This window comes from Aphelocoma coerulescens, chromosome 1A, assembly GCF_041296385.1.
Source record: "Aphelocoma coerulescens isolate FSJ_1873_10779 chromosome 1A, UR_Acoe_1.0, whole genome shotgun sequence".
Lineage (NCBI taxonomy): Eukaryota > Metazoa > Chordata > Aves > Passeriformes > Corvidae > Aphelocoma > Aphelocoma coerulescens.
The window spans coordinates 50127521-50696502 of record NC_091014.1 but is presented as its reverse complement, the minus strand read 5'-3'; the positions used below and the strand labels follow the sequence as shown (position 1 = coordinate 50696502).

At 40.0% G+C, this 568982-nt stretch overlaps 10 protein-coding genes and 3 long non-coding RNA genes across 25 annotated transcripts; 6 read left to right on the top strand and 7 right to left on the bottom strand.

Annotated features, from left to right (window-relative positions):
* The first annotated feature begins 8831 nt into the window (after nucleotides 1-8831).
* Nucleotides 8832-14566, top strand: LOC138104691 (sushi domain-containing protein 3-like). Its single transcript, XM_069003920.1, has 5 exons — nucleotides 8832-9009; nucleotides 10598-10786; nucleotides 11840-11975; nucleotides 13787-13963; nucleotides 14274-14566. Exons 1-5 carry the CDS (start codon nucleotides 8832-8834, stop codon nucleotides 14506-14508), a joined length of 915 nt encoding a protein of 304 aa, XP_068860021.1. The 3' UTR covers nucleotides 14509-14566.
* Nucleotides 14567-23822: 9256 nt separating this feature from the next.
* On the bottom strand, nucleotides 23823-102798 carry CNOT4 (CCR4-NOT transcription complex subunit 4). 5 transcript variants are annotated; one of them, XM_069001048.1, is made up of 13 exons: nucleotides 102394-102797; nucleotides 68306-68549; nucleotides 60825-61022; nucleotides 57978-58064; nucleotides 57351-57452; nucleotides 56482-56607; nucleotides 51790-51914; nucleotides 47599-47754; nucleotides 44912-44969; nucleotides 44206-44455; nucleotides 41854-42351; nucleotides 26010-26222; nucleotides 23823-25226 (listed from the first exon to the last, which is right to left on the bottom strand). In XM_069001048.1, the coding sequence occupies exons 2-13, from the start codon at nucleotides 68477-68479 to the stop codon at nucleotides 24925-24927; spliced, it is 2289 nt and encodes a 762-aa protein (XP_068857149.1). In that variant the 5' UTR covers nucleotides 68480-68549; nucleotides 102394-102797; the 3' UTR covers nucleotides 23823-24924. The 5 variants fall into 5 exon arrangements, with proteins under 5 accessions (XP_068857149.1, XP_068857157.1, XP_068857174.1 ...); XM_069001056.1 differs by lacking the exon at nucleotides 102394-102797 and adding an exon at nucleotides 71293-71357; XM_069001073.1 differs by lacking the exon at nucleotides 26010-26222 and having other exon boundaries at nucleotides 102394-102798.
* Nucleotides 102799-108042: 5244 nt separating this feature from the next.
* On the top strand, nucleotides 108043-114908 carry LOC138104690 (uncharacterized). Its single transcript, XR_011148223.1, has 3 exons — nucleotides 108043-108075; nucleotides 109693-109814; nucleotides 114727-114908. It is a non-coding gene; the product is annotated as an uncharacterized lncRNA (long non-coding RNA).
* Nucleotides 114909-119577: 4669 nt separating this feature from the next.
* NUP205 (nucleoporin 205) lies at nucleotides 119578-173635 on the top strand. Its single transcript, XM_069001007.1, has 43 exons — nucleotides 119578-119701; nucleotides 122851-122993; nucleotides 124010-124181; nucleotides 125126-125270; nucleotides 126143-126302; nucleotides 127467-127695; nucleotides 127852-128016; nucleotides 128790-128965; nucleotides 131925-132041; nucleotides 133170-133307; nucleotides 134389-134539; nucleotides 135322-135527; nucleotides 136918-137100; nucleotides 137756-137806; nucleotides 138398-138607; nucleotides 139370-139469; nucleotides 140984-141121; nucleotides 141375-141564; nucleotides 142243-142363; nucleotides 142872-142953; nucleotides 143376-143540; nucleotides 145638-145762; nucleotides 146670-146784; nucleotides 147768-147917; nucleotides 148926-149000; nucleotides 149711-149868; nucleotides 151024-151104; nucleotides 151929-152120; nucleotides 160391-160661; nucleotides 161102-161200; nucleotides 162572-162720; nucleotides 163450-163641; nucleotides 164369-164490; nucleotides 165575-165713; nucleotides 165929-166055; nucleotides 167104-167180; nucleotides 168017-168145; nucleotides 168666-168792; nucleotides 169536-169702; nucleotides 170106-170229; nucleotides 170995-171123; nucleotides 171843-171916; nucleotides 173009-173635. Exons 1-43 carry the CDS (start codon nucleotides 119674-119676, stop codon nucleotides 173159-173161), a joined length of 6045 nt encoding a protein of 2014 aa, XP_068857108.1. The 5' UTR covers nucleotides 119578-119673; the 3' UTR covers nucleotides 173162-173635.
* On the bottom strand, nucleotides 160639-164430 carry LOC138103061 (uncharacterized). 2 transcript variants are annotated; one of them, XR_011147652.1, is made up of 3 exons: nucleotides 164349-164430; nucleotides 162778-162873; nucleotides 160639-160699 (listed from the first exon to the last, which is right to left on the bottom strand). It is a non-coding gene; the product is annotated as an uncharacterized lncRNA (long non-coding RNA). The 2 variants fall into 2 exon arrangements; XR_011147651.1 differs by lacking the exon at nucleotides 160639-160699 and adding an exon at nucleotides 161132-161211.
* An 836-nt stretch (nucleotides 173636-174471) lies between the features above and the next one.
* ARL1 (ARF like GTPase 1) lies at nucleotides 174472-180644 on the top strand. The gene is made up of 6 exons (XM_069001021.1): nucleotides 174472-174755; nucleotides 176573-176710; nucleotides 177990-178071; nucleotides 179074-179185; nucleotides 179894-180072; nucleotides 180265-180644. Exons 1-6 carry the CDS (start codon nucleotides 174752-174754, stop codon nucleotides 180293-180295), a joined length of 546 nt encoding a protein of 181 aa, XP_068857122.1. The 5' UTR covers nucleotides 174472-174751; the 3' UTR covers nucleotides 180296-180644.
* Nucleotides 180645-181114: 470 nt separating this feature from the next.
* Nucleotides 181115-244985, bottom strand: UTP20 (UTP20 small subunit processome component). Its single transcript, XM_069000996.1, has 62 exons — nucleotides 244886-244985; nucleotides 244164-244244; nucleotides 242975-243041; nucleotides 242650-242782; nucleotides 241987-242175; nucleotides 240913-240994; nucleotides 239736-239873; nucleotides 239190-239345; nucleotides 237424-237570; nucleotides 236790-236924; nucleotides 235305-235382; nucleotides 234481-234659; nucleotides 232400-232555; nucleotides 231784-231872; nucleotides 226178-226283; nucleotides 224827-224977; nucleotides 224364-224426; nucleotides 223890-224048; nucleotides 222882-222958; nucleotides 221987-222066; nucleotides 221071-221314; nucleotides 220287-220496; nucleotides 218477-218567; nucleotides 216676-216761; nucleotides 215992-216117; nucleotides 215298-215464; nucleotides 214591-214799; nucleotides 211723-211866; nucleotides 209300-209379; nucleotides 208170-208396; nucleotides 207107-207251; nucleotides 206580-206667; nucleotides 205338-205481; nucleotides 204662-204712; nucleotides 204418-204570; nucleotides 203752-203907; nucleotides 203231-203371; nucleotides 202304-202441; nucleotides 200878-201017; nucleotides 200283-200362; nucleotides 199167-199456; nucleotides 198535-198674; nucleotides 197927-198083; nucleotides 197049-197147; nucleotides 196265-196432; nucleotides 195392-195558; nucleotides 194337-194478; nucleotides 193927-194043; nucleotides 192958-193128; nucleotides 192326-192454; nucleotides 191742-191852; nucleotides 190388-190467; nucleotides 189591-189660; nucleotides 188369-188551; nucleotides 187399-187530; nucleotides 186117-186249; nucleotides 184771-184970; nucleotides 184341-184412; nucleotides 183685-183951; nucleotides 182858-182984; nucleotides 181866-182011; nucleotides 181115-181521 (listed from the first exon to the last, which is right to left on the bottom strand). Exons 1-62 carry the CDS (start codon nucleotides 244928-244930, stop codon nucleotides 181366-181368), a joined length of 8388 nt encoding a protein of 2795 aa, XP_068857097.1. The 5' UTR covers nucleotides 244931-244985; the 3' UTR covers nucleotides 181115-181365.
* Nucleotides 244986-245231: 246 nt separating this feature from the next.
* Nucleotides 245232-259784, top strand: LOC138104469 (uncharacterized protein DKFZp434B061-like). Its single transcript, XM_069003770.1, has 2 exons — nucleotides 245232-245406; nucleotides 257923-259784. The coding sequence occupies exons 1-2, from the start codon at nucleotides 245232-245234 to the stop codon at nucleotides 259782-259784; spliced, it is 2037 nt and encodes a 678-aa protein (XP_068859871.1).
* SLC5A8 (solute carrier family 5 member 8) lies at nucleotides 259248-291483 on the top strand. Of its 2 annotated transcripts, XM_069000971.1 has the most exons (16): nucleotides 259248-260174; nucleotides 262249-262314; nucleotides 266241-266292; nucleotides 267764-267831; nucleotides 268668-268822; nucleotides 270219-270359; nucleotides 274346-274475; nucleotides 275949-276037; nucleotides 277351-277463; nucleotides 278763-278830; nucleotides 279129-279215; nucleotides 280246-280439; nucleotides 281612-281715; nucleotides 283440-283525; nucleotides 285025-285195; nucleotides 287373-291483. In XM_069000971.1, the coding sequence occupies exons 1-15, from the start codon at nucleotides 259842-259844 to the stop codon at nucleotides 285154-285156; spliced, it is 1818 nt and encodes a 605-aa protein (XP_068857072.1). In that variant the 5' UTR covers nucleotides 259248-259841; the 3' UTR covers nucleotides 285157-285195; nucleotides 287373-291483. The 2 variants fall into 2 exon arrangements, with proteins under 2 accessions (XP_068857072.1, XP_068857064.1); XM_069000963.1 differs by lacking the exon at nucleotides 287373-291483 and having other exon boundaries at nucleotides 285025-285456.
* LOC138103034 (uncharacterized) lies at nucleotides 278347-282894 on the bottom strand. 2 transcript variants are annotated; one of them, XR_011147645.1, is made up of 4 exons: nucleotides 282759-282894; nucleotides 281060-281139; nucleotides 279085-279199; nucleotides 278347-278444 (listed from the first exon to the last, which is right to left on the bottom strand). It is a non-coding gene; the product is annotated as an uncharacterized lncRNA (long non-coding RNA). The 2 variants fall into 2 exon arrangements; XR_011147644.1 differs by lacking the exon at nucleotides 278347-278444 and having other exon boundaries at nucleotides 278913-279199.
* Nucleotides 291484-291648: 165 nt separating the features above from the next.
* Nucleotides 291649-495102, bottom strand: ANO4 (anoctamin 4). The gene is made up of 29 exons (XM_069003919.1): nucleotides 494904-495102; nucleotides 490831-491067; nucleotides 409541-409747; nucleotides 394848-394958; nucleotides 389272-389408; nucleotides 384389-384547; nucleotides 359624-359724; nucleotides 359272-359373; nucleotides 356516-356560; nucleotides 351868-351999; nucleotides 342265-342371; nucleotides 340301-340356; nucleotides 339650-339771; nucleotides 333175-333309; nucleotides 332320-332416; nucleotides 331721-331781; nucleotides 323870-323952; nucleotides 318404-318544; nucleotides 315725-315889; nucleotides 312110-312146; nucleotides 309572-309683; nucleotides 308474-308531; nucleotides 305717-305814; nucleotides 303192-303334; nucleotides 302027-302179; nucleotides 300100-300247; nucleotides 297486-297605; nucleotides 294319-294424; nucleotides 291649-292297 (listed from the first exon to the last, which is right to left on the bottom strand). The coding sequence occupies exons 1-29, from the start codon at nucleotides 495100-495102 to the stop codon at nucleotides 292106-292108; spliced, it is 3564 nt and encodes a 1187-aa protein (XP_068860020.1). The 3' UTR covers nucleotides 291649-292105.
* Nucleotides 495103-505109: 10007 nt separating this feature from the next.
* On the bottom strand, nucleotides 505110-519414 carry GAS2L3 (growth arrest specific 2 like 3). The gene is made up of 9 exons (XM_069000893.1): nucleotides 519327-519414; nucleotides 517930-517976; nucleotides 516796-516964; nucleotides 516291-516409; nucleotides 515439-515580; nucleotides 512830-512893; nucleotides 512015-512153; nucleotides 511069-511176; nucleotides 505110-509687 (listed from the first exon to the last, which is right to left on the bottom strand). The coding sequence occupies exons 2-9, from the start codon at nucleotides 517945-517947 to the stop codon at nucleotides 508308-508310; spliced, it is 2139 nt and encodes a 712-aa protein (XP_068856994.1). The 5' UTR covers nucleotides 517948-517976; nucleotides 519327-519414; the 3' UTR covers nucleotides 505110-508307.
* A 4313-nt stretch (nucleotides 519415-523727) lies between these two features.
* Nucleotides 523728-567637, bottom strand: NR1H4 (nuclear receptor subfamily 1 group H member 4). Of its 6 annotated transcripts, XM_069000936.1 has the most exons (12): nucleotides 561439-561560; nucleotides 557520-557676; nucleotides 557261-557415; nucleotides 556545-556684; nucleotides 547645-548007; nucleotides 541544-541696; nucleotides 536805-536938; nucleotides 536178-536276; nucleotides 535515-535614; nucleotides 534430-534576; nucleotides 525639-525752; nucleotides 523728-524582 (listed from the first exon to the last, which is right to left on the bottom strand). In XM_069000936.1, exons 4-12 carry the CDS (start codon nucleotides 556627-556629, stop codon nucleotides 524344-524346), a joined length of 1434 nt encoding a protein of 477 aa, XP_068857037.1. In that variant the 5' UTR covers nucleotides 556630-556684; nucleotides 557261-557415; nucleotides 557520-557676; nucleotides 561439-561560; the 3' UTR covers nucleotides 523728-524343. The 6 variants fall into 6 exon arrangements, with proteins under 6 accessions (XP_068857037.1, XP_068857017.1, XP_068857007.1 ...); XM_069000916.1 differs by lacking the exons at nucleotides 557261-557415; nucleotides 557520-557676 and adding an exon at nucleotides 564997-565012; XM_069000906.1 differs by lacking the exons at nucleotides 557261-557415; nucleotides 557520-557676 and adding an exon at nucleotides 564907-565006.
* Nucleotides 567638-568982: the final 1345 nt, after the last annotated feature.

The following is a 568982-nucleotide window of genomic DNA, read 5'->3' as shown; positions in this document are numbered from 1 at the left end:
AGAAAAGTAGGAAGTCTCTGTGTACATGCAAATGTTTGTATACATAATGTATATATGCACATTTATGTGCATATTTAAGTATATATAACAGGATTAGCAATAAATTACTAAACTGTGAGGTTTTTCAGAACAAGGAGTTATTCAATTACCAAAAACGCATGTTTGAACAGCAATGTTGTGAACTAATGATTACTGATGACAGCCTACTCATTGTACAAATGACTTTTAAGTATAAATGGGCAGGTATACCCTTTTCAAGTTATTCATAATGTTTTAAGAAAGAAAAAAAAAAATATAATACGGAGTGCCTTTAGACTTGTGTGCCTGGCATATCTCTTGCTATCAGTCAAATGATCTGGCCAGCTGCTCGTGACAGTAAAAGCTGGCTCAGTTTATGCCTCTCAGGGGCATAAACACGTGGAGACTATCTATTAAAAGCAGCTAATCAAGGAAAAGCTTAGGAACATGGGAGACCAAGTGCAAATACTCAGGCTTGATCCCAAGTCTGCTGTCTCCACAAGGAGTGCCTGGACCATATGTATCCCAACTCTCCTGACAGGGCCGTTTTTCTCTCTTATGCTACATTCCTCCCTCTTTCTCCAGGGCATGTTTCATAATGAATCAACCTGTAGAATCAACCTGTAAAATCACCCTGAGATGCAAACCTAAACTGTCCCTGATTGTGCCTCCACAGTAAAGGAGTTTCCCTCACTCCTTAGATTGCCTAACTGCAGTTGGGGTGAACCAGAGTGGCAACTTCCAAGGCCTTACTGGTTGATATAGATGTGGCAAGTACCTGCCTCACACCATCCTTAAAAGATCTGTGTGATGATAAATCTGAGCATGCTGGCAGATTTATCCACTACCAGCGGCTACAGGCAGGTTTGGTGTCTGAAAGTCCTCCCTCTGACTTTAAGCAACTGCAATGCAGGCACTGATACAGGAGCTCCCTTTGCCTTCAGGGGGTACCCCTAAAACTTCCAGTGCACCTTGAAATTGGAGTCCCAAGTGGGACAGATTCACAGAATATTCTGAATTAGAAGGGACCCACAAGCAGCATCAAGTCTAACTTTTAAGTAAATGGCCCATATGGGTGTTGGAGAATAGAATTATTGGGATCAATAAAAGAACTGTGCAAGCTATTGAGCTGGAGGTTTTTAGGCTTGTGTGTGTGAGAGACATTTTCCGTGGGAAAGTCCCTGTGTGAAAGTAAACAGTTCGGCCTGAGAACATACAGGGACTAAAGAACTTGCAGCTATGCTATCCGGGAGTGATACGAAGGAGGCAAGCACAAAATTCTTTTGATCATAACAAGACTGTGGAGACTTGCCAATGTAGTCCAATTATGTAGAAATAGAAATGTGTCTTGATAAGCGTCATGCCACTTAGGAGCTAACAAGCTGGTATACTATTTAAGTGCCTTTAGACTGCTAATAAATCGGAGTTCATTTTTCAACCATATTGGTTTGGCTTCTGTTTTTCTCGCTCCCCCCGCCGGGGATCTAAGCTCCCCATCCCGCGCGGCTTCCAACATCTGGCGCCCGAACTCGGAACACCGAACTTGGAACTTGGAACACGGACTTACGGGACTCGAACACGGAGCTCGGAATTTGGACTGGGACTGGTATTTTGTTCCTTTTGACCTGCCGGGAGCCTACTGCGGTGCCGGGGCAGCGCCGGCGGGTGTGGAGGGTTGGCGGGTCGCCCGACCTCCAGCCTGGACCGCCCTGACATCGGGGGTTCGCTGTCTGGCTGATAAAGGCTCACCTGAATGCTGCAGGACCCTGATAATAGAGGCGTGCAAAGACACGGGTTGTGTCGGGGTAGTCCGCGGTTTTACGGTTTTGGTACGTAGTTTGCGGGGTGGTACGCAGTTCACGCTGGTTCGCAGTTCACAGTTTATCTGCGGTTTCGTTTCGCGCTGGACGCGGGTACAGTTCGCGCTGAGACGCGGGTTTGCGGGTTATCCGCGGTTTCGTTTCGTGCAGAGACGCGGGTTTGCGCTTTGGATGCGGTTTTGGTAGTTCGCGGTTTGCACGCGGTTTGTGTTTCGCGCTGAGACGCGGGTTTGTGGTTAAGACGCGGTCATGGAAACTGAGGTGGCCTTTAATGTATTTTTTTAGAAAAGCAGGGAATTAAGGAGATAAACCTTTATAAGGAACTAGTTAATCCAAGATCGTTTAAAATGAAAGCTACAGAAACAAGAGCTCCCAAATTCACCTGGAGAGCAATAACTAGCACTCTCGCAGAAGTAAAAACAGAAAGGACAGTTGCCGCGGTTGCCATAGAGACTGTAGAGAGCAGCAGCGCGGGCTGTAGCAGCTCCGCGAAAGTAACAGACGCGGGACTTACAGAGCGGCAGCCAGAGACCGCGGCGGAGTTCAGGGTAGCGCGGTCCTTTGGGCTGGCCGCGAGAAAAATCATTACAAACACAGCAGCATGCGTTCGCTCATTGCGGGAGCTACTAAATTCAGCAGAGCTGAATGTTAACTCTCCGATGACCGGAAGAGTAATGGCTGCGAAAGCGGAAGCACAGACACCAGACCCAGGGGGCGGGGCGCGGGCGGGCCAAAGAGACACCGGCAGCCCTGGTGCCCGGCCGAAAGCAGCAGCCCGGCCAAAAGCGGCGGAGGGTAACCCCCCTGCGCCGAACCGCGGGACAGCCGGCAGCAGCGCGGCTTCTGCGGTTTCGTCGCCTGCAATGCCAAAGCCGTCCGGGGCAGCCCAAAAATAGCCCCAAAAGAAAGAAAAGTACCAACAAATGATACAAAAAGTCATCAAAAAGTTTGCTAACTTATCTATACTAAGCATTTTACAGTCTGTCTTTACAGCAGATGTCCTGTGTTCAAAAGTATTACATCAGCATCCTACAGTTGTTAGCCCCTTCACAGTTCCTGCTCTGGGAACGGACGTGGACTACAACACTGCAGAATGTCCTGCAACAACAGGGACAAGTCATCGCTACATCACTGACCAGAGAGGTGCCCAGCAAAGTGGTGCCATGCTCCAGGACCCCGAAACGAGACAGCACAGTCAGCATCAGCTCCTGAGGAACGTGATGCCACTACCATAACAGCTGGGACTGTGAGACCTGTCCCAAGGAGCCTTGAGAGAGGCTGCAGACGTGGCTGAGTGAAGAAGCTGAGGACTTGCCAGATCCACCACTCTCCATAGCAGGAGAAATACTGAGACTCTGGGGCGAATGTAACAGCTGCCCTGGGTGGTTGCTAGTGACTGGTGGTGGGTGTCGGGGACTCCTTCCAGACATAAAATTATGAAAAATAATTGTATAAATTTTTGGGTATATTGCAAAAAGTTTTTGAGTATAACACCAAACTCAGAAGTAAAGTGAAAAATTGTTTTTTTGAATGTCTTGAAATAAGAGTACATTTAAGTTCTGTTAAGTTTACGTGATGTTAAGGTTAATTTCTGTTAAGGTTAAGTTCTTTTAAGTTTAATTTCTGTCAAGCTTGAGTTCTGCAGAATTTAAGTGATAAGGTTAAGTTGTGTAACGTTAAGGTAGTGTTAAGGTTAATTCGTGTTAAGTTTAAGTGTTGTTAAGTTTAAGCAAAGTTAAGTTTAAGTAAAGTTAATTTTAAGTTCTGCTAAGTTTAAGTTGTGTAGAGTTTAAGTGATGTTAAAGCTAAATAGCCATTAAGTTTAATATAACCTTGCAAATGCTTAATAAGTTAAGTGTGTGTTATTAGTGTTAGACATGTAATAATATAAAGTTAAGTGGCCATTGATCTTCTGCTATTAGCCCACAGCCACGGCTGTGAAAGGTTTAAAGGTTTATGCTGTTTAAGTCTTTCTAACCATTTTTCCCACTTCACTAATAGATAAAGTGAGTTACATCAATTAACTACATAATTATAGAAAAAGAAAAAAAAAGAAGACGGTCTCAACTTAGAGGGATGGTTAAAGTTATTAGGTTTAAAATTTGTGTAGCACTTGATTACTGTAGAACTAGCAATACTGTTAATAACAGTGTGTTCACCTTGCCTCCCGATGCTTGCAGTAGATAATATACAAAGTCACTACATCTGTGACCCACCCAGTATTGCTTGCACAAAAGAAAAACGGGGAATTTGTTGGAGAATAGAATTATTGGGATCAATAAAAGAACTGTGCAAGCTATTGAGCTGGAGGTTTTTAGGCTTGTGTGTGTGAGAGACATTTTCCGTGGGAAAGTCCCTGTGTGAAAGTAAACAGTTCGGCCTGAGAACATACAGGAACTAAAGAACTTGCAGCTATGCTATCCGGGAGTGATACGAAGGAGGCAAGCACAAAATTCTTTTGATCATAACAAGACTGTGGAAAACTGCCAATGTAGTCCAATTATGTAGAAATAGAAATGTGTCCTGATAAGCTTTAAGCCACTTAGGAGCTAACAAGCTGGTATACTATATAAGTGCCTTTAGACTGCTAATAAATCGGAGTTCATTTTTCAACCATATTGGTTTGGCTTCTGTTTTTCTCGCTCCCCCCGCCGGGGATCCGGGCTCCCCGTCCTGTGCTGCTTCCAACATCTGGGGATTGAACCCACAACCTTGATGTTATTAGCACTATATTCTTTCCCAAATAATGAACCAACCAAGAGTGACCGGCACAGATGAAGATGTCTAAAGCAGAAGGAGAGGACAGGCTTCCCTCCATGCTGAAGAAGGGGCAGTCAATAACTAACTCATGTAAGCACAAGTTAACTATTGGGAGACAGCAAATGTTAGTTCAGACAGAAGATGTTAATTACAAAGCCTGAGAAGCCAAATTCACCCTAATCTTGTCAAGATAGAGGGGACAAGGATCATCTCAGAGACTGCTGAATCATTCCTCAAAGGACTACGCATGCCCAGGGAGAAAGGTGAAAAGTTCACTGAGAGGATGACTACTGGCCTTCATCAGAAAAGACCCCCGAGGAAGAGGAGAGGTCTTCCTCCAGTGAGACCACCAGGACACACAGCACATGCGTGGCCCATATGCTAATGACTTCCGAGAAATAATTTGTGTAACCACACCTGTCCCAAGGAATGTGATGAATATTCATAAGTTAACCCTTAATACTGTGTTGTAGAGAGCACCAGGTGTGTGTGTTTGGAGGAGCGATCCCCACACACCCAGCACGCCGAATAAAGCAAATACCCGCTTCTCTGACTCTGTCTCTGAAGTGTCTCCTGGCCCGGTTGAGGCGTGATTCAATGTGGGGCTGTGCACATGTAACCCAGGGAGGTGCAGATTTGCTGAGTTGTGCCAAGGCCCTTGCTGAGAGGGCAGGTTCATCCACAGTGCTCTCACAGACCTGCGGCACTGAATTCCAGCTACTGGAGTTGAATAAAGGTGTGTCTAAAGGGAACTCAGGGCTATGAAATAAAAGCAGTGCAGTATAGAAGAGACATGTCTTAGAGACTTTGTGCAAAAAAACCCCAATAAAACACCAAATACTGCAATCATCTTTCTGGAGAACAGTTTGTTCTTCCACAGCTCTAGCCCTGGTTGGTTTGCACGAAGGATGGACTAGCAAGAGAGCTAAGCAAGTGACTTGCAATTATTAATTTAGTTACAAAACACCTCTATGTCCTTCTGTCTGCAAAACCTTCTGCAAGGAAAGAGGATCACCCATGCTCACTGACTTGAAATTAGTACCTGTGTGTTCATTGAATCTTAGAGTAGTTTCAGCTGGAAGGGACCTTAAGGGTCACCTAGTTCCAAGCCCCCTGCCATGGACAGAGGCACCTTTCACTAGACCAGGCTGCTTCAAACCCCTTGAACACTTCCTGGGATGGAGCATTCACAATTTCTCGGGGCATCCACAACTTCTCTGTAGTTCAGAGTTCAGTAGTGGGAGTGTGTGAGAGGGGCACTTCTGCAGAGGGGAGATTTAAAAGGTTCAAAGGGGCACAAGAGAAGGTAGAGGGAAATGCCACTGTGCCTCAGGAAAGCCTTACCCCTCAGTGCGGCCCTATCAGCCAGCAGGGAGATATGAGTGCAATCACAAGAGATATTTGAATTAGCTCTGAAAACCATCAGCTGAGCTTTGCCTTACAGGCTGCTGTGATGGAGAAGCTGCCCCTGAAGGAGATCACTCACAGGGAATATACCGGAAAGGTGGACAACCCCAGCCAAGACCGTGGAGTTAGGACAGCTGCAGCCTCATGGCCATGACCTCTTCCCCACTAGCTCCTCCTTCCTCTTAGCCTTCCTCACAAGGAAAGGGCTTGCTGACCTGGGGCATGGACAGGCTTCTCTCCTGAGCCCAGGGTCACTCCCTGCAGGATCAGCCTGGTGCCCTGCCCTAGTGCCCAGCTCTCCTGCTTGATGCAGATGTCTGCCTCTGGAAAGCAGGAACTGGGAACAGCACTGAAATCCCACTCCAGCAGGATACTGATTTTGTAATAATAAGCCCCTTTATCTCCCTCAGTCCCAGGACTAGCTCTTAAGAGCATTAGCAAAGGGTTAATCCATGTCATCTACTCAGCATTTTGAGCACAAGCCTGGTTGTTGTATCACGGGGGTTTTGCTGAGCCTGTTCATTCCCTGGCACACACGTGACAAAGTTTACTGCTGCCGGCCCCTGCTGAAGGCCATGCTTTGGGCATGTGCTCAGTCCCCAGCTGTTTAGCACCGGGACACACCCAGCAGCAGGGAGGGACACTGCCTTAGGCTCTTCCCACTGTCCTCCAGCCACTGGCAGCAGAGGGACCAGCTCCTAAGCCCCAGCAGGAGAAGGTACACAGATTCCAGGCTCAGGCTCAACAGAGGGACCACTTCAGGGTCGGTCCTGTCCAACTGGACAGGTGTATTCCCAGAGCCCAGGGGGCTGCCTGCACTCCAGCTCCTGGCTGCCAGGAGATGACAGGGTTTGCACCCAGGGCATGCCCCAAGGCAGGCTTCTCCACCGTCAGTGTTACACTGTCACACAGCCCAGTCTGCCTCAAAGCTGTTACCTTCATTGCAGAAGCAAATCCCACATTTGCACATTGCAAAATCCCTGCAGTCAGATGGAAAAAAAGAAAAAAAAGAAAAAACCAACCCCCCCCCAAGAAACCACCAGTATTCACTGAGCCAAGGAGGAACATACCTCCTTGGTCTGCTCTCCAGGGGGAGCCAAGGAAAGGTCACTGTTTAAGAAGGATTAACCAGAAAAGTGAAGAAATTAAAGTAGTTTCTGAGCCAGATCATTATGAATCATGGGAGGTTGAAACAGGTTTGTTTTGAAATCAAGTAAAACTTTTGGAGAGAAGCCCAGAAGTACCAACCCAACCAAAACCAAACAAAGGACTGTCTGAGAGATGGATGGACAAACAGGCCAGGATTAAGGCATTCCCACGTGCCAAGTCCCATGGAGGTGACAAGAAACCTCTCTGCAAGTGCAAGGAGGCCAGAGTACTGCTGAACTACCTCAAGTGGGAGCAAGGGCAGGTCCCAGTGCTGGGGAGGAAGGCAAGCAAGGTCTGGCCACTGCCTGGCCCCACAACTCCCTTCCACTCTGCAGACACCCTCATCTGCATGCCTGTGTTGGGATGGGATGTGACAAGAGCTTGATCCTGTCTGACATTTTTATTTCTCCTTTATCCACTACAGTAAAGCACACTAAGATGTAAAGCACACTAAGACCACTGTTGGGCTTTAGAAATAGAAGCTACTCACACATCCAAGGTAACATTTCCCCCCCTCAGAACCCACCGGGGCAGCCACAGGCAGCCAAGTACACGGGCTACAGCTAAAGGCCACAGATACAAAAAGAGAAATGAACAAAAACTGACCTGTCTCCCTGCACAGCTGTATTTGTGCCAATGCTACTTGTGAATAACAGCCTCTAATCCTCATTCCTGCAGTAAGTTCTAGGTTGGCCCAGGACAGGCAAGGATGCAGTACAGGAGGGGCAAAGGACACCCGCAGGGGAGCTCCAGGGGATGCAAGGAAGGGAGAGGAGAGCCACAGCAGGGGATGCTCCAAAAGTCACCCCAAAGTCCTGCTGGTCACACAGCTGATGTACTGGCTTCTGGGGAGAGCCTTGGCACAAAGGCATTGCCTGCTCCAAAACATCTTGCTCTCAAGCGCTCCAGCAACGTGCAGTGTCTTTTCTCTTCATGGGTGTACACAAGTGAGCAGGCAAGTAGGGGCAGGTAAGAGCAACCTACATTCCAGGAGGCAAGAGCTGGTTGCTACTACAGCCCCTCGAGCTTCAAAACATCCTAAAATATCAGAGTCTGAAATGACAGCAGAGAGATGCCAAGCAGAGAAAAGGAAAAGCAGATCTCTCTGCAGTTCCCATAGTGGCAAAGCTGGCGGAATTGCTGCTATGAAACCCTTTTGATTCCCATGGCTCATATCCCACTCCACTGCTGTTGACAGAAAACTAGCCCTACGTTCTGGCATGAAGGAAGAGACGAGCCCAGGAGGGTCTGCAGCTCAAGAGTCTCAGCAGTGAGCTCGAGCATGGATTTTGGCAGGTAGAGGAGGAAGAGAAGGAGGAGGGTTCCTGATGTGCAGCTCCAGCACCTGGAAAGAGGTTAACAGCCAGTCCCTGCAAGAGGGGGCTGTAAAGGATGGATCCTAAGGGTTTGCTGTTTCTCACTCCCTTTCCCACGCCCGTTTTCTTTCTCCGCGGGGCTCTGGAGCCGAGTGGCCAGAGCACGGCTGGCAGTGCTAGGAGCAGGGACACAGGGCTTGTGCCGACGCGGAGAGGCAAGCCCCGGGGGAAGAGCGGCTGCTAGCTTTGCTGCTCAGGGCTTAATGCACTAAGAGCCCAGCTGACTCCTGCTCAGACGCAAAGGGAAACCGCAGGCACTCGGGGCGGCCAGGAGCCCAATGGTGCTGTGTTTCCCCGAACCATGACGGGACAAAGGTTCGGGAAATGCATCATCCTTTGCCTGCTGCCCTGGAGCTGCCTGAGCTTTGCCTGGAGTGATGCTGCTGGGCCCGGGACCGCCTCACTCGGTGCAGGACACGTCAGAAAGGGGCTGCCCAGAGACGTTGCCAACGGGACCGATGTGCACAGCAACATCTCAGGTACTTAAATGAGCGATCTCCCGCCTCTCCCTCTGCGGGCTGCCTGGGGCCCCACGGTGCAGGCACACAAGGGGGAAGGGCGCAGGGACGTGGTGATGAAGGGCACAGCGGCACTCCCAAGGCATGCGTAGGGGCCACAGAAGCTTCTGTGATATGGGATAGATGTGTCACATCAGAAGCCGTCAGAAGGCACAGGGAGGAAACTCAACAGTTGATGTTTTCCTTTGAGAGTAAAGTCCTCCTTCGTGTTAACATCTATGCATATGATGATGGACCAGCTGTCTGCTCAGGGTATGGGTGCACTGAACACATTGCTATCCCTAGAGACTGAGCTGGGACCCTTGGGAAGAAATGGAGATTTTTTTTTTATTATTTTTTTAAAGCAGAAATAATCTCCAAATGCTGAGGGTGATTATTTTTCTTTAATTCACTTTCCAGGGCAAAGCACACACCATTCCCCAGCGAGTGGTACACGGCCTCAGGGCTGCTGTGGGGTGACCACCCACCCAGGGCTGGCAGCAGCTCAGAGAGCCCATGTCATACTCCAAATCACGGTGACTGTCAGGGAAGGTCCTGGAAACCAGTGCTGGACAATGTAACCATACAAGAGATCCAGTCCAGGCATTCAGCAGCCTCCCTGGCACCGCTGAATTAACTCATAGACCTCTGCACCACCCGTTAACAGCACTGCTGAAATTAGACATAGTCTGATCTTACTCAACCTGATGTGTCTCTTATCAGCCCCACTGGAGTAGAAGCCTTCACCGCCTCAGTAAAAGCAGAGGGAAACCAGACCTCTTTCTCACATTAGCTTTACTATTCCACTTGGAATTCCCCACAGAAGTTCCCCCTAAGCTAGATAAAGCGCATTTCTGCCTGCAGGTTTTAAGCTTGATCAAATTAGAGTTGATCAGAGCATTTTCCTTTAGTTTAGGATATTGATAGCTATGATACCTGTAACCACCTTTTCTTGGCCGTGCGGTAGAATACCCATGGGGGGTTTTGGCAAGCACCCAGTCAGACTGGCATTCTTTTTGAAGCCCACCTCACTTTTGGCTCTCCCTAGGTATTAGTGCAATGCAGAAGAGATGGTCTAAGCAGAATAACTAAGTAGGTCTGAATAGCTGTGGGTTACAAACTAGTTAAAAAATTAAAGGCTGGGATGAAAAAAACACCTCTCTCTAGCAGAGAGTAATATTTCTTTGTTTTGAGTTCCAACCAACAATATTCTCCCAGAATACTGTCTTATGAAAAAACATTATCTTCTTTTCTTTCCTAAAAATTGCTCTCTGCACACTCTCCCCAACCTCTACCTTTCCAGTCTCACGTCTACTGTTCAGTAGCTGCTCACACTGGAGAGTCTGCAACTGAAAAACTTATTTTCCAAATAAAGCTGCTAGAGTTTCTAATGTATTTCCTTTGGACTATGCAAAAAAAAACCCCACACACAAAAAACAACCAATTAAAAAATCCCAGAGACTTGCAGGTCCCACAGGAGTGACACAGGGCCTGGCAGCGTTTTCGAAAGCATCACTTGGGGGGGGGTCTTTGTCACCACCTACGCTTAACGTGTCCCCTTCTCCCCCAGTGCCATGCACAGCTCTCCCCCCGCCACGCTATGGATACTACTACGTGGAAGGAGGCTCAGGCGTCTCCTTGGGCTCGGTGCTCGTGTACTGGTGCCAGGAGGGATACCAGCTGGTGGGCAGCGAGAGGCTCGCCTGCCTCCGCCAGGAGAGTACTTCGTCCTGGAGCCACCCCCCACCCCAGTGCCAGGGTAAGGAGCCCTCGGGCGGGAGCCGGCCCCTGTGCCCACTGCCAGGGGCTCAGCGGGGCGCGGGGGCAGCGCCATACGCTCGCTAACTCGGGTGGGGACGTGCAGCCACCCGCCCTCACACGGGGGCTTCCTCACTCTGACCAAGCCAGCGAGGGCAGCAGGAGGTGGGGTGACCCGGCCACCCCGAACAGGGACAGCGAAGGTCCAGCTTGACCCAGTCGGTTGCGGTCAGCACCGGTGAAATGCCTGCTCCAGCAGGGTCACTGCAACAGCATTGCAGGAGCTGCAGGAGGCAGGGGGGTGCCAGAGGGTGAATTCACCTGGGATCAGCTCAGCAGATAACCAGACCTTCCTTCACTCCCAGTAACTGCTGCTCAAGGCACCAGGCTGGGTCAAAACCTGGTACCGGCTGAGACCCGACTCCTGGTGCCAGGCACAGGGAGTCCAGGGCACTGCCAGAAGCTCTCACAACAGGAGGAACACTGAACGTCACAATAACCCGGGACATGCTGAGCATGTGCCAGCTGCAAGTGGCCCTCCTTTTAACTTTTTTCTCTTTTCAGCTGCTTTATTTTTCCCTTTTAAATGCCTTTTTTATATTTTCCACCTTTTTTCCTTTCTAACTTTTTATGCTTTTAAACTTTTTTCCCTTTTTCCTTTTTAACTTTTCTCCCTTTTAAATTTTATTACATTTTAATTTTTTTCTATTTTTCCTGTTTAACCTTTTTTCATTTTTTGGGGCTTAATTTCTACTACCCTTATGCTTTATGCAAGCCTCATCAAATGCTTGATATTTTCAGCCCCGTGTTATTATTTTATATGAGTTATCTGAAGAAAATATGACGCGTTAATATGGGGTTTTTCCCCATTAACTTTCCTGGTGTATTGAGCCGGCATGGCATCACCCACGTTCACCATTAACTTTTTTAAGGTTTATTAATAAACACTCTCTGTAACATCACTTTGGGGTTACCTGCAAGGGGGACGGCGGCCGGGGGTAAGGGGGGGTCCTCTTCCCCGGCCCTGCTCACCGCCCCCGCCCCCTGCCCGCAGCCGCCCCGCAGCCCTCGGACACCGGGTCCCGCGTGGCGGTGGCCGCCTCGCTGCTGAGCGGAGCCGTCATCCTGGCACTGTCCGTCTCCTTCGCCGTGTGCTGCTGGCGGGACAGGGCGAGGAAGAGCCGCGCGGGGTGAGTATGGAGGCGGTGTGGGAGCGGTGGGGTGGGTTTCGCAGGAGTGAGGAGCAGCTGCGGGAGCTGAAGGAGTGTCGCTGCTGCCATCTGCTGAGACACGCGGGTTGCGACCACTCGGGACACCCACCCGTGCTCTTTCACAACCCTCCTGCTCACACATCTGAAACTACCAAGCATAAAAAAAGTTAAACCACTGCTCCAAAGCCAAGCGATGTTTGACTTTGGAAGGGGTTTTCGGCAGTGGGGCTGCTGCTGATTGCAGAGGGGGTGCTCCTGTTATACACCTGAGGAATGGGATGCCATACAGAGGGACCTGGACAAGCTCAAGAAGTGAGACCATGGAAACCTCGTGAAGTTTAACAAGACCAAGTGCAAGGTGCTGCACCTGGGTCAGGGCAGTCCCCAGTATCAACACAAGCTGGGGGATGAAGGGATCAAGAGCAGCCCAGCTGAGAAGGACTTGGAGGTTCTGGTGGGTGAGGGGCTGGACATGACCCAGCAATGTGAATTCACAGCCCAGAAAGCCAGTTGTATCCTGGGCTGCATCCAAAGCAGCTGGACAGCAGGGTGAGGGAGGGGATTCTGCCCTTCTGCTCTGCTGAGACCCCACCTGCAGTGCTGCACCCAGCTCTGGGGTCCCCAAAGTAAGAAGGATGTTTGAGTAAGGCTCAGAGGAGGCCACCAAGATGATCAGAGGGTTGGAGCACTTCTCCTATGAGAAAGGCTGCAAGCTGGCGTTCCAGCTGCAGAGAAGGCGGCTCCAGGAAGATCTTACAGCAGCCTTCCAGTACTTGATGGGACCCTACAAGAAAGATGGGTACAAGCTTTTTAACAGGGCCCATTATGATAGGACAAAGGGCAATTATTTTAAAGTGAAGGAGAGTTAACTAAGATTGAATATAAGGAAGATGGTTTGTATAATGAGGGTGGTAAAACACTGGAACAGGTTGCCCAGAGAAGCTGCAGATGTCCCATCCCTGAATTCAAGGTCAGATTGGATGGAACTCTGAGCAACCTGATCTAGTTGAAGGTGTCCCTGCTCATTGCAGTGGGGACACACAACCTTTAAAGGTCACTTCCAACCCAAATTATTCTACACTTCTGTTAGCTTGGTGATTTACACAAAGCTCCCCATTATCAGAGGAAGAAGGGAACTGACAATACATGGAAGATGGTTGATAGGAATATCCCTTTTTGGAGGCTAAGTTCAGTGCAACTGCCTGCACGCAGCCCAGGGTGGGGGAGGGAAAGAAGGAGCATTCTCCTCTGGAAAGAACTGGGAGAAAAGTCATGGTGGGGAGCAGGACTGGACAAGCAGAGGTGCCAAGACCTCACTCACAGAGCATCATCTCTGCAGCAGCACTGCCCAGTTTTCCTGGCCTACACTACAGTCCAGCAGGACCTCTTTTGTATCCTGGGCAAGGGATTAAGTAACACTTAGGGACCGTGCAGCCTAGGAATGCACCTTTAATCAAGAGCCTAACTCATTATCAGAAGTGCACAAGGACGAAAAAAAACAAACCCTGCAAGCAAGAGAGAGCATCTCAGTCTTTCAGCAGGCACCAGTCATACCTCTCCCCACGGGCCTGCTCTTCCCTAGGTGATGCAACCCTTTTGCGCAGTGCTGAAACAACGTCAGGCCTTTCCTCTGGGAGCAGGGGAAGGGAGTAAAAATCACTGGGTGACATCCTAAGCTGCCTTAGGCTACAAACACGCCAGATCCTTCCAGGGGTGTGAGTAAATAAAAGCCAGACCACAGAGCACAAGGAAAGCATCTGCATGGACATCTCTCTCTCACCACCCTGCAGGCAGCAGCACCGAAGGAAAGTCAGAGGACGGAAGCGTGACCCCTCCGCCCCCGAGGGGGGCAGGAATGCTTTCGGGAGACTCAAACACTACCACCGGCGCGATTACCACCTCTCGGCCCTCTCCAGCTCTGTGTTCCCAGGGGCATTCGCAGGCTGCCATAACCTGGCTTTCCAAAGGTACCGCTCAGCACCTCCCCTGCCGCTGCCCCCCCCAAGCTCCTCACACAAGGGCAAGAGCTGCTCCCAGACTACCCGGAGGCAGGAGCAGCCAGCTGTAAAAAAGCTCGCATCGCTTGGGCAGTCAAACCCCTGCTTCACCCTCCTACGTGCTCCCCACCTAGCACCTCTCAGCAGTGGAAGCCTTGCACCTGCTCTTTTTCAAGGGGGAGGGAAGCCAGAGGCCCAGGGCTCCCCCTTGCCCTGCCTCAGCATCGCCGGGGTGGGCTGCAGCGCCCTTACCATGCCCTCTCCCGCTTGCCTTTCCCAGCAGCCCTGACCAGCAGCCGAAGCTGCCCTCGGGAAGATGGCGCCCCGGGGCTGAGGCTGTGCCCCGGCCGCTGCCGCCCGGCCCGGGCCTCGCCAGCGGCTTGCCCGGCCACTTGCCCGGGCACCTGCCCCGCAGCGCCCTGCTGCCGGCCCGCCCGCACAGGGACCTGCTGCCCCGCTACTGCAGCGGCGTGGAGGAACACAAGGGCTTCAGCGACTTTGGGAAGCCGCTTTGAGAATTTAAACTGCCATTCAGCTTTTCTTCCTTTTTATTTTTCTTTTAACGCTATCAACTCCTTGACCTCAGGAAGAAAGGATTTCAGAAGAGCCAATTACTGTACCTGGGTTTTCAAATGGAGAACAAATGACATTTCATGCTGAAAGACTTTTTTTTATATAATCCTTTTATTTCCCTCCCCTGTCCAGCAGTGCACATTTCAAACAGGAGTTTCTGGGTTATAAGCTTCTTAATTGATTATTTTTGCATAAAGCCAAGTCTGAGCAACCCCATTTTAACCTAAAGTTTGTTTGCAGACTTTCCGGGTTTGAACATCAGTCTGATTTTCTGTTTAGGGCTCTTTTAAAGGCTGAAAGTGAAAACAGTTACCAGGAACAAAGAATGAGATTAGATACCTGGAAGCATTTACAATTAATTGCACTTGAATATAGATGGAGACTTAAAGGTTTTTTTTGTTGGTGTTCAGAACTCACCATATCCTCCCACTTCTATATAGACAATCTTAGACATGGAAGATGTATTGACAAGAGTGCAAAGCTAGCCAGTCAAGGGGAAAACATGAATTTATCTTAAATACAAAGAACCTAGCACATCTGAAAGCAAACAAACAAAACAACAGCCCTCTAAAAAAAAAATAAATCAACCAACCAACCAACCAACTCCAAAAAACAACAAACCAAAAAAACCCCCCAAAACTAAAACCAACCCAAAACCCAACAAACCTTTTGGGGGTTTTTCATTCCTTCTCTCTAGCATTAGAAATTCAAATCATGTGTATCAGGACCCATAGCAAGATTTAAAGAGCTAACCTAAGTGCCATCAGTTGCGTTCAGAAAGCAGTGACCCCATATTTCTGTCCAGCATTTCCTGGGTGGAAGGCTAGGGGCATGTTCCAGGCAGCATATGCAGAGCCTGGCCAGGCAGCTTCAGGGCACCTCGCCCATTTGCACCCCAGGACAGACCTATGCCTCTGCAGCATGCCCGAGGCACTCCGGGCACATGGGACTTGTTGAGTAATGTGGCATCACGTCTCCACAGGGATGCTGTTGATATCTCGGGAGGCACTGTGGTGTCAGTCAGAGGAGGTGCTGGCAGCCCCAAGAACTGTTGCATGCATGGGGTTGGGAATAAGAATGGGCACCCCCAGCACGTCCTGTTTGCTCAAGGATCTAAACAATCAATACTCAACAATCCTGCTACAAAGGCTGGGAGTTTCAGTCAGTTTCATTTCTGTCAACATTTGCCTCACATTTCAAGGAAAGAAGCCTTAAAAAGATGCAGGGTAGCACCTCCTTGTGATAAGACAAGGTTTGATAGTAGATGTCGATACCACTGCCACTTTTCCCTGGAGTGAGGGCTAGGGACAATATTTCTAATATTCTAATAATAATAAAGGAATCTATCCCAATTTCACTTCCTATGTCATTTTTTTTTCACATGACCTATGGAAAAGCTGTGGAAAGTCTGCTTTGGGGGCTGGCTTTAAAGGGGGAGAAAGCAGGTGGTAAAACTTTTACAGATCCCTGGAAAATGATGATGCAGACAGTGGCCATTAACCAGCAACTGCACGAGAAGGAAGAAAAAAAATCTTTCATTCTCTTAAGACAACTGATGCCTTAGAAAGGACAGGAAAAACAAGACCTGCTCTGAGCTTCCCTTCAGCTCACATCCTAACCTTACCTTCTCCTCCCTCTTTTTCCAGCCAAGTCTAATGCACAGGGAGGGGAATAATCCTGCTTCAAGGTAAGCTGCTCTTCAGTCCCCTCCTAGCTGCTCACAAGACTGCCCAGACTTCTCATGGAAAAGCTGTGAATTTGGACACAGTGCTGTAGGTGTTCTGGGCTCTCATGAGTACATTGATGTCATACCCATGGACTATGCTTCCACTTCTGCTGCACTGAAATAGGGTTCATGGCTGGGAATTCAGCCCAGGATCTGCCCTAGCAACAGTGCTCCCCAATTTCTTGTTCAGGAGGAGTTGTCTTGTTAAGAGACAAAATCAGGAAAAAACCAGAAGAAAGATTGAATAGGATGGGAATGAGACTTTCCCTATCCATTTCTTTCTCTGTTCCTCTCCCTTGTTATGTTTTAATGAATCCAAAAACCCTCACTACAATTTTCTCTCTCTCCAAAGAGATTTTTGTTCAAAAAATACATTTGGGACTCAGTTTGTTGTTCCTTGGATCTGAGTGAGGCTTTAAAACTGAAAGTGTGATTTTTTTGCTACATAATATTAGAGATTGACACCTGCTTTCACTACAAACCAAAACGATGCACATTTTAGATATAAAAATCTTTTGCCAAACATGTCCAGAAAGGTGCTGATTTTGAAGTGTCATGACAAAAAGTTACCATTTTCAATAAAAAACTGACAGTAGTTTTTCACACAGAGAAAACTGTCAACTTGAAACAAGCATTTTATACAACTGATATTTTAAAAATTATTTGCTTGACAAAATTGAAAAGTTTCCTTGGAGTAACATTTTCCTGACTTTTTTTTTTTTCTGCATGTATGCAAAGCTCAGCTTCCTAACAAAAACTATTTGATCCCAAAACATTGTCTTAGCAAGGAAGAGCACACAGCCAGGTCTTCCTCAAAAGTCATCTAAAGTAGCAGGACAACCAACAGAAGAAAGAAAGGTTAAGGGCAGGAAGATCAGCTCTACTACAAGTTTCCCTATCGACCTCTTAGTCTTTGCCTCAGTTCCTTGGACCAGCACAGCAAAGAGCTGAGTTAAAGTGTGAAGAGCCACCCTCAGCTTCAACTCAGGAAGGCATCATCAGTGAGGCAACAAGAAGCACAGTTTGCATTTATTTACCAAAGGAGGAGGGAGAAGGAAGGCAACTATGAACAAGCTTTAAGTAATTTGTAAACTGGAAGAAGCAAACCTCTTAGGCTATAATCCCATGCATTCTTACATGTTACTCAGAGGTTCCTGTTGGAGCCACCCTCCACTTAACGACATATATCACCTTTTTCATTTTTAATTTAAATTCTATACATGCAATATACTACAGAGAGGTGGACCTTGGAACTAAAGGAAACAATCTGAAGAGGGATGGAGATAGCTGCAAGGCCAGCTCACTGCCCATTCTGTCCCAGGCAAACCTCACAAGCAGTAGCTTTCTGCTGAGTGTCTCAGCAAAGCACCCTCAGTTGGTTCTTTTTTTAAACAGGATTTTAAGCTTCAGACTTCACACTGTAAACCTTAGCCTGCATGCTTATTTTGAAAGAGCTGAACAAGTTTTGGTCACAACTTTAAATTCTCCAGTGAAGGTCGGTGTACCAGCCTCCTGTGACTGTTAGCACTGGCAGAAGAGATCTCAGACCCTCTGGAGATCTGGCCAAGATTAATGCTGGGACTTGTAACATCCAAATGCTAAAGTCATGAAACTCTAAAAAAGATATTCATTGTGAGCTTGAAAAGAATGGCCACCTTCCAGCAGTACAGGCTTTCTAGAGTAACATTTTAAGTGCTGGCAAGAAGAGGAGAGAGCTGAGCAAGTCCCATTCTCTCTCCATGCACCTCAAACAGACACAGGACTTGTCAATTTTTTAAGTCTGAGGACTGGGAAAAAAACCCCAGCAATCCAGCAAGATTTCCTAGGAGACACCAACAGTAACTATGTGATGCCTGTATCCGACTGAAAGACTCATCTGTGTTGCAGGAGATGGAACCTCCTGACTATCATATGTCAGGCAGATCACTCTCCCGTGGATTTTAGATTAAAAAGGACTTTTCTGTATTGTTTTCCTCTCCAGTGACACCACCTCTTTTCAAATGACTTCCACACCTAAGTCACTGCATCAGACCACCCTAGACCACTGCTTTTCATCAGTAAAGCCAGTAACAAATCGGTAGCTGCCAGGTCACCCAACTCCCCTCAAACCTCCACAATGCAGCAATTTGGAGTCCTGCATCCCCACAAATCACTCTAGCTCCCTGAATTTATATGGAAACAACTTTGTGCAGTGATTTCCATCTCAAGAGCCTTCATTTTGCCACAAAAACGTTACAGAAGTATGTCTAGGGCAAAAAAGGCAAAGCCCAGAAAGAAGGGAAGATGAAGATCTCACTCACCTACAGTACTCTTGCATGCAGATCACAGCATGCTGAGGCTATGCCTTTTCTTACACTGCAACCCAAAGCTATGATGATACTTCACTTTTTTACTCTTTAGAAGCTGTGTTTATGGTCACCACTATTAAGAGAGTTTATGGTCACCACAACTCAAGAGCTGCTTCCTATTGTTGCCTGGAATCAAAAGACGACAACTTTCCAAACAATATTAAGAGTGGTAAGATAAAAAGCAATTCTTTAACGAAAGCTTTCAGGTGCACAGATAAGGCTATATGCACACCCGTGATAAAGGATTTCTACAATTTTTATAAGGTTAATTAATTAGTATATCTAGCAGGCACATCCAGCAGGAGATCAATTGCCCCAGTAACCCACCCTTAGGTCAGCCCCTTGGAGTTGGTCCTGGGGCTTCTTTGCCCTATTACTTGTTACATCTTTTAAGTTCTGGTGGAAAACAAGATGTCCTTGTCAGAAATTCTCTTTTTAAGAATAAGACTAAACAGAATGTGTTAGAAAGGTTTCGCTTATTATTCTAAAACGTGAGAAAGGGCAGGAAAAGTACTAGAAACCATACAATTATGTGAACATACATTACAGGGGACAGAGAGTTCTCAGTAAGACAAGTCCCTAGTACCACAAGAACCACTTCATTTTAGGGTGACCAAAAAGGCTTCTCCCGGGATGCTTGTTCTGTTCTGTTAATCTATCCCAGTTTGGATTCCCCGGTTGGCTGTTGCCCTCTACCCCCCTCCTCACTCCCCCAGAGCTGCCCATTGGTCCCTGTTCCCTAGTCCTGCCTTTTCCCCGCCCCCGGATAAAACTGTGAGCTTTGGGATCAGATTTTATTTGCCTCTGCACCCTCTGACAGTGTAGCAGCAGTAAATGCTCGTGCTGGAACGCGCACAAATGCCCTTCTCGGCTCTTTGCTACCATCGTGCGTCTGTAGGTGTACGTGGGACCCCACGGAGCCGGGCAGGGACGGTATTAAATGGTGCCTGACATGGGGCACCACTTATTACTTAGTCCCCTACGGCTCTGTGGCTCATGAGCACACAGACACAGGATGGCTTCAGTAATACTAGGCCGACGGCAAGGAGCTGAGAAGGGTCCTTGCTTAGAGTTCCACGGAAAGCAATTTATTGCTACAACTTGTGAAGGGTTCTAGAGGCAAATGACCCTGAACATGTGACAGCTCGAGCTTAAGTACAGGGGTGTGGCTAACACAGGAGCCAACCGGGGAATCATAACTGGGGTACATTACCACAACCGAACAAGGCATCCTGGGAGAGGCTTCTTTCCCTCACCATAACCAGTAAGTCTTTGGCACCAGAGATTGTCTTATCAAGAACTCTGTCTCTTGTACCACAGGTCAATTGGCCACCACACAACTATGTCTTAAAAATCTGCAAAGCTACAAATACATGAAAAAGCTAAGAATCGTTAGGCATGAGTATCAGTGGAACATCCCAAAGAAGGAAAAAAGATGCTGAGATTTGGGCAAAGAGGAAGGCTCCTGCATCAGCATTACAGCTCCTGCATCAGCATTCAGCTCGAACAGATGGCCATACACCCCTGAACTGGAAAGCACTTCCACAGCTGACCATGCAGCCATGAGCTGCTGGAGATGTAAAGCAACAACCACTCAAAGCACAGATACATGCCAAACACCGCTTTACAGTACATATTCTGGCCACACTGAAAACTCGTGTCACCAAGAGCTGGACTGGAGGAGAGTTCATCTCCCTCAAGAAGTTACAAGTACCTACAAGCCCTTGAAGTAAGGCCAGTGACAACTCCAATCCCCCAACCCTTCAAGCACTGTGCCTGCCACCTCTCAGTTTCTTGACACACCTCAGTTCTGAGCAGTGAGTTTTTATTCCAGCACAACAGTTCTCCCTAGAGGGAATCAGTCCCAGGCAATACAACACCTGCCATGCACTGGATTTAGGTGTGCTAGAGACCAACACCAGTGCCAAGCTCCTTTGCAACTAAGGCAACTTCCACACGTTCTGAGGAGAGGGATGAACAATAAGCACCCAGGCTTCACAAGCTTTTCAAGTGTATTTTTCTAAATTCCCTTTCGAGTATAAAGATGGCAATTGATGCATGACCCTTTCCCTCCCACCAGAAGAAAAAAGCAAAAAATCTCCAAAGCAGCATGACCAGCTCTACCAAACTATAAAAAACCCCAAACTAAAACAGAGCAAACAAAACCACAAAGCCAAACCCATCCCCCATTTTCCCTAAAATCCAACACCTCTGATGTTTATGATTAAATGAGCACCTCAGGGAAAAAAAAAAACCAACTAAAAACTTAATGGACAACAGAGTCTATGATGAAGAAAAACAAAAGTTCAGAGGTCAGGAAGTCCCTGAACAGGGACAGCGAAGGTCTAGCTTGACCCAGTCGGTTGCGGTCAGCACCGGTGAAATGCCTGCTCCAGCAGGGTCACTGCAACAGCATTGCAGGAGCTGCAGGAGGCAGGGGGGTGCCAGAGGGTGAATTCACCTGGGATCAGCTCAGCAGATAACCAGACCTTCCCTCACTCCCAGTAACTGCTGCTCAAGGCACCAGGCTGGGTCAAAACCTGGTACCGGCTGAGACCCGACTCCTGGTGCCAGGCACAGGGAGTCCAGGGCACTGCCAGAAGCTCTCACAACAGGAGGAACACTGAACTTCACAATAACCCGGGACATACTGAGCATGTGCAAGCTGCAAGTGGCTTTTTTTTTTTTTCTTTCTCCCTTCTACATTTTTTCTGTTTTAAGTGTGAACAAAACAGTTGTCAAGACACTGCATTTACAATGGCACATACCTGCTGACACTCGATTTCCAAGTAGGAAATGAAAGTTGTTAAAGGAAAAGGAATGCATACAATGGCTCTTCACCTCAGCCAAAAGGTATAATTTCATTTCTTACTGTAATCTAGAAAAACATCATTCTCTTGTTAGATATTAAAAAGATGGGGGGGGGGGGGGAAGCCACAGGGCAGGAACCCTTACACTATCAATCCAGCATTACTCACCCTCAAATTACTACACCTGAATTGTAAATTTGTTGAAAATGCCACACAGCTTCTTGTACCAACATTTTCATGGCTAAGAATTCCCTTCCTTCCCTCAACACACACCCAAAGACTTTTTGGAAGAGGAGTCTGGCCCATCTTCTGTCTTCACCAGACATCATCTACCAAATGTGTTGCTAATCCTCAGTCACCAGCCTTTCAGTCAAGCACTGTTCTTTGCTTAATGCATGAAAGAGCTGCAAGCGTCCGTACAATGTAAGAACAACAGACCGTGCACTGAGACGATCACATCATGTTCTCTTTTCAATAAACGTTCCTGTACAGAATTCTTGTCACAGGAAAACTCCATCAATTAATTTTAAAAAACACCAAACAAAAAAAACCACCCCAAAACCCACCTTCCCCTCCCTCCTCTTTCCCCCCCACAACCAAACCAAATAAACCCAAAACTTCAGAAAAAAACAGTTGAGCTTCACACAGCTGAACATCAAGTGAAATACCAGGTTGGTTCCCAACTGAGGGGATGCAGGAATCCACATCAGATAGTACACAAAACTAGGCTAAAAGTCACAGAAGCTGCACCCAACACACATCAGTCTGATCACTGATATACTTTGCTGCTGTAATGCTGATGTTACCCACCAAGAAGTCTTTCTTGGGAAAGCAGCACCATAAGGAAAAAAAGTCATTCTCGTTGCAAACTTTTTTCTGAAGGCTAAGGGTTTGTTGGTAGGCCAACCACACAAGCTGCTGCATGGCAGCAGGGAGTAAGTGTCTCCCAAGCAGCTAAAGCCTGGCTTCTAGTGGCAGCAGACCATGGGCACAGGGTTGCCACAGCACCTCCTAAACTGCAACAAAGGGATAAGTAAAAAACTGTAATAGGCAGCAGCTTCAGGAATTGCTGTGGTACATAGAAAGCAGTCAGAACTACTTTGGGAGGCTTACTAATTTTCAGGGTCAGGAAGGGCACCCTTCTAAAACAATGTTAAAGGTGGAAAAACATCTAGCAGCTGGGGAAGGAGACACAAAAAAGCCCCAAACCAAAGATCATTTACGTCTTCACCAGCACCTCCAGCCGACAGTTCAGGGGCACCAATAGGCACTGCCACAGATGAGGCCATTCCAGCCTGCAGCACTTCTCTTTCCACCACCAGCAGTTACAGGGGATGACTGGGTGACAAAAACAGTTTGCTTTTGGGGGAGCACTGGCATCAAAGGGTGTGCACATTCCCTCAAGTAACCAGGGCACACGACTCCTGTGCAGCAATGCTGCCAGTTCAGAAACAGTACACACAGGCCCATAATACAGAGAGTAATAAATACAGCACTAAAACGGCAACACAGGTGAGAGAAGAGCAAAAGCACAGTCACCAAGTGATGTTTTACATAACAGGATATTTAGAAACACACTGTGCAGATTCAAGACTTGGCTTCTCTGTCCAGTGATTGATTCAGGATTTGTTCCCACTTCCTGAAAGCCAGTTTCTCCCCTGCCACATCCCCATTTAGGTGTTCACAGTTCATCAGTGGAAATTCCCTTCCTTGCCCCTACCATCAGCAAACATTTTCATCAGGCTGTCAGCCTGAACTATACAGCTCACACCAGGTGAGAAATCCTTCTGCACAGGCATCTTTAGAATTCCATGCTCTCTGCCACCCTCGTAAGCTACATCAATCAGCAGCCCAACCACAAGGCTGCAGGTTTTAAATATCTCTGCTTGGAATTATAAAAGCTTACTGGAGGCCTGTACATCAAGAGCTCTTCATCCCCTGTTGTGGAATGACAATATTTTACACCTTTATGCAAGGCTGCTGACTAACCAGGGAGTCATAACAAATTCTCTGCTATATTTTCAGGCATATTATTGCATACTATCTACCCTGAGTGCCATGGCATTTAATTCAGAAAATATAAACAAGATTTTCATGCTTCTGATTTAAAAGGATACCACCAGTAACAGTTAAGACTGACAGCCTCTAGCTATTGCCATGAGTAAAGACAACAAAATCCCTTTAAAAGATTTAAGTGTTACGCTTTTTCCACTCTTCAATACAGAAGTTACCATACAAAGCAGTATTGCCAATGATAAAGTAGTTCTGGTTTGGATGAATAAGAAAACCCCAAACATGCAAGTGCATACGGTTTTTACCAGATGCAGTAATTAAAAATCCAATGGTAAAAAAACCAAAAAGCAAACATGAAGTCATCATCAAGTTTTCTGTTTTATTTAAGATTTTAGTTTTAATTCTGAAGAAAGAGGTACATTTCCTTGGTTTTAGTTTTAGCGTCAGGTTATAACCATGTTTATTTATCTGTTTCTTTTTTCCTGTCTTTTCAATACTGCACAAACGTCCAGAAACTACAGGGTTAAGTAAAAGCTGCAGGCAGAGGAGGTCAGAGGTTGCTCCTGATGGTGATCATGTGGCCCCAATGCAGTGCTATCCCAGAGTGCCCTAATCAGGTGAATCTTTTCTTAAAAAAAAAAAAAAGAAAGAGAGACTGATAGAGGAGACAGAAAGACTGAAGTAAATATCACTCGTGTTTCAGCTGCTTATATTACGTATACGCTAGGTATTAAATCTGTGAATACTTTTAAAACATTAAAGTTTACTTGAAATCTAAAGCCAAAATTAAAGAAAAATCTTATTCTCCCCTCTTTAAACCACTCTTTAGCAACATGCCAGTTACTCATAGCTGTAAGTGTTTTGTCTTTCAACACACTTCATGTCAAACTCTGACTGATGCAATAAAATCCCCTGCTCAAAAACAAAAAAAAAACCAACCAACCCAACATAGCAATTTCCCTGTGTAGTGCCACACTGAATGCAAAATAAATGCTGGGCCACTGCTTGCCCCACATGTTCAGTAACTTCATTTAAATTAAATACCTTTTTCATGTTCTTGCATTTGATTCTGCATTGCAGTTTTTCCCCTACTGCAGATTGACACTTTTCCACTAGGCAGAAATACTCATGTGCAAAAGACGTAAGACAGTAATATTCTCCTTAAGCATTGAGACTGCATTTTGATTTCTCTCTCTCTTTTTTTTTTTTCTTAGAATGGTTAGAAAGTATTTCAAACAGTGTATTTCAAACACTGGTTCTGCAGAAACTTAACAAAAAGAATGGTCATGACCCTGTGATGGCATTGCATTTGGGGGGGAAGTTTGATCAGGAACTGGATTCTTCAGAAAGAAAGATATGACAGGGAACAGTAGGTGGGCATGGGGAGGAGTCAGGGTGGGACACTTCCTGCATTTCTAACGTTTTGGGTCTTATTTTTCTTTTTTTCTTTTTCCTCCTTTCCTAATGACGATCCAGCGCTGAGCTCTGTAGTAGATCTGTGGGGGTTTTACTGGGGGGTCTGAAGGCTGTCTGAAAGCCTGGAGGTGGGGAATGAAAGCTGGTGGGGTTTGAAGGAGGAGAGTAGGGATTCCAACTGGCTCTGTGCAGAGGGATCTGTGTGCCGAAGGGGTTACTGTGGTGCGTCTGTGATGGCGCTGCACTGGGGCCGTCCACCTCTGTGAGGGCCTGAAGAGATTTTAGCCAATGTGGAGGATTGTCATCTTGAAGGGTGTCTAAACTGTTTCCTGTGGAGGCTGGGATACCTAAGAAAAGAAGAAAAAAACAGGGATACAGGCAAGTCAGAGGAGAAGCAATAAATTGACCATGAAGGAGGTCAATTTAACCTAGCAAAAAGCAACAATGAAAAAACATGATTAGTTTGTACAGAAAATGCATTTTACATTATTACATATAAGTGCCCTGCCCGCAAAAACATTTAACATTAAATCCAGACAGGAGAAAGTTCACCCTCAAAGCACTTCTTCATAAAACACACATTTTTCTATCACATATCCTGCTCAAGAACTGCCTCCCTGTCACTGTGACCTTACCACACCAAGCTGCCAGTACACTACATGCTTCACCTTTTACTCTGCCTACTTGAATCATGCTTCAGCCTCTCTAACAGGGAAACACAACCAGACAGCCTTATAAAAGAGAGCTTTATAAACAAGTGGAGTACGTCCCTTTTTGAATAACAAAGTCCAGTGCTTGCCTTCAGTGCCTCAGGACCAGCGACGCACATACCGGACATGCCATCCAGCAGAAGGGACACCTATAGATTGACCCTACAGGAAAGTGCTGATCCACCTGACTGCCTGCAAAGGTCCCGGGCATGCATTGCAAAGGCCTAAGTGACGCTCTGTTATACCTAGAGATTCCACAAAAATTCCTGGACCCTTGAGGTTTTGTGGATGGAAGCTGGAAGAGACCACCGCATACTGACTTTTTCTTTTTTTTTTTTTTTTTTTCAGATGTAAATCAGTTTGTGCCAAATACCCATTTGATGGTTTGCCAGTGGAGCTGAAGGAGTGAGAAACGGTTACCTGTGATGATTGCGGGGTCCATCCAGCTGCCAGGGCTGTCCCAATTCAGGCTGTCGGTGGTGGCAGTGTTGGACGTTGGTACACTGTGGTTGGCGTTGGAGGGGGAAGAAGCATTGGGCAGTCCACCAAAGTTGATGTTAATGTTCGGTAGAAGTGCCCTTAGCCCGTCCTGCCATTCCTTCATATTTAAACTCTCTACAGAACTGCTGTTGTCTGGGAGATTTACCAACAAAAAAAAATGAAAGATAAAAAAATAAAAAGCTGAAGTTAGAAACAGATGTCCGTCTTTGGTGGGGTATGGGATTTTGCTTTTACTTTTTAAGCTAAGCATTTAATACTTTCCCTGTCCAAAAACTAGGGTCAATGCTTCCATGATTGATTAATTACTCAGAGGGGCTGGCAGGTTTTATACAAGGTGTAAGGGAATGGGAGAAAGATTTAACTCCTCCCCCAATATATATTTCTCCATTTTGGTTCAGAGACTTGAATAATCAAGGACACAGTGGCTCTCCCTCTATTACTAACAGGGGAAAGTCTACCAGGTACTTGATAAGAGTATCTCTGTTGCAATTCGGCTGCTTTATTAATGGGCAGCAGGCTCAAACGGGTTGTTTTGTTTGACGTATATCAAAATGAAGAAAGGCTAGGTAGGGCTTTGCAATAGAAACTGAATGTGAGAAACCAGGGAGGCTGAGGAAAATCACAGAAGGCTTTTGTTTTGTTATAGCTTGCTCATTCACAGCCCTACAGATGTTCTTCCGAAGGAAATGGTAATGAAGTTGGAGGGAGTGAAATTTCTTCTTGCAGTTGAAGGACAGTAGTGAAAATTCTTTAGAGACCTTTCAGAATAATTCCCGACATAGCAATATCCTCAAAATTTTGGTAAGAAGCAAACCAGCTGGACACCAAAGCAGTCAGGTCTCAACTACTTGCCTAAAAGTTTCAAGACGTATTAAGAGAAAGGACAACAGGATAATGTGGCTATTAGCACTACAGCAAATGATCCCTCAACACAAAAGTTACACCATGCTATCTAGAACAGACTATCCAGTTCTCCGATCCACCTCTTGCTTTAAGTACCTCAAAGCAGGACCAACCAGACACGAGCATTCCAGTATTTATCATCCACTACAGGAAGTCATACTTTATTAACTTGTGGTCAGTTTTATTTGGAAAGGAAGTGTTAGGCAGTATGTTGGCACATGGTTGTCTTTTTGACAAATACCTACAATACAACCTTTTTTTTTTTTAAAACATCTCTGCCTATCCTAATTCAAGAAAGGACCTTGATGTCAATCAAAATTGTTATAAAGAGATACTTTCACAATACTGCTGCTTCTTCAACAACAGAAGAGATTTAGGTCTTCCTGGAAAATTAGAGGATATCACTAACTTGCAACCTTATGTTGGAGAGTAAAGAAAGCAGTCTCAATTGCTATCAAAATCTGCCCTGGCAGTTTTTGTAAAGCTGAATGTTCAGAAAAAAGTGATGTCTCAAGGAATTACCTTTTTATAACTAGAGGGGGGGGGAACCCCCAAAGCAAACAAAAAAACTACTTTTTGAAATCCTGTCCTTCCACAGCTTCTGCTTTTTCCTTTGCAGTACTAATGCACAAAATAAATGCTTTTAAAGAATTCTGTGCCATACATTTTTCATTGAAACCTGCAATCCTGAGGTTAAAAATAGTAAATTAAAATTTAAAAAAGTATTAGTAGAGAATGTCCTCAAGAGGTATTTGTTCACAATCCTCTTGAACATCCATAAGCCCATTCGAGACAAATCCTAAATTAACTTTTTGGAACAAAAGTAGGCAGCTCATGATCACAGAAATAACTGTAACAAATTCTCCACTGTACACCATTAATTTCCACTTTTTTTTCTTCACTGCTGCTTTAAAAAGCTTGTGCAAAGAAATACAGCTCTGTTTAATTATTCACTTCTACTACAATACAAAAAGCACACAAAAAATGCTTACTGAGTCCATGCATGAGCAAACATACTCATCTCAATACCTGTGAGCTAGGGATCTGCAAGGGTCTCAATCACAGACTTCACTAACCCGCAACATGCCCTCAAAACTCTTGTGTAAGAAAATAAACATGTAGTAAACGACACACCTGCAACATGTCATCGAGGAAGTCCAATGAAGACAAAGCCTGCAGGATGTTATAAGGAACAGGATAGGAAAATAAATGTCACAGGGCATTAGGCCTCCTTGGGCTAAGAAAATATGTATGTTTTTGTCATGTTTTTCTCTACTTAAAAGAGACAATACAGCACACATAAGGGTCAAGAAAGGTAGCAAGTGTTTAGATACAAGATTCTCATGGAATGGAAAAGGCTGGCACTTTCTGGTGAAGAGACACTGATGTCAGAGGCAGGCATAGTGCACCACTGCTGTGTACCCTCTCTAACACAGAACAACAGGAAATAAGAAGCTGAGGGAGACTGCTCTTTACCTCAACTGTCTGTACAAAATCTACTTGGATTCACAGAAGTCAAGAGATGAAAGGCCCAAAAGCATTCAGTATCTACCAAAACTTTATTGTTTGCTAGCTATAAGAAAGTTAGTTTAATAAAATCTTGTGCTCCTGGGTACAAGTGACAAAATAGAGAATTAAAAAAAATTTATTGTCTTTCCCAAATGGGTGTGTTTATGGGGCTGCAAGGCAAGCTAGGACAAAAACATTGTCGCTTGACACAAAAAAGCCCAAGCATCATGTTACTCAGGTGTCTATAACAAAGTTTTCCAGCTTGGCTAATAATTGCACAGAGCTAAAAAAAACCCCAACAAAATGAAACCAAAACAAAAAAACCCCTAACCAACCAAACCAAATCCAACCCCCTGATCTAAGCTTTCTCAGTCTTTAAGAAAAAATGACACAAATTATTTTTTGTAATATGGGATATGTTAAAGGATTAAAATGCATTAAGGTGCTGAAGTAGATGGGACCAATAGGGAATGTAGTGCTCTTCAACACTCCCTGCACTACTCTCCAAGGCCTCAGTTACTGGACACCGGATAGATAAAGCACCCAGACAGAACATGAGCAGTCTCCAGGTATCATACACCAACACCCAAACCAAACAACTAAACCAGCATGTCTTTTTTGGAGTCCGGCAAGTTTTAAACAGCCTAAGTGAAAATGCAAATCCACTCCAGAAACAAAAGTTACTTCTACCAACTGAAGAAAAGTAATTTCTTCAGAAATCACTACTCATCCCACAGCTAGTTTGTTCTTCCTATTAAATAAGTCTATGCTTCATGATGAAGCTAGGACCACAGTTAAAAATGAGAAAAGGCTAGCTCTCAGTTAATACAGATTATCTATTAAAAAGGGCATTTGCCTATTACACCTTTCCCTACTTCTAAATGTAATTGAGTTGGAAGCAGTAATTTTCTGACTATTAGCAGACTTCTCAATTGGACATTACAACCTAGGAGTGTGAGAACCAATCCAACAGTGTTTCCCTCACTCAAGGAGTGGAAATGCTGTCTCCTTCCATAGGCTAATCTTAAAAGGCTTAAAGGAGCATGCCTACTGATAGTGGGAAAACACAGAAAAAAAACAAGGTAAAACCCAGATGACTGCAAAGAAAATATTTTATAAACCAAGATAAATATGAGATTCCTCCCCTCATACCCTAGCTTTGTCTCCCAAAAGAGAGAATAACCTGGTGAAGCATCAATGAAAGCACCACTATTCGCATGAAAAACAGTCTCAAATACACACCCTGAACGCTGGTCTTCCCTTGATGTGAATTTCATAATCCTGTCTGGTCTAGTGGAAACTTTTGTTTACGGGGTGAACAGATCCCACAGTTCTAGCACTGAAATTTTCCTGTGTCTGAGGTGGTATGTCAACATGAAATAAAAGCATTTATATGTAAAATTTGGAAAGTCAACCGTCTTAGAATGAGAAAACAAAAGAAAAAAAAGCGCTTCATCACAAATGCAACTTGTCCATCCAATCCGAATAAAAAAATATTTGAAGTTAACTTAAGAAAAAGAATACAACTGAGAAGCCTGAACATTAATTTGTACAAAAATAGTCATTAAATGAATTTCTAAATAAAATCATTGCCCCATTATCACATCCTACCAAACAGTCTGGTAGTTTTACCTCATTCTCTACCTGCAATGCCTTAACGTTGTTTCTTCACATTAGGCAAAGCAGTGTATTTGGGGGAGAGGCAGTGACAAGGATTAATGGTCAAGCCAGAACACTGTTCTGTTGTACATAATCAGTACTTTTGAAGATGCTTGCACAAGCATCTGCTGCACTGCCATGGGCTGTTCCGTGACTTTCAAAATTCTGACAATGACACTGCAATGAAGACCAAAGGTGTTTCAAATTTGGTGATGTTGACATACTCTATATTTTTTATTGATGGGACAGCACAACTTCCAGTTTTCTTGGTGTGAGATAAGCCCACTAAAATGAATATTCTACAGTGACTAGACCATTTCAAATTATTGCCCCAATTCTGATACAAGTCTATGGTAAAATCCAAAGCAAAATTCACCCAGTACATCCTTAAGTAAATATGACCAATAGGAAAGATCACAAGACTGTTACATTAAGTGTAAAACAAGTGTATTTCTTTGCTCTACCAAATTTATATTCCAAGGCATTACAAAAGCCTAATTTCATGCTAATTGAGTATAACCATTAAATACCTTTATGCCAAGAGTCTTCAATATTCTAGTCCCACCAAAAAGCAAGCAGTCCTGAAAATCTAGGTTGCAATTATTTATTTAAAGAACCCATTAAGTATGTCATGTGTGTGACCAAGACACGCAACAGTGTGTCAACTACAGAAAAGCTTCAAATAAGCAAAATAAAATCAGAGGAAAATCATCATATGAGAAAATAAAAAACAAACTTCTAAGCAATGCCACATACCTGACTGCAAAGAATGGAAACAAAAGAAGCAAAGAGACTATCCAGGTGTATTCAGTAACATAATAGCTATTTCAACAACCTGGCTGTAAAAAGGCCCTTGTGAAATCTTTAAGGACACTGTACAATAAATTTTGAAGCCAAAGAAAAATGAGAGAAAAAAAAAAAAAGAACAGGAAAGACTACCAGAAGGAGTTCACCAAGAGTCTTTCAACTCAATTAGAAACAAATAGGGCCATCAGAGAAGCATACTCTTTCAAGTGACATCTCTGGTCCCAGTCTCTACCTTGTACTAGCTACCATGTTCACAGATCATACATGTTTTCCCTGAAACAGCCCGTTGTCCTATTCTAAGAAGTGACTGAGGCTTCTCTATTTTGATCTCAAAATAACTTTCCACTATTGATATTTCTGGTTTGGAAACAGTTGTCCAGTACTTCTCTTTGAGGGGGAAAGAGAAGGAAAGGACAATTTGTCACATCCAAAAAAGAAACTGTGACCACCACATTCGATAAACTCAAAAGCCTTTCATCCAAAGGTTGTATGCATAAACATCAACAAAACAGTTATGATAAGAACCATACCTGTTTCACTTTAGTATGAATAATAAACTCGTTTCCTCATGGAATTTTTTTAACCATGAATAAAATCCCATTTAAATTTTTATGACATGAAGGATTTCTCTCTCAGACTTCACTGACTATATCTACGATTCCTAGTAATCCTACAATGCTTAAACCAAACAATGAAGTTTCATCCATTCACAGAGGCCTAAGAATGTCACTGGTAGATTAGAGAAGATGGAAACTGTCCACATTTAAACAGCAATGCTGCCTGTCAGGAATACAAGTAGCCACTTCATCATATTAGGGAGACGTCAAGTGACAGGAGCACTAGAAAGTAAAGCTGTTTGCAGGGAACTTTTAAAAGCCTCACAAACATTGTCTGTACATGGGAAACAAATTGACAATTCACAAACCCCAGCTTTCTAAGTGTCATTTCACAGTGCAAATTTCAAATGAAAGTCTTACAGTCATGAGCTCTAACAGCTGGGGAAACAAAAGATGCACAAATACATACAATTTATGTACATACACACACCTACAAAACTGGCTTTGGTAGACAAAAGATGATGAGAGTGACAGCTGGACTGACAGTCTTACAGATGTAAATCAGACTTGAAAACAGTCAGAATTTACTCATGGGAATATTACAGTGAAATTTTGCAGCTTCAGTGAAACTCACAGACAAGGCCAAGAAGATAATCAATGAGAGAAGATGTTCTGGACACAAGGAGAGGATGTTCTTGTTATAGGACATTAAGTGTGTACAAAGAAGAACTTGTGGATAATATGTAGCAACTATACTTTTGCTTGTATAGCTAATTGTTTTACTGCCTGAATGGTCACTGTTTGTTCCACAGCCTTGTCATTGTTTGCTAAGCAGCTAATCTCAGTAAGCCACAGCCACTGTGAAGAGGTATAAGGATAGCAGTAAAGAAAATAAAAAATATTTCTACCTCTCTTGACTATGGATTATGACTGGTGTGTACTGTTATGTCCACCTCGACAAAAGCCACATAGAGACACCAGTCTACACTCAGCTTTAAAATAATGCAAAGAAAGCACATTTTATCTCTATACCATATTGATTTCCATGGTTATAGTAATTCCAATCAATTTAAAAGACAGCCACTATTCTTCAATGTCAAATCCAACTGCAACTTAACTTGCCAGTTAGACAAACTATCAAGCAGAATATATTAATTCTAAAGTATACACTTAAAAGGGGAAGATTTTCTAAATAAACTTCCTTTTTGATGATGATCTGACAGTACAACTTTTAAGCTTTCTGTGACTAAGTAAGTGTTATGAGTCAGAAAATGTCATTTATTTTCAGGGGAAATCCCTTCTATAACATTAGTATGGGGACAATAAGAAGACTCATATTTGCTTGCATGTACAGTGTCAGAATTTTATTAGGCTTGAAAAAAGCAATTTTACATCAAGTATTCTGGAGAGTTCTTGTGATTGACTTATATTTACCACAGCTCAAGAGACCAAACCATAATTATGGCAGCCAGCAACCCAATTTTAATCTATAAGCAAATTTCAAATTGAGATTCTAAGTTGCTTTGAAAAACATGGTTGACTTTCTACAAAATGTTTCCAGAGAATCTCACTATTTTTTGTTGCTGACTCCATAAGAAAACAGGTTTTGGTGCTGATAATCTTTACTATTATCACGAATCTAAACTAAGCGCACAAAGACTAAGATACTGAAACAACTGAAATAGAAACTTGAATCCTACATACAGAACAGTTTGATAAAAAAGCTCAGAAAGCATGCAATTCCATTCATCTGAAAAAAAAAGGTTCATTTTAACCTAAACTGCTTCCTCTCACATCATGCATCAGGGTTCAATCTCACCAGGTGACCCTGTTTGTCAATAGAACAAACAGACTTTGACTTCAAATGAAAAGCCCCCATGTACAAATGTACTTGTGTGTACATGGATAGATACATGCATAAATAAAAACAAAGTATTTGAAATTTGCCCTATGGGCAATGCAATAACTAGAAATAGCAAAGAAAAAAATAATCAGATCTTCAAAGCTATAGTAACAATTAGCAGGAGCCCATCTTGTTACAGAAATTCTGGATTCCAGGAATATCCAACCAATCAACCAACCCTCTGACTTCAGACCAGAAGACCAGCATTAGCACAATGAAAGCATAGTCTGACAAATTAAGGCTGATATATATTTGTAGATTATTTCAATAGTTCTGTGGGAAAATTAGATACACTGCAAGTAAGCCAAGCTTTCGCCTTCCATGACATGAAATTCATTCTGATTACTAGATGCTGTCTCCTAATAGAAGTGACCTATTTTTTAAATAGATGGATTTTTTGAGGTAATTCCTCTGAGGACAAGATGAAGTTCAAATGAGGCTGTGTAGAAGGAACCAAGAGATGGCATAGGATGGGGAAAAAAAAATATTTTTTTGCCCCTATATGTGATTGGGCCGTACTAGGAGGAAGAACACTATTTGCAGAGCTGCTCTTTTCAGTTGCTGCTATTCCTTCAGGATTCATTTATGCTCCTCTCCCAACACAATTTTAAATAAAGATTGTTTGCTCTTTCAGTTGTTTTTCAAGCTGGTGCACTTAAAAAAAAGTTTATGCAGAAAGCCAATGAATTATCTGTACTTTTTGCTGAAATGCACCAGTCATTATTGGTATTTTGTTAAATGGACTTAGAAAGAGCCAAAGTTTCAGGTCCATGCCAAGGCACAGCCTTTTGACAGACACTGAGGTGGCAGTGCCAAGTGCACTCGTTTCCAATCTTTAAAAGGAAAATGCCATATTTTTAACATCACTAAGACAGCTGCACCTTTTAACTCATGCCAGTGACTTACTGCATAGTTTGAAGTGACTTCAGAAAAGCATCTAAGAGAACACAGCATCCCAAGGCTAAGCACCTGCCTGCTGGAGGAAGGAGACACTCTACTAAGACAACAGAACTGCCTCCTACAGTACTGCGGGGCCATCCCAAGATCTTACCAGTTACCTGGAAAAGGAAACAACCTTGCTAAATTTTGGTGAACCAGTCCCAAAGAGGTTCTATTAACAATAAATGCAATCTTCCATCCCTAAAACCCAGGCAAAATCCAACATTTAGTGTAGCTGAAGCTCCTTTGGTGACACTACTACAGACACAAACATCGTGAAATTTGATGTGAAGTACCTCCTGTCTGCTTGGCTTTTCCCCTTTTCTGGAAAGTTAGCAAAAAAGCTGTCAGGACTGATCGTCCAGAATGCAAATTGGTTCAGCTACTCTGGCCACCTATTTCAGCCAACCCCATGTTTATTTCAAACGTAATAGAGTTAATTTGATTAGTCATTCCTCTGATACATTGCAGGCAAGTTGGAGGACTTTTTCCCACTTTTTCCTTTGTCACATACATATTCTCCTTCCAAAATAAAATTACACATTTAAAAATAGGCATCTTGCCACCCAAAAAAGCGTGATGCCTGTCTTTCACTGTCATGCCTAAAAATCTTGCAATCAAAGATTTAAAAAAATTTTTAAGAGCTTAAAATCGAGCTAGAGAGATGAAGACAGATATTTATGTATCAAGCCTTATTTGAAACAGTATCACCTATATAATCACAGGAAAAAAATTCCACAGGATTTAGAAAACAGTTGCAGTATTAGCACTGAAAAGGCACTGGACGGAAGGGTGGGTTGTGTGAGATGAGGTTTTGAAACAGATGGAGAAGTAGCAGGACTTAAAGGACAGGTGCAGTGGATGAAGTTCTTTCAGAGATCATGACAAAATTACACCAAGGAAGCCAGGCCTTCATAGTGAATGTAGGAAGTGTATGGGAGTTAAGGGACAAGACACCAGAGCTAAGAAAAGGAATATCCACAGGGTATTTCAATCTTGACACTGATTTAGTATTTTGGAAATTAATCTGAAATCCCATTTCAATTTAATTTAGTTTAAACCTGGGTGCATAAAAACCCCCACCAAATTCCTCCAGGGAAACAGAAATGAGCAAGCCAAAAGTTTCTTTTCAGAATAGATTAGTTCCATATTGTGCCAAACACTTCCTCTTCACCAGTGAAATAGAAAATTAGTTATGATGGGAAGTTAAAGGAGAGTGAATTTCAAGGTGGGGATACACACATACACACACAAAGCATCTCCTGAAGAGGAAAGATGGAGGACTAAGAACCTCCATGGAAAAAATGGGGTGCTGTGAGCATAAGGATTGATAAGAAGAACAAACTGTTCAATGGCAAAGGCTGTACTAACAGTCATTTTGTTGAGGAAAACAGGATATGCAGGAATCAGTAAAAGCAATAATGGTAACAGCTGAGGGTTGTTTACAGAAAGTACTTTTCATTTTACAATTTCAGAGCAGTTTCAAATGAAGAGTGACCCTGCTATCAGGGCAACACATCCACTTCTGAGAGGAGCTGCTCTGCACTCTGGAAAAGATACAAGCCTTTGGAAATGCCATATGTGGCACCTATAACTATTAGTTGTATCAGCCAAGATGTCCACCAGATTTCCTATTTTCAGTAATTATAACTAATCAGACAAAGACTTCAGCTACAGGCAGCTATCCATCTAACCAGGGGGCACAGAAAAGATGACATTCAGCTGCCATGCTATCTGCCCAGCTGCTGTTGGAAAGCTAAATATCAAGGAAGACCATCAAGTGAGCGAGCAGTCTTCTTTAAAACATTAGGTCAGAAAATTAATGGACTAATGCCTCTCTTACTGTAAAGACTAAGGAAACCAGTACTTAAAACAGGCATTAAAACTTTCAGGTTTATTGTCAGGTCAAGAGGAAAAGTATAGGAAAATGTTTGACCATGGCATCCAAATAAAGGGATGTGAGGCACCACTGTTTAAGTCACATTGCTTGTTACTAGGGTATGGGATTAAATGCATATTTTACACAGCACTTAGAGAATTTTAATTTTTACAGCATGCTGAATTCAACAGCCACACCACATGGCCCAAACCTTCTTTTAAAAAGGCACAGTAGCAGAACACACCCAAAACCCCATATCAAATTATTATCCTGAGACCACAGAAAAATGTCAGCTGCTATGCCACAAATTCTTTGTTTCCTTCCAAGACTGTATAAAACACAGCATGGGGTATGTGTTTGTGTTTTTTCAGGAGACAGAAACAACCCAGGGAGAGCAAAGTCAAAAAGACAAAGACCAAATTAAAAATGTGTGTCTCAAATGGAAATGCAGTTATGTTATGGGAAAATATCAAGTCAGACAAGGAATCTTAGTATTAAAGAGAAAGCATGTTAATCCTTGTTCTGCTATCTCATCCTTTTTTGTAAATAAAGTCTCTAAATAATATGACCACAGCCAACATATAGGGATCTTCCCTTGTTTCACTAAAATCTTGTCCAAAAGGTAGCATTAGGCAAGAAGGGATTTGATGTTCCAGACAAGCTCAATGGCTGGGGGCATAGAGCCCAGAAAATTTAAAGCAGGAGCAGATGCAACACCATAAATTGTTCAGAAATGGAAGAGCTCAGGACTTAAAATAAGTGGGAAGATGTTGGGCCTTCTTAATAAAACTGTCATTGCTTTGTCCTCTCTGCTACCAGCTACTGCTTCACAAAAACCTAAAGGCAGCCATGACACAAAAACACGCATGCTAATCTATGTCTGGATAAGGAATGCAACACCACTACCACGGACACTGCCGGGGGACACCCAAAATTAATAGAGCTGTCTGCCCATTTATTGTCTCAAAATATACATAATACCATCAATAAGGATGTACATATTCAACAGATATAAGCCACAACATCAAAACTAAAAGGTCTTACGAGAATAAAATTTTGACTCTTCATTACATTCTATTACACAGACTTATGACATTCAACCCCCCCGTTTTGAAATTTCAGGAACAGCTCACAGAAACCTATTGCAGTTTCCATATCAGTCAGCTGCATAGTTAAAATATCTTGATGAACTTTACAGTGGTTATCTTCAAAGACAGAGTAGAACATTTTTCCCCCTATCCTAAATAGGGTTTAATTCTTTATAGTTTCTATCTGTGTCCACTTGACTATTTCCTCTAACTTAGGTTTTTAACGCATGTATTACATACATAAATTGCCTCTGTTTGGACAATCTGGACAATGCTTTGAGACATATGATTTAATTTTTAGGCTGCCCTGTGCAGAGTTAGAAATTGGACTTGATGATCCTTGTGGGTCCCTTCCAACTCAGGGGTTTCAATGATTTGTTTGAGAAGAATATACATGTTATTGTGTAGGAGTAGTCTTGGAAGAGTTTGAAGTACCTCATTATTATCAAATACAGAGAGCTTACAATTAACTTTCACATTCAGGATAATTATGAAATTAATAAATGAAGTAATAGCCAGGGTCTCAAAATGTCAAGTACTTCATCCTGCATAGAACTGATGGGGAAGTGGACTAACCATTTAAACTTTTTCCTAATACTTTTAACTCTGTGGGTTTGTTACTATATTTCCATCTAACAAAATCAATGACTACCAACCACTCAGTAAATTCAAGAAACAGAACTATATATTTCTATTTGCAAATTATTAATATGCATACTTCTCGGTTTATAAGCATTTGTCGCACAACACACTGTTAATGTGAATCCTACCTTACTCTATGATCTCATATGATACCTATTATTTTTGAACACACCACAGGCAGTAGGGTAGCAAAGATGATAGTGTACTAGCTATCAAATTACAAAGAGTTTCCTGTTATCCTATAGTAACATAAAAATAAAGGCACACAGCCACCCACGGTGCTGTCAGTAAATCAATCTTTCCCTTGGCATTATCTGCAGAACAAAGCATAGCTGCTGGCCAATATTCTTAGGACAGCTTGCATATAATCTAGGGTAAGATTGCTTGTAGCAACAATCACACTGTCCATGAAGAAGTCACTGAACTGTTCTCCTGAAGCAGAGTTACAATTACACAGTAAACCATCTAATCAATCCCACTCCAGAGAGCAGCAATAAGCTTAAATTGTCCCTGAAAATAACAACATGTAACATCTGTTACAGTTTACAAAACCATACGGTGGGGGAAGGAAAAAAAAACAAACTTATTTGGGAATCAATCAATCAAAAAGTTCATTTAAATATGGGTTGGGGACAAATGTACGCCTGATGAACATGACACATTTCAAGTACATGCCTAATAAATCTATGAAGTCAATCATGTGTCACTGTGTAATTCCACTGGAAAGCACAGAATTAGTTAATAAATACTACTTCCTCTGAGAAATAGGCAACCAAATTCCACAAAGAAATTACCTTTAAGTGAGACCTTAATTTAAAAAAAAAAAAAAAAAAAAAAAAAAGGTAGTGCCTGTGTTCCTCCATTTCAATTGGGGACACATCACTGAAGAGCCCTGCCTGCAGCTGTGGGGTTATGAATACAGCACAGCTCTGATTCTCAAATAAACAAAAGGTAGCTTCAGCAAATTACATTTAACATGTCAAACATGAGCATTTCAAATTCATGTGAATGATGCCTAAAGCAGAAACAGCAGCAGTTTAAAAGACACCATTTTCTTCATACAAGCTTCCATACCACAAATACACTTAGTGAAATCAACTTGAATTTAGAAAGCCTAGAAAATACTATACTAACACATGAATTTATAGAAATTATTAAATCTGCTTGTTTTGACATAAATAAAAAGGTTCAAAAGGGTTGATTAAATAGAACAGGCAGACACAGACTAATGTGCCTGTTCTCACCCTGCTTTTTTTTTTTACCAATAACTGGTCCACTGTTAGCTACTTTAGGAATTTATAATCCTGTAAAAAACTGTGATCAAAGACCTTAAGAAACATGTGACTTTTACAGCAGTAGAGGGGTCTCTGCTATAAGAGAGAGTGTGAAGTTTCACCTGCACTTGGTTTTTTTTCCTGTTGTATCTGAACCAGCCAAGTTCACTAAAACACCCTAATATGGAGTAACAAAAGAGCCAAGAAAAAGGAGCTTCAGATGTACTACAGCTAACTGCTCCTTACTGCTAAATAGCTGTTATGATACACACTGCCTTTCTAGCAGGTCAGCTAGGGTATGTTACAAACTACTGCAAATAAAGTCTTATACACAAGAGTTCTCTGTACTTGGAAACCACTTTCTTTCCCCAACCCCACCAGATAGCTGTATCTGTAAATTACATGAGGAAACTAGGAAAATTCTGTAATTATCTACTTGCTACTTATAGATTAAAAGCAAACAAAGAACAGGAATTATTTTTTCAAACAGAATATAAAAGGGATTCATTGAGAGACCTGTACTCTAGATGCAGGTTAAAAAAAAAGAATAATCAATAAATTGGAAACTATTAAGTCAGCACACAAAAAATGAGTTATGAGGTCATCTCCTGACTTTAAAATTATTTGTACTTCTGAGGCAGTTAGAGCACTAAAATAAATACAAATAATACAAACCCATAACCCAGCAAACTAAACCAGAACTGAGACTTCAGCTGATTTCTGGCAGCAAAAAAAGAAGTAATCTATCCTTGTGCAAATGATTCTTTTTTCAAAATATATCAAAGCTGACATGTACATCAGCTGAGAAGTGTTTGCAGTGCAGCAACTGCTGCTATCTAACTGTCAGCCAGTCAACTAACAATGTTTTCCATAACAAGAAATTAAAACCAACTCAAAGGATCTTTCCATAGTTACTACAGCTGATGTTTATTCTGGTTTTAGCACGGTGTTTGCCAAAAATATTTTTAGATTAATTGGTTCTAGCAGTTGCACACATAAAAAGAACATAAATATCAATTCTGTTACCTTAAAACATATGGGGGAAGTGCATGGCCTGGGCTGTGCATCAACCAGCACCATACAACCTGCTCTTCAGAAGCTGAACAAGAGATCTACAAGTCTTCTACAAACAGAAAAAGTTCTGCTTTCAAACTGTTAACTACACTTAAAATAATGCAATACTTTTGCAAACCTAGAATCAATCTCTATGAACACATTTTTTTCAACACTAAAGGATTTTTTCTGGTTCCCCAGTCCATAAGTCTTGTTACTGACCCCTCAAAGTAGAAGTTTTTACAATTGAGTGGTAGAGTTGAAAAGTAGTCTCTTCTTGTTTTTCTGAAAGTTCTACATAGTTTAGGGGAAAGTGAGCAACAATGCAGCTGTGGATGCTGTACTTTTTTACTCCATGCCAGAAACAATTTTTTTTTTTTTAAGTGCAACCAGTATTAGCCATTTTAGGCTAAACACTTTGCCATTGCCAGTATAAAGAGTTTTTAACTACTTGCATTTGTAGTCTGGACCATGTTTATACTTGAATCAGCCTGAAGACCCTACAGCAGTACTGTAGCTGCAAAAAGCCTTCAAAGAGGACAACGTACAGGAAAGTAACAGCCAAAATTAGCCCTTGTATCAAAAACAGCATCAAAAAACCACTAACTTTTTCTAGGTCACTTTCTTGTAATAAAGCCAGTACTTCTAAAGCCCATGAAAAGAAAATAATGCTGGCAACGTCTCAAGAGGCAGTTTTCTCTACCTCAGGGTTACAAAGAGCTAACAGAAACTTCCTACCTGCAGTTGGTTATACATGTAATACAATTTTTTCCCCTGTTACAAGAAGAGTATCTGTTTGGGACAAGCTAAACTAGAGTATGGAAAGACTTCAAACCACAGAAATGAATTTTTAATCAAGACAATTATTGTTACAATTAGCTCCTTAGTTGTAATGTTTGATGCAAGAGCCTATTAATCCACTCAGGGCAGCCTGAACTGGCCTGACTGCACATTTATTTTTCTCCAACATCACAACCCTCAGAACCAGGATGAATCCTCTTACACACACTGCAAGCATCCATTCAGTGAAGATTAGCATAATATTAAGGCCATCTGAAGTACAGAAATGAACAGCACTGAATGTTTATTGTGCAGCCATTCGGTTATGTGCAAGAGGGAACAACTCAGCAGGGACATCTGGCACAAATTACCATCATTACAGTTTTTTGCATGACTTTAAGAACTCTGGTCAACATCTGCATGCCAACGTGAAAGTCACAATGCACTTCCAGGGCCTATTCTTAAGTAAAGCCAGTCTGGCAAGAGTGAAGAACCAAAATACCAATCTGCTTTGGCACAAAATTAAGCGGGCACATAATACTCCACCTTCCTTATAAAGCTCAGTATTTACAAGGCTAAATATCCAGTTACTTTATTTTAATGGAAAGGACCTATTTAAAACAATATTCCTCCCTCCATTCATAAACCTAGTATGACAGTCAAGAGATTAAGTCTACTGCTTGTTGCTGGCTATTCCCTTTTCCTGTTTTGACTCAGAGAAGCTGAGAGCATGAATTAAGTCATATCCATGGCTGTCCCTATTCACCTACCTGATATAGGGATCCCTCCCAGACCTGTGCTGTGTTGTGGTGGGAGATTCAAGTCCAAGAAATTACTATTTGAGGTGGGATTTGCTGTGTGGTTCAAGTGCATGATGCTATTGCGTGGGAAGGCCATCCAAGGATAGCGAGCTGCTTGGCCTGGAAAACTGAAGGAGTTGTAAACTGCTCGATGCTGTTGAAACTGTGGAAACCTCTGTGGCATGACTGGAAAGGTGCTACTGAGAGAGTTGGCATTTGTGGGTGCAGCAGGATGCAGGAATCCAGAACCTGGCCCTTTGGCAGTTGTAGTGTGTGGGGTAGGGTTCTGAAGAGATGTGGGCGAAAGGGAAGGTTGGTCTTGGACTGACAGTTCCTTCTCAATCAGGTCTGCTAAGGCTTTGCGGGTGATGTCAAAGGGATCAAACCCTAAGTCGTCCTCTTGCTGTTTGGAGGAACCAAACCCAAAAGCTGCTTGCCAGTCTGTGGAGGAGGATACTGGTATAGTTTCTGTTGGAGAAGAAAGGAACAGGATTTAGAATGAGAATTAGAAATTATTTATCCATATAAAACCTTCAGCTTGTGTATCTGATTGTGGTCTATTATCTTTCATATAATACTAATTTATACAGTCCCCTAAGACACCTTACTCATCAGCTTAGAATGCCATTTTGAGAACAAACTGTCACAGATTTCTACTAAAGGTAAAGTGCTAGAACTAGCAAATAACATTTTTACTGCAGAACTGTTCTGTTCTTGATCTATAGAAAAACCTTATCCTAAGTATTTTCAGGAATAACCCCAAGTAGAAAGAGACCAATGAACACTTGCTTAGAGCCTTCTTTATCCCATATTACTTCATGGAAGTGTGAACAAAGAGAATTTAAATCAGGCTGTTACTCAGTTCAGTATTTTGCTTTCACTATTAATGCTGTGCAAGAAAGATAAGCAGGACATTCCCTCTCAAAAGAAAGGACCTCAGAGGAGTTGTTCAAAACAAAAAAACCCTCAAAAAATCCCTTACTGTCTACCATTATGAAGAGAAGCAAGCCAAATTCTTGAGGAGACCCAATGATAAAATAAAAAAGGGAACTGCATCACAGGATATTGTTAAATACTGTGAGGCAGTGCTGCAAAAAATGTTATCAGAATTTGTCTTCATTTTCAATTACTACTTCTTTTCATGATAGCGTTAAGTTTCTTGTTCTGGTCTGGGTCTATCTTCACAGTATTTTTCCTCAAAATTCTGGTCAAGCAAGCTGCTAAGTATAGGGTAGCATCACTTGCAACGTTAACTCCCTCTGCTGGTAGGGACCTGGTCTGCCGCTTTAAGAAGGTTCAGTATCCTCTCGGAGAAGAAATCCACGCTTCTGTTTTCACTCTAAAATCCATGATGATAGATAAACAGTTGCTAGACCAACAAGAACTTGTCCTTTGCATTCTTATTTAAACAGCAACCAACTTCATATTAACTATGATCTCTACTACCTGAAAATTGTCTCTCACTGCTACTTAATCCTCACAAAACGGCTGCATCAAGTACCTTAGCAGCAAGTAATTTCCTTGGTAAAAAATATTGTTTACAAACAAAATTATGATATCCAGGAGCAAGATAAACATCAGAAGATGACTAATCACTAAGTAAACCAACCCTGTCATAACATTATTTGCATTCCATTTTTTACTGATACAGTTTAATTTAATTTTCTAACAATTCTCTCAGACTTACAAGTTGTGAGCTCTTAAATACTGTTAACCACTCCCAAGACTATATCATTGCAACTAAAACGATGTTTCATGCGTGAGACATGGTATTTCATAGGAAAGTACCTGGAAAATACAGGTATCTTTCAGGTGATGAAATGAAACATAACTTGTCTGAATTTATAGAATCTGACCTCAAAGAGAAAGATTAGGCACCTTCAGATAACTATGCAGGATACTAAAGAAAACTCTGAATTCTAAAGAACAGCTTCTAATATTAGAACTACAGATTATCACACCAATATATACTGATACCCTATATTTTCCCCATTCTCAATAAAAACCTGTAACACTAAATATTAAAGCATACATGTGACATCCTATACATGTTGCTACGAAAAACTAAAATAAGTACTCTCATAATTCAGCCACGCAGCTTGAAAGCTCTGTGAAGTTTCTTGAAGAAGAAACCCTTAGGTCAGTGCAATTCATTTGCAGTTAAGTGACAAATCTTTTTGCCATTTTTAAGGGGGGAAAACACAGTATGGAATAAGTCCTAGACTTTCAGGTTCTACAGAGTTTTAAGCCCTGTACAACTCCATACAAGTTTAAGCAACTGCAAAAGCAAGCAATACCAAGCCATGTAACTTGTGGATGTACCTGATGTGAAGAGGCTCTGTGGTTCTGGTGCTGTGGGCCAGTCACTTGAAGTCTGTGGAGAGCTGGGGAAGGGAGGAAGCCCACTAGGGATGGGGTTAGGGTGCCGGAAGTTGTCAGAGAAGAGTGACTGTGATTCTGTTACAGCCCCTTCAAAAGGAGACCGTGCACTGTGATTAGATGAACTGATGGGTATAACTGGATTGGGTTTTGTTAAACCAGGTGGTGGTGAAGGTGTGTCACTGTTTGTTATCTACAGGCAAGAGAAAAAGAGAAAAATTAGGACATGAGTTTATATATAAAATATTCACTAATTCAGATAAAAAATTTCCTCAAAACTTTTGGCCACAATTGGGTTTGTTAAGATAAAGCTCAGCACAAGGGCAAACAAAAAATTAACTTAGCAATAGCCTTTTAAAATTTTATTTAAAATTATCACAGACGAAACTAGGGTGGAAAATGACATTTGAAATCATTGAGTCCAACCCATGACTGAACACCACCTTATCAACTAGACCACGGCACCAAGTGCCACATCCAGTCCTTTCTTAAACACCTCCAGAGATGGAGACTCCACCACCTCCTGGGACAATCCATTCCAATGCCCAATTATGATACACTTCAGAAAATACTTGCTTCTCCAACTGCAAGTTGCATTAAGTCCTCAAACTCACTTGTTACTTTCAGAGCACTTATCTTTGTGTCTTACCTGCTGAGAGCTGTCACCATTTCCTATACTGAGGGAATCTGACGGTTTATCGATAGGGCTGTAAAAGTGGAAGGGAAAAAGACAGTAAGACACTCAAGTATTTAACATGAAAAATCAACATTTGCTTTTGCAGTGGAAGACAAGCCTTAAAATAAAAACAAAGCAAAATTAAGAAGTAGGAATTAAGACGGAAAAAAGTCCACTTATTTTTTTATGAGACTGCTTTTTTAATCATAAGCATTCCAATAATTTTTCATATACTGTAATACTTCTTTTCACCACCCTCCACTCTGCTTGCTGATCACCTTAAGGAACAAAAGAAAAGTTTTGAACATGTTCATAGCTACTCTATACCATACAAAAAGCCAGAACTCGATCCTACGGCAGTATTTTGTAACAGTCAGTTCCATCTACGATATTCCTGTAAAGAAACTTGAGAAGATCTATTTTCCAAATACACACGTTTTCAGTTTCCATACAAATCCTAAATAAATGTAGGAGAGATAAAACATTAAATTAATGATTTAGTCTTGGTAGCAAGTTAAGCTTCCCACCAGCCTTTAAGTTTTTAACCAGCAGACATTAGTCCCAAGTTAAAAAAATTGAGGTTTGAGATGACAGAAGGGGAAAAAAAACATAGCACAAAAAACTTCCAAAAATAAGGATAATACTAAGATACAGCAGAAAACCACCTCAGAAAGCCATTCACTGCAAATTATTGTGACTTGGCTGAAATGGCACATCTCAGGATTCAAGATTCTGATGGGCATCTGTGAGTTGCCTTAATTATGCTAAATACCGCACTAATGAAATGGTATTATTGAAGTTCACACTAAAATCTTTGCTTCGCAACTTCAAGGTACTCTCTTTTTCATTTACCCGTAAGAAAAGATGCACAAGCATCAGGCTGTGCAGGCTAAGACACAGATTCTACAAACAAGCACCAGAAGTAAGAACATGAATTTCAGTTCCATTAAGAGGCCCCAATGTGATACAAGTCAAATTACAGTTATGATGTCAGCACAGGAAAAATATATGTAACAATTTCTTTTACCTGGGTGCAGACTTCAGATTCTAGATACACTTTGTTTTCAAACAGCCCTTGCTGCTGCAAAGTTTAATTACTGCATACAGCCATACAGTAAGGTCAACAATTCGTAAGATTGCTTCCACTGATAATTCTTCCCCTCACCCCAAAATGACTAATCAAAACCCAGCAGAATTACTTCTCCATTCTAAAAGGAACTGTGTAAGAGTAATCATCAATAAATTTTTTTGTAAAAAAAGAGCACTGATTGGGTCAGTACCTCAAACAGATAAATTAAGCTAAAATATTTATGACTACAAAAGAAAAACCACTGCATTACTCCAGTGAAGATTTACAAATACTCTCTACTTAGTGATCCCACAGCATGAATAAAGCTCTTCCATTTGAAACAAACTGCTTTTGGTTAGCAATTTTAAATACCTATAGCACAGAAGTTTGCTGTAGACTCTTCAATACACAATCAATTCTGATTGTAGAGCTGATATTCCAGTCAAATTCTTTCCCTACAGCTAACAGTCACAATACTGCAGTTTAAAAAGCTACGAGTAAGACAACTTTTACTGACAATCTAAATGATGAAAACGGTTATTATACTTGAACCTGCCTAAGAAGCCTTTATTTGCAAGACAGACTTCCAGCCCTCAGGAATGAACAAGACTTATTGACTATAATATTTTTATTTACATTTAATACATTCTTTTCAGGAAGAAAAGAAAATTGCACATTACTACTGAGAGGCAATTCACAGGCTCTCTGATCGCTCCCCAACGGGACTGCTGTTTAGCCTAACAAGAAGGTACCACTTTCAGCAACACTCTCCATTTTAATGCATGGGTTCAATATTGATTTAAAATGAAGATTGGCTACTTAATCAGCAGCACCACTGCTTGAAATATTAGGGTTTACCTTGCTTTTCCCCCATCCAACCTCTGAATGAGCCAAACGTGTATTACATAAAGGGGTCCATAAATAATAAACCAGCACGACTACAGACTAAAACTGGAACTGCAAGTGATGCATAAGGTAGAAGAGAACACCAGTTCTATTCAAGAAGGGCATCAAAAAAGAAAAAAATGTTGGCTGGCAATAAGAGGTTACTGTAAGCAGATGAATTACTTCCTCTACACAAAGAAGCCTCAGTTGAATCTGCTGCCCTGTTGTCCCTCCAAGTGGTAATTGGGGAACCCTTTCCTCTGGAGTTGTGTTTCTGGAACACATCACTAGAAGAAAATGACAGGTATTTTAGCCCTAACATTTAACTTCCCTCTATTGAAGCTTTTCCAAGTGACAAGCCTCCTGATGTACAGCATGTGCTTTTGTGGAAGCTTCTGTATAGAAAAAAAAGGAAGGGCTCAGCTCTGACTGGGACTGTGCAGCTGTACAAGCTGTTGATCCCCTGGTTATTCTGTTCCACTCAGCTCTTACCTGTACTGTCACTTACTAACTTCATGTTAGGGTTCTCCTGCACAGTCTGCCAATCAGTCTTTTTAACATGGGCTATGCTAAGCCCAGCTTTTTTGTGACCTGATCAGGATTTGAATCCAGCTCTCCAACCAGAGAGACTGAAGAATCATTCCCTCCACACCAATCAGTGAGAGAGAAAGCAAGCTATCTGAAGTATAAAAGGCAGTGCAATTACCCGAAATCTGAGTCTGCACCATCTGGAGTCATGTGTTCTGGGTCTGTGCCATTTTCTAATATAGGAGGCGTTTTCCTGTGTTCCATTGTTAAACCGTTGGCTGATTTACTTGAACTCTGTAATGATGGCCAGGCATCTTTGTTATTACTGTTGGGTCTGGAAAAAGGCAAGAGTAAAATAAAATAAAAAAAAAAAATAGAAGAGTTCAAGTTATGAAGAAAGTGTTTTAAAAATTGTAAACACTGGGGAAATAAATCCTTGTGCCAGACAATCCAGAAGAATAGATTTATCTGGATATTATTTTTCAGATTTTAAATGGTGATGACGTCAAAAAATAATTAGTGAGATAGGTAAGGTACAAAGAAAACCAGAGGGAAGTCTGTTTTCTTTGCTGAATAGATAGCTGCTTTGCCAATGCTAAAGTTCAAACGTGCCCATCTGGGGGAGAGAAAAAAAATGTAAATAAAAATGAAAAATGCCATCAACAGTTCAAGTGTCCAGACCTTTGCATACCTCATTTAGAATTACTTGCTTTAGCCCATAACTATTTTTAAGTTCTGTAAGTCACAAGCTATGTCCTTCTTTTTTTAATATATGTTTTATATTCCAGGCCCTATCAAGCCTGACCACAACAGATGAAGTTTTATGTTTTACACCTACACAAGAGTCTACAGCTTTGCTAACGGACCATGAGATCAGCCAGACAAAAAAACTGTTCAAGTTACTGCTCCATTCATTTCTAGTTTAAAGCCATAATTACTTCCCTTTTATAAAGTAACAATAAATTTCATTTTAGAGTACACATTAGAACTGAAGAAAGTTCAAGAGAGGACTCAAAGCCCAAGTTTTTGCTGTAAATAGTTACATTCTGTACAAATGTAAGCAAAACGGAATATAGTCTATAACCAAATGGATTCAAATACAGTGTTGCCTGCTAACCCTGCAATCTAATTATAAAAGACCTGCTTTTGTGTTCTCAAGTTCTTTTATGTTAACTGTAGCTTTTCATTTGCTTCTATTAGGAGCTGGTTTTAGTGTCCAAGTCCTGTAAGGAAGCAGCTTTCACAAAGAAAAATTTTTAACATGTATGTCCCTCCTGATGTTCCCCTACATTAGTATGTTCCTATTACATGGTCCAACATTTACTCTGCATCTTTAGGTCAATTTACTGATTTCACAGTCAGAACGTGGAAATTTCAGTAACTGCTTATAGCAACACAAACATTTCCTACTTCTATTCAGATAAAATCAGTAATAGTAGCTATTCTCAAATCTCAGTATTTTAAGATTTGCTATTCCATATCCATCTTTTCCCAACTACCTATACAATATGTACATAGATGAGAATCCTGACCTGATTTACAGATCTCATCTTGGCTTTGCACACATTTGGAGTAAGTTAGAGATAGTTGATTAGATACAGAACATCAGGGAATGATGACACAGCAGCAGCATGTCTGTCATTTAATATTCTCACTTGTACAAAAATGAACTGTAATCCAGATATATCACAACTGTCAATCCATTAACAGATTTATTTTAAATATCCAAATTTACGTTCACTGCCGTGCAAAGCCCTCTCTATACTAAAACTAACTTTAAAATGCCAGTTGAAAGTCAGTTTTGGATCCAAGGAGAAAGGAAAAGAGACAAATTGGTTTATGTTTGCGGGGGGGAGGGTTGAGTGTGGGGGAGGGTCTTTCTGTTTTGGTTAAGTTCTGGCTGCCTATCTCTGAAGGGCTGTTCTCCTAAAGATCAGCACATGCTTAATAATTGATTTTTGTAGCACAAGAAAACATTCATTTCAGTTCTTCAGAAAAATGTAATCAGGAAAATAAAAAAGCTTGATCTGTTTTAAATATGGGCTATACCTCCAATTTTAAGAGAACGCAGTCACCATGACTATCAAGTAACATAGCAAGAGATGAGTAGACAAAGTGGCCCTAGGGGATTTTGCCAGTTGTCTTCAGCAGGAACAAAAAGGTCTGCAAGTAGGACCTTTCAAATTACAGCAATTGTAGAAAAACACTTATCGGAGTTTAACAAACTGTTTTCTACTACTGGATATTTATAATTAAGCATCTACTACTTAGAACTCAACTTCTGTTCAATTCCATAACAAAACAGAAATCCTGCACCCCAGAAACACAAGAACCAGTACAGATTTGTCAGAGGCTCTGACAAACTGCTATAAATATATCACATCAATGAATCCTACAGAAACAAGAACCCAGTTGGGTAGAAACTGTGAAAGAACAATGTGCATTCACCAGTGCACCAGCTACATTTTGTACTGAGATGGGTCTTGAAGAAATATGTCAAAATCCCAGCTGCAAGAAATTCACCTTACAACCCTAAAGGTGGTACCTAGGCATTAGTAAAGAATTAGTGCCCATGTTGTGATTATGCTGTTCAACTGACAAGAGAAATTACCTCCAGAAATTACCACTTGTTGCCTTTAGAGCAACACCCCATTTTTTCCATAAGTGCTAAATGTTAGCACCACAGACTGGCCAAGCTCCAACTCTTAATTGCTTCCTAAAGGCTTAAAAGTTTGCTGTAGTTTCAGATAGCGCATTCTTCCCACACTGGTATAATTTGTTTTGCTGGGATCTAACTAGGTTTCAAATCAAAATTAGTTCAGATTTCAAACAAAATAATCAATACCCAAATTCAAGAAGTGGTGTATTTGTTTTGCTTGCTGTACTTTACCTTTGAAGTCAATATTGAACCAGTGCCTGAGAAATAAGGAGCAGCAGTGTCCTTAAGAAAAAAGATCCCTCTAGAAGTCCTGACCACTTGCAGTCAAAGTGCATATGACACTGCCTCCAGAAATTACAGAAAATAGCTCCAGTACACCAGATGGAATACCACTTCTCAGAATTGTATTCTGCCTATTCAAGATCCATTAGTATTATTTTAGATACCCAGTTTAGTACCCAGTTTCTTGCTTAGACTGCTGTGCAAGCAAGTGCACTGTACAAGCTGTGCAAGCAGTGCACTGGCAAGCTATTGTCTCAAAAATTCAGTAGTGCATAAACTGGCACACAACACAAACCCTGAATACAAGGCCAAGGTAAGTATGAAGTGCAGTCTAATCTTCACATTTCACTCTCCCCATCTCCCTCAAACTCCTACAAAAAGGCGTGGAAGAAATTGTCAACAGTTTTTATTTCTTTATCTTAAATACGCCATTTGAATGAATAATTAAGGACTGGTAACCTCAGACTTTAATTTATCTTTGTGTGACTATATACTCATATGGACAGAAATCTTTTCACAACTTACTTTCAAACTACTTCAACAGAATATTATTTTAGCAAGCCATAAGTGATATCTGCAATTACAACATAGTAAAAAAATATATGGACTGCACTATATAACATGATGTAAAAAAAGCATATCAAGATTATAAGGTGTCTCAGAAATAAGAATACAGACTGCATTCATGATGACACCATACCAAGAAAGTAGGCATCTGGTCTTTAAAATACAAGGTCTTCTTTCAGAATAAGAATATCTTGTTCTGAACTATTGATCCAAATGCAGAAACATTTTTTTCCTAAGACATACACTCACTTTGTTTTAAAACCAAGTGGTGCATATGTCCTGGTTCTGGCCAGGACAGGGCTAAATTTTTGCAGTAGCCAGGAAGGGGCATGGCTAGGACACTGAAGGCATCAATTCTGTGCCACCTTAGGTAATTTTCTGGGGTCTGGGGAAGGGTTCTCTTATGGGTCAGCATAGCCTGGCAGAGGGAGTGGTCAGTACTGCTGGGGGTTTCCATAGGGTGAGCAATCACTTGTGAACCATTCACTCCTTTCTTGTACCCTCTGTCATTTGTACTGTTACTGTTTGTTTTCTTGTCTCATTGCTGTTTGCAGGAAATTGTTCTGATCTTTACCTTCTGTGCCTCCAATTCTCCCCTCCCGTCTGGTGCAGGGGACGGCAAGGGGGAGGAGTGAGCAAGTGGTGTGTGGTTTGGAGTGGCTTCAGTGGGAACACTAAATTGGAGAACACCAGTCCTAAACAACAATATGTCCCTCCACAGAGAAAACCTGTCAGATTTTATAATATAATAGGTACTTAAAAGAGTAGGCAACTTCGGGGATCAAACAGGAATAAAAGTTTTCCTTGGAATAACCAGAAAGCATAACCAGGCAGTCCAGCACCAGTAGTTACACATCATACCTCTGCAGTGCTGTCACTTTGTTCTTGTTCTTGTCAACTGTACCCGTAGATAACTGGAGGAAGTTGGGGTTTAGTTTGTATAATTCTTGCAGTAGTTTCTGTTCATATTCCTGGTGCTTACCCGCCTAAGGAAAGAGAAACTCACAATGAATGAATACTGGTTTAGTATATATTTTTACAGTTATGATTTTTTTAATATATAATATACCCAAGTATAAATAATATGCCCATATATATAATATGTCCCAAAGCTTAGTAATTTAGCCTTTACAACTCATCAGGTCACTCCTTTCAAACTCAAAACAGTGCTTCTCACTCTCAGCACAGATGTGATCTCAATGGCTCTAAAGGTTGCCTAGGAATCACTTGGATGTACCTACCAATTTATAATTTTTCGAGACTTCTAAAGTAGAAAAACACCTATAACCTTATGAGAACTTGCTCCTCAGTTCTAATCAAGACCTTCACAAATACACCTTAGAAATCATAAACAGCTACATCTCCAAGGCAGTCTGTGTTTCATGTATCAACCATACTAAGCTTTTCAGAAGATGGGAAGGAACAAAGAGTTCCTTTTAAACAAAAACTTATTCCAAAATGAAAGTAATTTTATATTGGCTTAATAAAACAGCTGAGGTTTTAATGATAAATCATTTTTAATAACTGAAGAATTGAAATATTCTTTCAGCTAACAATCAATTGAGAACAACTTTTTGCTTTCAGAAATTGAGGATGTCCAATCCAACTCCAGAATACTAGAATCTGACAAGCGAAGAGAGTATTTTTCAGTCTCGCTTGCAGATAACATTCTGTGGCTTAATATATAAAACAAAACCAGCGAGATCTACTTCTACTCCCAATATTTAAACTAACATCTGAAATTCAAGATGAGCGTTCATGGTTTTTGTAGGTTGTTATGACACTCCAACCTAAGAATTATTACTTGCAAGTTAAGTATTGTTATGAGCTGAATCAAGATGCAAAATAAAACAGTGAATTTGAAGTTGTCAATAGCTTTTATCTAGTTTCCAGACACTAGAAGATGTCCTCTAGCAAAGGAAACAAGTGCCAAGATTTATGGTCAGGTCTTCTGAATCTTAAGTCTGAAACACAGAAGTTATTATCTGTGACATTTTCAGTATTGATTTAAAAGCTCTCACACTACTTGTACTTCTAAAACTAAACTTTTTTTTTTACATTACTGAATTCCTTAATATTTTGTTGGAACAGGAATGGAATTAGTCCACAGGCAACGTGGACATACCCCTAGAAAAATTTTACAACCTAAAAATATAACACGTTTTTTCTTAAAAAATTAAGCATGAATATCTGACAAATACAAAAAATAGTACTGCTGATAAACTATATTCCCTTATGGGTTCCTTTAGAAGAGCAACTGCATATCTCACCGGAACACTTCAAGTCAAACCCTATCAATGCCTCCATTCTTTTGCTACTTAATTGTCCAGTTCTCCATTACTGTTTGATTCTGAAAATGTCCTTATGTAGTCAACTTATACAACTCTCAGGAAGGGTTGAAATAACTGGTGCCTGTATCATCCTACCCGCTTTGTCAGTGCCTACACCCAAGCTGCTACCTGTAGTAGGAAAAACTGTGGTTCTACAGTATGGCTCACCTAAATGCAAACCTTGAGATATTCTGCACCCTGGAAAAGCTTCTTTCACCATCCAACTATGACTACAGCTAGGTTGATGCACAGATCTGCACTGCAAACGTTAAGCAGCTGAGTAAGAAGAAACCTCTCTGGATCTCTCAACTTGCTTCAGTGACAAAAGACTGAATATCACGGCCAGGTACATCAGAGGTCAGTCTTAAATTCATTTACTTGCCACATAAATGCAAGAAAGAAACAAGATTAAAATCCTATATAGGAGCTTGCAGTAATTGTGTTTTATTTATAACAGACAACCCAGAGGCCAAACTTAGCAACTCCAACCCACCTACAATTCCCAGCTTCACTTTCAGACACTTCTTGGAGTTTGACCAATTCTTTTTAGTTTGCTACAATATTTAGCTCTATTAATTATTTAACCTAGAATACAAATTCATCCATTGACAATTTTTTTTTAAATACAGAGTCAAAGTCTGCAACAATGAACATGCAATCTCATTAAGTGGACCTGGAAATTCACTGACACTAACCCAAATGCAGGAAAGCTGGCACACTGAAAGAACAATGTACTTAGCAGTTGTGTAATTTCCAATTACTTTTAAGAAAACAATAAGAATTTTTTAAAAAGTTTAAGCAATATAACAAGGAACAGGGAAGGAAGATTCATGTAAGCCACCCAGATGAAGTAAAATCCACTCAAGACTTCTGAAGAAACTCATACATGAAAATTAAATCCTGACCAAGGTATGTAGCCTATCAATTTTAACCAGCAGTCAGGCCAGAGGACTGACAGTTTGCCACTGACTCCTACAAAAAGGGCTGTAGAAAAGATTCTGTGAACTACAGGCTGCTAAGTAAACCTCCATCCTTCCAAAGGTTACTAATTATAATAATAATTTTTTAAAATAGAAGTTCATGGGTAAACACAAGCCAGTGGGATTGAATCTGAGTATCTATTTTAAAGGGAAACCCTGCTTCACTAACATGAATTCTTTATAGAGTCAGTAAGCATAAATAAAGAGGATCCACAAAATTTTAAAAGATGTCTTTGATAAGGTTTCACACCAGTTATTTACTAATCTGCCACGGAAGAGAGGAAGGGTTCCTGTGTGAACTGAAGCTGGTTCAAAGGTAGAACTCTTAGGGTGCAGAAGCAAGCAATGAGGACTGATGACTGGCATCAGTTCTATACAACACTGTCAGCATGCATGAGAAAGGACTGAAAAGCAAGTTCTTTGCTGACAATATCAAGCTTTTTGGGTAATAAACTGCCAAGCTGATAATGAAGAACTCCAAAAGAATCACAGAGAAACTGGCAAACAAGCAAACGGTGGCAAATCAGCTTCACCAGGGACATGTCAGATGACACAAGAAGGGAAAAGCAGTCTAGATGATAGTAACCCTCTACTGATCTGTGAACTGGCTGTTACAGCTCAGAAAAAAAATGCTGAGGTTACTGCCAACAGACCTCTGAAACTGTTAGTTGATTATGCACTAGCTTCAAAAGATGTGCTGGGCATCATTAAAAAGGCCACTTCAAATAAACTAAAACAAAATTTTTAAAAAGCACATATCACACTACATATAAGACACTGAGAACTGAGAAATTAAACTTGGCTTCCCCCACATCGTGCATCTGAGCTCTGCATCTCAAGGAGGACACAGCTAGAAAATACAGAGAAGTGCAAGAGAAATTATCACAGAAATGGAGCAACTGCTTTAAAAAGAAGTTTAAAAGCCCAGAAACTATGATTTGGAGAGAAAGGTGGGAGATACTACATGAAGTTTTGCCACATCACAAAGGCAGTGAATAAGGTGAATAAGGGGTTTTGCTTTCAGCAAGCACTACAAAGCTAAGATTAAGGGACACTTGACAAAAGTAACTAGAGAGCAGTTTAACACTGGCAAAAGAAAGCACTTTACAAAACAGCTGGTGAATTTCTGGGGCTTGCTGCCACAAGAGACTAAAGGGTTGGCAGTACCAACAGGTTCAAAATGGATTAAATAAATTCATGGCTGACAGCTCTATAAAAAACTAAGACGACCAGACAGAACACACCCTCAAACATGTCTACGTAACAGATCTAGGTGGTGAGAGAAATACAGAGAAACAAACAGGGAAGGTGGCCTGGTTTGCAACTTGTCCTTGAATTTTTCCTTCTATTGCAATTATCTGCTGAAATCCTCAGAAACAATTTGTGGAAAGTATTTAATAGATATGGACATTCTTCCTTATTTTCTGGCTTCCAGCAGCCTAACACATCAAAAAAATTCTACTAGAACAACATTTGCGCTGGCACTAGGGGTGGAGACTCTCTGCTTCATGGACAGACCACATGCAAGAACTACAGCATGGATGCAAGGCTGGCATACTTGAGACTGAGTTTAAAAGCTTTACCATACCTCATGTAGAAGGACAGAGCCAGACCCAAAAGACCTCAGAATCCACCACATTTGAGACAGTAAAGCTATCCATTTACTTAGTTCCCTACCCTAGACAGTAAGTATTTTGATGTTGAGATAGTAAAAAAAAATTCCAGCATTTTTTTTTTATGTACTACTACAGTTACCCTCAATGTTTTATTTGCAAATGGTTTCTAAACACTTCATAGGCTAAAAGGGTTACTGGGATTCAGACAGCATGGTCAATCCCAGCACAAGAGTCAATCCATGATAACTGTCCACACACACCAATTTTACAGGAAAACCCGTATTTGTAGTAGCTTCTTTCATAGAGATCCAAAATAACATTACCTTACCTTAGTACGAAAAAAGGGGAAGCAGTTAGCTCAGGTTATTTGAATTCTTGGCTAAGAGTTTAATCTCCATCTTTTTGCCTCATGAATACTCACCTGACTTCTCAGACTTTAAAAACAGCATGCAATGGAAAAAATTGAACTACCTGTTCTTTGCAATATCCAACTGGTTGATCACCTCTTGGAGTTCAAAATTCAGCACTGCCATAACATTCAGCAAACACATTACACACATTAGACTAAATCACAGACAGTAAAACATCCATGCCATATTTCATGCGTTTCCCATTCACTACACTTACCTGCATTTCTTCTTTTGTGAAACTGGCCGCTTCATCACCTAGCTCATGTAGATACATGCAGTCTGGTTTTGGACACTGCATATTTTTTAGAAAATAACTGCAATATTTTGTTGTACCTAATGATGCCTGAAGAGAAAAAAAAAATTAAGTATTGGAGGTTAAGAATGCCTTAAACCATATAAGATAAAAAAGTTATATTTAAAAAAAGTTACCTCAAGATTTTAAATTCCATCATAATGCATTTTTGATGCAGATGGAATAAAAAGTCCCTTTGTAAGAAATTTACATATGCTTGAGTATTAGATAATTAGGATGCATTTTTATTTTCATCCAATCTAAATAAATGCCAAAGTAAGAGCCTCAGTAAATATTTGCATAATCATAAGGAGACAAGCAGCAGGGTCAGGAAACAAATATTAACTAGATTTTTTATAGCCACCAATTTGGCCAAATCAGCCTGAACACCTGTTTACAAAGACACCAAAAAGAAAAAAAATCAATTTCCCAGGGAGCTTTTGAGAGGTGTGGTGTATGGACTGCAAAAATGTTCTGTAAAAGCAAACAGTGAGTTTTCACACTGTACTATTATGCTATACAACAGAAAAGCCACTGTGAGGATGGGGAGGAGGTACATATCTTTCTCTCAAACTTTGTTTTAAGAAGTTACCTGCTAACCCACCAAAACACTGCCTGCCGGATGCTCACTGAACTCCCACTTTGGAATTATTACCAGGAAAAGAAGTCAAAAGCCAATGCACTGGACATTCTTGTTCAGCAATACAAGCATACCCACACAAACAAAGTTGTATACTATGCCCTGATACTAGTGGTCTTGAAACATACACATGAAAACATAAAAATATTACCACCTTAAGTGTTCTGCCGTCTACCACCACATTATTGACGCACTGTATGGCTCTGAGGGCATCTTCTGACCGGATGTAGGTTACATATGCACTGGCACTTGGACCCTAGAAAGAGAACATACACTATTTACTTGTTATTTTTCCTTCCCCTGACAGATCTGATCATTGAGTCACCTTCTTAGCCACTCACTTCATAAACTGGTATATTCAGGGCTCAATGTTTTTAACAAGAAACTGACAAAAAAGGCAGAAGTCATAAAAACTCATATGTGATGCATAAAGAATGAAGAAAAGAAGAAATGCATCAGTATGTTGCATGAATGTTCTAAAAATACTTAAAAGGCATTTTATCCCCAAAATGCAGATTAGTGACTAAATGCCATATTGCTGCTGCTTTAAAGTTTCTCACCCTGTCTCCCAATTTTCTGTGTTGCATTTTGCATCCAGCTTTGAGAGTCTGGTTGGAAAATGCCTCAGTAACTTAACAGTAATTTGATTCTTGCAATGCCTTTTTTTTTTCTTCACTCTTATCTATTGCTTAATCAGAAATAGGGAGCCCTAGATTCCCTCTGCACATGTGTATTCTCTAAAGGAATTAAAATTAAAAGATTACAAAGCCCTCTGACTTACCTGTGAGCCTGCATATGATGTGCTGTTATTAATGACAACTTTATGTATTTTACCAAACTTCCCAAAATATTCTGGTCGTTTCAAAACCTGCAAGAAAAGAAAGTTCAAGTGATATATGTATAATTCCTACAGAGGTGTACTTATTCTTCTGTGAAACTGTGCAGCTAAAACCTTTAACTAATAAAAAACAGGTCTCTCCTACAAAGAGGAGCATATAGATTTAGATTTGTTTTCCCACATAAAAACACAGTTACTTGCAATACAAAGTGTGTTGCCACTGCAGAATTTTAATGACAAATATCCCACATTTTATGTTGTATTTTTAAAAGTCCTTTCAGTACTCTGATTACCCAAACCCCACACTGGCAAAATATATCCCATTCAGCATAAGAAGTTCCTGTATGTATCTATTTTATAAATTGTTTTCAAAAATAAAAATCACTAGTTCATTCTAGTTTCCACACAACCATACACCTTAAACTTGCATCCAGCTATATTAATTACTAGCTACAAAATGCCGAATCCTGACTGCCTTGCCCCACACTCCAAAGAAAAAGGGAGTAAACCAATTAGCTCAAGTGGTCACAAGTTTTCCAAAGACCAGACTAAGCAGAGGATGACAATATAAGAAAATTTCCAGGGGCAAGAAAAAACATTTCAGAATCAACATCATGCCAAAATGAATGAGTGACTATCACATCTGTAAAGGAAAAAAAAATACCCGTCTTGCCCTTCCTGGAATCAGTTAGTACTAACACATCATTTAGGGACCCTGTGCAAAGCAAGAACATCACCAGCATATTAAGCAACTCTGCTGAATAACCGTTACCTGTGTGCCAATGAACTATCTGACACATTTACACCAAAAGCCTTTTTTTTTCCATTTCTGTGATGGAAGAAGATGCAAAAGTACTGACTACTCAGACTGAAGCTAGACAAAATAAGGGCATTTCTAGTTCTAGACAATACTCTGAGAGGTTATAAAGGAAGATTTGTTTCCCCTACTCCATCTTCACATTCACATTGGACAGTGCAGTTAAACTGTACTGATCCAAGAACTAAACTACCACCTCTCCCTTCCCAAGCAAGCATCAATATCTTCAAGAACTAACAGCATCACACTTGGAACATCCCAAAGAACCACAGGGCACATGGTATAGACAACCAGTCATTCACTGGTCTCTTCTGACTGCTCTTCACTTGGTCTACACCCTCTTGAAACATACTACACCCACCCTCCAGGCATCCATCCAGAAGAGAGTGACAATCCTGAAGAAACTTCCCTTTTACTCAAGCATATTGCAGACTATAATCCTGGCACATGACAGCATAGTCTTCACAAGTTTCCTAAGAGCATGTCAACAGAAGAGCATCCACCTGTACTCCACTATGATCCACAGACCTATTTCCAGAAACAGCACATAACAGCCAAGCTCCCATTCCAAATAATCTCAATTCATGAAAGAGTTTTGCCTGCTTAAGTAGAAAACTTGAATATATTGTATGCTTTTTAGCTCATCTCTCAGGCTAGGTTTCTTGGAGATCAAGTCACCTTGTGCTATATTCAATATTCAGTAAGTACACATTATTTTCTGGTATGTCACTGAGAATACTGCTACCAAAACACCTAATACAGCACATCCCCATCCCCCAATAAACCCATTCCTAGTTACTTCAAGTATTCAGTGTAGAATTATCTGAGGTTCAAAAAAGTTTTTTAAATCAACTGTATTTACCACTATTTCTCTTAATTACAAATCCTCCATCTGGTCAAAGAAACCAAATTTCAACAACAAATTCATATTGCATTTTTCATTGATAAATAGCCCCAAGCCAGTGCTGACAGTTGCTTGCAAATACTTGCTGCTATATTTTAGTACATACTGAAGTGTTATACACCAGATGAGTTTTAACTTGATTTTTTTCTCTTCCCTTATCCTCTGTTTTTTTCCTCCTTCACTAAAAGCAGCTTTTTACATTTGTTCTTCGGTCTACCAAAGTACAGACCATACTCTGAGACCTCAGAAAGAGCCACTTCTGTTTGAGAGCTCTCTAGATAATTTAGTCTGATAAGGTATACTTAATCTGGCACCATAATTTTGAAGACATTTATCTTATCCTGTAGTACATTTCCTCCATATTCTAATTCAAGATACTTTCACTCATTAGCACTTATTCCATTGTCTGCCTGCAGCTATGACTGATGATGGAAGTAAATAAAACATTTTAAACACAATCAGTTTTCTCAGATGAAAACCTGATTTCTGATGATGCAGAGTAGCAAACCAACTCTTTCCAAGGTCTTCCTCTTATTAATTTTTTCCCCCACAACTTCTTAAGGACACCCCCCTTATGTTCCTTCCTAGTGTATACTTCCAAGTGTTGGTTTTTTTCTTCTGTCCCTACAGGTTTGTGTGATACTGTATATCAGTTATTTGTAATCCAACCAAGCTCCCATTTTAGAATTGGTGATTCATGATATAGCTGTATAATGCCAGCAGATCCAACCTAGGAAAAGGAGCACCTAAAAAGTCCTTATGCTTATTTTTAGCTTAAAAACCAACTCCCATTATTAAACAAATACAAAGAACAACATCTCCCCCCTCCCCCTGCCAAAAAAAAAAGAGAGAAAAAACCCATAAAGCATCTATACTCCCTAAAACAGACACAAACACTTATTGATGTTATTTTACAGGAGGAAGCTCAATTCCCTTAAGAAGAGGGGGCGTTATGGCAGTGAAACTTTTCAACACAGCTTCCTTTTATACCCTTCAGGGAGACACAAGGGTGTTCCAATGTTTCATGGCAGCAAGTTAAGAGCAAGATCTGCAAGTGTGAACTGCTCACCTCTGGATCTGCTAGGCGCTGAGATAGCCCTACCACGAAGACAAGGTTCTTCTGTACAACCCGTACACTGGCCAAATGTTTGCGATTCTCTGATATCTTCTGTTTCCTCTCATTTTGTTTCTGTTTCTTTTCATTTTTTATCCTCTGCAGCTCTTCCTGGGAGAGTGGTTTGTACACTGCTGGATCTTCTGGATATGGCTAAACATAACAAATAGTATTAAAACCAACCCATTTAAGAAACAACAGATTTGAAAGCCATTAATTACCATGTTTTAATTCAAAAATTTCTTTACTCTATTACACTGATTTGATTGTTAAGGCCACCCACATTATAGAGGCATATTCAGTCCCTTGGGGAAGGTAAATATCTTGCACATTTTCATGGAATTCTCCTGTTTAAAGACATAATATTGATTTGGGCAACAGCCACATTCTAACCCAGATACCTAGTCAATTTGGTAACATTACAAGCAGTTGCATGACAGCCAACACATCCTGTTATAATTTCACTAACAGAGCTTAGTAAGCAGGGTGAAAGCATGAACTTTGTATTTATTGTCTGATACAAATCTGGGTACTTAAACATATTCAAGACTGAGATAAGAAATTAAAATATAAATGTAGTTTCAGTGGTCCACTAAGTTCAAGACAGTAACACTATTACACTACTCAAACTTTACATGTTTAATTTCTAGTGAAGAGACAGATTTCAACACAATTAATGCACAGTGACTTAACAGTATTCTTGCCATGCTTATGTACCAGTTTGAAATTTGGTCTCTCCCTACAATTAATTCCTCAAAAACAGACATAACACTGCCTATTTTCATCTCAAAAGTATACAACAGAAGTACAAATGTCCTCAGAGTTACCTAGGAAGACTGCTCTATTCATGCTATAAAGGCACTAATTTGGCCTGGTCTTGCAGCCTCTGCCCCAGATTACTCCTCAAAGCAGTCCCTCATTCCTTACCTGTCCCAGTTTTTCAGACTGAAAAGTCAGGTTTCACACTGCACACAAAAAGCAATGCTAACCACAAAAGCAAGTACATAAAATATATCTCAAACAAAAAGAAGAGTTTCTAAACACCAAGAAGTAAAAAACGAGAAGAGTATGGGAGATGGGAATTAAGACAGAGACTTAAGACAAAGAAGCTAAGCTCAAGCTCAACAGTAAGTTAAACTAAGGTCTTTGCTTGCACTACCCAAAGGTTTCAGTGTGCAAGTCCAACAAAAATGAATTTAACTCTTTCCTGATTGTCCTGTGTTAATGACAAGAGTACAACTAGCTGTCATACTAAATAACCTGAGAAAAATCTACAGCAGATGAAAACGTTTAGGTTAAAAGCATATCTTCCTCATAGTTGCATGATATTACTCAGAGCCACCAAGTGCTTAGACCTGACAGTCTTCTGAGTACACCCCCAAACAAACCAAGATCCATTTTTCAGTTTAAAGTTCAGCATTGTTACGCTACACTTGAGATATCTTCTGAAAATATGCTACAGTTGACTTGAGCAGATGGCATCTTAGAGTCAAACATCAAGTCCTCTGGAACATGTTTTAGTATCACAAAGGAATTTAAATTTGTAAGATACTTTAGCAGTAGCCAAAGGTGTCCTTAATATGAAAACACAATAAGGACTCAAGTTACCCTTGAAGAACAGTCAAAACCATAACATTTCCCAAAAAGATAAGTTACTCAGAGTTAACACTGGATATGTTATATAGATTTCAGAATGTACTTGCTGAACACCAATGACCCACTAGAGTAAGGTCATTTGAGATTTGCTATAGCCAATTAATATCTTGTATTTGAACACATCTACATATGAGGACCTCTGAGATGCAGAATAATTTTACACTTAATGAGCTTCTCAAAGTCTGTAGTAGTCAATCAGGCAAACTAAAGAATGTTGTGTATTTACAGAAAAGACTACTCAGGACAAAGAGTGAGTTAACTCAGTTATCACTGAGTTCAGGTAGGAATGGAAAGAAAATTGCACCAGTATAACGTAGATACAGTTCCAAAAATATGGCTTGCCCTACATCAAGTGATGTCATATCATATCCACAATCCATTCTTTCAAAGATTAATTCCTACTCCACATCCCAGACTATGCATGGCAAGGCTTTCAAGAATGCTGCTCTCTGGTACTGTGCAAGAAATGCATTCATGGTCTTCAGTAGGTTCAGTAAGGTTCCTGAAGGTCCAAGAAAACTACAGGAAACAGTGCCAAAATTCATCAGCTTCTTTCCTGCCAAGTATAGCCAAATTCAGAGCACATTCTCAAGTAAGTAGCAAGTTAGGCAGGATGTTTCTTCTCTGTACAGCTATTTTCTGCTGCAGGTCCTGAACGTTAGTCAAGAAACAACCTGGGTAGCTCAAGCATAACCCTGCACATAACACTTATATGTCCAGCTAGTAGTTTGTATTTCTACAGGAAAGCATAAAAACTCCTAGTAGGAACACAACTAGGCAGCAGCTTCAGAATCAGGGGAAAAGAAATGTCTCCAACTCAGCCAAAAGTTTGAGACTAGCTGAATAAGAATTTCAATCATTAAGTAGTGGCAGTAGTTGGTTTGCCACCATGGACAACCACACTTGTTTGAGCAACAGAATCTTCCAAAGTTCTCACTAGATACTGTAGAGCTGTATTATACATGTTTCGTATGCATATCATTCATAAGACATGCATATAATGCTTGCAAGGAATAGGACTAGTTTGATATCCTGACTTGCAGGACCTGTAAATCAATCTGCATACACCTCTTGAATCCCAAGAGTAACTCAAGCACAATTGAGAGGTAGATGATTTTCCTATCTATATATCGTGTGTGGCATGATAACAAGTTAGGAGAAATTGCACATTTAAAGAGGGTGGAAGGCAAATAAGCACAGCATCAACACCTCAGAAACTAATTCTAAAAAAAATTAGTATTAGAAATCATTTTCCTTTCAAATAAGGACAAAGTCAGTCTACAATTAGGAAAATAAATTATTTCATCTTCAGAGTCATTGCTTCCCACAGTGCTGAAGTTCATTAACTTGGACAATGGTTCAACTACAAACAGGTGCATGCACTGAAGACTGCCGGCACAAGCAAGGTGGATTGACAGCTGGTGTACCTCACAGCACCTTTCAATATGCTGCTTATGCTGTCTAACCCTACAAATCAGAAGTAGAGAGAGGACCATACGTATCAGAAGCTCTCAGGTCTTGCAACAACTAAAGTGGCAATGCTACTGACATGCCTACATCTTAGTTTTTTATACAAGATACTTGCTTAACATACTATCTCTAATGCTTCAGCTGATAGAGGATTTGAGATCCAAATGAAGTAGCTACCTCAAGTGTTATCAGCATTGATGTATTTTCAGATGCAAGACATTAGGAGATATCAACATCATTGATTCACTAAAGTCTAGCTGACACCTTTCACTTAAGTTATACCAATGCTTTTCAGCAAAAACCACTGAGGTTCCCCAAAAAGCATGACATCATGGAAGATGACCAAACTTTCTTTACACTAAGTGCAAGGCAGTCCCTACAAGGACTTCAGCAAAAGTTTGAATGTCTCTTTTGAAGTCTTGTTTCTCTAATCAGAGATGGCCCTTGATGAATTCTCAGTCTTCCTGACTAATTTTGTCTTGTTATTTAAGGTTTGTTTTCTTTCAGACTTTTTTCCCCATTTCCCAATTGTTGAAAGATGAGCTGTGATTTATCAAGCACTTTGTCATTCCCAGATGGGTCACATTCCTTCCACATAATGGATGTACCAACATTTTCCACTTGTTGTCTTGCTACCAAGTAGGTCCTGAAACAAGAAATAAAGAAAGTCAACAAGATCAATGCACCATTATATATATACACACACCATTATACTTATATTTAAAAAAAGGCAATTTCCTATCTATTTCAAAATATCAATTGTTGCACCAAACAATTCTGTTGTGGGATTAAAAGCATAGGAGGAAACATTGACATTTGGAGACTGCATTAAGACCAAGCGTTCCTTTTACACAGAAGTAGTAAGAGAAACATGGACAAAAACATGCTTAAAGCATGTTAATTTCTTGATCATACATGTAGCAGTATACTGTTTCTCTCCCTAACACATGGTGCTAGGAGAAATAAAGGTCGCCAAGTCAAGGAACTGGAGAAAAAGTCAAAGCCACACCAGAAGAACAACTGTGTATCAAGCTATATTATTTTGTGGAAGAGCAAAGTATTTAAGAAACATGAAAAAGCTAGGCTTTTTTGTTGTTGGATTTAAAAAGTGCAGGAACTGATACTAAGGTCTGAGAGTGACATGCTCTAATTAAGCAATTGAAACGGTATGTATTATTCACATGACAAACAGTACCTAGACTGCTGAATTTTACAGAAAAGAAAATAGAAATATCACTGCAAAGATAAAAATCACTGGCTTTACAACCAGAACCAGCAAGTCTGCTGATCTGCAAACCAGATTTTGGCTACAGAAATCTCTTTTGAAGACAGCATATATTCATTCTAATTTGACTAGTTAGCAGCTATTTCACTCACAGTTAAGAAATCAATTAACGGGAAAAAACAGGAAGCCTTGCTTACTACCTTATACCTACAGCTACAACTACCTTACCTTGGCTACACCTACAATTCTGAAGGGCATCAAGAACTCAAAGCAAGACAGTTCCATTTTTTTTTTAAAGTAGATATTTTTTCAGTTAAATAGAAACAATTAAATAGAAACAATTTCTATTTCTCTAGAAATAGACTCTATTTTCTGAGTCTATTTTAGAAGATTCAGACAAAGTTTAGAAGTTTTTAATATGTTAATACTAATAAATACCAGTTTCCAACCAGCATCTAAGTTTAATTCATACTAGCACCTTACTAAAGCAAATGTTTACGCTGTAATTCACTGGAAGAAACTTAAGACAGACTAAATCAATTGACTGCAACCACATGAACGTATTCTGCACATGCAGATGTTAAGCTATAGAACAGTTCAAACATGTACAAGTACTCTCTCCTTGGTAGAAGAAACCACAAGCTAACAACTTTTCACTTAGAAGTGAATTAAAGAAGTTTAGGAAGATAATGGTATATATGGAATGCACAGTTAAGATCTACCAAACTAATGGCATGGGTGCCACCAAAGCATTTAGCCAAGCCATTTTATTACAGACTTCTCCAACATCTCCCCCAAACCCTTCAACCAAAATCCCTGGACAGGGGACTTGTTCACTGCTCCTCTCTATAGATTAGTGCTCAAATCACTGGGTAAGTCACACTGCATTCAATAACACTGGCACAAATAGCAGATTTCTATTATGTAATTGTGAATAACATACTCATCCTTGTTTTAATATGTGTTTATTCACAGTCCATTTTGCAGTAACTATCCTGCACTGGTATACTCATTATAAAAATATGACATACCTGTTGAAATCATTGTACCCACTATAAACTTTCCTGCTAAAATTTTATTGCTTTGCCATGTTCTGTGCTTCAGCATTTTAAGTGGCCACAATCAATATAACAGAAAACTGCTCAGATCCTTCCCCAGAAGCTTTACTATGCACTGACAGGGACTACTTAGACACACTGAACACAAATACACATACCTGGTTCCTTCTGTCCAGCACACTTCGAAAGATGGCTTCTTCACTAATTTAATGCTGCAACTCTGTAGTTCAAGATGATTTATTCCCAAGATCCTGGTGGGAGGCTCTGCACCACAATGTCTTTGTCTATGCCACAGAAGCAATGTCCTCCTCAGCCAGCCTTCTTCATGGCAACCTCTTAAAATCCAGTGATACAGCTCCAAACTACATCAAGAATATCTTGCAGTCCATGGATGAAGAAAGTACCAAGAACATAATCCTCATCTGTTATGAAAGGAGAAGTGTCCTTTCTCTCCAGGAAGGGTGGGTATGTTTCATTCCAACTGCAGCACTCATTCGAGCTTTCCTCATGAAACTGTTCTTCTGAGCAAACTGTATCCAATTAGGCAAAATATTTGCACATCCAATCAGAGGGCAAAGTATTCCACATTTAAGAGTTCAGCTGTGCCAGTATCCGTATTTCAAAGAATTCAGATACCCAAAGGCAGTGAATAGCACACTGCTTCTGTGATTCTTCAAATACATTTCACAAACTTCCAATAACAAACAAAAAGTAGTGTAATAAATCCAGGAAAACAATGCGACAGACAAGGAAATCCCAGAAATCTCATGTTGTATCAGAAGAGTAGAAATTTTCTTGTACTATGGGAAATTACTATACAGCATGTGTCATCTACAGCAGGTATCCCAAGTGGAGAATGATTTGGCTGATGACATGTGGATCTTCCTTGTAGAACACAGAGCTCAAATATTGCAGAAAATTTGCAGAATTTTTTAACAAACATTGCTGTGGGATAGCTTTCAGGCTTGCAGAGGCATCCAAACACAGGTAAGCAGTAATAGCTCTAGTGTAGCCAAAGCCCAAAAGAGCAGCAAGAAAATATGACTGAAAGTGCTTATAAAATACTGTGGCAGTAAATAGTGAGACCAAGTAAGATTACTTGGCATCTGAAAAGGAAGCCGTAACATGAGACAGGAAGACAAGACAGGCATAAACTAGGGACAAGATAATGATTAAATAGTAGGAGAATGAGAAGACATAAGTAGCTGCAATTACAAGAAGAGAAAGGCCAGGCAAGAAAGTTACAATCAAGGGAAGTCATTAAAAAGAAGAAGATACTGAGAAAAAATTTTATTAAACACTGAAGATAAGGAAATAATGAGTTTACGCAAAACACTAGAAGGAGAAATAAAATAATTCAAAGGAAATAACAGGCAACTCAATGAAGCTGAGGTTTATAGTTGTGTCCAACCAAAGTACCAGCCAGACACAGAGAGATAGAGTACCACCTTCAAGCATTTGGCAACAAGACTAGAATACCAGACAAACAGACTTAGTCTAGGTTTTGAAATGCTTTAAAGTTTGCCACCACTGGGTATTGTTCCACAGGTTTTACACATTTAGTATCCACAAAAATATGGATTAAAAGCTCCAGTGCCACAAACACAACAAGCAGGTGCTTTATAAACTTGCCCCTCAGTCTCAGCTCTGTCAGTTTAGCTGAATTTTAGCTCTCAGCAAACCCCTGATGCTGGAATCCTCACTGTTCTTCCTGAAAATACTTTGTTAACACATAAGCACCCCAACTCAAAGGATTTTTATTTTTGGAGTTCTCAGCATTAGCATGCCTTGGTTCTGATCGACAGCTTCCCCTATCAACTTGGTTCTGAATTCAATAAACCAAGACTAGCTTCTTCATAACAGCTTCAACAAATATGCAGACAGAATCTGAAAGATCCAACACCTCACCCTTGATCTAAGCCATGACTAGATGATTGTTTCCCTTAAGGAAAAGGATGTCTTTGGTACCAACACAATGCAAGAGCCTTGTGATATATGCAAGACAAGCTGTTGTTCCAGGGATTTACCTTTCTGCAAGCAGGACAAAGTCCATTCTCATCAGTGCGAATACGATGCCAACAGAAACGACAGATTTGGTAGCCACAGGTGCAAGGGAAGAAATTGATATCATCAATTTCCAGAGGCTCCATGCAAAGAGGGCATTCCACAGGGTCTTCCTTAGCGTCAGGGCTGCGAGACATCTTTATATGTTCGCAGAGCAGCAAAAGTTTATAATAACTTAATAGACCAAGAAGGTCAGCACTTGAAGGTCTGCAAGAGGGGGAAAAAAAAAGGAGAAAATATTATTAATGCTGTTGACAACTTTTCTTTTGTAACTTTTAACATTTCAGTTCTTCATCACTTTTCTTCTCCCCACACAAGTTACCTACTAATAGACAAGCTTTTGCCTTTAAATAAACTTGATTGTTTTTTCCTACTTACAGGCCTCACAAATAATACAAAGATGGTACTAGTGATGCACCCTCCCCGCTTGGATAGACAAGCACTTTGTCAGTTCACTAGCCTGTTTGGGTTTCAAAATGTAGATTGCAAAGAAATCGGTGTACACCATACATTGCTGTTGTACCACCAGCTCCTTTAACTACTGCTTTCTTGAAGTCCTTTACAAATCTGAAATCAAATCCTTGAATGCAGGACTTAAACATTAAGATCAATTTATTCCTTTGCTCAGAGATGTGGAACAATGAGATTTGCAGTAACATTTAGGTCATCCATTCAGACTTGAGTAGGTTACAGAATTAACAAACAAAACCAAGGAAAGCTTCTTACTCAGGACAATTTGTTTCTTTTGTCTATCTCATTTTTTGGTCCAGAGACTGATCTCTAAGATCAGCCTTAGGACTACTTCATTAGCCAAGATTTTTCAGGTGCACATCTTTCTGTATGTGTCAAACTTACATTCAAGTCAATCATGCTTTTCATCAGCACCCAATTCACAGCAAAGCCAAAATACATGCAATGTGCTTGAAAAAAACTCAAGTTGTAACTTAGAGTGCAGACACAATAAGGTATTTCTGGACCAGAATTTTGAAGAAGACCTATATTCAAGTCACCATTTTCTTAACTCATTTCCTGAATTCAGTCATTTGAGTATGCTTTATTCCATCAGTTTAAGGATGCAGCACAGGAAATTTACTTTCAGACTCAAAACAAGACACTTGGAATCACCACTGAGATAACCAATTTGGGTCTTTTCTTCTTTATTTCATTTAAGTATCACTCTGGATATGTGAAATTGTACCTAATCTCAGCAAGCTGTTTCCATCTGCTGCCTGACACATGCACGTGGATGGGGCAGAATTCAAGGGCAACAGTAGAATTTTTAGGTGGACCTTTGGAAGAAAAACTAAAAACCCAGTGAGAAATACTGAAAAGATGTGACCAGAATTGATAGTTGGATGGTCATACTAGCTCTAATGAGCTACATCACTTCTTTAGAAGTAAGTGAGCTCTAAAGTCTTTTTTAAATCCAGAATTCTTTTTGCAAGCATGTTTTTCCCAAAACATCAGTAACTGAATTATAATTGAACCACACACACAATCTGGAGTCTCCCTTTACTTTCCCAAAAAGTTTTCTGTTTCATTTCTAACCGAAAGCTAGTAGATTGTGTACCATCCAGTATTTCTCCAGGCTTTTAGGAGCAAATCCAGAAACCAATTCTCACATCCACCTACTTGAAGAAGAGTGACATTTAATTCTGTCCTTTGAAATAATATGACTGAATGTTTTGAAATCAAACCCTTGCCCACAGATTTCAGTATAGTCTGACATTAGCCTTACGTAGCATTGATTTGATACCTTAACCACCCCCTCCCCCCCCACCAAAAAAACCAAACTGGTTGTATTTTTATCTTCTTCACCCCATATCATACTTCCTTGCATGAAGTCTGTATTATAAAGCCCAAGAGGTTCCAGCTCAAGTTGGGACCCCCCCACCATACAGGATATGATCCATTTAGCATCAGTCCCTGTCTGCACACCACTTCAGGGACAGATATTCCTCTACAAGCAGCCAGGAAAGAACCCTGAAGAGGGAAAGCACACATGCATGCAACCAAAGCACCATCCAAATACACAGCAGAGACCCCACAGGTTTGTATGGGAATGGCTGCATTGTCATTAGGTTAACCTGTAATCACAGGCTGATATTAGAAGCCCAGACTACCTGCAATTCCAACTAGTTTGGTAGGGAGTATATCCTCTAAGCACAAGTGCAGTTCTGGTAAACAAACACCACTGCCCTTGAGAGAAAGTTCCACTGGATGACCACAAAAAAGTAAGGATGAGAGAACAGTTTTTAGATGCTGTAAGCATAATTTCTCTATATAGCATGCAATAGCAGCAACACTCCTCTGACAGTCACAATGACTAAAATCAAAAAGTTAAACCTCAGTGATAATACAGCAGCTTTCATTTCATTATCTGTGCTTTCATTCATGCATTTTCACAATCATTTTGACAGTCTCATGACCAGGTTCTGGAATTTAGCCAGCATTTTCTACAAAGAACACTAGCAGAATCCGACCTGAAGGAAGGATTAGTTTGTTCAGGAGCTTTATTTTGTTTTTAAGAATACATCACCACTGGCTGAAGAGTGGGAGGGACTGTTAAAAGGCCCCAGAACACCATTTAAGTGGTTATTCTGCAGATAATACACATTTTTACAGTAGCCTGTAAACATTGCCTGTAAACTTTTCACACTTGTATAGCAGCAAAACTATAACAATATGAAAGTGACTTTAAACCAAAGCATGGGATAAACTCAGCAGATTTTCTTCAGTTTGGCTTTGACTGTCACAGATCTCCAAACAACAGGTCAGTAAGCACCCAGCATACTCCCTTCTACTGCATACTCATTCCACCACCTGCTCAGCAGCTCTGAGCCTACTGAAACACATCTAAGTAAAGCCATACAAAGTATTAGTGAAATTGTGTTTTAAATGAGCAGTTCTGAAGAAACTTTCACCATTACAGTAAAATTACTGAACTTACTTAGGAAGTTTCTATTTGGAATCTCCACTAAGAAATGTCATCAGTTCATGTGGAAAAAAAGCATGACATATTAGCTAGTGCCTCTGGGATATGCAGATGAGCTCTAACAAAACTGCAACATAATTAACATTTATGAGCTGTTTAAGTTAACACTAAGAGTTCAGCAGCTGCTAGCAATAATGTCAATAGCTTCCTTCAGTCAGCAAATGGCCCGTTATTTTACAACAAGGAGTAAAGGAGCAGCTGTGTGCCATGTTTCTTGAAACTGAGGAAATATTTATTTACTTGGCCACAGACCATTCAAGCATCCCATTCAGAGATTCTCCACTGAAGTGTGTCTCCATTTCAGAAGGGTTTATATACCAGGATTTGTGTCTGAAATCTGCATCAGAACAGTGCTTGTTTTTTTCAAAATTGGAATACATGCATAGTAAGGCATCAATAATGCATTCTGCATATAGTTCATGCACTACCAAGAAACACAGAGCAACTAGTCAGTTCTAAGGCTATTCCAAACAATTCCAGATTAACAGTGAGGGAAAAGTAATACAGTGATAGCAAAAAACAAAAGGCAGTATTACATGTTGTACTTAATCCAGAGTATTTGGTCTTTGGGATCAAATACAGAGATTAAATTAATAGTGTCTCAGGAGAAGAAAAGGAGGAAGGCTGTGCAGGTGTACACATGCTTCACAAGCAGCTAGAATTTGTACATACATTTCCAAAACTTCAACAACTGCAGTCAAACATGGCTCCAACAGTTCCACAGTTCCTGTTTACAGGACACTACGCCAAAACATTCACACAGGGATGGAGCAGAAGAGGACAATGTCCAGCAGCATGTTTTAAGTGTAGTGATTTTGTAAAAGGTAATACCCTAGCTACAGAAACATGAAGTTGTGTGCTTTATCCCTTCTACCAAACCAACTAATAAGTTCTTTTCCAAACACATACAGAATGGAAAAAAAGGAGAACTTTTAATTAACTTTGTAAAGTGCTTACTTAGCAGATGACAGCTGTGTCTAATCAGCTTCACCAAACAATTGTTACTCCCAATGAAATCCTCCAGATTTTGCAGCTGGGGAAAAAGTGATCCTACTGTTTGAGGGTGCTCACCTAAAAACAATTTAACTTCTAATATACCTAGTGATTTCAGTCCATTTAGGATGCAGGTGTTTGTTGCCTTTCCCTTTTTCACTTGAGGGGAGAAATTTTAACTTCCAGCAGTTTATCTTCCCTATTTAGTTTAAAAAAGGGTCATTAAAAAAGGGAGGGAAGGCAGGGATGAAAAATAGCTTGTTATGCATTCTTTTTCCTCAAGTTTCTCAGCAGTTTGAGACTTGACACACACTCCTCACCTCTCTACAGCAGACATGAGAACATCTCCATTTGCCAGCAGTTCATTTTAGTAAACACATCCCTTAAAGCTTAAGTTCTCCTCCAGAAGGGCAGCTAGCTCCAGGGAATACAGATACATTCTTCTTCTCACACAATGGACTGAATCCAGCTTTGCTACTTGCTTTAAGAAAATACAAGTGTCACAGACAAAAGTTCTCAAAATCTAGTCACGAAAATACTTCATAAGGACTCACATCCCAGAAAGTATTTGGAGACTTAGGGCCTCTTGAAGGAAAAAATACAGACATGCATTAGCTAATGTTTCACTTAAAGTTCAAACATGCCTGACACTTGAAGTGAAACAGGTCGGAGTCTATGCACTGAACCTTTAGTAAGGGCTCATTAAACTCACACAAACAGAAACCCATGCTTTTTTCATGGCCTTGTATCTCTTGAAATTCATCAGCCATGAGAAGTCTCAAAACCTCAATGAATGTAGATGCTTGCCTGCATAATGCTACTGGGAAGGCAGCCCCTTCCCTCGCCAAGACTCCTGCTCCCACTGTGCTGAAGGATCACTTCCCTTTCTACACTTCACCTCTGTGTTGATCCCACATACAAGCTGAAGGGAAAAAGACAAGCAGACTACAGACAGCAGCTGTAATGGGTTATCCCTTCCTGGAATCAGCTCTGCCAGCACAGCACTCTCCTTCTGGCCAGCATGGGGGCACAGTGGCTAAGGCACATTTGGACTACCTGCTCCCACTAGCGATTGCTGAAAGGAAAACAAAAACCACCTTCTTCAGACTCTGAAAGTAAGAAAGGCTATCATTTCATTGCATTGCAGTGACCACTGGAAGCTTTACATTAAAACATTTCATAGGCGTGCAACAAAGAAAAGCCCATTTTTACTGATTTAAGCATGCAGCACTGAGGGAGATTCAGTGAGTTAGCTGATAACCCACATGGCAGAAAGTTCACATATGCACATCCCAAATCCACGTAACAGACACAAGACTAGATGTTTTTATGAAGTCATCCACACAATTCAGAAGAAATCTGTGAAACTTCTACAGAATTTTCCATCTCTGATTTGGTAGGTACTTGGCTGTCATTTTTTTGAGCTCTACAGAAGAAGAGTGGTCCCTTTCTCGCACCAGCCCTTCACTCACATCAAAATACAGTGATATTTTACAATCACCCGGTTAGCAACGCTGACATATGAGACAGCAGGAGTGAGGAAAAGGGGCTATGCTTTTCTGAGCTTTATGGCTCTGTTACTGACTGGGAACAAAGACACTTCAGTAGCAAGCAAGCAGGCTCCTGAATTCATCCAAGTTAATTTTCATTTGAGACCAATGGAAAGTTCACTTCCTACTTTTATTTCCTGACTGTGCTGAACATTTAAAGCAAAATATACTACTGATTGTAAAATCATGCCCAGTAACTACAAAGTCCATTTCCTCCCATGTCTTCTTTCTGGGATAATGTTTATTATTACAATGTTTATTATTGTGATCTGCAGCTACATTTTGATCACAGAACAAACAACATCTAAGAAAAGTTAAGACATTGACAAAGACCCAAATATTTGGAAAGTATGACCAGGAATCAGGCAGTCATCTCATATTTCTAAAAACACTGTTACATTGGCTAGGATTATCCCCAAGTTATTTAGCTCAGAGGTCAAAACTGAAGCCTCTAGAAACTCCTCTGCTTTGTATCTCCCTATAGGTGCCGAGGGAGTTCACACTCATGGTCTCCGACTTTGAATTGTGCCAGCATAAGCAGTTGTACTATCACTTGAACCAAAAGACCAAAACATAACTATCTTTGCATGGTTCATATTTAACTAAATCAATCCTCCATCTACTTCATCACACAGCCATACTGAAGCTTGCTCCAGTATTGTGAAAACACAGAAACAAGCACCTAGAGGTAGCAACTGCTCAAACAGCATATTCAGCAACAGGGCAAAACTCAACCAAAGAAATGACTAGAGAAGTTTCTACCTAATGCCCTCAAGGCAGTGGCTAATAACAAAAATAGTCAGATGTCACCTGCTAAATGAAAAGGGAACTAATCATTCTTTATAACCCAATGTGAACACAAACTATTTCAAGACAGTTATGTGGCAAAGAAAAAGATGATATGGACCTCAAAAAGATATTTTTCTCTCATTTAAACTGAACCAAGAATTGGTCATTATTGGCTTATTGTTACAGCACCTAGAACACTGATGCATAAAGGGCTACACACTGTCAGTGACATATGAATGCCAAGTAAGACATTATTTACTCGGATAACTTACTTTCTTACAAGTCATCAACAGAATCAAGACATTATGTTTTATTCAGAAAGAAAAAAGGCCAAATAAGATTCTGACAAATTCATCCATGAGTTCCTAAAACTCTGGACATAATTATACAAGACAACACTATCCCAGTGTAGGTCATCTCACTCAGTGAAATTAAAAGCCTAACATTGCTCTCTAATTGTAAAAATTAACTTCTCACATTCATTCACATTCAGTTCTAGGATTCCTTTTTTTTTTTACTTTCTGCATGCTCCCAATTCTTTTTTGTACTTACAGCATCACTATATATAGACATGACATGTCTAAAGCATTTAGATAGATAATGAGTTAGAAATGGGCTATACAATTATTAGTTTACATATTTTAAAAGCCTGTCACACACACAGACACCATGTAATATTGGTACACATGTTCTAGCATGGTTATTTCCTCCAGACAAAGCAGATGCTCAAGCAACAAATGAAACAAAATAGCTATACCTGTACACATTTGTATACAGCAAATCATATATCACAAATTGTTGTCAAAGGATGTTGCAGAGACCATAACATGTAAAACTAAAAAAAAAATTTCTAAAAATCTGTCTCCTCCCATTAAATCTGAAATATGTTCCACCTGAACTATTCTGAATTCCCTAAATCTTTCATTACTGGAAAAAAGGGTACTACTCCATTTGTTGTACTTTTTCTTCAGAGCATCTGCTACTAGTCACTGTCAGAAACATGATCTAGATAGACCAACTTGCCAATCACAGAGCAACCACAGGTGGCTATTAAACAGGCTGTTTGGGGAACAGAGTGTCCTTATGACACTCACACAGCACTCTAACATGGAATACTCTCTTTGCAGTTGGGGTATCTACACATCAACATGCCATAGTTCAATTTTTCCACAATGCTGTGTTCTATCTAGTCCCTATTAAGGTGCTACATACTCATACACATGATCTATAGATCAATTTAGAACTTAAACTCCAAAATTCACAATGCAAAAAATTCAGCACACTGCCCCAAGTCACCACATCAACAATACCCCTTCCCTCCTTTGCACTGCCATTCAGGATATTCTTCCATCTCCCATGACAGCTCAGCTCTCTGCCTGTCTCCTAGGTAGTACTCTCACCATCTCCCATTTTCATTTGATCTCCTGGCGCCATTCAGGCTATTCACATTTCTGTAGGATGCCTTCACCCAAAAGATGGCAAAAAACAGCACTTGCTCCAGGCTTCCAGGGACCAGAGTTTTTATCAGTCCATTTCTTTCTTCACAGAAGAGGTGAGAACATGCCATTCTATAATGAAAGTTTCTTGTTCTAGCTTGTATTAGATTGCATACTTAATAATAATGGCAAATATTCTCAGATCCAGTTAGAAAGAACAGCTCAGGTTTGAAAAGCTCCACAGCATTTAAAGAGCAATGACCCAGAAATTCTTACACACACAGGAAAAATCAGCCCACTTGAGGCTGTAAGACTGTACTTGAATATAACTCATTTGCATAACCCTGCCTGCAGCCATCACCTTCTGGATAATTTTCCAGAAGGACTTACTTTTGACCTGTTGCTCCAGCTGCATTAGTTCACACAGACTTAATATTCCAACTGGTCTGATCTGAAAGTCACACCATCACTGAAGAACAATCTGGCACAGAACACCATCAATGCAGTATGCTCAGAATGAAGCATATGATTTTTTAACTTGCATTCAAGGACAGTTCAGCTTTTACATTATAAAGACCTCCTGATTTGCATTTTCACAATGCAGCATGAACAAGACCACTGCAGCATCTTTAGAAGTCCTAGCCTGCCTATACAGCTGTACTCCCTAAAATTACAACAGTTGAATTATCCAGTGCAAAAAAACCTGTAAGCAGTTTTCTTATTAATTCCTGATATTTATGTTATCCAAGTGAAGGAAAAAGAATATTGAGTTAAAACTCCTACAAGCATCTCCAGAGATTTAAGTATCTATTAGATAAATGCCTTCTTCTATAGCAAAAGAACTATCTCTTATTTGCTCCTGAAGAAGCAGGTACAGAAACAGTACTACACAAAGCATAACTAAAGAAACTAACCTGTCATCAGAGCAAAGGCACACTATAAATGAAATTTTTCTCTTTGGATTTTTTACAAAAATTTTAGGATCTTTAATTGTTAACATGCAGCACTTTTGCTCTTGGGGGAACAGTATCCAGTAGCTAACACACACACACTTGTGAAATTATCTTGGGAATAATACTTGGAAAGTCAGAGCTGCTGGGGCAGGAGGGAAGAAGCACAGAAAAGGGGGATAGAAGCTGATCACACCAAAGAGATGTGCATTCTTATTTGTAGCACCATGCATTATAAAGACACACATATATTCCTTTAGCCAGTAAGAATTACCAAAATGGTTTGCAGAAAACTAGATATAAAAGCAAAGTCAGCATGATCACAGGTTATGGCTCCTTTTCTCAACCAGCTGTGTATCAGGAACCTTCCAAGCTCTTTAAATCTCCTTATGAACTGATGAGTTGTCACAGCAATATTAAGTGATAAAAAACAGGAAAAGTGTAGCAGCCACTTATTAGTATTATCAAAAAACTCTCACACAAGACACACAGCAAGTAGTAAATTTTCTGTTTATGCATAAGGGGGAGGATTGACCACCCCACATGCCTTGCCTCTAGTCAAGAGCCCCCTTGGACATTGTTCTTAATTTCACAGACTGTTTGAGATGCTTTTCTTGACTAGAAAGAATACAAATCAATGTATGAAGTAACCTTTTTTCCTTGTTACCAGGACATTAATAAAACTAAGAATTATTCACTCTGAAGCTTAATAACACAGCAGAATACACTTCAGATCTAGGGTATGGGAGATCCAGCCACGGTTAGTTACTACTCCTCAGTTCCCTTCCACAGCATCCTTGAAATCAGGAAAGCAAACTAAGACACCAGAAAATCTGAGACAGAAGAAATTTTAAGTAATTCTCAAAGTTCTTTATGTATGTGTTAAAAATTTGTTTAAAACAACCTTCAAAGAACAGAAAACAGAGTACTTCATGTTTGTTTCCTCTCTGCCTTCTCAATTAAAATATTTTTATTAGGCTTTAACTCATGCAGTTGTCCAATATTTTCAAATAACTTGACCTTTACAGAGCAACAGAGTTATTATGCGACTTTCAAGTCATTTTAAACAGCAAACATGAACATAGTATCAGTCTAATTACTGATTTCTTAGCAACAACAGTATTAAGTCTCTCATGCTTTTCCATAATCCATGAAAGCGAAAACACTTAGTTGGGTTGGAAGGGGAGAAAAGCACCAAAACAAGTTTAAGACAGAGAAAGGAAGCCTTATACAGCTCATCTATAGGTTCTGGATGAGTAGTGATTCCAGCTTGAGTGCTTCTGCTAATCAAGTAATAATGCAAAGCATTGAGCTCAGAAGAATAAAAACTCTTTGTTAAAGTCCATGCACTTCTCAGTGCCCACAATTCCATCTTGAAATTCATTGGCAGCTGATGCCAGAAATTAGAAGACTGGCATAAAGTATGCTGTATGACACACTGATTGACAAGTCAACAGTCACATAGAGTACTAGATTGAAAATGCTGTCTTATACTAGTAAAACACAAACTATTACTGCATCACTTCCCTGGTCACAAACTGTGAAGCACCTATGTCAGTGCCTCCCCTAGCAGTTTATACTTTATGCCTAACATTAACTTAGGAAAAAGAAAAAATCATTTCACTCTGAAATTATGTGGATGCTTTAACAAAGAATCTAAATCATCATCTGATTCTCCAGACTGTAGCTTTATTCCTCACAACTCAGTGTCCTACTGGATGCCATGAAGCAATGAAGCCTTCACAAGTCTTTTAAAGTACCAACTGTGATAATCAGAGTAGTTTGAATAGTACAGAAACAGTATCAGCCAGAAGCATGTCTCACTCCTGAAAATTTCTAAAAAGACTTCAAAAAAAAAAAAATTAAGGGAAAAGCAGCTTAATATGTATATAATAAAACCTACATTCTTTAACTGGAGTCAAAAAACAATGGAGAAAACTCCAGAGATCCTTCTCCTCCAAAGCTGCAACTGCTCCTCTGGAAAGCTAACAAGAACCACACTTTTCTCACTCAAGACAAAGTTTCCACACCTAGATCAGCCCTATGAGCAGCAGCATCAGCACATGGCTGCTAACTAGACCTCTTGCCTTTAACTGAAGAAGACCACAAGGGAGTAAGAAATGATGATATGATCAAAGCCCCACCAGTAATGCCCATACAAACCATTCTTGAAAAGATCAAGAATGAAGCAGAGATGGTAAAATTATTTATTTGAAAACTATTAAACACTATATTTCTGGACCTACAGATACAGTGTAGGAGCAATAGTCAGCTGCTGCCATTCCTCTACATAGGACAGAACTCAAGGAAAACTGCTGGAGCAATAACAGCTTCTGACAGACTATCAGCCTTTTTGCACTACACCATTTAAAGTACTTCCAAGTCTGAATCAAATATTTTTCCTTTTAGTGACTCTGATTAGATATGGTCAAACCAAGAGGAAGAGTTTGGGGTTTTTTAAATCAGGTAACTCAGCAGTAATTTCTCTTCATGTAACTCACGTTTTTTTGAATATGTTGTAGTCTATATCTCACTTAGAAAAGAAAGGGGGGAAAAAAAAAAAAATCAAACATCCCCTGACTGTGTTCCTGATTCAGCACAGGAAGAACAATGCCAGAATTTTCTCTTTAGGAGCATCAAGCCAAAGTTAATGAAGTTGCATTTTGAATTTTCAAGAAAAATACACAGTTTAGGAAAGAGAATGACAGTCAGCAATCAGTTACAGAATGCTGACATGTGAATTGATATTCCCAATCACTAAGTATTATACAGATCTTTGAATATATTAATGAACATATTAACCCATACCCTAGAACTCTGATTTCTTGCCTCCATTTATACTTGCAAAAGCTCCAATGTGTTAGTACACAAGGCCTGAAAAGTCGGCAGAAGTGTCTCCCTCCATACCTGCACACTGATTCTTTATCCAATACTTTTTCAATCCAAGTTCTACTTGCTACAAATAAGGAGTGAAAATTTATAAAATCAAACATAATTAATGCTTGATCTATTTTGAAACAAACTTCAATGAGGTAAAAAATACACCTCTTCACAAACTTTTTAAGCAAAAGAGCTATAAATTCTAGTTCATATTTATTTTTAAAGCCACGTTGCTTAAGAGTTTGACTGGATTTGTCTCTACAAGTTTATAACTTATTTACAGGTTTACTTTCACAGCATCTTGCCAGTGATACATGTTGATCAGGCAGCTGGGGAGGAACCCAGTTCTTACCTGTTGAGCCTGTACTTCACACAGAAAAGACAGGGAAAATATAAAGATTTTCATGTTTAACTTAAATCGAGAAAAGCTCTAACACCACAAATTCATTAGAAGTCCTGAAGATGGTTATCAGAAGTTAGTCTGGTAACAGGCAGCAGATACACCATGAAATTTCACAGCTCTTTGTAGAAGTACATGAGGAAATTATGTCGAACTGCTGAGAAGTATTCCCCTATTCTGACCAACAAAACCTATGAGAAGCTAATTTAATGTTACAAACTGCTGAATCAGCCAGGTAACCCTCACACTACATGCACAGAATTGCAGCTGCACTGCTTTTATTTTCACGCTACAGGTACTACCGGACGTTCTCAGGACTCACTGTTGTATCACAGTGCTTTCATTTACAAGACTTTAAAAGACCTTATAAGCAAATCTACAGCAAAAAGCATTTCTGTGTCCAGCAATGCTGGGTATTACGATGGAGAAACATTTACCCATAACACTGAGATACTGTCCATAAGCATGCTTTTCTAGACTAGGAACTGATAAAAAATTGAGGAAGACATCAGTTACATCAAGATTGGTTTAATCTACTCAAAGTGGGAGTACAGACATGTTTCTGTACTTGAACACCATTATGTAAAAAAATGAGTTATAACCCAGCTCCAAAACTTTAGCATTCACAGCAGAGACTAACTCACCTACTGCTAGTATCACTTGGAACAAGCTGCTTGTGACCATACTATTCTTTGTTGGTTTGCTTGTTATTATAAATAAAACTTTTTTCTTGGCACAGCAATATCTTAAATAACCAGATCCAAGTATCTCCTAATATACTACAACTTCATACATAATCTGTACAGCCAGCCACAATTGAAATCTTAAACATTTGAAGAAAACTAAGCAACACATCTACAGTCAGTAAATTACATGGCCTCCTCACACTGCCTAATTAGAAGGACTCTCTTCTGTTTTTAACACTGGTACTGCCACTTCTCATTAGCACGTGGCTTTCAACAGCAAAGAGGGCAGTTTTAACCTAAAGAGCAACAGAAGTAAATTCTGGAAAAGAGCAGCATCAAAATACACAGAGCTTGGAATTGCAAAGAGCTACAGGTACTGCCATGTGTAAAATGTGCAGGGACACAAAAAAAAGAGGCTATACAAGCCCAGTTTCCCAGTTTGAGCACAGTTTGTTTTACAGAAGAATCACTCATTTCTATACTCAACCATTGCACTAGACATAAAGGAGACATCATACATTATGTGTACAAAACCTGTCTTGCAGAAACAGAATTCAAAGGGCTGGTGCTAACAAAGCTGAGATTACTGTAGTAACACCACCTCACAAGAAAACACCATGGATTTTCCCTGAAATACTACTACACAAGATTTCAAGAGCAAAGAAGAACTTCTAAGAACATAGTATTATCTATGGATTAGGTTGCTACTGAAATAATCAAAGTTTGAAACTACAACAGAAAACTCATACCATTGTTAATTGTCACATTCGTTATATTCAAGTGTCAGCTGTCGCGGGTTGGGTTTGTAACCGGGCAGAAACACCAATTTAGTGTAGTGGTTTGGTCTAAAATACTCATTACTGTTTATCTTCTGTGAGATAAGAATTAGGAGAAATGCAAAGCAGGCACCAACTTGAATGAATATAAAGAAGTTTATTAACAGACCTAAAAGAAGAAAAGAAAAAAATTATACCACCTTTAGAACTCTCCTCCTCCCCCCACCTTCCTCCCGTCTCCCACTGACAATGTAAAGACAACCCTTAAGATGTTCAGTCTGTTTACCACTTCCATAATAACCTGGTTCAGTCCATTTAGAAAGAGAAGTCTCTTTTTGCTCATGCTATGAAAACATTATCACACCGAGACAGCCACCCACTTCCAAATATTGTTCAGTCCATTTAGGAAGAGGAGTCTCTCTGCTTGCGATGTGAGTCCCTTCCCCCGACTTGCAGCTTTTCCCGCAACTGCTTTCGAGGGTCCACTCTTGAAAGTTTTCTGGGGTACAATTTTAAGGTTGAGCTGTTCAGAAACAAAGAAAAACAGAGGCCCTTCTCCTTCCCTGGGAGCAAAGGGTCATCTTCATCTTTAAAACTATCTCTGGAAGCATCTCTAGGAATTGAGGTTTTTCTCCTTTCCTCTTTGGAGCAAAAAGTCCTCATCTGGTTCATCTGGTTCATCTCTCTCTGTCCAAACTTCTCATGAAATTACAGCTGCGTCAGCATCTGCCTATCTCAGCGCAGGTGCTTCTGCTTATGAGTTGAACACTCCACTCCCCATATCTTCATGAAATTACAACGGGATACTCTGATATATCATAGCTTCACAACAGACTTTCAGCTTTAAGCATCTCCTCTCTCTCTTCCCTCAGGTTTTCAGCTCTTCACAGCAATAAAAGGGTTAATCTCACCTCGGCCTTGCAGCTGGAATGTGGCTTATCGCTGTTGGTCACTGACCTCTGCCGGACAGAGGTGCCGCTTTGCTGAATCTCGGCCGCAGTGTGGGGGGGGGGGGTTCCGAGCCGCTCCGGTTGCCCACGGCAAGGCAGTGGGGGGGGGGGGGTTCCATGGCTGGAACAGGCCCATGGCTCCAGGATGGCCGTGGCCCGGCCCGGCCTGGCCCAAGCAGGGCCTGGCCGGGCCTGCTGGCCCCTGCACGGGGCCTGCAGCCACCTGTCCCAGCGCCGGAAACGAGAGAGAGCTTGGGGGGGAGTTTGTCTATTCTTAAGTGTGTATCACAGAGGCGGTCACAACTTTAAGTGGCTTAAAGAATTGTCCATATCCAAACTGGCCAGCTGATAGGTTCTATCAGGTCCCAGAGGAAGCTGTAAGCACCCCTTAGCAAGGATATCCCTTCCGGGACTATGCTTGCTAACCTATGACACAGCTTTCAGAATATATTGGCAAGTATGTTCCATTCCTGGAAAATTTACAACTCATTCCTTAATTATATTAGAGACCAATGAAAATAGACTTAGGAGGCTGACTGTTTAGATCTCAGTAAAATCTGAATGCACTTGTAAAATATTTCTTACCTTTCTACAAAATAAGCTGAATGAGTTTGCTTTGTAGCTTTCCACAGAAGCTGAGATCCTTGCCTTTGCAAAAGGTAGTTTACCACATTAAGGCTTCACACCATTCAACCTAATAAGGTTAAAAGATTGTGGCAGCATAAAAAAAAGCAAGTGGGGATAGAAGAACTCAGTATGCCATGATGACTTCCATAAAAAGCTGCTGCTTTCTCTGAAAATCCTTGGCTTGATTATTACTGCCCTTTTCCCACTATGGGGAGAAACACAAGTAGAAAGTTGTCTTGCACCAGTAAAAGTGCAAACATTTTTTGTTTGGGGCCAGAGATGCAAGTCTCAGAAAGACTTTTTTGGACAGTATGCCTATATTGGCTACACATTATTCTCAGGGACAACTAAAAAGCACTGTTTATTGTGGTCTATTACAGTGCCAGACTCTGCATGGCCAGCACAGTGATAATCACCAAAAGTCCTCAGGGCTGAACATTGCCAAAAGCTTCACAGTCCTCTCTAGATAAAACGTCAGGGACAGAGATTCTAGAGAAGTCTCAAGGTAGTAGGTCTAGAATACTAAATACAGAAAGAACATCCTTGTTTTTTGATCAGTATTGCAATCCATCATAAGTCTTTCAGCAGAACAATCCTTTCTCTTTGAAGACAGTGGTCATGAAAGCGATCTCTACAGGCTCAGGAAGGCTTTCCTATCATTTTTTATAGAGAAGCTGAACCCATACAAAAATGTATCAAATCAGGCCACCAAGAAATAAAGTTACAAGCTGCAGGGACTTCCTTAATAAACAAAAAGTACCTGGTGTTTTATTCAGAAAGTTATCAGTACCAAACAGCAATTTGAATGAGCAATAGATTCCAAGCAAGCCTCACACTAAAGGCAGCTATATTACCAATCTATCACACACATCCGTTTAGGATTGGTAATTCCTAAATTGAGGCGAGTCAGAACCAAGAGGTGACTGCACCCTTATTTCTCCTTATTCCTCCAGCAACCCGGGCCAAGTACAACAGCTACTCAGGACAGATTTGTTCAGTGTGTCCAGACCGGCATACAAGATCCCTAAATACAGAATCCAGTGAGCAGCAAAATAACATTCTCTTCCCTTGCTATGACCACATGTTTGAGATGTGCTCTTATTGACTCTTGTGCTTCGGTTTTCAGAGCTCAAACATTTCTGACTACTCTTCTGACAGTATCACTCTCTTTTCATTACAACATTCCACTTAGTAAGCTTCATGATATTCGAGTCTTGGACATACAGCATTACCCACACATATCCTAAAAACTGATCCTCTAAAAACCAACTGACATTCTGAGTTTGGAGGAAAACAATTAGCAAATCTAATTTTAAAAGGGAAAATGGCTAGCATATATAGCTGTTATAAATAGCCATATACCCCTGCTAATCAAGGTATTTGAAGAATTAATATGCAAACAAACCTAAATCAGCCCAGCAGTTGCATTCTACAAGAAAAATAACCCACTCAGTCTGTTTTGCTGTTCAGAATTTCTAGGAATCAGGAGGCCAAGTAATAATGAACCAGAATGAAATACAAATGTGTGCTTTTTACATTTATGCTTACTGTGAGTACTGACTACAGGACAGACAGCACTGGCTGTATTTGACATGCAATATATGTTAGGAAAACAGTTAAGCACAGAGTCTAATTTGATAAGAAAGTCTTTCAAAATTAGTCTTAAAGACACAGATGCTCCATCTGAAATGTGTGTGCAGAAATAAGAAAATAAAACAATGGGTCATATTGCACTGCTACTTTTGTGTGGGCCAGTGTGTGATTCCAAACCTATAATAGAAACTTTACAGCGTGGTTTAGTCTTCATCTGCAAGGTGTGGAACAGCAATTAAGTGTTTTAAAGAGCAACCTGAAAACCCATGTTCCTGTTCCTACATCAGAGCGGAGTGGTTTCTGCTGTCCCTAACTGCAAATGTCCACTGTCAAAATGAAAGTCACCACTTAGCATTAGATTTACTCCCTCAGTTATACAAAGATATTTCTCAACATTTTTCCTGAGGACTTGGGAGAGGGAGCAGGGGAATATCATATTATTCAGGGATATGGCACCCAGGCTATCTGCTTCCTGACAAGGAACAGGTTACACATTCCAGATTCTTTTAATACCCATCTACTTAAGGGCCAGATCCATACAATGATGAAGAGAGGATAAATTAATCTGTACAGACTAAGACCACATATAGTATCTTTTGCTCCTCTGACTTAATAAAATGACAGATTTTTATCTGCTTTAAGACGGGACATTTGTCTTTGGAAGAGGTTAGTGTTTTATCCTTAGCTACTGCAACAGAAAAGGCTTGTGATCAGTATTGTGCACACAGATAGGTAAATCAGATGTTATCAAGAGTTTATGTTGATAACATATTGCACATGGAAAGATGCTGGTAGCTCCGACTGCCTATAAAGCATTACTATGGCTGTAGATAGTTAACAATGAATAGTCAGGGTTTGGTTTTGTGGTGTTCTCCTGCCATTTTATTTCCATTCTGTTTATTCATATCTGGTTATGTATACAGGTTTCGACTACATCACTGTTCCCAAATTTACACTAGAATGTCAGTCAGATTAATTCCCACCTCTTATACAAACAGCAAAGCTTTGGAAAGGGATGAAGTATTCCTGCTACTGCTGGAACATCAGCAACTCAATTCCCTGACCTTGTGGAAGGAAATGCTCGTTGGGTGAAGTAGGTAGTGCAGAAAAGAAATCCACTTATAGAGTAATAGAAAAGCAACATCCTCTCCCAGGAGGAGGAAAGCATGCTGATGTCAGTCAGTGGCAAGGACATGCTTCCCACTGCCCCATTCCTTAGGGTAACAGATTACAACAGCTGCCAGGTTAACTGCTTTCTCTGTAAGGCAAGAGCTCCAAATTGACCACACACAGAATTTACATTATTTCTCTTCCACAGGGAATCTCAAGGTAAAGAACTAGGTTCCCAGTAACCACCTTCCAATAAAAACTCCACAGTTCAGTTTTTCAACTTTCATATGAAAATAATTTCTATGAAAGATTAAAAATTGTTCTGAACACTTTTCAAGGGGCATTAATAATCACAGAGATTTTAAGTCCTTGAAAAACATGGCTAAGCGTAAGACTAAGAATGCTAGAGCACACAGAATATTCCCTCTAGATTAAATTCATAGCATATAAAATAGCACATCACTATGCAGAATTAAGGTATTCAACATCAAGTCACAAGTCACTTTGCTACACCTGAACACAGAGGTACTAAAGACACAGCATGTGCCCACAGCAGTTTTCCTTAAGCAGAACAGGGATCAAGGACAGCCACAAGAAAGGATGCAAGTGAACATGAAGGGAAAGAAAACTTGTCTCCTCCTAGCACTGCACACCTCTGCAGAGTCCTGAAACTGCCAAAGATGAAGAAGCCATATCCTTGTGCCTTGCAAACACTCCTACATTCATCCTACTCCAAAGAAGCCACAACATTTGTAGGCTGAGATTGCATCTTTTATTAAACCAACACACATAATGAACTAGTATACTGGTATAACACAAGATACAATCTCTGCATCTACTAAGATGCTACTTCTGCAGCCCTCTTCTTGGACAGGGGAACAGCATGACAAACTCTGACACTTTAAAAATTCAGTAATTACTGACTGATATATTAAAGGTCCTATTTATAACTTACATTCAGCACTTGATCCAAAGCTACTGTCCCAAATTTTCATCACTACTAAAGACGATAAATTTATCTTAGAGTGTGCATAAGAATTAATAGTAATTTACCTTGTTATTCTCAGTGAACAGCAAAAGGAGAAACATTATTTGGAAAGTAATTAGATTAAAATCAACTACAGCACAGCAGAGAAAACCAATAGCTACACTTGGGGGATGGGAGGGGTAGAAGAGATCTTTTACAATACTCTTGGAACATACACACTGTAAGTGATCCACTATAGCAGTCTTTTCAGACGAGGTAAAAGGAAAAAACCAGAGCCTTCAGTGTATTATGACTGAGCAGTAAAATAAGTATCTTGCATCAGTTTAAAAGGAATCAAAAAATCCCTGAAGTATCTATTATACAGTCATTACAGTGTCTGTAACAGGCAGCATTATCATTGCTGAACATCTCAACTACATCTGCTTCCTATTTAAATGTGTTTACAAATCTCACATTTACTCTTTTCCCACATATCAACACAAATTTGGGGTATAGGTGGCAAAATTCATTACATACAGATATGTAAATAATGTCGAATATTTTAGGCACAACTGCAGCAGTGTACTGCTAGAATTTATTATCACTATGAATTTTGCACAGAAAAAAAATTAACTTACAAAAGCTTAAACTGAAAAGCTTATTTTATTGCTCTCCACAAAACATACAGGATCTGCTTCTCAACTTTCATCAACCTTTAAAAGCCATTTTGTCTTTCAGAATTGTTTTCTTATACTAATTATCTATAAAAGGACTATGCTGTAGAATTGAACATATAAGTAGCCTTCCACCCTACGTTTCAAAAAAGCTTACACTTGTTACAAATGTTACACTTGCATTTTTAGAAAAAGGCAGTATTATGTTTTATTTTCAATATATGTAGCAGCAGTTAAAATACAGATATAATTCACTGGTAAGATATATAAGAGGGAAACAAACAACCCACAACAGAAAACATTTTATTATGTTCAACAGTTCCAAGAAAAAAAAAAAAAAGGAAAATAAATCATATACTTAGAGAAGAGCTTGTCCTTCATCATCTCTGCTCTTAGAACAGAATGCCAAAACTTTGCAGAGCACTAGTTCTTGCGGTAGGCACTGAATGTTTTAGAATTGTGACCTTCCAGCAGGCACCTAGATCCAGCTCAAAGTTGGTGACCACCACACTGTCCTGGTTCCAGCCAGGACAGGGTTAATTTTACAGTAGTCAGGAGGGGGCACTGCTATGACACAGAGGTTATTCTATACCATTTTCCAGGGATAGGGGAGTCCATCCCTTCTGGGTCACACAGTATGGCAGACAGAACAGTCGGGGATTGTTAGGGGTTTCCCAGGATGAGCAATCACTTGTGAATCATTTGCCTCTTTTCTTGCACTCACTGTCATTTGTGTCGTTGCTGTTACTGTCTGATGTCTTATCTCATTGCTGTTTCCAGTAAATTCTGATCTCAACACGTGGTCTTTACCTTTTGTGCCTCCAGCTCTCCTCCCCAGCCTGCTGCAAGGGGGAGGGAGAAGTGAGCAAGTTGCACATGGTTTGGAGTATTTCAGTGGAACACTAAATTGCAGAGTACCATTTCTACACCACAACACACATGCAAACTACTCACTACACCTCTCAGTTCAGGTATGCAGCACTCACAGTACCCCACAGTTTGCCTATAACCAACTAAATTATCACCCATGGAGGAAAACCAAAGAAAGGTCAGCATGAAGAATGAAGTACCTTTGCATTCCTCCAGGCCAGAATTAGTGCATGATTATTTACATTACGCCTGCTAAACTTCTGTGACTGACAAAGAGCCAAAGAATAGTACTAGACACACAAAAAGCTCTCTCAAATGCTTACTTTACAGCATTCTATAAAGGTTTATAAACCTTTATAGATGTATTCGTTCATCAATCCCTAATTAGTCTTACTTTGCAAGTGCCACTAAACCCTCACAAGTCTTAAGAGTCAAAAGAGTGAGAATTACTGTCCAGCACTTTGTTTTTTAAAGGAAATACAAGTGCTAATTGAAAAATAAACTGAAAAATTACATGACCTTCAGATTTCACCTAAGAGCAATACTAACATAACAATGGGTTAGTTTAAAAACATTTTTCTAATTACCCAACAAAATTCCCAAGCCTGAGAAAGAATACCTGCAAAATCTAGAATAACTAGTGCAGAGGACATTATCTGTCAGTACAATGCAAAGATGAAGATAATTGCTAGGACCAGTTTTTCCTTCGTGCTCCTAAGAGACTCTGCAGAAGATATGAAACACCATAATGTGCTCAACACCTAATTTTATCTTTCATTAGGGGCTCTTATTCATAGTCCTGATCATCCCATGGAAGCTACCTAAAAGTCTTAGACTAAATTCTGCCATAAAATAAATCATACTGTACTTGCAGTTATAAATTGAAGAAATTATTCTGGATTATCAAAATTGTGATTTTTAGCCAACAGAAGTAAAGTATGTTTCTCCTGCTTTTTACATAGACACAACTACAGAAACAAACATTTAACCAAATACAAGGCTGTTGCTGTTTCTGGGGCTTTGGACAGAAGTACCTAACCTGAAAGACAAACAAGAAGAACTTTACAAGGGAGACTGGAATAAAAACATCCACAATCACCCCCCACACACACAGTCCAGCCCAACTTCAATACTAAATCACTTTTATTCCAACACACTCTCAGCCTGACTACAGCTGCAGAAGGGAAATGTCTGCAACTGCAGTACCATGGACAGTGTATGGAAAAGCTCATAGAATCATAGAATATGCTGAGTTGGAAGGGACCCATCAGGATCATTGAGTCCAACTCCTGGCTCAGCACACGACACCTCAAGAGTTGTGCCATGTGCCTGAGAACATTGTCCAAACGCTTCTTGAATGTGCCACTGACAACTGTGCACTCCACAGATTCTATCCCTTCCATTATAAACAATGCCACCCTCCCCATCCCAACCTCTTCTGCCCTGCCTATCCCTCCTAAAGAGCCTGTAACCATCCAACAGGGCACTCCAATCACAAGACTCAACCTACCAGGTTTCACTTATGCCAATATCAAATCTCTGGGACTGGGCCAAAGCTTCGAGCTAGTGTTGCAATTGTTCCTCATGCTGCCTGCATTGGTGCAGAAACTTTTCAGGTGTGGTACTTTGTAGCCAAACACATCCTGAAGTAGATGGAGGGATCCCACTAGTACTCATTTCCTCAAGTTTCGGCACACCATCCCATTGCTTAACACTGATGAGTTTTTAAGCAACCAGCTTGAACTTTAAGAAAACAAACATCCTGTGTCAGTGCAAGAGATTCAGAGATTCTGCATTACATCCATAAGCTTCAGTATTTATATGAAGGAGTACCTTTAAGTTTAAAAAAACCTTCCTGCATTTCCACTAAAGCCACACTATCTGCTTTAAGCCTATTAAAACAGAATCAAAGAATGGCCCAGATTGGAAGGGACCTTAAAGATCATCTAGTTCCAACACCCCTAACATGAGCAGTGATACCTTTTGCAATAGACCAGGCTGCTCAGAGCTCCATCCTTCCTGTCCTTGAATACTTCCAGGAATGGGGCATCCACAGCTTCCCTGGGCAACCTGTGCCAGTGCCTCACCACCCTCACAGTAAAGAATTTTTTTCTAATATCTAAGGTAAACCTACTCTCAGTTTGACTGTCACTACATGATGCTGCAAAAAGTCCCTCTCCACCTGTCTTCTAGGCTCCCTTCAGGTACTGCAAGGCTGCAAACTGGTCACCCCAAAGCCTTCTCTTTCCTGGGCTGAATAATCCCAGTTCTTTCAGCCTTTACTCACAGGACAGGTGCTTCATCCCTCTAAACCTCTTGGTGGCCTCCTCTGGACTCGCTCCCACAGTCCCATGTCCTTTTTGTGCAGAGGGCCCCAGAGCTGGGTGCAGCACTGCAGGCGGAGTCTCAGCAGAGCAGAAGGGCAGAATCCCCTCCCTCACCCTACTGTCCAGCTGCTTTGGATGCAGCCCAGGATACAATTGGCTTTCTGGGCTGTGAATTCACATTGCTGGGTCATGTCCAGCCCCTCACCCACCAGAACCTCCAAGTCCTTCTCAGCTGGGCTGCTCTTGATCCCTTCATCCCCCAGCTTGTGTTGATACTGGGGACTGCCCTGACCCAGGTGCAGCACCTTGCACTTGGTCTTGTTAAACCTCATGTGAGTTTCTAGGCTCGTCACTGATTTTTAGTTTCAAGCTCTAACATGGACAATTTTATACTCATGAAATTGAGTATGGTTACAGTTTTTGCTACAAATTCGTAAAATAATTCTGGTTGGAAAGGATCTCTAGTGTTCTCTATTCAACCTTCCTCTCAAATCAAAATAGCAAAATAAGTCTATATTACACTGTGCTTTATCAAGCTGGGCATCAAAACATGCAAAGCCGAACACTGCAGAAGCTCTCACCTGTCCCAGTAATTGTCCCACTCCATAGAGAAACATGTTCTTCCTAAATTATTTTAATGCATGCCTGCTGTCTCTTGCCTGCCTTCCACACACCACTATAAAGAGCTTGGCTCAGTATTCTCAATAGCCTGCCCATAGGTACTCCAAGGAACCATTAGTTCCTCCCACTTCCTAAAGTCTTTTCTTCAGCCTAAGGATGCATTTCCCTAACAGCAGAGAATTTTAGCAAACTCTTACTTCTTATACGCATCTGCTAGATTTAAACTCTTCCAATACAAATACAAAGTTTTGATCCAAAGCAGCTGTTATCTTTATCCCTGCACTTTCCCACATACAGCTGCAGGAACTAAGACCTCATAATAAAATCTGTTCTAGTACAACCTAAAATAAGTTAATACACTGCCTTTCTGGGCTCACTATAACCCTTCTCTAGGAGGCACATCAACTCTAGAGACCATCTCCTGTTCAGCCTGCAGCTCTGTTTCTAAACTAGAAATAAAAGTTATGGAAGAACTTCTAAAAAAACCCATCATACAGTTGAATGAAGAGCTGTAGTTTTACAAGCTCATATTTATACACACCCAGATACCTACGAAGATAAAAAGATGCCCTGAACTGAAGGGGGCAGAAAGACCAAACCAACAACCAAGCCTCAAATATATCAGGAATGAGAAATAAATCAGGAAGGAGAATAAGGGTACATTATTAGGGCTGCTGTCTAAACTATTGATACCAAAAAAAAAAAAAAAAAAAAGGTAAAAACATTAACAAAAGCACCACAAGCACTCCAGCACCTGGAGCAAATTTCTGGTAAGGTATAGTACCCTACTGACAATTACATGCAGAAATTCCTGTATCAGTCTTCCCAATCCTCCAAAGCTCCTTATCAGATTGACAATAAGATATTTCAGGACAGCAACAGCTCTTCAGAAAAAGTCCCCCACTCTTTGATGAAGCAAGTAACATCAGGAATTATTAACCACTGGAAAATCCAGGTCATGACTAGTCAAATCAAGAAATCCCAGAGACAGGGGAAGGAGTGAAAAAGAAGAAACGTATCCAGAGATTTACTTCATACCTCCTATCAGTAAATGATCCATGTTCCAGCACTTACTTCTCAAAAGAAAAGGTTGGGGGGGGAGGCAGGGACTACAGATACTGGAAGAAGCAGTGATGCTTCCTTAACAGAAAAAAAGGAATCTGATCCACAGACCTCCACATTTCTCTGAAAAGCCCACACTCTGTATTTCATTCTCAGCTGAAGGGGAGCAAATAAGTCAAAAAAAGTTCTGTACTCCTCATCCAGCCTATTAAAAAAAACCCATACAAATAAAATAAACCCTTGCACAGGCTTAAAATCATTCTTCAGAATCCTTGAGAAACTACCAAAGAAATACAGGGAATAAGGAGGATTTGGTCAGCCTCTTCAATCTTATCCTAAAACTTGTGAAACAGCAGCCACTGCCCCCAGATTTATGCTCAGCCATTCTCACTCAGTATCTTTACAATCACAAGTAGAAAAAAGCAAACTTGAGTTTTACAAAAAGTTACAATGCTTGCCCCACACTACAGAGTCAGGAGAGGCAAGTCCGTTTAAGCCACAGGTAAATGAACACTCAACAACTGGGAGACAGAACATTACTAGTTGAATAGCTAACTGGGGCCCCCAGCTTAATAAAGACAAGCAACTGTTTCACCAGGTGCAGAGAAGGGCCATAGATGAGCAAGGGGCTGCAGTATCTTTCCTGTGAGGTTGAGGTTGTTCAGCCTGCAGGAGAGAAGGCTCCAGGGAGATCTGGAGAGCAGCCTTCCAGTATCTAAAGGGGACCTACAAGAAGGGTGGAGAGGGGCTCTATCACGAAGCAAAGTGATAAGACAAGGGGCAAAACTTTTAAACTGAAAGAGGGTAGATTTTAGGAAGAAATTCTTCACTACAGGGGTTGTGAGGCACTGGAACAGGTTGTCCAGAGATGTTGCAGATGTCCCATCCCCCGAAGCATTCAAGGACAGGCTGGATAGGGCTTTGAGCAACCTGGGCAAGCACACGATGTCCATGCCCACAGCAGGGGTGCTGGAATGCGATGATCTTTAAGATCATTTCCAAACCAAACCATTCTGTGATTCTATGAACTTGTCTACACTTTCCGTTTTAAACCTAAGGCAACACAGAGATGCATTAGAATTTAATTGCATTTAGGCAATGCTCAAGGCAGAAAACCAAAATACTACAAATTAAGGCTGTGATTAAGTAGTAAACTTTACCCAGTGGAATAGATCTACCGATGATAATGAAGTTATAGAACATGTCTGAAACAGAGAAATAAGCCTACATTTGCAATATTAGCTTCAAAAATATAAGTTTTATTATAACAATTCCCTACCATGAGCGCTGCTGTTACACAATGTAACAGTCTCAATATGTAAATACACAAGGCATAGTGGAACTGTAAAGATACAACAGAAGTTTAACACATACAAGTCCATTTCCACTTTTATTAGACTACAGTCACACCAAGGTACCTACACTTGGAAATTTTCAAGAGTAAAAAAGTAAGTAAAGCATTAGCCCCTGTAGCAAGTAACTGCAAAGCCCGATGGAAAAAATAAGTGAGTGAACCATTTCAGCTTTTTCTTGATGTGTATCTGGGAAGTAAAGTCAATTCCAAATATAGCACATGGCCTGTGCTCAAATTTGTGGCACTATCTGAAAGTAGGTGGAAATGAGGCTGTGACTTATTTCTTGTTTCATAGTGAAAATGACAAAGGGTGAAGCTTCTCTAAAATCTGAAATGCTCTAGCACCTAATTCAAGGCAACAAAGTATCTCTTTTAGCAATTTATAAAACAGTTGGATAACATAAAAGGCACATCTAATTAAAATGCAGTATCAAATAAATCCAATGATTTATCAGTTCTATTAGCTGAAGAAAAAGATCAAGTTAGAGTTCAGCATGGAAAATAAGAATACTATGCTTAAGACATCATCTGCTTCAGACGAGCAGGATGCTATTTCAGTAACATTCACTGACATCTGAGTCAACAGAAAATAGTAAAAACATCTACCATGTCACAGTCACACTCAATCACAGTTTGGGGCTGGTTTGGCTTCTACAGAGAACACTTAGAATTTTACTTTACTTTTCATTCTGTAATTTAAAAAATTAGATTCATATCAAAAAGCAAACCAATCATTTAATGAGAAGCACAGAAAAGCTTCAGAGAGTGGAAGAGCCTTCATACGACTCATACTCCACATACCTGCTAGAAATCCAGAAAGGTAGTTGCTTTGTACAATATTCACTCACATCATAAATACCCATTCCCACATATCTGGTACACAAGCCACAACTGCCTACTTGTGCTTTTCAGGGAAATACATATTTGTTACTAAAAAACAAAGTTGAAAAAAAGCAAGATGTGCATTGAGGGAAGCACCTTTATCCCAGCGAGGAACAGAACAGAAAACTGCTTGAAGATTATATGCTGTAGTAAACAAATTTTCTAGACAGACACATATAAAGCAATTGCCTTAGAAGAAAAAAGGAAAGGGAGAACAATGAGAAATAACAGCATCAGCTTCCACTAATTTAAGCAGGATGTGTAGTACTGGTTTTATATAAATTCCTTCTACTGCTACCTCCATTACCTGGAGCTGCATTAACTCAGGCAGGTGAAGTTAAGGAGTCATTTGGTACATACAAAGTGCTGAATGGAATCCCAAACAATTTGTCAGACTGTGACAAATGTTATAAAAAGCACAGAAGTTCAAGTTGACTGCAAATACACTTGCCCAACACATCTTTTAAATGCTGTGACTTTTTAATACTAAGAGACAGGTCTGAGGTTTTACCAGCCAAGAGCAGCTGAATGCAATTCCTTTGGAGAAGCCTAAGCCCATATGAGATGCAAATTAACCAAAATCCATACGAAAATCAAACAACTGCCTTCCGAGAACAAATAACTGGTTGATAGATTTAAGTTTCTTTAAAAATAGAAGAAACAAAATACAAAATGAAGACATTAAGGATGCCTCAGAAACACTTATGCTGATGTCAGCTCTGGGAAGATGCTCTCCGATATCTGACTTTAAATTTAGTAAATAAAAAAAGTAAAACAAAAACCCAAATAAAACAGAGTGACAGAGTGACAATGAGTCCGTCTCCTTCCTTATACTTTCATATATTATGGTATTTTCTGAGTCCATCACAAGTCTCAGGAAAAACTGGTACAATCAAAAGATGCTGCACTGCACCTCTACAGAAGTTACCTTCACCATGCTTTCAGGGATGGCACACACTGAACAGAGCAGAAGCAGCAGCTGGTAGTAAGCGGCTCTTTTGTCAAGAGTGGATGACTACAGCACTGCAAATGCCAAAAGGAACCTGACCCTCCCTCTCACCTCACTACACACGTTCGAAAACAAATTTTGCTTCACCTCTGGTCAAGAGTTTAACATATATGTGCAAAGAATTTTTAAAAAAACCCCTCATGGTAACTGGTATTAATTATGAGTAGAGACAGAATAACCATTTTACTTCAAAAATGCCTGGTTTTGGACTCTTCACTTTACTTATACTCTATACAACTATGGTCAAAAAAATAAAAGCCATGTGCCACTGCAGGCTTCCTTACAGAGATGGCTGTATAGTGCTCTCTTTTTGGCCACTGAAGTCAAAAGCAAATAGGTGGTTTCCCAGGAAGAGATACTCCAGAACCAATTCTAAGCAGTTTCTGCCCAAGGTATGGTGTTTTCTTCAGACTGTCAGAGTCACGTGGTCACACAACACAGCTGGCTCTCACCAAGTTTCACTGTGCTATGTATTTATACAGTAGTAACCAGAGGAATAGTTCTCACACAAAGTATGCCCCTGCCCCACCCCCTGGGAATCACAAGCCTCAAGTTAAGTCAGAAAAAGACCATAAGCAAATTAATGGCACTAAGAGGGCTCAATGAGAGGAGGAAGTCATTACACTGGTGAAAACATGAGAATGGACGTATCTTGAAGCATGCTTACAATTATAACTACTACTCAAGACTCAAATGAAATTGTAATTCAGTCAGAGAGTAACACTACCCATGTGCAGAAGGCAGCCTGATAAAAGAGCTGCTATTTCCTAAACTTCCCAGCTGTTCTTCCATATTTTCAACATACACTAACAGTTATGTAAAGGAAAACTAGTGATCATCTTCTAGTTTCAGACTTACCACCTATGTTCTAGAACCAGTTTGCCACTAACTGTGAAACCACCACATTAATATGTTAAATTTATCCTTTACTAAATGAAAGCATTAGCAAAGGAGCTTTCAAAAATAGGAAAAAGCTCTAACTTCTCTAACGTGGTTCCTCAGTTATAAATTACTTGACCCTTAACCTAGGATGAAGTTTCATAAAAGGAAAGATTACCTTCTTAGGAAAAGGGATTCAACATGCTAAACGATCAACAGAAACACATGCAAGAAGGCTTGTTCAGAGGAGCAGCAGTTACATGATAAATGGCTGTAAGATTAAGTCACTAGACAAATTGGATTAATGCTACTGGGCCTCTCTCATTCAGACCAGTGTGTTTAACATAACTTCAGGAGTTTAGGGGCCCCTACAGTTCACACTGATTGAAGGAAATGCATTCAAATTAACTATTGGGCCTGCTGACCTATAAACACTAATTTTGACCTAGCAAGTTTTGGCCTTTTATTTTATGCTAGTTTAAGAGCTCTCAGGGGACAGACACATTTTATGAATGAGATACTGAAGACTAATTCTAGATTTCATTCAATAAAAAAGAAAGTCACATGTAATGAAGCAGGAGCTATTCAAAGACAGGGAATAGTTTCTATTTTTGCAATATCCAACAGCCCAAGGTAACATCTACACATCACAGAGAAGCTTTAGGTCTTTAACTGACAGGCACAGCTATAGCTACACATACCTATCTTCATTCATTATATCTGGAGAGAAGACAGAGAAAGGAAAAAAAAGTAGCTGAACACTTTCTGCCCACATCTAGTGATTATTGCTACATACTTCTTCCCTATCCCGTTTTTCTATATTTCTAGGCTGTAGTAGAAAAACTCTGAACAAGAGCCACCACACACTTACCTACCTGGGACATAACCTTCATCAAAACTTCTATCACAAACTCCCTCAGGTAGGCAGTTCCAAAGCACATATAAATATAATTACTTCCTCCCAGTCCTGCAACTCAAATGCTGGGGTTTTAAGATGGCAACTTACTGTAACATGTAATAAGAGACAGGTTTAGAAGAAAACTACTCCACCTGTAAATACAGTATTTCACACTTGAGGTGTCTTAGCTCATGTATCTTGCAATTTAAAATTAATATACACTATTCAAACAGGATCCACATTAAATCTATACTGGTGAAAGAAACTTTAAACCAAAACATAACATGAAGCCTGCTTTCAAGTAAATCTCATCTGTTGAATTCAGTGTTCCTGAAACAAATTAACCTGGAAAATTGTTAGCAAGTCTTTCTATGCAGTCTTCCTATCCTACAAGGAGTAAGATTGCTACCCTTCTAGTTACTACTCTTGCATATCAAATCTTATGTGGAAGAAAACATTTAGGAACATCCACACTAGGAAAAAAATAAATGCCCCTTCTGTTAAGCAAGGAAAAGATTAGGCCTCAGTAGTCTGAAACATAAGCACTCAGCCACAAAAAAGGCCTAAAAATGGGCCAAAGTAAAACCTGGGATGAAGCACTACTTGAAAATCACAGTACACATGCCTATCACATTTTTTGGCCATCCCTACAAAGCTCGCGTGATTCTGTTCTGAATTTGAAGAACTCATTAGAAGTGAAGACAGAAGTGTGCTGCCAATTTTGCAGCTTCTTTCACTTAATTTGTTTTGAAAAAGGAAAACAAAAAAACCAAACCCCAACAACACTAACACCACCCCAAATTTCTAGTGCTAATAATTCATACTTGCAATCAAATACAAAATATTGCAATATCACCTTCCAGCAATGAAAGACTGCTAAGCTGTGAAAAGTAAAATACTCAAAGCCCAGAAAGGGACAGTACAAGAACCTGCACTACAACAAGGGACCCTCCATCTCACAACCAAGATACGCAGAAGTAAAATTACTTTACATCAGATTTTATAGTCAGTTGAAACCCACTTAATATTAGGCATCTGTTGCTCTCAAGACAACAGTGAGATAGAAGAAACAGATGCTGGGATCACAGTATGTTAGAAAGCTACTCACAGGCCGATGAAATTTTCCCTTCTTCCCTTGCAAGAGGATTGAACCAGATCAAAATCAGACAGCATTGATCAGAAAACAAGCCTTAGCAAAGATCCAAGCTCCCTTTCCACCAAGTTCAGTAGCATGTTTGCTTGATCTCTACATCCACCTTTAACTCAGTGACTAAAGGATAAAAAACCCCCCCTTATGCCGATCCAAACCCCAATTCGAAAACCAGCAACAGATGAAATACCTTAACAAAAATACTCAAACGACTTATTAATCATTATGAAACCAACACTAACATATTCTGCTCCAGAATACAAACACAGTACATAGCTTTCAGGAAAGGATGCACAGAAAAGGATGAGAAGTGTCATTCCCTTTGCCTGCATTTGGCTTGATAGCCTGCATCCGAAGCTTTCTCAAGTTGTTAAAAGCACATGCATGAGACTTATGAATACCTTGTTTTGTACATATGTGTTTCAAAAACACTTGCAAGCTCCATTTAAATGATGATAGACTCCTCCTAGAAATACCTTGGAGTTGTCATGTTCCCAGAAGAGCCAAGTGGAAGGAAATGAAGTTAAACATATCACCACAAAACTTACTTAATCTTAGTACTATATGGAAATCACTAGCTTAAACACCAATTCTTCCTTTGGGGCTTTTGGCCTAATAACAGCTAACCAGAAGTCAAAAACATGTATTCTAAATTCTCACTGAGTTTGTATAATCTTGGATACAATTTTTAAATAAGGAAATGATGAAGATTCCTTTTTCAAACTCATACAAGAAAAATGCCATCTGACAAAATCAAGCATAGCAAAGTTTCTGGTGTGACAGAAGAAAACCCAGTTTGATAAAAACATACACCTAACTGATCCAAACAATCTAACACAAAAACACATACATGCTTTTACTTAGAGAGGTTATATTCATATTTCCTGCTAGACACTTGCATTGCCCTCCCAGTTTACTCACAGGAAGAACCAGAAGGTCTGAGCAGCAGCTCAAGCCATGCCAAACCATTTGCTGCTGTACTTAAATTTTCCCAAGTCTGTAAAGTGTTTACAGCTGTTAAAATGTTAACAAATGTTAACCAATCTCCTGAAAGGAATAAATTCATAGACTATTCTCCAAGAAACAAAAGAGGGGGGCCCAGAGGGATGGGGGATCTATTTATCCATAAAGCTCTACCTCCTCACACTATTTCCATCCAATAAAAAGGTGACTAAGCAGGTAGAAAGACACACTGAAAAAAAAAAAAAAGAAAGCATTAACATCTTTAAAGAGAAAAAGCTTTCACGACATTGAAGCAAGGTAAGTTATGCAGTCTTTCACATATGCACTTACTCAAGTTAGCTCAGCAATACAGCATAACTGCAAGTAGGACAAGAGATGGTATGTACAACCTAAGGCACTACTCACCATGTGAAAGTTTAGGAACCCTTGACCCTAGCAGTCTTGCTGAGCAAGGGATTTCCTTTCAGCATGTGTTAAGGCCTATAGATCAGCCTCACCTAACCAGAGCAACCAAGGCCCAAGATGCAATCTGTGATCAGCCACTTAACAGTTACCTGTGCTTACAGAGCAGTCTATTTGAAATAATCTCATTTATTTCAAAGAGGCAGGTGAAATTCTGAGAAATAGTTGCCAGAGTTAAGCCTTCAGGGCCCATACTTAGGATCTTGGTCAGAGCAATTTTAAAACATTTAACTTACAAAGAATATCCCAACTTTTATGAACAACAGCCATAAAGGAAAACATGTATTTCTACATAAAGATAATTTTAATTACATTTTAAAAGCCACATACTTGTCTATCCTCTCTCACCAGCTTTTTTAACACAAGCTTTTTATTTAGTGGGCACTCTAAGGATGTTCTTAAACTTTCTAAGGTACCAAGAAACCAGTAGAGCACTATTCCTGACTGACACTCACCACCTTTTCTCTGTAAAGAGAAAAGCTGTTAGGATCCTCCAACACCCAAAATTTTAAAAGCTAATGAAGAGGCACCTGAAAAAACATGCAAGTCAAAAGAAGACATCATTTTATGACTGTACTCCCCCTTTCCAAAACAATCTTTTCCCCTAAAATGAATTTAGTTTGCAATTCAGTTAAGTTCAGCTGCCAAGCATTTCTAAACACTTGCATGTGTTCATCTTGTTTATGAAATGGAAACTCTATCACAGAATTCCAAAAGCCTAAGGTGCAGCACAGCTGAATCCTAGACTATGAGTTAGATCACATTATTACAACTATTACATAGTTAAGAAACTAGCAGTATATTTGACTATTTGTAAGCCATCTGAAGCTAATTCTCCCTCTTGAGTCAAACAGCTGTTTTATTCCCTGCTCTTCATAAGCCTGTATTTTATTTTTTCCCTTTCCTTTTTAAGCAGTGAAAGGGGCTAGAAAAAATTTCATTCTTCTACGTATTCATCTTTCAGTATGAGTGCTCTTCTGTTAGTGCCAGACACCATGTTTACATGAGTATGAAGTCAAAGTACAGGGATGTTCAAGTCAAGACATTTCAAAACTAAACCAAAATACAGACAGTTAAAACACAGCGAGTTAGAAACCTGTACAGGCTCAGTAAACATGTGACTGGCCAACATTAACGTCTAAAACTTATGGAAAGGAGTAAGCCAACATCTGCAGGTCCAGAGTTTCCACAGCTTTAACTAGCTGATAGGTTTTGCTTACATTAACATATGCTCTGGAGAGAATTGCTTCTCCTGTGAACGACATACTTGGTATTAGCACACTGACAGAAGCATACAAACCATGGACAATTAAACCCTTTCTGGTATGGTAACAAAGCATTTTAAGGTAATTATCTAGTGTATTTTCCCTCCCCTTTAGTGTACAGACGAAGACACTGGCAGCTCACTTTTAAACTGGCAGGTAGAGCTGTAGGACCATCGCTAGATGCAGGATGAGCACCCCTACACAGCCTTGTCATTTGCTTCTGCTAACGCACAAAATGGAAAGAGCTTCTAGGATTTTGCCAGCAGAAGACAGAAAGTTACATACCGGTTATTTTACTGACAGACAAATCTCAGGAGGTTGCACGGACTGTCCAAAACAACACCAAAATTAAGAGGCTGCCATTCACCATCTGTTTGCCTCTCCCTCAGGAAAAAAGTGCATATCACAAGAAGAAATGGAGCCTGGCTCCGGGGAAGAGGAAGAACGGGAGAGAGGAAATTTCCACGCAAATTCTAAGTGAATCACGCCGCGATGCCCGCGCCTGGCTGCGCCGGCCTGCCCCGGCAGAGGCAAGCGGTTCCGGGGCCACCGTCCCTCCGCCGCCCCGGCCGGTGGCTCGGCCCGGCCCAAGGGCTTCCCCGCGCCGGGGGGGGCGAGGAGGAAATAAATACAGCCTCCTCCGGGCAGCGGCACGGAGGGAGCCCCTTCCCCGGCGCCCCCCGGGCAGGAGGAGCCGCCCGCTCGCCCCCGCACCCTCCCCTCCCGGCCCGGTGCCCTCGGCGCACGGCAGCGGCCCGGCGCGTCCCCCCGTCGCCGGGGCTGCACCGGCGGGTGGGCTGCGGCCTGCGCCGTCCCAGCGAAGCCTCGGCGCTCTAGCAGTCAGAGCGGCCCGGCTCCCTCCCGCCTCCTCCTCGCCTCTCCTTCCCTCCCTCCTTCCTTCCCTCCCCGGCCCGGCCTTCAGCTCGCACTCACCCGCCTTCCTCCTGCCTGCCCGGCCCGCGGTGCGTGTGCGCGTCTCTCCCTCTCAGGCTGCCCGGCGCGGCGGGGGCGGCCGGGCGGGTGGGTGAGTGAGTGAGCGTGCGGGAAAGGAGGCGAGGGGAAAAGGAGAAGGGTGGGGAGGGAAGGAGAGAGGCGACGAGGAAAGAGAGAGAGAAGCGGAGGGGAGAAACCCGCAGCGGCGCTCCTGGGGCGGGACGTGCAGCGGCGGCCAGCCGGGTACTCGGGCGGCTGCTCCGACGACCTTTACGCGAGGGACGGGCGATCTCCGAGCTCGGGGCGCTCCGCTGCCAGCCCGGCCACCATCTTACATTGGGGAGACTTGCCCCGGACGCCGCCCCCGCTGCGCGTGCGCTGCCGGCAGTGGGCGGGGAGCGGCGCGGGAGGGGGGACGGGGCGCGACGGCAGCGGCCGCGACGGCGCGGGGCACGACGGGACTTGTAGGCGGCGGCCGTGGCCCGGGTAGCGCAGGAGGAGGTGGAGGCGGCGGCGGCGCCGGCGGTGCCGGCGCACGGTCCCCTTCCTTTAGGTCAGGGCTCCGAAGTTCTCCTGTCCCACTGCCCTGCTCCGGGGAGTTCCCGTCCGTTAACTCGCTGCAACTTCAGCCACCTGTTGCTGGACATTAAACCGCGCGGTTTTCAAGCACTGGGTTGGTTTCTTTAAAAATATTTTTTTCCTGTCACTGGTGTTGCTTTGGGGTGTATTCCCCCTGCCAGGTCGAAGCGACCCCGTGTACTCCCCGTCGGACCTTGCCGGTTGTTGGCTACAGCGCCAGGGGAGGAGCTGTGCTGTGTTCTCCCAGGAACACCTGAGGCGGCTGTCACGGCGGCTCGGTCGGGGCTGGCCGCGGCTCCCGCGCAGGCCGCCACGGGCAGCTGTGTCTGACGGCGCGCCCGCCCCTCACCCACCGGGGCAGCGCCACTGTGCCCGGGCGCTGCGCCGGTCCCGGCCGTGCCAGCGCCCCAGCCTGCCCGCCAGCCGCGCTCCCCGGGAGAGAACCCTCGCGACACCTCCCGCCTCACCCTTCCCTTCTTTCGCTTTATTCTCCCCTTTTTTTTTTTTTTTTTTTTGGTCAGAAAAACTTTTTATTTTGTAAAAACTCAGGGAAATTATATTGCTTCTGTCTCTTTCTACCACGGACACCCTGGGCCATGGACCTGTTTAAATTGCACCCATATCCCTTTCTTTCTCCTGTGATTCCCGATGCCGCACAAAGGATCTCATCGCCTCAGCTAACAGGCAAGAGGGCTTTTACGCATCGTCTTCATAGCTCTCTTGTGGCTTTCCTGCCCTGGCATCCTTAGCTCTCCAGACAGCCTCATCCTGGGTGTTTAATTATCAGTTATCTCTAGTGCACAAACTATTACTACTTTGGCCATGACAATATTCACCTGAAAATTTTACTTAATTCAGCAAATTATAGCAAAGGGAGGTGTTCATCACCGAGTGCACTGGCACAACTATTACATTTAGTGGCATGGATCTTCTTTACTTTTGTTTCTTAGTTTGAAGTGTTACACTAGTACAGCTTTGTACAATATGCCTGTTTTACTAGCAGTGGAACTCGTGTTGACGTAGCTTATCTCCTTCCTAAAACAAGTTAATGTTACCTTGTGCATATTAAATTTTAGACTGATATATGTATCTCCCCCACAGGAAAGCTCTATAAATTAACTCTTACTACTTCTTGCTGTAGGCAAGACCCAGGTCTGTATAAAAAGATACCCTATTCTCAGTAGTAGTCATGACATGTGAACTCAAATGCAATGTTATTCTGAAAGCAAAACGTAAAATGGAATGTAAACAGCTATATATGTGAGAAATTCCGTGTTTCACTGTAACATATGCTTAATAAATCATTGTTAAGTAATTAGTATATATTAATCAAATTCAGGTGATTGTATGTATATAACAATGTATTTCTCAAAAACTTTATTATTTTCACATTCTCCAATCAATTGATATATAAACTATTAGATTTCAGAAATACCTATTATGTAAGTAACTTATATAAGTAATGTAATTGTTGACACACCTAATACCCAGCAACATTTCCTGTTGAATAAAAGCAAGTACTCTGCCTTGGAAAGAAAGGTTAAAAATAATATAACTAAAAGCTGCACTTTTGAGTCAGAATTGAGGCTGTTAATATAAAGTGAATTCTGTGATTTCTTTTAATTCAGAATTAAGGAGTCTTTCCCTTAGTAAAAGTCTGTTCAAATCACTTTGCTGAGACCTGTATGAACACAGATAGCAGCAGCATCCAATAATAGTGCAGGAAAAAATCTACATGGCTGAAGATACTCTGGCTGATGTTACCAAAGGTTGTCCATAGCCCTGCTTCCACCTCTTCTTTAATCTGGTAAGAATAATTCACTAGGCCATCATGTGGCCATTTTAAAGTTTTAAGATGCCCTTAAATTAATTATTTTATTACTTTTAAGTAATCGTAATGGCTTTCATAACTTAACCGCATTTTGACACCTTATTTACTTTTGGAAATGTTTGGGTTTCATTTGTTTTGAATGGGTCTGATAACTCAGCAGGATTGTTTCTAAGAAATTATTTCGATGTTTATAAAGAAAAGCTTTTGGAATACATTTTCTTGGAAATAACCAATGTGTACTAGCTAGAGTAAAAATGTCTATCTGCATGATTTAGGTATTGTGATTCAACCCCCAGTTCCCTGAGATTTGTTGCATACACTGTCGTGCATTGATTCACACCATGTACTGGGAAGTTGTTCTCCCGGGCAATGATCCACAGTCACTGTCCTGTGGAACAAATATAGGAACCTACTAGGATTCTGCAGTTTGGTGTGAAACTAAGCTACTTTTAGGAGTCCTCCAGTGTTAAGCCGCCACCATTTCAAGTGGCTGCCAACCCGTTTGGAGGAAACAATGGAGGGTCCTGAGAATGGACTAGAAAGAGACATGACGGTGGTGTACTGATACCGGCAGGAAAGGAGGAGGTGGAGATCAAGTGATTCCATGCTTGGTTGAGAGAAAGAGTAATTATGCTGGGACTTCAGGATGGTAAATGTTGCAAAGCATTTGTATAGACTGCAGTCTGAATATTCAGCAACAAAAAACCAATACAGCAGCACCTCTACGTGTGGACTTGCTGCTCACTGGGATTGATAATGGTCTACCAATATGTGCTGGAAATATTTATCACATGCATATTTCACTGTGCTGGTACTGAGAAAATACTTCCAGATTTGTAAAGCTCATGACCCCAAGCTCTGCTGGCAGCATTGGCTGAATGTAGGTGCCTATATTTCAGACTGAAAATTGGGTTTCATAAATAGAAAAAAATATTTCTCTCAAGCTTCGGCAAAGCCTCATGGATCGCTACAGAAAGTTCACAGATATTATTACAGAATGATATACAATGGTTGATAACAGGTTTTTTAGAAATTCAGCCTTAGTTACGGAAACAGAAATAAGAATGTCTCTGCCGACTGCAATGGATGTTATTGATGTGTCCACTCCTTTTGTCACTCTAGGAGGTCCAAACATCTTTCTGCTTCTCTGACTAATGATGCCTTTTACTTGGCAAATGCACTGGAGAAAGGAACTGCATGACTGTTCTGACTAACTGTAGAATAATAACGAAGGGCTTTGTTGGGAAATTAAGGGCAGGTGGAGGAGCCTTACAAACACTCTGATCTGATATTTGCTGCAAGTGGCAGATGTTCACTATGTCTTGTTGGAAATACATGAGATGAGAAGGAGATCTCCATGCTGCTCAGGGAAACAGGATGAGCAAATTGCCCTGCTCTTTCTTAAATGAGAGAATAGAGTGGTGAAAAAATGAATGTATTATAGCTGAAGATATGAGAGAGATGTATCTTTGTTATGTTTTTGAATTATTAGAGGTAAATGAGAACTTCAGCGGGATGCTTCAGCCAATTTTTTTCATTACAACCTTTGCTTATTCAGCGTAACTCTGGCACAGCACCCCTTATCTGGTAAGTGTACTTATCTTTGCAAATGAAAGCAGAAATCACTCCTCTTTTCTGTAAAGAGTGTAGTGGGAACCTCCAGGAAGCTCTCACTATTTGTTAACCTCATAGTGCACTTGAAGTGGTGATATAACATCTTAATATTCTTCAGAGGACTGGGGTTTTTTCACAATTTACAGCAAATCTTCCTGCGTGGTTTTTTTTTCCCTTGTCCCAAACTCCTCTGAATCTAGACACTCATGTCCAAGTTAACACAAGTTGTTATAAAAAGAAGTTGTTATAAGCATCCTTCCAGCTCTTTTTTTTTTTGCCTTCTGGCTCCTGTGCTGAAATCCATTCACAGAATCCTTGAACTTCTCTTTGCTATCCTCCTTTTCCTTTTTGAAATATTTTTTATGCATTAAACAACTTGTTAGGCTAAAGTTCTTCATCATAACGGGGCCTTTATTGTCAGAGATAAATTGCAATTATTTGTTATTTCTGCACTGAACTCAGTGCCAATGATCATAGGCTTCATACTTTTTTTATCAATTTTGGAATAACATTCACATCTGTTTTTCCAGTTTGGGCTTCCCTAGGAAGTGGTTATTCTTGGGGAACCCTATAGTATGTAAAAAATTAGAAGCCTCTCTCTCTACATCTCCTTTCTGTAGAAATCACGTGCTGGTCTCGAAATGGGAAGAAGGGAAGAAGCTGCTGGGCTAATGAGAGAGATAGTATCCTGCTACTGAACAGTAACAGGACTCGAGTTTGTAGTTTTATGTTCACCTCTGTAGCAATGTTACCTTGAAGTATGTTTCCAAGAGCCGAGAAAAAGTCTTACTGCAAAAGGCAATGGATAAATCAGAAAGATGTGTGGCATTGCCTAGAAAGGTAGTGAAGTAAATTCAGCTGCAGAAGTGAGAGAGACCATACAGATAAGAAACCAAGAGGGCTGGATTGCTTTGCTCTGTGCATAGTAAAAATGGAGCACAATCTTTGCCCTAAGATCTCCTGTAACAGACACAGATCAGCATCATGTGCACTAGAAGGGAACAGACTGTAGAGCAATTGGCCTGAATTCAAGAATTTTATATTGCTAAAGGTTTGATTACAAGTGTTTTATAATCTCAGCATTTTGAAATGTCTAATTTTAGTAATTCATCTAATAAAATGTGAAAGGAAGCTAAAGAATGCTGAACAAATTATAAGCCAAAGTATATCTGCTACTGCCTTTTTTTTCCCCCCTGCATTTGCTGTTGCAATAACTATGCCTGCCCCACAATCTGTATTCCTTTTAACTCAGAGGATGCTGCCATGTTATTTGAGTGGCAGGAAGAGCAGCAGTGAGCCCAGAGGCGTAGCAAGCAGTGCAAGGTGGGGACAAAAGTTTGAGTTCTTGTTTGTGGAGCACCACGATGACCACAGTAGAGAAGGTGGCACCAAACAGGTGGAAACAGGCTTATGGTTCATACAGTTCATTTTTCCCTGCCAGTGATAGCATCCAGATACCACCTGGCTTAGAGATGCAGAGCTATGACATAATATAGGACATGATAGGAATACTTCTCTCAACAGCATTTAGGCTAACCACCTATCTGGATTTCAAACAGCTTTCTCATAACCTCAGTCTTTGCATTTCAGCTCGGTGGTTTGAAAAAAATATTAGCTTTACAACTCCGTATTTGAAGTGACATCTTTTGACAGCTGTGGTAAGTCACCTGGGTCCATTACAATAGTGGGGTTCAGCAGTGACTTTCCACGGATCAGTCTTTCATATCCTATTCTGGCCAGTTAGAAGTCCTGGCGGTCCTGTTGACATCCTTCAGGTCTTGTAGAAATGCCAGTGTTACTTTGCTTTATGGTAGCAGTGGTCCATTTCTCAGGAATGTCCCTCTCTTGCATTCAGTTTGACCAGCAGTCACAAATAATAATATTTGAGGCAGTGCTATAAATTGGGGCTGAATGTACTGATACACAACCCATGAGACAATATCAGGGGAGGGAAAGAGGTGGTGCTCAAAAAAAATGTGTGCATCTGGAGGAACACACATATACTGGAATTGCAAAGGAAGCCATCAGCATTCAGCAAGAATGGTAACATACTTGATCCGGATAATCTTGTAACAGAAGAGGGCACTCAGGGGCCAGACAGCAAATAAACCTTATCACACTATACAATGAGGGAAAATCATTCAAAAATGGGCAGAATCCTCTCATAAACTGGATGCAGCTCATAGCTGAGGGCTGGTGAGCCTGGGTTTCATTCATGAAAAAAAAGAAAGCCCAGCCACTTTAAAACAATCATTATGAATATGCTCAAGCCAACTCATCTGAAATATTTGAAGTAACATGCCTGTGTAGACAGGGCTTCATTATGTTACTTATTATTGTTTTCAAGGAGCCATCACCTGCTCTTTAAAGCAAAACATACATTACGAGACAGAATGATTGCTCATTATTGTCATATTCCTTAATTGCTTTCTATATTAGTGCATTCAAAGGACTGTATTTTTCCTCTTCTGCCCTTCTCTTCCTTCATCCAACAGCACTCAGCATTTTCCACAGAGCTCAAAATTGCTCACATTCTTATAAAAATGCCTCAGCCGTATGGGATTTGCTGAGATGAAATAAAAAGTGCATGACTTGAGAAAATGCAATACTTTATCCTGCATATTGATTCCATGGCTGCTGTATAAACAGGAACTGTCTGTTACAAGAACTTCCACTGACTTTTTCTTGTGTTGGAACTCATGTTCCACATAAGCCAGGTGTGACAGGAGTTCACCTGTCAAGAAAGTATGACGTTGCATTAAAGAGTTGGCATGAACTTTGACACTTGTAAATATATTGCACCAGCCAAGCTCCAGCTGCAACCTTGCAATTTTCCAGACGGATATATTTCCTTTTGCCAAAAGGAATGTGAGCTACTGCAGCTAATTTTATGCTATATAAATAATGCTGATAGAGAGACAAGCCTGAAATTAGATAGGTTAGATAGACAAAATAATAGATTATGTAGGAAAGTCAAAGCATTTATTAATCAGAAATATGAATATGTTCCTTAAGGAGCCACAGGAAACCAGCTGTAATGATGACAAATTAGAGATCCCAGAATAATAAGATCAGTTTTGCATATAGGCAGCACTGTAACTGAGACTCTGTAGGACGCAGATTTGCTTGTTGTACAGAGAAATTTGGCTCTTATATTCTGATAGAGAACATTTCTGCTTCTTAGCCTGTGCTTGACATGCCAACAGAGGGAAGGTTGTGCTGTGTGCCTTGTGCTGCTCTGCCCCCTTTCCCCTTCTGCTCCATCTTTCCTCCAGCACTGCACCATGATGGGACCAGGCCAAGAGCCACTACAGGTTGGGAACATATCCAGGGGGAGCAGAGACCAAGCTGGTATCCTGACCAAATTTTATGGATTAACCAAGACACCTAAAGAACGGTAGATACTTTTCTATTTTAATATACATTTTCTTATTCTTCCATATGAATTTTAAAATTGTACTATGCTTTCCTCAGCAACATTTTAAAATCATTGGTACATAAGTGTATGACTATGAGAATTTCCTGCTAGCAGGCCAGCCGTGGACTTAAAGCCCTGGGTAGACCCAGTTTGTTTTACTCCTAATAATCCAGCATTTGTGGGGCTTTAAGGAATGATAAATTGCCTCATCTTAAATAGGTTATTTTAAACTGTAGCCAGTCAGCCTCTGGTAGGTGCCATATTTTGATAAAGCATATAAATCAGGTGCTGACTTTTATTTTAGCCTACTTTCATTTTGTTTTCTCCTCCTTACTTTCTTTGTGTTGGTATCATACTTGGGAAACCAAAATTAATTTTTGCACGGAAAGCTTCAGAATGGATATGCCCCAAACATTTCCACCGATAGTGTATGGTGTCATGCTTGCCTGAAGTGCTTATAATTTGTCTTATGCAAACGTGTTGTATGCTGGGCCTTAAAATGTACTGTGCAGTTGTCAGATTGACAGCAGAAGAAGGTAGGATATGCTCAGTGTTAGTCCATTCCTAGCACTATTTCTCCTGACTAGTACACAAACCAGTGTAATGTCTAAAAGCCACAAAATTTGAAACTTTTAGGTGTTTATATTTGCTTGGGATCCCATGAAAGTAGCATGATTTCCAAAACAATTGAGCATTTCCAACTTCTCCTGAGGTCAATGAAAACTCATCTTCTCTGAGAGACAGTTCCATTCTGCATGTTTCCACACAGGACTTCTATGTTGATTATTAGACCTACACTGTGGAAAACACTATGTACAATATTATGATACAAAAAAACCAGGGGGACACACACCAGTTTCTACCAAATGTGCCCAGATGCTTCCATGCTTAATCTCTCAGGTGTATTCTGTCAGAAATTTGGAAAAGATTTAAGAGTAAAGCTATGCCTAGACAGAGTAGAAGGTAATGAAAAATTCCTTGAGAGAATAGGGTAGGGTACCATGGAGACAGATGCACAAGGTGATGCCTAACAGTAGGGTCTGCCATATACATGCGGACATCTCATTGTCCTTCAGAAGCAACACATTCATTTTACTGGCATGGTGAGTCATCACTTTCTTCACTCCCCAGCATAGAAGCAGCAGAGTAAGAGCATTGAGATTAGGTGGGTAGCCAGCTACTTCCCATTCCTGTAAAAGACTTGGCCAAAATCAGGGACAAGAGAGAAGTGAGTTGCTGGTTGCTTGCTTCTTCACTCCTGCTCTTTGCAGATAGGAACCTAGACATTGGACTGACTTCCTTCTGTGTAATATATAGCTTTCCTCATTCTTCTGAGTGTATATACCTTGACTCATCTCAGGCCTACTTCAAAGGCACAGAAGTCAGAGGGAGCACTCTCAGACCTTTCCTACTAGAGTGAAGTCATACATTCTCACCTCAGGACAGGTAAACAGTGAGTTGTCTCAGCTGAGATCTTAGTAAAGACAAGGGAGTTAATTTTTCATCTTCAAGATCTCATTAAAATTCAAGGTTTTTTTAAATTTAGTAATTTAAATGAAAATGCCACTATGGATTTTATTTAAAAATAGTTTAAAAGGTACAGTACCTGTTTTTCGAGGTGCATCTACTTTCATGCACAAAAAAAAAAGCTCAGGTCTCAAAACATGCAAACTGCTGGAAGAATAACCATGGTTCTGTTGTACTCCTATAAAAAACAGGACCAGGTGGCCTAATGGAGTTTTATTAGGCATTGCTTTCTAAATGTTGACATGACTGAACCATCAAAGCTGTAAAAGGTGCTTATCTAATATTCTGACCAATGTACTTCCTTAAGAAAACTTAGCTCTGGTGCAGCATTCACCTTTAATTGGTACCTTTCCTCTCAGATAACTTTGGAATTAAGATGATAAATAGAGTCAAATTAGTTTTTCATGGCTCATCTTCATCTTATATAGAGTTTTAAAGTTTAGAGCATGGTATGTCCTCCTTACAGGAGGTCTGCATGTCTCAGTCTGCAGAGCGCTGACAACTGCCATGGAGCAGACTGACAGCACAATTACCTGCAAGGTGTGCCCTACTGGGAAAAGGCTGAGCTTCAGCAGTTTGGTCATGTCACAGCATGTGACAAAAGGTTACTAAAGAGGTGATTACTCCTGTCCTACCACAGCAGTCCTTGTGTCAACTGGTTCTAGCACGGGCAGCCAGGCTAAAATTGAAGAACTTCTTACTAACCTATCTGTGGCTGACCCCAGCCGTGATTTGGATGAGAAAATGTGGGATGTGGGCGGAGAAGCATAATGAGAAAAACATACACTGCCCTGGGTTATACTATAGCTGAGTATGTACTTACTGTACTGCATTGTATTCTTCCCCTTGATTTTAAATACCAGCAATTAATAACTATCCCCTTAGCGTTGTCCAAGTTTGTGTTTGCACAGTATTTAAAGAGGAGATTAAGTTGCTTACAGACAGGGATTCCTAGAAACGAAGTAGGCTGTTAACTCTAGAGGGATACTAGCTCCTCAAAAAGTTCTTTTCACATGTTATGCATTAAGTTTGTATGAGGCAAGACTTGGAGTTGGATCATTGTTTCATGGAGCCATGAACCGAGAGAAAAGACACAACTTTCAGACAAGAAATCAGTTTATTGAGAGCACTGGGGCTATATGACTCACTGATTTATGAGTAGGCAAACAAACCAGAAAGTATTGAAAGAATAGCTGTGATCACTGACAATAAAAACATGATTTTGTTCTTGTTGAGATCAGAAAAAACATCCACTCTATGAATATGCCTAGGTTTGGAATATCTGTAAAGAAAAAAAGTTATAGCTGGTCAGGTTGACAGAGCTGGTAGTTTGCTTTCACATACAGTTTAAGCTTTCAAGAACTCTCTAAAGTAGATAACACATAGGTTATATTTTTATATGAAAAGAAAGTAAATTAGTATTTGAGTCAAACACATGCTGACGTGTTTGTCAAAATGACTTAATCACTGAGACAGATCACAAGAGAAATATTCTTCACCTGGTGGTCAGATTAGCCTTTTGAATGGCAGGATTTTCTTTGCCCCATTCCCTGGTAGGTTCCAGTTGCATATCTGGTGGAAGTTTAATTATTTTCACAAAATTAAGTGTCACTAACAAGAGACTGAGAGCACAGAATGCTAAAGACCCCTCCAACCTTTATGGGAGGTAGCAGTTGCATATTAAGCTGGGAGGGAAGAATTCAGTGAGCCTCTCACCACCTGAACAAGTAATCTGAACTCCTCCAGTGGAAGGGAGGCATCAATCTTCCCTATAATGCTCTTCAGATCTCACCTCAAAACTGACACTAGACTTTCTGAGAAGTTCTGGGGAAACATACTTTGAAACGCATTTACCATCTTCCGATATAAAACAATGTCAACCTAAGACACCCAAAAGGCATAATCAAATCCTCATTAAAACTATGGCCACCTAATTTTTAGGGGTTTCTCATAGCTTAGTGTCCTTGTGTAGTTATAGTCTAAATATACCTGCAAGCAAACCTTTCCCTCAGCGTTTCAGAATGAGTCAGTACCTCAAGCTTCTCTTGGGCTGGACCTCCCCATAACTACTTGTTTCTGTAGACAGACTGCTCATTAAAGAGGACTCAAGAGTGATGCATAAGAAAAACAAAATTATATTGTTAACAGGCAGATGCCTAGGAATGCAACTGAGTGATGCACTCTTGAGTGTTATTTTCAAGCAAGTATTGATTGTTGTTTGTAAGGAGATAGCACAAGATGGAAAGCTAACCTGAGATTTTAATCATAATTTACTGCTATCTACTTAAAGAGGCCCCTTTTGTGGATATCAGCCATAATGCTGAATGTACATCTTGACCTTCGAATTTTTGTTCTTCAAATCAGTATTTCTTGTATGCACACTTCCAATAGGTTATTAACTTCGGAGTGAACTATTCTACCAAGTATGCTTCATTATAACTCCATCAAACCTAATCTACAATAGTAGTTGTCCTACCTTGCAGAAAGACTTAAAAGGATTATCGTTCCGCCATGCTGGGCATCTACAGACACACACAATTATTTCTGAGAATTTTGTTTTCTTCATTGGTTAGGTCTCATTTTATCTGAGTCCAGATTAGCTGACCAGGTGTTTTTCAGAGACATTTCAAAGACACAGATTTAGCTTTGTCTGACTTAGAATAGGAATGTTCTTGAATGATGAGAGAAATTAATTTTGATTGTCTAGCACCATCTATAAGAAAGGTAGGAGAGTTATATGTGCCAAGCAGCTCAGAAACCTGCTCATATGACACAGTTTTTTTGCTATTTGACTCTTAAGCACTCAAACAACATGAGCATACAACAACTCAAATGAGCATAAACCATAAACTCCAGCCTTGACTATTCAAGCACATAGTATAGTTTAGTGCTCCAGTGTCTAAGGTGTCACCTTGGTAGGAGTTATTGAACATGTGGTCTCAACAATTGCCCCATTTACTGTGAAGAGCTAATATTGCTTCTCATTATCCTTCTGCAGCAATAGTCATAAGCAAACAAGGCAGGAGAAGACTTTAACAGACATATGACTTCCACTGAAATATTTTGACATCAGAACCAATTAATACAGTTGCTTGTTCCAGAAACTGAATTTGTTCAGTCCATATCCTTTGTATTCTTGCTTCTGAACAAAATTCTTCCTGATTCTCAGGAAACTTAAATGAAACAAAAAAATGGACTGGAGCAGAGAGCAAATTCTTTCCTATGCTACCTATTTAAACAGTTTTTTGTTTTTGGTTTTTTTTTTCAAATAAGTTACCTCAGAGCATCAGGACAGGGAAATTATTTCAGTAAGAAATTGTCAGAAGTGCACAAGCTATATTTTGCATACATCTTTTGTCTACAGGATGCTTCTTGTCTTGTGCCCAGAGAGCTCCAAAGAAGTGGACAGTGCTGGGAAGATAATTAACAAGATGGCAGCATAATTTGTGAAGCAATTTTACATTGCAGTAGAGATGGCATTGCAAGATACCCTTTTCCTCAGTCTCAATGGTTCCTATATCCATTTCACTCAGTTTGTAAGTATAAAGTAATGATTTATTTCAGTTTAGCTTAATTGACTGCCAAGATGCTTCCTCTCCCATTTTTTGCATTATGTCTAGTTACAGAAACCCTCTGCTTTACATTATTAGCACAGAGAGTTTTGTGCAACTTTACACATCTTCAGTGTTGCCCAAGTGAACTCATTACACTTTTGTAGCTTTGCACCTCTTCCAACCCACCCATTCTCTGATGGGAACCCATAAGGATGAAAGAAGTGTGTGAGTCACTGTAGAATATATTCAACATGCTCTAGAAAGTGCTCAGAGTGAATTACAGGATAAAGCCTGAATTTTTGAAACTGGCAACTTGGAAAAACATCAACTGTCCTGAAATCTGATATGTAAATCCCTGAACAGAATGAATATCAATAAGGCAGTTGATGTGCCAAGGCTTCTGTGTACTGTACCAAATCTCTACTTTGCTTATGCTTTGTTTTTCCAGCATTTCCTTGGTTGTAGGTTTCTGCACCTCTTGTTGTCAATCACTAGCAGCTACATCCTTACACGAATCAGATTACCTTCTGGGCTAATAACTGCCTCATTGGCCTCAGAAACTGAATGAAGAAATTATTACAAAAAAAGAAAGGCTATTCTTTATTCTGGGATGGAGAAGAAAGAGAAACAAGACAGATAGCTTTAAGGGCCCCAAAGTGGGAAATAGGGAAAAAATGACTCAAAATACATCACAGAGCCAAGAACAGTATTTTCATTTTACCTCTGAAGCCTGAACAAGGATCAAGACCCAACTGATAAGCAGGATACTGTTTATTAAGGCATTTATTTCTGGTCAGATGCCTATAGTCAGTAATTGCCCTCACCTACACAGGAAGGGCAGCGCTTGCTGTTGTTCAGCTCATCTCCCCCTGCTCCCTGACCCCCAAGGAAGGTGTTCACATAACTTTAAGAATGTTTAGCTCATTGTTGCTTTTGACTAGATAAACCACTTACACGAGCTAGCGACAACCTCACACAGTTTCTTTGATGAGCTTAGATACCATGGTGACACTAGAAATATCTAGGATGAAAGACAGAAATTACAAAGTTATTTCCTTGAGAAATGCTGCAGGGAAAGGTCTCAGACTTTTTTCTAAGATGTGATGCCAAACTAACTATCTCAATGTATAAAGCACACTTTTTTGCAGCAAAGACAGGATTATAGCCAGCTAAGAAGTTTCTAGGAAAATTAGCTGGCATAGTAAGAGAATTCAGGACTTTTTACTCTGTCAATTAACATGATGCAAAAATACATTATTTTTCCTGTTCACATGATAGAGCCAGGCTGCGGATCCATTCAATTGTCATTCCAGGCCTGCTGTGAGATGTTATACACATTTTTACAAAACAGTAAGCTGAGATGCACAGAGTTAGTGTCAGTCAAAACAAGAGCTCCAGGAAGTTTTATGGTCTAATCAGTAGCCAGAAATGTTTTTGGCTTTTTGGGAAAGAGGCATATTTCACAATGCAAGGACTGGTCTATTTATGTAGATGCACTTTTACAAGGCAACTTTTCTCAGTTTCAGCTGCAATGCAGAAAAGCCTTTTTTCATTTTTCTCCATCATGTGATGGAGATGTGAAGGATGCGATCATAATGACACTGAAGATTAAAGGTAGGAAATTAAGCAGGGCCTCTTAGGCATTTGAACAATACTCTTTTTTTGGCTAATAATTATTCTTCCTGGTAATAATAACATGTAAAGAGAGTAAATTATATCATCATCATCGTTATCTTTGTATCTTGACGTATGATTTGACTATGAGCCACTAAATATAGTACTATCAAAATTAAGAATGTTACACCTGTAGTACATCACAAACCACCTACAAGTTACAGTCAAAGAGTAGGTTGCCACTGTGCAGCTCAATTTAATTATTACTGAGAGTTATTTCCACCCATAGAAATGAATGTAGGTCTCTCACCTCACAAGCAGAATTTGCTACCCTACGGGCAATTCGGAACCTCCTCTCCCTGGAATCGAGGGGAATTAATATCCACCCCAGGTATTTAGTGTCAGCCTACCTTTGATACTTCACAGATTTCTGTCTAGTAATTAAGGATGAAAGACATTGGTGTCCCTTCCTGAACCCATCTGTATTGGAGAACTTGCTGAGAGCTATTGTTAGGGAGAGGAATGAGATATTCTTTCCCTATAGTGACCTGTCAAAAATAGACTACCAAACCAGCCAGTGATCCCGGGTAAACAGTGGGAACCTAAATTAAAGGACAGCAAATAAAGCAAGAATAAGCAAGAATTACTATTCATGGACTTCCCTACTCATTAAAGCATGGATGGATGGATGGAAGCAGTTATGCCAATAAAAACATGCGCAGAATGTATGGTATGGTGTATCTAGATGCCTCTCTTACTTCATCTGTACTAGGAGTTGAATTGTCACAACTATTTTGCATTAAAATATCACACTGCTGACAGAGAAAGAATATAATAAATGCTGTGCAGCTGGAGCTAAATGTGGTATTTTTTCTTCTGAAGTTCAGAAGCTTCCCAGTGAAGCTGCCCAGTGACCTACCCCTTGCCATCCACTATTTCAGGCTGTCTTTTTTTTTTTCTTGTTGCTATGTGACCCTAGGTCAATTGGCAAGGAGAGGAAAGAATTATCTGGAAACTTAAAATACTAAATGTGCAGTGGTTAAAAAGGATTTTTTCCTTCAACAGAGTTCAAAAAACAGTGGGTGCAATCTGGCTGTATCTGAATGCCAAAAGAAATATGACAGCTCTTAATGCCTGGGAAAGGCTTTTTTTTTTATTTTAAATTCAATTATTTATTTCTCTCTCTTCTTTAAAACTTCATGTTTCTTAAGGAAACACAGCTTATGAAATCACACTGTATGCCAAACTTTTTCAGTAACTTTTGAACCTGTTGCAATTTCTGAGTCAATTCCAACCTAATCTGATCGAAGGCTAAAGGGCTCATAAACTTTGTGAAACTTGGGGAATGTATAAAGGAAAAAGATCAAAATTAGAATCACTGTGGAAGGAAAGACTGAAGCAAAACCTCATTACATTTGCTGTGGCCAGATGGTCAGCACATGCATCTCCAAGTCTGCCATGATACCTGCCTTTCATAGTCATGGCTCTTGAGGTGGCATGTGGGCAGCATAGGAGCAGAACTATGGCTTTGCAGGGAAGGGTGCACAGGAGAGGATACAGGAATGCTCTGCCCAGGTACCAAGGCTGCTTTAGTTCAGCTGCTTGTGGAATACCTTCACTTATTTTCTACTTTTACCTCTTGCCTGGCATTCTTCATTTCCCAGACTAAAATGAACAATTCACTATCATTCTCATCATTATAGGTCTAGTCTGTTCATGGTTAAGACCAGGAAAGGGTAAATCTCAAAGAAATATGAGGCCTTTGACTAAATCAACAAATTAGGCCAAATTAATGAGAACAGATTCATCTGTTGAACTGAGAGAAGACTCAGTTGACTGAGGACAGACTGAGGACAGACTTTTTTTTCTTTTCTAAAATCTCCATTTCTCTCTCCTCTTCTGACTAATGCTTGTGACACAGTTTCTCTACTTTCTGTCTCTTTTTTCTTATAGCTGCCTTGCCAATTCACTCACCCCAGGACCATTACCCCTTCTGCCATCCCATTATATGGGGGATCTAGAGAAGGAAAGATAGTTATTTTGCCAATTTCCCATAGGTCTATTTCATCGGACATGGTTTTGCAACCATGAAATACTGTTTTAAAAAAGTTCAAAAGGGTGAACTATTAGAACTAAAAATGAACTCCACTTTTGGTGGAATCTTTTATCCTAAAGGTGCTACAGGAAGGAATTTCTGTAAGAAAGTTGATTACTACTGGGACAGAGAATGGTAAATTGATGTCAGACACAGACTACTTCTATGATACTGGTATTTGTTCCTCAGCTCCAGATATGTAAGTGTATAAACATGTTTTGTTTTCTTTTCTTCATGCCTGGTACTTTTTTTTTTCTTTCTTGCACATACTTTGAGTTTAAATGCAGCTTTCTTGACAGGATAACTCCTACCAGATCTGGTGTTTGTGGGTTCTTTTGTTTATTTTTTCTCCCCTATACAAGATTGTAAACCCTAGTTCACATTCAAAATTATTTATTGACTCCATTTTTTTAAGACTTCAACCAGAAACCAGAGAAGCTGAAGGCATCCTGGTAATATGTTTTTTTAGTTAAAAAAATAAACTAAAATATTCTAATAAATGTATCTCCTAGTGCAGTGTCTCAATTAGGGTATTTAGCCGTATTCAGTGAAAACGGCTTATGGGGCAGGGCTTGGAAAGAAAGACTCCCTTGAGCGTGGTGTGGAAAGGGAAAGAAAAACGGAACGGCACGGAATCGATGTGTTATTTACATCAGAGGAGCGAAGGCGGGAATGCAGAAGCCCGGAGCTCTCCCTTTCCCGCAGCCGCCTCGAGGCACAATGAACCATCACCGTGCAACTACAGCTCCCGTCAGCCCGGGCGCGGGGCTGTCCCTGCCGCTGCCGGAGCCGCTGCCGGAGCCGCTGCCGGAGCCGCTGCCGGAGCCGCTGCCGGAGCCGCTGCCGGAGCCGCTGCCGGAGCCGCTGCCGGAGCCGCTGCCGGAGCCGCTGCCGGAGCCGCCTGGTGATTGGCACCAGCTGTGCTGTGCCGCAGCCAGCAAAGGCGGGAGCCGCGGCATGCCCGGCCTGGCCCCGCAGCCCGGCGGGCGGGGGTTGGCTGGGCCTTCCTCGGGCGCCGGCGCCGCGGTCGCGCCTCCCTCTCGCCAAGATGGCGGCTCCGTTGGCGGTAAATTCGGGTAAGAACAATCTGAGCGTGGGGCTGCGGCTTCTCCTCCGCCTCTCCCCGCGGCCGTCCCACTCCCCGGCCCTGCGCCTCTTCTCCGAGCCCGCGAAACCGGGGGCGGCCGCCCTGGGAAGGCCGGGTGTGGCGAGGCGGCTAGGGAAGGCCCGAGCGGGCTGCGGGGCGCCCGGTGCGGGGCGCGGTGTGCGGGCAGGCGGTGGGAGAGCGGCCTCCCGTGCGGCCGTGCCTGGGCTCGGGCCGCGCAGAGCTGCCCGGCGATGGAGCTCCGCGGTCAGAGCTGCCGCCGCGCCTGGCTGGTCCTGGCGAGGCCTCCTTGGTTAGAGAGGACTGTGGTTACTCGCTGTACACGTGGTTACGCGTCACTTCGGTATTACGCTCATCTCTTAATGCTGTGTGGTGTAGGAGGCAAAAGAGAAATATATCCAGAATTTTGCTCAGTGGTGCACATGGAGTCTGGAAATGTGCAGCTGGTTTCTCATCCACTGAGTTTTGCTAAGGACTTGAAAACCCTCACCGTCCCAATTGGAAGTTTTGTTATCACAGCTTGTGTCAGTTGCTGCTCATCTTGTCCTGGGGTACCTCTGTCTCTGCTTTCTAAGTATAGTGCCATTCAGTAATTAGAGAAAACGAAGCCCCTACCCTCTTTAGCCTTCTTTTTGTAAGACTGAACCAGGTCAGTTCTTTCAGCTTCTCACTCATTCTGTTCTCTGGCTCATTATTTCTGTGTCTTTCTCTGAGGAGCCCAAAAGTAGACACAGTGTGGGAGTGAAGGGCTCTGAGGTGCCTAAATAATCAATTGCATCTGCTGGCTACAGCTGTTAATACAGCCTGAAGCCTGCAGGCAGCCTCTGCCATGAGCGTGTGCTGCTGAGTGGTGTTCAGCTTCCTGCCTGCCAGGACACTTGGGTGTTTTTCTGTAAAGCTATTCTCCAGCAGCTTCCTTGGTCCCCAGCCTGTGCAGTGATTCTGTGTTGGGGGCAAAACGTTGCATTTATTATTGTTGAGCTTCATTAGGTTAATAGAAGGAGAATGGAGACCCTGTGGAAGAACAGTTATCACTGGAGTATAGGCCAAAAGGTCTGTAAATAAGGTTTTGTATGTCATTAGTAACAGTTAATAGTCACTATTAATTCTATTTAATACAAATAAAACCTCCATTCCCGTGGCAAGCAAGGAACAAATTTTACAGAGAAGATATTTTGATCTCACTGAATGGATTGCATCCCTGTAGCCTCACAGAAAAGCAGTAATAAAGCAAAGACTCTTCATAAAAAACTATGACTTTGTTGAAGTGAGGATTGGAGTTCTAATGAGACTATTTAATAAATTACACAGCAGGAGAGTCTACAGCCTTATAACTAAAAAAAAACTAGGGGAAGAGGGAGTTTTTTATGGGAAATATGGGAAAAATTAAAAGGAGATATGGCACTAGAACTAGGGAAGAATTTGCCTTAGGTTATAGTATATTGTTTGTGGGAACAGACATATCATGGTTGAGTCTGCAACTTAGCAAAAAGTTCAGGCGTAAGCGTCAACTGCTGTTGTTGCCAAAAGAAGCAATGCAGCCAGTCCTTCCTTGCTGTCCCTAATGGGATGGTCAGCCTCTAAAACTAATAAGAATAGAACAGCTTAAGTGGGAAAAAGCGTGGTTGCGAAAGTCCAACCTCTTCCCATCCCAGGTGGGATTCCTTTCTCTGCAGTAATCCATCTTTGTGCCATTGCAGAGCAAACTGGGTTGTAGATGTGATCCTGCTGAAAATAAACTTTTTTTTGGATTACATTTTGGTTAGAGAAGTTAGATCCTTAATTTGTTCTAATGCCTTGCAGTACATGTGTTTGGGCTGGTGCAAAGCAATTATGTGGTAGGGACAAGAACAAACAAATGGGCCAGGGAAGTAGTTGAACAGTTTTTGGCAGACACTGTGGTTTGCTGCTGGTGTTTATTGGACTTGGTGATGTAATAAGAGTGAAAAGACAATTTCAAGTGGAAATAAATCTCTGAACTCTGAAGTTATGTGGGAGAGTCAGTTATAGCTGAGTGTGAAATTATGCATCCAGTAGTAGCTGTTTCTAGGCAGGGGTAACATTGTATGAGTTAAAACACTGATGCTCAGAAAAGACAAATTTGTCCCTTTTTTACAGGCTGACCCAACACAGCCATACTGGCACTGCTAAACGTGTTGTCTCAGTCATTTGTAAATTCTCTGTAGCTACTCGGCATGAATGGCTTCACCAGTTAAGTGGTTAAGTGTGTAGACTTCACCATTTAAGTATGACAGTCTTTGATCTGACATTCTAGAGGTACTTTGAAGCCTGGGAAATTTGCATTTTGATTGTTGGGAGGGATATCAATTTTAGTTTGAGTAATCAAAGGAGTTTGTTCTCTATCGACAGCCAATGTTTTTCTCTGATTAGTGAGGCAGGATTTTACACCCCTTTCAGATGACTAGCTCAGTACACACTGGTTCACCTCTGACAAAGTAGGAGCAATAAGGGTGATTTAAATAGCTTGCTTTTGCTTAAACTGCTTTATGGTTTTCCCAACCTCCTCACTCAAGTAGTAATCTTTGGAAATGGTTGAAACCATTTTTCTTTAGCCATCTGCTCTCATGCGAGAGTATTTTGTTTTGATTTGATGGGTTGTTTAGCTAATAGTGAAGGTAGTCCTTTTCTGGAGTATTCTGTAGAAGTGGTAGAGTCACAGTCCTGGAGGGATTTAGCAGACGTGTAGATGTGGCACTTGGGGACATTAATCTGGCAGTGCCAGATTAATGCTTAAACTCTGTGATCTTGAAGGTCTTTTCTGACCTAATACCTGTATTGTAAGTATCCTTACAAGATGACTTTGAGCACCAGAATTTAGGTGCATACATTATCTTTTTTGATTCTTTAGCTCCCTAAATCCTAGATGCTCCCTAAATTTAGCTCCCTAAAGTTAAGTTTTATATCAGACCATCGTTGTTGTTGGGGTTTTTTTGTGCTGTAAGAAAGAAAAATACACTTTTCTTGATGGGTGTAACAGTATACTGACATGCCAAGAGTAACAGTAAACTGAAAAAGAGTCTACTTATTGAAAACAGTGTATAAATAATTTGTTTTCTTCCTTTCTCTATTTCAAATACATTGTTTTATTTCTTCTTTTAGCTGCAAGCTTATGGGGTCCATATAAGGACATATGGCAGACTGTAATGAATGCCATTTGGAAAAGGCAGCCTGAAGCTGTGCATCGTCTCGATCAAGTTTTAAAGAAGCACAAATCTGACTTCATTTCTCTCTTCAGAAATCCGGTACTGGACCAATGCTTGCTTCTGGAATGAGTTGGAGAGTTGATGATTTGCTCTGTCTTATATTGTTGTCTTACATGCCATTTTAGACCCTGACCATTCTTTTCGTGTGACATTTTTACAGTACATAATACAGATGTGTTATATCAGTCTTGTTCTGCTGTAAGAATACAAATAGTATTAAGTGAGAGAAAATAATACATACATATTATTTTGTATCTTCTGCAGAGAGTTTTATCTGTGATATATTTTTTCTCTCATTATTTGAGTGCTGTTTTGAAAGCAATAGTAAAAGTATCTAATGATCCATCAGTCAGATATTAACTTTTTTTGTTACTCTTGTGTGTCTGAAATAAAGCACGAAGCTATTTTGTCTTGTTTTGCTCATGTTCCAGTCAGATTAACAAACACACAAAACAGGTGAACTTAAAAAATACAGAATGTGTCTTGTTTGGAATGCCAGATAATGTGAAAAGACTCCCTGTTCCCTGGCTGGTGGATCATAAAGGAGTAACTAGAAATATATCTTCTTTCAGGGGTGTTACTTCTTCAGTAGTGGATGGCTTTTTTTAACTGATAGTTATAGAGTTTCATCAGTATATTTTAGCATCTCAGTTTAATGGAAAAAGAATGATGTAGAAAATAGTTGGGAGTAACACAACAGTTCTGAGCAACAACCCAGATGTCTTTCACTGAGTTGATACCAATTCCTGTTGAGAATTGCATCAAATTATACTTTCAACTTCTATTATTTTGAGTAAACTAAATGTCAGCACCAATTGTATAAGATTATTTTTCATATGCTCCCAAAGGGACTCTGCTCTCCAAGCATGAAGCGTTTTTAGGATGCCTTTGCTCTCTTTGTTTAAAAATACTGCCTTTATGATGATGACCTAACCTGACAGAACTGTATTTGTGAGGAAGGATTAATGTGTAAAGCTTTATTCAGTATTTGATCTTGCCATTCTGAATAACTTCTGATTGTTTGAAAGATTGAAACTTGCTTGTTTCTCTTGCAGCCAAAAAATGTTCAGCAGCATGAGAAAATTCAGAAAGCAAGCACAGAAGGAGTTGCTATCCAGGGTCAGCAGGGAACTAGGCTTTTGCCAGAGCAGCTCATCAGAGAAGCCTTTATCCTCAGTGACCTCTTTGATATTGGAGAGTTGGCAGCTGTTGAGCTCCTTCTAGCTGGTGAGAAGGGAAAATATTTAAGAGCTGGAGAAATACAGCTTAAATAGGGCCTTCTTATTTAAGTGTATGTTTAGTGTGAACGCATGGTGCAGTGAAGGCCTTAGCTTCCTAACACAGAATGTTCTTAAAAAGAAATCTGTTCTCACTGTAAAGTCATATGAAAGCAGTGTTCTGAACCCTAATGTTTGTACACTCAGCTGTTGCAAAAGGGGGAATATTCTGAGGAAGTCTTATGATTTACTTTCTGTAATATTGAATTTAAGCATAAATAAAGCATGATTGAGAAGTTTTCCACAAAGCAGTGTGATAGATACTGATTCTTCAAATTATGTATTAGTTATACATTGCTGTGTGACTCTGTAGTCTAATAACTGATTAGTAGGAGAAATATTCTGGAGAGTGATACATTCTTTCCAGGTAGAAGATTGATTTCAGAGTTATTAAGTTATAATTGTTAGTTGTTATTACTAGCTACGGTTCGTTAACTTGAAAAGTTCTTTAAAGAAGTAGCTTGCAAATTTGTTGCCTTTGGAAAGCCATCTTCAAGTCAGCCTCACTTTCTATTTTGAACTTAAATTTTCAATGTAATTTCAGATAGAAAATTTAATTTTGAATAAAAAATACTTCTATGATAATCAGCTTGAATTGATTATTAAGATGGGTACATATCAGTGGCAAATACCATTTGGACTAGGATATTTATGGACTTGGACTTTAAAACAATTTTTGTATGTTTTAAAAGTTAAATATTAATTTTACCAATAGCACCCAAAATATCTGGGATTTCTTTTAAGTGTCTGAAACAAATCAAAGTGATAGTGAATAACCACACTTACTTTGAATGCAGTATTTGTATTTCAATTAGAAGTACAAAGGTTTAGAGCTGTTATCAAGGTGTGTATGTTCAGCTTTCTTTGACTGTTCTGTGGATTTTCACTCACTAGGAGAGCACCAGCAGCCTCATTTTCCTGGCCTTACAAGAGGTCTAGTGGCAGTTCTTTTGTACTGGGATGGAAAAAGATGCATTGCCAATTCACTACGAACCCTCATCCAGTCGCGCCAAGGCAAGACGTGGACATTGGAACTCAGGTCTGTATCAGGGCAATGAGCTGATCAAAGTTCTTTGTTTTGAGTGCTTTTAGGACTAATCAGACTAGAGGGAATACGTATAGTCCCAAATTTGCTTGTTTCTCATAACCTGATTCAGCTGCTTTCATGTTTGTTTTTTAAGCAAAATCATTTTTTGCACATATTTTTATTGGATTATAAGGATATCTATTTTACTTCCATTTCTTTCATGCTACTTCACCTTTTGACAGTATTTTGCTTCAGACATTCTCCCAGTCATTGTTGCTCTAACTAGTGGTGATTGCTCAGTATTTGAGAACCCTGCTGTCTTCTGACTTTCTGTGTACCACAAAAGAGAATTGTTCTCCTACCTTTACTCAGAAGGAATGTAGTATCTGCTGGTGAACATTGTATGCTAGTATTTTTTGCCTTGAAAAAGAAAGCAGTGCACACTGCTTGCTTCCAGTGCACAATGATTGATTGGCTAGAGAAAGATGAAAAGATGTGTTCTAGCGTAAATAAAAATTGTGAGGGCAGTGTCTGGACAATTGCATTTACTAGTAAGAAAGAGCCTGTGAGTTTGTGATCTGTGTGCATCTTATATGTAGTACTTTTTCCTTTTAATAGAAATCTTATGTACCTGATCCCTGTTGTATTCTCATATTCCATGTTCTTGAACCTACAGCTACCTAAAGACTTTGTACCCATTCAGCATAATGGTTTGGGACTGCACTGCTTACTGATTAGCGATGCACGTCTCGTTGCTCTCTGTATATAAATTATTTGTACATTTTTTTGTCATCAAATATGTTTGATGGGATTCATTATTTTAGACGTCCTTTGTGACTGGAAAGCTATGATTAATTGTTAAATTTATATTCTTTCCATTATAGTCAAGAGTTAATTTCCATGACAACACGCTTTACAGATGACCTAATGGAGCAGGGTTTGACTCAGAAGATCCTTACACTTGTGTCTCACATTGATTTGAACAATGAATTTGATAAACTCCAGAGAGAGCGAGGGTTGGGCAGTGAGAAGCATCGCAAAGAGGTAAAATTCACCAAGCATGGATATTCTTCAGTGTTACTGAACACATTAGAATAGAGTTAGACTACAGAGAATTCTTTACCTTTGCACACAGTCTGCTGCTGTCTGAGATCACAGGTACTGCTCCACAGCTTGTGCAATATCAGTGTGGGATTCGTGTTGCTTCCCACATTTCTATTTTACTGTTGCTCCCAGATGCTAGGGCATGCCTTATTTTTAGTGAAGAACTGTAACAGTAAAAATCTAAGCCTAGTATTTACACTGTGTAAATTTCTTTTTTTTTTTTGTTAATTCTGAAGTCTGTATTTTGAATTATCAGCACTACCATTATCCACACTATTGGCATAAGAAAAGTGAACTAATTCACAAATTATTAACACAGATTGAAACCAAGTTGAATCAGGTGAATAATTCTCTTAATAATCCCATTATGTTAATATGAACAGAAGCATTTCTAATAGTCAAGTAAAATTGCTTGAAAATACATTGTCATCTTTGTAATTCTTGAACTTAATTGAGACTATGGCTAACTGCAGCATATTTTTTTCTAGCAGGAAGATTTTAAACATTATTGTTTTAAATTTTGAACCCATTTCTAATGGGTGATCTGCCTAAAATTCATTCTGTGTAATAATAAATCAATTTATTTTCCACTGAATAAAGAACTAGTCTTATACTTTTGCTATGAACCTAGAAACTATGGAAAGAATATCCTTCTCATTTATCTTAAATTACCTTATTTTACCTTAGTTTCACCTTAAGATTCATTTTTTGGGGCAAGGGGAAGGCTGACTTTATCTGGGGTAACTGCCAGTGCAGTTGTGTAACTAAAGACAGGAAATGTGACTTCTGTGTGATACATTTACAGCTATGTAAATTCTGTGTGGATTGATGTCTCCTGACTTTGACAGGGATGCTGGTTTGTGTGTAGTCATATTCCCAGGTGTCTACTCACACCTTTCATGAAATACGTGGGAATATAAAGGCAATTGACGAGCAAAAGTGTCCTTTTGTTGTTTAGCAAATAAACACAACATTTTCTGTAGCTGCTGTCTTTAGAGTGCTTTTTAGTTTAAGCTAGTCATCATGATTGACTGAAAAGGACAAATTGAACCTGTTACCAGAATAGGTATATTCACTGGATTTTTTTTGTTTTGTCTTTTAAAGGTTTCTGATCTCATTAAAGAATGCCGACAGTCCTTGGCTGAAAGTCTCTTTGTCTGGACCTGTCAGTCACCTCTGAGTAAGGACGACACTCTGATCCTCATCAGTTACCTGGAGAAGGTAACAGTGGAAGCCGACGGCTCGTTGGATGGCGTGAACTTGTCTCTTCTCATGGCTCTCCTTTACTGCTTTGATGTCAGCTTTCTGGAACAAGGTGCAGAGGATCGTGAAGGTAATGCTGGCAGCATTCCTAGAGGTTATGTTGTATAGATGGATAAATTGTTGTTTAAGCAATTTTATTATTGATCAGTAACAAATTGGTGAAAAAACCCATGCAAAATCCTACATTTGTTTACTGGGTATTGGTTTTGTGTTTTTGTTGTTGAAGACTTGATGCACCGACTCCCTCTGCTAGCAGAAAGACAGTACATAGCAACGATCCACACTCGGCTTCAGGAGTCTCAGCCCTGGAAATTGCCAGGCCTGCAAGCTACTGTTAGATTAGCCTGGGCACTGACGTTGCGGGGAATATCCCAATTCTCTGATGTGACAGGTAAATTACTCTGAACTTCACTTGCTGCATATTGGTATTCAGAGCTTGCAAGTGCTGTAAGTCAAAGGATCTATTACCTTTCTGAAGTGTTATTATTTACCTTTATGATAAAATCACTGTTAACACTTATTTAAAGCTTTCTCTGTATTTGATTTTGGTTGTCGAGAATTGAATTGCTCTGAAACGTACACAGATATAGCAGTAATTTTTTACTAGACAGTAATAGTGTCTCATTGAAATGAAAGAGATTTTAATGTACTGGAAAACTCATGGATTTCATTTTCAGCCTTAGTATAATTTGTATGCTTAAATTCAGAATAGGTTCCTGTTTGTGTTTTTTTACATCTGTAGATGTCAGGCGTCAGTATCTTGAGAGGACAAATCTATTTATAGTTTTCTTTTTTCCTCTCTGATCTTCACAAGCTTTCCAGCTTTTTTCTAGGTCAAAATTGAGTCTACTTCAAAATATCTATTAAAGAAAATGCAAACATTATATTTAATGTTTAATTAAGGTTGGTTTGTGATTCTTGGTTCACTACCTTAGCTATTTTTGGGTAGATGGATATGCACTGTAACATTTTTTTAAAGCAGAAAGTTGAGGTCATCATCTCCCATTAATTGTTTTTTCTACTGTACAGGAGAACAAGACTGAAAAAAAGACAAGAGTTGATAGAAGCATGTAAATTTTCATGTCAGCTGTGTATCCTGAAATATATTTGTTTGGTAACAGATTGTTATTTACTTTATCTGCTCTTGTGAATTTTGTTGCCCAGCTCTTGCAGAATTCACTGAGGCAGATGAGGCAATGGCAGAGCTAGCGGTCGCTGATTACGTTTTCCTCTTCCTCACTGAATCTGTTGTGGCGTCTGAAAATTTCTACCATGAGGAATTTTACATTCGCAAAATTCATAACCTTGTCACAGACTTCCTTGCACTCATGCCAATGAAAGTAAGTTGGTTGTGTGAATAGTACTTATTGAGAAATGTGGGCATCTCTTCTGTATTTCTAGTATTTGGTCAAGGTAGCATAGATTCAGACATAAGCCTCAGCTTGAGATCCTGCACTTCAGAAAACTTCTTCACTTTGTAGAAGCCATAATGTTTGGGGTTTGTTTTCCACGCTGAAGTAGAACATGGTTTTTAAAACACTTCAGTGTGGTGAGATTTGCAAAACAAGCTTTTATGGTTGTAGTGGTGTTTGTTTTACATGATTAAAATTTAAATGAATGCTGAAATTGATGGCTATGCATGTAGGTATTGATTTTTTTTTTTAATATTTTTTTATCATTTGATACAGACAGTAGTGTAACCTAAATTGAGTTATGGTTTTTGTCCCTCATTTTTAGTTTATTCTTTTCCACATTTTAGGGGAGGGATTCTGCTTTTTTGGTAGTATCAATTGTTGTGAAAATAAGCAACTGTTTTTAGTCTAAGAGAAATGCTGCAAAAGGATTTTTAAAGAATTACAAGTTTCATTTGTGCAAGATCTCGTAATTAGACACAGAAAATCAAAATTCCATGGAAACACTTCTATTTAATTAATGGAGGCTTTATTTTATAACCTTTGTTGTGTTGAGCTGTATTTGGAGTTGCCAAATAATTACCTTTCTCAGTGTGCAAAAAGGATTTTAAAAAATACTTTGTTCATTATAACCTTACAGAATGTGAACAATATTGGCAGGAAAAGCAATATTTGAGCCTCGTGAACCTTTAAGGTATATATAAACACATAGACAGCTTTGAGGTCTAGTCCTAATTTATTTATAATCTGTTGGTGTTGCATGTTGTTTTCTCAAGCTTTTTTTAAAGCATATCCATAGAACAAGTGTAGTGTCAGTTCCACCAGGTTCATATTGATAAATTACTGTTATAATTATGCTGCAATAGCTGCCTGCACCCAACACTTACCATTTTTTAAGAGGCTTTGGACATCCTTTGAAAGATGCACACTGGTGATTTCTGTAATGCAGACACAGTAGCCCTTGGGAATATTTTGAATATATGGGGAATATGTGAGGAATATTTATGGAATACCCTTAAACAATCGTTGCAAACAAGTGTGGAACTGAGGACCTTTTTTTGAGACAATTCATTGAATGGTATTGCTTTGCAAAAGAAGTGTCTCCCTATAATTACATGAGTGACTGGAGAATGACCTTGACTGAAGTTTCTGCCATGTTAAATTTAGAACAAAAGTGACCCTGTCTCCTGTAGCTGCAGAACTGCCTGAAAATCCCAAGGCTACTGCTTGATTTGTTGGTATACCTTATCTTCATTTCATTATGGACTGGATACTTTATCTTTGGGAAGAATATTTCTTTTCCACTTGAGTTTTTTTTTCCCTCAGATATACAGTTGGTTGCAGCTAATGCCTGAAGATGAAGAGAGATGTTTATTACAAGTAGGATTTTGTAATACAGGATATAAGCCAAAATGAGACCATTGACTTGTATTCTAGTTTGCTAGAGGCCAGTACTAGTTGTTTCACAGGAAAGACTTTGTTAGTAGGCAATTGGGATATAGCCCTATGGGGCAACTTTTTGTCTTAACTGCTGTTAGGTAGTGGTTGGCTTATGTCCTCAGCTATTTCTACTGAATCTCTAATTTTAGGTAAAAAGAAGTGTCTGTTTTGTGCAGTCTTTATTTTGCTTTGTGTATCTGTGTAACTTTTGTTTGGTTTTATTTAAATCTCTAAGTCAGCATTTTAATTAATGCTTCTGCATAATTTTAGCATTTATGCTGCTTGCCAGTGATGATTTGGGTAAATCTTTTTGTTGACTGCATTGCATTCATTCATAACTTGATAATTAGCTTTAGTACCTCAAATAATCATTTAACTTATCAACATTCAGTTTTGTCCTTGTTCAGTTAGTGTACTGATTTAGCTAGTTTGCTTTGACCCTTTCCACTGTTATTTCTAGTTTTTAATCTTTTTTATTATTATTACTTTTTAACTGTTTTTTCCTGATGAGACACAATTATTTTGCTGCTCATTCAGTTTCGCACATTGAGATATATTATAGACCATGAACTAGTCTCTGTTGACTGTCACCATGTTCTATTTTTTAATGTGTTGAATTGGTTGCTTGCTTCTGTTTCTTGTTCTTCAGTGTCTCCTTAATATTTAACTAAACTTAACTTTTAATCCCATCTGTTTGCTTTCTGTAAGCCTCTGTTGGGGTCTCATGTCAATTTTGAATTTAAAATTAAATGTCAGCTGGTTTTTGTTTAGTAATTAGCTTTTTCAGCACAAAGAAATTTAGGATGCTGATTAAATGGCTACTTTTTAAAAAAATTGCTGCTGTTCTTCTTGCTCTTCTCTCTCGTTTTTCCTGTGGTATTTATTGACATGTGATAATGCTTCTAGTTGAGACAGATTAACTCCAAAGTGGGATCAGTGCAGAACTTTTCAAGTCATAAAGTAGCTGCAAGTAAATTAGTCTTTAATGGTGAAGAAAGGTGCTATCCGCAGATCTGTATACAGGAATCAGTATTTTGTGTTGTTTCATGTTTCTTTTCACTCCTTGTGAATAATGGTCCAGCATTCTTTGAACCTAAACTGTCTAGCTTTTAAATTAAAAAGAGGAAAAGGATCTACCTTTTGGGGCCAAACCAAAGTATCTGGTGAACTCAGTTAGGAAAAACTCCTGTGATATAAGTTCAGGGCTTTTGCTATGTGCTGAGGGCTTTGGCAGTAGGCAAGTGATTGACTATAACTTTGAGTGCAAGCTTTTGGGGAGGAGTGAGGATTGAAAAAATAGAAAATTGAGTATTCTTGTCATGTTCGTGCAAGTACATTTGTTTTCGTAGTTTTAATTGGCCATATAGACAATTCCATTATTTCTTTCTGTTTCATTCTTAGCTAAATATAGACCACTGTTTGCTTTTCCACTTCATAAATCCTGTAGGTGAAACAGCTGAGAAATCGTGCTGATGAAGATGCTCGCATGATCCACATGAGTATTCAGATGGGTAACGACCCACCTATTTCCCTTCGGAGAGATCTGGAGCATTTAATGCTTCTAGTAAGTCTTATTTTCTTCTAAATTACTGTGAAAAATAATGATTGTGACTTTCATTTGTTATCTGAAAGCCCGTGTCTCAATGATACCATATGATGCTGGATCTTTCCCTTTTGGGATTAATTTTTTTTTCCTTAAATTATAGAGAAGTGTCTATGCTTTTCATATGAAGGAATTAATTTACTGCCTTGGTTTCTGATGTTAATGTCATGTAATTATTTTTTAGTAAGTAAATAGTGCATTGTTCCTTATGTTTTAGAGGTTTTACTCCACTGTTGACAATTACTCTGATAAATAATTGAAATGTTTAAATAATTTTCATGTGTTGATATATTTGTAATGAGAATTTTAGAAGACCGTTTTGTATTTGCTGTAGAGTAGGCTCAGTAAGGTGACTTCATGAAGGCTAGTGGAATTCCCTGATTGCAGTAGAGTTTTGACCATAAATGTACATTTAAAAGAAAGATTTTCTTTTATATTTTTAATAAAATAAAGAAAATAAAACCAAAATAGAACGGAAATAAAAATATTTGTTTAAATATTAGCTATTAAGGTTACTTAACTGCACTTTCCAAAAAATCCATATTGGAAAACAGATTTGCATATTGAACTGAGGTGTTTTGTATTTTCTGATAACTTAAAAACTTGTATTATTAGTCTTTTCCAAAGATGCTCCCTTAGGTTATTAGCAGGAAAATCTGTAGTGAAATGCTTTCTTAAGCAGCTCAGAGAGATATACTGAACTTAAATGAAGAACTAGAAATAAAAATTTACTCTGAGAAATTTGTATGTTCACTGGCTAACTTGTAATATATAAAGGTAGGCATATGGTTATTTAAGGAGAAATGACACTGCTTTCTTAGCAATGATTTAATCCATAATAATTAAATAGAAAGTTATTACGTTTTCACTGATACGTGCATTTTGAATGTTGCTGGCTGTCGCTAGTTCTGATACTGTTATTTAGAAGCTGTCATTTTCAGAAGGTTTTAAGAACTAGAACACCAGCCCTGGGATGCTTTGCCTCTCAGATGTGTTTAGCTAATCTAGAAGCAGTGCTTACTGTTGTGAAGTAATTGTTTTTTTCTTCCTGGAGATGATACTTTTCTAACACCTTCCTTTTCCTGGCAGATCGCTGAGTTGTATAGGAAAGACCCCTTTAATCTGGAGCTTGCTCATGAGTACTGGTGTCCGTCGGAGCCCCTGCAGACATCCACCATCATGGGGTCCTACCTTGGGGTAGCTCACCAGCGGCCCCCTCAGCGCCAGGTTATCTAGATTTTCTTGAGTAACTACTAGTAACTTGAAACTAAAGTAACAAAACCCCTCAAGCAGCAAAAGTTTTGGTATCCTTATTACAGATAGCCTCTAAGAAGACCTTAGCCTTTTTCAGTGGCTTATCTGCGTGTCTCCTGCTCTGTATGGTGTGGGTGTTGTTGCTTGCCATAAAATTAGCTACTGCCAGCCATTCGTGGCTGTCAATAAACTTAGAAAGAAAGAGTACTAACAAACCTCTGTGAAAATTAGGTTTGATCTGTTACAGTTGCTAAATGGATTCTGATAGTTCTCTTGTGGTTTTTGTCTGATGACTTCTACGTGCCTTTTTCATGTAACCGAGAAATTAAATTCCTTAGCTGTAAAAAAAACTTTATTAACTGCAGTTGATAGTATTTTAGGGGTAAAAAATCCTAAGAATATTTTAATTATTCAAAGTTCAAAAGTTATAGTCCATAAGAGACAGAACTTAAAATTAGAGTGACGAAACAATTTAAGCAGACAAAGCAGACATTCCAAAACTCTTTGGATACCTGGGGTGCTGTCAGCCCTCAATGCTTCTTGCAGGACTGTGCAGTGCTAGGCAAAACCTAGTACGAGACAAATCAGACACATCCCAACACCCACACAGAATGCTGGCAACTTAAATTATGGCCAGGTGCAATCTGCAAGCAGCCTAATGTGACCCTGAAAGGAACCCCTGTGTGTGAGTTACTGACAAGCACACTGGATTCTTTCCTGGTCTCACTTACCTTGCATTGTGAGATGTGCTAATAATACTCCTGTGGAACTTTTGGGAGCTAAAGTAAATTTTATCACTAGAAATACAGAATTTGAGAGTTAGTATACTTTGCAGTCATGAGTTATTTTGTTTAGTTCCTCTTTCAAACATGTCTAACTGAATAGGCCAGTCTGCAAAGGAACTTTTTTAAAATTGGAGTTGTCATTCCTGTCTACCCTGCCCTGATTACATTAGAATCTGTTCTCTGACTTTTGCTGCCTAATGTTTTCCTATAATACTCAGATTTACCTTTTTTTTTTTTTTTTTTTAAACACTGATCTTTATTTGTTCTAGGTTGTCTTGTCAAAGTTTGTTAGGCAAATGGGAGATCTACTTCCTTCCACAATTTACATCCCATACTTGAAAATGCTGCGGGGACTGGCTAGTGGGCCTCAGTGTGCTCATTACTGCTTTAGTTTGCTAAAAGTCAATGGCAGTAGTCATGGTAAGAGAAGTGACACTTCAGCTCTTTCTCAACTCCTTTTCTTTCGAGACGTGCAAAGACTTACTTGAGATGAATTGTGGCCTCATACTTTTAACATTTTATTATTAGTACAAAGATGAAATTGGAAGGCTTTACTTGAAAGTGTAGTCTGATTAAAAAAACCTGGCAGATAAGGTAATTAGATGACTGAGCACCTTAGCAAGCAATTTACCTAGTGAAATAATGCTTTTTTAAAAAAAACCCCCCGTGTCTTATACCATAAGAAATGCAGAATGTCAGTGTTGCTTATTATAAAACAAAAAATTAGTCATGTTTTAAAGTTAGCTATATTTACAAAAAATACAACGTAACTTTCCTGAACTGACTTTGTTCGGAAGCACTTTGTTTAGTTAGAATTTTTTGATACATGTAATACAATACCACTTTCTCAAAGTTAAGAGATGCTAGTCAGTCCTGTGTTTTGCCTTCATTTTGCATTGGTCAAATTATAAAAAAACTCCCTACTTTCAAGATGCAAATAATGCTGCAAAGATTCCAATTCATAAACCAGAAAACTTATTTGTACTAGTTTTTCATATTAGCACCTTTCTGTCTCAAAAAAAACCCATAAACAAGCAAAAATGCCCAAACCTAAATGATTAATTTTGGAAACAATAACTTTTCTTTGAACTTTACTTTTTCCTTTAGATAAGAAAGTTCTCCTTCTAAATTTAGCTACCCTGCTTTTCACCCTGTGAAAGAGTCAAAAGAAAATCTTGTCACCTGTTTTGTCATTTTTCTAGCGGAAAACATCCAAGGAGCAGGTGGCAGTCCTGTCTCCTGGGAGCATTTCTTCCACTCTTTGATGCTTTATCATGAGCACTTAAGGAAAGACTTGCCAAGTGCAGACAGTGTCCAGTACCGTCACCTGCCTCTCCGAGGCATCACACAGAAAGAACAGGATGGATTGATTGCATTTTTACAGCTGACCACTGTTATAGTCAATTGGGTAAGTAACCTTTTATTTAGTTTTCTTTGTTAATACTTTTTTTTCTTTGTGAATCATCATCATTCAACTGTGAAATTCTCCTTGACTGAAAAAGTATGTAAGGAAAATTTACCTAGCAGTTGTCATTTTATTAGTGAATTCCAAAAGTATGGGAAGCATCAGGAGTAACTGTAATGACCAAACATTGAAGGTGTAGGTGAAGCAGAAAGAGATGATGCCCTTTCCTGTGTTGCTAGTATTGCTGATTTTCTTGCTTTCTTGACTCTGGTGGTGGTAATGGAGATGTCTTTCAGAAGTGAGGTATGTCCGCAATAAAGCACTAAGAAATAGGAAAGTTCTTTGCCTTTATTTATGAGCTTGAAATAACAAAAGTAATAGTTGAATTCAAAAGGAAGTGGTAGAATTTTGGCAAGGAAGCTGATCAGCTGTGAAACTTGCCTCCAGGGTTATGATTTAAAATGTCCCCAAACCAAGGGTGTAAAATGTTTTGAATGAATTGACTGGAAGAGGATTCCAGGAGAATAAGACTGCAATGCATAATTTTGTATTGTGAGTTGTCTGTGTAATTCTGAGTAATGTGGAATTATGCTCTTAAATACCCACCAGACTTTGCAGCCTAAAAGTTCTGTGACATAGTGAGATAGCCTTGGTTTTGCTGACACAAACACGAGACAGATCAGTAAAACTAAATATTTTGAAAATCATCTTTGGTGGTAAAGATAATGGGGTGATCCTGTGTGAGCTGTAATATCAGCATTGGACATACATGGAGAAAAGGGAACTCTTAAAACTAGTATTTCCTGACATCATCAAATCATAATTTGGGATGAAGATAAATTTGTTCTAAGGATGCAGGGAATTACCATTTGATGAGGCTAAATGCTTGTTCCTGTCCAGTGGTTCCTCTGAGTCTCTAGTGAGCTTACATGAGCGATGATCCTGTTCTTAGACGAAAATTGCTACAAGTTCCTAGCAAATGTCCAATGCAGTGTGAGTTCATAGAAATATATGGATATAGGAATATATAGAAAGTATGTAATAGAAATACTAATAAAAGTCCCTCTACTCACGCTTGAAAAAGTTGCTAAAGTACTTAGACTAATTCCATGAATGTGTGTCCACTAAAAAAAAGTGGGTTGTTATAAGATGCTTGTATTATCCAAATAATCTTTCTGTGTGGATAGGCACAATTTAGTGCTTGTAAGTCTTTATACTCAGCTTTTTGTTTAACTGAAATGGTTGGCTTTGGAATTGTCTGCTTTTCTTTTGACATTTTGCGTACCTTCAAGGACAAAGCAGAGTCTGAACTGAACTGTGAATTAGAGATTGTAAGACATGAGAAACCTTCAAAGTAATAATCTGCAGTTTCGTTTTCTGTTGAACTCTGTAGAGTGAGAATGCTCGCTTGGCTCTTTGTGAGCACCCTCAGTGGACACCAGTAGTGGTCATCCTGGGACTTCTGCAGTGCAGCATTCCTCCTATTTTGAAAGCAGAGCTATTAGAAACCCTTACTGCTTTTGGAAGATCTCCCGAAATAGCTGCTTCACTCTGGCAATCCCTGGAATATACACAGGTATTTTAGGATTTTCAGTGCCTAGAACTGTAGCATTCTAGTTTGTTGAAATTGCCAGTAGCGTATTCAAAATAGTATTGCGTTTCCTCCTAAGTTTTCTTTTTGCTGTTGTTGAATATCATTTTTTTTAATGTAGTTAATACTTCGGAACAATTTTGAAAATTACAGTATCATCTCAGAGATCTCATTAGCTGTGCTTATTTTACATAAATACAGGTTTATACAGAAATACCAAGGCTGTCCTCTTTGAACTGCAGCTGCTGCCTTATTTTTACTTGCTAATAAGAGACCCTGACAATAATGACATCTCACCATCTTTGCGTCCTAATTTATGATATTTCTTAAAATACACTATTGTAAGAGATAATGAGAGAAATGTCTTTCCCCTATCCAATATGAGATAAAAATCATTAATGTGAAAACTTGATGTAGATCTTGGAGAATGTAAAGCTGGGAGCATACATGTGTCAAACATAATCCAGCCTCTCAGAGAGAAAAATCTTGGCTTTTTATCTTTTAAAAGGATTTAGAAAACCTCTTCTTAGATCTAAAATGTGATGAGTATCTTTTTATTTACTCCTGATAGAAATGATGGAGATGCACTTCAATTGTGTGAAATCTGTTGTTTGTTTTCATTTCTCTTTCTGTTTTGAAGATACTGCAAACTGTAAGAAGTCCAGGCCAGAGACAAGCAATTGGTATTGAGGTAAGAGATTCTCTGTACCTAGGCAGTCTCTCTGATTATCTGCATATGCATTTGGGAGGCACTTGCAGAGGCTGCATCTACTGCTGTGCCCATGGGAAACTTTCCTAATAGACATTGTTGTTTCACTGCTTTGTAATTTACTTGTAAGCCTGCTTGTAATTTCTGGAAAATTTTATCCATTTTGCACCTAGTCAGCTTCATACTAGTAACAGAACAGCATCTAAACTCCCAAATTCCTCATGAGCACTTCTTACTAAGATTTTCCTAAATTGTACTCACTTTTGTTATGTCTTGGTACAGCTCACTTTGCTTCTAAGAACAGTGGTAAATAAAAGCAAGTAGGTAAATATTGAGGCGTATCTTCTAGTAGCTCAGAGAGGAGTGAATGCATATTGCTGAACTGAAATAACAGTACTGATGCTTTGCTGCTTTTGCTCTGTTTGTGTTGTACTGTAGGCAGAAAAGCTGCTGAATTGATTCACTGTAAAGTAATTCACAGATGATGCTATTACATTATTTGTTCTCACATGTTTCTTCCTTCCCCAAAATCTGTGATTTGTCTCCTCCTGTTTTTGCTGTCCTCCTGGGAAGGTTGAACTGAATGAGATTGAGTCCCGATGTGAGGAATATCCTTTAACTCGCGCCTTCTGTCGACTCATCAGCACACTAGTGGAGAGTTCATTCCCAGCTAACTTGGGAGCAGGTCTCCGCCCGCCAGGCTTTGATCCCTATCTCCAGTTCCTCAGGGATTCTGTGTTTCTCCGATTCCGCACCAGGGCTTACCGAAGAGCTGCTGAAAAAGTAATTTCTGTTTGAAAATATTTTTCTTTTCCTGAGCATGTAGCTGCTGATGTGGCTTAGATCTGTTTGAGAAAGCTGTGCAAGTTTGATGCAGCAAAAGTAACCTAGAGCACTTCATAGTGTTTTGATTCTGTAAACAGGTGATATTTCAACTCATGGGTCAGGATATACTTCAAAGGAGCTTGTATAAAGTATCTTTTAAAAAAGAAGCTTGTATTCCTAAATTTCAATTTGCTCTACAGGATTCTGCAAGTCTACTACGTGGCTAATGACTTCTAAACATTACATGCCCAAATATACAAGTCAGATTTGTCCTTTTCTCAATGTTACCTCAGAAAATATTTCTGACTTGCTGAACCAAGTGATTTGGTTTTGTTTTACAATACTTCTGGATGAAAGCGCATGCTTAACTGTATGCTGGAAGCTGGCTATTCTTGATCTATTCTTAGCTGTATACCTAATAAGAACTCCTTATTGCTTAGAGTTTCAATATTCTAATATGTATCTTGTATAATAGAGCCTAAAATAGGTAAGAAATTTGTTTCAGTATTCCATTTCAATTCAGAAAGGAAGCTTGGCCTTTCATATTCTTTGACATAATTAATTATAATGTAATTTGCATGACTTTCTAATTTTGAAATACTAGTCATCCTTCTGTCCTGTACTTCACTGCGCTATGTTGTGTTGTCATCTTGGTCATGTTGTTGTGGTGTCAGTCTTAATCTGTGTATGATTTTTTCTTTGTTTTGTGATTATCTGCAGTGGGAAGTAGCTGAGGTAGTCCTGGAAGTATTTTACAAATTATTGCGGGACTACGAACCTCAACTTGAAGACTTTGTGGACCAATATGTGGAGTTACAAGGTTAACATGTTTATTTGTTCACTGACAGACAGAATTGTGACTTGTTTTGCTCTGTCTTGGGATCTTGTTCAATATTGCAAAGAAGCTGGTGGAAAGCTAGACTTTAAGATAGGAAGATGTTAAAAAAATTTCCCCTTAGTATTGAAATCTGCATTGCTGACTCAATAGGGTTTCATGTACACTGTTTTCTATTTCCCTATCTCTACTAGGAGGATAACTTCTGTTTCTTTCATTTCCAATTTGGTTGAAGAGCAACATTTGACACTTAACCCCTCAGTTTTGGCTTCTTCTTCTTCTGGGCTTCTTTGATCTGTATCTAAATCACTACTATTCATAGGATTAATTCAAAGGTGTCATTGTATTTGAGATATCCTTTACTGTTACTATTATTGATATATTAACTTCAAAGCAGACAGTAGCAGTAGAATTGTGACCTGAACTAATTTAATTCTGAACAACTATTCTTTAAAAGGCTAAAGTAGATGACAGTTGCCTCATTATAGGAAATCTACGGCTTATTTGGGCTTTAAATTTTTTTTTCTTAATACAAAGTTTCTTAGCATGAATTCCATCATTGATGCCTGTGGATTTTCTTGTAGCAGTGCTGTGAGAACCAGTTCTTAATTGAAAACAACTTTAGTGTTAGAAGGCCTCTGTGCCTCATACTTTTTGACAAAGAGTACTTGGCAGCATAAGTGGCTCAGAGAATTCGTTAGCTCGTTCCTGTCCTCAGCTAGTCCTTCAACTTGTTAGGATTATTTGTGGGTTATGTGATATGTTGGAGAAATGGGTTAATGTAGTTTTGAGTAGATGCATTTTTCAAATGGATTCAGTATGTGGCTCCACAGTGGCATGGCTTGTCTGTTGGTGTGTGATGGAATGGCACACATGGAATGAATGGAAGAAAGGCACTTATAAAGATGGTGCCAAAAGAAACTGTACCCTTGTTCTCACTTGCATGTTAAAAAAGGTTCTTACTGCTTTTTTGCTTTTATCTACCACAGTTTGAGACCCTAAATAAATTAGAAGCATTAGTCTTTTCCTTTTATTTCATATCCTGTAGGTCTTTGAATTTTAGGCTAGTAGTTTTATTTTTATATACATTGTTACAGCAGTCGTGGGAGTTTATCCCTACCCTGTGAGGATTAGGAGTTGAGTGGACATTCTCTTTGACTTCTGGAAATGCTTTTTCCCTCATCCAGGGTCTTCATGCAGGTTGGGGCGGGGGGGGATATAAACTTTTTCTGGTTTCTTTTTGGTCAGATCTACTTGGGGTTAAATTTGAAATTGTGCTATTAGATACTGAAAAGTAAGGGTAATTGCCATTACATCTCTTCCCAAACTTTTAATATTACCTCAATGGCTTCTATATAAAGAAAATCTCTGAAGACTTTTTACCAAGGTTGTTGCTTAGAGCCATGGGGGCTGTTACGTTTTATATCTTATACTAGCTTGAGTAATAGAAGGGTTTTTTTTATTAGAGGTTATATTTTTTTTACTCCTTCTGTCTTTAGGAGAAGAAATAATAGCATATAAACCACCTGGATTCAATTTGATGTATCATCTATTGAATGAGTCCCCAATGCTGGAACTTTGCCTTAGTTTGCTAGAAGAAGGGGTTAAGCAGCTTGATACTTACGCTCCATTTCCTGGTATGTGCCTAGAATTCATTTTTCATGTGAAGTTAAAATGTATAGTACGTAGGATTTAAAGCTAACATTGCATATCTGTAACTTGATGGTTGTATCTCTTGCATATAAAAAAATCGTGTTATGGGGGAAGTTTTCCTACTGGTAAACCACTGACAGGGTTTGTTTTCTCAGTGCAAGGCTTGATGAATGACATTTATGAATGTAGTCTATTCAGCTGCTTCTTTGTATTTCTTATGTTCTTCGTGCACTGCAGGGAAGAAGCATTTAGAGAAAGCTGTACAGTATTGCCTTGCACTTCTAAATTTAACCCTACAGAAGGAGAATATTTTTATGGATCTTTTGCGGGAGAGCCACCTTTCCCTTATTGTCACACCACTGGAGCAGCTGCTTCAAGGAATCAATCCTCGCACTAAAAAGGCAGATCACGTGGTGAATATTGCCAGGTATGTGCAAAGTACTGAGAAGGGAGGAGTTCTGGATGCACAGAAGTGTTTGGATCCTGGAGCCTTTCATTAGCTTTCCTAGCCAATGCTTCTCTTTACACAGAGCTTCTTGTGAATTTTTTTTTGGTGGGGGGAGATGTCTTCACATATGGTATGATCTGTGATTGTCCTAGTGCAAGATGGGAATCTGTATTTATGGTTCTTCTTCCTGAATTTTCCCCCTCTCATGATTTCTTCCTGTCTACCTTACGTGCAATGATTCCCTTGCTTATAATTTCATTTTGCCCCAGACTTCGGTTGTCACAGAGTGGGAAAGTTAAACACATTTAGTTGCTATTGACCATGTTTTACAGTACTGTCCATTACTTACTGTATTAAATGCCTGCAAGCAGTTGTTTTAACTTACGCTGCAGTGTTTAATGTAGATTTTGGATAAAAAGGATGGTAAAAATTCCAGGAAAGGTTATTATCCCTACTCAGCCTACTCATCTCTCCTGATGGAGAAGCATTCAGTGTTTCACATAGAGTGAAATTTTGTTTGAAGCTTTAATGTTCTCATGTAACTTGATTTGTAAACGTTTTAGTTCTAAATCTCGTTTAATTTCTCGTCTGTGCATTACCATCTTGAAAAAGTAAAATTCTCAACAATTTCATTACCATAATCTTGTGTCTTTGAAGGTATCTTTACCATGGAAACAGCAATCCTGAACTGGCTTTTGAAAGTGCCAAGATTTTGTGCTGTATTTCTGATAATTCCAACATCCAGATAAAACTAGTTGGTGATTTCACACATGATCAGGTGAGTATCTGTTTCTCTGAATCTGGAAAGAGAAACTGATGGAGAAATACTGGGACTTCATAATGTTTCTTTAAAGGATAGGTTTCTAGGTTAACTACATTAAAATATGTGTTTTGTTTTATATCTACCCACCTCTAAAACGTTGTTCACCATGGCATTGTAAAAACAATTACTTCGTTAATTGAAAAAAAACAAAATCATGAATGTTTTCAAGAAGAAAAAGGGCAATATTCTTTTAGATACAGAGATCTTTTTGTGACTTTATAGTCTTCAATCTGTGAGAATAATTTAGCATATGTAACAACAGTAGATTTTTTTTTTTCCTGTTCACTGGCTAATTGTTAACCTGTTCTCAGAACAGCTGTGACTCTTCACTCTTGCTTATTAAGTAGGTTATATACTTTTTGTCTAGAAGTTCTGTCAACTTACATGAAGGGAATTATGAAAACTATTTGGTTTAATAGTCTTAAAATTCTCTTCATTTCCATCCTTCTATTGTTAAATACAGAGTGTTAGCCAGAAGCTGATGGCTGGATTCGTGGAATGTTTAGACAATGAAGATGCAGAAGAATTAATTAATCCAGATGAGGGTATGTAAAAGGCTTCTTAAAATGGCTTAAACAGTTGTCTTTTGCATGGAATGAAATTAATCAGAGATGTAAAAAGTGCTTTTAAGCCAGGAAACAATCTTCCTCTGTTTTCTGTGGAATTAGACCTTTAACAGAATAAAAAGCACCTATGTTTTGTTAAATAACGTCCACAGGTACAATGAGCCAACTACAAACCGAGTCTGTTTTCAGAAGACAAGTATTTAACATTGCTTTGGATATATTATTTAGAGCTGTGTTAACAGTAATTTGGAATTTTGTTCTTGTATCCCTTTGCAGTAATATAAGTTGATCCCTCAACATTCTTGTATTTAACTTGAAGACACTGAGGATTATTCTTATTAGATGGATTTTTTACTTTGTTATTCACCACATCTGCTTTTTCTTTTCTTTTTCTAATCAAGAGCTGGAGCCTGAAAAGAAGCGGGCACAAATCCATCATGAAACAAGGATCCATATTCTGAATCTCCTTATCACCTCTCTTGAGTGCAGTCCTCCCAGCCTTGCTCTGTATCTCTTGGGATTTGAACTAAAGAAACCTGTCAGCACCACAAATTTGCAAGATCCAGGTATGAGGAGGAGAGGTTGATCTGCCATTTAATTTGCAAGATCCAGGTATGAGGAGGAGAGGTTGATCTGCCAGTTTTGTTACCAACACTGGGAGTATTTATTGGAAAATTTGTGGGGAAAAGCAATTCCTCTTCAATTTATGACAACAGGCCTTGTTTGAGTCCTCAAAAGCTACATTAATGCTAGTACAAATGCAGCCTTTAAACAACTTCAGGATTTGATTCTTTGTTTAAGTTGGATTTTGGAACAGACTTGAAATTAGAATTGTGAGAGAAAATGATACTTTAGAAGTGAAACATTAATTTATTTACTATTTAATACAGCATAGTTGTGTCCCCAGTACAAAGAAATTGATTTGATGATCCAAGTAGTACCTACATATGCCAGCATCTGAATGTACAAAACAGACTGTCACTTTGGACTAGTTCTACTACTTGGGTACTGTCCTGTCCCTCCTCAAATTCCTATTGAAAATTATTTATAGGAAAGAAAACCAGTAACCAGTTTTGTTTTTTTGACGTTGTAGAAGAAAACGTTTTAGAACATGTGGGGTTTCATTCCAGTGCTGGGAATATACAAATAGATTAATTAACTATGTATATATGACAATGCAAACTTTAGAAATATCACTCCTGTTGCTTTGAAGTTGAATTGGTGAGAATAACAGTGGGTTACTATATTTTTTCTCCTCCTCCATTTCTAACTTGTATTTTACAAAACAGACTGAGCAAGTCAGCAAAGATGATCAAGGAGCTGGATTACTCAGCCTATGAGGAGAAGCTGAGGGAACTCTGGAAAAGAGAAATGCTTTGAGGGGACCTAATAGAAGTCTTTGAATACCTGCAAAGGCGTTAATGAGAGAATAAAACTAGGCTCTTCAGAGAAGTGTGGCAGGAAGAGGAGAGGCAGTGGGCATATATTGAAACAAGAGAGGTTCAAATTCAATGTAGGAGAAACGTTTTGACCAGAAGTCAGTGAAGCAGGTTGGCTATAGAGGTCGTGCAGTCTTCGTGTTTGGAAGTTTTCAAGACCCAATTATCTAAAGCCAGGAACAATGGTCTGATACCATAACCTAGCAATAGTTTGGTGTTGACATGTTTGGTGTTTAGTAGTTGGGTGTCTCTTCCAGTCAGAAATACAAGATTATTTCTCAACTGTTTTAAGGGATGTTTTATATAAACAAGTTTGAGCAAACATTGAATAATTTGATTTTAGTTATTTAGAGAAGAATATTTCTCATTAGGTTTGTATTGGACTCTATGGCCCAGCAGTTTTTAGTTCTTCATAGTTCTAAATGGAAGAGTAGCTAGGACCTGAATTTTATTTCTTCTGATATTTTGAAATTCAGTAGTTACACAGTACACGTAACTGGTCTGCACCCACACAATTTTACAGGATATCATATGTTAAGTCAGTGATGAGGAAATGTCTCAAGGGCATGAGAGAAACTTGCCCACATCTTTCAATTATCTTGTTAATAATGTGAAGAAATAAAGACCGTAAGACATTTACCTCAAGATAATGATTTCCTGCTAAAGCATAAATTAAACATGTTCAAACACAAGATTATTTCCCCTATAAGAACGCTGGTTATTGATGCCTTTACTGCTTCAGGACCTCCTTCTGGGTCGATTAAAGAAATAATTGGCTAAAGGAAGAATGCAAGAACACAGGATTTTGACTTCAGCATTAAAATCTTCTCCCTATTCCCCATGGTTGCAGTGTCAGGTGCCCTTAGGAGCATTAGTCATGTAGTGGCTGTATTTGTAAAATAAGGCAGGAATTATTTAAAGCTATTCTTTGAAACTGTCAAATGGCTATTCATTTAAAAGTGTAAAAGCAAGGATTCGAATTGATTCACCAGCATCTCAAAAGCCTACAGACTAACTATAAATATTTTTGAAGCATGGTTCCTTCTTTGATTTTAAATAGTGGTGGTAAAACTTTGCCAGATGTTTTTGCTGCAGCTCTGTGGAGCAGTACAGTGCAGCACAAGGTATCAGAACAATTTAGGTTCTGTATTTCTGTGTACTAACCTATATTTGCTATGGAGGAAAGTATCAATCAAGAATGTCAAGTTATTTTTCTCTTTTCAGGTGTCTTGGGTTGCCCACGGACTTGCCTACATGCTATTTTGAACATACTAGAGAAGGGTACTGAAACAAGGAATGGGCCGACAGCAGTTCGGGAATCTCCCCATCTTGCAGAACTCTGTTACCAGGTATTTAGCATATTTTCTCTTGGCATATACTGAAAGTAGGCTCTAAATGAAATTAGCTACTTCTTGGTTGGTGAATACAGATGGTTGATGACTCTGATAATAGTTTCATTTTTAAAATGAATATGTTCGGTTTTTATATACATTGAACTCTTTCTGTTTTACCTTCTGTTTGCAAAAATGTTATCTTGTAGCATCACAGAAATCAAAGAAACTGCACTCGTGTCAGAAACTTGGAATTAGGGCATACTTATAAAACTAAACCTAAATATTTTTGATCCATTGTGACAATATGCCAATCTTTTAATTTTTTTTTAAATTTTGGAAGTGTAGTTTGACAGCAAGTAACATATAACTCCAAGTAAGCCAATGAAATTCTCTGCTTTATTCTGTAGCTGTGAGAGAATGGACATATGTATGGGTGAGGTGGGGGAGACAGCTGAGTTAGATGGATGTGCAAGGTAGCTGATGCTTGCACGTAAATCATAGAATCATATGATTACACACTTGTAACATGTTGAAAATCCATGGTCTCTAGAAAGGATTTTAAACCTTATTAAAAGCAAAAGGCAATTCTGTAGAAGTGGGGAAAATTTATTACATTTCCTGTCTTGGTGGATGTGCAGACATACAAAGACACTAATTTTTAAGTGAGCTAAACAAACAGGCTTATCTAGTGTCATGTTGTATAGCCATTGTGTACACATATGCTGATAATCCTTTAATATCATAATTCACCATCTGTTGCAAGTGATAAGTTCAACTTTGAAGAAAGCTGATGGAAAACTTACTTTAAATAGTGGTAATATTGTTTGAGCAGTAAAACAGTATTATGCTTCTTTTGATTTGGTGGTTGGTTTTTTTTTAAAATAAATTCCGTACATGGATCTCTGCTGTTTTTGATTGTCAGGTTATCTATCAGTTGTGTGCATGCTCTGACACTTCAGGTCCAACTATGAGATATCTGAGGACCAGTCAGGATTTCTTATTCACTCAGCTTCAGTACTTGCCATTTTCTATCAAAGGTAATTTTTTTGCTAAGATTGTGTGTGCTTAAAATTCAATGCATTCTTTGACTCCCTAGGAATGAAAGAAGAAACATAGGTAGCATTATTAAACTGAATGAATTGCAGGCTCTGCTAATCTTTTAATTCTTTAAAGATTGAACTCTCCCTACTTAAGTTCAGATTATTAATGCTAAACTTTTGGAAAAGAATGTTAGCTTTGGAGTGCACCAAGTCTCCAGAACCACATCCTAATCTGTATTGCAATTATTATTGTAGTTTTGTTAGATTATGCTATATAAAAAAAAAAAAATAGTGACAAGAGTGTTAAAGAACCAAGGGAATAGAAGGCTGATGGTTGTAAGCACCTGTATCGTCCCTTTCTTTGAATAAAGTACTTTTAAGCTTATAGGTATGTTTTATATTTCAAATCAATATTTCTCAGATGTCTTAAACTGAATAAATGTACTTTATTAGATGCTTGACCATCAGTCTTTTGTTCAATGACAGTAAATTTAGCATTCAAGTACATGTATCCAGCATGTATAAAGTGCTGTAGGTGATTCTTATATAACTTAGGAATCTAAACTAGATGAATGAAGAGTAGAAAGATTCTAGGAGCCCTGTGTTCCAGTCTCACCAGTTTTAATTAAAGCTATAGTTCACTTGGGTAAATGTCTGGTTATTTTCACTGAAATTCTAACTTGACCGTATTTGCTCATGAAGCGCTGCATTCTCCACAATGACTGTTCTAAGAGGTTTGTATCCAGTTTTGTTGTGTATGTGCTTAAGTGTGTGTTATGTGTATCATTTGTTTTCAAAATAGCCACATGTTCATTTATTGGCTTTTGTCAGATCTGTGACTTTTTGTCTCATAAACAATTGCTAAGCAAATAATAAATAATGACATCCTCTAAAAGCTTTCTCAAATGAAAAATGCTTTCCTTGGAGTAAGTAATATTATTTATGCTCAATTTTATAATTGTTGCCTTATCCCCATCCAGAACATGAGATTTCAACACTCAACCAAATGTCTTGGCTAATGAAGACTGCAGCTATAGAAATGCGAGTGACATCGCTGAACCGCCAGCGCTCCCACACACAGAGACTGCTGCATCTGCTGCTTGATGACATGCCTGTGAAACCATACTTGGGTAAGAGGAACTTATGGTAGGGTAAATAGGCAAGAATAAATGGACTATGAGAGACTTCATGTGAATTCTTTTCTTCTTAAGCTTGTGACAGTTTATTTGTGATACCATGTGCAGAATTGCTGCTGAGAGATGGGAAGAAAGATGGTGGTGGTTGTGATGCCAAAGCGAAAGAAATCAGGGCATTGTTTTGTTCATTGCAGATAGAAAAATTAAAAATAGTTTGAGGTAGGAGAGGGGAATATTAAAAAAAAATAATTAAAATTGTAGAAGAATTTATTTTGAGTTGCCATTTAGAATCGTTACAATGTAGAGAAGGTGGAGAGTCTTCCATGGTAAAGAGTTTCTCAGTCTTAATGTCTGTCACAAGCTCTCAACCCTCTCTCACAGAAGATAGTAGCTACAGGACAGTTTTGCTTTTAACATTTTAACAACACGAAAATGATATTTCATCCCAATGTGGTGTAGAATGCAGTGTTAAATAAAAAGGCCAGATTTCAGAGTTTTAGAATAGGGTAGAAGTAAAACAAGAAAAATAAAACCAGATGGCAATAAAACTTTCTTCACGTAAAGAAAGTAGAATAAATGGAAGATATTTTAACATGCTACTGCAGTATGGTATTTTCCTGTACTTTCATCAGCCTGAACACTGTCTTCATCCTTGTGGGGATCTGAGTATGGGAAACTGTGTTCAGATACCCTACTCATTTTACAGTGTCCATCCAGCTGCATTTATACTGGCGGGTGAGGTGTCTTTTTAGGCATTTTTAGCACTTTCTGATCGGTGTATGATAATTGGATAGCTTTTGTGAGATAAGTATCGTTCTCATTTTATTAACAATTCAAGGCTGTATTGTATTAGAAGACTTTCAAGAGAAAGGTTTATCGGCTTATCACTGTGCTCTTTCTCTTTCACTATTAATAAAGTAGGTAATATTTTTCACTTAGATTTGTTTTTTGTAATTAATTTGTTATTTATTTATATTATTCATTATGCTTTATTACCTTCAGCTGATGGTGAAGGAGGGATGGAAGATGAAAGTCGATCAGTCAGTGGATTTCTCCACTTTGACACTGCTTCCAAAGGTAACAATTATGACTGTTGATTATTTATCAGTAAAGTATATCTGGTCCTGAACAGGCAGGAAGGCCACCTCCAGAAAGGACATTTTGGAAAAGAAAGCAGTAGGTGTTCTAAACAGCAGCAGTACATGGAACGATTTTATTTAGTGTGGGGAAAAAAAATAAAGAACCTTGATATAGATGGCTGGAATGAGTGAAAAATACTGAACTGGAAAGGCAGTTCAAAGAGTGCGTTTAAGTATCTGTGCAGGGATAAAATGGGAGAGTGGCAGTCTATAAAATTTATTGCTAACAGTAGAAACACTGAGACTGTTGCAAAGGCTGAACATATTTGTATTTACATGGCAAAGAATGTAAGTCCCACATAAATAAATAAATTCAGATTCCTTATGCAGCAGAAGACTGCAATGGTTGTCATTGTAAACCAGCCTGGTTTCATTTAGGAGAAAAAATTAATATCTTGTATTTGTAAATACTGGATTACATGCCTATGTAACAGGAGAACAATACAAGACATACTAAGAACTTAAGGCTTTAGAAAATGTTTTTAACTTGCTATATAGATTGATAGCACTTTCTGAAGATTTAATGCTTTCTTTTGAAACTTTACACATTAAGATTTAGATTTACAAAGGTAAATTAGGCTCTTTTGTCAATTTTTTGTTTTCCCCTTGATACTTCTGAATACAATTTGAATTTATTTCCATTTCCAGTACGCAGAAAGATCTTAAATATCCTGGATTCAATTGACTTCAGTCAGGACATTCCAGAGCCTTTACAACTGGATTTTTTTGACCGGGCTCAGATTGAGCAAGTCATTGCTAATTGTGAGCACAAGAATGCACGTGGACAAGTGGTCTGCAACGTCAAGGTTAGCTCTGGTCTTTGTTTTCAAGTTGCATGTGCTATTTTATATCTTAATCATTAAAAAAAAAAAATCAGTGTGTTAATAATACTTTGAAACTTGCTTTCACATAAAAGGTGTGTTTCAGATATGTGTATAATTTATGCAAGCTATTGAGGTTAGTTTATTTCTTTTACATTGCACACACTGCTTTCTCATTTGCAGTACACAGCTGCATCAGTTTAAGACACTTTCAGGAAATATTTTCTATCTTAATGTTTCTCCCATCTTGAAACACCCACATGATGATACTGCATCTACTTTATGTATTTCTTTGGTTGCCAATACACAACTACCTAGCACTACATATGTGTAACAATCACATGTACAACATCATTGTGTACTGCAGTAACTCTTGGAGGCTTTACTTAAGATTGTGTCACACTGTGATAAGTACTTGACAAATGTATGATAAATAGTCCTGAAAAATTTGTGACCCTAAAAAATGAGTAAAACTTGTTTAAACTCCAGCCCATCTGTTGCATCTGTCACTATGTAGCCATCTCCTAGATACTTTTAGGAGGTATGAATACATCACCTTTGTCACTTGTCCTAGTTTTGGCCCAAATGCTGTTAATTTTCTTCATAGTAGCTAGTATAGAGTTGTGTTTTGCATTTAGGATGAGAATAATGTTGCTAACACTTTGATCCTTTAGTTGTTCCTAAGCAGTATTTACTTAGTGAAGGAGTTTTCAGCTTCTCATACCACCCACCAGTGAATAGGCTGTGGGCACCGGAAGCTGGGAGGAGGCACGGCCAGGAGAGCTGACCCAAAACTTGCCAAAGAGATATTCCATACCATATGATGTCATGCTCAGTATATAAACTAAGGGGAAAGCTGGCTGTGGGCTGCTGCTCAGGAACTCTCTGGGCAGAGGTTAGCAGGTAGTGAGCAATTGCATTTGTGCATCACTTGTTTGTATTATTCTAAATATTCTGTTATTCCCCCCTGCTTCCTTTTCCATCCTATTAAGCTGTCTTTATCTCAACCCACAAATTTTACTGTATTTTTCCCCAGTTCTCTCTGCTACTGCACTGGGGCAGGGAGTGAATGGCTCCGTGGTGTTTATCTACCTGCCAGGTTAAACTGTGTCATCACTGAAGTTTCACTTTTAATTTCAGTACCTTCACAGAGTTCTGGTTGCAGAAGTCAATGCCCTTCAAGGAATGGCAGCAATAGGACAGAGACCTTTACTTATGGAGGTGAGTACAGAAAAAGTTAACTACTGGTTGTTGTTCTTGGTGGATTTCCTACCCTGTCAAGCAGTAAGCTTTACTATAAAAGACTGTGGATTTGGGTCCTAACTTAGTTAGTAATTCCTGAAGAAAAAATCCTCAAAATAAATAAGCTACTTCTTACCATATTGTTCTCTAAACAGCAGGCCTGGAGTCTGTTTTCTTTTTTTTCTTTAACCTCTTCCCTCCCCATTAGTGATAACAATTGCAGCTCCCACCCCACTCTACAAAAAGCAGTTACATACTGATGTCAAGATTGGTTGTTGACAAGTACAGTGTGTTCATCTTATGGCCAAGTTAGTGTTGCCTTTCTCTCACAGGGGATGCCAATTTATTTCTCCTTTCTTCTACACAGATGTAGTTTCAGTGAACTTAGAGCTTAATTATTTTCTGAGTTTCCTCCCATCTTTTAAATTCAGTTGAAATTGGTTAAATGGATGCAAAAGATAAAAGAGGAATTACACAGACTAAATGGGAAGAAAAGGCCCAAATAGATTTTTCATAGTTGTTTTTGTTTAGATTTTAAAGTGCCAGAAAAGAGCTTTCCTGGTCAATTTTTTTCCCTATGAGATTGAGACATTGATGATGAAAGGCCCTGTGAAAAGCAGCTCAGAAATTGAATGGGCTACCTTGTTAAAGTAGTAATAGCAGCTTGTTTCTAATAAGCTGAAGACTTAACATTTTTTTCTGAAGACTATTACTAATAGATGAAATTGTCATCTTGAAGTCTGTCTTTGCCATGAATTTCTTTTAGCTCATTGTAACTGAGTTTCTTTGTGGCGGGCGTTCAGGAGATCAACACTATCCTGCAGTACGTAGTGGAGCGGAACAAGCTGCTGCAGTGCCTCCATGCCAAGAGGCATGCTCTGGAGTCATGGAGACAGCTGGTGGAAATCATACTCACAGCCTGCCCCCAGGATCTCATACAGGCTGAGGACAGACAGCTGATTATCCGGGATCTGTTGCAGGATGTGCATGACAAGGTAGTGCTCTGCTGGAAATCAACCCTCTCCTTGAACTTTGTTGCTGCAGCTTTTTACATGAAAGTGCTGCAATTTTGATTGTAATCCAAAAAGGTTTTTGTCTGCCTTTAGTATATTCTGTTTAGTTTTCCAATTGCTGCTATGCTGAAGCTGAATGCACTCTGGACAGGGGGATGCTGTATATTCTGGCATAGCTACTCCTGAACTGTGAACCATATATTGACAGATTTCAAAGATATTTTAGTATAATCCAGTATGATGGTAGTCTGGAAAAGGTGTGTGAAAAAGAAACAGCCTGCTTTGATGAGAAACAAAGAAGAACTTACTGAAGGCTGAAGGCAAACTACTGTATTTGCTATTTTCCTGCATTTAGATGACTCACTGGAAATCCTACTGCTGCTTTTTTTGAAAAATCAAAGAGTTGAATGAAGCTTCATAGTAGAAAAACTAATGATTTTACAATTAAAAGGGCTTTTGGAGGTGTGAGGGTTTGCCTTAAAAGTCTAGATGTTTTACTGCTGAGTTACAGTAATAATTTTTGAGACAGACTAGACAGTTAGGACTGACAGCCATTCTAAAAGGCAACATTTAATGAAGGATCATTGTATTTTTCAGGCTTCTGGGGCATGATTATTTTTTTGCTTTATTGTGAGAGTTACGTGTTTTGTAGTTCTGATTAACAGAGTTTTGTTTTGAGAAATGTGTATGAAAATGTTTTATCTTTACAAGGGAAGAAGTAATCTTTTTGGGTTTTGTTTTTGTTACTTCCATTATTTTTTCCTGTAGGAGTTACCTAAAAGTTATGTATATTTTAGTGGAGTGCTGGTTTTGTTTCTTATCTGAACAAAATTTAAAAAAATGTGGTTTTTATCTGAACAAAATTTTCTTCACTAGCAGAAGAAATTTCTTTCCCAAAATCTTTAGAGAGGTGTTCCGGTTTGGCCAAATTTAGAAATATATCCTCTGAGAGAAGGCACAGCTACCCCTTCCCCCCCAGGTTCGGGAAAAAATAAATTTTCCTCGAAGGAAAGTGAAGAAGATAAAACTATTTATTTACCAAACACACGGGAAAAGGAAAATAAGGCTAAATAATAAAATGTTTCACTGTGGAGGAAAAAAAAACCTGGGAAAGTGTTAAGAGTCCTCCCTTTGGTCTCCTCGGCGCTGGGGCTTGGGCCAGGGCCAGGCCCTCTGTGCCCGGTGGAAAGTCCTCCCGATGTGCTCTGAGGTTGAAAAAAAACAGTCCAGTATAAAAGGGAGAAAATCCGGAATTCCAGAGAAGGAAAAACAAAGTCCAGCTCTCAGTCTCTCTCTCTCCGGAGAACAAGAAGCTGAAACAACTGGTCAAAAGCTGACTGGAAAGCAGCAAGCCGGGTGCTTCCTCGCTCTCCTCCCGCAGCTGAAAAAAAAACCTGCTATCTCTGTGTGACCTTGAACAAGCTGCAAACTGCCCTGAAAAAGTTTTGCTCAGTTTTTTCCTTCCCCCTCTCAGGCTCAGTTTAGAGGCACAGAAAGGCACAAAAATTAATTTTGGGCATAGGCAGCGATATGGGATACACATCATAACGTCACCCCAAGACATTCCACCCCTTATCCCATATTGTTGGCTCAATGCCCAAACTAAGATATTCTAATTCTACACACACATTAATACATATATATATATACACAGCTATATACGAACAGTGACAGTGACAATCAGCAAGCAGGGGTATACAAGCATTTCACACAACAATCAGATCTCCCTGTGGTACACAATGTGTTGTTCCGTCTTTCTGCATTACCCACCATGTGCAACCAGGTCCCTGAGCAAAGACCACCCCACGGGTGGGTTTGTCTGCACTCGAGGCAGAATTTATCCACACAGGCTTTCCTAACAGACCTCTGACATGCACTACTGGGACCTTATCTCCATCTGTTGTATTCAGGGATTCAGATTGGGCTGGACCAGCTCTATTGGTGGAACCTCGGGTGTTAACTAACCAGGTGGCCTTTGCTAGATGCTGTTCCCAATTCTTGAAAGTTCCCCCACCTAGTGCCTTCAAAGTGGTTTTCAACAATCCATTGCACCGTTCCACTTTGCCTGCAGCTGGTGCATGGTATGGGATGTGGTACACCCACTCAATGCCATGTTCTCTAGCCCAGGTGTTAATAAGGCTGTTCTTAAAATGAGTCCCATTGTCAGATTCAATTCTCTCAGGGGTGCCATGCCTCCAAAGGACTTGCTTTTCGAGGCCCAGGATGGTGTTCCGGGCCGTAGCGTGAGGCACAGGGTAGGTCTCCAGCCATCCTGTGGTGGCTTCTACCATTGTGAGCACATGGCGCTTGCCTTGGCGGGTTTGAGGCAGTGTGATGTAATCAATCTGCCAGGCCTCCCCATACTTATATTTGGACCACCGCCCACCATACCACAGGGGCTTCACCCGCTTGGCCTGCTTGATCGCAGCGCATGTCTCACAGTCATGGATCACCTGGGAGATACTGTCCATGGTCAGATCCACCCCTCGGTCTCGTGCCCACTTATAGGTGGCATCTCTGCCCTGATGGCCTGAGGCATCATGGGCCCATCGAGCTAGGAACAACTCTCCCTTGTGTTTCCAGTCCAAGTCTACCTGTGACACTTCTATCTTTGCAGCCTGATCTACCTGCCTGTTGTTTTGGTGTTCTTCATTAGCCCTACTCTTGGGGACATGAGCATCTACATGGCGGACTTTCACAACCAGCTTTCTTACTTGGGCAGCAATGTTTTTCCACTCTTCAGCAGCCCAGATTGGTTTTCCCCTACGTTGCCAATTAGCTTTTTCCCACTTTTCTAACCATCCCCACAGAGCATTGGCTACCATCCATGAATCAGTGTAGAGGTAGAGCTTTGGCCACTTCTCCCTTTCAGCAATGTCCAGGGCTAGTTGAACAGCTTTGAGTTCAGCGAGTTGGCTTGATCCACCTTCTCCTTCAGTAGCTTCGGCAACCCGTCGTGTGGGACTCCATACGGCTGCTTTCCACTTTCGTTTCATCCCTACGATGCGACAAGAACCGTCGGTGAAAAGAGCGTAGCGTGTGTCTTCTGATGGCAGTTGGTTGTACGGTGGAGCTTCTTCAGCGCGTGTCACTTGTTCTTCTTCATCAGCGAGACCAAAGTTTTCACCTTCTGGCCAGTTTGTGATTATTTCCAAAATCCCAGGGCGATTCAATTTTCCGATACAGGCGCGCTGTGTGATGAGAGCAATCCATTTGCTCCATGTGGCATTGGTGGCGTGGTGGGTAGAGGGAACCTCTGCTTTGAACATCCACCCCAGCACTGGTAGTCGGGGTGCCAGGAGGAGTTGTGCCTCAGTGCCAATTACCTCTGAGGCAGCTTTGATTCCTTCATAGGCTGCCAAGATTTCCTTCTCTGTTGGAGTGTAGTTGGCTTCAGACCCTCTGTAGTTTCGGCTCCAAAATCCCAGTGGTCGACCTCGAGTCTCACCAGACACCTTCTGCCAAAGGCTCCAGGACAGGCCATTGTTCCCGGCTGCAGAGTAGAGCACGTTCTTCACTTTGGGTCCTGTCCTGACTGGGCCAAGGGCTACGGCGTGAGCGATTTCCTGCTTGATTTGGGCAAAAGCTTGTTGCTGTTCGGGGCCCCAATGGAAATCGTTCTTCTTGCGGGTAACCAGGTAGAGAGGGCTCACAATCTGGCTGTACTCAGGAATGTGCATCCTCCAAAAGCCTATGGCACCTAGGAAAGCTTGTGTTTCCTTCTTGTTGGTTGGTGGAGACATTGCAGTGATCTTATTGATGACCTCAGCGGGAATCTGACGCCGTCCATCTTGCCACTTCACTCCCAGGAACTGGATCTCTCGGGCAGGTCCCTTGACTTTGCTCTTCTTGATGGCGAAACCAGCTTCCAGGAGAATCCGGATAACTTTCTCTCCTTTATCAAACACTTCTGCTGCAGTGTTCCCCCACACAATGATGTCATCAATGTACTGCAAATGTTCTGGAGCCTCACCCTTTTCTAGTGCAATCTGGATTAGTCCATGGCAGATGGTGGGACTGTGCTTCCACCCCTGGGGCAGTCGGTTCCAGGTATACTGCACACCCCTCCAGGTGAAAGCAAACTGAGGCCTGCACTCTGCTGCCAGAGGAATGGAGAAAAATGCATTGGCAATGTCAATAGTAGCATACCACTTCGCTGCTTTGGACTCTAGCTCATACTGGAGCTCCAACATGTCCGGCACAGCAGCGCTCAGTGGTGGAGTCACTTCATTCAAGGCACGATAGTCCACAGTCAATCTCCATTCTCCTTCAGATTTGCGCACAGGCCAAATGGGACTATTGAAGGGTGAGTGGGTCTTGCTGACCACCCCTTGGCTCTCCAGCTCACGGATCATCTTGTGGATGGGAATCACAGCATCTCGAGTTGTCCGGTACTGTCGGCGATGCACTGTCGAGGTAGCAATTGGTACTTTTTGTTCTTCCACCTTCAGAAGGCCGACTGCAGACGGGTTTTCTGATAGCCCAGGCAAAGTGTTCAATTGCTTACTGCCCTCTGTCTCCACAGCAGCTATTCCAAAAGCCCACTTGAGTCCCTTTGGGTCTCTAAAATACCCGTTCCGGAGGAAGTCTATGCCCAAAATGCACGGGGCCTCTGGGCCAGTCACAATGAGATGCTTCTTCCACTCAGTTCCAGTCAGGCTCACCTCAGCTTCCACCAAGGTCAAATTTTGTGATCCACCCGTTACACCAGAAATAGAAACAGATTCTACCCCCACATGCTGCGATGGAATTATTGTACACTGCGCACCAGTGTCAACCAAGGCATCATATTTTTGTGGTTCTGATGTACCAGGCCAACGAATCCACACAGTCCAAAAAACGCGGTTTTCCCTGACCTCTACCTGGCTAGAGGCAGGGCCCCTCTATGCCTGGTTATCCTTCTTTCCCTGGGCCTGTATCTTAGAGGTTCCTTCATGGGAATTGGACATGCCATCGTCTTTTCCATCATTTCCAGCAGTTTGGCTACAGGCAACTGGAGCTACTTCCTTTTTGGTAGATCCTCCTTTCTGAGACTTGCGCTCCTTCAATTCACTCACTCGTGCTGCCAGAGCAGAAGTGGGTTGTCCACCCCACTTCCTCATGTTTTCCCCACTGTCACACAGGAAATTCCACAGCTCACTTCGTGGGATGTGCCTTCTCTCTGGGGAACGTCCGCGGAGAAGGCACTCTTTAATCTCCTGGTGATTCTTCTCCATCTTATCTTCCATTTTCTGCATACGTGTTTCCACAGCTGCGATTCTTGCATGTGTTGGGCCATGCACAGAGTCTGCATATGCTCGGAGCTTCACTGCCATATCCTTCACAGTCTCATTTGCACCGTAGTCCGGTTTCATTATTGCTAAAGCAGAAGCGTATTCTGGTGGCCCAAGGTGTATGAGTTTTCGCCACATGTATGGAATAACTCTGGCCCGGTCTGGACTCCTCAATCCTGGGTCATTTGCAAAGACAACCTCTACCACCCCTAGTTCTCTCAGGCGTTGGATCCCTTGCTCTATGGTCTTCCATGGGGTTTGCTGCATGTAGAGATCATCTCCACACATATATCTTTCAGCCACGCCTGTTAAAACTCGTCTCCAGACACTGGTAGAATCAGCCCCCCTTTTCATCGCTTGGTCGATCACTGGATCATGTGACAGGGATCCCAAATGCCTCGCTTCAGCACCGTCCAGCATCACATCATCACCTGCCGCATCCCAAATACGGACCATCCAACTTATTATGGATTCGTCGGACCGTCGGGTGTAATCCTTTCTTAGGCTGTGAAGGTCCTTTATGGACATGGACTCAGTAATGGTTTCTGTGCCTGAGTCAGATGGTGGTTTTGAGGTTCCTTCCCCTGCATCTTTTGAGGTCCCTTCCCCTCCATTATCCTCATCTTTCACTGGGCGATCAGTTTTGGTTATGTGCTTTTTCCTTGTAACAGGAGCCACTGTCAGTGGCTTAGACTCTCCATCTGGTTTGGGCTTGCTGTCTGGTTTATCTGCAGCCTGAGTGACTGGGGTATCTGCAGGCTTTGCTGATTTATCTTCCTGTCTCTCTACCATTACATGCTGCAGTGTGCGATAGGCATATGCCAAAGCCCAACATATTGCAAGGAGCTTGTTCTCATTGGAATTGTCATTATATTTCTCTTTCAGATATTTCGCCACCTCAGCTGGTTTCTGAACTTGTTCAGGGGGAAACTTGCAAACCATTGGGTCAGAGAATTTCTTCAAGATTTGGCCCATATCCTCCCATTCCCCACACCACTCAGGATGTTCCACCTCTGGGTCAGGTGTCTCAGCAGTCACCCTGGAAATCTGAGCTCTCATTCTAGACAAGCTGCGAGACATATGGAGGAAGCTTAGGAGATACAATACCACGAAGATGATGTCTTTAACATCCAGGGGAAACTGAACATTCTCAAAAGATAACTTATCAAATTTAAAGGGAAGGGAAACCTCGTCTCCTCCTCCTCTAACAATCTGGGTGCAATTACTAATAAATTCCCAAAACAGGCTACTGAAGCTAGGACTGGGGTTAGGACGGAGAAACCACTTATCATACACACTCCGAACAGCTGCCCGTACCTCTGTCAACTTCTTATAAATCATTATCACCGAGCACAGCAAGATAGAAATCCTGATTCGTCTCCCTGCTCTGTAAAATTTACATATCAGGGACAAGATTTGAGCAAGTTGTGGATAGGCAAACAACCCTAGGGACCAAAAAAAAACCAGTACCTCAATGAAGCCTAAGGACCAAAAAGACATGAGTACATCAAGCCAGAGAGACATTATGAACTCAACCACCATGGTGATTACTTTACCCCAACACAGAATAAGCAAATTCAAACCAAAATGTAATTAGCACCGTTTTTTCACTTTCCTTCGAGCCACGCAGTTGGGCGCCACTAAATTTGTTCCGGTTTGGCCAAATTTAGAAATATATCCTCTGAGAGAAGGCACAGCTACCCCTTCCCCCCCAGGTTCGGGAAAAAATAAATTTTCCTCGAAGGAAAGTGAAGAAGATAAAACTATTTATTTACCAAACACACGGGAAAAGGAAAATAAGGCTAAATAATAAAATGTTTCACTGTGGAGGAAAAAAAAACCTGGGAAAGTGTTAAGAGTCCTCCCTTTGGTCTCCTCGGCGCTGGGGCTTGGGCCAGGGCCAGGCCCTCTGTGCCCGGTGGAAAGTCCTCCCGATGTGCTCTGAGGTTGAAAAAAAACAGTCCAGTATAAAAGGGAGAAAATCCGGAATTCCAGAGAAGGAAAAACAAAGTCCAGCTCTCAGTCTCTCTCTCTCCGGAGAACAAGAAGCTGAAACAACTGGTCAAAAGCTGACTGGAAAGCAGCAAGCCGGGTGCTTCCTCGCTCTCCTCCCGCAGCTGAAAAAAAAACCTGCTATCTCTGTGTGACCTTGAACAAGCTGCAAACTGCCCTGAAAAAGTTTTGCTCAGTTTTTTCCTTCCCCCTCTCAGGCTCAGTTTAGAGGCACAGAAAGGCACAAAAATTAATTTTGGGCATAGGCAGCGATATGGGATACACATCATAACGTCACCCCAAGACAAGAGGAAATTACAGACTTAATTTTCTGTAACAGTTTGGTGAAGACTTTTCTGAATTTGAGAAAAGAAATTGTTACTGTCTATTGAAAATAATTGAACTACTGTTCAAAATGATTATATTGCTTAAAAGGAAGGCTCCTTCAGTATTAGTGATAAAGATACCAGATTTACCTTTTAAATAAGGGTGAAAAAAATAGCACATGCAAATTTCTTGTTAGTATTTTTCCATGTTGTCTTAATACTTCTTGGATACTCAACCCTTTGGATTTTTTAAGTTGTACCTTCACATTTTAAATGGTAATAAAATATGTGTAAAGCCAGTTGTTCCTTCCCTAGCTTAGGTTTAGATATTTTACTAATAAAGCATCTCAAATGTCAACACATTCCTTCCCTTTCTGCCATCCAGATTTGATTATCAGCCTGCCTGTGATTTATGTAAATGAAAACCAGAAGGCTAATGTCTTCTCAATTAAAATGTGTTCAACTCAGGTTTCTGAACAAGTTTCTGACATTACTGATTTTGATGTGTTTTAAATACTGTCATGTTAATGAAATCCTTATGCATACTAAATAGTTGTGAGAAGCTAATTTAATTGCTTTAATAACTCATGAAATCAGGCACTTTTAAACATTTTTTTTTCTTTTGCCTTTTTTTTTTCCTTCTTCCTTCTTCTGTGTTAAGATCCTTGATGATGATGCAGCTCAGGAGTTGATGCCAGTGGTGGCAGGGGCTGTGTTCACCCTGACTGCCCACCTGAGCCAGTCTGTGAAAACGGAGCAGAAACAGCCACTTGCACTCCCTGTGGCAGGACAGTCCCAGTACGTCTTGATGCTGGATGGTTCTTTCACCTCATCACCTGGCTCTGAGAGCATATCCATGGGTTTTGCTTCCATTGGTGACTCCTCCCTCCACATCATCTTAAAAAAGCTGCTGGATTTCATTTTGAAAACAGGTGTGTTGACTTTTGCAGGGTGTGTGCATGAATTCCAACTGCCAAGAGTAAAAAGATGGGCTGAGCTGCTTTCAGACAGTGCAGTGAAGATTTTTGTTACAGTCAATTAGATGGATCTTACATGATTAGTATAGATATAAGTGATGTTACTAACAAAAAAAAATAACACACTTTAAAAAAAAATCTGAATGACAGAAGAGAAAGATGTAAATGACTAAAGAGAATTTCATATTGTCATTCTTTTGGAACAGCATAAACTTGCTGAATTTACTCATAAATACACTGTTATGCAAACAGTAGAACTTTACCTTAAGGAGTCTAGTTGTTTTATTTATTTCTGCCAGCACTGCCATAGGAAAGTTAAATTAAGTGCTAGTGGAAGATCGTGTTATGGAATTTACATTTGTTTGTTTCTAATTGTGAATGTTTCTTGTTAACAGGTGGTGGCTTCCAGAGAGTGAGGACACACCTTTATGGATCACTGCTTTATTATTTGCAAATTGCCCAGAGACCAGATGAACCAGACACTTTAGAAGCAGGTATGGTCCAACTGTATTTGGAAAAGAGCAAAAAATAAGCTGTTATTAAACCCTGGATGGTACAGTTTCTGCATGCTGAATTGTCTTCTGGAAATAGATGGAAAACATCTTGCTCCAAGAGCCTCTAAAATTAATTGCTTATGCTAAACAATGCTTATCTTATATTCTGACCTGTCTAGCTGCGTATGCATTCAAAATCTGTTGTTCTGGATGAGAATATTAAATTTCTGATCTCTAGCACTAAAGAGAATACTTAATTTGTGTCCATTTACAGCTATGCATCATAGCTATAAGACTGTCAAAGGACTGGAGATGACTTGTAACTAACTGCTCTCAAGTAGGTCCAGCAGTAGAAATATATTGCATTCGCATCTTTATGCACACTCATACCACAGTGATCCTATTTAAAAAACCCCAAAACAATAAAACAAAACAAAAAAATTCCAAAGCAAAAAAGAACCAAAACACCAACCACACAAAAACCCTCAAAACAAACCCCAAGGATTATTTCATACCCTTTCTCTTCCTTTGTCTGAAGATCCCCCTCAAAAAAGCCTCACACACACCCCACCACCACCCCCTCCCCAAAAAATAAGCCAACCAGAGTTGCTGTTTGTCTGAGAGTGCTTATGGTAAATACCACATTCTCTCTGTGAATGGCCTAAATACTTGCATTGTTAGTGTTTCTAATAATTATTTAATCTTAGAGTTCAGACAAGGGTTGAAAAAAAAATCTTGGGGCTAGTACCTGCATACAGACTCTTACTTGGTCTGTAGATCTGTTTCTAGCTACAGTAGTAAAAGGAAAAAAAACAACCTATGAGTTTGTTAGGACCCCTTTGTAGTTTATTACTGACTTTGGTTTCATTCTGTCCCGTTCAAGTTACCTTGTTTACTTTGCTCAAACTGAATGCTTTGGTCCCACTTGAAAGTTCATAGAATCACAGGATGGTTTGTGTTGGAAGGGACCTTTAAAATGATCTCATTCTAACCCCCTGCCATGGGCAGGGACACCAGACCAGGTTGCTCAAAACCTTATCCAACCTGGCCTTGAACACTTCCAGTTTTAGGCCTGTTAGTTTTTCTATGCAATAAGTACTGAACGTTTGAATTATTTTAAGCAGACTGTTTCCTAGGGTGGTGTATGTATACAGGCACACACTTTTTGCTCTGGCTGGTGTGTGATATTCAAGGAAGGATGGATTTGTAGAACATTTGTAGTTCATTTAAAAACTCTTGACTGTTGTTTGGGGCATTCTGTTGCAAGGTAGAGAGAATGCCTTGAAGAATGTAGCACCAACTGTAGCTAAGCTAATGCTAAGATGCCTGTCTTTGAATTTTTTCATTTTTTGTTTTATTTGCTTTTTACAGCCAAAAAAACTATGTGGGAGCACTTGACAGCTCCTGAAGATGTGTTTAGTAAATTGCAACGGGAAAATATGGCAACAATTGAGAGTTATGGGGCAGCTCTGATGGAGGTGGTCTGCCGGGATGCTTGTGATGGCCATGAGATAGGCCGGGTAAATGAATCTATTCTTTTAAAACTACTGTTCTGTTTGCTTTAAAGAACATCTTACCTGTGCAGAGATGGGAAATTTCAAGAGGTAGAATGAGAACATTTTTGTCGATACTGAATCTGTTTCATGTTTCTGTCCTCCCACTCATTCTTCAAGCTGTTGAAAGTAGAGCCATACATGCATATGAATTTTTTTCTCAACAAGGCTATGTGTCCTGTTGTTTAAAAATAAGGGTAGAAAGCTCTGCTGCAAAAGAGGCAGGCAGGGACCTCTGTGACAGTTGTTTGTGAGCATTTTTAAGTCATGGACTTCCCAGTTTATTTACTTACATTGGGAAGATGACTTCATGAGAAAGTAATTTCTGATAGTAGCCAGTAGATGAGAATCTAGTCAGAAGGCAAACTAGTTTTAAATAGTAATTGTGCTTGAGGCAATACTTCATTAAAATATTTTGGCTTAGTTATTGGTCAACAATATCTGTAATGTCTTTTAAAAGAAAGCTGAGAAAGGTAATTGGCTCATACTATACTAGTGTCAAGAAATCTTAAAATATTTTTCACATAAATGATTGCAATTGTAGTGAAGAAATGCATTCTGCTTATAAGAAGCTATTAGAAGAAACTGCTTAGCATTTCGCATTTCTAGGTATTTATTAAAAATCTCATTGATCTCATAGATTTAATTCTGTTTTGATGTGTTTGTTTTTATTTTTTTTTTCTTCCCTCCTCCCAGATGCTGGCATTGGCTTTACTTGATCACATTGTTTCAGTAGACAAGCAGCAGCAGTGGCTCTTGTATCTCTCCAACAGTGGCTACCTGAAGGTGCTTGTGGATAGCCTAGCAGATGATGATCTGGCTCTTCAGAGCTTGCTCACACCTCAGCCCCCTTTGCTTAAGGCTCTGTACACCTATGAGTCCAAAATGGTAATAGTACTTCAGAAATGGTTTTATGTTTATTTTTTATTTTTTAGTAGAAGTTGTTTGTCTACACTTTGCATTGGTTGTACTCAGAGATATTGTTAAGGAAACTTTCCTGTCTGACCATTCAGGAGCACGCTGGCAAGTCACACTTGCACCACCAGAGATTTTAACTGCTAGGACCAAAGCTCCTTCACAGAGAGTGGCTCCAGTGACCAAAGGGTGCCCTGCTTGGCTCCCTGCCCCCCCCCCCCCCTCACAGTCAGACCAGGTTTCCTTACTGGTTTGACTCCAGGTTTCCCAGGGCAGTCTCAGACATACGGATCCTTAAAATGATTTAATCATGGTGCAACAACAGAATAAGAGCTCGAGCTGGTGCCTGTGAGGAGGAAACCTTAACAAAGGAACCCCTGGGCTTTTATACCCTCACAATCTGTGAGTCTGGGGTCTTCCAGCTGAGTCCTCATCTCCTGCAGTGTCTCTGAGGTTCGCTCCTGCCCTTTGTTTTGCAAAGGGTGGGCAGTTCACAGGCTCTTGCCTGGGGCTTCTGCCACCCAGAGCTCAGTCTGCAGCTACACACTGAGCTACCTGCACTGAAGGTATTCCTTAACGGTATTTTACTAAAATGATATATTTGAAATGACTCTAAAATCAAGTGAGAAAGAGTGAGAAAATAGACATTATAAGTCTCATTGTGCATCTCCAAAACTTACCCTTCTCTGCTCTTGTGTAGGCATTCCTCACTCGAATAGCTAAAAGTCAGCAAGGTGCATTAGAGCTGCTGCGGTCTGGAGTGATTGTGCGGCTGGCACAGTGCCAAGTGTATGACATGCGACCTGAAACAGACCATCAGGGGTAAGTGTTGGGTCTCTGGCTGATGATGAAACCATAATGGTCTTCTTGGAAGCACATCACATCTTTTTATAGCCTCATGATTTTTGAGTAATGATTTGTGGGTTTATTCTTTGTGTGTGTGTCTTTCCTAAACCTATCAGTTCAGTTTAAAGCTACATTTTATTGAGAGAAAAATTTCAGATAACTGGGTATGAGGTTGTACTTGCATGCTAATTACTTAGACTACATAAAAACTTACTTGATAGCTTGGATGAAAATGATTAATGTATTATTATGAAATAACTTATACTGTAATGTTTGAGAAACAGCTTACACTGTAAACTTATTTTGGGGGCTCTGCAGCTGGTGAAGTGCAGTTTGTCCTCACCCATAAAACACTGAGAGAGCAGTGAATTAAATGCTATTTCAGAAATATTTTATGATGTGTTTAAAAAATATATATATATTCACAGTTATATATTGCTTGGCAGGTTTCTTGATGTGTTGCCACGTTAGTCATTGTGAGGTGATTGAGAAGATCTCAGAGAAGGAGATTCCATATTTTGGGGAAATTACCTGGGTTGATTTCAAGCCGTGGTCCCCGTTTTAAACGTACAGTTCTTAGTGACACACTGGGAGTTCAAACACTTGGGAAAAATTTAAGACTTAGACAAGGTATACTATTTGAAAGTTCCAATTAGACTTAAAGGATTGTATAAAACCTACAGGACATTTGTAGAGGACTGTATTTAGCAGTTACTCTAGAATTAAGCACAGCTCTTCCTAAAATATTTGAGAATACTTAGTTGTTGTATATCAGTGAGCAGGTATCGTATTTCTGCAACAAAGTAATCTGGTTTAGTGTAGTATAATACAAATAAGTAATTTTCCCAGCTTAAAGAAAATGTCTGGCAGTAGCTTTGTATTGTAAATGTGCTGCTTTTCCAATATAAACTCAGTTCAAGTCCAGACCTCTTACTGAAGTATGCTTTTAGGCTCTTAGGGAGTGACTGTAGGCTGAGGCTCTACTTCACTAGTAGATTTCACTCTTCTTGCACTCTTTTATCTTTCTTTTTTTTCCTCCCTTCTTTTTAAACCTCCTAAGAATGTATGCAATGAGAGATCCCCCAGTCTTCATTCCTGCTCCAGTGGAACGTTATCGCCAGATTCTTCTTCCAGCTCTTCAACTGTGCCAAGTGATTCTCACATCCAGCATGGCACAACACTTGCAAGCAGCAGGACAGGTAAGTTCCAAAAGATGCTAGAATATCACTGCTATTGCTCATTCAAAGAAATTATAGGTGCCTTTGCTCTGATAGTAAGTTTTGTTGTTTCGGTTTTTTTTAAATCACTGGTACAGGAGGTCTTTTGAAATTGTTCAAAAGCATTGCTTCCTCTCTGCTTACTGTTAAATTTCATATTTCAAATTCATATTTGCTCTTTTTTTCTTGTGGTGCAGGTTTTGCAGTTTCTAATTTCCCATTCAGATACTATCCAGGCAATCCTGAGGTGTCAAGATGTAAGTGTTGGATCTCTCCAGGAGCTGGCCTCCCTGACAGGAATAATCAGCAAGGCAGCTTTGCCTGGTAGGAACTGCATTTTTGAAGTCTCAGCCCCATCTGCATGAATCTCAGGCTTTTTCTGTAAAGAAACAGTAAGACAGAAGAGAATGTCTATGACAATACAGATCTTTTTTGACATGTAGAGCCCTGAGAAAAATAGGGAAATGTTACATAATTGTTCTTGAAGTAAATATGGTGGATTTGCAATAGACATAGTGCTCTTATCCATATGTATTTGACTTTCCATTTTCTTTTCCTCATTCTACCTTACACTAAGTACTTTTTGTCTTGGAGGTGACTTGCAAATAGAAGTGTTCAAAGTTTCTGTGGTGTCTTCAAAAAAGAATTTTTATTCAGTAAGTTTTGTAACTGAGGAAATTAAGACAGAAAATTGTTTGCATACCCATATTTTGTTAAATTTCTTCTCTGGTTTTATTTCTTTAAAAAATAAAGCTTCCAGGGGGGAAGCACTGCTGATCAGCATACTGACATTTCTCTTGGGTGACTTACTACTACTACGAATTGTATATATATAATACATATAATTAACGTAAAATATAATTGTTATTTATAATTATTTTTATTATAATATAATAATATATTATTATTACATCTAATAAGGGCTAATAATTATTGTGATGGATATTGTGATTTCTTCTGCATGCTTACTAGTTCAAAATAACTTCTCTATTTTAATTCAATGGCTTGCTTTGTTCAGGAGAGATGTCTGACCACAACAGAAAGGAGTGCAGGGCTGTAGGTTAAGCCCAAGTGCTTCTCTGCGTACAGTATACAGAGCTTTGCACAACAGCTGCTATTTCCATGCCAGCCTCTCCTCCCCCTTACCCCCATTTGATTACTTACCAGAACAGTAAGCTACACGCTCTCGTGCATCTCCTGGTAGCTGCATTCATTCATATCTAAATGTTTTGCTCAAAAAATATGCAAAATACAAGTTGTATGTTTGGCTGAAGTATTTCTGATCAATGCTTGTATTTAAAGGTATACACTGCATAAATCTGTTTAAAAAACTCCAAACAAACAGTTTTTTAATGGCTATATCTTTTATCAGGAGTGTTAAATGAGCTGGACATGGATGTTAATGAAGGGACGCAGATGGAGCTACAAGGACACATAGGGCGATTTCAGGTAATAAAGTCATGTATTTAACCCTTGTCCTTTTGGAGTTGGCTATCTAGATGTGTTTCTTCCTGTTTTTTTTTTACTCTGAGTAGTAGCAGTTAGGAAAGGGATGTTTTCCAGCATCAAGAATAATGTGTAGTAGTTTGGGGTTTTTTGTGGGAGTGGGGATGGTTTGTGTGGGAGTGGGATGGGGTTTTCGTGGTCTGGTTTTTGTTGTCTTCCCACACTTCCCCATCCAGTAGAAAATATAACATTTGGCAACATCAGGGTTGCATCAGGGACTTTGTTTCCCTTCCTGGTGTAGGGCTCATCTTATGTGAAGAGAAGAATGTGAAGTCAACACCAAAGCATGTGAACCAATGCAGAAATACTCTGTTACCACTTTGGCCATAAGCATGTCTCCAGCTCAACAGTTTGGTGTATCAGACACACTAGTGGTTTATTTCTTTCCTACTGAATTAGTTTTTGTACTCTGCTTTTAAGGGACTTACCAGATTTTGTTTGTCTATATAGGTAAAGGTATTTTAGGTGTGGGAATGGTAAACCTCAACTGTCATTGAAAGTAGTCTGTATAATAGTCTGCAAGAGGCATCAGACAAAGTTGGGCATTTGTGAATTGCATTCATTTCTCATTGGCAGTGTTTTAGGGGGCCAATAATTTCTAAATTAAATCAAAGTAAGTTAAAACACTAAAAATTTAAATTCTGTTTACAAAGTGCTAGAAGTTTTATGTGCATTGCTTTCTTCATACTGTGTTTTAAGGGACACGTATCACTTAAGTGAAAGGAATAATGCACGTCATTTGTTGTGATGCTAATTTAGATGTTCATTCCTTACGGCAGCGCCAGTGCTTAGGACTTCTGAGTCGCTTTGGAGGATCAGACAGACTTCGCCAGTTCAAGCTGCAAGATGATAACGCAGCGGGAGACAGAGTGAACAAGAGGGATGAAATCGAGTTGGCCATGCAACAGGTAAGGACACAAGCTGCTAGAGCCTTCAGTCTCAACGTTTTACCTGCTGTGCAGATTTGTTTAATTACCATAATTTCATATGATAGTGGTAATGCTCTACACTGATTTTAGTGAGGTATAGGATTCCACATTTTATTTAAAGTAACCCTTGAAAATGTGTTTACTTACATTTGCATTAGAAACCTTTATTGTTTGGGTACAAACTCTGTGAATTTTGAAGGCTTAAATTGATCAGAAATTTTCAAAATGAAAGCTGGATATAGAGGGCAATGGCTAACACTAAGTTAGAGCCAAAGGGGACTTAAAATTATCCAGAAATTTTAGCTAGCAAGTTAGGGAAGGAGGCAAAGTTGCAAGTCTTAGACTTGAAGTAGAAGAGAGTCTGTTACTGATGAGAAAATAGAATTGTCACATTCTGGTGAGAAGAGAGGAGCAAAGCATGTTGTTCACTGATATTTTTCCATGTAAAATTTAATGTTCAAAATTTGACATGCTGGGTTTTTTTTTCCTTTGTTGGCAGATCTGTGCAAACGTGATGGAATACTGCGAGTCACTGATGTTGCAAAGCGCCCCCAGTTTTCAGCACACTGTTTGTCTGTTTACTCCCAGCCTGTCTGAGTCAACCAACCGAGATGGGCCTCGGCAGGGTGAGATTTTTGACTTGCTGTTTTATGAGACTGAACGCTGTGACATTTGGGCTACTACAAAATAATGAACCAGAGACTGTAGTTTCACATACTCTTGAAGTCACTTTATGCCAACACTGTAGCTGCTCGCTCTCTTATTCTGGAATCCATGCTTGTTCAGCCTTGCACTAAGCCAAATAGGAAACTAATCCTAGTTAAAACAATTAATTAAATTATTAGTTAAAATTAGTTAAAAATTATTTTTTTATTCACTTCATTCACAGCCTCAGAAATATATATGTCAGAAAAGATATGTGTGTATGTAAATAAATAGCACAAGACAGGGGAAGGTCAAGATTTCTTGTTTTTTCAGCTCCTGTGCTGGATTACATTATTTTAAACTAGGACCTCATTCATGACATGTAAGATGTGTTTTGATGCTGACTGGAACTCTATTATAACACATGGCAAGAGTTTACACTGTGTCATTATACAGTTGAATGGCTAAAATATGTAGATAGTAAGTCTTCTAAATGAGTTATATTTTACATGTTACACTCAGTACTGCACTAGGCTGACTGCCTTTTAGTACTGCACCTACAGAACTTTTTGCCTGGACTTCCATTTATGTTACTTGTGAACTAAGTGCAAAATATTCTTGCCAGTGCTTTCATGTCTTTCACTAGGTTATTGGCAGAGAGCATACCTTATTGATTTCTTGGGGTTTTTTAGTTTTGTTTTTTTATCTTCAACATCTTGTCTAGATACACAAGCACCAGTGGTCCCGTATTGGCACTTGCCTGGCCTGGGCATTATTGTCTACCTGCTGAAACAGAGCACTAGTGATTTCTTCAGTTACTACGACAGCCATCGTCAGAGCGTTAACAAACTGCAAAATGTGGAGCAACTGCCGCCAGATGAAATAAAAGAGGTAATTGTTCTTCTGACTCCATAGTCTCTGTATTGTAGTAACTTGGACATAGCTGTAACAAAGGCTCCAAAGCTTCTTAGATAAGCAAGTAGTTCCATTCTTGTGCATATTCTTTTCTACTGTTGGTGAAGGGGGTCCATAGAATGAGTGATCTAAAACTTAAGGGGAAGATATTTGGCTTAACTTTGTAAAAGTTGTGATTTTCATTGTAGTTGCTTGGGGATATGTTTCATTTTTCCATTTTTTGGTCAGCAAGATTATGCAAATTCAAAATAGAGAGCAAGGTTTTTAAAGAAATAGTAGCTTACAAGAAAGCTCTAGATACTAATAAGTAATCTTATTTATTTTTCCTGATGTTTTGTGATTTGCTACAGTCTTTCTGTTTTTTCTCTTCCTATTACAGTTGTGTCAGTCAGTTATGCCAGCTGGGGTTGACAAGATTTCCACTTCCCAAAAATATGTCTTGGCAAGGCGGCGCCTGGTGAAGCTAATAAATAACCGAGCCAAGCTGCTCTCCCTCTGTTCCTGTATCCTTCTAAAATTGAAATGACCCTCAAGGTGATGCTCCAGAAAAGCAGAGAGATAGAAGCAGGGTTTTTTTACCTGGATTTCTGACCACTTTGAGCAAATTTTTTTTACAAAAACTAAATTTGAAATACTGACAATTAACTTAGGAGGGTATTGCTCCGCTATTACTAGAATACGAGTGTTTTCAAGTTGGTAATTCCCATTTTGAGACCCTGCTAGGACTTTCTGCAGCATGATAATAAAGGAATTGTTACAGCCCAGCTCTTCAGTTTAGTATCCAGACCTCCTAAACATTCACACATGTCCAAGTGTGGTGGAAGAAATACTCAGAAAAATAATTTTGATGTGCCTATCATAATAGGAGTTTCTAGCCTTATAGTCAACCTGGCATAAACCTGAATCTCATAAACATCAGTAATTCTATGGAAATAACCAGTCATGGACAAAAGAATTGTCTTCAACAGATCAGAATTTTCCTCTGCAACCTCCCTTGGGAAAGATGTGCTCTTGCACACTGGGCCATTATCAGCAAAGATGTTACTGCCATCCCTAGCTTTATAATCTCAGCTTTAATTCACTGGCTGCAGCTGAGGTACCTTTACAAACCACATGAGTGATCCATCACTGGGCTGTGACAGTGGAGGAGGTGACAGGTGGTTGAGCTGACATCTTCAGCTGCTTCCAAGTGTGTAAATATGCTCATAGAGTAAATGTACAACCCAAAGACAATCAAATTGGAGTCCTTCACTGAGATGTGTCTGCAGATATTATAGAAATATGTCTCTTCATTCTTTGGCGCCATCTGGAACACTACCTACTGCACTGCACACCCACTGACTCCCAAGACCCACTGCTGTCCTCTAGGATGTCATTTAAGAAAGGAAGGCTGCAAGGTAAAATTTCTCAAACATCAGAGTGCCTTTGAATAACTTCTCATGGTTAGCTTTAAAACTGATCTGCTACTCGTAATGTCTTGCCTTTTATATTTAATAAAAGAGATTTTATTTGGATTTGGCACACCTTTGGATATTCCACTGTAGAATTGGCAATACTGATAATGTTTACTCACAGACTTTTGGGATTTGTGTACTACCAATAACCTCTAAAGGAAAGTAAAAGTAACTATTTTTTTTTAATTTCTGTTCTTCAAACTGCAAAACAAAGTGAAGTTCAGCTAATATAATCAGATCAGTGATCCAAAATAGTTTATAGGAAAATATTTCAATATAATAATCTAAGATGAAATTAAGAAATAAAGTTAATACTGGTGCTTTTAGAAGTATGTTTAGAATTATAGCCATCATTGAGTCACCAGAAGATTTTAAGTTCGTTGAATGTTTTTTTAAAAAAAGAAAAATGGAAGGAAATCAGGGAGAGGGGATTTGGGGAAGAGTCTTTTGCTTAAAGTGCCATGTTGTGTGATCAAAATTATTTGACTCACTCTTTATGTATTTTCTCTAAATCATTTAAGTCAAAAAATTAGTGTAATTTCTAATGCATAAGCTTACTTTTGGACCAAATTGGAACACTGTTTTAAATTTGTTATATGACTTGATACCGAGATAGTGTGGAGTAGCCAACATAATTTTAACATCTTGTTTTCTATTGCCAGATTCCTTTGGCTCAGAGCCAAGCTTGGATTTCAGTAGTGGACTGAATCGAGTGAGCCAGCATGATATAGACCAGGTGAGATGTGACAGTCGGCTGCAGGGTACAGAATGCTCCTGGTTACCATGCAGCTATTGGGAGCAGTCTGACTGCTGTTGTCCCACTTCTGAACAACCTGCAGGAACACCAACAGCACATAACTTCATTTAGGATTAGTGAGGCATTACAAAATTGTTCTGGAAGATATTGTGAAATAGGTGGCACTTGTGCTGCTGTGCATGTATCTTCAAATCTTAATACAGAGTTTTAAGTAAAAAATGAACTATACTTACAAAATAGAGTAATCATTCTTTTTCTCTTACCAACCAGTCAAATGGTGGTTTTTTAATAATAGCTTTCTGAAAACACCAGTTGTCCTTGAAAGACCTGCAACATGAGGGCAAATTTCCCAATTTTCTGTGGTCCTCCAACTGCTCACTACAGGTCAGCTTTAGCTAGGCTATAGAGAAATGAGATCAAAAGGGTAACAGGAATTGAGGAGACTATAAAATGTGAATGCTAGAACAGAAGTAATTTCCACTTACACAGCAGTTTAATAGTTTGTGTAAATTTGATGCACAGGTGGCAGGAAAAAAAGATATTTATTAATAAATCCCACTGACATGTCTATGACTGTGCAGGAAAAAAAAAACCCTGATTGTCAAAACTGCAGTCTCAAGTACCTTTATAAGATCTAGAATTGTAAGAAAAATTGCTGTGTGTTTTGTGATGAGGTATCTGTCATTTATTTAATTTGTTCAAAAGCAAACTGTACAATATCATCTTGGTAAAATACTTAGAATGTAGCTAATTCAGTCACCTCTTACATATGCATAAATGAAAAAACGTTGTTGGTGCACACGGACTCTCTAAAGAGTCCTTAAAGGACTAGGAAAATTTTAATTGGAAGATGTGATTGTATGACTATAAGTGGAGAAGCTGAATTATAACCAATAATTCTTAAAACAGAATAAGCAGTACTTACTAGAGAAGTTAGAAAACCCCATTCTTTGGAAAGCAGGTCAGAGAATAAATCATAGTGAAGGGGATGACAGGCAGTGGACGATAAGCAGGCACTTCAGGAAGAGAAGATTTTTGTATTGATGACTGCATCAAATCTCTGTTTCTCAGCTCCAGCTGGAAGCCACGAACAGCTTTGGTGAATCTCTGCAGAAGAAGCTTCTGGACATCGAAGGTTTATATTCCAAGGTTCGCTCCCGATACACCTTTATCCAAGCTCTCGTTAGACGTATCCGTGGTCTCCTAAGGATATCAAGGACCTAAAAGACTCTTGATACATGCTGCTTGCCCAGTGAAGCAGTGTACTAGGGCAGGCCTTCTGGATCCGTCGCATTTTATAGATCAAGCATTTTCTAAATACTGTCAAAATTATTTTGTTACTTTTTTTTATCCCTGTGGATGAGTTTTGTGTATTCTTTCCTACTGCTCCCAACTTGACATAAAAAATAAAGGATTGTTTTTGACTGAGTTATGAATAATGTAAAGTTTCAAGCAAGAAAGAATTCTAATGGAGGATATCAAAGAAACAGGAAGTTCTGCAGCTGTGATGATACTACATTTGTTGATGCTTTCAGAGAAAACTAAAACATCTTTGTCTGTGTTGTTCCTGTTTCACACACAGATTTAATGAAACCATAGGGTTCATGTTTCATTACTTGCAGATGGATTACTGTGGTGTGGATTTTATATTCATTTTGCACCGTGAACTGCTAATTTCTGCTCCCCCTTGTCCTGCTGTTTTTTCAGCTGAAAGAAGTACAAGCTGCTTCTCTTTGAAATAGTTTAAAATGAGAAAAGTGATAAAAGTCATGGAAGGTGAGGGCTAGAGGTTTGGGTTCTTATGGGTGGGGAAGTAAAGGTTTCTGTGCTTTTCTTGCTGCAACACAAGTATAAAGACAGAATAAAGCGCATGGGGAGGAAGCCAGCAATCGTGAATGGTAGGTTGGTTCTGTAGTTAGATTGTTCTCCTATGAAACATTCATCTCTCCTTGTATCTTCTGGAAAAAAGCTATTAAAAAAAGCATAATCATTGATTATTGACAAGTGCTCTGTTGCACCTCTCCCTTAACTCAGTCAGACTTACGGCCTCGTTCACATGTGCCTTGTACACTGTGTTTCCTCTGAGTTTTCGTTACATAATCATTAACATTTTTTATGATTTTATATTTACTAATCTGCACAGCCTAATCACATGGATGACATCATTTTTACGGAGGGGTGATGCCAGCGCTGCTGTCAGGCGTGGCTTGTTAGCTGTTCCATAGGAGCAGCTTGGTATTAATGTTTTACCCAGCTGCACTTTGGCTGTTGAGTTTCACCAGGGTTTTCCTTGTGTCTCCACCACTCTCGGAGATACCCAAGCCCTAATCCAATACCCTGATGTGGGCGTTGTGCTGGCTCCGAGGCCTCCAGGCCCCTCTGTAACGCAGGCCGCGGTTCGCAGCGGGCCGCGCTGTGGCAGGAGGCTCTCGGTGCTGCCGGGCTGCGGTGGCAGCGGGGAGGCCCCGGGCCGGTGACGCCGCCGGGCCCCGCCCCTCCCCGCGCGCTCCCGCCGCCGCAGATTCGTCAGGCGCTGGCCCCGGCGCTGCGGATTTTGTTCCCTAAACCTTTCTCCCCGTTCCCCTTCCCGCCCGGGCGTGTCCAGGGACGGCGCGGGGAGGGTCCCGCTCTCAGACCGTTCCCTGCTGGCCGGGGGCGCTGCCGGGCTCCGTGTGCCGAAACGGCGGCGGGGCGGGCGCGGAGCGCGTTGTTTACTCTCCGCGGCGTTCGACGTGGAGCCGGGCGGAGCGGCAGGGCCAGCGCGGCGAGGGCAACGGAGCGGGGCGGGCCGCAGCGCCGGCGGAGCGGCTCGACATGGGTGAGGAGCGGGCGGGACGCGGCCGCCCGGGGGGTCCCGTCCCTCACTCCCTTTCCCGGCGGCCGTAGAGGCGGGGGTGGCGGGGAGGGCGGACGGGTCGGTGCTGAGCCCTCCCGCGGGGAGGGACGGTCTCCTGCCCGCCGGCGGCGGGAGGCCGAGGCTGAGGGCCGCCCATGCGCTCGGGCCAGGCCCTGCCCGCGGGCCGGTTCTGGGCAGCCGCCGCTGGAGCGCCCGGAGGCCGCGGTGGAGCTGCCTTGCGATGGCGAATCGTCCGTGCAGCGGCGGGAGGGTGTGTTCGGTCATATCCTCATGCTTCTGTACTCCTGACACCTGGCAAAATTAAACTCTGAATCAAGTCTCTGATGGGCTGCTAATAAGGAGTGAATGAGGAGAGAAGGTCTTGCGGACTAGTAAATTTAAGAGAGGCCCTGAATCTGAGGGTTAAGTGATTGACGTGAACCTGTTTTATTGTAGATGGTGTTTGAGCAGTGGTTTAGTGTGGGAAAAGCATACACAATAGCATATAAAAAGAGGGGGTGAGAGGTGTCTGGCTGCAAGCAAAGTTACGGACTGAATTTTCGAATCCTAGGCCTCCATGCAGCCAGTGGTAGCTTTCTACTTGTGATGTTTCTGTTGAAATACCTTTTCCCAGCTGAGTTCTCTTAAGGTTATTTGCCTGTCTGGCAATAGGAGGTGCCATGAGCAGCACTATGCAGACTGGCAACTGATGGTCCCTTATACCTTCTCCTTGTTTTCCAGGTCTGTAGTGTGTATGGTTTCTCTGGTGGGATGGGCTTAGAAGAAATAAAGCAACCTGTTATCAGTCTGAATTCCTTCTGAAGTATAAGCATGCTTGCTCCTATAAGCTCGTTGCTCCCTCCTTTCCATGGAAAGGCATCACAGATGCCTAGACAGGCAGGCACAGGAAATAATTTTTATCAAAACATTTTTCAGTAAGATTTTGGTTGCACATCTTCTTTAATTTGTCTCTGATATATTTATCAGTGTCATCAGTGATTCTGGCTTGTTGGATGTTTCATTATCTTTTGCAGGCTTTAGGTGTATTTACAAAATTATGGTGTAACATATTTGTTATAAAAATCATTGGAAAAAATGTAATTGTTACTGGCTTAGAACACTAGTATTGTTTCTAGGATTAAAAATCTAGTAGGCATAAATCAGATACTAGCCTGGCCACAAGTACTCTAGCATGCATTTAAGAGAATAAATGAGATGCTGGGGCAAGCCAGTTTTGAAAAAAAGGAGAAGGACATTTAAAATCAGCTCCTAGACTTCTCTGTAGCATTAATGTACTTGATTTAGTGCAGCTTTGCTGTTTGTAATGAACTGATTTAACATGTACTTACTGATTTATACCTAATTTTAAGAAAAAAGAAGTGGATGGTTCTATGGAAGACCATAAACATCTTCTGATGCTGAATTTTTCCAGGCTTCGTTTAGTCCTTGTATAGTCTCTGGCCCTGAAAAGATAAGAGTCTGATGCAAGCAAAAAAGAAGATGACTCAGATTTTGGCAAATGAGAGAAAAGGAAAAAATAGAAGTGTAACTGCAGTGAGAAAGCTTAATGCTGCTGCAACATAATTTGCTGGAGTGAGCTACCATAGAACCATAAAATGGCAACATAAACCAGGAGGACATAATGTAGTTGAGCACACAGCCATCTGGGCAACTACCTGAACTTGTCTTTTTTCAGTGAAGAAAAGAAGCACCTTGTAGTCAGTAAGAAATGACTGCCTTTGCATGTCCTCCACAGAGCTGGCTGACGTTGAAATGTCTTTCTCTTCTGCATTTTGTAGGGGGCTTTTTCTCCACCATCTTTTCCAGTTTGTTTGGAACTCGAGAGATGAGGATTCTCATCCTGGGGCTGGATGGAGCAGGAAAAACAACCATTCTCTACAGGTTACAAGTTGGAGAAGTTGTGACCACCATTCCGAGTAAGTGATCTGCCCACAGGGAGTATATTTGCCTGTAGCCTGTGATTTACCTGTAGCTCTAACACATAAACTTTGCCAGCTGAACTTACTGTACTCTTCCTTCATAAACAAAAGGATCTTGTGTTGTGGGAGCCTCGCACTGCTGTATCCAAGAATTTTTTTCTTGGATAAAAGTATTACAAAAGAATATTTTATGCTGCCCTGCAAAATGCAAAAAGCATTTGACCTCAAGATTGTTAGCATGATTTGGCAGGCCGTAATTCCTTCGTTTCCAAATATAGCTATTATGTGAATTCCAGAGGTCACTGTTGCTGTACATAGGATGGTGTCAGTAAATCATACCTTTTTTTTTGACAAGGGTTATATAAATACTTTTAACATGGAGAAGAAGAAATCAGATGATTTAACCTTACATTCTGTAGAAAATTTAACAAGACTCAATGTGAGGTTTCATGGAAGAAGATGATGCTTATTTAAAAAAATGTAGCTGATTTCACCACTTGTCTTGGCATTCATGCAGCCACACACACTGGGCCAAGTGTTCTGGCCATGATTGCTCTGTGTAGCATGAAGGACAAGGGATGCTTGACTTTTCTGTCCCTGTCATGTCTGTTGTGTTCCTCCTGAATCTGACTTTGCTCAGGCCTCTGTTACCTTTTAGAAGCCAGCAGAGTATTTGCTGGGCTATACTCTTTTTGCCCAAGGGTTTTGCTTATTTCACCCTCTATGAATTTTAAGCAGCCTATGCCCACTGTTCACTTCCCTGTGCTGTGTTTCCTTGGGCTGGCAGGAAAAGGAATGACATATGTGATACTGCAGCCTAGTTGCCATCTTCCAGACATCAGTATCGAGTCCTCTGCTGAGAAGTTGGTTCTGCTGTGGTTCTTAACGAGCGTGCAGACCTTGTGTGGACAGGAAGCACACATTCCTTAGTGCTCTCTTGCTGTCAGTTGTGTACATTGTTATCACAGGAGGCCAGTTCTTCAGCCCTTGCTCTGTTTGTTTTGGTGCTTTCAGGCTCACTGCTGTGGATTTTTACCAACCTTAGCATTTGTTACAAATCTCTAAAATATGTTTACGATGTGCTTTTATTGTTCAAAGAAGAAAAATTTCTGCATTATTTTGAATCATGTTTGTTGGGGTAACTTTGCAAAGGGCATGAACTTCATTGTGCAGCTACTGAGAATTTTCAGGTTTGAAAATCTTAAACTAAGTGTTGTGGTATTCTTCAGAAAAACAGGAAAATCACCAACAGTGAAATTGTTTGACTTTGTTTCAGCCATTGGCTTCAATGTTGAGACGGTGACTTACAAGAATCTGAAATTTCAAGTCTGGGACTTAGGAGGACAGACAAGCATAAGGTAATAGATTTCTTAAAGTCAATTAACTTTCTCTAAAGAGCACCAGGTTCTTGGAATACTCTTAGCAGGGACTTGTGCAAATTGGTTTTAAAAACAGCCCATTCTCAGGAAAGCATTTTCATCTGATGGAATTCAGTTTGTAAAACTTGTGATGCACTACAGATTGGAAAAAACCAAGTGAGCGTTTTCATTTGTATTCAGTTTTGCTTTGAAAAACAAATTCATCAGTGTAGTAGGCAATTGAGTAGCATTCTGAGAAAAGAGTGGAGGGGGTGATGAAAACCCGAAAAGATACTTCCTCGCTTTGCACTCTTAAGAATATTGAAGTTGGATTTAGGTATAGACAGTAATTTTTAGCAAGCTTCACAAGTTTTGTAATGAGTTATTATCAGTACAATCCCTGTACATTCAGTACATTACCCTGTACAATCCTTTAGTGATTCCTTCTTCAGTGCTCAATAGCAAGGTGCAGCGTAGTTAGTTAGGAAGGAAGGTGCAGTCAGTGAGATAAAGGTTCCTTCTCTTTTTAGTTTCAGTACAGTAATTCTGCAGAAGGTGGTTTGTTTTTATCCTTGTTAATTACTTGCCTGTATTAATTAGTCATTTAAGATTTCTCTGGTTATCCTTCCTTGGTGACTGTAATGAAGATGCTTGTATCTTTGAACTTTCTATGCTTTCCTGTCCCTCAGTTGTGGACCTAATGTCCTGCAGTCTGATTCCCAAATAAATCTGTCCCCAGTATTTCTGTTCTTTTCCTGTTTTTAAGCTGCTTTTTATTTGCTTTGTGTTGGGTTGGACTTTTTTTTTTTCCCCTGCCTTGGAGAGTATTTGTATTGTCTGTTCATTTTTGAAGTCTCCTGAAGAAGTCTTCTACTTGCCTCCTGGGGTCTTTCACCCTAGAGACAGTTTCTACTTCCTCTGGGTGATCTGTTTTTAATTATCTGGCTAAAAAGAATTGCTTACATGCAAATGACATGACTGGAACTTCTCTCTCCTCTGCAGGCCCTACTGGCGGTGTTACTATTCGAACACAGATGCTGTCATTTATGTAGTGGACAGCTGCGATCGAGACAGAATTGGCACTTCCAAATCAGAGCTTGTTGCTATGTTAGAGGTAAGAAAACAAGGATGACAGTTGTTATCAGTAAAAAAATTGAGAAATTAAAACTTTTTCTTTGGAGTGAATGTGAAATTTGATTCAGTGAATCAAGTGAAGCTCAACTTCACTTGTGAAACTTCAGCCCTCAGCATAGCCTGTGCACCACTTTGGACTGAAAAAGCACTGAATACTCTGCAGGTATTTCATGGGTTTGTGCAGCTTTATCTGGGCAGTTAATTTCATGGCACCTTGTGGTCATATGAAAATTTACTTGCCTGCCAGGACAGCTGCTCAGTACTGCAGTGGTGGCAAAATCAGGCCCTGAAGGATTGACAGTAATTAGTATCCTACTATGTTTTGAAGCTGAAGAACATATGTAGAACAGGGTAATATAAGTAAGATGAGTTGAGCAACACTTCCTTTCTCTCTCTTCCCCTGCCCCTCAAAATACCTGCAAGCTCATTTAATGTGCCTTGTTAAATCCAACTACCAGCTTGTTTCATAATTTGCACTGGCCATGTTTTGAAACTGCCCCTATGAAGTATCATACTGGAATTGAAAATAAACACCATTCTTTCACTGAAGAATTTTCTACAGAACAGAAATCAGCAAACAAAATCATTGAGAGCTGCTGAAGTTCCTTTTTATTATACAGATTTTCTCTCCTTAAATAAATTCTGTAGAAGTCTCTGCAACAACTTCCACGATTTCCCTTTCTTTTAGGAAGAAGAGCTGAAGAAAGCCATTTTGGTGGTGTTTGCAAATAAACAGGACATGGAACAGGCCATGACTCCCACAGAAATGGCAAATGCCCTTGGCTTACCAGCTTTGAAGGACCGAAAATGGCAGATATTCAAAACCTCTGCAACTAAAGGCACGGGGCTTGATGAAGCAATGGAATGGTGAGTACCAGTCTAGTTATGCTTCATTCATAGGCTTAATTTTACAGATTTGGTAGGGGTTTTTATAAGACTGGATTTGTGGATGGTCTGAGATAAAAGAGTCCACATTAGAAAAATGACTGGTTTTCTCCTGGAAGTATTTCAGCAGAATTCAAATAACTTTCCAGTAAACTGATTTAACCTTGTTCCTAGGTTGGTGGAGGCCTTGAAGAGCAGACAGTGATACAAAACTGACCAGTGCAAGGAAGTCTCAGCTATAGCCAGCATCATCCTTTCTGCAGTTAAGTATTTTCAGGCCACAGATACTTGTAAATAGGACAGATTTGAATTTGACTTCTGTAATGTGGATGCCTCTCTTGAACTGTAAAACTGAAATAAGTGAATGTCTGTGTACATTATCATACTCCATTTCTTTCTTTTTGTTTAAAGAATGTACTTATGTTAATTTGTATGAAAGTCTTACTTGCTGGGAAAATAGGTTTTCTTTGTCATCCCTCCTTCCTTTGGTGGTTTTGGTGGCCAGCATATTGGTGTGGATAGAACACTAATAAAATCTGGAACTGTCAGCTATACCCAGGGGCGTGTTGCTTGCTAGAGGCTGCTTGCTTGCCACTTGCTTTACAGAAACAAGTCCAAGTGCTGCCAGTTCAGCAGCCACGTAGCTGAACACCTGCAGAGGTTTCCTTATGCTGGTATTGTTCTACTTTGTAACCCTTCAGTGCAGACACTCTGTTACAGTGAAGTACAGCAACAGAGCACAAGTAGTGCACCTCTGGCTGCCAACATGGCATTCAGTGGGTGTCTGAAAGGAAAATAAGAGTCTTCAGTAGACCCCTACTGCCCTGATGTTCCAGGGCCATAACTTCAATTTAACTTCCACCTTCATGAGCTGTTATTCCTGTACTCTCATCTTAGCCAGAAGTGACACGTAAGTAGCTCAGTATAGCTGCAGAAACTGAAGGCCAAATCAAAGTCAGGAGGCAGACTTTTCTCTCTGGGACCAGTGTGTTCACGGGCAGGAATGCAGTCATCACAGAACTCATTTCTTACAAATGAAGTAAAATTTAATATAAAATATCATAGCTGTTGCCCATTCAACTATACATGCTCTGGTAAATATACAGGTTTGGAAAAAAATTGAACAGCATTTATTTAAGATCCTCGATGAAAAAGAGGACATAAAAAATACTAATAAATACAGTTAAAATATGCAAGTACTTTTTAAAACAGTACTTAGTTCTTTAGCTTGATATTACTTTTCATAAATGAATCCTCCAGGAATGAAAAGCACTTTCATTCCACCATTGCCAAATCTTTCAGTGCATGACTTCGATGTCGCTTGGCCTTGTACATAGGGCGCAGGGATTCTATTTTTCTCTTCCTGGTTTCTGCTTTATTCTTGTGTCTCTTCAGCTTCCTCCTTGCAGCAATGTCAGGATTTGCTACAGTCTAGGGGAAAATAGTACATTGTTTATTTACAACCAACAACAGGCCCTGTGAACACCAGGAACTTCCTGGGAAGCTGGTAGCTGCTAAGACAATGCATGGATGTTCTTAGGTTCCTCAAAACTGAGGGTATTCAGGCTGCTCTGCCCTTCAGGTAAGCAGGAAAGCATCGCTGTCAGCCAGAACCTGCCCAAGAGGCTGATCATAGAGTTTCTTTGAAGTTTCATAAATGAACTGATTAAACTCTCCTAATTCAAGATGAAGTTCTTCCTCAAACTCCCTGGGCAGCTCTCAAGCCTTTAGAGAAGCCCTATTTCTTTTACTCAGAAGAGAAAGTGGAATCTTACCTGCAAAGCCCTCTGCTTTTTCCTCATTGCTCTTTTCTGGTTGGCCTGTTTCTGCACAGAAGAAAAGGCCAGCGAAAAGGCCTCCAGTCCCACTAACTTCTTGAGAAGTTCTATGATTTCTTGGGAAAGGTTCTTCAGTGTTGGATCTATTAAAACACAACTGGCTTAATCTTTTCAGCATATGGAATGAAAGCCAAGAGCATAGTATGGATTCCTCTTTCTTTAATAAAGGATGGCTGCACTGATTGACCTTGCCCAAACCAGCGCCTGTGAAATCTGTTGCTTCTTCACCAGCTTTCCCAGAGAACTAAGAGTGGCTTTTCAACCAGCAAACAAAAAATAATGCTTCTGAGAAGCAAAAATTTTTTTGAAGGATAAAAGCATCCCAAAGGTGAAGTACAAGTGACTTTCTATATATAGCCACCTAGGGTTCTAGTGGAATAGGCTTTGTTGGAAATAAAAGATGATTCCAGCCTTGTCAGTCAGCATTTTGGTAAGCAAAACAAGGGCTGGCTTAATCGCGGGAATCACTAATTAGTGGCAATGTATTAACTACAATCACTGTGAAAAAAATTTATATTGGGGGTGAAAAAAGGCTACAAAGAAGTGCTAAGGGAAAACGGAGAGCAAGGCAAATATTTCCCTCAGTCTTTCAAACAGTTCTTCCAAGTTCCTCTCCTCAGCAAGGAGTCCATGAGTCTTGCCACCATGAGCCCACCCTTGAGTACTACACTTTTCCCACTACACCACATGCTCAGGCTTTACCCACTTGCACACAGAAGCGTGCCTAACTTCATTCCAGTCTCTGAACATGCAGATTTCTATTTCAGCTGACATACACTCTCCTCCCTTCCTGGTGTTTTGGTTAGACAGCAAGTAGGTGAAATTACTGATTACAGTATCAACACCTTGAGACAAAGGGAATGGCAGGTGGTGTTTGTACTGAAGCACAGCTATGATGCACATTCCTCTCTGTGAGGGAAATCCCTTACCTTGCTCTGCATAGTTGCTGTTCAGCTCCCTGTACAGAGGGGTGAGAATTGTTGGAAGGTAGGGCTTGATCCTGTCTTGCCCCAGATCCACCGAGATTGCTCCCAGGAACTTAAAGATGCAGCTTCTCTGAAAATAAGTGTGTGGGACATGGAGTAAGGAAGGCTGGAAGGAAACTTCCTAACTGAACTGCTACAAGAGGGCCATGCATAACTGTTCAACACAGCAGGTGTTTGTTGTTTTAGACACCTGAGTCACAGACTCGCTGCTGTTACAAGGTCTTACTGCATCCAAGTAAGCCTTTAGAGAGACACAACCCCTGTTGTGTGAGCTGAGACTGGGCTGGCAGCTGCTGACACTTTGAACAACAGGCTTGTTCTCACTGTCCTCAGCTGAGGCAGCTGAAGACATGAAAGCTGTACCTAACTCTGCACCATGGGGAACCACAGTGCTTTTCCTGATGCTCTTCCACACACATCCCCTCCCCTTCTCCTAGCAAGTTACTCCACACTGCCATTCTCCTGCCTGCATAAGCCTAGTGCTCTTGGGCATTCAAAGGCACTGCTCTGTCCCCTTCAGCTTGGTGCCTTGGGGTTTACCACTCTTCCGCCACCCTGCAGGAGGCTGGAAACATCAGCAAGAACCAGACTGGCACAAGCCTTTCCTGAGAACCCCAAACTGAAAGGCTTGTTTCCTCAGCACCCACTAATCCTTGCTTCAGTGCCAGCTGACAGCACCCTCTGCACCTTGTCCCCTGAAAGCAAAGAGCAGCACTATCCTGTAGAAGTGCCCACCTCATGAAAAGCAGTGGGACTAACCATGTTCTTACCTTTAAAGGGACCTTAGGGGAATATGCTGCTTCTCTCTTTGCCATGACAGAGAGCTTCTTCATTAACCACAGCAGTGTGGCTGGCTGGCCTTTCTCTTGCGTGTCCTCTCTTTCTTCCTCTCCTTGAGCAGAAGTATCTTTCTCATCCTCTGAGACCTCCTGCTCTTCCACTTCACAGCTGAGTTCTCCATCTGCCTCTTTACCTTCTTCTGAGGCTGGGGCTAGCAAGTAAACAACTTTGGCCACAAAAAGTAAATTCTTTATAACCTGAAGTGTGGAAACACAGGAGTCAGTCACTGTGGGTTCCCTCTGTAAGCACCAGGGCATGTAAGAGCCAAGACTTGATTTGAAAGAGGAACTTGCCAACCCAGGAGTCTGCAATGGCAGAGAGCCCAGTCCTGACCTGCATAGTGCTCCCCCTTTCTGTCCCTACCACCCCTCAGTAGGCCACCACACCACAACAGGGACTTTCTGGGTCCCCAAGAGGCCCACAGCTGCTCAGATGCCCTCAGCAGACAGCAGCTGGCCCTGAACTGTGTATTTGCCCTGAGCCACAACCACAGCAGCAGTGCTGTCCTGACTAGGACACAGTGTCCCCCACATGCCAGGGCCTGCTCTGTGCCCTCTTGCAGTCCCAGACAGGCTCCTGCCCTTACCTGCTCACTCAGAGACATGTCCAGGAACTTGGACTGCAGCTGATGGCAGAATGCAAACACGAGTTCCTTCATCTAGGGAAATGAAAAAGGAGAAAGGAATGACTCCATTGAAGGGAGCTGGTAGCAGAGACTCAAAACAGTATTTGGCAGTCACCAAAACCATTCCCCGGGGAGACCAAAGGATCAGCTCAACACAACTTCTGCCTGCATTTTACAATCTAGAAGGGTATTTTTGTGCTGCTGAGAATAAGACTCCAGAGAAGCCCCCTCCCTGCAGCAGAGACACCTCCTCAGATCCTTTAAGCAATGTGGATTAGGCAGCAGACAAGCAACTAAAAGAGAAATGTGCATGCAAAACTATGAACTATTTTTATGTCCCAGTCAGGGAATAGGCATGAGCAGAGAGGAGGAGTAGTACAGACATCATTACCTTTTTGTCCAGTTCAGCAGTCAGGAAGACTATGGATGCAGACAGCTCTGCTGGTGTCTTTTTTCTCTTCCCTGACTTTCTTTCCTTCCATTTGTTGACAAGATCTTCTGGCTTATAAGACGCAAACAACAAGCCAAAGATCTCAGTGGCTGTCAGCCAGACCCAGCTGTGAGGATACCACAGGTGAGACTGGACATGATCTGGGGAAAAGAAAACCTCTTTGAGCACAGGAGATGGCCCATTGAGAGCAAAAATAGAACCAGCTCACTCCCAAGAATTACCACAGCATACGCTGCAATAACAAGGTGAATGAAATGAACTGTGCTCATCTGCTCAGAACATGAAAGACTTTCTAGCAACTGAATCCAGCCAAAGCAGAAAGCAGCAAAAACCTACAGGTAGACATATGTCCCCACAGTGATTAGGCGAGATGTGGTCACTGCTGAAAGGCGATGCCAACTAGGCAGGAAAAGTGGGCACAACACAAAAAGACATTTGCTCCAATCCTGACTGGCAAATCATGTTTCTGCAACACCTATGGTGCCCTCAGGGACTCGGTGCCACAGCTCATCTGCCCATGATGTCTGGGAACTGGCTGCTGTGAGATTCGTGTCAGCTGGCCCTGCTGCTGATGGTCATATCAAACTCCTGGAGAGAGGCTGAAGATGCTCCAGAGAAGAAATGGAGCTGCCCTCCTGTGTCACCTCTGTCCAAGCTGCCCATCACCAAAATCCAGGATAACAATGGTTATCTGCTATCTCACTAAAGGCACCTGGCAGGCTGGACTGTTCAAAGTCACCAACCAGCCACACCAAGTCTTCTGATTGCAGCAATGAAGCAATTAAAATCAGGGCAACAAAATGCCAATAAACCAGCCTGATACTGTATACTCTCACACATGGAGAAATTGCTTGAATCAAGTAACTTTCAGGTCTTCACATCCTGACAGACACACAGTATTTAGAGCACTATTACCATGTGCCATCACTTTTGGGCTGGTATGTATGATCAAGGAAATCTCATCTTCTCAGGAGAGCTCAATCTTTTCATCCAAGAGAATGTAATTATAGTGAAACATGCAATAGTTTCCAACTATTTGCTCTGGGGGCAATAGACAGTACGTCCCGGCAACTGAGACAGAGGGTGTCTTGTTTTCATCAACCATGTAACCTTTCTATTAGCAGCTTCTCTTTCATTGCCCAGTAACTGCTGTGTGTTAGCATTTTGCAGAATGGAAACCTTGTATAACAAAGTTCAGTCATTTATATTAGCGTGTGAAAAAACACAAGGCACACAAAGAAATCTTTCTTGTAATGCAGCTGTAATAATTCTGTAATGATACTTACCCCAGATACTGCTCACAACATCACTGTTCTTGGTTAATTGAATCAAGTTGCACTCTGTGATTAGCTTTTTTACCAGCACAAGAAAGCTGAATAGCAGCCTATCTGCAGCCTTCTCCTCTTCCTCTTCAGTTATCTAATAAAATCAACAAGTCAAGAAAGATACTTATGAGAACCTGAGGAAGTGCTGATTAATCCTCACTAGATAAATTTCATATCAAGCGTTCAAAAAACCCAAAGACTGACTCGTACCCAATTCCCAATATAAACAGAACAGAAGCACCTCCACTGAAGCATTTCCTCTGGAGAGAATCTCTGCAGGAGACAGTATTCAAATCATCCTTCTTGTTTTTCATACAGAGATTACTATAAAAAACTGCTGGGTTTCTAAATGCAAGTAATTACACACATTATGTCTGTGCATGTATTTGTCTGGATTTGATTCTCGTCATTAGAGCCCAGCTGAGTGCAGATTTGCCTGTATCACCTGGGAAGCCCTGAGTTGTTATGACAACACTGTGTGTGCTGCCTGTGGTCCTCACCCTGCTGGCTTGATATAAGTTGTCAGTACATGTCACAGCACAGCATGAGATTACACCAAATTTCTCATCACTGCAGGTATTTTATTTTCATCTCTTGCCAATTTACAGATCCTGAGGTTCTTTTCTCTCTTGTTCAAGGGCAGCATGCTGAACACTAGTAAAAGTCATGGCCACTCCCCAGGCACAGTGACTGGGATCCTTTTGGGATTATCACATGCCAAGCAGAACCTGAGGCAGCCTTGTTATTCTGAGTTAATCATGTGCACTAAAAAGATTTTCCATACAACAAAACCATGGTCTGAAGTACAGGAAGGGAACCCCTTTGAAAGTTAAAGCTGTAGGTAACGCTGGACAAAGCAGACAGTCACAAGCCATGCACTCCTGACCTGCAGTGCTTACACAAATCTCTGCAGCTAGCAGACACCTTTCCCACATTGCAAGGAGCAATATATCTATCTGCTGGTTACACTGTATGGCTGCAGGCTCAGGCCAGGTAGCTCTACAAAGTTCCTTTTCCCCTTGTGGTGTGACATATGACATCAAATTTGGGCTTACGGGCAAAAAAATATGGTTCTAGGTCAGTGAGGTCCCTTTCAGAACAAATGTGTGTTCTGTGTCTTTCCTCAGTCCTGAGTAAAGACACAAAATTAAGTCCAGCTGTTAAATCTCTCTACACTTCTTCCCTTTTTCCATTTTCTTAACTCTCTTTCCTCGAGCTTCATGCATGGAGAAAAGTTACTTACATTTTCAAATTTACTTGGGTTGATTTCTTGTTCAACCAAAGTGAGGACTGCTTCAAGCCGCCGCTCAAACATTACTCCGTCCACTTCAACAAACAAACCGCATGCCTGGGCAGCCAACCTCCTGTGTGAGCTCTGACACACAAAAAATAACACCCCTTGTTAACTCTTCATAATCAAACCCTGCAGCTCCCAAGTGCAGGAGCTGGCAGCAACCCTTACTTTCTGCTAGTACCAATAACACCTTAAGAGAACTTGGTTTTCAGAGTATATTGAAAAAGGAGATGCCGCCAGCTAGGCATAAAAGCACCTGGCAGCACAAGTTATCCCTGGGAATGCACCCTAAACCTGAATGCCAGAAGACCTTTTCCAGCCCAGTTCCCATCTGCAGAGATCTGGGAGCTACTTCGCAACTCTTCACAATGCAACAGGCAGCTTACAGCTACAAACCAAAACTGAACATATTAAGATGGAAACTAAGACGTTGCAGAATGCTAATTCTATCAGTGTAGAGGGACAGAACCTGGGTTCAGCTAGAGGACAGCTTATCACCCAAGCACCCAGATCAAAACAGCAGATCTGGAAGACCAGGTTTGCTGCTTCCAGCTGCCAGCAACAGAATGAAGCATATCTGAAATAAAGTCAGCACAAAATGCTGGAATCAGAAGAACTTTAAGGAATTTGGTCAAACCTCTAACCCGAGAGAAGACTACACTGTGAAATACCTGACCCAAAAGTGGAACTGTTAGAAAGCAGCAAAATGCAGCTGGGAAGTCTGCAGGCTGACCTACAGCATCAGCACATCCCTGTATTTGTGCAGCTTTATGAAGCTGTACCATTTCTTGCTAGAGTCAGGAACGACTAATCCACCAACCCACCAGATCTGGTACTAGCAATCTCTCACTTGCCTTATTAATCTCAGTCAGCCCTCCAACAGAGTTCAGACCTGGTCAGTGAAAAGACCAAGGAGTACCTTTTTGCTGTGAAACCACTCTGCGACCAGCGAAAACATCAGATCTTGTTTTTCATTGCTGATCTTACTGAGAAGAGATTTACACGTCAAAGCCGCCATCTTTTTGCATTTGGCTGAGTCATCATTTATCATCATCATACAAAGAGAGAGAAAAAACAGCCCACAGTATTTGTGCAGGAGATCCTAGAAAGAAACAACCATTATCAACCACAGATACCCAAGTAATTTCTGGCATTTAAAGAGAAAAAAAGGGGTATTTGCTGCACTATGTTCAGGAGCAGTGTTAGCCCTGAGTGGGCTCCATGTCAAGGCAGCTGAACTGCTAAAATGGGATCATCCTGTTGTTGCAGCACACAGGGAATGTACAGCAGGCCCAGCCCTGCTCTGACTCTGACTTGCTACCATATCCCTGGGTCAGCAAAGTGAATGTGAAACCTTATAGGGTAATTTCATGCCCAACTCCCACTGAAACAGGCTTAAGTCCCTCAGCACTGCAGCAATCACCCAAATATCCTTCTCTCAGAGACTGCAGCTCTTTGCCACTTTAAAGAGTTCCCAGGAGCCAATCCGAAATACTGAATCATCAGGCAGTGCTGAATCTCAGCTTAACGTGCAGAATTTCTCTTCCTTCCAAATTCTTGCTTGATTGCACTTCTCCCAGTGCCCTGAATGCACCATTAAGCTCCAGCTGCAGAGCTTCAAGGCAGCTTAGGATTTTGCATATGTGATCCTGTATAGATGCATAGTTATTTTTTAGCTTTCCTTTTGATCCACCTCACTGAGAAGCCCTTCCTCTCCCGTCAGGCCAACCAACCAGATATGGTACATCACACACCAGTTCAGTCACCAATCTTTTATGAATATTGAAAAACCTTTACAGTGAGTAAACTCTAGACTTTGCTTTCTATTCCTACCCCATTTCCTTAACTGGTTGTGTTTCTTCCTGGCATAAATAAGGATTGACTTTATCCAAACTCCAGCTGACACAGCTTTATTTTACTTGCAAACCGAGCACACTAGGCAAAGAAGTACTGCAGACTTTCCAGCATGTCATTTCTCTTTTGGAGCAAAGCCAGGTTCTTTGGAGATAAGTGAATGTTCTACTCATGATAAGAGATAATAGGAACTAGCAAGTGCTTCCGGAATGAACTGCTCGGAAAATGCTGTTACTGCAAACCACAGTAACTGCTTGACGCTTGGAACACCAGGGGGTGCTGGTTACCTGTGGGAACATGTCGAGGAGGTACGCAATCATCTCCAGTGCCGATTCCCTACCAGTTTCATACTCATACCTGTGAAGAAATAAAGGAATAACCAATAGGGGTGAGTTAATCCTCCTGTGAAGTTGTGAACAATTTACAAGAACAACCAATTCCAGAAACACGTGCTGATAGGGATCTTTCTACAACAGCTACCAGACCTGGCCTGATCCTTAGGACAAGAGAAGCAGCAGGCCCATCAGCTCTGTCTGTCAGAGAATGAAGCACAGGGACACAAACAGGCCACAAAGGGCTCCAGCCCACTTGAGTCAGCACAGCCATGCTGTGCTGGGGAACCTGATAAACTGCTGTCACCTTGAGCAAGGGAGGGGTGAAGCTCAGGAAGAAGCTGGAGACACAACACCCTGCTGAATTGGTACAGTTGTCTCAACTGTGCCTGCAACTGTACTTGAGACACTGCCATGGGATAGCAGTCCCATATAAATGCACCTTCCCTTATTCCTCCCAGATTTTTCAGTTCACCTGGTCCACAACCAGTGGAGGTGGCTAACCACTAAGCAAACAACAGAACCTTTGTTTACAAACAGATACAAACCAAAATCAGCTGTGAAACAGGGATAAGAAAAAAGGATCTGCCTCATCAAACAACCTGTCTTGGGAAAAGGGAAGTGTTTTAGAAGTAGGAAAATGAAGACTTCAGCCATGCCTACTGCTCATCACAAAGAGCCTTTTGGCACACTAGAGTCATATTTAAGAACAAGGTTCTGTTCTCACAGAGATGTCAGGAATATAAACTCACTCCAGCTGTGCAAGCATGAAATCCAAATTGGGTTTCAGTTTGTCACCAAGGGGGTAGTCCAGAATGTATTTTAAGTAAATCTGGAAAGAAAAAACAATACAGAGAGGAGTTAAAATAAGCACTCAGGTAAGCTTGTAAAAAGGTTATGAAGAAAATTTAGTGATGGAGCAGCAAGCTTATAAGAATCATCCCTTTCATCCTGTTTCTATTACACAAAGGGTCAACAACTGCTCCCCAGCTCTATGCCTGGAACAGGATCAGTTTTTAAAGTACTACTGTGATTTGTACAGGCATCTGTGAAGAGATTCTGCATCCTTCAAAATCCATCCTGTAACTATGAAAGCTGCATTTTGTGCAGCTCCTACTGCACCTGTATCCCAATGCTTGAGATAAAGTAACCAATTCTGTCTTTTGGTTGGTTTTACCTTGGAAAGAATGAGGCAGTAGAGGGAAGCAATCATGGATTTGTGGGAAATTCTCTTATCCTGGGGCCCATAAAAGAGCAAGGCTTAGTTACACAGGCCTAAAAGCCTCCAGAGGAGGGACCATGTCACTGCTGCTGAGCAGCTCTCCACCTGTACTTGGCACTGGTGAGGCTGCACCTCAAGTACTGTGTTCAGTTTTGGGCTTCTCACAAGAAAAAAGACACTGAGGTGCTGGAGCATATCCAAGGAGCAGCAATGAAGCTGGAGAAGGGGCTGGAGCACAAGTCTCATGAGGAGTGGCTGAAGGAGCTGGGGTTCTTTGGCCTGGAGAAGAGGAGGCTCAGGGGAGACCTTATCACTCCCTAAAACTACCTGAAAGGAGGCTGTAACAAGGTGGGGGTTGGTCTTTTCTCCCACGTGACAAGTGACAGGACAAGAGGAAATGGCCTCAAGTTGTGCCAGGGAAAGTTCAGGCTGGATATTAGGAAAAAATTCTGCACTGAAAGGGTGGTCAAGCACTGGAACTGGCTGCCCTGGGAAGTGGTGGACTATTTAAAACTGGCTGGAAGTATTTAAAAGAAGTATAGATGTGCCATTTGGGGACATGGCTTGGTGGTGGACAAGGCAGTGCTGGTTTAAGGGTTAGACTCAATGACCTTGAGGGAACCTTCCAACCTAAACAATTTTACAGTTCTATGAAGGCACACCACAGTCTCACTATAGGCAAGGAGTCTGTCATTCTGCTATGCACCAGTCACAAGAACTAAAGCCAGATAACAAGGGGAATAAAGACCAGTAAAGAAGGGGAAATGGAGTTCAGGGTTCAAAAGGGCCAAGGCACATGTCTGTGAGAGTGGAGATGGCCACACTAAGCCCTCTAGCCTGTTACACAGCAGTAAATAAAGTGAGAGACTCTTCACTCTACCAACCTGCCTGCACTGGACTCGCACTGGCTCACTCTGACCTGTGATGGCCAGCTGGGCAACCTTCTGCAGCACATCATCAATTTCAGGGACAATCAGCTTCCTGGATAAAATAGCCTGAAAACATGAAAGCACAGCTGGAGTCACATCATTTTGCTTACACAGTACTATAACCTGGACTACACTGGCCTCAGGTGGTACCTTAATGCTGACTTTTTCACACACAGCAATTCAAAGGAAACAGCAATTCAAAGGAAAAAAGAAAGGATGGCTTACACATCAAGATCCATTTCTTTTGGGCAACACAAAATACCTGGTCTAATGATCAGATGTTGATTCTTTAGCAAAAACATACTCAGATCTAAATACATCTTTATATGCACATGTATAAAACAGCCTCCCAAACAATTTTAAACAGTGACTACAAGTAAAACAGTAAAGCTTTGCTGATTTTCCCCCTCTTATAGCAGAGAGCCTTAACAGCGTTCTGTAGCCTGCTCCTGATGTGAGAATGTACAGCCCTTCACCAGGAAGCAGAATCACAGATTCTAGGGGCTCACAGAACGCCCACGACTGCTGCACAGAAATACCTTGAGAAGGCCAAAGGCAGTGGCTTGGCGTGATGAATCATAAATGTCTTCTTCAGCAAAGCCAAGCAACACTTGGAGCTGTTTGCTTGTTATCTGACTCTTGACATTCTTCACAAGTATTGTTACACACTGCAAAATCAAATTGCACATTGTCAATACACACGCGGTGCCATAAAATAGAAGTCCACACCAAAGTCTGACTTGATCTATACCACTTCAGCTTGAAAAGACAAACTGCTGCTCTAGAACATTTGGCCAACACTATTCTCATCACATTTTGCTTTCAGATGGCAATTTTGAGACAAAAACTAAACAAGTGAATTGCCCCCTTCCCATGTCTCACTTCAGCTACCAGGATTTACTCAGGTGGAACGAAATACTACTATAAGGAAGAAAGAAGGCAAACGTTTCTATAGAGACATTTCTTCAGATGCAAGCTGTGCTTTTTTAGGGAGCAACTTTCTTTAAGTTTGTACTTGGGAAACAATCAGCAAGGCCATGTATTCCTCACTAGCTTGTGATCTCCAGACTACCTCTCCAGGCACAGCTGCAGGAGGGATCTGCAGCTGGAAGAGTATCATTCTAGAAAGTTAATCCTAAAGCAGAAACGAGCAGAGCTGGGTCTGACTTACTTTGAAACAGCTCACAACAAGGTGGAAATTCTGGCCTTTGGCTATCCCTGTCTTGGCAAACTCTTTCAGCAAGAGGAAAAGCTGCTTGATCAGTGACTCCATATTTGTATTGACAGAAGGCAAAGGGAACTTTAAAATCCATACCAAGGACTGCAGAGCACCAGTTATCACCTGAAGAAAGAGCCAAAGGACAGCACGTGAGTACACTGACACTGAAAGAACTCTTTTCTCACTCTTTTACAGACGTGGTCAGGCTATCTACAACTGTGGTAAAAGGCAATTAGCTAGCAAACCCAACCTCTTTCAAACCATTCATAGGTAATACAAAGGGTTTCTCAGTTCTAAAAGCACTATCTGCCACTCCAGTATTCTTTAACTTCTATTTTACTAGGTAAAGACATTAACACAACACTGTTTCTGTACATGGCAAGAACTCTTTCTGAAGCAGAGCTGCCTTCAAGACACAGAAAGCCCTGCTCCAGGTATCTGATAGAGTATGAGGTATGCTTTCCACTCCTGGGAAACTCAAAGTTTAACAGATTCCCTAGGCTCACTCAAACCAAAAGATGTCCCAAAAAGTGGCCATCTACAGTGCTAGGAATAAAGACACTGGAGGTGGATCAAAAGAAACTACAGTTGTGACAACACTGCTCCCAGCAGCTGCAGGATCACATGAACATCCTCACAGATAGTCTGTAAATTCCTTGTATGAGCATGCACTAGGAGAACTTGCCCACAGTTGAACCTACGACATGGAGCAGAGCATTCAGTCCTCCATCAGCCACAAGCCTTCCTCCCCCTTGGGACTGATTACATGTCCTCAAACAACTTAATCTGCACACTTATTAAATCAGGTTTGAAAAACGGGTGGCTTTCTCTCCTCCTTCAAGTCAACTGCAAGATGACATTTGTGGGCAGGACTCTTCTTAGTAGGGCAGACAGAACAGACGGACCAGCTCAGAACTGTACCTTGACATCCATAGATTTCAGGCAGTCTATAAGCAGCTGAACAAAAGGGTCTAACATTTCCAAAGCATGTTCTTCAGAAGAATTTACTTTGGACCTCTTCAGGCTCATGTGCAGTAGCTGTCATAGAAAAATCAGAACATTCATCTCAAACTCAGGCTGGAAATCAAGAGTCAAGTAAGATCCCACCACTGTTTCAGGTTATAGTAGAATTTATGCCAAATCCCACCCAAATATTTCAACAGGCTGAGCACTTTTTATAGCTCTTTAAGAAGCACTACTGGAGTAACAATATGCAAAATGAAGTTAAGGCTAATGGCTGTGCTATTAAAACAATATACCCAGAATACTTTCCTTTGCATTCTCTTAATAAAATATTGAATGCAAAGTTTTGTATCTGAGGAGATTCTTACCCGAAGTCCTGAATCAACCAGGATATATGTGTTAGTCCTGCTGCTGATACGTGCTTTCTGCCCTCCTCTTGTGGGAGTGGGCTGGAGCAGCAGGCAGCTCTCTGGTTGCAGCCGAGGATCTGGAGGAGGGGTAACTTTCTTCCTGAAAAGCAGTATATGTATGGCAAAGGAAAATATTCAGGTATCAACCCTCTCCACAAGAGTCTTGCTGTTGGAAGTAAAGAGCTAAACTGTGCTCTGCTGTGTGCTTTGCACACAGCAAGCAAAAGCAAGTCACAGATGGACCACAATGAAATAAAACCAGTTTGACAGCAGCACAATAGACAGGACTCAGACTTGAGAACAATGCCACTATTCCAGAGAGAACAAACACACAGTCATTTATATAACATCCTCACTTTTTTCTTCTCAGTGGATAGATCAACTTTGGAAGTTGATCTTCAAGCAAATACACTTCCTGCCACTGCCCACTGCTCTTCATTTACTGATAGTTACTTCAGTTATTGATGGCTTACAAACACTGCTCCAAGAAGTCTGCAAACAGATGTCAGATCCTAGAGAAAGCTGGCCTACGTAACGGGAAATGCAGGACATCCAAACCCAGCTCTGAGCAGTGACACCACCAGATGGAGAGAAAATCTGATGGTTCTCCTCATCTTGTGCCCTAGCAGCAAAGCCATAAAGCGAAAGCCCATACTTTTTCTTGTTCCTGGCCCCATGGAAATGTTTGCAGCCTGCTTCTAAACACTGTCCCTTGTCCCTTCATCCTAACATCCAAATGTACGTTATCAACTCATCAGACAGTGAAAAAGCCTTGCTGAAGGTCCTGAGCGCTTGCAAGAGTAGACTCCCATGAGTTCAGCAAATGCTAACTCCCATTACTAAGCTTTCTCCTTGCTCTCTGATTGCCCAAATAATTGTTACACTGAAAACAAAAGGGGAATGAAAGCAAGGAAACTCTCACGCATTTAACCAGTTGGATTTGAGAACCACCATTTCTGCAAGCAAACCTCCCAACCAATAACAGACCATACTAACAACATCCTGGAACTCACTTGGCCTTCTCAGTGAGCAGAGGCAAATTTTCACTGATGAGACCATGACTGAGGAGGAGGAGGGATTCTGCATTCATGTCCGAGTTGAAAATCAGCCCTGCCATGATGTGACGCAGTGCCTCATGCACCTTCCGGACTATCTTCAAGCTTGTAGTGCTCTCCAGAGTCTGCAAAGGTACAACCATGAAAATTTTAGAGGGCAGCATGATGGCAATCATCTGTCATCTGTATTCAGAAATCATGGGAAAAACAAGAGCAAAAAACAAGATTCTCTCTCATCATATGCTGTCATAGTCCCCAGCTCTTTATGTGAACAGCATCCCATTGCCTCAGCTCTGCACCAACATCCCTCCCTTCCTCTCCAGACTCTTGTCAGCCTCCAGCCAGTTCACCTATTGCCACCAGGACACAAGAGCTAATGAGCAAACCAGGGCTCCGTTCCTGTGTGAGCTTGCACTCTGCTAAAAAATCTGTATCTTTGAAAAGGCCATTATTGCACATGGATAGACCCTGGATACATTTTGTTGACGTTTCCTTCATGCACAAGAGATTAAACTGCAGAGCAGCCTTGCAGGACTTCAAAGCTCCAGAGGAAACAAGAGTGGGCAGAGGGAGAGTGCATGGAGAACTCAAAGTGGGATGTTTCTACTCTAGCAGCAGTTAAAAGCTTCCCAGAATGCCACTCCCTGCCCTGCACATCAACAGTAAAGTCCCATTGTACAAGCTGGTTGTACACTGCTTTCCCAAAGGAAAATGGGAAGCCAAAGCAAGATTCCATAGGTGATTTCAAAGTAGCCACCCAGAGGGTCTAGAATCACCGTACAAAATCAAAAGTGCTCCAAGTTAAGACAGACTCTGGCTGACTTTTCTTACCTCTTTCAGTGGCAGAATAAGTTTTGTCACCTGGCCCCTTCCTATGAACTTTCCAAGAATTTCATAGGAATCATAACTCTTGTTTTTGCGGGCTTCCATGATTTTGGAGACAATTCCCTTCACTTCTTTCTCTTCAGCTACATTCCCAAACAACTCTTGGTTGAAAATCTTTGCAAAACAGGCAAGAGAAGTGAATGAGAGAAGAAAAGGAGGTTCCTCCAGTCGCAACAGAACAACACTTTTCCCCCCCCTCATAGAAAAAATGATTCTCCAGGTTTCCTACAAGTCATGTTTATCTTTCCTTTATCAACATAGAACATCCTAGTTTAAGCACACCAGATGGGAACACTGTTCTCACACCCCTCTGTGGTGCTGTGATACAAGGAATGGGACTGCAGTCAGATGAGTACATCCCAATATACCCCATCTGTGTGGCCAGCTGAGTTCCTGGGCTCTGCGGACTGCACTGAGTAGATGTCTGCTGACTTGCTCGGCCATTTAGAGTACAGGAAAACACTGTTAGGTGTCTTAATCCTGAATCCATCCCCTCTCAGGATGCAGGGCTCAGGATACAGCCCCAGAGATACTTGACGTCTCTCTTCTCTTGATTCCCCTCTACAAGGGGGTCTGTTGATGCCTCAGTATAAAACAGTCTCCTTCCTTGGCAGTGCACACACAACAGCCTGGTTTGCCACCAAGTCAAAGACAATCTACACCAACCCCTCCCAGAATATGTCCCAAGCACTTCATGATGTTTTTTCTTTCAGTCTGGAATAGCTTTTACCTCAATCAGGATATCTAAGCAGGGGTCCAAATCACCAGCACTGAGCCTGGTAGTAAGGCCCTTCAGTAACAGGTTCACAGTGAAAGTCAGCACATGGAGCTAGAGAAAAAGAGAACACATCATGCTTCCAAACTTCTGCACTGATCTCTTTAATCGTACTGGATGGGGACACTCCCATAGCAGAGACATCACAAGTCACACACTGCACTTGAGGTCTCATTATAGAAAAAAAAACCAAACACTGGGAGGATGAGAATCCATGTAGCGGCAGCAGGAAAAGGATCCCTGTCCCACCATGTACTGGCAAGAGGGCTGGAATCTCCTCTCTCCCCAGTGCTCTTACTGATATATTTAGGCTGCTCTAACTGGTGCTTTCACTGTTACAGCAGCTAGAAGCTCGTGCTATTCCACTGTGGTAATGCACATGAAAAATGACTCTTAACCCAAACCATGGAAAGAGGAAAGATGAATTACTAGTCAGAGCCTTGGCTCTGGATCTAGGAAGCCTTCAACAAGCATCACCACATACTGTCTGTGCAGTCTCCGTGGCAACTCCCCTCAGATACTGCTTAGCCCTCATGACCTCAGTGAGAGATTTCCTCTAATCTTACTGGAACCAGAAATTTGTCCTTCCCCTTCATACCTCAACTCTTCACTAGGAAAACAGCTTAGACTCTCAGTTCTTTGAGGGTACAGACCCTTATTTGACACTTGGCATAACAAAGACTGATGTAGGCATTATCAGCAGTACTTACTTGCATTATACCAAGCTATTCTATCCGTGCAAAACAATTTCAATAGCAACTTCCCTTTGAATTCTCCTCCTAACACATTAAAAAAGCCTACAGAAAGCAGAAGAGGAAGAATTTCAGCATTACCTGGTACCCATGGATGAGCGCAGACCTCATCTCCTTTAAGATGTACAGAAGGTAGTGCACTCCCAACACTTCCATGATTTTAATGAGGGTGTTACGGGCAACATCCCGTATTTCCTGAAATCTGTTTCTCAGAAATGTGCAGACTTTCAGCAGGATGCTGGAAACAAAGAGACAGCTTAGTTCATATTCAAGCAGAGCAGAAATAATTATGCTGCTAAGGAGGCTGCTTTTCAGGCCTGTTTCAGAACCACAGCTGTACTCACAGCCAGTCTCACAGAGAGGTTTTACAGGCATACACACACCTACTGTCCGTCAGGGTGTTTTACTGATTGCCCTTTCTTTGTGTACATTATTCTTTCCCCAGCACAACCATCCCTGCCTCTGCACCTTGATTCACAGCTCTGCTCTTAGGTAAGGATTTACAGAAGTCAAATGCTGAGGTGCAGAGGTGCATGTCACCAGGAATAGGAATTACCAAAAGAAGTATTTAAGGTCTGTTGGGATGTTCCTCTTGACTTTAGCCTTGTACATAACCACAGCTTGAGAAAGGTGCCTGCACTCATTCCCAGCACAGTGAACAGCATTTAAGGAGCTCCACTGGCATTTACCTCGGTAGGTTAGCTTCCATCACTTCTTGGGGGAGACACTGCATCATTCTGACCATTGCAAAAGCTAATGGAACACGAACCACCTCATCATCATTCACAACATTGGATTTCACAAGCTTGTGCTCCTCGTCTCTTTTAACCTTTTTAAGAGAGCAAGACACAATGCACTTTTAATATACAGAAACAAATCCTGCTTTTTCTCAGCAAACCCTAGAAGAGGCCAGTATGCCAGGCTGCTATCCTCTGGTGACTGCAGGAAAACCCCCGACAGCTAAAGGACAGTGAGATAAATCCCTGTGTTTTCTGTGTTACAGAAACTAGGCTGGTGCTAGCAAGTAGCTGAAAACTCTTCAAGAGGTTGCACAAAGTGAATCATTTCACTTGTGTAGTTTGAGACAGTTCTCAGCAGGGAAGTAAAGACACCACACCCACACTGACCAGAGGGTCTGTCAGTAATCTCCATGACTCAGCAAATGTCATGAAGCCTTTTTTGTGCTTTCAGATGGTCTCTCTCCAGTTGCATCTATTTTTTTTTTTAATGTGTTGCATTTTCACTGGCTCTGAAGTAGTATCCCAATCTTTAAAGTAGCAGCACAGGCCCACAAAAGACCTTTCAAATGTCAACTCCTCACCTTTGCAACAATACACCTGTGCAATTTAGGCAAGATGTTGACTGTAACTGTTTCTTGAATGTGTTTGATCAGATACTCTAGCTCCTCTTTATTTCGGGGTAAGAACGAAACAGGTTTGGTCACTTGTTCAGCATTTTCAGATGGCTCAGCTGCTTGCTCAGGTTCTGCTGGCTTCTCGGAGAGATTCTTCCCATTCTTTTCTTCAACTTCCTCCTCTTCCCCTTCACTCTGCTCCAGCTCCATGGCTTCTTCAGCCTCCACCACTGGCTCAAGGTCCATGGCAGCAGCTTCTATCAAGTAATTGCCAAAAGTACAGGTAAATACAGGAGAATACAAAACTTGAGCCCTTGACTTCTGTGACAGCTTGGTTCTAGACAAAGCTCCCACCTATCACCAGAGACAGCAAATCACCAATAAGCATCAGGTTTCTTCTACTGGGTAAAGAAGCTTTGGCTTGCTGGTTTCTGATAACCACTCCTCAGGGCCAGGTTTAAAGCAAAGACTAGGTTGGTTCCTCTGTGTCTGAACTGTGTAGTCAGCTTAGCAAAGGTCAATGTGCTTGAACTGTAGAGAACTGCCATTCACTTAAAATTGAGATTTCACATGGCAGGAAGTACTGACAAGCACAGCTGTGAGATATCCTCCTCCTTCACCCAAAGGTCCCAACATAGGTAACCACAACGGTGAAGAAGCTGAAGATACAACTTCTTCCTGTGAAATGGCGAGGGAAGCAAAGTGAGGACATGCAGCACCCTTCTCAGGCTGCAGACAACCGTGAGAGCAGCCAACACCAAAGACAAAAAACCCAGGTGTGTCAGCAGCCACCAGGCTGGGTGCAGACCTTGAGAACCACACAGGTTCTGGGCTGTTTTGGCTGACAGATGCCTGGGATGGAGTGGTAATGTGGAGATGATTCCCTATACCTCTCCTGACTTTGTCAACACACAGGAGGAAAGTCTGCACTGCTCCTGAGGAGACAAGTCAACACTAGCTTCCAGTATGCACATTCTAAAAAGATGGGAGTAGCTGATGCCAAGAGTAAATGACAAAACTTTGATTAGCTGCATTTGAGCAGTTTGAGGTAGTGTTTCTGCAAGCAGACACAAAAAAGCTCACCTTGGTTGTCAATGGTCACAAGCTGCTTTTCAAGTGTTTTATGATCGAAGTGAAAGGCTTCCAGCACTGTCTCTAACAAGCTGCAAAAGGAAAACATGAAAGATCAGCCCTCTGTACAAAAAGAAGACGATGCATATACAAACACAACAGAAAAATCTTATAAGCACTTTTTGGAAAACATCAGATTTAGTGACATTGCACTACAAGGAGGCTTATCCTGAAAAACCCCAGAAAATACAAACTGGTTACTTCTCAGCTACATGCATTCTGTGACCCAGCTCACTGTGAAACCTCATGGAGAGTGGTACTGGAGCAATGGAGATGTCCCAGGAGCAGGGACAGCCTGACAGAAGCAGAAGCTGCTACTGCTGCCATGTACACAGTGAGACATGGTGTAAGAAAGTAATGACCTGTTAAAACTTCACAGTTGCAGGCAGCAAAGCCATGCCCACCTTCACTTGCCTAAGTCCACCTCAAAGTCAGCAATCTCTCATCTCAGGGAAGAGGCTAAAATCCATGTGATGCTCCTAAAAATACTGAATTTTGCCTTAGCAGTCTTTGGAGAAACCAGAGCAGCATTGCTCACAGTACCCACCTGACTCCCAGCTTCGTACCGATCTGTCCTGTTTGCAAGACATGGATGAAATGCTTTAAGTGGTACAAATATGCTGACCATGAAAGATGTCTGCAGACAGCTCCAACAACTTCAACTGAGGCTGTTACCATATTTTCATGCTGCTCAAAAGAGAGAAATTCAGTTGCTGTTAGCATTCACAATGGTCATGTGCCTAAAGCATCCTTTACTCAAAGCAACAAGAGACAGAAGTATCGTCTGTCTAGTGGGGATGCTTGGGATTCAGTGTTTTTAGATCTGCTCCTGAGCACCAAGTTAGAAAAAGAAAAATCACAATCCATCAAGCAGATCTCCAGACCCACTTCCTCCAAATATTTCTGCACACATTTTACTTTTCTCACATACTTAAACATATGGGCTCACATTTGTTAAGAACTAAGAACCAGTCAAGGCACGCAACCACGGACACATGGCACATTGCTGGGCTATGCTGATCAACTATAAACCCATTTAGATGTGAAATAAAATGTGTCTGTTTCTTCACCAAAGTTTCAACCAATGCATTTTACTGCCCTCTGGTTGAAGAGCAACTCATTCACTCTACTGAGGGGCACAGTCTGCATTGCTGCAGGGACTGGTCCTGTGCCTGAGCTCCAATTGTTTCAGCTTCAGAGGAGTATTTCTGACAGTAAGCAAATTAGACATTTACTTGGCTTGACAGAAGAAGGTCTGCTGTCCTCCTGATAGTGTGCAGGGAACTACAGAAGTTTGAAACCTTCATTTTCAAAGCAACAGGTGGAAAGTCTATCCACACTGACTGTTGCAGTTTGACACTGCTTAGGAGCCGAGCACCAACGGCAAGTAATTTCACTGCATATATTTTCAATAAAATGTATGGAAATTGACAAACAAAATGTCACCCTTCAAATTTTAATTACAAAGCTGCTATTAATCTCAGATGTTTTCAGCCAATTCCTGCAGTTTCCCTTTAAATCCAGAGAAAACTGTATTTATTCCCACCTCTATTACTAGGCACAGCCTATATTTCCACAGTCTACTGTCAAAGAGTAACTCATCTCACAACTAAACAGGAAGACAGCAGTTTGGAGGCAGAGGGGAAAAAATAAGAAGCTGATTACAAAAAATGAAGACAAATAAAACCCCAAGTAAAAAACTAAAACAAAACAAAAAACCTAAACCCACACAGTTAAGAGATCAACCTTTGAGAAGCAGGACAAGTTTAGCAGATACAGGATTGGGCCCAGACTACATCTGCACTTTCCAAACCCTCTTTCTGTCACCAAAACCAGCACAGCACTTTTGTCTGCAAAGGAAACACTCACTCCACAAACACATCAGCCTTCTAAAGTGGTTAGGTTTTTAAGGCAAATGGTATCTAAGAAAGGTGAAAATATTCAAGTGGATGCATTCAGTTAAAAGAGCCTACCTTAAGCATTTTTTCACTAAAAATGGCAGTTGTAGCATAAGGCATGATATAGTTCTGGAGGGATTTAGAAGACAGCACAAGCTTTTCTTCAGTGAGCTGCTTTGCCAGTTTCCTCAGAGCTCTTGCCCTCCTGTGGATCTGCATCAAACATGGGAAACAGTGAATGAGGTGAAGCTTGAGTCACAGCTAGCACGAGAGAGCACCTACATCCAGCAGTTCCGAAAATGTCCCAGTTTTAAATAATGGCATAAACATATTATGGTTGTTTCCAAGCCGTGCCTTTTTCCTCAAATCTCTGGGCTTTCACTAGCCTTTTGCCTCAACAGATATTCCAACTCAATGGCATTGTGAATTCTCAGTCTTAAGACTGTGCTATCTTCAGGTATTAGACAAGGGAGGCAATTGCAAACAGCAGTTGCTGCAATGAGATGCAAAGACCAGAGCAAATTACAGGTTAAAAACCTAAGACTTTGCATATAACTGCAGATACAGCAAAGACTCTCTCAGATTACATCTCTGAAAGCAGAAGAAACACTGCAAGAAAAACCAGGAGACCGGGCTTTGTGTAACACTTATATTGCAAAGGTTTGTGAATGGGAAGGGGCTGCAGAGCCTCCAGACTGAGAGTAGCAGGGAACAGGCCAGAAAAAACAGAGACCCATTCCCTGCCTACATCAGAGGGATCTTCAGGATATTGCTGACTGTGGACTGTCATAAAACCAAGAAATTTCTACATAGAAACATGACTTTGATTCTCAATCACTCCTGATGATGTCCACACCCCTCTTTTTTGTAACGGTATCTAATGACACAGGTTCAATTTCTCTGCAGACATCACACACATGCTTTGCAAAACATACCCTCACAGTAAGATGCTTTTACTTGGCAGGGGGAGAGAGGCACCAAGAAATGCCTGCTGTCTTTTACCTGCATGTGTTTCATGTTCTCAAAGAAGTCCATGTCAGGATCATGGCGGTTGGTCAGCTGGACCAAATCCTGGAATTCGGGATTTGCTGGGAATGTCTGAATGAGGCAGGAAAGCAGCGATGTGTAGTCCTGCTGGATGCTCTACAAATAGCAAGCAGTAAATTTTAAGTACCCCTTGGAGAGGCTGCTACACACTCCTCAGAACAGCAGTGCCATCATTTACAAGTGTTTCAGTCAAACATGTCCTAATTTTTGGTTACAACAAATGCACCTATTATGGACTGCATATAAATTAAAGCCTCCCCTCCAAAGAATGAGTTACAGCTAAGGAAAGCTGAACAGCAAAGAAACACAGCTAAGTTCTGTAATTTTTAAATTTTTATAAGGTTTCAAATGACAAGTAAGTTTACAGTGGGTACCTGCACTTCTTGTCCCAGCAGGGGACTTTGAGAACTCACCCAAAAAATGTCTTATTACCCTGAAGATAGCTGGAGATATGTGATCAGACACCACTGCCTTACCTCAGTCTTACTCTTCAGACCCCTTCTCACAGACTCCAGGAGAGTGTGCTGGATTAGCTCCTTGTACTCATCTTCTGTGTGGCTGATTTCTGCCAGTCGGTGGATGAAACTGGTCAAGCAAAGGCTTGCGTTGTCACTAAGAGCCATATCCCCAAGCTGAGTGGATGAAGAAATGGCACCATGAGTCTGGCTATGACACCCTTATCTCCCCAAAAGCCTGGACAGAACAGTACCACTGTATAAAACATAAAGAGGCCTGTAGAGACTGAGAAACTCTTGAGAGCTTTCCTATAGAGGTTCCAGTCCCAAATTAATGCTCACCCTACCCATCAGGAAAAATCCTTTTCGATTTACCGGCAGGCCCACACAACCAGAACATGTTGCAACAAATAGAAAATCAGCCTTTCAATCCTGTAATATGCCTTCTATACAGCACAAATGTTCCAGGGCTCACTGACAGAAATTTTTGCTGCACTGTATTTTTGTTTTGGGATACACAGTTGAAAAGGTAAACAGACAAAACTTCAAAAAGATACTTGTAAGAATACCTAAATATACTTTCTGAATGTTACATGGTGCCAAAAACCAGCCAGTGGAAGTAAGTTGGAAGTTAGATTCATCACGGACACATGGTGCACAAAGCAAGAGAAGGAATATTCAGCCAACCTGGATGGTATAGAAGCAGTTGTGCATAACAGCAATGAGGAAGTCAGTATCCACTGCTTGCATTTCCTTGATGTGGGCTGCAATTGACTGAAAGGCTGCCAGACGCACGTCGAAGTCGATATCATCCAGGTGTCGCTGATCAAAGGCATTCAGCTAAGACAGAGCAACAAGTCGGTAACGAAAAATGACAGAAACATGATCATACACTACTGGAGTAAAAAGGGAGCAAAGAAACTGTACATACCTTAACAACATCAGTAATATACTTCAACTTACTGTCCAAGTCAGATAAAGTCTAAAAAGAAACATAAAAAACCCAGTTAACTCTTAGAGTTGTTAAAAATTTGGATAACTCAAGACTTTACCACCTAAGACAAAAAATAAATAAAGCAACAGCATTAGTCTTTCTCTTGTTAGAACCTTCATAAGAACTTTTCTTCTGTAAGTTGGAGGATATGTGTTTTAAGTTCCTAAGTTTCTAAACACCTACACTGAATGTTTCCTGTGTTTTCCTGCTAAGAAGAAGTTAGGTAAGTCACTTCAAAGTAATACAAAACAGCTTACTATAAACTGTGAGAGAAGAACACAAACAAAATCATCTTCAGGATACTGAAATCCATTCTTATTTTATCAACATACAGGATTTGCTACAATTTAAGTGCTTTATTTGGCTTCTCTAAAACTAAAGATCCCTGGTGAGGTTCACATCAGCCAGGCTGTAAGCCAAAACTTTTACAAATCTTTGTGCAGCTCATTAATTTCTATCACATAGAATTCTGTTACTTTCACTTAACACAAGAAGTAGATTAAAAAGGTTTTTAAAGTCATGTACAAAGATAAATACTGCTATTACTTTGTTCTTGATCTCTTAGAACAAGTTAAAAAAAAAAAAGAAGTACAGAAACATAGAAATGCAATACCTGAAATACCAAGCACAACTTATTTCGAGACAGTTTGTTCTGGATGACAGAAAAAAGCTTTGCCAGTGGTTTGAGAAAGCTTGTAGGGTTTGAGCAATGCCTCAGCAAGTTCTGCACTGTCTCCAGAATGTCAATCTGTGTACCCTGAAAGAGACAGATAACAAATACTGAAACCTCACAAGATTATTTCATTTCCTTGGGACATATTTCAAGACATGAAGTGAACATTGCTGTACTTTATTCAGATCAGAGATACTGAACGAGAACAAAGAATTAGAAGGACAATGCAATCATCAAATCTCTCAGAAGTACTTGCAACCTTTCAATTAGAAACAACAGAGTCTTAAGAGATGACTGTCAGCACGATAAAGACTTCTTTCATGTGTCTTTCCTCACGACTCAAAGGTCAGGAGAACTAATGGAGCTTTAAGAAGTAGTCTTTCTTGAATATGTGAGATGAACATTAACAGCACCATATACTTCACTGAATCACAGAATGGGTCAGGTTGGAAAGGACCATGGGGGATCATCTGGTCCAAGCTCCCTGCTCAAGCAGGGTTATCCCAGAGCACATGGCACAGGATTGCATCCAGACAGTCCTTGAGTATCTCCAGTGAGGGAGACTCCACAGACTCTCTGGGCAATCTGTTCCATGCCCAGTCACCACACAGTAAAGCAGCTCTTGTATGATCTCCCTCGACAGATATCACATGTGGTCCCCTAAGGATTCACAGATTTAAAACCCCAAAAGAGTACTGTACACAGTTTGCCTTTGCCTTTCATCCTGCAGCAGACTAATGCAGCACTGCCCAGTATACCACATGTATTACATACTCAACCATATATATTCACATTGCTGTCCAGATGCTGTGGCTTTGGATTTGGGGTGCATAAAATCCACAGCGAAGAAAAGCAATTATTTCAAACTCTGCAAGCAATTTGGTGGATTGACTACAGTGATGAAGAAGGTAAAGACTGCATTATAACTTCTGTAGACCTTCCCCATGAAAAAGGGGAACAGAATCAGTCTGGGCACTGGCATCTCTGGGTGAGTAGTGAACATCAACATGCAGTGGCACGCTATTCTGAGCAGACTACAAACACATGAAAACTTGACATCAGGCTAATAATGAGAAATGGCATGTCATCAGTAAAACTTTTAACTGTATCTTAAAGAAACAAATATACTTTATTAAAAGAAGAACATATGTTTAATAGGGGGAGGAAATAATTTTTACCTACCTGCTCCATGTTATTCTGATAAAGGAAAGGGAGGAGAAGGCTCACAAGCACTGAATTCTGACTCTTCTCTTGTATAAATTTGCTGATCCTGTACAATTGGACAAGGTAATGTACTCTTTTATATAATTTCAATCACCAGTATAGAGCAAAGAAAAACTGTCAGCACTAATTCATTTCACAGGGCTTTGTCAGCCTATCCAAGCTAATGGAGTGTACCTACCAAATTCACAGTACCAGCCCAAGCATTCAGTTCCACATGACTGCAGGCATTTCTGTACCTTTTTCTACCCTCAAGAGACATTAGGTTTGAGTACCAGCAACAAAACCTGCTCCAATCAACTTCTGAAAACTTATCACCTGTCATCAGCAACTTGCAAGGTCAATGATAGATCCAGGTATTTACAACTGTTGTAAATTTAAATAGTTTGAGACACAGCATTTTTTAATTTAGAATCTATTACAATAAGCCTCTTCCTTCCTGCCTCCTTCCAATTTTTTAATGGTTTTGAGCTCTAAGAATCACTTACTTGGAAAGTATACTCAGCTCTTTGCTGACTTGAGCTCTGTACTTCTTCTTTTTCACCTTTTCCACGTTTAACATTGTTTTGCTGAAGTACTGAAGTATGGCAGGAACATGAGGCAGGACCAACCGGCAACCTAGACTGAGGGGCTCTGTGAGGGATACAACAGTTAGCAACACCCAAGAAACACTGCTGCAAGAAACAGAAGGGAGATCCAACCCTACACAAAGGGGAAATTAGGACAAAGGAGGCTTCATCAGTGGAAGAATAAATAAATGGGAGCTGTGAACGTGCAGGGCAGCTGATGGCTGGGAACAAGCACCAGCACTTGCTGAGACCAAGTCTAATGTGTCTGAGATGGGATCAAAGAAAGCACACACTACTCTCTCACAGATTTCAGTAACAGCCCTCTTAAGCATAGGCTTATCAGAAGGTACCAAAGACACTCCTCAATAGTAGTAACATCTCCTAAAATGACTGGAGCATTTGTAGATGTGGTTTTCTTTATTCTACCACTGACCTCTTGTGTAAAATCAAAGCTGCCATAACAAGGGCACATGCTCCTTTCCACTAGCTTTGAGTGTTGCAGTGAATGATGTCTCCACAGCATCAAACAGAGCACACTGCCGTTCCTGCCTAACTCTCAAAGATGCCAAGTCTTTCCTGTCAGAGAGCACAGACTAAACATCAAAGTGATACATGATCATGTGCACACAGGAAGGAGGCCTTTATATAAAATGTGGCGTTAGGCACAGAGCCAAGTCAGCAATGCAGTTCTTGAACTTGTATCAGTCAAAGCTTCACAGACAGAACGAGTCAACATTTCCCTCTTCATAAGGAATCTCTCCATGCTCAGAACCCTGACACTCAAATGCAGATCTCATCAATCATGAAACAAGCAGGACTTTACAGTTCTTGAGCACAAGACAAATTTGTACATTGATGTTTCCATCTCTGCTGGGAGATCCTCTTCCCCAGTATTCTCAGCCAGCGTAGACAACCTCACCATAATCTAACACCTCCATCCAAAGCACCCAACAGGTCTCTCAGACCTCTCAGGCAGCCATACCTTCTGTCACATCTCCAGTGACCATGACAACACAGCCAGTCACACTCAAACTGGAAACCTGCTCCGTGGGTTCAAAATCTGGGCTGTTGAGAAGGCTATCAGCGATGTCCATCACAAGACTCGATGTGGCCTCAGACAGATTCTTGGCTGACAGCACAGCAAATACATTTGACAGTATATCACTCTCTGGGTGATCTGGCTGCTGCTTGGCCAGCAAAGGGAAATATCTGAGAGAAAGATTATAAAAAGGTTCACTGAAAATCAGGTTCAAAATTTTCAGCTTATAATTCTTTTGTGCAAGAAGTCACACACAAAAAAATTACTATCTTCCACTTCAACCAATAAAAAAGTGCAAAAAAACCCAGAACAAGTGTAATGAAAAATGCAGTGATTGGAAGTTGACAGATTATCAAGTCCCTTTTCTTGCTTCAAGATAACATCATCTAAACCTAATCCTTTCTCCACAGCCCGAGTCTACTCTTAGTCTGCTCCTAACCTAGTGATCCAATACCATTTTTAACAGGAGTTTGTACGTAAGGTCTTCATGCCTACAAATGAGGTGTTTATAAGAAACACCAAGTACCTTAGCAAAGGAAAAGTAGTGAGTCTGTGGAAGAGGCAAAAATCTCTCAAGACAGTTGAACTAGAACTTCTCACAGTGTCTGAATCAAAAAAAGCTCTTTTACAACTTTCAGTAACAGACTCTCAGTCACAGATTCTATGCTGAATTTGCCCATACTCATTCATAAAATAGAAAGAAATAGAGACTCACAAAACCATGAATGATATTATATACTGTAAAACTGACTTCCCACCTCACAAGACTAAGAAGTCATTGGTCAAGATGGACATATCCTAAGAAGTCAGACCTCCTCCTCACCTGTGAGTTGGGGTTGGGCTGCATATGTGCTTAGTTGTTAATATATGGGAGAAACAGCCTATTAAAAAGTGAGTACTTGCATAAACTGGAAAACTTCCCAGCTGCTTTGACTGCTGTCAAAAGAATAACAGTCTAATGGAAAAAGAAAATATGGTTTTGGACACAATTATTCACAGCCTGTTAGTGTGCTCTTTTTTCCTTGTATTTAATGTATTCAGAAGTACTTAGGCTTGTTTGCCAGAACACTTACCTGGGGTTCTTACTCCAGGTGTGAATGAGTTTGAGCAGGAAAGTGGGAGAATATTGACTCTCTGAAGCCAATCTGCAGACCTAAAGGAGGGAAAAATCAGATACCAACGCAACACAAGTAAGTAAAGCCACTTAAAAACCTTATCTCTAACAAAGACCTCGCATTCCATAGTTAATCATTTTTATGAAGTAATTTCAACCTCGTTTTCCCAACTTCCTCAATATTTGTCAAATGACTCAGATCATCTCACTCCTATTTATACAGTATTCCAGCTACCATTTTTGCCCTCCCTTGAAACTAGATTCCCATGAAGCCTCACATTTGCCAGAGACTTAGCAACCTGTCCTGGACACACCTCTGAAATCTCAAGCACAGCACCCGGAACTCACTCCTCCCACATTTCCTATGCCCTGACTGCAGCACCTGGTCTGTATCTCCATGGCCTCACCGGAGAGGCTGGAACACTGTACTGCATCCCATGAATGGGATCTCCTAACAGGGTTCTGTATCCAAAACAACCCCACCTAAGAGGTGCCCAGCCTAAGCCACACACAACAGCTGCTGCTCTTTCATGACTGGACACAGGCTAAAGTGACCCAGTGCACCCTCCTCTCTGCCATTCCAAAACCCAACAGGCTCCAATCAAGTCACACAGCTGGGTTTCCACCCTGACCACTGTTGGACTGTTGGCAAGGCACCATTAGTGAACACACAGGCAGAGCAGACTCCAGTGCATCCAGGGATGGCAGCCAGGATGGTGCATGTGGGGTTTGGACTAGCTCAGTTTGCTCAAGACCTGAGCATAACAGAAAACAAGGTAGGTCTGACCATCATAGCCAAGATCTTAGAAATCATCTTCTCCTGTCCCAAAGGTTGGTAATACTATTGCCCTGCATAAAACAGAGATTTCCTGAATGAGGTACAATGAAGAGTAAACCATTAATCCAATCCTGCAGGAATGCTGCTGTGCAGGCTAGCAATATTGAGCCTCTGCAGCAAAATCCTGGGCTATGTAGAACAGCGAACTCCAATTCCAGGTTCAACAGGCTTAAAACAATTTGTCCTCTCCACGAGTTTTTACACACCTCAGTTCTATAGTTTTAAGAAAGGAAAACACGCAAGGCAAAATGATTCTTTTGCCAAAACCAAATCTTCATGGAATTCACCAGAAAAGGCTCTAGAGGGAGCTTCTGGATCGTACTACCATCCAAGTTTCAAAACCAGCTGTCTTCTTGACATAAGTAAGGACAAGAGGCATTCTAACTATTTAGTAACAATAGTACATCTTGCTCAGAGTTACTCAGCATTTGCAAATACAGTGCTCCCTGAAATCTTTAAAGTGCTTTGCTGACTTAAAACCTGAACTGCTCTGGAACTGCAATAAATGTTCACTGCTTTTCCCACGTAGCACCCTGGCTGTAAGAAGACTCCATGGACAAACCAGGAGCATACACCTCCCTGTTCCTCAACCCAGAGCAATACAGAGCTATATGCACTGCCTGCTACTATTTTATCTACTGTTTGTCCACATACACCTACTACACATCACATACTGTTACTGGCAGAGCAGAGAAAGAGTGTAGGAGTAAACAAACACAGTGTCTAGAGAAGCAGCTCTGTGGTTTCACAGACCATACCAGTGCTCTTTAACAGGCTTTTCTGCCGCAAGGAAGCTGAACACTTGGATACCTCAAAAGCCTCTGTAGAAGAGCACTCTTGGAGTCAGCCCCTCTTTCTCAGTTAACCTTTGCATGGAGACAACTGCTTTTAGAGCAGAGACAACTCAGCAGCTGGTACAGGCACTACCTGCCAACCCCAGAGCCACTGCACAGACAAAGACAGAACAATTTAATTTTAAATACTGTGTTCTCTCTCCATCTCACAGCAGTGCATTTTCCAAGCTCAGGGATGATCTGAATTTCTCTGATAAAAGCCACAAGCCTGTGCTTTGTCACTGTGCTCACATGGAACTCTTGGCAGGCAGGCACAAGACCACATAGCCCACTGACAGACCCTGCTGGGTCCTTCTTTTCCTGCAGCAGCATTTGCTACTGCAGTCCCCTACCACAGGCCCAACAACTGTCACACAGAAAAGCAGCACCCAGAAATGACTTGTATTACTTAGCTTCCCTGAAGCATTTAGGGAAGAAGTCTGCTCCTGTGGTTAAAGAACAAAGAAATGACATCCATTTTATTCAGATGAACTAATTTGTACTTTAATCTGTGATTTGATTATTTCAGGACTAATCAGACATGAGCCAAGAAACTGGTCTTGCACAGACACACTGGGATGCCACAATCTGTCCAAGGCCACATCCAACCTAGCAATGGACATAGCTGACAGGACACACTCCAGTGCAGTTGGAGTTTTCTGCATGGTGCATGTTTCACGTAAGTTATTTGGAAAAACAAGAAATATTTACCTGAGGCCATACCACAGCATGGAAAACTGCATCAATCTCTTCCACACTAAAGCTGTAGGTCTCATAATCAGAAAAAAACTCTGCCACAAGCTTGAGACCAAGACGTCTCAAATTCTTCAGTGGATTAATCAACCTAGGTTGGACCTGTAAAAAAAAAACAAACAAAAACCCCAACCCAGTAAGACCTTTGCAGAACAACTACTAACTACTTGCCCTGAAATGAAATGCAGCATTTCATTGAGCATGGATATATCCTTTGCAGAAACTTCTGTTTTCTCTTGTAACTTGCTCACAGTAGCAATCTACATCTCAGAGTTGACCTAAATTTTTCTAAAAGGGGCCCACTGTTCCTGCATTGAGTGAGTTACACAGGACTCCTTCAGTTCATAAAAAAATCCATGCTGACAGGCTTAAGACAGTGGCATCTGCCCCTTTTGGACACAATGCAGAAAGCTACACCACAATAAATTACATTTCCAGCCTTGACACTTAAACAATTCTGTTTTACACTTGAAAGGACCCAAATCAGCTCTCCAAAGTGAAGTTGTACTTTGCACACTGAGATCTTCTGGGAAGAAAAGAAATCAACAGATGAAGAGAAGGGGGGGGGAACAGAGAAGAGAAGAATGTGAATCATGTCTTCCAGCAGAGTGGGGTGGGGACTATAGTGTCTGGTTACAGGAAGGTGCTTCCTGTACCCAATTAGAGGTTATGTTCCATAGCCTTTCTTGGGAAAAACACTCCAGTAAGGAAATTCATACACTTCTGCATTCTGACTCTTCTCCCTGAGAGGAGTCTTGACCTGAGTAACCTAAATCATTTCCATACTGCACAATACAGCTCACAGCACAAACACATGAAGTAGCTCCACAGTGCAGAGGTAATGAACTTCAGCCTCAGAAATAATAAAGCCACATCAGAGCAAATAAAAGCCACTGTCGGATACTGAAGCTCTTTTGGGTCTCCAGTTTATATCATGATCCACCACGCAGAATCCAAAATCACAGGTAAAAAAGACAAAGAGGAGACGGTGGAAAAGGAACCGATCAAGCTCTTGCAACAGGACCTCCCAAGCTATGCTGAATGTGTACTAATGGAGTGCAATCAGCTTCCAGGTGGCAAATGAACTGTTTGAAAGCCCAAAGAAAGCGCAAATGAGGATACTATTACTAATGGTGGCCTCCAAGTGAAGTAATTTTGAGTTTCACACTGTTCAATCATCATAAGAGTTCTCTGAGATGAAGCCTTTGAGAGGATAAAGAAACTCAATACTGAACACAATCAGTAGGAAATGGTAAATTAATAACTTGTCTTAAAGTGGTCAGAGTTGATGTTTAACTCTCCAGGCAGTATCAGTCTGCAATAAATTACTCTCAAACTCCAAGAATGTCTTCTAATTATTACTCAAGATAAACAGATTTCTCACACTCTTCCTTGAGCTCTTAACAGCCCCTGGGCTAATGAAGTGTTAAATTAAGTTCAGGCAAACAACAGACTGTCACTCCTGACATTACACAACCATGACAGGATTACTGTAGCAACTCTGGCAAAATGTGGCTTTCCTAGCAGTTAATGAAGCAGCTTTTAGAACTCCTGTCTCCTGTTCTCATTGAAAACATGTAGGCATGCTTAAGTCAGACTGTGGTATGCTAATGTCCTCAAATTTGCTCATCCTCTTCATAAATTAGGACAGTTACAAGGTTCTGTGCAGCCTCGGACTTGCTTTGTTTGATGGATTTTTTCAAAGCAAGTTCTAACCTCAAATGCTCACAGCTGGGTCTTGGCAAGAACATGTCCATGGGTGACAAAACACTCATTCCCACTCGTTCAGTCCATCATCTCATAATTCCTTTCAACACCACAACAACAGTGATTATGATGACTGTGCAGTTTGCTTGTTTCCCACCTAATATATGAACAGGCTCTGCACCAGGAAGATAGAAAAGCCTGGCTCAGTGTTACAGTTTCTGAACAGCTGGCAAGAGACCCCAAGTAGCTGGACTAGAGCTCAGGGATCTCTGCACTGCTCCCCTGCATACAGGGCCGCAATAAGCCAACATGGCCCACCTTTAGGTGCAACCAATCTTTAACAGGATGTTTTCCTCACCTGGCCCCTTCTGCATGAACAGCCATTGCTCAGCAAGGGAAAAAACATTTGCAGTGCTCTGCAGGTACCTGGCTAAGACCCAAATTGTGACACTGGATTAGTATGACTACTCCTGATACAGAGCTGAAGACGCTTCTAGTGTGCTGAAAACACAGCTGGCATCCATGTCCTTCCTGTGTCCCATGACAGGAGACACTCAGGGTAGACAATCCCTGTGATCATCCACAATGCTGAGCTCCCCAAGGTCTAGCACTGCAACAAAACACCTCATGGACAAGTTTTGCTCTAATGTCTTCAGGCAAGGAACTTTAAACCTCTGCTTCCCCTGCTCAAATGTTTTATCCTTGCAGCCAAGAAACTCTACTTTAAGGCAAATTTTAACTTCCAGCCATAAAATCTTGTTACATCTTTACAACAGAACATTTATCTCTCTCTCTCATGCCCATGTCTCCACAAAACAGTCAGGAACTGCACAGAGATCACCTCCAACTCTCTCCTCAGTAACTTAAACAAAAACACAGTCCAAATCAGTTTTCTAAACACATTAACTTTACCTGCACTGCTTGAGCCCTGTAGCACTTTCAGACAAGCATCACTGGCCTCTATTTTGAAAGACATCTAATTGCTGAGCTTCATTCCACAATGGCATTCCACTTACTTTTACCTGAATCAGTAAAGCTCTGTTTGTATGTGTGAGCTAAGAGGAGGAGGAGACAAGAAATTTAATTTACATGTTTGTATATTGTTTGCATATACTGTACCTTCTCTCTTTGCTGGAGGATGCAGGATACCACGGCAGTCATGCAGAGCAGAATCTGTAGAATTTCAGGCAGATATTGCTGGATCAAATGACCCATGTTTTTCAACACAACTTCAAGACCATTGAAGAGGCTATGCTGACGCCCAAGAGGCAGGACTTTAGCTAAATCCAGGTCTGACATACTTTGAAGGACTGCAGTCTGGCAAGGCCCTGTGATAGGCAAAGGGACAGCAAATTATCTAGGGAGGCACCATGAAGACACATGAAAAATTGTGTAATTTGGCCCTAAATTACAGATCCTCACAGTCAGTTTTTTAAATAAGAACAGCTCTGTTGTCTCCATCTCTGTGACACTCAGATGTCTCCCACTGCTACAGAATCAGAGCACTTTACAAGCTCTGTTTACTGCCATGATACTTAGGCTAGCCTATGATGCCAGCCACTGCTCATTCCTGGCCTGCAACAGCTTACCTGCACAGCTCTGGCAAGTTGTTCAGTTCTTCTGACCTTGGACACATAAAACAGAGCAATTGTGCTTTGTAAGGAGAAACTCAGGGGAAACCTAGTCCTTACCAAGGGTTTACTTTCATCCTTTCAAGGTATGGTTAAGAGACAAACTGAAGCACGTAACAGTACTAAGCATATTTATCCTCCCACATCTCTACAGGTCAGGAAATCCCACACCCCCAGTTTCTATGGCCTACCTACCATCACTGAATTGCTTCACAGCTTCAAAGAGTAGATCCAAGAACATCCGTATCTCTTCTGGCAGTGAGCCGGCCAGAAATCGCAGAACAATTGACATGCGAGTGCTCGCTGAAGACTTGCCCTGTGTTTTGCTCCCTGTTTTGTTTCTCATTCTGCCATAGAGAATTCTTCAAGAACCAAAAAGATGTTGCATTAGCTTTCAGCAAGCCATCTGTTTTCCAGCATCTTATTCTGCAGGAGAAACTCCATTTAAAAATATTCTTTAGTGAAAGCTCTCCCTTCAGGGTCTCCACTGAATTACTTAGTGAAAGATCAGCTTAGTGAAAGATCAGCTTCTGCTACTACAATGGAAGCCCTGCTGGAAACTTCAGGTATAAAACTGGTTACCTGAAGGACAATTCACATCACTGCAAATAGCTGGCAATACTCAGTGAACTGAAACATCCTCACAGTTCTCTGTAATCCGTAGTAGAAACAACATGTACCAAATTGCTGTTTTTAAAGAAAACACTATTTGCATAACACATTACATAAATGTGTTAATAAGGAAACCATACAGAATATCACAAACTAAGTCATCAAACTCTACCATTAACCATGGGTTTATCTCAATTGTTTAAAACGAAAAGCAGCATTACATCTCAGCTCATGGTACTCTGCTGTGAAGCTTTTGAACTCACACTTCAGAACATACCTCATAAGAACAGGGATGAGATCTGGTCGATGCTCTCCTTTTACTACTGTGGTCTCCTCAGAAATACTGAAATGGACTATCTCTTCTTTAAAGCTCTTGTCCTCCAGTAGCCTTTGCAGGTTCTCCCTGAGAGTAATATTATTTGAGGGCAGGTAGGGTTATAAAAATAGACAGATAGACACACAGATGCATCTATATTTAATTACCTACCTATCTATCCTTGCTGTATACAAAATATTAAAGTACTATTTTCTCACCCTCCTAAAAAAAATTTTTTTAAGAACCAGAAAGTTCAAGCTAATTATGTAGACAAGTCAGTCCTGGGCATATTCCAAACTGATTATTTTGCCACGAACTACAGTTTTGTGCTTTCACTTTCTTTGGGTGGTTATAAACCATCAGTACAAAAGACATCTTTGAAAATGATGGAACTACTAACACTACTGACACTATTCTGGGACAGAATGGAAGTGTTGCTATTTTTCTCTAAACAAAAAAGAGACACTGATCAACCTCAAGACCTTATTTCCTGCCTTAGTTACGAAACATACAGCTGGCTAAAATGATACTTTACATATTTGTCTTCAACAAATACAGGACCCCAAATACAACTGACCCTGAAGCAAGCTTCTGATGTGACAGCAGGCTCATTCACCGATGCTAAAATAGTATAAAAGCTTTTACCTGTATGGTAGTAGATGAGGATGTTTGTATGTCATTATACAGTCAAGAGCTATTCTCTGAACATTCTGGTCTTGATGAGACAGTAACTGCAAATAACAAAAGAAAGAAAGAGAGTCCCTATTTAGGAGGCAGAAATGCTTACTGAAAATAGTGAAACAACCCAAAGGCTACAAGCTCAAGCACGATTTGGACTAATTTATTCAAATGGAAACAGAATGTATGTGTTGCCAGTATAAAGCCAAGACGTACATGCACAACTGCCACTCATAAAAAGTGGGCATGGTTGCTGATAGTTCATATATACTTCTCCTTCCTATCTACATAGGATAGTCATAATATTTGTTTTTATATAGTTTTTTTTTTGGACCACTATCAGTTTGCATTTATCATCAAAACCAGTTACCAGCTGTGTATCTAAGAAGACTGGATTAAAAAGCAGGCTACCCAAGCCATTCCAAGGTATCTGTATTTTTTTCCTGTGACTTGGTATGCAAAGTCTCACTGAGATTTGTCCTCTCTTGAAGATGATTCTTCATAACCTAGGCACTAAACAACACACAGCACCAAGACTGAGTTAAAGAAGTGTTTGCACAATGCACTCAGGCACATGGTTTGATTCTTGGGGTGTCCTGTGAAGGACCAGGAATTGGACTCGATGATCCTGATGGGTCCATTCCGACTCAGCATATTCTGTGATTCTAAGATTCATTAGGACAGGGAAAAGAATTTAAGAAATACAGATCATTTCCCCAAGCAGCATCTTTATCAGTTCTTCAGTCTCCTACCAAACAGCACAGGCAAGTGCCATCTAAGGTCATTTTGCCATGATGTCCCTATGCTAGATGGACACACCAGCCATGACAATGCATATACTAAGACACAGAAATGCAAACAGTAAGTGACGAAGTAATCTTTCTTCTTGTGCCAGCCTGTTCTTCCAACAGTGATTTGACCTTTACATGACTGTCCAATATTTTGCTAAGAACATGGGGAAGCAAACACATGGATCAACTCTTTTACTAAGCAATACTTTGAGACAGACTGAAACAGAGTGTCTATTAGGGGATGTCTACTAGAGATTCTCAAATTCAGGGACTAAGGAATGGAGCTTTCAACATCCACAGCCTCAGAAAACACAAACTGGGAACAGTGAGAGCAAACTCCAATGACCTGAAAAAATCCACCAACTGGGAATCAACACAACCCTATAAAATTAAAAAAATTAAAAAACAAAACAGTTTTAAGGATTGTAAGATAAAGACTTAGAATCTCTCTTCAAAGTCATACTTTTGACAATTCCTTCAGGGAAATCCATCAAAAAAGAATCAAGCAAATTGAATATTCTTCAAGAAGAAATTCCTTTTTCTTTTTTGATGCTTGATGATCTCTTGTACATACTGACCATACTCTTAGTACACAAAACACTATAGGACAAAGACAAATCTCCTTGGATCTTTCCCAAGCTCTGGGTTCTAAATCCTCTTCCAGATCCTGCAGGAAGTGGAACAGATTTCCTCTACAGCCACTCCTCCACCTTGCCAAAGACTACTACTTGTCTGCTGTCAGATCTGTTTGCATGTGCCACTCCTGGCAAACTAAGCCAGGTATCTTAAGTAGGTCTTTGCTAAAGGGGCTCATTTCAAGTGAAGTCTGTTAGAAAGTCCTCTCAAGGACTGCTCCTTTCTCAGCTATCACAGCTGAGTTCAGAAAATGACAGGTTTCTGCAGTATCAGACACTGCATTCAAATATGAAAGAGTTTATTTATTAGTAGCAATTCTAAAAGTAAGCAAATAGCCTTACCTGGGTATACAAGGCGTTCAACTTAGGCTCCAGATACAATGCACGAGGATTTGAGAATTTTGAGAAAACTTGTAAGTGGGCTATTAGTTGCCTGTAAAATAAAACAATTATTTTTTAAAACAAACAGGGAACTTTTAATTAAAATTCATTAGCAAGAAAGAAAACAAAGAACAACACAAGAAGATCCCAAGTCTTCAGCACTATTTCAGACACAGCAAGAGGTGTCCTGTTCCCTCTCCTAAACAGCTCCTTCCAGCTGTCACTGCACTGCACAGAGAAGGCCTTTTCTTCAGTATCCCTGAGTAGGCTCAGTTTTTTTCATGAGAAAGGAGTACAGTCAAGATGCTGTTTACTTCTCTCTGCCAGCTCAGCCTGGAACACCAAAATTCTGTATTTATCTCTCTGTTTATTCACTTGTCCATAAATGGTGCCCATGTTGCTCCTACCAGTGTGAAGGGCTGTATTCAGCCACAGACTGTACTGGACTTAACACGAGGCTGCAAGGACAGATGGGAGTCAGTTCCTCTAGAAGTGGCAGTGTCACCTCACATCTGCCCCACCTGCTCTTCGTGGGAAGGGACACAGAAGACCAGGATAAGGAAGGCAGAGATCTCCTCTACCATGTGTGCTGTGGAACTGGTAGATGCTGTCCTCATTCAGCTGTTCCCCCTGCTAATTTACACTGAACTCTTGAGCTGGGCCATCCTCCTCCGTGGCTGGGCACAGTCAAGGGACGAGTACAATGCCTTCCAAGAACCCCACAGGGAGCTCAGGGCAGGTGCATGTCCTCCCTGCCTCAGAGCCAGGCCTCCTGGGACACAGGTGCAGCCCCACGAGGGAGTCCTCCCTGGCACAGGCCTGACTCAGGGAAGGGAGGTCACTCCACAACTCATTAACACGCCCCTGGGTAAATCTTTTATGTCTTTGTTACGGCTACCAGGAGCTAATGTTTCCACTTCACTGCATGGATGTTTTGAGATGGAGGTTGGGAAAAATACAAAATATCTTGGACTGTCACTGTATTTTAATTGCTGATAATTTGCACATACAAGCCAGAATCTGGGAAAAAAATGAAAAACCCGTAGGACACCTGGGATGAAATGACACTTCAGGTCACATATCAAATACTTGTCTTGTTCCAACATACAAGGTGACACTTTGAAGTTCTCTGTCATTACAAGGGCCATACTTTGCAAAAGTGTCAGAATAGAAATCTTTGTGATGTATTTGTAAGGGATATTTGACAGAGGTCATCACTGGGGAGAATTCATACAGAGAGCCACTTTCTCCATGTATTCAGTACTGCAACAATGACATTACAGCAACATGCAGCTTCAATCTACTAAATAAAAACCTTGGTCCCTAAGAAGATAAGATTTTTAAACGGACAGGAAATGGCAGAATCCCAATATTAGAATACCCAAACAAATAGTCTCATTTTTTGAAGTGTTTGGCAATGCCCACAGTTTTCAAAAACTAACAGACATACACAGAGAAGCCAGGGAATTCAGGTACAAGAGTCTCTGAAAACTTCAGAATGGCTCCACAATACTACACATTTTTTGCTTCAACTAAACACACCACAGACTGGTCAGCAGGTAATGAGATGTTGATAAAACCTAGGTAGTGTATTTGGATTTTTAGTACTGTGCAGGCAGAATTTCTGACTTGTAATCCACTGAGAAATGATGAAGCTCAAGCAAAAGAAGAAAAAATAATATATAAAAAACACAGCTTGTATATCAAAGTGAGCTGCTGAATCTGCCCTTTCATGAAAGCACAAGCAAAAGGGAAAACTAAAAATACTTACTTAGCAGCAGCTCTTCTTGTTTTCTTTTTTGGTAGTCCTACACTAATTGGTTCCCCTTCTTCCTTTTCTTCTTCCTCCTCCTCCTCTTCCTCCATAGCAACATCATTCACCTCTTCAGCAGGCATTTGTTTTGCTGCTATGGTACCACTAGTTTTCTTTCTGAGATCCTGAGATGGAGCCACTAAGGAATCTGCTGGGTAGTACTCATTTCTGTGTTTAAAAAAAGAAGGAAGGAATTAAGAAAATTAAGAATTTTTCAAGGTTCCAGGGCAACAACAACAACAACTAAAAACCTCACCATTCTTATTATAACATCTACCCCATGTCCATCATACTGTGTGATATGTGCACACATACATGAGCACACCACTGCTCTCTCCCCAGGGGCAGGAATTTGAATCAGCCTCTGCCAAAATCAGTATTTTCCCTTCCTTGGGGGAAAACACTTTGGTATTCTGTGATTCCAAATTAAAGCATATTTTCATTAAGGAAAAGAGGAACTTTATTTCCACTGAAATCACTCTGTAACTGAGTAATGAGGCTGTGACAATGGCAAGTCAATGAACAAGAGACTGAGCAGCAGAGACCTACTGTAAATTTCATTTCAGCCTGCTTAGTTTTTAACACAATCCACATTCCAATTAAAAGGTTATCTTAACTGGAAACAGACATGTCAGCAGCCAATGCATTCAAGAAATAAAGTCAGTAATGGGATAGCCAATCTTAAAGCTCAGCAACACATTGAAAGCTGTGTCCTCTCAACTGAAAAGTAAATCTTATTTACCGAATGAATCTCAAAAGAAGTGGGGAAAGTTCCCTTGACCGAGGCTCCACTCTGTCTGGAAACTTATCCAGTGCTTTCCACAGTAGGAAACGGTAATTTGTGTGGTCCAGCCGTTCACTGCAATCTGTTCTACTCCTCAGCTGCTCCAGAAAGACAGTCCCCACTTGTCCTTCTGGTATCTTCTCACTTTCTGTTTCAGCAATGCTCTCCTCCTGTTCATCTAGTTCATTTTGTAGCTCCATTTCTACAGAAGAGAGAAGAAAATCTTTTCAGGTTACTTCATTATTACCAGTAGCAAGGAATCCATCCCCCATTACAAAAGTAATACATTTGGTGACATGCACGTGTTTAGACACAGCTGTATTTAACACTGACCTGAAAGACACACATTGCTTAGAAAGCATTCTAGGATGCCTTGCAACCCTGGCACTTGTCAATTGGGCTCAGTTCCCTTGAATACCAGGGAAGTTCCCAAACGGCTGCACACTCCTGACTCTATCTTGAAATATTAGGTTCCATACGCCCGTAGGTAAACCTCAAGAGCACAGACAACAAGGACTGTCTGCAGAGATTCCACTGAATCCATGGAGTAGGAAGATGGTCTGCACCATTATACAGGTTTTGTCACTGTTCCCAACCAGTCTGAGCAGTGCCAGCCTTAAGCGAAGATGAAACTGCTGCATGGCTTCCCACAACCTGCAACTCCCTCCTGTAATGCAGCTGGCCTCTTCCATCTGGTGTTTAGGACAGGAGACACAGCTTCCTCCCAAGCCTCTCCACTCCTGCCCTGAACACGACAGTAGTACTGGTTCTGAATTCCCCCATCACACACAAATTTGGGGCACATGAGAAACAGTCACATAATTTACTATTAGCTGAGTTACTATGATAACCATGCTCAGGAGAGGTGACTTACCAGCATAGGTAGCAGCCCTCTCCAAATGTTCATACAGGACCTTCCAGAACTGTTTATTCTCCATTTCCTTTGCATGAGAACTAACAAAGCATAATACAGCATGAAATTAAAAGGAAGATAAGAAAAGGCAAGCGTCACTCAGCTAGTTAACAACTAACACAATCAAAGGCTTTGATCACTGCTTTCATGTGGCTGTCCGGAGGCAGGACATCTGCACAATGCAGCTGTAGCACTTCCTTGCCTTTTCTCACAGATCCCAAATGTCAACTGTTATTAAAATAATCTGGTTGTATCCCAAGACTTCAAATGGACTCAAATTGAGTAAAAATGTTCTCAAGCTTTCTACCGATTTCTGTACAGCAAATCACATAGAATCAAAGGCAGAATTACCATGGACATATCTTTTGAAGAGCTGGTTTAATTTTTTTTTAATTAATTCACTGCTTGGAAGAGGAAAATCCCATCCTTTTTAATTGTACAACAGAGGGGAAAAAAAAAGACGATGAAGTCATGCTGAAAGAAGTCACTTATTTTTAGTAGGATTTAGAGGTTTTTTAAGTAAGGACAGAAAAGTTGCAGATGGAAAGACTGAGAGAAAGTTCTTGTTCCTTTAACCATTTGTAAAACAAATCAAATCCTGCTACCTCTGACTAAAAGCTCTGATGCAATTTGACTGTATTTGTTGCAAGTTCCCTTTAAAGTAAGAAAAATCAGGAACTAAGTTAAAGAGTTGAGATTTGAGAGTTAAAATTAATTTGAGAAAATTTCACCCACATTCTCATGCACAAATCTCTCCAAATTGGACATTTTTTACCTCAGCTTTTGTGCACAGAGGAATGAGAGGAATGTCCCGTGAGACAACCACAGATTGCAGCATCAAACTGCATATACTCACGTTATGAGTTCAATTACAGGATCCCAGAGAGGGCTGAAGTTAACATAAAGCATTCCCAGTAAATACCGAAGAGGCACCTAGAATGACATACAACACCATCTTGTTGAGATGCAAACAACAGTAGTTAGAGACCAACCAAGCTCCTCTAACCTTTCTTCCTCACAAAGAGGAAACTTTGATCAAAGAAGTTCTCTGGAGTGCTACAAGTGATGAAGGAAGTCACACACATCATCATTCCTTGTCTCATAGCTTCATGAGGAAATCCAAAACCCGTTTACTGTAAGCTGCACTGAGATCTCATAACTATACCAAAATAATGTGAACATGGAAAAACCAGTTCAGCACAGATGATTTGGACTGTCTTTCTCTCCAACTTCAGTGCTGCCACAGCAGCATTAGGGACCTCAAAAAGAAGAAAGTTTGCCCACAGAAGTATTCACTGCACTAGGCCTAAAAGCATGTCCTCTGGATGCCTCCTTGCTGAGGTACATGGAGAAGGGATGACCTACAATCCTTCCTCATGGAGCTGAGGCCCTCTTTAGATCAGCAACAGAGGAGATTCAACAGGTCACAGGCATGAAAGATTTTTGTGCTGAAGCAAGACCCAGAAGTGAGGTCACCAATGGCCAGCAGCAGTCCTACCAATGTTCAACCACACTGAGGACATGGCAAGGTCATGATTTTAAATTTGCTCACAACTCTGGAATCATTTGCCTGGAATGCATCTCCCTGGAATCATTTGCCATCTTTTCCATGACATCAAACCCAAATTAATCTGACTGTGGGCCATTTATCTAGATAACACTGTTGTTCTACTCAACACAGTACTCCTGAGGACAATGGGAGCTCTGATCCCTACTAAAAATTAAGTTTTCTAAAACCTAATCTGGGGATTAACTGATTTTTTGATGCACTCTCATTAAAAACTCTGCAATCCATGTGATGGAATAAGAACGTTCTCTTGGAATAAAGGAACATGACAACTGCTTTTTGACAATAAATCCTTACCTCCTGCAAAGATCCACTTGGTATTGCAGGCTGCACTATGTCACATCTTAGTTTCCTCAAATGGAGAAGTTTCTCTCTGTAATCATTCACTGTTGCTGGCACAAGTTCTGCTTGGAGCAATATGGCAAATACTGGCTGGAATTCCCCTGTGCCATCACCCTGAACAAGCAAGTGACATGAATTCTGTCAGAGTACCTTTATCTCATTGAAAAGTACTTCAACAAAAGTATACAGACTCATGGCCATTCTGGACTAAAGAACAAAGTCAAGGGACTTGCTCTGGTTTCCATCATTTAGGCACACATCTGAAAAGGAGGCAGGGGGACAAAGAAATAAAAGCAGAATGTGAAAGCACAAAAGCAGAGGACTACCTCTACCAGATGCATTTTGTTTCTGCAAAGTGAAAAACTGTTCACATAGAACATGAAACACAGATAGCTTTTTGAAACATTAAATGAAAACTTTTGGCCCTACCTCAATCTGTGTAGAAGGTGGATTATCAAAATGGTTTAGAATTCGAACAGTCAACAGCCGGACCTATTCCAAGCAGAAATGTATGTCAGAAGCATGCAGGCAATACATACTGACACGCATACACCTACAGAGAGGTTAATGTCTGCTACAGGAGACTGATTTCACCAGGTTCATCTTAGAGCTGAGAAACAGAGGAACTCCCGCAGTCTAGAAGGCAATTAGAAGTGAATGCATTATGCTCCTGCCCTGATTTACCTCTAGGGAAGAGGCAAGGCTGACAGGGCTAACAGTTAATCTCTGTTAACTCATGCCCCAGTGACACAGGTCTAAGCAGACACTATGGAAATAATAGCTTAACACAGTCTCATGCTTCTCCTTTCAGACTTTATCATTTAACTATGTTTACTTACATTTTATTGTTAAAATACAAATTACTTTGCATGTGCACAAAAGAGCAGATTACCTTGGAAACACCAGTGGAAATATTAGGATGCAACTTCTCAAACAAGTCCATTAGGTTCCCTTGGGAAAGGTGTTCCTGGCAGCCACACAATGCCAGCCTCGTGTAATAGAGATCAGCCAACAGCAGCGCAGAGGGGTCTGAAGGGAAAGTGCTAAAACAATGGATTATTTTATTAGCATACAGAAAGCACTGCAACAAGACTGGTATTTGAAAATAAGGCAGTAGTGATAACTACAACATTAAGGGAAAATTCCACTATTTCAGACTCTGCTTGCACCAGCAGACCAGTGAAGTCAGACTTCACCAGCACAATGGCTTGCAGCTGCAAAACCCATGACAGCCTAAGAGGCATGAGATTCCTCCTTTGTATTAATCAGGCTTGTCAAACTGGGACTTGCATGCTGGACCCACATACACACAGCTGCAGAAAATAAACCTGTATAGGTCACACAAGGGCTTCTGCTACTGCCCAGGTGTTCAGTCACTGATCAACTTCAACAGAAAAGAAATAACCCAGGCTTAGGTGAGATCCCAGGAATCCTGCCTGTTCACAGAGAAACCTCCTTCTGCTACCTTACATCCCTTGCTCTGAGCAGGTTTCACATCCCCAGCCCAGAGCTGGCAGGAAAGCATTAGGCTAAAGCTCACTGCCAATAATTCCTGCCTGATCTGGGCAAGCTGTTTTATCTCCATCATGCCTCAGACACGGTCACCATAACTTCCTAAATGAACAGGGTATTTTGAAGCTCAAGCCACCAAAGACTTGGAGTTGCTGGAGAGAGATTAATGGTCTTCCTAAATCCCTCCAGACAGCCAGTTTTCTGTGCTAATTATAAGTAAAATTGAGTCAAAATAAATAAAATGGAGTATACAAAATCTCCTCCCATTGTGAAGCAAGCACAAACATGGATAGGTAAGGACATAGTCAAATCCCAACACCACCAGCAAACTCAGGCTTTTGAGATAGCTCAGAAAGTGCTGTTCCTGTCTCTTTTATCATAATGTAATGCAGAATTACTAAGCATAGCATTCCAAAGTAAAACTAGAACCAGTGTAGCACTGCAATGCAAAACTAGAACCACCTTATTTGACACACTACCCTGCAGCTGTCTAAGAAAGCATCAGTTTGCAGAGAAAATGTCATTGAACAGGAACTACATCTACCTGGTTCTCCTAACACAGTGTCTACAACTTTGTTCCATTCCATAACCACAATACTGAAGCAATGCATCAGCATAACAGAATGGGCAGCACACAAGCATTTAACCAGCTCCTACATAAAGGCAAAGTCATCTCTTTGCTCTACCGAGGAAAACCATAAAGCACCACAGAACAGGCACAGTTTACTTACGTCACCAAGCTCTTGACACGCTCCACAGGTAACAAATGGAGTACTTCAGCAGACTCCACCAAACTAAGTAGAGTACTTACAGCTTGGCAGGCCACAAACAGGCTTCCTGGAGCAGAGAAAGAACAAGAACATCTTGTAAATTTACTCAGCTCTCAGTGACTTGTGCTTGTATGGCGCTTGCCCATCCTGAAAAGGCTGGAGTCAGACAAATAAGGCAGCATATGGATCCCAGAACTAGCATGTGCACTTCTTAACCATACCACATAATCATAACACATAAAAGAAATGCTTCTCTAGCTATCAAAGTAAGTGCCTCCTCCAGCAAGCCAGCATTGAAAGCTGTGACAGCTCCCAGTCTGCATGTTTCCATCACATCCACATGTGCAGAAAGCAGGGATCTGGAGCTAAGCACTGTGGCAGGAGTCTCAGACGGCACTCTGCTAAAAGGAAGAAATGCTGCCAAATTGGTATGAATGTAGCAAAACCAAAGCAAAAATACATATTGATGCTACCACCACACAGATGCCTATAAGCTCTGGAACTTCGGCAATGCACTACCGTGTAAGATCTTCAAAGATGTCCCACATACTTAAAGACTGAGTATTTATTAGTGAATGGCAGGTGGGTTTGCTGAATGCTGCCTCCTTCCTAAACCTCTCAGACTCCTTTAGTGATGGTTTCCCAGAAGCACAGGATAGCCAAAGCCCTGCCAGGCAAGAAAGGGCAATTCCTTTCCTTTCACACTGCTAGGTTAGCAAAGAGGTTGCTTTAAAAAAAAAAAAATTCCCTTCCTTCATCTCTTCCCAGGCAGAAAAAATACTGTTCCTAAACCAGGCAAATTAAAGAAAGTTTTTAAAAGATGTAACTGTCTTACATGCTGCCAATGGAAAAGAAGGAGAGGTGAGCATTCATTTCCTATTCATTCTTCTGAAAACACTCCTCTATTCTAAGTTGCTTAATTCCCCAGGTGTGTGCCAGATCCTGCTAAGCATTAACCTTTATAAGGAGCTCCTCAAAGAGAGAAGAAACATCAGGTAATGACATCTCAAGTGTAAGGACAGTTCCCAAACTGCAATCTGCATGCCCTTTGGTAGCAGTGTGCCCATGCTGAACAAAGATAGCAGCTTCCACCTCACTAGAGACACACCTGTGTGATTAATAAGGGGAGCACTTCCACACTGGCCCTGAAGAGCTGCCAGTGATAACTTGCTGTTGCTCTGTACCAGTCTTCAAGCCAGTTGCTTTGCACTCCACAGCAACAAGAACACCAAAAGCACCCAGTTCTGGAACTTGCACTTTGCCTCAGGGCTCAGAGGCCAGGCAGGTCAAATGGAGCACAGGACTGGGAGCCTTGCACAGGCAGTGAGAGAAGACTGAAGCCCTAGCAGAAGGTGAAGGAATTGCAGAAATCATGGTGGTGGAAAGAATGCCAGAGGATAAAAAAAAGCATCCAGGAACCCTAGTCTGGGAGAAGGTTGAAGAAAACCAAGCAAAGAAGTGTAAGATGGGACAACAGGAGACATGAGTACAGGACTGAGGCTGCATTTGTTTTCTTTTCCCTTATTGACAAAGGAAGAAACAGCAATGTGCCTCTGGCATGCACACAGAGCTTGTGCAGAGCTGCTACTACTGCCAGCTGAGACCCAAGAAAAGAAATTTTAGATATTCCTTTTTTAGGCTAAGTACATTGCCAATAAAACAATAATGACAGCATACAAAACCTGCAAATATGATAAAATAAAGACCTAAATCAAAAAGGGCCATGCTTGACAAAGCTTCTCTAAAGAAGAAAAAGCAACAGAGCTGATTGGCAAATACATTTAGGAATATTAACAAAGGTATTATAAATGGAAAATGACAAACAACCCTTACAAACAAAGGAATAACGAACACTCAACCTGGGGCATTCCATAACTTGTTTATAGTTTGTTACAGGTCCAGATACTTTCCACCCCTCTGAGTAACAACTGCCCTGCTCTGTGCAAGCTCAGTTAATTTTTTTTTTACTGGACAGAGAGGGAAGACAACCAGGAAAAGATGAGAAAAAAGATGCAGCATTTTAGAATCAGTGGTGTCATTTGGGTCAGAGATGGTGTGCTGGTTTTGGTTGGGATAGAGGCAATTTTCTTAATAGTAGCTAGTAAGGAGCTCTGTTTTGGATTTGTGCTGGAAACTGTTGATAACAGAAGGATGCTTCTGTTACTGCTGAACAGCACTCACACAGCACCAAGGCCTTTCCTGCTCCTTTCCTGCTTCTCACCCTACTCCACCAGTGGGGAGGCTGGGGGTACACGAGGTCTTGGGAGGGGTGTTGTCATTTAACCCCAGACAGCCACCAAACCCCCTGCAGTCACTTGCTCACTCCCCCACCAGCAGGATCAGGGAGGGAATCAGAAGGGTAAAAGCTAGAAAACTTGTGGGTTGAGAGAAAGCAAAAAAGCCACGCACACAAGCAAAACAGAACAAGGACCTGCTTCCCATGGGCAGGCAGGTGTTCATAAATCTCCAGGAAAGCAGGGCCCCATCACATGTAGTGGTGACTTGGGAAGACAAATGCCATCACTTCAAACATCCCCTCCCTTACCCCTTCTTCCCCACACTTTATACTGAGCATGGTGTGATATGGTCTGGAATATCCCTTTGGTCAGTTGGGGTCTCCTGTCCTGACTGTGCCTCCTCCCAGCCTGCCATGCACCCTTAGCCTCCTTGCCAGCGTGGCAGCATGAAAAGCAGAAAAGGCCTTGGCTCTGTGTGAGCACTGCTCAGCAGTAACAAAAACATCACTGTATTATCAACCCTGTGTTCAGCACAAACCCAGAACACAGCCCCATACCAGCCACTGTGATGAAAACTAACTCTACCCTAGCCAAAACCAGGGGAACACAGCTGGGACAGCTGACCAAAGAGATATCCCCTGTCATATGGCACCATGCTCAGCACGTAACACGTGGGGAAGAAGAAGGCATGGCATTTGTCTGCCCAGGTAACTGTTATGAGTGATGGAGCCCTGCTTTCCTGGGGATAGCTGAACATGTGCCTGCCCTTGGGAAGTGGCAAATTAATTCCTTGCTTTGCTTCACTGCATGCGTGACTTTTGCTTTACCTGTTAACCTGTCTTTACCTCAGCCCATGAGCTTTCTCACTTTTACCCTTCTGATGCTCTCCCCTCATCCCTGCTGAGTAAGCAAGCAGCTGTGCAGGGCTTAGTTGCTGGCTGAGGTTAAGATACAACAGTCCTTTCTGGCACCCAGCACATGGCTTCCAAGGTTAGAGATAATGACAGATTTGATTGCAATGTGCTAGATTGAGCCCAGATTGATAGCAGTTACTGCTGTTTAGCTATTAATTGGCAAGTTTCTGTGCTTGCCATAGGGCTTGCTTGTCTTACTGCATATTAGCAGCCACTGATCATTAGTGACTGCTCTTTGCTTTCACAGCTGTAGTGCTGTACTGCTTATTACCCTTCTCTGCTGTATCTGGGAACATTTTGATAACAGCCATGGCAATGCACCCAGGTGGGCAGGTGACCAGGGCAGTGCTGCTGTTTTTGTTCTGCAGTACCACACAGGCTGTAACTCCACTGTGAACTTGAGTCAATTGGACTGTGACCTGTGGACGAATCCACACAGAAGGACACCCCAGAGCATCTGTGGCCATGGTTAAGTCCATGTCAAAGCAGGTCTATCTGAAAGCATCTGTGGCTTTAGTTATGTCTATGCTGCAGCAGGTGTACCTCTGAAGGAACTGCGACCCAAGTCCATGCTGCAGAAGGTACACCTTCAAGCCTCATTGGCTGTGGATTAGATTATGCTGGAGCCCCTCAAAGTGTGTGGCCACAGATAAGCCCATGGCAGAGGCTCTGAGGGAATGCAGCCATGGTAAGGCCACATTTGGAGTGGCTATATCTCTGAAGGCATAGTGACTCATGGGTAAGGCTGTCCTGGAACAGGTGCACCCCAAAGCACCTGTGGTGATGGGTAAGTCTACACCACAGTGGGTATACCCCAAGAGAAACTGAGACTCATAGGTAAGATTCCACTTGGAGCAACTACTCCCCTAACGAGGATGCAGTCTGTGGATAAATCCAAACCCAAGCAAGGGGAGGAGTTTATTGCAATTTTAAGCCCTGTGGCCTGGCCCAAAAGGACTGGGGTGGAGACTACAATGCATATAACTTTAAATTGTAACTTGTGGTTTAAGTTGCATGTTGTAGGAATTACTGTAGCAGGAATGATCCAAACCAGTGGAGGACAAGCTTTAAAAGAAGCAGTACGAGTACAGCAGTGAACCAACATGAGCTGACTTTGGTGGCAAACAATTCCACACAAGACACCACCGCTCCTGTCCTGAGTGACCACTATAACAGATGGAGCCCAAATTCATGGACTAAATGAACTCAGTGGATATTTTGTGAACATTTTACAGGGGTGGTCCACAGACCAAGCGAATGATTATCAAAGGATGGGAGGGGAAGGGGTGGATAATGAGATTGTATTGGATAGTGTGGTACCCAAGCACGACATAAATGGTATTGAATAACAGGCAGAGAATGTGCTGGTCTTGGCTGGAATAGAGCTGATTTTCTGAATAGAGGCTCTGGCTTGGATTTGTGCTGAAAATGGTGTTGACAACAGAGGGATGTTTTTGTTATCAGTATGCAGCACTCACAAAGCATCAAGGCCTTTTCTGCTTTTCACACCAGCCCACCAGTGAGCGGGCTGGGGGTGCACAAGGGGATGGGAGGGAACACATCCAGGACAGCTGACCCCAACTGACCAAAGGGATATTCCAGACCATACGGTCATGCTCCGCAGATAAAGTGGGGAACATTCACAGTGATGGTGTTTGTCTTCCCAAGTAGCCATTACAAATGGCAGAGCCCTGCTCTCCTGGAGATTTCCCGCCCACCCATTGGAAGTGGTAAATGAATTCCTCATTTTTCTTTGCTTCTATGTGTGGCTTTTGCTTTACCTATTAAGCTCCCCTCATCTCAGTCCACAAACTTTCTCACTTTTACTATTCCAATTCTCTGCCCTATCCCACTGGGCAAGTATGAGCAGGTGAGCAGCTGCGTGGGGCTTAGTTGCCAGCTGGGGTTAAACCACAAGTCTTTTTTGGCACCCAACACAGAGCTCAAAGGGTTCAAGATAATGACATTTGACTGGAGTGTGCTGGATTGAGTTTATAGTTGTTATCGATGTGTAGCTATTAACTGACAGATGGCAACATCCTAAACTTTGCACTATAGATTTGAATTGGAACTTGTGAGTCAATAGTCTCTCCTTCACTTGACAGCTTCAGCCTGGATTTGGTTTAGATAGATTTCCTTCCTCTTTTTTTCTCACTTTCTTCTTTTCCTTCCCAATTACCTCTGTCTTCCACTATGCAGGACATCTGTCACCCCATCATTATTATGAACAGCAAATGCAGAATTGTTTCCCAAGGTTGTTTCCTCCCAAGCTTTGCTCTTCTTAGTCAAGCTGGTAAATAATTTTGGATACAATGCTACCAGTATTCATTTTCATGCTCTGTGTAATCAGAAAAACTGCTTTTATTTTTTTATATATCAACAAAAAGCAAATAAACAGGAAGTAACTGTAACTGACCTTTGCAGAGGCTTCCTTTGTCAATGGCTGTGAAGAGAGAGTCTATAAAACTTGTCACACGAGGCAGAATGTGGTCTTTGTTCATTGGTCTATCCAAAATAAATGCGAAGACTTATTTTTGTTACACTGACACCTACATATGAAAGCTTTCTATCGCATTTATCTCTATTAAATTACAGGTAGCTCATTCCAAGTTTGAAACCAGCACCGAAATGTTTTTGCTATTTCTGAGTCACAATTTAAGTTGTAGCATTCACTGCATCTTCTCTCCAACTAGTCCTTCAATAATTACTGAAAAAACACTGTTGAGAGAGAACAGTGCTTAAAACACACAAACTGAAATGAGGCAAGAACATCTCTATATACTGAAGTGCCAAATTTAGTGAGTAGGCAATCAAGAAACTGATACTCTCTTCCTGTCTTTACTGTTGACTCATGGTATTTCCATGCAGCACTTGTTTTTGACTCCTAACCCCAGATTCCTGCGCCTAGCCACAAGCAATTATTGTCCTTTCCTTAGTAAAGTGATTTCCTACAGAAAGAGAACTAGTAGGCAGTAAGAAAGTAGACAATATTATAGAAACACATGACAATAGTACCTTAGAATATCCCTTACCTAATATGTGGCAGTACAACCAAGGCAACCCAAGACTGTGAAAGGTCAGTGATGTCTTCCTTCTCTGGTAAATGAATTAAAGACAGTACATGATCCAACACCGGTACTTCTGCCTTTTCTCCTCGTCTTTTACTTGTTTGTTGCCTTGTATTAGAGCTAAAAATAAAACCAAACATTTTAGTAATCCACCACTGCATATCAGAGATTGTTCCTTTTGCTCCTATGATACTCAAAATTACGTTGTCTACTTCTAGCAAAAAGGACTTGCACAACACAAGGGATTTTTTCCTTCTCTATGTCCTCTACAGCACAAAATATCACCTAGTCATGCTGAAGAGTACAAAGCACGGACCACGAGAAATGTCAGGTCTTTATTTCAAGTCCAAATAATATTTCTAAAAGAAAAGACAATAGTTCTCAGTTGGACACCCTTACAACTTCCTACAGAGTCTAGGAACACCGGAGAGTCATCTCTATGACTGCTGTTATTAATCATGATAATGTTGACATAGATGGATGACAGAAAACAGTCAGTGAGGTAAAAGTTTTGGGACTTAAATGGACTCACAAGGTGAGCCCAAATCAACAAGCCTATTTGCAGGCAGAAGGGGCTGACACCATACTGGAACATATGAACAGGAGTCCTTCACACTCCATGTGCAGCAACCCTTCCATTCCACCCAGTGCTTGCAAGAGCACAGTCAGAAGACTGCATGGGCTTCACCCTTCAAGAAATACAGAAGATAATAGAAAGCCAACAGTAAGAACCATTAGAGGCTTAAAAAAAAAAAAAAGGAGATAAACCTCAAAGAATTAGGATTGTTGGTGCAGAGAAAGAAGATCTCAGACACATCTGATGAGGAAAGCCTGCTATTTGCAAAAGCTTGATGCAAAGAGTAAGAAATATTCTGCTCTTTATGTTTCCAGCAGATAAGATAAGCAGCAAGGGATTTAAACTGTCATAAAGAAGGTTTAAGTTATACACTGAGGACTGGGGAAAAAATCCCTAACAACCCAACAAAAAAGCCAAAAAGCCCAAATAAATCAAAAACCACCTGTTAACCATAAAGATATCAAAGCACTGGCAGAGACTGCCAGAGGCAGCTCAGAAATCTCCAAAACTGGACTATTTAGTAACTAGATAGGAGACGGGATATGCAACTCTTGATATGTCTCCTGGCCGTAACTTACACCACTGACATTGCAAGAGCACAAGAAAGTCCAACTAGGACCAAGGTCCTTGCAGCTGTGTACTCCAAACCACAGAAAAAACAGAGAGACCAAGAAACAAAGAAAACAAGGGAAGAAAACCAAATTTAATCACTGACTCAATCTTCTGTTCCTCAGCGCTTTTATTCTTATTAAATAAAAATGGGAAAAACCCACACAGAGTAGACTGCTTTAAGGAAAGATAAAACCTTACACAAAAGGCAATACAAAGTCAGAAGTTTTGAATTAGCTGAGTTAGAATTACTAGAAAAATCACTATCATTAGATTAGCAATGGTCATCCTGTGCTTCAGTGGTTACCCCTAATTTTTCCAAAGAGGCTCGGGGGAAAGCAACCACTCCATTGCAACCAAGCTAGTTTTGCAACTAAAAGCAGTCAAACTGTGCCAGCACAGTGCTGCTTCTGGGTTAATTATATGTCCTTTGGTATCCAGCTGTGCTCTATGGCAAGACTGTAGTACTGCTGCCAAGAAAGCTCCTGGACAAGACATATGCATATGGAAAAAAGCTGGGGCACAGGCAGGAGGTCAGTAACGATGAGAACCTGAACTGCTGCACTCACTACAAAGATTAACTGCCAAGGGATGCAGTTTGCATGATGGTGCAACAGATCCTCATCGTACACACACCACAACACACAAAGGTGATCAGTGATCACCTTTCCGCAGCAGCATTTCTTCTCATATAATTTCAGAAAGGAAAATTATATCCTGCTATATCACTTGGTTTACATTGCTGCCATTTACACAACTCCAGCAAATACTGGAGGGCAACTTTTATGTGCTCTGCCCTGCCTTCAGGCCTAGAGCCACACAGACACATCTAGTATTTGCTAAACTTGAGAAGTCTCACCTGACAGATGCTTCACTGAAAACAAGAGGATACTTTTCAAATGCCATTGAACCAATGGTAGGAGGCTCTGCTTTCACCAAAATGAGTTTAGCCAGAATTGCCACAGCTTCGTCCTTTGTGATGGCATCTGTGCCAGAGAAGCAATGTTCAATGTATTCTAGAAAGCATGGGAGAAAATGCTGAAGAGACAAAAAAACCCCATGTAAGTCAAAGATTGGCAAGCCTCTTTAATCATCATCAAATCCACAAAAAACCCCACGACACCAACCACAGAGAAATCCAAATGCTCACAAATAAGCCAGCAAAGCATTGGACTTATCAATTCTGGTGGCCCTAGACAGCAGCACAGAGACATTTTCTTATCCCAGCAGGGACAGTAATTCACCGCAAAAACTCATTTTGCACCAAATCCAGTCTTATCAGGACATTCCAGATCCTTGACTTGGCTTTCACCTCCCACTCCATTTAATTAATTTGATTCCTCACGTATCACCAGTTATAGGGCTTATTCTTCATTTCCACTTAGTTTCTCCAGAACTCCTTCTATTCCTCCCATCCATAACACACTCACCCTCTTAATTCCCCACAGACAAGCTTCTTTTTGTGAACAGATACCTATCACCTTCTCCAAATCTGAGAACATTTACAGAACACTAACTCAAGTAACCACTTTCCTTCTTATCAGATCATGCCAGAAGTTTAAATAAACATATGTCAATACACAACAATCCTTCAGCATACAAGGCACGTAAATATACTGTGGATTCTCCAGTTGTTCCCTTTGGCAACAAAAATAAACATAAAGCACAAACACTTTAACCTACCCTCTCAAATTGCTTCATTGTGAACATTGCTTCAGAGAAGTCCAAAAGAAAATGCCGTTCAAACCCACTTGCAAATACCTGCAAGATGCAAGTGAAAAGTTGACAGGAACAAGAGACATTTCATAGTCACCTCTTTACTACTCATGGGACATTTTTTCTGGTATACAAATTAAGCATGCTTTGAACTCTGAGACAGCCAGCCTGGCTCACTTGCTAATCCCAGCACACAGAGCAGCAGCATTTCCAAGTGACAATTCAGGTACAAAAATGCCCAGTCCTTTTTAAGAAACCCTACTGACACAACCCTTTTTTTCAAAAAAGGATCCTACTGCCTCTGTGCAAAGACAACTGAGCTATCTCTTCAGTGTGATGTGGAAAATATAAGTCGAAAGTTCTACGACTGCAGCACAGACACACCAACTGTCGGGAAAAAGTTGAGGCTCAAAATATATTTCAACTTGGCATTTTTTCTGTGTAGCAGGTTGCAAAAAGTTTACTACCTCACAGGCAGAGCCAATCTCTGTGCTTTTGAAGGACCCAAAATAGGAAGAGTCCTTTGAGATACCCAGGATCCGTGCTCCTCAATGTCAAGATAAAATACACGCCCAGATCTCTCTTTCCCAGACCCTTCAGAACACCAGGACAGCTTTAAGCCTCCTCCAGTTTAACGGAAGCTCACACAAATATCCTCAAATGTTTGAAGAAGTCTCCTGAGCAAAACTGGCCTCATGCCACAGGTAGAACCAATCTTACTTCAGAACAAGTCAACACTGAAGACCAAATGAAATCTGATCTTTTTTAAACAATTTCGAGTCTTGCTTTCCCATTGTAAATTGCATGGCATTTTTATTTCAAATATTTTTCACACGCACACATTACAACTATGGTCCACACTGTTAATTGCAAAACTAAAGGATCAGACTCCATAGTATAATCTCCTATTAATCTTTGCAACACTACACTTGATAGGAATGTATGCAGCTAATCCTGTCAATGCTCCAGGAGCAAAGGTAGTACTGAAATATGCTTACCCCTGTACTTTCTAAATCAAAACTGCACTTGTATGAACCTTGTTCACAAGGCTAAAGCATGCTCATTAAATGCTTGGAAACTTAATTAAAAATGTATTTTTTTTCACTAAGTTTGACTCAATGATCTGCTTTATGATCTTAGGCAGGACATACTCCTTCTCTGTTATCCTTCCTTTCTCTAGAGAGGCTGTAGGTGTTTGCATCAGTCTGGATTTCATTGCAATGATGTCTGCCATGGTGGAATTGCTATACTGACAGCCTGTGCAAGACTCTCAAGTAATCCCAAGACCTCATCACACTTTATTTAAGGCATTGGGCAGCTTCTTCACTGTGCAAAAAGGCTAAAGGGAACATTCTGGTGTATTTCCCAGCCTGAAATAGAATGTCCAGAAATCACCCTGCTCCAAGGAATTTGAAGTCTAGAATTTCTGGCATAAGCAGCAATCCTTCTTACCTTCTGAATAGCTTCCTTGGTCAAAGAATCTGGCAACAAAACATTCTCAGCCAACAGGAACGCAGAAATGGTGTTCAGCAGCATCTTGCGGCAAGATGATGAGAGATAGGGTGTTTGTAACATTTTTATTAAAACCTGAAATGAGAAAGAGAGAACTCATACTTGTCCACAAAGACAATCATTATCTGGTCTGAATGGTCTGGACAGCCCCTGCACCAGGAGGGCATGGAGTTCTAAGCTTCAGCTGACAGAAACTAATCCTAATAGTCCCACTGAAGTTTGAGGGCCCTAAATTTAGTCTAATGGGGTCAAATGTATGTGAATCTGGTAGAACTGGTCCACACAACTGATATGGTGGGGTCTCCTCCATAGCAGCAGGAACAGATTCTAGAAGCAGTTAGCCCATTTTCCCCATTGCTTATTTAAAGCTGGGCTGCACTAGCATTACAATACAGAGGTAAAATCTCACAGGATCAGACAGGTAGCAATACTCAAAATATATGCATTTGTTCACTCATCTCAAATCCTAAGTCCAGTGATGCATCAGAAATGTGTACGAATGCTTCAGCTGACCACACCTCTTCCATATTCAACTGATACTTCTCTGACACATCCAAGTGACAGTCTGACCTACCTGACAGACATCTTCAGGCAGGGAGATTTTGGATCCATTTGCATGTTCCACTAAGATCAGATAAGCTTGCAGAATCCTTTCCATCTGCTCTGAAGCCACAGAGCAGTTGACCTTAGTCATTTTCCTCTGCAAATCTAAGAGTGACTCCTGTTTAAATAAAATAGGGAAATGAAATGTTTCAGATAAATGGTTTCACTTACTGCTATTTGGAGGACATTCTGAACAATCAATCATCTCAGCTGCCCAACAAACTATTTTTAGCTTTCTCATACATATTCCACAAATTAAACCTTGCAGAAACACTGTGAAATTTCCCTTAGGTAAAAACACATCCCAGATTCCCTGGACAGAAACACAGTAACTCCTAAAATGAGGGTCTCCAGAAAGGCCAACACTTGACATAAGAAATAGGAAAGAGAAATATTGAGCTCCAGACCCACAAACATATGGAAGCACCCAGCTTTCACTGGAATGATCAGAATTTAGGTACTTTTACACTTTATGCATCATTATGCTAATGTGGATGCTGAGAGCTTACTCATTTAATGTACATTCTACATTAGTGTCTCTTTCTGTCCAGAAGGTGTAAACTCCTACCCTTCATCCAACAAATTGAACACAATTTAGACAGCTATTACAGACTACACAAATGTTTCCCTCTGACCAAGATATCCCCATGCATTCAACAGTTCCCAGGGCAAAAGAAAAAGCCTCATTAAAAATAAAAGGAAGTATGTAACAAATTTCCAAGATTTCCTAACAACTGCAGATGCTGAGTCAAAGAAACCTCAGGGATACAAACCATTCAGTGGTAAACAAATATGTAGCTAATGACAGTCAGGTAGTAACTGCATATCATATTGGGTGAGGCCAGAGGAACAGGATGGGATTTTCTAGGAAAATAGTTTGTCACAGGGAAGGAGTCTCAAGAAGGAACCAAGAGGAATTATTTACCTATGCTGGAAGGACTACCCTAAAAAAGCTCATGTGAATCATTTCCTCCAGTTTCCCATTTCATCCCTCCAAGGAGCACACCTGACACAGTCTATGCTGTCAGTTGCAAGAGGTTTCAATCCCCCTTAGCAAATCCCTCTCCCAGATGTTTTTAAACTTTTAAATATTGGTCAGGTAAGTAAAACACACTGCCAGGCTGTGTGATCACTGATTATTCTATATCACCCTGGTCTAACACAGCCCAGCCCACAGCACTCAGTTGTGCTCCTTCAAACCAGAGTGTAACTCCCAAGCAGCAACACAGGAACACCCAGACTGAAAACATTTTTATTTTCAGTACTTGGCTGAAAGGCTCCAACTTGGATTTCCAGGTTTAATCCAAGTCTTCACTTTAAAAAGATCTGTAAGGCAAAAAGCTTCCCCTTTACTGTCACGAAGTGGTTTTGAACCACCAATATGTAGTTCAGCAACATAAAAGAAGCACTACATTCCAGCAAGGGCTCTGCAATGAGTGCAAAGGCAGATTGTACAAACCATCCTTGCCCAGCCATAGGACTGAGTTCCAAGTCTCACCTACAGTAGTTGCTTTCTCACTCACAAAACAGCCACCAGGGTAACTGAACTTAGAAAAGAAGGGTGGAATTTTTCCCATGCACATGACCCTGTATTTTATGCTTCCAAAGCAGAAAAAACCCCAAAAACCCTAGTTCTGGTCCAATAAAACACAAATACTTTTCTCAGTAAGTGCAGAATTTTTTCTCAGTCGCTCATGAATAAAAAAGCAACAGTAAGAAGAAAAATAATCAGTGTACCTCCAGACACTTGAAGACAATGTCAAAATGATCTTTATGGATATGCACTGCAGCTGATCTGATCATTTGCTTGAAGGCTTCTCCAACAGCTACCCATGGTAGTTCAATTTCTTCTTCAGTAACAGGTCCCAGCTTCAACAGAACTAACTTCATAGCCTGCACAGGAAAAGAGCATATCATGTTCTTACACTTAGAAAATAAATCTAGCAATCCGAAAACTAATTACTGCAATGTATTGCTAAAATATTCCAGTGATCTCAATTCTTTCTAGAATGACTACAGGAAAAATAAAAAGGCTATCACCTAAAATCTGAAATATCAGCAAGAAGTACAATTTTAACACATAGCAATAATGCACAAGAACTATTTAAACAACCTTCCTATCTCAAAAAATAGTCTTAGAAGGCTTTCAGATCCTACCAAGTAATTAACACCATGCTTATTACCAACAATCCACTGAGGTGGATGAGAAAACACACAATGGTTTCAGTGAGCACTGCCTAAGGCCTGTTACAGCAACAGCTTAAGCAGCAATCTTGTCTTTACCGTCTCTGCACAGGAGTGGAACATGTTTCGAACACCCTTGCACATCTCAAAAAGCAGCTGTCCTACACCTTCCACCTTTTCGGGGTGCTCTCCCAGGTCACAGAGCATTAAATTGAAGAGTGCATTTTTATCAGAAACCTACAAAACATAAGGAGAAGAAAATGTTATCTTCCATTCAGAGCTGCCAGACGGATTGAGGCAACCAAATGGCTCCACAGCACCATGTTATTCTCCTAGTCCTGCCCTCCCACAACAGCTCAAACTCACTATTTCTGTGAGCACACAAGGAAATTCAAAGAAGAAATCTGACCAGCTATTCAGTCACTACAGCTCCCACAGCCCCAGGTCTGCTGAGGTCACTGCAGCTGAAATATGTGGGTTTGATTCTTCTCATGGTTTTAAACATCTGCATAAATGCACTATTAAACTGGTCACAACTGCAACACAAAAGTCACTGCCCTGATGAGAAAGAGACATGTATCAGCTGACTACAGAATCCAGTCATCCAAAACCAGAACCACACTTGAGAATACTGCAGGGACTTCTGCCCCAATATTTGAAACACCTCAGTTTCTGAGGATTTGACTTAAAGTTCAGAAATTTCCAAAAAACAACCAATCAAATGAACATGCTTTATTAAGGTCTCTCAACTTAGGACAAAAATAAGGATACTTACATGAGCTAGCCAGTCTAAGGAGTCCTGCCTTTCGTATATTTTGACTAAAGAAAAACCAACAACTACCACTCTCTTTCCTTACTCCATGAAAGACTGCCCTCTGATCTTGGTTGATCTGCCTGGGAATGTTACATACTGTGATCTTCAGGAATGCAAAAACATTGTCACAAGAATTTCAGTTCTACAAAGGCCTTAAAGTATTTGTGAAAAAGCCAGTGGGCAAATGTGCATATACAAATTCAAGCCTCCCTTCTGCAGGATCACCTTACTATTTCTAGTCATTTTAGATAAACAGAGAGTGCTAAGGCCTCTACTTGCCACTACTGACATGGAATGCATGACATTCTTAGTAAAATACTTATTAAAAATTACAGCTCAGGACATGCTGTATGCCAGTTCAGGTCTTGTTAATCCTTCTCTGGAGAAAACCTAATACTACACATTGAATTCAAAAACCACCTCAAAATGAAGATAGCACCGAAGTACAAACATCCCACTTACCTTTCTCATCAGAAAGACAAAACTTTCAGCAGCAAAATTTCTGATGTGGAGTTTGTGGTGAGCCAGCAGGGTGCTGTACAGGCTACAAAGACACAAAATAATCCATTGTCTTAGGGGCAATGCAAGAATTGCCACCAGCTGGTTAAAAAAATTGTTTCCAGTTTACATTACCACTTTTTATAAGCACTAAGAACCTGTCCTCCTAGAGAGGGCCAATACCTTCCTCATCTAGATTCCCTTCCACTCTCCCTGGATAAAGATCAAGAGTTTCGCAAAGAAGGTCAAATGACAGTGCCAGACAAATTAAGTCACAATCAGAAATACTTTTAAAATCCGTGGATCTCTAGATTCAACTGCAGCATCAAGATTTTTAAGATACATGTTTAGCAGCAATAAGTGAATCCAAAGTTGATGTATATGCCAGATTTGTATTTTAGCTGAGCCAACAGGCTCTCCTGTACACTTCAAAGTTTTGAAAGATTCAGTTTGCAAGGCTGATAAATATTTGCAGTTTGCTGGTATCAGTAACAGTGGCAGGTGGCTCATCACATGTTCATTGCAGAGGGACTGGTACCTCAGATTCTCTAAAATTGAGCAGATCATTTTTCAATATGTTAAACATCTTAGCCTGGGCTGGGGAGGAAGTTTGTAACCAGTTTTTTGCTCCATCTGTTCCAAACTGAAATTAGGAGGAAGAAACATGGAACCACTGTCTATGTCAAAAAGAAGAGCCCTGCTACATCAGCAATTTAAGACTGAACAAATGGTCACACTGGGTCAGGCCACACGCTCAGTCTACAGCAGCTGCCAAAAGCAGATACCTGGAAAAGGCTTAAAAACACGACAAGCACATACAAAATCAGCCTTCAAGCACCTGCAGTTCAGGAACTCCCCACGCCCAGAAGTCCTTGCATTTGGTAACTCCTTGGAGCTTGGCCAGTTTCTCTATGAGAAAAGCTGAGAAAGCATGCTAACAAGTACACCGAAGCATTAAGCCACGTATTCATGTGGCATTTACACTTCTACAGCATCTAGTAACTGCTGATCAAGACAGACATTAAACATGGTTTTTACCTGTATATGTTGTGTATGTCCTTCACCATCAATCTCCACAAATACTTGTAGAGATAGGAAAGAGAGGTAAAAGCCCATTCTAGCAGCTCTGTGTCCTGTGTATCCAGTAATTTGGTAATGGCCAGGAAGAAGTCATGAAAGTGAGGATAGAAGTCAGCCTGAAGATCTCGAGCCAGCTGCACCACCAGACTGTGTTTCAGAAAACACACCAGTGTTAGTGCATTTCAAAAACAAACCAATAAAAACCTAGTCAAACGCTGCATAACCCAGCACAGTCTCTTTGGAAAGAAAGGTAGCATCACTTTTCACTTTTTAAAACATGTCACCTATTAGGCAGCTGTGGATGGCAAGAATCTTAAGATTTTCAAAACATCAAGCAGCCAGCAGTAAACAAGAAAACAAGTGCTTTAACTTCAAACAAAGCACCTTAATATACTGTCTGACATTCAGTAAGCACTCCAGCTAATTTGTTTGCCTTGTCACAGCTACATTTTTTTGAAGACTTAGAACCATAGAACTCTACCAGGGAAATATGACCGCTTTGGGCATCTCATTGCTATATTTTCCTCAGGTACAATAAAGATAAAGAACACTTACAACAGGACTCATGTTTACTTAAAATATCATCAAGGCCTCTGACTACCTTTGTGGCCATATACTTACTTTAATAGGGGTTGGTAAGCAAGACTGCCTTCGACTTGCAAATGTGTCTTCAAGCTCTGCACAACAGCACTCTGGTGATAAACCAGCTGGTTGAAGGACTGGCATTTGTTGGCCACTTCATTGTAGAATTTCACTGTTCAAACAACAAAAGAGAAGCCCTGAAAACTAGTCCAGTCCCTGGTAAACATGTAGGGTGTTCAAGAATAATAGGGCTCCAGAGCCCAGTCCAAAAAACAGTCAATAATCTCCCCCTGGGCTCTGGATGAAGAAGAAATGCATTTTATCAGTTTAAGGAAAGCAGGAAATGTGAATATAAACGACATACCAAAATGCTGAGTGAGGTTCAGTTCCTTCCATTTCCGCAGTCCTTCGAAAAAGTAGGTTTCAACCTCCTGTCAAAACAAAGATGAAGAGTAGCTACCAACCCTAATGAATTAGTCCTATAAAGATGAGAGGTTCAAATGCAGACAACTGTCAAGTGCCTTAAACATTTAAAGAATATTCTAAAAAACCTCAATGACTAATTTCAACAGGTACTATGGAGCTTCCTTGAAAATAAGTCTTTCTTTCAATATTCAAAACACATTTGAAAATATTTTCTGGTGACAGGACTTGTTTACATAATTGCTTTTTATACCTGTGTTGAGTGGCCTTGATAATCTAAGATGCTGAGCCATAGTTCAGCCAGCACAATGCCTTGGAATTTCTTTTGGCATCCTCACAGCAATTGAGTGGGAAGTTCAGAAGAACAATCCAGTAGGCCAGGTGGCAGTAACGTGCAAATCCCTATAATCATAATGATGATTTATATGACCCATATAAATGATCCTTGTGATCAATAAAGACACATGCTCATGCTTTATACACATGCTGCCAGTATGTGGGTGTCGATCTCTTCTCCCAGGTAACAAGTGATAAGACAAGAGGAAATGGCCTGAAGCTGTGCTAGAGGAGGTTTAGACTGGATATTAGGGAAAATTTCTTCACTGAAAGGGTGGTCAGGCATTGGAACAGGCTGCCCAGAGAACTGGTTGAGTAATCATCCCTGGAAATATTTAAAAGATGTGCAGATGTAGCACTTAGGGACATGGTTTAATGATGACCTTGGCAGAGTTAGGTTAACAGCTGGACTCAATAATCTTAGAAGTATTTTCCAACATATGATTTTCAAACTTCTGATTCTATTGCAACTACTCAGCACCTGCAAGTCTTTCCAGTCCAAGTCTGGTCCTAGGACTGCTAAGTGACACAGTAGCATCTTTCATGTTCAGAAACAGGCCCACCAGCCACATGGAAAACAACATGGTGGTACTGTCAAAGTGTCTCTATGGCAATATTGCAAATCAGGTAAAAAAGTAAAAGGGAACAAAGCATGAAATGAGGCTCCAAGAAAAGCAGTTCTTGCAGGAGCTTCCTTCCAATTTCCTCCTGAATAAATTTCTTAAGTGACTCTTTCATGGAGTATATCTACTTGTGATGCGATTTCAGAAAACAATCACAAGTGCTGCTCTCACCTCAGCATAGCTCCCAGTTCGGTCAATCCGATGAATAATATCGATATTAATATTGCTTAGGCGCTCCGAAAAGGTAAGAAACTGAAAAACAAAAACACACATTTCTTGCTTAGTTTTGAGCACAGCCCTTCTAAATCCCTCTCGATAGCATACATACTGCAAACAGACACCCCACTTCCAAAGACGGGCTGCCAGATAAAACCCCTCAATAACAGCCTTACAAGAAGACTAAGGCAAAACGTGCTTAAAACGCCCAGGAGCGGGACAGACCCTCTACCCCCCCGACCTGCAAAACCCAGGCTCGCAGCCCACCCGTCTGCACAACACACTGAAGGAGATGCAGAGGAATCTACCCAGATTTCAACAAACTGTCCCGCTCTCAGCCTTCCCGAAACAACGCCCTGGTAAATACCCTTACAGGGTATTACTTTTTCATTTAATTATATCGGTTTTGTACGCTAGGGCGGTGGTGTGCCAGCTGCGTGTCAGGGACGGTGATCCGGCTGATGGAGCTGCCGGCTACGGGGCAGAAGCCGCACTCCGGCCCCGCTGTCTCGGCCGGGACCCTGGCAGCGCTGAGGCGACCCTGCCACGCCGCCCGCCCTCACTCCTCCTGCCCCGGTGCCGCTTCGGCAGCCGGGCACGACCGCTGAACTAAAACTAACAGCGGAAGCCTAAGGTCCCTTTCCCCGGCCAGCGGCCGCGTCCGGGCGGGCGCTCACCCGGTGGGTGTTCCCCGACTTGTGGGCCGAGGGCTTGCTCTTCATGGCGGCGGCGGCCCCACAGCGAGTCCCACACGTGCGGCCCTACGCGCTGGGCGCCGCCATGCCGGGCTCGGGCTGCCGGGAGCAGGGGCGGGAGCGCCGGCGGAAGGGGCGGGCAGGGGCGGGGTGGCGGTGCGGAACGGGAGCTGTGCCCGGAGCTGGGGAAGGTGCTGTCCCCGTCTCGTCTTGACGGCGAGTGGCGTTTCCTTGGGGGCTCGGAGCAGAGCAGCCCTGCTCCGCCGTTGTCTGTGCGCTCTGGTGTACGGCGGCGGGCTGGGGCACCTCGGTACCGGGGGAGGCGGCGATGGTCCCCAGGGAAGACCAGTTTGTGCTATGGAGAAAGCATTATGAGGGGGAGCGCAGCCCACAGCACAGCGTTGGTTGCTCGTCCGAAACGGCCACTACCCGGGTCCCTGATCTTAGTACAGGATTTTGTCCGGACCTCAAAAATTTAAACAAAACCACTCTTCGCAGACAAAGTACATGCAAACCAAATCCTCGCACAGAGCATATGGTTACGGGCTGGTCGTCCCTTGCAATGCCACGGCCTGTGGAAGCTTCTGCCTGCAGCTGCAGTTGCGGGAGGGGAAGGACGTGTGAATAAGGTGGGAGGTGAACTTAAGGTTGGAAGGAGCTTTGGTGGGGGCAGGTGTAGTACAAGCAGCTCAGAACCACGCGACTGCTTGAGGTTGCGTCTTGCACAGCTTGAGACTTTGGCCCTGCCCAGGCTGCCTGCCCTGCCTGCTACAGGCAGCTCAAAGCCGCTTTCAGAAACCAGGCGTGCAGGTTATCCAAACGGAGAGACAAGGGTGGGTTTGAGCACGGCTGAAGTTCACTATTAGGAGCACGTAGAGACCCACAACTTCGAACAGACCCAACAGGTTAAACACTGCCAGGTGCATCCAGAAAGGCTGCCCACAGGCAGGCAGTAAGCCATTAACATGATAGTCATCTGGGCAGGTAGGGGAACGTGCTTGCTTCAGCACCTGTGCAGTCAGAGCTACTGAGAGAGCTGTTAGCTTTAGACCTTGCTCTTCTGCTGTTGGAATAGAAGGGATTTCTGGCATTTGCATTAAGTGGAAAGAGAATGCCTAATTTGGCGTTGGGAGTTTGAAAAGGTTGGCTTAAGTGGTTTCAAGCCCAAATATCTCCATAGAAAGTGCAGCTAAAAGCATGTGGAGAAGTCTAGATCCACAAGAGCTTAGGCACCAATATGTAACTGTTTAAGAGCGCAAATAACCTTTCACAAATGGTTAGTAAATTCACTTACTATGTCTCGTACATATTGTATACTTGTGGAAAACAGTCTACAAGATCTTTTTTTCCATTATGAATAGCATCTTGCAGAGCTGTAGAACTTCTTGGGATGCATGCATTACAAAATCATTCAAGGAAATGAGCAAAATCTAACAGTCATGCAAACTAATGGGGAGAAGAGCTCAGGTGTGCTCTGGCTGTTGCAGAAGTCATCATCAGCAAAAATAAAAGACATTAGAGGAAGTTTTTAAAAGGCTACAAATGCTTCTTTGTGTTTGTAAACTGGCAATTTCTCAGAGGATTGAGACAGGGTAGATCTGCAGCTGCTGATGTTCCTGGGTGTTTCTGGGTGCAAGAGCTACTCATGGACTGCACTTCAGCCAGCACTGAATACTGCACTTGGAGATACATCTTAGTGAGCCTCAGGATAGTAGTGCAGGTATCAATACCACTATGGCCATGACAGAAGGTCTGGTGCCTCAGCTGGCAAGGTTCAGCGACCCAGAGGGGCCCTTCCCCACTTCTGTATGAGCTGCAGCTATGTTAACAATATCCTTACTACATACACTCCGCTCTGACTGCAATGCCTCAAGCCTCAGGCCTTATTCTTTTACTTTTCCAGTAAGATATGTTGTTCTTCCATCTCTGGGCAGGCCCCAGCTTCAAGAGCCTGAGATTATCTGATGGTGTCTGTCAGCAATTCTCCTTCATAAATCTGTGCTATTGGCATTAAAAATTAAAAGCAGATGGCCTTAAAGCAGATGGCCTTCTGAAGAGCAAGGGCTTATTGGTAGTAATACCCATAGAGGCACGTAGAAGAAACCTTTGTAAAACAGTGCATGCATGTCTACCAATGTAGTCACCCATGCAGATCTGACTTCTTCAAACACCCAGTGTGGGCTACAGCCACCAGTCCCTGACTCTAATCATCAGCACTTCTGAAACAGGTCTAAGATTCCTATGTCTCCTCTATTCCTGGGTTTTTAGTCCTGCAGTTCAAAATCTACTTGCTGGACTCAGCAAGAGCCAGAGCCATTTTATGGAGAAGCGAAGCAGGCTTGTCTTCTGGTGATGTGTGGTTTAGCCTAATAATAGTAAGTGAGGTAAAATACCTCAATATTTAACCCAAGATGGTCTCACAGGGCAGAATTCATCTCAGATAACCTCCATATTTACTTTTGGGGGGGCCTGAGTGCTGGAGAGCTGGCCAGAGTAACAACATGAACACCGATACGATTTGAGCATCGTTCTCCCTCTATTGTTTACCTATACAAGCTTATATCTACTTTTGCAAAGATTCACACCCAGTCCCTCTAGACGGCCCCTAATCCTTGGGGGAGCCGACCAGTGCATAACTTTGCCAAGGACCGTCAAGATGCTTTCCAGGCCTGCCTGCAGCCAGGGGCCAGTTTAGGGGTCTTTCCTCAGCAACCCTGGGTTGTCCAATCTTTCCAGGGGTATCATATGCCCCTGTTCCACAAGGAATTCCTCTACAATTTACAATGCATGTGTCTGCTTTTGAGATTTAACTTCAGGCTCCTTTTTATATTCACTAAAGATCTAGACACATTCTTGTACTTGAAACATCTGTGTTAGAACAGAATTAATTGTACCCTAGAATTGGTAGTCTCAGAAAGTCTGGATGACCCCATTATATGTGCATATCTACAACGGACCCTGTGGATGCTCCCCACAAGACATGGATCGATAACCACATAAATACATAGTATCCAAACTGTTACCAAATTGCCTACTTCTGTCGTATTTTTATATGTATTAATCACAAGCACAGCACATACTCCTGAAGCCTGTGTGACACTGAGTTTCTGACTTAAAGGACATGTTACCTGGCACTATGTAAATATTACATGTTACAATGAGCAGCCAGGTCAGCCTATTTTTAACCACAGGACATTGTAGATTGCATAGGTACACAGGTATAAGATCAAATTTTCATTTTCCTACCATATTCATAGAGGCATGGTGGAGATGTGCCAGGAAAGGAGTTTGCATAAGTAATTATATTGTGAGAAGATTTTCCCTTTCAAAATGAAACGTAACAGGCTAATAGATGAACAGAAACAACTGTGAATTAGGCCAAACTACTTCCAAGCTTGGATGCCCAAAGCTAGGTTGCTCAATCAATATTAAAGACCCAAAATAAGTAACCAGAGCCTTAAAGTGGCGACAGTTATCCGAGCTGGTTGTGAACCCAGAAGCCCTTCTCTTTGCCTATCTCGAGCCACGCCACAGAACAACTTGGGGTGCAGGGGCTGTGTGGCTGTAAACCTACGGCATCACAGGAGCTTTTCAAAATCCTCCTATAGGGGGAAGCTGGTGCGAGCTGAAGGCAGGTTATACAGGTGCATCATGCAGTTTGGTGTATTCTTTCAACTGAAGCAAACAGATTTATATTTTTTAAATTTGCCTGCAAAGTAAGGAGAGCCCTTTGTAACACAATGACATATTTTCACTGCCAGTTTCCTCCTCAGCTTGTAGCTGGCATTTTGCCTTGCCTTGCGGGAGAAAACCCTACAAGATGATGTAGGATGTTGCTGAGAGCACTTCAAAATCAAAGCAGACAAGATACTGGAATCCTGTTCTGCAATCTGGTGGAACTGTTTGGCCACATTTTTTCTAATATGCCTGAAGCACAGCAATTCTGCAAATAATGCAGAACTCCAGGTCAATGCTAGCTGAGTGATGGGGAGAATTTCACCTACCCTTAGGTTTGCTGATCAGAGGGGGTTTGAACAAGGGGCTGGAATATAGATGCCAGATTTTCTATCTGAAATATCCTGAACTTAAGGACTTCCCTCACAGAAAGGGGCACCGACAACCTGATTCAACCCCTTGACACACCTAGGCCAGTGACTCATCTACTGCAAGTCAGGGTCCTGCTGCAGAGCTGAAATAGGTGCACTGCACTAGCTCCGTCTCTTGAAGTAAACTGAACATGCACACCAATCAATCATCAACACAATCCCTGGCACAATTTTGGTTCATGCCAGTTTTCTGCCCAGTAGGAACCCACACCTGGGGATTTTTTAGGCTTTGGTTTTCTGTTTCTTGTTTGGGGTTGAGATGAAAGTTTTAGAATTTATTTGTATTAGAAAGAAAAAGGGTCTGATTTCTGCACAGACCACATGTATACAGGTAGCCCCAGGACAGGAGAGGTTTGCACTGGTGGCTACTGGTGTTGTTCCTCATCCACTGCTCTGCCACAGCGGCAGCAGCAGAACACCCTGCTGTTGCCTTGTTGAAAGCAACAGTAACAGAAGCAGCAGCAGGAGGATTCACAGAAGAATCATGGGGCACAGAAAGGAAAATGAAAAGGCAAGATGGGGTCTTGTACCCCAAAAGAGATCTGAATGCTCTCCTGCATTTAACGCTCACCATTAAAATTTGACAGAGACCATCTGGATTTCAGGCTGTCTGTCATGTGTCTGGGACTACTAACAGTCTGTTTACAGCATGACGTTCAGGGGAAAATAAGTCCAGGCTCACTGAAAGGAATGGTATGTTCCTGGCATAGAATAGAAGGTAATGTACAAAGCAATTGGTACTGTTCTTTATATCTCTGCATTCATCTCATTCATGCAACAAAAATTAGGTACCTAGATTTGATGTTTTGGCTAATTAATTTTCTGGGGTTTTTATTCTTGTTTGAAGCTTGAACTGTCATGGTATTCATGCAGCTCTAACTTTGTTCTCAGGTTCCAATAGAATCAGTACTTCAGTTATCCATTCCTGATCTCACAGATCCAAGAGACATAGTGTACAAAAGCTGAAACTCTGAAGAAAAGGTCTAAGAATCTCAACTCTGCAGGTGTACTGTAAGGAAAAGAACATTTAAACTGATACATACCCTTAAGCTGAGACTGCTAGGAAGCAGTCTAATTTTGATGTGTACTGTTGAGTGAAATATTTGTGGGTAGCTTAGAAAAGTGGAAGAACTTATATAACATCAAGAGACAAAGGAGCTCTTCCTGGCACTTCCACTGTGTCATAAGCTGCTGGTACCGGCTGCTAAATTAGATATATTCACTAGAAATTTCCAATATTGGTCTATATAAAGCAGAAAAAAAACCCAACAAAACACCATAAAATCAAACCAAACCAACCAACCAACCAGAAAAACACCAAAAAATTTTATTGATGCTCTAACTGTAGAGATGTTGATAACACTAAGAAAAAAATAGGGCTGTCCCTTCTTACCATAAAATTTAAGTAAGTTTTTGGACTCTGCTGCTGCTTTTAATACTGATTTATGGGTCTTATTTATGATCAGATCAAATAGGAGCCATTGAAACAACTGATAAAACAAACATTCTGAAATAATAGACCCTTGTAAAAAAGATACCTAGATGGAAACTGACACTTCAGTAATAAAGGAAATGGAAATGAGCCTCAACCTCCAAGTAAGAGAGAAAACCCAAAAGACACTGAAGCAGATGAAGTCCTGGTTGCTTGAACTGGGCAAGCTCTTACTACAGGGGTGTAGTTCACCTCTCTGGCTATAGCCACTGGCTGCATGGGGGGCTATATTTCATAGCCAGTCGAAGAAGATGAGCATGTGCAGGGTGCCCACCACTGCTTCTTTTGAAGTGAGATGAAATAAGCCCCTTTAAAATGGTGATCAGCTAATGGTACTGTACAGATACAGAGCATCTGCTGTGCCAAGAGATGGATTCCCTGAACTCCAGCTGCAGCCAAAATGCTTCTCCTCAACTGCCATTTACTGCTGCACTTCCTTGTGCATCACAGCAAACTTCACCAAGTTTGCAAATTGCTAACACTACTACATGGTATTAACCTGACTGTGCAGAAGCTGTGGAGGCTTTATGATGATGCTGGATTGACACAGTCTTTTTTGCCTATTTAAAAATGCATGTTAAAGTTATTATTTCTTCCTCATTGCCTTAGCCCCAAATCCACATTTTCATCAAACCCCACTCAGTAGCCTATTTGAACACATGCTAACACTGGATAGCAATACTCTAAAGAAACAGACATTAATTTTAAGAGTCTTAGTGTGCCTGGATTAATAAAGTCCCCCTGCCATGGAGTTTGGTCATAAACATCCACATGACACTTGTCCACTGCTCCCCACCCACCACAGATCACCCACCACTCCTTAGCATCCTGCAACAGCCATAAGACTGCAGTACAGGAGGCCAGAAAAACTGCAGTGTGTCCCAGCAGCATATCAGGAGAGACCAAGGATGCTGGCAGCATTTCCACTCTACAGAAAAACCAGGGATTTGCTATTTGGAATGTCCAGATATCATCAGAAATAGGTGCAACAAATCTCATGTTATAGAGGAAAACAGAAGAAACAAACCAAGCCAAAGACAACAAACGCAGATGGTTGGACCTGAGGGAAACACCTCCTTCCTTATCTACTTTTGGTGATGGATGTTGCTTTGAGGATGTTTGACAAACAAACCGATTAAACACATAGAGCTGGTGTAAATATGCATGACTGCCTTCAAACATTTCCAAGCAATATATGATCTCAGCATGGGCAGCCTTGACACAGAGTAGAACAACTGAGGACTATCAAAAAGGGGTTTGAAAGAGAGGCAAGGCAGTTGGTTCCTAGGGACATTAAAAAATTGGAGGAATGAGTGGATAGGAAACAGCAATTTTGTGAGAAATGCCTCATGGGATTTTGTGTCCAAAAAAACCAAAAAAGGCAATTCTTGCAGAAGAAGTGTGAGAGGGAGGAGAAAGTTTCTTAATGTAAAGAGATGGGGGCAGAGATGAAAGGATTGAGGGAGCACAGGGGATTCAGCAGTAGCAATTACAAAGAAGGATGGGAGTCAGATAGTAAGGGAGATGTCAGAACTGGTGATAGACCCTCTGGATTATGCACAGAAAAATAAATCAAAGTAATCAAAAAGCTAGTTAGGTCACTGGGGCAGTTGCAGGAAACATTTTTCAGAGTATTTTGAAGTGGCACAGTTAGCAGGCTCATTTCCAGAGGCTTCCTCTGTAGAAAATGCAGAGACAGGCTCCTCCTGGGAGCATATCAAAGCAACAGTTTCTTTCTGAAGAGCCTGTCTCTCTCCTTCAGTAGGGAGCCAGGCTGCATAACCGAAAGTACCTACACATTACACGTAAAGCAAACACACCAGCCAGAACATGTGAACTGAGTTTGGATCACAGACAGTGCCAAAAAAACCCAAAAAAAAACAAAAAAAAAGGAAACAACAGAAACAAAATAAGGAAATTCAGAAAAATTTACTCAGAAAAAAATCAATTTTTTGTTGATCGATCTGGTGAACATTTGACAGCCCTTTCTCATACATTAACTGCAAGTAAGCAAACTAGTTGAATTGTAATTCTGTTGATGCAGAATTGGACACCTTAAATAAACAAAAGATCCCAAAGCCATGGGAATAAAGTCCAAACATGTAACTTATTTATCCATTTGAGTTAAAGAAGTAAAATCTGTACCACAATTTTATTCCCATACTAATTGTTCTGTTGAGCAAATAATTATGTATGCTACATCTCACTGCATGGACAGTCCATAAATAAATTTTGAAATTTGTTCTTTTAAATGAAAGAGGAGAATTCTGCAGCAAATGCATTATAGACTCCTAATCATTCAGATTTAAATGCTCAGTAGTCAAGTCTAACTTAAATACTTCCTTCAATCCTGGAGCACTGACTATTGGTTTTAAAAGGTGTGTTGGTATTAGTGGGTTACACAATCTGAAGTTTCCTTCTCAAGACCATTAAGTACTCACATTTAAATTATTTTTCTTGCAAACTGCATTCATTCAAATTCCAGTGAAATGCAGAAATAGAAAAAACAAACAACTAAGAAGGTGTCATTCAAAATGTCAACATAAACCATGACTTTTATGACCCTTTGGCTCTTTTTTATTTGTTGATCTCTTTCTTAGCAAGTCACTCTTTCTGTCCTTGTGTTCCAGACATGCTAAGCATGAGAGGACAAGCACTCCAAGCAAACAAGTTGTTACCCTGAAAGACTTCTATGATTAGGGTCCGAAGCAAAGACCTTTCACAAATCTACACCCCTCCAAATATAGGATTTGGATAGGATGGCATTGTTAGTGCCCACAAACAGAACACAGTCTGTGCAAGAGGCACTTCTATAAAATTACTGCTGGAAAAATGTTTCTAGAAGGATGCTTGAAAATGTACCCTAGTGATATTATTGGAAGTAAAGAGGTAACAATTACGGGATGTCTCAGTAAAAGAAAATCCCAGTGCTCAAAATGCAGTTGCCAGGTGACTATTTCTAAGAAACTCATCCAAATTTCAAAAGGAATATTGATGACACTGCTCTTGAATATCGATAATGATACTGCTCTTCTGAATATCCTTGCAGGGTAATTCTGTCATGTCCAAATACTATTAACAGAAAAAGGGCTGACAAAAAATAATTAAAAAGAACGCTAAGAAAATCACTAAACAAGACTGTGGGAGATTTCTCTAAGGTATCTGCCCTAGTTTCAACTGGGATAGTTAATTTTCTTTTTAGTAGCTGGTACAGTGCTGCATTTTGAATGTAGTATGAGATGAGTGTTGATAACACACTGATGTTTTTATTGTTGCTAAGTTGTGCTTACCCTAAGGCAAGACTTTTCAGTTTCCCATGCTCTGCCAGTGAGCAGGTGCACAAGAAGCTGGGAGAGAGCACGGCCAGGACAACTGATCTGAACTAGCCAAAGGTATATTCCATACCACAGAACAACATTCCCAGTATATAAACTGAGAGGAATGGGCCAGAAGATGCTGATTGCTGCTGGGGTGTGGGCTGGGCATCAGTCAGCAGGTGGTGAGCAATTGAATTGTGAATTGCTTGTTTTTTGGGGGGTTCCCCCCTTAAATTAAAATTATTATTATTGTCATCATTATAAATATTATTATATTTTATTTTGTTTCAATTATTAGACTGCTCTTATCTCAACCCACAAGTTCTATGTTTCTTTTTTTTCCATTTCTCTTCCCCACTGCAAGGTGGGGGGCAGGCAGTGATCGAGTGGCTGCATGGTACTTAGCTGCTGGCTGGGATTAAACCCCGACAGGAGCATTAAACCAGGAGAAGCAAAGCCAATGACAGTGCTACTCAGGTAAATAGCTATAGTATGCCCAGCAATTCAAAACAGCAGTGTGTGGACAAGCACAGCAAGTAGAAGAGATTAGGGTGTATCCAAACACTAACTGATGTTCAGAAATATGGAACACCATCAGCAATGAGCTTCCTTTACACCAAAATGCAACAGGCTTCTCAAGGTGACAAGTGATGCTGCATAGGAAGGAGTTGCTGCAATCAAAATCTTCCAAAAGTAAAAGAAGGGCAGTTTTCCTTGAAGTATTGCATTGTGAGAAAAATTCACTGTCTAATTAGGAGTCAATGATTAATTTTGATATGTTATTCCCAACAATAACTGTGATATAAAAGAAATTTAACAGGCAGCTCCATGAACAGAGGAGTAAATGGAACCTGGATCCCTATATCTCTGTGTCTTAGTGTTGGTTGGCTTGTGAACTTAAGATGAGAAACTTTGCCTGCAGTTGTGTGTTTTTAAAGTCTTTCTCTCAAATGGTTTCACCATTACCTAACAGAGGTTCAGCTCCTGCAGCAGTCTTCCTTTCAGCAGGAACATTTATGGGATCCCGCTTTTTTCCCATCTACTTTAATGCAACTGGTAGCTCCTTAATCTTTCTGAGGCCTTGGTCTCTCTAGATTTTGGTGTGTACTGTGGTCATTGCATGAAGTGCAAACACCTTCCACATGCATACGTGTATATATACATACAGGGCATGATCCCACACCTCTGATTTCCTAACAAATCGTCAGTTCTTGTAGATTTTGTTTTGAAATTATTTTGTTTGTTTGTTTTTACCAAAAGCCAGCCATTTTCTGGAACAGTTTCCAAATTGATCCCTGTGTAAGCAGCAGAGAACAGTGGCTTGTCCTGGCACTACACAGGAGTAAAATTGAGTGTAAATTGTTTTTCGTCTGCAAGGTACAGTGTAGGTACACAAGGTGTAGGTACAGCTGAACCCCACAGTCTGAAACGTCACACTCAAGCAAGGAATTACTGGAAGTTGGAGAGCTCCCAGGCTGCCAAAGCAAATTGCAAAGGGTCTTGCATCACTGCTGAGCAATGGTCACCAGGCCTCCAGTGCTCTCCTCCCTCACTTACAGTTGTTTTTGCCCATGCCCACATTTGCCTACAAGCAGGAGAATCCCTCAAAGTCTATTTTCACAGCTTAGCTCAGAGAGGTGGGCAGCATCTCTCCAAGTTCAGGGCTCAATATATTTGTCTCATCTACAGAAGAAAATCTATTCCACCAATCTCCCAATGCAGTGGCCCATCTGCATGAAAAATAACGGGAAAGGAATGTTCTTCCAAGTAATACAGACTTCCAGAACACCTCACAGAACTGTCCTATAGTGGGAATGAACCCAATACAATCACAAGGAAGGATCCATTTGGAACCCATAGGACAGTCTGGGGTTTGTTTAGTCACATCCATGGCCTTTTTAATTTGAGGGTGCTGGAAAAATGTGAATATTACCCCTGTTGCTGTTAAACCCTGAATCCCACTGATGTCAGTAGATCTTACAAAAACAGAGTCGCAGCAGCAGTGAGATGAGGCACCACATAAAGCCCAGTGGAGATTGTTCAAAGTGTTACAAGAAGACAATGAAATACACTCTCTGAGTTTGGAAGACAGTTAAATAACTATTGTAGCAATGACAAAAAGCAAACACTTGCAGTTCTGTCTGTGTCACACAGCACAAACTGACAGAGCTAATTTGGTTCCGCATGTGAAAAATACAGAAAAAACATTTAGTCCTGTTTTCCAGGTTCACTTGGTGTGATTTAGAACATGGCCATCATACAGACTTGCTGCTGGTTCCAAAACTGGAAGCATCCACAGGGGAGGATCCAGCCTTTCATGCCGTATTGGTCATGATGACTTTTGAAAGACAATTTGCTTAACATTACTTGTAAAAGAACCAAGGATGCCACCTGAAACCAGAGCAATATGCATTTCCTTATAGCTGCTTGTGTTGCAGTTAAGAAACATGATTTGTTTTTCGGTACATGTTATCACTTGCTGTGTTTACATTATGTCAAAAATGATAAAGAAGCAGAATCAAAATTGTATTAATCCTGTGTAATTAATACTTTAAATGCATGTTATTGTTTGAATGGTTTGAGCAACATAATTCCTGGAGGAGTGCAAACAAGGGACACTGAGCACGAAGCTCTGAGCAGCACAAGCTGTGGGTTTGGGCCAGAGCCCGTTTATGTCCTTCCTGAGAAAAAGGGGTCATGCTTTTTGACAACAAATACTTGTTTTGGACGACACCAGTTCATTGCACGGAGTGGGGATGTGCTGGTTTTGATTGAAGCTTTGCTTGGAAGGTTTCTCATCTTTCATGTTGTCAAAAGCTGATTTAGGGCAACCTCTTCAGATGGTCAATAAATCAATAGCCTAATTGGTAGGTGTAGAGCATAAGTTTCTTTCTTGTTCTTCCTCAACAGGACATCTGGAAGCTCTTACTTATTGTATAAGTAAATAGAGGGTAACTGGGCCAGAGAGACTGATGCCCTAATCTGCTGTGGTGACATTAGGACATGCCACTTGTACCCCATGGCCAGCTTCTGTCTCTTCAGCGACATTTATACTCCCAGATAGGCAACTAGACACCAGACCAACACAGACATGATTTCACAGTTCAACTTAATAATCTTGATGGACCAGACTTCCACTTGCTCCCCCTTGTTCCAATGTGCACTCAGAAATACCTCCAAAAGGCCTGCAACTCTAGAGCTCCCAAGGAGAGAGATGTTCCGTCATCTGTGCTTGGCTGTCAGGTGCCTGGTCATTTCTGTCTAAGATACAGAAGGCTGATGAAAACCACGTCTCAAAATGGTCAGATACAGGCAGAGCACCTTCATCTGAACCCAGAGCACTTGCAGCAAAGACTACTTCCATCTTATCCAGCTGTGGATAAGAGCCAGAAAAGGCTGGGCAGGAACAAAACTTAATCTACCTTCTATGAAGGAAAACTGGGTAATTTTTAATCCCCAAGCTGGTTCTGACTTTTACTAGGTAATCCCCTCCAGCATAGCACTTTGCCAATGCACAGTTCAAGATGGAAAGCTACTGTGCAAAGCTTCTGAACTCTGCTGCAAGGTGTGCTGTGTGTGGCTGTGCTGCTGTCAAGCCCATCTTGATCAGCTTTGGCATCCTTTCATCTTCATTCCCCATCTGGGGTTGCTAATATATGGCAAAGAGGCCAAATGTGGTATTTGCTGCGTTAGTCCTGTGTGTACTGCTAGCTATAGGAACAGGCACATCTTCACCATTTGACATACATGGCCTTCAAATCCCATAGGTGTTTTTTGATGTATTCCTCTCTGGGTAAGGTGTATGAATCTCCATTTGTCATATTCCTGTGCACTTTGACTCTTGAACCTGTGATTAGTTGAACACTGTTAGTAAAACTTCCGTCAGCACAGTGCAGGTAGTAGGGCTTCTCTGTTACACAACTGCAGTGTTCAGCAACTCACCTTGGTGAATCTGATTCAGTGAGTTACCTTCCAGATTGCACAACCCATGGAAATGTATCTATTAAACGGTATTTTCCCCTCCGTCCTTTGGGGAGATGGTGGAATATGCTAATGAGCATGGGTAGGTTCCCCATCCTGTGTGAAATGTCTTTCCTCCAAAAGCTCTGGACCGGGAAACCCAAGTTTGCGGTGTGACGGCGTTCAGGCAGGGCGGTGCCGTGGCGCCATCCCGCAGCCCGGAGGCGCGGGGCGGGCAGCCCGGGCCCAGGATCGCCGCCCCTTCTCGCTCCGCAGGGGCGCTCAGCGCGGCGGGGAGGAGCGGGCACCGGGACCGTATAAGGCCCGCCCGCCGTCCCGGCTCCGGCAGTCGCACCGCGGCTCCCGGCACGGCCCGCTCCCGATCCCCGGGGACAAGCGGCGGGGACCCGCGCGGAGCGCTCCGCAGCGCGCCTGTCCCGGCGGGAACACCGCACCGCGCTGCGCCTGTCCCGGCGGGGGTGCTGCGCCTGTCCCGGCGGGAACACCGCACTGGGGAACACCGCACCGCGCTGCGCCTATCCCGGCGGGAACACCGCACCGCGCTGCACCTATCCCGGCGGGAATACCGCACCGCGCTGCGCCTGTCCCGGCGGGAACACCGCACCGGGGAACACTGCACCGCGCTGCGCCTATCCCGGCGGGAACACCGCACCGCGCTGCGCCTGTCCCGGCGGGGAACACCGCACCGCGCTGCGCCTGTCCCGGCGGGAACACCGCACCGGGGAACACCGCACCGCGCTGCGCCTGTCCCGGCGGGGGTGCTGCGCCTGTCCCGGCGGGAACACCGCACTGGGGAACACCGCACCGCGCTGCACCTATCCCGGCGGGAATACCGCACCGCGCTGCGCCTGTCCCGGCGGGAACACCGCACCGGGGAACACTGCACCGCGCTGCGCCTATCCCGGCGGGAACACCGCACCGCGCTGCGCCTGTCCCGGCGGGGAACACCGCACCGCGCTGCGCCTGTCCCGGCGGGAACACCGCACCGGGGAACACCGCACCGCGCTGCGCCTGTCCCGGCGGGGGTGCTGCGCCTGTCCCGGCGGGAACACCGCACTGGGGAACACCGCACCGCGCTGCACCTATCCCGGCGGGAATACCGCACCGCGCTGCGCCTGTCCCGGCGGGAACACCGCACCGGGGAACACTGCACCGCGCTGCGCCTATCCCGGCGGGAACACCGCACCGCGCTGCGCCTGTCCCGGCGGGGAACACCGCACCGCGCTGCGCCTGTCCCGGCGGGAACACCGCACCGGGGAACACCGCACCGCGCTGCGCCTGTCCCGGCGGGGAACACCGCACCGCGCTGCGCCTGTCCCGGCGGGAACACCGCACCGGGGAACACCGCACCGCGCTGCGCCTATCCCGGCGGGGAACACCGCACCGCGCTGCGCCTGTCCCGGCGGGAACACCGCACCGGGGAACACTGCACCGCGCTGCGCCTATCCCGGCGGGAACACCGCACCGCGCTGCGCCTGTCCCGGCGGGGAACACCGCACCGCGCTGCGCCTGTCCCGGCGGGAACACCGCACCGGGGAACACCGCACCGCGCTGCGCCTGTCCCGGCGGGGGTGCTGCGCCTGTCCCGGCGGGAACACCGCACTGGGGAACACCGCACCGCGCTGCACCTATCCCGGCGGGAATACCGCACCGCGCTGCGCCTGTCCCGGCGGGAACACCGCACCGGGGAACACTGCACCGCGCTGCGCCTATCCCGGCGGGAACACCGCACCGCGCTGCGCCTGTCCCGGCGGGGAACACCGCACCGCGCTGCGCCTGTCCCGGCGGGAACACCGCACCGGGGAACACCGCACCGCGCTGCGCCTGTCCCGGCGGGAACACCGCACCGCACCGTTTTGCTTCTGTCCCGCTGGTGTCACCGCACCGCACCTGCCCCAGTCCCCGCGGGGGACACCTCCCCGGGGCCGTCCCCATCTGCTTCCTCCTGCTTAGGCCACCCCGTGCCAGCCCTCCGGGGGCAGTAGCAGCCCCTCTGATTTTGGGGAAGATCCTTGGTTCCAAGGGTGAGTTCTTCCAGTAGAATGGGCCGCTTCACTGTCTGGGACTATGTGGTCTTCGCGGCCATGCTGCTCATCTCAGCCGTCATTGGTGTCTACTACGCCTTCGTGGGAGGGGGGCAGAAGACATCAAAGGACTTCCTCATGGCAGGCCGCAGCATGAGTGCCCTCCCGGTTGCACTCTCCCTCACTGCCAGTTTCATGTCAGCCGTCACGGTGCTGGGCACCCCTGCTGAGATCTATCGCTATGGTGCCATCTTCTGCATCTTTGCCATCACCTACGGCCTGGTGGTGCTATGCAGTGCCGAGATCTTCCTGCCCGTCTTCTACAAGCTGGGCATTACCAGCACCTATGAGGTAAGGTGGAGTGGAAAGAATCTCTCCCCAGTTTTAGTGAGCTGGGGGGCTTCTTGTGCCTACTTTCTACATGTCTGCTCTCCATTTTCTCTTCCCCCAAATTCCCTGCACTCTGGGCTGTCCTACATCACCACACTCCTGAGAGCAGGCTGTAACCCTCTCTGTCCCCAAGCCTGCCCACACTGTCTCTGCAGACAGGTGATGTTCAACCCTGCTGCCTTAGCTCAGGAGCTGTGTGTCATACCAGATTGGTTTCCTCACGCCAGATACTCAGTTCAGTAGGTGGATTAATCCTAATGCAGCTTGGATGGTGACATGTAATCATCTGTAATTTATATAGCAAAACCAGAGCACAAAAGCATCTACTATAGGAACCAGAGTTCTCTTATCATATCACACTCTCTCCAGATTGGTTTCTTAAGCTTAGGTGCAACCACAAAAGTCCCCCTTTGGCAGAGTACATATTTGTGCTGTTCCTAGACATTTTGAAGAGACTCCTTGTCACCTGAGGCTGTTTACACTACTGAATGTCTTCTCTATCATGACTAGACAAGGAGGTCAGCAAGTGCTCTGTGTCTGTAAAAGTTTTCTTTCACCAAAATAAGGCTGAGCTGGTCTTCAGCCCAGCGTGTACGTTGAAGCTATAGCCACCAGCACACAGACATCTGGGGTAGTGGGACAATCACAGGTAGAGTCTGGCAGTTTTGGGGCGGGGAAGCATCTGGTCAGTGCTTTCTTCTGATTCAGAATGTCCGTGCAACCTGTTTATCTTCCTACATGGAGATGGTTCCTAGCTGCAGATTTGGGAGCAAACTGCTCTTTTTGCAGAGGACTTTGGGAAAGGAGCATTGGTGCAGGTGAAAGTCCTTGACTGGCTACTTTGGTCTTTAGCACTTTATTACACTAAAGAGAGGAATTGCAGCACTGAAGGTTGAAAACAAGATTTCGGTCAGTACATTTAGATAAGAATTCACCAACAGAAATCTCTGGTGTCTTCCAGTGTATTTTAAACTACTAATCTTTGGACTGTCATGATGATACTTAAATAGGGTTCTTTTAAATAAAGGCTTATGATCATGACTGGAAACTCACTGATTATCTCAGCATTGAATCAGAGTAATGCCCCTATAAAAGATACATCTTCTATTTGTGGGCAGAGTTCAGATTTTTAACAACCTTTTGTGTCTGTCCAGGGGTTCAAGACTGCTTCCTTGTGTGGGCATGCTCACAGATCACATTTTAAATGCTCAGTTCATGAGGGAGCACTTTGCGGTGCTTCAGTGTTTATCTGTGTTGATTGAACAGATTCATCAGGCAAATGAGATCTCTTTTGTACAACCACACACCAAGATGGTTTTTAGGACAGATGGTGGTAAGAAATCTGTTCTGCAGCATGACAAACTCACTTAGAGGTTGTGCTGTTCCAGGCTTGGTAGAAAAGTGACGGTTCCTGTTTCACAAAAGGCTAAATGTTGACTTACCAGTAGAATATGGCAGGCTGCCTTGGGCAGTGCCGAAGGTGAGGTTAACATGGGAAGAAGCTGCTGACCACTGAAAATCTGCCCTCTCTCACAGTAGTTCAGATGGACACATATAATGGCAGAATTTCCAAACTGACTAAGACATAGGAATAGTCACAAAGTTTTCTTTTTCTCTCTGATTTCACAACACTAGTGGATTCTACTTTTTGGCTGACATGTCATTGTCAACTTTCAGGTTTCCCTGTGCAGAGTCAAGAGTTGGACTTGATGATTCTTGTGTATCTTTGTCCCTTTCAACTCAGCATATTTAATGATTCTGTGATAATATGTCCTAGTCTTTTCTGTAAATTCCCTTATATAGTGACTAGCTTATGTCTACTTCACTTGCTTGTATGTTATTACCCAGTGGTGTGGTCTATAAAGAAATATCAAACCAAGTTGAAAGAGATATCAAACAAGGGGACTCTAGGAGTTTTGGCCATTCATGAAAATGTAAAAACAACACTCTTTCTGTATTGCTCATGATTTCATTCTAGTCATATCAATAGTGCCAAATTTCAGTATAAGTATTTGTTTCTTCTTCTTTTTTACAGTATTTAGAACTTCGATTTAATAAGTATCTACGCCTTTGTGGAACGATCCTTTTCATAATACAAACGGCAAGTAAACTTCAAAGCTGTTCTATGGTCCTCGGGGCCACCAGAATCATTTGGTTGAGTGTAACTGGCTGTTTTCTCTGAGCAGCTGATGAGGTTACCACAGTGCTTGGGTGGCTGGGAGCAGGAGAAACAAAGCTCTTTCTGCTCCCCAGCAATGAGGTGGGGAGAGGATGCTGGGCTACCTGCCTCTTGAGTCTCCATGGGCACTGCTGAATACCCACAGCAGTCACTTGACATCAGCACCACGCCAAGAGACGAGCGACCCTTCACTACAGGATAGCAGTGTGAAGAGCAGTCATTTGCTTGCCTGCTGGAGAAACCCACAATGAGTTCAAAATGTTAATGTGCTCCAATCATCTACAAGCATCAGTTTTCATCCTCTGGTGTGCAGATTCTCGAAGTCTGACTAATTCTCAAGGGTCAGTGAAAGGTGACAAAACAGGCTGTCAGGAGCTGTCATTTACTTACTGCACGAGGGTTTGCACCACCACCACCACCCCTGGAAAATCCTTAGGTGTCTGCAAACTGATAAGTAGAAAATTAGTGCCCTGGGGAATGTTAAACTAAAGAAATCTCTGAAATTATTATTGGTAAAGTTTGCTGTATCTGGCCCTTTCAAGGAGGCAGTACGGGACCACAGCATTTAAATGTCAGTGAGCATGTGTCAGATGCACCAGAACAAAAATGTGTTCTTTTCACAATTTTGAAGTGGACTTTTGGGGTAATTCAAAGTAAGGATGACTATGCAGTCAGAAAGCTTTTTAAGTTACATGCTTGTTTTTGCCCATTTCTGTATTTTTTAAGGCACACCAGAAGTTACAGGGCAATCCCACTTGCACCAGTAAGATGGTTTCCAATGCAGTGCTCATTACTTATTTGAGCAGTGCTGCTTAGCTGGCTTTTACAGATACACAAGCTCATGGTAAAAGTAGAGTGCTAGCATGTGTGAAACTTGACGCTGTTTCACCAGCAAATATGAAGACATCACAGTTGCGTAAGTTAGAAAAGCTAAGCACAGTCTTTGCTTGCAAAGATGAGAAAAATAATTCTATGCAACTTAAATACGTGCTCAAGGAAATTAACCAAAGATCTATATGTGTCTTTCTCTGCCAAGCACTTAAAATTAAACCTGAATAAATTAAATAATAGTGAGGAAAGAAAACCTCCCAAGATCTTAATGGTGCAGTTTTAACTCTTCTGTTAATATTGGCATATACTTTAAAGAAGAAAAGGATATATAATAATACAACCAAAACAAAACCTACTGAAGAAGCAGAAAGATTGTAGCAGTCCTATTTAAATTTACACAAAAATGCGATCGGAGTTGTGACAAATTTTAATTTCTGATGTTTCAAAGCTTCTGGCACTTATGCTGTGTATGAGAAAGCCACAAGTTCTCAAGCTGAATCCCTTGAATTAACAGGCTTGAAGAGATAGGAGTTTGACTGATGGACTATTAGAAGGAAAAAGAATTGGCTTGATGATTACATCCAAAGCATTGCAGTCAACAGCTAAATATTCTGATGGGAACCAGTAATGAGTTCCAGTATGTACTGGAACCAATACTATTTAATACCTTCATTAATGACATAGATAGTGAGAATGAGTTCACTCTCAGCAAGTTTGTGGATGACACCATGCTCAGTGGTGCAGCTGATTCGCTAAAGGGAAGAGATGACATCCAGAGGGACTTTGACAGGCTTGAGGAATGGCCCCATAAAGTTCAACAAACCCATGTGCAAGGTCCTGCACGTGGATTGGGGCAATTACAAATATCAGTACAGATTGAGGGATGAGCTGATTGGGAGCAGCCTTGCAGAGGAGAACCTGGAGATACTGGTGGATGAAAAATTTGACATGAGCCAGGAAGTCTGGTCACAGCCCAGAAAGCCAATTTTATCCTTCACCAAAAGAAGTGTTGCTAGCAGGTTAAAGGAGATGATTCTCCCGGTCTGCTCTACTCTTGTGAGACCCCACCTGAAGTACTGCATCTAGCTGTGGGGTCCCCAGCACAAGAAAGACATGGACCTCTTGGAGAGGGTCCAGAGGATGACCACAAAAATGGTCTGGGGTGTGGAACACCTCTCCTGTGAAGAAAGGCTGAGAAAGTTGGGATTAATTGTTCAACCTGGAGAAGAGAAGGCTGTGGAGAGACCTTATTGCAGCCTTTCAAAGGGGGCTTATGAGAAAGGTGGAGAGAGACTTTTTACCTGTAGTGACTGGACAAGGGATAATAGTTCTAAACTGAAAAGGGGTAGATTTAGAGAGGTTATAAAGAAGAATTTTTTTGCAACAAGGATAGCGGGATACTGGACCAGGTAGCCTGGAGAAGAAGTGCAATGGCCCCTCTCTGGAAGTGTTCAAAATCAGACTGGATTGGGCTCTGAGCAATTTGATCTAGTGGAAGGTGTGCCTGTCCATGGCAGCAGTGCTGGCCTAGATGGTCTTTAAAGGACCATTCCCACACAAACCATTCTGTGATTCTGTGTTTCAGCAGCACACGCTGACAGTCACTGTATGGACAGCAAGTCAAACATTGTCTGGGCTAGACAGGTGTCAGGAGCTGGCTGGGAAGTGATACAGGTAGTTCTGAGGAGATACTTGACAGGCACTAGTCAGGACTGGCAGCTTTCTTGTCATACAAGCTATATATGAAAATCTAGAGAGGACTCATGGCACTGAGAGAAATAAGCATGCACACACAGTGGCAGGGAGTAGCACACAGGTAGGAATAACTTATTTCCCCAATGGCTCCCCTGTCCTTTCTGGCATGTGCTTGTAGCAGGTGTGCAGCAGGGGCTCAGGGCAATTAGGTTAGGCTGGGTGAAGCAGCTTCTCCATACTAATTTCCTCATAAAGCTAGAGAACTGCTCACTCCCGTTACCTCTTGGTTCTGTTCCCAGCATAGCCACTGGCCATGTGGTAGAGCTCCACCTCGGGGACTGGATTTGATCTGCTCAAAAGCCATGGCAAGTAATTCAGTGGTTAGCAATCCTGCTCTGGTTTGCCACCTGTGCCTAGGGTGGACACTTGCAGGAAGGGCAGAAGCTGGTGAATCCTGGATGACATCTGATTATGCTGTTTTTCCATGCCCAAATCCCATCCCTGTAAATCAGAAAGAATTCTGAGTCCAGCTGTGGAAAACTGATGCATGTCAGCTCACGACCTATCAGTGATCTAGATGCTTTGAATCAAAACCACTGACCTTCACAGAAGTCATCAGCACAATGCAGGCTGTATTCTCCTGACTCATGTCACAGCTGAACTTGTGGCAGTATTACCAGTGATAAAAAAGCAAACAGGATTAAAAACCATATACAAAGAAATTGTAGAGGATATCAGTGTATGAATCCCATTGTGCCCACAAAAGTAGATGGAGTTAGCTCCTTGGTTTGTCTGTATCTTTACTGTGGTTGAGAATATAATCACATATGGCTTCATTTTACATGATGAAGGTTATATAACTCCTTGTAATGCTATCTGTAATGACTAACTAATGTAATATTTTGTGCTGTTAGTCACATGAATTATAGCTATATACTGAGAGGCATATTGATCTCAAGACTGAGGAAACGATAGTAATAGATTCCTTGACAAACCATGTGTAAACCTCATTGACTTCCTTTTGCTCTTGTTTCCTTTGCAGTTTTAAAGGCATAAAATAAGTTAATTATAAAAGTCAGGAGAAGATGAAGATGGATTTGGTATTTAAGAGTCCTTGGTATTTGTTTTAAGAACACTAGGCTGTAATACTGCAGAGTTTATTAGCCTCAGACATTTGTCTTCTAACTGGAATTATTTGCCAACAGTTATGAACTAGGAAACATAGACTACATAGATACTTGAAAAGAAATCATGTCAGAAAGCTATCACCTTTCCAGGAATTTACATTTCTTTTGATCTTTCCTTTTTTTCTCCCGTTCTAGACTTTATACACTGGCATTGTCATTTATGCTCCAGCTTTAGCACTAAATCAAGGTAAGATGAGTACACTGCAATTATATTCTCTACTGATATAATTTCTGCTGATGTAATACTGGTTTGGTTGGTTTTTTTTGGTAATGCAACACCTAAAAATATAGCTCAAGGGTTGACTGTGAAGTCTTTTAATGGGAACTCTGTAATCCTAGTCCCTTAATCCCTACCTGTAAGGAATTACAGAAGAGATTTATGGAAATACTGCCTCTCATTTACTCTACCTCTGATGCAATACCTGTAAATAATGGCTTATTCAGAGAAGTTGAGAAGACTTAAGTAAATTTTGAAGGCAATGCAGGCACTAAAGACAAATTTAATTCCCCTGGTTAAGTGCTGTTCTTCAAGATGAGAGCAAGGCAAAAGTTCTGTAAATATGATTTTGGGCCGCCCGGAATGGTTTAGTGTGGTCTGTCCTTTTTCCAGGAAAACCAAATCAACAGCAAAGAGATTGTTAAGATGTTTATTGTGATATTTACAAAGTTAAATATTTCCATTTTCTACTTCACAATGACTGATTTGAAAATGAGCCACATTGATTTCTAAAAGGGTAAAAGCTTTTATATGGAGCCAAATTAAACTTTTAATCTGACACCATTAATTTGTTCATTTGGCAAGAAAAGGGAATAACAAAATGCAAATAAAAAAAGAATCATTTTGGCTAGAATCAAGTCCCAGTGTTTTTCCTCATAGAATGTTTTTTTTTGCCCTGTTCATTGAACAAAAAGGAAGAAAAAACCCAACACTCTCTGTACTGGTTTCCTCTAAGTCCCACAGGTTTTGTGTCTTTGATATTTATATTTGCCTTGCAAATACATACTAAACCAAGCTATGACTTAGCTGGCTCCTAATTAGAATAACTTATGGTTTTTACTAGTTTTGTTTCAGTGTTTCTCATTAGCCTGAGCTGTCTGTCGGGGAGCCCCCTCATGCCCTGCCTGGCAGCAGGGGAGCATGCCTAACTGGGGCAGTGACAGAGTGTCTGGCAGAAACATATGATCCTTGAGAGAAGTAAGAATAAAAGAAAGGCTTTTACTCTGACACATTTCTTCCAGACAATGCTTGAACAACCTTGTCTCTGTGCAGAACCCCCATTCTGTTTACTGGCTTATATCCCTGCCTAAGGGCTGGGTAGCAACTACACAGGTGTTTCTAGGAAGGACATGCATTTAAAAACCATCCTGAGCTGGGACATATTGGATGTGTTGTTCGGCAGCACTCACATTAAAGGCAAATAGCTTCCTAGATCCTCAAATAAATCTCAACTTTTTAGCAGTGTCCAAATCTGTAACAACTGTTTCAGTTTTAGAACTGGTTAGGATGAATCCCTTGGTTTAGACACACTAAACTTTTCATTGCTGTTTATACCTCCTACTTTTGCATTTAAATTATTTCTAGCTTTTTTCAATAATTGACCTTCAGTGTTTTGTCCCCAATGCCTCATTCACACTGATGCCATTTCCCTCTCTTTCAGTCACTGGCTTTGACTTGTGGGGTGCAGTGGTGGCAACTGGTGTGGTCTGCACATTCTACTGCACACTGGTACGTGGGCCCCTACCTGAGAAAAACCTGTTCCTTTCACCACTCATATCAAATATAGAATTTATTAAAAGTAGCCTAAATCAGGATACTCCATGGAATTACATTTTACAGGTATAGCTACAGGACCATGTGCATAGGCAGCCACTCTGCAACTCAAATCTTTTCTGTTATGATACATTCAAACTTCTGTTGTTGCTGAAAGAATAGCAAAAAAGGTAGATTTCCCTTTCTAAAAATCCTCTTGTGATTTTTCTTCTGATCTAGTAGGGTTTTGCTGTGCAATTTTTCAAACACCTTCTCAATGCAATTGTAACAGTCTTGTGTGTTATTGAATAGAGCCACTGAAAATAACGTGCCACATGAACAGATTGGTCTTTAATTTAGTGTTAATTGATCAAATGTCTAGAAACAATGAAAAGGAACCTCAGGGACAAATTTATTTGTCTGTGTTGGACTAAATCATGTTTATTTTTATTCAGATGAATGGTATACCTTCTGGAGTTAGTGGTACTGTATATAAGTAAGATGAGCACTGTCTGAAAATTTATCTTTTGAAACAAACTTCTGAATAAGGTTATGTGACGAAGGAAATTCTGGATTAAACTATGTGTATAGCCAAAGTAAATTCCAGAGCACTTCAAAAAAGGGCCAGGACGTCCTGAGTAGGTTCCAGAGTGCAATTCTTAAAGACACGAGTACAGAATTGGTTCTATTAAAGAAGAAGATTAAATTTGTCTGTTATGCATAATTCAGATGGTAATGTTTCTGTTAGTTGAGAGTGCAAAGCAAGGGTGCTGCTGCCTTGTTGTACCTGATGCATGCTTTTGCTCTTGCAGGGCGGTCTGAAGGCAGTGGTGTGGACAGATGTTTTCCAGGTTGGAATCATGGTTGCTGGATTTTCATCTGTGATCATACGAGCTGTGGTGGTTCAGGAGGGAATTGGACGCATTGTAAATGATTCCTACCATGGAGGAAGATTAAACTTCTGGGAGTGAGTTTGTACTTGCAGAGGATGTGCCTCTCTATTCCTACAAATAGAGCTCATGTGACTGACTGTGAAATTAAACTGCTACTGAAGGAGGAGGAAGGCAGAAGTTGTGACCCAGTTTATGTATATTTTTAAACAATCTTACCTAGTTTGAGGGATATTTTTTAGGTTTTACACCATGCAAAATCCTGGAAAGAGAAAAACGTTTATACTTTGTCAAGTAGGTGTTTTAAGGATACATTTGGGATTCCACTGGAAGAGAATGGTGAATAGGAGGGGACAGTTGTATTTATAATTACAATTTGCAAACAGCTGATTTGGCATTTCAGCGACTGGACCAAAACAAATGGGAAAATAATAGTTTTTGCCCAATCTGAAAAAGAGAAATGTTCTTCTTTTCCTCGAAAGAAAAAATAAAAGTAGTTCTAATAGTAATTTAGCCTCCATTATTGTAAGTAGTCATAGCCTAAAAGTATCACTTTACAAATTCAAGAATATTCAGTCTGACTATGTTGAATCAGGGACCATTTTAAGTAAAAATGTTATTGTACCTTTGATGAATACAAGATTCTTCTGAGAACCTTCACCCAGTGGTATTAGTGAAAGTTTAGTATGACAAGTATTGTGATTTGTCCTTTGTCTGTCAATTCACAATATTAGTCAGGTTGTTCTGTAAAATTCTTCACCAAATTCTTCAGTAAGTAATTCATCTGTGGGTATTTTTTTCTTCTTGTGAACTGTAATTTATTTCAATCTGTTTGGCTCATTTGCAGTGATTGTACTGCATTGATTCTTCTCCCAATCACAGAGTTCACAGATGGAAAAAGAAAAGGAATAAAGGCATGTAATATGTGAAATAATATTACAATATTCACCAAGATGAATATAATTTAAATTAGTGGCTTAAAAATAATAATTGTTTATGGCCACCTAAAATCTGCTATTTACTTAGAGCTAAACCAGCAAAATGTTTTATAGAGGGTCTGTCCACAAGGGCTGGGATTGTAAACACACCTTTATACTGGTGTTAGACTGATGTCCCTCTAGATAAGCAGCCATATTACACTTTTTACTGCAGCATCATTTCATCACAACCATCACAGGCATCATACAACTTTACATAAGACTGTAGTCTATAGGCAAATAAATCTCTCCAACTTCACCTTTGGACAGTGCAGAGTGTTTCATTGGCTCAGGATATCAGCTCTTGAGTTTTAAAATTTGCTTTCTGTGACTTCACGTAAAGTTAGAGTAACTTAATGTCCAAAATCTGGCCAAATTAAGAAAGTTTGTATGAGAACAAGCACGGAGAAATCATTTCTTTTAAGCATAAAGGTCTCTACATGTTAAAAAGACTTTCATATTCTGAATTTGTGTTCTCTTTTTCCTCTCATTGTAGCTTTAATCCCAATCCTTTGCAAAGGCACACCTTCTGGACGATTGTTATAGGTGGGACTTTCACATGGACTGGCATATATGGGGTTAACCAGTCTCAAGTCCAGAGATACATTGCTTGCAAAAACAGATTCCACGCAAAATTGTAAGTCTGTCTGAAGTAACTGTCTGAATTTAGCAGTGGCTGTTCTTTATAAGAGATATTTTTTTAGAAGAAATGTGGGGGTATTTTGTCTACATAAATTGCATTTATAAAGGGTAACAACTTTTGTCTTCTTTTTTGTGGACCAGGTAGAAGAAATTTGTACCTGTATAAGTACTGGTATATGAATTACATGTGATTGCTGTACCACTGAACTTTGTGCCTGAATGTTTCACTGTGCCAGTATTCTCACATAGAAATAGCTGCAATAAGTTTATGTGCAACCTAAAGACCAAATATTATAGTACTTGTGCTGAAGTCTTTTCAAGACAGTATCTTGAATTTCTGCTTTACTAAACCTAAATCATTGTGTGAGGATTTTGCATAAGTAAGGACTAAAAAAATTTTCCCTAACAATGAATATCGGTGTGAGAAAATCCAGAAATGCCTTATTCAGTGATAAAATTGCTGAGGAATCGTGTATTTTGTGTTCATAATAATAATGACATATTTTTTGAGGAATTAACTGTGGAATCTAGCAGAGGATTCTGTTTTCCTTGAATGTCAGCATTTCTGTTGAGCCTTTACTCCGGAATGGAGTATATTTACTAGCTCTATTATCTTACCTTTATCTTTAGCATCATTCTGTTAGTTCAAAATTTAAGAATTACTAGTGATCTCATGAAGTTCATTCATAGAAGAAATATAGAAGCACACATCATAACCATAGTCCTTATACATTCTATCATTCTGTGGTACAGTGACACACAGAGAAGAAGCATTATGAAGGCTTTCACTTCATAAAGTTAGCAAAATACCCACAAAATTACACACCATTTACAACTGAAATGTTTTGGTTATATCAGTAAAGGAAATCTGCTTTTCAGCCATTTGTGCTGCAGACAGGAATGAGCTGATGCTCATTATTAGGCTCATCTCCAGCCTTCCCTGCCACATCTCCAACACACCACATCGCTTCTCTGCAGTCTCTGGCACGTGGCTGGGTTCTAGGCTCTCAGCACTGCAGAGGCAGGAGGCACATCCCACATGTGTAACTCTCCCTGGAATAATTGCATATAGAGCAGACACATACATTGTGCCAGATTTGTGTGCCAGTCAGGCTGTTCTTCCCAGCACCTGGTCCACTTAGGGCTGTGCCCCTCTCTTGCACCCTTCCTACCCTCTTTGCAAGCAGAGACACCTCCAGAGAGTCCCAGAAGCAGAGTGTGACCAAAAGGAATCTGACACCATGGCAGCCTCAGGGTAGATATTCTGAGCTGTTGCATCAGCTTTGGCCAGGGCTGGCAGCTATCTGGTTTTGTAGAAGGTGGGATGGAATTTATAACTTTCATATTTTTGTGATTGTGGAGCTTTAATCAGTAGAGCCTTGTCCTGTTGGCATGGGTGGTTGGACTCTACTTCATCCTGCTTGTGCCTCACTTGTGCAAGATACTTCCTCTGCATGGAGAAATCATTTTGCATAATAGTTGCAGCTTGTCACAACTATAAACACTGCTATTCTGTGGTGACCATCCAGTTTATTTGCAAATGTAATTAAACACATCTGGCAGGTCGTGTGGTTGGCCTGTACCTCTTATTGCCATTTAATCTGTACACAGAAGTGCAAAATGTCATCAGATCAAAGTAATAGGGCTTTGTACCCCCATGCCATTTACTATAAGCCTTTTTAAGACAGCACAGTAACATATCAGAGCTCAGAAAATAATTCCTTCACAGATCCCAACTTGCAGGTTTTGGGAAGGCCTTTAACAGTGGCACAAGAACAGGAATTTTCTCAGGCTTTGGGAAAGTATTTCACCCCATTCAAGAAACACCAGTAGGTAGGAGCACATTCTGTCATCTTCAATCAATCACTAGGCAAATTGAACATAATGTTTATATCTGAATGATAAGAGGCACTCAGAGCAGGAGAGCTACACTGTCAGAAAAATATGGGATACCAACACATTTTTCTCTACTTCTCTTTCAAGGTCATCAGCTGGCATATTTCAGTGCTAAGGTCTTATAGCCAGACTGAAACAAACAGTTGAAAACAAGCCTTCTGCAGTCACAGTGCTTACTTCACCCAAACTCCACCCCATGTTACTCATGCAGAATTAGTGGAAACACCTTCCTCTGACAGTGCTACAATTTTTGTTCTCCAGTGCTTAGTCACAGGGTGTACCATGAGCTGGGATGTAAATCAGAACGAAAAAAACCCCAGCTCTCTGTCAAGCACTGATGCAGTTTAGAAACAAGAATTGCTTAAAAATAAGACAAACAATTTACTTTGCTTCCATGTGTTTGACTTTCTAATCTTTACTACAGGCTCTAGGCTAATTATTCTATAACATCTGTTCAAAAAGTTGGATTGATTTTACTCACTGGTTAAATTTTGTGCTAAATCAGTTTCTGGGTGTTGTATATCAGCATAGATTATGCCAGTGCAGGAACAGCTTCAGCTAAATGGATGCAAGACATCCAATCAATATATAAGCATCTATGAGAAGAGGACTACTTCGTTTTTACTAAATTAGTTTAGAGAGAAATTTAAAGTGCTCTTGGTTCTGTGTTTAGACCACCCCTAATTGCAAATACAAGGCAAAAATGCAGGCTTTCCCCTACTGTGTGTAAATCAGCTTTTATTTATATAGGTCTTTTTTAAGAGTTTGCATTGTGCTTGCCAATAACTTTTCTATTGTATAAAACTGATAGTTCAATGAGTTAATCCACATTATGCCTTTCTGAAAATGTCCATTTCAATGTCTAACAAGGCCTATAAAGTTAGGTTTACTTCTTCATTAATCCTACTGGTCTGCTACAGAAGTACAAAGGCTGTTGCCCCTTACCTTCCTGGGAACCAAAAGCACTAGAAGGCCTCCTGAAGCATTGCAAGCATGGATATATTTGCACAGAAACCAAAGGTCCTCTCAGAGGAAGTCTTACCAATTGGCACAGGTCCAGGGTATGTGATCTGTCAGGAAGTTATATCACTATCAGTGATACACAGATAACCAGGAGGCAACTGCTGGAAAGGAACGCTGTTTTTCAAGGTCTAGCTCCCAGTGGGTATGTTTGCTTGAACTGACCACTGTAGGTGAGAAGAACTTTGTGACCCTGGAGATACCAAGAATTTTGTGACATCACATCAAGAGCTTAGAAACGTTTGAGAAAATCAGAGACTTAAATCTCTTAGCAAAAGCCCTCGCTGAGCAAGGAGAACAATGTATTTTTTACTGCCAGTAGAAGCTGCCTGTTGTGTGGCAAAGGCAGCATTAATGCCTGATGAAAACACATTTCTGGTCTCACCATTAGCTGAAGCTGAAGCTCACATCAGGATGTGGGGAGGTGATGGAGTTTCTGGTACTAAAGGGGAAGCCCTGACCTTGTTGACAAATCCCTGCTCTCTGGAAGTGGCAGCCAGAGGCAGCTCCAGACCAGGTCCCAGGTCCCAGTTTCTCATTGCTGATTCCCACAGAGATTGTCTCAGGAGGAAATGGGAGATTTGTAGCTTTACAAGGACAACTCCAGCATTGTGTAAGCATGGTACTACAGCTCCAGAGGCAAAGGAATGCTGGTGCTGACTATCAGGTATTCCACGCTTGGATCTGGGGCACCCTGCCTTACAGATCTTCTTGGGGTTTGTCAAGGGGTGTGGCATGGGGGAAAGAGCATCCTCTGACCTGCTGCCTGCAATATACAACTTGTACACATAATGAAATGTGGGGATCGCTCCCATCATCTCCATTGTCAGGGGACAAGTGCTCAGACTGTGACACCAAAACCAGAAGTGTCATTTGTACATTTAGAAATGTGGTCTCTCTCCAGGTGAAATGCTGGGAGCCATACGGTGGCTCCCTTGCTGTCAGGCAATCACTGACTAGGGGGTCTCCTCAGTGCAGGCACAGTCACTTTCTTGCTTGGCCCTGGCAGGGTCCTTCTGTGGGATGTTGAGCTGTAACATGGTGTTTCCATGTGTGTTGGTGCAGGTCCCTCTACATCAACCTGGTGGGACTCTGGGCGATCCTGGTCTGTGCCACGCTGTGTGGGCTGGCCCTCTACTCCATCTACAAAGACTGTGACCCATGGACGGCCAATCAGGTGTCAGCACTCGACCAGGTAGGGCCCCACATTCCGGGGGAAGGTGGTGAGAAGGTATCCTTCCTCTGCAGCCATAATAACCAGACAAACGCTGTTCAAGAGTCAGGGGGTTGGAAGTAGGGACATGCTGGAGTCCTGTGTCAGGCTGAGACCACAGTGTGAGGGAATAACCTGGACAAAGCAGCAGACCTATCCTTGGCACTGTTTAATCTCTGAATTTCCCAGCCATCCTGGAGCTGCAAGTCTCTCAGCACTTGGAAAGGTGAGCAGCAGGGAGAGCTGCAATGTGGAGAGCACTCAGTTCACCCACCCCTGCAAATTTGTGGGTTTTCCACCCAAAATTGGTTCAGGAGGGCCAGCATTGCACGAAACTGCTTTCAAGAGAAGTGAGGGGAAGAGAGCAGCAGTGCCCTTGTGAGTGACTGTGGGGTCTGGTGAGCTGCTTTGTGCCATCTAAATTCCTCTGGGCTGATGAAGGCAAAATTCTTTTCAGATTAAAAACATACTTGTTCCCAAAGCACACATCTGGAGGAAGGCTCTCAGCAGGCAGCTCTTTGCTAGTGATGGTGAATCCTTCCCTCCTTTGGAGGAGAGATGGGCAATCAAGCTGTGCTGCAGAGAAACCACCTCACCACGATGGTGACCTCTCCCTAAATAGACCTTGAGCTGCATGTTTACCTGAGGAACAAGAGTTCTGGCAGCCCAGAGACTGGCCAGAGTCAGGGCCCAAGGCAATCAAATGAGTTTTATTTGTATGTTTAAGCCTAAGATAATCACAGGCTCTGAATAGTGCACCAATGGACAGTAGCTGGAAAGCCAGGAGAAGAACATAATGGAGGATCTGAGGCAGGACCACTTGGTCTTTAAGGGTAGAATAAAATAAGAGCCAAGGTGGAAACCAGAAGGAAATGAAGTTGTTCCTGTCAGTCAAATTCCTTTGGTAGAAGCTGAAAGCAAGATGCTAAAAATATCAACTTGTCTGGGGGAAAAAAAATGGTTCATAGGAAGAAAATCTTAAAATTCCTCTCTCTTTCCAGCACTCAGCTCTTGCAAACGTCAAAAAATAGCAGACAGTTTCCAATAAGGAAATTGATCTCAGGTACCAATATCTGAGGTTATTGGACTGTATATAAACCCCTTTTTGTGGAGTCAGCAGCAGAAAAAGCATCTGTGGCACCCAACCCCCCCAAGAGAATGATGTACAGTACAGACTACCTGGTGCCCAGCCCTAGCTTCCTGTACCATTGTCACTGGACAGCAAGGTCCTGATGGCATGGCACCCCAGCTATAGGTCTCAACAGACTCTCTGTATCTCTAGTGGGCATTTAAGGATTGGTTTTCTCTGTAGAAAACCAATAAATAGAGCAAGATAGGACATTAAAAATTAGATCGTCTGGACAGAATGCCAGTGAGAAGGCTGTAAAAAACCAATACAGTGATAAAATGAAAAATTAAGGCAAGATGGTAATATTTCTTATCTGAATTTTTTAGCTAATGCCATACCTAGTGCTGGATATCCTGCATGATTTTCCAGGAGTGCCAGGGCTTTTTGTGGCCAGTGCCTACAGTGGGACATTAAGGTAATTTAATAATCTAAAATAATAAACTACTATCCTTTTTTTTTACCTTTTTTTGTTGGAGGTAAAGTTGCATTTATACTAAAATTTGTGCACTTATTTCTTTGTCTAGCTAATTTCTATTCTTTAAAAAAAGCACTATAACCTCTATGATGATGCAGGTTAAAAATCCATAGTTTCCCATATATGGGTCCTAGGACACAAAGCTGTTTGGAGTTCCCTACTAAAAACACGAAGAAACAACTAGCCACATGTGATGTAAAAAACACTAACAGATCCTTCTCTGTGCTTTTAGAGCTCCTCTGCTATAGGAATTTTTGAGTATTATAAATGGGTGGTTACACCAAATAGCTACAGTCGGAGAAATTTCCTGTTGCTCATCTTTAGTTTTCCAGTTTCAAAGCTGCATAATTTCAAAGGCATTCCTCACCCCTGATCTTTAGAGACTTCTTTTCAAGAGTTCCTGGGCCTCCAGTTGTCTTGAATGAATCCGATGAAACAACAATCACTATATATCACTATATATTTTTACTATAGGAGACAGACTGATACCCTTCTGTCCCATACTGGGGAGTGTTTTGTTTAGCTTTCCCAAGGAGTGTCTTTAAGGAACATTATCTCTCTCAAGGAAGGCTCTGAACAATAGTAAGCAGATAGAAATTAAGAAACTTATGAATGTGACACCAGAATAAGGGTTTTTTTTGTTCTGAATACTCGTAGCTACATAAATAAAGGGAAAAGCCAAAATACTTATTTTCACATGCTGAAGAAAAGCTGGTGGCTTGCAAGAGCAAGGTGCACAAAGACAAAGGATCACCTGGTTTGTGCCTTGGGAGTGCTGGTTTCTCTGACCCCACAGGGAGCCTGCAGTAGTTCAGTTTGGACTAGATGCCTAATTTTTAGGTGACCATAATTAGATTATCTGAATCCTCCTCTGAGAGTGCATTAAAAATAATCAGTGATGTGGGAATTTTACCTACCCAGATATATACTGTAGGTCATTTGTGAAGGTATCATTTATACCAGTAGTGTTTACAACCTAGCCACATGTAATAGATATTTCTGTTCAGTTCTCCAGCCCAGCCCAACTTTTCATCAGTGTGTGCCTTGTCTTCACCAAGAATAATTATTTTAAACAATTTTTCTAAGCTGTTAAGTGCATCACCTGGAATAATAAGTTATTTCAACCAATGCAGCCATTACATTAGTTTTCTGACACTGTTCTAGACAGTGGCAGTTTCTCTGTGCCAGTAACCTGTTATCTATTATTTCAGCTTCTAAGATATAAAAAATTGTATAAATCTTGCCTTCTGTAGTACGGTGTCCTCCAGCATCAATGCTCTGGCTGCTGTGACTGTTGAAGACCTCATTAAGCCCTACTTCAAATCGCTCTCTGAAAAGAAGCTGTCATGGATTTCCATGGGGACGAGTATGTCTGGAAAACATTTTTTCTGCTTTTATTATGAAGTGAGGGCTCGATTCAGATCTTGCTTATGACAGTGTATGTCAGGAGTAAGTAATTCACACCAGTGGGACTATGTTTGCTAGTGGGGACACAAGATCAGCTGAGTAGGTTTTACACAAATGGGGGACAAGTGAGTTTAAGGAAAAAGGGAAACTATCCTGTTTGATCTTTGATAAGGAAAGATGCACTGCATCTGTGTTAAGTATTGATTCGCAATTCTACAAAGCCAAATATCTCTGACTTAAACACCTTCTATTTTTCTTTTGTCTGTCAAAACTGAGAAGCAAAGGAAGCTGTTCTGTAACAAATTTTTTGAATTGATATGCAAGCTGTAGCATTGTGTCCCAAAAATACTCCAGAGAACAAGAAGTTTCACATCTTCTCTGACATACTCTCAGATTGTCACTCTGTTTAGCTCTTCTGCTTAATGTAACTCAAAAGAGAGTCAGAACTAGGCTGAGCAGATGGTTTAAATCTGTGAAGTGCAATTGCCATGTCTCCTACTTGTACTGTCTGTGACCAGCTGCAGGTGTAGCCCAAGAAAGTGTTTGTAGTAAACATGGGAATACCTCAGTCCCAACACGGTGTCATGGCCCATACCAGTAAGCACAGCAGACTGGTGGGAGGGTAACAAGTATTAAATATTTTCACCCAAGAGAAGTTTCTTAAACATTGCAAACAATGCTTATGGCCAAAATTGTTGTTTGTTGTATCATGAGTTGCCTGACACATTGCAATGATCAGTGAGATTAACCTCTTGCTAGAGCAGTGAAACTCATCAGGGGCGGAGGTGAAAAAACAAGTAAGCCAGTGTTATGGCTCCTGGAAAGAGATACTATGTCCTGGTGACCTGGGATGTTCTCTGTCACTGTGCCAGCTCCCAGTGATCTGCCAGCATTTACTCCTTCCCTCCTCAAACTTTAGACTGAGAAGTGAAAATGGTTCCTTCAAAATAAGGACAATGACACAGGAGATTAGTTGAGAAATATGAACAATAAGTGGGTTATTGCCACTATGACTAATCCATATGGCTGACATTTATTAACTAATCTTTAGTAATACACAGAAAGAGGATTTTGTCAAGTTCGCAATGTCTCTTCTTAATGTAAACAGAAACCTGACCTTTTGGCCAATTCAGGCTCTCTTAGAAAAACCCCAGGTGTTAGCACATTTATTTGGGAGATGCTGGGGCCATGGAAACTTCTCCATTAGTGATTTTCAGACTTTGGCAGATTTACACATTGTTCTGCCTTTCACACACAGGCCTGTTTTATGGTGGAGTCTGCATTGCTATGGCTGCACTGGCATCTCTTCTGGGAGCCTTGTTGCAGGTAGGTGTCAGACAGCTTTTTCAAGCCCATGTTGAATGACCCAGAATAAATTATGTAAGAAAATAATTGCTGGATACCACTATGAGATTAGTTTTTTATTCTTTTTTGGGTACTGATGTGAAACTGCCCATGGCTCAGCCTCTGTTTTAAGCACCCATATATCAAATCCTGGCAGCTGAGTACACACCACTTTAAAATAATTTCTCATAATTTCTTTCTCAACATCTTCTCTTGTGCCACATTGGAGGCTTTACCTTCCTTGCACAGCATCTGATAGCAGACTTTCTTCCTTCCTCAGGCAGCGCTCAGCATTTTTGGCATGGTTGGTGGTCCCCTTTTAGGACTGTTTGCCTTGGGAATCCTCTGCTCCTTTGCAAATGGAATTGTAAGTAGAAATTTAAAGACCTGTTCATCCAAAATGTATTGATAATTTTGGCATCTCCTTCCCCCTTTTCCACCAATAATTTGATGTTGGGCAGCAAGGGAGATATCTTTGATACTTTCCATGAGGACATTTCCCCTTGCTCCCTTTCCTCCTTATCCCAAGGAAATGATGAACAGAGCTGTATAGGAACTTGAATTTTCATCCCATGAAGAGATTTACACGTCCAGACGGGGGAAAATAATCTGAATAAAAATGAAACTTTGACAAGGATTTCTTAAAACCAGTTTTGGAAGCAGGGACAACGCATCTTGAGATGTAGCTGAACACCCAGTAGGCTCAGAGAATGCTGGCATGTCTGAGCAAAAGGGAGTCAGGCCAGGAAAATGGGGTCTAAGCACTTGCAGACCAAATTGGGGTATTCTCAGAGTGCTCAGTATTGTAAAATTTTCATTTCCAGAGGAAAAACTTCTCCATCAAAAAAAGGATTTGACAAACTTTGTTAATATGGTCCATGGGTTAGTCTGGCAGGATTACTAAATAGTAATTCTGCCAGGTTTACTAATCACTGATCTTTACCTCTTTACAGTTGCAAATTATATATATATATACTAAAGTAAAAAAATTAAAAAATTACTAGCTGTCAGCCAAAACCCCACCTGCCCCTGATGTAGGAGAGACTTTTTGCTAAAACAGGTCACATGAGGAAATTGAAAAAGTGCTTCTGTGTTTGTTCAAGGAGGGCCTCAAATAAAGCAGGATTTTCCCATATATGCAGGCCAAAGTTATCCTTTGATTGTAAAGATCTACCGGCCAAATAAAAAGAGGTATGCTCAGGACCTGTGAGGAAACACTGTATTTCCCCAAAGGGAAATGAAGTAAACTCCCCAGCACTTCCCAACTGTATATTTCATTTCTGCTATGGAGTCTACAGGTTAGATTATCTTGACTATTTCTTACTCATCTAGTTGTTGTTTCTTTCAGATATCTTTTGCTTTTCGTGTAAATTCAAGTTTCACTTTTTGTTTTGCAGGGGGCATTTGTGGGTCTTGTCAGTGGCTTCACTATTTCACTTTGGGTTGGAATTGGATCTCAGATTTATCCTCCACTTCCAGAGAGGACCAAGCCACTCTATCTCTCGACTGCAGGCTGTAATATATCCTCAGGAAATATAACATCAACAGAAATTCCATTAACAACGGTTTTCAGCACACCAGGTGTAGAAAGGTATATGAGTTCATCACGTGCAGTTCAACAAAGCATGTGATTTTTTTTAAGCAACACAAACACCTGCAGGGTATTTGGGTTATTATAACTATCCTTTTCTGGGTTACCTACCACACTGTTGGAGATGCAGCAGTTTTCCTATTGGACTAAAGTTTGTCTGAGTTATCCCAGACCAGAAGTCAAAGTGAATCTTCTTATTGATCTGAAAAGCTTCAGTTCAATATTTGAGTTCAAAGGCTTGGGCATGCCTTACTGTGGACCACAGTTTTAAACAAAGATATCATTTGTAGTTAATTGGGTTAACTTCCACAGTCTGTCACATGAATTAAAGTAGTTGGCAGTTAAAGGGCAGAATGCCAGTTACCAGCTCTACCTACAGCAACTTGTCTGTGCAGAATAGTTCTATTCAGTACATTCAGAATGGGCACAATATAAGGGATTTCCTCTGCTCTGCAACTACCAAATGTCTTACTCTGGATGATGATAAATAAGTTTAACAGTTATGAATGACAGTACAGGGAACAGCAGGAACAGGAAAAAACTGAAAAAACATATTTCTAGGGTTTCCAAATCCTTACACCTTAGAGCATTGTACAATCAAGAGATACCCTGACACACACCTGGGTGCCCAACATCCAGTTTCATATACCACACCTCTCACATGAGCCCTCCAGCATTGCTCCTGGCTGTGGGGAAGCACCTGTTGACACAGAGCACATAGTCATGAAGAACAAAATAAGGTGTGAAGACAGTTGCTCTATTGTTTCTGGCTGTTTAGAGCTGTGTGGGGTTGATTTCCTTGTTTGTTTTTTTTTGTGTCCCGTCCTTTAAATAACATCACCCTTGCTAAAGAAACTAATCCCTTCATCCAGCTAACTGGAGTGTTCGGCTTTGCACTAGATTTATAGCAGAGACAGGACTGTCCTGTTTTACCTGCTCTGTCTCATGCATTGCCTCACTGTACTGACTAGCCTCGTCTCTTACAAAGGAACCTGTTCTGCAAATTTTGGAACAAATTTTCAGTGCGTGTATAATTGTATGGAGAGAGCTCAAGATTACCAGGTCACTTGGTTGAAAAGTATCTCTGTATTTATACACTGTCTGGAAACAGACATTTTCAAGTTGTTTGGAACAAGAAAGGAGAGATTAACACTTTTTCTGCTTTATTTCAGGCCTGCCCTGGCAGACAATTGGTATTCTTTGTCTTATCTCTACTTCAGCACACTTGGGACACTTGTCACAGTAGTTGTGGGAATAATTATCAGCCTCCTAACAGGTACTAGTTCCAGAGCTGTGATTGAATGTGTCTTAGATCTCTTTCAAACTAAGATGTCCTGAGAGCTGTCACTACCACAGCAAGTGCCAGTAACCTATTGCAAACCCTGTGTAAAGGTTACCATCCTACATCTAATTTCCTCCCTTCAGCACTTCTGCATCCCACTCCTGGTCTTTGCTCACAGCAAAAGTTACTACAAGTCTCTAAAGAGAAAGAAGTTTCAGCATATTTTTAAACCTACGGGACAAAAAAAGAAAAAAAAAAAAGGATTTCTGTCTTTCCTGTTATATTAGATGCCTGCAGGGGCTGGAGGTTTAAGAGCTGTCCCTGAACATGGCAACAACTCCAAGCAAGGATTTACACCCATGCTTCCAGAGAACAAAAGCAGTTTTACTTTCAGTGAGTTCAGAGCACTCAAGGGCTGTTGCCTGCATCCACACAGTGCATGCTTTTCACTACATTCCTCAAGAACATGCCTAAGAGCTGCAGATCTTCTGCATGGCTATTTTAGCTTCCTTCTGTTTCCCAGTACTTCTGCGCAAAGGGAAAAAGCAGCATGCCATGCGTAAGAGTGGGGAGTTCAGTTCCAGCCTATGGCCTCACTACTCTTGCATCCAGGTCAGATGCAAAGGACACTTGCCATTCACCTCATGCATGGCAGAAACAGCAAAAAACCAGCTGTTCTCACAGCTTTACCTGGTATCCCCAGCCAGATTAATGTAACAGCCCTCATCTTTGAGGCTGTTAGATCTCAAATTTTTAGACTGATGCACAAGCACTCCAGGACTATGAAACTCCAAGCTCAGTAGACAAATTCACTTCCATTAATTTCCCTGTGCCTTACAACTAATAAGCACAAGTTACATTTCTGCTTTTCTACTCTTTTCCTTCTCAGTTTTTAGAAGATTTGCTCCCCACTTGCTTTCAAGCACATGCTCTTCCCACTGCTATAGTGATGGTTGTAGCCAAATTTTGCTTTTTACCAGGTAGGGATCAGGTTACCTACAGGCCATAAAACAAAGCATGAAAACCAGACAACTCACTAAATCCAGATGAGAACTATTCAGCCCAAGAAACAGAAGCACAAAAGAGTTAACCCAACCACAGTGTCACCATGCTTCTTGTGGAGCAAGACCCCATTTAAGCATCAGGTGGCAAGGAGAGCTAATTCCCAGCACCTGCATCTCTTTTGTTTCCCTCCCAAGAACAGGTAACCTTCCATGCCTGAAAAATACCCAAACATCCCATTAACCCTCATCCCCCCACCTTGGGGGTGACCTTAAGTAATTCACTATAAAAATTGCTGGTGAGTTTGGAGACAGGAGTCTTGATGACAGGGAGCTGAGAACTGGAGCTCAGGGTTTAGAGCAGCACTTGGTGCCACAGCTCCTGGACTGGCAGAGTAGTCCCAGACATCCTTATATGGGATTCATTTCTGGTGATTGTGAAATTCTTTTTTTTTTTTCCAAAATAGAAAATCTGAGGAGGGTCTAGGAAACTAAGAAATAGCTAAGGCATTTCAAATGGACTTTGAGGGGTCATTTTATATATTGAGAGGTGCAGGTTAATACATCTTTGTGAAGAAATGGTCCCTAAGGTCTGTGATTGCTTGAAGGCTTTTGCTGCATGACTCTCCTGCTTGCCTGGCCTGGTGCCCACAGCTGGAGTCTGACACATGGTTTGCACGTGTAAAGCTGGCTGACTAAAACCTGCCTGTTTTGTAGGAGGACTAAAGCAGAACACAGATCGTAAATTCCTGCTGACCAAGGAAGATTTCCTGTCCAACTTCTCACGGTCTGAAACTGAGCAAGTAAGTGTAATTGTGCATCTTTTATTTAAATCAATCTTTCCTCCTGGGGACAAAGGCAAACAAGTGTTCTGGCTTACTTTTTTCCAATCAGGATGAATAGCACCTGATACTGAATGATAGGACTACCTGCTTTAAGGCAGTACCAGAGCACAAGGCAGGTAGGAGTAAGGCAGCTGCCATGGGCAAGGAAGCTCTGTTTTGCCACAGCTTAACTTCAGTCAACAACAGAGCAGCAACTGAGAAAAGGGACAGTTTTCTCCATGTTTCTGCTAAAATACTCCCTAACTGGCCTCTGAGAAGCCCCCCCCAAGGCACACTTTGGATTCAGCAAAGCTTCCTTTGTTTGTGAACATGTGTTCTCTAAGGTCTGAATTTGTTTGTAACTTTGGCTACTGTTTGAGAGAAAACATTTCTAGTCAGTGCATCTGTTTCCTAGCTCTCACCCTAACAAAAAAGAAAAGGGGAAACATTATTGGGTAATAACATCCCTTAGAAGGGAGAATACCGGGAAATTATGGTTTTTTAAAATAAACTACAGATCACTTTTCAATCAATATCAGCTGAACATTCGGGCTCAGCTTTGTTAAGTGCTCTTCAAGTGCTGCAGTACAGGCAATAATCATATCTTTAAAATGGTCGAGTTCGCAGAATGTTTTCCCTCGATACTGACAACTCCTTCTGGTATGGTCCTATGTATTTCAGCTTCTGGATAAGAACATCAGTGTGAAAAAAGGGATATTTTACCATACTATTGTAATGCTGTTTATCCATGTCAGAACTGGAGATCAACTATCCAGTTACTGTCATTCACTGTCTTTAATGAGCCAAAATCTGTTTCGACTGTCTGGGAATTTAATCCCTGAAGTCTTTTGAAAAAAACAAGACAGTCCACCACACACATGGAAGCTAATGTCCACAGCCATACTTATTTTATGCCTGGAGTTAGAAACAAGTATCTGTATCTGATATAGCTAAGAGCTGAATAACAAGTGGTTGGCATCACAAATAATGCAGAAAGTTGATGAGATAAAAAAATCAGGGCTAACTAAGCAACTTTCTGCACATGAAGAGCTCAACATCTCATTATATTTAACAGAAATGTGACATCAAAGCAATGATGCATGTTAATCTGCTCTTCCTGTCAAAGATGGGGCAAGGATGAAGGGTTGGGAGTCAATAGCTCAAAGACCTGGTGGTGACATATCACTAGACATGAAAACAGCAATTAGAACTTTGCACACCCAAAAGCACTTTAGACAATTTGTAGGACAAGAACATTTTGTGTGACAAGAACATCTTACACAATTAGTACCTTATGCAATAAAAACTTCCCATGCCCCTAGAAAAATACCTTCTACTGCAATGAGTAAGTATTTGTGCTCTGTTGTCCTGCAAGGCTCCCTGCATGTCAGGCCTGACTCTGCTGGCCAAAGAGAGATCAAAGAGAGGAAGACTGTTCCTTCTGCTTCACAGCATGGCTTTTCTCTTTTGTTTTTTAGCCAGAGAAAGTGGAAGTGTTGAACTGGAAGCCATTTACCATGGCAGACGAAGGAACTGACAACCCTGCCTTCAGCCACATTGAAATGGATGTTGCAAGTGATAAGAACAAAGTCAATGGCCTTCATATATGACACAAGAGCATGTCAGCCCACGAGGACGGCTTTGTTCATGTAAAGCACTGTTGACATTCCTGGTCTGGGTCAGTTACCAGCTCTGCTGGGGTCATGGGCAGGCATCTGCTGAGCACTTCGTGGTACTATCGCCCTTGCATGACCTTGACATTAGTCAAGAAAGGAATCAGGTTTTTCTTGCACTTCCTCACTTTCTCGCTCTGGTTCTTGGTGACAGAGCCTAAAGCAATGTTTCTATGTGAAATATTTGCCTGATATTCTTGAGCTTCCTGGAAAATATCTGCTTTTAATCTCATTTCACCCTCAGAGTGAAATTTTTATTTGGGAAGAGTACTGTTCACCCAGACATGGCTGTCTTTCTGGTTTGTTATTTTTCTTTTTTGTTTTAAGGCATTGAAAGTATGAGGAGATTAGGGTGTGGGACCATATCAGATTGCAAGAAACAGTGGGGTTTTTTTGTATGGGAGGTATATTTAGTGCTATCTGGTTCCTCTGTAGAACTGATTCTGAGAGCATATTTATTTTGCTGGTTTTGTTGTCTGTGTTTTTATTAACCCACTGGTTTCTTGGCTACCTGCAACTTCTCCTCTGTGCTCACTGCTGGAAGCTGCAAGAGTGGCTTTGGTGGTGGGTAGAGGCAAGAGTCAGTACTGTCTTTCCCTTCATGCCCTATCTCCCTCTTCTCCTCTGTCTTGCCCTTACAGAGCTGGTGCTCATGAAGAAGATAATCTTTATACACTTTTTACTCCATGCCATAGACGAGAACCACAGTAGCCTTCTACTTCATGCCCAGCTTGCTGGCCTAGGATTGTTCTTGCTCTGGGCTGGGCACAGTGCAGCAGAGATGTTAATAAAGAAGAGGCCCTTTTGGCTGTACTGGACAAGAGGGAAGGCTGCACCTGCAGGTGCCATAGTGGCTCTCTCCAGAGATATGAGCTGAAGCCTTCTTAGACCTTTGTGTTCATGCAGTCCTTGCTTTCACTTTGGGGATTCGTGTTCAAGGTTGGTTCAGATCAGGCAAGTGCACACTGTGTTTTGGCAGGCAGGCAGAGCCCACTGCACAATTCTCCAGGATGGAGAAGGGGTCACAGAAGATGTCATATGGTGAAGGCTGTTGCAGGGCATGGAATGGCTTATGCTCTGGTGGGGCTGCCAAGAGAAGGTTAACAGGTGATCCACTCAAGACCATGCACTGTGCTGGTGTTTTGGGAGGGTGAAAACCCCCATTGCTTTCTTTTCCTGCTTGCTTTCTGGTACAGTGAGGAACAGTCTCTGACCCACTGTGTTGTTTTTGTACTTCAGTCTTTTACTATGGCTATACAAGAGTGTATAAAACTCTTCTACAGCAGCAAGATCAGGTTGGAAAATTAAAGCCATTGCAGGAAAGATGAGCTGTGAAGCTTAGAAGGCAGTCATGCTTGGGAATCAAGCGAAAAACTGATTCTGTGCCTTAAACTCTTTCTAAAAAGTTGTGCTGCATTTGTGCCAAGTACTGAGCTGCTGTAACTTGAAATATGACACAGTGCTAGCTTATCTACCTTGACTGGAGCCCTGTAGCATCTAAATCAATTTTTTTCTGTGCCCTTGTGACAGAGGCACTTGATGATCTACTGCATAAGATGAACTGTTAGGATCAGAAAATGACAGTGAAAAAATGGGCTCCAAGGACCAGACAAGGAGAACAGGCCAGCCAGACACTGTGCCTGCCACCAAGGCCATGACTCCATTGGCTAACCCAGCACAAAACTATGTGATGGAGGCAGCTTTCCCCTTTGCCTCCTGATTTCATTTCTTTGCATGATCCAGTGCAGAGTTTAGGGTCAGCCCCTTTTCTCACATTCCTCTGCTGCAGCTCTGGGTTCAGGTCAGTGCCTAAAGCCACTGTGTGGAAGGGCTGTGATCAGATGGGATAGATCCCATGAGTTATGTCTTGTGTCCCTGTATCTAAGATCTGAGACAAACAATAGCCTCCTGAATACAGTCTTCTAGGATTCAGGACAGGAATATCTCTGTTTTGGGACTATCTTAGTTACTCTGAGACAATTAGCCCATTGACTGAATGAGCTGGCTATGCTTCTCAAGTCTCAGAAGATAACTGCAGCTCATTCAACCTTGTACCTTGTCTTCATGACCCAGAAACAGATATTGCATTCTGTGCTATGGAATAGTTCTTGAGCCTTGGAATATCATAATTTTTACTTACCAGGTACTTTCAGCCCACAGATCTGAAAGAGGGTAAATACTGCTATCTCCACACTGCTGCAGAGTGCTGAAGTGGACTGGTGTGCCTCTGCATACCTGTGCTTTGTGAGAGAGAGTAAGCGTAACAGAGAACAGAAGCCAGCAGCAAGCACTTGATCTGTGTGCCTGCCAGTATGGCTACAGCCCTCTCTATCCAAATGCTGAATGTGCTTCTCCAGAGGGTGACTGGTCACTGCTGTGTGAAACAGCATCAGCATGTCCTTTCTGCACCACTCTGTGCTGAAATTACTGCGCTGTAATTGATGCTGCCTTAGACTGTCTTACATTATCTGTAACTTCTACCTGTTTTGTTCATGAAGACTAATTTTCCTGGTTGTCATACTTTAAAAATGCACTTTTTTTTTTCTCAGTGCTTTGAATTCACATAGTTGTTTAAAACAGAGGAAACACGTAAATTACCATCTTACCTCCCCTTTATTGCTTAAGTCACTAAGCACTGAGCAGTCATTTAACTCTAATTTTGCTATGAAGTGAAAGTTTGGGCCAGGTGATATCCATTGCTCCACAATCATAGCATCAAGATGAGTTTTCACTGGGAAGTAGGTCTTGCTGCAAGTGGTTTAGAGACAAACATCCTTATGGTTTTCAGGTGACCTCTGCAACTACCCCATTTCTTGCTATCTCATCTCCCATGACTGCTGCAGAGCTATAAAGTGACTCCTTTGGCTTTATTTTTTTCTATCTTCTTCTTTTAATTGGCATCATTAATTAAAACAATTCATTGATTTTGAATAATATTTTCTCTGGGAACACATATTGTCCTCTGCTAGCTGGATTCTAAGCCAGGGCCTTCCTTGTCTGTGTAAAAGCAGCAAGATAATTCTTGGAGTCTCTACCATACTCCTGCACCCTGGTCTTTCATCTCTCCCAGCTAAAAGTTCACCTGATAAAGAAATGTGGGATGCTCAAAACTGATGCATTTCATGGGAGCAGGAGCACTCCACAGTGTCCAAATTACATGCAGCATCTGGCAGGATCACGAGACAAAACAATTAGGAACCTGTTTAAGTAAAACATTAAAAAACCCTGATGCTAAAACCACACCAGTAACAATATTTGGCTATGTGAATACACAAAAGAACCACAGAGAGAAAATAGTGATAGATTTTGGCTCTTTTTGGCCTGCATTTAAGTTTTGTTTCTATCTGACTGGTCAGTTTGCTTGCTGAACAAATAAGGTAAACAGAAAGAAACTCATGAATGACAAGCAGCAAATATTTCATATGCATAATTTATTTTTAAAGTTTATTACATCACATTATACAAGCATTAAACATGGCTTTATGTTGATGATTTTTTTTAAAGTGTGAAAACTTGACATTCTTCTCCATAGAATTTTTCTATTTACAAATAAACAATCTCTCTATATACTTTATATATAATATATATATAATATATATGGTCAATAATGTAACTCCCCTCAGAAAGATTTAAAATAAAAAAGAACTGATTTGTAAACACAGTTTCTGTTGTAGTATTTGGTGGCTTGAATGTAGATGATATTATATTCCTAGATTTTTCTTTTATCAGAGTATCCAGGTTGTTCATTTACATTTTTTATTCTAAGATCTCTAAAACCAGCATGGGACAGAATGCAAAAAACATAGCAAACAGGCTGAAAAACAGTCCCAATATACAATTTTTTTCCTTGGTTTTAAAAATTGGTGTGTAACTGCTCATGAAGTACATGCTGCTGTCAAGAGTGGCCTATGGAGAACAATCCTGCACTGATTGCATGATGATTTCACAGTAAATCTTCTGATGTGTGCTGTCCTGCTTGCTATGTAAAATGTCTGTGCCATGCATTGAGGTTGCACTTTTTTCTCATTCCCGTGAAGGTAGTGCTCTTGTGGAGCTGGAATAAGTAAACAACATAAAGGACTGTCACCTCGAGGTTTAAACAAAACCCATCATCACATCAGGAGGAGAATGGCATAAATTAGTTCTCTAGAGACTATTAAAATTCCATTTCTTCTTATTATACTATTATTTGTATTTTATTTTTCTAATAACTAAAAAGGGGGCATCTTTCCTGAGTGTTCTGCTATATAGCTCTGAACGACTCCAGGGAACTCTATTCAGACCAGCAGCAGAGAAACCTCAATGGGTTGACTGGTCAAACTGAAGTGACAGAGATGTACTCAGGGTCTGCCAGGGAAGTCAGAGTCCCTTGCAGCATCATACTCAGCACAAGCTTGGCAAACAGCCACCCTATGGTCTCACTTAGAGCAGAGCAGGACACAACTTCTAGCAGTGGATTGTCAGAGAAATTCATCATAATGTAGCTATCTTGAAAACTACCCTCAAAAGCAATTATTGTCTATTGCATTTCTGCTGTGCATTATTTGTTTTGGCACATTTTATTGCAGTGGTTTCTCTGGAGTGGAAGTCAGTTTATATTCTACTGTGTTTCAGTTCAGTTCTCAGAAGTTATTGAGATCTAAATTGACAAAGCTGTATATTACTGCAGGGATTTGCAAAGGTCCATTTTGCTCATATGGGTGACACCGATTTTATGCATGGCTCATGTCTCACTTTACTACTTAGCAAACAGTTCCTAAGCTCTGGTCATCTGTTGGTTTAGGCATTTAACAGAGGGTATCCAAACGAATCCATTTATTCATCAGAATTTGGTCTGAATATAATTTTGCACAGTGATCCTGCCCCAAAATCCCCAGACTGCAACTGTAGGTGGTGGATGGTAAATATTAACCCATCTGGCATGTGTGTATTGGAGGTCATTGCCTAATCCCCATCCCCTATTTACAGAGACAGAAATACTCCTATTTCCCCACTGTCCATGTGGGATGAGTCCACAGCTGCTGTAAGCAGAAGGAAAGATGAACAAGTTCACTTTCCCATTAGTCAGGAATTTACCCCACAACCACTAGCTGTGCTCCCCACTCAGTTTTGCACTGAGCCAACACAGAACAGACTAATCCTGAAATTCCTTCAGTGCTTTTGGTGTCTCATGGGACTTTCAGGCTTAGGCCAGAAGCAGCTGATAAAAGGGAGCTGCTATGTCATTTATCCTCTTCAGGTAGGATGGTGGGTTGCTACTGGAGGAGGTTCCTTGGTTTTTTGTGTAGGCAGGCAGTGGCTGCAGAGAGGAGTGTGCTCACATTTTCTTCCATCCTTCTCCTTCTTCATGTCATATTCCCTTTCATTAAAGCTTCTCCCTCTCATGCAAATAGCTCAGTTCTCCCTTGCAGTGGAAAGAAGTTAACAGATCGAATTTGATAATATTGGTCTTGGTGCAAATGGTCCTATTGTCATGTGGAGCTTGAGGTATCCACTCACAGGGTCTCCCATTGTGTGGTCTGTTCAGAAGGGCCAATTCTACACCTTCTATTAAACTGCTTCCAGAATAACTTTTAAAAACAACTGATGGAAGAGCTTTCACAACACTCAGTATTTTGATTCATGTTGCTCCATCCAACACTTACGACATCTTCAAAGCTACAAATTTTGCATTAATAGTCTGGAAATTTTTAATTTCTTAAGTAAGAAATTTTTAGTTTTTCAATACTAAGGAATTTGCTGAAGGATGTTGACAGTGGCTTATTTTGCCCAAGTCTAATTTGCAGCCTGTGTAGAATTGCTCTGCATTAAGGATTTCAAGCTGTTTCGTACTACAGTCTCTTGTTTTATTTTTTTCCTCCACGACTTCATAGATAATGGAATGATGAATAAAGAAAGTGTTACAAGTGTAGATATTCTGGATGACTGTGTTTTATTCTGCTGGCCTTGTTCATCTGTCTTTTTTTTGTTTGATTTACTTAGGCAGATAGGTCTTTAAGACACCGTCTGACTTCTCTTACATGTACATCCTAATTCCTGACTAGGCCTCAATGTGATCTTGCAACACAAATACATGGGCAGTTCTGGGCAAAATGCCCTAACCTGATTTGATTCCTTCAGACACCAGACAGTCCTATAGCTGAAAAGGCACTGTTCAAAACGTTAACATATATTACCACTTTTCACAGTGTCATTTCCAAATAAATGACCCTACAGTTAGATACCTCTGGCCACATTTAGATGCTTGGCTATCTGTCTGCACTTCTGATGCCTACATTTTTCAGCATTGTTAGACCAGCTCATCAGACTCATGATCATGCATCTCCTCCTAAATAATACTTCAGTATTGTTGAGTAATGGAAATGGTCCACATACGTGACCTTAACTGGTGGTAAATGCAAACTAACACACTTGGGTCCACTGTGGAAGAGAGCAACGCTGCCATGCAAGTGCTGCAGGTGGTGGCCACACACACGGACAAACACTGCCATGTTGCCAAGGCGCAGTCACTGCTTATGAAGTAGCAACTTCATGAGAATGAGCCATGAGATCACCAAGTTCTGTAAAGCACTGGAAGTTGTATAACTAACTGCTTTGAAGTTCAGGGCCTCGAATTTTAGTTCGGGCCTGGGAGCTTCCTGGCAAGAGTGCAGAGACTCTGATGTGCTTATGCTGACATCAGCTCTGGAAAAGACTAAGCCTTGGAAACACCTCTAATTTCAAAAGGCTTATGACAAAATCCACCCTATTAAACAGGGGTGCACATGTGCTAAGTGCACACAACATTACTGACTATTCCTTTCAGTGCACTCTCTGCTGTAGAAAACCAGGAATTTTTATAAACAAGAGTTCTTATCTTCTTTTAAGCAGTTTCTTCCTCACCCTGTCATGGCCACTCATTGTGATAAGATTTTCCATTCTTTTTCCTTTCCTTCCGCTCTTTTTGCAGACGTTCTAGTTCAGCTTCATACATCATTTCCTGAATCAGGTACTTTTCTCTCCTCATTCGATCTCTCAGATCTTTTGGAAGATCTGGAATTAAGTAGGAGATCAGATGCTTTATGCAAAAGACAAGGTGCTGTGGACACAAAAAATGGAATGAAAAATTTAAAACCTTAGGAAGAAAACAAGTACTTTTCATATGTTCTGAAAACCTTCTCTTTCCAATTTACAGGCAGATGTTGTGTTAAAACCAAACCCATTACTAAATTTTAATAAAACAAACCATGAAGTATTTTCCCCACAAAAATTCCAGCCAAAGTCCGTGGATTATTGGTCAGAAATATGCAGCAGAAATTATGAGCAGGTGGGTTCAAATAAGAACTGTTTTATGACCTGTGTGTTGAAAGCCCTGAGGTCATGATTTGCTGTAAGCTTGTTCAGATAGGGCCTGGTATTAGTATGGGTATTACTTCCTGCTCTGCAGGAAGAGGAGGATCAAATGATGTAACACTTTCCTGTTGCCATAAATGCTTGCATCAGTATTAGAAGTAATGTATCTATACAAAAGTAGTAATGTATCTGCACAAAACAAAACTAAACCTTTTTTCTTACACTGGGTCTCTTATCCAAAGACATATTCCTATTTAGCAAATATGACAATTAAATACGAGTTAACTGATCCTTTGTCCCTCCTATTTTAGGCATGACACAGCAAAGCTTGACTTTGATGCAGGAGGATTGCTTGAGTGTCCTTTTCTGCTTGATCAAAAAAGCTGCTTGCAGATTTACTCATTTCCCTTGAGAGGAGGAGCAGAAAAATCCTCCATCTCAGAAAGGACACACATTCTAGATTGGAGAAATAAGGGTATTTCTTCTTCTCCAAGCAAAACCCTTCTTTTGAAAGCCACTGAAAAGAGAATGTAAGATGTTTTCCCATGTATTCTTCCCTCATGAGAAAGAAACTCACAATACTCTAAATGTTGGGGTTTTTTGCCAAACCTAAAAAGAGGGAAAAAAAGCTGCTTCTGTCAGTTTAGCCTGGACAAATAATTCCTTCTGCAGTGATAGGAAATACTTTTGTTTGTTTTCAAAGAAGCTTAAGTTATCTAAAATAACCCACACTCAGAGTGCCAAAAAGGGGTATGGGCCTAGGCAGTTACCAAATTTATGAAAAAAACTACCTTGAGTCCCCTATCTCTCAGTGCAATCTTTATTGTAAGCAGTGTAGCAATCACAATACACCCACTGGTGTTTTCCAAGAAGAGGTCATGGTTTCTGCTGCAATTACCTTTTTGATTTCATAGATCTAGTTTAGGAAACAGCTTTCCTTAAACAGAGTGGCTCATTTTGAGGGAAGCAGATACGAACCAGCCTATGGCTTTGGCTGAGGTAAAGCAAAGTCAAATCTGATGTGTCGGTAACAGGCAGACACAAAAAGTTATTCCACAGCTGGTCACAAATTTGGCTGGACACTGAGACTTGAACAGGGCTGATTTTTCTTCCCTCACTTCTCTTTGCACCTACCCTGTATTGATTTATGTCAAGTGTTTATCAAGAGACCAGACTCTCTTCAGTCTTTAAAATTCTTAGGCTGACCTGCCAAGACCATTCTTCTAGTCCTTTTTGGAGATGCATACCCTGACTTTCAGTACTGACAGTTCATGAAACTAGAAGAGATTAAGCCCAGCAGGCCTCTATCAAATCAATCTTTCTTTCTTTCTTTCTTGGCATTAAAAAAAAAAACAACAAACCAAGGACAAAATCTAGATGTGTAAATACTATAACTTTAACTATCATTGTTTTTCAGTTGCTCAGATTTAGTATTTTCTTCTCATGTTCCTTCACCTCTATCCTCATGCACCAGTCAGCATATGGCTTCTCAATCTAGACAAGTTCCTCATAAAGTAACTAAAATCTTCATCTATTTCCCCCTCTTTGCAAGTCACTGCTATAGTTTTCAGTCTTATATTCCCTTTTCTATGAGAACCTACATACTGCTCAGAAAACAAATCTGAGAATACAAAGCACAATATAAGTAGAAGAAACCAAGACAAAAACCACCTCAACCGCTGCCATCACAGATCAGCCCAATGCAAAGCTTTGGAGGGAAATTTGTTTTCTTTTTGGTTTTGTTCTACCACCTGAATGGTCACTGACCTCAAATACAATAATGAAAGCCAAGCGCGCTGCTAAGACGTGCCAGAATTGCAGCGTGTAACCGTAGGGCACTGGGGAGTGAGGAGGGTCTCGGTAGTCCCTGTACCTGAAAGACAAGCATGGTATGGTAGTTAGCAAGCTCCTGCACTGCTGCCTGGGGAAAGGCAAAACCAAAACCTACCTTCTCTTGATCATTGCATTTTCTGCACCAAAAATGAGCTCCGTTCAGACTGCACAGGTTACCATAACACTGCTTGCTTCTAAGGCTGGCCCTATGCTAATTGTTTGATCTCAGGTCAGGTGCATGCTTTTGGAGCAAGTGTCCTGATCACCTCCACTTACCATGCTTTTCTTCATCCAAATGGACTTACTTTCAGCTGAAACCTACCAGTAAGATGCATATCAGGAGTGCTCTAGCTGGTAATGGATATTAGGTACAAAGGACCCAAAACAGTGTATGAAACAAAACTGCTGAAGCAAATACACAGGATGGTGGGTGCTTTGACCCTGCAGCATCTCCCTTGGCAGCATGACATGTGCCTTTCAGGCATCTCCTCAGAACCTGGAGAAGGGTGGGATGCTTTGCTCTTTTAAGGGACACTTTATTCCCACTACAAGGAAATTTTAAACCCACAAATGTCCCCAGTCTTGTCAGCCTGACAGTTTCCCAAAATCCCTATAAAACTGCCTGGTGAACACCACCTGGCCCTTGATCAATTAGTTGGCCATCCCTGGTGTAAAGCATCACTCATCCTGACTTGAGCACAGCCAGCACTGCACCTCTTGGTATATCAACAGGGTGAGGACTGTGTAAGAAAGGGATCTGGTGTCTTCTCTCACAGAGTGTTTCATGGAAGACTTTAGATCTCCATAATTTACCTGCAGATATCTGTTGGGAAAGCTGGATGCAGGAATGCTCCAAAATTATATTTACAAACTATGAATCTGTTTAAGTTCACACATTCTGGAGTCCATTTTTACTAGCAGTTTGTTAATTCTAAAATAGTACTGCGGAAACTTAATTTAGAAGTAGTGTAAAAATTGTTTGCTTCTTAATCTGTTTCCTAGATGGGACAGAAAACCCATTGTAAAAAAATACTGAAAATACCACAGTAAATAATACACTTCGGGTTGATCACTAAATTAGTTTTAAGAAACTAATGAAAATGCAGATGAATAAAAGAAATAAACAGTTCTTTCATCTCAATGATAATCTGTAGTTCTCTATTTCTCCATGAAGCTTCACCTTCTTAGATTTCAGAGGGTGCTATACAAACAGAAAGAAACTGTCTTGACATCTTAGCATCAAATCTCTCAGAAAGTGCAGTATTTCTAGAGCAAGATCTTAAAACTGAGATATCTTTCCTTGTGCAAGCAGCATTCTGACTTCATAGTTTAGGATGCTTTACAATATCCTAAGCATCCTGAGAACAGAAGTCCCTGGACCAAGTCCCAGTAGAGTATATATCTTCTTTTTTACTTGCAAGGAATCCAATGTCACACATGAAAAAACAGGGAAACCTTTTATAAACAACCAGAATAGCACAGCACCATCTGTGTTCCAGGCAACCAGAAGTTAACTGGGGTTCTTTTTTTCAGACAAACTGCCTTCCTGGAAAAATGCCTACACTATTACACAGTAGAACATAATATTTCCTTACCTCCCTATCAATATCTGCCTTGAAGTGCAATTAAAATGACTGATGTTTTAGCAGAATGCAGGTGGGTAAGTAGCTGATAAACTCAGCTAAAGAAAGATGTTAGTTTTCTTTTAAGGGTAGATACACATAACAATTCAGTGTCTCCCAAAAGAGCAGATTTATCTTTTGGAGATTTATCACACCAATTTGAATAGTGTTCTGTTTATGGGATATTGAGCAGACAGGTTTTTTTTTTGTTTGTTTGTTTATTGTGGGATTTCTGTCATCAGATTAAAGGAGCAGCTACTTCATGCTAGAAGTTGGGGAAGAAAGGAATTAGTGGTGGGGAAGAGAATGGTCAGAATGACAAAAAATTATTAAACAATGCTATAGCAAACAATGTGGAACGGAACATTCTCACCGTGGTTCTGCTCCACAGGTGAATTCAACATTGGAGTACTCTTTCTGCTAAAGAAGTTGCAATAGTCTTAAATATCAGTTAGTTAAATGAAAGCATTAATGCCATCCCATTCCCCCATTTATTATGCTATACCACTCAAAATTCTTCTTCATAAAAAGTCACAATATTGCAAGTATCACTTACTTTTGCTGTATCACTGACTTTTGCTGTATCACAGACCTTTGTGCTATCACAGAGTATCTTTTGTTCTTTAGGCACTCGTAAAAGAATATTTTCATCACAGTGAAAAATACTGGCACTAAGCATATCTGCTAAAGGACTACCAGCACTCATGCTTGTAATGTAATATTGCAATTAAAAAAATGGTAGCTGTATTTGGTTTGTATTTTTGTTTAGGACACCACTTAAGACCTTTATGTAGATCCTTGAGGTTTTTGGCCATTAAAATCACTCAGGTGCAAATCTGCCATTACAAACTTTTCTCAGACTGCTATTTCTCCAATCTATTGCTGAGGACAAAGACATGCAGATAAGTAACTGCTCATCTTTCTTTGATTCAAGCCACAGGTATATGATTATTGCTAATAGTTACACCTGTAAGCAATGACATCACCATATTAACAATTCAACAGTTAGGAAATGCTGAATTTGAGGTTTTGTGAAGATAGCTTATGACAGAGCCTGTTTATGTCTGTCACACCTGTGAAATAACTCAGTGTGGCCGCTCCTACACAACCTTGACTTCCCTGTCCATGTCCTATGATATAATCTCATCACAGTTGGATCTCCCTGGTACCTAAAGTAATCAGGCATCTATTATTGGCCCTTTGATACCGTATTTATCCACGATGATTGTGTCTGAGTCAAGCTGTGACACCATATAAATCCTGCATTAGGAACACGTTCCAGATACCAACTTCTCTTTTATCTGAGGAAGGAATCATGCAGGTAACAGCCAAGCAGTACCAAGAAGAGCATGACCCTGAACAGCACAGTTAAAAATTTTCATTTTTTAGTTCTAAAAATTAGTTTCAACTCCAGATTTATTATGATGTTTCTCCATTTCAATGTCTTGAAGCAGAGAAGTATGTTGGTCAGAAACTTACCTGCAGTATTTTAATGGTGAACCAGAGAATTCACTTCCATTTGACGTTGGCTCAGAACGGTTTTCAAAGTCAGAGACCAGAAATACTGATAAACTGGCATTAACGTAGCCAACCATACACCTAGAGAGGACAAAATGCTGTCATCAGGACACACAGCAAGGTTTTTCCATTAACTGTTGTACCCAGGAGGATGTCCTTTGGGCTTCATAAGATCCAAAGTACAATTTTGATGCTTATTAATATTTGAAAGGGATGTTGAAGCAATGTAAAAGAAATGCTAAAGTAGGCCAGATGAACAATAAAAGTGAAGAAATTATAGATTTCTATGGGAGAAGGAATGATGAAGATTGAGACTGGTTACTTTTGAAAAGTCACCCAAATGGTGACACAATAGGGGCAGAGAAAATAATGAGGAGCGTTAGGAAGATAATCAAAATATTCCCACTGTTACACTCATGGTACTAGCACAAAGGGAGGCTACATCAGATAGAAAGATATGTACTTAAAAGAGCTTTTTAGAAAATGTCCAGTTAATCAGAGGAACTCCATACTGGAAGATCCCAGGGTGACTAAGCACTGTGAAGGCCGGGCAAAATTTAGAGAACACTGAGTAGGAGAAGTTGTGCCCCCTGGCAAAGGGCTGTGGGCATCAATAGAAGGTTCAAGTTTGGTGTTAGTAAAGCTGAGGAGAGACATGGCCAAAATGTGTTGTGCTGTTCATGCTGCACTGCCCGAGCACAGGTAAGTGTAGGCACACTACTCAGCTTGGTGCAGAGTATAATGCACAGGAAGGGCTGGGGGATTTTTGTTTTGGTTTGGGTTTTTCTAAATATGGACTTTACAGTCTTTGAGAAATTATATTCAAACACCATCTGGATTTGTCTCCATACTACTTGGATTTGGAACTTAATTTAATTCCAGTATTTTTCTGGTATCACTCTGTGTCATATGGATCTAATACCTACAGATGTCTTCTGAAAGAAAAGAGTACCTCTCTCTTTTAAGCTATTCAGTAACAGATGGTCTTCACTCCTTAATTTGAGAAATTTCACTATTCCTGTGGATTTTTGAATACCTTCCTGCTTTTGTAACAGTACTTACTAATAACATTATTTAGAATGCTGACATAAACAGTTTTAATACAAGGTTCCTTCAAATACAAGTAATTCCTTTTAGCACAAGTAATCCTTCAAAGGATTACTACCTGATGGTTTCATCTAGAAATTCACTCAAAAAAAGCAGCAGAAGTGTGAAAACATTGTACAAGAGGTTGTGAAAAGAACATGAGCTTTCTCTGTGAGCCAAACTACCTCCCCTATGCAGAACTAGTTTCAAAGCCACTGAGTCATATTTGAGTCTTAAGAGAAATATTTCTAAAGATGTTGCTTTTTCATGCACAGTGGCCCTGAGAAAATCCTTCCTTGTGCTTTCCTTAGCAAGGAGAGTTGCTTGCAATGTCGCAATATCCTGTAGATCTTTCTAATGGCACGAGCAGAGGCACATGCTCAGGAACAACTGGAACCAGACCACTTTACCCCTGAAGGGATTTTAACTCTTCCTGAAAGTAAACAGAGTATCTTCCCTAGCCCCAGCTAAAATGCCCGGCTCCTTGCAGGACAGCAAGTTAGCAGATCTGCAAATCAGGAGCTGCTGCAGCAGATACCCTTCTTCCATCAGTATGATTAAATGTACTGATAATCAAAATATGTCAAAAAAGCAGCAACAGATGAACTCACTTTCTTCAGCATGGAGTTAAAAAAAAACAATGTGCCATATGTCCAATAGCAGAATGTAAGCTCTCTGTCACTGTCTACTGTTTAGCCTGGATTTCTTTGAACAGCAGGGTTCCTTGCTAATGGCACTGCTAGAGCGTTTGCAAACTGTGTGTGTGTTTAGTTGGATTCAGTGACCTTCCCGGAGTCCAACAGCCTAGATTTCACAAGTGGCCATGCAGCAACTATCTCATACTTGCTGGTAGTGTGCACATGCTAATATAAACTTAGTATTTAGCAACACTGAAAGAAAATCCACTTAGGCAGCAGAGATTTAGATCACAAATATCTCCTGGAAGATTTAATCTAAGAACTCTAGTTTAAGAAGAAAAACAAATTACTTTTCTCTGTAAGTATATCTTGATGTATTAGTTGGAAATTGCTTCCTCTTGATAGACACTACTTTTTTGAGTCATACATGCTGAATATTACATCAGGAAAAAACCCCAGGGTACAAGTTTAAAATGCTCAACAAATTCTTTACTGGTTAGTATCAGCATTGCTTCAGAAAGAAAAGAGGATTATATCCATGTACTACCAGCTGGTAAGTACAGCTTGGGCAGCATCCTGTCACACACACTAAATCTCTGAAATAGCTCTGCCATGTTTGCTTTGAATTAACGTCATGAATCACAGTCACTCAGCAACCCATTCTGTGAATGTGCAGAGCATCAGTACCTGTGGCTGGTATCTGTTACCTAAACACAAACAATACATTTGGGTTAGTGGAATCAAAACATACACAGACAGTAATACTGCTTCTATTTCAAGTAGTAAGTCAACATGTTTCTACCCCCAATCCCCCGCCCCCCCCCCCCCCCCCCCCCAAAAAAAAAGCTTACTTTTGTCCAGCTTCTCCTTGGCCAGCACAAGGTCCATATTTGTAAGCATAAACAAGGCGAGGGATGAAATCTGATGTCACTGCTATAACAAACGCATTTGTGATAACGGAAAGAATTCCAATGCCTTCCAGGATGCCGTACCAGATACCTGTTCAACAAGGAGAGTATGTTTGCTCCAGAAAAAACAAGAACCAAAGTGCCTGAAATACTGCATGATCTGAAGTAGTTGTCCCCACTGCACAAGGTGTTTTTATGTAGTTTTTATCCGAGAGTCACTGAGTGAAAATAAAATAAAATAAAATAAAATAAAATAAAATAAAATAAAATAAAATAAAATAAAATAAAATAAAATAAAATAAAATAAAATAAAATAAATTTTCTTATTGAACAGGGTGACTTTAGTGGACCAGGCATATTCCCACAGTGGAAATTTTTTTTATCCTGTAAATAATATTAAGGAAGCTGCAAAAATGCTCATAGAGGCCTTAGCTCACCAAGGCACATGACCATGTGGGCAGTTTTAAGAAATGCTGTAAGCTTCCCTGCTTATGATGATGGCTTTCCAGCCTTCAAGGAGGGTCTGCCAGGGTAGCCATGAATACATGCAATCCATCATCTGCTGGTCACAGGGGCCTTGTGTGGACCTCATGCACAGCTGGTCAGTGTTCCTATCAGCATCCAAATCTTCATGGCACACTGATGCTACACAATGGCAGGCAGTCTGGGCATCACCTGGGTATTTTTGGCCCATCCTCAACTGCCTGACAGATCTTGTGGTACAGGCACACAGCAGCTCTGGTCATGAGGATCATGTGGTCATGAACCACACTAAAGGAAGGTTAGACATACCAATTGATTTAATGAGGCATCAGACTGCCCTGACTGAAAACTTTGCCGAATAAGGAGCAAATGCAATTGATTTTGAGAAATCACACCTGAATCAACAGGAAAAAAAGTATTTTTCTGTGCTTCTATTAATTCATTATATAACTAATTTTTTTAGAAATTATGTGTGCAGTGTATGCCATGTACTGGCTATTGTCCAGACTTGTGCCAAAACCCACAGATTCACACTGTTAACATTCAAAGCTTTAATCAGACACAGACTTTAGGTACATGGTAGAATGTTCTAAGAGTACAAAGCCTGAGCTTCTGCTATTTCTTGGTATGGGCTACTTATTTTTGCAATGGAGACAGTTAGTGAGGTTTCCTATTTACCCCTCTGAAAACACCAAGGATTCAGCATGGGGCAGATAACTTTGTTTTAAAGTTCTTCCTAAAGGTGTTCTGCTTTTGCATGCTGCAAGGACAGAAGAGATTTGTAGTCAAAATAGGTTCAGAGAACCCTTGCAATAGGGTTGTAATAGGGTGTGGCTGGATGACCTCAGAGCTGTGTGAACCTTGCCTTTAGCAATGCAGGTGTGACTCGCTGAGAGCAAGTTGTCTGCTGGGATCCAGACCCACCCTGTCTGACCCACCAGGGACCCGGTGAGCACGAGTCATAGGGGAGCTTGATTTTGGCCAGGTAAATATAGAACATACAGGTCCCTTAGAGGATGGTGGCCCCTTGAACTTGACTTTCATGTTTCATCCGGTCTGTCTGGTTATTATATTCCAGTTGGGCAGCAGCATGTGTTCACACAGGGTGTCTGCCACAACAAAACACCTGCAGACAACACTGATCACTTTACACCTTGGCTTTTAAGTACCCCATAAAATCTTTAAGAGACATTTTCCAATATAGACTATTAATTGCATAAGTAGATTGGCATCAGATACTTGAAGTTGTTTTGATCAATCAAGGGGTGTATTATTAATTGGGAAGATGACTGAAAATGCCTTAAAATGTGCTCTTACTTGAAGTGGTCAAAACTTTGACTTACAAATAACACATATATATATAACAAACACCGTACAAAGAGCTCACCTATATCTTTGGCCCTTGAAGCTAAAGGTCTTCTCCACTGAGTAACAAATTTGTAAGCATCAAGCCGAATTTCAATAATATTGTTTAGTAAGGCCAGAAGTGGTGCCAGTGGAAAAGCTGCCACAAAAATGGTTGTGAACCCAAACTGAAGAACTAGGAAAAAAAAGGAAATATCACAGTATAATTGTTAGGATCTAATCCCAAGGTCTAAGATCCAAACAGTGTATGCAAATAAAAATTATGTATAAAGCATGCAAACACTTCTTATTATGTGACACTATATAGTGGTCTATTGTGGCAGTTGTACAGCAAGTCCTTGCTGAAAGTTCAGAAGGAAGGATGAAAAGAACAAATGCACATCTGACCCTGGAATGGACAGCACCATCTAAATTTTGTAGTTTGGAGTGAAGTTCAGAGGTGGACAAACTGTGCTTTTAGAAAGGAACATTTTTACTCCAGCATCAACTACGATCTCTCAATACTTGCAAAGATTAGGAATGAATACGTTCCTTTTAATAGCTCAGATGGAAGCATTTTGAAATTTTGTTTAAGTTTCTAGAGGCAGGTTTTCAGCTTGTCAGATTTCCCATTAATTTGAAAAGAATTGTGTGAGGGAGAAAAAGAAAAAACCAATCATGACGTATGCAGTTCAGTCACACAGGGCAAAAGTTCATGTTTCTGTAATATTTTTTTGAGCAGTTCTCCTCCTCTCCCCTCTGGAGAGAGCAGTGCCTTTCGGCAGTAGGTTACTTTGTAAATGTGAGGTAGTAAATGAGGGAGGATTTAAAACATAAACAAGCATACAGGTCTGTACCATACTCTTAAAAGTAAAAGCACAAGGCAACTTTCTTTAGAAAACAACAGCAGAATTCTTCAGAAATGTATGCAGATAAAGAACTGGGCTCTGGTTTGGCAAACCAAATCCAGATTGGGAACTGTTTCGTACATGGGAGGTTAGCAAACCATCAGCAGTGTGCTTAACTACATTGGTTTGGTTCTTAAAAACTTACTCCCATTCCTCACCTGACCTGTGAGAAAAAAAACCTTTTTGCAGTCTCCTTAGCTTCACATAGTGATAATTAAAAGAATACGCCAGCCCACATCAACAAAAAAGCAACAACATTAAAATGTAGTGAAAGAGAGATAACAAAGATTAGAGCCATACTCATTTCTAGGTATTCATCAAAGAGTCCATAAGCATTCATAGGCTGCAGATTATAGTCCTTTTCCCACTGTGGGAAGCTTGTTTTTCCCTGTGTGCCATACTCTTGCCGTAGTTTTCTCCTGGTCCACCAGTTTTGAATAAGCCTACATTTTGAATTAAAGAAACAAGGTAAAGAATATGAACGGCTATTTATCACAAAATTGGAAGAGGTTAAGTGGGCACAACATATCTTGCAAAATTCATTTCCCAATGTACAGGAAAATAGAGCACTAGTAATACATGTGGCTGATGACACAGCATAATAGATATGAAAACAGATACAGCTGATGAGCTATAATCCCAGCCTAGATGTTGTTAAAATGGTAAAAGGATTTTGACATCTTTTTCGTTATTTATTTACTTCTTCTCTGCACAGAATGGCAAATCACTTCAAGGTCTGTTTATATGACAGAATGCAATGCTGTGTAGAGATAGCTGAGCTCAGTAAATAAGAGTGCTAATGCAGCTTGATCCTTTCCTGTGTGTGACCTGGCATCTCTGCATGGCTCTACAGTGTGCATGCTAACAGTCTCTCGGCAATCCTGGAAGGGAAAAGGCAACCCTGAATGATGTCTGCAGCCAAGCATTCAGATAAGCAAGAGGCAGAAAGAAGTGTCTGAACTACTGACAGCACACAGTGGCTGAGAGATGGATGGCTGACATATGAGCTACCTCCATCTCAAGAAATGGGGGAGCTGTACTGGACATCAGGGGGAAGATGCTGTTTGCAAAGAAATGCATGTGTAAGACCACTGTGAGAGGCACTGAGCCAAAAGAGAAATGAATTCTCACATCTGAAATAAACACTGTTTCAAGGAGTTGAACTGGTTTGGCCAACAAAGGACACTAGTTAAGAGTTAGTATAGAGAGCAAAAAAACTCCAAACCACAATGACAGATATTTTCTCTGAAGTTGTGGTTGGCCACTTTGTCTCAGTAAGATAGAACATGATAGATCACCCAAATAATTAAGTCCTTTTCCTGACAATGCTTCACTTCTTGCTTTCGCAGTGGCCTGGTCTGTGAATGGTAAAGAGTGCAAAGTGACTGCAAATAGTCACTGGATTTGGGTAAGGGTTTGGACAACTGCTTGTTTTCTTAAAACTTAGAGATTATTTTTCCATTTACATAATTTGTCAGAAAGGTTACAGCTTTTCCTATCTTCCTTAAAGAAGTGTAGGTGCAATTGAATGCTGTTCAACTGAATTCAGCTACAGATTGTAGAGCTGCCTCAAAGTCCTCTGGCCATCCACATTGTGTTGGCTGCCATCAAGCTCTTAGCAGAAAGATGTTTTTCACACCAAAAGGAAATGCATCTGTTTGCAGCATTTCAGGGCTAGAAGGTGGACTGCAGGGTCTGGAGAACATCTCTCATCAGAATAAGCTGAAGCCTTTCATAATGTTGTGACTGTGTCTTTTATGTTGTGATTTTCCTTGTGACTCTAAAGTGAAGATTCACTTCACCTGAACCAGTTTATTCCTATTAAATCACTTGCTCTTAAACAATCTCCTCCTATCTCTATCAGTCACCTTCTTTTATTTCTCTTCTGTGCTCCTTGTTAAGTTTCAAAATCTATATTAATAGAAAGCAGAGAGTTCTAATGAAAACTGACAAAAGAGATAGGGAATGGAAAGAGAAGGATCAATACTGCTGCTACTGTTCCCTCCTGCCTGTCCCAACTAATTCCTGCAGCCCTAACAGCTGCAAAATACTGGCAAGGAGTGCTAGGCCCAGGAAAGATGGAGAAATAGCAAATCCCTCTGAACTTTGCTAGGGCAAACTTTCTGAAAATGTCAGCTCTCTCTTAGATTTTCACACTTGCTAATTTCCCTTGATGACCAGCAACACTGTCTCTGGCATCAACTACACTAATCATATTAAACCTATATTAATCGTGTTAAACATGCTCATTAAATACTGATCAGTAAGGAATGAACCAATAGGAAATGAATAATTGCCAAGCTTTTAGCTAGGGCACAGCTCCATGTTACCTTGAAGATCACAAGGGAACATGTCTACATACCAGTCAGTACATTTTTCTAGCTCTCAGAGTGCATATGCCAGCAGTGCATTTTTTCCAGCTCGTACCTGCTCTTTCAGGCATCTTTTATCTCCCAACAAGTAATCATATTTAGAAATTACTGGCATAGCTAAGAAAGGATACATATAATATTTTTCATGTAATCAATACAGTGGTCACACAGTTATTTTTAGGGAGTTTTAGAACACAGAATACAATTTAACAAAATCAAGTACTTCCCATGTATTACTTATTTGTTAATATTTATATTACACTTTCACTTTTGCAAACCATGTCCAATGTGGAAAAAAGCCCTGAGCACCATCTGCATATCTGGAGTTCTGTATCATGGGGGGGATTTTCTATTGTAATGAATACTGCATCTTGCTTTTATTAACGGGCCATAAGGAAAGCATAAACTTAGTATTCTATAACCTACAGAAACACACGTATTATATTTACTTACGGATATCCCAATTCCATGAAATTATTCCATGTCTGCTTTAACACCATTATAATACCCATTTGCATACAAAGATCAATAAGGCATCCACTAGGGTGGCACTACAGGAAAAGAAAAAAGAAACAAAATATTAAACAGAAATTATACTGAGTTTTAAAGCATTTCTTAACGGCTATAAATGATACTGGATCATTTACTAAAAGGAAATTAAATGCATTCTCCTTATTTTTTAAAGAAATACAAACTCATGGGAACAGATGACACTGTTATCATTCTGTCAGCATTTTAAGCCTACCACCTAATTCTCTGCAGAGGTCAGAGTCAGCTGAAACCAGTGCAGTTTTCACTTTAGTGCTTCTAATGTTCTGTGCAACAGCTGGCAGGGCAGAGGCAAAGGCCACCAAGTTTCTCCATTGATTTCAATCGTTTTTGGGGAGGGTGTGCATCTAGTCAAAGAATGAAGAGAAAATTCCTCTTGGTTGCACAGGCAAACAGTTCATGCTTAAACGATAGACCTAGAACTGTTAATTGAGTAGTGTTTAACATCTGTGACTGAGTAAACCATGAAAATCTATTATTTTCTTGAAGAACTAAAAATCTCTAACTGCTGAGCAAGAATTCTTAGTGTTTCTTGCTGAGTGCTTGCTTGCTTTAGCAGTGGCCCCAGACCTTGAAGTTGTGGTGCTGCTTTTGGGAGAGATGTTCAGCTAGTACAAATTTAGGTAATTTTTTACCTAGTATTGGAAAAAACAGAAAGGGAACAAAAGCCTTCTGTCCTCAAACAGTACTTTGTACAATTGGCTTTGCAGATCCAAACAATGTAGCTCAAGCTGTATTTTTAAATCTTGGGTATTACAGATAAGTTGAACAAATCACTGTCATAGAACTGGAATTATTTCTCTTTAACTTTTTAGGGAGAAAATCAGTTATGACCTGTAATAAAGTGAGATGTGAATTTCTTATACATACTGCATTAACCAGCTCTCAGAACCTGGATCCCTGCTGAGGTTTCTGTTGACCTCTTTCAGCATCTCTTTAGATTAACAGGGTGACAGATTTTTTTTTTTTTTAACTTTTCCATCATTACAACTAAATCAGGATCCTTCTGTTTTCAGGAATCAGTCATATGAGTGAACGTACCCCAAGAGAGGCAGGTGCAGTGTTAATGAAGTAGCAGTGATGTTATAATGGTAACATAAATAATATGTAAACTGTTGTCTGAGCATGTCCATGGACACTGGACTAGTGTTACTAAATGTCTTAGACTTGGCTTCATTCAACAGGTGAAGAGAGGGCTGTTGGAGGGATATCTGGACGTTACATTCTAAAGCAGGTTTCTAATAAGACCTAGCACAGATACAGTCAATAATGTCAAGACTTCTTTTTATTAGACTTTTTTTTTATTATTAGACTCTTTTTTTTTCTCTGAGAAAAGCTAAACAGGGACTACTAAGAGTAGCTTCCACGAGCAACTGACCAAACCTGTAACACCTCACTGTTGCACTTTCCTCACAAACCTGGTTCTCTTTTCCTTCCATCTCTGCTCCTGCAGAGAGATGAGGTTCTTTCCCTGTTCTCTGATCCTTCTGTGAAATGAATCACCCAATAAATCATCAGAAAACTAATTCAGCCAGAAAAACAGAGTTTACTGCTGATTCGAGGAACTGAATAGGCTCCTCCTGGAGTTGGACAAGTGAGAGCCAATGCAGAGGAAGGAGCAAACCGCGGGGGGAGGACTCAAAAGGAAGAGCAGAACTGTCTTCTTTTGACAGCAGGAAGTTGTTAGGTCAGCTCAGCCCCAGCCAGATTTTGGAGGGAGGTTAAGCAAAATTCTGTCTGCCCATTTATCAAGTATTCTTTCCTTAAATGAAGAGAATTACCTACAAAATTAGGATGGTTTTATTAAAATTATATATATTTTTTGCTAATCTTTGAATGGCCTCTAAGAACCAAAATATTTATGTATCCAGAAGTGTTTGAAAATTCAAGTTGGCAGGCATTTTCCACTTACCATTTGTCATTTATCTGCAAAGTTGTTTCAATTATTCATCTGTGAAGCAGGAAAGAAACCATGGGATTTCAGTGTGCACATAGCAGCACTGGAAAGTAAATGACTGGTCCAGAAACTGCTGCTGTTCACCTCCTATAACTGTCAAATTTGAATTCTGAATGTATTTGTTAAAAAAAATAAATAAAACAGGATTGTCCCTTGAGTAACTTGCAAAGCCAAACTCTCCTTGCTCTCCATATTTGTTTGGTTTTATACACATAGAACATGATGCCAGCAGCTTGTTTGGGAAGTTTGTTTAGTTGGTTTGATAAAATTTCACATACATTTTTTGTGTCTGGATTTTTAATTCTTTACTGTATTATTTTAGCTCTCTGGTCCACAAGGCTAGAAAAGCTGAAAAGAAAGGATTTTTTACAAGCAAAAAACTGTCAGATTCGTATCTGTCTTTGATTCATTCCAAGGATAAAATATTTCCAGCATAAATATGTGAGTAATCTTTAAACCGTCTGATACCACTATTCGAATGTGATGCAAACACTAAAACTGCTAGCATTGAAAAGGGAATATCTATATCAATATGTAGATGCTTTTATAGCAGATGGTAGTGTCAATAGTGTGGATTTAGGCAGCAACTGAAAACCCAATAACACACTCAAAAATGCCTAGACAGAGTTATGTGTCTGCCTCTGCTTGCATTCATGGCATCCGTGGGCAGCAGATAAATCAGTGTGCAGTTATCAAACACTCACCTCTTCCAGCCTCCACCGGTTTATCAGCCTTAAGTAGGCACCAGGGTGTCCTGTAAATCTTTAACACAGGAATATATATCAACTCTGTTGTGTAAGCAGTCTGTTCACAGTAGTAAAAGAAAGCTCACACTCTTATTTTAATCTGGTGTTATCTTAATGTGAGTGGTATAACTATAAAAGATGTTATGCTGTAAAATGTTTTATAGGTATTCCTGGAATAATCCCCATGAAGGACTAAGGATACTTTTACTTTCAGTTTTCTTTCAATACCAAATACTCTGCTGTTGGATATTCAACATATGCAGAGCAGAGGGAAAATCTGAAGAAGCTGCTCATGTCAGTTTAGAAAATGGCTTTAAACTGCCAGTCCCTTTCCTTACACTATAAAATGCTCTGTGATGTCTGCCTTCCTGTGAAATCAGTGAAAATGTTAGTTCTCATTAAGAACCATGATTTTCTAACTATTCTTCCATGTTTTTTCCCCAAATCATTCCCATATGCAAATAATCCATACTAATGGATTCTTCTATTCAAACCTTCTCTACTAAAAAAGGTCTTCTGTTTTTAGGAGACTGAAAAGAGACATACAAATAATATATATACATACAAATAATATATATAAAAAATATTCAATAAACATACAATATATAATAAATATATGTATGGAAAACACCCCCAACTGATGGCTCATAACTCACTCTTAACAGTCCAGATCATGTAATCAAAGCAGGTCCCTTCCAACTGAACTATCCTATCCTATCCTATCCTAGCCTATCCTATCCTTTATTTATCTATACTTATAACACACATAAAGACAGAGTGAAATGACCTGCATGTATAGTATTGTGAGATGCATCTGTTTCCAATAGTGAAATTGTTAAGTTAATATTGAGACCATGTGGTGATAGGAAATGAAAATTGCATCTGTTTCTGGGCTTTTGAAAGGAATATGAAATTGCAATCTGTTCTGCTTTGCTAGTATGGAATTTGCATTTTGAGATGTGTGATAGTATGGTCCCCTTTGTTTCATTATAAACAATTTCATTTCTTCTCTCTACTTCGTTTTGCACATATGAGTGTGCAGACAATCAATCCTACCTTCCAAGGAAGAATGCTATATAAAAGGTAGAGCTGTTCAGATTGACAAACTGAAAAAGAAACATTTTCAGAGTGAAGCTGTTCTCCCACTCCGATTCGGTGCGAGGCTGCTCTGTGAAAAAAATTATCAGAGTTTCAGACATTTATTCAGATTATCAGTTTCCCTTGGCACAAAGGCTGCACACACTTATAAGAGCTGGCAGTGTATTTGTAAATTAGCCTGCTGTTTTCAAAATATAACCTGGCAGAAGAATTTGTATCCAGAAGCAGCACTCAGCTAGTGAGCTTGTAGAGACTTAGAAATCTATTCTGGTATCTGTATATGTATGTTCCCAGGAGACTGTAAGAAAGTGGTTGAGGTAATGCATGTATTAAACATCCCTCCTGTATTTAAGTGGTCTTTGCAGGCTCAGGCTCTTCTCTTGTTTCCTTTTCTGTATCCTACCATAAGGACATTGCCACTCCACAAGCAGCTATTTAAGTGCCTTTTTGTTAGAGATGCCACACTGAACTGAAGAAAATCCTCCTTGTAATTTTGTTTCATGGATTTGCCCACATGTATCAGTGGAGTGCCACTGCATTACTCCCCTTCTTTGTCCCAGGGAAAAAACCATCACAGAAAACCAAGAAAAAATATTTTGCACGGGATGGGCTAAGGCAACCAGGAAAGGGGAAGACATATTCTTCCCTTTGGCTAGGCCCTTATTCTCCATCTCAAGAAATATCAAGACAGAAGTTAACAAACCAGTGTCCATGCCAACACACCAGTACCATATTCTGGACCTACTTTCCAGCTGGCAGGAGCTTGTTGTTAGCCACCCATTGCTGTGAACAGGAGTGATCAGAGAAGTGGAGGTACTAATGATGGTTCTGAGTATCAAAATGATAGTACTCATATACTGCTTCCAAAGGAGCCTCCAGTAAAGCACTGGAAGTACAGAAACAACAATAAATTTGTTTCTCTTTACTTAGAGCTGCTCTTTCATTAGAGGCCAGTCTGCAAGAAGGACAAGTTGGACTATAACAATGCTGCTGCAGCTGAAGCTTTGCTCACATGCCCATCAGAGACAATGGTGATGCTCTGGAGGAGCACAGATGTGAGTTCTGAAAAAGATCATGTAAAAGCTGAAGAAGGACATCCTCCATGTCCTCAGTGTAGTTTTGCTGCCAGTACCACTTTGAGCTTATTACACTGATAAAGATCATTCAGATCAAATCAGTTCCTCAGGTCATCAGACTAAAAATCACAAAACAGTCTGAACAGGATCGAAACAACTTGACCCACTGACTTTCTGTAAAAGTGCTTTCTGCAAAAAGCAGACATACCTTGATGACAACCTAACAGAAAGTAATCAAGCTTCAAGGTCTCTAGACTATTTCTTACTGTCCCCAGCACGTCAGGACATAGCTTGTACAATTCACAAACTTGAAAGTTGTATTTCTCAATGGCAGCTAGCAGATATCTTCTCCATACAGGATATCCATAGAGGATACAGGATAGCAAAAATATTTTAAAACTACAGAATACAAATTATGAGTCTCAGTTTAATAAGAAACAAAAGAATAAAATTCTATTGCACACAGATATGTTTTGAACACATTACCAATGACTTCTGGGATGTAGAAAAGCCCTGAGAGTAGCTAAAATCAGCTGTTTCCTCTGACCAGACATCAAAATCTGTCCATCTGGTCCAAAATAATTTCCTGAACATCATCAATGTACACAGGTTTCCAGAAGCTCAAAATAACCTCCTCAAACCACTTGTATACATGCAATAATATGGTTTGCTTAATATGCCTTCAGCCATAGTCTCATTTCAGGCTTCTTGACACTAAAGAGCCCTCACCAATTGCCACCAACTACAGCAATCTTCTGAAAATATCAGGATCTCCATGGAGTCTACCTGAGCCATGGATATATGAATGACAGCCTATTGCTCCCCCATTGGCAGTAGATGCTCTCCTTAGAAAATGTTTCCTTACTCTAGCATGAAGACTGCCTCTGCAAGTGAGCTAAAAAGGTTACTGAAATTTAGAACATCATATCGTTTAGGTATAGGTAGAGTTGATGATTCACCTAGTTATTTTCCCTCCTTACTGTCCTTCTTAAAGGCAAATGTTTGATAGCCAATCAGCACCTTAGTTTCAAGCTATAAATTTGTTTTCCGGAAGTGACTCCCCTTTTCCATGTTTACAAACCCTGGAGGTTGTGAGTGCTCAGTCTGTCTGAAAACTCATGCCTTTCCCTCCAAGGTAACAATTTTACATTTATTTACAGTGAACGGTTTGTTTACATTCTTTGATGGTAGGGGGTCGAAACAAGAACAAAGATGGATGATTGTTGTCACCACTGATTGAATGGCACAGTAGTTTAGTTTATATACTTCCTTATTATAAACTTAAGAAATACATTAATTCCTATAGATTGCACATTAGTTAGGATTTTTCATATTTATACAGACATTTTGAATGTTATCATGGTGTATGGACCAATAAGTCAGTACAATATTATTCAATTTTATATTTAACGTTACTTACCTAAATTTGTCAGGAAAAGAGCAACCTTTTCATACAGCTGTAACAGAGAAGAAACAGCCTCTTAGTTACGTGGCTGGCTCAAAAATATAGAACTGCATTCTAGGGAGAGAACATGTTAAGTCTGACAGGCAGATGATTTCTGTCATGTTCTGATAATGACAATAAAACTGCATAATAATACAGTAATGATATAATCAAACAAGGAAAAGTAATGTTTTTATATCTAATGTTCATCCATAATATATGGAGAAGAAACGCTGTCACTCTCCCTATTTTACATACACAGTGAAAAGGGGTGAGAGAACTTTTCCAAAAACACAAAGTGGAACAATAGCACAACTGAGATTTTTGTTTTAGTTACGGATGGAACATTTACCTCACAAGAAAAAAATCACCCTAGAAGAGGATACTGTGGTATGTTGGATATGTTGGGTGTTTGGGGCTTTTTTGGTTTTGTTTGGCACTTTGGTGCTGAAAGGAAAGACACAGGGAGGACAGGGTTACTTCAGAGAAAATCCTTAGTAATCCCCACCAAGAGACACATTTCTTACTCTGTGCCAGTGTCATTTTTCTAAATCCTAAGTGGTACTTTCTGCACTTTCAGGTACCATGCTCTCAAACTCTCCAGGAGACTCCAAACTTCATAAAGATTATAAAATTGGCTTGGAGGGTTTTCACAATCAGTATTTGCAAAGGAGTTTTGAACCTATTAACTACATCACCAACAACATCAGTATTAGAGTAAATTAATACAAAGATTTCCATTTATTTTAAATGAATCTGGAGCCTGTTCCTCCAAATTGCTAAATGTCCTTACTCTCACAGATGCCTACAGGAATACAAAGCTTCTCATATTTCAGGCTCAAGTATTTACTTACTTCTACAGTGCATATCAGCAATGTTTCTTTTTATTTGCAGCTATCCTTAAAATCTCTTGCTTAAATTGAGTTATGTACTGTTTACAGATCAAACTGCCTGCTTAAGAACTGCAGTCATCCAGAAATCTCTCAACCGTGTTAACAACCGCTTCATGCTTAGAATAGCTTTCTACTGCCTCTGGAGTAAATAGTTTTGTTTCAAGTAATGAAAAGGTAGTTTCTTCTGGGTGTAAAAGTATCTCCTAAGGGCAGCTGTAAATGTGCTAAATGTCTGGGTCATTTATACCCTGATCCCAGCAGGGAGTGTGGTTTTTTTTACAGATGTACGCTGTTCTGCAGAAGGGGTTATCAAAACTTCCAATTTGTTGCTATTCCATTTGGAACAGTAAGATTGTGTTAGATTCTGTTAACAATGTTTGGATCTAAATATCTGCTACTGTAGTTTATCACTGCTACTCCCAAGAGGCCTTGTTTAGGATCATATTATGTTCTCTGTTTCTATTTTCCACGGGCAATATTACTGGAATTAACAGTTTTACATAACCTAGGTAAAGCTAGTGGTTGTTTTCAGGTCAGGCTGCAGGATTATCTGGGAGACGTTATGTTTGAAGGTCATTTTGTTTTGTCATGATGGATGTGTCAGAATAGGTACCTAATGCTCAGAATGTCTGGTCTGGGATTTACTTGTGGTCTAGACCTTTCCCCTGATGCTTTGAGGGGCTGTCAACTTGTTTCAGAATCACTGCTGGTTTTCAAGGCTTCTAGCAGTGAATTCTCTACTGCTGTGCACATCTTGGTCCATTCTGGTTTTATTACTGTATCTTTTCTTGCTCTTCTGACACTTTTCTTGACTCACAGTTCATGGAGGATTCAACTACCTGAATTGCTTCTGTTTTTTTTTTTTTTTTCCCCAAAAGAAATCCCACCACTGCCCTTCAGTAAACTACATTAATCCATCATGGGAAGCAAGGGATTATGTTCCTAAATCCTCTCTTTGAAAAACTCCTGCAGTTTCATATTTTGTGGATCTTTTTCTTCCATGAGCTATATCCAGATTTAAGGCTGTAGTGTTTATTGAATGGTGATGACTATAAGGCTTAAGAAATCCATCTTTGCAGTGCTCCACTTATTTAATTATTTTAGGAAATAAAACAAAGTTTCTCAAAAGGCACCTTCAAGCAATCTTCCATTATTTAAAAAAATTCTCTAAGCTGTAAAACTCTTTGAGAATGAAAAGATTTTGTTTGTGCAGCGTTTCTGTGTTGCTGCTTCACTGCCTATACAATGACTTACACTGAGAGCTCGAAAAGGGATGTTGTACTGGCATAGATATATATAGTTTTCTTTTTTTTTCCTTTTATGCTTATTGTGTGCTCTAGGTGGAGCAAAGAAAACCCCCAAAAGCTGGAGACAAAAACCCAATAAAATAAAAATAACATAGAAGAAGAGAGCCCTCAGTACAAATTCAGACAGAAAACCAGCTTCCTCCTTTCCGTCCTTTCTCAGCCTATAGTCCCACCTAAGGGAAAACATAGGAAAGACAACAGTTCTAGATAGACTGTCTTAGTTACTAATCCAGTCTTGCCTATGCCAAAGGAAGAGGCAAAGTCCTGCAGCAAAGACTCTTGGGATTTCCTGCCATACAAACAAGGACCTGTTAAAAATAATTTTTAGATCATGGAAATGCTTGGATATTGCATAGGAAAGAAAGTAGTCCCCAAGCCAGCCAGCACTTGGAAATGAGCAGACCTGAAATAACATCTCATCTTTTCCCTTGGAAGTAAATCAGCATATCTCCTGGAGCGAAGCCTAACAAGATTTTGCAGAAGATGCTGGCTATTGAGTAGGTAGTGATATTCCACCCTGGCTCCAGTACCCAGGTGGTTTGTAGATTGAACTTTTCTTCCCCTTAAAACGCATTTAGTTGACAAAACCTGATAGTGAAAGGCCATACACCTCTTGCCAAGAGCAACAAAGAGCAGACACATTGCTATCAGAGCAATATACAGGACTATCAACATCTCAGTGGAAGGAGGAGACTCATTCCCCATCTAATCTATGCTGTACTGTCTTACTGGGACTGTTGCCACATAGAAATTCCATTTCTGTCTTTGTCCCAAGTCTGGTTCCAAATCAGCTCACAACAAGGACCTGCCATCAGCCAGCCCCACTGCAGTGCACCCAGACCATGTCTCTGGTGCACACTGGCAAAGGCTATGGCAGCTCTAGAGCAAGTCGTGTCTGCTCAAGCCTTGTGAAGCTTTCAGCCCAAGAGAGTTCTGCTTATGGACATTGTGTCTATATATGCATATCCTCACTGGAAAAGTACTGTCATAACTGAAATTGGAATTGCTGGAAATAATAAGAATTTAGCTTTGTCACTGTATTTAAAAAATAACATCAAAACACAATTAAAAAGAAGAATATTAATGAAGTGGACTGAAAACTGCAAACATATAAAAGGAAAAGAAGTGGCAAAGGATAAAGCAGGAGTATGATCATGTCTCCCTAAAATATTTTCAGAATATTCAAACATGTTTTACATAGTATTTTGGGCTTGGAATTGCACTTCATATAAATAGTGAACGATGTCCATAAACAATAATTCAGTGTCTGGCTTAGCCAGACACTCCACTCCTGCTGAAAAAGGAAGTGAAAGCATTTGGTTGTCTACTGACTGAGATATCTACTGCTCTGGTGGCTCAGGTATAACTTCAGATGTGTTAATTTTACTCACCACATTCAGTAGCATGATGATGCAAAAGTTGATGCACACTGCAGTCCCTGTAGTTGCAACCTGAGAGTTATTCCTGATTAAAGCCCACTTAAAGGCAGCAAAAGTGCTGACAGTCACAACACGGTAAATAACAATGCCGAAAACAGCAGCAATCACCACACAGATCTAAAGGAAGAAAAAAACAGAGAGAAGAACCTGAAAACTTCCAGTGGAACAGGAGTTACTTTCTCCCTGAAACTTTGAAAATTAAATGAAATGAAAGACTTTAAAAATGCATTCCTTTGATTCCAAAGAAAGGTTTCAACATGATGATTTTTCTTATTTTTAAGTTCTTTTTATTTATCATAATGAAAAATATAGGTGAAATAATATTAAAATAATTTTTAGTTTTAAATATTTTCTTGAAAATGTTCCTCTTCCCTAACATTAATGTGGGAAACAGTGTTGCCAGCTCTGGGAATTAGAAATTTTCCTGATCTGCACATGATGTGCAAAGGCTAGTCTCAAGGTGATGTCCCAGCTTGATAGTATCATACTTGGGATGCATTCTGTGCTTTGTAGGACTTCACACAAATGTCTCCATTTGTAAGCACTGCCTCAACAACAACCCTGCCAAGCTAGCCTAGCTAGCTGTTTCTTCCTACAGTTCCAGAAATTTTCTGTGTAGAGAAGGTAACAAGTTCAATTGCCCCTGTGATTTCTTCTCTGATGAAATGTTCAGCAAAGGTGACAGTGACAATGAGAAAGGCACAGCTGAGCCAGGCTGCTTAGTCACTTAATGTTCCTTATGCAACAGTTGGGCTCTAAATGACAACTGTTTTCCATCATGACCAATTTATGTCACAGTTTAGCAAGCCATCTAAAGGACAAATAGTTGGGAATCAGCATGAGTGACTCCTCTCAAAGACACTTGGACACAGGACCCATCAGCAACCTTATTTGGCAAGGAGAAAGAGTCTCCTCAGTAGAAGGCAGAAAATTATTTGCAAAAGAGGTGTGTTCCAAGGTTGAGCATAGCCATCTTAAACCAATCAAAACTGAAGTATATCTAAGTTAATTGAATGGGCAAAATTACTTGGAAAACACCAAATGATAATCCATCTGGTTTCATATTTTTACATTCATTACAAAAGTGATTGAAAAAATCCCAGTGGAGGTGTAAAAGGAAAGTGTGTGTGAATGTGAAGGATTATCTCTGGATTCCCTGTATAGTGTTGAGGGGAAGAAGGGCCACTTCCCTTTTCCTTAACAGGGAACCACTTACCTGGTTAAAGCTGTATTAGTAACTGCACTGCGAGAGTCAATGCTGAAAAATTTTGAGAACTGTGCTAACCTGAAGTTTGGTGAGCATATATCTCCTGTGCTTGTAGGTGTAATTAAAAAAAAATATTCTTATCTAAATGGTCAAAAATGTGAAGTTCTTCTAACTTGCTGGAAGCCCATGCTATGCCAACAATAAAAATATCTTCAATGAAAATAATTCTTGTCTTGTTTCAAGGGCTGTTATGGGGAAAATAATTTGTAGTGCATGCAATTTAGAGCAAGGCTACTCTCTCTGGCACTTTGAGTTAGATCTACCACTGCTCTAAGGAGACTACTGACTGAGTTTGCATAGGGTAAAATGCTGCCTCCCTTCAAGAAAAAAAACATAAGGAAAATACACAAAATATCGGAGTTGTGGTACCAATTCTGAGCAGAGACTGCAGTTCTGAGTACGTGTCCTCAAGGGCTGAGTCAGGGTGTCCATTCACCTGACGTAGCAGAGCACAGTTCATCTCAATAACGCTCTTGCCTTTCTTGATCTAGATTGCTTTGGGCAATTTTGAAGCCATCAGTTTCTTACTGTCCTCTGCCCTGTTGCTGGGTCAGCTCAGCTACCTGGCTCTCCACAGCTCCTGAGGCTGTACACATCTATCATTTTCTTCTCTCCTGGAAAAGCCGTAGTAAATTCCGTGACAGCCTGTTGATTCCAGACCAGCACTGTGTTTTCAAGACCAGCACTACCACGCCTGTTGTCATGTGAATAACAGCTTCACTGAAATTAGAGGGTGGGGGCGTTTCTGCAGAAATACATGCAGCTCTCTGTTAGGAGAGATTTTGCTGTTCCTTTTAGTTTTGCACTTTGTAAAGGGGATAAATGCAACATTTTAGTCAAGGAACATTGGTTTCTCCATTTCAGCTGCACTAAGAATATGAACCCTCTTTCCTTATCTCCTCAACACACTGAGAAACTAGGTAGTATTAACATCATTAAGCACTCTAGGCATCTTATTTAGGTTCTCTGTGAAGTTTACAAAGAACAACTGCTTCTTTTTCTGCAACTTTCCCCATCACTCTGGACTGTCTACACAGGGAAGGCTACCAGTGAGCTATTCAGTCAACTGAAGGTGGTGCCTAAATGTGACAGTGTCACTATTCTGGAATGTGTAACTACATACAGTGTTACAGGTGTAGCCTTGAAGGAAGGGATTAGCTATCTGTGAGATTTAGTGAAGAGTGAACCAGTGTAGGACTTGACAGAAACTCAAGTGATTTGCTATGTAAATTTTCAACCTGCAGAAAACATGCTAAAGCTTATTTCACTTTCAAGCAGTCATATCCAGTATTTACCTACTCTACTAGCAGAGATAATGATATTTTGTTCTTTTTCAACTGGTAAATAAATAAAAGTTCTCAAACCATAAAAAATATTCCAGATGCAGAAACGATGAGTCTGCTGCATTTATCTGCAAATGCTTGATAAGGCTCTGGCTTCCCGGATATGGGGTTCATTCGTTCTTTCTTGGAGTATTTGGCTTCAAACTGCGGACGTATTTCCTCCTAAAGAGCAGACAGATAATGTTCACATAGAGCACAGCTAGGAAAAACTCTGTAGGAAACTTCAGATCTTTTATCAGATCACTGTTTTGGGGAATTACATCTTTGAATTCAGCAGCTGGCACAGCTGCTATAAAAGCTGAGCTGGGAAATCAGGTCTCCTTCATGAGAACTAGAATAAATCACTGTACCCATAAAAGTAAGTACTGAAAGTATTAAGTAAAATCCCCAATTAGCTATTCCTCTAAATAATGCTCTTTCAAAACTATGTGGCCGCAAGACAAATCATTTTAAGGTTGATACCCCAGAATTTTTCAGTCTGACGTGATCCTATTGATAGTGTAATTGTACAACTAAGCAAAACAAATCCCAACAACCAAACCTCGTTTTTCCAAACCTAATTGCTGTTCCTTAGACATTTGGTTACATTTCCATTACCAGCAAAAGCTTCTCAGCATTTGAAGAAGGATCCATGCCACCTAATTCTGCTCAATTACTTCTTAACTTGGCAGGAACATAATCATGTTAGCAGGAACAACTTTCAGCAGCAGCAATGTCAAATCCTTCCTTGCCATTAAAAACCCCCATGTGAAATGAAACCTGGGGATTACTTGGGTAGAGGTTTGGTTATATCTGTTTACAGCATTGTCAGAAGACAGGGTTCGCCCTTGGTGCAGTAGCACCTGCAGCAGTGCTACCCCGCTGCCCTAACACGTGGCAGTTCACCAAGAGCCATGTGTCCTGTGCCACCTCACTCCAGTCTGGCATCCAGGACACTGTGAGAGGTGAGAGGAAGCACCAGGCTGGGAGGATGGACTCTCACAAAGGCTGGCAGACATTAGAGCAATGTTTGTAGTGCTCTGCTGTATACTGGAGAGCTGCTCCATGGTGCAGCTGGCTACAAGAGAGCAGATGAGAACCAGCTTACAAATTTCGGTCACTTCCAACCCTTCAACCGCATGTGACTGAACTCTGACTGACTAAAGTTGTAAAAGCCCAGACCTTAAATGACTGCATTGAAGTAGGTGAATGTCAACTGCTCACACAAATCTTTAGAATGTGAATAAAAGTGAGATATCCTAAAAGTCTACATCCTTTTTAAAAAATTCCCCTGAAGAGGAGGGGGAAAAACGTTGTGTCTTATTCTCCTTCTTCCAAGTTTTGAAGATGCTTTCTCAACACAGTTAATTTCCGAATTCATGCAGCAGCCTGGTAACAAGTTATAAAAACAAATAAAGAGGCATGTATGCCTAGCTGCAATGTAGCTAATTATGTGCTTGAGGGAAGCTGTACACAAAGGCTAAGCATGTTTCTGTGGAGGCAGGGTTAATACCTTGTTCTCATTCTGTTTTGCTTGAGCTGTTCCTGCCCTATCAGGGCTGAAGGAGGCTGAGCAGACAGTAATCTGGCAAAAGGAACAATGTAGGTAGAGCATTCCTGTGTGCCCAGGGGCATGAAAAAGGACAGAGTGTGATAGCAGTCAATCAGGCTTCTTGAGAATTGCACACTGTAGATTGTGCAACGGCTCTGCCAGCTGGCTTCTCATCAGCAAGGAACCTTTACTTCTCTGCACCTCTCTCTGAGCCAAGTTTTGATTATCTTTTACAATCTGCAGTGTAGGGAAGTTCTTATCATATCCACATGTCCTACAATCTCCAGTTGATGCAAATAATGCAAATGCTATTTTTACAGATATTCTCCAAAAAAATCTGAAACTCTGGCATGAAACTTCGTATCTGTTTAATGATAATCAGCAATGCTTGGGCAAGTAAACAGTACTGTGTCTGGCTGAGGTTAACGATACAAAGAAGGTGACACTGAAGAAAAAGAAAAAATGTGCTACAAATAGCAACAGAAGCCTGATTTCATCTGGGAGTGCCAGGAACTGTGTGCATTTGGTTTCTTGTGGTGTGCCCACCCAAGACCCAGTTGCTGTCCATGTCTCCCATTTTGCACCTGGTTTACAAGAACAGGAAACCCAGATACGTAGGGTTGAAAGAGCCAGAACACATTCAGTTCATGTCCCCAGACTGAGGGGCCTGAACATTGCAGGGGTTACTGTATGCCTTTCTTGGATGAGAATCTAAAGTGGTGAGGAATTCACAAGGTTGCATATCTGAATGAGTGCAATTCTCCTTTCCATCATCTTCATTGTTTCATTTATTTGTCTCTTCATTTGGAACAGGAAGGTGATAACAAAGTGATAGGAAGTCTTATAAATGTTTTGTTGTTTTTTTTTTTTTTCAGTGTACTGTTGGTAGGAATTCATGAATTTCCCTCTGTAGCAAAACCTTATTTTTCAATTTGACAATGAAAATTAAAGCAAGCAAAGGCTAGACACATAATGTTAATAAAAGTAACAATCTTCATTATCAAAAGCTTGAGATTTAAAATGGTAATTAGAACTCTTTAATCGATTGCTTTGAAATAACTAATAAAAGCAATCAGCTGATTTTTTCTAGTGATAACTGAATGGGAAGCGGAGAGGAAATTTAATTAGCAGTGATTTTATTAGAAAGTAGCACTTTTAGGAGAAAAAATTTCATCTTATGGTGACCAAATTCTCATTGACTTCTCACTGATGTACAACTTCACAATCAAACTCCACAGGATGAGTCTTTTTCAACCTACATAAAACAGACTGTTCTCCTTCCTTCCCACTTCTCACACATGGATAATTCCAACTTTTTCATAAGAGAAATTATATTGATTTCTGGAGTATCAAATATGGATTAATGTGCATTGCCTTACACCAGATATTTTTGCTCTAGAAGAGCTACTCTAAATTTCTTTATGAAATTTCTCCTTTTTTTTTCCAAGAGTTATCTAATCCTTCAACAGGTAAATTATTGAGATTCTTCCTAGTCCAAGAATATTGTTCTCTATATTCCAGATGTAGAAAAAGGATTTGTAGATTGAAAATTTCAATCTTGATCACAATTATAGCACCCCCAGAAGTAAGTCTCCATGCAAAGCCTGTGGTTTGCAGGTGAAGATAATGGAAAAGTGAAGAGGTGGGCTTTGAACCACAGAGCAGGGAAATGATCTCAACACTTCTTCATCTGGAACACTTGCTTCCAACCTCTGACTTTCTCAGGGCAAAAGTGCAGTTCCAATGGAAAAGTGCAGCATTAGATGCTCAAGCAGAAGAAGCAGTGGCCCATTGAGCTGACCCTGAAGCAGGGACATGCTTGAGCTGTACAGTAGGTGTGGGGAATGGTGGCTGTAGCATCTTCAGAGAAGATTCCTCTGGGAGCCAGTCAGCTCCTACTCTTTGGATCCCACTGAATGGTGAACAAAGGAGGAACTGATGCCTCAAATGCCAATGAGATACTGATGTTCTACTGACTGGCCACACAAATCTTTGAGAAGCAGCCCGCTGAGTTCCTATGAGTTCCTACGAGCATCTTTAACCTCTTATTTGAGAAAGGTACAACATACTTCAGAAAAAACTTCTACCTCCTGCTGTAGAGACTTATGAGACTCCCTCTAGAACTGTAAGGAGGTGCACTGAACAGCTCTGATAGCTCTAGAGCAGGTACAATCACCACTACACCTGACAGAAGTCTTGTTGACAGAGCTTACTGGAAAAACCCTTGTGTGAGAATAAAAGACCAGCTGATATCAACAGGGAGCAGGTATCCTCTGAAAATTACTAACATGCAAATATCATCCTGCAGGCCAAACTGAAATAATCTGTCAGAGGAATATAAACATATCTTACAAAAAAAAAAAAAGCAAAGTGTCACTTAAGGACAACCTTACCCAGGAAATTCAATATTTGTAAATGAACTGATCATAGAAGATTCAGGTGGATGGCTTTATAAACCAGCAAAATCCCAAATCCAGGTAGGTTAAGTGGTGAAAGATGAAGATCTATAACATCCCCAACTATAAACATCTGCAAGACCAGGCTTCCTGGGAAAAACATAAAGAGGGTCTCATACTGTACTTTTGTATTTTGTTAAAGGCTCCTTCTCTTTCCAGGGACATAGAGGGAGCTGTAATTGTCACTTGGAAATTGCAATTTGGGGAAGCTCTCTTCTGCCTTAGCTGCCAGCAGTGGCAGCAGTGGCTTTTTTGCAACTAGCCATGAGAAGACATGACCCCTGCAGGTCAATCCTGACCACTATGTGAACCTCAGGCAGGGCTATCTCAGTCCCTCTGTGACTTGCCAGCATTGGCAAGAGCAGGCTGCTAATCTCAGAACAGCTGAATCAGTATTAGAGTATTTCCTATATATATGATGGTAGTCCTGAGGTGTGAGCAAGAACGGACTGCATGTGTACACAGGTAACAATGCTCCTGTTGTTATAAAGAAATCAATTTCCAGTTGTGTAAGTTATTCATGTTACGTTCTTGGGTTATTTTCTCAGCAATTAAGCATTTAAAAGAAAATCCTACCAGCAATTGCACCATTTCATGGCCTCATTGAACTGTTTTGCCTCATACAGACAGAAATCCCATAACTCAGAAGTCTGTTTCTCTGCTGGCAAGATTTATAAAAAAGAAAATCTTCCACCAAAGGAGCAATGTAGAAGATCTACTGCATTGAGACCAGTGCAGCAGCCTCTTACCATCTCTCCAGGAGCTGCTGTCCAAGAGCTTCTGTAGACTAAGGAGAGCAGATTTGTAGACACCTGTATGTCCAAATCCCACTTGAGGAGCACTTTTACTGCAACACTCACTGAATCTTGCTTTTCTCCTGCATAATAAAACCTTCTAGTTCTATGTAGACCTCAGTTCTCAGTCCCAAGAGCATATGATTTCTTTCCAGTGACCACCAGAGGAAAAGGTTAAGGCTGTTTTCTGCAGTTTAGTTTCTTCCCTAAGGGGTTTTCCTCTACCAACATAGAATGAATTAAGTCCTCTCTCCCTCTCTCTTTATCTCTCTCTCTCCACAGCACTTAGATAACCAGTACCTGAATGTTCAGAAGCTGGTACAAGCCTCAAAAGGCTTTCTCTTCATCAATACTCTCAGTGACAAACTAAAAGAATAGATACAAAGCTCATTTGCCAAAATTCATGGTATCCTGAGCTGTCAAAAATTTCCAGCTTCCAAAATAAAAATGCATTTCTCCCATAGTGCATTTTCCCCCCAAAATGTCTCAAATTAATTTAGATTACCAAAAGTGTGAAAAAAGAGAACAGTTTAGCCTGGAGAAAGTTTCTTTATATTCCAGAGGAAACATCTGAGAAGAAAAATCCTTATTTCATAGTTTATAAAGATTTAAAGAATGAACTGAAAATAAATGCAAAATGAAACCATACATTTTCAACCAAATAATTTTGTATTAAAGATGAAGGAGTACATGTTTTTATACAAACCTCTTCTTCTTCCCAGTCTATCAAGTCCCAATCATAAGCAATTACTGCTCGCCTTCTCTTCCAAAACTCCAGAAAAACAGTAGCTAGAGCAAGTAGAAAAAAGATTGAAAATTGTTTTTAAGTCAAGAAAATGTTAATGACTATCACAGAACTGTTGAATGAAGCTGTTACATTATTTTCATTTCTTTGCATAAATAGGTTCCTTTGAACAGTAAATCATGCTGATGATCTAAACTGCTTTCAAAAAGCATTGCTTTCTAAGGATTAGCTTGCTTGCTTCAAGTGTGATTGAGGCTTTAGAGATTTCATTTGGTGCTAAATGAGAATGTTTAATTTATAACCAACCAAGTGAGGGCTCTCAAAGAATATAATTGTTCCTATGAATCGTCACTGCTAAATAAAGCAAATTTCTGATGAAGCTAAAGGTTACTTGGGGCTGTTGTATATTAAGTAGTAACTTTCTTTCTTTGAAGACCATTTACATTACACAGAAACCAGAAGCCACAGGAAGTACAGTCCAGTGTGTATGAAAATCTGTAGAGTACTAGTGGGGAAATGGGAACTGCTGGTTTACACCTTTTTAATCCAACCCCTTTTTTTTACACTATGAGAGTTTGTATATGTGGTGTGGCATTTATATCTGATAATAAACATTTTGTAGTACAGCCCTTATTGATTGAGTTCAAGATAGATTAACAGGCCTGCACATGACTGCTATGGAAAGATGACTGGGAATAAAATTAGAGAAAGCTGGAACGTTATATTTGCATTCTAACAGAAGTTAGAACAGGATGGACACTACAGGGTAAAATACAGTTGCTGCTCCCTGGATGGAATGTGGTTGGCATGCCCGAAACCTATTCCACCATGACTCCCCATATACCCAATCTGCAAATTTAAGCACCTGCTAAGGGGAATGGAATGGAGGGTGGAGCAGAAAGGAGACTCAGAGGTCAGGCTCTGATGTAACCCTTGCAGGGAGGGGAACTTGATGTTACTTTGCAGCTGATAAAACTGCATAGCATCTGTCAGCCAGGGGAGACAGGAGAAAATGTCTTGTTGCTGAGCCAGCAACTGTGGTGAAATCATTCTCCTTGGATGAACTTGGTTCATTAAAACCTAACTGTTATATTAACACACGCCTCCATCCCAAAGTTACCCGCCTTCAAGGTACGACCACCCCTCACTCATGCATGGGCATGCACTCCATATTTTATTGACTATATCCTTAAGAGAGAAGTGAGAGAATTTTACACCTATCAATAACAAAGGTATGTATCATTAGGGTCACTCAAGCTCCACCTAAATGTAAACAAATAGTATAAAAGTAAGCTAAGAATGGCGAAAAGTTAGAGAAGACTCCATCATAACTTCTGGGATCAGGGGACAGGCTGAACCTGTCGCCTCCCCCAAAGGAATGTCTATTGGGTAAGAACTGTATGCTGTGCTTGCTGAATGATCATCTAGAGCTAGGTTTGATTGATGATTACAGCTTGTCTAGATACTGCTTTGAACACATTTTTGCAGTCAGATACTATCACTGTCAATCTCTGAACTCTAACCTGTCACAGTTTTCTACTCTCAGCGTGTATACTAATAAAGAGCACTATCCCCTAAACTGTTGGTGTGAGTCCTTCAAGGGCGCTGGCAGTTGCCAGCAGAGGGCAACACACTTGAATAAAAGCGTGAAGACCCGGGAGGGGATCTCCGTTCTGTTGTCGGTTTGTGTCCCTGAACAAGTCAGTCAAACCATCCTCTAATCCAGTGGGCAGCTCAGTGGAGAGTCACCCCAACAGGACAGAGTGATCAGATGCAAAGGTATTGGCTTTTCTGCAGTGCTGACAGACCAATCGAATATAAAGGATTTGAGGAAATTCCCCCTTTGACATGACAATTGTGCTTCCATTTTGTGATGGAAAGAACAATCAAGGAAACAGTAATAACATAATATGCTCATAATTGGAAGATTAATACTCAGCCTGTTTATAGTTACAGGGGTTTTAAAAATTTATTTTGTGTAAAGGATGTAGAAACTACCTAAAGCTAACAGAAATCAATGGAGAGGCTTCCTCTCCCACTGTGAAATTTGGCTCTTTCCTTTATTGCTCACTGAAAAGCAGCAGATTGATAACCAGAGAACATAAACCTCTTTGTTCATGAGCTAGCACAGTATCAGCTGTAACAGTGTCACAGTAGTCTGGCAATATGCTCCACATCCAGTCATAAAAGCACCTCCTTAATGATCTGTTTGCCCTACTGCAGCATATTGATAAAAATGGGACATGATACTGAGTACTGGCATCAGTTTGGCAAAAGTTGATTTTTAGACAGTAAGAATTATGTTTTATTTTACTAACCAGTGCAGCCTAGGTATATTTAGGAAATGAACACTACAAGCAGACAAGGTAAGGTATCAAAAGCATGTGTAAGGAAGCAAATATTTGGTTTGATGGCATTTTCATATATCATGTAATTCTTTTTCTGAAAGCTGGAATTATGTTATACCAAGTAACAACCACTTTGATTTTAGTCTAATAAAGAGCCATGAGAATAATGTTTCTATAAATGTTTATAATAACTGCAGTATGATTTGTTGTGATCAGCAAAACTAGTTAAGTGCTAATGAGGCTCCGCTGCTGCTGAACCACCACAAGGTTCATTCCTTGATTTTTTTTTTTTTTCTGGTAGAACTGCTTCTGTCCTATCAGCTCATATTGAATTATTTTGTACAGGCTTAACAAGTAGTCCTGCACTTTTTGGAAACCTAGGAGAAAGAAGCCTGATTCCATTCCAAAAAGCTGCTGGCAGCAGAACTCCAGTAGGTGTTTTGAGTCCCAGGCACAAACCTCTCAGATACATCTTTGTTGAACAATACTTATTTTCTTTCTTGTTTTTCCCACACCTGGAGTGAGGAATTTATACATATTATGTTTAGCATATTTAGCACCTGTCAGAGTAAGCATGTGCAGTTCCTGAAGCTCCTTTAGAAAGTTATTTTCTAATTGTTAAGTAGCAAATGTGATGTTCTGTACAGTGCTGTTTTAGCTTTCACTGTGTTACACTTTCCTCCCTCTATTCAGGTCAGTACAAAGTTTTCCCTTGCTAGATATTTTAAAATGTGCTATAAATAACCATCTTTGATTGATTCACTGTACTACTGATGTCTTCTAAAAATACTGCATTTTCAAATTTCTCTGCTTATTTTCTAATTGTAATTTTAACTACTAATACTCTATACAAACTTCAGCATTCTTTTCTGACTTTGAAATTCAGTAGGACACAGTTGTATTTTCCCATTTGTGTGCTTAAACCAGATACCGAGTTTTCTCCAAAATTCCTGCTTGGAATTTTGAATTTCTCATTGGCCTTAGCTCCCAGGTCTTTTACTACCTTTTTCTGTACTATGTTTGTACTACTTCAGAGCTCAACCTTGCAGCTGAGTCCTCAATATCCACTTGTACAAACAGCTGTCTTAACATCATTTCCTCAGATGCTTTTGTAACAAGTTGTGATCTTATCTCATAATGCAAATGGCCTCTTGTAGCAAATAGCTTTATCCTGACCTTCTTTCAGAAATCCTCTCTCTACTGTATTTCAGAGCACCATTTAATATATCCATCCTGACTCCTAGAATATATTCTATAAACCAGGAGTATTGCTGAAGAACATCCTTAAATTCTATCTCCTCAGAGAGCAGATGAATGTGAATGTTTTATGCTAGAGGCAAGATTTGTAGGAAAGTAATATCTTTTATTAGACTAAAAGATACATACAAAAAAAATTGTTTTATGTTGTCATTTCTTACTGCTTGAAAAAAGTGTTAAACTCTTCATGCCAGGCCTCTTTTTCTCCTCCCAATTTTGCCTTTCAGTAAGTGTTCTAAAGCTACTTCCTTTATCAAAGGAAACATTCTACACAGGAAGAAATTTCAAAAAGGATTTTTCTTGCATCCCTTAGTCCCCCAAAGATGTGCACAGAGAGAAGCTACCACCAGCCTACCCTGTCTCCAGCAATGCTTTAGAAATGATAAATAGCTGGACTTTCCTATTGAAAAGTTACAGAATTTTGCTATAGACCTTCAGGAAACATCTAGACAGTAACATCTTTGCAATAGGTTTCCCCAGTACCTCAATTTGAAAAGCAAAATCTACAATTCCATCTGGCTTTATTGAAACATGGTGACAGTCAATTGAGTGTCAAATTTACCTAGATTTTTCTAATCAGAATTACTTTTTTCCTTCACTTTGAATGTCTACATTTAGTTTGAATTGAGATCTTTCTCTCATTTTCTGTCTTTGGTAAGAATCTCATTTAGGCAGTAAAAAGAGAGGAACTTTTCTTAGGTACGGGAGCTACTTTATCACAGAGCCCAACATTTCTCAAGGCATACATAAAGAACAAAGTGTAGGTGTTTCCCCCGAGCACAGAAACACAAAATATGATATTCTTTCCCTATTTTTGAAAGTTTTGAACATCTGGAAAATGTCATCAAGACTAGAGATTCTTAAAAGAAAAAATTATTTTCCAGCTTCTGAGATGATCACATCTCAGTGAGCACAAATGACAATCTGTTCACCAATGAAAAAATCTTTAAAACTGTTAGTGATTACAGGGATTTACTTCTTCCTATAAACCACAGAGATTTATAGCTTCAATCAGTTTGAAAGGGTATTTCCTTTCAACAAAACCTTCAATACCGAAAACCTTATACAAACTACTAATGAATTCCTGAAGTGCACTGAAGGGAGGCTACCTTTTGTCTTTTGATACATCAGTTAAAAATGCAAGTTGCTTTAAGTCATGTGGCTGTCAGATATACTTTGGTAAGTACCATACTTTTTTCTATTGCATCAATTACTTTTACTTCTTTGCTTACATCAGGCAGAAACTAAATAAGTAAGGTGGAGGGTCAATATATTTTTTGAAGAAAAGTGTATTTCTATTCCAATATCTTCTGGTGCACTTAACAATTCCAACCTTTGATGGGTCTCACTCATGCCACAATGAAGCATTATACAAGATGGGTCCCTGAGCTTCAGAGCCCTACAGTCAGGCTCATTGCTGCTCCACAAATCAAGCAGCCCCTGCTGGTATTTGTCATGGTAATTCCTCTCTGCCACAGCAGTTTGCTCATCACTTGGAGATGCATTTTATTTATATTTAAAATGGGAGCAAACCTCTTAATTCATCAACTAAAGAGGTCTTTAGAGTAAAAGGAGGAAAGCACCATACAGATCACCGCTTCATGGAAAGACCAATCTAACCACACCTGGTTTTGAACCTCCCAAGCAAATGGCTGAGGCTTCTCTCTCAAGATGGGAGCTTACTAATGGATCTAAAGACAGTGAAGAAAATACTTTGGATAATAATAAAACAGTGTGTAAACTCTGGCTAAAGAGGTAGCACAGTTCTATCTGCCTTTATTTTTTCTTTTTTTCTCTTTTTATGAAAGCACTGCCATAATTATTTAATATGTTAGTGTCTGTCAAACTGGATCATCTGGAAGGCTGAACTTTTCACAGCCAATATTTTATGTGCTTGCCAGTTGTTTCATGCTGGCAGCAAAAGCATTTCCACAACCAAACTACTCTCATTGATTCTTCTCTTCCTCTATGATTTACTGTGATGATGGCAAGGCCTGCAGCTGCCAATAGGCCTGTTGCAGACTGAAAACCCATTTAACACAGGCAGTAAGCCAACTCCTAAATACAGTACCAGAAAATCCCTGGAAAGTGTGACTTCCCTTATTCGAATGTTGCTTTAGCCCTATCTCCATGTAAAACGTCTCCATAATCTCACTGTTTCCTCTGCAAAGTCGTCTTTAAGGAAGTATGGTTTGTGCAGAGCCATAGGATTGCCCCATTCCCCCAACCATACCCTACACTCACACCTCCTCCTGGTGCTGCCCCTCCCTCCCTCTTGGTAGCCAGCTCACAAGCACAGTGCAAGCCAACAAAAGTGGTGGCGAAAGCTCTCACACCAGCTGCTGTCCTATAGTCTCTTCTCCAGTAGCCAAATCATGCAGGGGGCAGCTTCTATTGTATTTTTTCTTATCTCACTTTGGCCTTAGGTGCTGTAGATGCATGGGTGGGCAGTGCATTTCTCAGTCCTGGCAGGCTGGTGTAGAGATTGCTGGAGGGAATTGGGTCTGGGAGTCCGACAGTGATGCTGAAGGAGGGGGAGGAAGGAGAGGCTAACCAGAGTGAGATGCATGAGTGTCAAACAGAGTTGAAAGAGAGGAAAGAGAGAGGGGCTACAATATTTTGTAGGCAGGCATGTTCAGCCTCCTCAGTCTCCTCAAAGGCAGCGACCACAAGGCAGGACTGGGCATGGTTACTTCTGTGAGGGACTCCCCTCACCTAGAGTTGCTTTTCCTACAGCCCTGGATCTGGGCCCTGCTAAGACACAGAAGCCATGCTGTGAGCACAGCTGTTTTCTGAAAGCACTGTTATTGTTAAGAAGGAACAAAAGCACTGCTGCAAAAATCTGCACTCCAAAGACATGCTCACCAGCAGTTGGGAACACTGACATAAATGTTCAGCAGTGTTAACCCATCAATTTTCCTACCTAGAGGTGTCCCTGCCTGTACACTGTATTGGAAATTCTCAACTTCAGTGAACACATGGAGAAGGATATTGGAAAAGCTGAGTAAACATCTAAAAGGACTCTTCAGGCTTAGAAATTTTTGGTGATTCTTAGCTCTATGTAGCTCTAAAACAAAGATGAATTATCAAGCAGATACATAAAATCTGTATGATCTGTGGATTCTTTCTAAATGTGATTTGCAATATTTTAATATTGTCAGTATTACATGAAATAGGCATAAGTAGGCTTGATTGGTATATGACCTAATTTAATTAGTTAAATAAGACAAAACTGGAGTTTTGGAGGAAGGAACAGAGATAGACAGGTAGGCTAATCTATGTTGTCCTGGTGGTTCTTACGTTGCCTCCTGGATATTTCTTGTGGTTCAGTAAAGAGATTTGCAGTTTAAAATGAAGATTATAAAAATTATGTGGACACTTTTCCAAAGCAGTTGGAGATGTGTGAGTAAGAACAGGAGAACCATGACTAAATCCAGATAGCTCAAGGACCTGGAGCTGTGAGATGGATGCTGGTTTTGTGTCACCTCATTAAGCCATTTTCTATAGCTGTTAACTTTCTCCCAGAATGGCTTGGTAGCAGCTAAGAGCCTGGGCATGTTTAGGGACTGTTTGAAATAATTTTTTGTGCTGACAGAAATTACTGATTCCTCTTGCCTTCAATTCTGCCTACATGACATAGTAGGGAAAATAGTTGAGCCAAAAATAGAACATTTCTATGGGCAAAATTCAGCCTCCATGGCAACAGTTAGACCACACTCGGATCAATTTACCATTCAATGAAATATTTTATTTATTTAATCAGAGTTTGCTTTAACTGCAACCAGCTTACATGGCTTTAAGTTTTACTGCCTTTCTGCAAGATGGGGAAACAATACATACCTCCTTTTAATACTGACACTAAATTGAGCTGCCTTAAGGTAAGAGAAGCCCTGAGCAGTAGGGGAGAGAAGGCCTTAGTACCAATGGATTTAAAACTGGTTAGAAATCTCCACAGAATTATATATATAATCTACACAGACACTACACAACTGCATTCATGTTTTTGTTTTAATTAAAATTATTATCAAATAAAAATTTGGCTCAACCAATTCCATCTTCCTTTTGCAGAAACAGAAAAGTCTCAAGCCTATATTCTTTTTCTTAGTGTCAGAAAAAAAAGTGTGCTGGAAAATAAAAAGGCCTATGTTGCATCACAATCTTTAAGAAAAAGATGGTGCAATTACTTAATATCAAAATGAAAACTTACCCCACACTGCCATGAAAACAGCAAAAAAGACAGTAGCTCCATTGTCAAAAAGGTGGGTTACCTGAAAGATGTATTAATAATGTGATCAATTTGTGATAATAAGCCTTTATTTTCTATTTTCACCTACTAAAATGAATGTGATCATGAGTTTAGCTGGCCTGACAATCCTGAGGATCCTTCCCTTGACACGTGAAATCCACCTGTGAATTGACAGGACTATTTGCCATCCTGGCCTGGGACTGACCCCTGCCAACACCAGGTGTGAGCATCATTTCAGACCCAAAGCATTAATGTTATGGAGCCACATACAGAGGATGGATGAGAAGATAAAGACTGATGTCAAGGACACCATAACACATAGCTCTAGGACATGACCTCTGAGACTGCTGAATCTCTAAGTGCAAATAGCATTCAAATGTTTTACAACCCAAACTAGGTGTTGGTGAAAGACAATGTTAATGTTGGCTGAACTTGATCTGTCCTTTCAAGATTTTATCTACCCAAGCTATCTATCTTTATTTGTCACTAAAGACAAATGCAAAAGGCAAAATTCATGCTTTTACCAGGAAGCACCTCGATTTGCATAGCCTAAAACATACCTTGGCATAAATGCAGCTGTCCGACAACCTCATGAAGGGGCAGTATTTATCACATATAGGACACATTATGATATCTGTAGCTTGGCAGACTTCTTTACTGGAAAAATAGAAAAGACAAAAATTAATAACTTGATTACTACAACAATCTGCACAACAATCTGTCTTAAAGTGGATTGATAGGCTTTGCTAATATTCAGTCACTTATTGAACAAAACTGGTCTGTAACTGAAGCCAAGATGTTCATAAGTGCATGTGTACAATTAATATTTGTTGACTGTCTAAGACTACAGCGTACAGTCATAACTGCAGAGTGCAGTTCTCCAGGGACAACCTAGCAGAATCTCTTTACCATTTCCAGCTACTCCTTGAGTCAGAGTGACTTTTGGTAGGGGGAGGTTGAGCATAACTGCAAAGTTCAGTTTGACTTATTCTTGTGGCTTAAGTACACAAAAACTTAGAGATGCAGCTCTCAGCAGAAGGTCCAGGGGTTTCTTCATCTGAGAAATGCCTCTCTCTGGTGGATCTTTGGGAAAGGCCTCTTAGAGAGTGAAAATTCCCCACTCTTGTGCTGGTCTGTTAAAGAGTAATGAAGGGTTCTACTTTTCCCCTACTTCTTTCTGAGTTGCCAGCACCACTAGCAACTGTAATTGGGCAAGAATCATTTCCTTTCATCCCAATTCAAGAGCATAAAACATGGGAAGTTTGATACTGGGTACCTTATGAGAACTATGCAGTCTTTTCTTGATTGTCCATTCAATGGTACAAAATGAAATAATTAACAGCTTGTGGGAAGATCTCTTAAATTATTCATAGTAACCCACAGCTGCAATTTCTTTATAAAAGTTCCCACGTTACCTGACTTGGCAGTGGTTCAAAGTGGTGACTCCATATAAAAAGACAAACAATCCAATGAAGGCAGCTGGGAAGAGCATCCCTGTGTACCAGCCTAACCAGGCAAAGTACAGCCCAATTTTCTCACCAAAGTACCGTCTGTTTTAAAACACAACACAGCAAAGTTACCTGCTAATTAGTATAATCTATTTAATCTTGCTCATTATTAGAACAAAAATATTTCTATATTTCTATCATATCTGAAGAGTAGATTAAAGAGAAGAAAAAGCCTTCAACTAAGCTTCTAAATCCACACTGAGGGACCTGCCTCAGGAATGAACTTAAAACATTAATTCAAAAATTCAATAACCACAGTTTACAGTTAGATAAGTGGAGACCTCATAAAGGAAACACTGAGTTACTTCTAAAAAGCTAGTGCTTTGTATTCTGGAAATTGATGATCTGCTTTGCCTTTTGGCTGTGTGAATGTACTGCCCAAATAATTGTATTGAAATCAGTTTTATCCCTAAAACTTCTATAACAGAAAAAATTATTTGAGCTCAAACTATTTCTAAAAAATCAGGTAACCAGAGTTCATTCTCCAATACAGTTTGTTTTCATTTGAGTACTTATTTTCCTAGCTCCATTCTTGGAAAATTAATTTCATTATTCTACTGCGGTGGAAAGTGTAGTGCATGTAAGGTCCATCATTTTGCAATGATTTGAGGAAAGCAGTCTTAATTGATCCTAATTTATTAAATATATTGCTCAAAAAACAGCAGCAAAGTGGCCAGAAAGTTCCTTTTTGCTACATATTCATTAGCACTTTTCCTCCTCCCAAACACAATCAAACCTTTATTTATGTGTTATATCAATACATCAAGCACAAAAAACCTGCTGAGGAGGAGAGGAGCATCAGCAGCAGAGGAGCAGGCTCATGTATTGTCCTGTGTCTGATGTCTTGGGCACAGTAGGCTGAGATTTTAGGGGATTATTTGCAAGATTGGTTTAAAAGAATGAGGCAAAATGACATGCTTGTGTTTCAGAGACTTAAACTTTCATATCCACTCAATTTGAAAATAGTCGCTGCTGGAAACCCATTTTCACCCTAATGATGCAACTTCTGATCTATCCAGAGAATAAATACAGTGAGCCAGCACTGCTGGCTCCTCTATGCTATCAGAGAACATCGTTGGCCAAACTTTCTCAGTGAGAATGGAAAGACCTAGGACTGTCTCTAGCACTGGATGCACTGGAGGACACTTGGTCTGGACTGCAGAAAATTAGCAGTTTTCAAGTTGTTATTAAAAATTTCCTGTTTGAGAAATTCTGGCCTGAGCTCATGCTTTGCTGGAAGATACTGACCTGCAGTGACTATTTTCATTTGAGTTTACCACCTCTGCATAAGAATCCAGATATTGTCATTTTGTTTTTGTTCTTCTGTTATTTAACAGAGACTCAAATTCACAGGCTAAAGAGATAGTAAGCTAACAATAACATGTTCAGTTCTGACAAGGGCAGCAGGTCTGATTGTAAAAAAACCACACTGCAAACTGTATTTTAAGACCTAAGAGTATTAATGAAACCTTTGTCCTGACCATTTTCCTGGCACCTAGGATGTCAATCTGTGCCTGCACCTCCAAAAAGGCAAACTCACATTTTGACCTTACTTCCACTAAATATTTATGACCTATTTTTCTCCATGTACATAGTTCAAAGTAGCGAAGTCAACCTAACCTTCATCAAGCTTTATTTTTTCACATCATTCCCTACCCTCAAGGATGAATGCTTCCTGGTTCCAACCCTCTAGCTGAGAAGCACTAATGGCAAAAATCATCTCCTATCCTGTTGAGCCCTTCAATCTAACAGTGCAAATCATAGTATTCTTTTCCATCTTTGAGATCAAACACCTTCATCCTAGATGAAGACCCAAGCAAGGTTCAGTGTGTGCATAAAGAAGACTGTCCATGATGGGGAGCAACCCATCTCTGAAAAGTAAGGAAAAGGCATCTGAGCTGGGTCCTAAAAATGCATGAAACATGTTGATATTACTTTGATACATATTTGCTTAAATATGGAGAAACAGCCTTGATATTCCATTATTGCCCTTTGCAACACAGCTGATATTCCACAGGCACATGCTGTACTGCTAGAATTTGCATCTGGATCAAGTTAATATATCATGTCTTCTGGGCCCATAGTTAGCATATTCCTCCTTTTAGTCTCTGCTCAGATGCCACTCAGATAAGTGCTATGGAAACAGACTATGCCAGTAAGAAGGTCTTTGGAGGCCTTCCTAGGTACCATATTCAGAGCAGGTCTACATTTATTTCAATATGTAATTCAGCTGGACCATCATGACCCTCAGGACATAAAAAAGGTTTAGAGATACCTTTGTCACTCCTTTCAATTTGCCCCAAATACTTGTTTGAAGAACAAGCTCTTTGTTTCTTCTCTTTTTCTGTCACTATGTAAAGAACAGAAATTTCATACAGCTTGCCTCACTGATTGATGGCAGTTCTCTCTGAGCCAGAACTCAGCAATGTACACAAGGAATTCCAGAGGTTTTTTCTAGAATGGATAACTGTGCATTACTTCTACCTAAATTTCACGTGTTATCATTCTGCTCATGTCAAGGCCTCTTTGAAATTTTCCAGCATTGATAACATCCTTGTGTTCTTGTTAACTTTGCTAATTTATTACTATCCAATTTTTCAGATTATTAATATGGACAGAAAAAAATTGTTTGAATTTTTAATGGTTCTCCCACAGAAAATTTTCTCTACAACTAACCTAAAAAGCAGAGACATAAAAACCCCCAAGCACCTAATAGAATAATCCATCTCTCCTATCCTTATATATGCTGTACCATCAAAATAATAATAAAAACGTAATTTCGGCTTCTCAGTTGTAAGCTAGCCTGTATCATAGCCCTTCAGTACCAGTTACCTTAGAGGTGAACTGGATATCCCCTCAACCCATTCCAATGGTAGAGCCATGTCTTAATTGGGTTAAGATTTCAATATCAATATTTATCAATAAGGCACATTTTTGAAAATTAATAAGCTACAAAGTCTAATTTCAGACCTATGAAATGTGATATTGGATTATGCTGTGTTTAATGACCTTTATTACAGAGTATTTTGCTTTCAGCATGCCTAGAAGGAAGTCATGGATCTAGAATATAGACAGATCAGGGCTCAAGCCAAGAACCTATCTATTTTCATTAACCCTTTTGCAAGTAAGAATGAAATTCTGTACAGAACTTTCTACATCACAGAAACTAGAGCTTTCCAGCAGGTGTTTTGGACATATGAAGCTCTCACAACAGAAGAAATGGGGTGGGTAGGAAGGCCTGACAGGAGATTGAAAGGGAGTAGTCAGCTTGCAGTCAAGACATTTAATGGAGCAAAATGCAAGTTGCTCAGGCATCAGTTTTTGCTTCCAGGCTCATTTAGATAGCTTTACAACCACTTAAAAACCATAGTTTTCTCCCTCTGTTTTTGTCCTGTGAATTACCTGCACAGGCAGCAGCAGGAGCAATTTGTGCACAATCAGAAGGGAAACAGCTATGCATGTAATTGTGAAGGAGGTGATCCAAAGTCCCCAGGAATCACTGTAACTGTTTCCATTGATCTACATGGTCCCAGAGCATATAAATACAGTAAGTCCTGTTTCTTTCTGATTACAATCAATTCTAAGGGTCATAAATTGTTCTTGTAAATATCTATAGACACTAAATTCCAAGAGATGTATAATTAAAGTCACGGTACCACATCTGTCAATTAGTAGGATTGGCTTTGTAAATTATGCTTAGTCTGCATAAATTATGCATAAATTATGCCATACTGCCACATGTTTCAAAGCAGAGTGGAAGCAGAATCATGCAATTCCCCTCAAATGACTTTTTCTCATTTACTTTTAGTGACTAGTATCTCCATAACAGCCAGCTGATGAGATTAAATGAAATCTGGGAGTTGCCAAATGGGCAACACAGGAGATGGAAACCTCATTTTAACAGCTAAGGAAAAAATAAAACAGCAAAGAAGCATGAACATTTTCACCTACTATTGAGGCAACTTGACTTTAAGGTAGAAATATCATATCAATTAATGACATAATTGGACTATCTACATCTAATTTACTTCTTAGCCTTTCCAAAGCATAATGTCAACTAGAATCATAAGTTCTGGTCAGATGTCTGTGGAAGCATCAACATCCAGACACTCCTTTTGTACAGATGACAACACTACACCCTTCAAGCACAACCCCACATAACTCTTGTTATGGGACAAAAAAATATTTTCCTGCTGTAGAACTGACATGAAAAAAGCTTCTTTTTAAAGTGTGCCTGCTGAGACACTTCCAAGCAAAATGAACAGCAGGTCTTGCTGGTGTTATCAGTTCTTCAAGGAAAAATCTCCAGCTCAATAGGCATATGAACTGCTGAGAGTGGCAGTAGGCATGGAAGGTTCATTCACAGATGCTGGATTACTCACATTTCTTTAGCTCCTCCTAAATCTTCGAATCCTCTGAAAATTCAGCAGGAGCTGAGGAAATGTGAGTAATCCAGCATCTGTGAAGTAAGAAGAAAAAGGCATCCCCTTTTCTTATTGTGTCACCCCTCCTTCAGTGAATTCATCACAGCTGTGGATGTGTTCCAGGCAGCAAACAGCAGACTGGGCTGGGGCTGCAGCTTTGGACCTGCTGAGTTTGGTGGCTTGTGACTTAGGCTGCTCTCAGTGCTCAGGGAATCTCACTACTGCCCTCGCCCCTCTCCTCTTTGGGTAAACACCTACTTGACAACCGCAGGACACTCATGACCTCAGATAGGGGGTCTGTAGCAATTGCCTTTCTTTTGTTTGTTGTTTTTAACAGATTTTTAAAAAATCTGTCTGATGAAAAAATAAAGCTTCTTAAAAAATCTTAAATTTTAAACTCAGTCTACTCAAGAAGGCTGCTATCAAGGTCCAGAATAATCATATCTCTAACATTGCCTACTCTGTTACCATTTATTCTCATACTTAATAAAAACCTTTCAGATGCCTGATCATGAAATTAAACAAAACACCAGATATTGCCTCAACAGCACTTTCACAAACAAGAACAAGCCTTGACCACATGGACAAATGATTAGAAAACTCTCTAGAGATAAGTTGCTTATACTGTGATATTAATATCTTATTGGGTACTGGGAAATTGAAAGCAAAAACCCCCTTCAGTATAACTGTTGGCTCCCCCATAAATCAGCAATTTCTATTGTGTAATTTGACAAAAATTCCATATTTCTATTCAGTGTATTAAAAAAGAAATAAAAAGCTTTTGGGATTAAATTATGAGATTTAATAAATTATTTTGTAAAGCATTAAAAAATTACATGACTCAGTAAAATTTTTTATTGTATTTCTTGGTGAACTTTTTATCCATGGAAATGAAACTTTCTTTTATGAAATGGATAGGTTTTATATGGCCTTAATCAGTAACACTGTCTATCTCCAGGGCCATCCTCTAGAAATCTTTCATCTGGAAACAATTTCGAGAATAAATAAGAGCAAAGTTTTCTATTAGTTACAGGACTTATGAAAGAGGCAATTAATATGCTGGACCAGTTGCATGTTGTGGATGACCCTTCCTGATGGCCAATGTGTCTTCAGTGCTCCTGACACATCTGAAGACTTTATTAATAGGCTCTTGAAGCTCTGTATTCCTCTCTTCAAGTAGAAAAAGCCCATTACTGTCCAATAATAGTTCTGCCAACACGATAAGTAAAGGCTCTGGCTCTCTCTGTATGCGTAAGAAATATGTAATTCTCTATTAGTGCATGCAAGGCTATTTGAAAGCATTATTTAAAAGGACTATAAGAACTTGGAATCACATCTCAGCTTCCTTGTGTTTTTTTCTTTGCAGACTACTTCCAAGATGAATAAAACTTCAGACAGTGGTGATGTAGCTGGTCTGAATTAAAGGGCAGTGGTACAAAGGAGACTTCCACTCCTAGTGTTGCTAAACACGGTAGCACGTTCAGAACTGTCAGTTCTGCTCTGTGCCATTTGTAAGCATCATGAAACTTCATCCAGAGCTCATTCTGTGGTTGTTTTTTCGGAAGAAGAAGATCTAGTTGATGAGAGCCTGTCATTCACCAGAGCCGTTCTCCAAGGAGGAAGAACTCCTCCTGTGGACAGATGTCTAATCAGGTATATCCAGCCTCCACAGATTTCTCTCTTCCTTTTTTTCTCTCTTAAATATTCTGAAAACATTTCATTACAAATTGTGGTGTCAGGAAACTCTAGAAGGAAACTTCTTTCGCTTTCAAGTCCTTGTACAAACTTTTCTATATATACATCTTTGGATGTAGTGGCACCATGAACGAAATGGTTTCCCATGACTTCAGGATCAGTTTTTAATGAATTAACGGAGCTTTTCATGGTTTTGGCAGAAGTGAAACAACCCGTGCTCAAAGCATCTATAATGTGACATAATAAAAGCAAGTGAGTCTTACCTTACAAGATCCAGTGGCTGGTATTTATACCACACTCCCCAGGAAGCCCAGCACTCATAGAGCAAGTGTCTGTGGTTTTCTGCCCCATGGGTTTTTATTGAATTCTTACTTCTGTAACTTCCCTAAAATACAAATCTGGACATTAATGAATAACAGCAGCAAAAAAGAATACTTAAGAAATCACTCTTACTAGCAGTATGGATAACACAATTTATGCAAACTCCATAATTGTGCTCCAAAGTCTAAATATGACATTAAAAAAATATCAACTGATGTCACTAAGATTTGAGATTATTCTTCCTAAGATATTCATAATAAATTATATTCAAGTCATAGGCTATAAACACAAAGAAAATCTTTGGAGAATCTCAAAAAAACCCCCAGAGCATAATGGTTTTTCCTCTTTGAAAACATACTGATATATCAACTGAAATAGTTTTTACAGAACAGATCCAGAACATCTTTCTTTACTCATCTCTTTTTGCAAGAAAACACCCCTATTTTTCCCCATGGAAAAAAACACTGATAAATGGAAACATGTCAGAGGCAGACATTAAAAAGATTGAGGATAAATGATTACATAATTAAGAATTCATTTTGTGGCAAATGTCTGTTCAAAAAGAAAAAAAACCAAACAACTGAGAAAAGTACCTCATGAAGAGGAAATGCAGCTTCATAGGAGCCATTACTGAGCAATCGATTCAGACCTAAGAATCAAAAGTATTCAATTATTTACCAATAGGAGCAGAAAAATTGCTAAGCAAAAAGCAAAACACATTTTCATAATAAACTGGCTAAATGAAGATTGAAGCCCATTGACAGTACAAGATACATGTAGCAAAATTAATCTTTTATAGATTTTGATAACTAAGATATAATACAAAGAAGGACATGTTCAAATATTAATCAGAATCTATCATTTATTATGCTGGAGGTTTAAAGATTCGTTTGCCAAATCCATCTTTAGTGTAACTTCAGTGAAATTGGAGACTTCACACTAGGTTTAAAGTTTAAGCTTATAAAATATTGTCTAACAAAGCTGTTTAGATGAAAAGCTGCATATCTTGGGAGCTAAAAACTTCAGGGAAGGTCTCGACATTTTTGAATTGCAGACCACTAAAGCAACTGAAACTCTCAAGTTTCATATGATAACAACTTTCTAAAATATGTTCAGTTTATGTCTTAAAAAGTTGCTGGTCAGACAGAAAGGAAGAAGACAAACTGCAGCAGTGCAAGACTAGAAAATAAACAGGAACCTGAACCAAAATCATTCTTATGTGGCACAAAAAAGTAATCATACACGCCACTCACTCAGGGCTTGTCCCTCTTCAATGAGAGCCTTGAGAACTAATATCTGCTGAGATGCTGGTGCTTTTCACTTGGAAAATCACCTAAATAGGATTAAGCAGTTACCAGGCAATGCAAAACAAAATATCCACGCTAAGAATGTGAAGGTGTTTGAACTCTATTGACCAAGAGGTGTAAAGTCTTGATTCCTTTCCTAATTCACAGAGGACACACAGCAGCAAGGACACAGCAACGGGAATATGAATATCAATATGAATATTCAATATGAATAGCACTTTCTGTGGTGGCATCAGTACCTGCCTGGCAGAATATACTTTCTTCCAGTGCCTCTGACAAAAAAGTAAAACTTGTACAGCTGAGCTGTGCTTTGCTCTGCCCAGTGATCAGTGCAAGGTTGTGTTCACTGTAGGTACAGCACAAGCTGACATGTGAGGGATTGGGATCTTGCTGTAGGCAGGGACTGCAAGTGTTTGTGCTAGATGCAACGTCTGCTCTGCTTAGAGGTATTGCTGCCCTCATCCCAGCAGCTGAGAAAGAAAGAAAAATGGGAAGTTTTGGGATATTTCTCTTCCTCTTCAGGAAAGGTGAGGTTTAAACAGCAGGGAAATGAAACAGACTGCAGAGTTTTATGGAGATTGTCTCTATGTTTCTCTTTATGTGGTACTCAAGCAGTATGTGCTCTGTACCACTTGGCAGGTGACCACTGTTTCATATTCTATCCCTCCTCTGTCACTGCCTGCTACCCTGGATCTGTGTACATGCCATTCCAAATGTTCACTCCTCTCACTAATTGAAAGTGAAGACACAGTTATGCATAGCAGTCTTGGCACTGAGGACATCAGTGGTGAACTCCCTTTTGACTTACAGCAACAACAGAGATACAGAGTCTTCCATCTCCCTTAGGGATGGATAGGTATCCAGGGAGCAGCCCTAGGCTGAGATGTAGAGCAGCACAAATCTTGCCATCCTTCTAAGCATATTTTTATGAAAGAGTAGAAATTTTCCTGCATGAGTCTCTCTGCTTCTCCACTGCTCATAATCTGTTCATATTTCTTGTTTAAATCAGCCTCTTCCCTTGCAGAGGTGATAAATCCCCTGTGGTGACATGTGCCTGTGAAAGCTGACTGATATTACATGGAAGTGATCACATCTTCCAGGCAAAGCCCCCACAACAGCAGTGGTTGAGATGTAAACAGGCTAAACTGAGGTGATTAAAAAGGAAGGAAAAAAGTCTGTTATGAGCCCAGGCAGACTTCTCCTTTCTTTTTTTTAATCACACATTTTAAAGCACATCGTTCAGTACTTACCAATTTTGTTTTTCCCTTCTTCATATTTCACTCTTTGTAAGATATGGTGTACAATTCTACTTCTTGTAGCATTATTGAAGAAAGTGTCTTTGTTGTGTATTATGAAACTACATGAAAATAAAAACCAAGGACATCTCAGAAACATATAATAACATGTTTAAGGCAAATATTCAGTTCCATTACTTTCTGTGACACTCTAAAAATCTACAGTATGTAAGCAAGTGCAAGAAGGATTAAAGACACTTGATTAAGAGATGATTAGCCAGGTGAGATGCTGTCAGTATCAGTATTCATTCTCTAACAAAGAACAAAGAACAAAGAACATCTAACAAAGATGGAGAAGTCTGGAGAAAGATAGAAGATACTTAAGTATTCATTATGGTAAGCATCACTTTTAGGTAATTCACTGAAAACACAAAATTCTTGCACAAAAATTTGCAAAAGCATATCTTTGTAAGTGCAGCAGTAGAAATTCACATTCCATTTCTATTCCAGGCTTTTTGTTATGCTTTACCATTATGAGCCAGCTGGAAACATCTACTTGGTAAACCACTCTTACTGAAAACTATTACTGAATAATATGTTAGAAATGGAAAGTATCATATACTCCTATATTTGGTCCTGGAAGCTAAAATACAGCAGAAAATTAGCTTTCAGACACCATTTATCCAGTTAATATTCTGGTTCAATGTTCAATAGGTTAGACAGAATTGTGGTGAGTCTGAATGTATTTTTATAAAACCCAACAAACTCTGTGGATAGGAGGCAATATTGTTTTCCTCATCTGTGTTTTTGAAGAGCTGCAAAATTGAATAAACTGATAAATAAAATGTTACAGTCATAGAGGTGTCATAGAGAGATTGGTCTGTAAGACAGCACACTAGACAAATACAGCCTTAAATGAGATCATCTTAATCAGGAGCTTGGCATGGACTCACATCATCTTCTCTTTTGCATGATGTGAGATTCACTGCTCAGTTTTCCCCTCAGGTAATTTTACTCAAATGAAAATCTGCTTTTTTCAGAATGAATCTTTACCCATGGGAAATAATATATGGCTTTGCCTCCACAGTAATTTTGAAAAACAAGGAGTCCAGCTTCTGGACTTTGAGAACTTCATATGCTCCCTCTTTATTATCAAAATTCTCAGCTGAATTTTCAATACAATACAATGTGTACATAAGTTCCTTATGGGCTGCTTCAAAGGCAGACAGTAAAAAAAAAAAATCCTAAAGTAAAGATATGTAAGACAAGTTTCTCCAAGAGCACCAGAAGTAATGAAACCTGGTTTTCTAGAGGTTACTATCTCATGTCTCCTTTGCCACTCCACCCCAGATAATCACAGGCCATTTCTGTGTCTACAATCTATTCGTTACTGTAGTCAGTACTTCCGGCTTCCTCCCACATCCCTACTATTCCCAAAGTCCTGTGCATGCCCTAGAGTACCTACCTAAGGTAATTTGATTTATGCATATTGGCTGACCACCATGTGCACGCTGATTTACCAGTGGGCTGGTACCACACAGCAAATACAACTGGTGTCCACTGGCCACTGCCTTTCCTGTATAGGAACAGTTTTGGGCCACTATTCCATTTCAAGCTGCTGTTACTCAAAAAGTATGTCAGACTGAGCTTATCTTTCAGATGCATAAAGATAAGCAGGTATAGAGATGTATCTTTACAGCTGCAGCTGTATCAAATTCAGTTGAAAGTAATCAGTATGTAAAGTAGTAACTATTAAAAGCATTTTGAGAAAAAGAACTACTGTTATCATGTAAGTTTTAATGCTGATAGAAATTATATATGAAAAAAACCCCACCTAAACTCTGAAGCAGGTAGAACACCGTTGTTTTCAGCTGAAGCTGGAACTCTGTATTAGGCTGTTTTAGTAGCAGCAGAAACAAAAGCAGGAGCAAAACAGAAATGAACGATTAGAGATTTTTGCTCTTTATTTCATTTTCTTTTACTGACTGACTTTCCAAGATCTCACTTCCCAAACAGGAATAAATGTAAAAGAACTGTGAAGATAACTTCACAGATATCAAAACACAGCACAGTAATTTTCATTCTGACTTAGCTACGAGTTCTTGTAGGATACAACTGAGAATTGAATCACCTTATCTAGGAAACTTGCAGCATGGAACCAGATAACACCTTAATCTATTTTCCTTGTAATACAATGTTATTTTGCCCATCTGTTATCACAACTGTCTCATACTGCAACTAGAGGTAGCCATTTCATCATCTTTTCTTGTTTAATAGTTTTATTTGTATTTAGGCATTTCTACTTTCATGAGTCACAAATGCAAAAAGGCAAAAATCAAGGATTATGCAAACTCTAAAAACAAAGAAAGAATCACTTGTTTAAAGAAACACTTAAGTCATTTGCATTCATTTGCAAACTTAGCAATTGTGTTATTATAGCTTTTGATCTCACGTGGGCAAGAAGAAATAACCAGACGTGTCTGTGAAGCAGATGTAAACACCTCTGTATAATAACTACCATGAAAACTCTGCCTATTCCAGAACTAGCTGAAGCAGTCATAAAACACATGTGAGAATATGAGCTGCAGAGGTTCTGACCTGCCCAGTCTTGTGCCAGTAAAAGGCATCTGAGGGCAGGAGGGGGAGAGGAGAGGAAGAACTCACCATGATAAGAGTGGGCTAAAAACATGCCCTTGAGTGTTTTCCAAAGTTATTCATGAAGACATGGATGAAGAAGAGTTCAGCAAAGGTGAAAAAGGAATGCCAGAATGAATCCTCTGGATGTCGTGGACCATCCCTAACCATACCATTATTTTGGGATAGAATTGCATGTGGTAAAGTTTAAAAAATAATCCTCACTTATTTTTGGACATAAAAATCATAGGGTTTTTTTCATTTGCTTAACTCAAATACTCAGTTTTTTTTCTGTGAAATTGTCTGTAGAGTAGGCTCAGAAAGAGCAGCATCACCATAATCAAGGGGGCAGGGACCTCTGGCACAGGAAACAAAAAGAGTCGGACACGACTGGAAGGCATTGAAAGGTTGAGAACATCTCAGCTAGTTGTATCTGTGTGTTACAATATCCCAGTTAGACATTGACATAAATGAAGACAACGCCAGGGAGGTTCCAATTTATCTCAAAATTCACAGGAGTCGCTCTTGTCAGTGAGAATCAGGCAGCTCAATGTAGGACTTACCCCTTTTAACCACCACCCCTTCCTCCCATGCTTTATGGACATTTCTTCCCCTCAAATTTTTTTCATTCAGTTTGTCTTATTTCTGAATGTGGGTGGTAAATCCATATTCACAGAATAACCATCAAATCTATTCCATGTTCTACAGCATCCAATGAAGAATTCAGAGGAAAAAGATTTTCTCAGTCTGTGAAGAACCTCACACTTCAAATTTGAGTTCACAGGGGCCAGAGCTGAAGATATTTTCAAACTAGATACACATAAACATTTATCAGACATTACTGAGCTATGAACTGTATAAAGCAGAGGCTTTCTAGCAAGTTTTTTAACCCTTGTTGCTGTTAGGTAGAAGAATTTCCTCAGCTGCTCTGTTTCTGCTACCCTTGTTAGATTTTCAACGTGCACAAGGATTTGAATATTCATAAGAGCAATACAGCTTGTTTTCAAGCTCAGTAAGGGTTTAGACTTTATTTATGAGACTTTTCACTAAAGGTTTCGACCACTTTGTCACCTCATTTGTAAGACAAAAAATAAGCAAGGATTAATACATTATAATTTTTATTACCTGTGAAGTTAATGTATAGGTAGATAAAGCCAGTGATTTGTTCCACAACAGCTATAATCATTAACTTGGTCCAGTAAGCCTTATTTGTGTGAGATGTCCTTACTCAAAAGGAAAATCCCAATGAAGATAATGAGAGTACTTTTGGAAGGAAAGGTTCCAGAGCTGATCCTTAATTAAAGTCCCTTTTAAAAATGTCATTCTGGAAATATTGCTCTTACATTCACACTGTAAGAGACATGAAGAGTCAATGAAGGTTAATTGCTTTGAAACCGTATTTGTAGCCTTCTTAACTAGACTCTGAACTAGAAATTTCAAACTATCTTTCTGTGGATAGCAAAGCACAGCAAAGCTAACTGTTGTCTGAAGAAAGGCCTCAAATTAGTGCAAATTCAACCAAGAAAAAACTACCAGTGAATTCCTTTTCATACATTCTCTTTGGTAATTCTTCAGGTTGTACAAACCCTTTAAGGGTAAATTTAGCTCTTGAATCTTTGAAAACACATTTAAAAAAAAAGTGGGTTTACTTTTCTTGGTTTTTTTTACTTTATATATTTTGGAAAAGCAAAAGGCAGGAAAAGGCTATTTTCTGCTTTACTAGCAAGATATACAAGCTGAAAGCTGAACACCCATGGTCTGGTGACAAAGCTACAAAGGGAGGATGGATGCATGCACAGATCCATGTTTGTCTTTGCACCATGGGATCCACAGACACTGAAACATTTGATGTCTGACACCATATCTAAAAGTACCTTCTGCTGGAAGCAGTACAAACTAAGAGCACAGATGTTGTTCGAAGGAGTACTCTCTATGTGAGTAGTGTACTCTTTGGCACAGAAAAAATGCCCAACCTTCTGTATGCCCAGGTAAATCACTGAGCCAACAGCCAACCTATTGTTGGCTGAGGCAATAGCAGGTTTTTGGCTCCTTTAACATAGAGAAAGTAAATCACCAGCTGTAGTAGCAGCAACAAGGTGAGCCTGCAGTATTCCCCTGAGAATGGTACCACACATTTCTCTACTTTATTTGTTTGAAAATAGGTATATTATTAGCACTTGTTAATTTTCATTTTCCTTGACTTTTAAGGCTGCAGCTGACTGTCTTGTTTATATAAAAGGACATTTTTATTAGTGGTTAACTGGCGTTTTTCATATCATATGCCTAACAGGGTGACTTTGGAATGAAGAATGTTGTAGTGGCTCTCTCTGTTTCCAAACTGGCACTACAGCCTCAAACTGCCAAAGTAAAATAGTCATGGAAGTGCTGAATCTCTCCTCTACCTTCCTCTGCCGTTGCCTCCAGATCAGTCTTCCCCCCACATCACTTCTTAATTTAAATTGGTTCACTCAGAAATATTCATCTGAGATAGAAGGAGCCTTATGTATTTTTCAGGGATACCTTTCCTCATTCTATTTGTCAGCCAATTAAAACATCCAGAACCAGAGAGAATCAAAAAACCCACTGCAGGGCACGTCCAAGTTTGGAAGCACAGAGATTAGTTTGAGGGCAGCATTTACAAAACCATGGTTCCTCATTTATAAAAAGCCATTTATAAATGTATAGTTACTATACTGTAGGTGTATTTAAACACCAGAACGACCATCCTGGTACAAAACAAGTAAGTGTCCATGCAGCCCTGTGCCATGTCTCCAGTTGCAGCAACTCCCTGATCTATCCATGAATTTGGGGTAAGGTGGCTCAGGGGAATATGGGCACAGATCATCTTGGCAGAGATGGGGTTTGTTAAGGTAAATTTGAACATCGCAAAAAGCTTGAAAAGTAGGTCCCCCCTGAGAGACACACATCTTGGAAATCTGGAAAAAATACAAGACTCATGTACCACAAGGGAACATAGTACGAATGAGAATCACTCCATTAACCTTTGGTATGTAGGGCCATTTTTGCTTAATTAATCAAGTTAATATCCCAGTCCTCCTAACTGAGTAAATATTTAATCTGATTTTCACAAAGTAATAAATATTTAAGTGGTTATTCAATTATATATTAGATTAATATTTAATCAGAGAGTTTATCGCCTTCGAAAGAAAAAACAAAGGGGAAAATAGCTCCTGATATAGAGCTCGAAATCTCTAAACAGCAATTAACATATTTTCCTAGCTAGTGTACAGTTATCTAAGAAATTGCAGCTGATTGCTACGGTTACTATTCCCAAGTGCCCAGCAGCTGACTACATAAAATAACTAAGATGTAGTAGAAGAACAACTAAGTATGTCTGATGGTAAACATTTTTCACGTATTGTGCATTCTTGTAACTGATAATTTTCTGAAGCAATGCTTTGGTATAAACACAGCCTTTTCCAAGTTGTGGCTGCAGAAAAAAGACACTACTCAGCAGTCTATCTTGAAAATTACCATTTTGTATTCCACACAATTAAAAAAAAATAGTGCCTGGCAGAACTTCTTTCCTCCAAAAAGAGATTTCCTATTACTTAAGAAATAAGATGAATTTTGGTCTTCTCTTGTACTGACAACTTTGTGATATACCCTATGAAGTATGCCATAATCCCTTAAAAAGAAAACCTGAAGCCACACTGCAAAAGCTATAGGCACATCTCACAGATGTTATTCTGGCATTCTCTTCTTTGCCTGTTTTGGAGGAAGGACAGATGGCTAGCTGTGCCTCTTAAAACAATTTTTTTTTTTTTTGGAAAGCTAACCTTTCTCCACATCTGGCTTTTTTCCATCTGGATGAGAAAGAAAAATGCAAGAAAGAAAAAGACCATTGATATGATCTACTAAAATTGCACACACTCATTGTACATCAATATTTAAAAAATATTAATTCCTATGGAAATAAGGTCTGGTCAGGTTTTTTTTCTTAATTATTTTCCTCCCCAGACATGGAATTGTAAATATTGCCAGTTATTTGTCTTTCCATGCGTTTAAAAGAAGCCATCACAAATGAAAACTGTACTCAGATCATGTTATAAAATCTGTATCAGACTGGGGCCCTCTATGTGGAAAATGTGGCTAGATTACAAAAGATAAACTGCCCGTTCTCTGATGATGTGAAAGACATCTGAAGCTCAGAAGAAAGGAAGAAATAAGGAATTTTAGACCCAAATTGCGATATTTGGACAGAATCAAACACAGCCAAGCTGATATGAATATTTAAGGAAAAATATTTCAGAAAATGAAAAGTGCATAAAACTGGGAAAAAAGGAAGAACTTGGCAGCCTCCAGGTAGGACATATGGCAAAATCTACTGTGAGGCCATGGGGATCTTATCTGAAAACTAAGAATGTGGAGTTTTATGCTTCCAAGATGGTTGTAATTGTGAGTGATTTACTTCATGGTCATTAAGCATGTCTTGGATAAATGGTGATTTATGACAACACAGAAATCTGAAATATTTTCAACTGTGAAAAATACATATCTTGCTCTCCAGAAATACTTGTACAATAGCCAGAAAAATCCTCGTTAGTGTAATTAAAAGACTGATTATATATTTTAGGCTCCTGTGGGCATTTCTCAAAGAACAGTTGAATGTAATTCCCACTCATCTCCTCCTTTCACTTAGGATTCTAGATTTGCAGGAAAGTTTTATGTCTTTTACTCTAAACTTAAAATTCAAAATCTGTACATAAGTTCTCACAAAAAGCAGACACTAGTGATGTTTTTCAGCTACCACCTTAATACTGTGCAAAAGGACTAAAAGCCTTGCATTTATTCTGCATTCTCTGAGGACTTCAAGAACCGAGTTACAAACATTTTATTTGCTAAAAAAATTATCCATATGTTCAATGCAAAGTCTTAACACTGAGGTCAGCCAGCTGAGCATTGGTGCAGTACAGGGACCCCTCCTGTCCTGTACCCGTTCTCCCTTAATCAATTTTGGCACAACTGCATGATGGAAGAGGATGCAGAGTCACATCTAGAGGCCCAAGAGCAGGAAAGAGATTGTCACTATTCTAGCCTACAGGATGATGTACTTGTTAAAGACTGAACTCCACAAGTAACTACCCATGACAATTATGTAGCTTCCAGTACAATTTCATTGTATTACAATATGGTATGGTAAGAGCACTCCAGCAAAACCTTAACTGTCCCAAATACAAAAATGTATGGACTTTTCTTACCACTGAAAAAATGCAAGCTAAATTATCATAACGTTACTGTAATAGCAATTCTTTTCAGCACCTCAAGAATTTCTGTGATTATCTTCACATTCCTAAAAAAATATTTCGGGTCTCAGGGTTAAAAACTGAAATATCTGCATGCAGCTCACTAGACAAATATTGAACAAGTCATTGTATCTCCAAATTCTAGTGAAAAAAAACAAGACAGGCTGACACGGGCAACAGGCTGAAGCATGATAGGAACACCACTGCTGTCAGAGCCAGCACCTTTTGGGAGAAGGAGGCCAACTCAGCCAACATTTTCTAAGCCTCACACACACAAAAAAGGAAGACTACACACAGAAAGCTAAGCAGAAAGTGTCAGGCCTGCCAGGGAATAAAGTTTCCAAGTCTGCAATGATGTTAAAGAAGCGCCAAACAGCAGCAGGAGTGTTAATGAAACTAACACTACTTAATAAACTGCTCCTGCCAGTTTACCAACACAAACATGAGCAAGGCAGAAGAATGGAAAAAAAAAATTCTGGTTCATATATGCCAATTCTCCTTTAAGCCACAGAAAACCTTTCAAAACAAACCACCAACCCCTTTCCCGTGTGCAGTAATTTTAAGGGAAGTTAGCAGTTGATGTTGCTGGCAATAAAAACATTAATGCTGACATCCCAATTTATTATTTTTTTTATTATCACTGGTCTATTCTCAAACTAATTTGCACCTACTCTTCCTCTTGCAGGGCACAATAACTGACCCATCTCTGTGTCACACAGACTTCTATTGAAATTTCCTTAGAGTTTTGCACCTGTTCTTGTTTTTCTGCTGTATTTGGAAAGATGCCATTTGTGGCAGAGGTTTATTTTATTCATTCTTATTGCAGCTATTAAATCAAATCCCTGAAAAATTATTCATTCAAAACTAGGTATTTCAGAACTTTATCAACCTGGCTTCTCCTTGAATAAAACCACATATTTCAGATTTTTGAGTGACCTGTAATTCATACTGTGTCTTTTAGTATCCTCATCAGTGTTGCCTATTTTTTGCGGTTTTGCTCTCAGTCAACAATTGTTTCCCGTATTACAAACACTGTAGTTACCCATAAGACATCCAAAATTTGACACCTCTTGAATTCCATGAGTTCTGAAGGTTATGTGGGGCTTTCTCTGTTCTGCATTTTGCAAGTGCATAAAGGCTTCTGTGACATTTGTGCAACACTGATGCTGTTGGTATGCTTGGAAAAGTGTCACTGATAGGTCTAAACCCTGCCATTTTGCAAGCACTTTTGCTTCCATAAAAGTGAAAGACAAATTCAATCAAATTGACATTTCCTATTTTCTTTAGAGTTCTTTTTGCTCTACAGTCGTAACTAGGAATGAAATATGAGTATCAGTATTTCAGCCATCAGTGATGAAGGACTAATTTTGATTATGCTAAAGACATAGAAATGCTGAGAAAAGAAGTTCAAATCACATCTTTAAGTGGAAAAGATCAGCTGCAATTCTGACCTGAGAGAAAATAGCCATTTGACTACTTTAGGGACATAATTGAAATTCCAGTGAATTAAAAGGAACTTTCCCATTGATTTCCTTTAGCTTTGATCCAGACCTTTAATTAATAGAAATGCAGACTTGCTATCTCTCCCTTTTTTGTGAAAAACGACTAATATGAAGGCACTAGTCCTTAAGACATGAACTAAGAAATCAATTTTTTCCAAGGTGAATCCAGAAGGCAAAGTTTTCATCTTGCAATTGAGATATGATAGAATACTCACTGATGGATCCTTTGTTGGCTGAATGGAGCAGTATAGCAGTCATTCTCCTCCAGATCTGGCAGTGTTTCCTTGTCCAGTTTCATTGGCTTTCTGGGTAACCATCCTCGGAACCTGCTTATCTGTTTCTCGATCCTGCAGCACATGATAAGCATGAGCATTTGAGATACTGTTTTTTTTCACTACATTATGAAGCACATGTTGTCAAACCAGGCCACCTAATATTTACAACTAGAAAAGGTGCAATGGGTTTTGACTTTTTTTGAGGCAGACCAAATTATACAAGCTGAACTTGATTATTAATAATGAGCTTTCTGCAGAGGAGCATTTATTTTGTCTCAACAGAAAAGCAATGCTGATGGTACATGCTAAGTCTTAGTAAGCCCAGTGAGTGCTTGTCATGTCTCTAAAACTTTATTTCTCAGATTTTCAGTTAGCTTAAAATTCAGGCTTAACTGACATTAGATTTTTGCCCTCTAAACATTAGAACAGTGGAGATTGTGACAAAGATTTTTGGCAGCTAAACCCCAGCAAGTTACATCCCGTTACTACTCTCTGTATGGATTCTTACCTTGAGATTGATGCTATTTAAAAATGGGCTACTTTGTTCATCTCATTCCACTGCAGTTTCTTGCAATACTACAACCTCCATGAAACCAGAACCCTGGTTTCAGGTGACTGCTATGCAGCTTGTTACATTTGGAAGGTGAAAGCAAACAACGATTGATCTGGAGAAAGGGCAGATTTAACTACAAGTGCACTCATGCAAAGATACACAGTGAAATGAAGGGAAGAATCAGAGCTCATTGGAGAAGACAATCTAAACCAAATTCTAGAATGTTATAATGAAAAACACCTAAGAAAGCTAAGGTGTGTGTAGCACAATGACCTCTACTCTCTCAGAAGTTCCTAACAACTCCAAGTCCTAACCACTGATCCCTGCAAGAATCACAGGCTACAAATTGTGGAGGGTGCCCATACTTCAGTCACTGGATGAGTGTTTCCAGAATGTTTTTAAAGGGCAAGAATTGACTTCCTTTGAACTGAAAGTTCAGTTCTGAACGAAGCTCAAGGACTGGAAATATGGTTGGGTTTTTTTTGTTTGTTTGTTTTGTGTTGTTGTTTTGGTTGTTTTGACAGAGCCAACGTAAGAACTCTATGACCAACAAACGCTGATACCTCTGCACAGTCAGTTTGAGGGAGGAAAACCCATACCCAGGGGTTTTCCATGGGGAAAACTCATACCCAGGCTGTATGGGGAAGGGATGTGAAAATGCTACATACTTTCATTTAAAATACTTATAGTGTTTCCTGGAATATCCAGCCTTCTCCCACCAGGTATTTTTATCTCAGATAAGGAAGCTAATGCTCATTTTTAAACATGAGCACATTTCAAAATTGTACCTAAATCAGCTGTATCTGTTTTGGTCCCGTTTGTGCATTTCCAATCTGGAACAGCACGATGGGGTGAGGGGTGTTGGATGTTGCATGTATGTGCAAATTTATCACCAGGACAGTTTGGAAAAACTGTAATACGTATGTAAACATAATAGAAGATTTACGCTTAATTAATCATAAACTGTCCATGGGCAGTGTTTGCACTGACCCAGCAGTCTGGAGCACAGGAGGAGGTAGTTTGCAAATGTCTGTGCTGAATGCAGGTGAGATGTCAGATCCCAGGGCTCTAAAGAGCCTGACCAATTGTAATTCTCCAGCTGCAGCATCCAGCCTGACAGCCTTGAGCTAGTCTGTCTAGCCACTGATAGAAATGCCAAGGGAAAGTAAGTTCTCTACAGGGAAATCCCTGTCTTCTGGTCTCTGTTTTTTCCTCTGAAAATTCCATAAACCCTGTGTTACTGTACATTCAGCAGGCTTAGTGTGTCTGGGTATGAAAAAGGGAGGAGGAATCAGGAAGAGGGTTTTTCTAAATATGCTGTTCCATTCTTGTTAATTAAAGTCGCTTGAATTCTCTAAGCTATTAACACCCCTGCCCATCTGCAGTCTTTTCCCATTCATGCTGGAAGTCAATGTGCACATATGAGATACTGCCTACTGCAGGTTTATCACACCAGACAAGCACAGCACAAAGGGACCGAGTGCTTTCCCCACTTAACAGCAATGCATTATTCATGCTGGCTTCTCACTGAGTGTACCCAGAATTTGAGTGGTTTGCCATTCCCAAGACTCAGATTACTTGGCATGCTCAGCCAGCCTGCTGGCAAACGGGTCTGAGAAGGTTGCAAAACCTTACTGCAAAGCGCAGAACATGCAGTACAGCCTTCTGCAGGGAAAACAACGCCCCCTAGCTAATTCCTTGGGAAGAAAAAGGACCAACTTTTAAAATTTATTCCAGCTCATTCCAACAGTGCCATCAGTCAGCAGTGCAAGTTTCACATGGTACAGGAGCATCTTGCAAAAGGAGAAAGCTGAAAGAGTGGTGTTGGTGCTAACGAACACAGACACACAGTGTTAAAAATCTATTTTTTTATCACTTCTTCATGGCTAATCCATGCCTCATTTTCCCCATACTCAGCTGAACAGGGGAACGGGGGTTGGAAAGCGGTGTGACCTACCCAGGAGCAATGGGGTGCATGGAGTGATGTAGAGGGAGCTGCTTCACAGTGTCTCAGAGTCTCTCCCACTTCAATCCTGCCCCAGCTCTCCAAACCTAATTTTACTCAGCACCCTCTTTCTAAAGATACATATTGTGTTTAACTCACACAAAGCATTTGTCAAATAATTTTAAAGAAACTGTTTTCTCACCATAAAGTGGGGTAGGGATAGAACTGTTTTTCAAAGGAAAGTTAGGAAAATAAAAAAAAGAATTTTTAATTGAGACTGATTTTTATGAGTGGGTCAGCTTTCATAGAACTTTATGCATATTGTGGTGCTAGCTATTGTATTAGTTTAGTTTTTAACCACGATGCAGGTGATGTATAGATACCTGATACCCCTCCTTTCCTTTAAAGAAGGGGAGTTTTGTAATTTGAAGTTTTGAGATCACTAGAATTTTTCAGAGAGAAAATTCAAGTCGGGTAGACAAGTTGCCAGAGACCTGCTCTGGGCTTTGCCTTATGACTAAACCCCTCTCTAAAATAAATTTTGCTCAAATGTCAATACAATGTTTGTATTAATTTAAAAAATGGACAAAGGCTTCAAGTACTTTAATCTACACTGAACTAGGAGTAGAGGAGATAGATACTTTTATTGAAACCATATATCCAAGTTTCACGTATATTAAAAAAAAGCTGAATATGTTTTCTTTTTTCCCCACTGGGGCTATTCAGTTACAACTTTTCTGCCTCAAGTAACTATTTATAGATCTGAACATAAAAATGGAATTTAGCCAAGTGTTCTCATCACTCAGGAACTAAGTACCAGAAAAAGGATCATACCTCTTCCCATACTGACTTCAAATTGCATCCTGACTCGTAAGAAAATGAACATGAAGCAGAACTTCATATAATACATATAAATTATAGAACCTTCACCTTCTCCTTCCTATCTATTGCTTTAGTCAAAGCAGTCATATCTTCTTTAAAGTCAAGACCAATTCCAAAGCTAATGGCCACTATAGTATCTATTGTAAGGTGGGAATGGAAAGTGGGGCAGCATCAACATTTGTGTGCATCTGTTACCCTGTGCCAAAGAGGGATAAAATGTCTCAACTCTGCAAAGTGCTCATTTGGTGCTTACTAACACGAAAAGGCAAATTCTATAATGTGATATCAATGCTGGTACTGTCAAGTCACCAGCACACCGAGACATAACTTAATATACAAAATGCTTTTTAATATGCTCATACTGCAGAGTGATCATCCCATGGCTGTAAATGTATCAATGTTATGTGCAAAATGGTATGGCTGTTTATTCCAAAATGCAGATTTTTCAAATTTAATTCTTCTCTCTTAGAGGTTCTTGGCAATATTTCCACTGACCTCAGTAAATCAGTAGATCAGGTGCTAGACCCCTTTGAAAACTGCATCAACAGTACCATGGCATTAAATGCCACATACAGTGAGATAGATAAATGTAGATATATAAATGATCTGGTTTTTGCCAAGCCTGTATCATTTTTAGGCATTTTGGAGATATTTTTGTTTAATTTTCCAAGGTATCAAGAAGAAAATGCAAACTGCTGCAGGGAAAGAGTTTCATTGCAGCAAGTCAGACATAAACTGGGCATCAAGTGTAACCTTAAAGATATTAATAATTGAGTGAAAACACTTCAAAGAGTCTTGGAAAATACATATCTCTTAAGCTTGGTTCTTTGCCTTCCTATCTACCAACAAAGTACTAAGCATCCTGATAGAGGAAGCAATAAATAAATAATGCCATCACTATTACAAGTAAGCAAGGTTCATGGAAATGTACCTGTAACAGTGGTACTCTAACCCCAAGAAATTCCCTAATGAACTACACGAAAAGAAGGAGATGCAGCATTTGTACTAACATACTTCTATTTCTTTAAAGACTGTGAGATGCAACTTCTCTTGGGTTTTTTTTGCAGATGTCCTAGTGTGTAATCACTCCCTTTATCCTTTCTACAAACACAAATGATTAACTTTTCCTTCCAGCTTGACTTTAACCATTGTTTTTGTTCCTGGGTCCAAATGAACATAAACTCAACTGGCATAAGAATTGTACTCACCTATTCATGAACTTGTATCGGCGGTGCAGGTAATAGATTTTTCTCCTGGAAGAACAGCAAAAATGAAGCCAGTCGAGAAGAAAACCCATCGTCAGTTACAGTATGAACTAGCAAGGAAGGAAAGGAGATTGAAGACAGAAGCCTGTAAGAGGTGGAGGAAGAGACTAAAAGAGAGATTAACAGAACTGTCACAGGAAGCCACACAGACACTGGTGGCATTTGAATTGCCAGAAGGTCATCATTTTTCCATTGTCTCCTCCTTTTCTGCTATTTGTCATGTGTGAAAGATGGAGATCCAAAGATGTTTCTATTTCAGAGAAGTTCATGAACTGTTGCAGGAATTCTATAGGACAAATATGGATGAAGTATCTGACATCTACTAGTGAATTATTAAGGCTGCATTTGGGGAAACACAAGGCGGATTTACTTAGAAAAGCCAGGAAAGCTGTATCTAATGCAGCAATATGCTGTAACACATGCAATACCAAGCGGGGTTGGTGATTGCTGTTGGGATAACATCCCTAGAAACAGAATATAGGCTACACAAGCAAATGCACATGTGCTCAGCACCCCACCAAGTGTTCAGCACTCCCTCTGCCCCTCATACAGGCTGGTTTCTGTTGTCAGTGCAATAAGCTGTGTGTGAGAGCAAATGATTGGCAAGTGAGCAGACAAGGGAACACAAGCAGACACATGCTGAACCCACTTCCAGCCTGCCTCCTGACCAGCTCTGCAGTGCAGAGCAGCCCCTAACCACCATGTGTAGATCCAGGACAGAGTCCACCTCCTGTCCCACTCCAGTGCTGGCAGCTCTTTTTCTTCTCATAGATGGCTATCATACCACAGCTGTCAGGATCTGACACATTGCCTTCAGCACAGAGACCACATCTTCATGAGAGTTAAGAAAATCTGAGGGTTCTTGAGTGCGGATTTGGGACTCATACTCCTTACTGGAAGAACTGGGTGCCTGACCAAACTCTGATTTCCTCCTCCAGAGGCTGACATTGTCATCCACTGAAGGTCATTGTTAAATCAAGGTGGTTTCTGTGTATTCTGAGAGGCTCCATTGTGTGATGCAGAACTGCAGCACTTTTGGAAAATGAAGACTTACACCACACATGCTCTAAATATTGTAGCAGATGTAGTGTAGGAATGCTGTTAGTGCCTTGGAAGCAAGTCCTCTAAAATAAGACAGCACTGATGCTTTATAAACGATAAACAAATTTGGTTAGTATTCCAAGTTAATTTTCAGAACTTTTTGACATTTTTGTTATCAGAGTCCATATCATGCTGGTGAGGTAGAATTTTCTAAACTATTTCATGTTGGCCAGCCTTCTTTGGATAGTGTTATTTATCTTGCTCTACTCAGCAGGTACAGAGAAAGGTCAAAGCTAAGTGTTTCTGAGGATGCCATACACTTCTTGATTTTGCTTCTAATGTTCAGAGGTATCCACCACTTTGTCACTCCTGCTTTGAAACAACAAGGATTTCCAGTGATCCAGTGATGCATGGACCTTGCACAATTCCAGCCTGAATAATCAGGAGCAATAAGCAATCAGCAGCACTTAAAACAAGGGCTTAGACAAAGGCATCTGGAAACACACCATCTAGACTTGTGGACATGTCATAAAATTTTTTAAAATTATAAACTGTACTGTTGTTTTTAGAATAAAATTGAAGAGCCTGCCCAGCAGTCACTAGTGAATTACCATGATTTCCTGTTAGCAATGCTGTAATAATTCTCTTTCTATGGATGTGGAAAGAATGAAGCCATGATCCTGAATCAGGTCAAGAAACCCTCAGTATTTTTAAAGCTTTCTATATAATCTGTGTGACACAGACTTCGCTATCTGCTGAGTGATCAGGATAGAAAAAGCTGCTCCGTGACTAAATTCAGAGTTCCTGGTGTATTTCTGAATCATGAGACCTTACTCATTTGCTAGAGCAGGTCCATCTCAAGGAATGCCACGGAAGTCAGAGAAGGCACACTTTTGGCCTGACCCATTATTTGTAGAACACTTTAAAAAAAGAATATTACTATCTGGCAATGAATTGTGATTGGAATTTTGGAATTTTCTCTTTAACACTAAAAGCATAAGGAAGAACAGTTGAAGATTTGCTGTGAAAAGGAAAACAAAATAAATACAAAATAAGCCTGCAATTTTGCATTTATACATCTCCAGTTTTTCTTCTGAGTTCTCTATTGCTGCGTGGTGTCTCATACCAGAGGCATTTTTCATACTTAGGTAAGAAAAAATGAAAGGAATCCTACAAAGGCACCAGCTCACTATTCTGGGTCTGATCCTTTTCTTGTTCAGGAGTAATTCCATTAAAATCAATGGAGCTTCATTTTACAAACTCTGCTAAGTGAAAGAAGAATCAAGGCCTCTCAGTTCATGGATTGTGGTCAGTTCCAGCGGAAGTCTTTATGCTACTTTAAAAGTTCTGATAACCAGCAGAATAAAAACGGTATTTTACATAGAAAATTTCATAGCCCAACATGCAAATAATATTGAATCAATTATAAAAATAGTCTGAATTTCAACGTGGAATTAATCTGGTTATCAGTAGCATTTAATATAATTTCTCTACTTTCTCAGCAGAAAAAAGCATTTATCGTTTAAATTGTTTTCCTATTAGATGGGATACTTATTTATACGTATTCATGTAATACTAATTCCATACTATACAAGCAACTTACAGGTGCATACCAGATACGTCAAACAGACATGCACTTTCTGTGCTGCCTTACGTACCTGGATCTTCTTGACCTCCCATTGATTTCAATAAAATGTCCATTTAAAAAACAGCAGCGCACAAGTATGCAGGGGGCTCCAGCATTGAAGGGGTTAAAGGGCCTAAGGACAGAACACCCCATGAAAACAGCTGCACTGCTATAGCCCATCTCAAACCAGTATTGTACTGAAATTGTAGGCTTTAACAAAAAACAGCAATGAATGTGGTATCTAAGGAACTCCATTTATATTTTCTAAAGGTGTGTGGTATCTTATAGAAGAGCTTTTCTATAGGCATTTTGGTGTTATTATCACATTAACTTTACAGTATAGTGTGGTTTTGGAGGTTGAGACAAAATACAACTACACCTACCTGAAAGGCATTCTTACATTCATTAGTTCAGCATATTTGCCCAGGACCTCCCAGGGGGCGTGCAGTTTCACAAAGATGATGTCACTGTTTGTTAGGGATGACTGCAAAAGAAAAACAATACAGCCACCAGGGCTTACTTTTTCAAGTAAAAAAGAAAGAAATCATAGTCAGTGGTCAATGTGATGTGCCACCCTTCCCAATTCCTGATTCTTCCTCAAATGTTGTATCAATATTTTGTCAACTCATTTTTCTTCTGCTCTCCTGAAAGCCATGCTGTGACTCCCTTCTGGCCTGCTTGTTCTTCCTTTACATGGAAAAGAGGACATGGAGGGCAGACAGATGCATCCATGGGTTAGCTGACTGTACATAACATGAAGAGAACTTTATGCAGGGCATGCACATCAGCATGGCTGCTACCTAACAGGAAGCTGTCTGGCAAAGACAGAAGGATGTGTAGCAAAGAGGAGAAAAGGAGGAATTTAGCTCTGTTTGCACTCAGGAGGAGACACAGTGCTCTACAAGAAAGCTGCAGCAGGTTTGGCTGAAGCTGATGTGAGAACACAGAGAGCCACATGATAATACTGGAAGATGAAATGTTCAAATTCTAATGGATAAAAATGAATTGTTCATAAAGTTACATACAATACAATTTTAGACAAACAAGTGGATGATATTCCAAGAAATAGGCAAAGGTGTACTTAGTATGAGAAAAGGAAAGTATGACGACAGAAAACCAGGCAAGAAAATTGTTAGCTAGCTTTGGGGAGGGTTCCTCTGTTTTTGAGACATTGTCTTTTATTCCATGTTGCTCACATAAATTCTTGGTTAATTGTTGCTCACAATAATTCTTGGTTACAACTTACGAAGAGCTCTTAAATCTAGTATTATTTATCTGGAAACAACTTTGACTGTATGGGTGGGAGGCTGACATTTATACTTTTTACACTCTCCATCCACTATCCTGATAGATGCTGAAATTACTGAATTTGCATGTCCATGTCCTCAGAGTAGCTAAAAAATTATTACTAGTTTGTGACATGATAGGAATGAAAACTCCAACAGTTAAGATATAATATATGATTTTCTTTAGCTCATCAAAAAAACCCCCAAAACCCAAAAAAACAAACCAATCCAAAACAAAACAAACAAACAACAATAAAAACCCCAAAACAAAAACTAAGGAAAAAACCCCCCTCAAAAACCCAAACCCCCAACCCAATGACTATAGAGTTAACATTTTTTAAACAAATGTAGTATTGGACCATAATGGAGACAGAGAAATATTTGTACTCAAAGTACTAATGGGCTGCAAAAATGGATTTAACATACAAAGGAATGAGTGACTTTCTGGTGCTAAAAACTGAAGGAAAAAAATCTTCTTTGCAGATGAATTGCTGAAAAATATTTCAATACAAAATGATAGAACAGCAACAAAATGCCCCCAAGAGACTTGCTTCAGAGACAATGAATTCACTTGCATTCTTTCCACTGAATTTAATGGATTCTAATTCAGGCTTTAATGATGTTTTTCTTTATAGGTACATTTCACAAATTAGCTTTTATTTTCCCATGAGACTTCAGCAAGTAGATACCACAAAACCAAAACTAAATTCTGTTACTCTAAAAATCTCCTGCAAACTGCTCTCTCAAAGGTGAGGTTAAGTCAGCAGTGGATTGGCAGTTTTGTCATAAACAACTTGGATTAAAAAACAAAAAAGAGCAAAATCCACCAAAACTCAAAAGAAACATCTAAGAGGCCCAGTATACAGAAAGAAACTACAGTACTGATACACCAATAAAATCTGAGAAATTGGGGAAATTTATTAAAAACAGCTTATAAACTTAGTGATGGCTGTTAAACAGGAAGTTTATAGGTATTTTCCAGCACATTGTAGTTTAAGCCATACTAGATATGGGAGCCAAACACGACTTGTGAAGATGCTGTTTCACAAGTGAACATTATTTGAATGTGGTACCTTATGTGTTACATGTTTTCATGCAGAAACATGAAAAACTTCCAAATAGTTATCACAACACAGATGTTTAAAGAGTATTTTTCTACTCAATATTTTGCAGTGTTAGCACATCAAAATGTTTTCAAAATGATAATCAGCTTTGCCAACAGAAGATCTAACCAACAGAAAATCTAATCAAAATATATTTGGCAGGCTCAGTTATATCCAGAAAAAAAGAAATAATAATACTAAATTATTCATATGAAAATTCCTTTCTCTTGGGTTTGCTCATGTTAAGTGTTCATAAAGGAAAGCACTAAGCAAGGCTGGGAAAAACACGACTGGAAAGAGAATAGAAAATCCAGATGGAGGATGAATTGAATGAAATGTCACATTCACCTAATCTAAGGAGTAAATAGCTAACCAAAATATCTGGAAAAAAGATAGCATGAAGACCATCTTCCTTACAAAAATACTTTAGTGAATGGAATCTCCTAAACTCTCATAGTTAGGTTAGTATTTAGACTCAATTTCCTTCATCTTATAAATGTTTCCACTGAGACTAGAGGAGCATTCTTTTGTTGTAATTGACTTTCAAGGTTTGGCTCGTTAAATGATTTGGAGAAGTAAACTCAATTTCACATTATGGGAACATGCAAACAAAAATCAATGTAACATTACTCCCCTTGGAAACTTAAATAAGACAACTATTGACATGAGCAATCTGCTATAAAGTGATGTCCAGATGACGAAGAAAGAAAAGCAGAGGAATTAAGGGGGCAGACCAATGAGATAAAACCTTAGCAAACACAGAAATGGAATAAATGTTTGGAATTGACCTATCCATAAAAAAATGGATTTTCTTCTGGTCACTAACAATTTTCTTGGTGGTCTTCAGAATAGTGTAAAGCCAGGGCGACAAGAGACTTATCAGAACCAGACAACTGTAGACTCATCTAGGGCTCACCTGGGTTAAGCCTCTGGCTAAAGTGGAGTTAACTTAGATCAGCCTGCTCAGACAGAGGCTTGTCCCATTGAGTAGTGAATATCTCCACAGGCAGAGATTTCACAGCCTTTGGGCAACCCACTGACTGAAACTGGCTGGAGAAAAGAATATTTCCTATTGAAGAAATGCTCTCTTCCCTCATAGAGAAATCTTGGCTTAAAACTACCACTTTCTAGACTTGTTTTTCCTTAAAAACCCCTTATTTATTACAAGAACTGTATTTAATTGTGTTCTCATTGAGAGGCTGTAGCGAGGCCTAGTTAGTTTGATTGAACCATAATCTCGAAATAGGTTTATAGGGTAGAATTCAGATCATCAGAGTCTGGGTTACAGACAGTTAAAATACATCATGGCTTCACTGACAAACATCATTAGTATCATATAATTGCTGCCAGTCCTCGAATACAGGCAGTACTACAAGTCCACATATTGTAGACCTGCCCTTCTGGCAAGGCTACCTTTCCATTTTACCATTAAGTTTACAAAGACATTGCCATTTCCCAAGGACATCCAATCAACTACTAACAGATTTAAAAAGATTTTCTTCTCCAGTGCCACTGTATAAGGAGTGGAAGAGACGAAAGCATGGGCCATTTATGTAACTCCAAAAGCAGAAACACCTGCTTTGATGAGTTACAGTCATCCACTAGGTCGAGGAAAGCTTGTAGGGGTCAGGTTGTCATTCTCCTCCTAAAGCGGGCACAGAGTGGTGCTAACTGCTGGTTAAGTCCTGGCTACTGAACTCCCATGTATTCCTGCAAGCATTCTAATGCCTTTTGATGACAGGATTTAAATATATACATATATATATATATATATATATATATATATATATATATATATATATATATTTGTTATTGACCTGACTCTGCTCATTCTGAACTTATCATTGTTACTCTGAATAGAAGCAGAGTATGCTGACATGGAATGTCTCTTGAAAAGCCCTTATTTTGCTGTATTTGCAGGCTGCCTTCCAGGATCAAGGCTAAAGATTAGCCTTGTCTTTTGTCAAAAACCTTCTTAAACATTCTCCTCCGCTTAGCTAATTTTAGTTCATTATCAATAATATTGTCAAGACCTTTTTTAGACAAAACCAGCTGTAGGTACACACCTCAATGCAAGCATTTCTTGAGGCTAAAAGTTAAGAAATTTGAGAAAACCTATTTACAGTATATAACCTTGAAGAAGGATAAAATTACAGTGTCTCCAATTGAATGGTGCCATTGTTTATTTACCTTGAGCTTACTAGGCAGGTTTTCATTCATGTATGCAAAACAATAAGGCAAAAAAAAGTCAGGATTTACCATTAAGGTGTTTTCCCTATAATTATTTAAGAGCAAATTACTCAAGTCTGGGTCTCTCTTCACATTTAATAGCCCTCCTCATTAAAGTAAAATGAAATAAGTAAGACTTTGAAACAGATTCAACAACCAGAATTAATGTTACCTACTTTAGGAAGATCCTATAAGGCAAGTTAAAAAGCCAGAACAGAAACAGTTCTTTACATTTTGGCAAATATAGCTAATTTCTGGTTAAGACCATAATGCAGGCAAAAACAGAAAAGGAGACAAAACCAACATAGTTCCTCTAGTAACAATTCTCTCTGTAATCTAGCTCTGTATGATGTCTGAGTGCAGAGTAGTAAATAGTAACTACCACGGGTTCCACTGTTTTTGAGAATTACTTAACAGCACAGATTGATTTGCCATGTGGAGTGAATTAAGTGGAAAAACAAAACCCAGTACATTTTAGTTGATTAAACTGTTCTTCCTCTGCAAAACCAAAGTAAATGTAAATTCACAGGGGTAATTCCAAAGAACTGGAAAAATAGAAGACGTAGTCTGCCAATACTTTTCCAGTGCATACATTACCACTGGGCAATTATTTAGATACTGTCAATATATGTCTGGTTTCAGGGAAAATATTGCATACTCACAAACTTCAGCCTCCACATTCATGCTTCTGAGGAACCTAATGAATAACAGTGCCAATATCTTTCACACATGTACTTTCAATCAAAGCACAGGTTTAGTGAAAAGGGGAATATATTGTTCACATTTTAATTAGGATATTAAGAAGCCTTTGACTTGCAAGAAACTGTAGAGCAAAAGCAGTAAGGATGAAAATAAGAATAAAAAAGATAGCCTTACCTAAAAAATAGGAAGCTGTTGATAAAAGCAATTTTGACCTGAGGACACTGACATGTGAAATGTAGAATAACTTGATGTAAGGAGACAGAGGTACGTGATTACAATTCAGAATGATTTTTATGTGAAATCTCATGACAAAATGTGATGATGAAGTAAAGCTTTGTTTTTACTTTGTAAAGTACTTGCAGAGGTTCTGCTTCAGTGGAGTTAGTAATGCAGGCAGGTGGCTGCTTACTGCCAGCATTCTGGCAATGTGTCATCTAATCCAGCTCAGAGCAGGTGTCATAGTTACAGTGCTTAATTTCTGGCAGCATTTGACAGGATCTCCGTTCTGGAACAGAACAAGGGGAAATGCTTGCAAATGCCCTTCTACGTAGACAAAACATATGTGAGTGGAAGGACAGCTTCAAGAACAGGGCAGGTTACTTGAGTAGAAGTAAAATGCAAATACTATCTCACCACTGCTCAAATTTACTGCGCAATGATGAGCTCACAATCTGCAGTAGAGAAGCACAAATTCCTTTAAGATAAGAAATGACATTAGAAGGAAGTCTTTAATTCCAACTAATGCCATCTAAATCTGCAGAATGGATCTTACAGTAAGGCAACTTAGATGTAGTAAATCAACCATGGAAACAATATCCTCTGAGTTGGACTGCACTTCCAAGAGAAAAGATTTAGAAATACCTGCAGCATGACTCTCTTAATGGAAAAGTTTGATCTGTGAAGTAATGATAAAACATTTCTTGATAATTCCATCAGCAAATACTGAATGAATACAGGTTTGACCCATATGGGTAAGATCTCTGTGACAAAATAGCTAATAATATGGAATTTATCTGACAAATATCTTAATTCCTCTGGACTGGAAAACTACTATAAACTTGTGAAATCATTATTTGCAGATTTAAAAATGCAGATAGCTAAAATCTCTGGGCAGAATAATGCATTTTTACTTATGAAAACAGTATTTGACATTGTCTCTTTACACGAAACATCAGTTATGGGCTCCAATTTTAGATTAAAAAATTTAATACTTTATACAGTGGTAGTTGAGATCATCAAATCTTTTTGACTGTTCTATTGGCCAAAGAAAGGCCTCTTAAATACATTCTTTTACTTTTGGCATCACAGGCCATTAAAAATACATCACACAATTGAACTACATTTTATAAGGCAGCTTCCTTTGTGATTTATCCCAAGTGAAAAATATGAAACTGATATTTTTCTAATATGGATTTATTTCTTATTAATCATTTTTTGAAGTAGAAAATACTTACATTTAATGAATTGTCTATTAAATATTCATGTTTCCTTTTAGAGGCTTATTGGAAAAACATTGCTTTGGTAAAGAAAAAGGCATTTTACTTTTTGTCCAACAGCTAATTTCACAAACATAATAATCAATCAAACACACAAAAAGTGCAGGCAAGCTTATGGTAGCTTTTTCATACGACTAACCTAGAGAAAACTGAATAAGCTGCTTATTGCATCATAGAATAATAGAGGCCATCTAGTCAAATCTCCTGCTCTAAGCAGGGACAACCAGAGTGTTTTGTGGGGTCTTGAATATCTCTGTGGCTGGAGATCTTGCAACACCCCTGGGCACCAGAGGGTCTCTGGACAGAAAGGCCACAGCTGAACTTCCCTGTGGATGCAGAAGTGTTGGCAGCAGCCCAGGTTCCGAGCACCTGCCCATGCTCCAGCAGCATGAAGCTCTTGGGTTGCTCGAGTCCCTCTTCAGAGTCTTGTTTCTCAGATCATACCATCAAGGAAGACAACAAATACATATATGACTATCAGCATAGACTCCAAAGCCTTTTCAGTGTCCACACTTTCCAGGATGCAGTGAGCTGTACACTTCTCTGTATGCCTCTGTATCTGATGGCACGATTCAAAATTCTTTCTAAAGGGAGACATGCATGAGCTCAACAAGAGCACAGCTGAGGAAGAGACTACTCTCAATGTCACTGTCAGTTCAGTTCAGTCCACATGACACAAGGAAGCCTCAAGTTTTTAAGCCAGCTACAAATCCACCACATGGGTAATTATAGGCAGAGGTGTTAGCCCATGCCATATGGGAAGCAGTGGGGTAATGCACATGCTTGTTAGCATGGCTTGTTATCTTGGTTGCTGTCCCATGCTGACATGACTAGAATACCTACAAAGTCAGCTGGCAACACCTGGGTGGGTTTCTGCACCATGCCTGGCTGTGCAGGACAAACACAAGTCTCTGCTCTGCAGGGAAGTCACAGAAGAGCACTCTGACTGCTCCTTCTCAGACTTAATGCAGGTTCTCATTTTCCAGGGAAAAAGCACCAAAGAAAAACCAAGATCCAATTAAATGAAGGGGAAAGATGCATGTGAAGAATGTGAATTACTCACAACTCTACCAGTTATAGTTACCCATAAACTCTGCTAGTCTGGGCAACTCAAATGCTTGTTTGCTTGACTCATATCTCAATTTTCTGTGCCTTACTTATCTTGCAAGGATTATTAGAACTCGAAAGAGTTTGAGGAGCCATCTTCTGATAATTCATTTCACATTGTTCAAATCATTGCTGCAAAACTTTTCTGCCTGCCTCATCCAAAGGCAGAGACCTGAGCAAGCCATTTTCCCTTCCTTCTTCCCCTTTATACAAACTGTTATATAGTAGTTATATTTCTTTAATAAGATGTGGATTTCTGAGCAATTGCATTCTGTATAGTCTAACTAAGGTACTCAAGTGATCTGATACACTAAAAGCATGTAAACAAAATTTTACAAGGAAAGTTGTCTTGTAAATATGCCAAAGCATATGGTAGAGCAGCCATCTCTTCAGATACAACACCATTACTACATGAAAGGGAAGCTCATTCCAAAGCAAAATATGATGGTGAGAATAGGCTTGATTACTACTATTCAGTTCACAATTCAAAATAAAATTAGAGAAATTGACCTTCTTGTAAATCTCAAGCCATGCTCAGACTGTGTAAGACTTCCCCCAAAAATTAAATACAAAACCCCAAGAGATAAAGGAAAATCCATCCTAATGTGTTGTCTTCAGCAAGCCACAGTTTCATGTTCATCATAAAAAAAAAATCTCATGGTTTAGTGCAGAGTGGAAATTTCTAATAATTGATGGTCTACATGATTTTTCACATGTCTGCTCTGCTAAGCTCAAAGTAATTTGACCTCTGAATGTAACTAGATCATCTGGTGTTAAAAACCCACACATCATAAACAGAAGAAAAACCCATTTTTCTAAGCAAAGAAAGAGTAATTAGAATCTAACTGGAGACAAGATGAAGTTGAAATACACAACGTCTCTAAACTAAGAAGGCAAAATACTGGATCCTTTGTGCATCTCTTTGCAAATCCCTTCATTTGTTGGACATGCTTTAAATGAAACAAGGTTGAGGTATGACAAGGACAAATTATGATTTGGCTTTGGACTGTTCTAATTTGTTGTGATAAAGCAATGCCCATACATGGCACAATGAATTGTCAAGGCAGACACCTAAACATGAGCTCTTCTATTGATCAATTATTGCTGTTCCCAGTGTGCCTACTGACATAAGGTGCTGGATGAAAACACCTCCTGTGTGACACACGAGCAGAGCAGCACCAGATGGAGCTCGGTATCTTAATGGTTCAGATAAATGTGATAGAGCACAGAGATGATTTTCTCTCCTAAGTCGAAGCTCTTACATGCAGATTTAATGAGGAGTTGCAGAAAACAAACAAATCTTCTCTATCTCAAAAGACAGCATCACTATCACATGAGATAACATTAGTTTTGATCTGATTGCATATGTTGCAAAGTGGTGTTACTAATCCTGAAATTGTTTGCTGAAACCTATTGGGTTTTCAGATCCTTATGATGCTGTGAAATGTAGGCCACAAGTAACACATACACTGGCAAAGAATTTCCCTCTCCAAATTCAGTTGTACCATGGAAACTGAAGATTCTTTGCTTAATAGACAATAATGTCCTTCTCTAGAGATAAAAAAAATATTATTGTCTTTAAGAAGTCCCTAGCTAACGAAAGGCAGCTTGTTCACCTTACAAAAGCACAAGTCTCTTTTTTATCCATTGACAGATAAATATTTCTAGATTTTTTTTTTCTGATTTTCCATAAGGACTGTGCCTCTCAGAGCTGCAGCAGAGAATTCACAGTCCAAAAGTGAAACAGAAGTTACGAAAGAGTTTTTAGCTCTGTGGTACTATTCAGATCCTTTTATTCAGTGCGAAATTTTGGAGTAGAATTGAAATTCTCATCTATTGTACCTCTGGAATGAGTATGCTTACAGCAATCTGTTTCTTTCTCTCCTACAGAGAAGTGTAAAAATGTAACATGGAAATAAAATTAAGGCCTCACTTCACTTAATAATCCCAGTTTTTCAAGCTCTTTATAGATGCACTATTACAGACATTTTCTTCTATTACAAGACTTCCCAACAGGAAAATTATAATTCCACTCGATAATTTTTGACATAAATCAATATGGCTCACACATCAATGGCTCTATAGATAATAATGATAATACTGTTGAAAGGAATTTTCTTAAAAACACAGCATTTTTTGCCCAATAAATATTATAAAAGATATTTTAAAATTGGGGGGAAATTCCATTAGTGCTACATCACTAGACAATGGGAAAAATTTTGCAAATTGCAGAACAATTCATCTCAACAAAGTCTCAACAAGCCACCTTTTAGGGTATTATAACTGCACATACACCTCAGGCTGTTGTTCCTGCCAAATATTTAAAATAAAACATCCAGCATGTCCAAGAAATGCAGTGTAGAAATATGCTTTGCATCATTTGATGCAGCTTTGCAGAGTCACTATAATTCCTTGTGCTATACAAGCACACATACACTGTCATGCATAACCTCTTTGGAATGTCACAGCAGAGTGGTGAATTGGTTAGGGAAGAAATGGTATTAAAATTGTATGACACATACATCTCCTGGTCCTTGGTAGTAGGGACTGAAAGCTTTGAACTGAATTGTTATCATCACAGTGACACAGCTGGTGAATTTCTTTTCTAAAATAATGTTGATGCCCTCCTGTCCACGATTGCCATATTGCTCTTCAAAAAAGGAAAGAAAAATCATAAAAATTAACTAATATCTACAGCATAATATTTTAAAGCAACTCCCCCTTCCCCTTTCTATGCCTTACACACACATCCAGAAACACAACTGACAAATACTTCTCTCAGTGGTATATTTGTTTCCTCCTCCAGAATCCCATCTGCATCTGGCTTGCTTATCTCCTAATCAAAGTCACATTTCTCTCATCAGGTTCCTCTCATCACCACAGAAGGCAACTAGTCCTGCCCATAGCTCTGGCTGTGTGTGATGTACAATGGAGGCAGCTCCAATGCCAGATCTCTGCCAATGGCAGCCTCAAGAGCACAACAAATTAGAGATCTCTATTTTTTATAAATTCAGTATCAAAAAGTAACAGGAAGTCAACTTCAAACTGGAGGAACCTTGTATAAAAGATACGTATACAATATTTCCCAAACTACCAAGGGAACAAGAATGTGGGAATTCTTGCTTTGTCCAGATGGTATTTAAGCACAGAATGGGAGAAAAATGAAAGCTTTAAAATATTTTTTTCTGGCAGATTTTAAGTGAAGAGCTCATCTAACACAGATGTCATCTCCCCTTTAAAATATGAAAGGTTAACAGGAAAATATCAAAATACTAATAAGGAAAGAGTCCTGGGTAACAATTGAGCAATCACCACTGTACATGGGAGGTGGAAAGTACAGTGACAGCAACACTGACAAGAAAATAGAAAGTCTAATGTTGGAAATGTCACCAAGTGCCTAAAGTGATGCACTTATCTAACATATGAATATTTTTAATGTATAATGAAGAGCAAAGGAAAATGGGGGAGGGGGAAACCATGCTCTGTGCTTAGGTAAATGGCTTCTCATGTGACAATCTAGTGTCTGACAAACACATTCTTGCAGCACAGAAGATAGAGAGGTGGCTGAGACTTAAATGCAGAAGATCACCGTTAAAATCAAGAGGAGAAGTCAGCAACAGAAGCCAGACTAGGGTAAAATGCACAAAGATTAAAAAAAAAAATCAAATTATGAGCATACAGGACTCAAATTCCCTAGTCCCTTATTGTGTGTAGCTATTCAGCTGGGGGGTAAAGTACAGCTTGAATAAGAAATAGATGGGTTAATTAAAGAGATTGGAGCAGGAAAATAAGAATGATAAAGAGTTTTGGGAAACTTGACCTAGGGGAAAAAGATTGTTCAAAACACAGATGGAATTCAATACACAAAAGAAAATGTTAAGCAGAGACCACATTTTAACATTTTAAAAATAAGTAAAAAATAGTTATGAAGAGGAAGAGAATGAACAGCACTCCATTTTCCTTCTCAATCAAACAAGAAATAACTGGATTAAATTGTAGCAAAAGAGGTTTGGGTCAGATCCTATCTAACACCACACTAGATCCTATTCTACATCATTCTAGGACTTGGCATGTGGGGCTGTAAGGAATATATGAGTGGCTGAGAATGCCTAGTCCAGGATAAAAGGAGAAGCCCTACATTATGCTCTCGTGAGGATATTACCGCAATAAACCCTGTCAAGAAGGCAGAAATTGCTCCTTACTTAAACTCTTTGTCCACATCCATACACACATATTTTGCTTTCATCACACTAAAATCGATCAAGAGCTGTTTGATAAAAATAACAGAGAACTCAGACAAAAGTGGTATTAAAAGCATAAGTTTCTTCAAACACATCCAATATCCTTCAGAGGTGATTTTAGGAGTTTTCAACAGTATCTGTATGCAGCACTTACTGTGGAATATGTTATTATTTTACCTAAAATTGCTTTCTGAGATCTTCAGTTTTTATAGGCTTCAAGATCAAAATTTAGCTGCAGAAATACGTCTTCCCTTTGTTAGAGGCATACACTCAAAACAACTCAATTTACAAGAGGCTAGGAACTCAAGAGTAACAAAATGAAAGAGATCAGTGCTTTTAGATATTGGTAATAGTTTGTTGACAGTGCTCCAGGGCTTCACTGTAGAGTTACAGTGACTGTCCAGTGTTTAGAGTGGTGTATATGCACTGCTTAGAAAATACAAATTCTAGGTATTTAAGAAAACCTGACACATATTCATGTTCCCATTTTAGTTTTAGGAGTTTTAGGAACTGACTGTGATAATCTCTGAATATGGGATAAGGAATAAAACTGCAAGTAATCCGTTTACAGCCATGTATATCCTGATGAGACCTGAACCAAACTGTGGCCTAGCACTATGTCCCAGGCTGTTGATCTAATTTTACTTTTCTGTAGTCACAGGAAATAAAATGCTGGTGCAGAGACTCTGATTGCAAAGGCTTTTGTTAGATCATTTCTGCAGCAGGAATCTAGTCATGAGCTTGGGAAATGAGGTTTTCTTTTATGTGACATATTGTCTAATGGAAAATATCCTTGGTGCCTTACAAGTAATCTATGGAATTAATTAAGAAGATAGTCAGCCTATAAAAACTTTTGCTAGGGAGGCATAGTCATTCCTGTATGAACATTCCAGTGATTGGCTGTGATGCCATTTAAGAGAGAAAAATATTTTGCTGCAACACCACACTGAATAAATTATGTGAAAATAGACCAAATTGAACAAGATTTATAAAAATTTGTCAGGAAACACATGAAAATTTTTACTTTTATTTAGTTTAAAAAACTGTCCATACAAAATAGCATGTTTTGGTACGTTACTGGATTATATCTGTTTTCTCTTTTGTAGAGGTAGCCTTTATAACAACTAGCATGGCATTTTTATATCAGGTATTTAATAGTGAATCTGTTTAAGTGAAATATTTTTACATATTCAAAATGTTTTCCTCTTTCCTCAGCTAAAACTCTTTGCTGAGTCTAATCTATACTAGTGATTATTAATTCCTTGCCTTTCTCCTTTCCTTCATTCTGTTAAGACATTCTCCATAAATACAAAACAATTGTTTCAAGATGTTAAGGGCTTGTGTTGTATTTCCAAAGAGATTTTACATTCAGATTTTTACCGTGGGAGTTACACAGTGAGAAGGGGGCTTTTCTATCTGCCATGATTTAATGTGGATATGCCTCCACATCTTGATACTAGCATCCTCTTAGACTTTCTAACCATCATTCTAAATTCCCCTCCTTCCCAAAACTCTAATGTGCTCACCTTTCCCAAATCATTTTTATATTGCGCCTTTTGGCTGGAACAATGCATTAGTAAGAGACATGAATTGTGTTTCCTTTCACAAGACAGACAAAAAACCAGCCCAAGACGGAAATGTAAATTGGCATGGCAAGCAGTCATCAATTCCCAGTCAAAACATTAAAGAACAGAAAATGTCAAATAATGGAAAAACTGCAGAAACATTAATCTATTCCACAGCTTAGGGGTTTTAGAATGGAAATTTTCAGTTGTCACACAATTCCATTAGTTGTACACTTTATACTTCACCAGTACTGGGGATGCTCTTGCAATCCACAGATCTATTAATATAAATCTATAGATAACACCTGGACAGAGAGCAAACAAAGAGGTTTATAGGTTTATCTTGAGTATTTTATAGATATGTGACAGGTATCTGACCTAGTTTCCCCTGCTGGATAACGGCAGGCCACTATATCTGTATCAAAACAGTGGCATTATCATGTCTCTAAGCCCACTGATCCTGAGAAGTTCCCTGAAGGCTTACTCCCAAGGAGCAGACACCACAGGTGTGATTCAGGGCAACTAAGCTTAGATGTCTGCAATGGAGAGGAACAGGCACCTTCAAGGTGTAATTCATTTGTTCATCTTCCTCAGGCTGAGATGAATTGCTGCATATTAAGGGCTGGCTCCTACCCAGTCAGTTATGTACATTGCCAACAGCTACAGTCAGTGACTTTGGGTTTTTTCCTCTTGGGGCTCTGCACTACAACCACCTTATTTTCCCTGGACTCCTGTTACCTTCCTCACCACCCACACCAACTTCTGCACTAGCATAGACACGTTGCTTCCTACCACTGCAGCTTCATGGGTGCCTCCAGTGCACTGCTCAGCTGTCTGGGACATATCACAGTGGCAGCATTTGATTCAGAACATTTGACAAGGCCTTGGCTGTCATCCATTTCCCCCATCCCACCTTATTCATTCTTCCTGCAGAGAAGACATAGGGAAATGCAAATCTTTAAATAACAAAGCCTCCCATCAGTGTCCTCTGTACTTTAAAAGGCCTCTTGATTTTGGTCAGTACTTTCTGTATTTCATTACTTGAATTATTCTCTCCTGTGAATTTCTGAAGCTAATGATAAAATCCATAAATTTGCACAAGAACAGTGACCTGGGCTGTTCTAAAAATCACAGCTTCCATCCTCTCAACTGCTGTTTCAGGACATTTGTTTAAACCAGTCGTGTCTCAGAAAATCACAGTTTCCAATAGAAATTACACTCACAGTACAACTTCAAGAACTCTGGAGATGAAGGACAAGGCTGTAATCTATAGAAAATCTATAGAATTCTATAGAAAAAAGCTGTGGCCATCCTGATCTAGCATTGGTGAGAACTCTGCTTCACAAAGCTGACCTTCAGACATGCCTTCCCTCCAGCACTCTGGAGCTTCTCCAGATTCCCCAGAAAATGAGGTCACAGAATTGATTATTAACTTACAAGGCACAAAAAGACACAGAAGTCTGAATATGAAAAGAAAAATTTCTTGAGGAGAAGAACATGAATTTTGCATATTGCAAGACAAAGTATAAAGTCATGGTTTCCAGATGTACATGTCTCCATTTTGTTCTTCTCCTATCTACATTTTCACTGTGGAGGCTTTATTCTTTATGAAAAGTTTTGAAGTTTAAAAAAGTGTGAGATGGCTTTTAGACAAAAAAAGTAAGCACAACATTCTTATATTTTAAGAAAGGGGAGTCAATCATACTATAAAGGAAAGGTCTATTTGAGCCTATTAGCAAAAACAAGCTGTACCTAAGAAGAGTAGTAAGCAGAATACCATGAAGACCTCCAAGAGGAAACAAAAGGGTTTTCAAACTGTTTTGTCTAAAATGTACTTTTACAGATTCTTTCAAGAGCTTTCAGATAAGAAAATGAAAGATAATTTGTGCACAGAATAGAGTTTTGTAAACCAGATAAGACTTTAAACAGGGGGACATGACTGGCTGACAGAAGTTTCAGTCAGTGTGGCTGTCTCAGAAGCATTTTTACCTCAGGTCAGGCTTTTTTAAACTTCATTTACAACACCACTTCATTACCACTCAACCAGCAAGAAATAAATATGTAAATATGCAGTGGGTAATTCTGCATTTCATTTGGGCCCAGAGACCCATAACTGAAAGGTCTTTTTCAAGAAAGTAGAGCCCTGATGTAATTTGACTAGTTCTATTTGTTCTGTTGCCACAACTAAAATACAGTTAATCCACAGCACAGAGCACCAACTCTCCACTTGCTCCATTACTAATTAACCCTGTGTAACAAAAAAAGTAATTGGACAATGAGAGGACCTGGAGTCCTTGTGCCAAGAGCAGTGAGAAAGGGAACTGTCCCTTCCAGATTCATGCTTCCTGCTTGGCACTACTTTCAGGCAGGCAGCCCCACACCACCTCAGGCTTTAGGGGAAGATGTAAATGTCCCTGAAACCAATCATCACTATTTGTTTTGGATACATAATGATGTAAATACAGTGCTGCCTTCTCAAAACAAGTTCAACACCAAAATCATTAACATAAAAGGAGAACACAAAGCCTATTGCTGGGTTTCTATATCCTTCTGTTCTCTGTCCTTCTGTTCCCTGCAGACAACTTTAGGTTTTTGCTTATTAAGCCATTACTATAAGGGAGCGTTGCAGCAAACCAGTCATGTCACCTTTGGGCAATGGAAACTCTCACGGTGCATTAAGTGATTGTAGCCTTGTGCATTATGCTTATTCCTGATGCTGCTGGCAGGCAAAAAACATCTCAAAAATAATTGCAGTTTAAGACCAATTATTGTAAAGGGAAAGGTGACTTTTCACACATCAGGGACATCTCATATATAACAACCATAATTTTTTCTTAATGTATTGTCTATCTGGTTTTTTTCCTTCAAAAGATTTTTGACGTTCTGATTTGTGAATGTTGATGACAGTAAATTCTTTGACAAGAAATTTTACCCATTCCTGAAAGAAGTATGTCAGGGGCTTTCTTACTCCTTTTCAGTTATCTACATATTTTCTGTATTACCTCCATATTCCTTGAAAAAGCCGTATTTTTTTTTTTTTAAGTGGGTTAAGTTTTCAGCAACATTTTCTTAGTCTACTAGTTTTACAAAGTCCTGTTAAAGGCTGGAATTTGTCAACTTGGAAACATATTCATTTATGAGCTCCCTCAGATAATCAAGAAATTTATCTTTAAGAGCTGTTTTCTGAAATTTGAGTTCAGACCCTATCTATCCAGACTTTCATTTATCTCCTCAAATTTTTCTTCTAAATTGCCATTGTGCTGTACAGTGGTTATAGTGTCTGAAATCTAAAACTTTTTTCCTCAGAAGTTCAGGCAGCTGGAAACTTCTCAACTGTTTAGTGATCATAGGTTTTTTGTACAGAATGCTCTCTGGGAAAGGACATTGTTCTGCTTGTACCATCACATTTTTCTGTAAAACATTGCTGAAAAGAGACTCAATTTGCTCTGTGCATTAGATAATAAGACCAGTCTGATTTCAACTTGCTCTGGCTGAATTGGGATGAAATGAACAGCCCAATGTTTTAAATTAAATAGCTAGAAGCACTTTCATTTATAATGCTTGTGGTATGGTTTGCATCTCAGTCTGGCTCTCTTTTTGCAGACGTAGTTTATGTCATGTTGATGCTTCCATCCATGATTTGGGGATGCAATCAGACACAGCGCTTAAAGCATTAAATAACAAACTTTACCTGCTAATACTAAGATGTTATGCTGCTCATGAAAATACAGAGCCTGAAGGCTGCATAATTTGTACTGTAAGTTCATTAGCTGTAGATATTTACATATTGAATAATAGGATCAGAAAAGTGAGAGACTGAAACTACTCTACTTGAGTCCATGAAAGCTATGGAATGTTTGATACTGGTTACAGTAGTGGAGTGACATTGAGCTACACCTGTGGTGGGTTTACCCTGGTTGGATGCCAGGTGCCCACTAAAGACACTCCGCCACTTCCTTTCTCACCAGGACAGGGGAGAAAATAGAAGAGGAAGGTCATGGGTCTAGATAAGGACAAAGAGAAATCACCCACTCCTTATCATCATGGGCTAAACAGACTCGACTTGGAGAAATTAGTTTAATTTATTATCAATCAAATTAGAATAGGATGATGAGAAATAAAACCAAACCTTAAAACATCTTCTCCCAATCCTTCCCTTTTACCAGGCTCAACTTCCAACTTTTCTCTACCTCCTCCCACACAGTAGCATGAAGCGACTGGGAATGGGAGCTGAAATCAATTCATCACTTGTGGTCTCTGCTATTCCTTCCTCCTCAGGAGGAGGACTTCTCACGCTTTTTCCTTGATCCAGTCTGGGGTCCCTTCCACAGGAGACAGTGCTCCACTAACTTTTCCAGCTTGGGTCCTTCCCACAAGCTGCAGTTCTTCACGAACTTCTCCAGCATGGGTCTCTTTCATGGGATGCAGTCTGTTGGGAGCAGACTGCTCCAGTATGGGTTTTTTGTATGGGGTCACAAGCCCTACCAGCAAATCTGCTCCAGCATGGGCTCTTCTCTCCAGGAGGCCACAGGTCCTGCCAGGAGCCTACTCCAGTGTGGGCTTCCCACAGGCTCACAGCCTCCTTTGGGCATCCACCTGCTCCAGTGTGGGGTTCTCTGCAGGCTACAGGTCTCCTGTGGACCTCCATGGGCTGCAGGGGCACAGCTGCCTCACCATGGTCTGCACCACGAGCTGCAGGGGAATCTCAGCTCCAGCACCTGAAACATCTCCTCCCCCTCCTTCTTCACTGACCTTGTTGTCTGCAGAGTTGTTTTCCTCACATATTGTCTCTCATTCCTCTCTTTTAGCTGCTGTTCTGCAGAAGGCTTTTTCCTCTTTTTAAATACTTTATCACAGAGGTGCTACCACTGTTGTTGACAGGCTCAGTCTTGTTCAACAGTGGGTTCATCTTGGAGCTATGTGGCACTGGCTCTGACGGATGTGAGGGAAGCTTCTAACAGCTTCTCACAGAAGCCATCTCTGGTGTCTCACCACCAAAACCTTGCCATGCAAACCCAATACAAAGTCTCATCTCCTCCTAAGACCAAGAAAGCCTAGTTTTGTCCAAATGCCAGTTTGCCTAAAGGAAACCTGTTAGCCATAGTTGACATCCTGTACATTGCTTGACCTATACTATATATGCACTAAACTAGACATGCACAGCAGGGTTAATCACCACTCTCACTGCTGTCTTGGCGCTTCCTAGCACATATCTCACATAGGCATGCTCACAGCTATCTCCTCTCTGCAAAAAAAAGCTCATAATTTCAGTGGTGGAAGCTTTCCCTAGCCACCCTTTTCTCTAGTGGATAGGTGGTTTTGATATGTGCAGAGTAAGTTGAACATGACAGGGAAAGGATATGAGCACCAAATAAAAACTAGCAGCCAGGAAAAGATTTTCCTGCTGACCTGCATCTTGCTCCTGGGTACCACACAAACTCTCCTGGCAAGCTGTAAAAGTCAGTTGACCATAGACTAAGCACTCTATTTTAAACTGTATGCCTGGTTGATTAAATTAAGTATATAATAAATAATAAACTACAATAAAGAATGAACTACAAACAAGTTATTGTTCTTTCAATAACTGGGTAAACTGAAGTCATAACTGAAAAAGAAACTTAGAATCAACTCTAAAGGCACTGAGATTTTATTGTGCACCGCTCAGAGAACCAAATGACATTAACTACGTTTATAAAACACCTTTTCTAACTCAGATCTGCAAACACCACTTGGGGTCTGGAAGTCAGCTCAATTCTTTTCTACCCATGAATCACAATCAGAAAAAACGTTTATGTAACAGGAATCTCATGAACAACTGCAGTGATGACGCACAAACCAAAAAAAAAGCAGATCAGTCTCTCATAACTGTTTTGGCTCTACAGTACTAACAACAACAACAACAACAAGGAATAGATGTCATTTTTTTCCAGAAAGATTATAGTATTTGATTATGTTCAGAAGCAATAGCTGTTGATTATGATATCTCTTTCACATCATCACTTTCTGAACACAGTGCTCAGAAGTTTCAGTCTCTGAAGTTCTTAGTTTTGTCATATTCTTCTAACTTCTACCTCACTTTGACATGGTCATAAGTCTATTTTCCTTTTACACTCAGGGATGTGCTAAAAGTCACAGAGATACTCTGTGTGCTCTTTCTGTCATCTGTAATTTCTCTCAACATTCATCATATTGAAAGCAGACTCCAAGTTGCTGCTAAATATAAGTATCTTACTGAATACATATTTCTAGCTTCTTATGTCCTGCTCCATTAGCACAAAGTTACAGCCACATTAAAAGAAACTGCTTTGCACAGCTATTACTACCTCTTCATGAACCTACATCTGCTTGCAAACTTGAAAAGTAATGAAATAGAAGTATTCTGTAATTATATGGCTACACTGAAAAAGATTTCAAAAGATAACTTTTAGGGTCATGCTAACATTAAGACTCAGAGTATACTCACTAGTAGATATTTGTTCATACGACATAACCAAAGCTTATACTGTGCTTTTCTTTCTTGTCCTTTTGGGTTTTCCCCAGAGAACACCTATTATATATTTCTATTGCCTGTTGTATACACCAGCTGCGTTTTTGTTGCCAGATGTTGCACCAGAAATGTCAGCTGCTGCTTGAGGCAGGGAGTGAATGCAATTAGAGGTGCCCTGGTGACAGCTTGACACTTACAGTGGCAAAGTTTAAATTTTTAATCAGGCATATAACACAAAATCCCACACAACTTGGATTCTTCATGAAAACTGGACCTACAATACAGCACTACCATAACATCTTCTTTTATCAGGGAGATGCAAAGATCAATGTGCCAGCAGAAGCCCAGATGGATTGTCTGTTGTTTGTAAAATATCTGAAGCTGGTTTCTGAAGCACATTCTGCATGCAATAGCTGTGAGGAGACCTGTTTTCCAGGGCAGTAAGGAATGCTACTGGTTTAAAGTAGTTAATTGCTTCTATACTGAGACATTAGTTACCATAAATACATAAAATATGTAAAATAAAAGGTGTGAATATTATTTCACTACATATGTGGTTAGTTTCCATTTACTACATTTCTATCACTCACTTTCCTCTAGTCTGTCAAATGCTTTTTCAAGTGAACTGCATGAAATCAACTTATAATATATAGATTAAAAACTTTGAACACAATCATTAATCATAATGTATCAAGTACATTTAGTAGTAGAACAACTCTGTATGACTTAGTTTAGTGTAATCATAAGGTGAAAAACCAAAAAATCATGCCAAGTTCAAATTAAATGTATTCTGTTCCTAGGGCTGCACGATCAGATCCTAACCCAGCATCAGATTCATTTTGGATACACTGTTTTTAGTTAAATGCAAGATGACTTTCCTCTTTTTCTCTTGCACAAATTACACGTGAGTGTGGTCTGTATTTGTTCACCCAGCAGAAATTTCTCACCTCTATCCTGTATTTGCATTACTTTCCAGTGCAGCTTAAAGAGTTTGCAAGTGAAAGAGTAATACATGGTCTATTATAACATAGTATAGTTTAAAGTATCTTACTGAGAGATATCCGTAATACTGTATTCATGTAGCAGAACTGTGTAGATACTCTTGACAACAACTTAGTTCTACCTGGTCATTTGGGGCAGATAAACAGCAATTCATGCTGCAGGAATAATTTGGGATAAGGGTACTTTTCCAGACTTTGGCCAACAGGTTGAATTTATAAATATTTATTTCTCGTGAAAAATACCATGGGCTCAAAGTAATTCTGACTCTTCATTGTCTCTTGAAAAGACATGTTTTCCAGGAATTGCTGGGCCACAGGGATGAACACTTAATTTGGAATGACAGACACTATCTATATTTTCTCTTCTCAGAAAAGTGATCATAAGTAATTCTCTTCTGCATGTCAGTGTGTTGATCCAAATCTCAGGTTTATCTTGTATTTAGATTAAATATGAAACATACCATCAGAATGTGGACAGTGACACCCTGTTAACCTTTTGCACACCAGCTCTGGAGGGCATGAGTCTCTTGTGGTATTTACAGATGGTATCAGTGCCTACAAACTTGCAGTGTGATTGGTACCTCATCTCCCATAAGAACATGCTCCACTTGGAGACTGTCCTCTCCTTTTTCCCCACACAAAAGTCTTTTTCAAAGAGTATTAGAAAATGAGAGCAGCAGAGTCATCAAGAATCCCAGAGCCAGGATATCATAACTTATCTCACTTGTGAGACACTGAAAAAGAGGATAAATCAACAAATGAAATTTTACACCTGGATGAAAAGAAAATACAGTCTCTTTTCCTGGGCTGACCTACATTTTTGATTAACTTTTTTGAGCATCTATGCATGTGATCACGTGTTGGATGTGGTCTGGAAGTGTCTGGCTGTGATGGGGTCAACACACTCATCCTATCCAGAACCAATATACACGGAAAAGCAGGGAGAAGCATCATAAAATGACTTGTGTTGTATCACTCAATTAGCATTCACTCTTAGACCTTTGTTTTCAATTTAAAATCTTCACTATTTAATTTTATTCTTACTATTTTTTTCACTCTTTAAAAATGTTTTATCACTCTTTTTTCTCCTCTATTATTTAATTACTTTTATTTTTTGTTAAAACCTTCACTATTTTAATGATCTGTTCCTTGGTCTGGGATCCCCTCATTCTTTACTTCTGTATATACTGAGCACCAAATCTACCTGAACTTCCAAGGCAGAGTGATGTAGTACAGTTGAAGAATGTGAGTGTGAATTCCTTGGAGAATATGTGCAGAACATTATCACCTCTTCCTAGAGTCAGAAACATATACCTGTTCAGACCTTTCTCAGCTACATGATCTTGACATTGTTTCTGAAGTTATTTCAACTCTTGTGAAGTCATTTCGGATTCATGTTCTCATTTCATGCTGCTAAGTGAACGCTTCGCTCCCTGCATTCACCACTTCCTTGGAATTTCATTCTGCTGCACTTGTCAGTGAGCCACTGCAGTGCACTTCTCCCTCCCTGCAGCGAGGAATATGGGTTTGAAATTGCAGTGTGGATAGCTCTGCAAGTTTTCCTCTCTGCCAATGGTTTCGCATTAAAAAGACAGAACTGACACAATCGAATGTCAACATACGAAGAGCTGGTAGTCAAAGGAGAGTGAACCAACAACCACACAAAATTCACACAAGGTAAAAAGTTTCCTTCAGTCCAACAGTTACCACCTATTGCCTCTGGATATGTTCTGTGGCCAAATCCACAGACAATTTTCTCATTTCATCTGAGAGCAAACTTTTTTCAGTGGAAGCAGTATATTGCATGTGAACAACTTGAAAAAAACCCTGCAGCTAAAATTTTCCACAATTAACATTCAGAATGATGTGTAGTCTTTAAAAAAAGGGAAGTAAAAATAATGAGAAATAATCTAGACACTAGTAGATCACACAGCTTAGTTTAAAGCTAAGTGTTATGCAGCACTATTCTTAATCTCTGGGGATGGGGGAGGGAGTGTACTAAGAATGCAGATATTCCCTTCAGGATTATAATTAAATTTAGAAACTAACGTGATCATAAAATGTACATGCTAGAGTTTAATTTTAGGTCAGAGTCATATGTTAAAAAAGATTGCTACTTTAGACCTTAAAAACATTAGCTCAAGTCATGTAGCACAACCTCATTTTGATCATTCTGAGTTTAGAAAATGTGCAATTACTGATGCTGGCAAGAAGTCACACCAAGGGCAAATGAGATTAGTAAGAAATAAAACTGCATGTCACTAGCAAAATAGAAACTGAAATGAATTATCAAATTGGCAGATCATTCATGCAGCCTAGGCAGCAAAGTCCAAATAAATGGTCTTGAAAGCCAAAAAAAACCTCTATAGTAAGCACTTAAACAATCAATTTGAAAAATTTTTCAGTGCAGAACGTTGCAATAAGTTTCCTAATACTTAAAATATAAAGTGATTTCATAGCTTTCACTGCTGACCTTAGCGCAGTAATTAAATCTGCAAAAACCATGAAGTAGGAAAAAAATTATTTGGAACCATTTGGCATATGTATTAATAGGGAGGATTCATTCACTGTTCATTTTCTACACTGCCCAAATTTCAGAGACTTTGTCATCATCTCTCCTGGTGGAAGCAGGGCAGAATTCTAGGATGTGAAGCTGAATAGCTGCAGCAACACTCCCATGTTCTTGGATGTTGGGTTACAGCTCCTACAGACAGTAGCACATATACAGGAAATAATATTTAACCATCTCTGGCATTGAAAACATCTATCAACTGCTGCAGCACTGAAGATGATGACTTTTAAGTTATTTGAAGGAATAGTTTAGGGTAATTGTTTGGTGTAACCAGTGAAATGCTCTTAATACACTTATATACACCAGTAACGATGTTCAACCAAAAGCATTTAAAAAAAAAAGTTTTCTTTTTCTGTAAAGGCTTCCCTTTTTTCCTCCCCAGTGTTCTCCAAAGAAGTGTGAATTTCAAGTACACAGGCAGAATATCTACACATGTACCAAGAACTCAGTGAAAGAAAGGGAGATAATGTGTAGCACCTACATAACTGATCAAAGCCTGTATCCTGAAAATTCCTCTTCTGTTTCCATCAGTGGCACCATGACAACTCATACAAGCACGAGTGTGGGTCCATCAGGCGCAAATAAAAGTAAATTCTCAGCAATACCTGTTCTGGATGGAAGTGAGACTTAAGCCCTGCTTAAGCACATTATCAATGTTTAAGGAAGATCATAGGCTTGGCAAAAGAGATATGGCCTCTTTAGACCTTGCTCCCGCTGCCTAGTTTGTCAGTAGATTTTAGACTCTTTGCATTAATTTCTACACTCTTGTCCATAGAAGATCTACTGATTTAGAACACTGTGTTGGAAATAACATAGATATAAATGATTCATACGTACTGTCCAATTATTTCAATGCTTAGGGTTAAGACAGAAGGAGAAACTTTAAGCTGTTTTCAAACTACTAAAATACTTCTCATGTCACTATGCCTAAGTTGACAGGTAGAGGAAGGCAGGGATCTCGTTAGGTCTCTGGAAAGTACCAGAAGCCTCAGCAAATAGTGGAGCACATAGCTAGAAGAAAATGTAGGTGCAGAAATAAGGATTGCACTCAGTAGAATTTAGGCCATTCAAACCCAGCACTTGTTTTTTTTGTATTGCACAGCACACTGGATGAAATTCTGTGGCCTACTTGTGCATAAGGTTGAAGAAGATGACTGTAATGGCCTGTTTTGGCCTTCAATCCCTGTGTCTGATTTTCCTTTAGGCTACACTTTTGCGCTGCTCTGGCCTATATTTAGGCATGCTTAAAAGCATTTTTCTACTGCTACAAGAGAGTGAAGGAATTTCAGAGTAAACAAACCATACACCCAGATTCTATGTAGCTTCAAAGTGAAAGTTTTTTAAAGGAAGACCTCTTACTTCTTTTTCCATTTGGAGTCCTTCTGCTCTGATATTTCTCTCAAATACTTCCCTCTTCTCTGTCTGTGGATTAGATTTTCTATACACAAGGATGTAGTCAATCCGACATTTCCCATCTCTAAAATATAGTCCACTGGTCTTGTTCTTATCAGGTACTTCCTGTAAAGAGAAAATCAAGCAACTCAGTAACGTTAATTTGCATTGGTAATTGCTGCGTTGGTGTTTGCATCATCAGTTTTCAGTTATACTCAAGAGGAAAGATAAGGAATCAGAAAGCTGTTCAAGTTTTAGGCTCTTTACACAGAGCGCTTCTAACTTCATCTGAGAGGAGCACAGACTTCCCTACTTAAGGGGGTTTTAAGGGGTGTCAGGAACTCTTAGGCAAATGCTTGGACATATATGGATGGGATAGGAGAGAACAGAAAACACAAGCAAACTTTCCTCCCCCACCACCTTCCATAAGGTTAGGAATAACTTCTTACTTATAAAATAGAGCAGAGAATAGTGTTACTGAAGTGTAAATTTAAAATTAAGAACTTAACGTGGCTGAATGTCTTTGTACATGTGAAAAGAGTAAACAATGTCGTGAACATTTACAGTAGTGAGAAACACTAAAAGCTGGCACAGAGATGCTCATTGCTTTGCCTCATAAGACACAGACAGCAATATGAAGGTTCTGTACTGACCTCACTGTACCTCATCAAACTAACTACAGAATATTCCTTGCTTAATGAATAGCTGAGGATGGATTTGATTTGATTTATTTGGAGAGAATTGCTGGCGTTTGGTGTAGCAGCACACAAAAGCAATAAATACTGTTTATTTTCTATTAAAAAAAAAAAGGAAAGGAAAAAAGAAAAAAAAAGCCTGTTCAAATGTTTGGTCTGACAGAAACACATAACTTGATTTCACTGTTAATAAGAGGTCAAACAGGTCACTCTCCTGAGATATAAAAGACCAGACTACTGGTCTTTTTCCAGTATGTCATGAGATGAAATTTTCTACAGATCCTACTCACAATTTAGCACTACTTCTATATAATACAATACTGCCCAGGGTTTAAGCTTTCACTTTCAGACAAGTTGAAATTGCCTGGCAGTTTGCAGGTTGGAGTGTTTCGTACAGGAAATGTACACTGTGAAGGATACATGGGAACAAACAGCACTCCCTCTGAGCAGTATAAAGGGCAGGGACCTTCAGGAACCTCAAGATCAGTCCGCCTCTAAGCTGAAGGGAAGATTAAGCTAATTTACCTCTGTTTTTCCAAAACTTGCTCCACTATTTCTGCCAAAAATAGCTCTGCCCAATAATATACAATCAAGTCTCTTAAAAAAAATATTTTGCCTTCCACATCTGGGAGAAGGAGGGAATTTTCAAAAGACTTTCTCTGTAAGAGAACTGCTTCTGAATTTAAATTGCAAAGTGAACATTATAATAGGAAAAATTATTTTTACAGGAAAACCCCCCAATCGATTTTCCCATTCAAATAGTTTAGTGTAAGCTATCTTTCTGATTCTCAGCAGGCATTTTGATTAAATGTAAAAACCACTGAAAGCATCCCAAATGTCCCATCCCCTTGGTACATTCAGTCCACTAACATAAGAAGGGAATTTTTTTAACATTCTTTCCTTACAGTGCCTAACTCCTGACACAACTTAGTGCAGACTTGATACAGTGGAACAGTACTCAGAGTCTGAAAAGAAGGCAAGAAAAATGATTTAATATCTAAGGAAAAAACAGTAACAAACTCTTTATAGCTATACTGCATATCATGCTGATAAATGATATTATCAAGATATGAGAAGCACTTTTCATAGAACATTAAATGTGAAAACAGCTCAGGAGGCACATTTTATCTTTTTCCATTAAAAATCTCTGTCAAGAAGACATTAAAAAAACCAACAAACCAAAGGGTATTTAAGGTTATTTAAATAAAGGAAGGATGTAGCAGGAGATCTAGAGGGTGTGGGTCAACTTGGTGGTCCTGCTGTGATTTCTAACCCTCCTGGCAAGCCTCCTGTTCAGTAGTCAGAGTCAACACGTACTTTAGCAAGTGGTGTAATAAGAAAGGGACTGTTTAACAAAACAATCCATGCTGGGGATCTGCTGTCTATGCTATGTAGGCTTCAGGGCTCATGTTGGGCCCACTGCAGTCTGGTCCAAAAGCCTCACTGGATTTACATCCATAAGAAATCCAGGTTTAAAATCCAACACTGCTCTGGACTGCAAAGAAATCATGAGTAGGGGCAATTGAGAGATTCACTTCAAATGTGCACTCCTCATCTGAACTCAGACTCACCCTGAGAGCACCATAAGGAATGTATCCTTCTCTGCATGCAGCAGTGACTCCACTGGAAAAATAGATTTGCCCCTTCCTATGTTTCTTCTTTCTCTGAAGAAAATTGGTTTGCCCTGCACTGACTCATCAGTGAATGCAGAGCCTTACATGAAGGAGTATCTATGAGATTCAGCCAAGGTATTTGACTTGCCAGACTTCTTCCATTACAAATATGACTTCCTGGGACAATTACTTTCTCTTGGACTTATAAAACACTACCAACTACAGTATTGTAATTTTTCACTCAGAAAGGTGGCTTGGACACCCTTACCTGTACTTGAAGGTTCTTTTTATTTTAGGAACACTGTATGTCAAATCCAGACTGATAAACCCTATTGACTGTTGTGGCCTCTGGAAAGGAACTCTTTCTCTGGCCCTCTGTTACAGATTGTAAGGCAACTTTATAGACTGAGTCTAGACTTTCAAGAACTCTTGAGGATCTAACATGATATAGAGACAGTCAGGGTTGGTTGAGCAGTGTCAGCTGCAGGACTTCTGCATCATCCAAGTATTACAGGCTTATGTTATTCCAGACAGAAGTTTTTCCTACCTTCCTTCCGATATTGCATCTCCCTCACCTGTGTTATGACATCAAAATTCAGTTTTCCTAAACTGATAAAAAAATATATGTAGAACTAGGTCTGACTTCTGTTTTTGGTGAAAAAGTGGTGTAGTCATATATGTCAAACCTCCATTCCTTCATCTAAAAAAAGGATGCTGGAAGAAAGTAGAAGAACAGTGAAGACTTCACTCTAAAAAGAAGCTTAGCCATTTCTGTCTATCTTTATGACTGTATTTGTAGTATGTGTTGTATAATTTGGACTTGTTTTCCAAGGAATACAGTAGTTTCTATATTCTCAGGTGCTCAGTTGGGAACCATCAGCATTCAGACATATGACTCATATACATGCACACGCTAGGAGAGCTTTGGGCCAAAGGGTTTACCCATATTGATCCATACAAACCATACAACATCTAAACAGTGTATCTTTTCCTTCTAGAGTTTAGCAGGGACCGAGTACTTCGAAACTTTTTCTTTGGTAGGCTGCAGCATCTCTGAAGTCCCATTTAGACTTTCAGTTTTCATCTTTTTTCCTCCCATCTTATACCTATGCATGGCTTACAGTGTTATTTTCCTCAGTTATGGTTATAAAAAAACCCCTTAAATCTTTTCATATTCCTCAAAAGTTTTCCCTTTTAAAAAAACCAACAAGGACACATCTAAGAGAAAAAAAAAGTTTTGAAGTATTGGTTTTGTAATATTGTTACATTAAAAGCAGCATGTCTTTCTGATAATTTTCTGTTAATTTTTCCTCTTCAACTTACAAAATTCATGTGCCTTTCACCTGTGGCTTTTTGCTGAAGACCATATGGTACATGGTCCCAAAATGCAACATGGGAATATCATGTAAGATTAACCCATTGTGGTGCAAGCAGGCAAAGAGAGTCCTTTGTAAGTTGTATGGGAAGCTAGGGAAGAGCTGTGAGTAGAGAAGATGAAATTGTGAGCAAGGTCAAACATATTCACGGTGCCCTGAATTTTGTTGCTTTAATTATCTCTCTAAACATTCGAGGAGCGCAGCTCTCTGTGGGCTGATTTTCTAGAACAAAGAAAATCTCTGACTCTCTCCTCAGCAATGTTGCACAAAAGAACTTGCACCACAAAACCCTCTAGCTGCTGAAAACGACATAATCTCTAATTGCATCTTCTAAACTCTGTCAAAACTAGTAAACAAAAGAGGGTCAGGGCAGGGCCCTCAGCAATCTCCTGTGGTTTTCTACTCTTTTTAATTACTAGCATAGTCCCTGCCAGTTCTAATCTGTGCCAGTCAGCCCTCTGCCAAAAACTTCTCAGGCACAACTTGCAGGTAACATCAGACCAGTCCAGTAAGCATGATCTAGCCCCGTTCCTGAGGTGGAGGAAAGTAGAGAAGTCCCTGGTCTCTTCACTCACTGAGAAAACAACCGCAACATCCACGGGAGGCAGGGAATTGGGAGGCAAGACTAAAGAGTATATTGTTCCTTTCTGCTCAGAAGACACAATAAGAAATTTAGGCCCAAATTTTCGTAATGGGTCCATGACGCTTTGGCTGCTTTAAGACAGATTTGAGAAGGGACTATATGCTGAATGCTTCCTCCATGGTATGTTCTCTGAATCACCATTATGACCATCAAGTCACTTGTTCTTCATTGGAATGGGATGTGTCTCATAATTGACACCCAATGCTTCTTATGGGAGTTTCATGATAAATCCCCTCCACACTCTTTCCCCTTAAAGTATTAATATAGGGAAAACTTTTCCAGCATTTTCAGAAGCACTGAAGCCTTAGATTTCTACAGATGTTTCACTGAGGGTGCATCAAATCAAAACTTTTGAATTTGAGATACTTCATATTTCAGCATTATAATCTTAGAATGGAAAATCTCATGGGAAAGATTAGACACAAGTTGATGGCAGAGAATGAGATTTTAAATCAAATTACATTTATTACATTTTATAATGGGCCTGAATAAATACTGTATTAATAATTCTGTGTGTCCTTACCTCTCCCACAACTTCCAGCCTGCTGGCATCATCAGAAGTACTGGTCAAGTTACCATGGTGAAGCAGGGAATCATCATCTTTGGAGGGGCTGTTCACACCTTCTAACTCGTCAAAAAAAATGTTGACATCCTTAGCTACTAAAAAACAAAAATAAAAATATGCATTCAATCAGCACTGAACCAAATGAAGACAGCAAGTATAACCCATCACCAATTTCACTTTTTAGTTCTGGTATAAGTATATACTATGTTACTTTTAAAATCTGATGAGCATTGTTGGAGAGCTTTCTTCACCAGTGAGCTACATAAAGGTTTAGGACACCACAACACTTCTCTGATGACAAATAAACAATCTGTTGTCACAATAAAAGAGATGTTAGCTATCTCCTCAGCTTCTTTTGGGGCAAATGGCTTAAATCATTACTTTCTGAATTAGTATTGTCTCTGAATTTTTCTTACTATAAGGAGGCAGAATTTTAACCTACTATACAAAGTGTTAAGTTCAAAGTTGTACAGACCTGTGGGGCAGCCAGAGGCAGAAGACCTTAAATAAATAGTGTTTCTTGAAAGGCATCGAGTAAGCAAACTTGGGCAAATGCTTCTCTGTTCACAGTTTGGCATATTTTGATGCATATAAATCTAACACTTTAAGATCCACCCACCACACAGCCCTCAGTCTTGCATGTAGCAAATTGCTTAAATCTACAGATTCAAGCTGTGGTAAACCAACCCTTACAAAAAGTATCGATACTTAGGGCCTGGAGCGGCTGCCAGATGGGAGGTGCAGGGCAGGCAGGTTCACTCCGCACTCCATGTGCTACAGGTCTGGTGAAAAAGCACAATGAAGAGATGTGTGTGACGAGAAGAAAAATGCCTTAGCTGAGGATCAAACTTCAGCTGTGGATGGACTTCTACTCTCCAACCTCATGCCTCATAGGCAAAATCCAAAATTATGACAGTAGAGTTATAACTGTTAGAAGGGACCGCCAAAGGTCCCAGCTACTGAGCCTCTTCCCCTGACTAGAGTGGGACCAAATATCTAGTAGTCTTGACAGAAGTTAATCTATCCTATTATAACCTATTATAACCTATCCCTATTCACAGTTTTTGCAAGCTTGCCTGACTTTTGGAATCATTGTTCTTTTGTGCAATAAACTCCTGTTGCTTTTGCTTGTCCTCAGCTCCCATAACTTATTGACAGACAATTGTAACTCCTGTTGGTGAGAATCTATATTAACAGCCAAAAATCTCTAATTGCTGGCAGCAACTTAGTTCCATTTCTAACTACTGGCTGCAGGTGTAAAAATCAATTCCGCCACTGTGTAGAGCCTGGATAGCTGCCAGAAATTAACAGCCACTAATCGCTCCCAGCCACCATGAGCATTTTGTGACCTCCTTTTCACCTTTCCCTTCTTCAGAGGTCATAGCCCAGTTTAAGAATCCTTTCAAAAAATTGCTGATGATACCAACTCCCAAGTCTCTGCAGGTGGCCTATTTTTCATGCTCACAAGCAGGAGAAAGTCTTATCCATAATATTCATCCTTAATATAGACATATGTTGCACTTTAAATATACTACTCTTTCCCTGTCAATCATGAGGACAGGGAAAAGTTTCCTCCCTTTTTTTACGTCTTTTACAGAATCTATTTTTACATCTGTAGGTAATAAAAAAAGAAAACCCTGTCAAAATATTCAAGAATCCTTCATCTTCATTTTCATGCATAGAATAGGGACAAGGTTAATGAAAGACATTGTATTTTTAATTGCAATAGCTTTGCTTGGAAAATGACTAAAAGTTTCAGAAACAACAGAGAAATCCTCATGTCCAAATTAATCCACTCTAAATACTAGGCTAATGTGCTAACCTAAGCAGCTTAGTTTGTAAGAGAGATTCTGAGTTTCTGGTGTTGTTTAGTTTTATGTGATGAGAGCCTGCAGCTCCTCAGTGTCACTGTGGCTGCATCCAACTTGTCCTAGGGCAAACCACAGAGGCTTTAGGAGACTTAAAAGGCAACAAACAGACTCTAATTTGTAGCACATGCATCAGTAATATTACAGATTTTTTTTCCCACCTTCATCCATTTTAATCCAAAAAAATCATACTAGAGATGATTATAAAAGAGGGAGGAACTGCCACAATACAGCACAGCCTAACCTTGTGTCTTTCACTGTCCCTACTGTTTCAAAAGTCAAGACTGGAAACATTCTACCCCATCAGATAATAGTTTGGGTGTAGATCGTGACCAGATTTTGCATACATGTTCATATGAGAAGAACTAATCTCAATATTCAACAGAAAGAGCAGCTGAAACAGAAAACATTTCCAATGACTTGAACTTCACTGAATTGAAACCCATCAGTGCCTCCATGACCATGTCACGTGAATCTGTATATGATTAACCCCTCAATATAATCTGAAAACAACTGTGGAAAAACCCACAAAAATAATTAAATAGTGAAGCTTTCTGAATATATTTAAGATACATATATCTGTTGCAGACAGGGTCAATGGAAGCTGTAAAAATGAAAGTTTTGCCTGTTCTCTATACTCGAGGGAATTTAAACTATCTTTGTTCTGGCATTAAGACTGCTGTGGTATAAAAGATGAGGCCTCTGAGATACTAGAATTGCTGCTTCTGGAAGTGCTGGTTATGCTTTGAGTTGCAAAATATATGGTTTTTAAGCAGATGTTTTGAGATAAAGAACTTGGTGTGTAAGACAATGAATGTGTCTGGGGACTTGAAACACAGATACTGAGTTATCCTGAGGACTTGTGAGGAGCAAAAAAACCCTTATTTTAAGGTCACTTTAAAATACAGTCCATCTCAGCAGTGAAGAAGTTGTGGAAGCAGTGAATCTCAGCTGGTAAGTGAAATTAGCTACCAGGACTTTTCCAGATTTCCTGCAGTGGAAACTTGCAGTGGAAACTTGCTTATATCAGAAATAAGCAGATAATTGTCATGTTGGTTGGTCACTACAGAAAATATGGGCCCCCAACATTTGCTGAGATACTTTTTCTACCCCAAGTCTCATTATATACTTAAAAATAAAATAATAAAAACTGTTGTACAAAACCAAATAGATAATTTATATAGCAATTTCTGTTTGCTCTACATTAATAACGGTGATGGTACTTCCAAGATAACTCTCCTGCTGCTTGTAGGTAGCTCAGCCCTTCCACTCCAATGCACTGAACACCTACAAGGCCAAATGTTGCTAAAAGCATAATCAGGGATCCATCTTTTTGGTCCCCTTCAGCCCCTGATGTGCATATACCCACAAATATCCTTAACAGAATGATATATAATGGCTTATTATATATATAAATGCTATTTGAGAGAAAGAATGGTGCTACTGTACAGTCATGTATTTTTAAGCAGTGAAATTCAACAGGAATACAGAGCAGCATATGCATTGCTACAGGAGATATTAAGAATACTCCCTCTGATTTTAGAGGGAGCTTAAATATGCAAACTCTTTTCTCCCCCTCATGTTCTATTTTGCAGAAAAAAAAATCAAAATGACTTGGTAATTCAGATTCCCTTGAAGAATAAAAGAAAAAAAAAGTGGGTATACAAATATTTTTATCCCAAATATAGTAGAACTACATATTCTGAAAACTGGATGCTGATAAATTCTGAGCAGGAGTCCACGCACAATCTCAGTGGGTCCACAAGCCACTTCAGATGAAGAGGCTGATATAAGGTAGGACTGAAAACCAAGATAACTCCTTTAACTTTCTGAAGGTGGATGCTGAAACTGAAGTGCCTAAAAATAAGGACTTCCATTAAAAAATGCAACCTGATTATGTTATTGTGTGAGAAGATGGAAACATGCTCAGATATCATGTTTCTGTTCATTTCTATTTTATCAGCAAAAGTGACACTAGGCAATCCAGTATACTCTCACTTTGGATGATGCTAGCTGAAGATCAATATTCCAAAGCTTGTTTTAGCAAGAAAAATTATTTGGTTTCTAAAAGTATCATTAGACTCTTTTAAATTATCATACAATGCTGACAACTGGGAATAAAAGTAACATCGGCTGTTGAGAGCAACTACCCTAGAAAAAATATTTAGACATGTTGATCCCAATCAGATGATATTCACAACAGTCTGCATGGGACAACACTCCCCTGGACACACAACAAACCTCTGCAAAGTGTGTTGTACAGTCATAGAAATCCTTTTGTCTTTGCTGAAGGAGATGTAGCTAAAGGACATAGAGATTAACTTCCCAACAGCACCTGTGTCTGGACTGGATAAAGGAAAATCACTATCTCCAAGGCTGTAAAATCTGCATCCTTCTCAAATGGCTTGTGAAAAATCCATAACTCAAAATGTTAATTCTTGAAATATTCCCATCTCAAATTGCTTATCCATGTTTAGCCATCTAGTCTATTCACCCTCTGAAAGACAATTTGGTGCCTTTTCAGCTCCTCCAATCTGCATATCAACTGCCCCCAGGCCTGGGCTGTGCTGGTGTGGAGAAGGGAGAAAACAAAACCTCATATTAAGATTTCCTGATGGGAAAAGCTTTTTAAATTAGAAAACATGAAATTCATCCTAAATCTTTAGCTTAAGTAGTAAGGTAATTCAATTTCAAATCATTACCCCCATCATACTAACTTGAGCATTTTCCTTCACTCCCAAACTAATACCACCACTTAACGACCAGACGCTACCACTGTGTGGTTCCTTATTCATGCGGCAAAAATCAGGCAGAGTCTGGGCTTTTACACATTCTTATTCATCCTTTATCACTCTAAAATATAAGCTGCTGATTCTCACTTTAGAAAATTGCTACACCAAACACCCAGTTTAAAATCAAACTGGAAAGTAAGGAAGCCAGGAAGCCATGCCTCACATTTTGATTCTTGGCCTCCATGAGATTTAAAAAATTGTTATGAAAAATTCTCACTGAAATTCCAGATTCTATTTGATTCCAGAATTGCATAAGTTTTTGGGGGGTGGGGTGTCTTCCACTGTTATTAACAGGAGCAGCACTTCTTCTAGCACAAACCTTGAGATCATTCTGCAGTTGGATTTAAGAAGGGCGAACCAATAAATTCTTAGCCCACAGCCCATTACATATAAAAAGAGATAATCTTATGAAGCATCTAAGACGTGGACCTTCACTTGTTATGACAATCTTGTGACTTCTCCCAAGTATTACCAGCTGCAAAAATATGAATACACCCCAAAGTTTTGGAACAACTGGAACTTCAAATCCAGTCTTCAATCCCTGACTGCAGCATTTTTATGATATTATTAGTTCACACATCCACTCAGGAGTGCAAAGAATGGATTAAAGTAACAGGAATCTTTCTATTTCTGATTACATCCGCATAGAAAATATATAGTGCTGGAATCCTTTGTCACATAACAATTCAAATCTTACTATGACTTCTCTGATAGTAAAACATTTCTTACTAGCCTTCAATAATCCATTGAACTTCCTGAGACATTTTAATAATAGATACTTATCATTCAGTTCATCACTTTGTACATGCCTTCAGTTATAATTTCAATGCATCTTCTACCATAAACACAATTTTGCATCCAAGGAATAACTTACTTTCTTGTATTGCATTAAGAATTTCTGAAAAGTCCACATCTGTCTTCTGCATGTCTGGTTTTATCCATATTTGCGTTTCCAGCTGGTTAACCTGCAAATCCTCTCTTCCTTCTGAAGAAATTGAAGAGATTGATGGGGTTTGTGACAGTGCACTAGAAAATCCAGCCAAGGGGCTTCAGGTGAGGAAACATACACATTGAATGAAGGTACTTTCATTTTCCCTCCCTAGCAGAACCAAATTTTCTTCAAACTAATGACCTTCAGATAGAACATGGACTGATTTAAAGCTAAATACAATGAAACAAAAACTTTCTCTGCTATCAGCACTGATGCAGAGCTGCCACTGGCAAGTTCCTCGTTCAGGTGACCATATGCTGCCATGCCATGAACATCACCTAGCCATACCATCTACAAAACTAGCTCCCAAATGTGAAAACAAAAAAGAGATGTTGTTACAAATGACACTGGAACAAACAGACTAAAATAACACACACACAAAGTAGGTTGCAAGACAGAAAACAACCATTAGGACAAAAAGAGCATGGACAGTCTGTTTCAGACACAGGGAACCATAAGTTCTCATATGCCAACCTGATGGCATGACACAGTCTAGGAAGAAGCCCAGCACTGCAGTCCATTTTAAATGGATTCACATTGGTATGTAACAGTTGCTGTCTAAAAGCACTGCAGGGTAAAAACATTTTCTGGTGGGTTGCAGTTTCAAACCTATCTACACAAGAAAATAGACACAAGATTTGCCCATTTCAGTCCTCTTTCCACAGGAGCAAAGAAAGCAGAAAGTTTTGAGAACAGATGCTCTCTGTGCAGAGAAAGGTGGCTGCATATCAAGAGTAGACAGAAAATGGGCAAGCAGGCTTAAGATGCTGGCTACAGGGTATTTGGATACAGACAGAAAGAGAGAACTACCAGGAATACATCTGGTTTTTAAAGAGTAGAAGGAAAACCTTTCACAAAGACATCTGTTAGAGATGATGCTCTTGAGTAACTAGTGCACAGAGTTAGCAGAGACATTCAGTGGTCAGGGAGATATCTGGGAAAGGACCTAATGACAAAAGGGCCAAGGTGGAAGAACAAACCCTCAGGTCATTTAGATTACTGTGCTTCGCTAGATGCATCACTCATGCTTTAGATAGAAGCATTTTCCTTTCATCTACAGTCTGCCTATAGCAAGCTGCTCTTATTTTGAATTCTGTCCTAGCCCATTGTAGTTTCCTCTTCTCCTTGCCCAGTACTATCTCACTACTGCCTTGATGGGAGCTACAAATTATATTCCTAGGCACAAAACTACTCAAAACTATTTTAAAGGCCCATCTTCACTTTTTGGAAATACAGATCTCAAAATGGGTACGCTTCAACCAGCTTCATTATTTTTTATTTTTCAGTGTTAAAATAATAAAATTTAAATTGTCTTGTGCTTGCTTCAGCATATTCTTTTGTTCCACAGCAAAGATTCATTGTTAACATCAGAGACAACTCCTCTTGTAGATTCTTGCACAGCGATCTGTCATAGCAGCAGCAGGAGTCAGCATTTAATGATGTAGAACAAAGAGAATTTCTTAAGTGAGACAACTGATTATTCATACAATAGCAGCCTAGGGAAATCTGCAGATGGCCTCAGAGATGAGAGGCTAAGATTTGCCCCAAAAGAGATTTCTAAGGCCCATGAAAAGGAAGTAGAAAAGTAATCAATGGACAGCAATTCAGTTGAGCACTTTGCAAGTGATATCATTCAGTTTCTTCTTAAATACTCAGCTACCACTTTTAACATACACCATTACATACTTGTATCCTCACCTCCAACAGCCTTTGTTCTGCATTTCAACCCTAGTTAGAGCAAATTAATGGCAATACTGACAAATATAAAATACCCTTTCTTCCCCCAGACCTTCCATCCTTGTTACATTCAAATCTCTGCTCCTCAGAACAGATGAAGGTAGCAGGATCCCTGCAGCATCTCCAGAAGATCTGAACTAATTGGGCCAGGGAGAAAGGAAGTGGCAGTCAGCTATGGAGGTCCCAAAGTGCTGATATCTGATGGACTATCTAACCACAGACCTGTTAATAAAATTAAACTCTTGCAGAATGTACATAGGAGATTTCATAGCCCCTCTTTAATTAATCAAAACCAAAATTCCTAGGAAGTGATCAGAAAATGACCAGCTTAAACCTGATTGTATTTCAGACGATGAAGTCAAGACGATTTTTGCTGCATTCAAATTTCCTCTCCTGTATTTGATCCACTTGCATTTGATCCATTTGATCCTACTTGCAGTAGGGAGCTTTCAGCAATCCACAGAAATGACAGTGTTCTATCTGATTCACAGTAGCCTTAATATCTGGCCTCACTGCACAAGAATCAGATTAACAGCATCCAGTCTGATTTCAGTCAAAATTGCAGGCATAATCTTCTACCAATCATTTGTGATAAAACACGAATCTAATTGCAAACTTGCCTTCACCAACACAAGGGCAAAAATGTACCTACCAACAACACAGCTTTTAAATTAGGGGTTGCAGGAGTGCTTTCTTCTCTCATGACCTTAATGCTGTCAATAAATTAGGGCACTTGGGCTTCTATCCTCCTCCCTCTCTGTCAGCATCCCCTTTTCAGGCGGGACTACCCAATTTTTTTAGCTAAGAGAAACACCACCTGTGTGATGGGTTGTGGACTGGCCAAATTAATGATTTCTGGCTTGTTGTCAGACAGAGATTTTAAACTAGTAGATCTTTGGAAAAAGTCACAGTGACCTCATCCATGTTCCAGAGATTTGTTTTCTTTATCTTACCACAGACCTCCAATACTACATGCAAAGACAATATCTGATGTCACTGTTGCTATTGATGAATCACTAACCTGCCTTTAGCATTTCCTTCTTGCTTTAGCAGCTGCTGATTTATGCTCTATCAATGACATGTTCCACTGAGTAAAATCTAAGCAATATTGTCTGAGAGGATGGGAAAGACTCTCTTTCCACAGAATTATGAGAAACAAACACAAATATAAGTGAAGTAAATATTAGATTTTAAAAATTTTATGTTATTTTTTTTAAGAGCAGTCAGATTTTTCTCAGTTTACTGAGACTTTTTAGTTCAACAGAAATAATATTTTAAATTACCTCATGGCACTCCCTCTGATTTACTCATTGATGCATAAAGTTGTGCATAAAATAATATACTTTTTCCTTTATTTGTTTTGAAGGGTCCCAATTAATTTAGTTAGGAAAAAAAAAAGGGAGATTTTTAAAAGACCTTTAATTTTTAGAGGCTAAATGAGATGGCATGTTCTAAGTCAGAATTTTAACACACTTCTAAATATTAAAATAATCAAATGCATCAGGGAAGTGATTTATGTACCAATGTAGTTAATATGGTACTGATGTTAAACAAGGTCATTCCAACTTCTAGTGAAAGAGATTTTGCCATGTGGGTGGATGCTCCTGTCACAGGGCCATCTACCTCTAACAGGGTGGTATTTAGGAAGAGCAAATATAATTCTAACATGAGCAGGTTTGTTTTGCTACACTAAGTACTGCATGTAATTTCCACAGAGAAGTTCCTTCTTACCAGACCCTCTTCTTTAAAGCAAGCACAAAGTTGCTGTGCACGGTGCCCTTCTCACTCTAGGCAAACCCATGTCAACATGGGATAAAGAATCACCCCTACAGGTACATTTTCTTTTGGCTTCTCACTGTGAGTTCTCAGCAGGCCATCTGCAGCAAAAGCAGAGTTTCAAATGGAAATTGTGTTAGGCATTTCCTATACATGTTGGTTAGGGCTGTGCATGTGTGTACAGCACAGCTCTACTGCTCTCAGTTCCGGCACTTCTCATTTCTGTGACAGGAGTGAAACAAAATGCACAACATAGTTGGTCTTCCCAGGATCTGCCCCATGACTGCACTGGACAATGCAACTGCAACGGATGAAAAACATTTTGGTTCAATTATTGCTTCAGAAATAACCCCAAGCTGTTCTATGAGTCATAGAATGTAGGAAAATATAAATTAATATACACGTCTTCCTAGCAAGATAAAGATGGCCTGAAAGCAGTAGCTCAGAGATAGATAATTATTTCATTAAGTGGAAGGCTGATGTGTATCATAACAAGTCTTTCAGAGAGAGCTGCTTTGGCTACATTGGTCAGAGAGTGTTTTCTGTCAGAAATCCTACATCGTGTTCTTTTTTGTTCCTCACCAACCAGTACTGTTATACTCTTTCTGCCTAGGCATTTTTCTCTCCCACAGCATAAGGTGAATGTCAGAGTGTTACTGTACACATCAATTGTACTTCAGTGACTACATTAGATATATTTTAATAGATCAAAAGTATTTAATTGTTTGTTGCTGCCCTTAAATCTTTGATGTACAAAAGTGCAGAATTTCACAATGCAAAATTATCATTGCTAGGTATGTTCTCAGCACAGGATGCAGAAACATGTCCTGTGTCCTGCCTTGAGCTGCCCCTTCTCTGCACAAAAGAAAAAGGCTTTGTTTTCAGTCTGTAACTTTGGCCCATCAGCCTAGCACTGGACTCCTTTCTGGAAAAAGACTGTTACCCAGAAACTTTCCTTCCATCCTTGCTCCTTACCAGTAGCACTAAGCTTCCTCTACCTTACAGCTTCAACATGTTCTCAAATTTCTACAAAGGAGGTGGGGTGTGTGTGGTGAGTTCCCTTTACCTTTCATTTAGATGCTTGTTTCCAGTCCTGGGTTCCTTTTGAAGATGGCAGTGGGGATAAGGACAGGAAAACTCGTGTTTAATTCTCTGTTTCTGAGAACTTGCTGATGTATTTGTATACTTAAGGCAGTATAGCATCAGAGTAAGACCAGCTGTCTGCCATGTCTACACATGTACGTGTAGTGACAAACTGGGAATATCTTAAAGGTCTCCATTTTTCCCAGTACAAACCAGTGTATGTCACAGGATTTGCCCCATCTAGCTACAAATCACATCCATGGTTTTGGAAAAATTATAAGTAGTAGTTAATGATACACATTGAGAGGCCTTTGGAGATTTCTGTTTTAAGACAAAGCATTCCATAATAATAGCATTAATACACAAGGTGTTTCCAAGACTGAAAAGTTTGGGTACACTGTAGAATTACTTGCAGACCTTTGAAAAACTTCTGCCCTGATAGATTTCCATAGATGTCTATAAATACATAAGAACTTTCACATAACTTTTGATATTCTTAACTGGTTTATCAATTATCTTAAAACAAATATGTATAGTCTGTCACTATTTGGTATAGCTAAACACATCTTCTTCCAGTATGCAGAAAATACCATTTATCTTAATGGTTTTCACACTGATTATGAATAAAATAATGTGTCTGCCTGTTAGCATACAAGATGGGTGTAAAAGAACAGAAATGTCTTTTTAATTCTAAAAATTATTGGCATAAAAATATAGGACTTCTTCATTTTCCATAAGAAAGACCAAGGAGTGTTAGGAAAAAAACAAAAATTCAAACCCCAAATCATTCTGACTAACATGAAGCACCTATGCCAAAGATGTCTGTGCATGGTCATGTGCATGGTCATGTCAAAGATACAGTAATAAAAATACCGGAATTATTTTTGAAAGGCAATTTAAAAACAGATTCCCTTTGCATTGCAATACACTGTAAGACTCAGCATATGTTTAATTATGTTAGTACAAACTCTTTTCTTATCTTCCAGAAGCAGCAGTAGTGAAGGGGAGATTTCTGAACACCTAATATTACTGATTTATCACAGACTAAGGTATTTTGAAGGCATATGGTGTCCACTCTCCCCCCCATTAAACCCTGGCTGGCATCAAACAGAGAATTTGTGCCAGTTAACTATAGAGAAGCAGGGATTTCTGTGTTCAACACTTGTTCTTTCTCTCTCATGCTGTGAATGCCTTTCCCAGAGACAACCATAGAAAAAATGGACAGATAGCCCTTGGTGCAAAGCAATACCTCAAAAATCACTTCTACTGTCACAATAGCCTGAGCACCAGAATATAGGGATAGGGTCCTGCATGCTCAAATTCTCCTATTTCCAATTCTATCACTGCCCATAATGAGCCGTGGGCATGAGTACAGTCAAACCCACCAACGCTGTGCTCGTATCATCAAGGGAGAGGCACCTCTTGAGCAGCGAGTTTGAACAGGACAACTACTGCAGAGAGCTGATAATCCACATCTCCCACATGGGCAAGAACCCAAACTACTGGACTGCTGTGCCAAAGCCCACAGCCTCTCTCTTCATTTCCCATCTATGCTCGGAGTATGCCACAATGTTCAGATTATTGAAAGAACCGGGGTGTTCACACAGAAGTCCCAAGCACAGAATGTCACACAATCCTATGCCTAACATTTCCAGTTACTTGGCTCTATTTGGCCCTGGTGCAGATTCTTCAGCAATCAGTAGAGGGACAGAGTTGCAAAACAAGCCTTTGGAATTACCTCCTAGAAGGACTCCATTGATTATACAAAGAGGGCACCAAAGTGTCGCTCCTACTGGGAACAAAGCTATCCTGTTCAAGTGCCACGATACCTGGGATGGGTATTCACAAGATATAGTCTGAAAGTGGCACAAAACCACAGAGTGTAACTAAGCAAAGACATTTCTCCACAGCTGTATATTGCATATGAGGATCTAGAACGAAGTCTAAGATCTAAACACATTGAACAATTCAGTCCATTTCCTACTACCCTTATTTGTATAAAAATAATAGTAAGAATGATTGTCAGCTTCTCCCCTTTCCTCTTACGCTGTGAGTGCACATGTAGAAACACAACTATCAAAGATCACTATCCTCAGTTACAGCATCATAAGCCCTTTCCCAGGTTAGGGCCACGAAGCCTGGAAATCCACTGTCATCACAAAGTCTTTCTTGCTTTTGTCTCAGACGAGAGCTACCATGCAGACCCCACGAAATATGCCTTCCTGTACAGAAGCTAAACATGATCAATGACTCCCACCCTGCTCTATCACAGGGAGAGGGTATGGTTCCAACCTACTAGCCTCTGTGTGTGGAGACCTAATAAGGGAGAGGTTATGATAAATATAATTATTCAGTTACAAACTGGAGTGGAAGAAGGGGACTAATATTTATATATGATTTTGTAAAAATATTCTTTCTCAAATTTTTAGTATTTCTTTTAGAGAACCTTACAAACAGCAGGAATCATGCCCCTTATACTGATGCAGTTGACCTTTCCTATGTAGCCTTGCAACCTACTATAATTACCAAAACCTGCTAAGGAGAAATAGAGCACTTTGACATTAAAATGCATGGAGTAATATTGGGCTGTTCACATAAGATGCCTACCCAAAAGAGATTATTTTCAGCAACTGGCACTAAGCAGAGTGTCCCTCACAACAGCAGGAGTGTATCTGAATAGCAAGGGTCTTAATTTTCAGGCATTCTGGCAACACGAAAGGTGCAGTTGAAAAAAATTTCAGTTTTGATGACCCTTAAAAATCTTTCATCAATGTAATAGGTCCTGAATTCCTTTTTTGTGTTTGGTGCATTCCTAAAGCAAGGTCTAAATAAAGTACCAAACTGTAGTGCCATCTCCCTTCTTCTGTTTCAACCACCCTGAATATTACCAGTAATGAAGAAGGCCTCAAAAAGTCATATGCTTTGTGCTCCATTGGACCTCTAAAGCACAAAATAGTACAGTACTGCATTCCCAAGGATGGGAGCAGCAAATATTGTGCCTCTGTGAAGATCCCAGCATGGAGAGGACACATTTGCTCTCCTGAGACATCCACTCATGCATGGCACAGGAACAGTCAGTGGTCTGCATGACCCAAAGGAAGTTCTCAGAAACAAAGGACAGATTAAAAATGATGTCACCTTTCTGCTTTGCTGCTGCCCTTACACCTGGTCCAAGTTGTAACACAAGTTTTATGCAACTCTTTAGGGTTTTTGGGCTTTTTTGGCACCACAGTACCTTGGTTGGAATTTCTAGTGTGCTCATTAGAACCCTAGAAGCCCTTACCTGTAGCATAACTACTCACTCAAGGAATAAGCCCCCCCTCCTGGCTTTTTTTCTGTATTTGTTTAAGTTGTGGTTTTTTGTTGGTTGGTTCTGGGCTGCTTTTGGTTTTGTATGTTTGGGGATTTTGTGGTTTTGGGTTGTTTTTTTTTTTAATTATAAAGGAAGGTCTGGCTTAATTTTGAAATATCAGAAGGAACCAGCAGGCTTGGTGTTAGGAAACAGGTCGTGCTATTTTTTGGACTGATACAAACCTTTTGTGGAACTTAGTAACACTACGCAGCCCTATTTTAGTCAAATCTCTTTTCTGACTTTAAAAGCATCTCTGCCAAAGTAGAAGGTAGTTTGTTCCATCTTTTGACAGTCTTCCTGCAAGAATCTTTCTTTGGAATATATGTAGCATATTTAACATTAGAAATAGAGTCTTACATAATACTAAACCCCTTTAAGCAAGAACTATAGAGCTAAGAAAAAGCCCAATTTTTCAGTCAAGCATTACAGGAACATAATAACTGATTATTCAAAGTCTCTCTCACTGTTCCTTGAATTATAAGTAATTTTTTAGATTAAATGGGTCATTACTTTCTCAGAAACTTTGCAAAATTTTATATATTTTCTATTTTCTTCAGAATAGAATGGTCAAGTTGTTTTAAAACAGCTGTGTTACACTGGTCTCAGGACCTTATAACCTTGCTCTGGCATAAGTAAGTTTAGTCCTAAGCCTTCTCCTGTTTTTTCTCTTTGAAAGGAAACTCTCTCATGGTAGAACAGTCAGGAACATCCACACAGAGTGGCATTTTGCAGCCTTTGTGAGGTGACTACATATTGCAAGCTAACAACAGCCAGGAGAGCTGAAATCTGAAGGGCAACTGTACTGATTTTAAAGTAACCATACATAATTGATTGCAGGACTGAATGAAAGGTTGTTCTATAACAGGAAACAGGAGACTGATCAAAGCAGGAAGGAAAGAAAAATAAATCTTTGAAAAGCATTAAGTTTAAAAACACATAGTCCCCAGAGAAGCAAAACACCCTCAAAGTCACCACTTAAAATGATTAATACTATTTTCGAAGCCCCTCATTGAGGGCATGCAAAGGTCCCTCCCAGGTAGGTTCAGTCCTTGTGTGTGTCCCATGCAGCACAAATTGATAGAGAGGGTGAAATTTCTGCCTGCATCAAATACATTGAAATTAAACAAGACAGATAGCATTGAAAAACAGTGCTTTTTATGCTAGCTTTTTTTTATATTTTTTTTTGTTAGCAGGCTGTTGCAAAAGTGTTCTCCAAAGTGCTTAGAATGAACATTCCAGGAGATCTGATACCTTAGGATCAGGAATTTTCAGAGTTACTGTTTTCATAGAAAAGTAAAGGGCTGAATGAAATAGGCTGAATGACTAAGCAAAATGATGGAAGATTTCAAGCTCTGCATCATCTGCTAGATAGTTCAGCTCTTAATTTCAAAGTACTGCATAATCACCATGTGGTGTCCAGTCACTCAGTCCGGTGACAAAAGGTCCTTATGGTAATTGAGGCAAACTGTTCTCGTTAGGAGCTTTGCAGAGGCTGCAGAGCACCAACAGTCAGGAGAATGCACAGTCTGTGTTCAGCAGGGAGGTGTTTACAGATCACGCTTGAAGTACCAACAGGGGAGAAATTTTGCTCGGTGCGTCGAACTTACATTTCTTTGAACACAGGCTGTAGATAAAGAGAAAAGTTAAATATGCAGGCTGGTTTCTTGGACATTAATGTCCCTTTTGCATAGGAATGATTCTTGACAGCACATGGGGGTTATAATATGAAAATTAGCTTAATGAGGGGAATACTAAACTTTTATGAAATCTGCTTGCATTTTCTATGCTTCATTCCACATGAGAGAAAGTTCTATATACACCCAGCAGAAGGCATATTGAAAAAGATTGTTCCCCTAATAATGTTAGACAAGTAAGATAACAGCATTACTGTCAGTGCAAATTCAAATTTCCAGATGAATTTACATCAGCCATCCCCATGCCATGCATGCATTTGCTGCCAAGAAATACTTGCATGACAGAGCTTTCTGGCAGAATTGTTTGCAGGGTTTTATTGTTTTTATCTGGGAGAGATGCATGCCACACATTCTGCCAGTCAGCAAAGAAAAGAAAATGGGATTTAACCAGCAAGTCATATCTAGCTAACACAGATCTTCTAAAGACCATTTACAATCAAAAGTGAATGCTGACAAGCATATGCATATTTTGTGATGAGAAGAGGCTATATTTTGCACGGTCAATTACCATTGTTGAAGGATTCAGTCCGAGATTTCTTGATAATTCAAAGTTCATTAATTTGTGACTAAGCTTATTAAACACACATTTCCTTTTTTCTTTTCATTTTGGTTGCCAGTTTCAGGAACCATGCCTTTTTACTCGCCTCCCAAATCAATTTTTCTGTTGGCCAAGACCCCTAGTTCTTCTTTCTTATTTACAAGCTCAGTAAGTACAGTCATCAATAAAAATGCTACAGTTTGATAAGCAGTTAAAAAAAGAGGACCCAAATGTAAAGAAAAACCTGTCCAAGGCAAACATGCCTTCTTTTAAACTTGCAATCTATCAAATACTACTTGTCACAAAAGGTGAGAGAGTGCAAGAAAAGTTTCTCCAACGACCCCAGCAGACTTTCACCATAATGCCCGAAGTCAATCCTTTCAGCACATAAAGTTCTTTCAAGTATCGTGGATATTCCTGTATCATTTCAGGTAGCAAGGAATGTCCTTTCCAAAATGTACAGTTCTTTGCCTTTGAAAGGGATCTTTTTGAAGGTAAATTCTTGAAAGCAGAAATTTCTAGAATATTTTAATGTGCTTCCTGGAGTGAAGAATCTTTTCATGTTAACTAAAGTTTGGAAATAAATTATTCCAAAGACAACCCTTCCTTCTAGTTGTGTAGATTGCCTGCAGTACTGATTTGTATAAGTGATATAAATTACAATCTACATTATTATGTATACACTAATATATATAAACCTCAAAATGCATTTTTACCAGAAGCACAGCGAGAGAAAATCTTACTAGAGAACCTCTGAATTCCTGCTATTACAAAATGGGTAACAAGTGTTAGGAAATGTTGCAAGTAGAGAATAACTAAAAAGATTCCAGAGTTTCACACAATGAAAGAATTTGCTTTGCTGCCACTTAGACATATTAAATAAGACATTTTTTCCACAGCCAGCAAATTTAGTGACTCCTAGAAAAATGAGGTTTGACAAGTTCTGCAGAATCTGAAAATACAGGAAAAGAGAATGAAGTAATTTAACATTGTCCTGACTTGGAATAGGCTAACAATGGAAAGAGCAGAGAGGAGTCCAGAAATCAAAGTACTGTTTGTTGCACAGCAAAGGTGCAACACCGCCAGAAGTGAGGCAAAGGGCTTTTTGTCCCCATATTTTCCTAACCCTGACAGTGAGGGAATGGACTGTGATGACAGTTTAATCCCCTCTAGGGATGTTCCATACTTCTGCTGCTGCTCTTACAGACAGTCTAAATGATGATACCATTGCTTTCAAAATGAGCCTTCCTTGTGCAACACAGGCACATCTATTCTACACTGTCTTCAGGAGTGTTGTGCCAATTCACTGCAGCCAGTGGTCTGCCCCAATGGCTTTGAACTCTCCAGTAGCCTTGTACCCCATTAGCCACAGCACACTACAACTGCTCATATAGATGGAAGATGATAACTGGAGGTTTCTCAAAACTAAAAACATACTGTCCCCGGTTTAGGAAGGAATGCATATTTGCCTTAATGGCACTGCATCTAAATTTATCATATGATTGCTACACTCGTCTTTGATTTTCTTCTTTCTAAGAGAAAGTTCCCTCATACGGGTGCACCTGCAAAGGTGTCAGGAGTCTTCCCTTCCCTGTTAATAGCCTTTTTCTTCCAGTTGTTTCTCCATTTTCCTCTGTGTTTTGTTTCAGTTACTCGATACCTTAATATCTGCTTAAAATCCAAGCTCAGAAGTTGTGGTTCTTCTCATGGCCGAGCAGTACCTCTTTGCAAGCTTCCACAAAAAAAGTTTTAAAATTTCATTCATTTTTAAATAAGGTACAGTACAGACTACATACTGCTCTCGAGCCACTCTAACACCCAGATTAATAATAGAAGTCATGAGCCTCAGGCTTCTTACTAGGTACAAATAAAACTGGCAGGGAAGTAACTGGAAAGGAATGCTGGAACAATGTACCATATCTATTGTTTCTCGTCCTTAGCATATAGCTACATATGAACTTCATTCAAAGGAAACTGCTGTCAAATAAATTGAATTCATGATAGATGAATAAAAGGTGTCACTCTTGAAAGATGAAATGGGGCAAAGGGAAAAAAGGTGCTGTGAAGAAAACAGAAGTAGTGTGCTATCAAAGGAAAATAATACCCTCAACCTGCACTTTTATCAAGTGGTTTCTTTCCGTGGTCCTACTCTCTCTTACTGATAAGAATTGAAATGCCATTTTAAGTCCTAAAAATACCTTCTATTATGCTGGACTGTCATCATGTTTGGAGTATTTGCTAACTGGACAAAAGAAATTTCAGAGTGAGTATAACATATACTACTCCAACACTGAGAGCTACTTGATTGTGATAACAGCACTTCAATAGAAGGAAAAACCCAAATTGTATGAACTACTTAAAATTAGATGGAACAAAACCCTGCAAACTTACTGCATGCAGTAGCAGGAGGATGATTTAGAAAACAGTGGTGTAAGATTTACTACCTGGGAAATTAATATATGTAAGAATCTCGTCTTTCTAAAATATCAAGCTGCTTAGGGTATCTTAGCTAAGGTACTGCCATTGGACAACTAGCGCCTTAAGCTAATTAGGAAGCTACAGTTGTTAATTTGTGACTGAGTTAGTGAAGAACACATGATTTTCAGTTTAAATTAGAATTTCCTCTTAGGAGTGCTATTCATTGCTTGTTCTGCTGAACATAATCTTTCTTAGATCTACTTCCATACAGCTCAAATGGTTGCAGTTTAACCTGGACACAGACACAAATTTAGTGGTCTCAAATAGAATTAAAAAGGCAGACACAAATCATAGAAATGATATTTCATTTCAGATGAAAAAATGTAAGTCAAGAGAAGACTCCTATAATACAAAAAATATTCTCCATAGGTCACAGATGCTGTTATTGTCCAAAGAGCAGAAGAATATATCAGATAAAACTAATCTCATATACTGAAAGCTAATTCCTCAGAGAATCACCATCCAAATGGTCACTAATGAGCTCTATTTTAGGAAACCTCTGGGACCTACCTATAAATGGATCTTTTTCTTGATCAGAAGCCAGCATATGCTGCTTGCACATCATTTAATGTTAAAGCACAGGCCATACTTATCAACACACAGATGTAGAATATGTAGCATCTCAAAATGAATGTTGTTATTGTGCATGCTCAAGTTACTTTAAAAAAACTGTGATGCCGGGCTTTTTTGTCAATCTCTTAACACGCTGCAGATATTGTATATCTTTAACAACAGTAACATTTCTGTAGTTGTAATTTCTGTACTTCAAAGAAAAAGACAGAAGCTGACAAAACAAGACAAACAAGTGAACAGAAGAACTGAAATAAACAAAGCATATGGTTATGAGTCACTGTAAATTCTTCAATCTGTGTTGACAAAGATTATGGTGACTAAATACTATGGGTGTATGAAACTCATGGCAGTAGACCTGTACAGCAATTCACAATAGATAATCTAAAATGTAAACCTCTACAAAAATTAAGCCATTTACTAGATCTGCAAGGTAAGGGGGGTACACTAAAAGTTTGCAGGCAGAACTCTCTGTCTTAAGAAACAGACTCTGCCTCCCAGCACCCAAGTAGCTGCATACAGCATATATCATGCTCTTTCCTGGGCAGCAACACTGGAAGATTACTGAGACCCTCCAATAAAGATGCTACAAAACTGACTTCATGGGCATCTTTCATTTGCTCTGCTCAGGAAAGAAATTCGGAGTTTAATTTTCACTGTGAAGAACGACTCAGCATGGCCAGTACAAATGTACTCCCCTGCTATAAGAAAAGATATTTCTAAAATATCTCTGGCAATTATCATAACAAGGAATGAACTCATGATGTAAATTAGAATTTGATGGTTCCCAGGAGATTTTGACTTTCTTTTGAAAAGTTGCATTTAGTTAACCAGTTAACCTATGTTGTAAGATCTCGTGCACAGGTTTTGTTTGTGTTATAGCAAGACAGAGTTTGATCTACACTCCAGATTGTGTCTTTGTTCAATACCAGTGTTAGTGTCTATTACTGAATTCCAGGGGGATGACTCTAGGGCCTCTAGGGCACTGTCATTAGCTCAGGGCTTATCAAAATTAAATATATATAAGGGAAGCGGTATTAAAAAGCAATAGCCCAAATCTCTCTCTCTGCATTAATGTTTTGGATACCACTACATATTGTAGGAGTTTTTATGATTAAACTTACATTTCTATTTCCCACTTTCAGCTGTCCCAACTGCTGCTACTCCCTATAATCTATAATTGACAAAAATATACCACAGGTAAACAAAACATCCATTGGTAATTCACACAATCAATAGATTGATCTCCATGCAAACACAATCTCATGCTATTAACACCAGCTTTGCCACATCATGGCACATCACACATGAAATGGGGCTGGAAAAGGTATCAAGGCAAATCTGTTACCTGGCTGATGGGTTTTTGTTTTTCCACCAGTGACTGATGAAATTGTAGATCCAGAAGACGAGGCTTCCATTTTTATTGACCCTCTGGCTTGTGGGATCGAAGGATGCCCATCCACAGGTGGATGCTGTGACACTGGGTAGCTTGCTGCAGTTCTCCTCTGACAGACTTGCACACGCTTTTCAGCCCCATGAATAGATAAATTTATACCTGACAGGAATAAGAATTAGGACTGTTAGACACAAGAGATCAACGTGGAATAACTAAAATATAAATTCTCATGGTTTAAAATGGAGCTGCAACAGCCTTCTTAAAGGAATAAAAAAAAAAAAAAAGAAAAGAGAGAACTTTAAAAAGACTAATTTTCTATGAAAATTAAAAATGTGAAAGTCTTTGCTGCTGTGTTGCAGGCATCAGAGTCAGCCACACTAATAGATATTTAAATTAATACATAGTCATGGTTTACCACTTCGCTGGTCTGCAGGAGAAAATATCTTCCATTCCTTCAGAATATCCACACAGCTCACAAAGGACAATATTAACGAGGCAACTACCACAGAGTTTATTAAATGACTGTTTTCTGATTGATGGATTAGAACTTGTCAAAAAGTATTTCTTTTTTTCTGAGACTTTACCAGTACTAGGAAGTCTCGTCATATGGAAAAGATGCTACAATTGAGGTATTAACTAGCTTTTAAGGAAAAAAAAAAAGGTCTGTTTTGAGGAAAGCAGTAAGGCTACAAACAACAATAACAAGACCTTAAGCTTGGGAAAAAATTCCACTTTCTCCAGTCCTGTGAAACCTTACCTTCAGTACTGGAAATTATCTTTCACACCAAAATTCTCAAATTTGTCACATAATAATTTTTTATACTGAAATTGTGGTTAAAAAGCAGGCTTTACTTTTCCAAAGGGAAAAGCAAAGTTGAAATTTCCTGTGTGGCCAATGCATGGTCTTAGAAAGAAACGCTATCCTACAGTAAATTGCTGATTCTTACTTCCTCCTGTCCACATTGATGCAATTGCTCCAACTCCACTTGAATTGCTTTCAGCATACTGTGGTTGAAAACCTTCAGACAATCTCTTTTGGGCAAGAAAGCTGAATGATTGTTCTATGCTACTGTTTTACGCTTAATTTAATTGTGACTCTTATTGCTTCTGTCAGCAAACTATCTTTGTTTTAAAAACAACCAAATTAAACCCCCTAACCAGATATAAACACGCAAACTGAGAAGCAGATGGAAAAGCAGACCCTAAAACTGAAAGTGTGGATATTGTAAGCCCACTGTAAAGTGCAGCTGCTCAAAATCATTAGATATTATTGATTGGATTGCTCAGTTTTGTGAACTGAAATGTCCAAGAATGCATTAATGACTCTGCTCTTCCAGTTCCCCTAGAAGTCAATGTATGTGAACCTCCAGGTCATGGAAGAGGTTTAGAATCTCTGAAATATTAATAAACTTTGATCCATGATATACTATCAAGGGGAAGAGAGCTACCACTTCCACAGGCGATTTGTGAAAACAGTGGGGTTGCACACAGGAGCAAAGGCTGTGCAAACTGCTCTCCTTTATGATGGTTTTGTGCATTCAGAATCGAAGCTGCACACTCAATATTTGTCTTTGCTTCTTGACACCAGAGCTGATCTCCTGCAGGAAATATTAAGGCATGAGGAGTTTCCTGCAGGAACTGCTCACCTAATTCCTGGTTTCAGGGCTAATGTAACTGCCAGCTTCTAAAGACTGTTGAAATCACATCCTTAGGATACATAGCAAATTCCAGTCACCTTATTCTTGTGAAAGGTAGCATATCAATCCATGTGAACAGAATGACAACGAGTTTGCCTGGACAACATGTTTCTTTGACCATGCTAGCTATAAGAGGCTTCAAACAGTGAGAAGCTAAGCCCCAGCTGTAAAATGAGCTCTTTACTTCTTTTGCACTCACTAGAACATTGTGATGCTCAAAATATTGAGCAATTATCCCTAAGGTATTAAAAAATTAGCTACAACCATTTTCTTTAAGCATCACCACAGGCTATCCCACCATTTAAAACAACAATCCCTCTGAAGCTTACAGTGAAGTCAGCCAACGCTCGGTACTAAACTGGAGCCTGTCATCAGCACATACTTTCTAGCTGGATCTCAGTAAGGCTGTGCTTTCATTTGGTCATGAAAATAGGGATCTATTTTAGGAACTGGTTCCAAACATAAACCGACTGCTACATTACTCTGAGGTTCAAGTTAAGTTGCTTCTTCACATTCTGAAAACGGTATATAAACTCTTGTGCAGCTGTGACTGAGCTTCCTAAACTATTTCTGCAGCACATTTTTTTTCAGACATCAAAATAAAGGATACTGCTTCCAGATTGCTATTCCTAAGAACTGCAAAATTTGCAGATTGATCACATCCAAAATTAGGTTCAATCGACAACTTGCTGCTGGTTATATGCAACCTTTTGCTTCTTCCACTAAAGAAAGATGATAAATCATACCTCCAAACTATGTGAGGAAGAATGTTCCAGCATCACTGATAATTTTACACTTACAATTTTCTTTTGACATATTTAAAATTTAAAAGGGCCCAAAACCAACCACACAAAGTATGTCACAAATGTATACAGTATATTTGGAAGTTCTTCACTCCAATCTCATTGGTACTACAGTTATTTTTTTCACAGAAGACATGCTTTTGATTAGGAGAATTAATTTCCATTATTTTCCTGAGAACCAGATACAGGACAAAGATGCAAGTATCCTTATTCAATTATAATTTCAGGTTTTCCCAGAGAAAGATCAGGTCTTGCTTTTCTATGTGCATTTCTTTTTTGTTAAACTACAAGTCTAAAAAAATGTAAGACAGTAATACTGCAGCAAGCTGCAGCATTACCTTGTTTTCATGTGGGCGAAAGTTCTTTTAAAAGAGATATTGGCAGTTGAAAATACATCCCCAGATAACATGCAGAAAAGCACAGACAAAGGGAGGGGGAATCAGAAGTAGAAAAGATATTGGGAACAATGCATGTAGCTTATGGCAGATGAAAACCTGGTAAACTATTGGCACTAAACAGACTCTAGAGTAAACTCTCCCTATTCTTCCTGCAAATAACCCATGCTGCTGATAAATCCTAGGGTTTGTGGATCAGAGATGTGAGAAAACAGCAAAGAGGTCTCTGAAGAGTAGATGTTAAAGTTGACATCAATTGCTTTTTTTCAGTGTGACAATACCCATACAAGACATCTAGAAAGAAGGAGCAGCTCTCCAGAAGCACTCTGCAGTCTGGGTCTTCAACTAACTGTATTTAGTGGAGTTTTTCTCCTGCCTTTAGGCTTGGCCATATAGCTGCTGACACCAAAATCCCATTACCATTTCATGCCTGGCTCTATGGCCTCTGGTTGTACCTGTGCCTGCAGCATGGTCATTTTTAGGTGAGCTTGGCACTCATACTCAGTAGCTGGGTACAAGCACACTGGCATGCTCTGACAGGTAGTATAGTTGTTAAAAAAATCAGGAGTCTCTCCTGCCTTGCCCTCTGGCTTAATGTAATGGCTCACAAGCATCACTTTGAGCCAGGGCTTCACTGCAAATACAAATGAAAAACTTAAATACTGTCCAGCATCCACACCTGACTTTTCAGTTTGCAGGACTGGCTTCTGGACAGGGCTCTGCCACCTGCACCTGGCTTGCTGCAGTAAGAGTGGGAAGTAGAAGTTTAGTGATTTGAAGCTGGATGAGATTTGAGCCTTTAAGTATTGCAGATATCACTCAGCTCTTTTCCTTTCCTGCATGCAGCAGAAATCCTTCTCTGTATTTTCAAATCTTCACATGCCTTTCTCTTCCTTACCTGTATTTCTCTTTTTTTTTTTTTCTCATACCAGCTTTTTGTCTCCATGAGGAGCTGCCCTTCTTACTGACCTTTTGTTCTCTCATGACTCTGAGCTTGCAGGTTCATGTAAGACAAACACCTTCACTACCTTCCTGCCAATACATCTCCGCTATGCAGTTTGCTAGCAGAGAAGTGCAGCCTCTATCCTGCTTCTGGATAACTTTTATTGCTCCCAGATATGTCTTTCTATTACAAAATTTTTCAAAGCATCAGTCCTTCTGTATTGAGCATATTTTGTCTCTTATAAAGTGGTAATATGCTTCTGACACTTAAGGATTTATAATGCTCCAGATAAAACCTGCATATGAGAACATTAAAAGGGAGTAATGAAGTACTTCCAAGTCAGGAAGCAGTAAAATCAAACATAAAGAAGAAAAAGGAGGGAGAAATTATTAAAAATTCAAAACACTACAGTGTGGCTGAATGCAAAGTTTTGTGTGACTTATATTTGTTTTGGTGGCCCATCAGATGCTACAAAGATGAACAACAACATCCTGCACTCCTCGGAAATCTGCCCATGCACCTGATGGACATCTGCTTTGGTTGTGTGTTAGCATGACCAGCAGTTGTGCACCATGCACCTCTGCTATGCACCTGAGCACAGTGACATGGCTCTGCTGCCAATGGAGAAGGCTCCTGCACCTGAATGTGGGTCAGAAAGGCCACGTGTCCAAATTAAACTGTGCAGGCACCAAGACACCTCTCCACCTGGGAAGGCATCCCCATAGTGACTGTCAGGCTTGTGTCAGCCCCAGTTTTCTTCCATCTTGTACCACTTTGGGTTACAGGCATTTATTTATAGGTTCCTTTCTGAAATGTTTGTCTCTAGACAGAGATTATATGAATAGGCAATAATAACACAGTGCAGAGTTACAAGGTTGTACAAACCATCCATTAGCTAACAGTGCTTGATCAGCCTCAAGTGTCCTGACCTGCTTTATAGATCGTCCCTGGGATAACAAACTAGTTCTGGCAGGTGCAGGAAGTCCTTTCAGTTTTGTACCATTAGGGCCAGTGCTCCTGTTGGAGACCAATTACTCCATCTGCTCTCTTTTCTATGTGCCTTTTATTTTGTTTCAGTCCTACGTGGAGGCCGTAGGAGCAGTTTGAGGTAGGCCCTCTTTTCAAGGCCATTTTTTCAGCAGACCAAGTACAGGGGAGCACAGAGAAAGAAGTGAGGAAGAAAATCTCAGCTGCTTTATCACATAGGGCCACAAAAAGCAAAGCAGCTCTGGAAAGTCTGCAGTCATCAAAGCACAGATAAGCAAGGTCATAGGAAGCAGCTTGGAAGCAGCTTGGAAGCATGAGCAGAGAGCAGAAAATGAGGCTTTAAGGAGTAGCATATAAATAGGAAAATTAGATATTTAGTTCCTTTCAACTTTTACAGACAGGAAAGGAGAAAGTGAGCCAGTTTTTCCACCTTAATAAGCTAAATACTCCTTCCTCACCTTGTGCAAATGGCCACATTTCCCATTAAAGTCAATGATGCTCTGCAGACAACTTCAGCTTTTTCACATTTTTAAGATAGCCTTGATAAAGGGGATCTCAGGAAGGGAAGCAATGTGAAAGTTTTCTCATGCAAACCCAGTTTAATTTGAGACAGCAGAGAGACAGCTGTGCTTGATGACATGATGGACTCTTTTGCTTGCTCTGAATCCTAGGTGGAAATGAAGGAACGTGAGAGAAAAATTCTCCTGCTGTTCTCTGTACACATGCCTGAAAGCACAGTCAAAAGGAACTACTTTTTTTTTTTCTCACCCTATGCATTACTTAGGTAACAAATACATCCAGAAAGCATCCTTACCTTGGTGAAAAATGTTACATCATCATTAAGATTCCTATACTAGATAAAATAATTTTTCAAAAGTTTAAATAACATTTCTTTAACACAGCATCAAGTCTCTTGCCATTGATAACACATGATTATGAAATCATATCTAAGTCAGATTAAGTATAGCTTTAAGTATAGCTTTGAAAATGTTGAAATACTTCTGCCTACATCAGATGTAAAAAACACTTCCCAGCTGCAAGCCTTCAGGTAAGAAAACATAAAAGCTACTACTTACAGAACTTCCCAGGAACTGCACTGGCTGGAGAGAAAGACTAATACTGTGCATCTTGACAAGCTACATGTGTTCAGTTTTCTGAGATTTTGCATGATTGCTCCTCCCACCCTGCTTCCTCCCAAATATTGGAGACATTACAGGATTTCCAAAATCCGTAGTAGTTTCAGGTGATGTTCCCTAAATGTTACTTTTTCTTATTTTCTATCAAAAATTTTGTCCAGTTGGCTTCTGAATTTACATCCCTTTTTACCATACATAATTTTCCATGGAAAGAAACCAAAGAGCTCAGACATACAGTTGTTGGAGGAATAGCTCTGTTTTTTTTTGTCTGAAACATGTTATCCATTAAAGTATTGTATTGAAAGATATCATGAATGACCTCTTTCCTTTCCCTGTCCATCCACTCATGATACTATAGAGCTCTATCATACCCCCCCTCTCTGTTGTCTCTATTCCTGAGCTTTGGAGACCTAGTTTAAACTGTTGCTCCTTACTAATAACCTGTTGTATATCTCCAGTCATCCCTGGTCACTCCTCTGTTCCTTGCCTTTTTCAAAGGATGAAAAGGCATGCTAAGAAGGTTTCAAGAAGCAGCATCAGAAATGCCCATGGTGTTCAGGCTGTGCTTTCACCGAGGATTTACACAGTGACACAATGAAGTTTCTGGTTTTATTCTTTCCCTTGTAATTTCATTTGCCCCAAGATACTTGTAGATAGATTCTACCTCCCTGTCACATTTGCCAGCTCTTTGGGCAATTTTTCGGTGACTCAAGTCTCTCTTTTCTAACCCATTTACTTGAGGTCCCTGTGTCAAGCAAAGACTGCATGAAACAACGCTGCATTATTTTTCTCATTTCTATGTTGCATCATTTTCCACATCAGTTGCTTTCTAGGTCTCATGTTTGTTGCTTCTCTACGAGCATCATTGTACAGCCTTTTCTATCAGCGAAACGAATCTTCACAGAGGAGTATTACTTGCCAGGGCATTAACTTTTGTTTTCGTTACCTGCCTTTAAGGGGAGGAGAGTAGCATCATCCCCAGCCTGCAAGTCACTGGTGAAGTTAGGATCTGCATTTTGAAGTGGGATCAAAGGCACATCTGAGCTATAACCAGGACTCCAGGAAGAAGGGGCTTGTGGATGGGTTTTATCCAGTTTCATCTGCACTGATTTAGAAATGAACTGTAAAAGAGCCCCATGTTCCAGGGGAATATAGGTTTACACTTGCTTGTGTGCTTTAGACCAGAATAACTTATTCTTCCCTACGAAAAAGGCTACATTACCTGTGATATTGTATCCATCCAGATATGCATCCAGAGCCGGTGTTAACTTAAGTCTGTCAAAGTCCTAATGAATAAAAAGATCATGCCCACCTTAGGCCTGTCATCAAAGGATTGTTTTTACAGCCCCAAAGGTGATTCATCAAATTACGGCAAGCTAACATTCAAGAGTGATTATTTAACATAACTGAAAAGCTCCCATAGTGCTCACTGAGAGGCAAGATAACAACCTGAAGTCATGAAAATGCCTTGGAGAGAGTCATAATAGTCCTACTTTAATGGTCTACATGACACTCTGGAAAAACACTTGTCTTCCTTTGGTATGAAAGCTTAGCTAAGTGAATATAAAGCTCTTGGGGTTGCTGTTGAATTTGTGATGATTGTCTATGTTGCAGTGTCATTGTGTTGAACACAAGGTGATGCCTATGCAAGTTGTATGAGCCCACGTGAATATATGGAACTTGTACCCCACCCAAGATGCCTAATTTGATTAATTTTTAAGTCTTGTACTTTTATTTCTGTCTGAAAATTCATTCTTTAGTTCCTCTGTATAAAAACAAACACATTGTACAGTGCCTATATGTTGTATTTACCAGGCTACTGGAATAAATGCCTAACAATTTTGTGCAAACTATACCTCACTTCAGTTCACCCAGCAACCTGAAACCAGTGTCATTTGTCACCATCAGAGCTGACTGAGCTGTTCCTGAGATTGCCTGCATTTTTATTGTTGTGGTTTTTATTGTTCTCTGTTTGTTTGGGATCTATTTCGATTTACTTTGTTGTTCCTATTGGACTTCCACTAGTGTTAGAACGACATGTATGTTGAAGAGTAATTTAAAAATAATAAAAAAAAGCATTTAAAAAAGTTCCTTTGCTTGCCCCAATATGAAAATTGTAATGAGGAAAAATACCATGTCTTGAAATCTGATAAACACAACAGAAATCAAAAACTGAGGCTGATAAAACATTTTCAGCAAATTTTTTTTCTATCAAAAAATGGTCAATTTTTTCAGGAAAAGAAACCCCTAAAGTCATGAATTTCTGTCAAAAATTTTGTTTAGAAAATTATTCTGAACTTATCTGGACAGGAACATATTACTTTTTTTTTTTGTAATGACGATGCTTTGGAAAATGTAATCTAAAAAATCAAGTAGAATACAAATTATCAAGTAGAATACCAGTTACCTCTGAGCAAGCCAAAGAAACAATTATCATTTCAATTACTGAAACACCACCTGTATTGCCAATCATCAATTAATGTTACTTTAATACACAAATAGTAAGAAATAATTAAAACCAGAAACATTCAAATCAGAGAGCAAAACAAATCAAAATAATATAACAAAATACAATGAATACAAGAAGTCCAACCAAGATGAAATATTTCAACTGTCCAGAAGCAAATTCTGATAGAATTATTTTAAGCATTATGTGGAAATGGGCTCAAAATAAATTCAAAGGAGGGGGACAGGAAGCAAGAATATTAGAATTCCTGTGGATTGGATAGTCTGGATTTTGACTCACTGTTTCAATAATCAAGTGGAATAGACTTGCATTAGAGTGAATGTAGGTTCATACAAAAACCAGTAGATTCATATTTCAGTTTCTGTCACAACAAATAACATCATGTCAACACTTTTTTCTTTTAGGCAGTTTATCCTAAAAAAGAAAATTGAAGACTGAATCCTTAATTGAAGATTGTCTCCTTAAGTGCCTCTTATTGATTTGGAAACTATACAGTAAATCTTGTCTTATTCATTTTATTATATATGCACAGCATTTACTAGCTGAAAAAAGACTCAACACTGAGATGATTTAAAACTTACTTTCACCTGTGGTAAGCACTGCACTTAAAATCATTTTCTTTCTTAGCAAGTAGCTATTATTCGGATCTTCAAAATCAAGAGCATTCTCCTTAAACCTGTTTGCACTGATTTTGAGCTTTTTACCCATACGTAAAAGGTAACTGCACACACAGCAGTGATACCTGGTACAAACTTTGGGGCAAATCCCAGTGCTCTGTGAAACAAAGCACCAAGTTAAGTCCCAGATGCTTTTTACCGGCTGAGGAATGAAAAGCAGCACTAACCGTGCAGATGTATTCTAAGTGTAGGTAGATTTAAAAGCAGAGAATTCTCTTTTTTTCCCCATTTTAATTTGCTGCCTGAATTTCAACTGCTACATTGCAAATACCACAAGTCTTATTTTATCTGATTTAATCGGATATTCTCCATAATGCAGAACAATGCAATCAATCTGAGACATCATCTGCGAAACAGGAAAAAACCTCAGGAGACTTCACAGATGGGAAAAGAAGATATCTCAGGATACATCTGAATGTGTCTGCTCCATGGCACAGATAGTAACGATTTTCAGCACAGCAACTAGGCTTAATTTAACTCTCTCTTTTTGCATCCCATTTCAGGGGACTTGTCTGCCCTCTTGCTGTGCCAGTGCCAGGCCCTGGTCACTCTCTCTGGGGCAGCCGCAAGCAGCAGGTCAAGTGCACTGCCCTGCCTTCACCCAGCCTGTGCTATAGCCCTGGCTATGGGGCCTTTTACAGGCTTGATGTCTAAATGCTCACAGCTAGCTTTATCAAACCTCAACTGACTTTTACTTTGATGATATATTATCATCGAAATTACACAGCCAATGTCTTCAGGGTCAGGGCTTAAGACAATGAAACTTCTACTTCTCCCTCTGCCAAATAGGAAAAATTATTTTATACACAATGTTGCAGCAAAGTATAAACTTTATTAAAATGTTTTTAAAGTAAATATGCATCTGGACAGATGCACACTTGAGTAAACAGGTCACATGTGTTGGGTCAAGTGCAATGCCTGGGAGGGTTTTTGCCCTCTGAAACAACTGTCCATTGTGGGCATGTCCCAGGCTTTAGCATCTCGTGTGTCCAGGATCTGATGCTGGATCCCCACTGGGAGGAGGCCCAGAAGCCCCCCACCCCTCCTGGGGAAGGCTCTCATATGGGCTCAAAGGATGTGCTGTGGCAGGTTCCATCAGAGCCTGGATGAGCATTGCTGTGCAAGGAAGAAGCACCAGCCCACAGCCCTGCTTGCTGCAACACCTGTGTCTGCATCAGGCTCTTCCATGGCAGACATATTAACAAGAGCCAGTGTTACCAGAAATGTTGAGGCATGTTTACTACTCGTCTTTCTTTTGTGCATCATTAGTTTTCAGCACACCCTCTTTTGGCAAGTAATGATTTTGGTTGTAATAAAGCTTATGGTGCCAAGCTTTCCAAATGGTCATAAAGTGAAGGCAATTCCCAGAAGAGATGGCAGATGTAGTGAGCAGCAGATGCCAATGAAATCTGTGTTCATCTGCTACCTCATCTTTCTGGCAAGACTTCAGACTGTTAACAGTAACAAAATACCATCGAAAAGAATATGTAAACCTGCCGTGTTTATACATATGTTCCTCATAGGCATCCAGTTGATTGTTCTCAGCTTGTGCTTGTCTGGATAGAACAAAGCATAGGTCTTGCTTATTCTTCTGAGCTAGACTGTATTTCTGATGGAAGACTAATCAACTCTGAAAGACAACAGTAATCACATAATGATTGTCTGAATTTGGCGGATTCCATAGAGATGGAAAGTTGCTCTCTACTCATAGATACAATTTGAATTTCTTGAGCTCTTTACAGCAGAATGAGAAGAAATGGTAGAAAACTATAAAAACACAATGGCTGCCTTGTAGCATGTAAGGTCTCTAAAAGATCCACTTCTGTCAAAGACAGTGCATGCTCTAACTCCTTTACTGAATTACAGTCTTGTGCAAGGGCAAGGCCTACTGTTCTTTCATAAATAATTCTCTGATACGTTAGCAATTCAGAAAAGCATGCAAAGTATGCAAGATAGACTTTCAGGTATGTTTTATGCACTGCATAAAACACTGGATATTAATTCAATGTTCCTACCTTTTAAAAGGAGGCACAGAGGAGACGCAAATTTTCTGAATCCACCTAAACCAGCTTGATTATAGAAAGAACCTATAAAAGAATCCTGTGCCTAAATTTAGCTCCTGTGATTGACATCTTCTCAGTGAAAGGGCATTTATGAATATTCTTTCATAAAACTTTTCCTTTTTTCACTCATATCCCTGACACATAATGTGCCACTACTGTTCATTCATTTTAAAAACCACCAAGTAAAAAGGAATATTTTTTAAAATCTCCCTGCATATGTAAAAAATATTGCAAATATCTCCAAGTTACACTTACAAGTATTGAAAGTATACTGAAAGTTATATTTGTAAGAACATTTCAGTCTGATAATGATACTGAATTTGGTCTGAATGTCACAGTGATTTTGAGGATTCAAACCAACAGACAGTTAAGGAAGATAGTCACTTTCTCTTCACAAATACCATTTTGTCCACAGTCAAGAAGATTCACCAAAAGATGTGTAAAACACAGTCTTTATGAACAAATCCTAAACTGACATTACATCACCAAAACTGCCTATAAAATCCTGCAGGGATTCTGAGAAGATCTTAGCATGTCATTAACTGGGTCTGTCTTTGAGCAATATACAACGTCTGAAAAATTAAAAGTGGTTGTGTACTCTGCTCCTATGATAATACAACATCCACAAAAAGAAAACTGTAATACACAGGCAGCAGTCTATTGAGAAACCAACAGAATAGTCTACAAGCAGGGCAATGAAACTTAAAAAAACTGGTGGGCAGCCTAGCCAGTGAAAAAAAAACCCTAAACAAATAAAACACCAAGCCTCCCATATGCAAAATGGTTTTTTGTTAAAAAAAAACCCCACACCCAAGTCCCAACAACATAAAAATAACCAAACAATCCACCTGTCTCATTCCTTCCCAGGGGAGATGTCTGGTTAGACATTACTCCATAAAGCTGTTTTACATACTCCCTGAAAGAAAGAGCCAAGAGTACCTCTTCACATTATATCTAATTTACTGAATCAAAATGGCACTGAAAACCATGAGTCCCACTGGACTCAGATCTTCCTTCTAATCCTTTATGAACACAATTCTAAATCCTGAAAAGTCTGTGGTTTAGAAATAATATTCTTGTTAAATTTCTATGAGTAGTTATCCATCAACCAGAAACATTTTTCTTCATTTACAAAGCAATATGAGCCAGCTAACAAAAGGGTTTTGATGAACCACAGCAGTCATAATTACAATTACATGAACAGAAATCTGAGAATAAATTTCCATATATGATTTTAATGCCTCAATCAATAAAGCATACAGTATGTCTTGAAGTCAAATATGTAGATGAGTTAGAACTGAAGTGGATGAAAGTGTGAGAAAATTAATATTAGATAAGAATATAATCTGTTAGAGAGCTTGTTCTCTAATTCCAGATAATGTTCAAGATGTTTTCCATCTCCTTTTGTAACATCTCTCCTTCCTGAAAACTGGGCATGGTCTTCACTTCATGACTTCTGACAATAACACCTTCAGTGATCAAGCCATGGCAAGGAACTGATTGTGACACATTCTCTTTTTCAAAAACTGCTGCGTTTTGGGCTTGCTTCTGCCTTTGCAAATGTGAAAACTTATTCCTCTCAAAATGTATTTTTCCATTATGAGACTTTTAAAATGTAAATCTAAGCCAGTCAAGATAAAAACGGTTTCACCATTGAAAATAATGAGCTTTTCTTTATTTTTCTTTCAAGTCCTCCAGTTAACAATCCATTTTATAGATAAATATATCAGAATCAAAACATACACAAAGATGATTCATAAAAGTTCTTAAGTCCTAAAAATTGCTGTCCAAATATGCTTGAGATATTTGGTGCTCCTATCAGTTCCATAACTGTTTTTCCCTTCTTGGAATTTAATGTTTTATGTCAAAATGTTTTCTATACTATCTTCAATCAAAACAAAATATCTCAAAGCAGCTACTTCAATCCAGTCTCTGAATATCTGCAATTTAGAATTCAGTGATAATTTTCACTGACTCTAAATTCACATTCAGGGAATACAAAGACCACATATGTTCTTAATTCATGCAAAGTGATAAATCCCTCTCTGCTTTCTTTCTCATTTTTATAAGTGCAAGATACTATAAATGAATGAAAATTCTTTTTTTCCTCTCTTATTGTGTTAGGGCACAGCTCATTTCATCTCATCTCCTTAATTCTAAAACTGCAATTGTTATTTATGATGCACAAATTCTACTGTTCATCCTTTCAACAGAAATGAATATATTGTCTGGAAAAGCATGGCAACACAACCTCCTCAGTAAAAAGACTATGCACTAGGTTTTACTACGTGCTGACGGATGGTATGAGAAAGATTGTGACCCAGCTATAATCAATCCCATCTATTGGAAGGGTTGGGAGAACATCTGCCAACCTGCACACGGTCAATCTGTCAGCCAATTTTTCAGAAAGTTGGCCACAATAATTCACAACAGTCACTTCTTTTTTGAAAGATTCTTGTTCAACTTGCAGTCACTTGGCATGACCCACTATGAGTTTTCTTCCAGACACCATCCCAGGCCTCAATGGTATTTTGCAAATGTACTGCTTGCTGAACTGATTTCTGACCTAGCACCTTGTCAAGATTCAGCTGGATTTGGAATTGAATATAAAGTTCTTGACAGGACCCTGTACACATAAGAAGAAACAACCCTTCAGATCACACTGATGCTATCCTCCATTAAAAAAGCACAAAAGGCAATCTTTTACTTACCCACTTTTCACACAAAATAAAATACCACTGCATGATGGCAGAAATATCTCAAAAGACTATGCATTTCAGGTAAGTGTTAATAACTTCATTGTTAACTTGGCTTTAAAAGCTAAACTTTTCTAAAGGTATTACATAACATGAGTAATGCAGTAATTGAGCTTATTTTTAACTGCGCTTACTTTTAATTGAGCTACTCAGGTATTGAACTTAAGACTGTCACCTTTAAATGATTCGCTACATTAATATAATAAATTTTAAAAAGTCTTTCTATAATTTTCCCCTGCTTAGAGGTGCTTTATAATCTGTTTCTTCCAGATATGCAATGCATGGAGAAATACTGGACTGTTTACAGCATCAGCTAGCCCTAATCCCAGCAGAACCAGCTTGCTTTTTTCAAGTGGGGAAGAAGACCAGTGAAATACAAGTGAACTGTTGCCATACAGCTAAATAATTAACCCAGGTGGTGAGCTCATGGATGAAGCCCACCATGCCCCCTCTAGACTCTGGCAGTGTGGCTCAGGCAGCCTCCTGTGGGCAGATCAAGACCTCACAATTACAGATTGCATGAAAGAAGAAAAGAAAGTCCTTTTCTGACCTGCCCTCCTGCTTCCTACATGCAGTGTGGGAACACTCCCACACACCCTGGTACACTTTTGGATCATTATATTCAACCTTGGCAGAACCAACTGGATGGTTTTGTTTTTTTTTTTTTTTTTTCATTTTTCCATGGTATTTTTGCAATTTGATTATAAGCGACCTTCTCTTGCCAGTCCATCAGCCTCTTACTGTGCTCTGAAATCAGCCCAGAGACTGAAGTTCTCAGTCTGTAAACTCCTTCTCCCAGTCTCACAACTACTTTGGACATAGAAAGTTTAATTCTAAATTGCTCTTATTCTGATTATTTCAGAACAACACACCAGAGTTACCATTTCAGGGAAAATGTCAAGATTTCATCTGATGTACAATATGTTCACTGGGAAAATTCCAGTGGGAAAAGAAATTACATATTCCTTGAATCTAATACATACCAAAAATAGGATATAAAATAATCCAGCTGAGTATTGAGAGAAATCAGAGGAACAGAGAGATGACTGCTAAAGTTACATTTCACTGATCTGTAACGTGTGAAGGATTTTCTTCTTTTAATGCATAAACAACTTGTTTTCTCCCCCTCTTTTCTGTTACCTCACTTTTCTTTCTGATTTTAAAAATATTTCCCATTAAGATGCTGAATCTGCATGAAAAGGCAGTCCAGAAGTAGAAAAAGGAAAAATAATATTTTAAACTTGAGAGAAATGTTGACAAATTTTTAACTAAATATCTACTTAGATGAAATCTAGTGATATCACAAGTATTACCACCAGGCTCTATCTAGTTCTCCAAGTCTATTTTAAGACAGCATTATGATGAGATTAGTTAGCATGCAGCATCCTTTTGAAAAAAATTTAAGTCACCAGGATCATTTAACTTGCTTTCCACATATAAAAGTCCCTCTAACTGATTCTTTAAAAATCTTATATTCTATGGGAACATTGCTAGAAGCTGTAAAAACTCACCTTTCTCTTAGCTGAGGATGCTTCTTAAAGGCAACTTCCTATGTTTGGAAACTCACCGTAAAGGTTGCCATGGCGATTAATTTTAAAAGTGAAATTCTCCCTTTTTAAAGTTTTTTCTTTAAAGAAGAAATGTTCTGTGCTAGGGCTCAGTTCCCAGCAAGGCAAATGGGAATGAAAATTCCACCTTAATCCTGAAGATTAAAGGACATAACCTCTGTGTAACTGCAACTTCAGCAGCAGAGATTTTTTCAGAAAAATGTTGGAAACATCTATTTTTACCTAAAAATGAAAGGAAAAATACATCCACAGGCAAAAGAATTGAAGGAAAAAAGCAACATTTTCCTGTGGTCACACTGCAGCCAGCAGGCTAGGTTATACTAGTGATAGAAAGGAGGAAAGGCAAGGAAGGAATGGCAGGGGTAGCTGAAGCTAAACAGAAAAACCAGCTGAATCAGCTAGAGATGGTGACATAGTGTGGTAAAAGAAAGAAGTGAAATGCATTCCCAAAGAAAAAGCACAGAAACCAAAGGTCACTACTGAAAAGCTCTTTACCTAAGGCATTGTCCATTTTATTTCCATGGATCAAGATGTAATTTCACGAGTGTCTCCATCTATTGACTTCTCCTCTCCACAACGACGTGCAGAATTACATTAAACCTTGGCTGTCCACACAACTGTGTTAGCTGTCAGCGAACAGACAAGAGCACAGCTCTGTTCCTGCACTGGGAGATGGAAAAGCACCATTTCTTCTCTAAAAAACATATAATATTCAACATTACATCATCCAGTTTGCCCTGCATAAGCTGTCACTGCAAAAATCACCGGCAAATTAAACTGGCAAATGTTGTGCCAGTTCAATACCCAGGCAATTTATGGCTTCTTTATTCACATAAAGATCACAGTACTGTGAGACAGCTGCTATTCACTGTGTGTTTAATATTTTATCTCTCTAGGCAGAAGTATCTGTACAAGCACAATTAAAATGTCTGACGTAGACAGAGCTGATTTTAATACAAAGAATCAAATTTGTTTCAGAGATCTGCTTGACCTTAAAGCTCTATGGTTTAAACCAATAGAAGGAAAACCAGACTGAGACTCATGCAGTGCAGTTCCTGGGCATTACTCGTTTTACCTTGAATGACTACCCAAGAAAGCCTCTTTACTTGATCTTACCATATTAGTCGTGGAAAATGCAAGATATTCTAAGTTATATAGAATTATTTTACGTTCAACACACATGGTCATGATGATAACGAAAGAAAACACCTTTTTAAAAATGGCTGAACAGACAAATAATTACTATTGCTTCTTTGCCATTATTATAAAGTTTACTAAATCCATGTGCTTTGTAATTACCTATTAGGACTTCTAAGGAAAAAAACATTATCTGCATGGCATCAGAGTTACAGGTATGAACACAATGAAAATTGAGTAGGAAATAGTCACCATCTTATTCCCCAGACCCTAGAGCAGCAATGCTACTCCTAAATTAATGATCCCCATGCCTTTTTGCCTCCTCTTGCAGGGGTAGATCACACCTATTGGCAACTGCTCCCTAAAGAAAATCCAGTTTGTTTTCAGTGTACAAGTCCCAGAGACCTGTGTTTTTCAGCATACAGAGTTTAAGCAGTGAAAAATCCATTTTCTGAGCAAGGAGAAAACTGGAGTTCAATATGCAAACAGCTAGATAGGTACAAACATTTCAAGGCTGTAATCTCTGCCATTAGCAGGTAAGGTCACTCTTTTACCCACTAATCTTTATAGAGAATGTAGTTAGATTAAACTGCAACTATTCTCCATACTCTCTCTTGAGTAAGGGTCTTTGTAAGAATTATGGAGACAAGCCACACTCCAGAAATTCATCCTTGGGAGTCTCAATCTCCTTATGTACTCAGAGTAGAGAAGTTGCTGGAGATCTCCACAGAGCACCTTACAGCTCAGAACAAAGCTGGGAACGAGCAGAGTTAAATCACTCCATGATATGTCTTTGAAGGTTGAGACTCATTTTGTGTTAGGAGCAAGTTAAGCTAAGAAGAGTAGTGAAGCCTCATTCATGCGCTTTGTACCTTTTATTTTTTTTTTTCACCTGTATTTTTCCTTTACTTTTCCTGTGTCTTTGTCCTTTCTTCTGACTGGCATTTTCTTTAGGCCGTGATTTGCTTCTCATTTACTCAACATCAGCAAGTTTCAGAACAGTAAAGTGTTCTTAAATAGAGTGTTTGTGAATTGCTTTGGAGCCTGGAGGTGAAAGTGTGTTTTTCATCCAATAAAAGGCTAAATGAACCAAATAAACCAAGAGAAAATGTAGTGGGTTTAGTGGAACCTTCTCTTTTATCACCCTTGCTCAAGCTGATAATGTTTCCCTCATGATATCACCAGAATGTTACTACCAGCTACTTGCATTAAAAGGAAAAGCAGTTCAAGGAAACCCAGCACACAGAGGAAGAGAGAACAGCACTGGGGGCCTGTGTCTGGAGAACCAGCCTGGGAATCCCTGGGCAGACACAGGCAGACACACATGCCAGCTCAGCATTATGTTGTGATTTCCCTTCCCTCCTTAACATGCACCTGATGTCTTCCCAGGAGCTTGCCCACTCAGACATGAAGATAAAATGAGGACACAGGTGTTGAATACAGTGTCTGAAACATTTGAACACACAGTAAAAGTTTTGCACAATTTTTGTTCTTGCACGGAATGGGACTAAAAAGAGACACTGGATTGTTTTACCCACCTCTCAAAAGAGAGGGAAAGACTCAGTACAAGAAATAAATACTTTCATTATAAACTTGGGAGTTCCATGCTATAGAGAACCTTGGAAAAATAAAGGAATCATTTAATTAGAGACAAAACTTCTGCAGATGTTTCCAGGTTACAAGGCAGCACTGCAGACACAATCTAAACATACATAAATGCTTCCAGATAGGAAGGCCACTCTGGGACTAACTCAAAATGAGATGTTACTGGAACAGGAGGAGGAGATTAGGCTTAAACTGAGAGAACCCAGAAATGAAAAAAGAGGAATGAATTTGCCTGTTAAGGGAGAAGAAAAATACAACTTATTCCCTTCTCCCAGTGTTTCCTCATTAACACTGGACAGTGTGACTGGTCAACCTCTTCCTTTCCAATCCAGACCATAGTTGTACCTACCTTACTGTTTCCAGATGGGAGCAAGCTGCAGTGTGAATATAGCAAAGAGCAAGGTATTCAGTACTACCAGAATAAGCTGCCACAATTCAGCTGTTAAGTTTGCAAATTTGCTATTAGATGACCAGTTAGTTTTCTAGTTGGATAGGGGAGTCACTGCAATGTAATCTCCTGCAGCACTGCTAAGTGGCACCATGTTGGGAAATAGAATTATTGGGATCAATAAAATAACTATACAAGCAATAAGCCTGTAAGCAAAGGGCCTGTGTGTGAGAAAAACTCTTCATGAGAAAATTCTTGTGTGAGAAAAGGCCTGGGAAACAAGAAGGGAGTTTTGAGAAGGTACAGCTCTGTGGATAAGACCGGGAGAGAAGGGGGGTGAACTCTGAATTCTTTTAATCATAACATAACTAGTAGAAGCTTGCCAATGTAGTCTAATTAGGTAGAAGCAGAAATGCACTTTGATAGGTTTAAGCCACTTAAGAGTTAACAAGCTGGGATACTATATAAGTGCCTCTGGATTGCTAATAAACGGAGTTTTGCTCTTATCAACCATATTGGCTGGTCTGCAAAATCCTCCCCCCGCCGGAGTCCCCGGGCTCTCTTCTTTTTACAATTCCAACAGCACCACTGGCCTGAAGAATGGTGGCCAAGAGTTATTAATATGTCACAGAGGAAATCTGTGACTGCTACACAAAAATATGGCCCCTAGGATATCTGTGAAAGAACAGACTGCCTTTCAGTGTCTGTAGAAGTAGACATGAGGGACGTCCTCCACGTTGCATGGCAGAAGTGCAGGGTAAGCCGAGGTCTGAGAGCAGTTTTGGCAGATGACAGCAAGATGGTGCCCTCAAGGTGCTGGGTGATTAGAGCTCAAGCAATATGTCTTCTGCTTTCTCTGTATGCATCCCAAGATTCCTGAAACACTTGATTGTGTTAACCACAGAGGATTCATTAAAACTGGTCTGATAGTAATGCAATCACACCTACTGAGAGAGTCAACAGCCTAATTTCAGGAGGAGGCCCTCTGGCTGGAAGGCTTCACAGGCCTAAAATCATGGACCAAAGTTCTGAATATAAATTCCTATTTATATTCATAATTGAATATATATATATATATGAATATTTCCTATCTAGAACCCATCAAAACCACAATATCCTGTTTACCCTAGGACAAAATTATCACTTCCTGTGGCACTAACAAGTCCCATCATATTGAGAAAGGCCATGAGGCTCCTCAGTATATTTGACAGAGATTTTATAAGTACTGCTGACTTCAATCTGTTTTAAATACCAGCAAAGGTCTAGAGGTGAAGTGTAAACTGAACCAAGTGTCAAAGCTTCAGCAAGGACACTCTTGTAGGAAAACCAGGGTGAGGTAGAGACAATTCAGAAACATGCTCTTAAGCTACATTCAATTCTTAACAAGTATTTGGAGAACACCAGGGGAGGTGGGTCTGTTTCTCCATCAAACATCAGGTATTGGAGGATATTGGAAAGACTCCAGCCAGGTTATCCAGGAAATGCTCAGACCAATGAGACAAAAGGGCTCAAATAACAATCAGTTACACCTCCATATCCTTCACATAGCTTAGCAGACTGAGGGTGCTCGAGGCTGCTAGCACATGCCAGTGAACAGGGGGAATGGTCCAAGACCTGGCACCAGATGTTTGTCTGGGTAAATAAAGAACTAAGCAAAACTGTAAGCCTAGTATACTACTTTATGATTAATACCAATGAGGAGCTCACCCATGAACTAACCAGTACTGCACCACTATGCCAGAGAGGCCAACCATGGCAGCCTTAGCCCAGAGCCACTAGCTCAGCACACATGACAGCAGTCCTGACAAAACAGTAGGCTTTATACAGAGACTGAAACCTCTTGCTCACTGCTGGCAGTATGAATACCAAGCAGCATGTACTTTCTGCATCACCACACCATTAATCCTTGGAACAGAAGAAAAAGACTTGAGCCTCTGTCAATAACTTACCATGCCTTGCTGAAGGCTAAAGGTAATCTGGGGAAATGGCAAAAATTAAGTGTTCTTACAGGTACTCCAAAATTGACACTGCATGACTGTGCAGATTGCAAGGGGCAAAATGTACATCCCGTATCTCCTTCCATCTGCTGAGAGATGAGGTCTCCCCTCAAGACTGGATTTCGTCTGAGGGGACTTCAGCACTGTCCCAGCAGAATTATGGAATGACATCCTGAGAGGAACAGCATCTCATGAGAAAGGACAGGGAAAAGCAAAGTAGTATGTCAGTTTACCCACCCTAGGGCACGAGATATGCTGGCATCATACAGTGTGAATTGAGGAACAGAGCAGAGGGGGGAATTCATCAGTCTGCGAAAAAACAGAGAAGGTCTGTACACTTTCAGTGGCAGGAGGCATGTCACACAGCAGGGGACTCCTCCGTATTTTAAGACCTGGCCTATGCAAATGCATTTTGATTCTTTGGCTAGCAATACAATGTGTAAACAGAAGCAGGTGTTGTACTATCCAACACACTGCCTTCAAAAGAGAAGCCAAACTACAACACATCAGAATAAAGCAGTTCAACCTCAAACAGAAATCTATGCATACATAATCTTCACCTGGATATTCAGCACTAAAAATAGCTTAGTGCAAAGGCAAGACAAGTAGGAAGGAATCAACGCTTTTCAAGCTGGATGACTCCACTGCAAATTCCCAGGAGCTGCATAGCAGCCCAGCACCAGCAGGAAAAGTAGGGTTGTTTGCAGGCAGGCTGGTGCATGGCACTGTGAAGCACATGCCACAGGAACAGCTGGGCAGATGGGCTGCTACAACTCCAGATCAAAGGCCAGAGGTCACTACCCATGGATGTGCCATTCCCAGAACAGCTGTCAGGTGACCACAGAACAGAAAGAGTAATCATCCTAAAAAACAGCAATTAGAACACTGGGGAGCCCGCTCCTGTGCCCAAACACCTTCTGGGAGAAGAAGCTTTTTCTAATATCCAACCTAAACCTCCCCTGACACAACTTTAGGCCATTCCTGCAGGTCCTCTCACTGGTTATCACGGAGAAGAGATCAGTGTCTGGCCCTCCTCTTCCCCTCTTAAGGAAGCTGCAGACTGCAATGTGGGTCTCCCCTCAGTCCCCTCTTCTCCAGGCTGAACAGAACAAGTGACCTCAGCCACTCCTCATACCCCTTCCCCTCAAGGCCCTTCACCATCTTTGTTGCTCTCCTTTGGATATTCTCTAATTCAGCCCCATGGAGTGAAAATGGGAAGCTCCCTAATTCCATGCAACCCAGCAGAGAAACTTTAAGATGATAGAAGAAATTTTACTATCTCTCAGAAAGATGAACTAGAAGTGGCAGATTATTGAGAATTTATTAGAGGAATTTGAAGCCTAGCAATTTGTATGGGCTGATTTGTGAAGCATTAGCAACCACTGGCCTCAACAATAAACATTTGCAAAAAAACCCCATAGCTTCAGTGGATGGCACTGCAGCTATGCATCCAACACCTCTGCAAACAGCTAATTCGGGGGCACAGTTACATGACTCACAAAGCAGATATTTTCTTTTCCTTGCTGGAAAAGATTAAAACTTCTTCTACATATTAGAAGATTACTTCTACATATACAATTCAAGGAATTTTGAAGTTATTAAAATAAAAGTGAGCGTAAATTTTCCCCTGCTGTGTTCCACTTCTGTAATTAGTCATTCTTAGTTCTCTCTAGTTCTCATTTTTCCTTCCCAGGTTTTTAGTAAAACAAAAATTCTCCTTTCCTGCTTTCATAATTGCTAATGATTTATCGAGAATAATAGAAAGTATGTAACCTTCTTTAAAATTCAGTCATGTATCTACCAGTTCTGGAGCTTGCAATATATAGTGTCAGAGAGAGTAAGAATAAACATTCTCATATTAAATATTAATATTATTATTAAACATTGTAACAAAGGTAAGAACAGAAGTAGAATCCAGTCACCACAGATTCTCTCACCAGGTTTACCTGGAATCATGAGAAATAGAAACTCACTGCAAGACAGCTTAGGAAACACCAGAAGAAACAACAGTGAAGGTGATGATTTGTCTGTCTTACACACCTCCCTATGAAAGTCACCCACCTTCAAAGCTGAGAGAGGCAGACCTCCTCCCCACAAACAGAGGGAAAAGGCAAAGAAAAAGAAAGAAATTATGTATGTTTTATTAAGAGACTTCTTTGGGAGATTATTAATCATTTTTCATTCCTGAAGAGTAATTTTTCCTCAGCAGAGTTACACCATAAGCAATGTCACATTGTAACAGACCATGCAGCACTGCTGACATGCTGTAATTTGCTCTGAATGCAGACATTTATGGTTTCATACTAACGTACTTCATGATGATGGTATAATAATCTTGACCTGCAGTTTTTACAAGGAAAAAAGAAAGTAGTAAATCATTGGCCAGTGACCATAATAGCAAGTATCCCTGTTTCCCAGAGATGCTCTGCTCTTGCTGATGACACGTGCCATTAACCAGCTCAGTTCCAAATGCCATGTTTAAAAGGTGAAGTTGGCAGTGTCATTCTGGGGGTCTCACGGACCACTACCCAGAAGAAACATGCCATCTCATGCAGCAAAGACCTTGCAAGGAGCTGCTGGCAGTACGGGGCAGCCCTGATTCAGGCTGATGCCCTCAGTGTTATGACCTTGGGCTGAGAAAACAGAGTGCCAAATCTGTCCCAAAATGGGGAGAGCTGGAGTCTACTGCTCTGCCTAGGGGATGAAGGGGTGGAGCGCAGCCTTATTTCTGAGAACACATCTCAGCCTGAAATGCTGGTGCCTGGCGTCCCCTTGCCTTGCCCACAGGCCACCTGCCCAGGACTTGGGCAGAAGCACAGAAAATAAAACTGGCTGTTCCCTCCTGCAGTCCTCAGTGACTGTCCAAGGTACCTCTGTCAGGAGCCAGCCCTGCCCTCCAGGCACTCTGTCCTTGGCTTTGCTCAGTTCTAGCCACCTCTGGGGCTACTTTGGCTTCCTGGATAGCCCTACCTCTTGGAAGCCTGACAACGTGCATTCCTCCATTTCCTCTATCTTTGATCTTTTAATTAATCTGGTTGCCTTTGTTCAAGTGCAGTACAATGTCTTTGCAGCACTATTTTTTTGTACTGTATATTGCCTCAGTTATTTAATTCTCTAAAGACTTCTGGAGACAGCTTATTTGCAGGACATCATATAATTATAGGAAGGTTTTTAGATTGTGCTGGAAATTAAGTTGTCATTGCAAAAGCAGCTCTGAAATATGCTATGGATTTAATCCACTGTTTCAAATCTTACATCCAGATACAAACAACACCTAAATGCCAAAATATGAATGTAAATTTCATAGTAAAACCAATTCACTCCCAAAAAGAACAAAAACATCCTCACACAATTGCCCTTACTAAAAGTATCTATTAATTCCATTTTAAAATCAGAATTTGGAAAAAAACATTTCCAGCAGGTGGTAAACTTTGTGTTATTCACAAATATTTCAGTATGCTGAATATTATTTAGGTATAGTATTCAATGAAAGCAAATGCCTGCTTCTCCTCTAACAGCTTGGAAATAGCACTGCTGGGATTAGCATAACAGAACAAATCTGTTCTGAAGCCTGTGGGGCCCACTCCTCTCCTCATATGTAGGAAATCCTTAGGTAGCAAATCTATATACAACATATTTCTACCTCAGGCTGCCTGACTTCCAGAGAAAACTCACCCTTCTTTAAAAGAAAATAGTAAAGACTCATGCTAAACATCCCCCACCCCCCCAACCCAGCCAATAAACAAACAACTTCCCCAAAAACCAAACCAACAACAAAAAACAAACCTAGAGAATAAAAATCATCTATCAGAAGTCTCTGTCCTACCCACAGGAAATTAATCAGAAAACAAAACCAAAGTGAAAATGCAGTACAAAAATTTTTCTACCTCTCTCCTTCTGTGTATATACTCTTACACACATTTGAAAAAACCCCATATATATATAGGTATATATTGAACAAGTCGTCAGTCATCATAAGCATTACTACAGTAGCAGTCATACTTGCCATCCGTACAAAATACAGTCATAATGATAGTCTAAACCTAACAACATTAACATTCCTGATTTCCCTAGGGAACAGTATGGCAAGAAGGAAGATCTGCCAGGTTATAGCAAAATGTAGAACACTGCACAATTCCCTCAGGGTAACCTGTTTCAAAAAAAGTTGCAAAAGTATGACAAGGAAGGTAGAGCAATACTTCCAAGCAAAACTACAGAGCATCCCAGAGCTGAAGATTACCCATGAGGCTGTTAACTTGCATGGCCCTTGGCAAAGCAGACCATTTCTAAAGACATGGGTTCATTCAAAGTAGAGTTTTTGAGCAACTGACTGCAACAAAAGTAATTTAAAGACAGAAGAATATGCAGTGTGTAAATAAGTTTACATAAGCTAATAAAAATCTAAAGACCAAGAAAAATCAGGGAGGCAAGCAGACTGGCCAAGTGAATAATATCAAGCTTTGACTCACCTCTTGCCTTGCAGGATTAGGAGAGATGTGCAGGATGGGTCTCTTGCCAACACTATGGGCCATCCTAAAAATGTGGGATTTGAATGGGATAAAAAGCCACTCATTTGGTACTAAGGAATCTGGGAAAAAAAGGCCACTTTTATATGACATCCTTTCTTGAACCATCTTTTTCTCTAGCACTATTGTATCTCCTGCAAATAGAGTAAAAATTACTATTCCCAAATCCTTTGCAAAAAAGTTCAAATTTCCTTCTGAAAAATTCTGCTACCTTTAGGCTATGAAACACAATGAACTAGTGGAGCCTTCTTCCTCATAAGTTGCCTCACAGAGGAAGATTCATTTTAATTTGAGTGGAGTGATTTTTGACTACATAATTACCACCTGGGTTGCCTCTGGAATGATTTTGCTATACAGTTCTCAAAAGTGTCAGTGCATTGCTTACCCAATTCTACATGTGTTACAAAACTTTTCTTCAGATTCACAATAGCAAGGCAGAGGTAATAGTAGATACTGAGTCTATACAAAAGCTGAAGGCTGATAAAAGATGCCAAGTAAACTAACCCTTTTTTTGTCAACACAGATCTGAATTAAAATGCCATCACAAGTTCCTTGCATGAAGTTTTATGTCATTTACCACCTTATACCCTTAGATTCCATCCCTTTTATTGTTTAAAGCATGTAAACATTGCTAATAACTTTATTTAAACCTATTCAGTTTTACTGAGTTGTGACCAGCTTTTATTGGATGACGAACTTTTGGAAATTATCAATTAAAATGTGACCACTCTATACCATAAAAACCCCTTTGAAAAACTGAGTGATCTTTGCTCAGATTATAGTAGATTGTTGTACAGTGGTTCAGCGACAACATGCAAGTTACTCCAGGTGCAGCCAAACTCTCACAGAGCTGTTCCACTGTAACATTTCAGGAATACACGATTTCTGAGCCCACACCTGTTCTCGGATGCAGTGAGGGATACTTAAAAAGTAAAACGTAAGAAAGATAAACCTCATTATGTGAAATAAGGTTACATAATAACTGGGGCTCTTTTAAGGTACTACCTGGAGACATGCACTCTTAAAGAAGCCTCACAAGTTGCAAACTTGGAACATTACCAGGAATTAGTTTCCTAATCTGGTCAGACACAAAGCATCACAAGGACCACAGGCATGAAAGCACACCTAGCTCAGAGCCTGACAGCTTGCCTGGATCCAAAAAGTCAGAGCCTACTCCAATGTAAAGCTGCTCTGCAGCACCATAAAAGATGCTCTGAGACCATGTTTGTTTAATAGGAGCAGGTAATGCCTACAATGATATTAAAATGGTGCCCAAAATCTGCTGCTGTAATGCCCCCAAACAGCACCAGGTGGATGATGCTTGTGTTGAGCTGTCTTACTGTGGAGTTAAGCAGGTGACAGCTCTTCAGGGAAGTACAAACACTGCTTCGTCAGGACGAAGGCCAGAGCAGCAGAGAGAACAGGCAGGAAAGGAGCTTGCAAGATCACCCAGCCTCTCCTCTACCTTCCCTATTGGGAGACCAAACTCATGCAGCCACTTTAACCCACCCTGGAAATCTCCCAGGAGAGATGGCACAGGCCCCTGCCTGTTCCCAGGCAGCCTCCTCTAGTATCTCACTCTCCTCATGATTAGAAAGATTTCCTTCATATCTGAAGCTCCTTTATTGCAGATTAAGGTCTCTTCTCCCTTATCTACTCGCTGTGGACAGAGGGATCAGACTACTCCTTTCCTGTCTGCCACCACCTTTGATTTAACATGACTGAATGGACAAATGTGCACTCTCTCAGTCTTGTCTCTGCCAGACTGAGCACCAGCAGCTCCTTGGCTGAACTCCTGCACACCTTGTTTTTCAGCTGCTCTTGCTGCTCTCTCCCAAAATTCCTACCGTTGGCTTTTCCACCTCCTCCTAGAAGGGGTCTGCCTTAAACTAGGCAAAATACTACAGCTGAGATCTTCTGCGTGCCAGCAACAGAAGGAGGATTTCTCCAGGTATCTTCCACACAGCTATCCTCCTCCTACACCCCAGTACGTTGTCTGTTTGCAGCAGTACAACATTATTGGCTCATACTCAGTTTTTGTGTCACTGTAACTCCCCCACCCCCAGACTTTTTTCCAGAAAGCAGCCACTTCTTGTTCCTCATCCTCCACACTTGCAGCTGATTTTTTCTGCCTAAATGTGGTCATCCCAACTGAAGAGCATCCAGCTTTTCTCTAGACCATTTTTGCAGTTTGTCATGGCCATTTGTGTTTGACTCCTGCCCTTCAACATTCCTGCAGCATATCTGAGAAGTTTCTGTAATGCGAAAATGTACTTAAAATATCATATTGCATATGCCATATGGCATGTCCTATCAGTAATTGTAGACTAGCAGACTCCAGGTGACCTCTGTAAAAACTCCTGTACTACACAGCATTTCAGGGTAACAGGTTTAACATCTATTCTGTGCCTCTTCTTTTTCAGAACAATATTGTACAATAGTACATCTTGAAAGAGTTTCATGAGTATCAGGCTTCAGTAGTTTGCAAATGAGTGTCACGAAAGACTCTGTAAAAACCCCTACCAAAGCCAAGAAATATGTCAACTACTATTTCTCCCATACCCAGTAAACATGATACTCTCTCACATGAGAAAATCAGATGGCTTTCATGCAATTTATCCTTGACATTATCTGAGGACTGCTGCTCGTCTTCTTGTTACCTTCTAAATACGAATCAACAGTTTACCTGCTCAGTAACTTCTCCTGTTTTTTTCTTTTCAGGGATTAATGACAAACTGATTAGTTAACAACTCCTTGGCTTCCCTTTTTCTTCCTTCATAAAAGTGTTCTCTTTCTTTTTTTTTTTTTTTTCCAGTATAACAGTCCTGTACTGTATCAATGGACCAATGATTCTTCTTTAACATATTAAGATAAAATTATAGAACTGTAGAACAGGCAAGCTGCCCTGGCAGTATTGTGCTTTCCCTCTCATTACTCTAAATAGTTCTTTTTAAGCCAGCCTCTCCTCTTTCTGTTCTTTTTGCCTTTGAAAATGTCTTTCTCCGGTTGCTAAAATGTACACTTCCTACTAGGACTCCACACTGGAAACCACTTGGTTTGAAACATCTAAAAAAGGCATTTTAGCCTGGCTTAGAAGTGCTTTGCTCAGAGGGGTCTTTTATTAATTTGCATACAAGTCTTCCTCATAGCCCTTACCTCAGAAGTGCCAGAATATTGAGACCCTGGAATTTTACATGCCATAAGGAAACGGAGATGTTTCCTTTGAATATCGAATTGCCCTCCAATATAACCTTACTTTGCGAGTGCCAGAATTCAGGATTTGATGGAGAGAAGAGTTTAAAAATTATCTTTGTTCTGCTAGAGAACGTAGGAACATTTTGATGCTGAAGTGAATGAGGACAGGTTGAAGGGCCTCACTTCTGTTGAAACAAAATACTGTCATCTCAATTATTTTCTATTTGTTTCATGAGGCTCTAACTGCTGAATTTGACTTAAATTTGAAAATAATTTAAATTAACATAAAAGTACATATGCTGTCATTTATTTTTGGGCAAATAAATTCTGAAATGTTTGCTTTGTGCTTCTGTTTTCTCTCTCAAAGCACAATTTTATAACTTTTTCTTTGCCTATGAATTCATTCTGATTTTTTTAATGTTTTATGTCTTAGCAAAACATGGATAGTTTTTCATCTAAACAGCAAAGACATACCAACCTGTCAAAAAGCATTTGCTACAAACCAAAAATTTGCTACAAAGAAAGGATTTGCAAAAACAATTCAACAGAATCTATATTAAGATCTTGTTAACATTAGCAAAACAACATTTCTATAATGGTATAAAAAATTAGCACACTTTAGCAGATGCTTCAGAGAGGCAAAAATATCCAGCAAAAAAATCTGAGGGATTTTTTATGTAATCTGCCCTCTTCCTTCACCCTCACTTTGCTGCTGCCACTCAGATACCAAATAACAAAAAGCCCAACTGCTCACAGATGCACAGATGAGTTTTGCCCAGAGAAACAGCTGCTCAGTGCCATCTCTGATACTTACTCAGATGAAGCTTTTCAAGGCACCAGGCTAGTGCTGTTCTGTTGCTGCTAACAGAAGAGATAGGAGCTGCACCAGGCATGGTTTGGGGTTTCTTTACATAAAGAACATGGGCTTAAGTAACTGTATGAGAGTGAGAAAGGTAAGTATGAAAACATCAAGGTTATCAGCAGAGAACACAAAGCATTAATCCCAGGTTTGACCTGAATTTTCCTAGTAAATATTGGATTAGCTTAGATATTTTGCATTAATCTTTCCACCAGACTTTTTCATTCTGTGGTCCAAAAGTGCCTGGTTTTGCATAGCTTCCATCCTCATCCTCATAACTTTATATTAACTTAAAATTATACATATATATTGCCAAAGAGATAATGGTGTTCTCTATTTATCTATTTTATTTCTCACTAACTAAATTGGATTCTGCTTGCTTTCTGAAGTGTTATATGTAGCCTTATATTTATTTACAGCCAAGCTTCCTGAGGGAGTAAATTCTTGTTCCTCCCAGGAAGATATACGTGCTCCCTGCAGTACACAGCCCATTTAATGAAAAAAAGTTACTACTTTAATTACAAGCTTTGAGGACTTTGTGAAAACCCTATAAATGTTTTCTTCAGGCATTCACAATGAATAATTTAATAATTTCTAAATACTTCCCAAGTATTTCCTTGGAACAGCTTTTGGGAGAAATATTCTTTTGTGTCAATTCATAGAAATAATACAGAAAATGTTCTTTTAGGAAATGTCGACTTGGCTGATACTCAGCTCTGTTGTCAAAGATCTTCATTGATGGATTGCAGTATGGCCAGTATATTATGAACTTTATATGCCTTATATTGATCATCAAACTGGAATGTCATGCATAACTCCTTGGCATGGGAATTTGGGGGAGCCAAGCTGAAGGTGAATGGGAAAAAAAGAATGCATGAGAGCAGAGGAAGCATATGCCAGACAAGAAAGAAATACAATCTAACAGCAATATGATTACATTTGTGATGGACTAAGAATATAGTTTATTTAGTTATTTCATTAGTTATTCACATTTCTTTCAAAAAAAAAAGATGAAGTGATCAATTAAGAGAATATATACTGTAATGGAAAATTGGAGTTTCTGAGTAAGGATGCTATTTCTCAAGAGTTACACTTGCACAAAGAAATCTGGGGTTTTTTAAAGCAGAGAAATAAAATATTTGCAAAAGTTCCTGAACTTTCAATACAAGTTTTAGCAATCAGACCAAAAAAATGGAAGGAGCAGCTGGTATAGGGTGTAAGGGAAACATCAACAGTGCCAAGCTTTCCCTGGCATCTCTCCTCTATAACCTGTGGCCTTTCTCTGCAAGCACTGTTCTCCCTTGCCAAATGGTGTTACTCATCAAAGCAAGCTGTAAATTTTAGAAGGAAAATACCAAAAAACATAATGCCAGGAAGCCCCTACTGCAAAAAAAAGTGGAAGAAGCAGCCAGGTAAGTCCATACTACTGTAATTAGGGGAGCAGAGGGAAAGCATAGTAATGGAACACTCTTTCCTTCCACTGTGTTTCAGCACACTTCATGGATCAGCATTTGTGTTGCTATTGAGTAGAGGTCAGCAGGAGCTCTGCTGAATTATGGTGCCACTGCTTTAAGTTCCAAAGAGATAAATACATTAATGCTCTATATAAATATTTAAATTTATTTCAGTTTTCCAGTTGATTCAAATTGCCACCAGTTTTCCTCAATCCTGCCACAAATACATGATCTGCTAACAGTAAGCAGTAGGGTTGCCTGGCATTCAAAAATACTGTACCAAAAACAATATAAGCAGTATCAAAATCTAATAATTTCTTACGTATTAAGAAAAACTTCTCTCTTCCAGTAGTTGCTGCTAAGTTACTCATAATATCACCATTTTAAGTACCTCCATGATTCCTATCTAGATGTCTTTCCAGCCATGTGAACTTCTGCAGCAAATATTATATTCAATATTAAAAATAGCACAAGTATTATTAGTGTTTATTTGTAGCCTGCCTGCAATTTTTACTGCACCCTGCTCTCTCTTCATACAAATTTCCTATTAGTTTGGGGCTTTCTTCTGAGTCCAACATCCAGATAAAATAAATTGCTATAAGACCACAGAGTCGAGAAGGCATTTTGGAGAAGTGCAGAGTAACCAAAACACAAGGGAAGCTGGAAACTCAGTCTACAACCCACAGTTGTGTCAATAGGAGCAGCAGCTGGTGCACTGCCCTTCTCTTGGGGGACACCTGGAAAGGGTCCTGTGGCACCTGGGAACAGCCCTGTTACAGCCTTCATTGTTGGGACTGTCAACTACGTGATTCACAGTCCACTTGCTGATGGCAGATGCCACACTTGGACCCTCACAGCCAAGACCTGAAAATAATTTGTTGTTAATATATAAGAGATAGGACTTTCAGAAAGTAGTCCTAACAGCATTTGCTACAGGGGGCTAAGGAAATTCTGTCTCCTGTGCTGTCCCAACTACTGTTGATTTTGTCTCCAGGTCCTGGAGGTCTGTTTTGGGCATCAGGTCAGCTCACTCAAGTATGGGTGAGCAAGGACAAAGGAACATTTGGTACAAAAAGCAGCAGGCATTTTCCAACTAGCCTAGGTCTGCAGCATCTTGCAGCAGGAACAGCCAAACAGAAAACACATTTTTCCTTTTGGTTTTTCTGCTTCTTAATTCACAGGTTGGTTTGCTGCGTTACCTCAGCACACCCAAAACTCATTTCTATAAGCAAACAGATTCAAAACAGGGAGGAGCTGTTGACTCTCTCAAGGGCAGGGAGGCCCTGCAGAGAGACCTCAAAAAATGAGAGAACTGGGCAGTCACCAACTGTATGAAGTCCAACAAGGGAAAGTGCCGGATTCTGCACCGGGATGGGACAATCCTGTATGTACATACAGATTGGGAAATGAGGTGCTGGAGAGCAGTGCCATGGAAAGAGACCTGGGGGCCCTGGTCAATGGCAAGTTGAACATGAGCCAGCAGTGCCCTGGCAGCCAGGAGGGCCAAGTGTGTCCTGGGGGGCATCAGGCACAGCATCACCACCAGGCAAGGGAAGGGATTGTCCCCTCTGCTCTGCACATGGGTGGGCTCACCTCGAGTGCCCTGTGCAGCTTTAAGCACCACAATATACAAAAGGTATAAAGACCATCCACAAGAGCGCAACGAAGACGGTGAAGAACCTTGAGATAAAGCCTTATGACGAGCATCTTGGGACACTTGTTCTGTTCAGCCTGGAGGAGACTGAGGGGAGACCTCATTGCAGTTACAGCTTCCTCATGAGGGGGAAAGGAGGGGCAGGCACTGATCTCTTCTCTGTGGTGACCAGTGACAGGAATGGCCTGAAGTTGTGCTAGAGGAGGTTTAGGTTGGATATTAGAAAAAGCTTCTTCTCCTACTGGCACAGGCTCTCCAGGGAAATGGTCACAGCACCAGCCTGACAGAGTTCAAGAAGGGTTTGGACAATATTTTTAGGCACATGGTATGAAATCCTGACTTAGGGATAGCCCTGTGCAGGCCAGGAGTTGGTCTCAATGACTCTTCTGGGTCCCTTCCAACTCAGCATATTCTTTAATTCTGTAAACATGGATCTGCCACACCAACCCCTGAAAATGACACCAAAGTTGCAAAGCAAACGAAAAAATACTCCCAGAAGGATTCTTTATCTGTGAGAGGAATTGATGCTGCTCTTCCAATACATGCTGCAAACTAGACAGGTAGGTATTAGCCTCACAGTGGGCTTGCTATTTGCATTGAAGACAATGGTCCATTTCCCCGAAGACCCCACGATCCTCTAGCCTTCTGGACTTTCCATATACATTCATAAATCAAATTTTTCTTTCTTAGAAACTGACTCTCAGCTTAAAACCTACAAGTCTGATAATGCCCTGGGTAACCTGTTTGTGGATACAAAAATGCTGCTAGCATTTCTTTTTCTTGCTATTTTCTTGCTATTTTCTAAGTCCATGAGAGACTTTTCTCTCTCACAGAAGAGGTAGCAGAGTTATGTAAACAACCAAACACCTGAAGCCTTGGAAAGTCTTGTTTATGGTACAGTAGAAAAATATTTTGACAATGGATGTTTTAGGATTTTAGCCAATCACCCCCAAGGGGTAGCTGATCCTTGTCCAATTAGACTATGAAGAAAAAAGTCTATAAAAGAGTTTGTAAAATAATTAAATAAATCAATCTTGCGGCACAATTCCTACCTGCTGGATCTTCTCTCCTCCTCCCTACGGCTGCGGGACACAGTGATAGGGCCTAGGACTGCGGTAATACCTGCTCCAGCATATTAACTCCACACAGGAGTGTTGCCTTTGCACGTAGAGCAGGGCAGACCAAAGCCCACAGCAAAAGAGGCACCACGACAAAAAGCAGAAACACAGAGTTCCCATTCACAGTGCCAGCAGGAAGGGTTCTGTATACTATCTCCCATCACATTCATCTTCTGAATAGGCTTGGTCTTGCAAACTCATAAGAAACATCAGTAATCTTGGCTAACAAAAAAGCAGAGAAAATAGTCACATGTAGAGGCAATTGCAAGCTCAAGCCCATTATTTACCAGAGTACACAGCTGGTAACAAAACCAGTCATTATTATATTCATGAGTAAGGCCCTTAGGCACCAGGCCTGCTGTTATTAATTTTTTTTTTAATTTTTCATAGACTCAGTTTATTTCTTTGAATCGCTTAACTTTTGAGACTAATTAAATAATAAAAATGTTCCATTTGCAAAATCGCAGCATGTTGCTCTCACACAATGCAAAGAACCACATGGGTATTTGTTTGGCTGCTTAAGCCAGTAGTTGTTGTTTGTTGCCTTGTTCCTGCTTAAAAAACTTAAAATTTGGGGGACAGTTTTCTCAGCCTAAATTTGCATGATTAGTTTTTTCAGACTACAAACGAGGTCTTTGATACCCTCAGTACAGAGTTAACTACTCTCTTGCAGGAGTCTGTGGACAACTCTTAGCGCTTGATTCTCAGATAATTTACTTAATTTCCAAAGATACAGACCTGAGAGCTTTGTTTTTCTAAAATGCTGTCTTAATCAAATAAAAGAAAGACAACTCTGCTGTTTTCAAAGGTATTTACCAGAGTAAGCATTTATCCACTTGTTCTTCAACCTATAGCTTTTACAGTGCTAAAATACCAGTGCATTGAGAGAAAAAACCTGCAGTGATGCTGATCCTTTTGCTGGAAGTACAAATGAAAATGAGTACTTTCAAATCAGTATTTGGCATCTGGAATTGTTGACCAGAGAGTCATAAAAAATCTTACTCCTGAGGAAAGGTGGGAGTACTTCACTAACAACATAATATATGTGTAATGTCAAGTGAACATAAGAATATATAAATAAGTGAGATATCTTGTGGGGTTTCCAATAACTTACGGTAATCACATTTTTAAAAAGACATAAAAGAATTACTGCAACCCCATGAAATTATGCCATAGAAAGTCATGCTGCTTTTGTTCCTGGCATTAATTGACTTTAAAGAGGTATTTGACTCAGCCCCCACAGGAAATGAATATCTTAGAGTCTTTAATGGGTTTACCCTTATAAAGAAAATATGAGACAGAAAAGTTCCTGGCCTTACACTACTAAATGCACAAAACCTCATTGATACCCCTTTGGTCACCCTAGAAGATTAAGGGCAGTCCAGAAATATATACTGTGAAGACCTGTCCATGCAGCTTTCTTAAATGTATCACTTTCAATCTATAGACATAGCAAAGTGAAAATAAGTATACTCAGAAAAGTAGAAAAATTCAACGTTATGCTAATAGCTCATCTACCACAAGAGTCAGTCATAGACCCACTAACAAAATTAAAGCAGTTCTAGACTCTCAATTGTAGTGTTATCAAAATTCTAATAAACAAGTACACTTGATCTCACTAGAAAGATTTAGTTAATTCTCCAGAATTAATTTATTTGGTGCTTCTGTGTTCAAATTCATGGGTACATATGTGTTTGTATGTCTGTGTGTGCAAAACTCCACTTGCATTTTTGATTTGTTTGTTGTTGCCTTTCAAAAAATGTCCTGTATTTCACATTTTTCTTCAACTGGAGTATATTTCCTGAGAAGCCAGGTGGCTTCCTTGAGAACACACTACATGTCAGGGCCAGAAGTAGAAACTCAGTATTTTCTGAGAAACTCACAGTACATTGCCAACAGGACGCTTGTTACATTAATAATGGATATAATCCCGGTTCAACCCTTTTTTTTTGTTGTTATTTTAATAAAATTCTAATTTCACAAGACATACTCCAGTTAAGAAAGTAAAGAAATCCCCAGTTTTCTTTTCTGGGCTCCAGTTCAGAAAACAGGAACATAGAGAGGATCCCAGTTTTGTTATTTCTCCATTTTCTTTGGGCACAGTCCCTCCATTTGATGACACATCAGCAATTAGCATTTTGAAAAAAAGCAGAAAAAAGAAGGAAAAGACATCTCTTGAATTGCTCAATGTTTTCATTATGTTCTGTAGTCTAGTAGCTCTTCAGAAGTAGTAAATTAGCCTGCAGCACTGATTTTTCCCAAGACACCTCTATTACTTTGCATTTGCATCCTTATCATGTATATTATGTATGCCTGTGCGTCACTGTGCCTGAATTAGACTACAAGTTCCTTGCGACAGAATACCTTATTCTGTTCACAGCACTACATTCAATTTTGATGCTCAAATAGTAAAGTTAACATACAGAACATAATGGCAAGCAAAATCAACCAAAATGTGCCTAATGCAAGACTGACTACGAATCTAAGAGCTACTAGACAAAAATCAATAGGCAGCACAGCCTGAAGGTTCACAGCTGAAGACTTCTAAAAGTACTCTCACAGACTCTGGATGATCATTTCTGTTCATAAACACACGTTGTGGGAGCTCCTCTACCAAGGGAGAGCAGCTCTTCCTAAAATAACTTCCTGCATAGAAATACTTATTCTGAGTTCCTACTAACTACTGTCTACTACTAACTACTAACTTCTGGCTCTCTGCAAGGCTGATGGGGTGGAAGGGGTCATATTCCACCTTTGGCTGATTTTCAGAGGGAGAGGGATACCCCCCTTGTCTCTCACTCAGGAGTTTGTGGGTTACCATTTTCAGTACAGGGCAAGGTAGCAGGAAGGAAATATCCCAAGGCTAAGACTCCAGGTAAAAAGAATCCTTCTAGCTTATGCAAATATAGGACAGTTCATATGAGCTCTGTTATTTGTTCTACGTCCTCTGTCTTGATTCCTGCCCTTCTGACATTAAGAACTGCTGGCTTGAAGCCACTGGATCAATAACAGGGGTTTGGCTCATTTTAGATCCATTACATGGACAATATACTGAGAAATAAGCACCAACAACATCAACAGCACAAAATGATTTCTACGTGTCCTGGATCAACATGTTAGCAATTTTGCAAGCTCTGAAAATGAATGCCACGTAGAATAATAGACCTTGTCTTTCAGAGAAATAAACTATTCATCTCAAAGAGTTAAAAAGGGCTAATTTTCTCAAATATCACTGTAGTATGATGCTAATTGTACTATGTATTATATTACCATATTGTCTTCTGAAGAAGCTTCACTCTTCTCTATTGCCTTAAGAGCAGTCCATTGTCAAACACAATGAAGTAGATGAAGAAATAGTCTGATTTAGCAGTTTCTGCTCCAATTTTGTAGCATTCACATATTTGCTTAATCTACAGTACTGACTCAATAATCTCAAATTTTCCATCAGGACCTTGGTTTTTGAAGGTAAGGAGATATTCTGTAACTACAGTGCTGTGTATTAAATTGGCCTTACCCCAAGCAGTGCCTGGGATTACTGAAAATGTGCAGGATTAGAGGAAGGAAATGGTATTTTCTGTCTAGTGAGTAGTTTTATTCTATTTGCACTGGACAGCCCTCCACATATGGTTTATTTCCTGGTGGTGCTGACTCCTTTTTTTCGTTATGTGTTCTCCTGCATGAATATCTTGCAAGCTCTGCCTTCCCAGCACAGTTGTGGCTGTCCTGGATACGACAAATGCAAAATGATTTTTTGAATTTATGACTTCGTAAAATTTTTATGCATGCTGCAATACTTATGGAGCAAGCATAAACAGTAGTACATGGAAGTGATTCCTTGCACCTCACCAAACGTAGAAGAGTCAGGAAATTAATTAGCTGAGAGGATGCATTCTCACTTCCCAGCAATGTTTCCTGCTCTCTCTTCACCCGTTCCTGCGGTTTGTCTGCTTGGAGCTGAGCAGAGCACAGGGACAGGAGAAGGTGCTATGTCAGCTGTGAGGTGATACAGCAGTTGTTTCAATGACAGCAATCCTTTCAAAATGGAGATCAGAGCTTAATCAGCAAATAGCAAATGACCTGGAAAGGCAGGTTAATTTACAGCTTGGCTGCAAGATGAACACTTAATAGAAGGCTTATCAAGAGCTTGCAGGACTTACTCCCAGAGTTTACAAGCAGGCTCAAATGCCCCATGAAGCAAAAGGGAGTTGTTATCTTACACCATCCAAACCAGCTGACTTGCATTTCTGAAGAGCCAGACAATCCAGATGGAAATAGATGGGGCTTCCTCACAATTTCCTGCTTCCTTCCTCTGTCGGCAATTTCCAGTGATATCAAACTTGTCACAGACTAAGCACTGCAACATAAGCACCAAAGCTTGAGTTCATTAAAACAATGTTCAAGTTCCTGAGACATGTCAATATCCATGCAGCACTTGAATTCCTGGTTTAGACATTGCTGGAGCAGAATAAAAACCATCAGTCTATTTGTCTTCTAGCACTAGGAAGGTGACCTCCAGCCTTGGGCGGGCTACAATGCACAATCAAGCAGCAAAAAAATAATAATTTAGAAACCAGTGGACATGTGCCGATAAATGTTACCTACTCTGTTAGGTCTACTCACTTTTGTGGACTGGCTTAGAAAACTGGTCTTTTCACTGTAGATGCTTTCATAGGTACTGCCAGAATGTTGGCAACTATCTTTGCCTCTAGGACAACGCATTAAAACATCCAAACCAGAAAAAGTAGGAGCATAAAAATCTTGTACCATTTTTCCTGGAGCTTCAACAGTTTTTTGCCACAAGTAAATGTGGGGGGGAAAAGATTTAAATCACAACTGAGTAAATGCCTCCTTAAAAGTAAGCCTATAGCTCTGTTTCCCTGATGCCTTGTCAATGTTTGACACAAGAGGAATTATTTTCCAGGGGAGATGCTTTGTTTGGAAATTTCCCCAGTGTTTCGTTGCTGTTCAGCAAGACTTCAGAAATACAAATACAATGATCACCAACTCCTATCCAAAACTGAATCATACATTTATCATATGTGGTATACTCAACTAGAAGCTGAAAATGTGTTCCTTTGTTTCCTCACACTGGTAAATATATAAATAGAAATCAGCTAGCAGTTAACTGTGCCACCTTCTAAGCGATTTTATTTTTGTGTGTGTGCATGCACTGATAAGAGTCATGATTTAAATTTTTTAATTGACTTTGGGAATGAATAAGAAATGTTTTGAATTAGCCCCTAGGGTTGAAGCGCTCCCCTGTGGAATAAACCCCTGACATCAGTGGTGTCAACCAGAAATGCCAGATGTCAACAAACAGAAATGCCAGGCTTTGCAGTGGTCTTGACCAAACTAAGCATAAATCCGCAGTGTCAGTTCTTTCACCTCTACATCATCTGAAAAGTATAAACAGGACATAACTTGGTCCTGTCTGCCAAATGGAGATCAGCAGCAATGGAGGGGAACAATGAGCAGAGAAGAAAGTAGCCAGTGCTGTGCCCTGCACAGGGCAGGCAGAGGCAGCAAGTTAACGCAGAAGGCAGAAATCCTTGCTTGCACTTTGCTAGTGCTGACCAAGCAGAGGCATCTGCTAAGTCAGGTATCAAGATGGCAGTACAAGAACTAGGAACTGTTGCTCTGACTATTTCTACCCTCCTTCCAAGCACAGGACAAAATTTGAGAAAATCTGGACCAATATTTCAAATATTTCTCCTTATAAATATAGGAATCCATTCAGAATTTAGCAATAAGCTTCAGCTGTAAAGGAACTGTTTTTCTCAGGCTCCTGGACATATTCTCCAGAGTATATTCTCCAGACATATACTCCAACAGTATGATGAAGATAGAGCTTTAAATATCTTCCTCAGCAACAATAGTGTAGTAATGGAGATATTAGCAACAATATGGACATGAACACCACCTGACTGAGTGAACTTGTCAGAACTCAGACATTAAGTTGAAAGTCAAAACAAAACCACATTTTCTGGGGGTTCATTAGTTTTAAGACATAACTGAATTCTTATGGCTGTTCCTTATGATTCTCTCAAATATGAATTATTATAGCAATGGATGAGACACTACACTCCAGCTCTTCTTCAACTTCTGCTGCTGTTGCAAAATACACAGTCAATTTAGTTTACTGCACTGGATTAGAGATAAACCTGCTGATCTTAAGAAGTGACCTTCAATTTCTTTTTATCAGAAGCTCAGGAAGTCCTGGATGTCATTGGTTTGACAGCATGGCAGAGCATTTCTCTAACTCACTTGCAAACGTAAGTAAAAATGCACTAAAAGTGAGGTGATAAACTCCAGTTTAAACTCAAGGATTGTACTCAGCTCAGCACCCAGTGCTGAATATGCACACTACATATTGCTGCATCACCAGTGACCTTCTTCAGACTCTCATTCCCATAGCCCACTGCAGATGCTAAACTCTGATCAGGTACAGATATTATATTACAGATAAACGTGCCTGTAGGCAGATAATTAAATTAAGCAAACTATTTCCCACACAATTTAGAACCAAGTTCTTTTCAACAGAAATTTACACCTTCAAATGTAAACGTTTATCCTCTATTTGCAAACTGTGGCTGATCCATGTTTCAAACCTCTCCCACAAGACAAACTTTATTTTGCACACAAGAAGATAGGACATGAAGGGCTGTCTATGTTCCAGTCATCATTGTAGCATCATTGGTGGTGAATGTGTTCTTCTTGTGATTCCACACAAGAAGAAGAGCTAGAAAAGCTGCATCTCTCCTGTCTGTGCTGCTCATTCCTATATGGTTCTGGTGCAGCTATAGCAGTGTCTGTTACTAAGCCTAAAGTAGTAGTAAGGCCCAAGTAATATGACCAAAACTCAAAAAGCAAAATATTGGTAAAATCAGATAGAAAGTTCCCATCTTCCAGATATGCTATGCTGAGATAAGCCCCCTACCTCATTTTCTGTTTCTCTCTGGAAAAAAAATTAAAATAAATGAGCCATTAAATAATTAAGGAGAACCTCAGTGATTCACTGCAGTTCCAAATACTGATCTCCTTGTAGTGGGAAATTGATCTAAAGAAATCTACCAAAAACTAATTTCGCTGAAAATGTAGCCCAAGGGAGCTCATACTTAAAATTTATGGATCTTCCTGCATCTATAGAAATATTAGGATAGTTTTGTCATCCTCCTGCCACTGACACAGTTTCATGCTGTTCAGTATGACTGTGGTATTAGTGAAGAAGTTTTGTTAAAGTTGATGATGGAACAAACAACAATGTAGACTGTTTCTGTGTTCATTATCTCTGGAAAACAAAACTCAAATAAATCATCTCAACATAACACAAGTTAGCCAAAGTGGACAGATGTCCACTGAGCCAGTGCTTTTCTCCCCTAATCTGCAGCCTGTGCAGTGTCCCTGCTGCTCCTCTGGATCTGGGTTTCAGGAGCAGGGTAAGGAGTTTGGCTGCTTTGCACTGCAGCTTTTCAGAAGCAAACACACACTGCAAAATCCACTGAAACTGATCCAAATCGTATAAATTTCTTGCTACACTTAAGGGTGGATTTCTGAACAAGAGACTATTTACTGTACCAGTCATTGCATCCCCCTGGAGAGACTCCTTGATTGTTCCATATATCACATCCTAGTGGGCTTTTTTCCTCTCTAAAATCCTATACATCCATACAAGTCCCAGATAGACCTGTATTACATGTTTCAAAAATTCTTTCACCACTACCTGTATTTCTTGCCTAAATCTCAATATTTTGTTTTCTCTTTCCTTGAAAAGTTGAAAACCAGCATCATATACATGGGAAAGTTGTTTTAAAATAATTGCCCCGAATTATTTCTTAAAGTCAGAAAGAAGTCTGAAAAAAACCAGTTTCTATCAGAAATGCTCTGTGAAAAGACAGAGAACTACAACTCAATGTAGATTTTCAAGAACATTCACTTAAAAATTTGTAAGATCCTTCATCTTGAAACTAGCATTCATATTTTATGTTATACCATCTTGTTATGATTGTGAAAAGGTCACACTGTGGGAACTGCAGTATTTGTAAAAACTCTATAATTGTCTTCCAATTTTCTCCTTATTTTAGTTCAGTCACTGCATAAGGGAGATATAAAAATGTGTAAGTTCTGTCCAGATACTTTAAGAAGTTTATGGGAAGAAAATGTTTTTTCTTTATTTGTTTTATTACAATTTTTTGGTGTCAGGTTTGCCCCTATGTATTTATTTTCATACCAGTATAAAATAAACTAACAAATACAATTCCAACCTTGCACAGGACAATGTTGAAAAATGGCTATGGGGAAAAATAAAAATTTAAAAGCACTTAGCTTCCTTGTGATAGTACTTAAATTATGTTCAAATTAATTCTGTGCAAATTGAACCTGCAAGTTCTGTGCAGGTTTACAGAGGATCTGAACTGAGCCTGCCTAGTTTGAATGGCACTTTTGCCCATGCTAAGGTAGCTTCCCCTGTGGGCTGTCAGCAAATGTTAGGACTGTCCCAGCTAAGCATGGTCAGCATCAATAGGTCAAGAGATGGAAATTTTTCTTCTCGGTTTCATGCTGTGGCAGAACCATCTCTTTTTTTCCCTTTCCAATTTCCTCACAAAGTCTCCTCAGAGACCCCACTCTTAGAAGCTCGCAGACACAACCACAGCAAGAAACACTCCCCACTTTCATCCTGAATTAAGCATTGTCCCACGTTCATCTCTGGAAACTGCAAAACGAATGACTATGGGCTAAATCAGATCATCTCTGAACATAAATTGTCACACCTGAGGTTTCTGCAGTAGAAGCATGTTGATTTAACCCACTGAAATTGTGTCCTTTTTGGCTGGGAAAGTGCCCAGGGCTAGGACTGCATGAAAACATTTAAGGTCGGTTTTCTTTAGGAATCTGGAAGCATGTAGGTTTTAGTCCAGAGAAAACAGAATAATTGCTCTTCTCCAACAAAAATCATTGCATAGGCTGTACACTGTGGCACAGAGGACAATATCAATAAAGTTAGCAGTGTGTGAACAAAATTGTCAGGGCCTTTATCTCCAATGACCAGAGCATACACATCCAGTGATTCTCCTAGCTAGAACAAAGGCGCTCTTTCTGTCTGCAAGTGAATGCCTCACAATAAAAATGAATTGTCAAATTAAGCTGCTGATTAATTCAGGGTTATTTCTATCCAATGATTCTGAAATAATACTATTAAAGTAGAAAAGCATTTTTTTTTCTTTTCCTAGTTGATTATTCAATAAACTTTAAGCAAGGAATTGTTCATTTCTAGCAATTTAGCCTTCAAACTCAATATAGAATTTTGAGCCCATAAAATCCATGGGTCTTCTGTGATTACAACATGAAGATTTAAACCATTTATTTGACTAATTACCTAATTTTTTCTTTGTGTTGACTTGAATATGGTTCCGAAAGAGAAAAATGTACATCAAGAAAAAGTTAAGAGATTTAAAGCAATGAACAATGCTATTTTCATTAAATTACATCCTACCGTTATTCACACATTCTGCAAATGCTATAAATAAAATATACTTCCTACCCTAGTTCATTATTCTCTACCTTCAATGCCCCTTTAAAACAAAACACGTTTTTTTCTAAAGGAAGAGAAGGGGAAAAAACTCCTCCCCTCTCACCTTCTTATTGATTTTTTAAGCCTGACGAATATAGAAGTCTATTTAAACACAAAATGATACAGCACTGATTTTTATAGCCTTACACACTGTTCCTACAGCAGGTAACTGCTCCATGCAGACTATCCTTTTATGGGCTGTAAGAGACGGTCTGAAGATCCCTCATCTGCCTCACGATCATCGCCGAGGACAGAGACTGAACACAGGAGTCCTGGCCTGGCTGAGGTGGGATGTCTGCCAAGTGTTGCCTGCGGGTGTGTCCGCTGGGAACTGGTACGCATTCCTGAGGAAAATTAGTGCAGGTCGCAATGGACTGCGCCGTTCTTGCTGCCCAGGCGGGAAGGACCGCGCTGGTGCGGAAAGGAACGACCTGTCCTGCACACCTGTCCTGCACACCTGTCTTGTGCGTCTGTCCTGTACCTGTTTTCCCAAAACAACGGACCCCATAACAACAGCTGTAGATTTCCCCACCTCTTGGCCAGTTGCCCCTCGCTTCTGAAAAGGACTATAAAGGGACTTTCTGAAATAACCAAGTCGGAGATCTCCCCACGGAAAGAAGACGAATCTATTGGCGGAAGACCATGAGGACTTTGTCTCATCCATTGGTAGCTATTGCCCCCTCTCTCTTTCTTCCTCTCTCCTTTGTGTTTCTTTCTCTCTCTCTCTTTCTCTCTTCTATCGCATTACTGTGTTGTGGGCACTTAATAAAGGTGCACTGTTTTGATTAAAACTGAAATCTCTTGTGTCCCTTTACACTCTGAGATCGATAAACGAACCATCACGACCCCCGCTTGCATTAGCGGATCGTGACATGGGCCAGAGGGAGTCCTGCCTCTGGGGCTGTCCAGGAGCCTGGGTTGCTACTTAGCCCAGAAGGAGTTCCAGAGACTCCAGGAGACTGGATGATCTATGGAGTGAAACTAAATCATCACCATAAATTAGCAGTTGCTAATTAACATCACTAAGTGACCCTTCCAGTGTGGGCAAGGGAAATTTCAATAAAACAACTCTGCCTGTTTCCCATGTACCTGACTTCTTGAACGCCCACAGAAAGATCCAGATTCAAGTTCTATACACCTGTGCTGCTCACAAACTGCAAACTGTGGTGAGAAAACTCTTGACCCTGCTACTCCTCATTGTTCACACTTCCACTTGTAATGCCATTCACTTCTGCAGCATTAGCAGCATCATCCCCTCTTCAAACACCAAGTAGTCTAAAGAATTAGTCAAAAATTAGTCCAAAAATTGCATAGAAATGAGGGGATATTTCATGTCTCAGCTCCACAAAGAAATTCTACTTAAGACAACTATCCACTGTCCAAAGCAGACACGGAGTTGCTCAATGCCTGTCCCCACTGCTCCAGCTGCTGTGCTGACCTCAGTATTTCATGTGACTTTCAGTAAGGAATGGAGATTTCTCTGTCAGGACCTTGACATTAGCCAAAACAGAATAAAGAATGCTAGGAGCTTAGAAATCTGTACAAGGCACAAAACTTATTTGGTTTCCAGCAGAATTCAAGATCCCACAATATCAGGTGCTGGACATCACATGCTTTTAAAAAACCAAAAACCTCTTGTCTCAAATTCTTACCATCTTTGTATGAAAGAGACAAATTGAGGAAAAGAATGAAACTAGAGTGCACTTAATGTGCCAAGCATGAACTAGACAAAGCTCATTTGCTCTCACTCACTCCCTGTTACTGTTAATTGTATGGATCATTTACTTAAAGTTTCAAAATAATACTATGTGCTCTATAAAACCTCATACCCATCCATTAAGGAAGACGTGACTACATTCAAAAATGTCACACCAAGATAGGCCTTGAATTTAAAACTTTTTGTTGTTAATTAATTCTAAAATCAACCAGACCGGTATTGCTGTATATTGCAAATTTCAACTACTGGGATGCTGTTGACTACAGATCAGCAGCAGCTTCTGCATGAGCCAGGCAATACTTTTGCAAGAATGAAAATGGTAAGCATGAATTTTTACTTGTTAACTGATTTCCTGACAAACTGCAGCACTGGATTCCCTCTGACTTTTTCAAAGATTTTTTATTACACCAGATCCTACTGATACATAGAAAACCTGCAATTTGTCTTGCATGACTCCGTTTTTTGAAAGCACCTCTCTCTGAATTATTTTATTGCACTGGCAGTCTGAGCTTGCTCAGCAAAATGGCAACATGAGAACCAGAGGATTAACATTACACCAAAGTGCTCAGCATCTGGCAGTTAACAGGGCATAATATTAGTGGTATGTCAGGCTTTTCCTATGAAGAGTAAGGAAAAATTTCTCCAGACTTTCAAAAAGCACGAAATTCAACACAGAGGTGACCCTCGGCTTAGTTATTGAATGTTGCAAACCTGGCTTGTCCTAAATCAACTAATAAATGACTGCTTATGCTGAAAGGAAATGGTCTGTGTGGGAAAATGAGCATTTGTGTATACCCTTTAGAGGAAACCAATAGGTCTCTAATTTCCTTGACACAGAATTAGGTACTTAGTGCCTTAAAACTGCTATGTAGAGTAAGTAAACCTGCCATCTTGCCCTCCATGCTTCTGTTTATGCAAATGGCTCCCTCCACCTCCTGATCATTAGTATTTTTAGCATACAACTGTAAGTGTGATTACATGTAAAAACATTTAGATGATGCATTCAAGTTACACTTTTAAGTATAAACAGTGATTGGAGGAGCATCCTTAGTACTGTTTCCCGAGTTCTGCAATTCTCTGGTTTTGGCTTCAGAGTATATTCAGCCCATGATATTCCCCCTGAAATATCTCAATCCCTAAAGTAATTAAAAGAAATTACTGTAAAGCATGAAAAATTAACTCATGGTTTTCCTTCAGCTGAAGTCAGAGTAAGGTATCTACTGAACCCCAACAGAGAGACAGGGTCACGCCCTTTCCTGGGATTATGCATTGAATAGAATTCTTGGTTTTGCCCTGGGACAGCAAAATGCAAGTGACAAACCATCACAAAGCCACAGGCATTGTAGAATGCCATGCTGAGACATCCTCCTGCCAACACTCCAGCAGCATTTAGCAGGCATTGCTGATTCAAAATCTGCATTCTCATAACCTTGGCCCACTGGCCAGATGCTGGCAAAGATGCTGAAACAGGACAGTGCCTGTGCTATTTTCAAGGGCACATAAGCAAAGCATTAGTTGCTTTACTCACCACATTTAAAACAGGACAGAAGATTTTATTTTTTTGGACTTGATCAGTTGCAATTTTACTACTTTTATTAAGTTCTTTGCTAAAACTATGTTAATGAGAGGGAATGAAAACACTTTCCCAATTTAACTGGATTTACTTATAACACTGAAACGGTAAAGAGAGAATTTGTGCTCACATAATAGCTAATCAACAGCAATTTTTCATTTTAAAAAGCAGCTTTAAAGTATTAACCACATCAGTGAATATGCTATAAAATCACTAGCCATGCACATACAAACACAGATGCCTCAAGATTTAAAACGCCATTTCTGACTTGGGAAATCAACTCTGTTGGAAATTCAGAGGGAGAACTTTAGGTTTAGGTTGGACATTAGGAAGAAGTTCTTCACAGAAAGAGTGGGCATTGGAATGGGCTGCCCAGGGAGGTGATGGAGTCAGTGTCCTTTGAGGGAGGTTTTTAAGAAAAGCCTGGATGTGGCATGGTCTGGTTGACAAGGTGGTTATAGGTCACAGGTTGGACTTGATGATCTCAAAGGCCTTTTCCAACCTAATTGATTCTGTGAATATCTATCTATCTATCTATCTATCTGAGAGATAGTTATTACTGTAAAAATATATAAGATTACCTAAAGGTATAGGCTGCCTAATTATTTTTTTTCTGTCAGCAATAGATGTGGTATGCTTTTTTTCCTGCATTTACCCCTCTTATTGCTCAAGGGGATCACTATAATGGTAGAAGAGTAGAGACCTTCTCTCCCAGGATCTCATGGCTAACAGTCACACCACATCATGAAGCAGGAAGAACTACCCTAATGTCAAGATTAAAAGCTCTGTGGCAGTAGAGGACACTTTGTGCCATTGAACAGCCATCAACAGGGAGCTTTGTAGCAAAAGATGTACTTCCTTCCTCTGACAGGTCTACCGGCCCTGGAATGTCAACCAAGCTACCAAGCTGACCCCTCACTATGCTCAAGACCAGGAAGAAGAAAACTGAAGCTCTCAAATAGCTGTCTTACATTTTCAACATTCTTCTCAATATCAAAGGATGAAAATTCTGAATTTTATATAGTCTTTTAAAATATTTAGGTGTTGGCATACAATACAACTATGTCAGAGGGCTGTTGAGTTTGCAGTATCAAGCGCCCAAGACAGGCCAGGATTAAAGCTGTGTCTGTGAAATACACTCAGCACTTCTAACATGATACGGGTTTTAATTTCAGACCACACAGAAATTTTTATATTCAGTGTGCACTTAGGATGGACACCTCTGTGATAAGCATCAGCTCCACTTGGCCTCTGCCCAGTCTCTGTGCACAGGGAAAGCCTTACAGAAACACACATTGAAGCTGCATGAAGACAAAGGTTGGTCTCAGGATCAAAGAATTTGAGATTTAATTTTAGGTACTCAATTGCATATCCACTTCTGCTTTCCATGCAGCTAAGGAAGGGACTTCAGTGGGGGTATGTCACTGTCCAAGCACCCAGCAGACAACACCTGATGAGCCAAAGTTGTGGTACTCATAGCTACAGTCAGTGTCCACTGAAGCCTTTTTCTGATTATATAAAATGCTATAATGTGATAAAGACATGAAAAAATCATACCCTTGACATGTCACATTCAGGACCCTAAGCTAATGAGCATTTCTCCCTTTCACATCAAAAACCTCAGCTCCTTATCTATGAAGTAATAAGAACAGATGACACCAGCAAGGGAAATAATATCTTCTTACATCATTGTTTCCATGAAGGATAATTATTTGCCATCTAGACATTAGCAGAAGTTGTGGTGATTACAATAAAAAAATACAAATATCAAGAAATACTTGTTTGGTTTTTGTCTGGAGCCTGATTTGGATCACAGACACTAAGTGCGAGACAGAATGAAATATTTCACAAGGAAAATAAAAATAAACAAATATAACTCAATGAAAGCACTGCATGTGAACACATGACTAAAGTCTCCAGGACGTTGCGTAAATATAGACAACCAATATCGTGGCATTTAATAATTCTTACATTTAAAAGCTGCCTCCTCCCATGGTATTCATAAAATAAAACCAGCTGTGCTACTACCTGAGAGTGCAATGAAGTACTCACAAAGCCATACCCAAGGTTTAAAACTGATTGACAGACTTACAGATGTTTCTAAAAATGCAGTTCAAAAGCTGTAAGCGCTAACAGAGTGGCCTCAGAACATGTTTTCCCTGGACTCTATTCAGCAAAGACGACATATGTTTGACAACAGCGAAAGAGAAACACATCAATTGCAAGTTACTTAGCCTGGAGTGCACTGCAATCAGAGCACATCAAAAACTAACCAGACGTCATGGTATGCCCTGGAAACAAGCAACTGGAGTTTTTAGACAGGCAATGACAAACTGCAATGTTATCAAAGTTATCTAGCTAATATCCTAAGTATTTCTCCACTCTCTGTAACAATATGATAACTTTTCTTTTTAAAACTTCTCTGAGTGCTTTACTTGTTTCAGAACCTAGAAGATTAAGTTTTCTTCTTTACCTTGTGTATTTGAATGTAGCTTATTTGGTATTAGCTGTTAGTATTAGAATTTCCATTTCCCCTGTACTGTGACTCTGGGAAAACAGGCTAGCCTGGCATGGGCAGGGTACTGGTACAGGTTTCAAGAGTCCTGGGTTGAGCCAAGACATATTTTTCTGTGTGATCTTGAGTGAGACACTTAAATTTTTGATAATGAACATATTCCTGTGCAGTAATTGACAAGTTATCACATGATAGCTGAAAGCACATAGAAATTCCCAGATGAACAGTTTCTTTCGTCACAACCTGATCCTGAAGCAAAATGTCAAAAATAAAACCAAAACCAGTGGGTATGTGCCACATCCATCTCTCTTCTTTCCCCCTTGTCCCTCTTGGAACCAAAAGGAAGTACATGTTCTGAACCTATCTCCCTTCTCAATTTATGAGCAGAGGTGATACCCTTTAGCAGCCATTCTCACACAAGGAGCATCAGGACAAGCACAGACCTATTATCCCTCCTCACTGCAACATATATTAAATTTCAATTCAAGCAGTGTACCTTAAGGTAAGGAAACAAGTTTATCATATTGAAATCTGAGCCTCTATTTCTGCATTGTAATGTCACCTTTAACACCCATTGCATTGTTTCCACAAACAATTCATAGAAAGTTTTGTTGTTATTGTTGAAGTTGCTGTTGCAAAGAAGGGTGACCTGCACAACAAGCACTGCTGAAGTACCACAGCTCAGTCTGAGTCTGAGTTCATATTTTCACAGCTCAAAACTCAAAGCAAAAAACCCACACCAGTATGTGAGTGGGACACCTGGATGCAGAAATAGCCTTGAGGAGCACGTGAAGAACAGGAGCAGACAGAGAAATGCTGGAGGGGGAATGGAGCAGAGCCTGGAATGGAGCCAAAGGACAGGAGGTCCACCAAGAAGTAGAAGCACAAAATGGAGATTTGTAAGAAATAAGATCAGACATAGGAGCTGTAATATAAGAGGCAGAATTAAAACCAGAGTTACCTGAATGCTGATCTGATTGAGTTTTACAGGAAGCAACTGGATAATTTAGACCTAAATTTTGTCACAAAAGTTGTGGTATATTAACATAGTGTAGTAATCACAAAACAATTGAGGCATGTTAGTTTTTAGGTAAAAAGGGAGAACAAAGTAGTATTTTTCTTACATAAGAACGCATACTATGTTTGCAGAACTGTTCTGGGCGACAACAGTGCAATGAGAAGTTGCAGTAACATCTTCACCATGGGACGTTGAGTACTGATGGAAGCTTCACAAAAGTTGTTTGTATCATCAGAATTGTACCATAATATATTAATCAGAATAGTTCAGAGTCTATTCTTATTTGAAATATAAACTAAGTAAACTTCATGAAGCATGCTGAAGCAGAAGGTTATCAAATCTTTTGCCAAGGCATTTCTGAAATCCAAATCACAAGTTCTACACTATAAAGGAAAATAAGGAAATTCTGTCTACGGCTCAACAGCAATTTCCGTATGACCAGTTAGAAAGAACTTTTTATGTTTAAGCTCATCTGGTGGTCATCATAAAGAGGCAGAGAATAGAACAACTACTAGCAACACTCAACATCAATCAAAACAAAAATAAGTCTGTGGGTAGATACTTGACTACCCTACACTGAATTTAAATGACATCGGGAATCTTCTCCAATCTAGAAGAGCTTATTTAAATGATATAGGTTAGAAAATCAGCTGCTGTAGTTGTTTCTCTGGGAACAAATGACAATAAGAAATTTTAGGAGGTAATACTTTTCCTTTTTCCTGAGGGCAGAGCAGCATTCAACTTAATTGATTTTCTCCCCTTATCTAAAATAAAGAATTTTTAAGGCAACAGCCTCAAAAACAGTAAACATAAACCAAAGCAGTGTTGCCTGCATTAAACTGCAGAGAGGTTGAAAAAACAGACCAGTAACACCTGCTTAATTCCTCTTTGCTGTGGTTCTTTGATCTCAGATTCCAAAGCTACAAAATATATTATTTTCCTGACAGATTAAGGAAAAGAGTATTCATGCTAACAGGGCTGATATTTTACTTGACTCTTAGGTTCCAGCCCTTTTGTCCTGCCAAGCCTGTTTGTCACTGCCTCTTGTTCTCCATTTCTCTATGCATGCTTCACAATATATTGGGATGGCAGACCAAGTTCTTACAAAATACTGTCTTTAGAAAGGACAATATTTGCTTTTGCCTGGGCACTGAATCAGAGCAGTGCTCTGCCTAGATGAAACTCAGCATAGGATGGCAACTAGTATAGTTATAAAACCCCCCCAAAACCGAAAGAAAACCAAGACTAAGGAAAATGCAAAGGCAAATTGATATGTAAAAAGGCAAAGAAGTACATATCAAGGGAAAGAAGTGGAGAGACAGTGACATGGAGCACAAACAAGGAAAGAATTTAATTGAGGCTGGGGGATAGATGAACAACATGTAGAGAGGTTGTATGTCTGCCAGGATATATGGACACATACCAATGGACTTCACAAAGCTCTGGATTTTAATTGGCATTTTACAGGGAGTGGTTTCCCAAGGAGAATCAAACCCATTTAGAAAAAGTCTCTGGTGGTCTAACACATCACGTATAAAGTATTACGTTTAATTTTAATGAAAACCAGTTTCTTCAAAGAAAATTATCTGAAATGGGAATATATCTCCTGCTGATCCAAAACAGCTAATCACCAAGCCAGCTAATCACCAGCTTTTCCATACAGCAAAACTGGCTCAGAGGAGATTCTGTCTTTTTCTTCTCAGGTGATTTTGTTAATTAACTTCCTCATCCAAAAATGAACGGAGACAGAAAAAAATTTCAATATTTGAAGGCTGTAAGAACTATATAAAATAAGAAATTAGTATCAATACTGCAGGGGGATGCAACAAGACCAAATGGATGAAGGTAGAAAAGCTGTTTTGATGAGGGCTCTATTTGAATAATCTCCCAGCAAGACTGACATAAACCCTATAGAGAAATTATACAGAAGCCTATTCTTCCTATCTTCATATTAAACAGCAATAATCTTCTAAAGAAAATTGGGATATCTCTTTTAGATGTATTTCCAACCACCCTCTGGAAGTGCAAACTTCTGGTGTTCTACCACTATAGAGAGCATGAGAATCTCATCTCCCATGATCATCATCAATACCTAGATAATCCCGGAATCTCAGAATGCACTTATGGCCAGAGAATGAATTCAGAAGATTTAATTTGTTTATCTTTCAAAAAATATTTATCTGTGGTAGTATGGGCTTTTGAGGGACCAAGTTGTCCAAAACAGCTAGCCTCCCTTTGGACAATTAGATTGCAAATGCAAATGAATCTTGAAATCTCTGGATTTATGTTCAAAGTTCACCATTTGGTGGGAACTAGTCTTCTCTCAGAGCTTGAATTTGGAGGCCCATTTGGAGGTGGGCTTGCTGTAACTCCTCCTGAGGTGATGAGCAATTGGTTTTGCAGCATTATTAGCATCTACATACAGCTCTTGGAAATATGAGACTTTTCTGAAAACATTCTCTCAGATCTGTGCTTTTCTAAAGTAAAATCCATGCACATGCAGAGAGCTGTACACCATTATCTCCCCTATTTGTGGATCTAATTGCAGCTTCAGTGATACTCATCCTGCTCAGAGTGTTATTCATGAAGATTAAAACACTTGCATTGCCTGCTCCAGCACCAAGATCCCTTCCACTAGAATACTGAAATACTAACCCATAACTCCTAACGAAACTGTTATTTCTCCTTATATTATACAACGAGAAGTTCTCAATTTCTTACAAACTCACATTACCAGAACAAGAACACTTCATGTTGGTCAAGTCAAGCAGGCCTAGTGCTGCTCCACTGTTACCACATTAAATCTGGAATAACATAATTATGGCTTTTGCTATGCAGGAGAAAGTTCTGTAACACACAGAACACTTCTCACTTTATTGTCCAATGTTTCCTATGCAGAAGTTGCATAAAAACAAATCTGCACGACATGAAGTGAAAGACCACAGTTTCCATGAAGAACCAGACAGATCTACAAAAGCACTATGCACTCATACAAAAGCAGAAAATGCAATCCCCTCCTGAGATATGACAGGCACAGGATGCAAGCACTTACCAGAAGGCAGCATATGCTCAGGACACACGGGACATACGTAACAATGCCTGAAAGCTAATCCTTCCCCACAGACAGAGGGAAAGCACATAGCACACAAACACCCTGCCTAGTACTTCCAAAAGCACTAAACTTCTGACAGATTATGCAGCACAGTGTTCACACACAGGATTTCCAGACATCCATGAACTGCAAAAATAGCAACTGCACCAAAGAGAGCTCACCTGTTAAAGCTGCAAAACATATAGAGACAGGCTTGTAATATTTGCCACATTAGAGCTACAAAGTCCTTGAAATCATCCTGGACAAAATCTGCAGACTAAGTGAGAAAATACATCCAGGAACACCTTGAAAGTTAGCTCTGTGAATAAGGGAGAAAGCCTAGAATGTGCAGTCGGCTTTTTATTATCCATTAGTGGGCTCATTAGTGGGTCAGGATGTATGAAGAAACAGGCAGGTAAAACCACAATTGATACAGCATGAAAAAAATCGCTAGCCAGAGCACTGCCTGGTACCGATGACTTCAGCTCTGCAACATGCATAGCTCAGTATTACTTTTCAGTCTGGGACAGAGAGGGAAGTTAGAGCATGGCTAATCCACTGCCTGAATTCTTCAGCCAGTGATAATCAATAGCTGTCTGCATAGGTTTTGTCAGAAAGGATATGAGCAGATGGAAAGCATAACATTACCGAAGCAGTATGGATAAATGAGAGAGATTTCTGTAAAAACATACCCATTTATATTCCCAACAAAAATGTTGGGAATATTTGTGGAGAAAATAAGCTTTAAAAAACTTGCTTCTACAGACAAGTGGAGTAAAGAATGCATATTGATCATACACGGGGGAAAAAAGTGCAATGACTTAATCAGACCATTGGGTGATTTTGGCTGGCTAAGGAACAGAGGTTGTTTTTTTTTTTTTTTTTCTTTCCCTGCAGTTGTTTTCTATGCAGTCTTCAGCCACCCTGCAATGGAATTAACATGACACCATGCTGTGAAACAAGGAAGTACTATGCATGCATTCCCTATTAGAGAATTCATAGAATTCCCAAGAAATGAACAGCACATCTACCTACTTGAATTTCATGTAATTCAGGGAATTTCACTCTTCTCTATACCTCTCAAGCCTGTTATAGAGGATTGCATCTTTATTTTTCAAGCCTTTAGGCTGCAACAAGATGTGCTGTCAAGGATTTTAGATGCACAGACTTCTCAGTTGCAGTACATAGAGGTCAGGTTCCAAATGCAAACATCCCATTGCAAGCTCATGTGGTTTAAACTTGAGAAAATATTTCAGGATCATTTTCCTCATTTCCTTTTTCCTCAAGGTTATTGACAAATCACATTAAATGATGCTCTTTAGCTTTTAAACTTTTATTGGAAAAGATAGGTATGTTTATGCACTTATGTTCAAAATTAGCTCTTACAGGATAATTTTACTTAAACATTAGTAATTGTTGAGTGACAATGGCACATTTGATTAATTGTTAAGTAGGAATGTAGATTATATTAAGGCATAGGAATATCTGAATTTACAACAATATTTAAAAAAATAATAGCATGCAGTTCCATAATTAACTGTGAGGTTTTCAGAATTTTTTTGGTTGTGCATGTATTCTGCAAACCCTCTTGTTTTTCAAGTTTACAATAATTTTATATGGAGCAAACTAGTAAAAACTCTAAGTGCATATACATACACTCCAAGTGCATATACAATTACTTTTTATATTTAATCAAGAAAAGCCTAAGCCTGATTGCTCCAAGGCTGTTTCACAACCTGCAGGGAGTCAGGACTGCTTCTCTGTGTGTGTCACTAGGAGCCCTGCTGATCTTCCACTGCAAAAAGTTTCTTTGCTGCTGTCATTGTGTCAGCACTCACTGAAACTGTAAGAGAACAAACTCAGGCACTTCGTTACTGATATAAAAGAGTTAAGTAACACACAGACCAGTCATAATGCCAAAGCCTTTCTGTACTAGACAGTGGGGAAGATTGCTCTAGAAGCAAATGTTTTAGACAGTTCCTTGTGCTGCACAATTGCCAAAACAGGCCTGTTCCCTACCAGAGTAGGAGGTTTGCAGCATGCCCTCACTGCATCAATGAGAAGGGAAACCAGGCTCATGATCAGCTGCACCAGTGCGTACTACATGATGTCAAAACACAAGATCTGGTGGGGCAGAGGACTTGGACCACTGACATCTGGGCTATGTGCTGCCCATTACTGCTTGCTTTGAAGGCAATGCAGCAGGTACCTCACTGCACCATGAAGTCCTCTACCTACAGATCTGGGTAAGCCTCCTCCTCCCCCCACCACACACGTACGTGCTTGTCAATACAACAGGACAGTACACCCCCGTACAGAAAAGAAACTAAGGGTATTGAAAATAACAGCAGTGTTCTAAAGTTTTTACTCATTTACAAGGGAAAAGGAGGTACACAAACTCTGTTCACTTAAACAGCCCATGTGAAGCAAAACTCTCTGAATTACAGGATAAATCAGGAACAAAATTGTTTTATTAAGTCACAATGTAAGCTATATTAAGCAAAGAAAAAAAATCCCAGACAGCAGTATAACTCTTGTTAAACCCAGAAAAGGCAATGTAGAGACAGAATAAAAGCTTTATTCTTACCCTACCTCAGTAAAACAAAGGTATAAGAACACATCTCCTCTTTGCTCTGCTTGAAGTCAGACCACCCTGTGATGAGTTTAAGCCAGTGTTATATCTATGCCTTCAGCGGACCTTTGAAGATGTAGCAGAATCTTTATTATTCCTGCAGTGTGTAAGGGCTATGCATAGTCAATCCTCATAATGGATCCACAGCATGAAACACATTTAAGTTAAAAGAAATACTTTCACAGTTCTCTTTTATGAAAAGGAAAGGAATATATCTATCTACCAGAAGCTGTATATTTGCTTTACTTTAAATCTCATGCAACAAACTAGAAAAGAAAAAAAAAAAAAAGGGCACAGTTTACTCTGGTCTAAAAACAGCCTTTCCTATTTATAAAATCAGAGCTGTTAGAACAGCTTAGAGCACAAATTAAGCCAGCACATATTTTCAGACATTTAGAAACACTTCTTTTCTACTGCAGAGATGTAAAAGCACTTTAAAAAGCTAAGAATTTGCAGCTGTAAGGACTGGAGAGGGATGAGGGTTATGAGGTTGCCTATTCCATAAGTTCTTGTCCCAGCTAGTCTGTACTTTTAAGATGCAAAAGGTCCAACTTAAAAACACCTGATGACATAGGCTTATATTGAAAATGCTGAAAGAGCCCATCTGTCCCATGCCAACATCAGCAAACACCAGTTCAAACCACATGTATGCCCACACTTGAACACTGAGGGGCTTCAGTTTTCTAGGTGTCTGGTCAAGCAGGGGATACCTGTGCCCTCAGTGCAGTGGTACAGACCTAGAGAAATGAGTCAGTCACCTTTACCCAATCTCTATTCCAGTTCCCCAGAACCGTATCCCGTTGCTGCCACAGGCAATCGGGAGCAATGCTCAAGCCTCTCGTTTCAAGGACAAAGAGGCAGCACTCAGCTTGCAGTCAATACTTCAGAGCTCTGGGTCGGAGGAGGGAAAGAGCACAATAAACAGAAAACTTGTGTTTTACTTAGCCAGCACCTGCTATGAAGATGATGAAAATTATGACGAGATATTAAGTGAAGGTCACGAGGCTTATCTAAGATTATAGGGGGAAAAAAACAGATGGGGAGGGGGAGGGAGAGAGAGAGAGAGGGAGAGAGCACGAGCACTGCAGCAAAGAAGCTATGCTCAGCCAATATATGCCAGCACTTACCATAAAAATAGAAAGATCCAAAGAGAATCAGATTAAGGATCCTTTTTATCTCTCTTCAATACAAAGATTTCCACATGAAGCTCTGAACACGGCTGTCCAGGGAAAAAGCAAGGTAATATGATGATACACAGAAAACACTAACACACAAACGGTAAGTCCTTTCACAGCCTTCAAAAACCTGCAAGCAGTTTGTGCTGAAAAACCAAAGGTAAGAAGTCTGAAGATGACTCCTACATAACACTGCAGCTAAACCAGACTGCCGGATTTCCAGTCACTCACACCTCACTGTTTTCATCTTCGTCTTCTCACCATTACTTACATCCTAGAGGTGGGCTTGGGGGTGGGGATAAGAGATTTCTCCTCCAAGTGGAAAGGATCACAGAAGCAGAATCAGCATTTGTAATCAGTCGCTGGGAGTACCCAATCAGAGGACCTGCGGCGTGGCAGCGTGACAGTTGTCCAAGGCAGGGCAGCCCGACGCGTCAGCTGCCGGCACGGTGCTGCCTGGGGGCTTCTCTGCCTCGCAGCCCCAGCCCCAGCAAGGGTTTCTGCACCCATGGACAGACAAACTGCCTTCGTGCAATGTGCCTGCTCCTCCGAGCAGCAGCGCTCAGAAAGCCACAGGCTTTTCTGGGTTGCTGTTCCGACAGGCTGCTGGCACATCTCTGCACTCGTACAGAGGTAAGAAAAGTTTGGAGGTTTGAAAATCAGTGTCATTTAACTTGAAATTTTATTAGCCGGTACCTTCCCTGTATAAAACATACATTAATTGTTGCTTCCTCTTCAAAGGCGTCTTTTTGAAGAAAAAAGAAATCTGTAAGAGATTTTACAGCATGGTCTCATTGCTGTGAACTGCATTGTTAGAGCCAGTGCTGGTTTTGACACGACATCACAGACCCCAGACAGCATCAAATCCCCAGAAAACACACATCCAAAGTTCCTCTCCCTGCACCTGCCAAGATGACAGCTGCATTAAAAGTTTTGCTGCTTCCAAAAATACAATTTGACATCAAAAAAAGATTAAAAAAAGACCAAAAAACAGACCTCTACTTAATTTTCAATAAGGATATCCAGGGTCTGGAGAGAAATACTTCTATGGCATTTAAAGCATTGAACCAGTTCACACAGTAAAGTGATGCAGCAGATTTAAAGCTGCCAAGCACTGTAACTTTCAGGGTATGTTCCTGATTCTAAGATACAAATGGCTGCATTTGACTATGGGAGAGAAATTATTCTGATTCTACTCACAAAGCAGTCCATAGTGGAGGAAACCTAAATACAACATGGAAGTTTGTGTTTACTTAAAGCAGACACTCTGCCAGAAGAAAAAGTTAAATGCTTACCTTTTCAAAACATTTTTAGAACAGTCAGTCCCCAATTTCTGCTGCATCACAAAGTAATCATGAATACCATCCATCTGATAGTCACATTTCAGAAGATGAAAAGGCTGTGTAGTGTAAGGGGGGAGCATGGGGAAAATAGACATCAAAGCATTCCAAGCAGTGGTACCCATACTACTTGATCAGTATCAAGTACTTGTAGATCGCACCAGGTAACAGCATAAGCCTATCAGGGAAAGAGGAGGCCTAAAAACAACAACAACATTTTAAAAAATAGTAAATCAGAGCTTCTGCATCTTGAAGCACAGACTAACAGTCTAAAGTGCAATTTAATACAACTAATCTGCTCCAAAATGTTTGGGAGTGTGAATATAGTGCATACAAACTCCAGTAGCAGCAACAGGAGAACTAGGCTGACATCCCATGTCAGTCAGAAGATATAACCTTTCTATTTGTTTTGGGGTTTTTTTTTTCTCTTTTGGTTTGGTTTGGTTTTAGGTTTTTTTAATAAAAAATTTTTCCCCTCAGATGACAGAACATTGGAAGGCCCATTACTTTCTTATATTTCATTTAGGTTTTAATTAGCTGGTTTCATACTGTCAACAGAACATGCATGATATTTATTCCTCCTTTTTATAAACATAATTAGTTCAAAAAACATGAGAACTGCTCATGAGGGAGTAGGCACAGGTGAAGGCAGATCAAAAGAATAAATGACAAAGGAGGGCAATTACCATTTACAAATAATGCACATAAGATATATACAGATAATAACACATATAAAGATTACCAAGATTAAAAATATAGCCAACATGGGAGCAAGCATGAGAAAAGAAGGAAGCAGCAGAAGAAAATACATTTAAACTCTGCAGTAAACTTTCAAAACACAGTGCAATGCCAGCAGAAAGATTACTACTTGACACTTCACATGCTCAGTGAAGTAGGCAGTTTCTGTCTGATCTGAGGTCTTGTGAGCCTTCCCAAGGTGTTCAAGCACAGCTCCGGTGCCTGGTATTGAGGAGGGTGATGAGAGCAACAAGTTTATCTTTCTGCTAAATTTATCTTGCCTGAAAGTGACTTAGGAAAACCAGCACTTGGTACTGCTCAGCTTGAATATCCTTCAACTTTCTGGTTTTTCTATTTTTATTATGCATTAAATTGAAGTGCTTTCAGTTATCAGATTTTTAACCTCTACATTGATCTATTGAGAACTGGCAAAAATCCCTCCTTAGCTGTCATACTGGTAAACATAGATGTTTTCTGATCTTTTCCTCTCTCACATGGCTCCTTTGCAATTTTTCAGGACCTTTTTTTTGGCTCAATTAGGAATTAAACAATTACTTTAAAGTTCTGTAAAAGAAGTTATCTTTGTACTTATTCTAAAATAATTTAATTCATGGTTTCTGATTAGAAACTACTGAGTATTGGAATGAAGTATTTCAAGTTATTATATCAGTTTTCCCCTTAAATACAGAACAGAAATATTTACTGAATAGCTCTGCTTTTAACATTCTCATGGAAAATTCTGCTATTTATACATCAGAACTCTAGCAGACTAACACATTTTGAGTAAAAATCAATTCCTAACCTACTGTTATTTCTGGTTATAAGAGGAACCTTACTTATTTTCTACTGAATTAAACATGTATTAATATTCATGGCTGTCAATACAGCAAATATTTTTTTTCTATTTTATCATTTCTACCTTACAGTTATGAAATTAATATAATTTTATGTTAAGACTTCATTCTTCAAAATGTCATTTCCTTGGAAAAAGTAAAATGTTCTTAAATGACTTTCAGATAAACAAAAAATTCATAATTATAAAAAAGTGGCTTCATTTTTCAAACCTCCTAGCCATGAAACAGGAATTATCAATATCATTTCAAGTAGAAATTTTATCAATCTCTTTTTCTAGAAAAATGGGTGGTCCACAAGCTTCTGCTCATGTTGTTGTTGCATCATTTGAAATTGCATAAGGGAGGTTCTGAACAAGACATGCAGATGGAAAGGAAGCTAAAAGGCATGATGGACTTGAAGAAAAAGATGTTAGTTAAGCAAATTCAAAATGACCATTAATAAAAAAAAATCCATACAGCTATTTCTGAAGTACTAAAAATATCAAGATAGAGGAAAAGAGAATAAGTAATCATCTAGAAAGACTTCCATTTCTGCAGCGTAAGTTTAAATCTAATGCAGGTGGGAAGCAAAACAGAACTGACAAGACTGGGTGGAGAGAAACAGCTGCTGCTCACCGAGACCTCTTTCATTCTAGTAAGAGAGCTTCTAAGACCTTTGCTGTAACAATTAAAATAAATGGAAAAAAAAAAACAACCAAAAAAACCCGAAAAGCAACAACAAACAAGCTTTTCAATAATAAAGCCAAACCCCTGGCAGAAAAGCTGTTCATAAAAACCCCCCAAAACCTCAAAAAAACCCCCCCAAACCTATGTCTCTTAGCCATCTTTTGGCTGATAAATCAGTAATGGCCATGTCTGCATTCCAGGGACTTTATCTAAAAGGAATTTATCTAGGGAATAGTAGCAAGATGCTATGTAGGGATTGTTTCATTTATGGAGAATTTTCCTAGATGTTCTATATAAAAGAAATAGCTTCATTGTGGCTTTCCATATACTCCCATGTGGCTTATGTACCCACATTTGTAAAACAAAAACAAACAAACCAAAAAAAACTACATCAAAATAATCCCAAATTCTACAATTTAGGCACAGATAGACAAGGAGAATATTCTCCCCACCTTCTCTCCTCCTTCCTAAAGGGACAGTAAAATCAATGCCGTACAGAGGTAGCTGAGGGACACAACTCATAGAACTCAAGAACACCATTACCACTTCCAATATCTACAATATCATTTGGTCTTCAACTCAGGACCTCACAAGAAGACTTTCCATAAATCAAGTAATAAAATTATAGACAGGTAGTATTTCTTAAAGCATACAGTTTTGTTAAAGCAACTTCAAGGGGGCTCTAACAAAAACAGTTGCAGTCTGAAGACAAAGCTTGTAAGTATAAACAGTAAACATACATAGACCAACAAACGGACGTTCTGATTTAAGATTGCTTTTCAAAAAAAGGAAAAAAATATTAAATATTCAACGATTAAATAATTTAAAACTTAAAAAAAAATCAGTTATGTTACTGCTACATAATTCCATGTTAACTATATTTTGTACCATGCACCCTATCAAGAAACAAGTGTCATAACATATGAAGCAGTTAAAGCACTTTTAACATATTGTAATTTAATGGTACAGAATATTCCATTTATTTCTAGCTCTTTCCTTAACTAAGAAAATTAAACTCATAACACTAAAACAAATTTTATGATAGCCCAAAAAAGCTACCTTCATGAAAGTTTTAAAGCACTGAATTACCAGCAGTAGAAGATGGTGAGATCCAAAATTTGGTGAAGATTCAGAAATAACAGAAGAGCACAACAAGACTTCAACAAAGCAAGTTTAAAAAATTTATATATATATATAAATTTATATTCTTCACATATGAATCACCCAGATACCTTTCAGACTGTGGACTAGAGAGGAGTTGGTTGGATTTTTCTTACCTGCAAGAAGACAGGCATATTGCATCATCACACAACATGGAGAGGCTGTGATACTGAGTTCCTGAGAGGAATAAGGGGAAAGATGACTTCTAGAAAGTACAGGGCCACCTTCTGGGAAAAGACAGGCCCCCAGACACTTATGAGGGCTTTCCAGCCCAGTGTTATAGCAGGTGGCTTAGAGCTGTGTCAGACCATTAGTCAAATTGGAGGTGACCATATACTAATCACTCAACTTCATTGAAGTAAAATATGAACTGAAGTTAATGCTGAAGCAGAGAGGAAGGACCCAGAATGATCAGAACAGCCCCAACAGAGCATCCCCTGGTAATTTGTGCCCTGTATCCAAGTGTACTGCTGGTTCTGCAATTGTTTCATAGCTGCATCCAGCCCTCTCTCTAGCACAACTTGGAAAATAGATGGTGAGAGGATTTGCAAACAAAACATTAAGAATGTGGCACAGGGATATGGGAGAAAGCATTAGATGCCATGAATAGGCCACTGAGATTTGAAGGGCCTTTAGGGTCAGACACCCTGACATGACACGTGCACGTGACAAGCATTTGAGAGCTTTCAATAACAGAGAGTTGCTGAGCATTAACAGTTGGCACATTCACTGTTGACCTTTAAGAAGTTTAAATAAAGAATCATTTAAAATAAAACATAATAATTAAAAATACATCATCTCTGTGAAGAGACAAAGTGTTTTATTTACTTCTGATTTGAGGTTTACCATTCCTTTTTTAAAGAGTAGGAATGAATCTCTTTTGAAACAATAAAAATCTAAACTGATCTAAGCTGTTCCTGTTTCCAATGCAGAAGCTGGACAAGATGATCTCAAGATGCCTTCTAACCTAAATACTCTACAGCTCTAAAACACCCCACCAAATTCCAAGAACAATCAACCAAGGAAACCTCTCCAACAGAAACAAACAACAGCAAAACTGCTAGTGATAACCGGTAAATAATAACATCCACTGATGAACATATACGCATATACACACACCATAATCAAAGAGCCTGAATTCCTTTAACAGGTATTTCAGGTGGAGTCAAGAAGAGAAGAGATTTTTATCCTGGGTTCTTTCTCCCAGCAAGAACCTACATAAAAGGTTTCATACTGAGAAGTTTCAAAAGTTGGCTGATCAGACTCTGAAAAGTGACTCTATTTGATGACGACCTTTTAAATACCACCACACCAACTGAAGCTGGGATGAGTTCCTCACATCTTACTCCTTTAATAAAGTTTAAAGGAATTTTTCTTCTGTAGAAATATTTTAAGTGCATCTTAGAAATAGTAGTGGGATTACTAAGTGTTCTTTCAGAAAGTGAAGCTATTTTTTAAATTCACTTACTACCTAATTAGCTGGTTCATTATTTCAGCTCATTCAGAAGCACAGCCCATTTTCAGGCATTCAACATTTAAAATGCTGAGAATGAAACAGAAATAAAGTAACCACAAAACTCATGATTTATTTGAGCTTTCCAACTTTTCATGGATTTTTAATGTAAGAAAAAGAAATTCTAGAAATGCCACCATTATCCTGTTGGATCTCTATAATACCAAAATCAAGAGGAAATTAAAATTGAAATCCTTAAGTAGTGTATATATTTGAAACTATACTTATAATTGCATCACTTCAAGACACATTCATAAATATTGCCAGCTACTGACAAGAGTAATTCAAAACAACCTTTTAACAACAGCTTGCATCCCCCTCTAAAATACCTTATAAAAATAGATCAGAAGAACTGGGTTCCCACCAAGAAATAAATCTTATCACATAGCACTTAGGACCTAATGCAATGTACAAAATGCAATAAAATTAGTATTCATGACGAACTCAGTATTTTCTGTGTATTTACTGATTACTATCTTTGTCTATCCTATGGTGATCCATAAAACCTGTGAACTGAAATACACAATATTTTTAGACCACTGTTAATTCTCCAGTGCAGAAAGAGCCTGAAAATGTCAGCACAACAGTTTCTTCAGCCTGGCAGGTAAACTGAAGAGTTATAGTGAGGAAAAGAAGACAAAGGTTTTCTACAGTATTTTTACAGGTTCTTCTGGCTTAGTTAAGTAAAGAATCTTTATGGGACAGTTGAAGCTATTTTGACTGAAGCAGACAGAAGTGCTTGATTTAGTTCTTGCCTTATGAAACCCTTGTACTGATTTCCTCCCATCCCCATTAATTTAGATTGATTTCTTTTTTTTTTTTCCTTAATGTGAAAAAATTTTTTTGAAAAAATTTAATTTCAAAATTATTTTTCAAATTTTCAAAGTATATTTTTGGAAGAGAGATGTTGTAAAAGCATGTTTGTAGTGTAAGAGTGTGCTCTGCCATCCAACTTCAACACCTAGACTGGAAGTGGGAAATTAGTAACCTTAGGGCACCCAGAAATGTGCAGTACAATAGTTCCTGCACCTAACCACAGATCTGCTGCTTAGACACACAGAAGCAGTTAAGCAAGTTTTGGGTGATCTAACACACATCTAAATTTTAATCTAGGGGAAAAAAACCACCCAAAATACCAAAATTTTGGGAAATAACAGTATTTCTCAAGTGGAACAGTCCACTCTGAAAGCATCAGAAGCAAAAAGGCACTGACATTGCAACAGTTCTGCTTGAATAAGATCATTCACTGGATTTCATCTGTATTCACTGTTTTAGTTCCCATTTCCCCTCTGCATACACGCACACAAAGATCCAAATCCCTTCTAGTGGAGAACTTATAATTTACTATTTTCTTATTATTTTCACTGTAACTGCTGTTACATTTGATTTAAAAATATTTCACCCACTCTAGAGTGCCTTCTCCTTTGTAGTGAAGAAAAGGAAGCAGCGCTTGCTGGCAAAATGGAAGACACCTACACATTGATGTGCCAGCCCTGGAAGATAGAAAAAGCACCAACTCCTACACAGTTCAACAGAAAAATTCATGAAGAAAATCCACATGTAACCCAACAAACCTGTTCCTGTAGGAGTCTACAAAGAATTGATATTGATATTGATATTGATATTGATATTGATATCTGGAGCTAATGTTGCTTTAGGTCTTTTCAGCAAGTTGCCTGAGATCCCCATAAATTATATGCAAGGAAAGAAGATTCAAGGGACATGAATACCCCTGGAGGAAAAAGCTGTTGTGTTACTTAGAGATTTGATAACTGCTGCTATTACATGAAACTAAGACTGGATGGAAAGGCTGCTGACTTAGGTGCTGATTACTCTGCTGCTAAAGCATCGTGCAAGCAGCAGTGTCCAGCTGGCACTAACAATACATCACAAAGCTCCATCTGCAGCTCCCCATGTGCACGCTGTGGGGGGAATGTCCTGTGCAAAGTACAGGAGGCAGTTAGGCAAGAGAGGCTGCAAATACAAACCAAACAAATGCTTCCTGCTTATCGTGATCCACCCTCAGCTTCTCCAATGCTGCCAAAAAATGATGAATGACCAGTGAACACGTGGAAGTATTAACTTCCATTTATTATTATGTTTTTTCAACTTAAATATTACTATCATCTGAAGTAAACACTATTTGAAGGCAATCCTGAAAGCAGGAATAGGTTTTGTGTGCAGACATGCTCTGGTTCTCTTTTCCTGTCTTAGCCTAAGAAAGGCTCTTTAAAAACAAAACATTCTTCATTATGACTTTTTAACATGCTCCAAGCTTCCTAGAGACACAGATTCAGAACAACAATTTTCTAGTGTTGCTTTTTTTCCCCTCTCACTTTTATATGTAAGAGCTGGGATTTGAGTGCTATTGTGGCCCTGCAAGAAGCAATGCTTTGGTTATTCGGATTAATTGCCATTTCCACACTAAACAAAGACACATCAGGAAGAAAGTGACTTAAGAAAATATGATAACCACAAGTAGCTGTAGAGCAAGAAGTAATGACAGAAGTCAGAAAAGAAATAATCTTTCACCTACACATATGGAACACCAAATGAGACTGATCAAGCGGCTGAAATAATCTATGACATGTGGAAAATACAGCAAACAAATGATTAACATCAAGTTTTACTCTAAAGCTCTTTTCCTTTCCTCCACCTTCCTTCTTCAAATTTCTGTCACTTTGCTGCCTGGGGCTTGGAAAGGAAGATTTTCTTAAATTTCTATAATGCAGCAGAACCATTAGTTGCATAGCCATAGACTTAGAAAAGAATTGCTAATTTTACAGGGAGTAAGACTCAGCATAAAGTCAGAAAAACACCTTACATTTGCGCTTTCATATGTCCTCAGGACATTGTGGGGGTCACACTGTCGTGATTGCTGCCACTATAGAGTGAACCAGAAGAAAGTGAGATGGCTTTTCCTCCCTGGTATCTTCCAATTTACTCTTGGTTTCCCTTCAGACAGCTGGATCAGGTGACAAATTCCTGACTAGATGAAACACTTCAGTTTTCTTGTTCCAGCATGGATTTGACCAAAGCAATTACAGAACAACCCTCTATCATCAAATCAGGTCAGTGAGGAAGGTGACTGGAAGACCACCACCATGAGCACCACGGGCAGACCCCAATGTCCCTGTTCCGTCCTTTGGCTGGGCTGAGCTTTCTGCCCCTTGCAAGTGCTTGCCTCAAACAGTGTGCTTTTGTCATCTCTGTCTGGGCAGGTGTGGGAGTGAGCTGAAGTAGGTTGTCATGGATCAGCCTGCAGCTTTCATCACAGCAGTGCCAGGCTCAGGTCACCACAAAAAGCACTGCTGCTCCATCTCCTGCATGGTCCATCTTCCATGCCTGCCCCCATGGCTGCTCTGCCTCTACTGAGGCAGCAGCACTCTCCCAGGGGAAAGGGGCTGCAAGCCACAAACCCACTGAAGATATCACAATGGCTGTGCCAGAACAGCACAAGTGCCTCAGTGCAAAAATCAAAGCCTCTCAACAGACCAGCACACAAAGCCATTGCAGCTTCTACACCACCCTTTTCAAACATGACATGAGGCATCCAAGAAAGGATTGAGCCTGTTTTCCACAACCTCTGCTTGTGAGGACACACTAATCTCTGCCAGACAGGAAGATTTCTCCCTGTAACTTGGCCTCTCATGATACCAGTCCTTAAACTGTCCTTGCAGCTTGGCAGAGGGTGTCCTTTCCGCCTCCCAGGTGGCTGCCTATACATACTGACTGTAACTGGGGGAGTAACGTACATTAAGTTTGCCAGCTTCACTGGGATTAATTTTTAATAACGAGATTGAAAAGGTGAAAGCAGTACAATTTTATTCTGTCAGAGCCAAAAGCTTGTTTCTGATGACAACGTTGCAGAGGAGAACAAAAGAACCAATATCTATAAGATGACAGAACCTTCCCTAAACTATCACTTGAAACTCCTGAAGCACCTTTTTTGCTGTAGGGGGAAGGAAATGGGGCAGCTGCATCCCCCCCAGAGCTGAGCCCTGCGTGCAGCCCTGGGGCTGCTGCACCAAACCACTTGCCTGCTGCCCAAGCAGAGCCTTCCAGCTCCCATATCCACATTTATTAGCAGCTTCCCCACCTTCTGTCGTTGTTGTCTCCTTTTTAATGAGCAGCAAAGCCACTCCTGGCTTCTTGTTCCTTAACAAGAACCATTTCTGAGGTTTTATCCCCAGACTCTAGAATATGAAAGCGCAGGAGGGAGGTCCCCTCTTGGCCCTCCAGGCCCTCTGATCACAGAGTGCCATCGTGCTCTCTAATATATTTCTCCAAGCTTAGGTAGTTCTTGAGGTATTTTCAGTCCCCTCAGGACCATCTCACTTTTTGATAAATAACAAACCATCTGGAATATTTGTTGCATGTTTACCTTACAAAGCTTTCCATTCTCAGTCTGCTTTCAGCTCTCCACTGGGACCAGCAACATTGCAGAAAAAAACCACAGGAGACAGGTCTGGCCTGTAAAAGGAGCTTTCCAGGTGTCCTTTACACCCCCAATTCAGAGAAATTTGTACTTGTAGTACAGACTAACTTCCTCAGCACACCTACCTTCCCACACAGTGCAGTCAACCACAGAGTTTCTCAGCTGAAAATTGTTATAAAATAAAATTAAGAGGGAAAAACCTTCTGAAATTTCAAAGTGAACATCAATCATCAGAAGACTTGAATATTTTGAATACCTGGCAATGTTTCTGAAGATAACCAGCATTGCAGAATGTTGAAGTCTCTCAAGAATAAATGCATGAGACTTAAGTCCAACCTCCTGGCAAAAAGTTGTAGAACTAGTAAAAGGACTTTGTTTCTATTTCAATGCAGACTAAATTCTTTCATTACTTCAGCTGCCAAAGCACTTTTTATAAAGAAAAGCTCCCAGAAGGCTCCTACTGACAAGTTTCCTTACAACTGGCAAAGGTGCAATCCGAGGTCATTTGCGCAGACAACCAAATTCTGTCGCTGGAGCGGCATCAACCACCCTGAGCATTTGAGACTTTATTGATCAAAACATTTGAACATCAAACCTAAAGCACACAAAAGCACCACTAAAGTAAAATATTGCTCGTATGCTAAAAAACACACCTTAGCTAAAACATTTTGCTAGCTCATCCATCATGGTCTCAGCAGTACTTATGATTAATTAGCTTATTCCTCTAAGAAAATTAGGGCCCTTTACAGAGGAATGACTGTAAGCTATAGACCTTAAAAATACGCCTATGTTTTAATTCAGTTACAAAAGAAAAAAACAACTATTCAAATAATATTAAGTAATGTAAATGTGAATATCAGATATTAGTATTTTCAGACTGGTTTACTAACGCATTTACACTGATTAACTATTTACTTTTCCCAGAAGTTCTCTGCGTAAAGATATATTCATACAGAAAGTTAGCCCAGCTAAATTAATATATTCGTCACCATCATAGAAAATTCTAGATTTATTAAGCAAGAGTTTTTTTACTTTGTATAAGCAAGGAACAGATTGAAAGAAATGGATGAATTTAACACAAAAATCAGTGTCTTATATACAACAAAACAAATATTTTCAAAAAGCTAAGTATTGCATACAGAGCTGGAGGGGCTTTTTCATTTTTTAAAGACAGCCAGGCACAGGATCTGCAGAGTCAAATGTTTATTTGTTGTACAAATGCTGAAACAAGAATAATCATATTTTTTAAATGAAATATCAAAATATCAAAACTGCAAATAATCATGCATGCAAGCAATGTCTAGACAACTGACATGTTTGAAGTGTTATGCATTGTTAAATTGCTTCAAAATGAAACCTAAATCAATGTAAAACAATATCAAAAATAAAACACTTGTACTAAGCCCTTCAAGTCTATGTCAAGTCTATGTCAAGTCTCCTCAGTTGCCAGAGAAAATTTTAAACAGTATGCCTGAAAGCAAAAAATGAGGCTTTTTTTCTCTGAGCCAAACTCTCCTCTGTATATTCTATATTTTGAAGAATTAGGAAACAAGGTCCTATAGTCTTCCACTAAAATAAGTTTCTTTCAATAAAAGTAAAAACGGGTACGATTACTCTTGAGATAGAGGTCACAGGGGCAAGTCATTCTACAGAACCTCAACAGACCCTGTCAACTTCAAAAGAGTAACATGGCAAAGTCTTAGAGAACTCTCTGCAGCTAAAGAAGGAAGATGAGACTTTGAAAGTTGACAAGATATAGTGAATGTAAATGCAGTTCTGATCAGCAGTATTATCTCCTGACCAGGAAATAATATACTAAAACCCTTATATTAAAACTATAGTAAGATAGAAATTTAATAAACTTTGGTAAAGGACTTATTAATAATATTTTATAATAGAAATTCCTTATTTAAAGAAAAATATATTATCAGTCAGATTTATGTGTATGAAAAATTTAATTTAATTTTTTTCACAGTTGGATTTACTATTACTTTAGTTTTCAGTTAATAAGTTGCTCAAAATAAGAATGAACAATATGTTCATGATACAAGAAGAGTATCACTGTGCTTGTGTATCTGAAGACAATATAATGACTACATCCGAAAATACACACTGAAACTACCTCAGTCCTGTATCAGTTCTCCCATATACACAAGCCTATTAAATGAGAATTTCCCACTTCCATGAAGGCAACCTTACCTGCTGTTATTCTGAAGTGTTTTACTGAAGCTTACATCAGTCAATCCCTGGATTTTTGTGTAAAACCATTTTTATTCAGTCATTAAAAGTTCTTCTGGTTCAGCTTTCAAATATTCACTGCCTGATTCATAAACCTGAGCTCAGAAAAACCTCAACTGACAGAATTTCAATAATATTTTTAATAAAAGCTTTTAACATACGACAAAATTCAGGGTTGCTAAGTTATACAAGATAGTGTTTCTGGACTAAGACCCCACAGTGTGCATGAATAACTTCAGTGAGATCATGAGACTGTGCTGAATGTCTGGATGTTTATGAATGCAGAGGCATTATTTCTGCAAATGTCCAGTTTTAGGCACTGCTTTATTCACAGAATTTTCTACGTATTCTTTGAAGCAATTGGCCTTTAAGCTTGATGCATATCCAAAGAGTTGTTGAGGCTTGAATTCTTTTGCCATCATTCCCATTTGCATGTTCTAGCCTTAGATAAAAACCTCGTTTCAGCAAAATGGATTCCTGTTTTGCTGAAATAAGTATTTTTCTGTACTTTAAAAGCAAATATCTTACTATGCAGCTTCTTCCTTTCTATCTTCTAAGAAGTAAAGTGTGGAGCAGAAGAGGATGTGAAAGAATTAGAAAAAAATAATGTGGATTTTTGTTGTAATCAGAACTCAGTACAAAGTATTACCAGATATACAACCTCTTCATCAAAAGCCTGGTTTCCACGGTGACCAGCACATCATCTGCTGGTTTGTTTTAGTTTTTAAAAAATCTTGTTCTTTAATGTCACCCATCCCCAAAATTAGGATGGAAAATAAGCTCAGAGAAATGTGATTTTTTCCCTACAGTATCTAAACCAAAGTGAGGACTTTGATGCCCACACAGTACCAGCATAATGCATCATTTTTTAAATCTAAAGCTTGCTCATCCAACACAGTTACTAGCAGCTACTCTACTCTGACAAAAATGTTCATCAAGGAATTTTTTTAAGCCATATGGATGACAGTGACAAGCAGGTGAACCACTGCCCAAGCTCAACATGCTCTGCCTTTCAATTGTGTAGGAACATAATCTAAAATTTGGGGTGCTGGATCAGGCTAGAGGCCTTCTAGTCTACTTGCTGAAGCATTGTGTTCCCAGTAACAGCCAGAGGTCATAATTTCTGCCATCTTTATCATTAAAAGTGATTGCTTCTTCCCTCACCCTGTAAACTGCACTACTGCATCCCCTTAGCCATGAGAGAAACCTCATTCTAACCAGACGTAATTTTTCATATATACCAAAATAGATGATTTTTGGTTTTCCTTTTTCCACTTGCTACTCATGATATTTAATACAAAGAAAGACTAAAAAGCCTTGTGCCTCATCTCCCTGCCTAGGAGGAAACGCCTGTCGCTGGACTGGTCAGATGCCTTCCTTGTCCCTGCAGTACCAGCTGTAACAATACAGACAATTCCCAGATTGCAACTGGCTGAAATCACCAGTGAACCCTAATCACTATGCGTTTACGTAGTAATCAACATTTGTATGGTATAGACACTGCCTATTTCTCACTGCAAATTTCATCCTCTATTCAGCTGGCCAGCACACTCAACATTTAATTCAATCCCACATCCTATTTTTAACAATGACTCATTTAATTTCATCCTCACCCTCTTGCAGTCTCAGTTCAAGACTATTATATAAGTCAAACCAGTAAAACATACAGCTACAATTTTTCACTGTTACAGCTTCACTGCTTATAATTTCTGCCAAATATGCCCTTTATTTTAATGTAACATGTTTACTAATACAGGTTCTCAACAATCACTGGTACTGATAAAAAGAGATAATACTTTGTTTAACCTGCTCACCTGAAGATCACCTAGAGACATTTGATTTCTGCTTTGACTTGATAAACACTAACCTTGTGACCATGTTGGATATAGTTGGAATAATGGCTCCACCTTTCTGTTTCTTCCTCCCTTGCCTACTATACACAGAATGGCATAGTATAATATCTGCCTAAGGAAAAAATAATAATAAAAGCCTGTTTTCAGCAAGCCTGAGGTACAGCATGTTCTTAGCTTTATGCGTAGAGCTGCATGAACACTCTCCCGTCTCCCACAAAATTAATCTCCAATAATTTATTTTCACTCTTCAGTATTTTCATCTTAAAAGCTGAAGTTTCTCAAGGATATGAATGGCAGTATTTTTGGCAAGGGAGATGGAGGCTCCCAGGGGAAGTACTTAGAAGAATAAGAAAGAAGTATGTAGGTATTTCTGCATGAGGTGTGTTTTCAGGTTTTAGTCCTGATGTGGAAAAGATGACTGGGCTTTGAGAACTTGTCATTTGAAAAGCAGCAATTACTTCTGTAACCCCAGAGTGATGCCTGACGTGCATTATTTTTTTTTTCCCTATGCAGACAACAGGGAGTCAAGTACTCATTTCAGGAGATTTCTGCAGCTTTATTTCCAGGATAGAAGGGAAAGATGAGGTAGGAAACAATGGACAAAAGGAAGCAGAGACAGAGCCGAGAGAGAGCAGTTGTATATTTGAATAACAATTTTGTTTATCGTAGGTTCAATTCCCTTACACTGCAGTGCAAGTGAGTCTTTCCATTGATTCCAACAGAGTTTAAACAAAGTCCTGACTTGCAAGATAAAACTCAGAATTAAGGGGGTTCCAGGAGTCTGGTAATTGGGATTCAACTAGCAGCATGTTAGTAGACTTAGGAATTGTGTCCAAGGGTTTTTTTGCCCTTCACAATCTACTTGGTCTTCTAAATCAAAAGACATTGCTTAGACATAAATGCCACGGAAAGACTAAAAGCAACCAGACACAAGCACTAAGGAGCAAATAATCTACTAGACACCAGATCAGCATGTGCCAAATAAGCCCCCTGCTTACCCGTTATAGAAATCGGCTCCCAGCTGGAAGCTGGCCACAGATCAGCTCTCTGTGAGTGAGGCAATCCACTCTCCCCTTGGCCCTAATCAGCAGCCTGCCACCTCCGTGGACATCCTCCATCCTGACCAAATGAGAGCTAAAGACAGCACAGTGGCTCGCTGTCCTTATTGGCCTCAGTTTGAACCTTTCAATTTCCTAAAGTTAAAAGTGAAGCAAAGTACCTCGCCTGTAATCCATGCATGGGAAACTGCTTCTCTTGCAGCAGGCCGTATGAGAGGAAAAGCTACATACATGGAGCTTCCTCCAGCCATCACCTCCTCAGAGCTGAGCAGAAGCAGGCTGAAGGCAAGCAGAGATGCTTAGCTGGAAGCTCCTTTTCCCTGGAAACGCTATAAATGAGGAATGCAAAATAGTAGAAAACAGAGAGCAAACTCGCAGTATGTACACAGAACAAAGAGGAAGGCAGGAGAGTGAAGGAAAATAGGAAGAGAGATTTTCAGAGGTATACAATTAGGAGAATGACTTAAGAGGAAGAAATGTAAAAATGCAAGGAAAAAATGAGCAAAAAGAAGAAAATACAGTAGTTGAAAGAGTAGACAGGACAGCATTTTCCGAATTGGTAACACCAGTTTTTTTCTTGAACTTGAATATCCTTCTTTCAATGAGGGAAGCAATGGGATACAAAGCTTGGTTACCTTAAAAGAAGCTTTAAAGGCAGAGGAGGAAAATAAATAAGGTCTTTACTGGAGCTATTGTGCATAGTTCATTCCATTTTAGTTATACAGCTCTTGCTCTCTGTCTGAATCTTGTACTGCAGTGCTAAACATGAACGCTTCCCACTTGACATCTGAAACTCTTGACACACCCTTTCTCTTTTAAAGGATCAAGGCTTCATTATCCACAGAAAAATGAAACAGCTCATTAAAAAATCATTGGAAAAAAATAAAATACATTAGCTGGGTTTTTTTTTTTCTGGTTCATGCTCCTTGTGCCTATCAAAAGTGGATTTATTATAAAGTTGGGGGTTTTTATAGTTTTCCTGCTCAAGGATCTATCAGTTACTAACATATAGAGCTGGTTTAACTGTGTTATATTCTCTAATGAGAAATAAATTAAAATCGTTCTATTTTTAGACCCTTAATTTCTCTGGAAGTAAAGTTGGAAAAGATCTATTTTGATTCTGTAGAGTTTACAAGCAGATATAAATAATAATTTTATGCTTATCTTTTAGTAGTGTTTTCGTTATAAAATATGCAAGATAAGTACACTCTTCACAGGAAAAGGCATGTCACTGACAGGAGAATGAAACAGATTGCTGTTTCCCACAGCATCATTAAACTTCTCTTTGATTTAAAGAACTAATTAAACATTTCCCTCTTGCACTAAGCCTTGAAGATCCCCTAGCACTAGAAGGCTGCAATTGGAAGAGTGATATAGAGACACATCCTTAGGTAAGAAGCAGTTCTTCAATTGCTGATTCTAACTCCATCCTAACCCTTTTCTGCATTAAGTGACTAGCTTACAAACCCCAAACATTGCCCAGAGAAAAAGAGTCTCCATGAAATCTGACATTCAACATAATTCTTATTGCCCCAACTGTCATCAATGGACAGTGCATAGATATATTCAAGAAAGAATAAGGCAATCAAAAAGGATTAAATCTTATAAATCTAAGTCTGTGTTAGTTAAGTGATGATGTGAGGAGGAGATTGTGTAGTACAGTCCCTCCTGAACTTAATTTCACACAAAGCACCAGCAGTAAGCAAACAGGGATAAAATCAGATTCCCATTTAAATTTGTGTAATGATGTGCCAACCTCAGACAACAAAAAGGGCAAATATCCACATTGTAGATAAAAAGGAAGGCCAGGCCTTGCAGTTAGTTTCAAAATTAGCACAAAGAGAATGCAGGAGAATAAATGCACTTCCAGCTCTAAAGATGCTCTCTGAAGACAAGTTTGAAGCACAAACTGGTACAACAGTACAAGAGGCATGTGCTAGCGTTACCAGTGTTAAACATCTTGAACCAACAGCATGATCAGTGCTGGCTGGAATTCCCAAATACATTATTACAGGAACTACCAGCTCAGGCAGATTTTAACTTTTCATTCATAAGTGGCAAGAACAATTAAAGAACCTGATAAACTGATTTCCATGGCACAACTCTCAAGTTCATTAAGCATCCAGTTCACTGCTTTGCTGGATCAGAATCAGGCAGTTCAGCAGCTTCTAGACTTGATCCTACAATAAGGTCAGAAGGGTACAGAAGTTGCACAGTTTTTATTTCCTTCCTTTTAAACATAAATGTTTTAGAATGGTCTGTGCCAGAATGCCAGCCAAAATGTTGAGTAAAGAATATTTCACTTCTTTGAATCATAAAAGCAATTCTACTGGTAGCCAGAGTCTTGAAACTGATTAAGTACATGCATTTAGACATTTGGAAGTATAGACTTAATGGCACTCTCTGTCCCAAGAGTCAGCAAGGGCATTCTTTGTAAGATCCTAATTTATCATACTTATTGAATGCAGTATGCATTTCAGCCATTTCAGGTTTAAACTTCAACACATTTAGTCTCACTTTATTCAGAGGAAAAATGCATATACAGCATTTCAGGAGCAAAAGATGACATAGCACTGGAAGAAAGGCATTCTGCAATGAAGTGCACTCCCCTCATTTTTGAGAAAAGCAGTGGGCCGCTGCTTTTGTAACAGTGGAAGATTCTGCTGGTGGCTCAGTGAAAGAACTGAGAATGATAAGCCTCTCCTGCTCATGGCTGCAGTGATTAATGAACAGAGAGATTGAAGCTTTTGCTAGCAGGCAGGACAGAAGGGTAGGGAAGGCAGGCTGTTCTCAGGGCAGTGAAATAAGTTAATGCAGTTGTCAACCGGACTGCATTGTTTCTCAGGTTCATCTGAATTCAGAGTTCCCAATATTAGCAACAATACCATTTTTGCTAATGGTATTTTTCCTCTTTATAAACCTCATTAGGAGCTCTCTATTAGTCAGCCATAAACTGCAGAGCCTTATCTCTCTTCCACCCTTCTAAGATGCTGTACAGAGAATAACAAACCAATCTCCCCCGACGGTCCTTCCCTTGATGCAAGCAAAAAGAGAAAAAAGGCAGAGAAGCAGAAGCAGTCAGCAACAATGTGGGCACACCAGATTTTGTCCTTGGCATTTAAAAGGCATGGAAATTCAAGCAAGGATTCTAATCAGAGATAACAAAGATATGGTTTTTTTCTACTTCTCAATTTCATCATTTCATCTATCACTTTGCTTGGCTTTCAGCCAAGCAAAAATGGGTTACAACCTCAGAAATAACCATCACCTTTCTAATTCCCCTCATCTTCCTCTTTCCCTCCAATACACTAAGAATGCATTAGGACTTTTAACCAAAAACTGATGCTTGACTACAAACTTAGCCTGAAGCAAGCCACTGACTTTATTACTTGTTTGCAGGTTAATACACACCAAACCCCATGGAAATTTTGTCTGGTTACACCCAGGCCACTGCATGTTCTGCTAAATCTCTCATAATGCCTTCAACCACAGTAAGGAGTGTCAGCACCATCTTGTGGCTTTTGCTTTTGTACAGAATTCTCAAGAGCTGGTCAGTTTATGTATCCTCCATATTAAGACTTGCAACTGGAACCCAAACTTTAAGACCTAAAATAAGGAGTTACATCTCGAGGGTCACTTAGCAGTTTCCTCAGACTCTGAAGGCTGCTGGTCAGGATAAATGGATGGATTAGATGCCTGTTCTTCAGACCCAGCTATTTCCCCAAACTTTACAAACATAAGATTATTAAGTAAACAGAAACCTACTGTCTTGGTTTTTCTTTCTTTAAATGACTTTTGTTTTGCTAGTCTAAACATAGCAAACTTTTTTACTCTCTTCTTCTATATTGTTCTGATGGCTTTTCCTCTGCTTAAGCTCCAGTAAATCTCTACTCTCTTTGAAAATAAGCAGTCAGTTTAGGTAAAAATCTTCAATCTCTCCCTCTGTAGCAAATACTTCACCTGAAACATCCCAGGCCTCCATTTGATTTTTCCATAGCTGCAGTACACTTCCAATTAGTATCTGACTTTATCTTCCTCTACCACTTCTAGCTGAGGACTCCCAGCTTACTGGAGAAAAAGAAAAAATCCTGCTATGCACACTAGCAAAACTCTTGTATTCCATCACTTTTCCCTTATTCTGTTCCCAAAAGCCATCCATTTTTTCCTACCTGACATTCTGATTACCCTTTGCAGTGATGATATCTACCACCTTAGACTCATCAGCACATCTCATCAATGCACTCCTCCTTTCCAGGCAGAAGTCATCCATAAAAATATTAACCTTGGTTCCAAACCAGTACTGGGAAAACAGCACTGTTCATCTTCCTCCTGTTTAGTACTCCCCCTTCCAAGGCTGTTTTCATGTCCCCCTCAATCATCTCTTTACTCACATTATAGTTCTTCTAAGTATCATTTTTCTTCAGGTGAACAAATAAATTCCTAGGCAGGCCAATATGACTCCTTTTAAAGAATCCAGTTAACATTAGATCTACTTCCTTTGCATCTAATAGATTTAACCGGGATCCTATACCATACTAGAAAGTAGGCAATGTCACAAATTATTTCTTTATATAGGTTTTTACTGTCATCACACAATTTAAAACTTAAAAGCTGCATGATACAAGACAGCTCTGTCAAAAAATATACGGAAGCTGCAGAATCAAAGAATACATGAAAGTATGCACTTATATACAAATCAAGAAATACATATAAAATTAATTTGATGTTTGACTATGTCAAATACAGCAGTCACAGCAGGTGGCAATGTCTTGCAGTATAGTAACAAAAGGCAAAGGTTTCATGTCATGATTGCACATGCAGTAAGAAATGAAGAAGTCACAGAAATTTATGTAAATAAATGAGGTGACACGAGCTGCAGGCAGACTTCCAATAGATTTGAGGAACAAACCTGGAACACTTTCAGATTTACTTACAGTTGCAAAAGCTGTGCACTAAAATCATAATACTATCATTTTCCAAAGTGTGTGTTTCTGTCTAACTGTAAGACAGGCCCAAATGCATCCCTGAGGAGAGTCCATCTGACTTGAGTCCTCTGCATTTTCCCTGTCTCTGCTGTGAAGTACAAGTTCTCCTGAAATAGCTCTGCTCTGGACATTCACACACCAGGGACCAGGCACAGACGAAGGAAAATAATGTAGCTACCTACTTCACCTTTCAGCTGCTTTCCTGGGATTTAGCAACCTAAATACATTTTTGGGATGATTCCATTGAAGCAAGGATGGAGCAAGGTCCCGTAACAGTGAAGAGGGGCAAATAAAGTAGTTCAGGTTATTACAGCCCAGTCAGCCAAACATCGATATTTGAAAAGAAATGGTGACAAATTAGTAAGAAAGCAATAAATCAAGCTGTCTCTAACCACCTTGAAGAAAACAAGATGATAAAAAAGAGTTGACATATTTTTTCAGGAACAATTCATGGCAAATCAATATAATTGCTTTCAAAACAGCTGATCTAGCATACAAGGGGACAGGTCCCTGTAATGAACAAACAAGAGAAATATAGTCTAGATGAAGGTGCACTTATTTCAGGTCAGAAGCAGTTGAATGGAATGATTCAGATTATTATTGGAAAAATGGGAATACATTTCAAAAAGGCACCGATTTCTTGTTCTATCCAGTATTTTAATGAATTACAGTAATTTTTTTTCTTTAAAATTTACAGCTGACACAAATTTAACAGCTATTGTTCCGCTCCTGACTCATTTCTATCCAGTGCTAATCTATTCATCTCATCCAGCTGGTGTTGTCTAGCATAGTCTTCTGGATAGTCTGGAATATAATGTTCAATGTAATTAAGCATTGAATAATGATCATGAGAAGAGACAAAGTTAATCAACAGGAACTCTTCATGACTCAGCTAAAAACCAATATGCAGTTATCAAATATTTACCACACTGACCTTCCTCTCTGGTACTCCCTCACAAAATTTCCAGGTTAGAAAATTAGCAAAGAATAACTCATGTTTATTCTCGCTCTAAACAGAAGCCTGGCTTTTATTGATCAGAGCAATCTTCTCAAACACCCATTATTTCAAATCACAAGTAATACTAGAAGTTTAAGAATTCCCTTCCACAGTCCATGAAATTGATTAATTCTGGTGTCTATTATACTCCTATATCCAAGGACAAAATTTGACACTACTCTGTAAGTTATCTAGCATTGCAAAATGCTGCAAAGCAACAAAAGCACTAAATTGGGTCTAATGTTTCAACCAGCTATTTGCTGCAGTTTTATCTCTTTCATACTGTGTATCAGAATACACAGAGGTTTTTGTGTCAATATCTTATTTTCTGCATCACTATCTTGTACCTCTGAGCATTGAAATCCAGCTCAGACATCGCCATGCAGAGTTTATTACAAGGTCCCGAACATGCCCTGCTCAAAAGGAAGCAGCCAGAATTTTTCCATCATCAATAGTTTAAAAAAGAATTCTTTTGAACTATAATGTGTGTGTTGTATGCATTATATACTGGTGGTTTAGCATGATTTGTTTCTTAAAGAATTAGTTATTAAAATGTTATAGAGAGTTTAATTGTAAATGCACAGAAGAGAAGAACAGTAAGCCTGTGGCATGGTATTCTGCATTTCAAGGTCCTGTAAATGAGCTGATCAAGTAGTCTTGGACATAAATGAGCTTGGATATAACTTTAAGATTTACCCTACTTCATTAATCTAAGTTACCCTTCTGTCTTTTCAAGAACTCCCCCATTTCAGCTGACACTGTACCCTTGCCTGAGCTTCCATAGATGCGCTGTATGCTGCAAACGAACTTTTCAAGCATGGCAAGACAGTCCCTGAAAACCGATTTAGTTGAAAAAACTTGAGGAATCTTTGCATTAGAAGAGTTATAATGAAGCCCAGGGATAGGGGTTATCCCTGGTGTTGCAGACACGACATCCAGCCTCACAGAGTAGCTGCTGACACAAGGCCCTTCTACCCCTGACCAGTAAAGGTAAAACACTTCACCTTCATTACGTGCAGTACCCTCTACTCTGCTGCAGGAGACAATTAGATTTTAAAAAATCCCATGGATTATAAATTGTTCCATTGAATACAGAAATTAAGATATTAGCTATCAGGATGAAGATTGTACTTTCTTGTGCTAGAAGTTGTACTTTGAACCAGGACCACCCTGCCCTGCTGAAAATGGACATTACTTCAGTGCTGACCTATCACCATACTTCCATGCTGCTTTTCAGTATGACATTTTCATAAACATCTCAGTGTGAACTCTTCAAAGACCTTGTAGCTTCTTAAAGTAGGGTGAAAATTAGAGCATTTGTATTTGGCTTGCTAATATAATATCCTAATGGCATCTTTGTTGACTATATGCATCCATACTTTAGAACTGGGAGATTGTTCTGCAATGCTAATAGCTCCTTATCAAGTTTTACTACTGTTTTATTATACTACTACTATTTTCTTTTATTTTAAATTAACATTTCTTCCCTTCTCTACAGCATCACCTCAAGGTGCCAAGTGCCTATGAACCTCCCAGGTGCCCACTTGCCACCTTGCTGTCCCAAAATGAATTCACGATTAAAACCAGAGTTGTCACTCATCATGTGGGGAAAATATGAAGTATCTCATAGCAGTACAGTATTTCTATCAGTAAAACAGATGGTAGTGTAAACCAAGATGTAAATTAAGCCTACAGAATATAGTCACAGAGTTCATACAATCAACACTGCATTGAAGAAGGAGGTGCGTATTTACACAGCTCTTAACTGGAAGCAGAAAAAAAGATAAATGAAAGTCACAACATTTAACCTTCTTGAAATTGTTCAGTATTTGCCCTAATGCTCCTGCCTTGCAAGCATCACCGTCAAAGCAGACATTAGGAATGGTACTTGAAGTGCTGGAGCCTGGGATTTTCAGCTGCCATGAGCATCCAGTCAGGTTTAGAGAATGAGCCATTAGATCAGAAAGTTCTGGGAAGGGGGAAATTGATTTTGATTGGATTTTAGCACCACCACAGAGTTTCAGGCCCACTCTTTTTTGGCAACAGGCAGTAATGTCTACATCATTTACACTAAATTACATTAATGTACTTCAATACTTAAAATGATAAAAGCAGTAATACAAACCACAGCAATATGCATATTTGACTATCACTTTTATTACAAATTATATTCAGCTACAGTTGCCAGCAATTATTACAATTTTAAGAACTAGGTCAGCACTAGCTATTTACCAGCTCTAGGTAGACTTTTCCAGCATTGTGCCTTTCAGTACTGGATTTACTAATACCTCACTCTCCATATATACCATTCTTTTACCTGGCACCTAGGTAGAACCTTCTAATTCCTTCCACTTAGCAACACAACATAGGCAGCAGCAATTAAAATCCTTTTACAGGGGTTCCGTTAGGAAGCATAGATGAGATTCATTGACAGCCAGAAAATTTCACTGAGCTCATGACCCTCTTCCTATCATTGTCATCAAGAACTCTCAGCAACAAATGTGGCCCAGACTGTGGGTCAAGTGATTATTTTGCATAAGCATAAACTCTTTCATGATGTTTCTGTGGTCTGATCCTTATTTAGGAGCAATCAAAGCACTCCGGCAGCAGAAACAATTGTTTACATTGACCGTGAAAAGTGCTGATCAAACTAAGCTTGGACATGTGAAAAACAAATAGTCACTTACCTGTGGAGTCTTGACTCAAAGTTTCTTGACTGCTACTGTTGTAAGAAGGCACTGGAGTGATAGAAAGTGATGCTGGACAGGACAATGGCCATGAGAAGTCATTTTGTGTAGCAAAACATTGACACACGGGAGCACAGGCATCTTCAGGGACAGTGAGACCGAGGGCAGGGTTCCCATACACACAGAGATTTTTCCAGCGAAGCAGTCCTATTGCAAGAGGGCCAACAGCATCAGAACCTGACAACAAAAACCTGGAGTTAAAACCTGTGTCCTTGTATTGTACAGTTTATAATTTTGGACAAGGAAGCTATAGCAAGGTAATACTAATTCCTGTTTTGATCAAGTTTGTCTGTCCCCTGGAAAAGAATGCCATATTTTATTCTGGTCCACTATCAGTAATGTTGTTAAATGCTGGCGTAATGCTGAAAGAATACTTTCAGTATGTGTTTTCCTGAACAAGATACATTTAACATGAAATAAGTCACCTAATTTCAATGTGAATTCACAGATTGTGGTGGTCTTGCTTGTACCTGGATTTCTGCAGGAACTCACTCATACATTACAACAACTCATACAACAACTGGAGGTTTCTCAAGGAAGAGTGGAAAGCTGGAGTTGAATTTTTTTTTTTTTTTATCACCAACTTGCTGTGATTGTTTTGGTCCCTGTGAGGTTCAGACCTCAGTGGAAATCAGGAAGTGGGAAGCACAGCCCTCCCACTGTCACAATGCACTTCTCTGTTCTTATGCTACAGTCCTCAACAATTCTCTTATCCACCAATCAATGGTTTGAGATCTCTTCTATTTCACATTTTCTTTTTGCACATTCTGAAGATCCATATTTGATCTTACTAAAAGCACAACTGTATATGACATTGTGACACAAAACAATAGGGCTTATTTTGACACTATACCACCAGACTGTGGGAAGAGATACCCTATAAAAATTATTCTGCTGCACTCAATATTAGCTCCACTGCTCCACCAGCATCCCATCCCAAAATATAGAAGAAAAAAAAAGACATCACCTTTGGAGTACTGATTACCTATAACTGCAAAATAAGGGGACTTCTATATGTCTCTCCTACAAGTAGCTTCTCATATTTTAACTCTCATGTTTATGATACTTGCAAGACTGGGAGCATCTGAATCGAAAATATCTCATCCACAAAACTGGACTCTCAAATGCAGACAAATCAAACCTGTGATGGTCATACAAGCATCCTCAGGCTATTATGGCAACACTCACAACAAGACTACAAGTTCTGCTGCATCAAGCAAGCACCGAAATGTAACACAGCAACTTAGACCTCAGACATGATCATATAATGAATTCCTGAATTCATCTGCAGAAAACCAAGTATGCAACAGTAGAGCATGTCTGAGTGGAACTGTTGACTCACAGAACTGTCTCATAACATCTGCAAGAGCAATACGAGAGTATCTAATGCAAGAGTCATTTCAGTTGCTCTCACCACATTTCTGTCACTTCCTGTAACTAAGCATCAAACTAAGCACCTGAAGAGCGGCAGTTGTCTAATGGTAGATCCCTTAAAAGGGGACAAAAGAACAGAGATTTTTCATCAGTTGTCTCAGAAGAGAAGCCTCTAGCAGCTAGGAAATAAACCTCTTTAAACAGGTGTGTGTGCCCCCAGAGCTATTTGAGCTTCCCTCTAGACAGGCAGACCCATACATCAAGGACTTCCAAGTGTGTCCACTCCAGAGAGAGAGCTCATAGGCACTGCAGAAAGTTCAGTGAACTATAGTAAAATAATGTTCAATACTAGCCAGTATTGTAGTAGACATCACACTTAACAAAAAAACCTCCATCCTCCTTATTTTCATCTTTTTTCTTTTATACAAAATTTTGACTCATGTTTTTTTTAAACATAAAATTGGTGATTTTTCTAGGGAGCTAGCTGCCAATGTGTTGTTCTCTTTCTCTTGCAAACATTCAACACATTTGAGACCATCAATAGTACTGAACATGGAGCTTTGCCTGGCTTACTTAAAAGGACACAGGTTTTATTCAGCTTTCCTAGTTGTAATTTGTGTTTATTTTAATACAGATACCCACAGACTAAAGACTGTAATTATCCCATAGTGCTTGACCGCTTTACAATGAAGGCTCAGGAAAATAGGAGCATTAAAATATATCTGTGTATACAGGATATGAAATTTATGGCTGTTTTTAACTGTCGATATATTAATGCAAAATCCATAAAGATTTGTGTTCAGATTTTTTAAATACACTTGCAGTCACTCCTTTGTCCAGTATAATTTCCTGTAAATATTGATTTTCAGTTTTACCAATAAAGAGTCATTCCATAAACTCATTTGCAAATACATAGAATTGATCATTTCTGAGAAGAAAAACCCAAAACACAAACAACACAGATACATCACACCAAAGAGACTATTAGTTGTCTTATATATCTGTTCACCACTGCAAGGCCATTTTGCCTATACTAAATCCATCAGCTTAATTTTCATTTTTATCTGAAAGAGAGCATATGCTGCAGCTGTAAGCATATTACACACAGGACCTGATACTGAAAAACTAAGCTAGACTATTAAAAGTTCATAGATAGAACTACTCAGCACTCTTGAGTGAAGACAAGCTATCCAAGTTTTTGACTATGTTTAATCTCATTAGTCCCATCAGTCAGCAACAGCTTTCACCATAACCACTTCTTGTAGCCACATTAAAACAAATGTCTAATTAAAGCAACACATATAGAAACGTGTATATATCAATGATATATATGTGTATCTAGATATGAAAATATATACACACATACCCATGAAAGTGTATGCAGTAGTTTTAAATTCTTGAATTGTAAAGCCGTAACTGTTTTGTTTGCAGAAAATTTTAGTTTCAGTTGGAGTTTTTTCGGAAGGGAGAAAAAAGCTCACTGAAAAGTTTTAATTCAAAACAAAAAACAACAAAAAAACAACAACAACAAAACCAAAACAAAAAAAAAAAACCAAAACAAACCAAAAAAACAAAACCAAAACAAAAAACACCACTTGAAAAAGTTATCAGACTTCAAAAGACATGTTTTTCAAAGTAAGTGCAACACCAGGTATCATTGCAAAATGCAAGGAATGCTGGCTAACCCTGCAGCAGTACAGACAGATGTGTTTAACTGCATGATCCATGCACAGGCTGTTTCTGTCTGCTTTTTCAGGCAGAAACAGCCTGACAGCAAAACAGCAGCTGAAACAGAAGAATGCAAAAAAGAAACTTTTGCAGTGGTTACATACTTTTTAAGTTGTGCCAAAAATGTCAATATTATAAAAGCAAAGGAAAGCAGCATAGAGCTCTCAACAGGACTTCACAGCATCAAGGCAGGGAAAGGGTTGCCTGATATGTGCTGAAGGAGGCTATTTAGCAGCCTAATAGAATTTGTGGTTGGAAACAAGAGGACAACTATGAATCCACAGACAGTGTTCCAGCCACAAGCTTAATGCCATTCCCAGGTGTTTAGGTATAACTATGCTTTGCAGAAAAAGAAGCACATGCACCCTCTATTAGCAATATAGAAATTAAATTCAACTGTATGTCTTGGAATCATTTTTCCAACTGAAGAGGACTGAAAGGGGCTTGATAGTCCCTCAGAGCACTGCAGATGCAATGCCCTGAAGAGTAAACCTTAAGGCTTGAAAACGGATACAAACCTGGCTACCCTGGACCCCCAGGTCTTCCTGTCAAGCATCCACTTTTTATGCACTTGTTTCACTGTTAGACATTTCCCTTTCTCTCTGCAGTTTTCTCTGAAGTGGTTGATTTGCATCTGAGTTTTTTCTCTGCAGGATTGTCCCCAGCACTGTTCTCTCAGAGACAACACCATGCTCAAAAATTCTCCCTGAAAACCTCAACTTTTGTATCTCCTCCTGAAGCAGTGATACTCAAAAAAAAAAAAAATCCCCTAATGCTCCTCTTACCCCATAAATGCAGTAATGCTATACAGCAAGCACATAGCTCAGTAAATTCCTGCTTCTGCTTTACAACAAGTCAAAACTAAGATGAGAAAAATAACATACCTTGCAGGGTGCATGCATTTGCCCTACCCGGGCTCCAGGCTGAGTTTGCTGCAGAGTGACAGCAGGCTGTCTGTCGTGACCTGTGTACCTCCAGACCTCTCCTGTTTCCTGGTGTCCTGGAATCCCCCATCCCGTTACGATGCTTCTTTCTGCTGCTGCCCAGCCAAAGCCTCTCACCTGTGCTCCTGCTGCCTCCTGAAACCTGCATGGCACATGCTGGCCACATGTTAGAAGTGCAGTCCTGCCATTCAAAGGGTTGGGGTTTTTCCTTTCCTTTTCCCCTCCCTCCTCTCCTGTCTTCTCCCACTTCTCCAGTTAATCCTGATCTTTGCAATCAGGCACACCTTTCCCCTCCTGCAGCTGAGGTGGAGCAGGAGCTGCTGTCCTTTCACATGGCTGCTGCTCTAGTCAGGCTACTCCATAGGGAAACAATCTCAGGGAGGTGGGAACAGAAAAAGGCACCACCACACTTGGGAGGAATTGCAAAAACATCATGTATTTATTCATTTAACTCCTTCTTGCTGCTAAACCCTCCCTGAGCTGTGGTGGTAAAACCAGACACAGCCCCCTGGCATGGAGAAAAGAGGCTGCTGCAGGGTGGGCCAACTACATCTGCACAAAACATGGTACTTTAAAAGGAGGTGTTTGTATGGGGAGAAATACACACACTATAACAAAACAAATCCAAGTCCACGAGACTTGAGTGGCAAGTTTCACTGCTACATTTCCACCTGAGATCCTCTCTCACCCCAGCTACTGCAAGGCAGGAGGCAGAAAGCCCAACAGATTATCTCGGCCTGAGCTTTACAGCAGGTCAGGACCCAGCCAGCTCCTGTCCTTCATTGATGCTATGGGAGGCAGACTGTGGCCACCCGAGTCACACACCCTGACACTTTCCTCCAAAAGCTTAAACTGTGGGTGGCCAGCTGGCCAGCATGCAGCTTGCTGGAAACTCCTTAAGCTTCTTCCCAGACCATCTCATTTAACCCCTATAACAGTAACCTGAAATGTCTCAATATGCTCGGGAGGCAAAGAAGGACACCGTTTTCTCCTGGGATAAAACTCCTCTTGCTCCAGTAACTGCTCTTTTTATCCCAGGAGTCTGATTAAAAGCTCTGCAGTGCAGGAAGAGTGACAGGACCAATCCTGGCATCAGAGCTTGCCTTGCTGCCTGCTCTGCTTGCTTATCTGACCTGAAACACTGCCTAGGGCTACCTGCTCTGAAAAAGGTTCTCTAAATTCTCAGACCCTTCTATGCAGTTAAAGGATTGAGACATCTCATTCCCAAATTTTGGTTCCTTTTTTGAAATAATTTGTTCTGAATAAACCACATTATTAATTTTTTTCCACTGGAAAGATACTTATTGGGGATAGATGATATATAGCTAACATGGCTAAAATAATCACAGTAACAGATTAAGGATACCAGTTCTTAAACAACCCCTCCCTCCCCCCCAAACTATGAAGTCTATATCAGCATTTTTTAGTCTTGCATACTTCTGGTATGTTTGTAGGTATATTTAGCCAAACAGGACGACAATAATTACTTTCAAGAAATTCTGTTCCAGCTAAGCATATTTGACATTCGCACACAGCATAAAACTGAAAGTGCATATGAGGAATTTTTTCAAAGTTTAGGTTAAGCAGAAAAACAGCTTTTAGCTTTTTATTATCTATATGTGCCCCAATTCAAACTTTTCAGCCTAACATCTCCTTGTCCAGCTTTCAAATACTGGTGTTAGCTGGTAGGCTGGCTAACACGTAACCAGATACAAAGACCACGTTATATTAACAGGGATTTGACATGACTAAATTATTTTACATCTTAGTAATCACTCTATCTTTCTCCCTTTAGAAAGGTAATTATCCTTTAGCTGCCTCTCCTTGCAGGAGATATGCTGCCAAGGATGAGCCAGATCTCCCATGGCTGTTATTAATTCACATCTGGATTAGACAAGAATTGATATTTATATGAACGTTTGGTAGAAAATAAATGCATGTATACATGAAAGCATTATGTGCAATGTCTACTCACGTTGCATCTACTGACATGTGAGTAATTTCCTTTGGTTCATGTCAAGACTACAGATACACATCAAAGGACAGAGTTTTGCACTCAGCCACAGAAAAGATGCACAGCAGACCATGTCGTACAGCAGAAGGGCACATTCTCACTACTTAGCTTCACTTAGCTGCTGTAGGAGGTAAGCCTCCATAAGTTTCTCCCATAAATGAAGAGAAAAGGATCAACTGGAGTAATATGTAGTAAGATCAAAACTCTAGACTGTGAATAATTCTTGATAAGAGCTTTACTCTTACTTACCATTAAGTAAAGATACAGCACAAGGAAACTACCTACCTAATTTAGCTGGCTAAGTTAGTTTCCTGAAGATAGGAAGTGTAAACCATGACCTACTGGATCAGTTTTGTCATCCAGTCTCATTCCATTTTTTTTCTGGATTCAATAAGCACTTAAGAGTTTATTCTGGAGAGGCAATTCCACAGGTGCGCTGTCTAGTTCTGTGGGAAAGAGCTGTACCAGGCTCCACTCTCACAGCTTGTCTTCCTCTGCACAGGGGAGGCATCAAGACCAGGAAAGATTGCAAATCATAGGCAGATGATGGAGATCACACTGGCTCTCTACAGTTCAAGGCAAAAATAATGAGTTATTAAGGACAAGGTGTTGTTTCCACCTGTCTCACTGCAGAGCAGTGGGTAGAACACCTGGCAGTGTCAGAACACACAAGGAGCTAAAAATTGCAAAAGGTTTCCTTGTCTTCTTACCTAAGGATTTTGAGACTGCTTCCTGGGGAAGAAGGGAGTGTAAATAGCAGCTCTAGAAATATCTAAGAGAAAACAACAAGAAAAACTTTTTCTCTGCTTACACACAGAAGGATCTATGTCACTAACAAAAGCCCTGATCTTCAGCTGATCACCTCAGACTGCTTATCTGTCAGATAACTTCAACTTGACTGAGAGCCCTTGCTGAGCCTTTTCATGTTAGTGCAATAAAATACACTGTTATGGATGTCCACTTCATCAGTGGTGTGGTTGACAGAACGGATTTTTTCTGGACAGTCTGTTTAGCTACACAAGATGAGGTAGGAGCACTGCAAATCACTGCCATAGACATATCATAGCAGAGGGGCTGGGGAGAGTTGGAGCATACTGCATGGGAAACAGACTTAATTTACAACTATTATTTATATTTACACTAGGGACTGCAACATCATTAAAAATCCCCACTGCAGAAAAAACCCAGGAGAACAATCATTATAAACATCTTCCCTGAAAAAGCTTGAAGAAAGGCACTGAAGATCAGACTCTAGCAGAAAATATTCAGAGTGTGGAACCTAGATTACCCAAGATGAGGAGTTATTAGCTGTCCTCTTTCCCAGTAATGCACTATAAAATTTTAAGTAATTTCTATTAATTTTTTTAAAAACATATACTGGTAAAATAAATTGGCATTTTAATGAAAAGACAAGTAGTTCAAGCAGAGACTGGCTTGCTGCATTCTACAGCCTATTCAGGAAGAACTCTTTAAGCTTAACAGCTTCTCTTCCCATCAATAACTGTGATAAGCTAGCTGAATAAAAGCTAAGTAAATCCTAAAAGCTTTAATTTTTACTATGGAAGTGGAAAATAAAAGATCAGACTTCACAACAGCATGGAGTTCACTCAGTCCTCTCTATTTAACTAAGTTCTCATATCTAATAAGGAGAACTGTGTTCAGAAAACAGCTTTGTTGCAAGTGCTGACAAATGGATAACACAGGGTTTGCTACAGACCTTGACAAAAAATAATTGAGAACATCAATCACAATCTATTTGGGAAACCTCACTGTGTATTAGATGCAAGTTATGAATGTCTCTTCCTAACTCAAACATTCAGTCAACAGGAGTGAAGACTTAGATGCAGAGTGCCAGCTGCCTGAAATATATAACCTAACATCACCATTCCCCAAACAGGTCCTGTCCCAAGAGCCTTGGCACTGTAGGTCTCACCTTTGCCTGAAAGTGTGCACACTCAGAGACACAGAGGAGCTTTGAATTCCACAGTAAGGTTTCCTCATACAAGATACAAGAGACTAAAGTACAAGTTAAGCTTTTAAAGAGAGACCCATGCTCTGCAAGCAAAGCAGACTGAATAAAGCCTTCCCACTGCGCCAAGTAGAACAAGTCCTCTCCTCTGCTCTGCAACTTTTACCAATTTCCTGTCTTGCACAGACTCCACACAGACCTCCACAAGCTCCAGACTCTCTGTTGCCTCCAAAGGCCCAGAAGGCTCAGGTATGTCTGCCCCACCTTTGCAGATGGTGACACTGGAATGTAGGGTAACCTTGCCCGTGTGCAAGAGGAGCATCCTCTGAATGCAGTGGGCTCCATCAGGTGACAAGCAGGTTTTTCAGAATAAAATGAACAATTTGATAGGTAGGAAATGGAGCAGCTTTGTTTTCATTGTCGCTCGGTAATGTGGTCTTACCAAAAATTTCATAGAAATTTGAATGACTATTTTGCTTTTCTTCCCACTCCTGACTTCAGCACATAGCCACACACAATGTTTTTACTTTATTTCAGAACACATATTTCTGTCCTATTACTTCATTTTTTAGCCCTTAGTAACTGAGTCATAAGCAGTTTTCATTGTTAAAAAAAAAAAAAATCAAAGAATTGTTTGCTAGTTTTTGTTATAGGATTATGAGCTAAAGAACAGGTACAAAAATAACTGTTCACAATTTAACAAAGTCTCATTTGTTATTACTGAATTTCACCTGTTGAATTGAATGGCAAGCATAGGTTTTCACTGCATTTTATGAGGTTGCTCATTAAGGTACATTTTTGCAACTTCTTGAGCTTGAGCTTAGCTTTAGGATCTCATTGGCCTGAGTATACCTGAGAATTCCTGCTGTATAGGAATAAAGCATGCAGACAGCCTTGTTTCCAAAGACCACTACATATCCATCTCCTCTTAAAACACTGGACTGACTCACCTTGCATTGAGAGACATCATTACATCTCATGTTCGTCTTGTACTTCATGAACTGCAGAAATCTGTCAAGACTCAGCACATGCCCTTGAATTTTTATTAGCCTGTCTATGCAAAATCAGATTTTACAGAGAGCAGTGCTTGTTCAGCTAAAACCAAGCACTTTATTGTCACAATACCACTTTAATGTTTTTACAGACACTGCAATATTTTCCAAAACCCACATTTCTAATTTGGTTTTAAAAACTCCTTTATGTTTATCTGTGTGTCAAGTGAAAGGCACACTAAGCCAAACACTACCATAATTCATTATCTACAAGAACATCTGGTGATGAGAATTTCCCAAGAAGAGCATTCGCAGAGAAGTAAAAAGCTGAGCTGAGAACAAGAGTTAGCTCACCTGCAAACTTTGCTTTAGAGAGATCTTACTGAAGCATCCAGCACCCCAAAGGCAACATCCTTCTCATCCAACCCAGTGGCAGTCACCTAGTCACCAGGTTGTTCTTGGTCAAAATTTCTTAGTTTATTATTTTTGGGTTTTGAGAGATAGATACAGCTTTTTAATCTCCCAAGTGTGACAATGCTGCCTGTCCCAGGGAGCAGAGAAAATTGTGTGGTTGAGGTGGTTGTAGGTTGTGACTGGAGATCTGGCAGCAAAGAGGGAGAAGGCAAGGCCTGAACAACAAAGCTTTTTGAAACCATAGGTATGACATCATGGCTACTTGATAGAATTGCCTTATTGAGGGAGGGGGAAGCAATAAAAGACCTAAAATAAGCTTATATGCTTTTTTTTTAAGGTTTATAAAACTGGCTTAACCCAATTCTTGGAAAACCAATCACACAATGCCTTTTTGTGCAGTCACAGCAAGAGCAATACTCTCTCACAAACTGCAGTTCTCCAGGTACCTGTTTCCATTAGGATGTTCACAAGAAGTTTGTTGACAAGTTGGTAGTGACTGGCAAAGAAGATAAATAATAAAAAATGGTAAATAGCCAAGCATCAGCTGTATGTTGTAAGCACCTACTCTTTCTTGTTTTCTTTCCTTCACCTTTGGCACTATACTGTTAGTTTATAGCCCAAACCCAGCTGAATAACTCAAGCACTGTCTGAATCTAGTTGTATCTTTCACTAGTACAAGCACCTATTTTTGCTTGATTTGAACAGAAACACTTGTGGCAGTGACACAGAATAGAATAGCTAAATTGGAATGGACTTATGCCAATCATCTAGTCCAACAATACTTACAGTGTGATCCAGAACTTGTGGAACAGAGATACTTCAGGTTTCATTCTACAGAGCAACATACAAAATGGTCAAATAATTTTGGAGGCAGATATTATAAGTTTAGGAAATAACAGAACTAAATTGGTCAGAATTGCTTGTAGCTCCTGAACTCAGATCCTTACATGCATTTAAGATGAGATGAGCTGCAAATTCCTGAAGATTGGTTCTGCATCCTTGGGAGAGATAGATGGGGAACACATTGAAGGAATACAGGAAAGCTGCATGATTTACTTCAGGCAAATAATTTCTGTCTCTAAGAACAAGATTTATATGTCCTTTTTTTTCTTTCTACCTCCCTGCATATTAGACAAATGAGATAAGCCCACCCTTTCACAAAGGGCTACTTTACTTTTTCATTAAAGGAGTGTCTGACTTAAACCCATTAGTCAAATTTGCAATGCTGCTAAACACTCCCAAGCTATAAAGCAAAGTCACCTGAAATTTCAAAGTTATTCAGTCCAGTATCAAACTATCACACTAACTACTTTGAATTGCAAGTCATCTCAAGTTAATTGACTCAACTGAATGAATCACTGGGACTTTCAGCCCTGACTTTCCTCCATTTTAAGGAGATAAGCCTCAAGAAACTCTCAGGTGCTGGTGATGAGAACCTGCAAATACCCATATGAAAATTACTCACTGCCTTCAGCACAGAGTAGAAAATAAGGCAAGGGGACACACACTGATGTACAGGGAAAATCCCCAGTACTGAACAACTGCTTATGCAGTCAGAGCTGTCTCTTCCACAGGCTGAGTGAAACAGCATTCTGGTGAAATCATAATTTATGATGGACGTGTGTGTCAAAACTATAGAATCATAGAATGGTTTGGGTTAGAAGGGACCTTATAGATCATCTAGTTCCATAGTTCCTGTGCCCCTGTCACAGGCAGGGATACCTTCCATTAGACCAGGTAGCTCAAAGCTCCATCCAGCCTGGCTTTGTACACTTCTCAGATGAGGCATCCACATCTCTGAGCAACCTGTGCCAGTGCCTCACCACTCTCAGTGAAGAATTCCTTCCTAAAATCCAGTCTAAACCTTCCTTCTTTCAGTTTAAAGCCATTTCCCCCTATCCTATCACTCACTACATGCCCCCATAAAAAGCCTCTCTTCAGCTTTCCTGAAGGCCCTCTTTGGGTACTGAAAGGCTGCAATAAGGCCTCCCCAGAGCCTTCTCTTCTCCAGTCTGAACAGCCCCAACTCTCTCAGGCTGTCTTCATAGATGAGGTGCTCCATCCCTCTAATCATCTTCATGGCCCTTCTTAGGACTTGTTCCAACAGGTCCATGTCTTTCTTATGCTGAGGCCCCAGAGCTGAACACAGTACTCCAAGCACTTCATTTAAGCTCGTGAAACAGTTGCACTTACCCACCTGAATTACAGGTTTCTCTAAACTGTGAATGTTTGACTTTACAGTCATAATATGTTACTTTTACACACCAGTGTGAATGGAATGGGACTTAGGGACCCAAGTCTTGGGGAAACTCATTGGATTTTAAGCAGGAAATCACAAAGAAACTTCCCAGTATTTTTTTTTAAACAATGAAACCCATCCATAATCTAGCAGACATTCCTAAGGCCACTGTCATGTAATCACCAAAAATGCTTTTTCATTTACAAATATATGCATATTTTAACCTAGCAAAATATCCTACTACAGCTAAGGGTGTTTTGAAATGCCAACTATACAACTGTGTAGTTACAAAAGTCTCCCAAATCTAATGTGTTATACAGGAGCTTAATTCCAGGGATATAGACCCAGACATGTATATTTAGTTTGATTTTTAAATAAACTCATTCTGCTGCTCTTTCATTTGGTTGCAGCAATAAATAATGTCATGGCACTTCAAGGGTCAGTACTTTTACAATAAAAGTAATTTATTATAGTTTTGTTTCACAGGTGTCTATAGAGTAGTGTACTCAGCAAAAAAAAGGAAAAAGAAAAGCTGTGAAGCAGCATATTGTTCATCTGGATGACACATCACGGTAATTATTTCTGTTCTTCTGGGAATATAGGTTCCAGTACAAGGCACTTTTTGTTAACAGCAGCAGTGGTTCAGAAAAGTAAATAATAATAATAAAGCTTATATGAAAGATCAGCAAATTAGAGGATTCTGAACCTGAATTTCAACAATTACTTTTCTCTTAAAATGCAGGAGGTAAAGGATATGCTTTCACTGAAAGATGCATGTAACTGAGTTTAATACAGTTCTCATGAGGTGCCATGTCTGAGTATTTTGACAAACACTAAAGTATTCCACTTTTCCTGAGTGAATATCCCAACAGGGTGTTTGTTTGAAGGAGCATGCAAGTTTGGCTTTGTTTAGTAGGACCTCAGCTTTGCACAGTACTTTCTGTCCCAGCAGTAAAGGCCAAGTTTACAGCAAAAGTTCTATGCTGCAACCCTACCTTCTAAAAACTCTTAGCACAACTAATTTGTCAATACTTTCTGCCTAGCTACGTTCCTTGGAGAAACAGCCAGTTTCTCCCATCCTGTAAGGTTTTTCTTCCATCTGGAGCAAAATACTTCACACAAAATACCATAATAGCATTGATTTAGACATCAGTACCCCTCCCCACGCAGAAAGCCATCCACTGCTGGCATTCCCACCAGGTGACACACTTGAAAGTTCATTTCTGAGTTAATGGGGATTACTGGCTAGCTAGATCTGAACTGTGGGCAGATCTCACCCCTAAAATATTTTAATGTTTTGCTTTTTATTAAGACATCTGAAATGTATAAGAATTGAGCTTATTTACATTTCACACAATTTATTTTTCAAAACTTTTAGTAAGGAAGTGATCTTCAATCTTGGCTCTTAAAAAAAGAAAATAATGAAAAGGAGTTTTTCAAGAATGTATTTGCATGAAATGAAAGGGTCTTACAACATTAACCAGCTCTTGCATTAATTATTTCATGCCAAGTCTGGATTTTGCTAGCTAAAAGTTTTATTTGAATCAAAGAGGAAAGTTTTGCCTGTGCATTTCTAGAGAAGCTAAAGGGTTTACATTGCCAGAGTAGTCTCTATAAAATTAACAGACACCAGAGGGCCCCACAGCACTCAGTCACCTAAGAAACAGATTTCAGTTTCCCTGTAGGGAAAAAGAGAAGGAGCTGCATAGTTTGATGTTCAAAGCTATGGCTGTTTGAAATTTTAGAAGGAAAACTGTCCATATATATCTATTATATATATGATTAGGATATATAAAATAGGATTAGGATACTTACCTGAGAAAATCTTGGACTGCCTTTGCATTTTATTGGCCAGCTGTAACAGCATCTCTTAAAAAAAAAAAAAAGCTGCAACACCTCTGCAGAGCTTGGTCCTGTAGGAACAAGGATGGCAGATGCCACAAGAATGTGCTTACTAGACAGAGCTGCAGTGGAAGGGTAAGTCTATCTATGTGATTGGGCACCAGCATCCGACTGGCAGGAACTGAAGACACTTGGGAACAGGCAGAGAAAGGCAGGCATTCAAAGAATTTTAAAAAAATCAAAATAGGGAAGGGGAAAAAAAAAAGTTAATTAAGTGGCTCCAGTGAGAACACCCAATTCTCCTCTCAACAAAACTAATTAAATTTCTGTCATTAATGGCAACAGACACAGAGATAGGTCTTAAGTTTGTTGACAAGATGTAAGCATGACAAATACTGGCACAAAAGTGCTTTATATTTCAAGTAGAGCTGCAAATACAACTTTCAGAGGTATATCTGAAACAATTAGGCTCACTGTCAGCTAAGAAAGAGTAGAAAGCCCCTTCTACACAATCAGTCACACTGAGACCAGGATCAGAGTCAAAATGTCTTGAACTCCAAACAAAGCAATGCAGACGCAGCTATTTATGCCCGAGATGGAAGCTACTGTTTGTGTGGTGGTAGAGAGAAAATGTGAGCCTTCTGAAATGCATTCTCTTTCCCTCCCCACAAAAAGATGTCAGGAGAAAAAACACGTGTGCACATTAAAAGGTGCAGTGTATGTTTATTTTAAATAAGTACTCATACAGAGGATGTCAATATCACATGGAGAATTCAGTCAGATTCTTTCTCCAAATTATCTTTCCCTCACAAAAAGTAATATAAATTGAAGATTAGACTTGCTATTTGACAACATAAACATTGCAAAAACAGTATGTATTTCCATTAGGAGGTACTTTATTAGACCTTATTCTTGGCTCACCTCATGTTCCATGACGCAGTTAGAATGTGATTATGCAGTTGGTGACTACAATTTTCACAGAAGTTGGATCATGCATAAATACACTGTTTTCATAATAACACCAAACCAAGTCTACCCATGTGTAATGGGTGAGATCTTTAGATTAGCTGATTAAGGTTTCAACTGTAACAGCTTATGCATTTTTATTTCATTTTGAACTTTAAAATTCGGTCTATTACAGGACATAATAAATCACAAAGATGAAGTCATTTGCTTAATTTTCTCTGTAGTTCAAAAAGGTAGTTGTTAAGTTGCCCTACACTGAGATCCAAGAGCCTCAGTCTTTAAGATGCTGCTAAAAACCTTGTAAAGGGTTTAAAAGGTGCTGTGGGTTGACCCCACCCAGCAGCCAAGTGCCTGTGCAGCTCTTCACTCTCCTTATCTCTCCTCCATCCCCGGCAAGATAAGGAGAGAGGAGCAGCAAAAGCAAAACTCGGTGGCTGAGATAAAGAGTTTAATGAATGGAGGAAAGATGAAAAGTAAACCAATAAGTGATGCAAAGGCAATCCCTCACTACCTCCCACAGACAGACTGATGCCCAGCCAGCTGGCAAACAGCCACCCCAGAAGCCACACAACCTGCACCCCCTTCTTTCTCTACCTCTTCCTTCTTTTTATTGTTCAGGTGATGCTCTATGATACGGAATAGCCCTTTGGCCCATTCAGGTTGCTCAGTTCCCAGCCATGTCACTCCCAATCTCTTGCCTACTCACTGTGGGGGCAGAGCAGGAAAAAGAAAGACTTGATCCTGGCAAGGGATGTTCAGCAACAGCCAAAACATCAGTGGGTTATTTTAGATTTTAAATCTAAGACACAGCCCCATATGCGATGATATGAAGAAAGATAACTCCATCTCTTCCAGACCGTTACAGAAAGAGACCCCAAGAATCAGCTATTAATCATCTGCATGAGATATATCACATGTAACTCACCATTTGGAAGCCCAAAAGTCAAAAGCAAGTCATCTACTGTAAAATGCTTTCAGTATATGAAACCCTGTGCCAGATTTATCAAACCTGACAGCAATCCACTATAGTCAATACTCTGCCTAACATTGTAGCAGAGGCTTTGACCAGTGTACTTAAAAAAAACAAGCAAGCCCAAGGCCTTCCCCAAACATACAACTTTGTATGTGATCTTGTGGGACCTGTGTCCACGTTATCAAAACTGATCTGTTTTCCTCCTACAGTTTGGATATTGGCATCTACTGCTTACTCCCAGCAGGTTGTGAGCAGTATTGTACAGTAGATATGCATAAATAGAATCATAAATTAAATAAAATAAGCTAACAAGGTGCTCAGAAAGGCAGCTCTATGACTCTGCCACAGCGCATGAGAATGCACTTTACGATACTTGCTTACTCTATTCTGGGGGAAAAAAAAAAAAACAAAAATAACAGAAACCCATAACAACAGAAACTACATATTCCATGGAATTCTTCTCCCTTTAAAAAGACTTCCCTGTCCCACCATCCAGGAGCCTCTATGGCAGTCACACCCACTCCTCCCCATATATAGACTGGGAAGGGAGGGCAGAAAAGATGGTCTGTGGAAATCATCAGTGTCTCTTCACAGACCTTCAGAGCTCCTCAGTGTCTGTAGGGACAGCTGTTCATTAAACCCAAAACAACCCAAACAGCATTAGTCCCAAAGACAGTAGTTTTCAATCTACCATGAAGGTCACTTCTCTCAAAGGTAAAGGTGGTGAGCACCACAGATGTTCAAGCCACTGAAAGATTTCAGGAGCTGAGTGTAAACAGTGCATAGCTTTCTGGCACTTTAAGATGCTTAAAGGCAAATGCAGTCCTACATTCCTCTTCTGGGAAACTACTTCTCGCTCCAGAGAGCGATAGAGGAGAGCCCGGAAAGAGGTCTCCATAAATGAAACAAGAAAGGCCACTGCAGACTAGAGTGCCCACAAAAATTAACCTGTAGCACTGAGAAAAGTATTTAGCAATTCAGTCCTACATGCAAAGGCCACTCCTGCAGAGCAGTAAAGCTCTGCTAGAGCAGGTCAGTGCTTACAGCTCAGTGTTGCTGCAGCAGGAGCTGTTTTGGGGCTCCAGCCCAGGAGCAGGAGCCGGTGTAGGGCTCCAGCCCAGGGGAAACTGTCTTCCCAGGAACTCAGGAGCATCTCTCCATGCAGCAAGAGCTTTCTAGGAAAACTTGGGCTCACTTACAGTCAGATTTGAACATGGACTAAGCAAAGTTATTTGCCCTGGGTTTTAAAGGCAATTTTGCTCACTGAAGAGTTCTGTTCTAAATTTGAGAGGCTAAGGCACAACAAAAGTGAGAAATCAAGGCCATGATTACAATTTAAAACAAACCAAGCTCCACTTCCAAGCGAGCTGAATCCACTTTAAGGCATATTGGGGGGCACAGTGAACACTGATAACAGCAAATCAAAACAGGACTAGAAATTTCTTTCTCTTTCTTAAACATGTGACCCAGATTCAGGTTCTGGGATACCAGTGAACTAAAACCCACAGTTTTGTTTGAGGTATTAGAAATTCTACAGTTTGTGCATGGCTCTCTTGCTTGCCACACACCTCAGTGTAGGTGTGCCAGAACCACCAGAGTCACCCAGGCTCTGCCCTGGATAGATGTTTCTCGGGCAGGCTTCACTCCCTTGAAAATGAGCAGCAGCAAAAGCAGCAGCCTAAACCCCCCCTTCCTCTCCCACTCTTTTCTACAGCAGGTCAAGGATATTTGCTATTCCACAGTGCTACAGAGCAAGCAAGGTCACTTCTAAACATGTCCAAATAGAAGTTTCTAAACCGCAAAATAAACACAGTTCTTACAGTAAGTTAGGCAGCAAAAGGCAGGTTATACCAAAATTTCTTAGTAAATGTAGTGTTATTTAACTTTTTTCCCTTGCCCTCAGTGAAGCAGTTACAAGAGGCCCCTTTGAACAAAACAGAGACTTCCACAGAAAGTAACAGTTTACTTTCTGGGCTTTTTACTCCCTGTCATAACAAAATAGTGATCATCTTGCCTGCTCTTCAGAAGAGGAACTTTTGACACACCAGCTGTTCCTTTGTTGTACACCTGCTCCTTTGGGAGCAGCTTCTTGGCTGCTGGGGCTGAGCTTTTGCTCGTTTGCAAGTTTTTGGTTGAATGCTGACCTTTTGTGGAAGGCTGTGCTGGCTTTTTGGCCACTGCTGCTTTGGCTGAAGTTTGAGGAAGCCGTACAACAGATAAAGGTGTGCGTTCAGCAGGTTTGGCTAAAGAGGGTCCAGCCTGAGGGGGATTACTGGCATTTGGCTGCTTACTGCCAGCTGATGACACATTTTTGCTTGTAGCTAACAATGAAGGTGGTGACTTTGATGCTTTGCTAACTGCAAGGGAAGGTACAGAAGCAGATAGTTTTAGGTCTGAAGCAGTTTTCAAGTTCCTTGCTAGGTGAGAAGTTGTTTGTGGCGCTTTTTGAGGATGCTGAGACCCAGCACCTGAGATCTGAGTATCATTTTCAGGAGGTTTTGCAAGGAGTTGCTGAGAATGTGCAAACTTGGCAACAGTGCGCAGATTTGTAACTGGCAGCCGAGCAGCCCTGGGAGCCACTGAATTTGCTTTGGTTTTAGTGGCAGATACAGGTTTGCATTTAGCAGGGACACACTTCTGTTTTGAAGTCGTTGTTCCAGCTGTCCCAGACAAGAGAGATGGTTGTTTTTTAGAGGGTGAGAGGGCAGGGTGGAGTGCTGGTGCTAGGGAGCCCCGAGGCACAGCAAATTTCACCTTGGTAGCATCGGGGGACTGAATACGTTTGTGCAATGTTTCACAGGGAACAAGAGCTGTTCTTGTTCCTGCACATGAAGAACTTTTGTTTCCAGCCTGTGAAACAGCAGAAGCTGGTGAATTGCATGCAGGAGACTCCAGTTTCTTTGTGGTGCCAGCTAATGGTTTGAAATGAGACTGCACACCTGTCGCTGAAGACCCTTGTAATTTGGACCTGACTGTCGATGACTTGGCAGTGGAAGATGGGGTCACTGGCACTCTTGGTGATGCCAGGGCAGGGGACTGAGGGCACTTAGATAAAGCCTTCTTGGCACTGGCCCCAAGACCTGAAACAGGAGCAGGAGGTTTTGATGGCTGCTTCTGAAACATATTGACAGCTGACATTGGATTCATAACAGGAGGCTCCTGATTTCTGGCTGACAAGCTGGGGACACTGTCACTGGTGACCCCTCCTTTCTGAAATGCCAGGATTTTTTGTTCCAGAGTTGCAAACTGAAGCACTCGGCATGGATCATATTTGAGAAGAAAACCTTGAAGTGTGTCCCAGCCTCCACCAACACGTACCATCACATGCTTGCCGTGTAGCATCTGAGAATGGGAGAAGAGAGGGCGGGAGCAGAAGAACAAGAGACATCTTCATCTTGTTTTATTTTTCTTCATCTTACATTACCACCTATTGAAATCGACTAAAAATAACACCTCCTTTCTTACAGAGAAACATTTTAAAACAGAGAAATGATTTGATAAACAAGGTTTATGCTTCCCAATTATTTTATTATGTAGCTTCTCCGGCAGAGACAGTAATTCTGTGTCAGGAAATAATGGAGGCATCTTTACAGAAGACATTTTAACCATTCTGTAAGAATCTTTGTTTAGTATACAGAATTCTGGACATGGGTTTAATTTAAATTATAGATGTCCTCGTAACACAAACTCTTATGACTGCTGATGGGAGTACTCAACTGACACTAAACCGTGCCATAAATCAAATCCCTCCTGATGGGAGAGAACTTTCTAAAAGTCCTTGCAAGGAGTTTCAAAGATAAACTGAGACTTTTCCTTGAGTTTCAGTGCTGCTGGATAGTTGTTTATTAAGTCTTATCAGAGGAACAGAGCCACTAGTGTGACCCGGATACCGCATAGAGTGCAGAAAGCAGAAGAGAAGTCTCTAATTATCAAGATTTACACAGCCTTTTAAAGATAATTTAACCAATGGTTACTAAAAATGTACATTATTTTCCCTTTCCTACCAATTATTCAGTAACACAACTAGGAACTGCGGAATTCTCTATCCAATCAATCCAAACTACTTTTACTGCAGAACATGAAGTAGTAGAAGAAGGAGAAGAAGGTTTAGAGAACAACAACAATCCTCCATTTTGATATTTTTTACTCTTATCTATTTACTACAAAGAGAAGCCCAAAACCTCTAAATTTTTCACCCTGTGACAATCTTACATAGTAGTCTATCACTTAATTCACACCACTGTATTTTCTAGTTCTTGTCTGATTGTTGGTAATTTTTTCCAAGGTTGGAGGTTAAAACAGTGTTGTTCAGGGGGGTAAAAACCCTTAAAAACAGGCAGAGAAATATTCTCAGCACTCTGGGTTCCTACACTCAACTACCCCGCAAATTATAAACCCCAAGAGCCCAGGTTTTGAACAAGCAATGTTCTCAGGAAATTCTATGGCATTACCCTTGTTTATGTTGCAAGTCATTACTGAAATTTTAGAGACACCACAGATAAGCATTAACTTAGTTTAGTGTGGTTGTAAAATCAATGTTGGTAGATCAAAGATGTAAAGAACAGAGTAACTACAGCTATTTAGAATAGGGGTTGCATGACAGTTTGTCCCAACCTAAATAATTCTTTAATTCTAAAACAACTCCATAAAAATGAGGTGTTTCACTTAAAAGCATTTCTCTCCCCAGTATAAATATAAATTGGAGTTCTAAAAAACTACTTACTCGTATGAAGAGTATTTTATCTCCCAGTCTATAACGTCCCTCTGATAAGTATTCAATTGAAAATCGATGGGAACAACTGCAGGGAGGATCTTCTGCTATATGTTTTACCTAGTTATTAAAATTGAAAGCATTTGTTAGTATATTGACAGAAGCATGAATTTAACCATCTTTCAGTTAATTTTCTATTAAGAAGGAAGACTCAAGAAGGAAACCACTGAAAAAAAGGAGAAAAGGAGTCCCCAAATAAGTGCTGGGTTAGAGAAGATCTGCCTCTTAAAAATGTAACAAATTGGAAGGTCAAGACTATTGCCAAAAAGGACAAATAGTGAGTTTTCAGAGAGAACAAGGATCTGGTGGCTGACATTCCCAAAGAAACAGAATTTTTACATTAAAATAGAGAGGACCTTTAAAAACAAATAAATTTTTAAACAGAATAGGAAAATAGTTCATAATTTCCTTTGGACCAGTTCACAAGCTGTACAAATAATTTCCTTTTCTTCCTACATATTAATTTCAAATTGGTACTGCTACAGAGGTTTGATTTAAAATCTTTTTTCAAAAGATTTTCATCAAAGCCTAGTTTAACATTTGATGAAGATTTATGAAAAGATCAAATTGAAAAGAAACACTGCAGTTGTAGAATATTGACATACCAGAAAAATTGAATGAGAGCATTTCTTATACTCAAAGAAGCAATAAAAAGGAAGAGAGGAAAGGAAATCAATGTAGGTGATATGCACTCCAAAATATACAGAACAGCATTTTATTTACATTTTCAAAACAAAACAAATTGCTAAAAAGAGGTGCATACCCTTTTGTTTTCTGTTTGAGGAGGCTCCCACATATTAGATGAAAACCAGCCTGTGCTTACTGAGTCAGATCATACAAGCACGAAATTTAAGAGTTTAATTTAAAGCCCATATCCCACTAAGCAAGTAGCACTTACTGCCTCATGTAGCTCCCCATGGTGACAACATGACTTTGGTGTGCTAATGGGTGATGGTGGCCCAGAGGTCATCAGCAAGGTTTCTTCTAGCTCAATTTCCTTCTCTAGTTTTACAAGTACAGGAGGTTCAACTCCATACCTTAAATACCAAAGCAGAGTTTAATTACTAATTTACTAAAGAAAACAAAAAGAAACTGATGATAACAAACTTGCAAGATTATAAGTGGCTTGAAAGACAGGGACATCTGAATCAGTCAGAGGAATAATTGCCTTGATAATTCAAAGAGAAGGAGCATCTCTGAGTTTTGAGCAGAAGCCCTTCCTAAGGTAGCCTTGGTGTTACCAGAGGATGCAGTAAAAATACTGCCAAAACTACACAACTGAGGTCACATCCAATATAGACAGACTATCTTAAAGCTTCCAGCTCTGCACTTGAAATAAATTAAAAGCCTAAATTTAAAGAATAAAGAAATACCTTCCAAAAAGCTGAAAAATTTAAACTCTTAAAATCATATTTAATGCTCAGTGAGTTCTTCCAAGAGGCACACTTATCTATAAGCTGAACGTATAATTTAAACACACAGCTATAGAATGCAGCATGGAACAGCACCTCTCCATGGGAAGTCTGACAAATACTTGAAAAACCATTCATATTGTTTGATGGTCCTAGAAAAGCTACTCATTGCTTTTTGCACAGAATTAACATCCACTGTGTTGCACTTAACAACTGCAGATAATGTCTTAACTTTGTCTTAGCTTTTACTTAGTAGGATGCATCCTCAATTTCTCGTTAGGAGCACATGTGGATCACGTACCCGGATACAATGCGCCCAATTTCCAGCAGACAAAGATATACTTGTCTTGGATCCTTGTGCAACACTAAAAGGGAAGAGAATAAAGAGGAGTTATAGTTCATATTTATTGCAGGAGGCCTATGCAATTAGGTACAGCCAAGAGAAGGGAAAATAAGGTATCCATGACTATAAATTGCCCATCACCCTACCCAGAGGCAATGTACATTATCACTGATAAAGCACTACATGCTCTACAACTCTAATTTTCTATTCTGTAAAGTCTTTAAACCCATACTGGCACTCCTGAAACCACTCTTCCTCCTAATAGAAATATGTTTTATGATCTTCCTTCTTGATGAGAACAGGAAATAAAGAGATGTCAGTGCTTTCCCTTCCCTACTCCCCAATGCAATATCGCAGTCTTAAAGATGAAAAGCATTTAACAACTACAAATAGGAAAATACACCCATCTGTTCATGCTCATGCCTACAGACACAGCTAGGTACATGCACTCTGGAGGTTACCATCTGCAGGAGGATACACTGCTGGGGCCCTAGCTGACAAGTGGATGGCTACACAGCCAGTCAGCCTGAGTGGTTTTAAACCTTGGCTGGGAAAGAACAATCTGGGTGACTGTTACCAGTTCAGTGAGCAACAGATCTTTTTTCTTATCACCACTTCAAAAGTTCCAGCTCTATATTTACAGATGAAATCCAACATCTTTCTGACGTTCAATTTGATATTTAGAATGCCTTTGCTTTAAATGTGTTCCCTAAAGTATAAGCCAGATATGAAGTCAGATTTTCTTGTTTATATCATCTACTCCAGTTTGTAAGTCTGCTTTTTAAAAGATCTGATTATGAAGGGTAAATCCAGAATAGAAAGTTTTCACAGCCATAATCTAAAAGCTACTAGAGGCCCATTAATCTTTTAATGTGTGTGCATATTTGCCAGATGTAACAGAAATGTTTTAATTTGCCTGAATCCAAAAGGGAAAAATCCAAATATACCCCTAGCAAAGATCAAGACATTTGTTTTGGCTTGATGTCAAAGGGCACCCCACGATGCCTACTCTTCCTTTCTGCTGTCTCAGGAGCCTCTTGGTTTATTTCCTTCCCAGTCATCTACACTTTTCAGGAGGTGTTGCTATATGTACCTGATGGGAAAAAGACAATTGTCAACTTATCCTTCCCCTATTTCATTCATGAAGAATGGCTTGAAAGTCTGATGGAAACCATCAGTGGAAAGAATGTTTCATCTAGGAGGCTGCAAGTCTGCTCATTTCAACTGCCAAAAAGGCCCACAGAAGATACTTACACCACAAAGCAAGCTTGTGTCAAGAGCTACAGACTTCAAAACACTTCTTTGCTATGAGTGAAAGCCACAGCACTAGGAAATCCTGTCTGCTTATCTCAGGGAAGCTGAACAGGTTCTAGTTACCCATCCACTTACAGGAACTAATATGTTTAAGCAATACAATTCATACAAGGAACTAAAAAAAAAATTTAAAATATTCTTGTAGCTCAGTTCTATTTATCTGTATTTCCTGGCACTGAAAAAAGATACACTCAGTAGTTAATCAAAATGAGACAGATCTAAATGATGGTGTTCTCTTGACTATTTTAAAAGATGACTTATCCAGTGGAGATGCATGGGCAGTACAACAAGCATGTAAGTGGAACAAAGACTTCAAAACCCAGTAAATATTGTGACAAATTAATTTGATTAGTGAAAACAAAGGTAATTGTCAATTTTTTTGCTATTCTGCTGACAGGCAGATATTTTGCTTGTTAAAAAAAAAAAAAAGCCAAACAACAAAAAACAGTATTTGGCTTGCCACATACTGCCACACACAATAAGTTTTGTATTAATTAATTTTTACTGACATAATAGCTGGTAGAAGAGCACTTCCTTATTTATCATGTGATGGAAGTACAATCCTCTTAACTAGCAGTCAAAAAAATTTTATTCCATCCGTATCAGTCTAGAAGCTGTTTGTTAATAAGGCACCAATTGTGCACTGGGGCAGGCATAGTCAGAGCTGGCAATATTTATTTTCATAACTATCCTATTAAATGGGAAAATACAAATGGTTTAGAGTCATGTTAAGTGAGTCCTGATTTAAATGCTAATTACCAACAGGCTGTTGCTATTTCAGACACAATGCCCTGATGCCATTACCAAACTTAACCATCATGAATGTATTATTCTGAGGGATTTTTGCAAGAATGAGCTCTAATACCAAATAAAGGATCTCATTGTGAGTTGACTCCATGGCCCTGTGGTCTTCCCACACACAGAAAGAGAAACCACATTTTTCTCCTCTGTTTCTCAGTGGTTCTTTTTACGGAAGAAAAACATGGTATCTTGTTGCACAGCTCTCAGTCCCTGCTTCATCCCACACAGCAACTTTGAGAAGTCTGGAGAAGCATCATGCAAGTTATAGCAGTCACTGAACTGATTTTTTTTTTACTTGGACACTTCCTTAAGATAAATAAAAGCATTAATAGCTTGCATGAGACATGCAGAGTCAAGAGAAAAGGTTCAAAAGTGTATACATAAGGCATCTCCCCGACCAGGTAGTTATCCACACAGGGATCAAAGCAAATCTTACAAAAAGAGAGAGTTACCTAAACCTTCAGATTCAAAGAGATAAGTCTCATCAACTCCAATGGCCCTACACCAGTTAAGAAAGTTGGCTGTATTATCTCTGGCAAAAAAAGATCCCGATGGAGCATCCTTCTTACATGGAACTTTTCTCATAGGAAAATTCTGGCAAGGGAAGAAAACAAAAAGTACATTGTGCACATCAACATTGCCAACAGATTTCAAAGCATATTTGCAAAGGAAAATACACCCTAAATTCAGAGTACAGAAACAGTTGTAACTATTTTGTGTTCATCTCACTATGTATTCCATCAAAAAAGCTACACTAATATAGAAGGCACTCTACCTTATCACTGTGAACACTCACTGAGTGAACAATCCTTAGTTCTGCAGCCTTTGTACTCTAAAGTAACAGAGACTTGCTTGAGATTCACATTTCAACTAAGCATTGGTTGTCAATAAAAACACTGAAGCCCATCTCCAGGTTTGGATACTTTTATGGCTGACCTGTACACTTGAGTTCAGCCACCACTTTCTGGCATAAAACATACTACTAAGTGCCAATGGATATCTTATTAACAACCCACACTGATGTCAGGGGAACAAACTCCAGACTTGGACTAGACCTTCTGCTGGCAAGACTTCTACTGAAATCAAACTAAAAACCTAGTAAAGACCTTAGGATGTGATTAGCAAAGCAAATCATTTGTTGCATGAGTTTATCAATCTACAAAGCCACTTTGTTGTTAATCAGTCTCTGGATAGAGAGCATACAAAACACTTCTTTGGGAAGCCTCATTCACCTGCTTTCCGTATAACTACTATTAAAATTTAAGACTTTATATACCTATTTTAAAAATCATTATATGACTCACCCTTAAGTTATTTGTGCTACAACATTTCTTAACTGTGTTTTGAAGAACACCAATCAATTGGCAAAGCAGTACCCCATTATCAAGTTCTTCTAGCAGTTGTTCTGCTTTGACTTCCATTCCTTTAAGAAAAAGAAGGTCAATATTAGAGTTACTGCACAACAGGTTAAGAAGTTTCACGTGAACTTACAGGCAACTCAAACAGAGTTCCAGTGTTAAAAACTGAAAATGAGTAGAAATACATAAGTAAAATAAAATAAAATATTCATTTAACTAGATTTTAATTAGAATAACAAGATTCAGAAATAGAATTATTAATTGTGCAACCCTTAAGAGGTGGCAGCTAATAAAACTGACATCAAAGCATGCACTTTAATGCAATTCTCCCAGCCATTCAAACTCAAATACACCAGATCTTAATAGTACTATAGATATTAAGTGTCAGTGCTGACTAGAATATTGGAAGTGCTTTGAAATTCATTCAACAGTGATTTATTTTTATGCTCACCCAGCAAGCCAGACAGCCAAATTGAGAGATCTTCTTGCATAGGCACCAAAGTGGCTTCATGCCGCACAGAGATCCATTGGTCATACAGGCACACATCTGCCAAACCCGGCCCGTGTCTCGGAGTCAGAGGACTTCGGGGACTCAGGGGAAGGTCATCTCCAAACCACACCTGCACAAGATTTCAGTAAGCTGAAGACAGGAAGCTCTAATATTTGCAGTCAGATGACAAAATCCTGTGGTTCTGAATTACACTGAAGGACTATTATTCAAAGAGTAAGCGTTCATTTGCCTTTCTGCAGATACGGCAAACCAACACAGCAATCAAATGGTTCGGCTCGTTAGTAACTCCTGCATCAAAGTACTACTGCACTCATTCTCATGACTTCTTTGGATTTAAAATTACATACTTTCCTGAATATAGAATAAAGAGAACATGCATTAAATGCTTGGAGGTTTTTTAACTCAGCACATTTTAAGTCACAAAATCTGCAAATTATCATACAATTTACTGCAGACTACCGATTTCTTGATCAAACATTTCAGAGGCATTTTGTGCTTAAATCATTAAAAACTGTAACATTAAAAGAGGAAATGTTCCCATGCAAGGACAAAACACACTTCTTGAACACAAATATCTAGCATTTCTCTTCAGGACTGCATATTTTCTAAATGACAGGTAACTTACATGCCAAGAAAAGGACCACACTGAAATTTCATGAAGAAAAATTTCCAAAGACAGAGTCCTTCTGGTATTCTTACCTATTTTCCTTCAGTTCAGTGTGTATATAAAATACATTTATTTTATTTATACTTAAATGATTAAATAGAATATAAGTTTTTTTTAAAAAAAGCTTCTTAATCATCATGGAAATTTTTCAATAATCTCAGCCTTTGACTTCAAAACCTTCTTGCCTAACAGCACTAAGAAGTGAAAGGGTCACCTATCTCATAATAACAGTGGGTTATCCATCTTGTCACATTGCTCCTTGTAAAAGGGAAAATTATTACTTTTTTTTTTTAATCAGAGGTAACTAGAGAATCTAGTATTTCATCTGCTTCAGAGTAGACTTTTGCATTAAAAAAAAAAAATATTATACATGTATACAGGATTCAAACACTTCAAAAGGCATTTACCTGAACTGCATTCTGCATGGTCACCTGCTTTACATTAGTTTCTCCTCCTGGGGAAAAATAAGATTTTTAATACAGTCTCTCCTGCTTTCATGAAAATCCTGAGAGAAACCCATCAGTGCTGTTTTGGAAAAATAAGAACAAGTCTAATAGGAAGGGAAGGGAAGGGGAAAGAGGGAAATATCTTAGTAGCTAAGGCTTTGATCCAGTATTCAGTACACTTCAGCTCTCTGCCCTTAGGTAAAAGTGCAGTTATTACAGCACAAAGTAGCAACTAACTCTGTATGCATAAACAATGCTCCAAAGTTGGCAAGATTTTTAGGAGCTGTATGGCATTTATTTTGCCAAAAAGCAATACACATACTTCAAGCCATTCTTGAATTTAGCACTGTTGGCACTGATTTTTCTTTTTAAGTTATCACAGCTGTATCTTGTACATGTGTGCAGACAGATATATGCACCCTGAATTTACATTAAATACTTAGAAGATCATGAAAACCTTAAAGCAAAGAAATAATTTTGAAGAATAAGATTCTCTCTTACAGATTCTTATAGACTCTTGTGGGTTGGAAGAGACCTTAAAGATCATTGAGTTCTTGCACAGATACATGAGAGAAATCAATATTTTTATTAATCTGTTGGGATTGTGACATTGCAGGCAGCATGCATACACTAAGTTTTCAACAGAATACTGCAAACTTTTGCAGCAATATAGTTATCAGGATAAATCCCTGGCAAAATTAACATTAAGGAAAGTTTTAGAGACAATCTGGTCAATGCTTTCTCTCCCAAAGCCAACACTGTATTTTCCAGCAATGCTTTCAACCATGGGAAAATCCAGCACAAGCTCTGCACTGGGCTGAGGATTAGTAAGTCTTTCCCTGGAGGCTCCAGGTCTAGAGATGTGCAGCATTGCCAGGTTGGCTGCATACACATGTACAGAAGGTCTTTCTCCATAATAATTTTCCACAGTGGTACTTTCCAACGTCAGAAAGTTTCTATCTGTGTCTTGAAGCCTGTTAAAAACAACTTATTTGCTCTGTTACTTAATAGCTGCAATAAAATTTCATCTTACTGATTAAACTGAAAACCAGATTGCAGACATTGTCAGACATTTTTAACTCATCTGTTTTCATTTAAAAATAAGTAACTTTCCTCTCCTGTCCCAGATATTTAAGCTTTGTATGTAGATGGCATTCTTCTCTCCTGCACAACCTGACCTTCCTATGACAAAAAGGCTGAATAGCTCATCACAGAAAACAATTCTTGTAGACATTCTCACCCTTTCATCCTACATAGAAAGCACAACGGTGTCATTGTCTCCCCCTTGTTCCTTCCCCCTGCCTTAAACCTCGCACACCAAGTAGGACCACACGTATCAGGCATTTCAAACAACTTACCTCTACGACTGGCAAAAGAACAACCAGTTTGGTTTCAGGTGAAGCCACTTCCTTGTGCTAGGACTGCTAGCACTTCTCAGACCTTATCAGAGACACTCCAAGTGATATCTTTCCCCTTCCTTTTATTTCTAGGGAAGGAAAAAAAAAGAAAAAGAGAGACATCCTCTCCTTGATGTCATTTTTCCTTCTATGAATGAACAAGGGAAGGGAAGGGTATATACCAAGCATTACTAATGAGCTTGTTATGCTTCCCACAGCTTTGTCCAGGGGAATACATTTTCCTTTGGCATAAGAAAGCTATTGTCCTAAGAGAAGCTCAGTAAGAGGCTTCATTGATTAAAAAAAATAAATAAAACAACAGCAGAACAGCCAGTAGAGAAGTTGGTCTCATTAAAATAAGGAGTTCCATATAGGCTAACAAGAGCTCTAGCATATTAACTGCCAAGGGAAAACAAAAGGCAGCCTAATTCACAGGGAGCACTCAAAACATGAACAAAGCAAAATATTCACACTGCAGCTATCACAGGAATGCTCAGCATCTGCAGTTTAGTGGCATGCCTAACAAAAATTAGTCTTGCCAAAAAAAAAAAAATAGAGATTGAGAAAAATTGTGGCACTTGAACTTCAAGGGCCTGCTCTTCTAAAACAAGTTATTTTGTAAGCCCATATGTCAGAGTTCCCTAGAAAGTCAAATGGCTTCACTTATTATCAGGGCATCTGAAAAACACTTAACAAAAACCCCCTGTGATGATGCAGGCTACAGTGCATGAATTTTGAGTTGAAAAAGTAATATAGTAACAATTACCCATTTTCAGATGCCAAAGAGCTCAGCTCAGAGATTGCAGGGAATACAGATTAATGTAGCATTATCACTTACTGTGAGAGATATTGGATGAGAAGACCCAGATCTGCCACCTTCAAGCAGTCAGCCTGCAAATGTGCAGAAGGTGCTGTGTTGAGGTGAATACTGCAGTACCAGGCAGAGTCATAACCAAATCTGGCTTCTTCTAAAACCAGTTGGGTTCCCTGCATCAAAAAGCTGTACATAATGAATGAAGTAAGTATTTGATACTGAATTTTGGCAGCTCCAGATAGGACTGTATCAGTTCCTACACATGCCAGTTTTACCAACTCTCATTCAACAGCCATTTGATGTTCAGGCACTGAGGTTTGTGGAAGAAAAGACCTCAAAATAAAAGCACACTGTAACATGTCCCCGCATAGCTTTAGGCCACGCCATTCTCATTTCCAGGCAGACCTTGATACCCTCAAGGTCCCTTGGGACAAAAGACTTAATAAGCACATCACAGCTGAAACAATTATTTTAATAATTCTTCCCCTTCTTCTTTCTGGTGTTGTTTCCTCCCCATTTTTCCATCCCTGCTTCATCCCTTAGAACAAGGAAAACACCAGAAACTTGCAAGAATTTCCCAACCAGAGGGCAACCAGTCCAGTTCCAAGCTCAGCAAGCGTAGATGTCCCCCACCACCAACCCCCCTCTCAGGAAACACCTCATTTCTGCTGGTACTTCTGCTGCCAATGGCTCTGTGGGATGGAAGGAGAGGAGATGTCACCTAGCCACACCTTACAGCTGGATCAATACAGAGACACTGATTTACTGGGAGACAGGTGGTCAGCCCCAAATGATACATCAGGAGAGGCAGGAACTGCCTTTGGCTGGCTGAGTGCCACACCTCCAGTGAGGGACTAATGCTATGGATCAACACTAGGTAAGAGACATGAGAAAAACATCCCTATCTATTGACACATGGCATAGGGACAGGCATTCCTTGGGAAAGGGGGTGCAGACACACCCTGGACATGACCCACAGAGTCTTGTGAGACCACAGTTTGCCTCTGCTCTCCACAGAGATGCCTAGCACTTTGCCCCCAGACAATCTGAGAAACAGCAGAGTCAGCAAATATTAAAGCATTTTACACAAACACTTAAGGGTGCTAACACATGCTCTTAGATGCTACATGAGATAGCCTGCTTAGAATCAGTTGAATCAGGATTTATAGATCACTCACTGGGGCCCAACCAGCAAGACATGCTACACTAATTACAACCCATTCCGTAGCACAAGATGAACCGAGTCCAAATCCCATTTTACTTGACTGAACAGTTTACAAATAAACAAACAAACAAACAAAATCCACAACCCTACAGATAGCTGAAACATTGATGAAGCAGCCATTGACCTAGCTTAAGTAGAACTTAAAGGCATTCACAGGAGGCTCATTAAAATGCCTCCGGTTAATAGGCTCATTAAAAAAAACTTGGGTAGAAACACTTTTACATCTTCACCCTATATTTAAAATATATAGCATCATCTTCTATTCCATCATCACCCAAAGGCAGTCACAACAGTCTAACCCAAAGCAGCTGGATTAGTCTTGACAGTACCTACTGAAACCCATGTTTATAAACACACCAAAATGAAAGAAGCTGTCATGTCACTATCTGTTGAAACCTACTACAGGATAGTCAAGATTTTTTTATGGACACATCTACTAACATGCAGAAGAAAAGGGGTAGGCACAAGAGACATCCACTGAACGGAGCGCTACTCCCTCCATCACTACAGCAATTACAGAGCCTTTTTGTTTCATTACTGAGTCAGCAGGAGCTCTGCTTCCCTGGGGAGGCCTCAGAGGCACAAAAGAGAAAGAACCAGACTAGTCAGTCTGAGCTGATGGACTTTTAGGTGGAAACCAAATCCTTACATTAAGGCACGCTGACTGCTCTCCTCAGAGACTGACTTTCCACACCTCTCCATGAAGTGCACACAAGCAGAGGAAGTGAGCACTCTCTCCCTTTCCAAATGGCAACAAAGGCCCTGGATACACCTGTCAGGGCAGAGAAACCCACTTGAAATCAGGGAGGAGCACTTCATCTCAACAGCTGGCATCTCTGCAGGAGACATGCAGACGGCTGCTTTCCCACAGGAGCATCCAGTTTGGGCAGAGGCTGGTTAACACCAGACACACTACCCCAGCTTCTCCCTCACGTTCACAGGCAAGCTCTTCTCTCTCTCCTATTTCTTCCCCACACTCTTCCAGCAAAGCAACACGGACGGGAGCATTTTTCGATGCCTGTTCAGCAGGATGCTGGCTGTCCACAAACAGGAGGAGTTTATTATGACTTAAATATAAAATCGTGTCTTATTCTGAAAGATCCACCCAGTACAATTTCAAATGCATAGGCCAGTTAGGCCTTATAGCTCCTAAAGGAATACATGTAGTTTTTCCCACGACTTGATCTGATACTATGCCAAAGGTGACACACAGCATCCCTGGAACACGGCCAGCTTTTGGGCAAAGAAAGGAGCCAGACACTTTTCGGCTTATTAAGCAATATGAGTGAGTGTTTTAGCCAAGAGCACTGGGGCAAATTTCCTGCAGAAACAGCACCGCATCCCCAAACGCCTGCGTAGGGCACAGGAGAGACTGGTTTGAAGGCGGTTACGCAAAACCTCCTCCCTCTCCCTTCCCCAGGGTAAGTTTCGAGGCACTTCCCTTCCGACATCCATGACAGCGACGCCGGATGGGAACTGCTGCCGCTGGACGGGTGACCGGGCCGATCCCAGTGACCGGCTCAGCCCAACACCGGGCTCTGCCTGGGGCTCACCGGCAGGCGGGACGCTCAACGCGTTCCCACGCTGACCCTGCAGACAGGCGGGACTCCCCGAGCGCCGCCGCTCCGGAGCTGCGCGCCCGAGGCACGGACGCGAGCGGGGCTCCGCCGCAGCGCCGAGACCGGACCCGCTGCCCCTCGGCCGCTCCGCACCGCCCCCGCGGGCCGGGCTACCGCCACCCCCCGGTACGGGCTGCCGTGCCACCCACCGCTCTGCCGTGCTGTGCCGTGCCGTGCCGTGCCGTGCCGCCCCGCGCTGTGCTCCGCCGTGCCCTCACGGCGCATCGGACGCCGCCGCGCCGGCCGCTCCTTTCGAAAGCGCCAATCGGCGCCGGGGGGCGGGGCCGTGCTCGCCGCACCTGGCCCGGAGCAGCGGCGCCGCCCCGCTCCCGGCACCGCTGCCGCGGGCTGGGACATCGCCCCCGGGCTGGGACATCGCCCCCGGGCTGGGACATCGCCCCCGGGCTGCGACATCGCCCTGCTGCACCCCCGGGAGCTGAGAGCCGACGGGGCCCCCTGGCAGCCGGCGTTCTGCGCCCGGAGCCTTCCGCCGCGCAGCGCTCGGCACACCGCTGCTGGGAGCGGACCCCGGTACAAGGAAACCCCGCGCCGTGCCTGCAGCCCCCGGCCGCATCAGAGAGTCCGCACCGCCGCGCACAGCATCCAGACACAGTTACCAGTTCCAGGGATGCTGCTGAGGGTATTTTTCAGAGCCATTAAGCACCAGCAATCAAAGTCGTAAAGCAAAATAACCTGTGACGCACTTCCACAAAGTAGAGATACTCTGTAATTTTTACTTTGAAATAATAATGCAATTGAAGTTACATGTATCATGAAAAGAGATTTCGTGTGTGTATGGTTTTTCTCCATTACATCTTGTGAAGAAATAACACCTTGCACACCTCACATGAACACATTTCAGAGTTGAACGGCAAATGACCGTGGTATTAACCATTTCAGCTGGTTTATTACTGTAACTATCTGGAATATATTCTTTGACAGATGTAAAGAACAAAAAAATCCTGCAATGAAAAATTATTAATGGAAACTTACTTTTTCCCATTTCTTTACAGAGGAACTGTAACTGCAATCAGCTTAGTTGCAGCCGGAATTAATTGGGTTCCTCTGAAGAGCTGGTGGGCTCTTTCTGATCAGAGGCTATAAATACAGAAAAAGTTATACTCATGTGTTAGGATCTGATAGCTGTACAATATTCTGTGCATAGTGAACAAAATGACTTCTATGAATCCATGGCATGTTTCTATAAAAATGCAGTAAAGAAAATATAATGCACCGTGTGATAGTTTTCTATGAAAATAAATGCTATGTGGTCCTTTTAAAAGATATTGCTCCTAAAATAAAATAATAAAAAAGTATCCATCACTGCACATCCCAGATCTCACAGAGAAGAGGTGTGAATTTGTGATCATTCACTCTCCATGACATCAACATCTCTGCGTGATGATGGTTAAATGTCCGTAATTCTGTGAGACGACCCAGAAGACATGCAAAGTGTTGAGGGTTATCTGGATGGTGAAGTTTGCAGACTTTTTGTAGAATATCCAGTAGTGGTTCTTGAAGCCTTTCCACAGAATCTCTGTCCTTTATGTATTGTCGATCTGATTATGGTTTTAAAGAAAAGAAGTAATTAGCAAGTATATTCTCTGATACATTGCAATTATTTGCACCAATAAGTTAATATAAAAATATTCAAATATTTACACTGGCCACTGATGTTCACACTTACAAAGAATATTTATTTTGAAAATAAGATGAAATAAAAATGTTTAACGCTGTATTTTTGCTTTAGGGCTTTCATGTAAGCTTCCCACTTCTAGCTAGAGAAAACATTTAACCTTCTCAAAAACCAAAGTGTTTTAACTCTACAATGTTTTGCTGGAGTTCTATCATCATCTTTCCATGTGGTTCTGCACCAGAGTATGTCTTGCAATGCATTGCAAAAACTGAGCAACACCCTAAGTTCTTGGGGGTGTAGTACTCCTGGGGAATTTAGCCAGTTGAGAAGAGTGTACAAGCAGGTCACCAGGGCAAAATCAAACATCTTCATCCTCAGATTAAATTTCTTTGTTAGAAAATACTTATCTTTTTATTTTGTTCATATGGAAGCATGTGTTTGGATACTTGGATTGGGAGGGAAAGAGGAGAATGGGATTTTTGGTGTAAAAAGGTCTCCTGAGACACACTGACTCAAAGAGTGATGGAAATGCTTCACCTTCCCATCCTTCATGAAACCTGGTTTGGAAACCTCCCAATAAAGGCTGAAGACCTTCATTGTCATACTCTATTCTAAGCTATAGGGTTTCCCAATTTCCCTCTAAAAAATGTGGCATCCCACGGTGGTCAGTACTGATGTGCATGTAGCCACATCTGGGGTTTTCTGAAGGAGGAAACCTGTTTTGCTAAGCAGTGAAGAGATACCAGTAATTCTTTAAAACAGGTTATTTAAGCAGTTTTTTCCTTGTATGCAAAACCAAATGGTGTAGCAGGACATTTGGAGTTTGTATTTGTGTGCTTGTTTTCTGGTTTAAATATGACAGAATGAGCACGTATGCTCTCTTGCTCCATGTAGAATGTAAGTTTTTGCAAATCTCACATCATGCTCCTCATGCTTTCTTTCCAAAATCACTAATATTTAATTCTGGATGAGAAGTTACCTGGAGACAGGATAACTATGGCTGTGAGCAGTGCATATTCCTCCTGTGTCATCTTCAGCTCTCCAATGCTTTTATAAAAATTAAACATGGGAGTTATGAATTCATCTGAGATACCTGTGAGAAGGAAAAAATAGTTACAGTAGGTCTTAATTATTGCAGCAGCTGGTTTATTGCTACACAGCAATTATTTCATATTTTGTATTGACTGTTTTGTGGGAGAAATCTACTACAGAAATCGTGATGCAAGACAATTAGTTACAAAAGTGCAAGCACATCCTTGTTTTCCAGCGCAAACTAGACACAGGCAAGAACTGGCAATTACTTTTTGCATGGTTTCAAAGTCTTTCTTTCAAACAATTTATTTAACTCTGCAGGTTTGTCCATCTGGCTCTTCAGGACAAGTCTCATACGTGGTTTTCTCGTTGTCTGCTGATAATCCTCTTTGCGAAGCAGTGCCTGTGTTCCTGTCTCTGCATTAGTTATAGGGAAACCTCTCAGGGTGTATGGTTTAATTCCAGCCCAACTCTACAGCTAACTGCCTTGGGCAGTTGCTTCAGTTGTCTCCATAAAGACGCTTAATTACTCCTTTTATGTAGCCTGAAACTCTTGTTAGGTCTAGGATTACCTGTAGTCCAAGATCAACTTGCTTGCAATAACTATTACCTTAAAGCACAAAATAATTATCAAAATATTATTTTATTATTATAAAATACAGAGCCAAAAATAGTTAAAATCCAGGCCTATTTAAGAATGGGATAATGTGATTCACCATCAGCGAAAGCCTTTGGGGTTTCCAAACTAAGGCATGCCAATGGGGCTTCTTCTTGCTGACTTTGTCATCAGGTCACAATGTTCTTAGTTAGCCTTAAATTACAGATGTACTCCATCCTACTCTTTGGTGTAAAAGAGAAGTAAGTCCTGTGACATCAAAATTATTCTTTTCTTAAATGGTATGTGAGTCACTCAGATCAGACACTAGACTATTGACAGCAGCTGCTTGCAGCTCTGAAGCAGTGTAGACATCCAAAACAGTGGTTCTGCAGCAAGAGTCTTTTGGCCTTCCTTGGCTGAAAGGATGGAAGCTTCCTTGGTTCCCACAGATGAGGGCCATAGGATGTCTTGTCGATTTAATCTTGATTTTGAGCTGTTCTAGGAGAAGTCTTTATAACTTGCCTTGGAAACCACATGAAATAATGCGGGTTTGAGTGTTATGTACAACATGAAACTGAAGTCCAGGACTAGGGAGGTTTGGAGTGCCTCCAGTAGGGGAAATTCAAACTGAAACTCAGCAGGTGGAACTCAAAGAAAGGAAACATGAAGTCACTTGACTTAACTATGAAACAGTCACATTTTGCTGTGACAGTGAATTTACTTCAAGCGGTGGAATAGTTTTGCGTCCCAACAGTGAAAGAATAGTCTTGCAGGGTGTGGTTTATTTTATGGCTGAGTCATGTGTTTAAACACATGACATGAGCAACCTATGTTCACTTCAGATTACAAGCCACAAATCCTGTTTTTGTGATGAGTTCAATACTACTGAGTCTAAGTAAATTAAGCAGATATTTATAATGCAGATCAGCTCGTCCTGTAGAAGTTAGTAATGCAGCTGGACCTTCTTACAGAGCAAACAACAGTGTTAGCATCTAATGTGCTGCAAGGCTTATGTTGTTAGTCATCAGCCTTAACTACTTAAAATTTTGAATACTTGTTATTGCTAACTTTTTGGGAACCACCTGTCTCTCCCTTGGGTGGTTTTAAATGCCAAGGTTCCTTATAGTGTGTAAGTAGCACATATACGTGGCACAGTTTGCATGAAACTAGAAACAAAAAATAGTAAAAAGGTGGGCCCTAAAGAAGAGCAAATTAATTCCTTTCATGGATATGAGTACCTCAGCAACAGCATGAGAAAAGTCCAAGACAAACTTGATATTTTTATAAGTCTCTGTGCAAGGTATTGTGCCTCTGGGCACAATAATCTTGACAGGAAACAAGAAATGGTAGGAAGTGGGCTGTGACTAAGACTCCCATCATTTGTTTCTCATATTCATAATTTGATTTTTTTTTTTTTGAAGGTCAGGTTAGCTTTCAGCTGGATGAAATCATTGCTTTTGGTGATCCCAAACTCCTCAAATCCTGTTGTCAATGTAGCAGAAGTAGGATGAAAGTGTTGCTGGCAAACAGGATGTGGAAAAACTAATTCAAGTCCTCACTGGTCCAAACAATGCCTAAGCATATAGTAAAACAATCCCTGCCTAGAAAGCTTATAAGCTAACCTTAAGAAACTGAAGTACGGATGGGTGAAGAAAAAATGAGTATAGATGTGGAAGCAAATTAAATTACTGCCGAGAACTCTGCATTAGTGTACTGCAAACAGAGAAATAAAACCGTAGAGATGGGAGGGAGTAGAAAGGAACGTTTCAGCAATTCGAGTGTTTTATCACTTTTCCTAAGGAGAACAGAACTTCAAAATCTTTAAATTGATATATGTCGCAAGGCAATAATGAAAAAAAACCGTTAAAAATTAACAATTACGAAATTAGGATAATGGAATCTTTTCTTGGTTAGTAGTTTTGCTGTCATCCCACCTATGCTGGAGTTTCCCTGTTAGTACTTCATCTTCCTGTATGCACATTACACAAATTGCTTTTTCGTCACAAGAGGGGGCTGTTTTCTAATGTGATTGTAAACGCTTCGGTTTGGATTTAATATGCTCCAACAGAAAGAAAAAAAAAAAAGCAGGAAACACAGGAAACAGATGTTTATAGTTCTTACTTTTTTCCTAGCTACTGTACGAGATGTTGTCACTTCAATTCAGCTTATCAGAACAAGAATTAAAGGTGATTTGGTGCTTGTAACTGGAAAGGCTAGAGAAGAAATGAGTTATGTGATTTTCCCAATGTCATTAGTACAAGTTATACTCAAAAGTGAAAGAAAAAAAAATCAAATAGATGAAATTATATTTCTGGCCTCATTGAGAACAGAAAAGTTAGTTCCGCCTAACCCTCTATATTTAGATCAGACAAGAGCCCTGCACAGTGCTGTCAGGCAGGCAGAGCTTCCTGGTCACTGCTATTAGTGCCTCCTTCCTAACTTTTTTCAAAAGGGTTTCAAAACCCTTGTTTCATGCAGCATTATGGCAGTAAGAACATGCTCATCCTTCATATGTCATTGGGCATCTTTCCACGTTACACGGATCCCTACCTAACCACCAGCCCAACTCTGTCAGCTGCAGTAGATACTGCAGGTCGTTTGATTATTTATGTTCATGCATGTCTGGCTGTAAAGCCAAGGGTAGGCAGTGGGAAATAAAAGCTTTACTGAGTGCAGCTTTGCAGCATCAGACTAGAGCAAATTTAAACCCATGAACATTATTCATTCAACACCCCTTCCTTGCACAACTTCATCTGTAGCCCAAGACACAGCATTACTCTACATCTTGCCTTTTTTAGAGTTTTGTTGCTATGATTTTTCTATAAAGGTAAGATCACTGATACTTTCATAAAGTTTTCAGTTTCAGGCCGTGAATAATTATCTGTTTAACATAATCCTGGAATAGGTGTTTTTACTGTTATAGCAAGTCAGTATTGCCAGCTTTTTGAGACAGCATTCTGTCTTCTATTTTTTTCTGTTTTGTAAAACTGAATAATTAATCTATTGCAAGAAGAAAGCTTGAGAGTAAATGCTAATTAACAGTAACTGGCACTGTGTTATTAATATAGATAGAGATCTTTTTTTCTTGATAAAGATTGAGGTGTTAGTGAATATGAATCCAAGGGTATATTAGTAGCTGCTTTATGCAAATAAAATATTTTAATTACTCACAAACTTACATTTTATCTTTCACATTGTTCCATCCACCAGAATTGCTTTTCATGCTGCTTATTAGCTCTCCCTTCTGAGCTATTCAAATGCATCAGTGATCCTTTAAACACTGATCAAATTCACCCCCTTGATGCTGAGTGCCAGATAGGGGAAAATCTAGCAAGGAGAGAAGACACAGCAGAGCATAGGCACATGCTCTTCTGTCTGTCATTATCTTGTAGGGGTTAAATAGCCAACTTAAATGAGAAGTTAGCATGTGTGGAGCAGAACTCACAGCGAAGTAGCAAACCCCCACCTTCTTTAAAGCAATCCATAGGACCTCTGTTAAGTCATAATTGCAAGCAAAGAAGCCTTAGCTTAAAAAAACCCAAACAAACCAAGCCTGCAAGGAGGGTGCAAATGACCTTGCCTCATACCCTCCTTTGGCAGTGGCCTGAGTGCCTGCAGTCAGGAGAGAAATGTGGTCTGGCACACAGTTAGCAGCATCTGCACTGCTTGAGCTAGTCTTCATAGGCAGAGTCTAAAAAAGTTTTGGCCTGAAGAAGCACACTTATGCAGAAGAAAAGAGGTCAGGTCCCTGACATCTGTTCTTGCTTTCATGGTATAGATCTATTCTGTATATATGATTTAAGTAATTTTATCAACTGTATTTATAACTCAGGAACCTAGCATTGGAAGAGTTGGTGTGGTAGATTGTGCAGGAAAGGTGTGTGAACAGAAAAGCTCTTTCCTATATTTTGTATTTTAAAGTGGTCTAAATTTCTAAATGTTTTGGGCAGTGTGCCAGTTTCGCCTTGAGTCACAGGATGATGTGTCTCCTTCCACAAGGATGCACATGACTGTTTGGAGAGTTAGACACTTTGGACACGTCAATGAAGATCATTTCATTTCTCTGCACAAACTCCGGCACAGTGGGGTCTTGAAGCACCACCCTTGGTCAGTACTAATAACTAAATGATAAAAGACAAGGGCAATGGAAATTATTAGGTATCCATGTTCCAATAACAAACTTTGCTTTTGGTTGCAGGAGCCTCTTATCCAAATCAATGTGAACTTTGTACCCCACATTCAATGGCAAAAGGTGGTCTCTTGCCAATGCTTTGAAAATGCAGCTATTTTTTTTTTTTTTCTTTGGATCTGAGTGTACTTCAGCACCTGTAACTCATCCAGGAAGACAACAGTGTATTTCACAATGTCACATGTCCTGCTGCCAACTTAAAATTTGGGTCCAGATTCTTCCCTTTCTGTCAATACCAGGTAGTATTTTATTTCCCAATACTCAAATTCCTAGAATTGCTCTGTAGAGTAAAATGATGAAATAAAAATCTCTGTCTTTTCATGACCACTGAAACCTGGTATCTTTAGCAAAACAAACTACAAATGCTCACAGAGAAAAATTTCTGTATCTCAGCTCTGTTTTTTAAAAATATTGTACTGCTCAATAATGGGGAGAATTTGCTTTCAAAATAACAGAAAAACACTAAGCATTAAATTACTGGAACGTCAGCCTTTCACCAAGTGAGTCAATCACAATGTGGTATGTGCACAGTGAAGCATCAAATAAGATGAGTAAATGGCACCAAATCTCAGTAACATGAAATAAAATGTCTGTATTTCTCATTAAGTCTCAATATTAGAGTGCATAGGAGAGGATTTCAGTCACACAAGCAGCTGATGCACGAATTTTCGTAAGGGGTTATGGAGAAAGACCATCAGGGCACAAACAAAGGCAGTCTCTGAGGTGCAGCAGGACTTGAGCAATAGGCACAAGCTGAGAAATAAAAATACAGCTCATCAGCATGAGAATGAAAATGAATGCTGATAATGCTCAAAGGTCATCACCACCAGATCTCTGACTTCCTTATCAGAAAAAAAACCCCAACATTCCATACAATCAGACTGGAGAAGACATAAATATTAATAGATGAGACAGCTTCAAAGTGGACATGGTGGCAGGTGACAGAAGTCTGGACAGCTTGTGACTTTTAGGCAGGATCACCACTACCCTCCCTGATTTTATGGATACAGGCATCAAAGCTTGACAATAGAACGTATGTGATATTCAAGCATTAAATATAAAACCCTAAAAATATACGGACAGAAATTCTGACTAACAGCAACAATTAATGGCTGCTGGCATGAAAAGGTTTAGGACCTCCCTAGGAGCCATAAATAATCCTGATGCTGTTTTTTCATTTATTACCTATAAACTTGATTTTTAAACTCCCACTCAGCCATCACTGAACTTCTTCTGATGCTCTCTATTGTCTTTTTAGGCTTCAGTTTGCTGCATTTAGCCTTTTTTGTTTGTGTGTTTGTTTTTTTAGATTTTTGTTTGTTTTCCAATGAGGTGTATGTAAAAAGAGGGATATAATCTCTTCTGGCCAGTCCTATCTCTTGGACCAGTCTATAACATAATGGGCAGTAGTGTTTGTTGTTACTGGTTAACACTGGAAAAGACTGCTTACATTTCTACTCTAAGATCACATTTGGTACAGGCTATTATGAAACCTAGAGCCCTGGTGTTGAGTCCTATGACATGCAGGGGTGTGATCTGCATAATATTTGATTTTTTTAATATTAAATATTTGTAATATTTTTATTTTACTCTAATTTATATTACATATTACTGAAATAACATTGAAAGCTGTATGTGTAAACAATGATAACAAAAGAATTCGTATGCCTTTCTTTCATTTTGTTTAAACTTGGACACATGAAAATAATGAGGATTTAAGCCACAAAAATAAGCTATTTCCGTAGTAGATATTTTAAAACTATTTCAAAGTTTTATTTATCTAGAAGTTAAATAGGTCTAGTAGCAGTAATTAAACTACAAATGCAAAGATTTACAAGCTGCTTTTGTTATTTATTGTCACAGCCCTCTTAAAGGCAGAAAGGGAAAATCTTTTAAAGTAGGCTTGAATTTGCAGAAAGTAGAGAAATAAACTATAAGGGAAAGGTTATTTTTTTCTGTATTCTGGCTCTTAATAGAAGGAAAGAATGCAGCAGTAAGCTGGATAATACATTATCTTCCTGTAATACAGGGAGGGAGAAGTTCTAATATCAGTGTTTCCTCTTATGTCTTCAACTTGATCCTGGCTTGAGGGAAGATGTTTTAGAAAGCCTCTTCCAGAGCAAGAAGATACACATTTGTATTTATACACGCATACATATTTTAAAAGTTATTGTGTTTTGTTTCTTTGGAACTATTTAACCCTGTTTTTTGGTCTAAGAATTTGCTTTTAATTTACCTTGGTTTTTTTCTCCACAGAAAAAATCTTCCTTTGGAATGAACAATACATTTGAAATTGTTACTTGTCTTGAAAATTTGTTTTACATGAAATGTTTTTTTGTTTTTTTTTTAAATCTGTGACATGACAGGTAAATAATACTAAGGCAGCATAAAATGTAATATTCCAGCCAGTTGTGTTGTCATGAATCTAGTACAAACTTACAAAAAAAAAATATTGCATCTCATCTGGATTCAGTAGTTGCAGAGAACTAATAGAATATTTTAAAATTATGACTAAGGAAAAATTATTGGTATGACATAATGGCTTATGCTATGTTCTGGGTTCAAGTATTTCTTGCTTCTGGGGTTTATTTAATGAGCAGTTGATACCCTGAACAAAGAAGCTTGATATTCACTGTACAGATTAGAGAAGGTTTCAGTAATCATGTTGCCATATGGATTCCTTTCTCTAAAACCTATTTTTATCAAAAATGGGAGTTATAATCCAGTAAAAAAAATCCCTTAATGAAGACATTTGGATCCATGACAACTCATTACAGTTTCCAGGACATATATCTGGCCTTCTTGGCATACTTCCCTGCCTGCAGAACTTGGACCAGAAGCTATTCATATCACTCTGGAAGTCCCAGTTTCCAGTTCATCAAAGAGTAACCTCTTATAATCAATCAAAATGAAATAAATATAAAAAACTACTAATTATAAACTTAGAAACGAGTGTGCTAAGCCAAAATAAATACATACGTTCAGCTAGTGAATTATTCTCAAGTTTTCTGACTCCTTTTCAGTGCATTAAATATATAAGCATTGGCTTAATTTTGTTTACATCAGTTGAACTTTCTGAACTGAATTCAAGTCCATTTCCATGAATAATATTGAGGTTATATGTTCTTCTGTCTCTTCTCTTTCTGATCCTTAAAAAGGAAAGTCAGAAGCCAGAATCTACAGACTGACTCTCTGATTCAGAATTGTTGATTCCTTTGAACATTCAGCGATAGGTAGCTGAGGGTTGGATAAAGCTTGCTGATCAATACAGAAAAATGCAAAACATTCAGTATTGCATTGGTGGAGCACAAAGAATGCATAATAATGCAAACCACAACTTTTCCTGCTCTTAAGGAACAATATCTAGCCCCATTTGGCTTTTCATAATTATTAATATTTATGTCTAGGACCAGTGGAATTTATCAGAGTCACTGAGCTTTTGATTGACTTTAAGAAGCAGAAAACATAGTGAGAAAATGCTGTATTTATAATTCTTTTATGCACCTCGTGCAGTGTGATTCAATTTTACCAAAACATCCCTAAGAATAGGTGCTTGCCTTCAGTCATCTCCAGTAACATCCTAAAATCTTTTTTTCCTTTTCTTCTTATAGGGATTGCCTTTGAAAGCATAATTACCAATACTTTATGTGAACAATTTGAAATGGTACTATTTCTTCTTTGTCATTCTTTCATGCTTATCATTGGAGACATGCACTAGTTTTATTTGATGTAGCATTATTGATAATACTTGCAAAGTACTTGTAAAGAAACCTTTACCTTATGAACTTTAGACTCAAGGCTGAGTTAGATTTGTTCTAATTAACATAAAGAACAACATTCAGATAAATCTGTCTCAATGCTACTAAACAATCTAGCTTTCCAAGGGCCAAATACTGACACAGAAGTTCCAATGGTGTGGTTTGTTTTTGCCTCACTAAACGAGATACCTACCACTATTGCGAATTCTTTCTTCTAAAAGGAAAGTATGTCCCGTAGGAAGTTTCCTGCTGAAGATCTCAGCTGAACGGAGGAACATTGCTTCTACTGCTGAGCCCTTCAGCAAAGCAATCTGGTCTTCATGATCAAGGGTTTGGAAGCCTGAGGAGACATTAGAGATAAGTCAGACAGTAGAAGTTCCCACTTCTTTCTGTCCTGAAATTCCTGCACGTGAGGTGCCACACATCTGCATAACCTTGATGCTGGTGTCAGTAGGGTTGCCAAGTGCTGCAGAAATTGAAACCTGGACTTCAGAAAATGACACTGATTTGAACCTCTTCAAAATTTATGAGGATTACACGTGTTTCAGTGTTAGGGTACTTTTAGAGGATAAGCAAAATGTGGTGTAGCATAACCAATAGTGAGAATTTTGTCTAACTCCAACTTCTGTCATGTTTCCACCAGAGCTTTCTATGTGCCTTCCCCACTGCCATGCTGCTTTCAGTGTTACAGTGCACCTTCCTTAGTTAAAGGGGACCTCTACCATATGCCCAGTATTCAGTCTTGAGGTAACATCCACTTGAGAGTTGAAAAAATACTAATAAACTCAGATTTTCAGCACTTGCCCATAACACATCGTGCCAGGACCATAAATACTGGTGCCACCAACTAGAGAAAGTTCTTGCGTGGGACTCACAATTCAGTGGATGTTATAACCTAGAGGCATTGCTAGAAAGGCAGCAAAGGGCATGAAGTAGAGTCTAGCAAGTGTCAGCGGTAATTTAGAGGCAGACTATTTGGCATTGCAGCAATATATAGAAATAAAATCTCTCAACAGACACAATCCCTTCTCTGAGCATTTTGTTTGTCCATAGGTAAAGGGTGCCACATCTTGGAGTGGCAGAGTTTGGATTGCTCAACCTACTGTTTTTCTGAGAACAAAGCACCTTTGTGCTTTGTATCTAAAGTATCTAAGCAATGTGTAGAAGGAGTGGGCATTGTTTTATAGTCTTCAAAATATACACAACTATTGCCAAAAGGCAACAGAAAGGCATGTAAACCTTGCAATAACAAAATTTGCCCCAACACGCTGGATATACCTGGTAGTTTTTTAGTGAATTCCACAAGAACCTGCACATGACTGGTAGCCATTTCTGTTAAAATCAGAAAATTTCCTTCAGCACTGAATTCCTCGTTTAACTGTTAAAAATTAAACCAAACAAAATCTGTTAATTTTCACTGACATTTCACATTTAAGAGCATAAAATACAAGAACTATTAGACTGGACCAGGCAAGAATTCCACCAAATACTGTAATTTGTCTCCAACGTTGGCAAACCCAAGTATTTTGGAAGGCAACATAAGAAGTAGACAGTATCTTTTACTCTAGAAATTATTTTCAAGCTTCCAGGCTGGTGTCTTTATAGAAAGGAAGATTGACAGCAAGTCAAACTCAAATCACTGCCTATACTGAATGGGAAAATAAAGCTCCAATCAGAAAAGGTTAGATTTGATCATAAAAGTCTTATTCTAGAGTTGAAAGCTTTTTCTTAACATTTAAGTTTGATAGACAGAGATGTGGTCTAACTGTTGACTGAATGGGAGAGATTCTGCCCCAGTTTCAGCATACTTTGACTGTAAGATTTTACCCATAGTTTGCTCTACTTTACTGTACCTACTTATTCTGACTACAAGTATTTTTTGCTGTGTAATCCTCAGCTTCATTATCAGTTTTTCAAGAATGAATTTGTCAATATACTTACTAGTTTTTTTGACACCTCCTGTGGTATTTTTTGTTTACTGTATGAATCCATAATATAATTAAGAAGTTTCTGCTGTTCTGGGGTAAATTCTACCTTCTCCTATACTGGCAAAAAAAAAAAACAAATGCCCATCACGAAATGCAGTCATAGTAATGATGTAGAATTTCTTGATTTAGGCAAGATCTATACATCTATTTTTCACCATTTGGAGATGAAGGAGATAAGAGGTTTGCTTGTTACTGAGGTTTTTGTAGAAGTGTACAGAAGAGAGGTGTATAATGTTTATAAACTGCATAGGATTGTGTGGTTATATATCAGAAATAAGGAAATGCTTAGCAAATAACTAGGTATGTTAGAGTTTTAATATCACACCTCACTGTATGTGATATATGTACCACAGAAGAAATACTGCATGGATCTTACACATGCTTTACAAAGTTTTGACTAAAAATTTATCAGAACTACTTCTACACTCAAGGTATTTCCTTGACTTGGTGGAAGATGGAGTTTTAATTAATACAGGTAGCTCCAGAGAGTTTTCAATACTCTTTATTCACTGTACTAGATGCATTTAACAAAAATCAAACATCACCACTCCTGTATGAACTATTACAAGAATTCTCTTACCCTATATATTTTAGTTGTAGATGTTACTTGTTTCACATCATGGCCTTCATTGTCTTCATCGAGTGTATGATCTGGGGGCTGCTTCACATTTTTCCGTAGCCTTTTTGACTTGCACTGTATCTCTGTTAAGAGACCTAGGACACATAATGCAACATAAAGCATTTATATATGAACTCATATATGCCTGAAGCATTGAAGAGGTACATAAACATGCCCATGAATGCCCTTTACACTAACAACCCCGCTTACCTGTGCAGATCATCTCCTGAACGCGTCATTATCTTTGGATGTGAGTCTAATGAGACAAGCTAGGTACACACGATGAATAGTCTAGCCCACATGGAGCTCATCTGCAAAGCAACACAGTTGGTTCTGCTAACCCAGCATCCACACACTGAGCATGTCGAGGGCCTTCCTTTGGACCAGCTCTAATCTATTCTTACAGGCAAAAAACCTGTTAGTGATGGGAGAATACTGAATTGTGCCTTTGTTTTAGTTTTATACAAGAGAAAAGCCTTTCCTCTGCTCCGAGACCTAAACCAAAGTTTAGGTTAGGAACAACTAAATAAATAGGAACTGGAAGACTGTCATCAAAATAATGCTCTTTTGCTCTGATCCAGAGTAGTGACTGAGGTGCAGGTGTTCTTACACAAAGAGCTTTGGATGTTTTCAATAATCTTTAAGCAATATTAGGTCTGTTGTGCAGAATCTTTGGAAAGAAAGCCCACTCAGAAGAGGGGACTCCAGGGCTTTAGCCATTACTGCATCTCTACACAGGTAGACCAACAGCTGAAAACGTAGACTCAGAAGTAACTCAGACTGGCAGACCTACCTTTAAAATATATTTATTTAAGAAGTTACCCAGCTGGTCTTGTTATTTTGCTTTTCATTGTATTAGAGGATTGCATAAAGCCCTGGTTTTATTATAGAGTTTAACTTGCCCTAATAAAAGGATTTTTGCATTTGTGGTTTGGAATTTTTTGTTCAGGTGCTTTTGTTCTAGACTACATTTCAGTACCTTGAACCAGCGAGCATCCTTTTGTGGATGCCATAAAAACTATCAATTTTCTTGTGCTAACAAAAGAAAGGAACAATAGGTACCCTACACAATCTGTGGAAGACAGAAATCACAAATGAAAAAGTAATCAGCTAAGTATTCATCTAAAAATAAACTTAGCAGCATGAGACTTTCTTTCTTTTCTTTTTCTTTCTTTCTTTCTTTCTTTCTTTCTTTCTTTCTTTCTTTCTTTCTTTCTTTCTTTCTTTCTTTCTTGAATTTGCAGAAAGTAGAGAAATAAACTATAAGGGAAAGGTTATTTTTTTCTGTATTCTGGCTCTTAATAGAAGGAAAGAATGCAGCAGTAAGCTGGATAATACATTATCTTCCTGTAATACAGGGAGGGAGAAGTTCTAATATCAGTGTTTTCTTCCTTCCTTCCTTCCTTCCTTCCTTCCTTCCTTCCCTTCCTTCCTTCCTTCCTTCCTTCCTTCCTTCCTTCCTTCCTTCCTTCCTTCCTTCCTTCCTTCCTTCCTTCCTTCCTTCCTTCCTTCCTTCCTTCCTTCCTTCCTTCCTTCCTTCCTTCCTTCCTTCCTTCCTTCCTTCCTTCCTTCCTTCCCTCCCTCCCTTCCCTCCCTTCCTTCCCTCCCTTCCTTCCCTCCCTTCCTTCCCTTCCTTCCTTTCTCTTTCTCTCTTTCTCTCTTTCTTTCTCTCTTTCTCTCTTTCTCTCTTTCTCTCTTTCTCTCTCGCTTTCTCGCTTTCTTTCTTTCTCTCTTTCTTTCTTTCTCTCTTTCTCTTTCTTTCTTTCTCTCTTTCTTTCTTTCTTTCTTTCTTTCTTTCTTTCTTTCTTTCTTTCTTTCTTTCTTTCTTTCTTTCTTTTCTTTCTTTCTTTCTTTCTTTCTTTCTTTCTTTCTTCTTTCTTTCCTTTCCTTTCCTTTCCTTTCCTTTCCTTTCCTTTCCTTTCCTTTCCTTTCCTTTCCTTTCCTTTCCTTTCCTTTCCTTTCCTTTCCTTTCCTTTCCTTTCCTTTCCTTTCCTTTCCTTTCCTTTCCTTTCCTTTCCTTTCCTTTCCTTTCCTTTCCTTTCCTTTCCTTTCCTTTCCTTTCCTTTCCTTTCCTTTCCTTTCCTTTCCTTTCCTTTCCTTTCCTTTCCTTTCCTTTCCTTTCCTTTCCTTTCCTTTCCTTTCCTTTCCTTTCCTTTCCTTTCCTTTCCTTTCCTCCCATTCTTCACCTTTAAAAATGCAGAACAGGAAAAGAGGCTCATTCAGTGAGTATATGATGTGGAGGAAGATACCATGAAACCAGTGAATCTCATTGTGAATGTTTTTAATTTCCTGTTTAAGCCCTATATAAAATGACCTACCTGAACTGCTGAGAAAAGAGGAAATTTACATGATTAAAATAAGACCTTCAAAGAATACCTTGAAAGGAGGGAATAGGAATGATGGAGATAATAATTGGTATCAAGCCATGTAATTTGTGGTGCCACACAACACCATAGATTTCGTTTTCTAAATTATTCAGTGCATTCTTTGATTCTGTTAATAGGCTTGTGCTATTTTCCACCAGTTTAGGATCTGGTCTATTGCCTTCCTAGGGAAAATTTGCTTTACGTGTGCCTTAAGCATTAAGACAGATTTTTCTCATGCTTCCTGCTAGTGAGTGTTCCCTTGATATCTTATTCTGGCTCCATTTAAGTCAGCTGAAAAACTCATGTGTGAGACAGGACTTCACTTTTTACCTCAGAGATAGCTAGGTTTCAGTGGGTATTAAATTCAAGGAAGAGTGGCAGAATCTGGGTCTTCCCTAGCTAGACATTTCACCTAAGAAACTTGCAGTTTAGATCAAAATGACAGCAAATGACTGAAATTGATAGGTAGTAATTTTGGTCTGTCTGTAGTTTGCACATAAAGGGCAGGAGAAAGATTGTTGAGTAGCTGTGTCATAAATATTTATAATACTTTACCTCCTTGTTCAGAGGGAAAAAAGAATCCACAGAACTTGCAATTATAATCCTACAAAATGCGTAAGTGAAACAAAGTTCAAGGTAACCTTTTATTTCCTAGTCATATTTTTTCAACTAAATGCCCTATACTACTAGAAGTTTCATGTTTTACTGTCCTAGATTGCCTTGAACTAAAAGCAATTACACAACACACTCCTACTTTAAAGCCATTAAATAGTGCCTTGCCAAACATCCTCATTGCAGTGCATTAGAGCACACTTATGGTTAAGTCATGAGCAACACAAGACACCCCGTGTTTCCATTGCAGAGAGAGAGTCAGATGGCAGTGGCACCCACTGGCTTTTATTTCCCGTATGCCAGCTTGTGAAAATGATAGGCCAGTATAAAAGTTTCATGTGGTCCCAGCCAGTATTATTTACGCTGACCTGGTTTTTTTTACTGCAGTGGGTTGTTGGATTTTTTGCTGCACTGAGTGACTCAAGCTGTTTTGAATCCTCAAAATTTTGAAGCAATGGATCAGGGGTGAGTTCACAGGGGAGTTATTTTCCTCTGACAATGCAGGATGCATTAAGTTCTTCCATCAGAGTGGGGTCTGCTCATATATTTATGTATTGCATGAGAATATGTAGTATCTCAGGATCTCGGCAGCCTGTTCAATTTGCAGAATGAAAGATTAATTACATTATGCTGGCGACACATTCAAAATATTGATGGACCTTATTGTTTCTCACATAACCAACAGTTACTATAGCATCTTCTGATCAGATTGAAGGATAGAAATATATTAAAAATTCCAAGTAGATTAATTTCCTGTATGAACCTAAATTGGTTTCACACATACGTGTATGCTAAAGTGACTGAAGCCATCAAGAAAAATAAATTGTAGTCCTATTCATGGAGGGCAAAAGAGCAGATGTTCACAGAGTATTTTCAGGAGCAAGTTTACAAAAACAGTGCAATAACTCAAAGAGGAGCTTTAAACGTGTTCAAAGTTGTACTCTAGTATCCCCATTGTTCTAGCCTATCCAGTTTGAAGCTCAATAAAGTTTATAAACTGTCAGTCTGAATAGAATATTTGTTTTAACATGAAACATTATTAAAATCCATCAAGTTCATTTCTGGAGACCTGTGTGTGTCTATGAGTGCTACCTACGTGCCTATATGCAAGGCAGGAAAATCTATAGCTCCATGAGAAGAGCTAATGAGACTATAAAAAAGGGCCAGCCCTTACCAGGCTTTGCCTGATTGCTGGGTGAGGTCTGGGAACATACACTTGGCAAGGCCACAGAAACTTCCTGCTAGCAACACTCCTGCTCTTTTCTTGAAAATGGCATTGTTTATGTGCCAAAACTTGGACTTGGCTAGCAAGAACTTGACAGGGGGAGCCCCAGAAAGAGTAGGAAAGAGAAGCACCAGGACTTTCCTACTCTGGCTTCCATAACACTGCAAAATCCTCACTCCTGGGGAGTCTCCCATAGAGTCACTTCCCTGACTGCTTCTCCTTCCCACTCAAGCAGACTAATAGCTGTCATCCAGTGCAGGACTGACCTTCCTTCACCATTTGCTCAGCTCCTATGTCCTTGCATCCCTGACCAGCAATGAAATCCCATTGCTTAAAAGTGCATTTGTCTTTCAACAGGGTTTGATGCACAGGCACAGCACCTTCTTTAATACACCTTCCACCTGCCAAATGACATCTTTTATAACTTTATTATTAAAAACAGACCACTCAAACAAATACAGTATTTAATGCACGCTCTGACTAGATGATGCAAATACCTGTATACATACATTCAGCCAACATGCCCATTTGCTTGCATTTCCTTAGACGGCACTCCTGGCATTTTCTCCTCATGTACATGTCCATCTCGCAGTTGCCTCCATTTTTACACTTGTATACTGCATTTTTTGTGATGCTTCTCCTGAAGAATCCTGCACAAAACAGCAGTGATGTAGATAGATGAAAGAGAACACTCAGAAGCAAAGTCATCAAGCTGAAGAGCACCTCCATCTGCACTTGTTTTTCTGAATGACACATATTCTGCCAGACCATCAGTTTCTTTCAGTGCCTGAATGACTACATTCTTGATACTTGTATTAACAACAGTATTCAAGTCATATTTAATAATTTAATAAATGAGCCCACACACTAGACATTAGTCAAAAGTAAAGTCCTGGAATTGTGAATGTTGGGAAAATTCAGACCCAAATCTGAAACCTGCCAATAACAGGCTGAGCACCAGCACTAGAGCTGCAGGGTGATGCCATACAAATAGCCAGTGAAAAAAAATATGAGTCTGTTAAGTCACTTGAGGAATGTGCAGAAAGAGAGCTGAGTAACTCATCACCTTTCCCCCAGCTCCTGGGAGCAACAGAAGCTCCACATATTGGTCTGCTCACCCACCCCCAAGTTGAATAAGGAAGCTGAATTCTATCTGCCTACTGTACGTGTACCCCTTTTTACAAGACTCTCCAGCCTTATTGACTGAGTATTGTCCACTTGATGAGTTATGTAGTCACCTAATTTCACCTACACAGGCAGTTCTACTGGTACCATCACTGGATTCACTCAAAAATTGCACAGTGATCACTGCAAACAGCAACTGATAAAAGAAATGGAGACAACCCTTCCTAAATTTGTCCAAATCTCCTATTTGGCTGCTGCCTATCACATCTGTGAGAGTGCCACTGTGGGCAAAGCATGGGGTGCACAAGATATTAAATGTGATTGAATAAGAGTCATCACAAAGCAGCGGAATCTTTGCTGTCAATGTTTCCTGAATTTTTAGTGTTACTCACTGTGCCATTACTATCTTACATTGCCCTTCATATGGCAGAGACTATTTAGCCTCAGCTACAGCGGATTTCTTCCTCATGTGAGGACAGGTTTCTGAAATAAACTCCTGGGAGATTCTCCTGGCACATCACTGATTTATACTGTGCTTCAAACTAGAGCTCTGTGTACATTTATATTAACCAGAGCTATTCAAAAAGCTTTTGCTTTCTTATCACCACTGCCTGGCACAATAAAGCTATTGTTTTCCAACCTAGCACTCTGATGCATTGAAAGAGGAGCCAGATAAGACCCAGTCTCCCATACTCAAATCATAGAGCAAATTCAGTTGTGAATCTAAAGGATTGTCTGTGTGTTTGCAGAATTGTGTAGTCAGATGACAATTTCCCGAATTTGACCCATGGTTTTATAGTTGCCTAATCTCTTCCAAGCACCAGTGTGTAGCAACCAGTAAAACAATTCCACTACCTGGTCACAAAAAAATCTGGCATTTCTCTGAATCTTCAGTAATTCCTGCTTGAAATCTCTTCCATGCTGTCTGTTTTATTGGCTGCTCTTCAAACAAATACAGTTGACTGGCATCAGTCTCTTTTGAAATGCAGATTACTTAGAACCTCCAGAAGCCCCAGGCATTATTTTTATTCATCACTCACATGATTTTAATACATTACCATTTACTGGTCACGGAAGGGAAAAAAAGCCTGCATTTAAGCTGTAAATTCTCACTGTCAGTTAAAGGCAACTACATCTGCTTTATATAAATTATAATTTTATTTGTTAAATTTAAATCCTATAGTTTATGACACATTATTTAGTAGTAAATACTGAAAAGCTCTGCACAACTATTTATAACATTCTAAGACTGATTGATGATCACTCAACCTATCCACAAGGTGTGCATTTACTTCGTCACGGAGGAAGAAAGGAAAAGAACTTTAGTAAATGAATTTTTTAAGATATGCAAGAAAGAAAAAGGCAAAAATATGGATGCAAAAGCTAGGAACCAACAAGATGCAAGCAGTCAGATACTTGCTCTTGAAAACAAAGGTTTTGAAAAAGTGAAATTATTTAAAATGAAAAGCAACATTTTTTTTTTTCAAAAAATAGTTTTAACCCTATTCTTGCTTCATTTTTTTTTGTGAAGTGACTCTTGAATCATTGTCTTCTTGAACAGACTTCTTCATAATTAATTTTGAAATTAGCTTTCTGTATGAATGAAATTTCTGTATATATTATTCACTACTAATTCAAAATGGACTTATACTGCCAGAAATACTTATATGTGACTTTCTGTAATGGGAGGAGTTTTACTAACATTTAAAGGTATGTCAGAAACAGCATATGTTAAACTAACAAAGGATTAGTAACCCCAAAAGCTGAAGGTTTTTCTGGCACAGTCTGACTTTCCTCTGATCTTGCCAGATTACAAAAAGCTCATGTTGGCTGGAAATGTTGAATTTGCTTTGTTCTCAGATAGTCATGAATATGATTAATTATGGTAGAGCTGCTCCAATGTTACTGATGCTGATTTTTTCTTATGGAAATTATGAAAGTTGAAGGAGGGCAGTTGTAAAAAGAGTAGATGAAAGCTTTGGAAATATCTCTGTTTGACATCCTGATGGGTTTTACATTTGAAAGTTTTTGAAGTTCACAACTGCTAATAAAGCATCCGCTCTGCTCTGTCAGACTATCAAGACATCTTCCGGCGTTCCTTCGCCCCGTGCCCCCGTGGTGGGTGTTAGTGTGAGGAGAGGATTGAAGCAGGACCTTTCTTTGCAAGAAGAATTCTAGTCTGGTGTGAGACACATCAAGCAGTACAGGAGTCGTTTGAATACTGCAAAAACTCCTACTGCAAGCCTGCATGGAGGGGATGTGTACGTAACTTTTCATGGAGTCATAGAATGGTTTGGGTTGAAATGGATCTCAAAGATCCAAAAAGCCAAAGCAGCTTTTTGTTTCAGCAGAACTTATTCTGTGGCTTTATTAAACAAGCTCAACAATATGTCACACTTGTTCTGTAACATCTGGCAAGGGCCCTTAAAACCCAGTATCACTGTCCAGGCTGAGGCTGTACCAGAATGTCTTTGATGTCTGTCTGCAAAGATTGTTTCAGAAATGGTCTCCACAGTAGCAAGTTTAAACACAGTGTATTGCTCCTTGTGCTGTAAATATTATGTAAAATATTAATGAAATGGTTCATACATATTGGTTAATGGATGGTTGTGGGGGTTCTCGACCCCCACATGTCCTCCCCGGATGGGGGAGAAAGTCCTTGCTAGGAGTAAGAGACGAGTGGAACTTTTAGATCTTCTCGGTCTTCAGATTGTTTATTATATTTTATCAGCAATTTATATGCCGCCGACATAGCATGAAGCAGAGCAAGTACCAAAAAGCAAAATGCAGGAAACTCAAGGCCCTTTTAAAGATAAATCACCCAATTGTCACTAAGAAGGTACATTATTTTGACTTTTCTACCAATGCCTAATGAACTATCTATTCATGTAGCCCTGTACTGCAGCATTTCCTAACCAATCATTCTGTGCTACCAACACTGCAGAAAATGGAGTAGGTGAAGAAGATGAAAGAGACATGAAAAACGACAGGGATCCTCCATTTTGCCTTCATCTACTTACCATACTAATAAACATAAATTTTTCACCCTGTGACAAACTATATATTGTACTACCACCTAACTCACACCCTTGTAGATTCTAATTCATCCCAAAGCCTTGGCAGCTCTCTCCATGGATGAAGGTTAAAAACAGTGTTTCCCTGGGGGAGTGGGTCCCTCAGGACAGGCAGAGAAACATTCCCTGCACTCTGGGTTCCAACAGATGGTAATGTAATATATATATGTATAGCAGTGTATACTCCTGCATCTTCAGATTAATATTGTCATGAGGGGCAATAGATAAGATCCTAATTTTGTTCTATCTGCCCGAGAAAGAAAACCAAAAAGAATGGAAGCTGTTGCTGAATGCATTACCCAAGAAAGAAATTTTAAAAAAGAAAGATTAACATATTCATTACAGAGGATTGAAAACTATTAAAAATATGTGCAAAGCTTCTTCCTTTGAATAAGAGCATCCACTGCATCAATGGAGCAGGGGTGCTGCAAGGTGAGTACTGGTCCTACAGAAAGGGACCTCTGTATTATTTTGGACACACATTGAGCATGAATTAACAGTCTTGTTGCCAAGAAGAAGGGATAATCTCATACTGGGGTGCAAGACAGACACGTGAAGTAGTTATTCTACTGCACTGAAGCACAACTGAAGTACCGAGCCTAATTTTGGTCTCCATGCTTTGAAGGTAATGCATACCCATGTGAAAAATTCCACAGATAACAAGAATGATCAAGAGATCTAGAAGACATAGCATCTGCTTTACATTGTCAGACAGAATTACTGTCCTCAGCACATCTCTTTACTGAATCAGCTGGTACTTTAGTCACCCCTAAAGTTTATTGTAGAAACAGAATCCATTATCTTTAAGTAATTCAACTTTTACTATGTTGGTCAAGGGTACTATTCATTATAATTGATGTTGCAGTCATGAAACAGAACAAAAACATAAAATAGATTATCCCAATAAAGCAGTAAAATTCTGGTTACATAGAGTGATTCAAAATGAGTCGGTAGGGAAGTGGACACATGTTTCCTTTCACCATGGGTTTTAGTCTGGATATTTACTTGATGGCTTTAACTCTCTTCTAGAAACATTCAGTACAAATTTAAAAGTTTGTAATTTTAAGTCTTTGAAAACTCCCTAACATATTTAATACTGAAGTTAGTAAAGAGTAGGAATAGCTTACTAACAGAATAAATGTATCATTACTTGAAATCATCACATCAAAATTGAGTTTAACCTGGTTTATAATGACAGCATTCATATGAGTTAATTCATAATTTTTGACATGGAGACTATTAACTCAGACAGCAGAAAGAAATTAACCTCTTATTTATTGAAATTGTTGAGAAAAACTGTGTCAGCCTTGTGATTGTATTCATGTTTAGAGTGCTTGACTAGTGTGGTCTGTTTTTTTCTCACAAATGATTTTGTGATAGATAAAGCAAAAGCCCCAAATTAGGTCAAGGTCCACTCTCTATGACAGTGAATTCCACATTAAGGTATTTCAGTAATTCGGTAGTGACCATGCTTTAGTCTTTATACATTAAACAGGAATGGTAATGAAATATTCACAGAACAGATCAAGAAGCTGGGGCACTATTTTTCTCAGCCCTGTCACAGATATATTATACCTCTTCAGGTATAATTATTGACATAACCTCTTGTCCCTCTCTGCTAAAATATCTGGCAATCATGTTTACCATAATGGCAATGATTTTCTACACCACATTTATCCTGATAATAACAAGTGAATAATATTCTTCTGAGAAGCAAGGTATTTGTCCTCCAGATACAACCTTCTTTCTGAAGAAGCTCCCTCCTTAGGGGTAGGGGCTATCCTTAGAAGAAAGTATAGAACTAGAAATCCTTTCATTTCACAAACAAAAGGCACCCATCATATCCTTTGGGAGCTGGGGGAAAGAGATTCCCTGGGAACAGCCTGCAGGTGGGGGCTGACAGCTTTCACTCCCCTTCAGTGGACACTACATGAGGCACTTGGGCTGGTTTTAGCTATTTTCTAGGGCAGCCTAGCACTCAGCTCCCAGGGGCCTCCATGGGCATGTTCCTTCCTCAGGCAGAGAGTGGCATGAACAGCTTCCATAGAGAGCAGAGCCAGGCTGCCAGTCTCCACAGAGAAGCTGTCCTTCAGTTTACCAAAAGCTAGTGGTGCTCAAGAGCCATAGGTTGGCCTACTATGCTGTATAACCACAGGGCAATGAAGACTCTGCCAGTCTGTCTTGGGGAAAATAGGGTACACAGGATCCAAATGTAAATCTTTAATATGATTAATGGTTTGGATAAAATTACCAAGAAAATAAGTTATAAAAAAACCAAAACAAAACATAAAACCAACCAAAAAAAAAAAACCGAACCCAAACAAACAAACAAAACAACACCCAACCCCCCCAAAATTGAGAAGCTGCTGTGCCTATTAGCTGAACTGATTTCATCCTACCTTTGCATCCTTCACAAGTAAGGGCATTGTAGTGGTACCCAGAGGCTTTGTCACCGCAGACCACACAGAGCTCATCTCCTTTCACTCTTCCTGTGGAGTGACCCAGTCTAGGCCTTTTGGCTGCAGGGATATCCATTATCTCTGTCTCCCTTGTGAAAAAGGTCTCTGAGGGTAACCTCCTGAGTTCGTACATCGCAGGGGAATACCATTCCTCATGTTGTGGAGGGTAGAAGCCCAAATTGGAGTAATAAGGTGGCGATGAGATCTGAGGCTGAACTTGGGGAAATGGCACATTGTTGTACTGTGCATAAGGTGACACATCTGCCTCTTGCACTGGAGAACTCATTGGTTCTGAAAGGACACCTGGAAAATAGCAATGCAAAACCAATTTCTATTACTACCATGAAACTGTAATTATCAGAGAAGTTTCCACTTCTGGATGTTTATCTCAAAAACCAGCCACAAGCATAAAGATTGCATTCTCTAAACTCAGATTTGCTACACAAATACACTGCAAGAAGTTTTAAAAATAATTTATTCCTCCTCAGACACTCATTTATAATTGGTGGAAATGTCCAGCACTGGCAGTTACATTAAAAAAATCTTGAAAAATATTGTGCAGGTAATTGTATAATTGTTCAGTTTACAGGAAAGAGCAATCCACACCCCAGGGAAGCCAGCAACTCAAATTAGGCCTTAAATCAGAATGGAAGAAGTCCAAACAAATGGCAAAAACCCCATGGCACTGGTGAAAGCTAAATCAAGACTCCATGTTAATTTGTATTTAATTCTGAATGAATACATCATGACAGACAAAAACTGCACTGGGGAAAAATGACAAGGGTGAGGCTTAATTAGAAGATTAAGAAAATTAAATAAACATTCAAGAAGAGCCTGAAATAGGAAAGTGATGTTACCAGGAAAGAAAAAGAAAGATATTCCTAGTGTAAGTGGTGAAATGCAACCTTCTCACCATCCAGCCTCCATTGGCCAGCCAGCCCCTACAGCCTGGTCCCCAGCCCCTACAAGCCTGTGCTGTTCGGTGCAGCTGTGCAGTTCTCATAAGAAGCACCTCTCTAAGTCAGCATTAGTCACCTCTGAGCCAGCAACAGGCCTGACAGTGGCACAAGTAGTGGCAACATTTCCTGTCGGGAACAACATGGTAGCTGGAGGTTACCTTAACCTTGCTTGTTAAATAGCATATTTAAAATTGCAAACAAGTGAACTTTCATTACTTTTCTGTACTCCAGACACTACAACATCTAGAAGTCCCTGGATGGTGTAGCTAAAATCAAGCCCATGTCAAACAACTGAAAAGCTGAATTTGAAAATTATTTGCAAACTATTTCTTATTTTCTGTTGGAGAGAGCCACATCTTGCTGTTTCATGAAAACACTGACTCAATTCCTTCAACAGTTCCAAGAAGAGAGTGTGAGAAAAATAGTGCATATTTCCAGGCAGATGACCAGTCCACTTTTATTTGAGTCAACAGCAGTATTTACAAGGAAATCATAGATTAATGTTCGTTGGTGACCATCACTTAACAGTGCTTCAGAAGAACTCCAGAAACATTTTTGCTGACACAAAATTGGTCCCAGACAAGCGTCCTTTTGTGAGGAATCAGAAACAACAAAGAAATGTCAACAATTAAGAGGAGGGGACATCCGTAATGACAGAAATAATTAAAATCTATAGTGGGAGATCTTCCCCTCTCCTTTGTCTCACTACAGTTAGTGCCACAAACTAACCTTTTAATTACACCTCCTTTTTTGCTTTCAAGGTCTCACGCTCTTGCCCTGCAGCTTTCTGCCCTTCCTACTTTACCATGCTGTAGAAGCCATGCAAGTGTTTTGGGTTTGTGTGGTTGCTCTATTATTGCCCACAGCACATCTTTGCCAACAGCAAGTGTTGAGGTCCCAGCTCCAGAATAATCAGCAAGATCTATGACTGGAAAAATGTGACACAAAACTGAATGAGAATAATGGTGCCCTTTGTTACTTGTAATTAGTTTAATTATGGTTGTATTTCATTGCCCCAGAAGAGGCCAGGACAGCAAGTGCTACACTGGCAGAGCAGAGTAGCAGAAGGCACTCCCCAAACCCAAGGTTATGCCATTTAAACCAAGAGTATAGACATACAGAGGGCATCTGGGGACACTATGGAAGAGCCTGGAAGTGAAATTACAGCTTCATGCATCAGATGCAAACTGTCACTGATACCTGCCAGCCACAGTGGTGACAAAACAAGTAAAGGGTGAGGACAACGATTATTTGATATCCAGTATAGGTTTAGTGAGTCTTTAATGGGTCTTTAGCTATATTTACCACTTGTCAGGGCCACTGCTCATGAAGACTGGTCAAGGTACTTTAGGTACAAAAGCTGGGGTTAATTGTGGGATACACACTCATTTAATCTCTCTTTGGAAAGGAATCTGTTCACCACGGAAACCTAAGTTTTCACTTGCTAGTTAGTAATTATTTAATTGAGTTTGCTAAAGGAAAGTGGGACAATCCCAAAATGAAAAATAGTAACTGCTGATTTTTAGCTTTCTGCCATCCACAGGAAACTCCACAAAAGCTGTGTACCAGCCTCCTGAACTGCTAGGACCTCTGAAAGAGCAAGAGAAGGCAACATTCCTCCCCCCCAAAAAAAAATCTCAGGGCTTGTTAAAAACTCAGAACTACTAAAGAACTGCAGCACATCCTGAGACAATACTGGGGATGTATTTAAACACCTGTAGAGCCATTTGGGTTACAAATATGTTTAAAAAAATCTTCCCAACCATTGTACTCCTCTTCCAGAGGAAACAAACAAACAAAAAAAGAGTCTGAATTAGTTAAGTTAAACACAGGAGAAAAAGCCAAACAGCCTATATAATGTCCTTTTTCCTTCTGTATCAGACTCAGATTTAAACTATTTAGCTGAACTGAGTCCATGCTCAGGTCAATGGAAAGAAAAAGGAAGAACAGACAAGGTTGAGGGAGACTGAGAGAACATGGTCTTGCTTTATGTAAAATAGACTTATAGCTAAAACTCTGGGAAGTGCTCAAGGACCAGTATGAATTTTAAAGATAATTAGGTTGCATCTATGTAGGTTTTCCCCACTTTAGCTTGAAGTTTTGAGGGTTTTTTTGTTGGTTTTGGTTTGGTTTGTTTTAAGTAGACCTGAGCATGATGTACCTGTAGACCTGCACATGAGAGTCTAGACCAAATAATTTCTTATCATAAAAGAAAAGTAATCTTATCTTACCAAGCGGAATGTACATAAGCTTTTCTCCAGATAATATATATTAGAAATCTGGGATGGACTGGTTTCATGCAGCTAAAGCATGAGCAGCCCAGTAACATCACTGAAGTTGCAGTACTATAATCAGTGAAAGTGAAATCAAAAATGAGCTCACTGGACTACACCGACATTTTGTTTGTGTGGTCTTAAATATTTTGTAACATTTATCAGTTTTTCCTTTTGAAAGCATACTTTTCAGAGTTTTAAGGAACAACTATTTAAGTACACACAAATGTTATGCTACTTTTAGCTGCAGACTTTTTCAATTTGCCAATCTTATATTTTGAAAGTGTTTTTCAATTAAAACCTTTTACAAAAATAAGGAAAGCTTACTAAAAGCAAAGTGAAACCTTCACATACATGTGATTATTGTTCTACAAATATTTTTTCTACTTGCAACTTAAATTTATTAGAGAGTTTTACTTTTATTACTTTAAATTTTACACAGAATATTCTACATGAAACTTGAAAAAAATATTTGACTTGGAGAAACAATAGATAATTTTCCTTGCAGGAATAAACTGTTTTCAGTTCGCGGAGCTAAACTGATGTCTTGTGTAAGCTAAAGGGGATTTTATGCAGAATATTAAATAAATTACAATGAGATGACATTTTAATGTAAAAGTTATTGTTCCACTCATACAAAGCTAAACAAATTCTAAGCAGGTTTAAAATATGAACCCCTGTCTCTCCTTTGTTTTTTATGAAGGAACATAATAAAATAATGATATTCAGCATTAGGTAATTTGGAAACCATGGCATAGCCATTAACAAAATCCTGGTTTAATTCCAAACAATTTATTTGTGTATCTTTTAAAGATCACTTGGTTTAAAAAAACCTACTAGCACCCTACAATTTCAAGGAAGAGTGCAAGAATAGGTAACAAAAATATCCAAGTGAGAATACAGCAATATCCTACCTCAGGCGGTGTTCAGTCTGACCATTTCTTGATGAAAAATACTCTCCTTAAGGTGCCTCAGTCCTCCTTTCCTTCTCTTTTTTTTCTCTTATACCTCCTAAAGTCTATATATACATGAAACTTCTCAATTCTTCTTTGTGTGTGTCCTGTTAACTTCTTTACTGTGAGAACTTTCTTTAAGATTAGAAAGGAGTGACACAGACCAGAGGTTATATAGTTTACTAATTAACTTCATTACAAGAAACTTGTTTGTAAATGCCGGAAATAATGTCTGTTCCCAGTGTGGAGTTACCTGGATAAAATTTGGTTACCAGTTGAGGGGATGCCTCCAAGTAGCCTAGCCATTGTATTTTTGTACCTATTGTGGTTTAGTTACAACAAAATTTTGTATCAATAAATATTTGGTAAGGCCAGGTGGTTCTGTGCAATAGATTAACCACTTCAGGATCACAGGAAGCATGTTTCTAAGCGCAGAAATGTTGCATTCTCAAAAAAAGACCAAAGTGCTCAGACCCTACTGGACACATTTGTATGACAAGATAGAATGGTTTGGGTTAGAAGGGACCTAAAAGATGACCTAGTTCCAAACCCCCTGAAATAGGCAGGGACACTGTCCTCTTGAACAGGTTGCTCAAAGCCACATCCAATCTGTCCTTCTCATTAAATTTTTTACTCACATTGCCACTCTGTTTGGTTTGGCTCTCTTCATAATTATTATGCATCCAAGATTTTCTGTTTTAATTTGTGTTGGTTTGTTTCCTTTTGATTTGGGGGTCAGTTATGAGCCTAATTATCTTCTCTGCAGGGATGATGCCAGATGTTGCATCAAATGCCAGGTGGTGCTAAAGACAAGTAGTTATTTAACATATCTTATGATCTTGAAGCGGTGTAATCAGTTTGGACACTTGACCCTACTACCTTTTATATTACTATTATTTATTAAGAAAAAAAAAAAACAAATCCCAAACCAGAAAAAAAATGCAGATTTACCTAAAAGGAGTCAACCTCTTAAGCTCCTCTTAGGCACTGTTCTATGTCTACAACAATTTTCAATGGCATTCGTATTTCTTTCATTAAGAAGTTTCAATATATTGCTTTTTTCCCTGCTTTGTAACATGTCATTTTTTTTCTTATTCTTCCTCATCCTTTTCAATACAGCTTTTAAGAGTGTTCATTTCCCCTAAAAATTCTTTCCCAGCTAGGGACATGTACAAGGAGGGTAGCATTTCTTGTCTTGTTATATTTTAATGTCACCTTACAAGAAAACATTTTCAGGCCATCAAAAATACTTAAAATAGGTCTTCATTCAAACCAAGCATACAATAGTACTGAATTATCTTTTCAGGTTCTTAGAAATAATTCTATTTCTGATATCTGAAGTTTCACACTTAGTATCTTGCATATTAACTTCTATATATGGCAGATACCATCTATTTATCATATAAATGGCAGTTTGAGTCACATGCTGTATGTATTTCAGGTGCCACACAAATATATAACCTTACCCTACACATATAAGATTTGAAGGAGAGATTTTTTTGGTGTCTGAAAATTCATTCAGTCCCTTGTGATAAAAGACAAGTGAAGACCATTGAGAGAAATAAGCTAATGGGAATATAGGTATTTAACAATGGATTGTCTCTAATATGAAAAAATTTCAAAGGCAATTGAAAGATGTTATCAAACATCTTTTTGCAACAGTCCTGCTGAATTGCCAAGCCTTAGAGCAAGGCTTGTCAGAGTGCTCTGCTAATGAACCTCAGCATGTTCTACGTCACAGCTTGTGTCCAGCCAATCTGGGGCAAAGTGGAGGAGCTCAGATCAGTCTATGTTTGTTATGGTAGACATGTCCACAGAATAAATTCATGGCTCCAAGGTGAACTACAAAGCTTCCAAAGATATTAAAGGAGATTTCAGTCCTAAATTCCAGAGGTTAAAAAAGGAAGGTTGATAGGTGTGCCACTTTCTCCTAGGTCAGGATATGAAACTGGCCTAGTCTTCACACAGCTGGCCCTGCTCAGTACAATGGGACTTGTGAAATGAAAACAGGAATTGACTGAGGAAGGGAAGAATCTCAACAGGACTGGTCTTATGGAGACCCACACGTCTCTGGGATTTCTTGTTACCAAGAGTCCCTTTCCCTTACTGGGAAAACCAGAGCTGCAAGAAAGATAAAGTTGATTTTGTGTGCAGATACTATAGAGGTTGTCTCATTTTATATATTTGGTTTTGGCCACTTCTTCAAAGATCTATTTCCTGTAAAGAGATCTAGGATATTTCTAAATCACCTGAGTAGGGAGCTGGAAAAAAAAAAAACAGTTTTTCAGGAAGACAGGGTGGAAGAGAAGCACCCTCACTTTTACTAGGCTAAAGATCCTTCCTTATTTGCATTTTGAGGCCCTTTTCCCAGGGACTCATAACTGCAGAAGTGAAAATCCATAATTAAAACACACTAACTCCAAAGACATACAGCAATACTTTACCTCAGACATACACTGTTCAAATAGCAGCATACAATTTTCAACTACTGAAAGGTGAAAACCTTTTTTCTGAAACGTGCTGCAACTAGAAGTCTTGAGGCTAAATATGTAGAATTGCCTTGGAATCACCATGGTGATGAGGCTCAAAGCACAAGCAACTCAGAATTGACAACATTTCTTTTGAAAGACCTGAACCTGGAGCTAATGTTTGGAGATGCAGTTAGATTTGTTTTTGAAGGTCTAAGAACACTCTCCCAGTAGACTGAATAAAGCATAATGAAAAGAAAATATATTTCCAGGGATTTTTTATAGAAGGTGAGTATGCATCTTTGAATAAAGGAGACAGGTTTGTGTAAAGGCTAATGTTTGTAAGCCAGCAATTTTTAACTTGTGAGCTACAATGTATGAGAAGACCTAAAAGAAACATGCATTATAAGGACCATCTAAAATAAAAGCTTTCTTCCTGTTTTCTGGGGTTTAGAAGCCACTTCCTGCCAAAACTGAATGTGAAAAAAATGCAAGTAATTTACAAAGATAAAAAACTGAGAGACAAAACCATTTCCTACAAGTGTTTTGGAGAGATAGAGTCACTTTTTCACAATGAGTAACTTTCCCTGTGGACTCAGTTGCATATTATTTCTGGTAGGCTTTTTTCCAGCTATAAAAGCAAAAAAGACACCACATTAGAGTGACACCCCACAAAACAAAAGTCAGGTTAAGTGAAACACAGCAGGAGTGCTAGGTTTTCTTCCTAATAGGACCCCTGATTCAACTCCTCAATAGATTATTTCTTTCTGTTACAGAAATGTCAGTTTGAATTAAATCTCCATTGTGCTGAGCTCTGAACACCTATAATGAGAGACACAATCCCTCTTCTGAAACCTTCACAATTTGTAAGTAAGATTACCCCGCGGAGGGCAAGTATTTTACATTAACATTCTTCCTTGTGTTTTCAAAATACTTTATCATTACTCAAAATAATTAAATAAAAAATAGATATTGGGTCAAATTTCTTGACAAAAACCTGAAGTAGCTTGGATATGCAGGAGTTTTAAAAGATGACTGGATATAATATTTGGCACCCTAGATTTGAACATCATTCTCCTCTCTGCATATCATGGCCTGACATTGGAATTAAGAGGTAGCAAAGAAGTTGTTTCGCTGTTAGCATATTATTTTTAACAACTCTAAAACATTTCTCCCACCAAACCCAAAACAAAGAGGGATAAAAACCAGTAACACACAATAATGGAGTGGGTTCTGCTTATCATTAGTAATCATGCTTTAGTTTAGCTGTATGGAGCCAGGACACTGGAAGTGGTCTGACTTTTAGAGATGTTCCTGACTTCTAGGAGCTCTGCAGCTGGATGTCAGAGTCCTTCCTTCCGTGCCCCAGGTACTACTCTTGCTCCAGACAGATGAAACTGGAATATGTTCAGTTTTTCCAACACTCAAAAAGGCAGAATTCTGGTGTTATTTGGACTGTAAACTTCTGAGGTGTTGGAGCATTTTGTGGGGGTTTGTATTATGTGTGTGTCCCTCAATGTGTCATAACTTACTCAATGAAGGACCCACTCTGCTGTATTATCCTCTTTTTTTCCCCTTAGCAGTACATATATCAGAAAAGATAAGCTTACCCATGTTTATAAAATGTTGACCAAGAATTTTTCACTCATTAACAAACTCATGCTTAGCCTTGAAAAATTCAGTGGAACTGGAGCAAGGAGGATCTTCCAGCCTGCTTTATAAACTTTCTTGTGCACTAAATTTAATAGGATAAGTTTTTAATGGTGTTTTAATTTAGGTGAAATTACTTTCATAAATTTGCATAATATGGCAATGCAAATACATTGCACTGTAATTTTATTACAGATTTACTGGAAATATATTTGCTCAGCTTGATTTAAGTGACTCACATGAAGGTAACATCGAGCCTACATACAAAAGTCTGTCTTTGCCAAATGGTCTCCAGTACTAGAAGAGTGTCACAAAAACAACCTATAGGTTCTGCTAAGAGCAGTGATGAAAGCAATAGTGTGCAAGATTACATTAAAACCACAGATGTATTATTTGTTATTCCTTTCACAAGTACTGAAGATTCAAGAAGGTTGGCACATTTCAGCCACCTGTCCTTGACTTGAAATTTCAGTGCATTTTCCTCTAGGTTTCTGAGTAAAGGACAGCTTACTATTTCAACCTAATTTGGTGACTTACCAAACAAATGAGGACCTTCAGCAAGAGGAAATCCATCAGCTGTGGCTAGCTGATGATGTCCTATTAAATTCATTTCAGATCCCATTTATTCTTCAGTTCAGGAGGAATATGCTGATTAAAAAGGAGGTTGAAAAGAAACCCTGAAAAATATGAAGCAAAAAGAATATTTAGAACAAGATAACTAACTTTTGTGTACCTAGTAAGGCAGGATGCAGGAGGCTAGTTCAATATTTGCTGTAACAAACATTATCTTGAAGTTACAATACCTAATTCGGCCTTTAAATAAAATGCTACATCCAGCCTGTTTGGTTTTTCCTTGATGTGGCATATTTTATTTACCCTCTTTCTGTTAATTTTAAATTAATGGAGGTTTATGCCTAAATTTATTCAAATATTCAGAGTGAAGCACTGGCCTGACCTCCTGAGGGCATGCTGTCCAGCCCTCCTTCCATGCAATACCAATTGTTTGCATTATTTTCACCACCCTTTCATCATGTCATTGCTTTCACTTACTGAAAAGTGCAAGTTTATGGTTAGATCAGAAGAACACAGACAGGAAACTTGAGTTTAATTTCCAGGGACCAGCTCTTTATCTTGCCTTCAGTGATTACTGAACAAGATGAATGGTGGCAAACACAGAAAGCCAAGCCTGGCTCTGGTAACCAGGCTGACCCATCCGCTCTCTCAGTGGTCTCAAGCAGCCACACAACTCTCACCTGGGGGAGGCTGGGAGAGGTGGGAAGGGGGCTCCCTTGCCCAGGCCATGTGGGTGGAGTGAGCCAACTCTAGATTGCGTTTGAGGCACGACCAACAGGGGAATGCAGAGCTCCAAGAAGAGGTCTCAGGGGCTTATACAGACACCAAGAGGATTCTGCATAAAGTTGACAGCAATCTGTTTTCCTTTGTTTCATAGTCTTAATTCTTTATTTGGTTTTATTACCGTGGGACTGTCCCTGGGACTACATTTCCACTTACTGAATACATTTGAGAGTTACAGCCCAGTCTGCTTCCCAGTGAGATCTCAGCATGTTTCTTGAGCAGAAATGAAGTCATCTGACAAAAACGCGAATGCTGCAGGAGGCCACAATGCTGAGCAGACTGGGAAGTAGCTTGTGAAAGTGGCAAGCACACTCTGTAATTATATGTCGTAAAGATTCATTAAATTCTTTCTTAACATAAACAGAGGCCCTCTAATTAGACAGATGCATTTTAAATGTCTGCCCACAGATAATTTAAACAGTTTACTTAGAAATGTCAAAAGCTACTTGTATCGCAGACCAGATAGGGTTCTTGTGGCAAATAACATGTAAACAGAGTGTCTCAAATCTAGCACAGAAACATGGTTTTGCAACAGCAGAAAAACTCCATGTATTTTGGATAGGGTTTGGCAGTCAGCCCAGCCACCCCGCTAGGTCCACATTTACTTCCAACCATATTACTGCCTTGCTGCCTCAGTTGCCAGGGAAGTTATCTGCTGAAATCAAGAGCTGGGGCTACCCACATAGCTCTAAGGTCTTAAAATTCCTGACAGACAGTTTTCTGAAACACCTGTGACAAGCTCTAGGGATGTGATTCCTCTTACAGTGCATTACAAGTGTTCTGGAAGAAGACAGCAGCACAGTCAGGACTGCCAATATATAGTCAGACTTTCAGTGCATAACTTCTTAGCTTCTAAGGTTTATATTCTGCATCCTTCTAGTTTGTGATGCAAATAAAGAGGAAAGCAGGCAAGCTATGTTATTAAATGCTTGTAAAGTGTCCGTGTTTTTACAGCCTCTTTGATATGTCTATAAACTTCTTTCTTGCTTCATTGAGGCCATTCCATTTTTTAGCATATATATATAATGCCCCTCTTTAACCTCAAGATGGACTCCTTAGAATCTATTATTCTTTGCATACACACACAAAAAGACCCAACCCTCATGTTATTAATACTGCCTTGTTTATAGTAAGAATCTTGAGGACGTGTTTGTAAGAATCTTTGCTTTTGTAGGATGGTACAGGTTTTGTAACTTTAAGCCTTCTGCCACGTAAATTTTGGTCTGGATGGATTAAGTTCAAGCCAAATGTTCATGATTATTTTAAAGTTCCCAGAATTTTAATATTTCATTTTATTTAATATATCCAGCTGATGTAGACCATTTACTAGATTTCATGAAAGAAATTACTCCTATTTTCTTGGGATTTTTGCAAGGCACAAGATTACCATAAAAAAAGGCTGGATATATATTTTCCATTGCATGTAGCTTTGCTACTGTAAATTTCACTGGACACCAAACTCTTCATTAAATACTTATTGATGTTTGACTTTGATTTTCTCCTGAGTCCAGCCTGCTGTGATCTATCTAACCTATATTAGATTTACCCACATAATTAATTTTACGTGTATTTAAAAGCAGCAGATGCTGATTTCCAGCTCTAACACCTACACTAGGTACACAGTACAGAGAATTTAAGCTACACATTGTTCAGCTCTGGGAAATAATATAGGTCACTATATTGAACTGATACTCCATTCTGAGGTGTAGCAACAACAAAAAAGAGCATCTGATATGTAAAAGCTGAAATAAAGGCAATAGAAGCACAGGAAATCAATATTTCTCTCCAAAGTAAGAGGCCTACAAGAGAAAAGAAGAGGCATGTGACAAATTAGAAAGCTTCTTTTTCCAAATAAATTTTTAGTTAACTTTTTAAATAAACCTATTTACCCTACCACCTTTGGAGATTATCTTCATAGGCCAAAATATATAGCAAAGAAAAACAGAGATCAGTATGTATAAAGTAAAATATGTGCCAAACTGATTGAGAGTATTGTCTTCAATTACATGTCAAGAGCTCTGAATTACATAAAATTTTATTACATTTTAACATACTTTAGAACTGTCAATCTATGTGTGTTTACACATTCTATGTTTGACTAAGAAAATTTACATGTATATTATTATTTATGGGGCTTGTTTTTCCACTGTATGGGTGCATATACATGTTTATTCAGATTTCTTACGGAAAATATGTTCATTGAGGTATACAAATATGTATGTATACACAACTGGGCTTACCACTTAACTCTAGGTTTCAGATTTATTGTGGGCTCTTACCTGTGCACTACCTCTGACCTTGCTATGGTCAGTAGTAAAGCTCTCCCTAGCTTCTGTGTAAGCAAAGCCAAGTCTCTTAGTGAAATAATTAAAGTTAAATCAACTGAGATCACTGAAAACAAAAGCATCATGGCCCCACACTTTCAAGTAATGTAAAAATACGTTTCATCACCAGAAAAGCTCCGTGACAGTGTAATTGTCATTTACCTTCAGAAGAATGATTGAATCTATTTCAATTACTCAGCAAAGGAAGATCTATCAAAGCTCTTACAAAATTTTTCACGAATATTAGTGAAGTACATTTCCTTCCACCTTTCCCATAATATTTTACTATTCTTCACACATCTGACTGCCTACTGCTCAAAGAGAAATTTCAGTAACATCATTAATCTATGGCCCAATCCAAACATTGTTAACATCAATGGGAAGATAGATTCCCATCTCATTCACAGGCTTTTGATGTGGCCTCATAGCCTTTTTGTAGAATATTTAATGCAGTGCCTCAGTTATTTGAGAAGCTATTTTATTTGCTTACCTGTTTGCTTTAAAGTGTATCAAAGAGACCTGAAAGCATTAGGGAGATTTATGCTTTCTATTTCCAGCCTGTTGCTCTCAGGTCATTTTGGCAAGAACAGCACTACAGGCACAGCAACTGATGCAAAATGAAAGAAACTGTAGGAGCAAGTTTGAGAACCAGAGGCAGGACTAATGTTACTGTGTTTATTTGAAATTTTCTGTTAGATTTCTTAATATGGCATTTAAAATCAGAGCAGGAAAGAGACACTGGACACAGAAAAAAATTGAACATTCTTACTTAATTCTGTAGCAAATCTGGGTATCTGAGTCCCATGTAGTACTGAAAACTCTATGAGAAGCATCAATGGCATTTCTGTAAGCAGGTAAGTAACTGCAAAAAGCGGGGCCAGCTTCTGACTCTCCCTGGGATTACCTCCTAAACACCATTTCTGTGTGTCTTTCTTTCTCCAGCATCTCTTTCATGTCTCACCTGATAAAACTGCAAGCCCTCCATTTTAACTTGTTTTTGGACTGCCATTAAGACTAATGGAATTGCAATTTAATTCCCAGTCTCTAGGTTCTCTGTAACACAAGCAATAGCCATAAAAATAACAAAAGCGAAATGTATTCCACCACAATTACAGTTTTCTGAAGATAAATGAGTAGCAGAACACTCAGAATAGAATTACATTTTCTTAAAAACTAGCAGTGGATTCAAATGGTGATCACTTGAAATTTGAAACCCCCTTTTGCTCTTCCTAGTTATGTGAAATATGTGCTAAAGTCTTCAACTTTGGAAGACACACTTGGAATCTGTACACAGAACTGTCAAAGAAAAATCTACATGAAACAAATATAATTCTCCCTTTCTGGATTGCTCTCAGTTCTCCCATTAATCACATTCATAACATTTTCTGTTTCTAAAAGGATAAAAAAACAACAAATATAATTTTAGAGCTAATGCACACAGTTAACTAGATAGTGCTGTTGCAAGAAAGTCTCATTATCAAACTTATACCTTCTGTTCCAGTGACACACAGAAGCCAGCTTTCTAAAGACAAATTTCAACATGACCTTATTTTCCACCTTACCATTTTTCCCAAGGGGAATTCCTACTGTTGAGACAGTTTTGTGGATGAAATGACTTCTTACATTATTCTTCACTTTAATTTTTTTTTCTGATCAAAAATCCATTAACATCCACTAAATAATTCAGGAGATAAAATTACTTTTATGCTACACAACAGCAAGAGCTATCAGTTTAAGGAATTATTACTTACTGTTCTTTTCTGGAAGACTGCAGATGGCAGGATGTAAGACAGTTCTGTGCTCAGTTCAGTATCCTAATGATTCTCACATAGGAACATTTTTGTTTTGTTTTGCTTTCATGTTTAGCAGAAGCCTGTAGTGATAACACAATGAATCAAAGCTTGCTTTTGTTGGCTCAGTGCCCTAATGGACAAGGATTACTCATTAACAATTCTTTCTTTGCGAAACTCTCCAAACATGGGCTGTATTAAAATGTTGTGAATTCCAACTTGACCAGCAGCACAGACATTTGAGATGCTTATTAATGCTCTGGTCGGGTGCAGAGGGGAAGTTAACTCAAACAGTGGGGTGATAGCACCTTGTTGCTCATTATAACCCTTTCCTTGCACATGTACGTTTCTATGACACTCTCAGCCTCCTTGTCTTTCCCATCCAAAGAGCCCAGGTGTTATTCTGAGACATAAACTTGATTTCTAAGAATTTCTGTTATTTTTTACCCTTTTTAGTGAGACTGAGCATTACACTGAGTACTGAAGAAAAATAGGCTATAAATTACATCATCACAGGGACATGAGGACATTAAAGTTTAATTCCTGTATCTGCAAGAATCTCTAAAAAGCTGCACCATTTTGATTTGGGCTCATTGCATAGAGCTTTAGACAAGAAACTGAGGCCCCTAATTTTAAATCTATCAGATTAATGCACTAGTTGTGCACAGGGGGAAGAAATTGGTACCTGTAGATTGAAAACCACATCCTTGAGTGAGCTGCACTGTATCTGAAAACACTGATATGCTGTCACTGGCAGAAAGGGGACCTTGAACTACTACATCCCCATTTACCTTGCCGAGGAAATTAAAGTGAAGTGGAATGGATTGAGGCTATTTTATTTCAATATCCCACCTACACAGGAAGCATAATAATTCCCTGGTTTGCATTGCTAAACATATCCAGTGGGCATGAGTTGATCTGGCAGTGATACTGAGACAAATTTCAGTCAGAGGAGACCACTGACAGCATCACTCATGGTAAGTGAGTTCGTGATTGCCACACAGTATATGATCTCCATCCTTCCCTAGGCATTTGCATGGTCTGAGCAAGATTGAATACACAGAGAAACAGGCTGTGCCTCCTGCTTTCCTGCTTGAGCAAAGAGAGGCATTGGGCAGCCAACACAGTCCTTTCTATGTGAAAGGTGAGAGCTGCCGGCCCTAAAATTACCAAGAATAAAATTCCTTCACTTTGCCTCATTTTAAGAGAAAAAAATAATACTTTAAAAAGGTATATTCATCCTCAAGCTTTTATCAGAGAAATTCTAATTCTCTATAAATTCTCTATACTTCTCATAAAAATATTATTAATAAAGAGTCCCTTTTATGTGTTCTGTCCCTTGCAAATTCACCTGGTAGCCAGCCAAACAGTCATGGTATGACAGATTTCTGAAGAGAACAGTGAGAGAATGATGCTATAAGGCTGCCACTGGACACTAACTCCCAAGGGGTTACTGTTTTCAGGGAGTAATGCCTACAGCTCATTCCAGCAGGTACTGGCCATATGATAAGTATATTTAAGACTATGGCTCTCTCACTCCTCATTTCTGACTCTCTGAACACCATCTTACTTCTGTAAACAATGATGTTTCTGTTTGACAAATTCATGTTTAGCAAAATTGACAAAGTACTTTCAAGTAAGGGAATTCTTCCAAAATAACCCTACCCAGAGGAGACAGATGGTCTCTTCAACCAAGCATGCCAACAGCCCATCTGACACTTTCCACTATATGTCCACTCCAGTGGTGCCTAGAAAACACATGCCAAAAAACCAATTTCTTTGGTCATCCTGAGGCCAGTGATGGGTTTTGTCCCACATAGGAGAAAAAGCAGAAGTGGAGCCAAGAAGTCCAACAAATGTCTCATGAATCTTTCTGTCTTTTGGCAAGTTCCAAGGATCTGAAATCTTTTTTCCATCTTTCAACTTCCCCCAGCATTGGTCTGATGTAGTTGGTGGCACAGAGAAATTGCTTTTTAGAAGTCCCTAGAGACTAACTATCAATAAGTGTTCTTTCCCAAAAAGCATATTCCTGTGTGTGGATGTTGTTTGTCAGAGAGCAAATAGCTTAGCACAAAGGAAATGGAATTTAATCCCCCTATTCACCAACACATTTGTTGCATTAAAACATTTTTTTTCTTTCCTTACAATAAGAAAGAGGCAAGTACCAAAATGGTCCTTTGTCCACTAATCAATACATTCAAGACATTACTGGAAACAGCAAAGAAATAATCCACATGGTCAAAAGAGGAAATGTTGCCTGTAGCAATGACATGTGGCATTACTGGTTAAAGCCAGGTGTTCATATTTATTGTGGTTCATGTACAAATGAGAATTGAAGAGAAAGGAATTGGAACAAATCAAATATATCTTCTGTAGTGTTTCAGGAGATTGCATACACAGCATCTCAGGAGAGAAGAGAATGAGAAAATATTCAAACACAGATATTTATAAATGGAATATCTTTCCTAAGATAGCATTGCATTCTATAATTTTTAAAATCTCAGAATATTATCTGACATCCTGAAGCTTCTCTGGACAGTAATAACATTACTTCTGTAAGTGACAAAGAGCATGAGTTCTACAGTACATTTATGCCATTACTAGTCCAAGTACATGTTCAGCAACAAAACCAGGGATATAGAGAACATTCAGAGCTAGAAATCTGTCTGCCTAGAAAATACCACTTCATTAACTTCACACTCCATGAAAGAATGGGGGTGTTTGCCGTAGCTCATTGCTCCTCCTCCTGCTACTCTGTCTTTTCTCCACTGAAATATTTGCTATTCCACACTTTCACTGGCAAGGCAGCTCCATGGCCTGAGTCATGAAAAGACAAAAATAATCCTGGCAACAAAGTAGTTTGCCATCAAAAGTGTGGAGGGGAAAAATCTTGTACAGAAAGAGATAGGGGCAAAAGAAGAAAAAGTAGGCTGGGCGTTCACCTTAAACATTTCCTTCTCTTCACATCTGGATGAATGCATCATCACACATTTAAAAAATTAGGAAAATGATACATCCACAAATGACCAGTACCTGCTCCTTTGTGCTCAGAAAAATTTTCCAGCAGCTGAAAAGCTTTCTGACTACTCACAGCGAGTTTTCTGGAGCTCCAACAACACTGTACACATGACAGCTGTAGAACCGTTCAGGTTGAAGAAAACCTCTAAGGTCATTCAGTTCAACCATTAACCTAGCACTGCCAAGTCCACCAGCAAACCATGTCCTTAAGTGTCACATCTACACACCTTCTAAACACCTCCAGGGATAGTGACTCAACCAGAGCTGAGTAGTAGAACTCAACCAGTTCCCTGGGCAGATTGTACCAATGCTTGACAACCCTACTGGTAAAGAAAGTTTTCCTAATATTCAATCTAAACCACCCCTGGCACAACTGGAGGCCACTTCCTTCCTGCATTAGACAGTCATTACCCCAGGGAAGGCAAGGACAAGGAGTTAAAGCCAGATAGATCTCTGCCAATGGATTCATTTCTCTGTTCCCCAAGATGCAAAGGGAGAAACCTCCTGTCTTGCCAGTGGGAAAACGTATCTTCTTGGCCTCAGGATTCCTGGGAACATCTTGGGGGAGGTGGGAATTGCAAGAAGAAGTAGATCTGGTTTGGCTGAAAGATAAATCAGCATTTCCAACTGGCACCTGGAGCTGTCAATACCCTGAAAACACCTGGGCATTTCTGACAAAAGATCCAATTTGCAGCAGTCACAATGAGTGAGATACCTTGCATCTGTGTTTGTTTCATAGGCCAAGGGATGCATCTTGACTGAGATCTACTTGTGCTCAAGGACTTCTTTTTCCCTATTCTTATAGTTCCCAGAATGAATGGTACTGCAGGCACCTGAGAGATCATGTGAACGAAACTGTGCCTCAGTACAAAGCACCATTTTCAGCTCAGAAAGTGTTCACAACATGATCATAAAAGTTGCCACTAAACAGCAGCCACCCTCAGCTCTTCTTTCATCCCTGCAGCACCCCTTATTTATTATTGCTACACAGATGATACACATCATCTACACCACTTTGGGCCATGGTCTGTCTCCTCAAACCAGCCATTTCTTACTCTCAGACACCCTTAGCTTTTCATTTCTGGAAAGATGTCCAAGCTTACAACAAGCTTACAATAAATTTTATCATCTGAAGATAATTAAGAAATCCTAATAGATATGACTGTTTCTGCACAGGTTAAAAAATTGGTGAGGAATGGGTGCAAAGTTTCAGTAAGTTAACTCTAGTGTCTGTTAATTTTTTTTTACCTCCTGCATTTCAAAAGTGGAGGAATAACTGCTTTTAAGATTAGTTTAGTTTGTTGAATAAGTCTTTCATTTATCAGAGCCTCTTCATTTTAAGTTGCTCTCTGATTATTCAGTTTCTGAGCAGGGCAAAATTTATTCAATAATCTTATATTTCGCCCTGATGAAATAATCTTTGTCACTCACATATTTTAAGTGGAATGTCATGAAGGGTAAAATGACCACAGAACAATCTGTCCTATGAGGGGGAATTCCTCCCTGGTGGCAGGCAGTTAATTGTTAGCCAGCATGGTCTAGCAAGAGCATATATGTAAGATACCATCTTATGGCTGCCTGGGTACAAGAGGAGAGCTGAGTATACGTGGCATCAACTACAGCATCAAAAGCTAAGTTTCAGTAGGGCAAACTTGGTCTACTTCCCTCCAGCTGACTTAATTAAAATTTAGGATGTGTTTTTCTATGAATAAGTTCTGGTATTCCACATTAGATTATCTCTCATTATTTTAAATTTTAATTGAGACACTGATATTACATGTTCTTCCCCACCCCTACCCCCTGCTAGAGGTTACAAGTTTACAAGTTCCTAAAGAAATCACAGCTTTAAATTAAACATGTTGGGGCAGTATTAGCTGATACGAAGTTCTTCTAGAGGCCTTGAACTAAATATATACTCTAGTCTTACAATTTTTTCTCTTGACATTTTGATGTTTTACAGTGTGATAGTGTTGAGTTCAATAAGGGTTAGCCTTCATTTATGTAAATATTTGGAGAGATAAAATTGTTAAGAAATGTTGATCTATTCCAGTAAATGACAGCACTGTCCTTTCATTAAAAAGTAGTTCTTTTAAAATAAATGTCAAAGCTGACAAGTGAAGTATTATTAATAAATAAATATTAGGATATTTTTAGATTAGTTTTTGAATTGTTAAAATAATCACTCTAAGTAAATTCATTCTGCAAACTTTTAAACCTCTACTTTTTTCTCATACTTTGTACAGTGTCAAGGAAAAAGAGATGTTTAAAAGAGCCAGTTCAGTAGCTAGCAAGAAACCATTTCTTTCTGGATGGGAGAGGAAACATAGACTAGACGTCATATGAGTGGACAGTGTAAATCATTGGAGGTGCAGGAGGAGTTCTGCTAACACTATCTGGCAAACCAGAGTCACTGTTAATCTCTTAAACCCTCAGTTCTATCATTTATTGTTCTAGAGGAGGCTCTACCATACCTCGAAGCATTGCAGGCAGATGACAGCTCCCATTATTCATCGAGAGAGAGGGCTGCAGAACCAGCATCAGATGCCCAACAGGTACCCAGGGCAAAGCCTGGGGGAATCTCTCCATCCTATCTCAAGAAGTCCATGACAACCAGGGAAAAATGGGAATATTGCACACTCAGCAGCTGATGGAGATCTCATTACATCTTTCTTCATATCCAAGAGAAAAGGGAACGTCAGATTCCACTACAAATAATAATGGAGTGCTCAGTTTGGGAGAAGCTGCCTTCTTCCTTCAGCAAGGCAGACACTCGTACATCAGGAAGGAGCAGGAGCGGTGCTGTTCCATGAGGGGATAAAACTGGAGCTAAGGATAGCTCCACAGTACCTGAGGAGCCAGGGTGCTGACAGCAACAGGCCCAGGGGAGGGAACGTGGTAAATGAGGATGAGGGGCTATCCAGGGATCAGCCAAGAGCAGCAGGAAGAGGCAGGGCCAGATGGAGGCCTGGAGACACACTGCTTGCAGCATCAGCCCAAGGTCCTTCCAGGAGGCAGAGCAGAGACAGGGCTGGAGATAATGCAGGCTACAGTTTAACACCTGCAGTCCATCTGGGGAAAAATCCACTCATGAGCCAGGAGATGACAGGACAATACCAAACACACTTCCACAAGCTTATCACAAACCAGGATTAGAAGGCCAGGCTTGAGTTTAAACAGCATCCTCAACACCCAGGCAAGGCATGTGGGAGGCTCCAGATGAGGCTGATCAGGCCTTTTAAAGCCTTTTAGTGCCTCAGGACCCTAATGAAGGGCAGCTCTCAAAGCTTTGTTGACTCTTCCTTGTTCCCTAACAGAATTTAGACAAATGATGAACATGGTTATGATCACTTGTGGCAGGCAAGAGTAGCAGCAGGACTAGACCTTCAACATCCAACTTACACAGAAAATACTAGGACATATGACAAGTTTAGCTGAAGACTATTCAAGACTCCACCCAGCTAAGAAGAGATGAAAGGGGCTGGAAATAAGATAATATTAGGACCTGGATATAGCTGAGTTATTTCCAAACTCAGAAAAACAGTTTCATGTACCAGGGCCCAGGTCAATCTGATCATCCTTTTAGTTTCCACCTAGTAAAGAGTTGGTACTGAGGAAAGAAAGGGATTTGGAGGTCAAGGAAAAGTGTGGTCATTGAAGGGAAAGTTAAAGGGATATTGAATAGATCTTGGAGGAATTAATTTATTTTCCTTTCTTTCCTAATCTTCAGTTTACATCATTGCATTCTGAAAACAAATTTCTTCCCTTTTTAGAAGAAAGAAACTAAATGTGGTATAAAGTTTATTAAATTTAAATAATGCATATCAGGAAATGGAGAGGTTACTTATCTCATACCAGTATTAGCTTGGGCTCAATCTGAACAAAAGCTTCATTTATCAATATCTAATCTGAATACCATTTTTGTCCAAAATTGGGTCTCATCCCAAATTATGGGATCATTTGCATTGGCAGATCCCTTATTTATGTCAAATCTCACTTGGCTGGTGTATTTCATCTCCCCATCTCATCCCAAAACACAAAACATGTAACAAAACCAGGTTATCTAGAGTAGATTGCATGCATGGGAAGTTTAGCTAGTTCTGTTTCTCATCTTTTGTGACCCCCTCCTGCAAAACTTTCACAAGGGAGGGAATCTTACAAATCCATGAATTTTAGGCATTAACTGTTTCTTTAAATAGGCAGGTAGGATAAGACAATTTATGAGGAAAAGGGAGAAAAAAAAGTCAATTCAAAGCATGGCAGCTCACCTACTCAGCAATTTACTCAGCAGCTGAAGCCATTGTTCCTCCCTCTACACTGGCTCCTCACAAATATGGAGGCAAATTAGATGTTTCTACCCTTTCCCTTGAGGTTTCCTCAAAATTGCGTCAAGTTAGTGTGGTACTGTGTCTACTGCTTTCTGAATTTACAAGCCTTCAAGCAAAACTTGTATTTCCCTTGGTCAACGGAGTTGCCTGCCCAGAGAATGT

What these genes read in the sequence shown, in the direction of transcription:
- LOC138104691 (XM_069003920.1), top strand. Translation starts at nt 8,832, where the DNA reads ATGACGGGACAAAGGTTCGGGAAATGCATCATCCTTTGCCTGCTGCCC. An exon ending in TGTGCACAGCAACATCTCAG is followed by an intron (nt 9,010 to 10,597) that starts GTACTTAAATGA and finishes CTTCTCCCCCAG; the next exon opens with TGCCATGCACAGCTCTCCCC. An exon ending in CCCCCCACCCCAGTGCCAGG is followed by an intron (nt 10,787 to 11,839) that starts GTAAGGAGCCCT and finishes CCCTGCCCGCAG; the next exon opens with CCGCCCCGCAGCCCTCGGAC.
- CNOT4 (XM_069001048.1), bottom strand. Translation starts at nt 68,479, where the DNA reads ATGTCTCGCAGCCCTGACGCTAAGGAAGACCCTGTGGAATGCCCTCTT. An exon ending in AGCGCCTAGCAGATCCAGAG is followed by an intron (nt 58,065 to 60,824) that starts GTGAGCAGTTCA and finishes CTTTTCTTGCAG; the next exon opens with GTTTTGAAACGACCAGAATA. An exon ending in GGGAGGGATCCCTATATCAG is followed by an intron (nt 26,223 to 41,853) that starts GTAGGTGAATAG and finishes TAAATCTCCCAG; the next exon opens with ACAACAGCAGTTCTGTAGAG.
- NUP205 (XM_069001007.1), top strand. Translation starts at nt 119,674, where the DNA reads ATGGCGGCTCCGTTGGCGGTAAATTCGG. An exon ending in CACAAATTTGCAAGATCCAG is followed by an intron (nt 143,541 to 145,637) that starts GTATGAGGAGGA and finishes TTCTCTTTTCAG; the next exon opens with GTGTCTTGGGTTGCCCACGG. An exon ending in ACCAGACACTTTAGAAGCAG is followed by an intron (nt 161,201 to 162,571) that starts GTATGGTCCAAC and finishes TGCTTTTTACAG; the next exon opens with CCAAAAAAACTATGTGGGAG.
- ARL1 (XM_069001021.1), top strand. An exon ending in AGTTGTGACCACCATTCCGA is followed by an intron (nt 176,711 to 177,989) that starts GTAAGTGATCTG and finishes ACTTTGTTTCAG; the next exon opens with CCATTGGCTTCAATGTTGAG. An exon ending in GGAGGACAGACAAGCATAAG is followed by an intron (nt 178,072 to 179,073) that starts GTAATAGATTTC and finishes TCTCCTCTGCAG; the next exon opens with GCCCTACTGGCGGTGTTACT.
- UTP20 (XM_069000996.1), bottom strand. Translation starts at nt 244,930, where the DNA reads ATGAAGAGCAAGCCCTCGGCCCACAAGTCGGGGAACACCCACCGG. An exon ending in GAGGGCTGCTACCTATGCTG is followed by an intron (nt 221,315 to 221,986) that starts GTAAGTCACCTC and finishes TCTCTTCTGTAG; the next exon opens with AAATGGAGCTACAAAATGAA. An exon ending in TGAAATCTATGGATGTCAAG is followed by an intron (nt 193,129 to 193,926) that starts GTACAGTTCTGA and finishes CTCTTTCTTCAG; the next exon opens with GTGATAACTGGTGCTCTGCA.
- LOC138104469 (XM_069003770.1), top strand. Translation starts at nt 245,232, where the DNA reads ATGGTCCCCAGGGAAGACCAGTTTGTGCTATGGAGAAAGCATTATGAG. An exon ending in AACCACTCTTCGCAGACAAA is followed by an intron (nt 245,407 to 257,922) that starts GTACATGCAAAC and finishes TTCCTCCAAAAG; the next exon opens with CTCTGGACCGGGAAACCCAA.
- SLC5A8 (XM_069000971.1), top strand. Translation starts at nt 259,842, where the DNA reads ATGGGCCGCTTCACTGTCTGGGACTATGTGGTCTTCGCGGCCATGCTG. An exon ending in GCATTACCAGCACCTATGAG is followed by an intron (nt 260,175 to 262,248) that starts GTAAGGTGGAGT and finishes TCTTTTTTACAG; the next exon opens with TATTTAGAACTTCGATTTAA. An exon ending in GCACATTCTACTGCACACTG is followed by an intron (nt 267,832 to 268,667) that starts GTACGTGGGCCC and finishes TTGCTCTTGCAG; the next exon opens with GGCGGTCTGAAGGCAGTGGT.
- ANO4 (XM_069003919.1), bottom strand. Translation starts at nt 495,102, where the DNA reads ATGTGGCCAGCATGTGCCATGCAGGTTTCAGGAGGCAGCAGGAGCACA. An exon ending in CGATACAAGTTCATGAATAG is followed by an intron (nt 352,000 to 356,515) that starts GTGAGTACAATT and finishes CATGTGCTGCAG; the next exon opens with GATCGAGAAACAGATAAGCA. An exon ending in TAGACTGGGAAGAAGAAGAG is followed by an intron (nt 318,545 to 323,869) that starts GTTTGTATAAAA and finishes TCTGCTCTTTAG; the next exon opens with GAGGAAATACGTCCGCAGTT.
- GAS2L3 (XM_069000893.1), bottom strand. An exon ending in CTTTGAATCTGAAGGTTTAG is followed by an intron (nt 512,894 to 515,438) that starts GTAACTCTCTCT and finishes CTTCCCTTTTAG; the next exon opens with TGTTGCACAAGGATCCAAGA. An exon ending in ATAAAATACTCTTCATACGA is followed by an intron (nt 509,688 to 511,068) that starts GTAAGTAGTTTT and finishes TCCCATTCTCAG; the next exon opens with ATGCTACACGGCAAGCATGT.
- NR1H4 (XM_069000945.1), bottom strand. Translation starts at nt 556,629, where the DNA reads ATGGGATCTGAAATGAATTTAATAGGACATCATCAGCTAGCCACAGCT. An exon ending in CTACAACTAAAATATATAGG is followed by an intron (nt 536,277 to 536,804) that starts GTAAGAGAATTC and finishes TTGCCAGTATAG; the next exon opens with GAGAAGGTAGAATTTACCCC. An exon ending in AGAAAGAATTCGCAATAGTG is followed by an intron (nt 525,753 to 534,429) that starts GTAGGTATCTCG and finishes TCCTTCTCACAG; the next exon opens with GTATCTCAGATGAATTCATA.